The sequence below is a fragment of the Camponotus vicinus genome, unplaced genomic scaffold, assembly GCF_025532165.1.
Source record: "Camponotus vicinus isolate PSW18456_S1 unplaced genomic scaffold, iyCamVici1.0 SCAF_10, whole genome shotgun sequence".
In the NCBI taxonomy this organism is placed as follows: Eukaryota; Metazoa; Arthropoda; class Insecta; order Hymenoptera; family Formicidae; genus Camponotus; species Camponotus vicinus.
The window spans coordinates 2,133,081-2,620,667 of NW_028141946.1; the positions used below are offsets into that span (position 1 = coordinate 2,133,081).

General features: G+C 35.6%; 31 protein-coding genes and 1 long non-coding RNA gene across 79 annotated transcripts in view; 19 read left to right on the plus strand and 13 right to left on the minus strand.

Annotated features, from left to right (window-relative positions):
- Aln (divergent protein kinase domain 1C) overlaps positions 1-2,762 on the plus strand; it is a 5,820-nt gene extending 3,058 nt beyond the window's left edge. For 2 of the 4 annotated variants that reach the window (XM_083079550.1, XM_083079552.1), the window contains exons 2-4: positions 397-557; positions 656-1,343; positions 1,747-2,762. In XM_083079550.1, the coding sequence (XP_082935676.1) occupies positions 397-557; positions 656-1,343; positions 1,747-1,977 (1,080 nt within the window). In that variant the 3' untranslated portion in view covers positions 1,978-2,762. The remainder of the gene's footprint in view (positions 1-396; positions 558-655; positions 1,344-1,746) is intronic. The other 2 variants (XM_083079551.1, XM_083079549.1) reach the window with 1 other exon arrangement.
- Positions 1-4,607, minus strand: part of Gbs-76a (Glycogen binding subunit 76A) — a 30,027-nt gene extending 25,420 nt beyond the window's left edge. The window contains exons 1-3 of one of the 2 annotated variants that reach the window (XM_083079503.1): positions 4,554-4,607; positions 3,293-3,330; positions 2,768-2,870 (exon numbers count right to left, since the gene is read on the minus strand). The gene's annotated coding sequence lies outside the window, so the exon portion shown is untranslated. Of the gene's footprint in view, positions 1-2,767; positions 2,871-3,292; positions 3,334-4,553 lie in introns of those variants that run through there. The other variant, XM_083079504.1, reaches the window with a different exon arrangement.
- Positions 4,608-5,212: 605 nt separating this feature from the next.
- On the plus strand, positions 5,213-6,098 carry Atpsynf (ATP synthase, subunit F). Its single transcript, XM_083079585.1, has 4 exons — positions 5,213-5,421; positions 5,513-5,611; positions 5,759-5,875; positions 5,948-6,098. The coding sequence occupies exons 1-4, from the start codon at positions 5,325-5,327 to the stop codon at positions 5,974-5,976; spliced, it is 342 nt and encodes a 113-aa protein (XP_082935711.1). The 5' UTR covers positions 5,213-5,324; the 3' UTR covers positions 5,977-6,098.
- Positions 6,099-6,878: 780 nt separating this feature from the next.
- On the plus strand, positions 6,879-16,168 carry Hel89b (histone acetyltransferase 1). Of its 3 annotated transcripts, none has more exons than XM_083079487.1 (15): positions 6,879-7,042; positions 7,674-7,724; positions 8,450-8,697; positions 8,816-9,162; positions 9,314-9,665; positions 9,760-10,379; positions 10,458-11,233; positions 11,311-11,845; positions 11,952-12,246; positions 12,517-12,812; positions 12,928-13,238; positions 13,510-14,260; positions 14,336-14,605; positions 14,786-15,421; positions 15,488-16,168. In XM_083079487.1, exons 2-15 carry the CDS (start codon positions 7,714-7,716, stop codon positions 15,689-15,691), a joined length of 5,652 nt encoding a protein of 1,883 aa, XP_082935613.1. In that variant the 5' UTR covers positions 6,879-7,042; positions 7,674-7,713; the 3' UTR covers positions 15,692-16,168. The 3 variants fall into 3 exon arrangements, with proteins under 3 accessions (XP_082935613.1, XP_082935615.1, XP_082935614.1); XM_083079488.1 differs by lacking the exon at positions 6,879-7,042 and adding an exon at positions 7,287-7,476; XM_083079489.1 differs by lacking the exon at positions 7,674-7,724.
- Positions 16,071-26,420, minus strand: Agps (alkyldihydroxyacetonephosphate synthase). Its single transcript, XM_083079525.1, has 6 exons — positions 26,223-26,420; positions 25,516-25,605; positions 21,172-21,452; positions 18,728-19,016; positions 17,570-17,879; positions 16,071-17,371 (listed from the first exon to the last, which is right to left on the minus strand). The coding sequence occupies exons 1-6, from the start codon at positions 26,297-26,299 to the stop codon at positions 16,598-16,600; spliced, it is 1,821 nt and encodes a 606-aa protein (XP_082935651.1). The 5' UTR covers positions 26,300-26,420; the 3' UTR covers positions 16,071-16,597.
- Positions 26,421-26,672: 252 nt separating this feature from the next.
- Positions 26,673-32,411, plus strand: LOC145960221 (adenomatous polyposis coli protein). Its single transcript, XM_083079497.1, has 9 exons — positions 26,673-26,787; positions 26,910-27,768; positions 27,889-28,033; positions 28,150-28,304; positions 28,434-28,773; positions 28,915-29,326; positions 29,610-29,867; positions 29,990-30,226; positions 30,451-32,411. The coding sequence occupies exons 2-9, from the start codon at positions 26,922-26,924 to the stop codon at positions 31,150-31,152; spliced, it is 3,096 nt and encodes a 1,031-aa protein (XP_082935623.1). The 5' UTR covers positions 26,673-26,787; positions 26,910-26,921; the 3' UTR covers positions 31,153-32,411.
- Positions 32,412-32,921: 510 nt separating this feature from the next.
- Osi23 (DUF1676 domain-containing protein Osi23) lies at positions 32,922-38,815 on the plus strand. 2 transcript variants are annotated; one of them, XR_014435311.1, is made up of 5 exons: positions 32,922-32,972; positions 34,313-34,692; positions 35,468-35,610; positions 35,684-36,065; positions 38,739-38,815. XR_014435311.1 is itself a non-coding variant. In XM_083079580.1 (4 exons), exons 2-4 carry the CDS (start codon positions 34,391-34,393, stop codon positions 35,968-35,970), a joined length of 732 nt encoding a protein of 243 aa, XP_082935706.1. In that variant the 5' UTR covers positions 32,922-32,972; positions 34,313-34,390; the 3' UTR covers positions 35,971-37,165. The 2 variants fall into 2 exon arrangements, 1 of the variants encoding a protein (XP_082935706.1); XM_083079580.1 differs by lacking the exon at positions 38,739-38,815 and having other exon boundaries at positions 35,684-37,165.
- Positions 38,816-38,979: 164 nt separating this feature from the next.
- Positions 38,980-49,620, plus strand: Crh-bp (corticotropin releasing hormone binding protein). Its single transcript, XM_083079562.1, has 7 exons — positions 38,980-39,258; positions 43,018-43,108; positions 45,384-45,544; positions 46,648-46,867; positions 48,084-48,262; positions 48,328-48,436; positions 48,638-49,620. Exons 1-7 carry the CDS (start codon positions 39,157-39,159, stop codon positions 48,769-48,771), a joined length of 996 nt encoding a protein of 331 aa, XP_082935688.1. The 5' UTR covers positions 38,980-39,156; the 3' UTR covers positions 48,772-49,620.
- Positions 49,621-50,362: 742 nt separating this feature from the next.
- Positions 50,363-51,510, minus strand: LOC145960257 (large ribosomal subunit protein eL20-like). Its single transcript, XM_083079584.1, has 3 exons — positions 51,372-51,510; positions 50,930-51,109; positions 50,363-50,778 (listed from the first exon to the last, which is right to left on the minus strand). Exons 1-3 carry the CDS (start codon positions 51,387-51,389, stop codon positions 50,443-50,445), a joined length of 534 nt encoding a protein of 177 aa, XP_082935710.1. The 5' UTR covers positions 51,390-51,510; the 3' UTR covers positions 50,363-50,442.
- A 292-nt stretch (positions 51,511-51,802) lies between these two features.
- Yif1 (Yip1d-interacting factor 1) lies at positions 51,803-53,911 on the plus strand. The gene is made up of 4 exons (XM_083079563.1): positions 51,803-52,019; positions 52,370-52,458; positions 52,614-52,955; positions 53,123-53,911. Exons 1-4 carry the CDS (start codon positions 51,989-51,991, stop codon positions 53,651-53,653), a joined length of 993 nt encoding a protein of 330 aa, XP_082935689.1. The 5' UTR covers positions 51,803-51,988; the 3' UTR covers positions 53,654-53,911.
- Positions 53,912-54,463: 552 nt separating this feature from the next.
- Pof (RNA binding domain-containing protein painting of fourth) lies at positions 54,464-58,222 on the plus strand. 5 transcript variants are annotated; one of them, XM_083079518.1, is made up of 6 exons: positions 54,464-54,696; positions 55,435-56,145; positions 56,208-56,710; positions 56,825-57,308; positions 57,424-57,774; positions 57,889-58,222. In XM_083079518.1, exons 1-6 carry the CDS (start codon positions 54,682-54,684, stop codon positions 57,955-57,957), a joined length of 2,133 nt encoding a protein of 710 aa, XP_082935644.1. In that variant the 5' UTR covers positions 54,464-54,681; the 3' UTR covers positions 57,958-58,222. The 5 variants fall into 5 exon arrangements, with proteins under 5 accessions (XP_082935644.1, XP_082935640.1, XP_082935641.1 ...); XM_083079514.1 differs by lacking the exon at positions 54,464-54,696 and adding an exon at positions 54,940-55,204; XM_083079515.1 differs by lacking the exon at positions 54,464-54,696 and adding an exon at positions 54,940-55,204 and having other exon boundaries at positions 56,211-56,710.
- Positions 58,223-58,586: 364 nt separating this feature from the next.
- On the plus strand, positions 58,587-61,790 carry Pcna (Proliferating cell nuclear antigen). The gene is made up of 5 exons (XM_083079572.1): positions 58,587-58,720; positions 59,028-59,287; positions 59,480-59,645; positions 59,733-59,877; positions 61,027-61,790. The coding sequence occupies exons 2-5, from the start codon at positions 59,067-59,069 to the stop codon at positions 61,278-61,280; spliced, it is 786 nt and encodes a 261-aa protein (XP_082935698.1). The 5' UTR covers positions 58,587-58,720; positions 59,028-59,066; the 3' UTR covers positions 61,281-61,790.
- LOC145960233 (uncharacterized) lies at positions 61,369-68,092 on the minus strand. Of its 8 annotated transcripts, none has more exons than XM_083079530.1 (8): positions 67,549-67,637; positions 67,137-67,213; positions 66,468-66,841; positions 64,291-64,532; positions 63,623-64,150; positions 63,407-63,514; positions 63,162-63,326; positions 61,369-63,083 (listed from the first exon to the last, which is right to left on the minus strand). In XM_083079530.1, the coding sequence occupies exons 4-8, from the start codon at positions 64,525-64,527 to the stop codon at positions 62,697-62,699; spliced, it is 1,425 nt and encodes a 474-aa protein (XP_082935656.1). In that variant the 5' UTR covers positions 64,528-64,532; positions 66,468-66,841; positions 67,137-67,213; positions 67,549-67,637; the 3' UTR covers positions 61,369-62,696. The 8 variants fall into 8 exon arrangements, with proteins under 8 accessions (XP_082935656.1, XP_082935657.1, XP_082935652.1 ...); XM_083079531.1 differs by having other exon boundaries at positions 67,133-67,213; XM_083079526.1 differs by lacking the exon at positions 67,137-67,213 and having other exon boundaries at positions 66,758-66,841; positions 67,549-68,092.
- Positions 67,531-74,421, plus strand: App (Palmitoyltransferase app). Of its 2 annotated transcripts, XM_083079522.1 has the most exons (9): positions 67,548-68,774; positions 68,996-69,156; positions 69,294-69,452; positions 69,650-69,787; positions 69,893-70,047; positions 70,147-70,264; positions 70,421-70,533; positions 70,685-70,787; positions 73,299-74,421. In XM_083079522.1, the coding sequence occupies exons 1-9, from the start codon at positions 68,416-68,418 to the stop codon at positions 73,595-73,597; spliced, it is 1,605 nt and encodes a 534-aa protein (XP_082935648.1). In that variant the 5' UTR covers positions 67,548-68,415; the 3' UTR covers positions 73,598-74,421. The 2 variants fall into 2 exon arrangements, with proteins under 2 accessions (XP_082935647.1, XP_082935648.1); XM_083079521.1 differs by lacking the exon at positions 73,299-74,421 and having other exon boundaries at positions 67,531-68,774; positions 70,685-71,846.
- An 844-nt stretch (positions 74,422-75,265) lies between these two features.
- LOC145960236 (protein odr-4 homolog) lies at positions 75,266-78,504 on the minus strand. Its single transcript, XM_083079537.1, has 8 exons — positions 77,885-78,504; positions 77,425-77,604; positions 77,064-77,269; positions 76,782-76,953; positions 76,536-76,715; positions 76,234-76,447; positions 75,971-76,153; positions 75,266-75,893 (listed from the first exon to the last, which is right to left on the minus strand). Exons 1-8 carry the CDS (start codon positions 77,978-77,980, stop codon positions 75,712-75,714), a joined length of 1,413 nt encoding a protein of 470 aa, XP_082935663.1. The 5' UTR covers positions 77,981-78,504; the 3' UTR covers positions 75,266-75,711.
- LOC145960231 (uncharacterized) lies at positions 78,277-85,248 on the plus strand. Its single transcript, XM_083079524.1, has 11 exons — positions 78,277-78,761; positions 78,969-79,119; positions 79,202-79,419; positions 79,990-80,174; positions 80,314-80,467; positions 80,551-80,589; positions 80,731-80,920; positions 83,547-83,929; positions 84,087-84,367; positions 84,482-84,589; positions 84,646-85,248. Exons 1-11 carry the CDS (start codon positions 78,678-78,680, stop codon positions 84,743-84,745), a joined length of 1,893 nt encoding a protein of 630 aa, XP_082935650.1. The 5' UTR covers positions 78,277-78,677; the 3' UTR covers positions 84,746-85,248.
- Positions 85,249-88,063: 2,815 nt separating this feature from the next.
- Impl2 (Ecdysone-inducible gene L2) lies at positions 88,064-91,343 on the plus strand. 8 transcript variants are annotated; one of them, XM_083079566.1, is made up of 8 exons: positions 88,731-88,857; positions 89,183-89,382; positions 89,434-89,613; positions 89,793-89,860; positions 89,944-90,028; positions 90,141-90,330; positions 90,434-90,751; positions 90,986-91,343. In XM_083079566.1, exons 2-8 carry the CDS (start codon positions 89,305-89,307, stop codon positions 91,030-91,032), a joined length of 966 nt encoding a protein of 321 aa, XP_082935692.1. In that variant the 5' UTR covers positions 88,731-88,857; positions 89,183-89,304; the 3' UTR covers positions 91,033-91,343. The 8 variants fall into 8 exon arrangements, with proteins under 8 accessions (XP_082935695.1, XP_082935697.1, XP_082935692.1 ...); XM_083079565.1 differs by having other exon boundaries at positions 88,753-89,067; XM_083079569.1 differs by lacking the exons at positions 88,731-88,857; positions 89,183-89,382 and adding an exon at positions 88,064-88,199.
- Positions 91,344-91,793: 450 nt separating this feature from the next.
- Positions 91,794-119,471, minus strand: Btk29a (tyrosine-protein kinase Btk29A). Of its 5 annotated transcripts, XM_083079508.1 has the most exons (16): positions 119,050-119,471; positions 118,825-118,953; positions 117,118-117,303; positions 114,444-114,708; positions 113,432-113,752; positions 95,535-95,596; positions 95,358-95,441; positions 95,157-95,221; positions 94,772-94,837; positions 94,432-94,560; positions 94,081-94,274; positions 93,788-93,959; positions 93,432-93,600; positions 93,222-93,340; positions 92,866-93,118; positions 91,794-92,785 (listed from the first exon to the last, which is right to left on the minus strand). In XM_083079508.1, the coding sequence occupies exons 2-16, from the start codon at positions 118,867-118,869 to the stop codon at positions 92,684-92,686; spliced, it is 2,232 nt and encodes a 743-aa protein (XP_082935634.1). In that variant the 5' UTR covers positions 118,870-118,953; positions 119,050-119,471; the 3' UTR covers positions 91,794-92,683. The 5 variants fall into 5 exon arrangements, with proteins under 5 accessions (XP_082935634.1, XP_082935635.1, XP_082935637.1 ...); XM_083079509.1 differs by lacking the exons at positions 118,825-118,953; positions 119,050-119,471 and adding an exon at positions 117,933-118,111; XM_083079511.1 differs by lacking the exons at positions 118,825-118,953; positions 119,050-119,471 and adding an exon at positions 117,635-117,736.
- Positions 97,272-98,537, minus strand: LOC145960245 (uncharacterized). Its single transcript, XM_083079561.1, has one exon. It carries the CDS (start codon positions 98,475-98,477, stop codon positions 97,437-97,439), a length of 1,041 nt encoding a protein of 346 aa, XP_082935687.1. The 5' UTR covers positions 98,478-98,537; the 3' UTR covers positions 97,272-97,436.
- On the minus strand, positions 106,500-108,077 carry LOC145960256 (hemolymph lipopolysaccharide-binding protein-like). Its single transcript, XM_083079583.1, has 3 exons — positions 107,830-108,077; positions 107,274-107,495; positions 106,500-107,106 (listed from the first exon to the last, which is right to left on the minus strand). The coding sequence occupies exons 1-3, from the start codon at positions 107,960-107,962 to the stop codon at positions 106,889-106,891; spliced, it is 573 nt and encodes a 190-aa protein (XP_082935709.1). The 5' UTR covers positions 107,963-108,077; the 3' UTR covers positions 106,500-106,888.
- Positions 118,300-119,704, plus strand: Med7 (mediator complex subunit 7). The gene is made up of 3 exons (XM_083079581.1): positions 118,300-118,944; positions 119,058-119,210; positions 119,287-119,704. Exons 1-3 carry the CDS (start codon positions 118,615-118,617, stop codon positions 119,485-119,487), a joined length of 684 nt encoding a protein of 227 aa, XP_082935707.1. The 5' UTR covers positions 118,300-118,614; the 3' UTR covers positions 119,488-119,704.
- Positions 119,705-120,195: 491 nt separating this feature from the next.
- On the minus strand, positions 120,196-125,129 carry Cass (apoptosis inhibitor cassowary). 2 transcript variants are annotated; one of them, XM_083079544.1, is made up of 9 exons: positions 124,922-125,129; positions 123,868-124,029; positions 123,565-123,730; positions 123,327-123,487; positions 123,046-123,243; positions 122,741-122,932; positions 122,216-122,599; positions 121,964-122,114; positions 120,196-121,851 (listed from the first exon to the last, which is right to left on the minus strand). In XM_083079544.1, exons 1-9 carry the CDS (start codon positions 124,994-124,996, stop codon positions 121,763-121,765), a joined length of 1,578 nt encoding a protein of 525 aa, XP_082935670.1. In that variant the 5' UTR covers positions 124,997-125,129; the 3' UTR covers positions 120,196-121,762. The 2 variants fall into 2 exon arrangements, with proteins under 2 accessions (XP_082935670.1, XP_082935669.1); XM_083079543.1 differs by lacking the exon at positions 124,922-125,129 and adding an exon at positions 124,834-124,912.
- A 14,230-nt stretch (positions 125,130-139,359) lies between these two features.
- Positions 139,360-141,818, minus strand: LOC145961035 (uncharacterized). Its single transcript, XR_014435546.1, has 4 exons — positions 141,323-141,818; positions 140,918-140,989; positions 140,578-140,627; positions 139,360-139,475 (listed from the first exon to the last, which is right to left on the minus strand). It is a non-coding gene; the product is annotated as an uncharacterized LOC145961035 (long non-coding RNA).
- An 11,471-nt stretch (positions 141,819-153,289) lies between these two features.
- Positions 153,290-156,670, plus strand: Abp1 (Actin binding protein 1). The gene is made up of 5 exons (XM_083079835.1): positions 153,290-153,515; positions 154,068-154,236; positions 154,411-154,643; positions 154,765-154,942; positions 155,044-156,670. Exons 1-5 carry the CDS (start codon positions 153,433-153,435, stop codon positions 155,797-155,799), a joined length of 1,419 nt encoding a protein of 472 aa, XP_082935961.1. The 5' UTR covers positions 153,290-153,432; the 3' UTR covers positions 155,800-156,670.
- On the minus strand, positions 156,509-158,773 carry Clp (cleavage and polyadenylation specificity factor subunit 4). Of its 2 annotated transcripts, none has more exons than XM_083079838.1 (4): positions 158,339-158,773; positions 157,481-157,684; positions 157,101-157,290; positions 156,509-157,024 (listed from the first exon to the last, which is right to left on the minus strand). In XM_083079838.1, exons 1-4 carry the CDS (start codon positions 158,415-158,417, stop codon positions 156,658-156,660), a joined length of 840 nt encoding a protein of 279 aa, XP_082935964.1. In that variant the 5' UTR covers positions 158,418-158,773; the 3' UTR covers positions 156,509-156,657. The 2 variants fall into 2 exon arrangements, with proteins under 2 accessions (XP_082935964.1, XP_082935963.1); XM_083079837.1 differs by having other exon boundaries at positions 158,382-158,759.
- Positions 158,774-159,208: 435 nt separating this feature from the next.
- On the plus strand, positions 159,209-273,975 carry LOC145960400 (uncharacterized). Of its 5 annotated transcripts, none has more exons than XM_083079832.1 (12): positions 159,209-159,508; positions 161,208-163,639; positions 163,713-163,846; positions 164,489-164,624; positions 256,370-256,534; positions 258,425-258,563; positions 259,986-260,206; positions 262,110-262,429; positions 263,025-264,557; positions 264,981-265,140; positions 265,218-265,386; positions 265,725-273,975. In XM_083079832.1, exons 2-12 carry the CDS (start codon positions 161,347-161,349, stop codon positions 265,909-265,911), a joined length of 5,457 nt encoding a protein of 1,818 aa, XP_082935958.1. In that variant the 5' UTR covers positions 159,209-159,508; positions 161,208-161,346; the 3' UTR covers positions 265,912-273,975. The 5 variants fall into 5 exon arrangements, with proteins under 5 accessions (XP_082935958.1, XP_082935957.1, XP_082935956.1 ...); XM_083079831.1 differs by lacking the exon at positions 159,209-159,508 and adding an exon at positions 159,890-159,972; XM_083079830.1 differs by lacking the exon at positions 159,209-159,508 and adding an exon at positions 159,929-160,265.
- A 6,205-nt stretch (positions 273,976-280,180) lies between these two features.
- Positions 280,181-463,246, plus strand: LOC145960403 (netrin-1). The gene is made up of 7 exons (XM_083079839.1): positions 280,181-282,189; positions 366,491-366,679; positions 416,939-417,088; positions 418,331-418,426; positions 452,176-452,244; positions 454,766-454,976; positions 455,710-463,246. Exons 1-7 carry the CDS (start codon positions 280,800-280,802, stop codon positions 455,852-455,854), a joined length of 2,250 nt encoding a protein of 749 aa, XP_082935965.1. The 5' UTR covers positions 280,181-280,799; the 3' UTR covers positions 455,855-463,246.
- On the minus strand, positions 302,133-464,179 carry LOC145960404 (uncharacterized). 5 transcript variants are annotated; one of them, XR_014435346.1, is made up of 8 exons: positions 463,896-464,179; positions 463,644-463,730; positions 461,404-461,574; positions 434,434-434,571; positions 395,820-395,920; positions 360,756-360,941; positions 351,606-351,694; positions 305,150-305,179 (listed from the first exon to the last, which is right to left on the minus strand). XR_014435346.1 is itself a non-coding variant. In XM_083079841.1 (6 exons), the coding sequence occupies exons 3-6, from the start codon at positions 351,980-351,982 to the stop codon at positions 303,034-303,036; spliced, it is 366 nt and encodes a 121-aa protein (XP_082935967.1). In that variant the 5' UTR covers positions 351,983-352,515; positions 353,342-353,461; positions 353,558-353,853; the 3' UTR covers positions 302,133-303,033. The 5 variants fall into 5 exon arrangements, 2 of the variants coding, with proteins under 2 accessions (XP_082935967.1, XP_082935966.1); XR_014435347.1 differs by lacking the exon at positions 434,434-434,571; XM_083079841.1 differs by lacking the exons at positions 360,756-360,941; positions 395,820-395,920; positions 434,434-434,571; ... (1 more) ...; positions 463,644-463,730; positions 463,896-464,179 and adding exons at positions 302,133-303,062; positions 351,962-352,515; positions 353,342-353,461; positions 353,558-353,853 and having other exon boundaries at positions 304,953-305,179.
- An 880-nt stretch (positions 464,180-465,059) lies between these two features.
- Positions 465,060-472,248, minus strand: LOC145960714 (TBC1 domain family member 14). Of its 3 annotated transcripts, XR_014435446.1 has the most exons (3): positions 469,660-472,248; positions 468,601-468,729; positions 465,060-468,181 (listed from the first exon to the last, which is right to left on the minus strand). XR_014435446.1 is itself a non-coding variant. In XM_083080379.1 (2 exons), exon 1 carries the CDS (start codon positions 471,546-471,548, stop codon positions 469,674-469,676), a length of 1,875 nt encoding a protein of 624 aa, XP_082936505.1. In that variant the 5' UTR covers positions 471,549-472,248; the 3' UTR covers positions 465,060-468,729; positions 469,660-469,673. The 3 variants fall into 3 exon arrangements, 2 of the variants coding, with proteins under 2 accessions (XP_082936505.1, XP_082936506.1); XM_083080379.1 differs by having other exon boundaries at positions 465,060-468,729; XM_083080380.1 differs by lacking the exons at positions 465,060-468,181; positions 468,601-468,729 and having other exon boundaries at positions 469,739-469,908; positions 470,049-472,247.
- On the plus strand, positions 471,095-476,998 carry LOC145960709 (uncharacterized). 3 transcript variants are annotated; one of them, XM_083080367.1, is made up of 7 exons: positions 471,097-473,160; positions 473,237-473,390; positions 473,638-473,809; positions 473,956-474,031; positions 474,189-474,257; positions 474,360-474,943; positions 475,181-476,996. In XM_083080367.1, the coding sequence occupies exons 1-7, from the start codon at positions 472,465-472,467 to the stop codon at positions 476,478-476,480; spliced, it is 3,051 nt and encodes a 1,016-aa protein (XP_082936493.1). In that variant the 5' UTR covers positions 471,097-472,464; the 3' UTR covers positions 476,481-476,996. The 3 variants fall into 3 exon arrangements, with proteins under 3 accessions (XP_082936491.1, XP_082936493.1, XP_082936492.1); XM_083080366.1 differs by having other exon boundaries at positions 474,186-474,257; positions 475,181-476,995; XM_083080365.1 differs by having other exon boundaries at positions 471,095-473,160; positions 474,186-474,943; positions 475,181-476,998.
- A 287-nt stretch (positions 476,999-477,285) lies between these two features.
- Sip3 (septin interacting protein 3) lies at positions 477,286-481,263 on the plus strand. 2 transcript variants are annotated; one of them, XM_083080381.1, is made up of 8 exons: positions 477,287-477,829; positions 477,925-478,017; positions 478,112-478,264; positions 478,422-478,712; positions 478,795-479,009; positions 479,097-479,320; positions 479,428-479,827; positions 479,907-481,138. In XM_083080381.1, exons 1-8 carry the CDS (start codon positions 477,701-477,703, stop codon positions 480,232-480,234), a joined length of 1,833 nt encoding a protein of 610 aa, XP_082936507.1. In that variant the 5' UTR covers positions 477,287-477,700; the 3' UTR covers positions 480,235-481,138. The 2 variants fall into 2 exon arrangements, with proteins under 2 accessions (XP_082936508.1, XP_082936507.1); XM_083080382.1 differs by lacking the exon at positions 478,112-478,264 and having other exon boundaries at positions 477,286-477,829; positions 479,907-481,263.
- A 1,585-nt stretch (positions 481,264-482,848) lies between these two features.
- On the plus strand, positions 482,849-487,364 carry Flfl (serine/threonine-protein phosphatase 4 regulatory subunit 3 flfl). 3 transcript variants are annotated; one of them, XM_083080370.1, is made up of 6 exons: positions 482,851-484,108; positions 484,561-486,159; positions 486,254-486,351; positions 486,595-486,695; positions 486,792-486,988; positions 487,238-487,364. In XM_083080370.1, the coding sequence occupies exons 1-6, from the start codon at positions 483,911-483,913 to the stop codon at positions 487,322-487,324; spliced, it is 2,280 nt and encodes a 759-aa protein (XP_082936496.1). In that variant the 5' UTR covers positions 482,851-483,910; the 3' UTR covers positions 487,325-487,364. The 3 variants fall into 3 exon arrangements, with proteins under 3 accessions (XP_082936494.1, XP_082936496.1, XP_082936495.1); XM_083080369.1 differs by having other exon boundaries at positions 482,855-484,108; positions 486,254-486,405; XM_083080368.1 differs by having other exon boundaries at positions 482,849-484,108; positions 486,254-486,405; positions 486,595-486,988.
- Positions 487,365-487,587: the final 223 nt, after the last annotated feature.

Below are 487,587 nucleotides of genomic sequence, written 5' to 3' on the forward strand. Positions count from 1 at the left end.
TTATTGATTTAACCTCAATTAACTTCATATTTTTTCCACTCTGAACTTTTCAGTCTCTTTTTAAAACATTTAGAACTAGTAACTTTATTTAAGGCAGAATTCAAAAGAAACGAAACAATATAGTCTATATGAAATAAAGTAATAAATATAAAAAAATAAAAAATAAATATAAAAAGAGTTGTGTGTAAGAGAAATCGCATTGTTAAAATATTCTATAATTTTAGATAAATAATTTATCCACTAACAATACTCGTATATGTCAAGCTAAAAATATAAAAAATTGCATTTCTCTCTTTCTCACGCGCGTTTTTTTCCTCGCAAAATATATTTCTTATTCAATTCTTACACGAGCCTGAAATTTTAGTATTCGCGTAGTAACCGATCATAATTTTTTAGTGCAGCCAGCATCGAGACGGTACCGCGATGGGAATTCTCTGCGAACCATTATGCGCCGAAAAGGGGATACACTCGCTAGCATGCGAAACTCTTCATGCAGGCAAGGAGGCGGTATTCTCGGCGCATTGGGAAGCAACTCGGCTCGTGTTCAAGGCCTCGAGGTAATCTTTTATTTCTTCCATATACTCCTCCACCGTTCTACATATACGTATTTCGCATAAAGAATTTCAATTCATAAACAAATGTTATTTCAATTCAGGATCAAAACCTCCTCGAAGCAATTCGAGTCGCTCTACTGGGTGGACGCGACCGGTTTTCGACACTTCCCGTCCGAGGAAGACTTCATCGTCATGATTAAAGACTTGGTCATCACTAAATTAAACGTGAGTCTCGCGCGACATCAATTGGAGAGACTCGCCCGGTTGCGGACACATCGGATAGAAACCGAGGAGATGAGACGTCGATTAGAGATGGAGAATCTCTGGCCTTTGCTAGAGGAGAATGAATATCTGATGATGATTTTGTACGAGGATAGGGACGTGTTTCCGCAATTGATCGGCACGTGCGGTACCTTTTACGCGGTCGAGTACGTCAGGCCGATCGAGACACCCACGACGGTGCTAGCTCTGTCCGATTCGAAACCCGAGTGGGCCAAGAGGCTGAAGCTCGCCGTGATGATCCTCAATCTGCTCGAGGAACTCGAGACGGAGTTCCCCGAGCCGCTTTATCTTTGCGACGTGAAGATCAATCACTTCGGTTTGCCTCTGGGCGGGCAAAAGCTAAAATTTTTGGATCTAGACGCGATCTTCCCGAAAAGCATCATCGATCGCATCACCGCTGACGGTAAAAGCTGCGAGAAACACGAGGACTGTGATTACTTCGATTGCCGGTCGGTGTGCTCGAAAAACAAACGTTGCGAATCGCCGGTTCTCAATAATAATTTACAGGTAATCGATATTACATATTTACATTGTATAAGATATATTTAATATATTTATGATTTATAAAATATTTAGTATTTTTCATATATATATTTTTTTCATGTATTTATATATATGTAAAATATTAATAATTAATTTTATAAATATTGTATATATTTTCTATGCATATTAGATATAATATAAAAAACAAATTTTTCATATTTTCGAAATGTAAAAGAAAATATGTATTACATTATTATTATTACTTTTATTGCATGTTAATCTCCAGTATATATTTATGTAATAACATAAATTTTAATATTGTCTTGAAACAAGAAATATATAATGCTGTCATTATTATTATTAATTTTCATGTGAGTTCTGAGTTTTATTAATCGTCGTCACAAAAATTAAAAATTTATGTTTGCAGATTATCTGTGAAAAAATTTTTCTCGGCTGGACGCTTTCGGGAACGATAATCATTCCTGGATTGCTGATGTCAGAGCATACCACCAGCACGCTGGCTGTGTTATTAAGACAATGCGCTAATCCGGATAGCGACACGACGCATATACCGCGTGCGGCAGCGACCAATAGCCTGAAGAAACGACTTTACAATATGTTGAGCGAGATGGAACAAGAATACGCGGCATTCATGTGAAAAAGACGATATATTCGATATTAAAAGAAAAGTCGGATCTTTAGGCGACAATGATAAAGACGCAATGCTGTGAACTTACGATTGAATGAAATATAAAATATAATTTTTGCATGCCATCGAGACTCGATAACGCCTGTATTTATTTAGTTTAGCAAAAAGGAATAATAACCTAACACATACAATCTTATACTTTTACACTATGGATTTAATAACCGGGTAAATTTCGTTTCTACAAAAGTTTCTACACTACAGAAGTAATGAAGAAAAGTTTAATAGAGAGGCTAGTGATACCAATAAAGATAATACAATGTTATTTATTATTAAAAGAGTATAGATATTTATCTTTGTTAGTGTAGAGGAGTATTGTCATAAGATCTGGCAATGAATACACAAATGGATCTCTCGGAAATTGGATGTTAGAAATCAGGGAGAAAGTTATTCCGATAAGAATCCATTATAAACTTACGAATGCGCTTAATTAGAAGATAAAAAAACAATCCATTTTTAGAGTATTCTTATGTACTCTATTATAGACAATTGAGTATTCTTATGTACTCTATTATAGACAATTGAGTGAACAAATAATTAATTATTATTATTATTATTGTTCGTTATACACGTATTAGTATTAGCGGAATCACACGATACACTTACGCGAAAAAGAGAGTGCCTGTTATACTACACTTTACATTATTTCTCTTAATTTTAAGCTTAACGTAATAAAGATCGGTTAAAGTGCCATTATGAACTCCAAATAAAGAACAAAAGGACTTTATTAAAAATTACTTACATAATGATGTCTTGATGTCCTGATGTAGTCCCAATTTGATTTCACCCCTGCCGCAGTCCTTTAGATTTCATATGAAACTTCAATACTTTTAAAAGTATCAGTTCTGTTAACATTACGCACGTGCACTTCCGTAAAAAGCACATTATAAAATTAATAAACTATTATTAATAATTATCGCGTTTTCTTCAAATGAATTATTTCAAAAATATTCTCTGTAAAATATTTCCAATTTCTTTGTTATTTCTGTTCATGATACATTAGAAATTTTTGTCTTATTATTTTTTCGTATGCATTAGTTTATATAATATAGTGTTCTTTTTGTTATATTTCTTAGAAATTAAATAATAACATTTTACTATCGCAATTAGTATAATTATGAGCTTTTATATATTAATAATTATCAGAAAAATACTTCAAATTGTTTGATTCGTTTTTAATATTTGTTATCTCATAAATACATCTTATCTGATAATTTCTGATAAATCCACGATTTCGTAATTAAAATACAAAATAGTTTAAACTCACCGATGCGATGCGCAGCGACTGGATTACACAGCGTTGATCTATAAAATACACAAATATATTAAATCTCTTAATCAAAATTGAAGCAAATTCAAATTATATTTAATATTTCGAAAGGTAATTATTAAAATTTTCGTTTTATTGAATTTTTAACGAATAATGAATAATAAATTATTCATCTCATGATTGCTCCGATGTCGCCCGAGGCCCCGGGTCTCCTCCTCCTCCTCCTCCTCACTCATTTCACCGCTGTTGCTCCTTCGTGACACTCATTCGCGATAACAATTAATTACAATTACACGGACACTCGCGAAAACAATTAATTAGGATTACACCTGAATACAGTTAATGAGCGCGCGACACTTTTTACGACACTCCCGACTTTGTAGCAGACGACGCGCACTTGATTAATGGCAGAAAAATAAAACCGCGGGAAAAACACGCGAAACTCACGCGATCGCGATATCTCTAGGGACTAACTTCGCATGCGTGCGCCTACAGCAGATTTTAGAGCCACTTCAACCAACACCGATTAACTCAGTCGTTGATTAAAGGGTTGTCAACATGACAAAATAATTCAGTGTGACCAATTGTATTTCTAACAATATACAGAGAGAAGCCAATATAATTGTAGAAATACAGTATATCGTCAGAAATACAATTGGTCACACTGAATTATTTTGTCATGTTGACAACCCTTTAATCAACGATTGAGTTAATCGGAGTTTGGTTGAAGCGGCCCTTAACAAATCATCGATGATCACATAAACGTATTTATATACGCGATCGAAAATTATTAAAATATATTTTTAATACACACAATTATTATAAATATATATCGTGAGATAATGAATTATATGTATAAATTCCTATGTATAAATTCGCGTCGATATCTCAAGCAAATAAAGCGCGCGAAAATTTTCTTCGACAAACAGCTGTTGCCACGATACGTTTAATCGCTTTTAATCGAATTAAGTAATCGCGCGGATTGATATCACTTTTAATATACTACATTACATTACATATCACTTTTAATCACTTGTATTGTATGGACACCATGATCACGGTGAATTTTTCGCGATCACGTTTCGAAAACTGATACGATGCCGCGCCGGGTTAACCTACTTGCTCTCGACTGTCACCGCACGAATGTCAAGATGACAGCGCGTAAGCAACGTAAACAACGTCGCACGTGGCCGAATGACGGATTTATACGCTACGCAATCGAAAATGATTAAAATTCCAATAATTGTGTGTGACTTACTCGCTAATTAAATGTATCACGATTCCGAATAGTCCGTCTCTCGTTCGCAATGTTTCGTTACTGACTCCGAAATGACGTCAGCGACTACGCATTGATTACTTACTTCAAAGGAATAAAGGGCGCGAAATATTTACTTTCAAAGTCGTTGCTCTAATAAACTTACGATTTACTTAATCGTATAAATTATAGTTTATTTTAAATTTTTATTTCAGTTTTAAAGATAAGAAATTGCGTTTATGTAATTGTTATAAAGATATAATTACAGATTTTATAGATTAAAATACTTAATTATATCAAAAATAATTATTTAGTTATATACATATAATCGTAATAATAATTAATATTAAATTTGATATAAGTGTATGCATAAAATTTGCATAATCCCAAGAAAATTTCGTTATATAAATAAATAAATATATTTCACTTCTCAATCTCCGCGCGATTTTTGATACGCATTTTTATATCTAAAATTCTCTCGTATATAATTATTGCATACAAATTATAAATTATCTGTACTATCGACACTTTATGAAGGCCTTTACCATGGAACGAAACCAAAATTGCGAGCATGTACCTATCGGGAAGATCATCAGATGTGGCTATGTAATTTTCATGTTTCACGGGAGAGTCGCCACATAAATTCTCAGATGACAGCTCCTCCCGAGGTGATTTTATGTTCCACGACTGATCGAAAGTCGAGCGTTCTGCTCGTTTGCTTTGCTGGTGTCCGATAATTATCGGTTCGACTGAAAAGGTCGAATATTTTTCACCATGGCGGAGAAATTTCAGCTCAAGGTCGGTGGCTATCCCGCAGAATACAACGCTGCGAAACACGGACCGTACGATCCTGCTCGCTATTACGGAAAACGTGAGTTGCTTCTTCGCGTTTGTCGTACGCTGGCTCCTCTTCTCGGCCATACGATTAGTAATCTTATGTAATGATCTCTTTTTTAACGCAGCCGACACTCCGTTCTTGGATCTGAAGCTCAGCGAGATCCCCAGTTGGTTCTCGAGACGTCAGAAGACTCCACAGGCATTGACAGGGGCATGTTCAAGAGGTGTTTACTTTATAGCAGAGCAAAAGAGGGATTGCTTTATCAATAAAAAAAATTGCATAACTCTGCGATCCCTCATCACATGTGATTTCGAGAATAATAATATTCGGAAAGAACCTCTATCATAACATTACTTTATTTCATTTTCAGCGTTCTGGCGTTGGCAACATAAGTATGTACAGCCCAGACGAAGTGGCATAGCTCCATTTTTCCAAGTAATATTTGCTAGTATGATTGTGTTCTATGCGATGAATTACCGCAAATTACGTGAGTAGAAGAATATAGATAATTAATTTCAATACAAGTACAAGTATAATACTCTGCATTATTTTGTTTCAGGTCATCATAAAAATTACAAATATCATTAATAATATTATAGACATCTTGATCGGAATAAAAGGAATCTATGTATCAGTTGTTCAGGAAAGAGATATCCAATTTGTTAGAGTGTATTTAAATAAACATTCTTAGTATGCACTAAAAATAATAATTTGTCATACTGGTTATATTAATTCCTATATCAATATGAATGTAATTCTCATCATGCATGAAATAATGATTAAAACTATCTATCTAGGATTAACAATATATTTAATTTATAATAGCTAGTTTCATATTATAGAACCCATAATATTAGAATTTAACAGATACAATTTTTAACAAATTTTAGTGAAAGTTAAAGTTGTGATCAATTTTTAGACAGATCAAAATAACTAATCTTTTACATTCTGAATGAAATAAATAAAGTATCTTATGAAATAAACGAAAAATACTATTGCTCTAAAAATAACTGTGAGGCCTAATATTATAATCGATCAATAATACATATCAAAATTTAAAATCTCAGGTCTAATTTCCCAATGATACTAAATCTCAAGTATAAATTTATAAAACAGATATGGATGTAATTTATATTCGATTAATCAAATTAATATGTGAACCGTTAAACACAGCTGATAATTTAACGGCTAAAAATTTCACTGTTAAAACGCGAAATTTTATTCGCGATAAGAATTTCTGCTCTGTTGAATGGGGCAACGCGCTCATGCGTCAATGAATTATAAATCCACCATCGACGCCGCCATTGGTCCAAATGGACGTACGCGAAGCGCGAATCGTTTCCGCGCAACCTAGGCGCGTATCGTTGAATGAACGTGGACGGCGATTGGTCGGTCGGCAGCTGCATGCGCCCGGCCAGCCAATCGGAGCAAAACCAGGGGACAAAACTCAGGTTCACCAGCAATATGGCTGTCAGTATAAATTTGATGCTTGTAACATGAGTTCCTCTCCGAGAAATTTGACAAGCGTAAGCGTGGTTTCGCGTTACGCGCGACGTGATGTGACTTTGGCGTGCTCGGCACGCTGGGAAACGGCAATGCGGGTTGGCTGAAGACGAAACGAGGACAATCGGGACGGATTTCTGCGGGAGCAAAGGTACACCAACGAACGCCCCCCCCGTCCGTCATTCTTGACGGCCGCGCGCTCCTCGTGTCCATATTGCGCTAGCGATCTCGGGCGCCGCGATCTACCTGTCATCCCCGTGTTTCTCCCTCGATCGCGGATCCAGCTGTTGGATCCGCGATCGAGGAGGAGCCTATCGCCCGCGTCCGCTCGCCGTATCGTCATATGGCGTTGTTTCGCGCGACGATCGAACGACGCGTCCCCTCGCCAGGTCATCTCCACCCCATTCTGCTATTTCTCCCGAATTCTCTTGATTTATCCGGACCAACTCTACTCGAACATCCTCGCGTTTTATAATCATTCGCCGCGAGATTATCGCAATCTCTCTCCTCCGATAGATAACATTTTGCACATCGCCTCTGAAATATCAAAAGAGAGCATGCCTAGGAGTTGCACAGCTATAGAGGGTACAGTCACCTTCATGTAGAGATTAACAGAAAATTAATAGTTTAGTTAATTTTAAGAATTGACTAATAGTATTGGCATTGACTTGTGTTTAAGTTGATGCGTTTTACAAGTATTATGCTTATGATATGAATTTTATGTTAAAACGGAAGAGAAAGTTATTATTTGAAGTTAATTATTTGTTATCCTTTGATTTAAGGTATTCGTAGAGGATCTGTATTCAATATTATATCATCATCATGACATCAAGGTAAATTTGTAATATTATATATATTATATTTGTAATATTATAATATTATATAATCTTACAATGATAGTATTTTGCTTTGTATACTCATGTGCACAATATGGTATAACATAGGCACTGTTATAGTCGTCTCCTTTGGTTTTTAACCATTTATACCGGAACAACTAAAGTTGTTTAATTTAGCATTGTAAGCAACTGAGCATGTATAAAGATGATTGAAAAGAAAAAGGAAGAATCTAAAGAAAAAAAATAAAATTAAAATTTTGTTTTGTGTAATATTTAAAAAACAAATTGAATCTTTAAAATCAATAAACTTTTTACCTATACTAAATATTATACTAAATTATAAATTATATTTTGTAACATTTTTATTAACATCTAGATCACAAAATAATCATTTTCAGCATTTTTCTTTATTCAGCATTTTCTTTATTCAAAGGATACGAAATAAGCAATATTTATAAATGTTAAAAATGTATCAGTCTTCAAGATAAGCTTATCTGATGAATACTTTGAATGTATAAATATTAACAGTTAATATAAAAGAAAATTATATACTAATTAATTATACGTATTTATCAACATGTATTTGTAAATATACATTTATGTAATTAGTAATGAATAGTCATTATACATTTTAAAGTATCTATGTATAAACTTTTTACTCTTTGTCACTCAAATGCATTATGCATTACATTGTATAATTTCTATAATCTTCTAATTTATAGATTGGATAGATTATTTATACTGCTGGAGACTGGAACAAATGCAGTGACTAAACGAGCAGCTGCGCAACAATTGGGGGAAGCGCAGAGATTACATCCTCATGATCTGCATCATTTATTAGCAAGAGTTTCTACTTTATTAAAATCTCCGCAATGGGATACTCGAGTATCGGCGGCTCATGCTGTGCAGGCTATACTTGCTCAAGTTCCACCCTGGGATCCAGAATCCATTAAAAAAGAAACCTCTCCAGGTAATAATAATATATTTCTCTCTCTCATTAATTTAATCTTTACATTTTTGTTATATATATAATCAAGAATTTTTAAAATATCAAATTATGGTTACATGGTTGTGTTTTGAATTAACAGAAAAATTGGAAGGAAAACGGAAGACTTCCACTAGATTGAATTTAAAGTCCTTCGACATGGGCAGAGTTCTAGCAGGTAGTTCACATCTTACTGGATCGGAGGGCAGCGAATATGATTTAACTATATCGGAGGGAGAACAATTGTCACTTCCTAATCAGCAGGAAAAACTAGCTGCAAAGCTGGGTTTTCATCCACGTCTGATGGGTGTCGATACTGCTGATTTATTTACTGTTGAAGATCTTACTCCAATAGTGCAGATGACACAAGTCAATACAATACCTGTTGATGAAACTTTGAAACAATCAGGAGGATTGAGCAGAAGAGAAATGAATAGAGCAAAACGAAAAGTATTACATACTTTCAAGTACTTAATTATAATACTAACATTTTCTTTGAGTTATTGATTAGATTATACAAACAAATAGACATTTTTTGAAAAAAAATTGTTTTATAAATATTATATTGCAAAAAATAATTATTTGTATTTTGATAATATAGGCGCGTCAGTCAGTGTCAAAACAACGGTCACGTGAACCAGATGATCATCGCGCTAATGATGACCATTCGAATTCAACAAATGTTCAATCGCCAGTGAGTAATATTGAACCTCCGGTCAAGAAATTAGTGTTAGAGGAAGTGATCTCATCAGATGCTGGATCGAAATGCAGCGTACCCAACGAGCTCGTAAGCGGAGTGCCGGATGGAACTGGATGTTGGCCAGACTCTGTTATAGATTGGCCTTTGGAACCATTTGCAGAAAGTCTATGCCAAGATCTATTTAGTCAAAAATGGGAAGTACGTCATGGAGCAGCAACAGCATTACGGGAACTCATAAGACTCCATGGAAAGGGTATGTAAATATTTTATTGATGTCTTTGTATTTTTCCATATAATATTAAGTCATGAAATGTATGTGTATGTTAATGTACATTTGAAATGCATAGGAGCGGGCAAATCGAGAGCTCAAACCATTGAAGAAATGCAAGAGAGCCATTACGAGTGGATAATTGACGCCGCTTTACGATTATTATGCGTATTAGGACTCGATCGATTTGGAGATTTTGTTTCTGATCAAGTTGTCGCACCAGTGCGAGAAACGTGCGCACAAGCATTGGGATCACTCTTCTTATTAATGCCAGGCCAGCAAGCTAAAGATACGAATGGTATTTTTCACCAAATACTCACCATAGTGCTGAAACTTTTGAGCCACGATGAATGGGAAGCCAGACACGGTGCGCTTCTTGCACTTAAATATTTATTGGCCGTGCGAGATGATTTGTTAGACGAGATGTTGCCAAGGGTGTTTCCCGCTATTATACAAGGACTTTCTGATCCCGTGGACGATGTGGGTGCGGCTGCCGCGAGCGCGCTCATACCAGTGGCATATATCCTGCCACGATTGTTGAAACCAGAGGCACTAGAAGCGATCGTCACACGTCTTTGGCAATTATTAAAGGAACAAGATGATCTGGCCGCAGCTTGTAACAGTTTTATGGGTCTCTTGGCCGCGATACTCTCGTTACCGGCGGCACACGCCTGTTTGACGCCTCAACCGTTATCACAGGTAATGTACCGGTATCTTTTTATTATTTCGGAGAAATATATTGAAATTAACAATTGAATTTGAATAATGTCTATTTAGGTATTACCACGTTTATGGCCATTTCTCAGCCACTCGAGTTCGAGTGTGCGTAAAGCCACGCTGCAAACGTTGCAGACTCTCACTGCGGACGACGGCGATCGCAGCGAAGATAAGAAAGCGCGATGGGGCGAAGGCGGCGGAATTGTCTTGCAGGAAGCATTGCGACATGTGTTTCAGTGTGTGCTGATTGAACACATTACTGCGATACAAGACGTGGCCGAGCGTGTCTGGGAAAATCTAGTCGTAAAGAGTGATCTCGAATTATTGCTACACGCGGCGTGCCCGCATATCAGCACATGGCTCTGCCTAGCTATGCAACCAGAACACGTGCCATTCAATCCAAATCTATTAATGATCGTCACTAGTAACATCTCTAAGGGCGCAAAGAATAATCAAACGGTCACCAATTGCGACGGACAATCGGATACCGGCAGTAATGGTGGAAACGTAAACGCCACTGCGAAAACGTTATCCGAATTAAAAATGTATATCGGCGGCATCGAAACAGTAGCGCTCAATGTACGAAAGGCGAATGTGGTACAGGCTCGTTGTAGAGCGTCTCGTATGTTAGGACTATTATCACACTATGTCGTACAGCCCGCACCGGGTGTAATTTATCCACCAGATGTGCCCAGCCCAGCGGTATGTTATGCCAAGGTATTACTGGCGCATCTCAATTCACGATCGGCATTACAACGTACGGTCGTGGGACTCACAATGTCTCATTGGGCAACTGTAGCTCCTATGGGACCGCCTGTGATACCAGACATACTCAGGTATGAATATATAATTTCTATAAAAAGACAGAATTTATCGTTTTATTTACATTAATAACGAGACATTTCTTTTAAAGCGAGAGGCTGTTGGCTTGTTTAAACGAGTGTATGTACTACGACGAAATTGCGCCTTCCTTTACTCGACTGTTGCACGAAAGTCGCGATTACATCGCGACTCTAAAGTATTATAACCTACCTGTGCCAGTTGATGTAGATTCGTCCGGCGTGATGACTCTGGATCAGATCGCGGCACTAGCTGGAAAAATTTCTATTCCTACCTTATGCAGCACGATACCTACTTGTACGATACCTAAGGTGAAGCCTAAATTAATAGAGAGTTTAGAAGAGAGGAGACGAGCGTTGGATGCCGGAGCTGCTACAACGGCGGCGCAACAACAGTCGTTACATGTTATGTCGATAGCCGCGCTCGCTGGTGCCGCTACAATGTTACATTGCCTCCCACAGACTCCGCAACCGCTCAATCCATTGGTAAAACCGCTGATGGAAGCTATAAAACGGGAGGAGAATGAAGAATTGCAAAAATTAGCTGCACAACATTTGTCTCATCTAGTCGATCTTTGTGTCGATAGAAAACCCTCTCCGAATGCAAAGGTTTGCATATAAGTAATAGTACATCTTAAATATTATTGAAAATAAAAACGTAAAATGTCCATAATAATTCTTTCTACATGTTACAAAAATATGTTATCTATTACAGATTTCTACCAATCTATGTACATTCCTATGTTCTGACGTCGAATTCACACCGCGAATATATTGCGCCGGCGATAATGATATTTTTGATGGAATACTCACTTTGAATAATAGGCACAAACACGCCGAGAGAATAGCGTATAATCGTGGTGCAGGTAGTGGACTCAGCGGTAGTCGAGGCCCAGGTAGGCCACCAACGACAGAGATTCCTCTAGAAGAATTATTCGCTTGCGAAGAACCAGAAGCCAGAGCTGCTAGAACGAGACGCCGTGGAGCTACGCTAGCATTAACTGCTATAGGTATATAAAAATAAAATAATTGTTCCGATATAAATTTATTAAAATTGAGTAATATTTAATCGATGCTCTCTGATGCAAATTTCTGCGTAAAATAAATTAAATTTTATTCAATATATAATATTAAATATATTATATATATGTAATTAACATTTATGTGAATGATTCATTCATTCACATAAATGTTAATTACATATATATAATATAAAATTACATATATATAATATGTAAACTTTTTTCGTGATTTTAAAAAATGTTCCTGTATTCTTGAAGCTACTCTCTTTGGTGCTCGATTATCTGGCCGCTTACCTCAGTTATGGGATCTGATTTTACCGGATATACTAAAAAATACGAATATGCAAGATAATGTACAAGAAGAAGAGGGCAATCAATTGATTTTTGGTTTACAAGTGTTGGAGATCATGGCACCGAGTTTGGATAAATCTCTCTTACCACCCGCATTAGAGTGTCTGCCGCGTTTGTGTAATTTATTAGCGCATCCCTACAAAGCTGTTAGGCATATGGCTTCACGGTGTATAGCTACATTAGCTACTCTAGATACGGAGAAGGTAATATTTGAACTTTATCAGATGTAAAATAAGAATAATATATATGTATACAATAAGTCTATATATGTATGTATATACTATAAGTAATATATAATTTTTAAAAATTCTTTTTTAGACAATGGTACACATAATACGAAGTGTCATACCACTTCTAGAGACAACTGGCGGTGAAAAGAAATCCTCACGTATAATAACACCAAATAAAGTCGATTCCATACGCCAGGGAGCTACGGAAGCTCTAACCTGTGTTGTAGAGAGCTTAGGCGTACGAGTGATACCGTACGCTGTACTATTTATGGTACCCTTACTCAGACGTATGAGTGATCAAAATCAAGCTGTAAGATTGGTTTGTAGCGCAACATTTGCTACGCTTGTGCAACTGTTACCGCTGGATCCCGGCGCAATCGCAGACCCGCCGGATTTGGTGTATGTTATCCATCTAAAATTGTAGATAAGAAAGATGCATTTAGTATATCTGATGAAATTCTTAAAAAATCATTTAGTTTTTTAAAAATTAAAATAACAGCAGATTCTAGGCGATTTATTTTAGTTCAATAATTATTAAATCAATATTTGAATTATTAATACAAGCTGTGTAAAAATTCATTATCTTATTCACAAATTAAATCTATTATCAAAAGATATAATTGAAACATAAAAAATAATAACAAATGATTTTCATAACATCGCATTACAGACAAGAGAAGGCTCAGGAGCGAAAATTTTTGGATCAGCTTCTGAATCCCCGTAATATTCCTAACACGGAACTACCGATTCCTGTGGCTGCAGAGCTACGCTCTTATCAACATCAGGGTTTGAATTGGCTCAATTTCCTGAATCGTTACCATCTTCACGGAGTCCTGTGTGACGATATGGGTCTCGGGAAAACCTTACAGACTCTTTGCATACTGGCGCTGGACCATCATCGTAACCCACAAGCGCCGACCAGTTTGGTGGTGTGTCCACCGACTCTTACAGGTCACTGGGTATATGAGGCCGAGAAATTTTTCAAAGCGCAAGATCTATCAGTTATTCAGTACGCTGGAACACCACAAGAACGTGAAAAGTTGCGTCCCCGAGTGTCGCATCACAGACTCGTTGTCGCGAGTTACGATATTGTGCGGAAAGACATTGAATTCTTTGAGACGCATCAGTGGAATTACTGCGTGCTTGATGAGGGTCATGTGATAAAAAATGGCAAGACAAAGAGTGCCAAAGCTGCGAAACGACTGCACGCCCATCACAGACTCATATTATCCGGTACACCAGTGCAGAATGATGTACTCGAGTTGTGGTCTCTATTTGACTTTCTGATGCCTGGCTTTCTCGGTAGCGAGAAACAATTTGCCGCTAAATATTCCCGTCCCATCTTGGCCTGTAGAGAACCAAAGGCAGGACCAAAGGAACAAGAGGCTGGTGCTTTAGCTATGGAGGCTCTTCATCGACAGGTTAGTTTGCGATTCTCATTATTATCGTAAAAGTATTTCATTTTTATAACGATAGGAATTGATGTTATATTACAGGTACTGCCCTTCTTGTTGAGACGAAACAAGGAAGACGTGCTACAAGATTTACCCCCCAAAATCACACAGGATTATTATTGCGATTTATCGCCTTTGCAACGTATACTTTATGAGGATTTCCGAACTCGTCATTCGGCTCTTACTTCCTCTAGTTCCTCATCTTCGAGCGATCCCCAAAGCGGCCACGTATTCGAGGCGCTACGATACTTACGTAATGTCTGTAATCATCCTAAGCTGGTGTTAAGTCAACGGCATCCACTTTATCAAACGGTATATACTCAAGATATGTGTTTAAAAAAAGTACTTAGGAAACAAGCATTTAATTTCTTATCTCAAGATGTTAAATTTTTCAGTTAAAGCTTCTTCAGTTAAATAGTTCTTTAGTTCTTAAAATATACAATGTGACAATACGTAATTTTTTATCCATATTTAATTATTCAATATTTTTAGGTATGCGATATGTTGAAACAGCAACAGAGCAATTTAGCGGAAATCGAACACGGTGCCAAGTTACCCGCATTAAAGCAATTGTTATTAGATTGCGGTATCGGACAACAACAACAGCAAGCTCGCTTGAATTCCTCAGTCACTGCGAATCTTGCTGCGGAAAGCGCCCAAGAACAGCAGTTAGTTAGTCAGCATCGCGCTCTGATTTTCTGTCAATTGAAGGCAATGCTGGACATTGTGGAGAAGGATTTATTACGTACTCATTTGCCGACGGTGACTTATCTCCGTCTCGACGGTAGTGTACCGGCAGCGCAGAGACACTCAGTCGTGGCACGTTTCAACGCCGATCCATCAATAGATGTTCTCTTGCTGACCACCCAGGTCGGCGGTCTTGGATTAAATTTAACGGGAGCGGACACCGTCATATTCGTGGAACACGATTGGAATCCCATGAAAGATCTGCAAGCGATGGATCGCGCGCATCGTATAGGTCAAAAAAAGGTGGTCAATGTGTATCGCTTGATCACTAGATCGACAGTAGAGGAGAAGATTATGGGATTACAGAAGTTCAAGCTTCTCACCGCGAATACGATAATATCAACAGAGAACGCTTCTTTAGAAACTATGGCTACCGATCAGGTAAATAAACATTACTGCTTTATCTACTAAACTTGTTTAGAAAAGATGTATAACCGATATAATCAGTTGTTAGATTTATTCTCGTTGGATAACGGTAAAGAGAAGAAAACGGATCATCACGAGGACGCTGCTTTGTCGAAACTTCCCGGTCTGTCAGGGATTAGCCGTTCCGTGTTAGATATCTTACCTGAACTCTGGGAGCAGCAACAGTACGATGATGAATACGATCTCGACTCATTTTTATCCACTCTGAAGGCTGATAGCCAGTAAGCTTGTACCTCGATAAATTATTAAACTAGATTAGAACTCGGTAAGTTCTCATCGAATCTACTTCCATTTGGAAATTGCCACACAATATCGACATATAAACATATACATATTATAGAGATCCGACAACAAACTCTCGTTTATGCACAATTTGGAAGTTATAGCGTATCCCAGTGGTCAAAAGCGATCACTTAAGTAATTTATATATTTAAAAAATAACTTACGCGTCTGACGAATTAATCTAATTAAACTTTTAATCTAATTGTATTGCATTCTTGTTAAATGTTAAAAATTAAGAAAAATGACATACGTCGTACCTAAACTCAAATAGCCGGTATGATAGTAAGTAGAGATAGATTAAGATATCTTGTAAACGTGTGTGTTTTAGTTATAATAATTTATAAAAATGCCGATACAATTATTACAATTCCGCATTTGTACCAAACAACGCCACGGTGCATAATTATTATTTATAATGTATACTAGTCTCTCTTTTCTCTCTCTCTCTCTCTCTCTCCCTCTCTTTCTTTCTTTCTCTCTTTCTCTATAACTATTATGGCGAGTTAGTAAACTATAATACCAGTTGCCTCAAAATATTCGCTATCTACGTGCATTTGCATATTTCCATTGATTGGAAATATTGAATTTTTTACCCAAATTTCTCTCTATTTGTAGCGGCCTTCCATCAACAAGATTCGTCCCATCATTCGTTGAAAGATATCGCGCGCAAAATAATCCTAATAACAAGTTGATAAAATACCGTAACTTTCTATCAAAAATATACGAAATATCAACTTGCCATGATGATCATGAGTTTAAGACAAAATCATACTAACAGAGTACGGAATATCTGTACAAGTTATTTTTTCCAGTGCCACACATATGGCTTCATGATGCGATGCGTACAATTTACAATTTTGATTTATACCCTGGAACCAAGTTACCAGCTGCAAATATATTATACGGATCCAAGTGTGCCTTGGTCGCTTGATAAAGGGAAACACCGGCTTCTCCGACGATCTCAGGATAAAAGGACGCCCGTATTTTGCCCACTCCGTGATGATGGGAGAGAGATCCACCGCTCGCGAGTATCTCCTCGCGCGCCGCGTGCTCAATGGCATCAAAAGTCTCGATGGGATTCTCTATGCCTATGTAATTGATCGCCATGTAAAAATATATACAACACCCTGCGTCGTATGTTTGCGTGACACGACAGGAAATAAAATATTTGCGTATGCCACGTGTATGGCAGTCCCTGGCCACACGAGATTTGACATTTCTACACAGTGACAACGCGCGATTCCAAGAAACGGAAGTCTCGAATGATTCTCCTAAGACCCTAAACTCTAGTCCGAGGTCGCGGATGTATGCTATCACGAACGTTAACATGTAACCGCGTTCGCCGTTCGTCTCGCCCGCCGGAATGCCGCCGTACTTATCAGCTATCTTGTAAATTTTTCGTTCCTGAGTCGCGACATCTGTCGCTACGTCGCCCTCCATCAATAACGTTGCCACGCATATCTGGTCCCATTGGAAACGCTTTATTTTGGTGATGTACATTTGTTTAAGTCCTTGCAACAGCAGTCCACCCCAACCAGGCTGCGGGCGTAAAGTTTGTCCCATTTGAAATTGTTCGTTGTCCATTAAGCGTATGCTGGCAGGTTGACATCGTTCCTTCGCGATCTATACATATTCATGGGATACTTTAAATATATTCTTCTGTTTGATATTTTTTACTGGTGACAGATCGTGCTTTCTTTTCATTATCTAACCCGGATGTACGCAATGGAGCTATCTTTTTCACTACTGTCGTCACGATATTAGGCAAGTGTTAGCAAAGAAGCACGAGTTTCGCCGGTTAATGAGAAAGTCAATACGTACCTCTCGTAACGCTTGAACGCCGCTTTGAAAAGTCGGGAACACAATACTGCCATATTTCACCACTCGCGGTAATGGTCTTATTTTTAACACAACCTCCGTGATAACACCGAGAGTTCCCTCGCTGCCGAGAATCATGTGATCAAAGTCCGGGCCGCAAGATGCACGTGGCACCAAATTACCTCTCTCTAATGTGATAACAGGATCCTCCGTTCTTCCAGTGACCATTCGCATTTGCACCACCAGATCCTCGATATTGCCATATGTGTTCTTTTTCATGCCGCTCGCCCTAGTCGCCACCCATCCACCTAAACTGTTCGAGACGAATTATTTTCAATCTTCCTTTATGCATACATTTGTTTTTTTCACATTACAAAAAAATACCTCTAATTACTTTCCTCTATCGTTCGGGATTGAGTTTCATGCATGCAATGCAAATTTTTATTTATGTTTAGTCTAGAAATTAGAAATAGTGAAGATTTTTTTATAGTGAATGTATTGACATTATGTTTTTGTGTGTTGCGTATTTAAAATAGCTATCGTTCACTCTGAGTTAAAATATTGAATGCAAAAGGAAAATTGCATATAAAGATGTCTCATTGTAATGTGTACCAATTGTGTGTACATATGAATATTTTATATATAATAATCTTTTGTGACGTGCACATATACTAACATCATTATGTAAAACCCTGCAAGATGCTAATTGACATTCATTATTCATGTTAACTTAAAAAACTTTCTGTCATTATTATATATGATTCTCTACGGCTAAATATCTGTTTTGTATTACATTTCAAAATGTTTGTTATCACCCACCTTTATTATATAATATATATCGTAGTAAATATAATTAATTTTATATGAAATTAATTTTTAATTTTATTTGACAGCAATATGAAAATTATTATCAGAAAAATTACTGCAAAAATTAAATTCTTATCGAGTAGAGAGAAGATTGTTTCACTATTGTTTAAGTATTATTATTAATACTAATTCGAATAGAAAAATAATTTTTAAGCGCGTATTATAAAGAAACAATCAAATTTTCCTTTATCGAAAGTGAACCATTTTATCCAACGCGATATGTATCTCGATATATATCATATACGTTGATATAAAAACTTTATATAATTGAAGAAACACTGCTTGAGCGTGTACCTGGAAAATTCATAAGAATCAGGCTCGTGACCGCACGTGAATCCATGAGGACGAAGCATTCGCTCCAGGTCTTGACCAATAATACCCGATTCGCAGCATATTAATAAATTATCCCTATCTATCCATAATATTCGATTCATCTGCGACGTGTCTAGTGAAATTATCGTTCGGCGTTCGTGCGGGGAACAGCACGTTGCACGGCTAACGCTGGTTCCGCCACCGAAAGGTATGCAAACGGCTCCGTAACGCACGCACATATTGACAATCTTGACGACATCGTCGTGACACTCTGTAAACATGAATATTAATGGAGGACTCTTTGCATAGATTTTTTAAGGAAACAGACACGTTTTTGCTTTATCAATGCGCAATAGAAGACATAGTAGATAGGGTCACAAAAAATACATTCATTTAAAACGTGTAAAATACAAGTTATTCTCTGTAATTAACTATTAGGGATAAGAACAACGTTGTTGAATGATTTCTTAAGATTTTTTGCAAGACAAACAGATTATAAATATCGTTGCCAAACTCCAGCAAAACGAGTTATCTCCATTTGTTTAAAGAAATTATATATTTTTCCTCGTAAAAAAATCTTCTCGTCATTTTGTGTATAAAAAAGTAAAATAAGATCATATATCGAAAATTACACATTAAACGAGATATTTTTATACACCGATATATATGTGAATCATATTATTCTAGCAAAAATATATTCTAAAGATATAAAGAAAATATCTAAATATATTCTAAATATAATGCACACTTTTACTGTAAAGAATAATCAATAAAAGAATAATCAATATCTAACTTCGATCTTTATGCACAAGGTTGAAAAGTCCAACTACCATTTATATGTGATTGCTTTTCTTTCAATGTAAAAAATATGAAAAAGAAGTTAATCAATACAGATCAATAAATTTTATTAGAAATAAAAGCAACCTTTGGTTTTGATAATATAAGATAAGATAAGATAAGATAATATGATATAATATAAGATAATATAGATGATTGGCACCTTTTTGCATAGAATTTCTTCTCACATAAATCAATTTCTCTCATCATTTTATATACACAGCAGTCTCGTTAATTTTGATCTCTAAATATATGCACTTTTATGAATACTAATATATTCTCTCTATGTACAATAAGCAAATCATGTGATGACACGCAAATAACAATTTCGTATGTAATATTAAAAATTATAAAATCACCAGTACAAAGAGCCAAAATTCATGATTTTACTGTAAAAATATTAAAATAATATTTTAATAACATTAATGTTATACGTGACGTACAAGTTGTAATAAGAATAAAAATTTATTGATCTGTATTGATTAACTTCTTTTTCATATTTTTTACATTGAAAGAAAAGCAATCACATAAATGGTAGTTGGACTTTTCAACCTTGTGCATAAAGATCGAAGTTAGATATTGATTATTCTTATTACAACTTGTACGTCACGTATAACATTCCCAGCAAACACAGAATATTGTAGTAACATTGCTGCAATGTTGTAATATTGCCGCAATGTTGCCGTAATATTCTGTGTTTGCTGGGTTGAATTATTTCTGTGGAGGATTTTTATGCATAAAGCATTTGACGATTTATTTAATATTTGGCGGTATATGGCGATATAAAATCAAGTTATGACCGAGGATTTAAGTAACTTCAGAATTCTTAATAAAAAAAAATCTCATATATTCAGTTCAAATTAATTATAAAATTGCATTGAGAAATCTCAAACTCAACGACAAAGTTCATATAAGCTGTATACGTGAGCAAAACAAAATTAACGAAACACCAGTCTGAATAATTTGAATTTCAAACAAAAATAAATTAATTACAAGGAAAAAAAAACATTAAAAATCGTATTAATAATCTTTATATTAAAGCAATAAACCTTGAAAAAAACAGTAGAAAAGCTATTAATAAGTTTTATAAAATAAATATTAAACAAAATGGATCATTGTATTTTCTTATAATTATAATTATCGAGAATATATGTATATAAAATAATATATAGAAATTTAGTTTTTTCAAACTGACAAAGAATTGCTAATAGTTACGCAATTACATCACAACAATTAAATAGGTAGAGTAGCGTCATTCTATTAATTGTAGCCTTACATAGGAAAATTCTGCATACGAAAGATAAAGAAAAAAATTCTATGTTCTAAAATAAAAATTAAAATATGCTGCGTGCATATTGTTCTTTAGTTTACTTCCGCGAAAAAATTCGTATTTCAAATTCTAAAAATTTACTCTTCAGAATTATATTATTTTAGATATTTAAAAAAATTTTAATAAATATTAAAAATATATTAAAATAACCAATAAATCAATGTCTTAAAAAACAGTTATATAGAATAGCATGATTGATATTAAATTCCGTTTATATTTTTACAGTTTTTATGATGATAATTGAAAAATATAAACTTACTCGGCCATACGACGATATCCGGTATCCTCTCAAAAGTGCCGCATTTTAAAAGATAAACTTCTCGCACGGTATGTCCGTGTGCTCGAAACAGACGATCAACGCCATCGGTCGAATGGTCAATCCTCAGCTCTTCGATCGCTTTCAATAATTCTGTCGAAAGTATTGATTCTGGAAAGTGCGTCGGTAAATCTTGAGAGTCGTTCTTCATATCCCATGTTATATCGAAGGTCTTTTCGCACCACTTTGTGAAGTATGGCAACTCCTGGTTTCCAATGGGATATCTGGTAATGTGATATTTATACATTTCTATATACATATGAAAAATATAATATAAAATATATATATATATATATATATATATATATATAAGAGCATTTGTTGGCGCATTAATCTTACAATTAGAAAATATTATTTCAAGTGATAAATATACATATTATAGAGGCAACTTCACCTATTTCAATGACCTTGACATATATATATTATGGAAGACATCATTCTACTTGCAATAAATTTTATCTATCGTTTATTGTTTATTGTACAAAATTATTTAACGAAAGACGTCTTATATAAATGCGACTTAATTCTTTGAAATAATTGAAATGTCTGAAGTTCTGATATATATTATCTGATATTATGCGTGAATGAAAACATACAATTTCTGATCTTATTTATTTACATTCTATGATTCAGTATGTTTAAGGATCATGTTTAAGGATCATGTTTCTGCCTGTTCTGCATGAGAGAACTTATATCTTTTCTTCCTTGCCTTTTATTATTACTATAGTTATAAGCAAAAGAAAACTTTTAAAAATATATAATATCAATTACTATCTTTAATTGCTTCTCTAACTTTGTAATAAACCTTGTAAGAAACGGTTAAAACTATTTGCAAGTTAGAAAATGATGTCTTCTACAATATATGGTATGTATGTCAAGGTCTTGAGAAATCAGTGAAGTCGTCCCTAATATGTATATTTACGTCTATTTTGTGGATAAATACCCTTATACAGGGTGGACCATTTTAATCAATCCACGCGAATAATCCCACATAATTAAATGCTAATTAATTTCTAATTGATTGTTTTGAATTTATGACTCCTACATATTAGCAAAAAATGTAATAGCATCTCATTTATATTCAAGCTGATCAGAGATATCTGAATAGTAGAATTTTTCAAATTACACAGGCCTGCGAAATTTGAGCTTTTGTCAGTTACAAAAGCAGAGTAGATGAATCTGATAGATTTTGTGACGCTGAAAACGAATCTGGCCGCAGAATTTCCCCAGCACGTCATGCTTTTGAGTAATTTGTAGTTGAATGGTCCAAAAATCGCTATTTTGGCCAATTTCATGAATTTATTGTGAGTAAACAAAATTTTTTGAAATATTTCTGTGAATGGCATCGTATAGCACTCACTTTCACCTTTCAAATCCACTTTCAATTACCGCCGCACGATTTTTTTTCGCTCAGATATACAAGTTATAAGACAGGTCATGCACAGGGATCTAATAAGCCATTCTAAATCAACCGTGCCACCTCTCTATCTCACTACGAATCAAAATTAGGGTAAAAACATACATTTTTAAATACCTTCTGTCACCTTTTGAAATTAAAAATGGCGCATCCAATATGGCGAATAGAATCACAATAAAAAGGCATAAAATTTAGAAAAAATTATCAAAATGTGTAACAACTGTATTAGATATTTCTTTACAATACTTTTTTGGGCAACCGAACCTGACATATGTCAGTCTTTTCAAATTTCAAGATGATGAATCTACCATATCGATGTCTATGTAAATTTTCTTATGACTTCATACTTATATATCTCAGCGAAAAAAAATCGTTCGGCGGTAATTGAAAGTGGATTTGAAAGGTGAAAGTGAGTACTATTTGATGCCATTGGCAGAAATATTTCAAAAAATTTGGTTTCCCCACAATAAATTCATGAAATTGGCCAAAATAACTAATAATTTTTAAGCCATTCAACTACAAATTACTCAAAAACCTGATGTGCTGGGGAAATTCTGCGGCCAGATTCGCTTTCAGCGTCACTAAATCTTTCAGATTCACCCACTCTGCTTTTTGTAACTGAACCTCGCAGGCCTGTGTTATCGAACAACCATGTTTTATTTAATAACATGTCATAATTGTTTTGATAAGTAAACATTCGGTTAAACAAATATTTGGATAAGAGAGATAATTTTATTAAAATTAACCGTTCCGACTTGCAAATGCTATGCTAACAATTACATCTCGCATATGAAGAGATTTCAGAATTAATTTAAATATTCTGATATATCTCTCAAATTATTTCAATACTCTTGTTTCATTTTCTTCATTCGATTGTATCTTGTTATAACTAAGTAATTTTATGCGAAGCCGATCATTTGAGCTAACGTTATCAATACCAGAAGAAACTCCATCCTTATTATAAATTGTTATCGCGTGTGTAGAAAAATGTGTCTTATCACATGTGTTAGAAAAATATGCGATAGAAAATATATAGTAGTTATCTATAATTATATACAATTGCTTAACGAAGTGAGTAAGTAATTTATAGTAAGTTCATTATTAGAAACCGAACATTCTTGTTTACGCTACATCAGTTACTCGAAACTCCATTGTTGTGTAGAGCAACAATCGTCTTAAATTTATCATACAGAATGTACGTTATATAATTCTGACTCGAGATACAATTCGTTCAAGACACGCATATATATCCTACACGCGAACCAAGCTATATATACTTTGATAATGAAGATACAAACAAGATTCTTATCATTCCTCTATTACTATAACGCATTACGCGTGAGATGCAAAACTGTATCATATTACATTATGCTTGAAAAAAAAATCTATATATATATATATATATTGAATAATCTTATAAAAATTTTTAAATTTAATTTCTGACGACTTCTCGAATATTTTCGTATTAGAATTAAAATTATGCGAAAAATAATTGCTACACGTTTGTGACAGATTTTTTCAAGAAGCTCTCATCGAATCAATTTGATGACATGAAACGTGAGTTTCACTCGACACGAAGAGCAAATAAAAAGTACATATACACTGCGGAGAACATCGTGGTGATATTCTTACTAGAAACTGGACAAACATAATTAGTTAGGAAAACGTGTGTGATGAAACCGAGAGACTCGAAGATTTCAACGTTCAATGTTCAAGTAAATATGTACCTATCATTTTGAAATCAGTTAATGTTATCACATCATGTCCTGTTTATTCAAATCTTCATTTTAATTATTCTCCTTGAATTTTCGATTTTAATTAAAATTTATTATTTGCAAAATCAATAACTTATTAAACAAATAAATGCAAAAAGAGCGAGTAAATTGTATTAATTTTGTAAACTGAGTCAAATATTGCAAGAATAATAGCACATTAATAAGAGTTTAAAACGGTAATTTTTTTCGCATGAATATTCTTTAATATGATTATCATATATTTTTCACTTGTAAATAATTTTTTTATATTTTCGCTCAATAAAAAAATATCAAATTACTTATTTTTTAGAATTTTAAATTTAATTATTGAATTTATATTTAATAATAAGCTTTTCACTCTTTCGCTTTCTTTCATGTTTGATTATTATGTAATTCATAGCCTTTAATTATTCTCTTCATTTTGCTTATTTTTGTGCGTCTTAAGTCATAATTTACCTCTGTTTTAAAAACAAGATAATTAGTTTATATAAATCCAAACACAAGCTTATATAAAAGATCTCAAAAACTTAATATTTTACTACAAGTATTTACGATATGTCTGTAACGTAACTCGATATTCAGATAATACGCAAAACTTGTCCTATACATAATCTATTTAAACAGCTAAAAGAGAATGTACTTTAATCCTACATTTCAAGTTTTAATTTTTTTTCTCTTTAAATCTCTAATGTTTACTTTAGACGTTCGTCTTATCAGCGATAGTAGTTACGTTACGAGTTAATTGATCAATATTAATTGGAATTAAAGCAATTATACAATAAATCCAAACACAAGCTTATATAAAAGAGCTCAAAAACTTAATATCTTACTACAAGTATTTACGATATGTCTGTAACGTAACTCGATATTTACGATATGTCTGTAACGTAACTCGATATTCAGATAATACGCAAAACTTCCCCTATACATAATCTATTTAAACAGCTAAAAGAGAATGTACTTTAATCCTACATTTCAAGTTTTAATTTTGTTTCTCTTTAAATCTCTAATGTTTACTTTAGACGTTCGTCTTATCAGCGATAGTAATTACGTTACGAGTTAATTGATTAGTATTAATTGAAATTAAATTATACAATAAAATTCCATAAAACTCACCTGTTACCGGTGAACTCTACCAGTTGCTTGTCGTTTATGTGAAACCCGGAATCCTTGTAACCCCAGCCGTTCCATTTTAGCAACTGCTGCCTTAAACACCAAGAAGAACGACGACCGATAACGTGAGTGAAAATCCGTCAACGAAAGCTGAATGTAATTATAGATAGACTCACGGCGCGCACGAGTCTCAAAATATTTCGAATCACCGGCACACACGTGCTACACACGTCACGTGGCCGATCATTTGACCAATCGACCGTGCCCGCAAAAATCGAAATGTAATTTTTCGAAATTCCCCTCCCGCATTTCTCTGATAAACAATATATATATCCGTCTATATCGAATACTAAAGTGGCGATAAAGAAAAGCAAAGAGATTCTTTCTCGCGTGGATGATTGTACAGACGCGAGTGAGCTTAGGAAAGGGGAGTGTCTTATCGATCATGCGACCGCGAGGGTGTCATTCGCGACGCGGGGGAGTCATGACAATGAGTCACGAAGCTTTTACACGACAACAAGAGGTGTGGTCGGCCGCGATTAAACGCACGCGTGAGGCACGATGTGAGTATACATATTGCACCATGTATAATTCGCATGTACACGCACATGTGGTACATGTATATATATAGAGGGAGAGAGAGAGAAAGAGAGAACTTGTGGGTCACTCCTGATTCTGTCTAGCTAGACGGAAAAAATCGCGACACTGACCTGATTTTCGGTATGGCGCTCTCGAACTCGATCGGCTCGTTCGCGATTCCCGCGATCTGCTTCTCTGGCTCGGACATGCTCTCTTTACACGAGAAGTCGAAAATTTCGTATATCGTGCCGGGTACAAACGTATTCCTGGAACGCGCGGCGACGGCTCCGCGTCCACTATTGACACGCGCACCGGCAAACCAAATTTAAATCGATACAGCCTCCGCCCGACCACCCATCCACCAGCCAATCCGTGGGCGTCCCGCGATAGCCAATCGCACGCGTCGCTAGTGATACACGGCCAAGCATTTGTCCATCTTTATCACCGATTGGTCAAGTGAAGAAAATCCCTAGGCATCGGTCGATGTGATTGGTCGCGTCCAATCGATGACAGGCGCGCTCTATAAGCTTTTGACGTTTAAATTACGCAACATTGCCTTCTTCTCATTTCATCTCCCATGACATTAGAGTATTATGAGAAGATAACGGAGCTTGCTCTATTCTGTCAACGAACAAAGATACGACAAAGGGAAGAGAAAGCATTATAGTTTTTACTCCCGCTGTGCGACAATCTTTGGTATTTTTTTTCGAATTGCAATATCATTATAATTCCAGCATAGCAAATTATTTCGTACGCTCTTGTGATCGGATCTTGACTTGAATGATGCGCCTAGATTAATTAATCCTGCTGTCACACAGAATCCGTTTAGTATGGACAACGCGGAAGCGTACGACGAGGACGTGAACGATCAACCGGTCGATTACAGCAAGAAGTATACCGAGAGAAATGCTCCGTCGCAGAATCACCTGGCCGAGCCGGGCGCGCAGCAACCGCGTCGTGCCTCGAAGAAGGAGTTCAGTGAACGCGACTCCAAGGTGGACCTGTTCGGTGACTACGCCGAGACCGATCTGGATCAACCCACAGATTACAGTTTACGATACGCCGAGGACGACACTGACGAGGAGGAGAAACAGAGCGCCGAATATTTTCCTGTCAGTGGACAAGAGGATACGGTCAAGACTTACTGCACAGAGGGAACCCCTTACGAGACACCCTTCAATTTTTCCACAGCCACTTCCATGTCGGATCTCCGAGTCGAGGATGTAAAGGAGAGCGAACTCCCGAAGAAGATGCCGAAGAAGCCGATTGATATCGTTAGGAAGAGTCCTGTGTCCTTTATCAAACAACCCGAGACGCCTGACTGTGATGAACAGGATGGTCTAACGAAAGAACTCGAAGAAGAAAATCCAAAGGACACTGTGGTTCTTAATCCTGGCCAGGTGACTCCAGAGAAGATAGTAAGTTATTATGAGGAGGAAACGTCGCACGGTTTTTCACGTGCCAATTCATTTAGTTCCCTGAGTAGTGCAGTGACTTCTCAGACTAACGTTCCAGGAGTTATGTCAAAAGTAGACTCGCCATCTTCCGTGAATAAAGAAGAACTGGAAAATGATGATCACAGTGCTGTAAAATTGAATAACAATCAAGTAGAATTGTCTTCAGGAAATAATAATCTATCTGAACGCAAGAATAATCCACGTGTGTTGGATAAAGAAGGTTTGTATTGGATATCAAGTTTACAATAAAATGAGAAAAAGATATATTTTCATATAAATCTTACAACAGTATGTTAAATATATTCACAAATGTAATATGAAAATATATAATATGTTTCAGGAAAAATGGTAACATTTAGTGGTCAAGATTATTATGCAGAAGAAACTCCTTTAATGTTTTCACGCTGTAGTTCACTTGGCTCATTGAGTGGATTTGAGCAACATTCAATTCATGATGATCGTAGTTCTGTGATCAGTGATTTTAGGTAAATTGTGTATTTTAAATGCTACCTTTATAAATTTTAGTTCTTTATTTATTGTGTGTATTTTTAATTTTAAAATATTATGTAAAATGTAATATATTTTTTTATTATTTTCTCAGTCGTAGGACCAGTGGTATAGTTTCACCAAGTGAACTACCAGATTCACCCACACAGACAGCTTTACCTAGTCCACGAAATCATAAAACTCAAAGTACAGAATTTGTATCAAAACTACAAGAAGAGACAGTAAGATCATCAGTTCGACAGCATTTATGTATGTTATTGATAATGTATTGATAATATTATTGATCACTAATAAAACAATAGTAATAACATTAATAATAATAATATAAATATTTATCTAAATCTTAAAAAGATTACCTAAATTTTATATCTGTTACAGCATTTTCTAAACCGCAAATCACGATGAGTAGTGTTTTTGAAGATGAGGTTGCTACTTTTAAGGAAGAATCGACACCAATTGAATTTTCTAGTGCGACAAGTCTGAGTTCCCTTACAATTGATGATGAAGTCAAAATATCTAATGATACAAAGATGTATTGTAAATTGGAAAAAGTACCTGATGAAGATGAGAAAGACGTCTGTAAACTCGAGACCGATATGCTTAATATGACAATAAGCAGCTCAAAAAATAAAGAGAAAGAGGAACAAATAAGCGACGGCGATGAGGATGACGAAGATATGTTGGCTGCCTGTATTAATATGGGAATGCAAACTAATAGGTAATGTTCCAGAGATCAAATAAAACAATTTTCATAAATATATTTATATAAAAATCATAAAGATTTCTTGGTTATTTAATGTTTGATCTTACATTTTTTTAACATAATTTCTTATGTAATTTTTGACAAATATATTTACAGATATAGACAGTCCCTGAAAGTTCAGGAATCTACACAATCGGAATCGCCGAATATCTTAGTATCGTACCAGAGAAATTCTATTCCAAATAGATTAGAATCACCTGCGACTCCTGTAGAAACGCCTATCAGTACTTTGAAAACGAATAGAACTGCAGTGGATATCGTTGCTTCAGATACCGTACACGTATATTGCACGGAAGATACGCCTGCCGATATCTCTCCGGTAGGATCGCAATCCAATCTATCCGCGCTTTCGATGCCAAGTGTACAAGAGGATGTGGAGAAGATAGAGCCAGACAACCAATCAGCCGAGATTGATTGCCACAGAAGTGATTTATTTGATGAAAGTTCCAATCTCTCAGGCGAGGATGAAAAAATATTGGATGAATGCATTCAATCGGGCATACCTAAGGTATTGATTTCTTTAATAGAATATCTTTTTTTTATAAGCAAAGGATTAGAAATTGTAATCCATCGAATTTGATGAAACTTGGCAAGTGTGTTATATTGCTCAATTATAATAATCAAGTTCTTATTATTTCGGCTTGGTTTTTTTGCTCTTTCATTATTTAGATATATTTATAAAGAAACAAAACATGTAATTCTGAAACCAAACTATTGCACTGCAAATTTAAAATTATTATACTATTATACATTATATTATTTAAAGCAACTTATTTATATTGTTATTATAGGCGAGACAAATAACTCTACCTCCAGCAAATAGCATCCCGTTCGTTAAAAAACCGGAAACATTACATATAATCAACATATGCGGTACTCCGTCATCTTCGCCTGTTGAAGCAAATCATGGGAATAAGAATCCCATATTAAGGCCTAAATCGCCAGGCGGTGGATTATTGAGGCATCCAGACGACTTTTCTGATGACAGTTTGAATCATTCAGATGATGAAGCAATTTTAACAGAATGCATACAGTCTGCAATGCCAAAAGTTATTATTAGTCAATTTTTTATAATTCTTAACTGAAAAGAGAATATTCCATTCGTACAAAATGTTGTATACTTCAATCAGTTATTATAAATTATATTTCCTTATCAGACAGTTTGTTTTAGGCAAGATTTAACATATCACCATCACTCAAACAGCCATTATCACAAGTCACAGAAAAGCCTAGAGTAATAAATACAATACAGACGCCCTCCACTTCTTCAGCATTTCTTCAGTCAAGATATGTAGAGCAAAGAAAGAATGTAATGAAAAAACGTTTATCTTTCGAAGAAAATGTTGGGCTTTCTGAAGAGGAGGAAGATATCATGTTGGCACAATGTATTAGATCTGGGATGCCAAAAGTGAGTTGTTTATGTATACAGTATGTTGCAAGCATTAAAACAAATGTTGAAAATTGCACTATATAATTATAAGAAAAATCTTTTTCTATTTCAAACATGGAATGTCTTCGACAATATATTTTATATTATTTCTAAAATAAATAGTGTCTCTTTTTAGTATATTTCTAACATTTATTATAAATATTTATTACATATATTTCTGATATATGATATGATTTTTTTAGACATTAAGTTCTATGCCTTCGACAGTAACGTCTACGATAAAAAAATCCGAGCCGTGCCTGAAAACTACGAAGAGTTTTGGAATCCCTCCATCTTCCTGCTTTACAAACAAGACTTATTCCTCCAAGAGCGCTATGCTACACTCACAATTGTCCAAATCCGTGAATGTCAACACGGCAGACACGCGTTACACTAGAAATGTATCAGGTAATCATAATGGTTTCTCGGGGAGAACCACGAGCAGCAGTGTAGCACAGCACGGTCAGATGTTGAGAAACTGTGATAACGGTATACGTGAGAGAATAAACAATTCGCCGTATTGTGCTCGCAGATCATCGTTTCGTCACGCAGAGAGTGAAAACGGCAATTCCGTCGACAATCATTGTGTACCTGCGCGATCTCGTGTTGTAAAATGTGCGCCGGCTTGCAGTAAGACGGAAAACAATGATTATGCGTGTAAAAGCACGGTGCCTTTGCGTCACAGTTCAGTGAACTCTATCAGTAAGGCGGATACGCGGATTTCTACGCAGGAGTGGGCCTTACTGGAATTGTGTATCACTTCCGGTATGCCTACAAACAAGTATCGCGTTAAGGGAATGAAGCCTAGTGAGAGTGCAATTTCTAATGGACATGATGATTGTGAGCCGATACCGGAGGACAATTATTCAGTGTGCAGTTATAATTCCTACGTTTTTAAAACATAATGCACATATATGCGTGCAAATACATGACAAAATTATAGAATTTCTCTCTAAATCTCTCTGCCTGATGATATGTATATATATTGTATATTAAAAAAGACTGAATATTTTTATATGTTAATAAAATACACACGCTTGTGTGTTTAAGGTGCTTAATGGAACTAAAGATCCCATTAATTTTAAATTAATAAGAACATAAATGATTACCGTGTAATCATGATAAGTATTTTTAAAATTGTTATTATTGATATTAAAAGAGTTTCTTGCAGTTTTTACATTTTATAATACATATATACTAACAAGTTTTGTGGGACTACATATTTAGGTGTGTGTTACATTTATTGCATAAAAAATAATTTTAGTTACATCCATACTCATCTATGTAAAATTGATTAAATCGCATTATGTGACATAATTAAGCCATTTTTTTGCATATGGTTTTAGTCATAATTCTCTCGATATTATCAACGTCAAATTAATTTATAATTGCATTTCCAGCTGAATACTGATTTCTAAATGCAATTTCTTCCAGTATCTTCCAGTATCTCTTTTATCTTTAAATATCATTATACTATCTTTTATTATAGGTTTATCATCTTATAAATTGACTGAGTTTATAATTTAGAGACTAAATGATATTTACGCGCGCGCGCGCGCGCATACACACATGTATTGTTATATATTATATAAATTCTAAACGTATGATATTACTGGTAAATTGCTATTGCAGATGCGGAATTATATGCAGCGTTATACGCACTAGAAATGTTAACTCGTCTACTTTTAAATTCAAGATCTAATATAAATTTAATTCATATATTGCATTTTTTATTGTATAACTTTTCTATCAAAGTAAAAATATTTATTCCGAATAATCTATTCTAAAATGTATTTTGTATATATTGATATTTTACTATGCTTTTATATATTATAAATATTTTAAAAGGCTATATCAATATATCAAAAACAATATAACTATTGTCTCAGCTTCCGAATTTCTTATTGTATATTCACGCTGAAGAGACATGCGTGTTTTGCGCCAAGTCACGCACAGTTAACGAGATGAACCGTGTACTCGCTTAGTTGAGAAATATCTTAGATTATCAAATTTTATATAGTGACGAGGCTGGATCAATGGAATTCCTAATCGAATTTGTTTTATATAATAAAAATGTTCATTCTCACTTTTATTGTATACATATATATTTTATAAATTGAAACTATATATTTGTATAATTTTTTAAATAAATGCATGGACTTGATGCTTCCTTTATATTTTTCTCGAAAAACATAAAGGAACACAGTTTGTACCGATTTCTTAGAGATTATGTATAAAAATTTAATCTTATACAATTACAACTTTTCTATTTAGAAATTGCAATGAATTTTTTAAATTATCAACTACTTGTTTTTCGCAGAACTTGTGCTCTAAAATTTTTAAAAGCCCTCTGTATAAAGTTGCAGTATTTATGTTAATCATCGATATAAAGACGATAAATTGGTTATCGGAAATCGGACGAATTCCATTGTCGGAAAGAAAATCGCAGTGTCCGGATTGTCGTATTAGGTAGGCAGTGCTAGTGTGCTAGCACACTTCTTGCGGACGATTGCAAAGAGAGGTCAGTCGAGCGTAAAGTCCGGCCGCCTTTTGACCGCTACCTTGATGCCCTTCGATGACTCGTAATGACCACTTGCACGGCACCTTAGTCTATTTTCTGCACGTATAAATGTACGCGACGCACCGCCCGCACGACCGTATTCCGCAGTGCACCGCGACGTGTCCGTTGGCGAAGAGGTCCCCGGAGGAGTGTCGATCTTTCCAGGTAAAGATCTATATGATTTATGTGAATTTGAAGAGTATGTCACAGATTAACGAGTGATATTTTTTATAATTCCACACTCGCTCTTATTTAAATTTTTTTTTATCCATCTGAAATACATTAAAGGTATATTTTCATTGGAAAGTGAAAAAATATAATTATATATAATATATAAAAATATGAAAAAATATAAAATAATTAAATAAAGAAATATATATATATATATATATATATATATATATATATATATATATATATATATACATATGAATAATATAAAATACAGAATTAGAGATAAAGTAGTATAAAATATTTATTTGAATATTCAGATTCATATTCTCTTTTTTATCATAAAATATATATATTTATATTAAAAATAAAAGAGAATTTTAAATAATAATAAATAATATTTTATCTTACAATTTTGCTTTTTGCAAAAATATTTTGAAAATATTTACGTATATTTTCCGATATTTTTAAAAATATGTCAATACTTCCGTTTCCAAATTTTCCTGAAAAAGTACATTTATTTAATATATATTTTATTGCTGCATTATTCATTTTCTATTGTTACTTCCCAATACTTTACAATTTATACGCATATATGTAAATAACTGAAGAGGGAAATACATAAAAAAGTATAATGATAAAAAATATGATAACAATATAGATCTAATTGCTTTGTGGACAATCGAGATGAAAAAATAAAATAAATGAAGCACGTGTAAACACTGTAAACATTATTTAATGAATTTGATCGAATTTATGTCTGAAAATTTATTTCTTTTTGTATTTAAATTTCAGTTTCAGAATTAATAATATCGTTCATCAAATATTTTATTCATGAAAATAATATATATGAAAAAATTAATATAAGAATTAATATAATTTTCGATAATTATAAGAGAGAAAATTAAATTTATAATAAAATTAAACTTATAAAAAATTTATAAATATAAATGAATTAATATATTTATCAATTTATAATTTATTTTCAATATATTATTTTAATATATTTATATATCAATATATAATTTATTATCAATTTATAATTCGTTTTATAATTTAATTTATATTTTTATTGAAATCAAAAAGGATTCAAAATATTTTTTTTAATTTGAGTTCTCTGTCTAGATTTAGTTTATATTGTTAGCTTTCTTGTAAATGTAAATAAATATACAAGAGCTGTTTTTTATTAGACGAACATCTTTAAATTGTATATTCTTTGGCTAGTTTTGACATCTTTGCTTAAAAAAATCGCTTCTCGATTGGCGAAAGAGTCATTAAAGAAAGTATACAATTCAAAGGAAATGAGTTTTTAACGAGATACATTCTCCTTGTAGAAGGAAAAAAGAGAAAAAAATTAGCCACGCAGCATTAACCCACATCGATATCACCGGTCCTGAGAGGCTCACGTTTAAATGCAGATGCACCCTCGTGCTTTCCACGTCCTTGCCCTCGTACTGATTGCGGTCGTAAGGGCCGGTTGTGACGATAAAGCAAGATGGTATTCCGGATTACGGTCTGTACTCCAAAATTGCTCGCCGGAGTCCCGGAACAGTTCCGGCCAGGATGAATTATTGGACATTTTTAAAGGATGCATGCAGCAGAGAATTGTCGACACCCTGGATGCCTTCCTCGACAATGACATTATTCCGGTATTCGAGGGAATCGATTTGATACGATTTCGTCCGAATGACGACAACAACACGAGGGAATCTAAGTGAGTTGATCTCTCTTTATAATATAAGAGCTTAACAAGTTAAAAGAAAAGTTGAATGATATGGACACTTTACGGGATTGCCAGGGATTGTAGCAGGGAAACAGGTAGGAGTAGTAGTCAGAAATAGAATTTATCCGACAAAGGCTAAAGATACATTAAACAGGGAGATAGGGGAGCTGGAATTTTATTGGAGGGTTTCTCCTGTAACAGCTCGTAATATTTGTTATATTAGAATTCTTGTTAAATTTCGAAAGAATGTGTTATCTATCGCGTGCTTTAACATTCAGAGCGCTGTATCGAAAATTTTCAATTATTTTCAATTATATGCTATTGGAAAAATATGAGAAAAAAGTGCTTGTTATAAATATTATTGAATACAATAAAAATACTATGTATTAGACTAACATATTAGAGAAATACTTTCTAATCGAAGCAACATATTATAAAATTAATGTGTAATCAAGTAAAAAAGGATTTGAAATAGTATTATAAATCACTAAGCGATATGTGTGGCTTTCCAAATCGTTAATTAATTCGCAGATACAATTATATATGTTTTTTGGAAGATGAACATTATGCAAGTTCGGAAGTTATAAAGAAAAAGATATTAAATGAACATCTCCTTTTTCTTCATCGAAAATTTACTGTATTGAAAACAAATTATTGCATTTTTAAGGAATTTATTACATATATATTGCACATCATTGTTGCAAATAAAATCAGATTTGCAATTAAAACATGTGCGACGATTCAGCAGAGATAATTTTCCCGATAGATCGAAAGATAACGCCAGCTGGTCGACAATCATTTGGAATCAATTGGCACGTGTTTTGCGGACTCACGCTTTCAAAGTTGACATCGAACACATGTTCAACACAGCATCGTCCGAGCTTGATCCGAACAATAATATCGTTCAAAGTGAGTCACAGCGCAAGTTTTATGAAACAATCGAGCTTAAAGTTAGTTTACAGTTAATTTTATAAATTCCCAGGTAGAAGACGTCATCGACGTCGTCACCGTCATCACTTGCTACCGTTCATGATGATGGGCCTGTTGTTGATGGGTTCGATCCTAGTACCGATGGGCTTTCAGTTTCTCGCAGTGCTGGGCGGCAAGGCTCTGATCCTCGCCAAAATGGCTCTTATATTGTCCAGCATTCAGGGCTTGAAAAAGATAGCCACGAGCGGTATCAACTACGGATTATACCACGTTCATGACAGGAGCCATCAAGTGCTCCCCGAGGAAGAGAATCAATTCTTCGTGCCTCCGCATCCTTAACTCTTCGTCAAATAAGAATCTTGAAGACACGAATTATTCAAGAAGAGGTTTATGATGCGCATTGTATTCCCGTCGATAAAATGAGGGATAAAAGCGTAAGCAGTCGGCATTATTTTCTAAAATTCTGAATTATTCATGGCGAAAAGTCTTTGAATTTTATTAATAATCACGTACACGTTATCTCTTGTGCTCTATTTTCTCCTTCGAAATATTTTTTATCCATCGCCGCACATTTTGCCACGAGCTCTTCGATTACGCAAAAATATTCTCCAAACCTCATTTGAGATGTGAAATTATACATACAGCATACGAGTATAATGTATTAGAATATGTATTTCTGGAAGCTATACTCCAAGACAGATTTGGCAAGTATCTTAGGAGGGCGAAATGTCTTTCTTCCAATCTGAATTTCAGTAGGGTGTTAATTCTAATTGATTAAATTTAATGATTCTATTCCCAATTTAACGAATTGGCGATCACACGCGCACGAGAGGCCAATAATAGAAAGTGTTTCAGGTCGTTGATGTCCACGTGTCGATTAATCCACCACGGCAGAATTGCAAATCGGCGGTTGTATTTATTGTTGGATAAATGTTTACTGTGTTATTTACAGTTTCCGCTTTAAGACCATCGTTTTAATCGTATTTAATTTAATTATGAAAAATCCGCTCGCGAATATTGTTTTGTTCTGACACGCGCGATTCTCGTGTCGATCGAGGAACTGTTGTTTGCGCATCTAGGAGGAAAATTATCATTTTGAAGGAACGTACATGTATATCATAATGCGTCAATCAAAACCATGTTCATTAACTGATCGTATCATTTCACTGTATTTCCCCTGTAGAATGCAATGATCGAGGAGACAGTTACATATGTCGAGGATCGTCCATCTCCCGTTTGTTAAATTCGAACATGTGATAAAGTTATCAGATGATAAATCGCAGTTTTTTTATTTATTCAGTGTTACATAAAGACGCGTCACTCTTCATAAACTTCTATAGACAACAGACATGCATACGCAATGTCTACGATTTACATCTAAATAGGTAGAGTGGTTTTAACGTTTATAAGATACTTTGGCTCAACCGCGTGCAAAAGATCTATATTGAAATATTGATCGCTACTTGCGATTTTCTTGTATTTTTATTTCTGTATTTTACATATTATGTAGAGGATAGAGATCCGTAAGAATAAACATGCGATTATTAGTTAACTTTGTATCAATATTTCTGTGATTATATCAAATTATATATAAGAATTTTTCTTAAAAAGTTTAATTTAAGGCATAAACGTTCAAATTTTATTTATTTGAAATTTTATGTATCTGATATGGATACGATATAATTATCTTTTGCGCGCTACAACTAATTTTCGATCAATCGTTAACCATTCGTTTCATATCATATATTACAAAATATATAATATTTATTAATTATTTATTACATCGTTATTTATATCATAAGTCGATTATAGAATTATTTTAATTTCTTGTACATTAAATATTTTGATTAAATATTGTTATCTAATAACATATAAAATTCCAATTATACATTCACCTATGATTTCTACTATGATATTTTAATTTAAGATTTTTTATTTTCTTCTGTCATTTCTAACATTCTTCTGTCTTTCATCATTATCTTGAAAGATTTCTTACTCTCTTTAAATTATTTAAGAGACTGACATATGCATATTTATATTTATAAGATATATATTTCTGTATATATGATTGTATCAAAAATTAAACGCTGAAAAATTGAACTCGCTGATATAATTATATAATTTTCTATTCTCTCGTTCTATATTAACATTAATGACATTATAATAATATGTTGGAATTTGAGAGAGGAAAAGGAAATTATTACAGACAAAAAATCATTTGTAAAGCTTACAGGATATCACCTTGAATCACACGGACGACAACTCCTCGCCATTATCATCGATTTCAATTACTGCTTTCAGATTAAAGTCGGACAAGACGTCGCGATGTCGAGACGATATATGAATTTCTCCAGGTTGTGCTAATGGAGCAATCATTTAATGTCCATTTCGCTGACAGAATGACATACGCGAATCCTGCCGGACCTCAACGTCACGTGGTGATCGTGTATTTCGATACGCGGATAATGAACGTTGCTGTAAACACAAATATTGCAGAATATTTAAAATATCAACCTCTTCACTCTTTTTCTCGCTGCTCAATGATACAATATTCATCATGGTATTTGATATTGGAGCAGAGTCGTAATAATGATTTTCAGCAATTGCAATAAAACTCGTCGATAATTGTTGTTCCTTTGACATTCGAGTAAAGTTGGATACAGAAATAAAAAAATAATAAAAGGAAAACAAATTTTCGCTGTTAAAGTTTAAAAAAAGAGAGAAAGAATCTATAGCTATATATATCTTAAATTAAATCTTTCATTTTTTTCGTAACATATAATTGATTAGAGTACGAACAAGTTTTATTTTAATTTTACGTTTTTGATTCATGCTCTTAATTATATTGTACCGATTTTCAGGATATCCCAAATTAATGAACACGAATGCATAGCGTAGTAGTTTTTTTTTGCGTGTAGTTTTTTTCTATGAAGGTAATTTTGATTTAGAAAAAATAACAAGGCACTTGTGATCGTCGAAGCTGTCGACAATGAAAATAAAAAATAAGAGACACATTTTACAAATTGACTTTTAGAGATATAAATAAATGTGTGACGTGAGTATTTAAATGGATAAATAGTTAATTTTCGAAAATTTACTTTTTAAAGAGAGAAACGTCAGCGGGAATACGTAACAACCATACAACCAGGTGGGATACTTTTGTCCCCCTAGATAGGATGATTATCGTGCTCTATGCGCTCGCCCACGCCTCCAAATTCAACGTGTCAAGTTATTATACTGTGTAACGATAAGGTTCGGGGTTGCGCAGCCGAAGCAGGACGAAGCGAGGAGGCTGTGGACGAGGCGGCTATAAGAGGGACGTTGTGCGTCGCGACGCCACCAGAACACCTGCCGCGCTCGGGCCAACCCCACGATTTTGCGCTCTCTGATCTCTCGATAGCGATCGAAAAGACAGACAACGGCCGATTCAGCTGCGAGGGAGAGAAAGAAAGAGAGAGAGAAGTTTAGTTCTTTACTTACGCATAGTTTTTCGTCGATTCCGTTTCTTCCTAACCGGTGAGAGAGATGTTCTCCAAGTCGATTTCAACATCGATCCTCTTGTTCGGCGTCGTCGGCGCGTTTCATGTTGCGAGAGCAGCGATTGACAACGATCACCGACAGCAACAGGTAAATATGTATTGCTCGAGTATGTATTTTTTTAGATTGAGACATAAAAAGATAGTAGAGAGAGTATTTTGAGAGACGAACACTTTGTGTAGAATTTAAAATCTTCTGTTTTATAATATATTAAACACATACATGGTTATATAATTTTAAGGAATAAGTTTCTTCAGAATAAAGATAAAAAAATTTAATATGTTCATCATACACATTTTGATTAACATTATATTTCAAAAAGTCTTTGTTACATTCTTTCTCAAGCTAATTTCTAGACAATTAATGAAGATGAAATTTTGGAAAAAAAATAAACGCGATTACGTTTTAAAAACTCTATCATTATAAATAAATGTGATATTATATTTCTTGATGGAAGAATTATTTTAAAATCATTAAAAATGATACCTACTTCTTTATGCTTCAAGTAATCATTAAGAAGTATATATAGGAGTATATGATTATAATAGAAAATATTACGATACTAAACTCATATTTAAAAAATTATCTCGATTAAAAAATTCATTCAAAAAGAAATTAATTTGATATATGAAATATCTCTTTTTCTTTCATAATTTCCGCGAATATAAATTTAATTACAGATTTTTTTTGTAGGAAAAATTTCAAAGAGAACTATTAAGATTTTTATTGCAATATTTCTTATTCAACATTAAATTCATCATATATAAATCCCTCGTAAAAGAGTGAGATATGTTTTTTTATATATAAACGATAGTTTTGAAATTTATAAGAAAATTTTTTAATCTTAAGTTACTATTGAGCCTCACATCATTGTTGTGGCATAGGTTTCTCTATCTTTTTAGCACTGTCAATCATACTTTTAGCTATTCTTGTAATTTTCTTCCTATTGAAAGTAGGTAGAATTCATTTAAGAACCGTTTTAACGTAACAAACTCAATGAAGATAAAATTGCTTTTACAGCAGGCCATCATATGACAGAATTATCGTAGTTTCCTTTCGCAACCAATAAGAGGAACTCTTCCCTCCTTCTTCGCTCTATGATAATTAATTACTTAATTAGTTTTGTTTGCTACATTTCCCCCCTAAAATTTAATCAATTTAATGTGTTCATAACATTAAAATGTTTTATGGAAATATATCTGATATTATATTATATTTATGCAATGAAACATAAATATACAGAAATAAATATAGAACATATATAACAGTATATTACATTTCAATAATGATACAAAACAAAAATATAATTATATATAGAATAAATTTCAATAGGAGTAAAAAAGATTTAGTGATATAATAATGTAATAAAAGTAAAGAAATAGTTATTATATACCACTCTTTTACGGAACTTAAAGATAAATGACAAAAACAGAAGAGATTCGAGAACTGTAAAAGCTTTAAGAACTTTTGAATTCTACTGCAACTGATGTAATTTGCCAACTTTTAACAAGTTTTGATTTCTTATCTCTAACTCGCTTTTAATTCTAGATTTATCTTCTTTATCTCTTTACTTTTACAGAAAAGTAGACAGAGATAAACAAACAGGATTAAATTATCTTTATTGAACTTCTTATAATATTTTATAATAAAATGATAAAATCTTTCTCTCTTATTTTTTCATAATTTTTATAAAAGGCAGACCGTGTACAAAGAAACAAAAGAATTTCTTAATCTATATTAATCTCTATTAAATTATTAAAATTCAAAAATTATTTAATTTAATTATTTAAATTTATCCAGACATTATTATAAATTGTGCTTTTCATACATTTGTGTTTTTCCTACGTATCTCTTCAAAAATTAGAAAGTATTCTGAAGTACTCTATATTATAGTGGATCTTGTCATGTCCTTATTAGCGATGTGCGATAATTACTTTGCGCACTACGATCGACGAGTGCGCTCATACGCGATTGTCGAGGTCATCATTCAGACTCGATCCCTCGCCAATTATTTTCACGACAGATTTATATCTAGCAGGCGGAGGAACACGGTTTTCCGTATAGCGGTTTCGTATCCGCGTGACAGTTGAGAAATAATGTTAATTGAAATAACGCGGATATTACCTCGCGCGCGTACAGTGTCCGACCACGCGCGTGTTCGTGCGGGGAATGCAATTTGCGCGATTTTTGCCCCAGCGCGACAAAATGATGGAGCACGAACGGAGATACAACAACGAGATTACCCTCGGATTTAAAACGCTGTACAGGATATTTTATTAGCAACTGTTTCTCTCGTCGACGGAGATTCCTTGAGGATTTGATACCGATTTAAAGTGTCTACGGAGACGCCAATCGCGCGGTATAATTCGCCATCCCTGATATTATATTTGTCAAGCAAATTGGAGAAAGTATGCAATGTCAAATTGTAATTAAATAGCGCGCTTTAATTTATTTTCGTGTCTGAAATAGTTCTGTATCATGTAGTTTGATGCTAGATGCTTGGAAACTGAGAGAAACGGGATAATGTTGTCAATTAAATAAAAACAAGAGAGATTTTTTGTGAAAAAAATGAAATAAATAAAACAAAATATAATTCCTAGTTTGTGCTTTGAACATTTCATCTGCACGTGCTTTGTGTTTAACAGAACAGAAATTCATTTGCCCTTTTAAACAAATATTGCATTACACATGGTCAGAGAGTTTAGTATATTTATATTGTCAGTAATAACACATCTCTAGAATAAGTTTGACTGCGACAAAAATAATTAAACAAACGTTGTCTGGCAAATGATATTTATTCAAAAAATACAGTGTAAAATATTTTTTCATAAATGATAAAAATAGTTTGATAGCACGGTATGTTGAACGCATACAAACTTGTTCGAATGCTTCGTGCGAGAAAAAAGCAAGAAATGCGAAAGAAAAGCACGTATAATTGGACTTTGCAAACTTCAATCGTTATATTGTGCGAAACTTGTATATGAAAACAAATCAAAGGGTAAAGTTTACCCTAATATAAGTCTTTCATTTTCATACCATTTGTGTGAACAAGCAATTATCATAAAATATATTTAATTTAATTGAAATTGCTTTATTATACAGAGAGAAAAGAGAGAATTATGGTATATATATATATATATATATATATATATATATATATATATATATATATATATATATATATATATATATACCATAACTCTCTCTTTTAAAGAAATGAAACAAGACGTTCGAGCAATAATACAACATTAATTTAATGATCGTGCGATTCTCGATTTAAAAAATATCTCTTTTAAAATATATATCTACTTTAAAAGAGATATTTTCTAAATCGAGAATCGCACGATTTTCTCGATTTAGAAAATATCTCTTTTAAAGTATATATATATTTTAAAAGAGATATTTTCTAAATCGAGAATCGCACGATCGTTAAATTAATGTTGTCGTATTATTGCTCGAACGTCTTGTTTCATTTCTTTCTGCGACTATTCATAATTTTAGTGACATTCTGTCCGTGTCATCTTTCATTTTCTCTTTCAAAGCGTATAACATAAAAGCATATTATAAATATATACGTCAAAGTTCGTTTTGCCTGTTGCTTCACTTCTCTTGCGTACATGTCACGTAATAAATCAGAAATTCTACGTGCACTGAAATTTCCAATGTAAGCATTTGCACAATGGAATAATTCATTGTTCGCCGAAACAACAAAAGCTCCACCCTTAGCCTTTTCGGCACTGCTTGACATTATACATAGAATTTACTATTAGACAGAAGTATTATTAAATTTATAACTCAATTATATATTGTAATCTAACATCGTATATTCGTATAATTATATTTTTTTAGTTAATCAATGAAGCTGCCAATATTTTGGCTTATGAAGCGGGAGCGAAGACTTCATTTGAAATATCTCGCGAACGTTATCAACCGATTACAGGTAAGCGAATAATTGTGATTGTAATTAATTTATTGTTTAAAATACGGTTAATATTTTAAATAATTCGTTCAATTATACTTTATTTCAATTGTACTTTATTATATTTTGTTAAGGCAATAGACTGGAAGGATTTAGAAGAAATAAAATTTCAGAAAAATTTCAGAATAATTATTTAAAATAAATTTAGAATTTAATAATAAATAGTCTTTATGTGATCTTACAGTTATACCGCACATTAATTTTTACAGTATAAACGTTTGTTTGTACGTTTAAACAAATATGCAATCAATATGTTTGTTTCATTGTATCGCTTCATCAATGTTCGATAAACGCTATAGCGTTTGCTCGTATAATTGAAATCAATGATAATGCGTTCGCGAACGGGATAATCCGGACTCGGAAAGATTTGCTCGGTATACATTACGAGAGCTTACATAAAACTGCGTTTCTTCATTTGATAATAGCTTACAAATTAGCCATAATAGCTATAATAGTTTATAAATTGCGATACATATCGCAATTTATAAGCGTAAAAGAATAACTGTATTTTTTCCCTCCGTTTTTCATTATTTTCCATGATTCACGATTGCAAGTGAAACGGTTGAAAGCTCGCAAAATATGTTGTAAAAAAATATTTCAAATTATTCCAGACTTAATAAAAAAATAATCATCGAATAATAAGCAGGATTTTCTGCAATTTATATGACAATGTTAAATTAAAGAATTTAAATGTAATCGAAATTTTTCATTATTTTATTGATTAGAGCTTATACTTCATTTGTATATTTTTAAAAAAATTACAATTACGGAGAATTTCGACGAAATGTCAACCATGATTAATTATTGATATAGCAGTCTTTCAATTAATCATGCTATATTTACATAATATAAATTGATGCCGTACACGCACTTTACTTATATATGTTAATTTATACTTATTGTTCATAAAATTATTAAACCTGGAATTAACATAATTAGTTAATCTGAATAATTTGCTCCATTTTGAACAGAGATAGAAAGAGAGAAATTACACATCATATATCAAATTACATATATTATAAATTTTTTATTATAAATCTCTATCGTAAAATTAAAAATAGGTTTTATATATTATTACAATTTAAAATCTTTTTTATATAATAAAAATTTGTATTTTATTATTATTTAATTAAACTCTAACTCTCCATTAGAAATTTCGATATAATCGTAATCTGTGTAATTAATCCGTGTTCTTAAACTAATATTTCTCAATTGTGATTCGAGATATTTTATATAAATTTTTTACGATTCTCATTTATAATGACCTACTTAGAATTATGTTAATCCGTTGTAAGACGTGTAAAAATAGTTTTATATGTAAACCAAGTATTTTGATTGCAACGGAAGCGTATCACACGCTTGTAAGCTTTGCTATTGAGTCATTTGATACGGTAACTGTGTTACTGCACAAATTGTGGACCGCGTTAATGGATGGACGGCGCAGTTTCCGCAACAGTGACTTGGCTAGTATATTTTTCCATACATTATGTATTACCCGATAATCAGATGCGATCATTCCGAATTGCATCGAAATCTGCAATTAAGATCGCAATATGATTGCAAAAATAATAACAAAAATTAAAATTATTTAATGTAAACGAGAATTTAAATTAAATTTTATTTTCCAAGTTTAATAACTGTTTTTCAATTTAATAACTGTGTTTAGTATTTAGGTACATAATAATCTTTTGATGATCTTTTATGAAGTTTTATCAAACCATTATATATACGTGTATCTTCTATGTTTCCTTTGAAGTTCTTTCGTTATATCATTTAATCCATAAACATTTATTATCTTTATCCGTAAATCTTAAAATATTAAAGTGTCTCTCTCATTTAATAAAATTGTTATTAAGGATATAAAAATTTTTAGCTATAAAATATAATTTTGAAAATGTTATTGAGAAAAGATCTCTATTTTAATTTATAAGTTGCACATTATTGTGCGATAATTTATAAAACATATTCTTTCGCGTCCCTTAATTTACATTATTTTATGAATAATAATATATATAGTACAATATAGAATATAAAAAACGAGAATAAATATAATTATTTTATAATCCTACAATCATAATACGTGAGTTTTCCTGTATAATGTGCAAATTTTCAAATTTGTAGGAAAACAATTTTGTATTGTAATACAGTTCATAGTATATGCATGGACAAGTGCATTGAAAAATATTTGTATTTAGTATGAGTAATGATTAAAATAATTATTGGTGTTCTATTACAGACTGCATGTTTGTTACCTCGGAAAATGGGCCGTTTTCCTATATATCGCCGTCCGACAGTGAGGACGTTTGTGGAATATACTTTTTAACCGATCCAGATCGCACAATAGAGATTCATTTCGAAAGCTTCGACGTTCCCTGCGATCATCATGGGCTTTTGGCGGTATGTAATATCATCAGCTATTATTAAACGTCAATTTTCAGGCCTGCGATTATCTTATTTGCAATCAAAGAGATACAGGGATGATATAGTAAATCAAAATCCATTTTTAAAGCATCGGAAAGAATCATTAAAACAGAAAACTATTGTTTTTTTATAATAGATATGAGATCACTTGAAAATAAATTATCTATTTCAAGATTATTTCAAAGCCAATACATTTAATAGTATGTCAAAGTTTATTAATTTAGATAAATTTTTATATGTAAGAAAAGAAATTTATAAAATGATAATAAAAAAGTAAAACATGATATATTTAATCTAATATTTTTCTCTCTATATATTTCTCTCACTAGTTGAGATATATGAAATAAAAAAAGCTATAAAATTCTTACAAATGTCACGAACAAAAATGTCTTGAATTTTCTTGGAGAAAAAGTTGAGGTGGAAAAGAATATATGTCGAGAAGAGGAACTTTTGTGCACGGTGTTATTGGTTTTCTCCTGTTCATAGTGACAATAAGCAAAACCCTTGAAAGCTATCTGCATGGAATCAACGACGCCGTAAACGAATTGTCGCAGCGCATGTGCCAATTTTACGCAAAAATCGAATCGCGAAGTTTTCCCTCCCCGATTCACGCTTGTTCCCCCTTGTTGCTATTAATGGAAAACTCCTGTAGGGCAAACTTGTGTAATTTCCACGACGGACGCGGTGCGTCACGTGTCGCCCAGAAGTCAATGTTGCAGAGAACAAGTGTCTAACAGCACGAGAAGTGAATTTTGCTCTGCAAGATGTAATTTCTCTGCATGATCGCAACTGTATACTTCGATTATTGATTTTCGTTACATTTTGTAACTTTTAAATTATTTATAAATTTTATATAATCTATTTATGTCTCTCTTTCTCTTCTATAACACTTTTTTTATAAATTTGTATAATCATAAATATGTGAAAAATAACTTTACATACTTATAGATATCGTAATACACACGTAAAACACATTTGGTTTAAAATAATGCATCCCTACTTGAACAATCAAGCGACAACAATTTTACATTTTTGCAAATTTTATGAAACGATTAAACTTTTAATCAATCATTTGGCAGGTAGTTGACGGCTGGGAATTAAACGGCGAATTATTTCCAAGCGAGGGCGACCATTCGTTACCGATAAAAGAAAGAGTGACAGAGTTTTGCGGTAAGAGCAGGTGGTATCGAAGTAAGAAGATCTTTACGAGCTCACAGAACGCTGCGCTCCTCCAATATAGAATACCTCTGCGTGGGAAAGGTTTCGTCGTATCCGCGAGATATCCAAAAAATCCAAGACGTGAGTCTAATGGTTTAATTTATACTATATTATTATACTATTATATTACTATTATATTATTTATACTATTTATACTAATTATACTATTATATTATTTATTATATTACTATACTATTATATTATTTATACTATTTATACGATAATGGTTTAATTATGACTTATTATGATTTAATTATGAAGTATTATGGTTTAATTATGTTAATTATTATTAGCCTGAATTTCGAAGAACATGTAATTTCGCAATCCAGAAAAATATACATCTCGTTCGCGTGAGGATATAATTTTACATTTTTAAGAAGAGTACGAAAACATATAAAAGGAATATGAATATTTTCCAAAATCAAACAATAAGACTCTACAGTTCTGAAATTATTTTCTCTTACATTTGCATTTTATTCGAATTAATTATACCTTCATAGTAATTAAAAAAAAAGGTATACATAAAAAAAGTTATAGAAATAATGTAAAACAGTATTTTATCTATAGAATTTAGCTAAAAATAAGAAAATTAACAAATTTGCATATTACTTGTATATTATTATATTTTCTTTTAATTATTACTATTTCATTATATTTTGACTATTATGATTTATTTCTAAATAATTATTGACGATTAATGAAATATTCGAACGCAACATTTCAAGTCGAAGTAATGAACGTCGGAAAATCGATGCTACCTGTTCTGAATAGCAATGCGAAGTGCCCATAATACATTAACATTGCAAATTCGTGGCGGCATCAGCGTTTTAGCCCTATAATTTGATTATTCAGGCTTCACACCGTTTTAATCGAATAACAACTCGATGTGGCTAGAATCAGATCTAGATCAGGATCTGTAAGATCACTTAATCTATGATAATACAATAAATCAGAGAAAGAAAGAGCTATAAATTACATCAGGACAGAAAAATATAGAGATAGTAGGAAGTAAAATAGGGTGTCTGCCTCTTTACCATTTCTCCCCCCAAGTAAATAGAGAAACGGTACACACAGAGAAAAATATCGATTCAGTAAGCTCAATTTTGCCATGATCCAATTTCTTCCCCCGAGAGCAAACATTCGGGTAGAGAGATAAATGAGTGGCCCGACTAATACGTTGACAGAGATGAGAATGTCACCCTTGTCGGTCCGATAAATGAAACAAATCCAAGCTGATTCCAACACTAAAGCGAGCCAAATTTCATCCTTTTATGTCTCGTACTTTTTTTTTCTCCAGCCTGCAACGTCCTATCGGTGAGCACCACGGATCCATTCACGCTCCGCAATTACGGCAGACGGATCAATTGCACCCTCATAGCGATATATCCCGGTGCCGTGCAGGTGATCGCGCTCGGGGTCGGTGGCACCAGCTTGCACGGCGTCTCTCGCATGACGGAGACCGGCACTCTACATAAAGTAGTAGTCTTTTTTTCTCAATATATACATATTATATTGTGATACTAATTTGTATTCATTTTTAGTGCGATACGAAGAGTCCGCAGGATCAAGTACAAATCGGAGGCAGTCGTGACTTGGATACAACAAAGCTCGACGTAATCGATTCCATCTGCGGCATCGACTCCAAACCGGGTAAGGAATATTTTACACTCGTGAAGTCTTGATTGAAAATCAAGATCCCAGAATAAAATCGATATCAAGATTCCTAAATATATCATACATTCATATTGTCATTTTTGCGATTTGTTAATATTTATCGAACATTAAGAATATGTATATGTTTATTAGATATTATTTTATAGGCATTTTTATAATTTTTTTCTTCTATTTCAGATATAAAAGAGTCTGTGCCGTATGATGTGACAGTCGTACGACTAATATCGAGCGGTTACTGCGATAATTCGGTGACGGTGGCAATAAAATCAATTATAGACAACGACATGCTGGAGGTCGCTTCTGGTCTTTAAACGATTGCTTCGTACAGTTTCATCTCGTTCGCATTTGCTATGTATCTATTCTTGACGTTTATCTTTGAACGAGCGGGCACAACACTAACAACGGGAGGGATCGTTGCATAGAATGTATCCCATCGCCGTACTTTAGCTTATACAGATCGTATATTTGTGTTGCATGTTAAATGGGTGTCGCATACGCACGAATGAGAAGAGACGAGTTCTATCTAAGACTGATTATTCTAATTATTCTTTTTCGTATCCTCCTATCGAACATATTCTAATATTTCATCTACTTCATGGACGAGCTTTTACTTCTATACAACTTCTATATAGCTGTAAAAGTAAAAAGATTTATGAGATTAATTTCGGATACTTTTCGATTCGACGCTTTTAATAGAAAAGTGAAAGATAATATATAGTAAGTGTGGAGTGTGTGTAAACATTTATTTGAAACATCTTCATAATGGTGTTATTAATTGCGATTAGCATAATATTGGAATAATTTTTGACGATCAAATTAATACAATCTTTATGAGACATTATATGTTATATCTAAATAAGTAGTAATGACTTTTTAAATATTGCTCAATGATTATTATTTTTATCGAAAATAATCGAAATAATTTATTGATTATTGTATCATCGAAAAAAATACTCAGTTTCCAGTATAATATTTATCGTATCGCTATCTTTCTTTTCTCTTTCTATTGATTTTACTTTACTTTACTATAGCAATCTTCTTCTCTTTCTCTAATTAAATATCAGACTTCCTTTTAAGTAATAATATCGTATTAAATACTATACACGTATAATTTTCACACATAGCTTTGGTGCTACAGTAGATTCATGATATTAAATATCAAATATATTTGTGAAAATGAACATTGTATTCATTATTTTATAATATACATTATATATATTATTTTAATATTATAATATTAAAAAAAAACTATACTGAATTATAGCTAGAATAAATATTTGTGTTGAATAAAACACGCGAATGTGAAACGATAAATAGCTTAATATGTATATGTTCTCGTATCTAAGTTATAATAAATAATTTAAGTTATAATAAATAAGCAAAAATGAATGTGTATATCATTTAATAGATATTATTGTTCTTAGTTAAACAAAAATTTATGTTAGCAGCTTTTTCTATTGAAGAAATAAATTTGTGTTAATTGATAAAATTTATCAATCTTACCAAAATTTGAATAATTCAAATCTGAATAAAATAGAGAGAGAGAGAGAGAATGATACGTATATTTTATTTAAATCATAATTTATATATTTAAATAAAAAATATATAAATATGTTATATTTGATTTTATAATGTAAATATCAATATCGTTGATTTACATCATTTATCGACGCGATTATCGACTACATCGATGTACGACAATATCGTTATCGTTATTTTAAGTTGACGTCAGAGCGTTTTCGGAGTAGCATGTACTTTAAATGTTTATTGGTAAAAGGAAGAGAGGATAATTCTTAAGTTTTAAATGAAAGCTATTTTAAAATTCTCTTAATATTATACTTAATTTTTTGCTATATTATTCTGGAATGCATATATGAAATAAGATAGGAAAACAAACTAAAATTATAAACAATTATATTGTTTTTATTTCCCACAGAATAATATATATTTAGTGTCATAATACAAAACACTGGTCATAGTATTCACAGGAAATAGGTGCGCGGTTTTCGTACACTGAATAGTGGCATACGATTTCTGTGATGAATACGCTTGGGCAATGGAAATTTGATTTTAGAATCATGAAATTGTTTTACTTGAGGTCTGCGACAATTTGCAGCTTTCACAATTTCCACCTTGATTATTTGTATGGAGTGAGCTCGCGCGCGATGACGGGCGCCCATATCTCTGTAACACTGTGTTACAGCCCCACTGACAGAAAGATCCCTATATTCTCTGTACATATTATGTGTACCAGATCGGGAATCATATCTTAGCCAAATTCCAAAGTTTTTTATCTTTATAGGTGTCTTTTCTGGAATCTGAAATAATTGAAATTTTTTGATTTAATTTTCATTATTTATTGCATATAAGAATTAAAGAAATTAAAATTAGCCATATATTTTCATATTATATTCTTTCTTAGCAATGAGACGAACGCAATATATTTATGATGTATATCAAGATAAATACCTGCTTGAGAGATACTATTTCTCCTGTCGATTTTTTGAATTTTTTCAATTGACGCAGGAAATACCAAAATCTGGACTTGGCTACTATAACATCAGGCGCGAATATCCTCATTTTGTAAAGAGGAGTAGTTTTCTCCTTTTCAGTAGGGAGCTTGCGCCCTATTACTTCAAATTCCTTCAACTAAATGAATAATTAAAAACAAAATTCCTAGTTTGTATATTAATGATATTTATTTATTTATTAATATATTTATAAGAGCATGTGTGAGCATTTATCGGTATGTTTATTTGTAGGTTATGGCAATCAAATATTCAGATTTAAACTTGCAATTTGCATTTTTACGTAAATATTAAGGAAATATTCGACGCTTTAGAAAAGAGAAAATAATTTATGGTGTTGATTTCGCTTGTTCCTTATATAAAATTTGCCAAAATCAACTCACCTCACCCTTGGCTTTCATATCGTCCTGTTATATATATGTATATCACGACCGGAAAGGGCGATTGCTCAACAGCTGTCAACAACTCAGCTGTTGCGTTGCGTTCTGAAGCGAGTCGAATTTTTCGCGCATGTGCAGCGAACGTAGTTCCATTAACCAATCAAGACGAAAGAAGCAAAGAGTTCTAGGGAATAGCAACTTTTTGTTGTAATTTTGGAACAGACTTATCTATGGCATATAAACAAGATACCTCCATTATTACAAGCTCTATGATAGGATATCAGATTTCATATTAAATCGAAAATATAAATTCTCCACGAGGGTAATATTTCATTTGCCATGTGACAGATTATCAGATTTCAAGAAACTTTCGAATTTCCTAGAAATTCTCTATTCGATAGCCAATGGACGTCAAACTAATCATATGACAGATGTAACGTCAGTCTACGAATAGAAGATTCAATATCCAATGGCGATCAGACTGCTACAAAGAGCGGAACATGACGACGTGTTGTAGTATAAATTATTCTTAATTTCATTCTGATGAAAGGATTGAGAAGGTGCGAATAAGTTTGTATCTTATTTTGCTGAACGAACTGGAACATAAACACTGTTGAAGCATGAATTATAATCACTCGAACGCACGCCGAGGTGAGTGTAACCTACGAGTGACAGATGTAAACTTAAATTAAGTCTATTTCTGTTTTTAGCGCAAGATATTTATGTTATCTTTAGTACAAGATATTTGTAAAATTGATACTCCTCACTTTTATTATACTATATATTTCTCGTTACTGCGTAACGTTATTTTTATCATTATGCGAATATAACAAGAAAACTTGATTATATAAATTACATGCTTTTTCACAAATATCAACAATAGAATTATGTCTTATTGTAATATCTATTACTGTTATTTAAATAATAAATATAAAAATTGCTCATTTTATTATCTTTATCTTTATATTTGTTTTATATAAATATTAATTGTGATTTGACAGGAAAACCGAAGAGATTGTTAGATCCATCAGCTGGTTTATCTGCACCAACTCCCCCAATGCCGCAGAGCCCATATATGTATAACCAACAGGTAAATTTTATAGAATATATATATCTTATTCATTTCACATATTACATACACATATATATACTATATTATATTATATGTAAAATTTATTTATTATTATATATTATATATGAAATATATGTAAAAACTCCAACTCTTTGTTGGAATTTTAATTTTAGGTGCCTGTGAATAATGGTGCAATGCCAGAATATGGTTTTAATGTTCCTGGACAAACGTCACCACCACCACCAGCACCATATGGATTTAATCCACAAATGTCAAATTATCCACTCGACAACACTCAAGGTGAAGAGTTTGTGAGCTCACAATTTGCGACGCAATTGTTGGCTCAACCAATGGTTACAAACATGGCTGTACAATATGGAAACACATTAGTTGGTACTGGGAAACAGCAATTTGAAAAATATGTGCCAGTTACAGCATTGAAATATTATTTTGCTGTAAACACAGATTATGTCTTCACAAAGTTACTGTTATTGATCTTTCCATTTACACATAACGTAAGTTTTCTAAAATACTCGTGAAGTATACTATAATTGACAAATATTTTAATAGTTTTATTATCTTTATTTTATATAAAAATATATCTTCATGAAAGTTACATATTACAAAAACAAAGCGTCAAATGCCAACTGTATTAATGAAATTGTATAATTTGTTTTTATAGGACTGGTCTGTAAAATATGAACAAGACGTACCATTGCAACCACGATATGAGAAAAACGCGCCAGACATGTATATTCCTACAATGGCGTTTTTTACATATGTTGCTACAGCAGGATTAGTTTTAGGTATGCACGAACGTTTCACTCACGAGCAGTTAGGTATTCTGGCTAGCAGCGCTCTAGCATGGGGTGTGATTGAATTGCTCTTTCATACTGTAAGTCTGTACGTAATGAATGTTCAAACTAGTCTAGCAACGTTAGACTTGTTGGCGTATTGTGGTTACAAATATGTTGGTATTAATGCAGCCTTATTGATGTCGTTGCTATTTGGAAAGCTAGGCTATTTTGCGATGCTACTATATTTTAGCATTTCTCTAGCTATTTTTCTGATGCGATCGTTAAAGTTAAGAGTCATTCCGCAAGGCCATAGTTCGTATACGGCTTCTGGAAATAAGAGACGACTTTACTTTATATTATTCTTAGCTGGTATACAACCTATTTTGATGTGGTGGCTATCGTATCATTTAATTTAAATGGCAAGAATACATGGGCAAGAAATTTATAAGACGCAATGAAGGGAAGAAGAAAATGTGTATATTTATTATTTGGTTACTAACATCATCTGTACATTTTTTGTAATAAAATTCGATACAAATATAGTACATCATCATGCGCATCATTAAAAGATTCTGGGAAAAAATGAGCTCTGGGAGATGTCTATAGGTTTGATATGTATGATATTAAACTCGCGTAAAATTAATAAATAAATCGTATTATGTAATTAGAATTAATTATAGTTGTAATTTTTTAACAGTCATGATACACAAATATATTTAGATAAGAGCAAATCTCGAATACTTTATTTCGTACGTGTATGGTATATTTGGAGATTGATGAAAGTGCCTGGAAAATAAATTTTTTCCTTAGATTTAGATTGTATTTTGATTTTTATAGAGACAGAGTTTCATCAAATCTCTCTCTCTTTCTCATATTCTATTCAATCTCGATTTGCATTGTCCTTTCGAGCAGATTTGAAAGAAAATGGACAGCTGTCTCACTTGCTCATCTTTTGCAATGCGAACGAGCCTTATTTAGATTAAAATATTCAGAATCATGTTTTTGTCAAATAATTTAATTTTGCGTACATTTCGTTTTTGAATCTTTTGCACGTGAAAAACATTTATTGAAATGTCAAATTACAGTTGTGAATCGCGGTAATTAGTGCGGCGATTAATGAGTGTATACACATGTTTCTACAGATGCACGTAAGCGGGGAGCAATCAAACTCCACGCTTTTCGTCATCGTCACGTGCGCATTCGCGAGAGTCGCGCGATGGAGACTCGAGCTATTGATTGGCAATGGCGGTCGTGCACGTGAAAACGCGAGCGCAAGTGTATCGTGATCGAAGTGGGAATTTGAATCCGACGATCGATCGCGCGCGCAAGACTCGCACGACGGCGACGGCGTAGGTTGCAAGGTATTCCTCGCGAAGTCGCGAACATCGTAACGCGCGTGGTCAGCCAACGCAACGGGATTGCCCAAGATTCGCAATGTGAAAACATGATAATGAAGAGAGTACGTATCTTGTGCGCGTCGACCGAATGTACGTCGTCGTCTGTCATCGCACGCACTATTATATCTGCGTCGATACCGCGTGTGTAATGTCAATCGTAGCGTATCTACGCGACATGTTGCAGGTTGCAGATCGATATGCAGCTTGAGGGGAAAAAAATGATGGAACATGGGGGAGATTCGTTACGGGGGGGAGGGGAGAGAGAGAGAGAATGAGAAAGGATGACATGTGGGGGGACGCGATGTGTATAATGACGAATTAACCATAATTTCACGTCAGGGTCGGGTCAGGGTCGTTCTTGTTTATTTATTTCTTGCAAAAATCATCTCGCGGAGGTTGGCATCCCTGGGCTATCTCTCTCCTTCCCGTGTATACATTCGTTGCATGTACTCATGCTCGCGTTACAATATTGTGTTTACATTGTAACTCGGGAAACCCTGTCACCTTATAAGGGCGAATGGAGTGGAGTTTCATACATGCGATATGAAACATCACCTCTTGAAGCGCGCGGTAATGTCTATCCTCTTCGTCGTCTGATACCTTGGGTTTTTTTTTTATTTTTGCAACGATATTCATTTAGGTTAGCTTGTCAATTTTGACATCGTTTATTTACTCGCTCCGATATCATTCGTACGATGAAACAATCAGTGTTTTAACGAGATACTCCCCGATTGTATATGTATTCGTAAATCTCGCAAATCTCTCCTTTTGTTTTAATTCATAACTTTCTGATCTTTCAGATATTGGAAAAGGACAATGAAGCCAAACAAACCTTCGTCAAGCAAGCAGTTATCAAGCCTTCAACCTTTGTCAAGCAAGAGTCTATAAATTTTGGATACGATGCTTCCTCGTATGCTAACTATTCTTCATCGTCATCCTCCCCTTCCACTGTTGCTCAACCTTTACCGGGACAACCACCTTTGCCACCTATGCCACCGCCACCCAGCGGAGTTCCACCTCCGCCTCATGTATTTGGACCAGTGCCTTCCCAAGTCACTCCTATTCAGGCATGGGCACATCCGCACGCTCCATGGCAATGGATAACACCGCAAACGTCCCCTTTACCACCACCAACTCCGCGTGAAATTACTAATACTTTTCAAAGAGAAATGCCTTTAAGGGGTAACTATGCACGTCGCGAACGATTTAATCACAATAGGAGCAATATGTATGTTCAGAGGAATAACTTTCATCGTAAAAATAGAAGGTTGGCGCGATTTGGACAGTCGCAGGGTCAATTCGATCAGGCTGCTTACTTTGGCGCGACAGCACTGACAGGTAGTCTCGGTTTAGAATGGCAGAGAAATAATTATACCGCGACAACAAATGACGCTATAATAAATCACATGACTGTACCTCTACCTAATCATCCCATACCTCCCATTCCATCAGGAATTGTGCCTAGCAGGCATAGCGAAGAAACAGAGGATCGAGATGTGAAAATTGTACTGGTGATTATGCTTCGAATACTGCGTAAATTTTTAAAGATAAATAATATGATGAAATTTTTCAGAAGGAAGTTGTAAAGAAGAATAAATCAAGGAAACCAATGTCCCAAAGTTATCCCAGTAGACCCTGGAATAGAGAGGACGCGGAGAGAGCCTTGAAGACTGAAAACGAATATAACAAAAAGAATAAGATTAATGCGCAAAGCTTAATAATTAAGTTTCCCGATCCAGATCTAAATAAAGATATTGTTAGATTATTTCATCCTGGTATACAAAACATACATTTTCAAAGTCCAAGCGGGCCGAGATACTGCTTTATCCAGATGGCAGAGAATGTGAATATCGACGAAGCTATAAAAGATTTGGAAAAAATTCAATTTGGTATAGGAAATCTGAAAGTTGAGAGAAAATCGTTAAGAGACGAGGATAATCCGATGCCCGAAGAGATAGATCCTTATACTTTATACATAGGAAATTTGCCCGAATCTGTTAATGTAAACGAGGTGAAAAATAAATTTCCAACAGCACGAGTAGATGTAGGATACGCTCAAAAAATGAGGAACACCCGGTTAGTTTTATGATTATATATAAATATATGCATTATTTATATATAGTTGATGTAACAGGATTATTATATTTTACAATTTCATGCTTACAATACTTTTGCATACTCTTGTTACAGATATGCTTTTATAAGATACAATAGCGTAGATGAAGCGATATCAGCTTATAAACAGGCACACGATTTAATGTGGGACACGAGAAGTATTATTGTTAGATTTAGACGGCAGCGAGGTAATGCTTGTCTTCCTGGAGAACCTAAGTCTAACGTTAAAAAAGTTAAAGAGGAATCAAATAATGCTGCGCAAGTGAAAAAGGAACAGAATGCGAATCATGTTGAATTTAAACCTAATGTTAAGAAGCTGAAGGAAGAAGGAAATAACACCAATCAAATGAAGAAAGATGATAAGATTAATCACGCGGATAAATCATCGACGAATCAAGATGCAAATAGCGTTGAAACGCGACTGCAAGATAATTCTAATAAGGCACAAAATAAGCCAAATTTGCAAACTCAGGAACAAAATGTAAACTCTCATTCCCCCATGTTACCGACTTTGATTACGTCGGCTAAAACAGCACAAGAACAGCAACAACAACCCTGGGTAATAAATATAAAATTAACGTTATTAAATTGTGATATATTGCAATTGTATATGAAACTGTAATTGTAAATTTTTTTTTATAAAAATATGATTTAATTATGTTTCCTTTCTATAGACGTCGCAACCTCCTCAGATACCTTCAGCATCAGAAACTCCACCACCGAGCAGTCCAACCGAGACAGAAGAAGCCGAAGAAACAATGATGTTTAGAAAGATTAAAGAAGAACCTCAAGATTATGAAGAAATGGACATGTTATCTAATATGCAATCGGACGAGGACGATGATGACGATGACGATGATGATGATGACGACGACGACGATGATGATGAGGAACCAGATGACACTGACGATGATGAGGATGATAATGAGGAAAATTGCGAAGAAGACGAGAATATCAATGATAATGAAAATATGTTTGGCGATAAGCCATTGGAAACATTAGATAATGAAGATGAACAAAGCGATGTAAGTACAAGGATGATCAACTATTTCTCTTAATTAGACACATCAATATATTAGCTGATCAATGTAATTCTTTGCTCAGAATCCAAAAATTTGATATATGCTCTCTTATTTTAGCATCTTGATCAAATGTTCAGCAAATTGGAGAATACGACAGGCGATATCGGTTTTTGGGGCATTGAATAATGTATCATTTTAATGCTCATGTATCATGCTGATCCGATTTTTATGAAGATTAATTTCATAAGTAATATGTAAATATCAGTAGTTACGTAATATAAACAAATAAGACTGCATGTATTTAAATACGGTAGTGTAAGCGATTATTGCAGAGTCGTGTTTAAGCATTTTGTAATTATCCTTTTTTTCTGATGAATTTCAATGAATATATCCCAAGCTTAAGTGCGAAATTATGTAAGCTATTGCATTATTAAAATTATTATTTTGTGTATTCTCACTGTGTAATAATCAATCTATGCGTCATTTTATTCAATAGCCCAATTTTATATAGTGAAGAAAGCTGCAAAACATCAATCGCGTTTTTTTACATATCCGTAATTGCCAACAATATATACAATGTCAATTATAACTGAAAAGCTTGCCGAATCGCAGAAATATAGTATTTAATATTTTACAAATAATGACTTTGTGTATTTATACATATAAACCACAATGTGAAAAATTTGTTCTATCGTAATAAGCATATTGTATCATTTTGAACACCGGATGCGAACATTTTTGGTCATTCAAAGATGCCACTATCTACTTCCGTTTTAACTGGTGAGAAAAGGCGGGTAATTATCTTCCAATGTTATTAGACGGCCAGGTTTTTTCGCGCATGCGAAACGTAACGGTGACTCACGTATATAGTATATATATGGTGACACATGGAGCCCCTCACATGTTTTCACGAAATCGCAGAAGGCGGATCAAGTATACTATTCCATAAGTAAATAAACTATTATAATTATCTTGCATATATATAATATATATATATTATATGCATATATTATACGATCTTATTGATATTTTTAATGAATAAAAATTTTTTTAAATTTAAAAAAGATTAAACGGGGGCGATATAAGACCTCATTTCATGCGAGTGACTACTTCATTGATATCATGCGTGCGCGGGAAAACCTGGCCCGTCTAACAACACTGACTTCCTTCGAGAACGCCTGTTACTTTGTGTTGCTTTGATTGATTGGTTTCAAGTGCTACGTTCGATTTTTTCGCATTTTCTTTTCTGTTTAAAGTAAGCTCCAGGAATCTATCAAGCAGAGACAAACGACAACATGTTCGAGGCACGTCTGATACAGAGCGCAATCCTGAAGAAGGTGTTGGATGCGGTCAAGGATCTCTTGACAGAAGCGACGTTCGAATGCTCCGATTCAGGGATTCAGGTCCAGGCGATGGACAACGCTCACGTTTCCCTGGTCTCATTGAACCTCAGGAGCGATGGCTTCGATAAATATCGTTGCGATCGGAATCTATCAATGGGCATGAGCATCAGTTGGTGAGTTGAATTTCGAGGTTATAATCCGGGAAATCTCAAGAAGAAAGAAAAGAGAACTTCCTTTCTTTTCTTTTGACTGCGTCTCTTTAGATTTTAGAGATACTTTGAAATAAACTAGATAGATTTGAGACAAAAGAAAGAGAAAGAATTGTGAGTAGAATGGAGTTAAAAAAAGAAAAAATGCTTTTTCAGCATGTCAAAGATTCTACGATGCGCTGGTGCAGAAGATACAGTGACCCTCAGGGCGGTGGATAATCCTGAATCTATCGTTTTTATATTTGAATCACCTAACAAAGACAAGCTTGCTGAATATGAGATGAAGCTAATCAACATGGATCAGGAGCATCTTGGCATTCCTGTGAGATTCGCTTAGATATAAATAATGAGATAATATTAAAAATGGCATTCTTTATATATGTTACTTTATTCTTTTATTGTTTTATAGGAAACCTCTTACTCTTGTGTTGTGAAAATGCCGTCTGCAGAATTTACTCGCATATGCAGAGATTTGAGCCAGTTTGGAGAATCTATAACTTTTGCCTGTACCAAGGAAGGTATAAAATTCAGCGCAACTGGTGATTATGGCTCAGGTAAATATTTTCCATATGTATTTTTCCTATGTATTTTTCTTCTTTTTCTTCTTTATAACTGATTGGGCTCCTGAAAGGACTCACCTATACACCAGTTTGCTGACTTAAATTAACATGCCCATGTATAAAAATAAACTAAATAGGAATAAATAGATGGTTTTTTTGGAAAGAGGACAAACATGCACAAAAATTATAGTCCAAACAAAGAACTCACACGTAACGCGTATAAACGTTCAATCCTATCCAAGGACTGACTTTTATAATCTATGTACTCGTAGTATATTTTAGAAATAGATATATGCTGCAGATAATTTTATATATATATATATATATATATGCACACACACACACACACACACACACACGTACAATTGGTGTTTTATCTACATCATTAAAGACAATTATAACATTATTAAGACATCATTAAAATGACTGTGTTATCAATATTTCTCTTACCAATGAAATTTTTCATGTATTTTGCCTATACATAATGACAAATTACAGGAATTGATTTCAATTTGAAACATTGTTAATTAAAAATGTATTTGAAATATTTATTTTTCTATTTTCGGTTTGAAAGTAAAAGTTATAGCTATTTACTTTTTTTTCTTGCCAGAAATATTGTTGTTATAGATATTTGATCGAAGCATGATAAAGATATGTTTTTATCAAATAAAGCTAAATAGAATAAATGTTGTAGATATGTTTATATAGTGAGATACTCAAAATTAGAGTGAAAACTTTGTTGATAATGTTCATAATTGCAACACAAAAAATGTTGCATTTCATAAAAGCTTTATTTCTTTTTTGTATTTTAAACTAAAAGGTACAGAGATCATGATAAATAAAGTTCAATTTTTTAATAATTTGAATTTTACCATGAACACAATTGTGATTTGCAAGAGAAATTATTTATTACCATTTATTGAGATTGATTCAAACATTACTGATAAAAAAATAATGCTATCTACTTTTGAATATTTTTCTGTGAAAGTAACTATATATATAGACTCTCACAGAATATATATATGTATCATATGTTCACAATAGAATCAAAAGTTCAAACTATTAAATTAATTTAATTATTAAATTTAAATTTGATTTATATTATGATTTATCTTATACATGTTACATTTTTCTTTTTTACAGCCAATGTTAAATTAGCACAAACTGCAGATGCTGATAATGAAGAGGAAGCAGTAATAGTTAATATGCAGGAACCAGTAAAGTTAACATTTTCTTGTCGTTATTTGAATTGTTTTGTGAAGGCTGGACCTCTTTGCAATCAAGTTCAACTGTCCATGTCCGATGATGTGCCTTTAGTATGTGAATATAAAATTGGTGATATTGGGCATATCAGGTATTACCTGGCGCCTAAGATTGATGATGAGGAGGAAAATTAAAATAAAAAATAAAATTCATATATACTAAATTATAATTATCATCAACGTTTTAAATTACTTATTGCATTATAAAAAAAATGTATCTTAGTATTTTTCTTACTTGGCATATTTATTTCAATAGAAAAAGATGAATCGACATGTGTTAATTATAAAAAGGAGATTAACAATCATATTTGTATTTTAATAATGAAGGGGAAAATAAATATTCCATTATTCAATATTAAGGTATAAGTAACGCAAAGTTAGAAGTACTTTTAAGATAATATATTATTTGAATTTTACATTTAAAAGTTATTTGGCTTGTCACAGTGCTAGCGTAATGCAGAATTGACACTAAAATTCATAGTAGAGTGACACAATAATGATTAATATAGCAAAATGGTGTCATTCTCTTAATCAATATTCACATTATTACTGTTCCAGAGACTGTGACAGTATTTTGATAATATCGCATTTTTTTATATGTAAGAAGAACTCAATATATTTCCAAAAAATTTGATAAATTTTAAATATTATATGTTATATTCTTATATCCTAGCCTAGATCGAAATTTCAAGTTTTGCTTAATCTTATTTCTTACGTTTGTGTGTGTATAAGCTATTTTAATATAAAAATACATAATTAACTTACGAGCTGAGGGAATAAAAGGGCTATTATGGATGGAATAGCCTAGAAGTATACAGTTAAATCTTACATAATTTGGATTTCTTGTATAATTATTCTAAATAATTAAGTTAATAATTTATCATTAAATATTGATTTATACTATAGAATTATTTTACACGCAAGCACTCCTCGACAGGTCTTTATAAGTAAAATCATTCAGCACACATTTGTTCTCCTTGTACTTAAAAACAAAATTTCTTTTTAAGAAATAATTTTTATGCGTGCACTATATTAGAGATAAAGAAAAGAAACAGTTGAAAACGCAACAAAATGAGAGTTTTGGCAATATTAATCAGCCTCTTTGGTATTAAAGCCCTGATATTGCTTTCTTGTTTTAACTCAATCAAAAATTATTTAACGAGAGAGGAGTTCTATCATATATTTTATACATGATTAAAAAGAAGATTATTATTATATTATAAAGAACGCGATAATTCTACCTTTTTTAGAAAAAATAGTTTGTATTATAGATTTCTCTCCAATATGCATTGGGAATTTTTAAAATGCGCTCAGTTATGTTTTTCTCAGTGGAGATTACAACACAGATCTCGATTCTACTAGTTCCTTGTCACATCACGTTCCAATTTGGCATCCTTTTATACGTTATATAGATATGCGTTCAGTCTAGGTAGACATAATATTGAACATAGATAAGATGCTGTATAGTCTCTCCACGACTGAGACGCCATGCAAAACAGAAATATATATATTTGTATGTGTATGTGTTTCGGAAAGGAATGTGAAGGGCCTTTAAGCGTTCGTGCTACCATTACTCCCGTATAAGCTGGGATGTACGTATTTGTCATGCAGTGTTCTTAAATGCCTCAATAGATTGCTTTTTACATTGAAGCCTTTTTTACAGTAGGAACAGAGGAAAGGCTTCTCGCCCGTATGCGTTCTCTGATGGATGACCATCGAGGCATGGCTCGGGAATTCCTTTTGACATATATTACATAATTTTTGATGATTGTGTACCCTCTTCGGCTTAGGGGGCGCCGAATTGTTCATCAAGGCCAACTGTTCCTCCGTGTGTTCCGTCTGTATGTGACGTACCCACTCCTGCGGTGTGGAATACATGTTGCCGCATAGGTCGCACTTCAGAGGTGGGAAGTCCTTGCTGTCGTCGTTCACATCGTCCTGAAATCGTCGCGTTTCACGAAGTTTCTATAATTGTATCTACGCGAATCATATCGCACTTAAAGAAATCCAAAATACCTTTCGTTTCTTTCTTCGATTTTCAGTCATATCAGCGTGCGTGAATTCTATATGTCTCACCCAATCTGATGGTCTGTTAAATGTTTGACTGCACATGTCGCACGTCAATGGTGTATATTCCTCCTCTTCCATATCTCCATCTTCGTCCGCGCTGTGCACAATCTCCTATGAAGGGAATAGTAGGAATTGTTTTACTTCCCGGTCTCTTCATTATAAAAGGAATGAATAATTTTATTTTAACGTACTGGTTTGATATCAATCTCGTGGTCTATCGTAAGCGATTCCGACGGATCGATCGTCTCTTCCCAATCGATCGGCTCATCCTTCACTAACAGTTCCAGATTTAGTTCCGTCTAAAAAAAGGAAAAAACGAGAAGAAAACGTTAGATTTTCTGTGCCTCTTTACGCCTCTCCTTTTTTTATCACGTCATTACAATTAAATCTACAAAAAGTTGTCTCACATTGTCGCCACCTTCGCTCTTCGATTTGTTCGATTCGACGTCACTATTTACAGATTTTTTCTTCTTTCCATTCGTTTCGAGATTCTCTTTGTTTTTATTTTGCTCATTATTCTTATTTTCCTCCAAGATTTTCTTGGCGTCGGATTCGTTGGTCTTATCTTCGATTATCTTTTCAGTGCTTTTCCTCTCGATTGGCTTCGAGGGTTGTATATTATTTTGGCATGCCGTGGCCGCCTGTTGCGCGTTCTCGACTATTTTCTCGGTGGTCGGTTGCACCAGTTTGATCTTCTGTATCTGTCCGGTCAGCTGCGACGGCTCCCGTTTGTCACGTTCGATTTTCTGATTGTTCGACTGTATATTTTCCTTCTTGCTGCTACCGGTGTTCGATCTCCACAGTCCACGCACACGTAATATATCACCGGCTTTCAAGACTCCCTCCAGCTGATCATTCGTCACGGTGGCTTCGCCGCTGTACATGTATTGTATCAGGATTTTTAGCGTACGATATCCAATCTCTGTAGGCAATACCTGAAAAGCACAGAATAATATTATCGAATCGTCTGTGTTGTATGCGCGTGTTATACCAGTTTCAAAATGACAATCTTGATTTTGCAACGAGTAGGAAAAATGTCACGATAAAAGATTCAGCAAATTTTCATTATACCAACCACGATTATCGGAGCATTAGTATTCGCGCCAAAGTGGCATGTCTGGAAAATGTGACTTAGGTACGACGAGCAGGCAGCGAGGACGAATCGATGGGCCGCCACGTGTCGGCCGCAGGACGTGGCCAGCAGAACATCCGCAAAGGATTCCGAATGAAGCAACGTCGCAACGGAGCTATGCAGATGCGCTCCATAGCTGTGCCACTTCAGCTGGTAATTCTCCGAAGCAGCGATTGCCATCTTTTCTATATTAAACAAAAGCGTGGTTGAATTAGATAAAATATAAAAGTATAACATTGCGTGCCATCCTGTGCATTTAATGCTAACGCATATTAAAATTAATCGAATTAATTTATCTGATCCATATAGTTTTGACGTAGAATAAAACGTCAGAAAAATGCGATGTATATGTACAATGTTTGTAGAGAATTTTAATGCGTCTGTATGCGATGAGCCTGTTGCGTGGCGATGTAATCTCTCATTGATAAACCGATGAAATTACATATTTGGCAAAATATGGCAGCATCGAATCTGTTTTTCGTCAGCATCTTGCGTATTTTTATCGATATCGATCTATCGTCGCGATTACGCGACTCCGGACGATTATCTACAAAGGCGGTTTAGAAAGAGAGGCTACACGTCGCCATGATCGCTCGCGTCCGATCTCGCGAGCGAAAAGCGCGTCACGATCTAGCGAATGATCTGCGATTCCTTCGCCGCGTGATCCACGAAGACAAAACATCTCCTTCTATCGTAACGTTATCTCTCCACCGCGATTATATCGCAGTAGTCGCGTAAACTTGGCGTCGGCACGTTCGGCTCGCACGTTGCTCCAAAATTGTACGAATCGTTTGAAAAATCGATACGGAGAGATACGACGGATACTTTCTCGAGAACGACCACGATACGTTGTTCGAATTGGCGAGATCGATTCGATCGTTTCCTTCACTCACGACTCGAGCGGAGCTGTCGAGCTGTCCCTTGGTCACGTTTGCGATGATCCCGTCGTCGTCGTCGTCGTCGTCGCCGCCCGTATACAGATCAATGCAGGCCGATAAGTCGCGCAACGTGATAAACTCGCCGCCGCGAGATTATTCCCCGATCTCCATAGCTCGCCGCGCGTTAATCGAATTTGCAAACTCAATCAGGATGCGCAGGCATCGGGGTTGACCGCCCCGTCCTTTACCGCGAATCCGGCGATCCGACACGGCACCCCTCATTCGCACCCTCTCGATACCGAGGTGTCGGGAGTCGCGTGTACTATTATATCGCGGATGTATAGCATGTATGTATGTATATATATGCGGGTTACACCGGAAACACTCCGACGCGCGTCTCGACACTGAGGAAGAATCCCCGCATTGATATTCGCGGACGCTCGCGTGAATCATCCACGGGGAGAAGAAGAGCGCGAGAGAATCGCGTCGCGACGAGCCCTCGATCGCTTCCCCCTCCCCCTCTCGCACCTCCACCTCTTTCTCTCTTGTTCCGGCCAGACGTCTCGTTTTTTGCCGTTGTCGCGATTTACCTGAAAACATCGGCGCACACTGGTGGACAACGAGACTCGCAGGATTCACACCGAGATCTACTCGATCTACCCGAGCGCGCGATTCAGCCGCGACGATAAACGAATCCGAGGGAGACGCGCGGAGGATCAGGACGTCGACGGAGACGGAGACGGGCAGACTGCGTGCACGAGCGCGGCGTATCTCGCGCGCGTCGTCGGTGTTTTGAAAGGCGCTTGGCGCGGACAGGACGGGGGCACGGGGCAGATACGAGCATCGAACGAACCGCCGCGTAGGGGCCTAAAAATCGATATTTCGGTCTTTGCTCCATCCTCTCCGCGCGCCGTACGGTGCGGTGCGGTGCGGCGCGGTGCGGCGCGGCGCGGCTCGCCGGCTTTCGCCGGCTAGAGAGGTAGAGGCAGGAGGGTAGGGTATGCCCCCCTGTGTTCATCATCGATTTTCCCGGCTACCAATCGCACGCATCCATTTATCGCATCGATCGCCCGAGCTGATTTCAGCGTTTGCGTCCGTACGTCCATCCGCCCGCTCGCTCCACGACGATTCATGCACCCTCCCGACGATTCCCTCTCTCCTCCCTCCCGAACCGTCACTTCTCTACCGCTCTCTCTTCCTATTCTCCCCGCACCCGCCGGGATACCCTTCCCGCGACCCTACCCCTTCGTCGAAGCGACCCTCGCCGCCACCGCCGCCGCCGCCGCCGCCGCTGCTTCGGTTCTCTGTATCTTCGATCGTAGATGCGACTCGACTCGAGAGACCCGTCGAGGGTCGCGTCGAGAGGAAGGCCGACCTCGCGAACGCTGCGATCCGCCGACTTCTTGATTTATGCCTGTTGATATTCGGCCATGTCGATCGACGGTTTCCTTATTCTAAGGTTCTTCTCTCGTAGAAGGGGAGAAAAGTATAGGATTTTCGGAGCGACGAATCGTCGCCGAAGTATCGATCACCTGCCGCTCGATGATCTGTCCCGTCCAAGACCAAGGATCGCGCTTTCTTTCTCCCTCTTTTGCGAGTTTGTTGACACGGGACGTCTAGAAGATTTTACGAAGAATTAATCATCTCCTCGCGATGATATTCGTCGCGTCTCTTCGATTGATTTTTCGAACAATTTATAACTCTAGTCTTATAGCAAGCTCTAACGCAAAGTTTACACGCGCATTGATATACATATGATAAGACAAATTACAAAATTGACACATGCAAGAGCGTTTTTACGTTTTAGTAACGATACCGGCAGTACTTGCCACAGTCGAGTTTGAATGATTTCTTTTTTGCAGATATGACTTACATTTTCTATCCATAGCAATAACTTTGATTGATACCTACGTGTTTGCGGTAGAATCAACAATTGCACTCTTGTGTCACTCTAATGTCACGCGTCGACGCGTCGAGGCCGGATGGATCTATGGATCGTTTCGGGCTTTGTCATTCCGACAACTTGGAAATTGGACGCGATCGAAGATGCTATTCGTGCCCGAAGATGGCGCCGGTAGTGGGATTGTTCGATTTTCAGGATTTCCTCGGTCACATGCACTCGTAGTGCTAAGCGTATGTGTGCGTGTGTCTGTGATGTGTATGTATGTGTGTGTACGTGTGTGTGTGTGTGCGTGCGCGACGACGTACCGCATTGCGTCGTCGACCCATTTTGCAACGGGGGCGATAAGTCGCGCTCGCGCGACCCTCCCTGCCGTTTAAATAATCAATCTCGCGACGCCCGCTTATCGAGACGCCTTTTTACCTGTCGGTGCTACGACGAGGAGGCGGTTAGGATGCGCCGCCTGCTTCGGCGTCGCCGAATTCTTCGTCTCGCGTTGCATCCGTCAGCTGATTTTCCCCTCGCCCCCTGACGTTTCAGATCCGGCCTCCTCGGGCTCCAAATATCGTCGCGGAAAAAAGAAAAGAGGGATCCGCGCCGATCGGAATCCGCGGGAACAGCCAAGTTCCGATGATCGCGACGACGATCGATCCGCGGGCTGAAGGTATGCGCGTTTGAATCGCGATCGCTCGAGTCACGTGGGGCCGAGTCACGTGGCGCTTTCGCGTGAGCAGCGCGAGGGCGCTTCGCGAGCGAACACGTCGGGCGACAGGCTTCACAACAGTCCGTGCGTTTCGTAAATATGCGCGTTATTGCCGTCGGCCGGGGGTACGGGGTCGCGACGACGACAACGATGACAGGGAGGATTTGAGAGGGAGAAGATGCGATTCTCGGGAACGTGGCGCGCGTCGCGGACTTTATTCGAACGGCGGACGGGGCTCGCGTGCGAATCGCGAGTGGCCTCGTTGACCCAATTTTCGTAAACGAAAGCCCTTTCTTCGCGACTATGACCCTCTCGGTGCGCTCCCCGATCGGAGTCGGTGGCCTCTGAGAACGATGACGGGTCGCGCGGTTCGTCAAGTCAGCTGAGTTCGAAGAAGGAAAGTTTAAAAAAATCGTCTCGGGCTGTGGTTTCTACTCGATCGGAGGACTTCTCTTTGTTTTAGAATATACGGAAATTAGGTTAAGTTCTTATCGCCTCGTTATATCCTCGTGGCTCGAGTAGCTCGATTCCCCGACGTCGTGAGCTCAACAGGCGGATTCCGCGTAAAGTGGTGAATAGATACATGGATGTTGCTGCTGGCTCCCGCACTTGTCCAGTGTTTCGACTCGGGGACCGGACGGAGCGGGCAACATGAAATATGTTTGTCCAAAATCGCAAAGTGCAGAAACGTCAAAGAGACACGATCGTACGATTCTGATAAATCGCCAGCGATCCGTGCCCGTGATTTCTACGTTCATATATGGCAATACGTGAGAGGAACTTTAGCTACGAGCAAGATGCCTCACATCACGCGAAAATGGGAGCTATTCCCGGGCAGAAATCGCTTTTGTTGCGACGGCCGAGTGATGATGGCACCGCAAACCGGAGTATTCTATGTCACAGTGTGCCTCATCGTCGGAACAAGCGGATTATTCTTCGGTTTTGAGTGAGCATACCATAAATTTACGTCGTATCATATATTTGGTCCATTGAAAATAAAGAATTAGATGGAGATAAATTATTACAACATATTGCATTCCTTGAACTTTTGCGAGATAAACAAAAGATAAGACCAGTATGTCGAAATAATTTGTGAAATTGAATGCTGAAGGTTTAAAATTAATGCTTTTCTATGCATTAGCAAAATAAAATTATCTTTTTTTCCAGTTGTCCGTATTTGGCACTACACGTAACACCAGCAATACCAGTAATAGGAGCTTTGTTATTTATATTTGTAATGTCTGCTTTGTTCCGCACAAGCTTTAGTGATCCTGGAGTAATTCCAAGAGCAACACCTGATGAAGCAGCATATATTGAAAAACAAATCGGTATATAGATATAATTGTGATTTATAGACATTTTTAACTATTTTAATGTCATTGATATTTAGATGTAAAAATAATGAAAAAATTTATTATCAATTTATTAAATGTTAAATTAAAACATTTTTTATGCTGGATTGTAGAAGTACCAAACAATGGTAATTCTAAAACATACAGACCTCCTCCTAGAACAAAAGAAGTCTTGATTAGAGGACAACCAGTAAAATTAAAATATTGCTTCACGTGTAAAATATTTAGGCCACCAAGAGCCTCTCATTGTAGTTTATGCGACAATTGTGTAGGTATGTGTATATATGTTATTTTTTATTAAAATGTAAATTTATCAAAAAGTAGATTATATTTGCATAAAGATATCTGCAATATTTGTTTTCTCTTTTCTTTTTATATTATCTGATATATCAGGATTAATGTTGCATAATGATTGCTGATAATTAATCACAAATATCAGACATGATTTTAAAGATAACTATCTTTGCAGAGAGATTTGATCATCATTGTCCATGGGTCGGTAATTGCGTGGGCAGAAGAAATTATAGATATTTCTATGCTTTTATAGTGTCCCTAGCATTTCTCTGCGTCTTTATATTTATATGCGCAGTCACACATCTAATTATGCGTAAGTGCTTTAATTTCTAAATTGTTAAATGAATAGACATAAATATTTTAAGAAAATCATAACACAATAATATCCACTTATCTCATTTTTACATCGTAATTATAGTTACAAAGGACAACAAGCCATTCTTAGAAGCAGTCAAGTTATCTCCAAGCAGCGTTATTGTGGGAGTCGTATGTTTCTTTTCTGTTTGGAGCATTTTAGGCCTTGCTGGCTTTCATACATATTTAACTAGCAGTAATCAAACAACTAATGAAGATGTAAGTAAATTTAATAAGATTATGTATAAACAACTTTCATATAATGTAAGCATCTTTTTCAATTCTTTTATTTTTTTTTTGACTGTTATCCCACAATAGATTAAGGGATCATTCACGAATAGGAGAGGTCAGGACAATTTTAATCCCTACAGTCAAGGAAATATTTGTGGAAATTTTTTTTATGTTCTATGTGGACCAGCTCCACCTAGTTTAATTGGTAAGATCCCTCTTCACATATCAATGTAATAATACTTAACAAGTGTTTGTAAATATATACAATTTATAGAATCAAAAGAAATTATACAGTTATCATCATTCTCGTATTCTGTGATATTTTATATTGGTTTTATTCATTCTCATCATATCTTTTCAGATCGAAGAGGAATAGTTACACCCGAATATCGCGCAGAGCATGAATCAATTGGAGATGATAATGTGATCACTAACAATAAGACATATGGTACTGCAAAGATCGTACAGCCTCAGGTAATTACAATTTATAGCATATTTATTAGCCTATTTTTTTGTATACTAGCTTCGGATAAATAGCTCAAGTATAGATGTTATTTAGTAAACAATATATATCATATCATATATTACAATTTTTTATCTTTTTTTTTCTTATACATTACAATAGCCAAATGGTACGACGGTTCAAACAAGTCCTACCACGGATCTCACGGGCTCGATGAACAATTTAATCAGCGGTCAACATTCTCCGAAAATAGAATCAATAAACGGTGAGTTGACCCTTTTGAGGCATCCTATGCGTTGCCCCGAGGATCTACCAAAATATCCGCGCCAATATATCAACGATACTTATGTGCCGCCATATCCGATGCAACATTGCTCTCAGGATTCTGTGAAACATATTAAATATAACACCGAGATAGATCGATTAAATCCAGAATTTCAAAAGTATCCATGTAGGTGCGAGGAGAGTTTACAAAAGTATCCTCACAGATGTAGGGAGGAATATCATAGATGTTCGGATAACAATCTCATATACGATCAGTGTATAGGGGATCAGAAATATGGCATTGATCTTCAAAAATATCCTCAAAGATATTCCGAGGATCCCTTGCGTTATCAGATGAGCGAGAAAAACGATTATACCGATCTGCAAAAATTTCCACAATGTTATTCCGAGGATCCGTTGCGACTCGCTCAATCTCCGCATATGCTTAAATATAATAATTTGAGGTGTACCGAGCACAGTTTAAAGTATCCTATATCGAAGAATATTCTACCAGCACGTATATTAGGTACGGGTGGCATACCGATTATCGGGCAGACAGCGATCGGTCTTGTCGTCAATAGATTCGGCTCTGGACCACTAACCAACGATTTATCATACACCGAAAACTCGTTATGTCCGAGCGATAGTACGGAAGAAGATCTCTTGAATCGACGTTTTATCATGAGTTCACTGAGTGATAACGAGGATATTTAACGTTTGTTATATATAAATTAATAATAATGCATTTTTTTAAATATATGATGATGATTTGGTTAAAGAGAAGAGGGGGAAAATAATAAAAATCATGTAATTATTACATTCTCTTACCAAAGAAATTGTAGATTCATAATATTAGAAAGCTTTAATATGATTCGTCCTATTCTCAAAATCTCTACATCTCGCACTAAATAAGTGCTCTGATTTGTATATATAAGTGGTTATATATGGTTATTCTTGATATCTTTAATTGGGAATATTAAAAAGAAGAATTATATGTATAAATGTCAAACCAGTTGAAATTAATTGTTGCAAAAAGAGATCTATTTATTTTTTGAAAGTACTGTTTTGTGTTATGCATAAATTTTTATTCTAAAAGTAAAATATCTATATTATAGTTATACAATGATACATAAGCGAAATATTAAGAGATATAAGATGTACAGCAGTTATGTTTATTTAAGATGCAATTCTTTTCTTTTTTTTATTAAACCATCTTTTTTTAGTTATATTTTATACATTCTAAGAAAAATAAGTTCTATTGAACTTTTAAATCTCTGTCATATTGCATTATTCTGCATTCAATATATTTTTGCTTTAATTTTTTTTTTTTCATTTTTCTCACATAAGTTATGCTTAATTTAGCTTTCATTATAGAGATGGCTAAAAATACATATATATATATAAATGCATATATATATATATATATATATATATATATATATATATATATATATATATATTCTTAGCATTTTTTTCATTTTTTCAAAAATGAATTTATATTGTAAAAACAAATTTTTTTTAGATAATGTATTCTTTAGGTGTTTTTCTATGTATATGTATATTACCTAAGTTTTTTTAGTAGTTAGTAAAATTTGGACATAATTCAATAAATTGTATTTCTTTGTTGTTTAAAATTACATCCTGTTATCGAGGGCTCAGAGCATACTACTTGGTAAGTTTATTTCATACATTTTGATCGTCTCTTTGCGTGTTTTAATATATAAATTATCTGATTTATCTTCACTAGCATTAATAAATCACACGTGACGTTTTTTTAAATATTTTTATAAGACTAATTTTAGAACAGTATTAATTACAGGGTTTATGGTTTGTGACTAATTGTTTGCTCTATAATTTGGGGTTTTACAGGTTGGAGAAAGATAAGTTATATATGTAATTTGTAAATATTTTAATAGTCATAATATATGCAGAAAATGCACTGTGTGCATGAAAAATGCATTTTTATTAAAAAAGACTGAGATTTACAATATATTTATATAATATTTAATCTTTCAATTTTTTCTTTAAATTTTCAGAAATAGGATTCAGTAAAAATATTAATATATTTCAAAATTTATAATTGTACTTATGTATGATAAAACAAAAAGAAATAAATGAAAGATGATTTATTCTATTTGTTTTATCACGTATAAATAAATACAATGTTTGCAAGAAAAATTTTCCCCAATGATATATCTAATGTAGGCTGTTAATCTTATAGAATGTATTAAGAACAAGTTCAATAATTGAAATTACAATGAGAGGTTGTATTAGTATTGCTGATACTTTATGTGTAAGAAACACGAGGCCAACGCTGCACTTTTTGATAATAATTGTACATATGATTTTTCTTCCTTTTTTTTCTCTAAAAAAGTTTATAACAGCTTGTCCTTAATAGCAATGATTTATTTTTTTTCTTAATGCAGTATATGTGCACTTTGTACAAATTGTCCATATAAAAAAGCCATAAATAATCTAGTTACTTATTTATCATTGCTAATTTTGCTTCTAGGTAGTACGACAAACAGCATAAGTCAACTTGTTACCAACGAAATACCGCTAGCGTCTCTCAATATAGCACCAATTGATATCGATGAAATCGCCCCGTTGCCTCCTCGTCAAAGTGTCGTCGTCTCCTCTTCACTGGATACATCTTCCATACCGGCAGTAACGACTCCATTATCCGCGTCTAGACTTAGATTGTTGCAAGACACAACTATGATAGAGTCTGCCTTAGATTTGGATTCATTGGAAGATGCGAGCGTCGGTAGAGGAAGCCAATCAGGACTTATAAAAATGGGTGTAGTATAAAATTCAGCTATCCACGAATCGCATAGAGTTGTGTCGATTTTTCTTTGATATGGATAATGCAATTTTAATGTATTGAATTTAAAAAAAGCATGAAATGCAATTTTTTTGTTTGTTACATTTTCGTCATAATTCGTACGAAAAACGATAATTACACGCAAATATAATCATTAATATATTTAATTGCAAAGTTAATTGCAAAAAGTTGATAATTATCATATTCTTGAAAGAAAAAGAAATTTCGAGCGATATTTTCAAAAAATAGGAAAATTAAATTATATAAATTAATAAAATGGCTGAACTTATGTTATTACAAATATAATTATTTATATATAAATAATTATATTTGTATAATATATAATTTATCGAACTAATTTGCATAGTTAAATTTATATAATTGCATAAAAAATTGTAACATTGTATAATTAGATTGTTATTTTCTACAACTGCATTAATTATTATATCATATTTATATGCAGCTTTAATAACTGTGTATACGCCAGAAAAAAGGAGTCAATAATATATTTTTTCTATTCTCTAAATGTTTAATGTCTGCATTATGAGAAATATAGCATTCTCTATTGGCTATAACGTTTTTAAAAGAACTTTGAAAAGTATTATTTTAATATGTTGATTAATATATTGTTAATATTATATAAATATAGATTATTCTATTCTATATACAAAAAATGCTTAATTGAAAGAAGATATTATGATGAGAGAGAAAAATTGTATAATATTTAATTTTTTTTACTGATCCAAATTTGTGTTATTTAATATACATAAGAAAATTTATATTTTACTTTCTGGCACATTCATCTAATCATTAAAAATGTATTATTTCATATATATGTATATATATATATATATATATATATATATATATATATATATACATATATATACATATGATATTATTGAAATTGATTGACTATAATAAATATAAAAAATCGATAGTGTTACATTTGTACAAACTATATTTCTAGCACTTGTTTGTGCTTGAATTAAAAGGAAAGATCAAAGTATGTTGCGTTATATAGGAACTGTTGAATATATTTGAACAGTTTTGAAAGAGATGGAGAGAGAGAAAAAAGAAAGAGCAGCTTTCAATAATATATTTGAACAGTTTTGAAAGAGATGGAGAGAGAGAGAGAAAAAAGAAAGAGGAGCATTCAATAATGAATAAACAATATTTATTACAGGAAAATGCAAAAATTATAATATTTCTTTTGTTATTTTCCTAATATTCTTAGTGATATTGTCTTTTTGAAAGGATTTGTCATGTGTACAGTGTAAAAAGTTTTGTAAATAAAATTTTCATACATGTTAGCATAGTTTTACAGATATTTACAAAATTTATTAAAGGCCGCTGGTAGTAAGCATTTAAATATTAGAATTATCACTGCCTGATTTATTGATGAAATTTTGTATCAAAATTATATGTTATTACCTAATTTGGCGTTACACGATTACATATTAGTCAAATGAATAATATTGAAGGATATATTAATAAAATAGCAGTTATCATATTAATGAATAAGAATTGCCATTATAAAGACTAAAAATGCTATTCTTTTGTATATAAGACATATGTATGATATTCTGTATATGTATATATTATGTAGGTGTATAATGAAATCCGCATATATATAATATATAATGCAAGTTGAAAACTTTTATTAATATTTTATTGTATTTCCTTTCAAAATATATATTAAATGAACAATTTTTCAATTATACCATTTCTATATATCATTTATTTTATAAATAGCCAAAATTGTAATTTTTGTTTTGTGCACAAAGTTTTATTTTTATCGATATAAAAATATGTAACTATGTGTATGTAGAATGCCATATCGTAAATAAAAATATTGCGCGTTAACAATATTTATAAAAAAACAATAAGTATTGTGTATATTAGTTTTTGTTATGGAATATGTATTAAATATGTATTAAATAAGTTAATATTTTTACATCACACATAATTTACATATAGATATGGTTTCAAAAAATGTATTATATTTTAAAATAGATATATATTTTGTGTAAACAAAATATGTGTGGGCCTGTATCTCTCTCATGTGCATTATTAATAAAATACAAACATAGAATATATATTAAACCATGAGTAATTGATGCACAAGAACAGCTAATATCAATATAATAAGTGCAATACTTAACCCAGTAAGATAAACGGTTATTTGATAAACACTTATTTGACGTTTACATTTGGTTGTATCAGTACTATTGTCCGACGATTTACTATTGACATCGTTTTGGCAGTAAAATTCCATAGGATCTGTCATCATATTTAAATAATGATATATGTGCGTTTTTTTCAAGTTATTATAATGAAACTTTCATATTTCTACTTACCAGCTTGTAGCTCGACTTCTTTCTGTACTTGACTTTCTTGCGCTTTGAGATCTAGAAGTTCTTGTAGCGACAATAGTGCCTCCTGCGGTCCTTCGCCGGGAAATAGATAATCCGATAGTGTAACTTTACTTTCGGGTAACGCTATTAGTACCCTCCGCGGTGGTTCATGCAATGTGATGTTCTCTGAAAAGAAGAGATTGTAAGAATATAAATGTATCGAAATCTATAAGAGAAATCTCTTAAAAACAATATTTTCAATCTACCTTCAGGAGAGCCATTTTCTTCTTCTATTAAACTGTCCCAATGCATTTCCAATCTGCTTGCCAGAGATCTCACAATGTCTTGTTTCACAGCCATGCTAGCATCTGCAATACTGGCTTTTTGATGTAGGAATGTTCTACTGACTAATTGTCCGATTAGTCGTATTGACGCACTACATGATGTTACTTTTATACATGAATTAGTATCGCTTTGCTCCTAAAAAAATAAAATTCCATCTATTAAATTAATTATCTAATTACCTAAACTATAATTGTAATATTTAAATGAATTTGTTTGTACTTACACAGGGAATGTATAGGCTAACTTGAAGCGAATTATTGTTATTGTCTTTCTTATTTTTACATTCTTTGCTACTTTTTTTTCTTTTGCCAATTGTTTCTAATGCATCGTCCGGAGCTCCAACTTCTCCCTCGATAACGACAAGCGAAGACTCGATTAAATCTGCTACGCTTGTCAAGATATTCTGTGAGATTTATGCTTTTAATTCATATAGTATTGCAAAAATAATGTATTGTTTATTTGTCAATACCTGTAACTGTTTTTTGAAAGTCTCGGGATTTTTATCTGCAGCAATAAGATACAATCTGTCAAAGTCTATTAGAGCTTCAAGTTGATGCCATCTAGTTGCTTTTTCTTGGAATTTCCAGTCAGCTGGTTTTAATATATTATCTTTATTAATGTCTACACACTTGCAAATATATCTAAAAATAAATGTATGTATATATAAAAAAAATGTTACTCTAAATTATAGTTAAGAGATATGATATATATGAAGAATTCAAGTTTATTTAAACTATCAAAGGCAACATACTTTTGTGTGATGCTGTTAAAACTTAATATAATCTTCTCATCCTGGCTATTTCCACAAAGGTGCTTATTATTCCATGACAGAGTTTTGTAAATAGCATTAAGAATTGACTTAAGCTTCTGTACATTATTAGTATTATCTAAAGTATCCTCAGGTCCGACAATAAATACACCAAGTACCCACATTCCACCAGGCAGCATTTTTGTAACCTGTAAATGAAATAAAATATCATTATGATTATCTCTATGAGATATACATTATGCTACTATATAAAAGATAACAATTAAATAGTTTATAAATAAATAAGGAATCAAGTCTTGTATATCTTGTTCTATAATTGCATCAACAAAACAGTAATACATACATGTTTAGCATGATCAGCGACCCAATTTATAGGTATATCTTTAACAGACTTAATATATGTATTTGTTGTATCCTGTTCTTCAAGCGAAGTAGAGCTAATTAATGTTTCTTCAACAACACTTTTAGTGAGAGGAGGTGGCGTTTTCGCTAAATGCACTACATAGTCTTTTTGTCCAGCACTCTATAAAATCAAATAGAAGAAGTTAATACGAAATAAGTTTTGTTACATATGATTTACTATTAAATCCAATATTTAAGAATCAAGTTTTTCCAAACAGACTGAAGTTTTTATTTTCAAATTGATTAAAAACAAAAAGTTGGAACAATACATTCGAATTTCAATAATTTGAAGAGAGTAACTTGAAAAAATTTGCATTGTGTTTTTCATATGTTCGTCACATATGTTAAGTTAGTAACAAAGTGTGACACTGAAAAATAAAAGAAGAAAGAAATAGTCGAACCTGTCCTAGAATTAATCCTATTACGTATCCATCCGGTTTGGCTAGAGAAGCTAAATATGCGCGAAGAGGTTCCTCGGCGTAAATCGTTCGTCCCATTTTTCCTCCTATTCCTTCGTGCTACTCTTCCATATAGGTTCTTCACGCAACAGCTCACGATATCCGCTACGTATGTAATCAGAAAGAAGTCTGACGTCTGACAGAGATGCCAAGCCGGCGTTTTTCGAGGAACGTTTTCAATATCTCGTACAGTAGCACCATTCACTTGTAGAAATTGGAAACACGTAATCACGTTCCGATACCGTCGATTAAATTACTTCGATGCGTATCTCCGATGTTACCTCAGCCAGATAATATAGTCTCCTCTGTAACTGGTGTATCCGGCTGTCAGAAGCTCGCGAGTCGCGAGCAGATTCGAGTCGCAACCTGCGATGTCACGCGTTCTATGCCTCTTGCATGCGCAAATAGTATACATGAGTAGAAAATTGCTGTCGATTACTGTTTACTAGCACGTCCGTTACTATCGACTGAATAGAGCGAGCGATGTGATAAAGGTCATGATAAAGGTGATATATGAAAGCGTGTAATGCGCCACAATTCGGTCGTTATTGCTACGTTTTGTACGCGCGTATCGCGAGAACGGAAAAAATTTATATTGTTTTAAATAATTGAACCGGACAGAGAGAAAGAGAGAGCCAAAGGATAAACTGCTCCCTGTGTGATTGCGCACAATACGATATTTCATGTGTAGCGCGCTTTAAAATGATGAATATTGTTTGTAAGATAAAAGTAAACAATGTACAGTGGACAATGGGTCGCCCTTCTCTTATTTATTTTTACGCAAGCAGATGGATCTATCTTGGACAATAAACAGTGCAATGTGAGTCGTATGACAAACTTGTTTATCTCGAGAATAATACGTAATGCTGTAATACTTTATACAATTTTGACTTGTTTATTTGGACGATAATAGATAAGTGTCCTTTTTGACGAGAAATATATAATAAAGTATCATTATATACATGTTACACACCACACACACACACACACACACACACATATATATATTTTTTATTTTATTTTTCAGCATAAGTTTGAGCAAAAATGTGGAGATGTAAATAATTATAGTGTAGTTCAAAACAACCCATCAGTTTTTAATTATTGTACCGCTGAAGATGTTCCTGACAATATCCACTTTGGTGTAAGGAGTAGCGGAATTGATGGAGGGACCTTAACTGGTATACCATTTTGATATCGAATAGTTGATTCACGAAACAACTAATTATATCTATTAATCACACATCTTTCTTTTTATCTAAGATTCTGTTAAAATTCAGTTTGCGCATCCCAAAAGAAAATGTGCATTAGGGGTAACCTTATTAGTTAATCCTTCGATTGAGAATGAAAGAGAATGTGAAGAGTATAAGTTCAAAGTGGATGACACTTCAAATGTACATAGTAAAGAGAGAGCCGTGTGTTTTCTTAGGAATACTAATCTACTTGTAAAATATAATGATAATTCAACATCCTTATGTGAGGTAATAAACAATATTAAGATCTATATATATATATATATATGAGTTTAGATTTAAATAGTATAAGTCCATCCAAACTTGATTTCAAGTTATTAGCAGATTTAGAGTACAAACAATGCAATCTATCATCAATCTAATTACTTCTGTATTTGTATGTTTTTACTTTTGAATTTGTTTTCAAAATCAATCAGATTTCAGTTAAGTTATTTTTACGTTAAAAGCAAATGCAAAAATCTTTATTTCTCAAAGTTTTATTTTTTGAACTTGTGTCGCTTAACATCTGAATGACTCATATGTTTGTATATAGATATTATATATGTAATTAATGCCTAATATCAAATTTTGCAAAATAATCTTGTAAATATACAAGAATATTGTTAATATTTATATAAATGTACAATAGTACTGTAGTTTGTATACATATGCATATATATGCAAGAATAATATATTTGAAAAGAGATTAATTTTTTTGTCTGTATATATACATACACACATATATTGTATAACATACACACATTAATAAAAAACAAATCTATTTAAAAATTATAAATAAAATTAATATTAATATTTCAGGATAATATTACGGGGTTGTGGTATCAACACATTTTTACAGGATGTTATGCACTTCAATTTCACATAGGTAGTCAAAAATATGCAATAAGGGGCCACAAATTCTTAAACACTACTTATCAACGTACAGAAGTAATAGAACCACAGTTTATTTGTAAATATGAGACGTATTATAATCTTAATGAAAGGTATAGTAATAATAATTGTTATGTATAAATGTATATTTAATTTCAGAGAATAATAGTTTATTTGTAGAAAATTGATATTATATTGAATTGATATTATAAAAAAATCAAAATATAAAACAGGAATGTTTATATATTACAGACTTGAAGTAATAAATTTTACATTAGACACTTCATTACCAGTACATACAGGAGATTCACTTGAAGTGGGATTGATATCACCATGGAATAAAAATTCAGAGAAAGGATGTGCCTGGAAGAACGAACCACTACTATTTTCGCAGGAAATTGAGCTTGTAATATTTAGTTATTAAGAAAGATGTATGCATCTTTCTTTTTGCAGCTGACATACAAATTTAATTTTTTTTTATTTTTACAGAATCCTAATGTTAAGAAAGACAATTGCAATATACAATTGGTAAATATTATTTCTTTTAATTACTCTTAGATTGCAATATATATAAGGTATTTTAATAATTAAAATTCCCTATCTATTTTTACATACTTATATCTGTGTGTGTATGTAAATGTTACATTGAACAAAATTTTGATTAAATAGACGCAAAAAGTGAATGGGGAACATATAAAGACTATGCAATGCAATTTTCTAGTACAAATTACAAAACTACAAACTACAAAAACTGCAGATTACTGTTTTGTATTTTATGTAAGAGATGATCGGTGCTATAAAAATACTATTTGGAAGCCACAGACTGTAAATGCAATGATGCCGTGTACATGGATAAAACGTAAGTACAAATTGGGGATAAAAAATATAATATTACAAAAAAGTTAAAATTAATTAAAGAGGTAATATTTTTTATGTGTATACCTACTTTGCCATCTAGTACATCAGAAAAAATATTTTGTATTTTATATAGAGCTTATATTATAATTTACAAAGATTTTTATTTTTTAATTTTAATTTTATTATAATAAAATAAAGGTCCGTTAGATAAAATCAATAAAAAATTAGTTAAAAGACTACAAGGACCAACGCAATGGTGGAAATATGCAAAAAATAAAACGGTTATTACAATAAAATAACCATATGAAAATGTTTATTTAATTTGAACATGACAAACGCTGCGTTTCAATCCAATTCGGATCCTTTTCAATGTCGACTAACAAAGTGAATAATAAACATTAAGATAAAAGCAAAATTAACAGTCATAGGATAAATGTAAATAAGTTTCGGAACAACGCAAAGTCAAAAAAAGTCAAAAAATCGGAAGCAAATATATGTACAATAACGGAAAATTTAAACCGTCAATCACAAAAAAGGAAAGAACGCATCGCATTAACGTATCGCCACAGAAAACCCGGAAGCAACTCGTACCGCAAATCACCAGTGTACAGAGAGTAAAAACGAGATAGTTAAAAACGAGATGATCCTCTCCAAAACAAAAACCGGAAGGAAATCCCACATACAGGTCCATGACCATTTCCAAAAGAAAAAACAGTCAAAGATGCATAAATCGATGACCAGTTGGAAACTTGATGGTCCAAATATGTGCGAGTAAAAGCTTAAAATATGACACTCTAAAAAAGAAAAACAAGACAGAGCAATAATTTAACAAACAATCCGGAAACTACTTAAGAGAATCCTTCATATAAAGCAAGAGTAAAGTTAATATAATAAAATCACATACCGGTCTCTAAATTTGAAAGTGATCTCAAATCAAAAAATCGAACACAAAGGGAGAGCAAGTTAAGCACAACTTAACGTTCCAATCAACAGAGCCGAACTGAGGCACATGGGGATCACATATAGCCAAGAACGTGAAACATCAAAAAGAGGGGGGGGAGAGAAGGGAAAAGGAAGGACAGGAACAAAACGTCACAGAAGGAAAGAAGACAGAACGAAGGAAAAATTCAAATAATCAATACGAACATTTTTTTATAATGGGCAAATACAACTTATCCAAGAAATCGGTATCGCTCTGAATGTTAAGGCCATGGTTCTGACCAGAGATATGTAACATCTCAGCAATTAGTCTCTTTTTATATCTAGGTTCCTCCTCCAAAATGGAAACATTCTCCCAATCAAACTCATGACCGTTCAATCTATGAAGGGACACAACTGAGAGAGAACCAGAAGATTTATTGATATCAGAACGATGTTCTTTAATTCTGGTCAGTAACTTCCTTTTAGTTTGTCCCTACATGAACATCGTTCTGATATCAATAAATCTTCTGGTTCTCTCTCAGTTGTGTCCCTTCATAGATTGAACGGTCATGAGTTTGATTGGGAGAATGTTTCCATTTTGGAGGAGGAACCTAGATATAAAAAGAGACTAATTGCTGAGATGTTACATATCTCTGGTCAGAACCATGGCCTTAACATTCAGAGCGATACCGATTTCTTGGATAAGTTGTATTTGCCCATTATAAAAAAATGTTCGTATTGATTATTTGAATTTTTCCTTCGTTCTGTCTTCTTTCCTTCTGTGACGTTTTGTTCCTGTCCTTCCTTTTCCCTTCTCTCCCCCCCCCTCTTTTTGATGTTTCACGTTCTTGGCTATATGTGATCCCCATGTGCCTCAGTTCGGCTCTGTTGATTGGAACATTAAGTTGTGCTTAACTTGCTCTCCCTTTGTGTTCGATTTTTTGATTTGAGATCACTTTCAAATTTAGAGACCGGTATGTGATTTTATTATATTAACTTTACTCTTGCTTTATATGAAGGATTCTCTTAAGTAGTTTCCGGATTGTTTGTTAAATTATTGCTCTGTCTTGTTTTTCTTTTTTAGAGTGTCATATTTTAAGCTTTTACTCGCACATATTTGGACCATCAAGTTTCCAACTGGTCATCGATTTATGCATCTTTGACTGTTTTTTCTTTTGGAAATGGTCATGGACCTGTATGTGGGATTTCCTTCCGGTTTTTGTTTTGGAGAGGATCATCTCGTTTTTAACTATCTCGTTTTTACTCTCTGTACACTGGTGATTTGCGGTACGAGTTGCTTCCGGGTTTTCTGTGGCGATACGTTAATGCGATGCGTTCTTTCCTTTTTTGTGATTGACGGTTTAAATTTTCCGTTATTGTACATATATTTGCTTCCGATTTTTTGACTTTTTTTGACTTTGCGTTGTTCCGAAACTTATTTACATTTATCCTATGACTGTTAATTTTGCTTTTATCTTAATGTTTATTATTCACTTTGTTAGTCGACATTGAAAAGGATCCGAATTGGATTGAAACGCAGCGTTTGTCATGTTCAAATTAAATAAACATTTTCATATGGTTATTTTATTGTAATAACCGTTTTATTTTTTGCATATTTCCACCATTGCGTTGGTCCTTGTAGCCTTTTAACTAATTTTTTATTAATTTTAATTTTAATTAAACCATATTGCAAATAATGTTTTCAGGTTGCGGGAATGTTTCACTGCATAAGAATAGTGAGCCTATAATAATACCAGATGAATCGCAAGGCGCAAACTTGTATCTACTGTTGCCGATTGTCGCCACTGTATTGATCATATCGACAATAATTGGAATATTATGTTTCTGGCACCTCTGTATTCGAAAAAAAGAGATCACTTTATATGTTAATCCACAGCACGATGATTTTCTGAACTCTGCTTGTTTTGAATCCACCGATCTCAATATCATTGACAACAACGAAAAGGAAATCGATCACGATAATCTTTCTTGTGATGATATTGTTCTTCTTTATACTAAAAATTCTATATCTTTTATGGCATTAATGAAAGATTTTCGCGAAACTCTTGCCAAAATATGCTCCTGTTCTGTAAGTTTTTTATCATATAGATTGTCAATATATCCTACATAATATCTATAATATCATGTATATCAATCAAAATTTTTACAATTTAAAAAATTATCTTGATTAAAATTTATATAATGTAATCTGTTAAGGACGCTTTCCATAACTGTTGCTTTTAAAGGTATATGACTGGTATGATGAAGCTGAATGGAACAACGTAGCTAAAATTGGTCCAGTTTCATGGTTTACCAAATTATTTAATGGTAAATGTCGTGTTGTTTGGATAGATACACCGACAATAAGATCCATCGTTATATCAAGGGAAAGCGATTCAGGCCTGAATAAACTCTGTAAATATCATGAAATAGGTGATTTTCGCGATGTGGCATTTCCTGTTGTGCTTGAATTAGCAAAACGGAATACAAATGATGCGCATCAATATCGCAGGCATTTCGTCGTGAGGTGAGGTTCATAATAAATAAACAATTATTCTCGTGAAGATGAACATTTTTTTTCTCGATTGTATCATAATTCATACTATATTATTTTTTATTAAATTTTGCTTTATTTGTATAGATTTGAAGGGTTGGAAAGCACGGCAAATGTGAACGATCCGTTTCTGGATCTCTCTCCTCACGCGCGATATTGTATGCCACAGCATCTTACGCAATTGTGTTTAGACCTGTAAGTATATCATATTATATTTGAAATGTTCCATAAGATAATTCAAATACTTTTAGATCGACGGTAAAATCACTTATTCCCAAATATCAATTGAAAGCAGAAGAGAATCTTTTACAGCAGCGCTTGAGACTAGTGAAGACAGAATCAATAATGTGAAAAATGTTCATCAATACCATGAGTTGTTACAGGATCTCAGCATTATTATACTTTACTTTACGATTGTCCAACATAATAATACTTTATTCATGTTTCCAATGCGAAGTGATTGTATTAGCATATAAATTTATTGTTAATCAAAGATGTTACCTCAGTTGAAAATAAGGCAATATATATAGACACACTCTTTGTTTTAATAAGATTACCGATTTGCGTGCAAAAGTTATTTGATATTTTTCGATAATATTGAAGTTAAGACAATCATACGTTCTGTATTTTCAGAATTTGTTAATTATAAATTGCTTGTTGAACTCGATTTCGCATAATATCAAAAAGTACACTGCAATTTAAGTTTTAACTTTATACATTTGTCATGTTGATACAGATATATTTTACATATAATATATATATATATATATATATTTTTTAATAAAAATGTTAACAAATTATATATATATAAAATGTTAAGAAATTATATATATAAAATCTGTTTCAAGAAGTATTCTCATTATGTATTTCTTATTTCATGACCTTATTATGTACATTTTATATACTTAAAATATATGTATAAGAATTTCTGTAATATCCACAATCTAAAAAAGTATCACATTATATATGAATGCAGCCTTGCATTGATTAAACTTTTTGAGATTTACTTTTTATTAAAAATCAAGTTGAAGACACTAATATTAAATAGCCATAAAAACAAACTAGTTGAGAACCAAGTGCAGTAATCAAATCATATTATTACTTGCTTTATTTTTTATTTTTACTTTGAATTATATTTTATTTTCGTAACTGCATTCAATATCCTTGAGTGCACTTAATAGTAGAAATAGTAGCTCCCTCTCTTCTTTCCAAATAAAACACGCTTCAAAAAAAATGTCAATTATGTTATAAAAAATATCGCGTGACTTTATTAGTTCTATAATATACAATGATGTGTTCGTTTTCAAACTAAGAGTCTTAACAAATGCCAATATCAATATGATTGAACTTGATCATGATTTAATTTGATTATCTCGAAGGGCTATTATAAAGTATGATTGAAGCCATTATTATCCTACTTTCCAATAAACGAAAAAATCATCATATTCTTTTTAATAGTAAAAGATAACGCAAAACAGATACTATAAATTGTGTTATAGAACTTAATTATCACGATATATATATCGTTTTTCTTTCAATACTAATGCTTAATTACAGCGCATTTTTGTCCTATCATTAAGATACCGCATATAAACACAAATCGAATAATGATTAACATATATTAATATATTAAAAATATTTTTGAAAATATGACTGCACTCAATAGAAATCAATCTTGATTATTATAATACCTTATAACTTAATTTTATATTATATTTTTATCTTGGGGGAAAGAGAGTAAAGATGATGTTGAAAAATTGAGAACACGTTGAAATTACATATTTATTTTATTATTTATCAATATCAAATTAATTCATATTGAAAAAGAATAATATTATATACTTATTTCTCGATTTTTATATTTTATTTATCTCTTTTAAGATTTCATCGTTTCTTGTTAGTTTTAGTAAACTAATAATTTTATATTTTATTTCTGAAAACTTTTTTTATGTTTTCAGATCACATAGATTATATGTATATAAAAATTTTCATTATATATATATATATATATATATATATATATATATAAGATTAAAGTTATTGCTATTTAATTACGTTTAATTATTTAAATTTTCAATTTTGAATGTAAAAGATATGGATTTTTGTGTAAAAAAATTTGTCAAAAATTGTACAACAAATGTTTTTTTTTTTTAAATTTCTCGAGTATCAATATTACTTTTATTATACATACATATACATATACATATATATATATATGCAATATATACATATATACACTACTTAATGCGATTTCTGGATGGATATTTGTACTCGAGAAATTTTGAATAATTTTTTATAAAAATATTGTACAATTTTTGACAAATTTTTTACACGAAATATATATATATATATATATATATATATTTTTTTTTATTTATTTATAATAAATAAGAATACCTTCACAAAGAATACAGAAATGTAACTCTTGTACAAGGGATACGAATATTTGAGAAAATATTACTGTGAACACACATACATATAATGCAGACACAATAAGTTATCTGCTCGTTCTTCATTTAATGGATTCTAACGAACGCACATTTATTGTTCTACATCGTTAACTTCTACACATTGGGCTCTTCAAGCGAAGAGATATTTCGTTTCAAAATGCGTGTAGCATTAAAGATTTATGTCAATATTTCGTGTAATCTCTCTTACACAAAGAGTTTGCATTTCTGAGAAAGAAAAATAATTATTTTGAAAAATAACACGCACACATATCCAAAGTGAGGGATTTTAAAATACACTCTAAATACTATTACGTATTTATTATGAGTCAGCAATTCAATCTTTATTACCGTCGAGTGTGATCTAACATCTTTTAGGCATTTTTACGAGAAGTTCAGCGTAATTTTGAGGTGACAACCTCCAAACCGCTGACGAAATTCAAATTTGATGGCACAGCTATTTTAATGCGGACACACACTTTTTCTTGAAACTTCCTCTTCATGATTGACCGCATATTTCGGATCGGATTCGCGGATAAGATAAATTCCACAGAAACGACGAAATATTATCGCATTAATATAATGGAGGATACAATTGATTGATCGGATCTTAATAAAAGTAATAAATATGGCACTTATATACGTTAATATATTATGTTCAATCGAGAAATTTTCGATATTTGGCGTTAATTAATTCAGTGAGAATCTTCTATAGAGAGTCGAGATGATGTCATATTTTTATCTCGGGGACGAGAATTGTCTTCTCTTAAATAATTAAAGTTAGCTCGCGGGGTCAAAGCTTGTCGAAATCTCGCTGACCGCTCTTGAAGAAAAAAAACGGACAATTAAGAGAAAGAGAGAGAAGAGCTATGAAATATAGGAGATATATATATATATATATATATATATATATATATATATATATTTCTATACACGATATTGAGAGCTGACAGATAATTGGAGTCATCTTCTCTTTTCCTGATACATGATCGCTTTCAATAAAAGTAATTATCGTGTCGTTCTTTTGAGATATAAAAATCGATGGACCATAGATGAGGGTGGAAACAAATTGGGGAGATATCTATTACGCGGATACAAACGACCCGTGCAGATAATGAATTCGATTGTTTGCCGGTGGTATTATCGCCCTACTCCTGGTAATAACGGCCAATCGGGAAAAGGGAAGGGCGCCCGCTGTTACATTCGAAATATATAAATGGACCAATAACTGTTATACCATCGTTCAGTCGGCCTCCTCGATTCGTCGGTGATAAACTGCGGGTGCTTGTCTTCTGTTTCCTTTTTTTCGAATCTCCCTCGAACAGAGTTATTCAGAAAATCGCAACGTTACACGCACGGTAAGTCACGCATGACTTTGACATTCCACTTAAATTCAGAGAGAGAAAGAGAAGGAGGGATCCATCGCGAATATCTAACAAAAATTATTTTTTTATATATACATACATGAATTTATTATACAAAATGTAATATGTATCTTTTAGTACATCGCTCGAAACAATTAATTAATAAAATACTTTGTCTAATATGCGTATGATTCAGTAGTTCACTAATACTTCTCTTGATGAATGATCTTCGTGTCCATTTATATAAATGAAAATTTTAATTTGTTTTTAAGTTTAAGTAAATCATCAACATTTGCAAGTTTAATTGGAGAATTCTTGAAAAAATCACATTCCTTCAATTATTTCGAGCGGTGTATATCCTAGTAAAACTTACGAATTTTGTGAATAAAACTGCGCGTTAAACCGTGAGAGTCTCGACAAAAAATTAAAGCATCCACATCGAGAAGCGTGCCTTTCTCGCACGTGTCTTTCGTCCCGGTCCGTTTTCCCTCTCCATCTCGAGAGGCGGCTAAGGCAAACCAATCCGAGTCAAAACGGCTGATGCAACAAGACAAAATAACGCATCCACCGCATCTGACGTGCTCACGCTCACGTACTTTTTTTTAACCGCTGTGGGTGGCACACGAGACATTAAAACGGCTCCCTAATCAATGTAAATTAATCGTTACGTGTTTGCATCATATATACAGAGTGTTCCCCGTCGCTAAGCGCACTTTTCAGTCAATTTTTTCTTTATCAAAACGCGTCGATGTACTTACAATCTTGGAGAGATTGAAAAACTATAAAACTCGTTCGAAAACTAAGTTACAAGTGCAAAATGAATAAACGAAAATAATATTCTTGACTCTGACTTTAAAAAAAGGTGAATTCAAAATTTTGGCCAAAGAAAAAAAAAGCCAAATTCAAGAAAAGTGCATTTAGCGAGGGAGTTATATCGGCACGTATATAACAGATTGCATGTACGAATGTTCGTTTAGCATAAAGTAGTTTTTTACATTCCATCACCTACTTACCCGGTGAAATTTCACTAACTTGGCGCGTGTGTTACCACCATGAAAATAAACACGGCATTATTTATACGCAAAATCACGCAAATATAATGTTGTCTATTATTTTATCTATTATTTCGGGGAAATTCTTGTGGGGCAACATTTCGTCGTGCTTTCCTCTCTTGAAGGTAAATCTGATGTACTGATCTCTTTTTATCACTAATGCACTCTTTCTCCAGATGCGGTTGTATCTCTCGAACTTCGCGCACCTTCTGGTGATCGTCGCCGTGTTCGGTGTAACCCTCGGTAGTCCTTTGACATTCGTACTACTGACGAATACATCATACACGCGGGCAAATGTTGAGTCCAGCACAGCGAATAGACTGAAATATGATGTTAAGCCACCCGGCGAGAAAAAGGTGTATATCATCGATGAACATCTAATGAGCTAAAAGTTTTAATACGTTTATAAAATTTCTTTTCATTTACTATTTTGCTAATTTCCTACACAATTTCTCAGCTACTTGAAATGCATGAGATCCAGTCGCTCTCTCTCTTGCGTGTGTGCTCCTCTCTACAATAGTCGTCTTCATTTTAGAACGGCTTTATATCGACTTGGACCAAGATTTTACAGAATCCGCCAGATTCCTTGGAAGTCGCCGTCGGGTAAATATACATACATTTTGCGCATAACGACTAATACAGAAGTAACATAATCGCTTATATCATTGAATTGATATTTATTTCAGGAGTCGTGTCGAATTGCAATGCTTGGTAGCTGGAAATCCACCGCCCCAAGTCTACTGGATAACCGGAAATGAACCGGAAAGGCAGGTCGGTCTCTCGCTATTGATATTTATATTTCTCACTTGAGAAATTCTCGAAAATTTGTGATAAATTATTACACAATAACATCCCCCTTATACTTGTAACTGTGATTTGGCAGATTCAGGAATTAACCACGCGGGCCCAAGAAGCGAGGAATGTCGTGTCCACGGAATGGGAGGGGGTCAGTCAAGTCTCCTCGACGTACGTGATCGATTGCGTCAGACCTGAAGATCAAGGTTTAAAATATTGTGTATCCGTGTCTAAAAATATAGTGGCCCAATCGGCAGCGACGGTACTCTTGGTTAATAGTGAGTGTAAACGGGCGAGATATTTCGCGCCCTTCGTACATATAAATAGATCGAAAAAACATCATCAAAACAATAATTCTAATATCATCTTATTGTTCACTAGCAACCAAAGCAACCGTATGCAGCAGCGAAAGCCAACCCACCATCACCTTACATTCTTCCTGGAGATTTGCTCTTGAACAAAACACAGTGATTCTTCTGTGTAGAGCCGTTGGTCAACCGGCGCCTTATTTATTTTGGATAGATAACTTGGGCAACACCATTAGTCCGGCCACACACGCGAGACACACCGTTCTTGCTAATGGCGATCTGCAGATAACGGATCTTGAGTGGGCCGACATGGGTGAATATATTTGTAAGGTGCAATCAGGATATACGGAGAAGAGTTTATCTACATTTCTGTATCCCGTAGGTTCCGTACGTATGTAATTAACTTTGGAGAATGTTTAGTATCATTTGTGTATGTTTAGTACAATTTGTGGATGTTTAATACAATTTGTGGAATGTACTTAATGTATTTCAAGAAATTATCGTCAATAATTAAGAAAATCGTTATATGTCCACAATTCTCTCAAATATATCAAAAATGTCACAAATGATCTTTTAACACAACAATGTGATTGCAATTGTACGATCCTTTCTATCTTTCTTCCAGGAAACAGAACCAAGGGAAACGGAAAATCCCGTATAAAAAAGACTTGACACAATATCTGCATTCCCAATGTCTTTTTGCTACAACTGCGTGCATAAGTGTGAATAACACCTGTTACACTTATAGTTTATATTGTCTAAAAACAAAACGTAGTTTAATTATATAGAAGTACTTATTATTTTTTTTTTTTTTACTTTTACGATACCAGTGTTGCTTTTCCTTGGAAGATCAATATTTGTACGATAAATTCGCTTTTCACGTTGGGTCGACGCACATAAAAAAAGAACTTCTTGAATTTATATCGAAGAAAGTTTGTAGATGAATTCAAAGCAGTTTTAATAAACGCGACCTATGCGATGCACTCTTGTAAGAATTTTTATCCCTACCTTGTCCGAGAAACCTTGAAATATAGATTTTTAAAACCAGGATAACATATTTTTTTACAATTTATCGATATGTATATGTAAAATATATTTTAAATTAATTAATTTTGTTGTTATTTATATGTTATTTTTAATTATTTTAATATTTTGTGTGAGATATTTAGAAATTTAAAACGAAACTTTCAATAAGAGAGAATTAATTTATTTTTCAATGTTGTAGATTTGTGTTTGTGTTGCAAATTACTTGTATACTTGTATATTACTTACCATTTATATACAACTGTCCACTAACTCCACATAAGAATTGCACACAATCAATTCTTTAGAACAAAAGCTTTTTTTCTTATAGTTTCCACTCTCTTTCTCTCCTTCTTTTTTTCTTTGCTTTTCATAAGTGAGTGTGATATGTGATGCAGATGTAGACAAACTTAATTTATTAAATCAGTTTATTAAGCAAAAAACAGTATCTCTGATTCTCATATCTCAGTTATGTCACTGCTCGTCAAAATGATAATAATAAAAAAATGACATATTCTAGGCGGAATCACAAGTTGTATATATTGCATTTGTTGCAAAAGGCCATCAATAAATACTATTGTTCTATTTATAAATGTATTTATGATGATACAGAGTAAAGTCTAAAAATTATATGGGAAAAATAGTATGTGAAACACACACAATAGTATCACGCATCCTAATGTCGGATAAAGTCGTGTAACATCCGGAACATCCGTTCGAAGTGTTCGGAGATGTACGGGGAGGGAACGAGGGAAAGGTAGACGAAGGAGAGGAACGTTACGTTTACGCGCGGGAAGGAGAAAGAGGAGAAGGAGGTTTAGAACACATTTCCGTATTACGGCGGTTCTCTAACAGCGCGATATAGAATAGTGTAAACTCAATTACACACACGCGCGTACACATTCACTCATTTACCTTTAGTGGCTCGTATCGCCTTGCATATTTCGATCCACGGATGCCCGTAGGAACTGCAAACGTCGCACACGTTGTTAGTCGAGCTTGAGGATGGTTTTTGTTGACTAGCTTGATGCCCGGGTGTATTCGGCGACGAGGAGCCCTCTCCTTTTGATTTGCACGTGATCGACGAGAAACGACGAGTGAAATCGATCGTGGAAGGCGACGGGGGAGAGGCCGGCGCGCGGATCTTGCGTGACGACGGCAATGTTGCTGAATTATACGATAGATTCGACGACGGTAGACCGGTGGAGGACGATCGTTCCGACGACGGTGACGATTTCGCCGTCGGTCGGATTGTGCGGCAGGAGGGCGAAGACAGGCGCATACACCGCAGAAGGTTGAGTCAATCGTTGACCAGCCCTTGGGAAACGCTGATCAGCTGTTCCTTCAAGACGCGGAAAGACGGTCGCACTTCCGGACAGTGTGCCCAACATTTGCGCATCACCTGATATTCATTGAATCCGTAAATTTAGATTGATTCAAGATAATTGGATTCGGAAATGCGAAGAAATAATGGTAAGTTACCTCGTAAACTTCCTTAAAACATGCTTTAGGTCGTTCCAGAATAATTCCACGCTGTACCCGCTCAACAACTTCCGTATTCTTTAGGCGGCCGTAAGGCATTTTTCCACATGTAAATACTTCCCACATGAGTACTCCGTATGCCCACACATCCGACTTCGAACTGAAGCGCGTATAATTCAACACTTCTGGCGGTGCCCATTTAATGGGAAATTTGGTGCCACCGCTACTGGTATACTGATCATCAAGTACATACCTAGGAGTAATTGTTTGATCAGTTAAATTTCACAATTTACTTATATCTTTTAAGTTAAGATTTTTTTAATTATCTGAAATGAAGATAATAAAATAATTCTTACCTAGCTAAACCGAAATCTGCAACTTTTACTACGTTTTCTGATCCCACTAGACAATTACGTGCAGCAAGATCTCTGTGTATGTAGTTATGCCTCTCTAAATATGCCATCCCTTTGCAAACCTGTAATACAGACATAGAAAAAACTTGATTAATGTATTATTTCTGAATTTGTCGGTATATCTTATCATCTACTGAGCAAAACTTGTATTACCTGTATACACATGTCTAATAAGAGGCCAACATTTGCACCTAATGAGGTTTCGTGACGGCGGAGGTAGTTGAGGAGAGATCCATGTCGCATATATTCCGTGACAATGTATATTGGTCTATCTTTACTGCAGACACCATACAGCTGGACTAGGTTTTGATGTTGCAGTTTTCTACATACAAAAAATAAAAATATAAATAATATTAATCTAATATTATAAAAAATACACACACAATATTTAATATTAAATTTTCAGGAAGGAAATAAAGTTGTAATAAAATATATTTATAGAGATTCAACTTAAAGGATCTCCATCAAAAGTTTTGGCGTAACGTAAAGAAAAGTAGGTTGAAACTTACGTCATTACTTTAGCTTCTTCTATAAAGTCGTCCTCGGACATGGTTCCCTCTTTCATCATCTTCACGGCAACGTCGATGGTGCCGCGCCACTTACCTCTTCGCACGACTCCAAATTGACCGGATCCGAGTTCTTCCAGCAAATGCAATTCCGCCGGGTCAATCTCCCATTTGTCTGCAAAAGAGCCGCCGTTAAGTGGCACAGAATAGCCGAGAGAAGAGTTTTGTTTTTTTACACATCTCTGTTTCTTTATATCATTTAAAAAAAGAGATTTAAAAAAAATAATTTTACAAACCGTGACTAAGGCCGGCGGTTGGTGGTACAGGACGATCACAAGGACTAGTCTTCAGCCGACTGGCCAGACCGCCGCTATTATGTCTATGATAATTCACCAGGTCGGGAATGGAACCGCAGCAATGTTTTTCCGACAAGTAAAATTCGCCACGAGTATTCTGTTTGATGTGGTAATGCTTCACGTGGGGATGTGGCCTGTGACAAAACGAAAAATTTTAGATTATAGAAAAAAGCCTAAAAGAAGAAAATAAAAAGCGCGAAACGATTTTAAATTGAAAGTCATTCAGCAATCAATCGAATCTATATTTAATCGATCGATGATTACTTAAATATTGTAAATCTGTTGACTTACACTTTCGTATAAAGGGAGAGGGTGTATAGCCCTTTAGTCGAGGAATTACGAACGACAAAACAACCTTCCTTATCTTCCTGCTTCAGCAACGACTCGGCGCGTTGTCTTGACATATCACCTACGTACCATCTACGACAGCGCAAGCGGAACAGTCATTTTTTTTACTTTTATCACATACGAACATCTTACGATTTATGTGAAACTTCTATCGAGAAGTATTTCGATAGAAAATTTGGTTGTTCGATAACTTGGGGAAAAATGGGAATAGCAACAGAACCTTATCGAACAGACAGACTATCGAACTCTGTAGTTCCCCGAAAAATATATGTATTAAACTCACTCATATTTCTGCAGTCCTAATAGTTCCTTTTCTTTGACGTAGTTGCTAGGAATATAGCCGATCGATCTGCAATTAAATGACTTTGTACAAACCGTTCCTCGCTAACGCCGCACTTTACGCGCGTTCTTTACCGCATAAGTAAACAATCCGGCTATCATGAATAATTATCACTGATTATACGAAAGAACATCGCTAAGATTACTGTTTGCGAGAGCTGTAACTGATTATTTTTCAAGATTGCCGGTTTTGATTGCTGCTATCGTATATGTGTGAGATAAAATGTAAGTTGTGTCGCAAGTTAAGTCGTCGGTCGTAAAAAAAGAAGTTGGTAAAGTAGTTCGTAAACGATGCTTGTGTAGTTGTTTCAAACAAAAAAATTATATACCCATTCTCATCCTTAACTTTCCACCAGTGCTCCTGGGAATCGTCCAAAACTTCGTACTCCGCACCCTGCGTTGTTTGCAGCAGAAATACATCGTTAGTAAATATTTTATTTAATAGCATAACGTTATATAACATGTTATACAATATTATAATTTATATTATTTTGTATATATTTATTATATTGAATTTTTTTTATTTTTACCTTTTCGAGAGACAAATCACCGCCTTCGATGGCTCGGAAAGGATACAGAGCCACTACGACTTTCGCTCGCAACATTATCTTTTCCTGTAAAACAAAAAATTTTTTAAAAATATTAGATATAAAATGTCAAGAGTTAGACAATGTTTTAATATTTACTTCAACGAAACATAAACTTACCTTTGTTTTAGAGGATGGTGTACCAGGTGTACCGCCTGGCATTATCGGAGTCGAGGGCGTTCCTATAAAAAAAAAAAAGATCAAGATTAATAGAGAAAAATTAAATATTTTTCAATGTCGATACGTTAAATTATTTTGGGAATAATTTGATAATTGTCATATTTGCTAAAGTACAATGAGGCAGAGAAATTTCGAATAATTTAATCTAATAAAGACGCACACCCGCGCGACACGTGGTGATTAAATAATTACTATTTTTATTCCGTTAAGCGCTGATCATCGCTTAATTTCACCGGACGGAGGACCCGACAGCGACGCTTGCTCTTCGCGATGCAACGATCAACGAGTACTAAACGGAACATCCCGACTGACAAGTGTACCACGCCGGGACGACCAAGCATACCAAACCGTGGATGCGAAGGACGACACTACGAGAGAGCAGTCTCCACCCTGTCTAGACAAAATCAATGCGACCTCAAACCTCCTACATCCCCTCTCCTCAGCATCTCTTCAACACCGTTCGCACGTGCACGCAGCGTCTGCTTCCGTCACATCCACGCGGCAACCGCACGCACCGAAATCTGGAGACGTAGGACGTGGAAAAATGCGGAAATTAATGTTTTCGATTTTCAATTCACAAAGTTCGTAGGCGATCCATTCCATGGATGCACGATTTCTCCAAGCGCGCGGCTCTCATGGTTTTACATTATCATTTAAATGCGGTAGCAAATCTCTCTCTCACATCGCAACATCCATATTTTAATTTATTTTTTTTCTTTATATAATGTCCGTTCCTTCAGTATCTCTCTTTTCCTTGATATCCTTCTTTCGAGTTTCATTACTAGAGGCAATCCTGGCAACGCGGTAAAGAGATTTTCGCCTGAAAGTTTTTTTGCGAAAAATATCCGGGGAGTATCTTCGCCATGCTCGAGTGGTTTTCTGCCCTTTGGGAAAAATTTCCCGACAAACGAAAAGCTATACGACCGGACGTGGAATTAAAAAAAGAAAAAATAAGAGAGAGAGAAACTCACCGCGAGAAAAACACGCGTACTACTCTCGGTACAGTGAGAGTCGGTATATTATACTTTAATTTTCTCTACCAAGATTTCCTTCTTCAAATTATATTCTCGGATTATCTCGCGAGAAAATAGAAACTATAAGGTTGATTGAATAAATGATTTTTTCGTTTGTTCAACTTCTACACAATAATCTTTCGGGAATCAAAATTTCTACGCGAATAGTTTTTCAATATAAGGTAAACGTATACGTCGCACGTCGGTATTCATAGAGATGCTTTTCCGAGGGACGTCAGGAGAATCTCAAGAAGGAAATCTCGGTAATGAAAGTCTCGCCGGGACACAAGGCCCGCGACGTGAAAAGAGCGTAACAAAATCCGCCGGAGGCGACGGAGTCCTCTACTTTCGGTGCATCTCCGAAAATATTCTGACTCTCGCGGAAATTCAATAAGTAGGAAAGAACCTTAAGAAAAGGAGAGACGTATAAGGTAAATCTCACGTCTGAAATAGCGACATCGCGATATTGAATCTTAGCATTGATTCAAATATATGACGTGATATATATTGTTAGGTGAGGAGAGACGTCTCTCGGTACAATGCACAATATACAATTTCATTTCTTTTTTCTCCCTTATACGATTTCCAATAAGACACGCTTCGAAAGGCTGCGAAAAAAAATCGTCACTTTCTGTCGCTTATTTGATTTATTGTACAGTTGAACTGGATTTTATTAACTTGATTTATTTTTTCGATATAACATATAAGTATAAAAATCGCGTATTAATATCCCGTGTATACGACACGAGATTGCGATCATAAAAATAAGAGAACATATTTCCTTTCTCAAAGCCGCAAAGGGATTCTACATCGAGATGCAAACAAATCCCTAAAGCGCCTGGACGACAGTAACCTCAGATGGAAGTCCGCTGATCTTCTTATCGATTTCGGTGACGTTGTTGCCGCTCAAATGGAGACTCCGCAATTCGACGACATCAGCGAAAGCGCCATTATCTATCGTGTGGATGTTATTATCAGACAGATTGAGATCTTCCAACTTGGAGAGACCTGTAAAAGTACCCACTGCAATGCGAGACAGTTTGTTTCCATCCAATCGCAGTTGCTCCAGCTGTAACAGCCCCTGAAACGTTCCCGGTTCGAGGGTGCTGATCTCGTTCCGTTGAAGATAGAGTCTCTTCAGACCGACTAGGTCACGGAGAAGCGCTTCGGAGATGCTTGTTATCTGATTGTTATTTAGGAAGAGATCTTCCAACTTGCTCAATCCTTGAAAGGCACCACTCGGCAAGCTCTCCAGCTGATTATAGTCCAAATGGAGGCGATTCAGTTCGGTTAACTCGGCGAAGGATCCCGGGGCCACATGGGCGATTTTATTGTTGTTGAGCCACAGGTACAGCAGTCCAGGGTTCAGATTCGAGAAGGATTCCGCCTCGATTGCCGGGATGTCGTTCTGACCTAGGTACAACCACATTAAGCTCGACAGACCGGCAAACGAATCCTTCGGTATCGAATTGATCCTATTGAAGATCAGCGACAGCGACTGCAAGTGTCCCAATTCCGCGAACAAGTTCTCCGACAATGACACTACGTTGTCGTCTAAATGGAGACGCTCCAATTTTGGCAGACCACGAAAGGATCCTCTCTTTAGCACGGATATTCGATTGTTCTGATTCAGATACAAGTGCGTCGCTGTCAGATTCTTGAAGGCATCCTCGCGAATCGCCAGAAGATCCAAGTCGCTTATGGCCAATCGATCCTCGAAACGACGTTGCGTAACCTCGACGAGTACTCCTTTGTAGTGACAAACGTTATAACCATCCATGTCCTGACAAGTCGGTTCCTTTTTCTGCGACGAGACTCTCGCCGAGAGTATCAGGATAACTTGCGAGAAAAGCAGAAGAAATCGCGACATGATCGAGTAGATCTATTTCGGTATGAACGATGCAGCAACTACAAACAAAACCGTCGAGTTCTACGATTTTGTACTCTGTCAAGGGGACGCGATTAGATAGCGGAGCGCGACTTTTGACATTGATATCCCTGCTACCGAAGCGAGAAATACCCACGGTTGCATTCTCGGAAGGGATCAGATGTCAAAGTTGACGATAGACGGAGACTTTAAATTCATGGAATACAATGACAGAGGTGAATTTTGCGTACTATTTGCATTTCTCTCCTTAGAGAGCAATAAAAAAATAGGGAGAATATCTCTATCAATGCTGAATTTAAAAAATTTTTTTCCGAACCGCCTGAATTGACGCTTTAATTAAAATTCGTATTAAATATCTCGTATTAATTACGGCCCTTATAATTGCAAATCCATTTTAACGAACCGCTTGCATTGCGGATGGCAGGTTGTTGTTCGCCACTGATTATCTGTAACGAGCAGTAGAAAGTACGTAATAGTCCAGTGAGCACCCAGGACAGTGAGGCGATCGCGAAAAGTGGAGTGAAACGGTAGAAAAATATCGTGCGGGTTGTATAAGAACGTCGAGCGTTCTGAAACAAATAATCCGAGTAATTTCCGGAATAATAATCCATTTTTTTCCCGAAATAATATTTCTTAAAATACATGCGTAATGTTCTCATTACATATTATCACACGTGTGCGTTATTAATATTTATAAATGTAAGTATCCTTTTTCAGAACGATATTTATTTTCCTCGCGGGGAAAGAGAGGAGACGAGGAAACTCGTATACACATACGAATCTCAAGGTCTCGTTCGCAAATTCAAAGGTTTTCAAAGATTTCGTGAAATCCGCGTCAATCACGGAAGAACTTTTCGCATATGGCTTTTCACGTCGATGACGAGTCGCGAGCGAAATATCCGAGGCAAATACTCCGTTCGATTGAGTTTGACAGATGAGACAAATATGTACCGCGGCGCACGAGCGATTTTCAAGGCTACGCACGTATTTTACGGCGAGCGATGTCGAGAAACTTTCTAAGGTATTGGTGAAAACATCAGAGAAGAGCGATTCGCCTCTCGCTCGCGAGGTCATCGAACGATGTACATCCCACTCACTCGGTTTCTTGATCCGCGGCCGGTCGGTCGGTCGGCGGTTAGTGACAAACCGAACCAAGATTACCAAACAGTGCTAATGACGAAAAAGGCCGGCGAATTTCAGCCGAACAGTAAAACGCGTGGAATCAGCATTCCTTGACACACGGCACTTTTAGTCACGCTTTTGTATCCCATTTCTTTTCTCAGGAATCAACCTTGGTTGGCGTTTATTATCTCTAGAAGAAGGCGATAATAGAGTATTGTCGCAAACAAACACGTATGCTGATAAATGTAATTGCGATTAATTACTTTCTTTTTTATTCGCAAGCGGCGCTCAATTATAAAAGAAAAAGAAACAAACGTATAATCATACAAAAGATACACGTCGTTGATTTTTACCTTATAATTCTTTGATTATATCCTTTTCTAGAAGTCGTTGAGATTTGTCATGTATTCTCTTCATTTGAAGAGAAACATTATTGTACCGATACACACTATACAACGACTGCGTTACCATCAGCACTCAACGCGTCGACGTCTATACAGCCGGTGAATGTCACCTATAATGGCCACATTACGCCTCGCGCAGCAAATATGCGCGAGAGTAATTGACATTTGTCTAACCATGTTCTTAATCGACTTTTGATACGTGGAAAATAATGAAAATTAACCAGACGCGATAATAAAACGAATCTTCGATTCGATTTCGCTCATGGATTAATTATCGAATATCCCTTTTTTTATATAACAGCTGAGATATTATTATAAATGATCGCTCGATAATTAGAGAGAATAAAAGGGAATCTATTCCTCATAAATAATTTACCTTGCAAATTATCGCGTGATAATTTCTCAGGCGTAATTCCGTCTGCGAAGCTGAAGATCCCTGAGGAAAGTTTGTATAATCTGTGTATGGATTTTTGTTATTTAATAAATGCAAGAATATTTTAGAGCATTCAAGAGTTCTTCTGATGGTGCGAAATGATCTACATACGATTGACGTTACGATCTTGACATTAGGCGTGGCAAGAAAGTTACCGTAGTACCGTTCTTATGAAACCTATAGAGGTCGGTCGCGCGCGCGCCTCCATGTAACCTTTTATTTTGCGCAAGTGATATTTCTGCGCGAATACAAATGTGCAGCGCGCTGATGCTTTCCCGAATCGCAGACCGAATAAAAAAATAAAAATAAAAAATAGTTGGAAGAGAAAAAAGCAGGATTTAGGAGCAAGAGCAAAAGCAAGAGCAAGAGCAAGAGAGAGAATGCGTTAAATTTCACCTGTATAGTGTGGTCACTCTACAATACAATTGGAGAACGCAAGCTTTAATTGTTTTGAAGCCACGATATTGTTGTGTAGATTTATCGTTACATCTCCTTGAACGTATCTGTTGAATGTTCCGAGAACACGTAGTCGCTTATATCGCGCTTGTAATTTTAATACCTCCTGCCATTAAAACGAATCCAGTCGATCGTTGCAAAAGGTATTCGAATAATTTTAGCTCATCGTAGAAATTATCGCGTACTCCGAGGACATTAGCCTCGCCTCATCGACGTTTGACAATAAGCCAGAGAGGAGAATCGAAATTAATATCGACCGTTCATGGCGTATGCCATATGAACGAGAACAGGTCGGGGAAAGATCGTCGAATCGTTTGGATTCCAAAGATGGAAAAGGTCGAGTCGACTCACCGGAATTGCTATGAGCGTGCCCGGTAACGTTACCGGTTGCCGAGTGGACCGCATTCGTAGCGGCGTTCGCGACCTGCTTCAACGCGCTGATCACCAGCATAGTTTCCCGTCGATTAATCCGATCGCGATCAGCATCTGGCGCGCGCGAGACACGAGACTCTCACGCACTCTCGACGCACCTTTGACTGCGCACGATCGAGCAAGGACGACCTCGACGAGCGAAGACTCGACTGCCCAAGCTGCTGGCTCGACGCGGACTGGATTCGGCTCGGGACGGCCTTAAACGCGCGACTGGCTCGCTCGCGCGAGCAGCAGCAGCAGCAGCACCAACGCGAAAGGGAGTCGTCGTCGTCGTCGTCTCGCTTGGTCCCCTTCTTCGGAGTTTCACCTTCACGGAAGTCTTCCCTCGCCGCCGATTAAAGCACGCCGACCGTAGACTAAGACGGACTCTTCGACACGCACTGTGACGCGCGATGCGAACGTTACGTGGAATGTTGTTCCTTTCTCTCACCAGTCCGGAAATTAATATATGTAATCGCGCGCGTGCAGGAATTAATTATATGTATAGGAAAAAATTTTAATAGTAAAAAAATTTTTTGCGAGCACGCACAACTGATATTAATAAAATTAAATTAAAAATATAATAACAATTGTACAGTAAAACGTGCTTAAACGATTAAATAGACGTTTTTCTCGTTTTTTATTCTAAGGAAAAAAAATTGTCTCTCAATTAAGAATCCAGCTTGTATATTCCAGTTGAGAGAAGAGAATCCAAGTAAAGATTCTCATCGCAACGAAAATAATATTCGCACGGAGAGATAAATTGACGAATATCGATATCGATTTCGCTCACCGCACCAAGAGAGGTGCATCGTGTACAAGTTATAGGACCTGGGAAAATGGCTTGTGACATTGTAGACTAGCTTACCGGCAAACTCAGCACTTTGCGACAAGCACCTATCTGTACCACTCACCCTCAGCGATGTCCAATTAAGTGTGCGCTAAGATTACCACGGGAAGCGGCAACTTGAAACAGCAGCGGGTGACAAATAAAGCGCGCATTTTAGCGCGACGCGGATAAATAAGCTTCCCGATTTTAATGAAGATAGAGGTACGCAATGAAACGTTAGAAAAGTGTCGCACCAGAAGAATAAAAAAAAAAAAAGAAAGAAAAGAAGATAAAAGAAGTCGAGAAGTGAAGGCGTGACAGAAAGCGTGATATCGTTATCGAGACTCGCGCTAAATCGAATTTCGAGCTCGCGTCCTCGGCTTCCGTCGCCGTCGCGTATTTGAGAACGCGATGCGATCTCCTCGAGTTTTCCGAGCACGAATGACGAAATACCGTACATCGCGGATACCACTCTCTTCGAGGCGAGACGTTCTTCGGAGCGAATTCCCGTGCGCATCTTAAATCACTCGGACCACGTTCGAAACGGATATCCGGGCGTCTCGGGAGCGATTATTATCCGAAAATATAAAAGCTTGGAGATCGTGGGCGGACGTGTAGTCTACAATCCGGGAGATTTCAGCTCGTCGAGAGATCCGCATCCTCTGTATACATCGCGAGTTCTTCAGTCTACCTAGGCACTCGAGGGATATCGATCGATCTTGCCTCTACAAATTCGCTGAAAATCCTCGTAGCTGCTATGCAGCGCCCGTATTATGCATTTCGAGTTCTTCCCTCGCGCGGAGCAGACCTCCCGCTGTTGCAACAAAAGCAAAGCTGGTTAATATGCTGATGACGACGACCCAAATCGCGAAAATAGGGAGTCAAACAAGAAGTGCCTGTCGTAGACAGAGCCGCTGCCGCTGCGTTTTCTAGGAAATCCGCTCCATCAAAACGTGGGAGAGAAACTGGGAGTGGATTCTCCGACCAGCCACTCTCGAGCCGAATGCATCATAACTGGGTTTCCAGGACGGACGTTATTTCACCGTCATGTATAAATGAAGGCTAATTTTAAATAGTTTTCAATTCGCGTCGTGTCTTTCGCGTTTCTTAATCGCAGGCGAGTAACAGATAGACGAGTATCTCATCATCGAAAGACGAATGAGCCGTAGCAATATCGATAATGCATCGTTCGCGCTATCACTTTGCATATTAGTGGAGTCGATTTCATCGGATCTCATCGAATCATCCCGGAATCCTAGCCGTGATATGCGGTCTTTACTTGAATTTCGGTCGATCCCGTCTCTACATTCACGCTACGTTTTGCACAAGCGGATTCCCGCAAAGCGGTTTAAGCTCCGACGCTTTTGCGGAAAACGGGAGGGAAAACAAGCTTCCGATATTATCATCTCGGTATTAACGACATGAATATACTTATAAAAGAGAATTCCTAAAAATATATATAATTTGTAATTCAAATTAAATCAAATTCAAAAAACGCACCAGAGAAAGAATAACTTTATCCGTATATTTATACGTGCGACTATAAATATGAATATATGTGAAAATATACTCTTTTCACATATATTCATGTTTTCATCTGAAATTTCTTCCTCTCTCTTTTTAATAATTTAACGAATCTACCTCAAAAAATAATAAAATAATATAAAAATAATATTGCGGACTGTTTCTCTTTCCACGAGAATCGCGCGATTTTTATAATTATTAGCATTATCAAATTTATTAAGCCATTCGTTCCATTTGATATTTTATTATGTTTATGATAAAAAGCGTACAACTCTCCCACCCTCTTCATATAGATTATAAAATCCGAACCGTATTTTATGTTTTTCCCTTTTAATTCCAAATTGAAATTAATAATCATCAAGTAATCTAGATAATCATCAAAATAGAAAATCTTGATATCGCTTGATATGCATTATTATGTTATTATTTTCGCTATGTAATTAATCCATTAATTGATGTAGACAGCTTACAATATGAAGTTAATTATATTAATACGTATAATGCGCCGGACATGAATGCGCGATATACATATGCGATATATTATGAATCACTTTTTATCTCTTTCCTGGATACAAGCCCGATAAGTCCTGCTCCAGATAAATTTACGAGGATAGAACACATGCGCGCCCAATCTGACAAAGATGTTCTCCCCCACTCTTTCTTCATTATCCGATAATAATTATAATTATAATGTATTTCGCGTGCGCGGAGATTATAATGTATATGTAAAACATTTGCTGGGGCCTGCATTATTATTATTATCCGCGTACTAATCGTGAGTTTCTTGTTTATCTCTCAAAGAATTGATATCATTTTAATATTTTTTTATGTAAAAAATATTTCGCGTCTCTATCGTTTTAAAAATTACACTTATTTATTTAAGTAATAATCTCGTTTAAAAAAGAGACTGAATCCACATATGTGTTATGATAATTGATTTCAACGGTTGTAGAGAAAAGAGAATATTTAAATATAAAATTATCGAGTAACAATCTAAGTCGAGACTCTAAATAATCACTAGCGAAAAAATTTAAGATTGAAAGAAAAATTAAAGATGTAGAAATGTGTTAAAAATATAACCATTAATTCAAGTTTCCGTTACATTGTATATTTTGTGTAAAAAAAAAAAAGAGAGTGAACGGTATCCCGAAGCTAATCGGACTAAATTTCACATTTCTAACGAACTAACGAAAGAAGAAATAATATGCTGATACCATCGAAATCTCCCAATTGATTTCGATAAAATCCTCCCGATCCGCCAATCGATGCAATCGGTAAAACGTATAAAAAATTGGAATAAACATTATTTCAGCTGCTGGAATTGCTTCTATCTAGCAGCAACACAACGTTCAAGATACAGGAAGGATCGCACTTGTCAATGTGCTGCCAATCAATACGTGGAGAGCAGCTAAACTCGAAGCGCTTTTTACGACCATTTTCCATTTGCGGTTCTCGCGGTCGCCGATGAATCCCCATTGAGAGACACAATTGTGCGCCAAGAACATCCCTGACAGTCCAATATTCAAATATGCATTTAGATTTATGCGCTACTCTACCAGGTACCTCGAATACTTTGTTAGATGGAGATCTCAGTATCATTAATAACTCATAATTAACGCATAATTAACTCATTAATTGTGCAAAATTGATAATGCAATTCAACGTGCGCCTTTCGTAAATTACTTGTGTTTTATAACGCGCGCGATTAATAGTAAATGGTTCCTTTTTTCCGCAAATTATAACACAACTTTTCACTATACACGTAATTCAATAGATACACGTACCAGCGGAATCAATTCTGTCTCGTCGGCCTTTTTTTTGCGACCTCTCTCGTTTATACATCCTGTGATCAAATACTTCTCTCGAACCGTCTCGCATAAAAACACAATATAACACGATGTATCTGTCCGAGGCTATTAGATCGGCAGTTACGACTATATTCAATCTCGTTTTACCACACCTCCTTCCCATCACTTCCCTCTCTTATTGAATCTACATTTGCCAGTGCGCCGTCACGTACGATTCGACCTTATTTATTATTATTAATGGTAGATGTTATGGAACGTTATCTTTTGAGAAAAGGAAGAAGCTAGTTTACTTTATGGAATATATCTCGGAGATAAGAGGATTGTCTCGGCGAACAGAAATAAGACAGAATAATAAGAAACACAAGGAAAATTCAATATTTCATAACATTTGCGCCGAATGAAGCATCCGTACAAGATGAAGATATACGAATGATATGCGACATAGTTACACCCACACAAAACTATATAATTACAGAATATACATACACAAAATGTACACTTGTATTCATAGCGAAATTTCAATGGAGCCAACTTCATTTTACGATCACCCGATAGACGCTCATTCATTCCCAGCGATCTCTCGTGCATATAACAAAACCGGAAGAGAACTCAATCATCTTCATTCGCAAACTCGATTACTCGCTATTCGAGTCAACTGAATAGTATTCACGGCAGTACAATATCGCGAGCGCGACACTTTTCGTCGCTCTTACTCGCGCAGTTCAAACTATAGATAACATTCGCTAATCTAACTGTATGCTATCACTGCACTCCAGACGCAGGATCTTTCAATGGGATCCCTTAATATCGGTAGGGAATAACGGAGAACTGAGTGAAATTGCGGTTCGGTGTCGCGTCGCGATTAATTTAATCCGCCCTCACGCCTTGCGAAAACGAGGGGAAATCAAATTTGCGACATCGCGCAAACACTTCGATGTTAACGACATGGATATCCATAAAAATGAGTTTCTATAAAAATCTCCAAAACCTTCAATTTAAAATTACAGAAACAAGATGTAAATGGAATTGTGCATTTATTTATACGTATTATTATTATACAAGGTGTTTCCTAATAAGTGCGAAAAATTTTAAGAGATGATTCTTTGTTGAAAATTAAGGAGGATTTTTCATATAAACATAAACTATATCCCTCCCTGTGGAGTTACATTCCTCCAAAAATGGAGGTAAAAATTAGGTTTTTATTTTTTTTCAAATTTGAAACAAGTTAAAGAATTATCCACCTAATTTCATTTCTTTAATCTTAAATTTAATTCTAAATTTCATTTATCTATCACGCTAGTAGATCTCTCTAACGCGATATAATTTTACAGAGGGATCTCGCAGAAGAAGGAATGTAATGTATGACAATTGACGTCGTCCATTCCACTTTCCACAATGAGAGCCGCTCAATGTTGATTACCACCGTAGTTATCAGGTTCGTTTGGCCATTTAGTAGTCCATCTCGTATACCCGGTATTTTCTAAGGCCTCGCCCTTAACAGTAACCCAATCACCCTCTTCAAAATAATCATGGAGCCCAAGCCAAGCCGCGTCGATGGTTTTATCTTGCAGCATACGCAAAAGGACCTTCTCCTCCGAATCCGAATTGATAATCGCCAAATGACCTAATGGTGTGGTATAATAAGTATAATGGAGGTATTTTGCTTGAGACTATCATTATTACGTCAATTCTTTTCACTCAGACGGTATAATATTAAGCCAATTATGAAAATTCGCGTAACACGTGCTCGTAAGCACATTAATGACCATTTGATTGCAGTATTTTTTTTACCTCCTTCCTGGACACAAGCTTGGCGAGCTTTGTTCCACGTGAGTTTGCGTGGATGAAGCTTGTGCGCACTTATTCCAGGTGTGACAACGTAGCCGTCCAATATTTCCTTATTATTCGGTAATTGTTTTAATGGTTGTTCATCGTATATATAAAATATTTGCTGACCCACGTGATAATTATTATGTCCGTTCATAACAATCACGTGCCTCTTATTGAGTTCCTCTGATAGAAAAATTAAGAGAGATTTTAATATTATTAAGAGATATTTTAATATTATTTTCCGAAATGTATAAAGAATGTTTCGCGTTTTGCTAACATTTCAAATTATTTTTGTACTTATGTAATAAATCATGTCTAAGAAAGCGAATGAATCATGGGAAATCCATCACTTCTCGTGATAACTGATAATCTAGTGTTTAATATTTATGAAAAAAGAAAAAAAAAAAATCCACAATGATTTATCTTTTCTTTTCCTTTTTAAATGTTAAAATATTTGTTTTTATTGTATTTACAAATGGCATATAATATATTATTGGACAAGAAAAATGTTATTTACCTGCTTCACTGCAATTTTGATTATTTGATGTTAGTGATTTTAATGGATCGATCTGAGTGTCAGATCTTTCATCCAATGCACGTCCTTGCGCTTGATACCAAAAAATAAAAAGTACTGGAAGATACTTGAACATTGTTAAATGTTACTATTTGACAGGCTTGTGAAGTAATGCCATAACTGGACAGCTAATGTCTTTATAATGTTTCGTTCGGTAAAATACCGATGACCCGAGTTGGGTTAAGAGAGCAAAGATTAAGATTGTAAATTATTTGCTGATTTCAATAAAGTAAACAATAAATTAATATATCATTGCGCATGATCGCGTAACTAAGCTGCAATTACGTAACGAATGTAATTTCCACGATTTAAATCACTTATTATCTTGTTTTTTTGTTCTATTACATAAATGTAAGATTCTTTGTGATAAATTTGATCTGTAATATTATGCAGATAATCGTATTGCAGACAATCGTATTTTAGTGGAATTGTTAATATTGTGTTTTTGATTCATAAATACTAGATTTCTCATTCGATCTTTGATACATTTTTTAAATACAATCTTTTTTTATTGAGCTTTTTTTGTAATTCTTTACCATTTTTTTAGTATGTCAACTTATATCAATCAGGATATTTTCTCTCATAATATTCTGAAAATTCAACATTACAAAGACGGTAGCAACAATAGAAAAACATTTTCCTGATATAATACATCTAAGAAAAATTATAGATCTAACAAAAAGTAAATAAAATAATGAGAAAAAGTAATTTTTAAAAAAGAATGCAAAAGATAGTGTGAGAAAAACAGCTTAGCCTACGATGGTTAAACTACTGAGTAACGTGGCACGCCTCACTGACCAAACGCACAATTTAACAGCAAGAGAGATCGCAGCTAGAGGCATTTTGCGACGATACGATACCGATATAAAGTAGCAGTTAGAAACTAGAACCGGCTATCTCTGCGTTAAAACATGTTATAATTCTATTTGCGAAACGCAGGTAAAATTGGCAAAGATTCTAAAATACCATATTTTAAACGCGTTTAATATAATAAAGAAAAAGTAATAATGCAATGATGATTGCAATAAAAAGCTTGTAAATAATATATAAATTTGCAAATCGTAAATCAGCTGCTCCTCGAATAACTTAACTTGTATCTGCACGTGGGATGTACTTTATATGTGCGCAAAAATGGAGAGGCAATAAATATGGCAATGGAACAGAATTTGTAGCTCAAACTTTCAACTGAAAAACGATTTGAATTAAAGGCAACGTTGCCAGAATCACTCAAGACCTTGTACACATTTTTTTCCTCGAAAAAGGAAAAGGAATATTAATAGCTTCTAGCAAAGAGTTTTCGCACGTTCGCTCTATCAAATTCGAGGCACGTGTGAGTATAACATTCTTTACAAACTCGATGATAGAATATTTGAAAAAAAAAAAAAAAAATCTTTGAAGTATTCACTCACCAAAGAGGATAACGACATGATGAAAAAGTTCAGAGTCAATTCGTTTCGATTACTCGGGAATCCTTTGAAAGAGCGTTCTTGATCAATTAGCGTTTATTAGTCAGATCAGTCATCGCGACGTGTCTTTCATGATCAACCGAAAGCTTTGAACGACATTCGCGTCTCTGAGAATCAAACTAAAATCATCGCGACGCTTTCTCACCGACACTGGAAGATCCTCTTGAAGATTCATTCAGGGTTGCGAATTTAATAGTCCCGAACGAGATTCGCAATAAGAAGGAAACGTCGCAGCGCGCGCAGTTACACTGACTGAGTAGTTCGTTCGGGAAGTAGCTTTGGGACTTTCTCAAGCAACGTTACGTTAGTTTCACCGTCACTGCCGTCAGTTCCGTCTCTCTACTCATTCATTTTCTTTTCTTTTTGTCTCTTTTCCCTTCCCGCAATTCCCCAATCGAGCCAACTCGGGGGATCTCGAACTGGTTGTGCTCCATCGGTTATTTAATCAAATATCTCTCACTACAATTTATCGATTATCCGTCCTACGACGTAGTTCTCTACATGCTTTTATTTTACGATACGCTTCAGCGTGCAGATTGTACGACAGACACATCTCCGCCTTCTCGAGTACATCCCATGGATGACGCGTTACGAGGAGCAATCGCTCGGAAAACAAAACGGAAAATGAAAATGGCTGCGATTTACTTTGATGTAAAAATAATCAATTGACTCGATATCATCGATCGACATTCGATTCGACGAAGCGCGCAAATTAACGCGACGTTAACGACTCGGAGCGTCTCGTATACACGCCGAGATTCGCACTTTAGCGCGAAAGCGAAAGAGAAAAAAAAGAAGAAAAAGAATCGGACGAAAAAGAAAAATGCACGCCCGACGACGAGAGTCAAGGATGCTCGAGGAGATAAAAAAAAAAGGGACCGCTGCTGCGTCTCGCGATGCCCCGTGTATCCGGAGATAGTTAAGATTTAGCTCTCGGCTGCATTCATTTGCTTAACTGTAGCGCCTCGCAGTCAAGCGAACTTGTTAATTGCGTGCTCGACCTACTCGACGTTCATATAATGGAGTCGTGTCACGTCTGATATAGCGGCGGGCGAGTTAAAGCGGCAGGACCCGGATGAAAGATGAAGATCCACGAACGAGGGAGAAAAGCGCGAGAGAGACCGATACTCATGGAAGCGTAAACGAGTGACGTATTCGAGACCATTCGCATTCCAACTTTTGTGCGGCCCTCGAATCCAGCTTTGCAAATTTCGTCGCGCGATTATTTATCTCAAATTGGCGAGATTTTCGACGAACATAACGCAATCTCTTACGCGAAACATATAATGTCATAAATCAAGATAGGGGTCTCGAGTAAAATTGCGCCCTGCCGCATTTCTAGCACCGAGGATCGAATATTGCATGCATAAATGCAAGTCTATCTCCCGCGAAAACAATGCACAGATCGGCACTACATCGCGAGCGATAAATTCGGGAAAATGCGAGATTTTTTAGTAAATAACTCGATAGATTTGAAATCAATGAAGAATAATATTGTTATTTAAGCGGAGAACGTTTTCAATATCAGAACTTAATTCCAAACAGTCTCTATAACGGAGAAACGCCCTAAGCGATTACTTTGATCAAGTTGGGATAATTGCTAACCGGATAATGGTCGTTACGTAACACTAGCATCAAGTTTTAGCACAACTATCGGAAAAGCTAAAAAACGATAATAACACGTCAAATGTTCGACAATGGACGTATGATAAGGGAAGATGCTCTTCTTTAAGTAAATAAGTTAAATAATTAAATCAATTCTCGCCGGCATCTACCGCTTCGGTGCATCACCGAGATGAATTCGATTAATCTCTCGTGAATCAAATTTGTATTTTTATTATGCGCGTCTCGGAAGCACATCGAGCATCGTCTCAATACTTAGATTTGCGATTAAAATATCTCAAATTCAATTTTGCCGTTAAGTAGGTCAGCTTCGTTCAAGGAACTCTTCGCCAAGACTATCGTAAGTTCCGTTTCGTGCGGTTCGCCGCCAATATATTCCGCTTCAAACTTTAATACAAATGTATGATGAACCAACACATTCGAGAAAGATAAATTTCTGGAAAGAGTTACCGTCAAAAATACGATGAAAAGGATGATGCATGGCGGAAGGCAGCTAATAACTCAGCTCATACTCTGCATTTCGCGTTAATTTGACGCTAATAGTAGCGTGCTAAAACAAAAATACATGTGGGCACTTATTTTACGCGATCGCTCGATGGCACACGTATCGATTTTTAATAAAAGGCTGTCTAATAATAAGATTTCCTCGGTAAAAACTGTCATCTCTGCGTCATATCATTTCTGGATAGAATATCACGCTTTTGGATATTTGCGAATGAGGAGAGATAATATTTGCAGACAAGAGATACGTCTGAAAGTACGACGCGTCGAGAATCGAGTTCTAGTGTATATCTTTCGCAGCGTCTCTCTCTTTGTAACTTACGTATTACGTACTTTACCGGAAGACAATTTCTATCTCCTTAACATCGTCTTTTGATCTAATAAGTAACGAGCGCTTCAGCGATAATCAGATAGATCCATAACGAAGGAAGAGGTCGGAGGGAATTTCGTCTACCATTTTCCGTGTCGAGAATAGAAACGCGAAATTCGTCTCGCGAAATCGCGATGATACGAAATTTCAATTACCGATCCGCGGTATCGGGAGCACCGTTTCGTTTGGCGAAATCGAAAGGCCTGTCTTGCCTCGAGCGATAAAGGAACTAGGACACTCGGGTTATTGGGGAGGAATGACGCTTGACCGAGGCGATTTTACGACGCGTCGCGTCGATTCGAGTTTCGACGTTGCAATTCGGAGAGTCAGAGCGTTTCAACGGTACACAAAAATGTCACGCTTCCTGTTGTCTAAGAGAAAAGTTTTCGTGGCAGACGCCAGAGACTTTGACATTACGCCAATTCGCGGATAGTGCTCCTGTTCACGACAAACTCCTGCTTCATCGTTTTTCGCCCGTCTCGTCCACGACAAAGATTTCAGGAATGGAAGCACGCATATATATTTACGTGGAATTTATCAATCATGCTTATTATCTCAACCGAATAACAAGAAATTTTCTGCTGCCTAGAGATGACATTGCTTTTTAAATACATTTCTTCATCTTTTTTCATTAAGAGTACAAATTTCGTGAAAGTTGCACAAAGATTCGCATGCGATACATTCTTGGGTACCGCAAACTTTGAAACAATTTCAACTTGAAGACGCACATAAAACGCTTTCTTCGAGTTAAAAAATTCTGTATCGTTAGACAGAACGTAAGAAATCTAGATTCGCGGAAAATCAGTTGCTCGGAGACAATCCCCTTCCGGCGTCCTCATATTAGCTCGACAATCGTACGAGGAAAACGAGATTTTCTCCAGAATAGAGGAATCCACCGTTTATTCCGATAAATTCTGATAGATAATGTCGCTCCCCGTGGCAATATAGACTAGAGCTAATGCACCAGCAAACAAAGTGTCGGTCGATTTTGAAACGAGATAGACTCGTTATTGTGCGCACCACTAAATATTTAACGGGAGATGAAGAGGCAATCAGTTAATTACACACTACTGATTACATGCATTACTGATCACTGGTTCATTTCGCGTTTATTATTTCAATAAGTTTTGAGCAATTTTTTCCGCGATAACGAATATTTATATATTGCACATATATATATATATATATATATATATATATATATATATATATATATAATATATATATTCAATTGAATCATATAATTAGCCTGTGTTTCGGCATGAAATACGGCGCCCAATAATTCAACATTTCGATATTTTAACAAGCGTATCATTGTACGTGATAAAACTGGATGATATATCGACATAAAAAAATTCAATGCAAATAAATAAAGCTCTTCCGGATAACGTTTGATTCGTTCTATCGATTGCGTCAATTAACGAATCCTAGCTATTAAACGACACGATAGCAGCGAGACTCTCACGTTGATGTCAAAATGAGAAACGTATCGATTAATCAGTAGGCTAATTAAAATCCTAGTGGGTTTTGTGAAAGACAAAGGCAAAAGCGTACAATAAATATACAATAAATATAAAGTACGAACCGATCGTTGAGCGGGTCTGAGTTTGGATGATCGGATTATTATTCGCCTCGGCGTTCGTTAACTGTGCACGATGGTCGGATGAAATAGTGGTCGTCAAGATGGTGTTGTTGATGGTACTGCCAGGGATGGATGTCGATGTTGTCGAAACTGACGAAGTTGTTGAGGACGGATTCGTGGCGTTCGTAACCGATTTCGTGGACCAGGAGCTGCAGGTGTCGCAGCCTTCGGCGGAGCGTGTCGATAATCGGCAGCAGGACCAACGTTTTCCACTCCAGAGCCCCGCGTGATAACGCCCGCTCAAACCCGAGTTTTCACTGCACACTACAAATAAATATCCCACTCACTTTCATTTCTTAAGAAAGATATATTCACGGATGTTTTTAATGCGATAGATTGCGACGAGATCCTTTTTTATATGGACGCGCAGGATATTTTAGAATTTATCCCTCGAAATATAATATTGATTCAACCTTTTCAGTCATAACGGATATCAATTTTACTGCAATTTATGTTGCGAGAAAAAAAATTAATACTTAAGCCCCCAAATCAAGCACGCACGTATTATGTTATGTGCAATAAAGTTTTTATAAATTATCATAAAAATTATGTCACATCTATGAACTTTATACTTGTATTTATGAAATATTATTTTAATAAATTATTATTTTTTATTAATAAATTATTATTTTAATAAATTACTGTTATTATTTTTATAAATATTATTTATAAAATACAAGTATAAGTTCTAACACGATATGAAATTTCTCTCCATTTACAAAAGCTTAGAGCCCGAAAGCATTATCAATATTAATGCCTCCAGCATATACATAATAAAATATCAAGATAAATCGGAAAAGTAATAAGGATAAAATACATAATTCTTGCTTGTCGTAAGAAGCTTTTATCGCGTCCAATATTTACATAAAGCCCACATTGAATGTCAATGCGAGGGAGACGAAAAAAAGAGGAAAATGAAATGAAAAGGGAAGGGAATAAAAAAAGGGAGGCTTACCAGCGCGTATGGCACGTATCCACTCGGCGCGATCCTGCTCGCGAGCTGCGAGTAGATAGAGCGTATACTCTTGACCAGCTTCTCGGTATCCCACCTGGAAGGGTAGTCCGGATGGTATTCCGCCGCCTCCGCTGCCCGCGTCGCCGCCACCCGCCGCATCGCCGACACCACCGCCTCCGCCACTTCCGGTGCTACCACTTCCGAGACTGGCAGTCTCCACCACGTGGACGCTCTCCACGGCGATCCGTCCACGTTCCTTACGGCGCTGTAACAAACGATTTCTAGAATTAGAATTTAATAGTTAATACATTAAAATCCCAGCATGCTGCAACCTCCCGATCTGGATCTGTTACCAACAACTTTCACCAAGTGTAGCTGTAGTTGAGATATTACAATATATTCAGAAATATAAATTTTATCTTAAAAACAGTAGACATATAACATATAATATAATATGTATGCAAATATATAATAAATATATAATAAATATATATATATATTTGCATATATATTTAATAATAATTGCTAAATAAATTTTGCTCATATTTATATCACAAATTTGATAAAGTGAGAGGAAGAGTAAGTGATCGATAAAAGTACAAAATGCTTTATTCGGTATGATATAAAATAACTTAAAAAATATAAAATTTATTAACTGTAGTACTTTTAAAATGTTTTTAGAAATAAAATAAAAAATATAAAAAATTGTTTTATATTGAAATTATACGTCTAGGATTTTTTTTAATATTTAGAATATTATACATATATTTTTATATAATAAATAATCTGAAATATGCTCGTTACTAGAATTGCATTTAACTGATACGGTCTTAGGTGTGCCATCATTTCTAACGATAAAAAATCAAATTGCAATAAAATATTCACACATTGCAGTGTAGACCAATTCTCCGAATTTCGAGATATGATATAGTTACGTTTCAGATGTGAAAAAGTAATTTATGAGCACGGATGGCATCGAGCGACTCTCCCCGGGGAGGATTCGTAGCGGAATTCATGATAAGTGGTTCGCGCGCAACATGGATTTTCCATCCGACGACGTGGGGATTTAATCAAACATAGACAAAAGAGAGGAACAGGAAGAGATATCCTAATTTGATCGAAACTTTCTTTACCTCCACTTTGTATGATGGATCTCGCGACGCGTTGAATAAATGAAACCGATCAAGTCGGTATATCGGGAGATCCGCACGTGGAGCGCGCTGTCGTCTCGACCCAAGACTGACACGACAGATGAACAGACAGACGTTCAGAAACGGACAATCTTCTCGAAACGAACAACGTATAACGTAAAAAGATCGAGATTGATCCCGCGTTTATTCGCGATGTCCTACAGTGTCGAGAATCGATAGATATACTGTAGCTCGATACCGCGGATCAAATGGGACCTGAATAAAGCGATCAGGATCCGACCAGAGAACAATCGTTACCGCCGAGGACCAAGGCGCGCGTCGCGCTCCTCCGCACTCGTCGTCTTCGACGAGAGAGATTAAGACGTCATAGACTCGTCCAAGGAATCGTCAACTCGAGGAGTCTGGTATCGGGGTACCAAACGAAACCGGAAGAATCAACGTAGTCAAATTCGTTGCGCTTCGTCGAGACCGACCTCGAACGACGGCCACTGACTGAACGAGCGAACAGTATCAGGAACCCAACGACGGAGCGGAAGATAGGATGAAGAGTAGGAGGAGGAGGTAGGATGGAGAATTCACGCCGGGCGCCTGCGCCAGTAATTTTACACACGATATCATGGTGCATGTTATCCGCCAACCCTCTATCGAAAGCAGCCCGGTCCACCTTCCTAACAGCTCGCTTGGCTACGGGGGTAGCTATTGGACTACTAGTCGCGACCGCGCGCAGTTACCGAGCCGATAGTTACCGATTATCACTCTGCTCGTCGCTAGAAGATCGAGGAGACCATTGCGACAAAAACGGAATTGACGTCCGCTATTCTCTGATGAAATCTACATTGGGATGAACATAATTATGTAAATTAATCGTAGTAATTAATATGTAATTAATGTAAATTTAAAAACTAATTAAAAGATTAATAATAAGGTAAGTCTCTTTATATCTCTCTCCAGTTTTTTATCTTTTAATTTAAAAAACTATTATTTTATTTAAAAGAGAAATTAATAATATTAAATATAAATTAATAATACTAAATTTTGTGTCATTGTGAACCAAAAAAATTTCGAAATAGATGTTTCTAATGTTTAATGAGGAAATAATTATTCTCATTATATAATTACAAATGTAATAAATTAATGCAATGGTATAATTAAAAATAATAATTGAAAAGGTTGCAATGTATTTTAATTATTCTTTGTATTTAGTTATTATCCGTATGATTTATATTTAATTATAATTTATTATTATTAACAAGATTTTTTCAAGTATTATTTATTACAATTTCTCTTTGTAGCAATAGCAATTCTTCAATATAAGACAAGAATTTTATAAGAGTAATAAAATATTGTTGTAAAGACAATAAGCTTACTAAAATTGAATTAGCTATTGTTGTCATATGATTAGTATAATGTAGATAAGGACTAAATTGATCGTAGAGAAAGAAAGATTCACACATCATATTTTATTTAATCTCTCTTATTATAGAAAATAAAATTTAGATATTATAAATTTCAAAATTACTCACCTCTCCATCTCCATCGTAGTAAATAAGATAATGTTTTGTCAGCACAAACCATCGTTGCTTGTAATTGACTGGAGTGAAGCGTTTCTTGTTTTGGGAACGTTTTATCATAAATCCTTGACGAATAACATCTCCACCTTTTGACTCTAGCTTTCCATCCTTCCCTGCCATCACAGAGGGAGGACCTCCCTAGCAACAATAAAAATATCATTTTTATACATTGTAATAGATCTGCATTAGAAATTAAATATCTTTAATATTAAATATTGCACATTCTGAGCATAGAATTAGAAATGATGCTTGTTGCACGCAATTTAACACTTTTACATTATAAAAAAAAAAAAACAAAAAATTATATTAAAATTATATTTTATTCAATTCCTCCGTATTTTGGTTTATCTCGGGTGTATCCGGTCTATATCCGAAGTGGCAGGGAACGCAAACGAATCTCTAAATATAGCACACTGGAATTTTTTCCTCGTTCTCCAACCCGCTTCCTGCCTCCTATAATTCAACTCACGTGTCGATTATCGAGCAATTATTGTCCGCATCGTGAACGCCAAGTGACCGGTACTCCCGCGTATAACGAGACGGAAATGCAAAAAACGCGAGCGAACGTTGCCCAAAATCTCCAAAGTGTCAACGCACCGAGAGAGGTGCGTGTACGCAGGCAGCGCGAGGACACACGTATATGCGCGGTTATAGCCCGTAACGTTTCGATAATTCGAATTCTACGCACGCGAGACGCGAGGTCCAGCGACCCAGCGGTCTTTATCGGTCGCCGTCTCCAACATTCTCGATCGAAATCTCGCTCTTACCATGCAACAGATATGCGCTAGCACCACGCAATCCCGACACTTGTCAAAAGCATGACCGGCGCCCAAACAAAGAATTCACGTGGAACGTACGCATATACACACACCGACAATCTGTCAAACGAAGACGTCTCGCGGCGACGTCGGGAATTCGCGAGATATCAGGAAATGCCTCACTACGCTGGTCAACGTGGCAATCCGTGGCCGCCCGCGAATAAAGGAACGCGTGCGCGAGAAACGTCAAACGATAATCCGCACTGACACTTGGACGTGCCGACTACGTCGTCTTGAGTAAAAAAAATTGATGAAAATCTCGTAATCTCCGATTTTCCTGGGCTCGTGGAAACGACGTGCGGGATGCTCGTCGACTCGCGTAGTCCGAAATGTGACAAAATGGCTGACTAGAATTGTCGTTGTCTGTCGCTTTGTTTTTCTTGGAAGCCGTTTATGCGGATTGTCGTATGTAAACATAACACGGGAGGAACATCTTTTCAGCGTTGATTTAAACGATCCGGAAAAGAGACTTGCTTTGCTTCCCTAGATCAGTATCGAGAGAGTATGATCTCGGTTACGTGTTTATGGGACGCGAACTAACCTATCCACTTGTTTGAAATCTCGTCTCTCGCGTCGACGAGAGGATTCCGTTCATCGTCGGTTCATTGCCGAGACATTGAGATATTGAGACATGGCAGCGCCCGAAGCGATACAAGTCAGTTCCCTTCCATTACCGCCCGTTCAATATATCAATTTGTACACGGACGAGAATGTTCGTCGTGGCAGAGCTCCGCGACCACCGCCGCCGATACACGATAGCTACTCTATGTTCGGTAACGTGTTTAATGCGGATGACACGATTATCAGGCCGTTGGAGGCTCAAGGAATCAAAAGACTGTACCCGCAACACTTTGACCGACGACGTGAATTGAAGAAGCTCAATCATTCTCTGCTCGTAAATTTCTTGGACTTGATAGATTTACTTGTCCAATGTCCCGACAGTCCCAGACGCGCCGAGAAGGTAATGTATCTGTAATTTGAATGAGCTTTTGTTAATGCTATAATTTCTGACATTTTGACTTTGATTAGAAAAATTGTAATATTCTTGAATAACAATTATTGATACTTTTATAGGTCGAAGATTTGAGTTTGTTATTCATCCATATCCATCATCTGTTGAACGAATTTAGACCGCATCAGGCTAGAGAAACATTACGAGTTATGATGGAATTACAACGCAGACAACGTCTTGAAACAGCATTGCGTTTCCAAAAACACCTTGAAAAAGTATATTTATTATTGGCATTTTTAATTTCTACATGTTGATGATTTCTATTTCTTATCGAATATGATGTTATTCTAGGTTCAAGAAATATTGCAACATGCCTTACAGATGCTTCCAGATACTTCAGAACTAGACTCTAAACTTGCAATAAATACAGATGTTATGGAATCTGTTGACAACATGGGTTTTAAACAACAAACTCAGGATCCATGCAGTCCAAGTGACCGTATTATGTGCAAAGTGATAGATGATATGATTTCTTCGAATGGACTATTTTGAATATCAATTAATTTATCAATGAATATGGTATAATAATTTTACATATATACATATAAAAATTACAATGGTGATACAAGAATAAAATGTGATCTTTTTTAATATTATTTATGTATTTACATATTATATATAAATGCTAGGATTAATTATTTAAAAATTAGGTTAAATTGAGAATTAGTTTTAAGAATAATCTGTTAATTTTGAAATATAGAATTTAGAATTATTCTATTTTTTTTCTCAAAAAATCATTAATAGAAAGTATTAATAAAATAATGCTTGAAGCACATTTTTTACCTTATTCCTTTGTTGCTTCATTTATAAACTGCTCCAAATTGCTTTAAAATTAACATTTTATTATTTATACATTAGTAATACAGAAGTAATCAATTATATATAACTCAAATAATCACTCATATTCTAGTAAAATTGAAATACACTTATACTTGTAATACAATAAGATTGAGATTATTATGATTGTGCAAGTCCAATTGTATTTAACACAAATAATATGTAATTATATACGAAGTTTTTATATTAATGCAATATAAAATCTTAAATGTATGTAGAATAAATTATATAAATATAAATAACATATATACATATGGATGTTTACCTGTTTGCTCTTAAAATCAAATGTATTTTTATTAAATCTCGTTTTCTAGCCTTATTTTCTCACCTCTTGTATTTACTGGATAAAAAAACACCACTTAGTATTAGATAATGTTATTTATTGAAATAATTAAAAACATTGACGAATTGTTGATAACGCAAACGTTTTTACACAATGATCATGGATAGAGGGAAGGAAAAGATGGAATAATATTTTTTTGAGACTCACCTCACAAACAGCAATTATACCAAGAAGATATATATATGTAATAATAAACATATAATTAATTGCTGAAATAGAAAAAATATCAATTAGCTTCTCCAAGTGATCTCTGCCTCCGCATCTCTTTTCTTGAAAGGTTCTGTAATGAAAAAGAAACACACAATATATTAATATATATATATATAATTTTTCAGCTCTGGTCCAATCGACGATTTCCAAGTTTCTTGTTGGTATATGTTTCCTGCAAAAGAAAAACAACATAATAATTGCTGCTTCAATTCTTCCTCTTATTTATCGAAGAAACATAGATTCAACGAGATTAAAATTTTAATTGAAAATGTATATAATATTCATACATATATATGTGTGTGTATGCGAGAGAGAACTTTAGATTTTATATAATATATTCAAAAAAGTGTGATATATTTACATATATAAAAAAATATAGAAAATATATGAAAAAAACATTATTCATTAAATTTACAGAAATATAATTATAATCATTAAATTTATGTTGTTTACTAGTGAAAAATTTTATATAAGTATTTTTGTTTTTATTAATAAATAATTATATCTGATGTTTCTTCGATTAAATTGCTTTTATGCACCACTGCTTGTAGGTCCTCCTTGTTACGCATTGATCCTGTTGACAAACATCAACAAATATAAAAGTTTGAAAGGATAGGGAAGCTAAGTTAGGAATGGATATATAGGAGATTAAATTTTTTTGCACTCGAAGTTTTTTTGATGAAGAAAGAATAGTGCAAGTCCATTTTCATATGCTTCTCTATCCATGTCTGCATTTATCCATTCATATGCGTCACTATCGATGATGTCTCACAATGTCTTGATGTAGTTTGAATTTTGAATACGCATCTTCATAAAGGTTTGCTTCAATTTTCTCAAGTATCATCTTGACAAGTTTCATATTTTGCAATTTCTTCTTTCTTCCTTTTCTAATACATAGATTATTTCACCATCATCTCCATCAATTAATCATTCTGTATTATAATTATATAATGTTCTCTTTTAATTTTGATACATTGTCAGTGCATATTCTTTGCACATATTTATTTTTTTTCACAACTTTATATATGTCTTGGATTTTCACTGCAGAATTTATAGATTATAAGAATTAGACAAAAAGTTTATGTAATGATAATTGCATTTTTTTCAACTTTTTCTCAATGTTTGGAAAACATTAAAAATTTGGAAAATTATTGATCTTCCTCTTTTTGTTACTTATTTGCAATTTATCAGAGTTTAGGAAATGACAAAATCATTTTGATGACACTTATAATCATGGAGAATAAGAGAATTGGTTTTTGTAACGTCATTTTTTTGAAAATACTTTCATGTTTAATCTCAAGATAGATCAGCATTTGTCATCATTTCAATCTTAACTGCATCCGACTTTATGCTTTTAGTTGTGAATTTTAGTTTTAATTAATAAAAATTCTTTCGCCATGAACCACGAGCTCTTGATCTGAATCCACCTCTTCCTCCAAATCTATTACCTTTAAATCTACCGCGACCTAGAAATTAAAAAAAAAATGATTACTAAATAAACATTTATCTTACATACATACATACATATATATATATTTTACAAATTTTAATATCATGTATCTTTAACTACTTATATACCATAATTCGATATGTTTGAGCTGTATTTGCCACTTGGAGGTGTATATATTTCTCTCTTATTGCTTTTATCTTCCTTACTACGCTTATTCGAACCATTATCATTTCCAAATGTAATTGGTGTATGTCTTTTCTGAGCAGAATTTTTTTCGTTCTAAAACAGACATAATAAAATTAAAATATTGTATAAAATGTCCACAAATGTGTAAATTATATACATACAAATTAGTTAAAATGCTTACGAAAATTAATTACCTTCTTATCATTGCAAGGTGTTTTCCATGAAAGATGTATTATACTCTTAAAACTAGGAGGTGAATGAAATAAGTCTTTGATTAAGGTATTGATGTTATTAGTTGTTTTTAATGCAACAACCTTCAATTGATTTTCCTCAGATTTTAATTCCTCTTCTGTTTTGCCACTAATAGCTTCACGTAATTTTTTTATATAACCTTGGATACCTCTTGCAAAATATTGTAATCTTAAACGGAATTCTTTAAGCTGTTCTGGATCTTTTATCAGAAATTCAGGAGTTTGCTTACACAATTTATGAAAAGCATACATCAAACATTCTACATGACTAAATTGTAACTTTGGTACATCAGTAATCTCTGTAGCTGGAGGAAGTGGCATATAAGTCTAAAATATATATAAAATAACAATAAATATAGTGGTAATTTTGATACACAAGATAAAAACATCAGACATCATTATATGAACAGAATAAAAAGAATATCAGATTTGTAGAATACAAAATATGAACAGGAACATATTACTCACAATGAGAGTGTTATAAAGTTGTTGAACTTTGTCTTCAGGTTTATCAATACTTCCACAAAACACTGTTAATTCAGCAAGTAATTTTAATAGTTCCAATTGAATGTCTCTACCATCAGGAGAAGTCATCAAAGAGAGATGTGGTAGGACTTGCACACAAATGTATGAAACAAATTTTGACGAATCTATCTGTGACTGAAAAAAAAACCAGAAATATATAAATATAAAACAATAATTATACACAAACAAATATGTAAACATTCAATCTTGTTCTAAGATATATTTAAATGTATCAAATATGTACATACGCTAAAGAATGGAAGAGCATGTTTAATACATTGAACCAATCTATTCCACTGTTCAACATTAGTATGTTTAAAAGGTACAGACAGTTCTGCTTGTTCTATTGTAATATCAATTAATTCTTGTTGACCAGTAACAGTAGATCCTAGTCTAGTCCAAGCAAGGATTTCCATGATACTGTGGAATTCATCAGCAGTTACATCCTGAGAAAATACATCAATTAAAAAAAATAAATTAACATAAAAGTAAACATTTGTTATAATATAAGAGCATAACAGAAGTTTACCTGTAATACTTTTTTACATTCTCCAATCAATAAATCTTCTGGTTCCTTTGTAATAACGTCGTGTCCTATCGCTTTGAGTTTGGTAGCCAAAAATTTTATACAACGTTCTCTCGTCCCATCATCACCATTAATAATTTGACTGAAAAATCCACTTAAAGTACCTACACACCATCACAGAGTTGTTTTAGTTATATGATATTATAGATATCTTTATATGTGTTTATGGCTTTGAGCACACCTTTTGGATCACTCTTCATAAGCGACATAATACTGTTATGTACAACTGATAATTCCGAAGAGTCCTCAGCTTGTAATAATTGCGCTAAGATGTCTGCAATTCTTGCTGTATGTTCCTTATTATCTTTACAAAGAGCTGGTAAATCTTTAATGGCTTGTTTTCGAATCTGTAAAGAAAAGAAAAATATATTATGTAATTAATTATTTTGGAGTTAATTAGTGATTAGATGTTACATTAAAGCTCGGAAATATTTCTTCAAAAAAATGAATGAAATATAGAGTCAACTCATATTTGCAAACTTACAGCCATATCTTCATCTTCACATAAATCCAATTGTGCATCTATAGCTTGATCTGCTAGTTTTGGAAAATGCTTGAAGAACCTTGCAATAAATTGCGATGCTAGCCGTTTTTCTTTGGGTGATCCTTTAACTGCTGTTAAAATTTCCAAATATTCCTTTTCATGCTGCAACATGAACAATGATATTATAGAAAATAATTTACAGAAAAGTACAACAGTTTTTCTGATGTGTTATAAAGATATTTAATATAAATTTACTTTTAATATTCCCTAAAATGAATATTAATATAATAATTTAATATTTTCTAATTGTATAAAAAATTGAGAAAATTTTCTGTTATTATCTAAATATGAAGCTCTTCCTGAAAATTATAAATAAGATCTCACGATGATGAAATTAAATAAAAATCATTAGCACTGTACAGAATCGTAAAATCCTATTCTATTCCAAGGGCATTATTTGTTTCCATAGATCCAATATACAGCATCTTTCTCTTTTACATCATATCATATAAATGTACTTATAAAAATTACCATAAATTGAGATAAATTAGTTACTATATTTGAAAATTTCTAAGAATTCTAGAAAATTACCAGTAGATTATAGTGATTCATTATATCATCGGCAAGTCATTATAATAAATTTTTGTAACATAAGGATTAATAATATATAAGAGATATAGGAATGATTAACACATAAATTTAGTAATATCTAAATATATATTAGAAATGCATAAGTGCTCCGATATGTGCATAAATTTATCCATTATGGGATTTCTATCAAATATGTTCATAGAGAAAATAATTTCACAATGATTCATATTATACAATGTTCAGATGCATCATGTTAAGACGCCACGCATATCTTCGACCTTTCGAAACGCATATTGCTGTTTCATGAAGCGAGAACGACTTGTGAGTGATGCGTGAACAATATTTATCAGCTATTACATGAGAGAAGGAACGTACAAACAAGAAGATACCGGTCAAGCTTCTCCTCAGCTATATTTAACCGACTTGGTTAATCACGATAGGCAAGATATAACCAACCACATACCTGTACCAATTTATCCTTGGCATCCGCGAGGATGCCAAAGTTTTTATACAATTTTTCGATACTGTCAGTACTCATGACGAAGCTTATGCACGATCTTCTATGGCCGAAGACACGAGATACATGCAGGAAACGCAATTGAAAGTCGAGAATTTCAGTCGAACGCCGAATACAGAGCGGCACGCGAACATGGCAGCGCAGTGATACCAACTGGCTTCTGTTTGAAAAAAAAAGTTCCGGAGTTCTAGTCTCCTATCTCTCAAGGAACAAACGGCCCGCTCTTTAGCAAAAGTTAAATTGGTTTCTGCTATTAATTTTCGTCAAAGGCTGCGGTCAAAAGGACGCTGAAGATACTTTGAAGCGTTTGATTTACCAATCAGGGTAAAAGGAGTAAAGATTTCTTTAAGCTGGTCGCACACACTTTCCATAAGACATAACAGTAAGGTTTCGACCAATCGCGTTGCTCAATTTGGCCGTCTGTAACCGTAGACGGCCAAATTGAGCAACGCGATTGGTCGAAACCTTACTGTTATGTCTTATGGAAAGTGTGTGCGACCAGCTTTAACCTGATTGGTCAACCAAACGCTTCAAAGCATCTTCAGCGTCCCCTTGACCGCAGCCAAAATGATACAAGAGAGTATAATCAGAGAGAAGACTGTGAGATGTCACGGCCTGTTTTTAGGTTATCTCTGAAAGCGATACTCCCTCTATGGACATTGAAAACGTGGACATGAACTACAAAGCCAATGTCCATGAATGTTCTCAGAGGGTAATATATAATGTGCACAATTTCTGGTTTTGTTCCGTGCTATGTGCACGAAATGCCGGTAGCACCAGAGTATAACAATCATTATTTTGAAAATAATATATAAATATGATAAATAATAATTTTTATAAATTACTTACCTATATGTGTATGTATGTGTGCCCATACGTTGTCCAAATGATTTTAAATATAAGAATAGACTATATGAATATCGGCGTATGTTACCGCCGGCATAGCTCTCAGGTTCATGAGAGTACTGAAACCTCCTCACCTGGCAAATACCTTCGTTAAGGCGGAGATACAGGGAAGGAAAAATTGAGGAGGACAAATTTTTTTATTTTTTTTTATTTTTTTTAATAATTTTTAAACAGAGAATATAATACATATAAAAAATATATATTACATAATTATAATATATACAACGTAAATTATAATTAATTTGCAATTACATAAAAAACACATTACAAAATATTAAATTATGTAATATAAAAATAATTACATTACAAATATATATATTACAAAATTTAATGCAGAATATATAAAATACAATGCATTAGAAATATGAATTACAAAATATAATACAAATTTAATATAAACTATAATTTTAAACTTAATACAAAATAAAATTTATTACACGAAAGTGTCCAAAGTATACGTATAATATAAAATTTACTAAAAATTTTTACATAGACCAGACAAGACTGATTAGTGATGATTGATTACGCGATATTTATTATTAATAATCGACATAGAATAATAGAATTTAATTAGTTTTATATAAATAACGTATAAACGTAAATAATCATGATCAAAAGAGTCATTAATAAAATTATTGATCATTTCTTCGATTGTAGAACAAAATATTTACATTATTGACGCATTTCGTGCAGACCATGAAAAGAAATATTTAAAACGTGTAAAGATAGAACAAGCTTTGATGTAAATCAAAGATTAAATTATAAAATAAATTGCGATTTAAAATTCGCGAGAAAACGCGACGAATAAATAAATCGACAATAATCGAATATTCACACAATTGCGAGATACGTATAATTTTTATAATATAATAATCGAATCAATAGACACGCGTGCGATATAATTATTATCACACAAATGTTGACAGACGAAAATATTTTAGCAAACATTTGTGATCCGTATTGTTTATGAACATAAAATTCACTGTCCGATTTATTTGCGATTAATACATACGCGACTTTATACGAATTTCACGATTGAGAATAAAATACATATCCTATTTCGCGCATGATTAGCTGAATAAGAAGAAATGAGCTCTATAAGCTTTAAAATATAATTAAAAATCGCGTTGTGGCCACGTTTAATAGGAAATAACGGAACGAATGATTTTCATTAATATAGTTATCGATCGTCTTTTAAATTACAGAAGAAAATATTTGCACTACCAGCATTTTGCACGAACAATTAAAAACAATATTCAAAGACGTGGAAAGATAAACAAAGCTTCAATGTATAAGTCAACAATTAAATTATAAGATAAATCGCGATTTAAAATTCACGAGAAAACGCGACGAATAAATAAGTCGATAATATGCGGAATATTTGATCGCGATACGTATAATTTTTATAATATAATAATCGAAGCTTTCAATAGACACGTGCGCGATATAATTATTATCACGTAAATATAGAAAATAGAAAATATTTCAACAATCATTTGAGATCTGTAATGTTTGTGAATATGCAATTCAGCGACCGAATTACTGCGAATTTTTATAAGATATATCGCGATTTAAAATTCGCGATAAAACGAGACGATAAATAAATCGATAAAATTCAAAATATTAAATTGCAGATACGTGAGTGACATACCGGTAATCCGATAAAAAGAGGAGCGATCTTAAAAATGGAGAATGATTAACATCTTGTTTCTACATCAGATTTCGCAACATCAATCTGCGAAGAAAAGTTAAGTGATCCATTGAACGTCGGGAATTCCATCGTAGGAGGGAACGAATCCTGGATCTTCCGGACTATTCCCGATAGCAATGATTTCAGTATTAAATCAAAGACAATTATCCCTCGACATTATTTTCAATTCACGAAATTGATATTCACGTCAGAAAACATGTTCTTCCATTACTAAGAAATATATTTCTTTATTGAAAATTAAATGGATATAACCTTTGTTATTGAAATGTGATTACGAACGATTATATTTATAAATAATAAAATCCATGCATCATTGGAGTTTGTGTTAAATGTGCGAACACAATAATTTTGGGGTACCGTTTGCGCGCGCGAGACGAATCGAACCCGATAACAGCAAGATTTAAAAAATTTCAATTCGAATAGTATGCAAAATAAAATAAATCAAATAATTTTAAATATATAATTAATTCTAGATTAATTCTCTAGATTCTTATTCTTGTAACGTTTAAATTAATAATTTTTTTTTCTTTTTATCAATATCTTACTGATATAAGGGTACCCATTCGATTCGTCTCTAAATTTTTAAGTATTCGCACATTTTATGTAACATTCATGTATAATTTCGCGTATATATAATATATAATATTAAAAATTATAAAAATATTTTGGATACGTTAATTTGTGCATGTATTTTATTATACATATATATAAAATGGTATATATCTAAAAATTAATATTCTAAAATAGCGATGGATGTCCAATACCTGCAAATAGTTTCTTAAAAGAAACTAAAAACTAATATTAATGTCCCCAGTACCTAGAAATAATTAATTAATAATTAATAAAATATATTCGTTCGTAATCATTTTTATCAAACAGTTAATAAAAACTAATTACAATATGAAATTAGTTGAAAAATAGATATTTATACACAACGCTATATCCATATTTAATCTACTATTAAATCTTTCTGGCATTAAACAATAATAATACCAATCCTAATAATGACAGAACATTTTTAACGAGAAGAAAAAAATAGATGCATTTCTCTCACATCTAAATATGTATTATTTAAATTAATGCGACTTTAAAGAAGCGTATGGCGTTCGTCGTTGAATGACTACCGAAACCATTGCTGTCGGAAATTGCCAGGAAAACCTGGGATTAGTTCCATTCTTACAATAAAAATTCCCAATCTTTAACGGGGCACCGAACTAGACGTCGCGAATAGATCTTACAAAAACCGATAAGAAATAATTCTCCATGATGAAAATCGTTTCGACTCCCCGGCGATACGAGCCACTTTCATTAACGTTTACCTAACGAAAAAAACATCGATAAGACTCTTTCATTACAACGACAATCTCGTCTAAGAGCGCGAAAAGAACGAGGGAAAAACACGGTATTTTCGCAACCGTAATTTATTAATTTATTTATAAATATTTTCCGATACGAAATTCGTAAATACAAATATAATTGAAAAAACAAATTATTAAATTCATAATAATTAACTCGCGATTTTATAATATCGAAGGTGATCGTTAAATTCTGTGAAGCTAATATTTAATCGTTGACTTATAACATCGAATCTTCACTTATTCGATATTTTTTTATATTTAATTAGCAATATTTAGGAATATTATCTAACGAGAGCGATAAAATTCTTTTGTTAAAACAATAATTTTGTATAAGAACGCGAAAACAACGCGAAAAGAACGCGGAAAAAGCACGGTATTTTCGTAATCATAATTTATTCATTTATTTTACGAAGTAATTTATTCATTTATTTTACGAGTATTCAGTTCCGCACGATATGGAATTCATAAATAGATAAATCTAACGAAAAGTATATCATTAAATTTATAATAATTGATTCGCGATTCTATAACGAAGACGTTCGTCTTATTTTATAAAGCTTATATTTAATCATTAATTTAGCATCGAATTTTTACATTTCATATAAAAATTTTCCGAATTTATTAATGATTCTTTGATATGAATATATAAATAGTTACTCTTTTATGAATATTTCAAAAATATGTACTATAGAAACAAATATGTTAATTTAACAAATTACTATTATATAATCATTATACGTATACTTTCGACCATTTTTCCTGTAATTTACATAAGAATGCGTTGATATAATTGACAATCCTAAATACAATTTCATATAATATAATTATAGTTATAATTGTATTTTGTACACAATTACGTCAATAATTAAAAATATCAATATTAAATTATAATTAATATACAATTATAACTATTTACAATTTACAAAACACAATTTACTACTTACAAATTACAATTTACAAAATAGAATTTATGATGTTATCAATATCAAATAAATGGATTCGTTTTATTCAAATGTTTAATAACATAAATATTTTGATATTGACAACATTTACATTTGGACTTAATATTACATATCATATATATATGTAAATTATATATTTAATTTTTAATTTTTAAAATAAAATATAACATGTTAAAATATATCTTGAACATTTACAATTATGCAATTTGTTTAATCTTCTTGAAAATAACTTTGATAATTTAAATTTCATTTTTAAAACATTTTTAAAAATAAATTCCATTTAAATTTTTAAAAATTTTAATTTATTACAAAGAATTACACGAAAGTATTTAAAATATACGTATACTATAAAATTTATTAAAAAGTTCTACAAACAAGACTGATTAGCGATGATGAATTACGCGATATTTATTATTATTAATCGTCATAATAGAATTTTATTCAAAACGCGAAAAGATAGACCAAGCTTCGATGTAAGTCAAAATACATTAAAATACAAGATCAATAACGATTTAAAATTCGCGAGAAAACGGATAAATACGATAACGAATAAATAAATCGATAATATTAGGAATATTCGATTATGATATGCATAATTTTTGTAATATGATAATCGAAACCGTCAACAGACAGCACGCGACATAATTATTATCAAACAAATGCGAAGATATTTCGAGACATTTGAGATCTATAATATTTGCGGATATAGAGTTTATTGTCTGATATATTTGCGAATTTTTAGAAGATATATCGCGATTTACAATTTCCGAGAAGACGCGACAAATAAATAAATCGACAATATTCGGAATATTTGATTGCGGTATGTATAATTTTTATAACATAATCGGAGCCCTAATAGACACGCGCGATATAATTACTATCACACACAAGTGCGAAGACATTTCCACAGACATTTAAGGTCTGTAATATTTGCAAATTTATTTGCGATTAATATAAATGTCTATTTTATATAAATGTCGCGATTGAAAAAATACATGTTGAAAATAAATATAGCATCTCGCGCATGATTAGTTAAATAAAATAAAATGAATCTTAAGATTTTACAATTTTAAATGTAATTAACATATAATTAAAAAATCACGTTGTTCGCCACGTTTAATAGAGAATAACGGAACGAATGATTTTATCAAAGTCCCTCTCTAATAATTTAACTATCTAACTATATCTCTAATTGTCGATTTATTAGTCGAGTTTAATAAGATTTAAATAATTATTTAAACAATCGCGATTAATCATTAATAAAATTATCGTCTTTTCAAATAATAGGAAAAAATATTTGCACTATTAGCGCAGACTATAAAAGACAATATTCAAACACGTGGAAAGATAGACAAAGCTTCGACGTACAAGTCAACGATTAAATTAAGCTAATATTAAGTTATAAGATAAATCGCGATTTAAAATTCCCGAGAAAACGCAACGACTAAATAAATCGATAATATTCGGAATATCCGATTGCGATATGTATATCTTTTATAATATAATAATTAAAGCGCCCTCAATAGACATTATTATCGCGCGCGATATAATTATTATCACATAAATGCGAAGATATTTCGACAGACAATTTGATGTCTGTAATGTTTACGAATACAGTACTCACTGTCCGAGTCATTTGTGAATCTTTATAAGATAAATCACGATTTGAATTCACGAGAAAACACGACGAATAAATAAGTCGATAATATGCGGAATACTTGATCACGATACATATAATTTTTATATTTGATCGCGCGATGTATATACTTAATATGTATATACTTTGGACGGCCCTCCCGGTTTCGGTACGAGCGAAAATCCCATTTCTTTTATGAGAATCAGTTTCGAGCCAACCGGTCGGGAATGCAACGATACAACGAGCAAGGACTAGGCCCGAACCGGAAAGAAGACGAAACGATTGACGGAAATAGAGGAAAATGAAGTTCACCAGCTCTTTTTCGCGCATAATTATCCTATCTCGTATCGAACCTGGACCCGCTAAGCACGATTTCAGGTGCTTCGCCCGGAACACGAAGTTTCCCGCGATTGCAGGACATGGCTACACCAGGCTGGTAGACGGCAAAAGAAGAGGATACCCACATTTTTTAAATGCTAACATTCAGCAATTTAGAAAATGGGGAGGCAACCCCTTTTACCGAGCGAAAATCGTGCCTAGGGGAATCCACTCGACTCCTCGACAGGGTTAACACACGCAGTGCGTGTGGCTGTAGACGAGCAAAGAGAAGGGACCCATTGACGACCATTCCGAGCAATCGATCGAGTTCTAACTAATTCGGGCCGAATCACTTGACGAAGCACGAAGCACGAGTACGTTGCATAGCAACGTGTGCAAACTCGAAATCCTAGTTAGTTGGCATCGGAAGTAGAGACTCGTTAAAAATAATGAAATTGGGATTTATACAAAAATGTCCAACGCGAAAGCGCGAAAACGCGATGACGCGAGAAAGCTAAACGCGAAAACGCGGTAACGAGACGCCGCGGACCGCGACACGTTGACGGCACCGACGACGGAAAGTCGACGACGCAATGTGCGTTCAACACATTAAATGCGCGTGCCACATAAAAGCCATTGTGGGATCTGACAATAAAAATCCTCAATTTTTAACAGGACACCGAACTAGACGTCGCGAATGGATCTGACAAGAACCGATGAGAAATAATTCTCCATGATGAAAATCGTTTCGACTCCTCGGCGGTACGAGCCACGCAACTTTCATTAACGTTTATCTAACGAAAAAAACAACGACAATATCGTCTAAGAACGCGAAAAGAACGCGGGAAAAACACCGTGTTTTCGCAACCGTAATTTATTAATTTATTTATGAATATTTTCCGATACGAAATTCGTAAATATAAATATAACTGAAGAAACAAATTATTAAATTCATAATAATTAACTCGCGATTCTTTAATAGCAAAGGCGATAAATTTTGTAAAGCTAATATTTAATCGTTGACTTATCACATCGGATCTTCACACTCTTATTCGATAATTCTTTATATTTGATTAGCAATATTTAGGAATATTATCTGACGAGAGGGACAGCGATAAAATTCTTTTGTTAAAACAATAATTTTGTATAAGAACGCGAAAACAACGCGAAAACAACCTGAAAAGAACGCGGAAGAAGCACGGTATTTTCGCAATCATAATTTATTCATTTATTTTATGAAACGAGTATTCAGTTCCGCGCGATATGGAATTTATAAATAAATAAATCTAACGGAAAGCATATCATTAAATTTATAATAATTGACTCGCGATTCTATAACGAAGGCGTTCGTCAAATTTTGTAAAGCTTATATTTTCGATCATTAATTTAGCATCGAATTTTTACATTAATATTATATAATCGTTATACGTATACTTTCGGTAAATTTTCGTGTAATTTACATAAGAATGTATTCACGTAATTTACAATCGTAAATACAATTTCATGTAATATAATTATAGTTATAATTGTATTTTATACAAAACTATGTCAATAATTAAAAATATTAATATTAAATTATAATTAATATACAATTATAACTATTTACAATTTACAAAATACAATTTATGATGTTATCAATATCAAATATATGTACTCGATTTATTCAAATGTTTAATAACATAAATAATTTGATATTAATAGCATTAATATTTAGACTTAATATTATAGCTATATATTAATTTACATATATATATGATATATTTTTAATTTTTAAAATATATCTTGAACATTTATAATTATACAATTTGTTTAATCTTCTTGAAAATAATTTTGATAATTTAAATTTCATTTTTAAAACTTTTTTAAAACTAAATTCAATTTAATTTTTTAAAAACAATTTTAATTTATTACAAAGGATTACACGAAAGTATCCAAAATATATGAATAATATAAAATTTATTAAAAATTTCTACATAGTCCAAACAAGACTGATTAGCAATGATGAATTACGCGATATTTATTATTAATAATTGACATACAATAATAGAATTTAAGAATAGAAATTAATTTTATATAAATAACGTTTAAACGTAAATAATCGTGATCAAAAGAGTCATTAATAAAATTATTGATTGTTTTTTTGATTGTAGAGAAAAGTATTTGCATTACTGGCGCATTTTATGTAGGTTATCAATATTCAAAACGCGAAAAGATAGAACAAGTGTCAATTATATATCAATGATTTAAATACAAGATAAATGACGATTTAAAATTCGCGAGAAAAAATAACGAATAAATAAATCGATAATATTAGGAATATTCGATTACGATACGCATAATTTTTGTATAATATGAAAATTGAAACCGTTGATAGACAGCGACGTAATTATTATCAAACAAATACGAAGATATTTCGAGATATTTGAGATCTATAATATTTGCGAATATAGAATTTATTGTCTGATTTATTTGCGAATTTTTAGAAGATAAATCACGATTTACAATTCGCGAGAAGACGCGACAAATAAATAAATCGACAATATTCGGAATATTCGATTGCGATATGTATAATGTTTATAATATAATCGGAGCCGCTATAGACACGCGCGATATAATTACTATCACACACAAGTGTGAAGATATTTCGGCAGACATTTAAGATCTGTAATATTTGCGAATTTATTTGCGATTTATTTGCGATTAATACGCTATTTTATATAAATGTCGCGATTAAAAAAATACATATTGAAAATACATATTGCATCTCGCGCATGATTAGTTAAATGAAATAAAATGAATCTTAAGACTTTACAATTTTAAATATAATTAACATATAATTAAAAAATCGCGTTGTTCGCCACGTTTAATAGAGAATAACGGAACGAATGATTTTATCAAAGTCCCTCTCTAATAATTTAACTATATCTAACTATATCTCTAACTGTCAATGTATTAGTAGAGTTTAATAAGATTTATATAATGATTTAAAGTCGCGATTAATCATCAATAAAATTATCGTCTATTTAAATAGTAGAAAAAAATATTTGCACTACTAGCGCAGATTGTAAAAGATTTATAAAAGAGACAATATTCAAAGACGTGGAAAGATAGACAAAGTTTCGATGTAAGTCAGTGATTAAGTTAGATCGCGATTTAAAATTCGCGAGAAAACGCGACGAATAAATAAATTGATAATACACGAAATATTCGATACGTAATTTTTATAATATAATAATAATTTTATAATATAATAATCGCGAAGTCCTCAATAGATACGCGCGCAATATAATTATGCTGTCACATATAAGTGCGAAGATATATTTCGACAGACATTCGAGGTCTGAAATATTTGCGAATATAAAATTCACTATCCGATTTATTTGCGATTAACACGCAACTTTATATGAACGCTGTGATAAGATACCTATCTCGGGCATGATTAGTTAAATAAGATAAAATGAAAAATTTTTATAATATGATAATCGAAATCATCAAGATGCGTGCGCGATACATTATTATCACTCAAATTATCACACAATTTGTAAATAATCGCGATTAAAACAGTCATTAATAAAAATATTGATCGTCTTTTAAATAGTAGAAAAAAATATTCGCACTACTAACGCATTTTGCGCGAACTATTAAAAACAATATTCAAAGACGTGGAAAGATAAACAAAGGTTCGATGTATAAGTCAACGATTAAATTATAAGATAAATCACGATTTGAATTCACGAGAAAACGCGACGAATAAATAAATCGATAATATTCGGAATATCCGATTGCGACATGTATTAATTTTTGTAATTTGATAATCGAAGCGTCCTCAATAGACACGCACGCGAAATAATTATTATCACACAAAGGCTAAGATATTTCGATAGACAGTTTGAGGTCTGTAATGTTTGCGGATATACAATTCACCGACCGAGTTATTTGCGAATTTTTATAAGATAAATCGCAATTTAAAATTCACGATAAAACGCGACGAATAAATAAATCGATAATATTTTAAATATTCAATTGCGTATAACTTTTATAATATAATAATCGAAGCCATCAAATACGTGGGTGACATACCAGTAATATGCGATAAAAAGAGGAGCGATCTTAAAAATGGAGAACGATTAACATTTTGCTTCTCATCAGATTTCGCAAGATCAATCTGCGAAGAAAAGTTAAGTGATCCATTGAACGTCGGGAACTTCACTGTAGGAGGGAACGAATCCTAGATCTTCCGGACTATTCCCAATAGCAATGATTTCAGTAATAAATCAACGAGACAATTCCCTCGTCATTATCTTCAATTCACGAAATTGATATGCACGTCAGAAAACATGTTCTTCCATTATTAAGAAATATATTTCTTTATTGAAAATTAAATGGATATAGCAATTTTTTTATAGAAATGTGATTACGAACGATTATATTTATAAATAATAAAATCCATGCATCATTGGAGTTTGTGTTAAATGTGCGAACACAATAATTTTGGGGTACCGTTTGCGCGCGCGAGACGAATCGAACCCGATAACAGCAAGATTTAAAAAATTTCAATTCGAATAGTATGCAAAATAAAATAAATCAAATAATTTTAAATATATAATTAATTCTAGATTAATTCTCTAGATTCTTATTCTTGTAACGTTTAAATTAATAATTTTTTTTTCTTTTTATCAATATCTTACTGATATAAGGGTACCCATTCGATTCGTCTCTAAATTTTTAAGTATTCGCACATTTTATGTAACATTCATGTATAATTTCGCGTATATATAATATATAATATTAATAAAAATTATAAAAATATTTTGGATACGTTAATTTGTGCATGTATTTTATTATACATATATATAAAATGGTATATATCTAAAAATTAATATTCTAAAATAGCGATGGATGTCCAATACCTGCAAATAGTTTCTTAAAAGAAACTAAAAACTAATATTAATGTCCCCAGTACCTAGAAATAATTAATTAATAATTAATAAAATATATTCGTTCGTAATCATTTTTACCAAACAGTTAATAAAAACTAATTACAATATGAAATTACTTGAAAAATAGATATTTATACACAACGCTATATCCATATTTAATCTACTATTAAATCTTTCTGGCATTATATATATAGACAATAATAATACCAATCCTAATAATGATAGAACATTTTTAACAAAGAAAAGAAAAGATACATTTCTCTCATCTAAATATATATTATTTAAATTAATTCGACGTTAAAGAAGCGTATCGTCGTTGAATTACTACCGAAATCATTGCTTTCGGAAATTGCCAGGAAAACCTGGGATTAGTTCCAATCTTACAATAAAAATTCCCAATTTTCAACAGGGCACCGAACTAGACGTCGCGAATGGATCTCACAAGAACCGGTGAGAAATAATTTTCCATGATGAAAATCGTTTCGACTCCTCGGCGGTACAAGCCACGCAACTTTTATTAACGTTTATTTAACGGAAGGAACAACGATAACTCTTTTATTAAAACGACAATCTCGTCTAAGAATGCGAAAAGAACGCAGAAAAACACGGTGATTTCGCAACCGTAATTTATTAATTTATTTATGAATATTTTCCGATACGAAATTCGTAAGTATAAATATAACTGAAAAAACAAATTATTAAATTCATAATAATTAACTCGCGATTCTATAATATCGAAGGTGATCGTTAAATTTTGTGAAGCTAATATTTAATCGTTGACTTATCACATCGAATCTTCACACTCTTATTCGATAATTCTGTATATTTAATAAGCAATATTTAAGAATATTATCTGACGAGAGGGACAGATAAAAATCTTTTGTTAAAACGATAATTTTGTATAAGAACTTGTATTAAAAATTTTATATTTGATCGCGCGATGTATATACTTAATATGTATACCTATACATTAGACGGCACTCCCGCTTTCGGTACGAGCGAAAATCCCATTTCACTTACGAGAATTAACTTCGAGCCAACCGGTCGGGATTGCAACGATACAACGAGCAAGGACTAGGCCCGAACCGGAAAGAAGACGAAACGATTGACGGAAATAGAGGAAAATGAAGTTCACCAGCTCTTTTTCGCGCATAATTATCCTATCTCGTATCGAACCTGGACCCGCTAAGCACGATTTCAGGTGCTTCGCCCGGAACACGAAGTTTCCCGCGATTGCAGGACATGGCTACACCAGGCTGGTAGACGGCAAAAGAAGAGGATACCCACATTTTTTAAATGCTAACATTCAGCAATTTAGAAAATGGGGAGGCAACCCCTTTTACCGAGCGAAAATCGTGCCTAGGGGAATCCACTCGACTCCTCGACAGGGTTAACACACGCAGTGCGTGTGGCTGTAGACGAGCAAAGAGAAGGGACCCATTGACGACCATTCCGAGCAATCGATCGAGTTCTAACTAATTCGGGCCGAATCACTTGACGAAGCACGAAGCACAAGTGTACGTTGCATAGCAACGTGTGCAAACTCGAAACATCCCAGTTAGTTGGCATCGGAAGTAGAGACTCGTGACAATAAGGAAATTGGGATTTTTATACGAAAAGTTCAACGCGGAAGCGCGAAAACGCGACGACGCGAGAATACTACAACGCGGAAATGCGGTAACGAAATGCCGCCGTCCGCGACATGTTGACGGCACCGACGATGGAAAGTCGATGACGCAATGTAACTCTTTTATTAAAACGATAATCTCGTTTAAGAACGCCAAAAAGAACGCGGTAGAACGTGGTGTTTTCGCAACCGTAATTTATTAATTTATTTATGAATATTTTCCGATACGAAATTCGTAAATATAACTGAAAAAACAAATTATTAAATTCATAATAATTAACTCGCGATCCTATAATATCGAAGGTTGTCGTCAAATTTTGTGATAGCTAATATGTAATCGTTGACTTGTCACATCGAATCTTCACACTCTTATTCGATAATTCTTTATATTTGATTAGCAATATTTAGGAATATTATCTGACGAGAGGGACAGCGATAAAATTCTTTTGTTAAAACGGTAATCTTTTATAAGGACGCGAAAAGAACGCGAAAAGAACCCAGATAGAACGCAGAAAGAACCCGGAAAGAACGCGAAAAGAACGCGGAAAGAACGCGAAAAGAACGCGGAAAGAATGCGGAAAGAACGCGGAAAGAACACGGTATTTTCGTAATCATAATTTAATAATTTATTTTAAGAATATTCAGCTCCGCGCGATATGGAATTCATAAATAGATAAATCTAACGGAAAGCATATCATTAAATTTATAAGAATTGACTCGCGATTCTATAACAAAGGCGTCCGTCAAATTTTATAACGCTTATATTTAATCATTAATTTAGCATCGAATTTTTACATTTTATATAAAAATTTTCCGAATTTATTAATGACTCTTTGATATGAAAATATAAATATAGTTACTCTTTTATGAATATTTAAAGAATATATACTATAAAAATAAATATGTTAATTTAATGAATTACTATTATATAATCATTATACGTATACTTTGGATAATTTTTCGTGTAATTTACATAAGAATGTATTTACGCAATTTACAATCTTCTTAAACATTAATAATTTTGCAATTTCTTTTAGTATTCCTGAAAATAATTTTAATAATTTAAATTAATAATTTAAATATTTTCATTTTTTTAGCATTTTTAAAAATAAATTCAATTTAATTTTTTAAACTGAAATAAAGCCAAATTACAAATTTCTCTATATTATATTAGACTGCTAACACGGCCATATCTCATATGATAAAATGTAAAACAAAGGCAACCATTTATAACTGGACAGAATTTATACCGGGTATCACAGAATTTAACATAACATAACTATCGCTCTCGAAAGATGCAATTGTAATTTATATGAGTATCGATTGTATATTTATTTTAATAATTGCTGGTTATTGCTTATATTTATTTAAATACTATATTTTAATATTTTAACTACTTATGTTCATTTTAATCACTATCTCGTAGAAGTTATATTTATTTTAATAAAGGCCGGCAAAAATTGACAGTACGACATAATATGTATATTAATCTAATCTGTATATGTATATCCTGCCCAAATGTAAATGGTTATCCTGGCTTCATCTGTTAGCAGCCTGGTATAATATATAAAATTCTTATAATATAAAAGTCTCTGTGCAGATTACCAATAAAAATTGATTGATATTATAATAATATATGTAATTAATAAATTTTTATAGTAACGCATAATTTATAATAAAATATAAAATTAATATGTGTATAACATTTATCATATTACATTTATCACATTACAAATTATTTCATTAATTAATCATTTGGCTTTACATTAAGTTTAAAAACAATATCTACAACAAATGTTGTAATGGATGAGCTAATAAGAAATTAGAGTAAGATAAGCGAATAAGATAAATGCGCGTTATAAGCGAATAAATTAGCATTAGATGTAATTGATACAATTTTTAGTGTTCTTTATTTTTAATAAATTAGGTAAAATCTATACAAAAATAATCTTTTCTCTATCTTTTTTCTTTATAATTAAAATACTGCAATATATTTTCGCAATGGATGCAATATATTTCGAATGAATTTATTAAAAGTTATTTAATTTAATCTATTCTAGCTCATCCATTTTAAGGCAACGGATTTATCTATAATCTCTATGAATCCGTTACTTTAAAATTAAATAAAAGTTTTTATCACTTACCGGAGCATTGATGTGCCACAGCGGAGTTGTCATTATCGAAGTTACGTTGTCTGTAACATACAAATATAAAATTCATTTATAACAAAGCTCAAAATTCAATCAATATTTCAAAAAATTATTATTGTGCGGAATTTCATATCCGGTGTGTAAAATAATAAGCAGATATAAACACGTGGGAAGATTTTATAAATTTTAAAATTACTTTTTAAATAGAAATTTTTATATATGATTTTTATAAAAATCTTTCTCTCTAATTTTTTCTTTAATTCCTTTAAATTATAAGAACGAATTATTGTGCGTACGATTTATAACAATTGATATACAAATAATAAATATTCACCATCAGGTTGCTTCGCCGATGCAAGATGCCTCTCCCAGACCTCCTCCTCCTATCACAATAGTTTTTGTTGGTCTATAACATACAAAGAAGATTCAAATTGTAATCATGGTCAAAAAATTATTATTATATGCATTTAATTTTATATCCGACGCACATAAATAATAAGCAGATAAACAATTTTATAAATTTTGAAAAAAATTCTATTAATAAGTAATAATTTAATAATTCTATCAAAAGCTATTCGAACGTAGAAACTTTTAAATTACAGTTTTTATGTAAAAATTTCTCTCTTTTTCTCTTCTTTAAGTCATATAAATAAAAAATCAAATTACGCGATTAATTACTTAATTTAAATCGCGCATACGCAATTAATAAATAATTATATATAAGCGATAATTTATTTACCATAGAGTTGCTTTACAGGTGCCTGATGCCTCTCCCAGGCCTCCTTCTCTTCTCATGTTGTTGACGCGCGATACTTTCAACGGCACTCCCGCACTCACGAGCGATATTTTTATATCGCTATTTTCGCTATTTTACGCGCGAATACTTAATGATTTTCGCACTATTTCGATGCGATTAAAAATTTTATATTTGATCGCGCGATGTAATTTTATATTTGATCGCGAGATGTACCTGGAAGTAGAGACTCGTGACAATAAATGAAATTGGGATTTTATATGAAAAGTCCAAAAGTTCCGCGAAAACGCGACGACGCGAGAATACTACAACGCGAAAACGCGGTAACGAAGCGCTTGCCGTCCGCGGCACGTTGACGGCACCGACGACGCGAAAGGGTACTTAGCTTCCCATTCAAGCACCTTAAGATTTATCATAAATAGAAAAATTTAAGATAAACCTCAAGGCACCATCCAAGTACTAAGCCCTCCCACCGCGACAAGGTGTACCCCATGGGAGGGTTATATTATATATAATTTTATATATAATATAATATATAATTTATTTCGTAATATACTATATAAATTTTAATTTGCAAATATAAACGATAAATAAAAATATAAGAGATAAGAGAAAATCTATTATATAAAACAATGTTCAAAATAATTGATTTTAAAACTAATTATTGCACGCAATTAATTTTTACTTTTAAGTAGATATATTTTAATGTTATAAATTGCGTAATTACAAAATAATTTATATTTTTTAGATATAAACTTTTAAAAATATGATGAATAAAAAAATTTCTTTTTTTTTCTATTTTTTCTATGTTACAATTTAAAGTCACTATTGAATCACAATTAAAGAAATAAAACCAAACGAGAAATATGTAAATTTTGAATATATTGTTACGTCCGCGGCGGCGACTTTGAGATATCGAAGCGCGTTCAACACAATCGGGCACTCGCGGACCGCGTAAAATAACAACATACTTTTAATGGAAATTAAGAACTTTAATTAAAAACACAGAATACACAAACAATGAATAATAACAGGGGAAATCTCGCGATAACGACCCGTAATGTAAAACGCGTCCGAATAGCTTGACAGCTATTCTTCGACTCAGCTGACCATCGTTGTTATACAACAATAAATACGATTGATAAATAATTTATATATTGTTGCGTTCGCGGAACGATATATATCGAACTCGCGCGACACAATCGATCGGCACACGCTGACGCTCGCGCAAATAATAACGCGGTTTAAGATATAAAAACTTTAATAAACCACGAGTAACATACAAGAATTCAGAATAATTGTAAAACGGATCACAGATAGACGCGCGTCCGCACAGCTTGACAGCTGGGATCATTGTCAAACTCTTTGATCGTCGTTGTTTATAACAACATCTTGACAATGCGCGCGAAAATGATCTTCCGTCGACGTACTTCCCGCCGAAAGAATTCAACAGGTGGCGAATACATCCAGGGGGATGGGACGTGGGGACGTAACAATATAATAAATAATGAATGTGATGAATAATTAAAATATTAATGACTTACATCATATCTTATTGATCCATCCATTTCCAAGACCTCCTTTTTTCTTTTGCTTTCTTCGCTTTTTCCTCGTGGCACTTCAATCCTCGTTACACTTATTTAAATTCCTCGTTGCACTTACACTCATACACGAAAAGTTCCGCGTTGCACTTGCAATTGTGTTTAGAGAAAGAATTTGATAATATATGGAACGTCTCACATCACTACTTCACTGCTCAAGAGCCACTGAACGAATGATCGTAAGTCAGAAATATTACCGCGGTACTGTTTATATCGCCAAGATTGACTATGTCAAGGAAGAATTTAATAATACATGAAACGTCACTACTTTATTGCTCAAGAGCCACTGAGCGAATGATCGTAAATCAGAAACATTACCGCGGTACTGTTTATATCGCCAAGGTTGACTATGGAAAGAAAGAATTTGATAATATATGAAACGTCACTACTTTATTGCTCAAGGTTCTGTGCGAATGATAATAAAGCCGTGTAAGGTATGAGCAATAGCGCGATACTGTTTATCAAGGTTGAACACGGTATTATTGATAATTCTCTCGTTGCCGAAATATTTTCTGTAATATAAAATATTCGCGCGCGGAATATTAAATTATAGAAGTATTTTAATTTATTGATTTAAATTAATTATTTTTTAACAATTTATCACGGAGCCTTTATATATATATATATATATATATATATATATATATATATATATTGTTTACGTTGTAAAAGTCGAACATTATGTTATTGATAATTCGTCGAAATATTTTATATACTATAAAATATACACGAGCGGAATATTAAATTATAGAAGTATTTTAAATCTTAAAAAATAAAATATATCACACCCTGCCGGAAAATGTAGAAATTCTTAAAAATAGAATTCGTAACGCATGTGCGGAGATCACTTCTCTCATGATAAGTCGAGTGAAAGAAAATTTCATGTGCAGAATTGCTTTATGTTTAGAAGAAGATGGTGGTTATATTGAACATTTATTATAATTTATTACATGTAAAGATCAAGAATATTTGTTATTATAAGTATATTTTATTATATTTGTTTATTATATTTTTTACTATATTTTTTCAAATTTATTTATTAAATTTACGTTCTGTCTCTTTTTCTTCCATTTTATTCAAAAATATTATATAATTAATATAATGTTGCTACCGCGTCGCTTGAGATATATATATATATATATATATATATATATATATATATATATATATATATATATGTATATATCTCAAGCGACGCGGTAGCGTCGCGACGCCAAGTACATAAAAACACAGGTCCAAGTATTGAGTTGAGAGTCATATATATATATATATATATATATATATATATATATATATATATATAATTATGGTATCTCTCTTAGTCTGACTCTTCCCCTTTGACCTGTCCGGCATGGGTAACCCTACCAGTAACTACGACCGATATTCATAATCTTCTTATATTTAAGATCATCTTAAGTAAAGCTTGAAAATGTTATACGATCATTTTATTAGCCGAATGAAATCTTAAGCACTTAAGAGATGATTTTAAATATAAGAATAATCTATATGTGAATATCGGTGTACGTTACTGCCGGCATAGCTCTCAGGTAAATTTTTTTTAATTTTATTTTTTTATTTTCTTTCAATACAAAGTTTAATACAAAAGTTAATGTAAAATATAATATAATTTGAAACGTAATACAAAATAATTTATAACATGGAATAATTTATTACACGAAAATGTCCAAAATATATGTATAATATTTTATAATATAAAATTTACTAAAAATTTTTACATAGTCCAGACAAGACTGATTAGCGATGATTCCCTAAGATTATTGAAATTTTAATATATTTTCCTTAGCATTAAAGTAATATTTAAAAAATTTTAATGATCACCTAAAATAACCCTAACAATCCTACTTCTTGAAAGGAATATTAAAAAAATTTTAATTTATAGTTTAATTTATAGTTTATAATAAAACATTATATTTTCATTATAAAAATAATATATAATATAATTAAATTTCTATTCATATATATAATATATATTCATAAATATCTGAAAAAAATAACTTTCTTAATATCTTCAATATTAAACTTTAATAATATAAGCTATTTAGATAAATTTATATAAATATAATTAATGAAATACAATTAATGAAATTACTCTTATAATAGATATAAACATATAAATTTTGTAAAAATTATTATTTAAATTAAAACCATAAATATATAAATAAATAAATATATAAATATATAAATTTTATAAAAATTATTATTTAAAAATATTATTTAAATTAAAACCTTTTATAAATTTTAATAATAAATCCTTTTCTATAAATTTTACTCATTCTTTATCTATTTTAAATCTTTCTATTCCTATATTTAAAAATGGCTTATAAATTCATAAATATACTAAATTTATCCATATTAAACTAAAAAAATATCTTAATATATAAATTTGTATTTTAAATTTTTCATATTTTATACATAAAATTTGCAAAAAAATTTGTATTAAAAATATAAAAATACTATAAAAATTATTTTGTGTTAACAATTTAATTTTCATCCTCAAATAAATGAAATACCTATAAAAAAACACTTAAAAAGATATTGACCTAAAAATTCTTAATATTAATAATATAATTATTGAAATATTTATTAATCTGTTTTCCCTAATATTATTTAACCCTATATTTCCTGACTCTTTAAAAAATACATAATATATTAATCACCTAAATTAATCACATTATAGCCCTAACAATCCTTTACTTCTTTCTCTTGAAAGAAAAATTTAAAAAATCTTAATGATCACCTAATAATCCTAACAATCCTACTTCTCGATTAAGTGAAATTATTCGAGGAGAGCCTATCTCTAATCACGTATATTTTAATTACGTGCCCTTATTACATTTCCGTGTGCCCTAACCGCGTACTCTAATCGCGTGAAAAAATGTCCGACATTACGTACTATTATACGTAAAGCTTTTCTTCAGGCCAGTTGAACTTACTTTTCGTTGATCCTGGCCACTTTCTCGCTCGATCTCTAATCAGAGATCGAAAAAGGAGATAAACACTCCTTCTTTTGCCGACTAATTACCGGCAAATGAGCGTAAACATTACACGCTCATCGTAATGATCGCTCGATTTTACGATCGCTCGTTAAATATTTGAATATAACTTTACTTTAACTGAAATAAAGCCAAATTACTACAAATTTCTATATATTATATTTTCTAATAAAATATAAAATTAATGTGTGTGTATGACTTTTATCAAATTATTTAATTAATTAATCATTTGGCTTTATATTAAGTTAAAGTGAAGTTTAAAAAAACAATATCTATAAACAAATTCTACGATGGATGAGCTATAAGAAATTAGAATAAAATAAGTGCGCGTTATAAGAATAAAGTAGCATCAAAAATTGATAAAATTGATAAAATTATTAATGCGTGTTCTTTATTTAATAAATTAGACAAAATCTTTACAAAAAATTTTCTTTCCTTGATTCTCTTTTTTTAATTAATACTTCAATATATTTTCGCAATGGATGCAAAGCATTTCGAAAGAATTTATTAAAAGTTATTTAATTTAATTTATCCTAGCTCATCCATTTTAAGGCAACGGATTTATCTATAATCTACAATCTACAATCTACAATCTACAATCTCAATCTACATCTACATCTACATCTACAATCTCTACGAATCCGTTACCTTAAAGTTAACTAAAAGTTTTTCTCACTCACCGGCACTGAAGCGCAACAGCGGAGTTGTTGTTTTCGAAGCTACGTTGTCTATAACATACAAATATAAAACTCATTTATATTAATGCTCACAAAATGCAATCAATATTTCAAAAAATTTTTATCGCGCGGAATTTTATATCTGATGTGTAAAATAATAAGCAGAGATAAACACGTGTGGAAAAAGTTTATAAATTTTTGAAACTGTTTTTTAAATGGAAAGTTTTATATGACTTTTATAAAAATCTTTCTCTCTAATTTTCTCTTTCTCTAATTCATTTAAATAATAAGACCGAATTATTGTGCATACGATTTATAACAATTGCTATACAAATAATAAATATTCACCATCAGGTTGCTCCGCCGATGCAAGATGCCTCTCCCAGGCCTCCTTCTCCTCTCATGTTGTTGGCGCGCGATACTTTTAACGGCACTCCCGCACTCACGAGCGATATTTTTATATCGCTATTTTCGCTATTTTACGCGCGATACTGAACGGCACTCCCGCACTATTTTGGTACGATTAAAAATTTGGTCGCGCGATGTATATATTTAATATATATATACTTTCAACGACACTCCCGGTTTCGGTACGAGCGAAAATCCCATTTCATTTCACGAGAATCAACTTCGAGCCAACAGGTCGGAAATGCAACGATACAACGAGCAAAGATTAGGCCCGAACCGGAAAGAAGACAAAACGATTGACGGAATAGAGGCGAATGAAGTTCACCAGCTCTTTTTCGCGCATAATTATCCTATCTCGTATCGAACCTGGACCCGCTAAGCACGATTTCAGGTGACCCGCATGGATGCTATATCACTAGCGCAGTACACAAGGCTGGTAGACGGTAAAAGAAGAGGATACCCACATTTTTTAAATGCTAACAATCAGCAATTTAGAAAATGGGGAGGCAACCCCTTTTACCGAGCGAAAATCGTGTCTAGGGGAATCCACTCGACAGAGTCTCGACAGGGTTAACACACGCAGTGCGTGTGGCTGTAGACGAGCAAAGAGAAGGGACCCATTAACGACCATTCCGAACAATCGATCGAGTTCTAACCGATTCGGGCCAAATCAATTGACGAAGCAGAGCGTGTCCATCACTAAGCCGATCGAGCGCGAAGCTCGAACCCGCGCGCCCATGCACATTTCGTACTGGACATACGTTCTGCGCGGCCGGCATCACCAAGTGCCACGATGCACAAGGCGCGAGTACGTTGCATAGCAACAACTCGATGAAACATCCCAGTTAGTTGGCGTCGGAAGGAGAAACTCGTTGACAAAAACGAAATTGGGATTTTGAAAACGCGAAAACGCGATAACGCGAGGATGCTAAACGCGAAAACGCGGTGACGAAACGTCGCCGTCCGCGGCACGTTGACGGCACCGACGACGCGAAAGGGTACTTAGCTTCCCCTTCAGGCTCCTTAAGATTTATCATAAATAGAAAAATTTAAGATAAACCTCAAGGCACCATCCAAGTACTAAGCCCTCCCACCGCGACAAGGTGTACCCCATGGGAGGGTTATATTATATATAATTTTATATATAATATAATACATAATTTGAAATTTATTTTGTAATATAGTACATAAATTTAAATTCGCAAATATAAACGATAAATGAAAATATAAAGAATAAGAGAACATCTATTATACAAAGCAATGTTCAAAATAATTGATTTTAAACCTAATTATTGCGCGCAATTAATTTTTACATTTTTACTTTTAAATAGATATATTTTAATATTATAAACTGCGTAATTACAAAATAATTTATATTTCTTAGATATAAACTTTTAAAAATATGATAAATAAAAAAATTTCTATTTTTTTATATATGAAATATTTAAATAAATATATTAATTTGAAATGTTTTATAAAAAATAAAAGTGTCTGAAAATATTAATTAATAAAAAATTTTATAAATGTTTTAATTATTTTAAAATGAAATGGAATATTTTTTATAAGTATATGTATTATATATGTTACAATTTAAAATCACTATTAAATCACAATCAAAGAAATAAAACGAAACGAGAAATATGTATATTTTGAATATATATATTATTGATAAATAATTTATATATTGTTGCGTCCGCGGAACGCGGTATATATCGAACGCGATATATATCGAACGCGATATATATCGAACGCGCGCGACACAATCGGCATACGCTAACGCTCGTGCACTCGTAAATAATAACGCAGTTTAAGGTGCACAAGAATTTTAATAAATCGCGAGTAATATACAAGAATTCAGAATAATCGTAAAACGGATCACAAATAGATGCGCCTCCGCACAACTTGACAGCTGGGCTTAGACTCTCTGACAGTCGTTGTTTATAACAATATCTTGACAACGCACGCGAAAACGATCTTCTTCGAAAGAATTCAACGGTGACGAATACATTCAGCGGGACGGGACGCGGGGACGCAACAATATAATAAATAATGAATGTGATAAATAATTTATATTAATGACTTACATCATATCTTATTGATCCATCCACTTCCAAAACCTCCTTTTTTCTTTTGCTTTCTTCGCTTTTTCCTCGTGGCACTTCAATCCTCGTTACACTCATTTGAATTCCTCGTTGCACTTACACTTATACACGAAAAGTTCCGCGTTGCACTTGCAATTGTGTTTAAAGAAAGAATTTGATAATATATGGAACGTCTCACATCACTACTTCACTGCTCAAGAGCCACTGAGCGAATGATCGTAAGTCAGAAATATTATCGCGGTACTGTTTATATCACCAAGGTTGACTATGTAAAGGAAGAATTTGATAATACATGAAACGTCACTACTTTATTGCTCAAGAGCCACTGAGCGAATGATCGTAAATCAGAAACATTACCGCGATACTGTTTATATCGCCAAGGTTGACTATGGAAAGAAAGAATTTGATAATATATGAAACGTCACTACTTTATTGCTCAAAGTTACTGCGAATGATCGTAAGTCAAAAACATTATCGCGATACTGTTTATATCGCCAACCTAGGTCGACTTATACTATGTTATTGTTATAATTCGTCGTTGAAATATTTTATGAATGATTGCCGATTAAGAAAATTTAAATTGGTCATCGTTAAGGAAATTATTTTAATAAACATTAATAATCGAAAGATTATAACAAAATTAATTCTTTTATCTTCTTTTATGTACTCCCGTTTCAATTTTTATTCGCAGTAATTAATGATTGCGATTCAATAAGGATTTATCGTTGCGATACAATTTTATCATAAGTTATCGTTCGTCGTTTATCATAAGTTAATTAATTTCTAATTATTAATAATTATATCAAATTATGTTTCGATATTAATCGTAATCGTGTTTAGAAAAAAATTCGACAATATGCGAAGCGTTTCGCACTACTACTTTATTGCTCGAGTGTCACCGTGCGAATGATAACAAAGCCGTAACATATTAATAATAGCACGCTATTGTTTATATTGCGTGCTATTATTAATATGTTACGGCTTTGTTATCATTCGCACGGTGACACTCGAGCAATAAAGTAGTAGTGCGAAACGCTTCGCATATTGTCGAATTTTTTTCTAAACACGATTACGATTAATATCGAAACATAATTTGATATAATTATTAATAATTAGAAATTAATTAACTTATGATAAACGACGAACCAAAGTCTAACACCGTGTTATTGATTAATTCGTTGCCGAAATATTTTACGTACTATAACATATACATGAAAATATTAAATTGTAAAAGATTTTCAATTTATAGATTAATTAAACGATTATTTATTAAACAATTAATTAACATACAAAGCATTTATATATATATATATATATATATATATATATATATATATATACATATGTATATTTCGCATCATTATTTTACTGCTCGAATGTCACCGAGCAAATGATAGCAAAACCATAACATACAAACAATAGCACGCTATTGTTTACGTTGTAAAAGTCGAACATTATGTTATTGATAATTCATCGAAATATTTTATATATTATAAAATATACACGAGCGGAATATTAAATTATAGAAGTATTTTAAATCTTAAAAAATAAAATATATTTATAACAATATCTTGACAACGCACGCGAAAACGATCTTCTTCGAAAGAATTCAACGGGTGACGAATACATTCAGCGGGACGGGACGCGGGGACGCAACAATATAATAAATAATGAATGTGATAAATAATTTATATTAATGACTTACATCATATCTTATTGATCCATCCACTTCCAAAACCTCCTTTTTTCTTTTGCTTCCGTCGCTCTTTTCTCGTGGCACTGTAATCCTCGTTGCACTTACACTTATTCACGAAAAGTTCCTCGTTGCACTTGCAATTGTGTTTAGAGAAAGAATTTGATAATATATGAAACGTCTCACATCACTACTTCACTGCTCAAGAGCCACTGAACGAATGATCGTAAGTCAAGAACATTACCGCGGTACTGTTTATATCGCCAGGGTCGACTATGGAAAGAAAGAATTTGATAATATATGGAACGTCACTACTTTATTGCTCAAGGTTCTGTGCGAATGATAATAAAGCCGTGTAAGGTATTAGCAATAGCGCGATACTGTTTATCAAGGTTGAACACGGTATTATTGATAATTCTCTCGTTGCCGAAATATTTTCTGTAATATAAAATATTCGCGCGCGGAATATTAAATTATAGAAGTATTTTAATTTATTGATTTAAATTAATTATTTTTTAACAATTTATCACGGAGCCTTTCGTTATGCTATTTATTTGCATCTATAATTTGATTGTTTTACTTTGTATTCTCTCATAATCCAAATTATTTTTAGATTTTCAAGTAGAACGATAAAGTAACACGGATGAAATATATTTGTGACTCTAGGTATTGAAATAATAATTATTGTCCGTAAAGATCGCAACGATCGAAGCAATAATTTAACATTTTGGATTTCTATCATTTAATCGATTCTCGATTAAATTGTACATTGTTTAATTAACAAGGATTGTTAAAATTTAAGGTATTGGTCGAAATATAATTAATTCTAATATTGTTAATGAAATATAATAAGCATCAATGATCGAAAGTTCATAATATAATTAAGTCTCTTATCCTCATTTATGTATATTTTGTTTCAATTTTTAATCACGGTAATGAATGATTGCGATTTGATAAAGATTTATAGTTGCGATACAGTTTTATGTGGTGAATTAATTTTTAATTAATTAATTTATATTAATATTTAAAGCAAATTATGTTTCGATACTAATTGTAATCGTGTTTAGTAAAAAAATTACAATACAATACGAAACGTTTCTCACCACTATCTTATTACTCGAGAGTCACCGTGCGAATGATGACAAGCCGAAACATAGCGCGCTACTGTTTATATTTTATATTGCCAAAGTCGAACACCGTGTTATCAATAATTCGTTGCCAAAATATTTTATATATTATAAAATGTACATTAACGCGGAATATTAAATTAATGAAGTATTTTAATTTATTGATTAAAATTGATTATTTATTAAACAATTTATCCTTTCATTATGCTAATTATTTGCATCTATATCGAATTATAATTCGATTGATTTACTTCGTGTTCTCTCACAATCCAAATTACATTTAGATTGTCAAGTAGAATGATAAAGTAACACGGATGAAATATATTTGTGACTCTAAATATTATAATAATTATTATTGTCCGTAAAAATCGCAACGATCGAAGTAATTATTTAATATTTTGGATTTCTATCATTTAATCGATTTTCGATTAAATTGTATATTGTTTAATAACAAGGTTTGAGAAAATTATTAAAGCTTTAACATAGTGCGCTACTGTTTATTTTTTGAATTGCCAAAGTCGAACACCGTGTTATCGATAATTCGTTGCCGAAATATTTTATATATTATAAAATATACGCTAACGCGGAATATTAAATTATAGAAGTATTTTCATTAATTAATTAAAATTGATTATTTATTAAATAACTTATCACGGAACCTTTCGTTATGTTAATTATTTGAATTTATTCGATTATTTTATTTTCAAAGTCAAATTCTATAATATTTAGTTTTGCATTTTAGAAGACTGACTTAGAGTGAGCTAAATAAATAAATAAATAAATAAATAAAAAATAAATAAATGATGTTGAGAAGAAAAAGAACACACATAAATAAATAAATAAATAATAGCGTGGAAAGAGAGAACATACTAATATTTTTAATAAATTATTATTAATTAAATTATTTATATTTTTATTTATATTATTTATATTATCAGAGAGACATATATGTTACCCTCTGAGAACATTCGTGGACATTGGCTTTATAGTTCATGTTCACATTTTTAATGTCCACAGAGGGAGTATCGCTTCCAGGGATCACCTAAAAGCGGGCCATGACATCTCTTAGTCTTCTCTCTGGTATAATTAAATAATCGTAATTTAATTTCGCGTATAAATTTAACCAATGCATCCTTCTGGGAAATCTACTTGTCGGAGTAGAATAGCGTTTGATTGATTATCCAATCAGGATAAAGAAACAAAGATTCCTTTGTTCCAATTGGCTAAAATGTTAATCTGTCGATGAGTAGATTTTCGAACGCATGTTCTCGCGGAAAGAAGTGAGATGGAAATTTCTAGGGATATTATGATATAAACGATTGGCCATCGATAGGGCGTTGACATTAGTCGAAGAGACGATCGGCTAAGTGATATGCGCGTGTGATATTTGCGTAGTTTTGCGGTATCACACCACATTGCCCTCCCTTGTTATAAATTTACCTGAATTTGTTATGAATTAATTTAGCCAGAGACATGTCAATTAATCTGACGAAAAACAAAGATGCCTTGACGGCCGCTTGGCACAGCGTGGTCGATGATAAATTGTCCACTAACTGGTAGGTGCATGATGCCTTTTCTGCCAATAAAATATTAATACATTGCGTATTTTCCTGTATCCAACTCTGTAATACCTCTGTAATCGTAAAATTTGTATGGATTCTCAGCAAACACTCGTTTCGTAAACGTTCGGTCCCTTCATGATAAGCACTTTTATTCTTATCGATTTCTTTAACGCTCTCTATCGCATAGCGATAAAAATTGATAATATAATTTCTTTGTTATTGTTTTGATATAATTGTGTTACCAAATGAAAAACTATTATCTGTAAAAAACTATAAGTTATTTTATATCTTTCTCTTTTTTAATAATATATATAATTTAATAATATAGAATTTGTAATCACTTTTATAAATAAAAGATTAGTTATGATTGAAACTGTGATTATTTGATTGTTCAAAGTATATAATATATACTTAGTTTATAATTGCATGATTGGTAGCTAATTTCTCATAAATTTTCATAATTTGATGACAAGATGAATCTTATACAATTATTATTTGATAAAATATATTGCGTGGTTGATTAATTAAAATTTTTATTCTTTACAGGGCTTTGTTCGGTTATGAAGGGCAGACAAATGATCTAAAAGTAGTTGGAACAGGAAATGGAGGATTGGAAGAAATGATTGATCGATTGAATAGCTGTCATATTATGTATGCATTTTGCAAAGTCATTGATACTAAAACAAGTTTACCAAAATATTTGCTTATTAATTGGGTAAGTGTAAAGAGAATTAATATATAATCATAACAAAAAACTAACAAAATATAATGTAAAAGACATATAACGAAAAATAAAATATAATTTATGTAATGAAATAATATAATTTTATACTTTTCGTTTTTTATAACAAAAGAGAAATATAAAGCTTTTATGTCATGCTTTTTACAGCAAGGAGAAGGTGCTCCAATTGTTAGAAAAGGAACATGTGCTAATCATATTAGAGATGTAGAGAAATTATTGAAGGGTGCACATATAACAATTACTGCACGTTCGGAAGATGACGTAGAGGTAGATACAATTATGGCAAAACTTGCACGAGCAACAGCCTCTGCATATAAATTTAATGAACCTCGTGGTGAAAATGAAGGACATACGGGTCCTATCGGAACAACATATCGCCGGTATATTTCTCATTCTTTTTCATATTTACAGTTTAAGATGCCAACTATGTGTAATCTCAATTTTAAATAAGTAATATCATGGTTTGTAAAATATAATCCCTAATTAATATATACTTTATAGAGTAATCCCTGAACAAGAGATAAATGCAACAGAAAGAGATCAATTTTGGCAAAAGGAAGAAATGGAAGAGAAAAAGAGACTGGAACAAGAACGATTACGTTGTGAACAAGAACGACAAAAGTTAGAGAAAGAAGTTAGAGCTCGAGAAGAAAAGGAAGCACAACTGAGAGAGCAAAAAGTATGTTCCTTAATTTAATCTCGTGTTTTTCGTTTATATATCATATACATCTTAAATATTATACCAATGTGCCATATTTTATGAAAAATTGCTTCTATTAGGTAACTGCTAAAGAAAATTCGATCGCGCGGCAAAAGTTGGCCGAACAACGTGCCGAGGAGGCGAATAACTTACGCAATCAATTAGCTGCACAAAATTATAACAATGATATCGAGGATGATCATAAATCACGAAGCGAAGAACTACGAAGACAGAGGAGCAAAGAGACGCAACAATTGATAGCTCAAAGAACAATAAATGCTAGAGCGGTATTCGAACAGAACTCGGCGGCTGGTCAAATGAAGACAAGTCCTATTCAACAATTTTTACCTAAAAACAATCACGTGGAGTCTGTGAGGAAAGCATTAGAAGACGCTCAGATAAAGGAGCCTGTAAAATCTTGCGAGGAAACACCGGTCGAAGAGACAAAACTTACAAGTGTGGAGACAGTGACAACTTCATCATCTGCAGTGCCTCAATCTCAAAACGCTAATCAGGAATCGAAAACAACAGCAAAGAATTTACAATCGCAATCCGAACAAGCAATAGAAACTAAGGAACAAGTCACTGAAAATGAATTGTACAATCAGTTCGATGGCCCGTATTTATATTTCGATCCAAATAACGAGGGAATGAAAGCCAGAGCTTTATACGACTATCAAGCCGCTGATGATACGGAAATTACTTTTGATCCTGGAGATATAATTACGCATATAGACGCTATCGATGAAGGTTGGTGGCAAGGGCTTGGGCCTGATGGGACTTATGGACTTTTTCCTGCTAATTATGTTGAAGTCATTGACTATACCACAACATGATAGAACAATAACTTCAAAAGAAATGAATGAGAAATACTTTTTCGTTCTTTTCTTCTCTTCATAATTATCCGTTTGGGAAAATTAATATGCAATCCTATCCTTGATAATTACAACTATGTCTTTAAATATAAACCACGTCATATGATAATGACTAGAGAACATTTTTGTGACAAATGCGCTTAGCATATTTGATAGCAATTGAAAAATGTTTCCACAATGTTTTGCGCCTTCCATACCATTGTTTAATCGTAAGACATTTATCCGAGAAGTATACACAGTTGATATTTCAATTAGTAAAAACTCATATTTGATTAAAATGTTAATTATATCCATCGACATAGAGTGTATGTCTTCCGAGCAGGTCATACAGCTTTTATCCGATAATTAATCGATATTACATAAATATATATCTTTTTATAATACCTGTAGATGCCGATGTAGCAATAACTAAGAACCTTATAATGTCCACAGAACTGTGTCATACAAAATTGTAATAACTAGTTATTCAAACATATATCATTTTTAAAACAAATATTTCAATTTGTTACAGTTTAATAACAAAAGAAATTTAATATTAAAATGTCTATTTATATATATATATAAAAAAATTGCTTTTTAATTTTTTTATATTATACGTTTTAAATATTGGTGCTATTATTCATATCTAACGAGAAAAAAAACATCAAAATGTTTTTTTGTGTTGAAAATTGTTAGTGAAATGATATAAGAGTGATGATACATCTCGACATGTATTAGATATCAAATTATTTTATTGTATATGAAACACAAATTTTGATAGATAATAATGAAATAAAATAGCATCACAAGATTTATGTTACATAAATAAAACAAAGGAAATCATCTACGATAATTCTGATTTTGACCGCCACTTCCATTACCCGCATGACTCAAAAACGCTAAATGTCCTTTTGGACATTTATTGGCATAATGACCTTTCTGTCCACATTTGTAACACGTCACTTCTTCAAGCGGCTTTTGTGGTCCTCGCGGTGGCGGCGGTCCATTATGCATATTCATATGATGATGCGGTGTGTGAGAATTATTATCAATATCTTGCCTGACTTGAGCTTCTCGTACGTCGGGCGGCATTTTATTGCAATAAATTGCCTTGTGACCGCCTTCTCCACAGAAATGACAGGTGATCATCACCTTTTTGCCTTCCTTTGGTTGCATATCTTGTACCGCTGGTAATTCAAACCTTGGACTAAACATAGAGATTAAAATGTAGAGATTTCGAATATATTTCAACATAATGGATACTTGCATTCTAACAAACTTACTGCATGAATTTGCAATTTGGTCCTTCTGGACAAAAACCAGCCAAATAAGCCATACAAAGAACACGTCTGACATGTCGATGTCTGCACAAGGGACCATGCCTACAGAAACCACGATCGTACCATGGACAATCTCTGACTTTTGTCTCAGGATCAATGTGTAAGAATGGACATTCCTTATTGTGACATGCATCTATAATTAATTTTAACTGTATAAATATAATTTAATTATGTTACATAGTTAAAATACACATTAAATATTATACAAAAGAACCATTATATATTGAATTCTTGCATATAAAATACATGTTCACAAGGAGAGGAAATTTTTAGTCTTGTAAATAATGATAATAAATGCGTAATACTTTTATTAGGCTACTTACTAAATCTAGAATAAAAATAACATTCCGGCATTTTTGTCATGTCATATTCGTGCAGAAATTCACATTGATCACCCTTTTTACAAAGACCTCTTAACCAATGTTTACATACTATTGTGCGATCACCACGAACATGTCTAAAAGGGCATGATGCTCCTTTATTGCAGGTACCTCTTGGATAAAATTGACAAACCGCAGCAATTGATTCTGCAAATTAGAGGGAAAGAAATTATTTATATTAATAGTTTTATACATATATAAAATGTTCAATATATAATATATCTGTCTTATAAAAATATTGCATCATATGTTTTTCTACAGTAGTAAACATAAGCTACCAAATATAATTTATAGAAATTAAATAACTCATAAAAATTAAAAGTAGAGCAGGAATTATACAATTATAGAAAATATAATCAACGAAAAATAATATACTTTAGCAAGTTTAGAGTTAATTTATTCTAATTCTATTAAAAGAGAGCAAAAATCATTATTTACTTTTCAAATTATACATACATTTCTAAAATTGCATATTTCTATATAATGTTCTAAAATTAAATTTTTATTATACGATTAATTACTAAATATTGAAATTAGTTGTCGAATATAATATTATCTCTTTTTATATATTTATATAAAGCCTAAATCACATGTGAGAGCAACTCCAATGCTAAATACTCAAAGATTCTATTGGAGAGTATTATTGAAAAAAAAATTATAAATAAATTAACTATAAAACTGTCACTACATATTAATACAATATTGTTGAAAAAAATTATCACCGTCTGTTTTTATACATTGAAGTGAAGGACACAAAAAAATAATCAAATATGACAATATTATACTGTGCGCAAACTTAACCTAACATAATCCACCATATGAAAACAAACATAAGAGGACGTACTGTCCATGCCGGTAAAAGGTAACGGAAGAGCTCCATATTGCTCGTCGAGAGCAATTTCAATGTCAAATCTCATGTGTTCGACGTTTGCCACTACACATTCCATTGTTACTGCAAAAATCTAAACAAACAAACACAATATACATTCATGCTCCGTCTGCTCTGTGGTCTGCTCCGAAACACCGCTGAATATTTCTGAAATCGTTGCACGTAGCCAATATTATCGTACAATTTGTTCCTAAAAACGTAAAGTTGGTATTTGGAATCATGGCCGGTGATAGCTTGAATTTCCCTAATTTAAAATTTAATTTATCGAAAGCTCGCCATCGAAGCACTGAATACATTTTTGCGCGTTTGATACTGTATCATACGTAAGATTAATTAACATTTATCTGCCTGAAAAAGAAATCCAACGAGAAAGTATTGGACACTGCCGTTTGCAATATTAAGTAAGTACCGCTATAGCTATAAAAATCAGAAAGATTTATCACATCGCATACGTTGCAATTTGGTATTTTATTTTTGATATTGAAAATTATAATAAATAAATAATTATTTATATTAATTCATGACAATAATATTAATGAATTAATGCATTGTGTCTATTTTTATATATGTTGTATAAATATATTTCAAATTTTATCGTTATGTTAAAAGTAATTACTCCAATTGATTTGCTGTTTCGATCATTTCGATACTTTGAAAATTGCAATAGTTTGAATATCGCGCTCAATTCGATAAATTTCGAATGGCCAGTGACGTGGAGGCGACTGTCGCGCAGTTATATTCAAATCGCTCTCTTTATTTTCCGCGATTATTGTTGTCTAAAAAAGTTTCGAGCGCCGAAAAATTTTTGCGAGTGTCTCTCGTCGAATAAACATTCATTGTGATACGCTAAATATGGAGTATAATCGCCATATTATTCGTGATTTCGATAATCCGTTTTTATTCGCCGAAAATCGATCGAATTTCTCTCTACCTAGTTTACCTTATTTTCTAACCAAAGTGTATCAAAAGTGCATCGTATGCATTGATCGTTAACAAGTTTTTTCTGCAATTGAACAATTATCGATAGATGTGCAAGGCTGACGATCGCACCATTTTCCCGGCATCTTTGTGCATCGATTTTGGTAAGAAAAATTTTATCATCAATCTTTCTCATCTCATCAAAATTATTTGACTGTTACCAAAATAGAGATAAATTGAATAGTGATATAGATTTCATTTAATTAAGGGCAAGTTTATTTCATTTAAATAACGCAAAAAATATTTTAATTAATTGAGGACAAATCGCCTCAATCGACATCAGTCATCCTAGCGTGCAAAAAACGGACAAAAATTCGCATATTTGACGAGATTCGAATAAGGCTAATATTACATTTGTCGTACGACAAATGTAATATTAGGCTAAAACGATATGCCGAACGCAGAATGACATTCGCAGAAAATTGTCGCACTCGCGCGCGACGAGCCGCGAGGTGCTGTCATCTGGCTCGGATCGGAGGCTCGCGCTTCCGGCACTACGTGACAGAGGGCTTCGGAGTGGGAAGAGTGGGGGAGCGGCGCGAGGAAGAAAATGGCCGACGAGGCTACGGTAAAAGGGCAGGGACGTCGTGCGAGGTGCGCGTTGCGCGACACGAGACTGCCAGTTTGGCGATAGACCGCGCGAAAAAGGGCCGTCCAAGTTGCGCCGGGGAGGGCCCCACGACGTCGCTCGCCTCGCGGTCGCGCGTCCCGCCGTGAGAGCCGCACAGACGAGACAGGACTCGAAGCCCGTCGTCGTCCGCCGTCACCTGTCGTCGATCGCTCGTCGCTGCTCCGACTCCGCCGTTTTAAAAAAGCGCTCGCGGGCCGAGTTTAGCCGACCGGGGAGGGCTCGCCGGAGAGGTAAACACTCGATCTCGTTACTGGCGCCTCCGCCTGCCTCCGTCTGCCTCTTATCGGCATCCATCCTGCCTCGTTCCCGCGTTGCTAAGCGTCGTCGTCGCGATCGCGTCGCCGCGTCGCGCCGCGCGATCGCCGTCCGTGAGATTCTCCGCGTGCGACGACGATTGATCGATCAGCAGGTTGGTGGGTTCTCTCGTTCTCGCTCTCGCTCTCGCTCGCGCGCACTTGTCAGGGCCACTTGTGGCCGTCGGCCAGCGGTCGTTGTTTAAAGGGCGTGCTGCTGTCGTTACCGTTGCGCTCGGCAACTTTTCGATTCTCGTTCGCGTTTTCTCGTCCTACGTCGTGTGCGCCGCATCTCTGTCGTCGCGTGCACGTTCGGAAAACGAGGACGCACGCTCGAGGAGAAAAATCGAGGAGAGTGACGGACGTCGCGTCGCGTCGCGCTCAATTATTTATTTCTCCTGGAATCCTACGTGCGAGTCCTGCGGAGAGCCGAATCGCGACGGGCGCAATGAGATTTAAAGGGATCGATTTGTCAACAAGTCGATGAGAGAGTGCGCGCACAGTTCCGGCACACATTACGACGGATTCTCGCCTCGCTCGTGTACTTTTATCACCGTTTCCGTCGCGCGCGTCTCTCGCGAATGCTCCGATTTGCGTGCACTTGTCGTTTTATTGTACATCGTTTCGTTTTTTATTACAGATTGATAAAACACGTAGCGTTCGTAATATTCTGCCCGTGAATATCCTCTCGATATTGTGTCCGTTTTTGTGAAAAATATCCGTTTTTACCGCGATATAAAAAAACCATGTATATTGCAACAAAGAGACGCGATAACGGTTAATAGCTGACAAAATATTTGTGAAATTACGATATAAATAATAATCGCGTTTATATACTGTTTGATCGAGATGTGTTATTTGCATTGGAATTGTTTACAGATAAATCCAGCTCGCGAGCCGTATCGCAATTATTAAAATCCACAATGGCAGTTAGGTAGTTGTGGAAATTAAAACTGGACATTCGTGAACTTCGAGTATATTTATTTATTTTGAAGATGTAAAGAAAAAAACAGTCATAATGAAGCCACAGAAGAAGGCTGTTGTTGCCAGAAAGGCAACTAAAATGCCAACAGTCGCCAAGAAACGTCGCACATTTATAGAGAAGACCATGTCCGATGTGAGGAAGGAGAAGAAATCAAAGAAAAATGACAAAATGGGAGATTCAAAGAAGAAGATAGACAATGATAAGAAGAAATTAGAAAAAGCGGAAGATAGGAAAAAGTTTGATGACAAGAAGAAGATGGAAGAAAAACGAAAGGAGCGATCCGATAAGCCAGATGAAAAGAAAAAACAATTGATCAAAGATTATGAGAAGAAATCTGACAAAATTGATGAAAGAAAAATAGAGAAAGGAGATGATAAAACAAGTAACGAAGAAATAAATCAAGAGACTGTGGATAAGAAAAAATTACCAAAATGTGAAGAGAAAGCGAAATTAGAGAAGCAATTTGTTGATAATAAAAAGAAGGTTGAAAAAACGGAGGAAAAGAAGAAGAATATAAAATTCGACGATAATACAAATATGGAGGATAATGTGAAATCTTTAAATACAATGGAAAATAAAGATGCATTTGAAGATAAGATCGATGCCCTTCCTCCACTTACTAAAAAAAGAAGCAAAGATGAGAAGAAAAAAGATGGCAAGCTGATTAAATCCGATGCTAAGACAATGTCGAAAAATTCTACTGCGAAAGATAAAAAATCTGATCGAAAGAAAATTTCCGAGAAGGATGCGGCGAGCAATAAACTTTCTTCTGCTAAAACAAAGAAAGATTCGAAAACGAAACAAGGTCAGAAGAAAAGTATTACAAGAAAAACAGTTCTAACAAAGAAGCCTCATTTATCGATAGTTAAAAGATTGGTGGATAAAAAAATTAAGTTAGTCAAACCAATTAAAAGCGAAGAAATGAGCGAAGATGAGGATGCAGTTAAAAAAGCAAAGAAGAAAAATAGTAACATTGCCAAGAACAAAATTTTACAAGAAAAAAAACCAAAGTTGGCCAAGCACATGAAAGCCAAATTGCCTCAAAAACATTCAAAAATCAGTGTCTTAAAAAGGGAAGATAAATTGAAAGCTATAACGGAGAAAATTATGGCAAGAAAGAAAATTGAATTGAAAGAATCTGAGGAAACCGAACATAAAAAGGTTGCAAGCAAAGATGAGGCTTCTCAAGGGCCAGAAGTAAGCAGCATTAAAAGTGAAATCGTAGAGGATTCAGATAAAAGAAAAGAAGAGAGTTTCCCAGCAAAAATACAAGATAATAAGAAGGCTATCAAAAGTGGTAACAAAATTAGCAGCAAGACTCCGAAAAAGGCAGGGAAAACAATAAAGGTACAAACGGAGAGCAATAATCAAACATCAGCTTCATCTGAAGATGTATCTTCCGAGGAATCTAACAAACAAATTAAAGTTTCCGAAGATAACGTAAAGTCTGCGAAACAGGAACAAATCGGCGCTGAGAACACGGTTGAATTAGATTTAAAAGTCGAAGCGATGAACGGAGAGAGTGCTAGTGGCATTACATCTCAATCTGACTCGGAGGACGATTTTGACGATGAATATAAGAAAAGTAAGCAAAAGGATGCCAAGAATAAAGATCGAGCCAACTCACCGTCGGACGAACGTACGCGAGGAATGCGACTTTTTGGCTTTTGGAGTAAACCAAAACCACCCAGGGTCGCGTCATTGAATGCCTTGGCTAAAGTTCACTGCCTCTACGAAAATGAGACCGGCGGAGTCTATCTTGGAGGTTTCTGCAAGTCGAAACCCGAGAGGGAAAAAGAAAAGCCGAAGAAAATGAAGGAGGAGAAGGAGGAGCAGCCGCGTAAGGAGAAGGAGAAGAAAGTCGAATGCAAAACGGAGGACAACGTTTTGAAAAGAAAATTGAGGAATGTTCCAGGATTACGTGGCAAGCACTGGGATATGTTGGAGAGCTCGTCGTCTTCTTCTTCTTCGGATGAAGACTGCGAGAAGGAAAAGAATGTTGAACCAAGCAAGAAGAAAATGACCAAAAGGAGGAAGAAAAACGAAGAAGTAATGGATTTGAAGGACATGGTTGTTTGCAAGAGGATGGCCAGTCTTAATGCCACTGCCATTTTGGCTGCTTCCTACTCCGATGAGAAAAATCTTTGTGGTAGCAGCAGCAGTGATACCTCCAGTGAGTCGGAAGTAGAGATAATTAAAAGACGTAGACAAAATGACTTGGACGTAGATAAGAAGAAATCCAGACAGAGCTCCGATCCGGAGGAGGTTATTAAGCCATCCAAGAAAGTTGTCATCGTTAATCAGGACACGGACGTCACTATCACTGGTAATTAATCATGCGTGGCTTAAGCGCGAAAATTCTAATGATCTTCTTATTGCGATAACAAATTCTTTTCAAGGTGTTTACGTCAATCAAACTCGATCCACCCATCACGAAGGTTTTTGCAGTATTGCTGGTATGCAGTATAGAATCAGTTCTACCAGTCATACTCAAACTGCAGCTACCGCAGTGGCTACTGAGCTTCACGATCAGGTTTGTGTTTCATTCATGATTGCTTTTTATTTGGTCAGACAAACATTACATAACATTACATTATTTTACGTCACCTACACATTTAAACTTAAAAGTTATGATTTATCAAATACATTCGTAAAAAACTTTTGTATATATATATATATATATATATATATATATATATATAAACTAAAATTGCTAATTATGTTTTATTTGTTTATTATGCTATATTTCTCATAAGTTATTATATATTTTTTTTACTTAACAAATTATAAAACTTTTCTAAGAGTGCTTATTATACATGCATATTTAAAAAAAAATATGTATATAAATGTTATTACGTATTTTTAATTGTACTTGAATATTATAATTTTATCACTGTTTTTAAATTTTAATTATTAAACTCGTACATAAAAAGATATATATGCGTGTATATTTCTATTTTTACATTCATATTGTGTGTTTCATAATAATATTACATTGCTTCATAGTAATATTATATTAAACAACTCAAATTTATATCTTTTTATCAATTAATTTCTTTATTTAAATTTCTATCCAAGTTAAAAATTTTATTAATTTTAAAGTGTATGATTAAAAATTTTGCTAATTTAAAAATGTAATAATTATAAATATATTATTATCTCTGTTCTTATTAAGCAAAAGACGGAACAGCCTTGCAAATCCTACACGCCACTAGGTGCATTATCTTCTATGCAGCCACCAGGTAGCCAGGGTAATCATCCTAACATGTCACCTCGCAGGCATTCAGCATTCTCAGCTCCTCATCAACACGGTGAGTCAAACGCAATTGCATGTTTCTACGCTTTATTTCTCAGTTGCTTCTTATATGCAATAAAATTGTCTATATATCTATAATAATAAGAAATTTATTAATTTAATTTAAAAACCATCTTAAAACCAAAAAAATACTTCGAAAAGCTATTACATCGTGCTCTTTCATTTTCCGTTTATTCGACATGATTTAAGTCTAGCTCTCACAGGTCGCGTTTCATGTAGTAAATGTACACCGCTCGTTATAATTAATTTACTCGCCTCTCGCATATATGATAACGTATATTCGTGAAACGATCTAAACGAAAAATTACGTATTTGCTGGATAAACGAGTTGGAGCGCAAACGCTGAAATTTACGCGTAAATTATTATACAATAAGTGAACCGGAGCGGGCGGATTTTTCACTAACGAAGAGAAGATGCCACGAAAAATTTGCCCGTCTCTTTCTCCAAAGTGTACGCCAACATTGTATCGCTCGAGCGCGCGTTATTACTGCTGCTCGACGATTTCCTCTTCCAACCTGCGGCGAACGGTTGGCTTTTCTCTTTGTTCCATTGACGCTTTCTCACCGCGTCTCGTTCTCTCACCCTCCTTATTCCCTCCTCGATTCACTCGCGAGACATACACATTGCACGCCATAGTCCACGATGACAGCGTGCGAATACACGTGTACGCGCGTACGAGAAAGGCCGCGCCATTTGCTGGTGATTCAGAATCGAAAAGGCGTTCGTTCGTTCGTTCGTGCCGCTGGGTATACTCGTTATATTATTCTTTGTTATATTATTCCGTTCATCTTACGATTCATGTTAATTGCTGGCCTCTTAATTCCACTCCTCCATTATTCTATGCATCTCTGATATATCTCAAGATATGTAAATACGCGTAAGCGCGGGACTTGCAATAACGAACCCTTTCTCGTACGTACGTAATATTTGGTTACGCTCCCCGAGTGTTTATCGCATTAAGATCTTTATTCGACAGTCGTATCGTAAAAAAAGAATCTTAATTACCTCGGATCTACCAAAGTATACTATTATTAGCTTGTCTTGTGATAATTTATGAACCTTCTCGCCTTTTGAGAAGACTTGGGAAAATTGACTTTGGATAAAATATTATATAGGAAAAATACTTAACATGATTAATATGGGAGGTATCAGTCTTTGTAATTTTTTTTTATGGAGTGATGAGAAAACGAAAGAAAACGAAAACTTTGAAAGCGAAATCTTTAACTAATCTATTTTGCTTTGTGTATTGTCGTAGTTGTAGTCTTTAGTTGTAGTATAGATTAAATAATCCGATTAAATCGAGATATATCTTAATTTCTCTCAGAAATTAAGTATTTACAAGGGTAAGTAGGATGGAAAAGTATCGAACATCATCATGTATTATTATATATTATTATTCTAAGACGTATCAATCTATCAAACAATTTTTTTTAAATACTGCAAGTTGTCTCCTCCGTGAAAATAAATTAATATACATCTGACATAATATTTTTTTTATCATGAATGACACATGATGTTGATTTACAGAATGTATTGTTTGATTTTATATTTGTCCAATTATATTGCACAAGCAATATAAAGTTTTTCTAACAAACTATATAATTGGAAGATAAGGTAAACGATTGGGTTAAGCGTCGCAGAGTAAAAGTATTAAATTTTCGAGCGTTGGGTTGATGATGTACATATGTAACAAGATGTAACGTCTTAAGATCGCGTCTTACTTTGAGAGAGAGAAAGAGACAAAGAGAACATACTAAATTAGAAAACTTCGTCATTCTAAAACGGAACTTTAGGGATTCGAGAAAATATACTTTCCTCTAGTATTCTAAAGATGAATTCAGAGCCCGATTTATATGTAAACTGAACAAAAGAGCCGCAGCGTTTAGAGTTTCACATTACGAGAGACTTCACGCGATGCTGAGAAAAATGCCTCCTTAACATTCATTATCGTGTGGCGGAGGGAAAAGCGTCTGTTAGTCATAGCGTAGCTTAAGACTGCATTAAATTTAATCCTTAGATGAGCGAGAAGATTACTCGCGGATTCCGAAATATATCTACTTTTTACTCATTCAAGTAACATTAAATAATATCTAAGAAATATGACGAGTTAAAGCTGGAAAGCGTAAAACGATCGAATAAACTTCTCCCTCCTCACCCTTAATATTAACGCGAACGTTATTTATGTAAAAATGTTGGAATAACTGTAGGTCGGCCGATGCACTCTGCTCGCTCGACCGCGTTACGAGAATAGATTGCCCGGATAAGGGTGAAATCTCCTTAATATCTACCGGGATTAATGTGCGCAAACGCACTCTCTCGAAAGGAAAAAAAAGTGCTTCTTCTTCCCGCGTTATCCTAAATCAATGCAACTCTTGGAAGAGAATGCTCCGATAAGAACGAACGCTCGCAAATACGCATACGATACGCATCTGCTGCACAATTATTATCCCGTGTCGTTTTTCGAGAGCAAGGTCAGTGCGTGCTAGAATCTTACTAGCGCAACATTGTGTGCCAATTATGAGTCGTCCTCGCGTTCTCAGTTCATCGTACGAGATGGAGTAAAAATTTCAGGCTATTTTTCAAAGAACAACGCTTTCGCGTGTGCATTTTTTTCCGCGATTATCGCTTTAAGGAACCTCGAGTCGAGTCTTCTCGTATGAATCATGTAAGAAACGAGCTATGGCCTCTTGACGAAGGTTTTGCGAAAACTTGAATAGCGAAAAAAAATAATCTCGATAAACCGAGTATTACGGTCTAAAAAAAAAATCTTTATATTTCTCCAAAATTCTTAATATTTTAATTGATAAAATTGATAAATTCTAAAAAAAATATCTTTATATTTCTCCAAAATTTTTAATATTTTAATATTTATCAAAAAAAATTATCATTAAAATGATAATTTTTTTTGATAAATATTAAAATATTAAAAATTTTGGAGAAATATAAAGATATTTTTTTTTAAATGTATCAATTTTATTATTTCTCCAAAAAAATTATCAATACACGCGAGCGTAAAGAGCGGACATACATAATCGAGGGAGCGTCTCGAGAGAAAGAAGTAAATAAATAGAATTCCAAAGGAGAGATCCTTCTCTCTTGCGCGTCGTAATAAATAAACGTTGAAAATATCTACTATCCTTCAGCTTATAGTAACGCCCGAAAAAGCCGAATCTAATATGTAGTATACTCCCCTTCTTATGTAAACCGTATGCCGTCGTATGTTTCCGACTGCGCGGTTGTTCCATGTGTATATGTTAACCGTTCGGAGATCGTCCGCTATACACACACGTACGTGTGTAGCACACGTGTAGGTACGCCGCTGCGCGGCGGTGGCAGCGGTGGGGCGGGGTGGGGTGGGGAGTGGAGCGGGCTGGAGTGGGGATAGCGCGACGCCAGTACAGTACGCGTCGCGAGGACACCTGACAGTGCTCTACTGGCGGCCGGGGGAGATGAACGTTTTCTGCGTCCCGGCTTTGTTCTTCGGTCGCGCACGCCGGCGGACCGAAACGTCGGTAGTAGTGATTCGTCGCCACCGCCGTCGCCTCCCTCTCGCGGTGCCGTCGCCGTCGCCGACGCCGTTGCCGGTCGGGGTGTCGGACGCGCGAGTGTTGGCTGGTGTTGTCGGCCCGATAGTGTCTGTATTCCCGTGAATGCGCGTCGCGTCGTGGCTGCTGGTAATAGGAACGAATGAAATGGAGCTACGGCGCGAAAAGTAGGTAGGTGGATAGAATATCCTCCTCCCCCTCTTCCCCCCGATTGCACCGAGCAATCTGCTCGACTGAATCGTCTCTCGCCTCTCCTCGTTCGCGCAAAGTACGGTAAAACGCCCTTCTCTCTGTCTATAGATTTTCTCGAAGAGATTCGGAATCGATTTCACTTCGTCTCCAAGTATACCGAGACGCGTTAGCGGCGATTTTTCCGATCGTAAATTTCAAAATGTGAGGTTATGTTTAACGCGAAACTTGGCTTGCTCGATTTATTCTCAAGCGCGCCTTTCGTTTCTAACGAAAGTTTGAACTTTCAAGGTTATGTACGAGATAATATTCAATGTTGAGTATCGAACACGTAGAATTGAAAAGAAATACGAAAAAAAATAGATGGAGGGAACGACGATATAATTCGATGACACGTTCTGATGTAATGCGACGTAATAGATTTATAATCTGGAACAAATAGAGTCGGAATCGCCAAGCAGATGTAATAGCGACATGGATTGTCGGTGCAATTCGGTTCTTTAGTCGCGGCAAATTCAACGAGTGACACGTGCGACGCTCGTCGACGTTATTCACGTTCGTGATCGACATGGACGAGTCGTCGCGGTGTCACCTTCTGATCTGACAGCAGCTCGTTGACGAAGTGACGAACGCTTCGGTATATCGTATATTCAATAGACCGTATTGACGGCCGTTTTCGTCCCTCGCGGTTGGCTTGATTGATGTAGATTACTACGAATGATCTTCCGCGCAAACTCGACAAACATTCTTTGTTGAAATGAACATTTCGAATGCGAGAGAGAGACAAGAGGGATTAATTTCAATATTGTCGAGATGTATCTTCTGATATTTCTAAGCGAACGTAAAATGATCTTTTGCGAGTAATTTTCGTAAGAGATGTAGTAGTTTTAATTACGTGTTATTTTTTAATCATGTTTTCCAAAGAAGAGAAACACCTGATATTATTGAATCTTATGGTTGATTTTTTAGCGAAAATATTGATTTTTTTTACTTTTTCTACAACTTTATTCTAGCAAATTACAATGATATCTTAATCTGATATCTTAATTATCTGATATTAAAATTTTCGCTTTAAATTGAAAAAGAATAATTGTTTTGTTGTTTATTTATGTTCTTTGCTTTCATTTACGATTCGAGAATTATTGACACTCTTCTAATATTTTCGCTAAAAATCAATTCTAAATTTTACAAATAATAACATGATGTGTGCTTATTGGTTCCATCAATTTTAATATTTCTCGTAGAACGTATAGGTGTTGATAATTAATTGAACTGCCGATTATAACAGCCTCGATCATTTACAAGAGCAATTAAGCTTTTGAATACATGATATTATTGATAATAATATAATGACAGCATGTGTATATTAATATGCGAAACATCACATATTACGATTTACTATCTGTAAGAAATAGAAAATGTTACACGCTATTTTTATTACGGAAAGATAACTGCAAACTATATATTAACATTATATTTTCGTCCATATATCTGTTTCTTTGAAATTTTTGTTTCTCCATGGTCGAAAATTTTTACTCATGAACAGAATTCGATATAAAAAAGATACACTGAACGATAATCTGTGATAATGAATTGTTGAACGTGTAATCAAAATTAGCGCGATTATTTTGGAGATCGTCTTTAATGTTTAACGAGATACGCATCTGTAAAGGTTTTATTATTTTTACATTGCAAATTCAGCATGTATTACATATTTATCCGGAAACTCGTATAACATTAAAAGCAACAATGAAACAAGGTCATGTGACAAGCCTCTTCCAACGCCTTCAGAGAATTATTTTGGACCATCCCCTTTACAGTTCGATTACTATCTCGGAGCAGATCGAGGATATTTTCAATGATGATATGTTAGAACGATAGACACGTGACTGTTCTGTATCGCGAATGTAAAAGAAAATAGAAATATCGACGGTGTTGATACATTATACCTCGTGTAAGTGCTTTTAGCCACCTTGCAAAAAAAATAAAAAATCTGTTAATCGTAAAAAGATATTTTCCAAGCGCTAATATTTTTAGCGCTTAAAACTCGTATTTAATAAAAAAAATCTGAAAAATAATTTAGACGGAACAAACTTTTTGATAAATTGTGATTTAGCAAGTTATATTAATTTAGGAAAGTTGTTGAATATTGCAAGAGATATTTTATGAAACATTGCATATAATTGAAAATCAAGTATACATAGCTTGATACATATTTTAACATAAATATTAAAATTATATTTGCATATATTTAACTTCTATTTATAATACAATTACACGTATAATATAGACTTATTCCGTTATGAAATTATTACACGTCATAAAATTGTTACACGTTTTCCCATATTTACGGATGCGTAAAGCAAAATTTTAGACGCGAAGTTACTGTCTTTGCGTCACCGATACGAGATAGCCGTTGCGTGTTTTAGACTCATAAAATTAGATGCTCACGGCGTTTACGGTTTACGTCCGTTATACTCGTGCTTCGGATGTGTTACGTGCATCTCAGTGACATAAGCGCAAATTATACGCGAACTATCGAAAATTCTTTCTTTGCGAAGGAGAACGCAAGATCACACGCTCGTCCTCTCTTGTACATTCGTCGACGAGTCACGATTAATTAAAGTCGCGATTTCTCATTAGCTGCCATATCGCTACGCGTAAAATATGAAATATGCACGCCGGCGCTTGGAACATCTCGGCGCCGCTTATGTCGGACACGCGGTGACGCTTATCACGGGCAGGGACGGACACGCGTGCGTGGTTTTACTCGGAATTTGAAAATAGACCCGCGACACACCCGGGGATGGGCGCGAAACCGGGCTGCTGGCCTCTCGCCAGCGTCTCTCGACGGGCGAGAAAACCGCCGGATGGAAGCCGGCAATTTCCACGGCTGAATACGCGGAAGAGATGATGAGGTTGTCCGCGCAGGACCTTCCGCGAAGCGCGTCCTCCGCGTGAGAAGATTCGTATGAAAGGATCTGCACGTCCGCGGAAACTCGCGTGAGCTGCACTCCGGATACATTGCGTGCTCCTCGTCGATGAAAATCCAGCGAAGCTGTCTGATGTGCCTCTTCGTGTGTGTCAAGAGCGTGCGCTCTCTTAGGGACGCGGCCGACTGAACGCAATCAAGATTGAATAAAATTGAGAAAAAGAATTTAATTTCTATTATAATATTGATATTAGTGATATATTGGTACGAATCGAAAAATGTTTGTTAATCTCGCGTACCCAGTAGTTATAAAAAAGAGAAATTTGTGAATTTTACACGATTTACTCGGATCTCGTACATAAAGCGATATTTAGCTGAAATGCAAAACGCAAATGTGTCGTGTGCTATTTTTGCTGACTAGAGTAGAAAATTTATAAAACGTGCAATTCTGCAAATTTTAGCGGAGATTAATCGCATAATTCAGCAGTATAATAGTAGCCTAGCTAGACTTCCTGACTTTCGAAAACTTATATTCTCTTGCAAATGTGTATTTTCCAGTTTTTTTTTAATCTCTCTTTCTTTCTTGCTTTATATTTATGATTTGTGTGTGATTAAGTTTTATTTATCTTTTTATCTTATTTGAATCTATTCCAAATTGGTGAAAAATATAACTTTAAAAAATTCAAAGAATATAATAGTCGCGAAACAATTTATGTACATTTCTTCCAACAGTAGAAAATCAATTGTATTAATGACATAATTTTATTCCGTTATAAAAAACGGCATATATATTTTTTTTCAATGCTGTCACATAGAAAAAAATGTAATCAGACGTATGTGCGAAGTCGGTGAATTCTTGGGAATGGACGGAAAAGCCTTTTGCACGACGTGTAGTATTTCGTCTGTAATGCGATCAATTCCGATAACATCGTTAAAGCGGTGGTGGCTTCATTCGATGCCATCGTTCGAGTTCAATGCTCCGAATACGCGCGCGATTCGCAAATCCCGATATACCATTGTGGCGATTTCCGTTTCGGTGACGTAAGTACGCGCCCGGTCAGTCCGTTATAAATCCGGCACCTACTTTAATCCTCGTCGATCGACGCCGCTCGAGAGTTTCGTTTATCGATCGCGAGATCACACGAATCCTCTTACGTCGCGGTGAAACAATCCTTTGAGACGCTTTAGAGCAACGTCGCGAAGTTTGAAATTTATCTTTTGATCCCTTTATGCTTAAGATTAACTAAACATACAGCTTTCTGTGATGGGTGGAAAACGACTGGCAGGAAATATCGATTAAGTTACGATATATTAGTTTGCGATACCGGTTGTGGGTCGGCACTTTAAACCCAGTAATGATACTATATTACACGCGAAAGTGTGTATGTAATACAGAAAAGATTTATATTGGATTGCTGCGCTACCAGAAGAAGTAAGCTACTAAAGAGTTTAAATCGTAAAACATGTTCAATTGGACTAAATTTATAGCCTTCACTATTTCCGACAAAATCAAAGGAAATGTGAAAAATTAATGAGAAAGAGTCCGTTTATGAATGTAATCCCAGGAAGAACTATATCTGTCATTCTTATAAATATTTCATTCGTGAACATATAAGTTCAAAAAATCCTTTTAAAAATAGTTTTTTAAATACATAATCGATATCTTTGAAAATGAATCTCTATCTTTATTTGTATTATTGTAAAAAATAATTTTATTTTATTATGAAAAACGATTATTAATATTGATCTGCAGAAAATAAATAAATTATCTCGCACACACAGACTCTTTTCGAGTTTAACGACGGCATCGTAAAATTTGGCGATAATATGTTCTCTGATTGAGAATGCCTGCTTCTCACTTATACGTACAAGATTTCAAGAGTAATGTAACCGTGGATCGTTGGAGGCGATTTATCGAAGTGGATGAAAGTTGAGCAACGGCCGGTCTGTTTAATGCCGCATTTACGATCGAATAGGATGTGGAATCGTGCTCGGTTTCCTCGGTCGATGGCCGAAAGGTTTTTCAATCATAACTTTTATTTACGCGAACGGGGTTTATCTCTCCGTTTTTTATTACCACGCGTCTCTCTATCGGTCAGCAATATGCGTTTACCTTGTTGACCGAATTATTCGCGTAATATTTCAGAAAATACTTGAAAAAACATGTGAGTACATTTTTTAAACGGATATATTACTGAAAATAAAAAATGATGGAAAGTTTTTGCAAATTTGCTTTCGTTTGCAGAGATGTACATATAATCGTTAAACAATAGTGTCACTTTGGAATAATCGCTTTGCCGTTAACAAGCATCCCAGTAATAGTTCCGCGTTAACGACGATATATTAACGTGTCTCTATTTTTTATTATGATGGCGAACCGCGGAGCGTGTTAGAAAGGCGACTGAACTTTGCTAATAATTTATGGCTATCACGTACGGGGACGACGACGGTTTTTTTGTCGGCGACTTTTTGGCACGTGTCGGCATCTGCAAAATATACTTGTGTCGTTCAGGCTATTACCGCGACATAATTGCGACTATCTCGCATGTCATTCATGTGCGCACAAGTCGAGTACGTATAATTGATTGATACGTCAGTCGTCGAATTTATCATGCGACGTCTTAAAATACGTCACAAATGAGCTTTTACTAGGAGGAGATGGAGAACGCTCTCGCCACGTGGCACGTGGTGTCGTTAACGAACGCGTGACTTCTTTATCGCAGATATTTCAGTGAATCACGCGTAAAAGAGGGACAGAAAGAGGGAGAGGAATAAGGTCCGGATAAATATTTACGCGGCCAAACTAAACGTCACTGGCTCGCGCTCTTCGACAGAGATCGCCGTCCGTTCGTCATCGTCGACAATCAGAAATCGAATCTGGTTGAAATGGACACAGAAATTTTTCGTTGAGATTCGCTTGCTTTTTTTCCAATCGAGAGCGCGTACCGATAACAATTCGGTGTAATGCGAAATTGCGAATTATGCGAGTAACGATTGGGAATTAAATCTACTTGACATTTTATTTTCATTAAGCGCGGAATAAATATTGCGACTTCAATTTTTGAAATGTCAAGCAATCATTTGTGATGAAAATGATTTACCGTTATTGGAGATATAAATATAAATGCGATAATTGAAATGAACTTTTTTACTAAATCTTGATAAAAATCTAGTATTTGCAATGTATGTTTTTTTACACATTTAATGAAAGTTATGTGGGCACTCCGTAATACGTGAAGAGGTAAAAATAATTTGTATAAATGTCAGAATGATTGAGAGAAGAAATAGACGCCTCGATGTATCGCATTCGTTTTGTTGGACTAAAAATTGAACGGAATTAAATATTTACAGAGATAGAACGAAATTCATGCTTGTGTAATTTGTTATATAAAATTTGCAAGATCCATTATTATCGAATGTTTCGAGAATATCAGTGGAAATTTAAATTAAAGTGTGATAGAAATTATCGTATGTATCCGGCCGTTCCAATTAATCGAGTTCATCATTACGTTTATTAAAAATTAAGTTAATAAATGTTTTCAACTTTTGTTTTAATAGCGAATTAATAGTTGTAAAAGAATTGAAAAATATAACGAATTGCGTCAATCATTCATTGAGTCAAATAAATACCTGGTATCTGCAGTATTGTACACTAAGATTTACATTGACGATGGTATTGTTGTAATTTTACCATGATACAATACATTATTTTTACATGTTGATCAAAGTAGATATAATAATTAAAAAGCAAGACACGATTTGAAATATTCAATAGACGGCATTGTTTCGTATAAATATTGGAGAGAGCATCGCTGTCGATTTAACTAATACCATCGCGCGTAGCGTCCATTAATGTTTATAAACGAATCGATTAATTAACATTGGAACTTGCTACAACTGTGACTCGACGGAATGAATAAATGCTCTCGGCTACAATACCGGAGTATTTGCGGTGTCATGTATCACGAGTATTAATTAAAAAGCGTACATCACGCGTTTATCAATTAAAAAGCACATCGCATCGCATCATCTTCGAATCCAAAATTCACTACGGTAATGCACAGAAAAATTGGATCTCACGAACACATTTCCATGCAGGTGCAAATTAACGTAGCTGATATTTAAGCGACCCAGCTGATACTGTAATTTCGATACTGTGATTTCGAACTTTATTAATGTCCCATGCATATATATACATGTATACTTTGCCTGCATGTACACATACAGGTGGAATTACACATAGAATTAATTTATATTAGGGAAACTTATATTTCTCTAGTATAAATTAATTCTGTTTGTAAAGGGGATTTCCGCTTGATGTTGTACTAACAATGTAGAACCGCGTGGTGCCGTTTCAAATTGGAAAATGTTGAGTTTGCGAACCATGCGATTTGCTCCATCATGTACGAGAGAAATCGTACGAATGCGTGCAACGCGAGGGAATTACATAAACGATCGGGCACCGCGGTTTTGGCTTTGTCGAAATACGAAGAAAATTCTGAATCACATACGTTTCACATCTTTTTTATTTTTAAATTTGTTCAATTTGGTTTTCTAATTCCAATATTATCTGATGCATATTATAATAAGAAAAAGTTGAAAACTTACATGTGCTGTGAGTAAATGATCGAGGCTGGCAAGTGTAATCGGGAAAGGAATTTGTCACTGTCGAGATTTTTTCGCGTTTCGTAAAAAAAAAAAAACACAAGAGAAGAAGAAGTGAGAGAGAGATCGAACAGATAATTGTGCACATAATTGTACAATTAATATCCCGAGCGTCCATTTTGCGCGGATCATTATCGTTGTTAGCAACAAGAGTTATTATTGGGGCAGCCGTTCGCGCTAGCAAAATTTCACGGCTTACAGGACATAATCAAATTATTATTACTTTTAATGTAAATAATAGCGATCGCGGTTAAAGAGAGATCAACGAATCCACTTTACCGTGATAACTGTAATTTATAAGTGTAATATATCTCGGCGAGACAACCGGTAGTTTTCCGTTATTCCGGTAATTTATGGGAAATTTGTCCCGCGCTCTCGCGAGAGATCGGGCCCCATCACTCCCTACGGCTTTGCTCTCGTCATTCTCGCTGATTTATTTTTCCCCTCTCCCCCTCACGCGCAATTAAGTAGCGTTCGCTCTCTATGTCGCTGCGCGATCTCTCTCGCTCTTCTCTCCCGTTCGCAACGTTCGTTCTTCGTCAACGAGCTGATGATCTCGAGATCGCACACGTTAACGCACGCGACGTGTTGAGCAGGAATGCTCGATCAAGGCTCGAGCCGGACGACTGGACGACATCGCTTTGAGAGGAGCATAGAGGAGCAGCAACTGTGATTAACGTTTCATGCCGATATTAGGAGCTTCTATAGACACGTTGAATGATACATATGTATATATATATATTGATATCTATATATATACGCATACATGTTCCATATATTTTTGGATTGGCTGTTGAAGCAAGAGTGCAACCTAATTCTAACGGGTGAGTACACATAAGGCGACAGTTTTTTAAATAACAGTTTTGTATATGATGGGGAGACTTTCGGTAAATTTTCTCTCTTGATTGTATTATATTTAAATATAAATTTAAATATAAATTATTTAGTAATTAATTATTTAGTAATAAATTTAAATATAAATTATTTAAGTATTTAAATAGACAGATATATTCTAAAAGTAGTTGATTACTTATTTTAATCAGTGAAAACATGAGTTTTACGGTAACAGATATATTCTAAAAGTAGTTGATTATTTATTTTAATCGTGAAAACTCTTACGTGTTTCGAAATAGATTCTTATAGGTCTTTTCATACATTTCCTATCTTGTTTGCATGTAACGATATAATCTTGAAAGGATCGTTATTTCGAAAAAACCGCAAAGTATCTTGAATTATAGCGTCTCTTGTGGAAATGTGTTCATTATTTTGAAATACCTTGTATGGCTTTTTTATTAACACGTAATAATTATACGTGTATATAGACTGATGAACGTAGAGCTGAGTGTAAAAAAAATTTATATCGTTATATTTTACTGGGTGAGTTGAAACATTGTGCATTTAACGTTGTATCACAAAATAACGATCATAAAAAAGTAGTAATGATTCTATCGCTGGTCTACACAATTTTCTCTCAATCGCGAAATAGTCGTTCACTGGCGAATATTACTTGTCGCCCTATAGAATGACGACTATAGTAACGCTGACGTTTAATTTTCACGAGTCGCTCGTATATCGTGTACGAAATGACGCGGTTACAGGGACGATTATTTTTGCGGAATGGTATATAAATGATTCCATTAGGTGTGTGCTGTCCCATTTTACGTGGTTAGTCTATTGATCCAAACGTATGCGACATTATCGTAAGCATAGTGCATATAAATCGCGACGCGATTCAAATATGAAGCACATGGTCTTGATTATTTAAGACATCGTTATTTCATTATTTGGACTCGATTTGTCTTAAAATGTAACTAGACGGCATTTATTATTACACACTAACTGTAACTTTAAATTTTAAGGTTAAAAACACTTTGAGCACTCTCTAATTAACTTTTCTATTTTATTTACATAGTTTTCCGATTTGCTACTTTCACACGTCACAAAGTAATGCAATAAATAATATAAAATTATCTGCGTATAAAGAAATATTTGACAACGATGGGAACAATTATTGTCATCATTGCTATTAAAATTCGTCTTTCGACGTTTAATAAGAATGCCATCTGTAATTTTGAAAGATCACCGGGGGTTACCGTAATTTAGTTCCAATAAAGGTATCAGAGAAGTACGCGATCGTACATGATAACGCGTAATTTACGACGCGCCGTATCGTCGCGGTCGCGCACGCTGTAAGCCGATTGTAATTGTAAATAATTGGTGGTCGTTGTTGGGGAAAGACTTTTAATGTCGCCGCGCGTCACTCACGGTCGTTTAAATGACGGGCCTTTTAGCCGCACGCAGGATGCGCCGCGTGTAATCAACGCTTCGGGCATAAACAGACCGCGCTTAATTTCAGGATATTGTCCGATATCGCGTTATGCAAATTCATGGAAGAGACGGGTGATTAAAACAGCTTTAACTCGTTCATAAACACTTAGGTGGTCGAGAAAGAATTTCCTTGGATTTAAAAAATCTCGTTTTCTGGTTTTAAAACAAGGTTTTCATTTTAATGTCTCTCCTCTCTTTCTCTTCTTTCTTTCAAAGTGAGACACTGAAGGAAAATCACGATATCTTAAAGATAGGAAAATTATTTCTTCTTCAATTTAAAGATTAAAGATTAATATGCAAGTAAAATGTAATAAATTATTAGATATTTATAATATAACAGAAAGAATTTACTTTTAGAAATACTAAGGTTGTAATCTAGGACTATAGATTTTTGTATTTTTTTTTTTTATTATTATATTCCTGTTATTGTTGTGTTTTTATTTCTTTAGCTTTATCTCTTTCTCTTTTTTCTCTCTCGATATAAAATATATTTTATTTCAAAAGTATGTAGGAAAATAGTATCAGAATATTTTTCCGACTTATTATTTGTTGCGAATTAATTAATTTGTGATTTATATGACATTTAAAAAAAATGTCAATGATCATGATTCAATATTTTAACAATATAAAGATAATGTCAAATATACTTTTGATGAAGAAAAAAGTGCAAAAATATATGAAATTTTACTATCACGCTATATGCCTGAGTAATTAAAAAGTTTACAGTAATCAAATAGTATGTTTTTTATATCGATATTTTGTACACGCTCGGTTAAATAATGTATCTTTGCTTGAATAATTAAATCTTGTATCTATATGTCGAGACAATATGCCTTGAAACAACATTCGATTTCACGATAATTTCACGAATAAATCTGAATGAGGGACGTTTCGATTAATTAAATAACATATGTCACTTTATGAAGACTATTTTGAATCATCCATAAAATCGCGATGAGTTTATTCGCAATATTACTTGATTAATCGTTACAATTCAAGGAATATTTCTGAATGGAATTGGAAAAAAAAAATATTAAAAAAAGGAGATTTCAAGCACAAAAATATAATGCAAAAAAAATATGAAATGAAAAATACGTAATAATTAACGTAAATATAGAAGTTAAACTGTTGTAACTAATATTTTCCATTTAGAAAGATTTTATTAACTTCACAAGATTTTGCTTTATTTTTGCACTGCAATATGGGGAGGGGGAGAGGGCGAATTTATTATACGGTCGGTATTATATGTATACGGTCGAATTCAGGATGATCACGTGCGCTCGAACCAAAGTTCCTCACTGAGCTATCCGCATGTAGATCCATAATGCGGCCTAGATTTCTACATGTACGAAGACTCGGGCCGTCCGAGCAATGGCGGCCGGACGGTTTGAGCTCTATCGAGTTTATTCGATGGTATACACGGGTGACTCCAAACAGTGCCGGCGCAATGAACACCAGCTTGCATCGATATCGGTTTTTCCCCCTTTCTTTCCATTGCTACTGTATTTAGCCGAATACGATGCGCGAATATAAGCGGTCAAAATTGTTTTCGAAGAAATGACACAGCTCGCGAAGAAAAGAAATGTCGAATTAATAATTAGTCGGTATCACTCTCGATTAGAAATTCTTAAATTTAAGTTTATCAAACTCTCTCTTGTTATTTAAATAATGAGTATATCTTTAAATTCATCTGAGAAGATACAAATCACTCTTTAAATGTTTTCGCTTTTAAGAAAAAAAAGGTCTAACTTAGAAAAATATTTTTAAAAGAAATACGATTTAAAAATCATTTAAAATTATTAAATGATTTCTTATTACATTATTCATTATTACTAACGATCGATAGCACGTATATTATTGCGTACTATTAACAAATATACATATCTCATTATCTAATCTGTGAGTAAAAAAATCTCGCGTAGGATTTTTTAATCGTCGAGTGCGACTCATGAAAGGCAGAGAGACGAAATAAGATGACCGTGGCTGCGCTCCATCACATAGATAGCGATCGATCGCATTTAAATATGACTTGCAGTTAAATTTTATGTAATATCGACGCAAGTAGGGCGCGCTGAGCGAAAATAGAAGGCGCCGTGCTACTGCTGCGCTTTTATATTTATTCGGTCGTATTCGATGGAGACGCCAATCTGGTTCGTCGAGGAACGACATTAGCTGAACACGGAAGACTTCCCTCGGAGATGCGTCTCCTGCATCCGGATGCACGTGCAACGCGAGCGTGTGTGCGCTTCGGCACGTTGCAGCCTACAGTTGTCGCAATAATTCCACTCGTTTGTCGCAATGATTCCGGCTCGTCGCATCGGCGACGAATCTTATTAAGGAGGATAGTGCCAGTCCTTTAATGTGTGCTTCTCATTTATGCGACCTATACTTCTTTTCAAGCTCAAAGTAAATTTTATAACGAGAAGAAGATGGAATTTTTTATAACGAGAAGAAGATGGATTTTTTCTATATATAAATGAATATTTGTGCATTAAATCTCTGAAAGTAATTTACGTCCATTTTTTAATAATTTAATATTTTATGTTCTCCAAAGTTTGAAAGAACAAGAGTCGATATGCAATATTTTACAATAATAATTATATAATAATATTGAAAATAAAACATGTCCCATTAAGACAAGATTCCAGCTCATTCTGCTAAGCACATGAGTATTTTATAGTGTGTAAAATTATAAATAGAATCATATATATTAGAAGATGCCTCCTAAAAAGATTTTTTTTCAAAGAAAAATTTTGGATAATAAGATGAAATGAAAAGCGTCTTATCGAAAAAATAATTATTACATTATTACTTTATTATTCTGTTATTTCGAAAGCACGAACTTATTAATCAATTTCTAAGTAAGACATCGAAAATACATTGAATTTATGCGCAGTAAGATGGGAAGATGCATGGATTCGTTTAAGGAACGTCGGAGAAAGAATAGGCGTCGAGAGAACGCGCAACAAGATCTATCCCCGTAATCTGTCGTCGCTATCGTTTTCAGCCGACATTCTCCGCGTTATATCCGCGTCGCTGTCGCTTACGACAGCGCGCACCCAAGTTTTCCATGTGTGGCAACGTAAGGAAGTTTACGCCGACGGGTTCGCGATCCTTCACGCGGCCAGGAATAATCTGCATAATTGCGCGGGGCCGTTTGTTGCAATTGCGTTTTCTACGGCTCTGCGTACTCTTTAACGAGTCGTGGCGAACGGCGAAAATTTCATTTCAATCATTCGTGCGAATCGTACAGATTATAGTCGCGATAATGATACTTCTGGAATCTTTGCGATATTATTGATGATTGATAGTCGTTTCGCCGTGATTTGTATCTGAGATTACGAAAGTGACGTAAATTATATCTTTCATTTTCGAGATAATTAATTTTTTGCGTTCTTGCGCGTTGTTGCGTTATATATTACAGCCATAAATATTTATAATGAATATTAAAAATCGATGGAATGTGGGGAAAATGGCATTTAATCCAATCATTATTCAAAAAATTTAATTTTGCTAAAAGGTCCACAGATGACAAAAGTAGCAATAATTCGTGGCCAATATATATACAATATTAAAAATAGCATCGCAGACATTAAATATATTCATATTATATAATTAATAAATAATATTATTCTGAAAACAAGAAAAAAGAATCTTGTGGAATATCTTAACAGTTCGTGTTTTATCTTTAATATTGTTATAAATTATGTAATTATTATTGTAAAAATACTGCATATTAGACTACTCTCTTTTCCAATTTTGGAGAACGTGAATTATAAAAGAAAACGTAAATTATTTTCAGAACTCGAATAATCATTATAAATTAAATTCTTATATAGATAAATATGAAATGAGCAGAAATATAATGCTGTATTAATATCGAGTATATTCCAGTTCCTATTCTAGAAAGATCGATTTTTCCATGATCGGACTTTATTACGGAAATTATGGAATAACACACTTTCTTGATGAACCATTCAATTATCGAATTATTCATACTACTCTATTTTTCCGCTTCTCTAATCGAACACCGTCGACAATGCAAGCGCCATGCACGCAACGCAATAGGCCATGCAAAGCAATATACTAAGAGGGTAGTTTCGGTAGGAAAGATTAAAGGGATCGGGGTACACGGTGTATCGCGGTCGTGTTACGCGTTTGACATCGCCATGTTTTACTCGGCGAGGACAACGGCGTTTTCCGTCGTTGTTCGACCGGCGTTTTCGTCCCCCCCGTGTTTAGCACGTGCTCTCGAAGCACGCTCGGTCAGCCGGTATTATCGATCGCGAAGCGCGGCCACTTTTCCCGTTCGTGTAATGCGTAGTAAGCTCGTCGAGACGTCACGAGGAGCGGTGGCGGACGTTGCGTGCACGCTACTTTTGACGCTAGCCACGAGGCGTCGATCGCGTATCGAAAAAAAAAAAGAAGAGACGGTTCGCGGATAGAAGAGGAGAGGCGACATGTAACATATGTATATACGCGCATATCGCATCGCGATACCTTACGTCATATGGTTGTTTTGCATCGCGATGACTTAATCGCGACTTTTCGTTCCGCGCGCGCGCCGTACATGTGTGTTTTTGCATCCGGCGGGTGAACGTGCAGATAAAAAAACAGCGATATCGCGAATCGTGAAAGAAATCAGTATTGCGTAAGTAATGTCTCTAGAAATGTCATGTATTTTCGGTGTTGAAGCTAAACGCAGAAGCGCGAAAGGCGTGTCTGATATTACGTGTCTTCGACGAATTTCGTCACTCGGGACGGGATGATTTAAATTTTACAAATTTCACGTATATTTTTGCACGAAGCGGATATTCTTAGAATATCTCTCAATTAAGATTCGATTTCTCAAAGATAGATTTAAAAGAATCATTTATCAGTATCTTTTTTCTTTTTTTCTTCTTGAAAGGACAGAAAAATATACTTTTCTCATCTTCGATGATGCATGATAAGAAAAGATTTACTATCTCTAAAGCTAATTTAGAGCAATTAATTACGGGTGTAAATTACACAATTACACGTAGCCGACACGTAGCCGTAGGAATTATCTTTCATAATTCGCGACGGTTCGATAGCGAGGTAGCGACTTTCTCCTCCTCTTGGTGTAACGCGAGACCTTTTGATTCCCGCTAATTAATCATGCCCATTACGCCTATTAAATGCACTTATCTTACGGGCGTGCTCCGAAAATCGCGCTCGCTAGTCACTCAATCGGCATTCGAGTCCGTTAATTGAATATACGTCTAGCGTGTTAAATTGATTGCGATTCGATATGATTACCGTAACATATCGACGGAGTATCATGGCAACGTTGAAATGTACGTACGCCGTGTGTACACATAATTCTACTATTAATCATCGATGTAAATAAGACAATTATACGCAAATGATACTCTACTATCATTGGTAATTCGCGGCTAATCGATGTGGAATAATAATATCCTAAAACACGCTCTCCTCTTTATACGTATAAAATGATTTTTTAACCATGATTCTTTTTCACGTGATTCTGTCAAATCAGAAAATTATATATTATTTCACTGTGGAAAACGTGCCAGAATTATCGTACATCCTTTCAATCACAGGCTCTGTTGCAATTGTAAAGTTACAATGAATGGAACATCATCAATGTGGCTCTTTGATTTTCAACATTAAACACACGCTCTAATAAAAACCCGAATTAAATTTCTGTTACAGAGACTTCGTTTATGAAATGGATAGCTATAGATCCTCTTTTCTGTGTCAAAACTTTTTGTATCGAAATTCTTGAATTTTCGCTGTCGAATGTTTATCACACATGCTATTTCACAATTTTAAAAAATTGCGAAAAAAATTATTATACGACGCAAAGAGATTTATGAGAGATATTATATAAACGAATCGTCAATTCGATCATTTTCTATTGTCGTTCATTAAGGTACGAAAAATTCTTTGGGAAATTAATCCCGCGATATCTCGTAATCAAACCGGCGACGGTTAACGTCGATGTTCCGCATTCCGTGGAATAGCGATACACAGTGTAGTTTCTTTCTCGAACGTGAGGCCTGGCATAATCACCGTATACTGACGAGAGAGTATACTATACTCACACAAAGAGAGTGAGAAAGCAAGAGAGAGAATCGTGCGTCTGCGCGAGCAACGTGCGACGCAACAGCCGGGCCGCTCAGCGGTTCTCAACCGGCCGGCCTGCGTGAAAGTGCGCGCGCCCGATCCGGGATTCGCGCGCGTAGCTTCTCGAGCATCCTGTGCCTTGGAGCCAGAGCAGTATGAAGCAAGACCTCAAAATTTGCGTTATTTTCAAAATAAAAACGCCTTATTTTAGGAATTTTTATATTTGCGTCGTTGTACATTTAAAGATTGCTTTAATTTTTATAATGAAGCTAAGAACTGATTTTAATTAACGATAATGAGTCTAGGATACATATATCAATCTGTGATAGTTAATAGAGACTGCAGATACGTTTACTATACGCGCAGAAAGACGATAACATTAGTTAAAAAATTATCCAAGAATACGATACATATAGACATATAAACGTTTACGTCGCGATTAATGCAAATTAATGTCCGTCTTGATTGTATTCAAAATTAAGCGATTTTTTATACGCATCCTTTTTAAGAAAGCATGTTTAAACCGTATGATAAATACGTATGTTGAATTATTTAATCTCGGATTTCATTAGCACTATATCCTTAATTATCAATTTTCGCTTCCAATCGCGAACACGTCACTTGTATTGAATTCACTAAACTAAAAACAGATGTATAATGAACATTATCGGAGAATTGTCCTGCTTGATTTAATGATGGTGTTCGAAGTCGATGAAATGGAGCACTGGGAGGAGAAATGTACTCGTATAATTAATTCATATGAAAATTGTATGCGAGTATTCCCGTATATCAAATGTAATGGAGCATATAATGGGTAATAATGACGAGTCTTGTGCTACTCGAAAGAAAGATTAAAACACTATTCACGATCGCGCAAATATTTTATAAATCATAATAGAATTTTATTTTTACATAGGACGCGAACTTATATTATAATGGCTTATAATCAGAAAATGTCATATGAAAAAAAATATATTTATAAAATATCACAGATATGAATGAATAATTATTAAGAAAAAAATCAATTGAAATATGATCAATCCAAACTCAACATTTTTTACTTCCATTTATGATCGCGCAAATATTTTATGAATCGTGATAGAATTTTATTTTTGTATAGAATCCAGGCTTATAATGGCTTACAATTCGGAAAATGTCATATGAAAAAGAATTTATGTATAAAAATCTCACAGATATAAATGAATAATTTGTAAAAAAAATCAATTGAAATATGATCGATTCAAACTCAACATTTTCTATTCCATAATTCCTTAGTTTCTGATACCGAAAATGCAACCTTTAAATTAAGACTTGAAAAATATTTGTTTCGTTTTAATTTTATAATAAAAAAAATCCACATTGTTGAATACATTTGCCACTGCAAATCTCTTTTTGTATACGTTCATTAAAAAGCAATCTGGTATCGCTGTATCACTTGATTCTATTATTCGAGATTATGGCATTTACGAGGATTCGAGTGACGCAGTTTCATAACGAAAAGGCAGAGGGTGATGGGAATAGGTGGGCGTTCAGGGGTATCCCACGCAGAAGAGCCTTCGTGGGCGGATGACTGATTCGAAGCAATGTATTTTCCCTCGCGAACGAGATGAAGTAAATTTGAAAAATTTGTGTGTGATATCTTAATTATAAAGAGTTTTCAGATAAAGAGAACTTGTATCCGAGCTGCCTTAGCTGTATGCATTTCAATTTACATTATCAACTTTCTGTTATTCTTGCGCCTTCTCGTTGTATCTTTCGTAGATTTTGTTCTTATTTTTTATTCGTTAAATTATTTAATTTTTAATTTTATTTATTAGTAAATGATGAGTTACGATGAGAATGATTAAAAACTCGGATTATATTAATTATTACGAAATGTAAGAATTAATTCTTGTGACAATTTAATACATTTTAGTTACAATTTAGCCTTAGTATTTAGTATCTTTTTCGAATGCTTAACTAAAAATATATTTTAATTAAATTTTTAGCGATGTTTTTTACAACTAAATTTTATTCTAGCCAGATTAAGCGCGTAAATTCTCGCGGACTCGCTGATGAAACCGCACTTGGTATTTACAACAGGATCATGATCTGCGAAATTATGAGGTTTACTTCAGTACGAATGACGCAATTTCGCGAGAAGAGAGTGAGGTGGGTGTTTAGAGTCTCCATCGTATCGCATGTGCAAGACTACAGATGAATCTTCTTTCTCTCTTTTTCTGGGTCGCGCAGTGTCGCATATGTGGTGCGTAAAAACCTTCCTCCTCTTTCGCGTGCACGTCATCGAAACGAAATGACGCAACTTTCATCCGGACATGTGTGCATCTACGTGACGCGTATGCGTTGCGAACCATCGTTTCCGTCGGAATGAAATTGTCGCTTGGCATTCGGGTGCAATCCGATTTCGCAACGAGAAACTTGTTATTTGGAATCGTTCTTTACTCGATCGTTTTTAATTGGCGCCTCCGATTCTGGAAACGAGATAATCGAATTATAAATAAATTTAAGCTTTTGTAGGAAAAGCATTTGCACTGATTTTGTGAGTTTAATTTTTTTTGAAGATTAGTAAACTTTTTGTGATAGAAAATCTTTTATCTTGAAAAAGAGATAAAAATGTAGAAATCGACATTTTTTAAATAGTGTAATTCATATAAAAATTATCAATATTCTTTTTACTTCTAATTTTTTCTAGAAATAATATAATAATATAAATAATTTTCTAGAAATAATTATAATTTTTCTTTTTTTTAAATTTTTTTAGTTCGCGAGGGCTTGCGAGATATTTGTGCATGTGTTTACAAATACGGTATGCTTAAAAATTAAAATTAATCGTGGTATAGATGTAAATTATATGCACAAGAGGCAAAATAATAAATAATTCATACGTGTTAATGAGTTGGCATTAATTAAGAATCCGGTGCTGTAGAATTCATAGATAATTACGAGCACAATAATCCTAGAAATTACTACTTGTTTTGTGACTTAAAATCAGTTGTTTAGTTCTATCTTGAAATTAGTAATCAAATAAATAATTTTATCTATGCGTTAGAGTCTTCAATAAATGAATCGCTCGTGTATTATCTATGTACATGATAAGAACTTGTTTCAACATGTAACTTTTACGAATTGGACTTATCCCTGTGATAATATTAATTTTGCAATATATAACAACGCGTTATATTATTTATTTCTTAAAAAATCACATTTTTGCATAGTTTATCAAGATTGTATTGAACATTTACAATTTTGGAAGAGATCTTATAATTTTGAAGTACGTATTTTTAGGATATGTATTTTGGATTTTTACTCGATAGATTCATAGAACTCGATCCGCGCGAATGTTTGTCAATTCGAGTCATTACAATTTCTTTCCTTTTGTCTTCTCGGATTTTCATTTGGAAGTGGATTGTGCCTGTTGGAATTAGACGCTGCACGTGAACGGAGGAACTGATGACACGCTGTGAGAAAAGAAGGGAAAAGAAAGAAATAAACGAAGGCAGCTGTCTACCTCTCGTGACGGCGAAGATACGGAACCCGAACGTATCCTCGCCATCTCCCCCTTCTTCCTTCCGCTTTTCCTTTACCAACCTATCGCTCCTTCGTCGGGCCTTGCATCGTGAAGAAGGAGGGGGAGGAGAACGAGAGACCCCGGAGCACCAGTCCCGAGCAGATATACTTTTACTTCTTCAGGCAGGACGTTCCTAATTTTCTGGAGCGTTAAGCATTCCGCCTACTCATAGTATCTGCGACCCGACGATGTCTTCGTCGTTGTATTCCCCCTTTCACGAGTCTGCCTTTCCCCCCCGAGATATGCCCCGTTGACCATCGATTTTTTTTAAAGCCAATGACGTTACGAAGTCTCACCTGAGCACGCGAAGGAATCTTGTGAGGAATGTTTTCTCTTTCTCTTTTTCTCTATCGTATTTTTTTATCGGCTTCTTTCATAATCTTCTAAGCTTTTACGTCTGAAAGGCGTGTAAAGACAAATCAGTAGAAAAAATTAAGCGAGAAAGTAGTTTGATCGATAATGATACAGAGTGGATTTAGCAAGTAATTGATTGCCAATGATAATTATTTTATACATACATATTTAAAAAAATATTCTTAATTAGCAATTTTTATCACATGCAATTTTTCAATTGTCAGATCGATCTTATCGTGCATGTTAAAGAAGGGAAAAATTTTCTTTTCTGTTTCTTTTTCTTTGTATTATTTATCCACGGGGCTACGCGAAGATACATATGTATATAATACTTTTACGCGCTACATATTCATGGTTCTTCTTAAACAAATGCAAACAGACATGCGACGTTTTGTCCGCGATTTTTATAGCGCGCGACGTATGTGTCATACTCTGTCGTTTCGTTATTTTCCGGTACGCAACCGGTTCGCAAATCTTACACTCACGCTCGTGACACGTTTAGTTATCTGCTTCCTGTATGAAATTGATCCTCGGGCGAAACGCCATTCGTATCTCCGTCGCGTTATCGCGTCTCTGACGAGAGCTTTATTAGAGGGAGAGAAAAAAATCGCTGACAGCGCGATACGTTCCGAGCATTTTAACCGACGAATCGACATTAGATAAGTAAAAGGAAAACGCTGCGTCGAATTGTGTAAAATATTATATGACTTTTATACATTTATCTCTATTTTAATGCCTGACGAGCGATAACATTTTGAATTTTTTTACAGTGCCAAAAAAATACGCAATTGAAGTGATATATTAAAAATTGCTTCACCTTTTTTTCTCTTTGCAAAAGAATCGATTTAACTTTATTACGTCGTACAAACTCATCGAACGAAAGAGGCATTATGTTTCTGGTCTATGTGAACGCATGGCGTAATTATAATAATTGCTTTAAATTGAAAAGCATTGCGTTAATTAAAAAGCACCGATATATAGCCCGGCGTTATAATTCATGTCCATCAGCGCGATTATCGGTGGTTTTTATCACGACTAAGAATATTTAATGACCGATCGTTAAAATGCCCGTGTGTTATCGATTTGCGCGCTGAAAATTGCGCGTAACGTTAAAGTAGTGCGAGAGAGTTTGCGGCAATTTTACCATGAAGTGATTTAAATTAGAAATCCTCGGGGAAGAGCGAGACGAGATCCCCGAGAGCAGTGAAACGCGCAGCCGCGCGCACAGCTGTCGCCTAATCAGTTGACAATACACCCGGCGAATAGCGTGGACTAAGACAAAGGGCAGAAATCGAAAACACATCAGAATGCACGAGTGCACGCGAAACGGCACTACGGATCGATACACGGCGACTTGGCCGAATTGACCGTCTGCCTTTTCTATCCGTGACGAGAATGTAATCGACATTGATTTCGATTAACGCGAGGCTCTCGTTGCTGAGAATCGTGCCGAGATTTACGATCTACAGATATGTACATGTGTCGCGAAAAGATAATTCTACATACATAATATAAAAGTCAAAAGTGACCTCCCGTCGAATAAGAAATACCCCAGATTATTTATAAAAGAACAATAAAAATATAATTACATATTTTTGAATCTGAAAATCCTTATGATATAACACGAAATAACAAGAAAGGAATATTTTACATTTAAAATATTGAAAATTAAAATAGTTGCAGGCGATATAAAAACTTTTAATTAAGAGTATAAACCAAATTTTCATTCTAGTTTATCGAATGAATGAATTTCTATTCGAGGTAGTCGGCGACTTGAAGAGATTTTCTCTCCGGGACAGAAATGTCGCCCGCAATTGAATTATTCCGATAATGCGCTTGTATTGTGGCTCTGGTATATACGTATGTATGAATACATACGCATATGATTCGCGACTCGGGTCGTATCGGCATTATTAATTCGCGTCTCTCATCGATTTCGCATTCGAGGAGCCTCGAGTGCACGTAGCTCTCGAGGCAACGGCTCGCGAACGATGTTCGCATCACCGTGGAAAAATAATGCGTGCGGCAAAGTGCAACGTATGCTCGAATAGTCGGTGGTGAAAGTCTTATCGTCGAGATAATGCAACGAGCGCGCGAGCTTCTGCGCAACAATGGCGCCCGTTAAGTATAACTCTCGGGAGAGTGTCAGCGCCTTTCTAGTCGTTGCGTAATCTGTTTTGCGCCTTCATAATTTGGGATTCGGGACAACGAACCCACGCCGCGCTTACGTATTCAAAGCATGTTATTATCGCGTGCGCGGCGGCGAACATCCTTATTTTTTTCTCCCGGATAGACGTGTGTAGTGTGAAGACATGAAATATTTACGATTGATCGTAGATACCGTTATTTAAGATATATGTGAAGAAAGTCTTGAATTTATCACCATTTCTTATTGTTAGTCATAAAATTTCAAGAGTCCACAGAGTAAAATGAAGGATAAAATTTCTTTATTAAATCTAAAGACTTGCGACAGTTTTTATTCGCAGATACATGTAATAACAGTGTTTATTCAAATGTCAAAGTTTTGGCAAACGAAATGAGAGAATTCCATGGGACGTAAATTTTTCTCGTCACTTTGCGTCAAACAGCAGAGGACAAAATTGTGGTTCTTGGTGTTTCTATTCCGGATACCAAGTATCCTTTTCGAGAGGCAACGATTAATACAAAGGAAACCGAAGATCTCGACTTGAAAAAGAGCGAAGAAAAGCCAAAAGGAACGGAAGTTTCCCGAGACGGCGCTAACGGAGAATAGTAATAAATAGGACCGATCTATTTCTGCGAACGCGGAATGAGAAGTTACGCACACGCGTACACGCGGACACACGAACGTATCGAGCGACGGTCTGGCATAATCTTTTGTACTCTGGGACACGAGCCCCGGGCCTGTCTGAGCTGTCTTCGCATTAGCACAGGTATAACTCGACACTCATACACCGACGTCTTTTTACCTCTCTTTCTCTCCTTCTCCTTTCTTGCGCCGGCAGCTTGTCGATTCGAATACAAAGCGGGAATCGGGTGTTGTAGAGACATAAAAGAGAAGGCCTGCGCGGTGGAAATAATGAAGACAGACCGACAGGAGGAAAGAGAGAAGGAGAGACGAAGAAAACGGGCCCGCGTCCCTGAGGAAGCGAAACATAGAATGCGAGAGAGAGGGTAGGAAGAAGCGAGATAGAAGATACGAGAAGCGAGAAGGTCAGGAAGGGATCGGTCGTGTTATTTGGCAGCTGTGTGGCAGAAGCACCAACTGGCAGATGCTACGGTGGAAACGTTCTCTTCGGGCCCAGCCGGCCCACCCCGTGGCCGGTTCCTTCGTCGAGGGAAAATTCCGAATCTCGAAGAGAGGGAGAGAGAGAGAGAGTGCTAAAGAGCAAAAGCGATGGCAAGTTCCTTCCTGACGACGCCATCCCTCTTTATCTTCCGTGGGATCCTGCGATTATGCCGCGTCTTCCGGAAGGAAGGACATCCTCCTCGAGAACTAGGATCGTCGTATTTGGATCCATTCATGTGACGAGACGGATTTCGATGGATCCCTTTCTCGCGGGTTCGATCGTGCGATGAGATGCAATCTTTGCGAAGGGGGTCTTAATATTTTTAAACTATTGCGGTCGCAGACAAAAATTCAAGGAATAAAATTAAATATTACAGATGTATATAAATCTTTAAAGTAAATCTATTTAAAGAGATGGCGATTATAAGAATTTAAGGATATTCGAGCAACGTCAACTATATACAACTATCTAAAATATTTATCTGGAAACAAGTTTGAGAGATACGACGCTTTCGCATGCTACATTGAAATTAATTCCAACGCAAAATATAACTCTATGTCGTGCGGTCTTGTTGATAATTTTAACGAGTAAACTATTTCCGTATCTGTCTTTTTTTAATACGAGGCATATAGAGGATATCGCTGTTAATTCGTTCGGCCGTGAATCAGCAACGCAGTTAGCTGCGTAGTCGTGCGTGACAGCGTGCTCACGCGTGAATCGATAATACGCGCATATTGGGAGTACGTCATGGGAAGTCCTGAGAGCCGTCCGGGCAGAATCATCCGGTTTCTTTTTTCATGGGGCTAGGAACAGAAGGGTGAAACGGGTCTACCCCATGCGCATGTATGACGTCATGGACCTGACGGCGCCATACGATGCATGCATATGCGTGCGTGCGTGCACACATGCACATGATTGCATTTCGCCTCGATAGTTCTCGATCCTCGCCGGCAGGTCCTCCGCGAATGGAGAAGCACCTGTTTAAATTCTCATGAAATTAGATCGTTCGCGATTCTGAGAACGGAAGGAGGAACTAATTGTCGGAAGCGTTATTGTACTCGACATCGACCTACTGAATTCACAATGAGACGGAATTTTTGATAGCGCGTACGAGAGGAGGTCGAAGTCAACGTCAGACAGTGGGTTTTGATAATGGACGAAGAAAAGCGATTCGAAGAAAAGAAAGTGATGTCTTTTGTCAAACCCGTCGAATATTTGTCGATCCAGAAGAATAGTTTTCTACGAAAAATTGATTGAATGAGAGAGAGTTCTCGCGCAAAACTAGTTTCAATAGATTCCGTGTCTTTCGAGTGCTATCGAGCTGCAAGAGTACATTGTTACAGGAAGTTGTATTGTTATCGAAAGCTCCGTTATCAATGTTATAAGATACTTATAAAGATATCTACTTTTTCAAGATATCCACTTTTTCAAGATATCTACTTTTCTGTTGTTTTCACTTTTTTATTAACTTCAAATTTTTACAATTTTCAATAGAGGAAATGAAAGTAAAACTGAAGAGATCAGATCCTTGATAAATAAATGCGTCTATTTTATTTATCTTGAACTTTGTGCAATTTTTTTTTTATAAATTCAGCGTTTGAAAGACGGCGCATTCAATTAGACGAGAATTCGGTTTTTCGACAACTGCTCGCTTTCCAAATTTACGGGCAAGGCTTCACCGTACTTCCGGTTATCGCGAGATTAATCCCAGCTGCGCCAAATTTCGTGTCGTGTTAACGTATCCACGTCGGTTTCGACTCGCTGATCAAAACCACGTGATAAATCGGTCCTCGATGCGAGCGACCTGGAAAACCGGATACGCTCCGAGATGGAAGACTGTCGTCGATAAGGACGCGGCTATAAAAAACGCTCACCATCGCCGTTGATAGAACGCTTTTCGGCATCGGGTCTAACGAGAACAGATAAGGATAGCTTCGCTGCGGGCGACACGCGCGCTTTCGCCATCCGTGTTTGAGAGAAGAGAGTCGAAAGATACGTGTACTTACATAGGATAAAATATTATTCTTTTCTAGCATCGTATGTAGAGAGTGCGCCGGATTTCTCTTACACTTTCCTTTCCTCAAAAATTCCTCTATGATGGATTTTTTCTCTACGAATATACTTGATTATGTACAAAGTATACAAACGCGATTTGCATTATTGACGATTAAATTGGCTGCTTTTTAAAAAAGATATATTATAAAAAATATCTCGTCAAAAAAGAAAGACTTATCGAGTGTCTTCCAAATAATATTTTTTTAACAGAATTTTTATATGCATAGAATATTTAATGGAAACGAATTTTATAGAGATATTACACTTGCATAGTTCCTTTTTATTTCTCGTCAGATATTTTTATAAGCTAGAATTTTATTTAAAATTCTCTTCACTGTGTTAATAACAATTAAACACAATTTAACTAAACGGTATTGCAATCGACGGTCGATTATATGATGCTGCAGCATTTTCCGCTTAAAGCTAGTGGTGCATTAACGATCCCGAAGTTTAGTAAACGTTTCGCGATACACTACGCTGTGCAACACATACATATATATAGTATATATATATATTATATATATTTACCTGTGCGACTTTACGCGAGATATCCTGCATATTGACATCGTCGTCGTTACCTGCGAATATTCCTCTTAAAGACATGAGGAAGTCCCGGAGGATGAAGCAGCTATGCCGCGCGTTCCAGCTGTCTCGTCGCGCGAGATGTACCTTTAAGTGGATTTCGATTACTAACTGTAAACGGGAACGAGCGAGCGATCGCGCGGACTCCGCGTCTCGACGTGCATCGCAATTTGTGCATCGCTCGCGACGACGTGAAGCATGTTCGTCGCTCCCGTGGAGAACCGAGACCGCATCGTCGATCGGGGGCGCGTGTAAACAGGCGCTTATGTAAACGGGCAAGTCGACTGGCAGGAGTACACATAAACTGCCTACTGTGCGTGAAAATGGGACGCGGCCTGGGATTAGTTGCAGTTCCTCGCGTATCCTGCGATCCTAATTCCTGGCGCGTCGCAAGCAGCATCGATTCCGCCAGATCGCAGCCGGTTACCGTAGACCGTGTACAGGGTATCTCGTCAATTGCTCGATGGCAGATTCTTCGATTAATCTCGAATTCGTGTCGCGAGACTGTTGATACGAACCTCGATTGATTTTCACAAGCATACGTAATTGGTTATCTGCTAATTCCTCAACGATAATTTTACTTAAGATATTTGCATCAAGGTATTTAATGTCGAACTCGCGTGGTAGATGTATTTTCTCACAATAGTATCACGTTAGAGAAAAAGTCGATTTTAAATTTAAGAATATTAAATTTGTGATCAAAAGGATTTTTTTCTTAAATACTTTGCATAGAGAAACAAATATGTAATTTTACATTTGCGGAATTTTTCGAATTCTAATTCTAATTCTTTAATATATGTGGTGATTTGTTAATTTATAATATATATATGAGATGTTACTTTTATATGTGTCATGGTAAAGGCAAAATTCGATAATACACGAGCGACAAGCATAAATTTTCAAGTGTAAAGCATCACGACGTGAATGAACATCCTGCGATCGCGCGCTTGCCACAATCATCCAATATTGGTTTCTACGAAATCCGATAACAGTTAACCAGAATAAACCGTATGAACAGGAAGCACATGCTAATGAGCGTGAAAAGCTATTCAAACCGACCGAGATAATTATTCGATTAGATAAAACTAATACCAATGAATATTAATCAGAAGTATCACTTATCGGATAGTCGCGATAATGAATAAATTGACGAAATTGCCCTCAATATCAGGGCGAAAAGCGTTGAATTCGCGTGACACTAAACATATTTACTTCATCATTTATATATGACGTTTTATAAAACCTTTGTCTTTGTCTAACATCGTATTAAAATTGAATTGAGGGAAAAATTGATTTTTTATCAGTTTTTTACCTCGACTTGCGAAATGCATTTTACACAAGGGAAAAGAGGCGAGATTTTCATGGATAACGTACATGTAAACAAAATGTATTTTTAATCCCTGTCGATATGACTACACGATTGAAATATAGAAGCGAATCATTTCGCGATTCGTGAATTTTGGAAGCGAAATTTTCTAATTCACGCGTCACTCATATCGAGATATTCCTCGCATTTAAATCGCAACTCCATCGCGGTCCGTAACGCACAGAGCGTGCATTTGCAATTCAATGATCCGTAATAGTTTGGAATGGTTTAACGTTGACAGCGATGGGCGCCACGTTGTCGAGGGAACAAGCGGACCGATGTTTCCCGCGGCGGCCGTCGCTCTTATTACTTTATTATCACGTCCGCGAGTGAAATTGTCTCTGTCTCTGTCTCCGTCTCTGAGGCGATAAATGAAATTTGCGGCTGATTGTTTCTCGTGCGAGTTCATCCGCGCGGAGGAATAAATCGCGCGATGTTATTCTTCACGAGCGATTTACGGGAGCGATCGTCCCGGATTATACAAGTCAGTTAGCGTCGAGAAAGTCGACTTAACTTTGCGATGCTTCCTTTACTTTCCAACTTTCCTGACACACAATGGGCAAACTTTCGAAAGGGCAAGTCCGATTTCCGACATTTCACGGTCATCGCTGCCATTAATGCTCCTTTCATGAATGTAAAGTCCAATTTTTCTCACGAAAAATTTGACGGAAAGTCATCGTTTCTCTGCCTTTGATATTAATAATAGACGCTATTAATTTTTAAAGAGAGATTTTTAATTTTTGCTAGCTTTGCTGAACGAGAATCTGTGTCATTTCTCAACGGAAGCCACTCGCGCCGATTTACTCACGCTAAAATGTACGTTTCGCAAACTCCCATGATTCCTTAGTAACCGGGCGCTGTTAACGTCTGCACGAGACGGTTTGCAAAGTCATAGTTATAGTTTACCACAAAGCGAGGTGTTACGCGTTTTGCTGCAACTGCTCGGCACTCGACGGTAATTTGCATTCTGCGAAACCGGTTGCGGATGCAAATAAAATTGTTAAACGAGAATGAAGCGTATTGTTGCATCTAAAGACGTCGTATGCGGCTACGCATGTTACGTTTCCGCTTTGAAATTGCGTTAATTTCCCGAATGCGAATGGCTCGAATGGTACGAACGTCGGTCCGACGTCAGGGATTCGGTCGACAAAGAAGTGAAAAATAAAACTCATATTGTGCGAGATCTGCGTCTCTAGAGTTAAAAATATCTAGAAATATTGTGGACAAAGAAAAAAATCGACACGCTTATAGATTATCATCCGCATATTGTTAAGAATAGATAGATCGATAGAATAGATTCGAATTTTATGAGTACAATCGCAGTCTTGACACGCGATATTCCTCTTTTATTTTATGACAAAATTATAGATAAAAATATCTATGGCAAATTTTGCAGATCGCGCGATAAAGCAGGCTTAATAAGGCCGGCAACCGTGCAAATGTAGTCGCAATTCCCGATCCGGAGGAGTCTCGTCGAGGTGTCGGTAAAGCTCCGTTGGACTCGATAACACGATTGAAATTCAAAGTCGACCGTCTGGAATCCTTGCTACCGTGCATTTTTTTCTCTCTGTGAAGTCGCGACTCCACAAAGCGACGTAAAACAACACCATAAACCGAAAATCAACATTTCGTTGCCTCTGACGTCGCTTGTTCACCTCCGCCTGCTCTTTATGCATCCGGGCGCAAAGAGCACAAAGTGCGGCTCATTGGATGCAATGGATCGCAATGTCGCTCCTCTTCGCGTATTTCGATATTTCCTCATACACTCATACACGTATACACGATTCCGAGAGGCACGCGCCTCTATTCTATCGCGCTAGCTTTAATTAACATCGCCCCGTCTCATTACGCGTAATTAATTGTTACGACAACAATAGCATATTCGGGATTTTGACTTTATAATCGAGTAACTTATTACAATTCGACCATTCGATCATTTCCTTTTTTGCGTTCGAAATGATAGTGTGACTCAGTTGTTTTGGTTCGGGATCAAGGAGCGCGGATGACTAAGCGCGTTTTAATTGGCGGTATGTTTTTCTCTTCCTTTTTATTACCGGTAAAGCGTACCGGTCGCGAGCATCCTAATACGCAATTCCGCTTTCGTCGTAAAAACTATTATCGCATCGGTGAGCATGAGAAGAGATACAGATAGTTGGGGGGAGAGGGGAAAGATGTACCAACTCAGATATTCAATCGTACGTTCTCCATCAACGAAATTGCGCAGCGGTATCTTTATCTCTTCAAGTTTGATCATTCAGACGTTTTTAATCGACTTGTAGCTATTTTTTACGAAACAATTGCGAGTGGACAATCACATCGAAGCCGATGTAATTTCGAAATCTCGGATTTATATCCGGCCTGGGAGCTTGTTTCGGAACGGATTTTCCGATTTCTGACACTTCCGACTCTTCGCACGTGGAAATTTCTCGACGGTAATCAGGGGTCGGCATGAGATGTCTTATTACCCAGTCATTATCCTTGATTGCGTCACGCACATCGAGAGGTACCCCGACTAACCGAGCGCACCCTTTCACGATGGTGTTCTCTCTCTTTCTCTCTCTTTGTCTCTCTCCATCGCGCGAATATTAAAAGTTGCCGGCACTCGTTTCGCAAGATTTGTGCAATCGCGCGCGCACGCGACCACCGCAAAACGATACTTCACATTGTTGGAGCAACCGCTGGCCTTCGCTCTTTGCGGGCTCCGAGAGACGATCGATCCGCTCGTGCGTGTCCGGAGACGAGCCTAATAACCGGCCGAGATCCGCGCGCCTTGTCGCCGTTAGCTACGCTGGATCCAATGTGTAGTTGTGTATCGTTGTGACGCGTCATACCCGGCTCGACCTTGTTTGCGCACAGTCGATCGCGCGGAGACGCGTCGTGGGAAAGAGCTTAGGCACGTAAAGTCCACGAATGTCCGCTCACTCGGGGAGGAAGGCAAGCACGCTCTAATGAAGCTGATTTAACCCCTCGCGCTTCGACGTTCAAGTGATGGACATGGCGGCGGTTTGATGACAATCCTATGTCGGGTCGAGTGCAGTAATTGAGGCCGTGAGGGATAAATGGAACAGCGCAACAATTGTCTTAGCGGTAAAATTGATTAGTATTGTATGAAATCGAGGATGGAGGGGAGTTTGCTTTGTTTGTAATTATTGGAAAATTATTAAAATGTCGCGCGACTAATTGATCGTTGAAAAATTGTTTTTTGCTTCGTTAAAAAAGGATTAGACAACCGATCGAACCGCTGAAAGTTGTTTTTGCGAGTCGAAACGGCTGCTCCGATTTGCAAATCGCGATGTCTCTGGCCCACAATTCATCGTCACGCACCGAGCCGGCGGCGACCTATTTGCGAAAACTGTCTCGCATTTCTATTAACAAGTTTTGCGCGGACGGACGGACCGTGTTCCCGTTATCGCGAAACTGCATTTTCGCGTCGCCGCCCACTCTTTTAACCCTGCTAATTGCAACGACATCGCGTGCGCCGTTTCCCGTCTACACGGGTCCATTTAACTTCAATTTCTGCAATTTGACATTTTCTTTCTTCCGAAAAGTCTCGACACCTTTTCTTATATTATCTACTTTCTTGATTTTATTTTGTCGATATAATGAGCGAAAACGTATTCTTGACGCTTAATAATCCATGTTTTCGAATGCATTCGTTGCATGACGTTTGTGTTACAAATAATTGCTGCTAAATCGTCTACAACAATTAAAATAAATTACTAATTTAAGCAAAGAGGATTTATCGATATTTGTTTTCACACGATGAATAGGATCACATAAAATGTATGATAAAGTATAATTTTTTTTATAACGTATGAATGAAAAGTAATTAATAATTTAATGTATATATTTTTTTATTATTTCATATTTCATATAATTAACGGTAACAACATAATAGTTTAAATTGGTGTTTAAAAAAATGAATTTTATTTGCCAGAATACTACATTTGAGAACGTATCATTATTATAATATCAATCTCAAGAACAGTTTCCTTCTTATGTTATATTTTTTATCTCATATTTACATTCCACTATTTTATTTAATTTAGAGAGATTGATATATCAGTTTTTGAGCTTGAGAGATACTTTGAAATATAAAAAAGTTCTTGATATCTTTACTAGCATTTTACATTTTATGCCACTCATCGATGTTTTGCAACGAAACGTCCTTAATAGTCGAGGGTTAAAGAATGGCCGGTCCGATGAGAGGCTGTAGAGTAACCGAGTGTTTATTATCGGGTTAAGATATTGAGGCGAGTGTCTGAAAGACAGAGAGAGAGAGAGAGAAAAAGACGGCGGAATATAATACCGCGAAAGCGTGTTAAATTGCACGATTGATTGTCGCACGCGAGAAACGATCCTCTCGCCATTACATCGTGTGAGCTGAAGGAATTCTCTGCGTCTCGGATACACATTCCATGGCGATCGTTGCAAAACATATAAGATTCGAGGGGTTACTTTATAGCGATGATTATGGTTGGGAGATGCTACATTCTGTTTTTTGGAACTGGTTCTGATAGCAGAATCAATGTCTCGCTACTAAGCAGTGCTTAATTCCTTCACTCACTCGCTCACTTTTCTCTCTCTTGCTTTGAGTGACCCAAATAAATTTCAGAGAGAAAGAGAGAGAGAGATACCATATATCTGTTCTTTTATATTGATGTAACAAATTACACTTTTTCTCGCAAAAATTTTTGGATTTTTTATTCTTATCAAGTAATAATCATTAAAGAAATTAAATTATTTTTTATTTTAATACACACACATTTTTATAATTTTCTTTTTTATTTTCATTAATCGTCATATTTTTGAAAGAAGGGCAACACATCTTAATATAATATTAACATATACTTTTTTAACAAGTTTTGGAAGACTAACATTTTTTCTTAGGCGAGAAAGATAATTTTATCTGTAATCAATTCTTTTTAAATCTTGAATGTGAAACATTACTATGTTGACCAGATTTTCACCATTAAAACACAATTGAAATAATGTTATAAAAAAACGCTTATTAACGCGCGATAATAATTTCCTGTGTTCTTTTTAATTGTCACCCTATGAGGCCTCGCCTCGCAGTCGTCTCTTCGACGCAGCATCCAGCCGTTGAGACTAGTTACTCTGATTTAAATAGATCATGATCGCATCGGCCCGAGATCATCGGACGAGATCGAAGGTGGAGATTCGTCCCGGCTTCGTAGCCGGTTAATTATAATGAATTATTCATAGTATCGCGTTAGACGCGTCATGCCACCGTCAGGTCCATCAGGCTATCTTTTTCTCCCTCTTTCTCTCTCTCTCTCTCTTTCTCTTCTTTTCTCTTGTCCCCGATTCCGATCGACGCCGTGAGACGTTAAATCACGGTGAAGCTGAGCGAAAGAACAAGAGGGAGAGAGGGACCCCGTAGGGTAGATAGGTGGGTAGGTAGGTAGGTGTAGTCGCGCGAGCATAAATTACACCTTCGAGGATCATATTAAATTAAGGACGCGCGCGGATGTACTATTTACGAGCGAAGCCTGTTACGGGCGACACGATAATTAGTGTCGATTAGAAACCTTTTCGACGCCGTCCAATGAAACGCTTTAATTATCGATTATGAGGCTTGCCACCGATACCACGGCCGTCCGTTTGTCCGTCGATTCAAGGACCACGCGTACCACCTCTCTCTCTATCCTATTCTCTCGTGTGTACACATACCTTTGTGGATCTCGCGATATGGAACGTCTCGGTTACTGCACGCTTGTTATTAAGTAGCGTACTAGTAGGAGCAAAGCGCGTGCTAGTTTGTATGGAAGTTACCGACGAGGGAACACGGCCAAGCCCCGAACTCATCAATTCGGGCGAAACTTTGTCGGTACCTACATATATAGATATATTTACACACACACACACACACACACACACATACATATATGTTTACAGGGTGACTTGAGACTCGAGAAGTAACGGTAATGCTTCGTTCGCGCCCAATTGCCCTTTAAAGATATGACGTTTAATGTCTCAGAGTCGGAAGATTATCCTCCACAATTTTATATACACACAAATATTAAATTATGATGGGTCTAGCGAATATTTATAAATTTATAAGCAAATTAGCCTCTACTTTAGACATATTTTTAGGAATATTTTTCCCATAAAGATAAATTTAGTAACGCGTACAATCTTATTTATATGCTTTTTTAAGTTTTTAATTAAATTTTAGCTATTTTAATAATGATTGAAAGAAATTTATCGACTCTATGATTATATACAGATATAATCTATTACAAAAATAATTTTTCTAGTAGATTTCAAAGAGAGAATTTTATAGAAATTTTTATGGACATATAATTTGTTTTCCAGATTTTTAAAGATAAAAAATAGATGGATATCCGTCCAAAATCGAGTTCTTTTAGCAGGAAATACCGTTGCATACTTATATAAAACGCTTCATTTGAAGTCGACGTGTTACTATCGCTATCGTGGAGTGTCTACAAGGGTGGTACACAAAGCTAAAGCAAGCACTAAATCATTCATTAATCTTTCGATAGTCCTAGCGCCAAACACACGCGCGGATTGCACGCATGGCTGTCTTCAAAAAGTACAGAATCAAAAAGCAGCCTGTTGGAAAGCGTGATATCAATATCAAACGCACGCAATCGCGGGTTCCGTTGGCCTCGATAAATCGTTACCTGTACGACACAAGCTGTCACATCGATAAAATTCGGGTTTTTTTGTCGATACAACAATTCTAATACCTCTGTGTTTGATTGCTTTTTTTTACTCCGGATTTGACCCATGTAATTGTACGTTCTTATAGTTTGAAAATCATAAATTGCAGTGTCCAATTCATCATAAATTATTCATTGCTCTCATATATTATCTTGTATGAAATATTAAGAGATAAAATCATTATTAAAAGATCCTTTTTTATCAAGCAGAAATCAATTTGTCAAATTTGTCAGAGCCTCTAGCTACGAGAGGACGCGATTTTCGAGAGATGTCGTGTAAACACAATAACAGGAAGGGCAACGGGAAACAAGACGCAAGAAATACGGTTGAGAGGGAGGAGAACTATTTACTTTTGGATATTCGAGGGTATCATCTGTAAAGGGAATTTTCCCCAGCGAGAGAGAAGGATAGCGAGACGTGGCTCGGTATAGCAGTACATGTCATGCGTCGTTTATCCCTAAATTCGAAATCGTCGTCGTCGACGACGACGACGTGTCGGACACCGCAATCCGCTGTTTCCTAGCGCACCTATAGCGGTCACCTTGTTTTCCTTAGCACATTGCGTTGTGGCCTCGAGCAAGACGCGCGCGCGCGTAAACACGTACGCACAGGGATGTTTACGCATACAATCGCCAGCTGATGAAGCAACGACGTCACCGCGAGACAGCGGCAGTAGCAGCAGCGCGTAGCCTTCCGGCGCAGAGCTCCGCGTCGCGTCGTGTCGCGTCGACATGGTGGATCGTCGTCGTCGTCGTCGCCGTCGCTGTCATAGTCACATAGTAGTAACGGTGGTGATGGTGATGGTGGTGGTGGTGGCGCGGCATGGTAGTGGGATGCGGCAGCAGATCGTACGTGACCTGGTGCGGCGGTGGCAGGCAGGCAAGACTCGGTTGGCGCTACTCGACTTTGCGAACGCACAGATCAGTCGAGTCGCGAGCCTCGGAGCTGCCGCGTGCGCGTGCCTCTCTCCTCGTGTTTTTCTTCTCTTTCCGTTCCCCTCGAGTACTCCTTTGTCTCTTTCTCTCTCTCTTTCTCTTTCGTTCTCCCGTCTCTTCGCGGCTCGCTTTTACGTACGTCGTAACATTAGTTCCTCTCCTCGTCGCTCCCGTCTATTTCCCGCCCTCCTCGTCGACCCTACCTGGCGTAGATAGACCGTCTCTCTCAGTTCCTATCCGCGAACAGTCGCGTATCCCACCTGCCGCTATTTCCGTCTCGGTCACGTACACCAGCCACCGACACTCATGCTCGTCTTCTCGCTCGCGACGCACGTACGACGCGGCTGCTGGCCGGCCGAGGAACGCCGAGGGGATCCGAGTCCGGTCGAAAGCAAGCGCGGCAACGCGCGCGCTGGACCCGCCGCCGCCACCGCCGTCGTCGTCGCGAGAGTATCACCTGCCAGACGCAGCGGACGCGCGTTAAGTCGTCGATTATCAGCGTGAGAGGTACCCCGGCACCGCAACGACGCGACGTTCCGCCCTCCGAGAAGATAACGAGGCCTCGGTATACGTCTATCGAATCATCGAGTGCGGAGATAAACGAGGGGGAAAGACGTCTCGAGGCGCTCCGGACGCGTCGATGGGAAATGACGACTCTCCGGTTGATGATCTATACCGTTTCGAGCGGGATCCGCTTCCACCTTTTCGAGCGCGCGTCTCTTCCAGGAAGCTCCCGATCGATCTTTATTGCGTAAAAGAGGACGCGTATGCAGTTGGTGCGGAGCTCGACGTGCACACGCTGTGATTTTCGCGCGTCATGCTGAAACAAGGTGTGTTTACATCGCGAGAATCTCTATGCTAATTTTCTTGATTGTCGTTTAATGTCTCTCTCGCTCGCGGCGTACTGCGCGTAATTTCGTTGCTCGACACGTGGGCTCGTCGAGTGTATCCTATATATTGTCGGAAAATTGACGGAATGTGCTTAACGCTGAAAAAATTCACCCATTAACGACCGTAGCTTATTTCGTATGCAAATCCAGGAATTATGCGATGGAGACGGTGAAAATGAAATCACTCTCGAAATAGGCACGCGAAACACGAATAAGATTTCCATTCGCTCCTTTTTAGCCTCGATGATTAACCATCGATATCTAAAATTTAAATCGTGCGATTAGGAATCTCGTTTTCATTATAAATAAGCTGACGCGAAATGCACTTTTTTTCTATGCTTATACCTTTCGATAAAGCGGGTATAGAAAAAAAGGGGAGGAAGAAAGAAAAATACACGCGCGATACATCGAGGGCTACTCCCTGTTGGAGAATCACAAGCGAGACGTTTTAACGAGTTAATCAGCCTGACAATTTGCGCAAGGCCCGATTAGTATCCCGCGCTTCCTCGAGGATGATCCCTCGGAGGAGTGGATAAACCGCGCTCGCACGCTACATCGCTTCATCCCTCTCCCCTTCCCTTCCTCTCTCCACCTCCTCCGCGCGCGGGAGGGGGAGGGTATACATTGTAAATTACCGTTCTTGTACGCGGCAGCCGCGTACTTACTTAGGCGCACCTGGGCACGGCGGAAGGTGCAAATGGTCTCGAATTGCTCGGCGAGAAGGAGGTATAATAATAGCGCGTCTACCATTTGATACCTCCGCCGTTTACGCCGCCAGTTGAATTATAGACGCGCGTCGATCGCACCCGATAGATAATTTCAACGTGTACGGAATCGCGCCTCTGTTTCTCCTCTCGCGATCGCGCTGTCATTTTCGCTCTCGCGGATCTCGAAGACCGTTTACACAACGAACCTTGGGGAGCCTACACGCGACACTCTCTTCTTCCTTTCCATTGTGAGATGGGCTGAAGGCGATCGCGCATTTCCGAAACCGATCGACCCTATCCTTGATAGAAATCGCAGCTGCGATCAGAGCGTGAGAAGTTTCGCTAACTCGTTAGATGCTAGTCGCAGATCTGCGATGGACCGTAATTTTGAGCGCACTTTGCTCCGGGCAGGAATATATTCTATTGATTAGCGTATGGTCTAGAGATTTTGCGATAAGAATCTTTTCAACGCTATATATTATTTATTGTTCGAAAAGTTAAACTCGATTATTTATATGATTAAGCAATTTATCTTTCCGAACGTCTAGAGATAAATCTGGAGATTGATGGTCTCGCTTAATCATTAATCTAGGCTATTATCTATTAGGCTGATACATATTACTTTTCGTTCGATTCATCCGAGCATGAAGTATCTTATGATCATTATTTGTCTCTCGATAGTTGTTCAAATATAATCACGTCTCGCTGTATTTGTCAAGTCTCAGTTTCTGTGATTTATCGTAACTTATCACGTAAAATAAATCGCTGAAATTTAAGTTTGACCAAGTAAAGGAAAGTGTTTCGAAACACAGAGAATTTCGTATCGGAACAATTAGCACGTAGGGCTAAGTGCCACGTTACCATGCCCGTAGGGTGTTACGTTAGGAGGCCACCAATTAGGAACATGTCCAATTAACTCGTTAGAAAGTACTGTATTTTGTCCGAACTAGGTTCAATCCTTAACTAAATCACTTTATGATCGAACATTTCCCTGAGGGAAAAGCGTGCTTAAAATCTCGGACATAGAATTCTTTGATAGAAATGACGTAATTGAAAAACTGAAGAGATTTTTAGACAAATCAATTTCAAGTTGAAATCAAAAAGTAAAATAATTATTAAAGAATCGCGATAAATAAAAAAAATGTGACATTAACAAAGTGCACATTTTCTATTAATTAAACATTTATTCGTCTCATGAACATTTTGTATAGAGTTCGACCCTGTAAATGCGTCACTTCTTACAGCCATCGTTGACGCGTGCGCGCGCGATGATCGAGCGAGTTCTTCGTGTCGGAAAATGATGCAACTTGTTGACACCGACCCGTCTTTATATAAGTCCTGAGACAGCGCATTTATCTTTCATTTTGAACGCGAGCCTCTACCCTCCGGTCGATATGGATCTATCACAAAAAGTCGATAGAGAGCCGATTAGTCGGCAAGAGGTTGCAGCGCGAGAAACCACGCGATGCGACAAAGGTAAAGGATTTTAGGATCCGCATTTTTAATCTCGCACTTAATATCACTTGTTATTTTAAATTAAGAAAAGAGAGGATATCGAGGTTGATGCTTTCGTCTTTCTTGGCATTCTTTTTACGCGCGCAAGCCGCTCCTCGAAGGTGCTATTTAAGGCCTCTGCGTCTGAATCACGAAGGATCCGCGCCTCGTCGACCCGGATGAGATCACGCCGCGATTCTTATTGCCTTCTTTTGCACGGACGATTTCGCGAGCGTCCTCCGAGATACGTCGTGGCAAATCATTAAGGTTTCCTCGACAAGAAGGAATAAATATGTTTGTACAAGAGGTATACAGATATAATTTCGCGTTGCACTTCCTGGAGAACGTCACATAGTGTTTTACAACATTGTCATTGACGTTTAAACACTTTATCTATTCAAGTATACTTGCGCAAATTACCTCACATTTAAATATATAATATTTAAATGTCAAATTACACGATTATATTTTACATGTTAATCGCTGCCAAAAATAAAATTGAAAATCAATGCGTTTTTATATTCGGAGTAAACCACATGACTTGATCATTTCTAATATTAAAAAATTAATTTCTAATATTAAAGCGATCTGATTTTTTTAATATTTTGTTTTACTAGGGATCTTATCATTTTTTTTTACAATCTTACATTCAAAAATTTTCATAGAATCAATCAAAGTAATTAAATGTGAAATACTTTGAAATGCGCGATAATCACTAAAGATTCTTGCAGTTTAATAAGGCTGCGACTTTATTCTCGGGACTTGCTTGTCCCATTCTTTTATTTAGAAATCGTTTCCTCGATAAGGAGGGAAGTATTCGCGCGGAGGCCGCATTGTAATCGTGCGCGTCGCCCCGATAATCGTTTTATGACGAATATGAAAGAAACACTTTGTCCGAGGGGTTCGCCTTCGCGCGCGGAACGGAAGCGTGAGTCACGAACGGCTCGGGCTTATCGGCTCCTCGGCGCGATAAGGAGTCCCTGGCGCCGGTGTCCGTGTTTGTAAACCGCGGGGTAGGTAACATAACCGCACGGGGGTGGCAAAGTGCCACGGCATGAAGAGGAAGTGCTTCCGCGGACGAGACGCGAGCGTATATTTTTATCTCTCGTCCTTCGTAAAGGCATGTCCCGCCGATGCTTAATGTATTAACGTCGGAAGTAAAAACCTCCGGGCGCGTAGCCCGACTATATCGAGTTGACATTTCATTTGCGTGACTATTCGAGAAGACATGATTTATGATCAAAGCGATTCGCAGTGCGTTATTCAAGTACGCACGGAGATATTAGCGGAGCTTATTCAGGTTTTGCATATATAAACCTAATGTTCGAAAAAATAAATTTTTCTTTACGATATTTATTAATTATTGCATATGGCTGTTATGAGATATTAATTAGAAATTATAATTAGATATTGTAAAATATTATATCCTTAATTTTTTGTTGTATTTAATTTAAATTAGTTTTCATTTTTTTTATACGGCTTTTTTTAGTGGAAATTTAAATATTTCAACTGTTATTTTTCTCGCCTATAACTTCTTTGGGGGGGTAAGAGGGGTATTATAAGAATCTCGAATTGAGATTATAAATTTTACTTGGTTTTAACCAAGATAATTCCGTGCCCTGTGCACAAATATTAGTTTCACAGAAAAATTAATTTTCTGTGAAACTGTCGCACGATCACCTGCGTTTGGCTCTTATACGCCTTTGATATCTTAATATTTGTATATTCACAATTTAGAGCCTTACTATCTTCTTAATTATTTGTAAATATTTCAAATTACAGAGATTCCCCTATTTGCAATGTTCATTGATTAAGTGAATTCCTCTTGGTCAATTATAAAAAAATGTTGAAATTAAATACAAAGAGACCGACCATCATCACCAGTCCTATGTTACTAATGAGATGTAATTTATTCCACTTAAAAATTACAAGTGGTGTTAAATATGACCCATAATGTAAAATTTAATTCAGTAGCGATATTAAATTACTCTGAAACCATATGCTTGCGTATCATACAGAAGGAAAGATATGTTCGCGATTCGGCACGCATAGAGCGAAAAAATTAACGCGCACGCACGCATACGTTCGCCTTTTTTGCGACGAATGCGCAAGAGCCATTGTTCTTATCGTCGTTAATAATTCATTTGATTTTATTTTGTCAGAGCCGACGCACTTTATTCGGGATTAGATTTTTATGGCGATGCATTCAAACAGATTTCTCGCGAGACCATACTCGGCGCACCGAAAGAGAAAATTTCCCTCGTTACGATATCCCGCCTTGTGTTTTATTGCATAAATAAAGCACGAGTTATTGAGTCCGAGCGATTTTTCACCATGTCAGGAAGAGGGTGGCAGGAAGAGTAGGTTGGGGGAGGAGGAGGAGGAGGAGGAGGAGAGGGAAAATGGGGGGGCGAAAGAAAACGACGGCGGTAAACGCAGTTTTGCGGATTAGCAATGCTAACGTAATCAAAGAGAAACGGGATGTTTTCCTGTTGAGCGATTAAACAATGTCTTCGGAGGTCGAAAAACACCGCGGCTTTATGCGCGAAAAAGCATCCCGTTCGCGCACGCGGCAGTTAACTGCCGTGAAGAGAGAGAACTCTCGAGAATAGAAAGATTTTACAAAGTAATCTCATAATGCCGTAATATGATACACTTTGCTGCACTTCGCTGTACTTCCCACTTGAGTTTACTTAACTTTACTTACGTAACGTCTTTAGAACCGTAACGGGCGCCGTCTTTTGCGACAAAATGAGCGATAGTGGTTTTATCGATTTACAATTTCACAGAGATTTAACCAGAGAGAGCATTAGCAGCTGTTATTATCAATTCGGCTTTAAGCGATATTTTTGTGCACCGATGTATTCATGCGCGAATAATGGATTAAATCGATGAAGGATGTGAAGGAAATTATTTGTTTCTCTATTGTAGATACGAAAAAAACAACAAATTTCCAATGCATATCGCGATGTATCATATTTATTAATTCACAGTTGAATGTTTTCAAATCGCTTTATCGATAAACACGTAGGTACCGCGCTCATGGTTCGAGAGGAAAATGTATGTAAGCAAGTAGTAAAAGAGTGCACTTAAGAATCTCGAGTGCCTCTCGGATGTAGAGATTCGGTTAGAGGCAAAAATTTTATTTTTCTAATTTACCCAAGAAGTCTTTTAAAAGCACTTCGATTTAATATGTGCGAGAAACGATCTTTCCATGAATTTGTGTAGCGACACTCAGACATTCGAGCGATCAAAAAGATTCGCAATCGATCGAACATTATCGTAATAAATTCGAAGCAAAGTATATATAACATTATTACTCGTAAATACCATATGTCAACGTTCTTCAATCTTGTCTATTGAACGGTAGAGGTAGAAGTGAAAAGATTTTTCTCGAGAGAAGAAAAAAAAGCGAAGTGAAGTAGACGATATTGTGGAAAGGTAGAGGCAATATAAAAGGCCGTGCTTTTATCGCACTTGCTGAGCTAACCGTTTCACGTACTTTGCGCGACACTTCCACCTTGCAGCTTTGTTTACACAAAATTGAGCGAAAGAGTCATAAGTGCGCGTTTAATTTGCAACGAGAGAAATATGTTTGAATTATACAGAGCGGATTACGCGCGTGGGATTATATTTAGAATAATAGAGATTATCTTTCTCTCTCTAGAATTGCTTTGATTGCGTTTTTCGCGCGACTTTTATTAACTCGCGAAATATTATAATAAGCATTGTTATGCACTCTCGGATAAAAAAGCAATTTTTCCAGTATAAAAAAATAAAATTATCTTTTCGTCAATAAATATATTTATTTTTTTAATTTCTAATCTATGAGAATATATCAAATTTTTAAATATGTAATTGACATATAAAAGAAAGCAAAATTCTTTGTACAAAAACAAGTAAGAAATATAGGATAGAAATATTTTGGCGGATTCACTCTCGATGAAATAAATGATTTTGACACGCATGAGTCTGTATTAATCGTCATAATATATACTTAACATTTGATTTATAGTAAAACTTTTATAAGGCAGTACGGAAATTTTCTGTCTTTGTCTGCTAAAAACGTAAACGCGATGTTCTTTCTGATTACATTCGCTGCAAAGTGCAGCATCCGATTAAAGTGCATGTTTAGGTAACCGAATGACTGACGCAATACATGCAATACACATGGGCGCGATGAACTTTGGTAATATAGACGAAACGAATTCAACAAGAGCTCAACTTTTAACGAATACAGGGAGACCTCTAATATTGGCTTCGTCGACAGTGTTTCAGGAAAATAACATTTCTCAAAATAAGATCCAAGTCACGGAGAGCAAGAAAGTACAGTGTCAGAATTCGAATATATATATCACTATAGTTACTTTGTGCGATATGTGTATGAAGAAACATAGCTGGTTGTGTGTTATTAATTCGCTAAATTACATTCGAAATATGCAGGTGTGTGCACCTGTGCCCGTTTTCTATCTGCTTTCTTGGATCTAAGCGAGCATGTTGCCTAGCATTTTCATCATTGTAAAAATTTTCACAAATTTGTTCTATGCATCCTGTTTTACACGGAATAATAATCCGATTATCACAATGATCTCTTTGTCGATTTATCCTTTAATTAAGTAATTATTTAATTAATAATATTGATGCATTTGATTATAATCAATTGCAAGATAAAGCAACTTTATCGAAAATGTACAAATTCGCATTAAGTTTGCAAGAGTAACTTTTCAAAAAAGAAAAATCAACGCTATTCTTCAATTTACATTAAAGAGAGGTTAAAGCTCGATACGCACACCCACTCATAGTTGCTTAATATGTTATATTTATAGGATTTATTGCTTATATATCGACAGAAATACATTCGACCGCGATTTCATGTTCGTTAACCGCGGCATATTTCGCGTTCCGTTTTAGTTATTTATCGATGGAAACGTTGCTGGGTAATTATAACTAACTATATATGCGACTTTGATTGCAAATAATCGAAAAACGGGAATCCGCAATGTGTGTATTCGGGGAAAAATTTATTTTCGCGAATCAATTTGTTCTATGACGGTGAGTCTCATCTATTTTTAAATGTTACAATTATAAAACCACATCAGCTTATATATCGCAATTTAATCGAGATACATATACACATTGTGTCACGTTATTTACAAGGGTGAAAATAAGAAATAGTTTTGAGAATCCTGATTTAGCGTAACGATATAAAAATTAGAAGTGCGCTTGCCAATAAATCGTTATTCTACGCAACAAGAGAGGTGATTTAAAGCCAAAATATATATACTACATCTCGCATAGCTCCATAAAGCGGAATTTCCAATATTCCTTTGCAGAACTTGGCCAAGGTTGTTTCTCTCGCGAGTATGTTTTGTCGAGGAAGAGCGTAGACAAAGAATATAAAGGTCGCTATACGATCGAGGCTCCCAACTGCGATTTGTTCTAATTCATTCCTCTGCCAATAGTCATTTATTTCTCCGGAAAGAATGAGAAAACTATGACTTTCCTTTTGGGGGAAGAAAAACGACGCAGCGATAATTACACTTTAAAACGTGTAATTTATTGTTTTCATTTAGTTGAAATATTTTTACATAAATGCGAATTTTTTTTTTACAAATAAAAGGAAAAGAGCAACATTACAACGTTTCGTGAAAATGACGGGATATTCGTAGAGTGAATAAAATCGTGTTCGCGAATACTTTTGCGTAATTCACTATGTGTATATTGTACAACTTTATGATAGATCAAGTTGCGTTAAAATAACGAGTTGGAAACTTTTTGCCGACACTGATATAGTCTCTCCGAGACTCTTGACAAATACTGTCGCGTACAACATTCCCTCATCTAACACAGCTTTTTACGCTTTGGCGTATGTTTCGGCATTTACTTTTGCAAACGCGTCTTGTTTGCTGTGAAATGTCGTTGAGATCAATTTCAAACCGCAAAGCAAGATGCGGTAACTTTTTCTTTTTTTTCTTTTTTTGACCTAAAAGATCAGAACCTTTGTATGTGCTCGGCTTTTATATGAAAAGGGACTAGAAAGCGCGTCGGTTTCAACTATTTTAGCTTGAAGATATGTTCGGTATTTTTGTAGCTTTATATAAAATGAAACAAGTTTCATTTAACTTTCGAAATTTATAGGATAGATTAAATAAATGATTATTTACAGGTTAGTAACATTATTAATACTATCAGATTTTAAATCCATCAAAATTATATATTTATTAAACAGATTACTTTTATAGCATAAAATACTATCATATTCTTCTCTCTAGTGCATTTTAAAACATCATTTTTCACACACAATTTTAGCATAAAGCCGTTTCTTTTTATGTAAGATATTCAAACTCTATAATTTTTCTCTATCGATTTGGAATCGACTTTTTTTAAAAGTAAATGTGATTACACGTAACTTTTTTCGTGTCAGTTTTCAACATTAAATTTCACATAGCTATGCATCCACAACTTGAATTACAATTTTATCGAAGTAAAATCCGTTCGAATCCAAATGAGAATAGTTAAAAGGAAATCCCTAGAGTTTCAGCCAGCGTATATCAAAATTGATGCAACGACTTTCTCGATCGTAAAAAGAACTCATCCCCAATAAATAAAAAAAATTCCTAAGTGATACGGATACAAATCTATGGTGCATGCAATATAAAAACTTGTCATCTCCTCTTCTCTTAGACAATGTGTGTACAAAAATTAGAAAAAGTTTTATCATGGTTCTTTTTATTCATGACAATTAAAGTTATATCGATGCACTAAACGAACAATACGAGGACAGATACGAGGGCAGTATAAATCGAGAGCTGACAATTGAAGCGCATTATAATTCTCCGTATCATGGTCGTTCGAAGAAACCTTCGCCGAGTAACCGAAGGTCGTCGATTGGATCGGAATGAGCTTCGGGTTCTTAGAGACGTTGTCGGTCAGTAGACAGATATTTCGCTGATAAGTCGTAACGTGATAACGCGATTACTCGGGCGCATCACAGTTTCTGTCGATGCGACGAAACGTCAACGACAATCTCGCTACGTGAATTTTCTCTGAATCGTCGCCGCTGCCATTAATTCGCAGTTGCCGATATCGTTTCATTTTTATATCCTTATGTTTTGAAAATCTTTACAATTAAATTTTCCCAATATCTCGGTCATCAAATACGAAGCGTAATATTTTTTTTCGACGAAAATTTATGTAACGATTGATCGAAATGCAGGGCAATAAAAGAGCAATGAAAACGTTCCTTTTTATTTACTTATTTATTCTTGATTTTTAACCGTCAAATTTGATCAATATTATAGGAAGTTTTCTGCTCAATATTGTTTAACATTAATAATTACATTTAATAATTTAATAATTACATATTTAATAATTAATATTTACATACAACACATGACGCTAGATACGCAAATCTAAGGGAAAACTGGAAAGGAAAACTCATGCAAAATTGAATTTGATTCGAGAATTATATCAATTTTAATAAATATCGTATAAATATAGTTAACATCGAGAGAGAAACTAAAGTCTCCCCATCGTCTTTCTCATTTCTTGTGTAACATGTTGATGTCTTCGATTTATCAGAGGATCGAGGAGGAAGAACCTAAGTGGTGTGAAGTGCCGTGGCAGTCGCGCACAGTGATATAGTCGTACAAATATATTTTTGTAATATTTGAGAGAGAATTATTATCTCGATCTCGCGAGATCGTGAGCCCAAGTGATACCGATTCGACGCGAGTGCGCGCTGGACAACGAAATCGCGGTGCGCGCGACAGGATGACCAAGATTCGATGCAGGATCTGCGAGCTACTAGGCGAGGACCAAGCCTTGAATCACGGACTGAGCCATCCCTGTCACCTGACGAACCTGAACCACCTCAGATCGGGACCGAACTATAGCAGTTCGCTCCCTAATATGAACTACTTGAATCACGGCTTGCTCAATGGCCTTTATCTTCCCCAGCTCAAGGACATGATGCTCGCCGCCTACTTGCTCAGAGGTAACAAAAAAAAATCACACCGAGATTTATATCGAGAACGCGATGTTTATTAACATACAACGAGCGACATAAATGGATCATTATAATTTAATCGATATGCGATGATTTTCATCTCTAACAAATATAAAAGCTGCTTGAATTATAATCTTTGCGGAATCTAAAGAAGTTTGAAAGAGAATCACAGGACGAGATATTGGAGCTTTAATTTAATTGAAATATATATCTTAAAAATATATCTCGTTTTATAATAAAATTAGATTAAAGTCTTGTTTCTAAATTAGAAGAAAAATTACAAAAATAATTATACTATATTTTATCATATTTTTGCGTCACATATGAGTTTAAAGATATCTCAGGGTCAAGTTGAAGCAGCATTATATCTAATTACGCTGATAAAATACACGGTTTAATTAGAGGCAAGTCAGTAAGGCAATATGTCAATGATAATTTGTTTAATTTACTCGTTACACAATGATTCCATTTAATCGTGAGAGATGTAAAAGTAGCTAATATTCCTACTTTTTAATTAAAATTGTTCGATAGTAAAAACTGTGTCGTAATATATGCAAATAAGTGCATTTATATAATCGTAATTTAATTGAAGGCAAGTAGCAATCTTTTTCAAATCAGATCAAAGAAATGTTATTAATCATCTAACTTTTATTTTCTTTTTTATCAAATGTATGATAATTGTATCTGTTGATAAATATGTTTAAATGTCACGAATATTTTATTATAATTTTATATTCGCTTATATTATCGCTGTATCTGAAGAAATCGCATTAGATATATGTATGAAAAATGAATATACATACGCGATTTAATTTGCTGGATGTTATAATTTCAACACAAAGAGATTATTAATCGTGTCCTGACTTGATCGATTTACTTTACGCGTAATCATTTTGTCCATTGACCATGAAGATTAAAATCGATAACATAATATTTTTTTACAGAATGTATACTTTGTTAAAGGAATCATATCGGAATGTATTGATAATATGAATCGAGAAGAATTCTTGAACAACTTATCGATCATTTAATTTGTTTGTTCGATGTGCAATTAATTTTATTATAATTCTAAATATAAATAACTTTTTTTCGGAATAATTATACTTACTCTGACATAAAAATCACGTTGCCATATATCGAGCGCGAATGACATGCAATCTTAAACGATGGAAAACCGTCATTTTAGTTCGGTAACCGCGTTGTTTGGCACGTTTATTTACTTTTTAATAAATTCTTGACGAATTTTTTTATTATCACCTTAACATTTTTCTAACATAATTATTATACATTTAACAGAAGATAAGACAACTCGATTAGCTACAATTGGAAATTAATAAAATTATCGTACAAATTGTCAGAACTATTTATGTACCATTGCAAGGACGATAAATTATTCATTTTATCAGCATGTACGAATATATTTTTATTTATACTAAATTTACGCGGCATAATTGAGGCGTGATATCTCTATCGATGGAACTGGAATACGTTTTTTTTTTATTTTTTCTCCGCTGTCACAAGATACATATTGCTATCATGCTTCCAGCAAGTTGAACTCGCATTTATACTTATCAAACGGTGATTCTTAAAACGTCTTACCACCCAGACGTCTCGCTTTATTCTCGCGTGGCTGCCTTTCGGAATCGGTTTATCCGCGACGTATGTATGTACAATCGGCGTACTCGGGGGACACAAAAGTGATATCTCCTGCTGTGCTCCTCGTTTTCAGTGTAAAAGCGCAGGAGAAGCGCTCTATCGATAAGTCACCGAACGAACGGCTGAATAATAAATATTCCGCCATTCTCGACTTGGATTTTTCGTATCAATAATGATGTATTTTTCGCATTGCCCACGATTGGACGAGGATCGTATTTCTGCGACATTTTTACGACATTCGGTGATATTAATGTTTGACGGACGCGTTAGTTCGAGTTCCTTTTAATATGTATAATATATTAATATAATTTAATATAATTGATAATACCACGCTCCAGTTCATTGATAATTCATAGATGATTCAAAGGAATTTATGTTTATCGACATAGGAAAGCTTGCCTCAAATTTGCATTTAAATAATGAATCACGTAAATTCTCGATTGTCTTAGTGAATTTCGTTTAATTAAATTTATGCACTAAATGTTCTTTCGCAATATTACAAAATAATCAAATATCACAGAATATATTTAGACCATTTACACGCGCGTATAAATATATTATTTAGCTCTTTTCTCACGTTAATTATACGTATCAAAAAATGGAGAATTTTAAAATATTTAACAAATTCCTACAAATTCTGTAATAGGCGTTTCATATTACGTTGGAAATCACACATCCTAATTTCTCATAATTCAACGCTAACGTATCAATTGGCATGGTTTACAAATTAATTAGTCGGATCGCGGCGAAAGGACAGCGATTTAAAGCGTGATCTCGCGCCGGGAGGACCGCATTGAATCCGTATGAGTTCACTATCGATCAGAGCGGCATATAACCGTATCATTCAAATATTGACGGGCTGCATTCTACGGGTCGCCGCCGGTATTCCTCGTATCGCCGATTTTTATCGCGAACCGTCGATCGATACCTCCGACCTCTCATGCCATGGCGGCGGCGGCGGAGGCGGAGGCGGCTATATTGCCGAGGATGTGCTCTTTCACTCGTGCTCTGGGAGAAGTCGCTCATTTCTGTGCGAATGTTCGCGCTGTCGGTCTGATTTTATGAACGTTGGTCGGCTACCAAATCGCCGCGCAAATATGACATGCACGATACTTTGTATCCCCGTCACCCCGCGGCCCCATTTCCCGATTTTCCGCTCCCTCGACCGCATATTTTGCTTGCTCGTTGATCTTGGCGAATTTGTATGTACGCTTCCCGTGCTCGTCGTCGGGAAAATGTATCGCGAGCATGCCCCACGAAACATGGCGGGCTTGTATACACTGAAGCAAGGTCGAAATTTGCATATGTCCATTTATAGTCGATTCATCGTGCTAAGCGTTACGATATAATCACTTTGACAATTTAATATTTTTGCCATTTATCACCTTGTATTTTTTTTTCTCGATGAATATGTTGAGTAAGGTGTCTAAACAGTTTCATATTTCTTTATGAGATACATAAATTAATGAGGAAAATATTGTTCTTTACGATTGAGATGCATCGAGAAAGAGAGATCGGATATAATATAATTATTGTCGATTTACATTAATTCACCGCTGTGGAGAAGAATTATTGGATACATTTATTTTTTATTTTAAAATATAGTTGCACAGAGAGATATCCAATATATAAATCCGATATTATATTTCGTTTTATCTGCAGCAGCCGTTTTGTGAACATTTCACGAAAAAAAAAAATATCATAAATAAAGTTACAACAAACAATATTGAAAAGAATATCATCTCTCTCGCATAACGAATCAACAAAAGAAGAAAATACAATCGATCTTGGTCCTGCGAATCGCTCGGATATGTATCCGCAATAATATTTCAATTTAGATATATTATTATAACTATTTGTATGTTGTTGGACACTGTTTTCGTTACAAAATAACACGTGTTTTTTCTTCAAAATAAGTATTTCCTTCATTGCGATTGTAGAACAAAACATCTCGGACGTAACACGATATTAATTGAATTAAAATATATTTATTTCTCTTTATTTATACTTATATTGTGATTACCTTTGTATGAATTTAAAAACTATATTTTTCTTATTTTACATAAAAGATGCATTTTGATAAAATTACACAAAATAAGCGATGATATCACGATGTTACAATCTAAAATGTAATTGCAAAATCTTGTGCAATTAGGTGTAATCAACAATATAATCGTGTAAATTTCACGTAATAGTTAAATGCGATAATGTTTGCAGAGCAATATTGTGAATTTATGATATTTGAGCATTCGCAATCTAATTGTGCAAAGTGAGTCAGGTTCTTTTGCGGAAAAGCTTAACGAAGCTCGTAAGAATTTTTCAGATGCAATACCATTTAAAGATAGGTATTACGTGTCGGACGGAGAAAAAGTTACGAATGATATGGAGTACCTACGTAATCCTCGCCAACTACAACTATAATAATACTTCGATATATCGAAATATTTTTCTCTTGATATTCTTGGCATCAATATTTTGCGTTAATTATAAACGATAATTATATTTATTTTATATAATTTCTCTTAATTTATTCTTTTTCGATTTTTTATAATGTTAATATTGCAATCGATTCAGTAAAAATCGTAAAAATATCGATTACTTATTCATCTAACGCTTAAATAATACATCTTGAGGTCTTGAAATCGAACAATAATTTTTGTCAACAGACGTCGAGCTAATTAAAATACAGGGCATTTAATAGGACTTTGAAAGTCGACTCGACTTGTTCTTGTGGCTAAATAGCTTAAATCCGCTAAACTGGATTTTCACGTGTGTCGCGACTTTGACGAGAGAATTTATGCATTAATCACCAATTATACGAGTCTCATGTGGGGCATTCGTGTTTATCGATAGTCGCGCGTCTCCGTTTATCGTCACTTCCGTTCTCCGAGAGACGCAATTTGCCAGAGAGGAGACGGTGGAAAATGTCTGACCTCGCGATCTGCGTCGCGAGCTCCGACCTTGATTTACGATCTTTCGCTGACCCTAACGTCAGTCGAGAGCACTCACGTACTACTCAAAGTGATCGCGTTTACACCGGACGATCGCAGGCAACGCGGGAATTTCACGTATTCTGCATTTAAACCCGACGATGACGACGATGACGACAGCGATTTCCGTTAATCTCATAATTTGTGAATGCAGGTCGCTCGTTAGCGGCGCGACGACACGACGCGGATCAGTCGAGCGCGAGCGCATTGATCGCGATAAATTAATCCGCACGCATACGCGTCTATGTGTAACGTACCGAATTATCACGTGACGTAATTCGTGACATAACTTTCCAAGCACGTATGTTTTGATACACGAATGCTTTTCATGGAAAAGCTTTAATCCTAAAGTAACCTTTTACATTGTGAATTGCGCTAAAAATTATCACTTTGACACTTTGCGGTTCTATATACAATAATAATTGTGCTCGATTATTGAGATATTTTTTTCAAATTAAATATAAAATATTTTCATACATATATATATTTTTTTATAATTAATCCTTTGTGGCTTGATGTTAATTTCGAAATGACGAATTCATGTATATAAATTATAGATCACAGTTTATGAACTTCTCGTCTCGAAACGTTTCTCTGATTCGGGTTATCGCGTCGTTAATTAACGTTGCAACTCACCAGTATCGCTAGGGACGTAACAGCCGCTATAAATATTTAGTACCAATTAATTACGGGGGATTAATCCGTGCGAGAGCGTTGTCTTGACGTGTGTTGGTGCATCGATCGCGCGAGGAAAGTCGACGTAACGTTCTTAACTAGCACACGATCGTAATCAACTCGATCGCTCGATTCGGTGCTACATGTCAAGAATCACGAATGACCGGCCGAATAGACTCGCAAATGATCGCACGATCATTGTGAAATATGTGCACGCATATATATACGTACATATCCGGGCAACTGAGGCAAGTTTGCGAGTTGCCGAGCGAATTTTACTTCGCTTGTCACCAGAGACTTCTACATTATACGCAGAGACTTGCTAGCTTCACTTTCTCACGATGTAGATTGAGATATACCGGATTTTATAGTAGAGGAATGTCGCTGTCATTCGTGATGATAAAAATCTGCCCGAATATGACGGAATTTTGTTATCGTGGTTTGCCACAAGCAATGTAATTAATGTCAAAAATGATCTGTACAATATTTGTGCAAATATCTATTCTGAAATTTGTTTTTTTTTTGTTTTTTTTTTTTCGTGTCGCATATGACAGTCGGACAACATTTCGCTAACTCGACAGCTGATGCGTATTATAAGTCGCCTTGGTTACCTTGTATGAAGGATATGGCGGTAAGCCAGGCTCTGTTATATACCCGAATCTACATCCGTAATCTCAAAACTGAAACACACGTGTGGCGAGCGCGGTTCTATCCGACCATGAAATTCTCCGTCGTCTCACAAATCAAAATTAGAATAGGAATCTACATTCGTTGGTGTAAGCTCGAAGCAGAAACAGATAAAGGGTGTACATAAAGGAGAAGAAAGTAGAACATACAGAATAAACATACAGAATAAACATCTGGTCTTTTGTCTCGATATACGGAGTGTTTAATTTAAAATTATTCATTTAAAGCAAAGGGAAGGGGGAGGGAATAGTATAAGATAAAAAGCATTTTGAAATTTTTGAAATAACATAAATTGATAATTTATTAAAATTAGGTCAGTATGTCTTTACCGTCGAAAGAATCATCGGGGAAAAAATGTTTTGAAGAATAAAAAGTTGAATCGACAATTATATTTCGAAGTGGAACGCAAAATTATTAATGTTATTCTTATGCTGCCAGCGCTGCATGTCTCGCAAATTGCATACATACCTACCTATATCGAAGCGCTATGAATTGCCACGTGAAAGAAAGTCAGCCTTCTCGAGACTTTCACGAGGGGAGATTGTGGCGAGAAAGAGTTCATCCGCGCGCGTCATCGATGCTCACGCGATGCATCGCGTATCGTTTTACGATAATTTCGCAACTTTTTATTCCATCGTCGTCTCCGATAAAAGCGCGATAAACGCGCGTTAATCGAAAATGCGGATGATATTTGATAAAACTGATGGTGGAGAAATGGAACGGAGGGCAAGCAATCGGTGGTTTAACTCGCGATATAACTCGATTTGCACACGAACAATCTCCCCCCGAAATTTCTGCGGATTATTTACAGTCAAAGTTAGATGTTATGCGCGATCTGTCGTGATAAACTTTCAAACGTATGGAACCTCTCGTGCAACTTGTTACCTGTATCGGTAAACAATGGAAACACAGTCGACCGCAATTCGCTATTAATCAAAGCATAGTCTGTTTTCACAGCCAGTTACTTCTCCATTAAAACAATATAGTTTGAAAATAAATGTAACTACGTGCACTCGTGTATTTTATAGAAAGAACATTACATGAATAATTTGAAAAATATGTCGCTATTCAAAAAAGAAGATTCTCCTAAATCGATTTTCTGCGAAAAATCATCTGTCACATGATGAAGCATTTATTTCGTAGCCCATACATTCTCTTTCTCTCTCTCTCCAGCAATTATTTCATGTATATATAGATTCGTACGTGCTCGGTTACAGAGAATCACTTGTTTTCCGTGTCGTCTACATCCGCTAAAGTGAGAGATAATTCGTCGCTTCTGGGTAAAGGAGGAAAAATCATTGCATACGTGACTATACGAGTAGAGAGAGAAATAAAAAAAACGTTGGGAGGAAGAGAAAAGTATCCGGTTTATTATGCAATCTACATATAATCGGAATAACTTTATGTACAGCAAGAGATGGTGAAATCGCGAAGAGTGTCGCACATCATGAAATCATATATTGATAAGAAAATAAGAATAGAACTTTATTTCTATCATTATTATATTATTTATGTAAATTGACAGATATTTATAGTTTACAATATTCAGAAGAGGAAAAGAAGCGGTTTTTCTTAGAAACGTTTCACATGTCAGATGATAAATTGTTACAATGTTGGAAATTATATTTGATTTGAAAATTTAAGACAACATATTCGATGCGCAGTAACTTAACTTTTCGTGAAAACATTTAAGAATGTTTAAAAAATGAAGATATACTTTTAAACAAATTAGAATGCCTTGACACATGCGTGCAAATTTTTCAAGTTGCACATATTCATATCACACACTCGTCGCCAAAGAGACTGAAAAAAAACGCGAAAACAGTGGGTCAACGCGAATTTCTGGAAAGAATATTGGCGTAAAAATTCTGGTTTCTGAAGGCAGAGCTCGCGCGTTCGCGAATCCTCGATGATCGCGAGGAAGGCGAAAAAGAGGAAGGGCAAGAAGCCGAGGGCTTCTCGCCTAATGCGCGAACAGCCGGCCGGAATCCGGTCGTTTTGCAAAAAGCGTCTAACAAATTCCGCGTAATTTCGCGGCCGAGTCGGCGGCGCTGTCGCTGTAATTAGCCCTCCTTCATCAATTAGCCGCGATACGAGCTGACACTTAATAGTGATTTAATGCCGCCGCGGACGCTGATCGAGAATAGTAGTCGCGCGCGTAATCGATTTCATCCTGCGCGTAACTCCTCTCTCTTTTTTCGCTGGCTTTTTCATATGCAAGACAAACATTTTGCTACTTAAACCTTAAGTAGAAGTTGTATAGCCTTTTAACCATTTTATATAAAATAATAATTGTTTTGATATTTTTCCTGATATTTTTCCCTTTATTAAACTCGTAATTTGAATTTAATAATATTTTCTTATTTACACTTTCGAATCGTTCGGTGAAACATTTTATTCGGTATTATTCATTAATTTCACAGATAAATACTGTTAAATTTTTGCCTAACAAGAAAAACTTGCTAAAAATTTGACATAAAACAAGGAATTTAAGATATTTTTTACGTGTGCTAAAATATTGATAATATAAAATAAGATATATAATTATTAGATACATTTTAAAAGGTTTTTCTTACTTTTTTTAACTTTTCCTTGATAAGCTGTCAAAAATATTTCGCTGAAAATGCTCCGTTAGGAACAAGATATAAAGTATGTTTTAATTAATACACGATAATCGATTGATCAAATTACATACTTCAATGCAGACGTTTTTAATTATGCTTCTATAAAATCATTCTTTATCAATTTTTAATCATTTTTACTTTATAAATAATTTTTATCGATTCCATTAACCATCTTAATATTTTAAAAGCAAATTAAGTGAAATTGTCAATTGTGTCAAAGATAGGACTAATCTTTTCAAAAGAATATTTAAAATATTCGTACATTCTTAATACGTGTTACAACTACAAGAATGGAATTATCTTGGACGTACAAAATATTTGCGAATAATAAACCCTACAAGCTGCTCCGCAAAATGAATTAGATGAATAGATATTTCCGCGATTTGACACACCACATGGATTAACAACTCGATAACAGCGTTCCGATTGGACATCGCGATCCTCATGGCTCGCCAGGAACTCTGCGATCCGATGTCGCGATCTATTTCGAGAGCGCCGAGCAGCCTGGATTACTGGCGGTGGATTCATAAGCGAGAGAGCACAAGGCTCTCGGAGCGTATGCCCCGTTCAGTTAATATCTCACGTAGTGCCTAACTCGTTGGCATTTCGCTGGAGAAAGTAGCGTGCCCGCAGTGGTGCGGCGCACCACCGAGAGGTTCTCTCTTGCCGCGGATAAATTTCGGCCGTTCTGACATTCTAGAATTATGACATGGCTGGCATGATCGCGTTTTGTAAAGTCGTTGTTGCATAACTTTGCCTAGCGTCAACAACCGAAGAAAACTAATCAACTGAAATAAAGAAAAACATTTGTTCGGCTCGAGAAATTAACTTTGACTCGGCGATTTATAGTGTCACAAAAAAATTATCGCAATATTTGAAAGATTTTCCTGATGGAGTAATATCCAGTGTATATAAAATTAAGTTATCTGTTTAAACATATAATATATAAAATTATGAGGGGAATTTTTTTATCTATTAGTGAGCGCGTAGTAAATTTCTTTATCCTTTCATTTAATTGTCCAGGTTTTCTTGTTTGAGATTAAAAGAAATTTCCGCCTTTAGGAAAGTTGACGCTTTTATGAAACACTTCGTGACTTCAAACCAGGCTGTTTCACGGACGTTGCAGTAACTTCGTAATGTTGCTTTCTTACCGCTCAATGCTTTGTAGGACATTGCAGAGTAAGTAGCTAAACGCGAAATGCATTCTCGCGGAGTATGCATTTAAGGGGTCATTTAACATTGCCTACGGAGATATTTCGTCCTCTCTCAAGGAAGTCGGCGTTATATCCATTATAAAAACTAGTATTTACGCGATTTCTTATAACGTTTCGACTATTATCCTTGGAATTTCAAGCACTGATAAAAAATTTATTCTAATTAATGATATACGATAGAATAGCTTTAGCCATCAACTAATGAAAATTCTGATTATTATTTAGTAAGTTATTTGATGAGATATTTTTAGCGAATAATTATCTTTTTTTGCGATAAAAAAGGAATAATTTTAAACTCGATTTGCATTTAACATCGAATTTTGCGCGCGGTTAAATTTGAAATAGAATCGACAACGGTCTTACATATTGTAGCGTGTTAGATTAGCTTGTAAAGGCGAGTTGCACACGCGGGATCGTGTAAGTAGATTACGATGTCGAATCATGCGCTTGGAATGAGTTGCGCATGCAACGCATATCGTATCGAATCTGCATACGAGCGGGTATACGATATTCCGATGACAGCGCGCGCCGCGTCGCATTATGCTCCAAGGACGCGGCATTCGAGTGAGACTTAATAAAGCATGGAGCTGCGGGGATAAAGAAGGCTCTCGCGAGATGCCCGTCTCGAGGAGCATTAATTTAAGGGATAAACGAGGGTAGATACGAGCTGCGAGCGGAGCCGCGGAAAAAAAGAGCGCAAAGGTGAAAATTAATTGACGCGAGTTTGTAAGTGCCACGAGCACACGTCGTTCTCGTCATAATCTATTACGTCCTCTTATCGATACGCTCGCAAGAAAAAAGAAAAGGGACAATTATTGTAGCATCGTGCTGCCGCATGATGATGGTCGGCGGAGAAATATGCGCATCTTCGCTCAACGCTTTCTATTACGATGTAACGGCGTGTATTAGTGCGCTAGTGGCACGACGTGCCGAAGCAAATTAATAAAATATAATCTCGAACACACACATAGATACATGCGCATACATATGTATATGTATATTGTTTTCGTGATACGCGAAGCAGCGGCACTCTTAGGTATATAGCACATGTTTGCATTCTTGATATGCGGATTCTCGTGTTTTGTGCAAGAGATTTTCCTGTATATTTTATATTCATGCACATTATACGATAAATATGTATGTGTTTTTTTTTTTAGAGCATTTAAACGAAAACGGATATCAGACAATTTCTTCCTTCCCTTTCATACATTTTCTTTAATATTTTATTCGGCAAATTTGTATTGCGTAATCGCATATAATTATATTATATTATAATTTTAGATTTATTATAATTTTATATTACATTATAATTATAATTTTATTTCCAGAATACGAAAGCATGAATTAAATATTCTGTTGTCAAATGCGAAGAATGAAAAAGATTCTTGCAATTTTTCATGCAAGAATATGTTACACATCTGATTCATATAGTCGTACAATGATATTGCGGAGAGAATTAAAAAGAAAATGAAAACGCATCGCAAATGCTAACAACTTTCATTTAACTGACCGATGGAACGATTATTTCCATTCTCCTGTACGTGAAAAAAATGTAATGAATCGTAACGTCGATCGGTCTCGCGATGTTTGCGAACCGTGCCACGATACGGCTGATATTTCCCGTTGGACTGCAATACGGACTCAATGTTGCTCTCAGGGAAGCACAATTTTAAATATGCAAAACGCGAAAGATTTATTCGAGCGATATTGCGTGTTTTCGCTCGGTGCGTTCGATCGATTATCTCACATGGAAAGGTATAATCCTCACCATCGATATAGCGATGTGCGTTAGTTTCTTATAGTCGGAACAGGCTCTGATATTTTTATTTTCGAAAAATTAAAATAACAAAATGCCTGGGTACTTACTAATATCCGCGCAAGCTTATATATTCTCGAGATATCGGGATCACGCGATAAATTAATCTTTCGAACTCGCACAAGGTAATATTTTTTCATTTTGGAATCGAAATTCATATCATTCACGAAAGCGGTTTGATACCTCTCATAATCCACGACACCTTATCGACGCAATATTTCGCGAAGGATATATCATTATCATCGTTAGCGACGCGTATGGTTGTTTTGGGACACCTTTAGAGATCCCATTAATCGCCGTTCATCCGCTCGTTTGTAACGCGATAAAAGTGCGAAATGTGAAATATCTTGGGCGATTACCGATAATATTGGATGCATAATACCGATGTGAAATGAAAGATATATACGCCGAGTTTTTCAGAAATCCCATAAACGGGATCGAGTATCCTTTTTTAGGACTTTCAGTTTATGGAATTTATAGAATATCTTTGCTGTATATGTGAAAAGCAAAGTTTCATGGAATTTACATTTTTGTCTCTTTCGGATAAATGATTAGGGGTCTAAAATCAAAGTCTACCATTTTAAGAGGTCTCCTTTGAATTATATTGCCTAGAAATCCAAGTGTCGGTCTACATGTATTTTTTGAATAAATTACATTTTCTAATTTCTTGATACTTATACAAACGCAGAGTTTCCGGAATCCCTTCGGAAATGAGAGATCCACGAGGAATCCATGTAGAATGCATAAACGCGCATTTGGAACGATGATCAATCTCTCTATCGGATATTACGTCTATCCATTGCTACGAAGCTACTCGCGTGTGAACGATGTTTTGATTAACGTATAGTCGAGCGTAATACCGATTTGCACCGGCACCTGCAATCGCGCGAGACGCGGAATCTCGGTAGCCGCATCTGACGAGGAGGGAGGAAGGGAGGGCGAGGGGGAGGAAGGCTGAATGCGAAGAGAGCAAACGTGGGATACGTTGCTTTAGATCCGCTCCTTTTGACGGTGCATCGCGCGTCGCGAGTTTCCGTCCGTAATCTACGTCTTATCAATAGCGATCAGACAGATAGACCTTGCGATCGATGACGCTGTAGACACGAGGGTGGAGAAACTATTGGATGGTCGGAGTTGTACGTTATGCTCGAATTACGCCGCAAATATGCACGGTATGCACGTCCATCGCGCTGAATGTTGGAGTATCTTTCGCTTTTTTTTTTTGTTTTTTTAACGTCCCGACATTCGACGTATTGTGTGTGGCTGTCTATTGTTCGAAAGTTGTCCCGCCGCGATGCGGGGAACCATTATGCATTTTTTCCCCTGGAATAGAAGGACTATCTGGGGAGGCGTGTGTCGCGTTTGTCGAATATTGTTTTCGTCGAATTTCGTCAAGCGAGAACGAACTTTGAACATCACAGAACGCGAGCGCATGTCGCGCGAGATGAATAAGCTTTCGGTATCAAGCTGGAAGTGATAAGACGCTCGTTTAATTATTGTAGCAGTCTGGCTTAAAACGCGAATACGGAGTCATTCAATTTAATATTATCCAGAAATTCAGGAACATTTTAAAAGAGACTTTAATAAAATTTATTAGTTAAATGTCTTGGTATATTTTGTTCGCTTTATCCAAGAGTTAGAGAAATAAATATATATTTTTATTTGAAATAAAGACGCGTGAAACAGACATTTAAAAATACTATAAAAAATGATAGATAAAACCATATACGAAGAAACACAATCTTGTGAAGAAACAAGCTTGAAAACGAAGGATAAAGATAAAAGAAAACAGTTCTCGTGGAAACTGAAGAGGTGTAAAATTACAAGGCGATAGAGTTAAAACAATTATAACGAGTGATGTTACAAGACACGTGGAAAAAAGAGAAAGAGAGAGAAAGTCGTTCTAGCCAGATGACGGTGACAACGACAACGACGACGACGACGACGCCGACGATAACGATAACGACGACCACAAAGAAGACATATTTTCTCGAACGAACGAGCTGTCTAGTACGCCTTGACCTTCCGCCTCTGGCCCGAAATAGCATTTGTATTTTTAGTCGCGGCTTTTGAACACGCACACCACCCTCCTCCTTCGAAACGGCAAACCTCCTTCAGGACCCGCCGTGCTTTTGACGCAGCCTCTCCTTCCGCTTCCTCGCCGTCTTTCATTAATTAGCACACGTCTTTCTTTTTGCACGTTTCGCTGAGCTTGCAACTCCCGAGAACGCGCTACTTCATTCGCTTGCCTCTTACATCGCAAATTGCAACGTTTCACACGATAGATTTAACTGAATAACTGTTTAAACATTCACTAATCCAATGAATTATCCAATGAAAAATAGCATTATTTATATCTCTTTTACAGTAATATATTTTGAATAATTTATATCTTCATTTTTAATCATATTTACATTGTTTTGTAAATTGAGCGCATCTATTTGCGTTCAAATTTATAATTAAAATATTTTAATTCTGAATTTTATAAATATAATTATTGAATTATTGATTTTCATAAAAATAATAAAATTATTACCTTTCGAAAAAAGACAATTAATTATTTTTGTAACTTTATTATAGAAAATTATTTCTACAAGAATAACAAATATAAATATAATTATAATGCAAATATGAATTATAATGTAAAATATATCGGGTCTTTTTTTCCCTCAAATTTTTTAAGCGCTAAATATGAAAAAATATTGCACCTTATTTTCTATCCTGTTATTATTACGTCAATTCTCGGCGCGCATGGTTGAACGCGATTTACACACTGCATTAATGTTGCGGCGCAGTAACATCGAACGACGACGTATGTACGCGCATATATGTATAATCGCCGGTAAACTTCGCACGCACACATACGCAATCGCTTCGGTCGCGATTCAAACTATACGGTGGGTGTATCCGAGTCGCGCTCGTCCGCGAAATAGCATCGCGGCTACGCAGCATCTCTCGCGCCTTCATTATTTTCGGAATTTCCGCGACGTAGTGCGACGACGCGAGATACGAGTAATTTCAGCTTGTGCCTTTGAACCCTCGCTCTTCTTTGTTGCGCTCGCGTTGATATCGCTCGGACGTTTTCCGCGAAAACAACGGATGCTAATAAATTTAATCAACCCCCCGGCGAGAGAGAGGAGGAATTTCGCCCTTTAAGCCTCTCGACAAAAAATTCTTACTCCGACTATTTTTTCAGTAGCTCGCGCGGCCGAATTTTTGTTCATCCCTCGATGTGGCTCGCGTCGTTGTGCGTGAAAAGCTTTAAACGATAAGCGAGGAAATTGTGTTAGTTTTTTTATTATTTTTCGCGTGTTTTGTACAATGCGTCATTTAACAATGAAAGAATTTAATTAACGGAAGATAAAAGAAGAATTAAAGCTATATTGGTAACAGAACCACGTAGATTTTTATTTTAAACTTTATCAATCAGTGTCAAGATGCGAATTTATTTGCGGAAGTGTAGTCGTACACCCTTTACGAATCGCTCGCTCGGATCGGAAATTATAAAATTATAAAACATGTATAAATAACTGTACATAAATATGTATAAAAATCTCAAGTATCTCATTACTCATTTTATCTACTTGCAAGAAATATTTGCATACAAACGAGTCGTGAGTATTCATTAATTACACTACATTAATTAATGTTTACCTGGAAGTACGCATACTTTTTTCCATTTTTACGAAGCACACAACGAGTGCAAGAGTTTACAGACTTGAAAGTAAAAAAAAAAATGGTTTTGTTGTAATGTTTAAGCTCCTTACTCTTTTTTTACTCGAGTAATCGAGAACACGCGCGCGTTTTGGCACGCGCGTCTCTATTTAGAAAGCGACATTATATCAATAACGTGTTTAAATCTTACTTTGCCGCCATGATTTTTAGCTTAGCACGCGAAATTTCCGCTTGCAATTCCGCTAACATCAATCCTCATTAAACTCAAACCGCGATTATTTCCTGGTTTGCGCGCATCCGCCTTTTCTGAGTTAGAAACCGATTCTCTTCACGTGTCTCTCCTCGCGCTCTTCATTCCCTTTTACCCCTTTATCATTGCCTCCTTCTACCCTGTATCGCTTCCTTCTCCCTTCTTCCCGAGCATCGCCTCTCTCGTCCTGTGGGATTTCCGTGGTGTTTCGCTGTAAATTCGGTTCACGCCTCGGCACGCGATATAATCGCTTATTGGTTGCTCACGCTATCGCGGCGAGTAAGTCTAACGAACTAATTAGCTTATCCCACTTGTCTTCGATGGACTTTAGTGGATTTGTTTATTGATCAAGCGCATTATACGTCGGTTCTGAATCGAATCATCGATTAATTCATTTCGTCCTCTCCGACACGTGTTTCCGACATTCGATTTACGTAATTTACACGCGATAGTGAGAACAAATTGAAGAACTCTTGAAGCAGAATTGTAGATAATCCTTTTATAAAGATAAAATTATATGCAAGATTATCTCTGTGAAAGTACATATAAAGACGCTCGTCGGAATCCCCCTTGTTTGTTACCTCGTTGTAACGATATTGATTGCGATCAATTTTCTTTGATGCTTTCCTTGCTTTACATTTTCCCCGTCAATAAACATACTTAATACCAAAAGCAAAATGTTTAGATTTTGAAACAGACTCTTCAGTTTAATCGAACTTTATCACGTGTTAAAGCTCGATTGATTAAAAATAAATCTTGTTTGTTCATGCTTAAATTTTAATTGTTTGACGTATCAAAGTTTCTAAAACAATTTGAATTTTATTAACAAATTTTCACGAATATTTAATGATATTGTAACATTAATACTACATTTTAAAATCGATATTTATCAATTGTCATTGATATTCTTTCTAAAATATTCAATTTTATCGCGATACAAAATTCTCCAGGGCTCTTTTGACAATCTTTTTTCAGTATCGCGACATTTTCCAGTATCACGGCATGAATTACACGTGCGACACGTAAGTTAATTATATGTTAAATTGACGACGGGAAACGCGGGCGGTCGAGGACAAAGTGCAGACGAGAAGAGCCGAGAATGCAACGCGACGCGACGCGACGCGAATTACGAATGTGAGAGAGCGCAAGCCGTTTCCCCGCGGTACGAATATGTCGAGGTAGATGGAATTTGTCGGCGGGGTTACAAAACTGAAGCGTTCGGGCCAAGTTAATTATACGTTGATTCCGCGTAATCGAGAGTACACACCGCGCGTCGTAACAAAGGACGGGCGCCGCGAACGGATATAATTCGGCGCGGCTCAAACGCGAAGCGCGACCCCGACACCGAACTTAATTACTTAAAGCTCGCGTTTAAACTCCACCTTGAATCCAATTACTTAAAACGGGCGTGTGTGCGAGCTCTGCCGCCTGCTCCTCCGAAGATAACTCGAGCCTCATCCTTCCTTCGAATGGGCTTTTATAATAAGAGATATCAAGGGAGCCGAATCTCCAATCAATCATACCGATAAATTTATATTTGAATTACATGATTTTTCACAAATCTCTTTTAAGGGATTTGTCTGTTTGTTGAGTGTAAAACTGACTTAGAATATGAAAGATCACCAAGCATCGAGTTTTCTCACTTTATAACAAGATTGATTTAATCATATTATTAATTCATTCTTAAAATTATCTTTGATTCTTCCCTTATGTCAGAATTTAAGAGAAAAGTATTTTTGGATAGCAGGGTTCATCTGCAATTTTCTGTATCATTTGTTAATTTCGAGCTGGTAGATTTTTTGCATAAGAATACAATACAACAATACGATAGTAAAAAAAAATATTTCTGGATCCAATAAACGAAAAAAAGACGTCGTATCAAATAGGCAAAAAAGAAAAATAAATAATAAAGGAATTTCATTTTAAAAAATTTAAAACTTGATCTTTTTGTTGTAGAGCCTTTTAGTTGTACATAATTTCCGAAGGACTTGTTGGAAAAAAAATTTATCAAACACGTACGGCGTATCGGATTTTGCGAAAACGGCTTTGTCCAACACGATTAACACTTTCACTGCTGTTTGCACAACAACCGCCTGTATCATCGGTGGTACGTTGATGGTGAAAGCGTTAATACTACGCGTTTCCATTGCCAGACAATGTTATTCGAAATGATCGGCAGATAAAATGGGAGTTTGTTACGAGCGTGACCATCACGCAATCGTTGTTTTATGCGTGCAGCGGATAAATAACAGTTTGCTATCTGTATTGATATTAGAAATATTAAAACCAAAGAATAGAAATCTTGGAGTTTTTATTGACGAATTTAAAATTTTTTCGAAAAACTGAAACTGAGATGCGATAAAGAAATGTTGCGTCAAAAATTAATTTCCTTTTATGCAGTAATTATGCGAAATATTGCGTCATATATTTAATTATACGTAGAAATGCATTAAATATTTCAAGATACTGTTTGTTATATATCTTCTATTTTAATATAAATCATTGCGTGAAAAGTACACGTGCGGACTAATTACAATAGATTACATAATGCATTTTCTCGTATTTTATTTTAGCATTATGTCAACATTTTCGTTGATTCCATTTTCGCATGTAATTGTCGAATATATCCATAAATGAATCGAAATTACAAATGAATTATAAATCAAACGCTGAATATTAAATCAGAATATTTATTGATTATTCCTTCATATTATTCCAGAACGAAATATGCGTTTTTAATAGAGCATGTTGATTAAGAAAAAGACGGCTTAAAATTTCATGACATAAATGTGTCTGTTACAAAAGTGATATAGTCTTGCCTCATTTTTTTCCATTGCTCTAAAAGATTCCGCATCTTTGCGGATAATAATTATTTATGAAGAAACTCGAAGAACATTGAAAATTTTCTTTATCGATTCGATTTCGATAAGTGAGAGGTCTGCGTTTGCATATTTACCTAGAAAAATAATCTCATCGATGGAGAATTGATACTGCTCAATTTAATCTAGAAGCTTTATCTCGAGATTGAGCCAAGTGCCGCCGCCAACTTTGTGTCGCTGCCTTTTTAGCACAAGACCGCCGCCGCATCGACGACCTAATCGAAGTTAATTAGATATTGATTTTACGCGTGCAAGGGAACGCATATAGATCGAGGCATGCGTATTGTAGCATCGTATTATATTCCGTCTGTTTGAAATGAATTCATGTACGCGAGAGAGAGAGATATTCCGCTATAATGTTTCGTATTTTATTAAAGCACACGGAGGTAACAATCCTGCAATTAACTACGTATAATCATTTATTAATATTCTCGTAAATCAAAAAAGATATTCTCAATGCATGGACTTAATGGCAATAAAATATTTATGCAAAGTCTTTATATCGCTAAATCTGCGCGATCTTGCCCAGATAATTAGAGAAGATTTACATTTGCTTTTAATACGATTCAATTTCAAGCAATTATCTAATGATAATTAATGTTGCACGATGAAAAATCAAAATAATTCTTTTAATTCTGCATAATATAAAAATAACTAGCTTTGAATAATGTTATTACACTAAATGTTATTGCGATAAATTGCTTTAAAATGTGAGACTATTATCATGCTTTTGTATAAAGGCATTTATCTATATACATTACAAATGATTTAAATGACTTGATTTTTAAATATATCTAAAGAAACGGTGATTTCTCTTGACGAAATATATTATAATTATGCTCATAATTTATTTGCATTCAAATAATTCGTATTTATAATAATCATTGAAGCAATAAAATAAAATGCATTTAATTTATTATAATCAAACTATTATTATTATTAGTATCGATTCTTTTGCAAATTATATTAAGTATTATATTAAGTAATTATATTAACATATTGTACACTATCTATTTGCCTCTTGTGTTTCTCTTATTTGAGAAATGAGGTAGTTTAGTTATGCATATAATAATGCAGAATATAAATTGCACCTATAATAATGTGAATCTTGTTGCGGACATACAATGTATCTTCTGTCGCTATCCTTTTTCCACTCCAAGTTATGTCGATAATCAGAGTTATAGCGGATTCTAGGTCACAGCATTGTCGTTTTTCTACCAAGTTGTAAAATCGCTTATGATCCGGATAAAGGAGCAAAATCGAGTTATGCAAGGTTAACGCTAAACGCGACCCTGGTCTACCGGAGGCTCGAGGGCCAAACTCAATTCAGATCCGCGCGAGGATCGACGCATCCGTCGAGGATAATTCGCGATTCGACATTGTGCGTAAACGCTTGACGGAATTTTCAATCTTGAAAACGGGACGCGACATTTATGAAAGCTCGCTCGAAATTACGAGCCATTCGACACGAGGCATTCTGGCGAAATGTCCCGGCGGAACATTCCTGTTGGAGGAGCTCACGTCCGTAACGAGGAGACACACAGGCTCTCGCCGACGAGCACGGAGATGATCTCTCAGGTAGACCGGGGTAAACGCGGCCTCGACTAAGCCAATTAGCAGCCAAGTACACGTAGACGAGCTCAGTGTGCTCGGCTTTCGCGGCGCAGGCGAGTGACGTCCTTGCGCGTCGTGATGGATACGCGTAGGTATGCCTGGGATGGTTTTTGTAATATTAAAGCGTCTATTTACTTCGCTTCTCTCTGAGCGAGTGTCTCTGGCATCGATATATATCGCTTTCGGTTTCCAGGGTGTCTACTACCTGGAAAAAAACATGGAAAACCTGAAATTCTTAAGGATTTCTTTTGTACCTGGAGAAATCAAGGAATTTTTATGGAATTTTATTAGGGAATTTTTTTTTATTTTTTCTCGATAAATGATGCTTTTGTATTTTAAGTAATTGGCAATTCGCTGAGCCAAGTTATAAATTATGTGTTAAAATATATTTTATAAAAATATATATCTATTTTTCTTTATATAATGTCTAATAATTAAAAAGACATCTTAATAAAATGTGCAATGCATATTCTTTCTTTTGTAATTTTTAATGACAAAAAAGAAAAAATGTTATGCAAGTGAGAAATTTTTCTCTTACGAAAACTCTTCATTTTTTTCAGTACATTTTCAAATCTAGTAGTTAAGTGGCTCTGTGTTTTCCTCTGAGTAAAAAGCATCAGAAAATACATACAATAAAAAAAACTTATTTTAAAAAGTTGTACCAAAAGATCCTTAAAATATTCTTCTAAAATTTTAAATAAAAATATCAGGGAAGATCGGGGAATTTTCAAGGAATTTTTTACAAGATTTGAGTAGACACCCTGATTCCGATTGGATATCAGTGTCCATTTAGTTCAATCTAAAAATCATCACTAGCTCAGACTATCAAAAATTCAGATTAAATGGAACATCGAAGAAAGGGGGAAACGACAAATAATGGGATAAATTAATATTAATTATTGAAAAGCTACTTTGAATTGCGAGAAACGAGCTTGCATTATTAGATTGTTGAAGTTCGAAAGAAATAAATGTTATTCCTGCGTTATCTCATAATTGCGGTGCTGCATCCTGATGATTTTGAGAAAACATTTTCGCGTGTCCTCCAGCGAAAGAGAATGAGAGAGAAAGAGAGTCGAAGCATCGCGTTGTGTACCAACGAGATATAGTCCGATTAAGGTTACTCAGCTACTAGTTGACGCCGACGGCGCGAAGCAGACCGGTGCATTATTCTTACTGCTCATTCCTACCGCGTTACGGCTTCCTAACGGCGTTATACGGTACCTCCGTCATTTCCTGGCACACTGTACACGTACATACATCTCCTTCCGCCTTCCGGTTACGACCGAGCACCACCATTCTGCTCTTGTGACATTTGCCGCGACCGCAGGGATGCAACCACCGACGTCTCGATGTTATGAAAATATCGATATTCCGCATCTAATACTGTCATTTTATTCGCTTGTATTGAATAACTTTTCTATTCATTCGATATCGAACGTAAAAAGCACCCAAGCGATCGATACTTTCTTTAAGATTCGATATCCTCGCGATATCTGCGATCATTAATTTAGAGCGTGAATAATTTTCCGTTCGATGTTATCTCGCAAACATATTATTGATGCCTGACTAACATCATTATTAAGACTGTATATCCAGAATGTTGAAAACTTGTAAGTAATTTGTAGTAGAAGAGAAGCATACGTATACCTACGTTGAGAGAACAATACGGTGAGCGTTCACAACTGATGTTTGCCCATTCAGATGTAACGTGCAAAGTAGACAGTTTAGATGTCATATGATAATTGTTTACGCACACAAGGCCAGCACGTGCCGATTTCACCTCTTTCATAGACGCTCCTGTGCCATTTATAACTCCTGGTCACTTAGTCTTTCACTTCTTTATTGTCCGCATAACTAATTATTTTACGTTAGAAGTTGTACGCGTATATGTACACTTTATGTAGGTATAACTGAAGTTTCTTAGACAATTTCCTTTTATTCCTAGCAATGTACAATAATATTTAGGGAACGATATATCGCTTTCTCTATCAATCGATAGCGAGGATAGGATGCTTTTCAATGACGATGTTGATCAATAACATCGCGCGCTTATCGTTCGATAAGTGCCACTGGCATATCATGCTCGATGCGCGTTGTTAAAGCTCAATATCTCGTTCATTAGAATCGCACTTAAAATGTCAAATGGGGAAATTGGGAATTTACACGTATCGTTGCTAGCGACCATCGCGTCATGGCCTTCATTCACTGTGACGCAGTGAAAGTTCGTGGACTCGACACGTGTCAGTGTTAACCCTTGTAACCCGGAAACAGTTCGCGCTATGCAAGAAAATTATTTTCTTCTCAGCCAGCACGGAGTTTTGCGCAAAATGTCATCTTATGACTATTTCTCTTTCTCTCTCTTGATGTCGGATCTTTTAGAAAGTGCAAATACTGAATAAATTGAAGATTTTTTCATATGCTTGTGTTACTTAATATCTGTGCATAGTCTCTTAATTCTTTATATTTTTGTTTATTTAGAGACATCTATTTAATATCTCCTTTGGATGAGATAATCATTTTGAAACTTTTTGAAAAATATTTGAAAGGCACGACAATCTTACGTACAGCAATATTTTAAAATTAATTTGCGAAAAACAAAAATATCTTTTTTTTTTCTTCTAATTCCTTGCAGTTCAAAAATTGCGCCCCCAAGTTGTAAAGATAAAACAAGAATCGTTTTGAGAAAGATCAGGGTCGATCTGCATAATATTCTCATCGCGTTCTACGTTAAGGGAAAGGTTAGGTGAACGGGGTGCGCTTTTAACGTGTCGGAACGACGTGTGCTTCGCGATGCGGGTTTATGGAGCGTCGTCCTTTTCGCATCGCGCGAAAAGTCGTCCTCGGCCGTGCTCCAGTTTCACCCGACGAGACGAGGACGCGCCTTCGTGTGTTTCGTGATTCATGGTCGCCCACGTTCGCTCGTTCGCGACTTAGCACCCATTTCAAATGCACCTTTCATCCGCGGTTTTACTCGGCACCGCAAGCGAGCGTCGTGTCGGAGAGTTCCTCGCGGTGCGATAATTAACTCCGCGATAACCGGGTTAAGAATATTCTTGCTCGCGAACTTTTTCTTCTTCAAACTATCTTCCCCAGGTGAAGCAATAAACTTGGTGGCGCTTCATTAATCTCTTTCTCTCGGCTTTTCAAAGTTTTCATTTTACATGCATCACACATAAAAATCTAACGTTTATTGTTGGCATTAAAAAAAAAACACTTTGTTTTTTGAAAAAAAAAACATTGTATTTAATTAATTAATTTTTTTTAGTGAAAACGTGCGTGTGAATTTTTGCACGCACAATTTTATGCTTTCCAAATAATTTATAAAAAATTATAATTTTATATATTATGCATAATTTTTTTTTATATTTTAGGTATGTATGAATTTTTTTAAAATCCATGTTAAAACTTCAGATGTTATGTCATTAATTTTTAGAAATTGTCAAAAGAAGGGAAATCAGGGAACTATTGTTGTTAGATTTAAAAAGCATAAAAATTCTTATTGTTGCCTGGCGTGTTCATTCATGATACGGTGTTAGTTTCGTCTTGTATTGTGCACGCACTCTCCCCTTGTATCGCAGACAAGAAACGCGTTTAACCCTGATGAGTACTTGGCGTTTTCTTTGCGAGTTGCGACGTTCGTTTCACTCTACACTCAAACATAACTCTATTTACGTGACTATTCAGAGCTTCGCGAAAAATGAAATCTCGCAGTTGTTGAAAAACGTGAAATCTCCAAGTGATTTACCAAGTTCAAAAGTTGTTTTTTGAGAAAGTTTGAAGACTTGTAGAAGAGTAGGTTTTTTTTTATAGGCACACGATCGATGAAAGTAAGTTATCGTTGATCACAACCCCCCGGAAGTAATATCGATTAGCGAGAATTATGCTACAAGCAACCTGCTATCGGGATATGTCTGAACAACTTTGGTGATCGCAGAAAGTTTTCACTATCACCAACATCGTCCGATACTTTTTTCCTGTTTTACGTCACTTTTGCAGCTGCTGGCGAGTTTTACGTACACCTCATACATACGGGATGCGCACTTTTCTCGCATGACTGCGAAAAGTGTTGTTTAACAGGTTCGCCGTCCTAAGATATTTTTCTACGTAGTCTTAGTTATGATAAGATTACAGAAATTATTTTACAAAATTATTATCTCTCATTTTAAACCTCGATATACCTTAATATTAATCGGAGAAAGCAAGTGTCGAGAGAATCATTTCTAGGATAATCGATGGAATATCTTTAGATATCGAACTTTACGCTAATGCAAAATATCCTGTTATTCAAAAAAGCAGCTTATAATTTTTTTTTATAATAAAAATTCAAACTTATAAATCGCATAGAAGATTATTTTTCATTAGAGAGAAATTATTTCTCTCGTCTTTATATATTTATACACTTATAATAAGTGATTTTCTCCTCCAAGTATTTTTAAAATAATATTCGCTTAAAGAGAGTTGTATATAATTAAAAAAATGGTAATATTTATAAGTCTTCTCTCATCGAAGACTTCGTGCAGGAAACGCGACCGCAGCTACCACTTCGACCTGATCTAAATAGCGCACCGTCACACCATCGTCGTACTCGAAATCCCGCGCGCGTCCTGCATTTCTCGCAGATTTATCGCGCCGCGCGAGTAATCTGTAAGCGTGCCATTGTGTCCCATGTATATTTTGCAACTATCCGTCACTCCGCGGAAAGCCGCGTCGACGCTCGTCCGTTAAGCCAGGTTTAGACTTGACACTTATCGCCTGATATTGCTATCGCATGTCGCGCTGCCGGAACGCGACAAAAGAATTTCCGTTGGGGGCGAGGGGGAGGGAATGGGGTTGAGAGAGGACGGACGTTAAACTGCTATATGCATATGGAGAACAGACTTTCGATAGGGCGAGTGTGTAGGCAAGTGACGAATTCGGCGATCGACGATGATCGCGGTCGCTTTTATCCAGAAATATCGCAAAAATCCGATACTTTAAGTTCAAGAAGGAGAAAGTATGAGAAAACTTTGCTGGTAAAGATTTCTGTGAAAAACAATCACGCTTGTTCGTCGATATTTATCGCAATTAAGTGTCAAATCACCGTAATTTCACGAAACTGCAATTGTGATCATAATTCTGTGATCTATCTTGTAGAATTTTCAGGTCGTTTTATTAAGAATCTATAGTTATTTTCGATTATAATATTCTTAATTTTATATTTAGTGAATAATTTTTTGCTTGAGATTTTCGAGGACGAGAATGTGCATCTGGTTTGAACGTTCTTCTTTTTCTTTTTTTCTAAAAGCGATTCTTGATAATAAAAATTCAATAAGCACAGAATAAAAGATAATTCTCAGCGGACATCTATCCGAAGTTTTACTGTTGTTAAAAATTTCGATAGTGAAATTTTAAATGTGCATCGCCTAGATTCCTCTCGCACGTATGCTTGATGGATCAGGGTACAATTTGTTTGAAAGTTTTTTTCCGGATATATCGTAAAATTGAGTATATGAATTTATAATACACTATTATCTTATACTTTATTCGCGATTATATGTGCGTTATGATTTCAGATCGAAATTTTAAAGTTTAAAATAGTTGGAGAATGTGCGCAATAATTAGTTTAAATATTTAAAAGTTTAATATTAAATATTTTAGTAAGTAATTTTATGTACTTATATCGTTAAATCCTAATTTATGGGAACCGTTTAATTTTGAATATTAAATAATGCTTTAATTAGGCCTTCATATTAATAATATGCATTGTGTAACAATATCTTTTCAAATATAAATTTGGGAATCTCATATATTGTGCAATTGCATCGACCTTAATAAAGACTTATACCAATAAACGTACATCGAGGTATTTTTACACCGAACAACGTATGTGCAAATAACGTACTGAGAGTGTCGCGTAAAAGAAACTCCGCTGGATTAGTATGTACGAAAAACGATGTCATTGGTCTCGTCTCGTCTCGTCTCGCGGAGGTGGATACGCGAAATGGCACATCTTACTTGATCTAAATCGGCCGATTTGTACTATCGAACGACATCGAGAACGAAGCGAGAGAGGAGAACAGTGGCGCCTTGATATTGATAAACGAGCAAGGCACTCCAACCGACGCGACATTGGTCCCGGGATTTAATGCAACGCGTATTCTCGACGATCGCACGATCAACAAAGTAAGCATGATGAAGGCGACGAACGGTGAAAATAGAGCGCGCGCTCGCGCGAACAAGCTGGCCTACTAACGGTGTAGGCATGAATCCTATTGCATCCTATTGTATCAAAGGCCCGCATATTCTCACCGTATATTTAGCGCCAAATATAATTCCCGTCCGATTCCCTTCGAATATTCTCGCTACACATGTATCTGATCCTTTTATAGAGTATTATGAGATATAGAGAGTCAGAGTTATCATTTTTTATATTTTTTACTTAAGGGAGAATGAATTTATATGTAAAAATGAAAGAAAAATATTTCGCAAATTTTGTGGTAGACACAAATGTCTCGAGAATTTCCAGGGTAATCGATTTTAATTTTAACGATAAAATACTTAAGTTTTTAGAGTGGTTTTCTAATAAACCAATCGCAAAAGATCATTATCGCAATTTTTTAATTTTCTTACCTTTATTTTTGTAACTAAATTTCAAATTGAAATTCTTTATTAAAGTTCAAATTAAAAAATATGATTGACATGATGCACAAAATATGATGAAAAATTAAGAGTAAGATTTTTTTACACATTTATAAGCACAAATATATTTCCTTGAAATGGTATTTCAATATTTCTATTAAATAAAGATCGATTCTAAATTCAACAGACAATCTGTCGTTGAAATTAAAGTTGCAAATATTTGATATCTCAAATTCATCATAAATTCCTACATTTTGTTTGTGTTAATTATTAAGTTTCTATTGATAATTCCTATTGATAAATTGGAAAGATATTTTAAAATAATTAAGTATTTTTTTATTTCTGACATATAAAAATATATTAAAATATTTTTGTCGAATCTTAACAAAATTCTCTCTATTATCGCGTTATTAAGAAAACTGTATCTCTTGCTCGATTGCATTTCGGATTACTCTAATAGAACGGCCTCGATGAAACCTCGTCAATTTCTGCACCCTATTGATTACCTATCGAAATTTGGAGCATGAGAATTAATGGGTCACAATCGCTTGAAGACGAGTAGAAATCTATAGCTGCATTTTCTTCCGTTTATAAAATCACATATTTTCCGTTTAATTATGAGATAAATAAAATGATATTTCTCTTATATAAAGTTATAAATCAATCGCGATGTAATTTTATTATTTGTATGATCGGTTTGAATGTTGTTTTTATGAGCGGAAAGTTCTTTCGTTTCCCGAATGAAACTTTGAAGCTGAAAATGTCGACAAGTATTCGATGAATATTCCGCTCCGTTGAATCATAATCGCGCATGTACGTATCGTTGACCACCGTGAAAGAGTCGAGGGAAAACCTGGAAGGAAAACTTGACAGAGTCGAGAGCTTTTTTATCATACGTTATATATTGAAAGAAGAATGCGCGAGCGTAGTTTAGCGATGACTCTCGGATATGTGAAGTAAATTGTTTTACAACTTGAAAGAACGCTTACTTTTCGAATGCATTTCTGCGACTTGGAAATCTGTGTTTCTATATATATTTTATATACACACACAAAATAGACAATAGTGCTTTTTCGAGAAGAAATGCCGACTATTATTTTTCTCTCGAGGAAAAGTGCTGACATTAAATTAATTACAGAAGCCATATAGATCTTTATCTCTCACATACACATTCTTCTTAATTTTAACATTTTTAAAAGTAGCTACAACGATTCCATATTAAAACAAAGAAGAACTTTTTAAAGAGAGAAACTTTAAAATAACACATATATTATTTTAAAGTCACTTTAATCGAAATAAACTCAATATTTTACAAAATTACACTTATTACATATGTGCCAATATTCTTTCTTATCGCGTTCTATATTCTTCGAGGGAAACTTAGAAACTGCAGTGTTGGATCGCGAGAAGTTACAGGGTGAAAGCGAGGACCTTTGGGAACGCTTTCGCGATGATCGTTTCTTACTTTTTTTTCTTTCTTCTCGATATCGCTCATCGGACAGCAAATAGATATTAACCGCGAGCTAATTATGATCGATCGAACGGCTCGACGGTTAGGTTCTTTTCGGTTCTTAAACGCGAACGAGTTGACCTAGTAACGGCATTAACCGTACGGTAGTGTCCCGGCTTGCAATTCTACACGGGTCGATAGTTACCTTCTCGACGGCTCCCCTCTCGTTAACTGCTTGAACTTGCCGGTGGTAATCACGATGATTGCTGGAAGGAAGGTAGTCGTCTTTGAAACACGAAAAGACCATATCGGGACACGGATTGTTGTTTCGAAGTGTCCCTTTATCCGGCGACCTTACTCACGTAAGAAGTCGCCCCATTGTCTTGCTCAGGAATTCTTCCTCACCGAAACTCGGTGACGGAAACTTCGCGATTAATCTTTTAATAACGAAGTCGCCCCGGAACGAATCCGGGCCGAGGTACTTTCTGCTACACTTCTTGTTCGTCCTTCAGATTCACTCAGAAATAATGCAATAATTAACGAGGATAGACCGAAAGAGACTAGTAAGCGAAAATAAGAAACGATAAAAAGGTGAATGTGTCAGAAATTTAAACGTAGCTTTATTAGCCGTTTTATTTAGCTATGAAATTAAATATATCTTGTATATAAAAATATTTAATTATGACATATCGCGATTATTTCGGGAAATTTAATTGCGATTTATATTATGATATTTATTAACTTTTCAAGCTTGTATCATTTTTATCACGATTTTATCGTGACGTCTATGAATATAATAAAAATGATAGTTAAAAAGCAACGATACATCTAAAAACGCTTCATCATTGCATTTGTTAAATGTTCGATGTGCAAATCCTCCCTTTCCCCCCAGGGGAGAAATCGGATTTCTATCTGTTATACTCTGTATCTTATACGGTAACACATTTGTCCGTCTGAATGCTACGGATAAAAATATGACATATACAAGACAGGCGATTCTTTCTCGCACGTGGAATAAACGATTGCGTCTCATCGCAAGTAGATTTGACGAGAACGAAATGAAATATGTCCCGCGTGAAAACGCGGCGAGACCTGGCCTACTAACGGCACAAATCTCTCACGATGGCGGTAATCTGTGTCTCTCTCTCGTCCGCCATGCTGTTCATTACACTTATTCATGATATTTAGTCCAATTTGTTCCCGTTTCACTATCAACATTTTAAATTGTCATTCCATTTTTCACTCGCGATATCTCGTATAATCAAGTTTCCATGATGAACTGCAGTGTGTGTGTGTGTGTGTGTGTGTGTGTTTGACGATCAGCCGATGACGTAGCAAATGTAAAATTGAATTTTCTCTCTTTTTTTTTGCGAGGAAATTTGTAAGTTAAAAGTTAAATAATTTCAATGTTATCTTTATGAAACAGAGAAGATTAAGTCATCTATATAATATCAAAATTAAATATCATGTAGCTGAATGTATATCTTTGTTCAACAATAGCGTATGGAAAGTGTCTGAAAAGAATTTTATTTTTTGCGAATGTAATTAAGCGATTCTCTCTTTTCTTATAAATGTATGCAAAGCTTTGCGAATAATAGAGATTGTAGATTCAAATATTAAAAGATAGAGATTAAAAGTAAGAGATTTTTATACGAACTGAATTGTATTAATAATTTTGTGGCATTTTATTTGTAAGAGCGCAAAATATGAATCTGAAATGATTAATCTCATTGACGTTGACAAGTTTAAGAAATGTGTCTTCTTTTTATTATTCTAATATTCACTTCGATTTCATGTGTCGTGAAAATTGATACGATATCGAATAAAACGTCAGAAATTTTGTCCCAATTGTTCAATAATATAAGATTATATAATTCATCTTGTCTTTTTATTACCTCGAAAACTGCACGATATATTATTGAACAATTGAAGCAAATTTTGAGGGCGTTTTATTCGATATCGTATCGATTTTCACGACACATTATAAAACAAATATCGAAAGGTGAATAAAGAGTAACATTCGACCGTTTATTCGTGCTTTGCAGCACGAGCGATTGTACGTTCGGCTCGCAACTTCATCTCGCCAGTAGGTTTAGCAAGAACAAAATCCGCAGAGCGTGAAAACAGAACGCGAAGTTGTTGACCCACTAACGGCACAAATCCCCCGCCGGTGTCACGTGCCACAGCACGCATTTCGATTGTTCGCGTTCCGTTTGATTTATCTCCCTTTCGGCCGACACGATCGCATCGATCTTTTTAGCGAGTGCGAATTTCGCGTTTACATCCGGAATTTAACGCGTAATCCGTCCTAATAAATCATCCGAGATCAACTCTATATATCTTACACGAAGATCGTACTCAATATTTTCACCAACTCTTGATTAAGGATCATGTATGGTTTAAGATATACGACTATTGTTATAAGACGATTTTTATTAGTTGATAAATTCAAGCAATAATATTTTACATCGTTATTTTTTTATTATTTTGTTTTTCCTGTAAATTTTCTAAAAAATTTTTTTATTTTATATAAAAGACTTTCCTTCAAATTCACAAAAGAATCTAATTTTTGCAAATCATACATGAAATATAAGCAATTTGTAATAGTTACTAATTTTTAAATAAATTTACAACTATTCTATCTAATAACATTAAGTTCCGATAAAAATATTTTTAGAGAGCATCAAAATTACGATTATTGTAAACAATTATATTCTTACTCTCTGCATAAATAATTAGCACTTCTTTTCTTCCGATTATTACACAGAAAATTTCTAGAAATATCAAAATATTAATACATCTTCATTTTAAATATAGCTTTCGCGCGATGAAACATATTTTATCCCGAACATACAGACATACTTTCTCGCTCCTCAATCGGCAAAACAAAGTTGATGAGAGGGCCACAATTTCTGACGGGATGACTGACTAATCTGCATCATCGTCAAACGACCATGTAAACGCTCCGCAATCGACTCTACGCATAATCAAAACGATTTATAACGTTCCGCTCGAGAGAAACGTCGTTTATCATGGATCAATGAGAAATGTAGCGTCGACTATTGAAGCGAAACGATCGCGCATCCAGCGCTTTATCCGCGACTGTTTTGCATCGTGACGAGTCGCGTGCCGTTGTTCGCGTTATCTGAACGCCAGTATGCTTTCGCAAGCATACGTCTACATGCAGATTGCTATCGTAAATGAAAGATACAACACCTGGTAGAGGAATTTAATGAGCTCGTGAGAGAAAAAGAGGAACGAAACGTCGCGTTATTCGATTGAAAGCTCAACTTCCAAAGATCACGTCGGTCTCTCTCCGAGATATTAAGGGAAGGATCTTTAAATCGATTTATTCCGCGAGAGTCGGCGAAAAAAGATCTCGTACAATTGCTGCGTAAGGAAGAAACGGCGAGCTCGTAGGGCGATTAATTTGCGTGTAATATACGTGAACGTGTCGTAGCCCGACTTGTCGCGCTGTTGTTTTTAGAGCGGATTTGGTACCGAGGAACGTAGTCGCTGCGAGAAGTCATCGGCCTACTAACGGCACAAAATCCTCCGCTGGTGTCAATGTTTCTTCTACGCGACCGGGCGTTTAATCCGCGCTCGTACATCCACGTTTGTTATAATTGTATATATATTTATTACACCATTCGCGGCGATTAATCTGCGAAAAGTCGCGCGAATGGTGCAGATAGATAAATATAATTCGCACGAAAGTAGTTAATGATGATTTTTGCGGGCGAAGGCAGAGTTTGTTCTTCAAGTTAGTGACGTGGACTTTGATTCGATTGCAATGCGACGACGAAGTCGGTACACAGATTAATTAGGAGATGCGACTACTTGGAGCCTTCGAATTGTAGGGTCGATTCTACTATTCACTCGGTATTAATTCAATCGACATTCTCTGCTTTCTTCTAATGGAATCGACTAAAGTACGCAGTATTCGGTATTGATTAATATTTACATGTTTATGGGAGTACAAATTGAGAGTAGATTTGAGAGAGGGAGAGGGAGAGACAGATGAGAAAACATTTATTTGTAAAAAGAGAAGGCGAAATGAATGTCACGCGTTAAGCTCGAAATCTGAGGAATGGCGAGCATCCTGCATTATTGGCACAATGGTCGCGAAAGATCGATGCAAACGGGAAATTGAATTTGGTAAATCCAACGAAGTTATAGAGCGGTGTATCTGCGCGACGAATGAACAAACATAATTAATTTCTTGAGTGTCTTCATCCTGACACTGCGTACAACTGCATAACAAAGTTTAATTGTGTTGCTCGACAGTGAGACTCGCAGAATAAAGCTATAATCATACGGACAGCGCAGCTAAACTGTACCGAAGTCGTGAATAATGGGAATGCATTTTGGAAGCCTTCCTGCGCGTATAAAAGCAGCCGTGCATCTCTCTTCGTGCCAAAGCTGAGATAGCTGACTTCTAAAGTTCGTCCGAGAGAAAGAGATACTACGGTATTATGCGTCATAAAAGTTATTTTCAAGCACAATGATATGAGCCGTCATCCATTGAATTTTGTTCAATTAAATGAAATTCAAATTAAACTAAATGCGTAAAACTCTGCTATTTATTTATAGTTGCAAAGTTTAACCCGCGAAAAGTTCCTTCTCTTAATCGTTTATATATCTTAAGAAGATTCTTTGAAGATTTTCGCTATTATAAAAGAAACAACGCATTAGCTCTTATCTGTCTAATAAGCACGTCCTCTATATATTTTTAACTTTGAAAGATTCTATAAAACTGTCGCAACACTTATTTTCTATCTTTTCTTATTTAAATTACTTGTTAAATTATTTTGCTAAATATCTAAATAAATCATAAAATGAGATCGTAAGTCACTTGTAACAGTATTTACTTGACTAATCTTTGAATCATCGAGGAAGGATAGTTTGAAAAGAAGCTTGTAAAAAAGTTAGTACTAGAAGATTAAGATCGCGAAAGGTTAATCATGCGCTGTTCGATGAATGACAATCACAATGAGCGCGATACCCTAAAAAAGAAGAAAAAAGCTTCACATCGTCTTATCTGATGATATAGTCTCCGACCAGTTCGTTGACGACATCTCGCAGCGACGAGAATTTGGCACTTCCTAGTTTCGGTACCTGACCCGATCGTTCGTCAATTCGTCGAAGATCTAGGCAGATGATTGACGTCATTGCCGAGGTGAACGGACGACTTTCGTCTGTCGGTTCCGCTTGTGTCGACATCGCCAATCTTGTTTTTCTTTCACGTCCCACGCGACAATAAGGAGGAAGCATTTAATTCCTACGCACGCTGCGATGATTATTAATAAGATCTCGAATAACAATTAAACTTTCGATCGCCCGAAAGTTTGTCCGAAATTTGTAGAGTTCTTAACAACGTTGGATATTTCTTACGCTCACTGACATGTCAGACAATCGAAGAGATTTACTGTAATAATAAGATATAAATATATATATTAATTAAAAATAGATATATTCTTAGTCTTTATAGACATTATAATTAGCATGTAACTATGTGACGTACGGGGTCATGATTAAAAGTAAATCTATCTAGTCTATAATGACATTTCAGTGAAAGGTTTTTGAAGAGGTAATTGCGTTTAATTTTAAAGTGAAACTGAAAAAAATTGACTCACTACTTTTACGTAAAAAGTACACGAAAATTAAAATATTACTTTAGATATTTAGAATAAAATGATATTTTTTTTTAAATTTTTATTTACTTAAAAATATCTTTACATGTAACAGTATTATTTTTTGTTATTTGAAACTTTTAATTTTGCAAAGTAGGATCACAAGATGATGAATATTGAAAATAAATATGTAGAATGGACACACAAGAGCAAAAATAGAAAAGTAGGATGGAAATGTGTCAAGGAAAATACGGTGTGCAGTTAGGTTTATTAGTGCGGTTGACAGATAAATTATATTTCATAGAATAGTTATATATCCTTGGAAGTATGATAGACTGAAAATCAACATAGATAAAAATGAATATAGAATTTACCCTTATACAAATTTCTAATTAGATATATATTCATGAATCTGAAATTCATGAGAAAAAAAGCAATTTGAATAAAAATAATTTATATAAATAATTTTAATAAAAAATTTTGTATATTATTTACGTTTATTTATAATCATTATTTATAATCGTATGTGATATATATCATAATAAAAGATAAAACAAAGGCAAATGTTAATTTAGGTTACTGAATTAAAAGTTACTTGGGAAAAAGTAATAAGAAGAAAATATGCTTAAGCTTAGTTTATGATATCGTAAGGTCGAAGGCCAAGATACTCTTGGATAAAAAGAATTCGTCCACAAACGAATGTTATTGTTGTCAACCTGACATAATATAATATAATATTGCTAATAAAGGTATACTTATACGCGTAATTTTTTAAATTATCGGTAATTTAATTTTTAAATTCAATGATTATTGTCCTTTTATTTTTCATTCATTTTATTGACTTTAACATATTGAAAACCGTGCATATTTCAATAACTCGCATGATAAAAAATTATATTGATTAACCAACAAGTATATGACTAATGAAAATTAAATTCGATGAAAACCTTGAGAAAAGTCGAAGCTGATTTTATCGAGAGTGCCAGGAATGAATTATCGTATAATGAATGTAAAGGATGTCCGAGTGCGCGACAGTAATTGACGACTCAGAGTTCGAGCGAAAAATTGATTCCTTCAACGAGTATTTTATTGACCTATGTACACTTCGTGAGAAATCATATGTTTCGTTAAACAACATAATAATTTACAGCCAATTGCTTAGCGATTATTGTTTTTAAATAAATGTATGTGATTTTCAACGCTTAAAGTTGTTCTATTTTTCGTAGAATTATTAGACGCAATATCTAGTAAGATTATTCTTACTCTAAATACTTTGAAAAATTTTATCTAAAGTTGATGTTACTTTATTATCAAAATATCGCTATTATTTCTTTTATATTATTTTATTAATTATTAAAATTAATTTTCTATATTACTTTGTGATTGATGTGTGAAATGAGAAAATATTGGGATACAATACAGATCTTTTTGACAATTAATTTATTATATATTATACTATTGTAGAATATATAAAAAATAAATTTCTACATAAAAGAGAAGATGTTGCAATAAAACTTTTATTTTCAATTGAAAATTGATTTAAATAGAATTTTTTTAAATTCTAAATATAAAAAAAACACGTGTTTATACATATTATTATAATCGTATAAGGGAAATTTTTATTATATTTTACATACATACGTGTATTAATATCACATATATATTCATACACATATCAGACGTATCATTTATAAGGCTGGCTCTTAATAACTTTTCGCGTTGCAACGATCGTTAGCAATTTTCCGAACAAAATTTACGCGAACGTCGCTTAAAGTTTCACTGTGCGCAACTTACGGAACTTTCCAAGCTAGTTTCTTCAATGTTGAATGTCCTCGTAACACACACATACACAAGATTCTTTCGCATTTCAAGTCTTCAATTATCGAGCGTAGCTTTAGCGGCGTTATCAGCGCTACGGGCTTTTCCTTTAATCCATCGGAATCTAGTGGACGGTTCTACCGGTCGATTTTTTACGCTCGCTTATAAGGGATAAGGGGCCAAGAATTAAATCCACTTTATCTACTTCGCGATCTCGACTTCACTCGCTCGATCGCCGAAGGCAAGAAGTTATAGTGGCGTTTTTGCGCCTCGCGGCAATCATTCCAACGTATCTAATTTGCAATCGTACTCTAATATGAAGATATTTAAATATATACTGTAAATAATTATATAACGTGAATAAATATATAACGTGATTATATACACATAAATAATTCTATAAATACTACAGTGTCTAGATATAATTTTATAATGAAAATAAATTTTACATCTTTCTGCAATTGTTAACATTTGTCTCGTAATGTTGTTTTATCGCGGTTTTAATAATATTTGTGATAATCTTTTAATAAACTTATTCTTAATATATGCTTCATGGAGAAACGTAGAACATTATGCGCAATTCGCGCGATAATGTTACATAATCGGTTAAGGATCGAACAATCAAATATTTGCATATCATTGATCAAGAGGAGATGTAGCGATCGTAAATCTTTTACCTTCTCGAAAAAAAATTCACATGACAATTGTAGTTATATATCTTGGTATATCTTGTTCCATTAGTCTTTCGTTCTTCCCACCTTGTCAATGCGCAATTTTAAGCACAATAGATCACTTTAAGGATCAGCAACGCTGGATCGCTAATCGCGATCAGATATAACTGAATCGAGATCTAGAAGTGGAATCGCTAATTGAGAGAGGGAGCTCCATAATTAATTCTCTGATATATCTTAATAAAGGTGAAAATATTCCCATACTACATAGTTTTTTTTTATTATACATGCGATTTAAATGATATGATTGACATACTCATTGAGTCACGTTATAAATCGAGATTTAGATATTATTTTAAATTATATTATGTAAAATTTTTAAGAGAGAGAATTAAGCAAGATTATCGATACTGTGTGTCGCAATAAATTTGTAAAGTGTCATTTTATTTTATGTCCAGATGATAACTTTATCGTTTAATTCTTTTATTATATAGACCCCCGATTCTTATCGTTTATACCATATGTGTATAGAATAATCATTGCTACTCTTGCACAGACATTCATTCGAGTCAGAATTGCGACAGGTCATGTCTCTATCGCGAACTCGTTACTCGATTTGCGTAACCGCAACGCGATCTGGGTCTATCGACCCTTCGCGATGCATCGCCGGTAGTAATCCATTCCATCGCCCTTATCGGACCCTCCGCCCCCCCGCGTCCCCTTATCGGATGACAGCGGTTAAGGGCCGGGAATATTCGCGAATTATCGATCGCGTGCCGAGGTCGCGCGCGCACCACCTCGTCATCGTCATCGTCATCATCGGTCTCGTGAATTTCCGGTCCGATCCACCGGGGAATCCATCTTCGCGATCTCGTGACGCGCACACATCGTTTCTCCAGTTTCGGGGAACACGAATCATCGCGCGCCATCGAGTGCGTTCAAGAAGGAAGAGAGAGAGAGAGAGAGAGAGAGAGAGAGAGAGAGAGAGAGAAACAGAAAGAGAGAGAGAGAGACCCGGACGCGACCCCCCTCCTGATATTCTCTATTCCGAGTCCAACGACACCGGCAGCCAGCACCTACATGCTTCTGACGGGTCCTTGACTTCTCTAGGCTACGGTAAGTCGCCAGTCAAGACTTTTGCCACGCCAAGGATAAAACAAGTAGTAGTAATAGTGTTGAGCCGCCGATCTCGGAGCGACTTTGTCGGGGTAATACACTCCATCGGATTGTTCGCGGCAATTTTCATTCTTATTTACATCCTTACTTCTCGCTAGAGACCTTCAGAGTCTGGTCGATATGACTTATATATCTTATGCGATATAACTTAAGTATCTTATGCGATTGACACGGAAATATTTTCACCTTCAAGATATTTATTATGGGCAGAATTAATTGCTGAGCTCTCTCTCAATTTGCGATTCCATTTCTAGATCTCGATCCAATTATATCTGATCGCGATCAGCGGTCCAGAATTGCTGATCTTAAAATGATCTACTGTACTTAAAATTCTATATTGACAAGGTCTATATTGAAAGAATGGAAGACTAATAAAACAAAATATATCTACACGATGACTAATTGTCATGTAAATCTTGACATTTCGATATATTTAACAAAATAATGCGAAATAAGACATTACATTTTTTTCATTGGAATGTGATACGTAATTTGATTATTGATTAATCGTTTCGCGTTCCTTAGCTTTTTACAATTCAAGAGCGTATTTTTTTACATTAATTTTATCACATGGAAAGACAACTTAAAAATGAGTTAATCAGCGTCATCTCGTTTTTTACAACTGATATTCCAATCCTTCTCCGTATAATCTAATTTGACTCCATTTACTACACGCGGCGATACTAAATGTCGATTTTATTAACAAGCTATACTATTAGCTTCACTGCATCATGATGACTCGCAAATTTATGATTATTTAATGCTTAACCACGAGCAAAATGCAACACGATGCTTGGGATGATCTCATTTAGTCGTTAATGACCTGGATAATGTTGGACAGTGGTAGATAAATCTGGACACGCTCTCAACGTCTGTAATTGACGCATAAATCAGAATCGTTTATTAGAGCATTATTGAAATTATTATTCAAACACACATATCGAACAAGATATATTTATATTTGAGAGAAGATATTGAAAAGAAATGTTTTTTTTTCTTGCAATCAAAAGAATACAAGATTTTCTAACACATAAAGGATATCGCAGGATGCAAGGAAAAGTTGCGTAAAGATTCCGAGGACAAATATTTATTCCAGCATATATCGGAGCTAGAAAATTTCAACCGTAAAGCGAAACAAAGTCAACGCGCACAATCGCACGCCGATGACGATAAAAGGACGCAAACGACAAACGGTTCAATCTCCGGGATCAATTTTCGAGAAACTCCGCGACTCAGAGTCCTCAGAAGCGAGGTCGAGAAACGCCAGAGCGACGATACGATATCTGGACGACGTATCTCTCTCCGCGCTCCCGAACCAGTCCCGACGACCTTAATACGCGTAGACGATGTCCTCGCGGTATCCTTGAATTGTTCCGAGAGAGAGAAAGAGAATATTTCTTACACAGCGATCCGCAGAGACTCGTTTCTCTCTCCATTCTTGGCGTCGAAAAGTTGGACCGCGAGACGCGCAAAGTCGGTCGCGCGTGCCATCCTTGGCCCGACTTTATCTCCGACTTTGACCCGCTCGTCGCGTCGCGCACTCGCAAAATTACATACATGCCATTAATTGGCTTAATCTCGAATAAGCGCGCTACCTTTCGCCGCTACCGGCGATACGAGGTGAATTAGTAGCCTGGTGCGCGTTCGCCGTTTCTGCGTTTACCGCGGGAAAACCGGCTGCCTCTGCAACTCGGAGTAACTTAGCGAGCCGCGAGGTCGAATTGAATTAAATATAACAGGATGATTGCGCAAATGAATTTAGCGGAGAACTTTCAGAAAGAGAGAGAGAGAGTGAGAAAGTAATCTCTAACTTACATTATTATCAAAGTAAGAAAACTTTGTATCGACAGGAGAAATCAAAGCCAAAAATCAATTAATTGACAATACAAGAACGGGAACGTTAAATGGACACTCAACAGATACTTGAAAGCTTGATAGATCAGGATAAAAAATTTATTTTTCTTCTTATGTTGAAGATATCAGACGCAATTATTTAACCAATTATTTGACCGAGCCAAATTATCATTACAAATGATTTTTGCTAGCTTTCGAGCTTGCTTATTTACCGAGACGTTAATCGTTTGTTACATAAAGTCGAAAGGATTATTACCCTTTCGTGATAAATGCATCGCGTTCTTCCGAAATATCCATGAATGCTGCGAGTTCCTTTCACTCTGCGATATATCCGGCAAGACCCGCAATGATAGCCGTAGAATCTTAGTAAATGGTTAATGAATCTGATGGCAGCGGTTTGGCACTCGCTTGCGTATCGGTGTGCGCATAGTATCGATTGTCGCGTGACGTCATTCGCAGAGACCGGCATTCGTCTTCAACTTTGGCCTTTCGCCGCCCTGACATTCGATTCGTGGCTCGTCTACACGTGTTGACCGAATAATTGCGTTTTTTATGAAGCCAATTAAATCGAGTTACCGTCAAGCGTTAATGAATAAACTAAACTATGCGGTTGTACCAATATTCCTTGTCAATTTCGTTAAATTACGATCTGCAGCAGTCGAATATTTCATATTTCAATAATGGATTCATTTTTAAAAGATCTAAAAGAAGATCTATACTATTTTGTAAATTTATAAATATTTGTTATTATTATTATTATATCTTATTTAATTAACGTGTTGTATTATTATTTATATTAGTACGAAAATTACTTGTAAATAATTATCAGTAAGAATAAGGAAATACTGATGCTTTTTGTAGAATTCTTAAGTTATGCCTGTAGCTTTAAATCCGTCACTGGTTACAGTCCGTTAATAACAACTTCGACATTAACAGCGCGAGTAAGTATAACCGAGTGACATCATCGGAGTCTTTATCTTTGAGACTGCACGCAAGTCTCTGGTAAGGGGATTCGAGAAAGCCGTTTGTTGTTTCGCTCGCCTCGCGCATTTGCGAAACTTTGGTTTTCTGCTTATGTATCCCGCGGAAGCTGCGGTGTTCAATGATGTCTGATACAATTGTGCAACCAAGTTGAAAAGTTTAATATAGACGTTATCAGCGATCGCGTTGCACGCGTAAATATGGATTGACAAACGCGCTATAATTAAAATTGTAAACATATTTTTATAGCAAAATGGAGTAAAAAGTTTATTTTCGATTTTGAAAAAAACCATCCGGTCTCTTTAATCCAAATATTTTGCATATTTTGAAATAAAAATGGAAAAAATGTACGCTGCTGAGAGTCATCACAATAACTGTAGTAATCACATTAGTAGACTGTACAGAAGTTTATCTTTCATCTTATCTTCCTCAATTGATATCTTCCAAGGATTTACGTCGTAAGTCGGAAAATTGAATGTGGCAGAAGCATAGGATAAGAAATTATTGACTAACGAAAAATTGTATTAATCGATCAATTTCCTATCGATCAATCGATGACAAAATTAAAAAGAAGACTGAATTGATTATAAATATCTCCGAAGCAATCTTTTATACAAAACATTTTTATTAATCATGCAATTATTAACAATATAATGTGATCGGTGTTTAATTATTAATCATAAATGGAGAAAATTATGGCAAAAGAAGAATATCACTTTGTTGATGGCGAGACCCCATCCGTTCAGCTCGGCTCCAATCAGATCGTCTCGGATGCTGCGCCCATCTCCTCTCGGTGCGTGTGTGCGTACGAGTGAGGCGCGTTTAACCTACATAAGGTCGTGATTGGGCGAAGTAAGTGGCGAACGATCTTTCAGATAATCGATGATACGCAACACAAGGATCGCGAAGCATCGTCGGTTTCTCTCACATGGAAAAAGCCGGCTTCGTTCGTTCGTTCGTTCATCGAAAAAAAAAGACAATGAAAAAAGAGATGCGATTTACGTGCGCGGCCCCTGTCTGTGTTGCTTCGAAAGTTTAATTATTTTTTTTCATTAAAATAGGCGATCCGCAAAATCGCGACGAATCAGGACGAATGTTGAGAAACACGTAACGCGAGGCCGAGAGATAAATTTGAACGAACGGGAGGATTTAAAGCGACTTAACGCGACTTTATTCGCACTCCCACGATTATCAACTATTGAAGTATAATGTTTTGATATTATCCTATCAACGCTCTGATTCACGATACTTTTATATATAATCTCTTACCTATAATATGTCTTTAGCATATTTAAAATTGTAAAAATTATATCGTACGCATAATTCTACAATCTATAAATTTAAAATCCTGGAAATTATATTTTCTCTGTATCGGAAAATCGTATTGGTTGATTATATATATATATGCAGAGATCGAATAATTAATTGATAAAATATAAAAATTTTGCATGAGAGATTCTCTCAAATATAAAATATCTCGAAAAACAATAATTTATTTTAAATCGATTTGTTGCTCCATAAATATAATAATAAGATTTTTATATAAAAATATATACACAAGTTATATGCATAATAACTACAATCTCTTAAATATAATATATAGACTTTTTATTGTAAACTAATAAAAGAACATCTTATATAATGTGGATAAAACGTGATTGTATAATGATTTGAAAGGCGATTCAAAGATCGAAAATTAGGAGTGAAGGAAGATCAGTTAGGAAAATGCACATCTTGCTCTTTTGTTCACAGGGTATTATCAGCCGGCTGGTCCACTGATACAGCACCCACCACCACCGACCTTACCGCCCGTCAAGGGTCCACCTCCGGAACCGACGCCCACACCTCCACAGAATTCAGAGGGTTCGGATGATCTGGTTGCCACTTCCACGACTTCTGGAGGCACAAGCAGTACAGGTATGTTACTAATAATTAATATACGATAATACGCAATAATAATAGTAATTAAATATATTGTTGAGAAAAGGAAAATTCTTTATCATTATTTTTCTAATTTTTTACAGAAGAAGAAATTATTGTATATAATATTGAAATTCACATATTCTCGCATTAATATGACATTATTTTTATTATCAAACTTTTTCTTTTAATTATAAAGTGCTTTTAGTTACGTTCTGTTTTTATTTTATTAAGATTATTTTAATTCTTTAGGATTCATTTTTTTCTGTCAAGATACAAATTTTAAATTTTGCTTAGGAGTCAATTTTTACAAAAATCTGTCATCGATGTGGAGAAGAGTAATATCGCATCTCAAAATAAATTTTGTTAGAATGCCGCCAATTAATCGAGCCACATCGCATGACTCGCGTCTTAATGTAATCTCCACATTTCACATATCAGATAGATTTCGCTAATTCGGTCTATCAGACAGATTTGCCGCGCAGACAAATGTGTCTCGCTGGGGGAATGTGTCAGATCTCGCATTTGCATTAACGATTTTATCGTGTAACGTTCAACATAGCGCGATTATCTATGTTGGAAATGCATTAATGGTGCGCACAGGTGCATATTAAGCTTGCAACGCGTAAAAGTGACGCGTGATGAAAAACGTGCAGCTTAACCGTTTTAATTCTTCTATTTTTTATGTTTTAATTTCTTTTTTATTCGTTTTGCGTTACGTCAACAATTTTTAGTTTTCCTTTTTACGCAAATTTTTTACTCAAAACGAGTCATATTGCTGAAATTCACGAAAACTTCCCTGCCAACGAATGAGATTACGCATTTGATTTTAATAAAAAATTTTTTTCTACATTTCGACAAAGAATCGTAAATGTTGCTGTAAAAGCTGCGCGCTGCATCAAGATGTAAAAAGCCATGCGCATTAGCCATTTTTAAATCGGACAAAAACGACGCGTCAGATCCAAATTAAACCGAGGGAGGATATTTTTCTATATTTTTTATGCGTATAAATAGTGTGTTGCGCTACGATATTATAGACATTAGCGTATAATAAGCGACTCTAAAATTATGGAGCGCATTGACGTGAGCGCGGGACTAATAGCACTCACGAATTAATTGGATGGAGATATCAGTATCCTCGATATAGCCTTCGAGCCGCTATATCGAGATCGAAAATATAATATAGCACATTCGTAAACAAAGGTTGTCTTTACGTTAATGTCGTTGATAACTGACTAATGACAAATGTTGGTCTTTAAAAAGAGATTCCTCTAAACTATTGAATATAAATGTATTAAATTCCAATTTAGCCGCACGTGTTTCATTATCAATGCGATTACTCACTTAAGCTTATCATTTTTTAACATTGCTCCCATTTCAAACTTTCTATGATATTTTAATCTATTTTTTAGACGACCTATTAATTCGACAAAATTATATTTATAATTTCATGTCATGTAAATATTAAAGAAATAAAACACACATATATTTTTGAAATACACACTCATCATTTTTTAACATCACTTCTATTTCAAGATTTAAACTTCCTGCGATATTTTAGTCTGTTTTAGACCTGTAATTTAGGACAAAATTATCGTATGATACAAAAAACATTTAAAGAAATAAAAAATACACATAAAATTATAAGTAGAATTCCGTTTGAAATTTTATTGCGAATTATATAGATCGTCTAAAGCGGGCTTAAACATCAATTGTACGGACAGGATATTCTCTCTCGGCGAATAATAATATCGTTCTTTAATAGGCTCGCAAAGTGATGCGTGTAATTAGTAATTATCGAACGAATAGCCGAAGTTTACTCGGCGCGAACGACTATCGGATCGTATGGAACACACGCAAGAATGAATGAACGATCGTTTGTTACAGGTGGCGGCTTTTATAGGACGTATTGCCCGCAGTACTACGGCACGCCGCCGCAATATCCGGATCTGTGTTATCCGCCGACGTATTCGCATCCTCACGCCCATCCGCCGCATTACTACAAATACCCGCCCACCTACAGAAGGTAAGAGATTTATTCGCGTTCGACGCCTCGCATGATGACACGGATAAGAAGAGACGAGAGGTAGAGCGAGCGCTTCCCTTTGAAACAACGCGTGCGTCGTTCCGTAACGTTGCCTAGAATTTGTTTGCTACTAAATAACACCTCAATTTTGAAAATTTCGGTTATTACATTACGTAATCGTTATTAACGTTTATTACGTCATGATACGAAAAGTGGACGGCAGCTGTGTCTTATTGTAACGTTATCAAATGCGTCGTTACGCACTTTTCTTTTCCTGACTAATTCGCTTCTTGGAATCTGTGGATTTGATAAATAACATGGTCTATATATATGTTGATTATCAAACACAGTAGTCGTGTATAATAAATTAAGCACGCTGTATCTTGTGTTGAACATCATCAGTTTCATGGCATGGAAATTGTCTCGCCCACGCACATGATTAATCGTTTGTTTTCTATTAATTTTGACGAGAGAGAAAATTGACATTACTAAAAAAAGGAAGATGCATTATATAAGATTCTAATTTTTAATAATTTTCAAAAACTTTTTAACATATTTGTTTTAAAATTATTATGAAATAAAATGAGCATATGCACGTTAACACGGCATTACTGTCTTACTGGAAATGCAAAGAAACTGCAATTTAATAATTGCAATCTCGATGTTATTACCTTTTTCGATGTCCTCTTAATGTTCAGTAATCTCGATAACAAATGGGTCTGCGATAAAGCGTATCCTGTCACATTGCAATGCATTTAGGTCACAGATGGTGCTGACTTTCTGAAACCATCGTTATCTTCTTTTCGATGAAGAAGTGAAAGTTGCAACTAGAGCGTGGTGAACTTTGGTTTTTGTCGCAACATCGCGGAATTTTAGGTGACCGATATGCAATAATTTTTCAATTATTCGATATTGTCACATGAAAGAAATATTCTTTCTTATATCTTTACGATTAAATGATAAATTAAAGGTATAAGTAAGGTTTTATAAATTATTTGAAGAATGCAAGTACATTATTCAGCTTTGATAGTCTATTTGTTAAAAAATATATACAGTCAATCTTTTTAATATTTGGAATTTTTATAAATCCGATAATATTAATGCCCCGATGTTAGGGAAGAAATTTCTTAAATTGATCAAAGAGATTGTCGAGCAAAGACAAATTATGCGGGCGACCTGAATAATTCTTTTGTGACGATAGAAATTAGATTCTTGCCACGGTTGCGAGCGATTTTTGTGTAAGATTGTCTCTGACAAGACAACCGTTCGTGTTCGTTTTCTGGCGACTTTATCCTCATCATATCTTTTGTACACACAATAAGAACGGCGGCCGATAAGAGCGGCGAATGTTCGACACGCGGGGACAGTCGTGTATATTCTTTCGATTGTCAACGTACATTCCATAAGAGGGTATCTTTTCAGGCAATACTATGGCTATCAGGAGTCAGGCGGGGGAGGCGGACCGCCGCCGGGCAGCGGGGCCGCCGGGGGTGGCCCCGGAGTCGTTGATTATCAGCCACCTCCGCCACCACCCGGCGAATATCCGCTGCCACCTTATTACGGGGGTTACCCTCCGCCACCTCATCCGCCGCCACCTCCGAATCCGGCATATCTGCATTCTCAGGGAAGACCTTTCGTAGACCGTAAGTATCATTTGTGCCGCGTATGACCTTGCACTATGAAGAAAAATTCAAACATTTCACCTCACTTTTTCCTCTCTTTCTTTCTCGTTCTTCATCCCGAGATTTCTTGAAATTTATTTAATACGGAAGAAAACTGTTGAGAGAGACAAAGCTCTGATACGTATTAATGAGCTGATTTTTTTTCTTTTTAAAAAGTAATCGAAAAGAAAATGAGCAAGTGTGTATAATCCAACAATAATGCAAGATTAATTGATTTCTATCTCTCTCTTGTAAATATAGTCTTTATTATAGTGTATATAACGTATTCTTTTGTCCAGAAGAATATTTATTATTTACATCAGTTCGTTATAAATAACTTTATCATTGTAAGAGATTAAAAGCTCTGATATAATAGGTTGTATTATGTGCGTCTAGTCATTGTATGATTTAATCTCTGAATGATTAAATTTATTTGATAAGGAATTTTTGAAATTTTTTTCAAACATTTTTTTTGTAGAAAATATTCAGGTCATTTTTCACTAGATATTCAATCTAAATTAACTTTTAATTTTTTCCAATATGTATTTTTATTTGATTTTTCAACGTGAATTATTTAATGTTTAAATATGATAATTGATTTTCACTTATAATAAACTTCCTTTTCTTTGCAAAAATGCTTTATATACACGCCCGATTTATAATACATATAATACCGATCAAAAGTTTTGCATCATTTATAGAAACAGAGAAATCATTATTTTAATGAACAAAAATATATATGAATATTATTAAGTTATATTTTATTACTGTTTGTATATTTATGCTTTAAAATAATTTTATGTATATGAGGAAAAGCTGATAAAAAGATAAAAAAAGATAAAAAAATTTTTTTTTTCGTTTTTTATATTTTTTGGAGGTACAATATTTTTCGGTACTGTATATATCTAGAGATTTTAAAAAGTTTATAAATTTCTAAAGTTTTGCTTATATGTAGCTCTTTGCATCACGATTTTTTAAATTAAAATCATTTTTAAAGATAGAACTTTTGAGAATCTTAAATTATTCTATTATAGATCTTTGCGCGTGCGTAGTTCTTTCCCGGTACATATATACCTAGATAAATGCGTAAAAAGTTCGAGTTTTAACTGCAACCGTTAGAGGGCTAAGGGAAAAGGCAAAAAGGACAATAGACATGACCATTTCAGTTAGTGTGCACGAAACTATGTCCGAGAGCGCAACGTGCTAGTGACGTGATCGAGAGTTATCTCCCGTTTTTCTTTATCATGAAATCGATTAGAAGAAAAATTCGAAAGATCGTGGCTACATTCGATCGTCCCTTTGTTCTGAGAAACAAACGAATAATAACGGATAACGTTCGTTGTAAGTCGAAAATATCTTCATCCAAATATTTCTCATTCGAAGACATTTTGTTCTTTTCTATCACTTTAGCGATACCGGAAATACGCCGAATTATAGTTGAGTTTCTATTTCTTTGTTTCATTTTGCATAAATGTCATCCCGATAATTTATATAAGCAATCCTTGTGTGTTCGATAATAATTTATTTAAAAATTATACAAAATAATTTATTTAAAAATTGTTTATATCTCAAAATAATCTTCATTAATATTTGATATAATATTCATAATAAGTCAAATATTATTATTTTTTCAGCAATTTTTATAGCAATTATTATTAAAAATTATTATTATTAAAAGTAAACAATGGAACTATTATCGGAATAAGTGTATAAGCGAGGAAAAATTTTTCTTCAAAGGAAATGATGTTAGTCGAAAATGATAAGAATTTAAATAAACTTTATGTTTACTTGTTTATTTTCGAGTTAATTATCTCGGATCCGCCATGCGTTTTCTCGAACTGACGAAAACCATTCCTCCTATTCATTCGACTCTTTTGTATCGCAGCCTTTCAGGGTTGCCCATGCCCGATGCAATCGTGTCCAAAAAACGTGGATACTGGGGCCCTTATTGGTAATGGTAAGGGAGCGCCAGTGGTATCGGGGCCCGGTCTGTCATTGCCACCCAGTGCTTTGGTAGGTCCGCCCTCGCCGGCGAGGGGGCTAGCTGGGCTAGCTCCCCCTCACGGTGCCAATGCCTGGGATACGGATCGGGTCCAAATCAACACTCATCGCAACCTAAATCAGAACCAACCCCCCTCGGTCCCACCGTCGCACAATCTAGTCGGTGGACATAATCGCCTTCAGAACCAAGACTGTAGGAGTAAGGTATGTTGTAGTGTCTTTGAATTTTATATAAGATCGCGATTAATCATTTTTTTATTCAATTTCAAAACAGGATATCTAAAAATATCATTGATTGTTTGTTAATAGATGTGTCGAAAATATCTAATGACGATATTTTCTTGTGCATGAAAAAAGTATCTTCAAGCAAGCATTTTCCATTTTTGATATTAATATCCTAATAAAGCACGCTAAAAATTTTAAAATTTTATTTGAAATCAACCACAAGAATTTTTATTATTTTTCGTGCTCTTGAAATTTTATAATTTATTTTATTAAATTATTTTTCAACTGATACAAGTTTAGTAAAAGAAAAATCACTTTGGAAAAAATAAAAAGTAGACGAATTTTTAAATTTCGCGTGAAAATACAACGTGATCCTCTTAGAACAAATTTATCAGAGATAAATTTGATTTATATCGAAAGAAAATTATTTTATTTTTTTATGTCGCGATATAGTTAACATAATTGAAAGTGATCTTCGCGAATTTTTTTTTTTTACAATCGGATTTATTACACGCGATAATGAGAGACAGAGTTGCATGAAAATCGGCAAATTTGCTTTTTGCCATCCCCACAGGATGAGAAAAATTGTACCGAAGATACGCTGAGGAAATGCGGTTGTCAGAACGCATGCACGTCTACCTGCGAAGTCAAGATGGAAACGCTATCGCCCACCGAGAAGTTATCGGTGGCGGCGACTTGTCCCAGCAGCAAGTATCACAATTTTAAGCTGGAAAACAACAATGTGAAATGCGAGTCCTGCAGCATGGAGATCGCCGACGGGCTGCCATGTGTCGCCAATTGCAATGTCGTTAAATGCGAGTCGGATTACAAGTGCGACATCATGAAGTGTGAGCAGTGCATGAAGGAGGGCCAGATAGCGATACTGGAAATGGACAAGGATTCCGGCATCGTGTTGGACGACAAGCTCGACGGTGATCCCGACGTGAAGGAGGAGCTGGACGTGGTGGTGATTGACGGCGATGAGAATTGGAAGAAGCCCGATTACGAACCGACTGTGCAAGAGACCGTCGACGATAAGGAGGATGAAGAAGAGGAGGAGGAGGAGGAAATCACGCAGGGACCGGTCGCGGCCGAGATCGAGGCCGAGGTCGAGGCCGAAGAGCAGCTTAAGTGCCAAAAGGTGACGAAGAGGAAACTCTCGCTGGACAGCTTATCGGACAGCAGGAAAAAGAGGAAACTGAGCAAGAGGGCTTTGTCGGTCGGCTCGTCTCAGGATTCGAGCAACGAGCGATTACCCAATGTCATCGCTCCGATCGAGCCGTTGTCGAATAAAACCGACAGCGTCAAAGCCGAGACGAACGTTCCGAAGAAGAAGCAAGCGAAAAAAGACGCAGGACCACGAGGTCAAAAGCGTAAGGCAGAGACGCCGAGTGCGAACGAGACGAAGAAAGCGAAGAGCGGCAAGCAGAACGCGGCTAATAGCGTCATGAATTGTTTGAAGCGGACTGCCAGTGATATCTCGATAATGGAAACTATCGACGATGTGATACAACAGAGTCTGCAGATGACGCAGAGAAAGGATCGGAAGAATAAAAACTGCGAACGCGTGGAGAAGAAGAAGAAAAACATGAAAGAGGAATCATTATTGACGGTGAAGAGGATCGCGAAGAAGCTCGATCAAGTGAAGGAACAGTTTATCGAGAAGGTATCGAAGACAGTCTCGAAGAGCGGTGGTCAGTCTAAAAGTAAAGCTGACGCGAAGCTGAAATCCAAGATTTCGCAGGACGCTAAGATCAAGGGCGGCAAGAGCAAGGTTGCTAAAACCTTCGCAGAAACGAAAGCCCAGGATACGAAAACCAGGGTGACGCAAGATTCGAAAGCGAGAGACGGCTCGAAGAAACGCGATACCGCGTCCAAGACCAAAGCGAGCGACGTCAGCGAAGATCCGAAGAAACCTTCGGTAATTAAGAAGAAACGGAAGAACGCGAAAAAGACGGCGAACGCCAAAAAGTCGGGCTGCAAGCTTGAGAATTCCTCGGTCGGAAACGAGAGCCTGACGTTAACAAGAAAAACGTTCCTGAAACCGAAGTGGAACAACGGGTGGAGCTGGGAGGGGGAGCCCTTTGAAGCCAAAGTTTATTTAACGGTAAGGATAATTACATCTTTCGGTCCGGACATTTCATTCGAATCTTGATATCGTTTGAGGAAATAGAACCTCGCTGTACTCATCACATAGCAATAACTAGATTAAAAGAGAAAATTGATTGTTACTTATTTATTGATATAAAAATCTGATTAATAGAATCTGTATACAAACTTCATATAAGTATCTTCGTGAAGAAGAGAAATTATCATATTCTTTTCTTACAAGATGTGAGTTTAAAAGTTTATTTTCGCGAGCTTTAATTAAGAAAAATATTCTACAAATAATTACATGTTTTACTTGGCATTTTTTCCATTCATTGCCATGTGATGACGTTAGCCACCACTATGAGTTGACTCAGTTTATCATATCGGTTAGATTCCTCGATAGAGAGGAGAATCTGATTGATTTTGAAATGTACCGTAGAACGAGGAAACAGCCATACGGCGATGTTACGCGAGTATGAGTCACGAGAGCGGCGACGTATTGCGACCTCGGGACTGCGTTTTGCTGAAGAGTGGTACGCGGAAGGGCGATTTACCGTATGTAGCAAAGATCGCCGCGCTCTGGGAGAATCCGGACGACGGTAGGTATCTTTGATCGCGGGAACAGTTCCCTGATCTCGATTCGCGATTAATATCACGTTTATTCTTCTTTCATTAGGTGAGATGATGTTCTCGTTATTGTGGTACTACAGACCTGAGCACACAGAGCAGGGTCGAACGCCGCACGACAGCGAGGACGAGGTATTTGCTTCGCGTCATCGGGATGCAAATAGCGTCGCTTGCATAGAAGACAAATGTTACATCTTGACGTTCAATGAGTATTGTCGGTGAGTAATCTCTACCGTGTTGACGAAATATTAATTATGTATCAAACGAATACGTTTGATTGAATAAATTAGGTTCACAAAAACTTTTAATATTCTTTGTTTAATTAAACAAATTTTTTCTTACATCTTGAAATAATGTTAAAGGCTTTTTTGTACGTGCTGCTCAAATCTCTAGTTTGTAATCAGCTAATATCGAAGTTTGTTGTTATATATAAATTTTTATTGTTCGCCAAGTTTACAAAGCGTTAAAATTGAAAGACGTAACTTTTTATCCCCCTAAGCAATAGCAGCATCGGTTTATCTACATCATTGCACATGATGATGTTTTTATGCGATAGGTATCGTAAAAACTTACGGAGGATCGAAGAGGGCTTAGAGAATCCTGGCTTGATAGTTCCGCCAGGGGACCAAGTGTATCCACGGGAGAATCGGCAGCCGCCTATACCAGTACCATCGGACATGGTGCTTTTCTGCCGACGTGTTTACGACTATCGCGGGAAGAAGCTCGTGAAGAATCCCGGATGACTCGAATTCTTATAAGATGCAAACCGAGAAAGCTTAGATCACACAATTGAAACTGGCCGCAGGTCTCCTTTCAAGAATAATTGCGTCGCTATTGATCGATTTATCTTGATTTCGATGAGGTAATATAAACGATATAACGAGATCCGATTGTTTTTTAATTATCTAGATATCGCGAGCACATCTTCTACTCTTTGCACTTTTTGCGTTCTATTTGCTAAGAGAATAGCCTTTTGTGTGAAGAGATTGTTTTCAGTTTTGCCCAAAAACAATTGCGAGAAAGTGAAAAAGTAGATGCTCGCGAGTGTTTCAACTACGATCGGATTTCCTTTCATTCTTAAACGTAAAAGAATTCTTAAAACTTGGCGTCAAGAAAGATACACATAACAAAAAATGACACACACACACACACACACACATTGTAAGATTACTCTTCTCATCGCTTGTATTAATCAGTCTTTCTATTTTGCTCGTCTGCGATATCACAGAAATCATGATGAATCGTTCATTAATTCTGGTGATAGACGTTGCATCGAATTTGTGTCGGTGGATCGAGCGCGAGAAGGCGCGCCAAGCGCACTCTCGTTTAAGCCGAAACATGTATAGATCAATTACAAGTTCCGGACGATATTTTTTTCCAAGAGTGGCATTATCCGTATGTTCCTCTCGCGGGCGACTGCGAACCTTCGATCGCGCCTGCGCTGTCCGCTTTCCGCCGACACGAATGCCAAGCCAACGTATTTCGATAATGTGTATAAGCTGTTTCTAGGCGAGAGTTAGTGGGATTTGACAATTTTATAGAGAGAATAATATTTTTTGTGAGATAGCATTTTACACAACATTTAAATGAATATTTTTCACATAGGAGGTACAAATGCTGTGCGTTACGCAGTCACGTCAGCGTGCGTTATGGCGCCTTAACTTGAAGGGAACCTACGAACAGTTTCAAAGATAAGGAATCAAAAGTGGGGACGAAATTGCGACATTATTAAGCACGAACAGTGAGATATATGTTCTATCGAATTCTCGATTGGATGTTTATGAGCATCTCGTACGAGGGGGCATGAACATCAAGCGCGTGTGACATTACACTTCCATTTTCCCATAGTGTGTTTGCATCTGTCTCGGGGATGCGATTTCTCCCCGAAACCCGATTCGCGCACATATGCCATCTTCGTGAACGCAATCATTGTAATGGATAAGATGCATTTTTACTAACAGTGCAAACAAAATATTTCTTCAAGTTTAGAAGTGGCTCGATCCCATCCGAAAAATTAGATTACATTTGCATGTGATGGGTCGCCATTTATTATAATATCTTTAAATATCTTGTTTTAGAATTTTATCTTAAAGTATATTGAGAAATCTATTATTGATGTAGGAAGAGAGAGAGTTGTTGCGTTAGATCTTATGTTCCAATCTTGAAAAGCGATATAAGAATAATGATATAAAAAAAATATTTTTGATGTATTTAATAACGTGAAGCGAGGATCAAAGCATTTTTGAAGAGAAAAATTGCGGTTCGAGCCATTTCTAAGTACATTGCATCTGTTCTTATCAAGGAGATTCTTGTTCTTTTTTTTTTTTAATACGATGACTCCTTCCAAGAATTCTAAAGGCACAGACATTTAACCGCCAGGGACGTTTATGTTTTAGACTTGTCACGCACCGCGAGTCGCTTCTACGTGCAGTTTTGATCTATTTTTTTACGATTACTTTGTCTATTTTGATTCATAATGATTTTTAAGATTCCATAAGGAGAGAAAACTACTAGTTGTATATTATCGCCTATAACTTAGTATATGTAATCTTGATTTATAAAGAATCCACAATGTTAGCGATTAGTCAGTACTCGCGGTAGAGAGAAAGAGAGGAAAGGAAGAGAAAGAGAAAGAATGCCAAAAAAAAAACATTCACAAATGACGAGAAGCTTTTCGTATGCAGATCATTAATATTATTGACGTACCAAAATTTATTACAAGATCATCGATAAGTAATTATTTCTAATGGGAATTCTTCGAATCATGTTGATTTTATTTGTTAAGTATAGAAGGCGATTTGTTGGAAATCATATTATTTAAAATTAATATATTGATAATATGGTTATTATTTAATATCTAATATATTGGACATAGATATTAAGTTATTTTACGAGAGAAAATAATGAGGAATATACAAGTAGAAAAGAGCGTGCGCGCGTTATGTATGTAAATGTGTGCGAAGAAAATAAAGAAGAAAAAAATGGATGAAAAGGACGCGAGCACTGTCAGATAAATGAGCGAGTAAATTGAAAATATGATGGAAAGATAGAAAGAAAAAGAGAGAAAGATGGAAGTCGGGGTCATGTTTGTACAGGATCATGTTTCGTGATACCAAAACGTTTTTTTTTTGCAAAATTTTTTCGTTGCGATTCGATGTGTATCTCATAATGTATTTGGATAACACGCACACACTCGATGAGATGCGCTCGACATATTTGATATATAAGATATTGTAATTTATAGTTTTACATAAACGTCATACATATAACGCGTAAATTTCGATAGACATCGTTCAATCGAACACAATACGAAACAAAAGACACGCCGGATCCTCGCGCAACGCATTTCTGCTTTCCTCCGTGTCCACCAAAATCGCAAGATATAGATATGTATATGTGCTCTCCTTACATGTTTAAATACGAAAGAAATTCCAAAGAAACAACGCCGATCCCAAGGGGATGCGAATCGCGGCGCTTGTCGGTAATTCATCGGATTCTTGCGTAATCTTTTTATAGGTAGTTTTATATTCTTTTTTAACGCGCAAAAGAGAAAAATGTGAGATCAGAGAGAGGCAGGGAAAGAGAAAGAGAGTGGTGAAAACCAAGAAATGCAAGAAATAGTTTCTTTTTTTTTTTTTTTAAGAAAAGGATAATACAGATAATGGAAGAAGAATGTGTGATTTAGGTAGAAGCGTGAAATCGTCGGAAATATCGAGAAAAAAGAAAACGAGAGAAAGGGTGAGTCGAATATACGTGCGCGACTGTGTCGTGTCGCCGGAGTGAAATGTACTCACCGGATCGTCGAAACAAGACAGGCGGACCGCGCGCGCCTGTGTAAATCTCGTACGTGTAATAATACTTAAAAAAAATAAGAAAGGAAAGAAAAGAAGCGCGCGGTTCTATTGAGCCGGTATGCGGATGTAATTTTGAGGAACTTACCTATTTAACGACGGTTAACATGGGAACATTGCACACAATGCATATCCTCTGTTCATTTTACGTAGCCGACGAAACTTTTTCCATCAAGAGAAATGAGAGAGCGGTGGATCGCTCTTAGTCGTTCGTAAGGCGCGGAGGTGCGCGAGGTTCGCGGCCTCCACCCACCCCCGCCCGCCCCGCTCCCTCCTTGCATCCGCTTTAATCAAAATGCAACAAGTGTCGGCTGTACGCGCTCATCGAGATCGGGCGCGAAAGTCGCGCTCGAGATACCATGTCGATTAATGTACGAGCGTGACTAGGAATGATTTGACTCATATTGAGTACCCGTTCGATTATATTCATCATGTTAATCCTTAATTGATAAGGTGTAAAGGGATCATCATATTTATGTTATGAAATATAGTGGGCGATTATATACATTCATTATTAACGAAAGGGAGATATTAAATACGTACTTTTTATTACTTTTTGTATTGCAAATCAGTGAGAGATTAATTTTTTTCTTTTTTTCTCAAATTTATATTATATACATATTTAATGATAATATTTTTTTGTTATAAAACGAAACATTATATATTGATAGGAAAGTCAAAGCTAATTTAATCGAGAAATTAAATACTTGGTTAAATTAAAATCAGCCTGGATAATGCGAACATGTTTGGAAAATGTCCCAAAACACTGTTTATGTTTTATAAATTTTTTCATAAATTTGAAATAGAAATAGAAAGAATTATAATTCACAATGTATTAAAAATATATATATTTGTTATATCATCAATTATATACAGATCAATTATATACAGCGAGCAAAAATACTGAAACAGCGAAGGATAAAATCTCGAATATGACAGATTGAATAATTACAATATCATTTAATCCGTATATCAAATCAAGAATTGAAACGACGATACTTCCGACAATTTTGATTGAGAATTGTGGCAAGAAAAAATTATCAATTGGCGTGCGGATCGCGATCGTTGCCCGATCTCGAGAACGCGGTCGCTGTTTACGAACGATTAACCCAATAAACTTTCATTACGCGGCGTTACGTGGTTTGCCGTGCGGATGCTCGATTTTTATGATTTATTTGTCGGAACAGAAGAGCCGAGAGAGAGAGAGAGAGCAAAAGAGAGTGAGAGTGAGAGTGACAGAAAGAAAGAGAGAGAGTGAGAGAGAAATTGTACTCGTAGGCGGTGCCTCGTTCTCGTTTGCTGCGAGACTTGTATATGCCTCCTCCTGCATTGCATATTTCTCTCGTTTATATAAATATATTTTGTATATCGCGAAAAAAAGAGAGTGTATATATTATAGTCAATATCGTGAATTATTATTGATTACTCTCTGATTACTCTGATTTGAATAAGCACAAAGTTTGGGATTATTGGTATTGATTTTTATATTCCAAGATATATATGTACGTTTAGCAGTTTGATGCTAAACATTTATTGCAAAGAAAATAATTTTGTATAGCGTTGCGATTTTTATTTATATTATATTATGTCACATTTTTATTTATCTATATTGCTTTTCAAGTATCAATGTTTTTGATGTATATAATTAATACTTTTTTTAAGATATTTCCGTAAAATGCTTTGAAATACCAAATGAAGTTACAGTGTAGTTGTAAATGCAAATACATTGTATAATTTTATTGCTTGGCTTGAAATAACGAGATATTAAGCTTATTAAGACGGGCTGAAAATATTGCTCACAAACCTATATCTATATATACAAAACATATATTTTAGTTTATCATAAAGTATTTTCCAAAGAATAAATGAATTAATAACGCTTTGTATGATCTATTAGATTGCACATATTTAAATATAAATATATATTTAAATAATCTAACCATAGTTCTCTCGCAGTTATCAATTAAATGGCAAAAATAAAAGAAAAAAAATTGCTTTATTTTTTTTTTCAAAAAATTATTTTATTGTTACATTTAAGAGAATGTTATTTACGTATGAATGATAAGTTTCTCGTATAGGTACTTGCGATTTTTCGATGTAGCACACATACTGCTACTTATATATTCGTTGCTAGAATAATTATACTTATTTCTCCCTATATCAATTATCGCGTTAAATGTATGGGGAAAATGCGCAAGGCTCGCAGACGGCTTGCGTTTCTAGGAGAAGCGAGGCACGTCTAGGAATTTGTATGCTTGTAAATCATTGCAGAGCGTCTTGAGTCGAGATCTGTTGAAACAGAAATAAACAAGAAATCTAATTTATACCAAGTGTCTTACTAAAGTATCTATTCCGATTATACCAATAAATGGATAGATACAGTTTCACAGTATCGAGACAGATGTGTGTCAAGTATAGTATTAATTATATGAACTCTGAGAAACGCGAAACGTTCGAAAACATCAATTTTCGAAAATCTATATCTATCTATACATCGTCATTTCATTATTAAGAAAAAGAAAAATTGTGTCTCCCCATATGATAAAAAATTGACTCCCTATTCATTATATGCTTTTCACATCGCGAAAAAGCTAAATTAATTTATTACTATAAATTAATTTATTTCCGTGAATTATTTACAAAAATGTTATCTTTTGATTTAAGAAATCACATGGAATTACATTAAGGAGAATAAGATATTCTGTTTTGTTTGATTCTTATTTAATTGTATGTAATTTTATTTTAGAACCGCTATCTATACATTTATATGTTAAGCTTTCAGAATTTTTATCAAGATTAGCGAAAACGAATCTTGCACAGTGTATGGCGGATAAACGATGTAAATCTTTTTTTCTTTGCGAGTCTGTTTATGCACTCAGAGCTTTTGGAAATTAGACGAAAGACGTTAAATATAAACCTTTTTCATCGTATCACGAATCCTGTTTCTTTTATCTTAACACTCTAGAAAACTTTGCGGCGTCGAATGTTCTCTCGAAATTAGTATCGATTAGAGATCGCTCGTTTGAATAAATGCGAACGGCAAACTGAACGGCAACGCCACACACGAGCATACAAATACAATAAAAAGAAAGAAAGAGGTATTATTTCTACACGAAAGCCGAGAGATAAAGGTATATAAATAATATATATATTATATGACAAAGTATATATATATAAATATATATATATATTTAGGTAATTAGAATAAATAATATATATGTATATGATTGAGAGAAAATGAATAATTATAAATACGGTATACAGACATACATACATATACATATACAAACTCTTACACAACAGGTACACACGCAGATCCTGACACGCATACAATTTACACGTACGGTACAGAGCAATACGTGATACTTCTGTGGAGGACAGGGAACAAGAAGATAATACAAGTGCCAGAGAGCATTCCTAGGAAACTCTTTTTGCGATCGTTTTACCGTCTGTGTTTTTTTTTTATCCTCGAAACGGGTGTGCATCTACATATTAGCGAATAAATCGCCTCGCGATCCGCAGGATCGTTCCTAAGCCGTGCTGTCTGTATCTATAATTATTGCGAAGCGACACGACACGACTCGTAGACATAATTAGCACGTTTCTTCGAGTGGAGATCGCGATGGTGTCAAGTGTATTGGAGACGAGAAACGCGTTTTAAATGAATCATTGTCCTCCATAAAGAATTTAAAAATATGCTCATAAATCGAAGATAATAATTGCTTCGATATTTTTGTTCGGAAAATAGCAATCGATCCCAAATTGGTGAATTTGCAGATTGAAAGAAAAAGCTCCGCTTTTAATGAAAATGGCAGGTTTGGATAATATTAAAAAAAAACTTGCTCTTTATATCAATTTGAAATCGAACGACAAATTCGAAATCGTTTATAATCGATGAAAAAATTTTGCTTTCGAATCAAAAGGAAAATTTTTTTATCAATTATAAACGTTATCACATTTTTCGTCTTTGATGTCATGATTCAATTACACAACTCTAGTGCATAATCTATGAATAAAAGAAAATAAATATAAAATAAATATAAAAATTGCGATATTAATTTTTAATATATAACAAATTCACATAGCCATTAATGTTATATTTCACTTTCTCTCTAACTATAAATATATAATACACTTTTTCAAGAAAATATCCAAAAGTTGCCTGTAATATAATATATATCAATAAATTACAATGTTTAATTTTTCAAATAATGTCAAATATAGCAATCGACTCCAGTTTAGTCACAAGATTGAGTATCGCGTTTATGTAATCAAATGACTTGACACTCTTGGCGCATTCTCGCTCGCATGGACTCGAACTAATTTATAACGCAACTCACCCATCCGTACGAGAAAAAAAAATATAAGTGGCGATGCCACTTCTCTGTGGAAATTTCGGTGATTCCCACTGTTGTTTAGTCGTTGCGCGACCACGCGTTTCTCTCACACGTAACAGCGAAACACGTTTCACCGGCAGTCGAGTGCTTCCTCGAGGTGTCACGCGTTACTTTCAACGGTATATTTCGTACAAATACTATACTACTTTTAGACGTAATTTGTAAGCTTCGTAGAGTGAAAAAAAAGAAAACTGGGAATTAAATGATGCGAACGGATCGCGGCGTGGACGAGCACACATGTGAAGCGATAATTCGCTCCTCTCTCCTTTTCTTTCATGCGACGAAAGAAGAAAAAAAATACGTTATATCATTATTACCGTGCACGTATTGCCTCCGTGTATTCGATCGGATTTTCCTTTTTCTTTATCGCATTCGCGTTCGCTCGTCCCCGCTGCGCATTCGTGTTTTAGAACCGCAATGTGTTTTTCACAGACAACCGACGTAAATATCTCGCGACCAAGCGCAGAAACCGTGAACGACGTGGTGAGCGCACGTCGTTGTCTTGTAACATTGTAAATTACTATAAAATGGCGAACGTTTAATAAATTATTTGATCAAACCTGCCGAGCGTCTCTTTATCGCGTCCAAGTCCTTTTTATTAAAAAGCGAAGTAACGCTTCTTGCTTCGATTTGTGCCTTTTACAAAATATCTCGAATAGATAATTTTTTTTTAATAGAAACTTTTTTTAACAAAAATGTCGAGACATTTAAAACACCTTTTGCAGAAGAAAATTATTTATACAACTGAATATCAAATTGTAAAATATTACAGGAGAGAGTATCTTGAAAATCTTTTTCTCTCCGGTTATTATATTATTTGTATCAATTTTTAATTTAATGTAACGCTAGTAAAATCGAGCCATAAAAAGATAATTCTGATGTTTCCTAAAGTAAAGTAATTAACATATTTTTTCGTAGATTAATCATAATAAAAATGTATAATTTTGTTTTTAAAAGTCCATATATTTTATAATATTTATTAATATATTATATGATTCTCTCTCTCATATTCATTCAATAAGATGTTTAATAGTATTACCGATATCTCAAAAATGATAAAGATAGACTGAAGATGCCTGTGATGTTTACATCATCTTTTTATTAGTTCCTTCTTATAGACATAAATTAGCTCGACCTAAAAAAGGGGTGACGTCGTTCGAGGAATATTCGCGTGTAGCCCGCGTTCGGGTATCATAAATTCTTCGACTTTACATGGGGTTAATCCTAGAATCGTGAATATCGGCACGAACCTCGCTCGTTCCCGGGGATTACGCAAGACGATTCTCCCCAGCTATAGCTGGTTTCAGAAAAGCCGCCGATCGTGCGTCACTTGGGGAAAAAAGGAGCAATCCTATACATGCGTTAATCAACCGAGGAAGATGAATCGTTCACCTTCTGCTGCGTTATTTTGAAATTTCTGTGGAAACTCGTGCAAGAAATTGACGAATTTCTACTATTCCTACATCTCGTTCCCAAGCTCGTCGGACAATTCGAAAGAGAATTCGTATAGTGTTTCGTTTTCAATATCTTCTATCTTTAATTATTCAGAAAATATTGAATATTATTAAATATATAAATAGATATTGATTAAAAAGTTGAGTGTTTATTATGGTTCGATAGTTTGAGTATCTCTATCAAGGTTAAATCCGTTCAAGAGAAATTGAGAAACGATATTACGTTCAAATTTGTTACATATTTATATTTTTAAATTAATTAATTTGACACTTTTAATGCCTTTTCGGCGAGCATGTCTTTCGAGAGTATAAGACTCTCCATTCATGAAATAAATTCTGAAAGATGGGAAGAGATTGTTCAAGATCTCTCGCAATGGCCTTTATTACGAAGTATATCCATCAGGCCGATCATTATCCACGGTCAGGGCGACACAGGAAGCGGCATGAAAGGGGTCGATCCGCAGAAACGGAAGGCCCGTAAGAACCCTCATCTCGCAAGCAAGGGCGAGAAAAGGATATCGCGATCGGTCAGCGGTGTCAACGATAGCGTTTTCAAGTTTTAATCCGCGCGAAGCCTAAGCTGTAAAGCCCGGACGTTATCACGGCCGTTTCGTGCCCATCCAGCCGTTCGTCCAGATTATATTAATTCGATTAATGAATGCTGCCCATCGTCCACGCGTTCATAGATTTCTCTCTGACTCGCTCGTCGTGTGCCCCGAAGTTCGATAGAAGATATAATTCCGAGAGAGAAAAATATAGCACTGATGTGACGAAGAAGATTCTCAAAGATGGATGATGCGAGGTTTGATGACTGTAAACTTAATTAAATTTGCCAATATTAACGTTAATTAAAATTTACTAAATATATTTAAATTATATTTGTAACATGTAATAATTGCACTGGCTGTACGATTTAAGAAGATATGTAAGGTATAAAGAGAGAACATCTCGTGAATGCGAGGGTTGAAACATTTTATGAGATTGATTTGAACATTGATATTAATATTTGATATTAATTTTCCAAGCCTATAATTTTCTTATTCATAATAACTGCGTCATAAATCGAGGAAGAAAAGGGAGGGTGCATTTAATCATTGAGTGCACCGGGTCACATTCGCCTTGATGCACGCAAGCGGACGATGGTGATAACTTTTTATCAAATTTACGACGTTTCGTTCACCGATACCGTGGCTTCCAAGACTTTAAATCTGCTGCCCTTTGCTGGTTTTCGATCATTGTAATGAATAGTTAATGGCCGCCGTATTCAGTCGGCCATGGCAGTCATATTTCGAGCAGTTACGGACAATATTAATGTTATATTTGTACGTGGGAATCGAGTTTAGAGCATAATTGTATAGGATGATTCATAATTAATGCACCAAAAATTAAAGGCAAATTCTTTTAAATGGAAAATTTTGTTGAAAATTATTGGCGGAGATAATTATTTATCGCGACCTATGGAATCTATTGAGTTCATTTGAAATTAATTAAAGATTAAAATATTTATGTGTATTTTTAAAGCTTAATTCACGAAAAATTGATTCCCGTTTTTCCATGAATAATTTTTAAATTAAAATTGATTGAAAAATAAAGAATTTTTTGAAAATATAATTATAAATTTGAATATATAAATTCATGCGAATTTTTATTTTCTTGAAATTTTTATTCGAAGCAAATTACCAAAATATGTAACGTTAAATAATAAAAAATTGTGTAAGAAATGATGAAAAATCGAGATCCTAAGATATCCGTTATTAAAATCCGAGTAGAATATTTTGAGACAACCTGTATAGTAAGATATACTTTAAAGGAGACTCTTCCACCGCATAATGAATAATTGACGAAAGCGATGATAATCTCTGAGTTTGTAAAAACCCGTCAGTTCATTTATCCTTGAATTAAATGAATAATTGATCGGAGAGATAGTATTACGATTCTAAAACTGCATTTATCGGTTTTATGGAATCCGCAGAGTATAATTATTTAATTGATACCGATATTTTGGGATTAATATTGTATACCTACAAAGCTTATGCTTTTCTCTACGACGTAGACAATTAGAGTGAAAAATATTGCAAAATATTATATTAAGTTATTATAGCATACATTTTTTACAAAACGATATGACAGAAAATTGTATAAAAACTAATCTATCTATAATTTTGTTTGTATATCGTATACATAATTGTTGTACGCAATATTGCAATTGCTATAAATATCACAGAATAACATGTGCCTAAATAATTATAAATAATAACGCATCTTGTAAAAAAATTGTCAGATGGAAAAAATATTCAGATCGAAAGTACAAATCCACGCGAATTCTGTCAGATGGTATTATTAAATATTATTCTTACAGTCGCGAAATATTCCTTCGCGTGTGCGAGGATACTCGTATATCCTAAATAATCCTCCCCGATTTTCGACACTGAATACGAGGCCTAAAGACCGCGCAAAAGAAGAAACGCGTTTTAAGCGCGAAGAGGTAGCGCTTGTGAAAAGCATTCCAGCCACCACCTGCGTCGAACGCCATAATTATGTTTCTTGTGCTTTGGGTACTTTGGAATCCGCATTTGGATACTTTGCCTGCCCGGAGGATGGCCTTTCGGTACATAAATTGCCTTCTGTCAGACTGCGGGGCGCCCTTAAACGGTGGCGGTGGTTCTGCGTTTTCACGCGTCTTTCATCTCGAGCGAATTGTACCAACACCGACGCGATACTACTTCCTTCACTTTTTATAGGAACGTTGCATGTATTTAAATATACACAATGTGTTTTGAATACGATTCTTTCTCTACAATTTTGTAAGATTTTCGAATTTAAAAAATTGATTAAAAGTTGTTTCCGACAATTAAGGTTTTAACATTGAATATCTTGGTATCTTGAATAGTCTTCATCAAGTTAAAATTCTTGAAGTAAAATTTATATTAATTCTTATGATAATTAATTTTTTATTTGATTTAGATAATTAGTTTAATTAATTCGTGTTAATTCATACATTTGAACCGCAAATTTAATACTGTTTTTTATTGAATTGCTTCACGTAACGACTAATGTCAAGAAAGAATTTTAAATAATGTACACAAGATTACATAAATGAAATACAATCGAAAAAGATACATACTAATTAACGAACGTCACGTGATGCTATCTCTTTAATAAGAAAAAAATCAGAAAAGTGCTGACAGTATAGTTATCCTTATCTACGCTAATAAAAAAGAGATTGCTTCGAAGAATTCAAAGCAGGGAGAGACAAATAGAAAAAACTATAACGAATCTTTGTTAGATGAATCTTTAGACTCACGAAGAGATCCGCGACTGACTTAATTTCGTCTGGACCTATATTTATCGTATCCAATGCTAGATTTCGAGCTGTCAAGTTACGGACGAGCCAACGAGGCCTTTCCACATTGCGGTCCAACACAGGAGTTTGCGTGACGGCAACAGACGTTGCGCTGCCTTCTCTCTCCGTTTCTCCTCGTCGATTTTTCTTCTCGTTCCTTCTTTCTCATTTTTTGCATCTTGATCTGTTTTTTTTTCTTCAATCGCCAATTCGACGCCGACCAATGGAGCGGCAGAAAACTCGCCGCGCGCAACCGGATCCGTTCTCTCTCTCTTTCTCTTTCTCTCTGGACGAAATCGACGGAAGAACCCACTCGCCCGCAGGGAGATCACGGTGAAATAATCCGCGGATAAATTCCTCTCGTAACACAGGATAGAGAAGCGAGCGTTCTTTACGATCCGCTCGCGGCGACCGATTCCTTGAATGAACATGTCCCATTGACGAACGCTGTTCGATTGCTTCATCGATAGCTCTCGCATCCGCTTGAACATTAATAATAATATTCATATCTTATAATATGTATTCGTTCAACAGAACCGTAATCGAAAATCGAAGCAACTTTCTTATCAAAGATATTAAGACGTCAATAATTTAGTGCTATACGAGTGGCTCTTAATTTTAAAGAAGCTTATTCCGTGAGACTCGAGTGAGACAAAATATTGTACAAGAAGGATAATGCTCAATTAAATTTTTCTAAAGGAAATAATTTTCGTATTTTTCGACGTCGAGGAAATATATAATAGAGTATATTAATTATCCGTTTATTTTATCATGTTCACTTAGTCGGAGAGTCTATTTGTATCATGAAGTTACATAATAATACATCTTCGTTGCAGTTGGAAGGATTTTATTCTGGCATTTTGTACCTCATTATTTAAATTATAGTCTAGAAAAACAAATCGTCAATCAGAGTCAGTTAATCAAGACATTACTCAATAGAGGCGACATTCAGCGGTAGTGTATTAACGGAAACGGATTACATTGAGCAATATTATGCTCGGGTATATAGAGGGCCGATGATTGAACGGCCAAAGACAAACTAACGTACACATACACGCTGTCCACTATGCACCATGTGCTACGCAAAGACGATATATACAGGGAATTGTGATGTTACATAATATTGCATATCGTATAATATATTCATGTATGTAAATCCCTGTCTTGTGACAGAAAATTATCGTACAACGTTATTTCAAAGGACAAATAATATAAAATCTAATCGGATGTGAATTTTCAAGTCATTTTTGATAAGATTAAAGAAAAATGTATATATTTTGTCACTATTACTGACATGTTTTTTCCGAAAGCAATTTTTTCAAATGCGATTACGTAAAAGACTTTCCGCTTTTGAACACAATTTTTATCACAACGTACTAAAATCTTGAAGAAAAGAATAGAATATAAGTACATTTCTTCTCATAAACTCAAATCTCTTCAAACATTTCTTCGACATCTCTTTCGAATATTTCTCCGTGGAAAGCATATTTCTCTATTACAATTTAATATATAAATAATCCGAATATTATATAGAACGTTATTTTTCAATTTATCATCCGTACTTAATTGGAAGCACGTGCGATCCAAAAGCAACAAAGTCTCAAAATCAAACGAGAAAGGAGCCAACAGGTTAACAGGTTTAAAATCGCCGAAATAGAAAGGAAAATAAGAGAAGCCACACGCAATGCGTCCCATCCTTTCTCTCTGATTCGAGAAAAGCATCCTCGGGGTCAGTTGACCGATTCTGGTCCATGGTAGCGCACGCAGCATCCCTCCGGCGCTTTGAATCCGTGGACCATCTCGCGTGTGGGGGCCGCGAGCGTGCCGTCCGATTGGCCCACGTGAGCACGAGAGCGAGTGCGACCAAGTCGTTGGCCGAACGGAGATGAGAGAGAAAAGCGAGTGAAGGGGATGAAGAGGGAGGGAGGGTGCACGCATCGCCTCGGTCGCGGCGGGGTGGGGAGGGCCCGCGACCGGAGAGGGACTCGCGGCAGTTCGGATGCGCATCGTGCGAGGACGGCGTTTCAGTTAGCGGCGAGCCGCTGTCGAGATTGGGATCGTTTTATCGTCGGTTTCGATTCTCTCCCCCTCGCTTTTCGCGCCACCGAGTTCGTCCGTCGATCGCGACGATCCGGACGAGACGCGTCTCCGGAGATCCAAGTCTCCTCGAGCGAGAGGAACTCTTCGGAGTGGTGAACCAAACGAGCCTTCCCCCGAACGGTAATCTGGTTTCAGTGCGTGGAACAGTGCGTTTTATTTTTTCGTGAAGGTATAATAACAAAATTCATCGCGATTATTGTAGGAATAATCTCGACCGGTATCGATATAATGTGAATCGCTGTGAGTGAGTGAGAGAATTCAGCGAGATAGAGAGAGAAAGATAGAGAGGGAGACAGAGACGGACAACAGAAATTAAACGTGCTCCGATTTCAACATGACGCGGAGCGTGGCCTAAGACCGATCGCGTTTCAGTCCCTCTTATCTCAGAGGGAAAAGCCAAGCGAGAGAGGCGAGAACCTCCTCTCCTTCTCGCGGTCAAAGTAGCGTCACCCTCCCCCGAAGAACGTTCGCCATCGGTGCGGAAACATGACGGAGAAGCAACGAGGCCCGCGTTCCTTCCGGACCGTCCTCGCGACGATCCTGTTCGGCCAGTTCCTGCTGCTGCTGCCAGCGCAGCAGGCCCGCGGCGAGATCTACGCCAAGATGTTCTCCAGCCAGCAGAACCCCAGCGACCCGTGCTACGACGAGGACCGGCCGCGACGCTGCATTCCCGACTTCGTGAACGCGGCCTTCGGCGCGTCCGTGGAAGCGTCGTCCACGTGCGGCACCGGCGGGCCCACCCGCTACTGCGACGTCAACGACGAGCCCGGCGGCACCGCCGGCATCGGCCACTGCCACGTGTGCGACGACAGCACACCTCGACGGCGCTTCCCCGCCAGTTACCTGACCGATCTCAACAATCCCAACAACGTCACCTGCTGGCGCAGCGAGCCGCTCGTCAGCTCGCAAAGCTTCTCGGCTCCGCCCGACAATGTCACCCTCACCCTCTCGCTCGGCAAGAAGTACGAGTTGACGTACGTCAGTCTGCAGTTCTGCCCGCGCGCCGCCAAGCCGGACTCGATCGCGATCTACAAGTCCATGGATTACGGCAAGACCTGGCAGCCGTTCCAGTTCTACTCGTCGCAGTGTCGTCGGGTCTACGGCAGACCGAATCGCGCCACCATCACCAAGTCCAACGAGCAGGAGGCGCGATGCACCGATAGTCATCGTTACACCGGCGGGGACGGCCTCGGCCCGGTCGGCAGAATCGCCTTCAGCACCCTGGAGGGCCGACCGTCCGCCGCCGACTTTGACAACTCGCCGGTGCTGCAGGACTGGGTGACCGCCACCGACATCCGCGTGGTGTTCAACCGACTGCACATGCCGCAGCAGCCGGATCAGATGACATCGCACAATGGCGCCGAGGAACATCACATCGCGGCGATCGGCGTCGAGGAGCTGACGAAGAGGGAGCGGGAGGAGCGCCTCAAGAGCCAGAAGAACGCGATTCTCCTCCACGCGCAGCAGGATCCCCTGGTCACGGCGTTGCCGTCGGTGCACCAGGTGCTCGCGCCCCAGGAGATGCAGTCCAACGACGCGATCGACCCCGCGGTGCGGGACATGGGCTTCGTCCCGATCACCCTCTCCACGTCCACGACGCCGACGCCGGCCAGCAACGGCGCGGTGATGATGGTACCGGCCGGTCTAGGCCCGGCTACCGCCACCATGGCCCACCATTACGCGGTCTCGGACTTCGCCGTGGGCGGCAGGTGCAAGTGCAACGGCCACGCGGCGCGCTGCATCCCCGGCAAGGACGGCGAGGTCGTCTGCGAGTGCAGGCACAACACCGCCGGCAGGGACTGCGAGCGCTGCCGGCCCTTCCACTTTGACCGGCCGTGGGCCAGGGCCACCGCCAGGGACGCCAACGAGTGCAAAGGTTGGTGGAACGCGATCTCGATAATGATAGTAATAATGGTTTACGCGCGCGTCGTTTTTGCATACAGGTTTCATTCATGTTGCGATAATGGAGTTACGTAAAAATAATGCGAATCTAGAGAGAGAGACTTGCGTACAAGATATGTATATTTAGAATCTAATCTACATGTGGCAAAATACTTGGTCCGAGAAATACATTACTATACTTTTCTTTTATTTTTTTTAAATATCAAATTCAATACATTCGTTTTAATCATTTTAATAATCAATAATTTTATGCGAATATAATTTTGCAATAATATTCTCTTTTAATATTTTTTAATTTAGCTAAATCGAACAATTGAAAAATCAAACGCTCGATGGAAAAGTCGTGCAATATTTCGATGGAAAGATTAATTAAACAATTTGATTTATTTTTCGACATTACAGATATTCTGACAGATAGTTAAAACTGCTTCGAACTAAAATTTGACGATATGAATGCCACTATACTTGTGATTAATTGACAATGAGGTGTTTTCACTTTGTATTCATAAATTACCTTGTTAAAATGCATCGATTGATTTCACATCGCGTAATAAGCCTCAATTATATTTAAACATGTTCAAATGCCGACGCTTATTCAAATTGCAAGACACGTACAATTGCAATTTTATTTCGTGGCTTAGCGTGGGTTTGTGCATTGAAGAGAATGCGTTTTCGGAGCGCTTATGAGTAGAGTTACGTAGGTTTTGATAGTTGCATATATTGTAAAGACAGAGTCAATTTGCGTATGTATATGTATAAACGCAAGCCTCTTGCAAACGAATATGATTGATAGGTTTATCGATAATTTCTCTTGTCATATTTCATGAATGAATTGATCGTAACATTATTATTATAAAAATTAGGACGCACTTAATAATGTAAAATATTTTATACATATCAGGTAAAAAAGTTCCATCAAATAAGATACTTTTTTCAAATATAAAATTCGATGCATTCGTTTTTAATATCAAGGATATTTCGATACGAAGTTAGATCGATGTTACTAGCTGATGGGGAGTCGCCATATGCGATGCTGTAGCGAGCTAAACATCTGGACGCTGTTTACGAATGCAAAATTAAATGGACGTGGATGCAGCTAGCTTTGAGGATGCCTAATCCTTTGTAACTTCCGGGCAACGTATTACTTTTCACCGTAGCGACAGGGGAAAGGGAGATACAATGTATATTAAAACGTTATCTATCACTTTATGATCGCAGTGTAAATTTAACGGTTACTAATTATTTTTTTTGACCGAGATTTTTTTTGATAGAGAATTTTGCTCAATTTTCATTAAATTTAATTTTTCCGTAATTTTATTCCGCAAAAAGCGTGATTTTTGTCTCGCGATATCCAGTATTATATTTTTGATTTTATAAGCTCTCACGTGCGCGGTAATTAAATAATTAAATAATTAAAATTTTTCAACATATAAGCGAAATTTGCATAAAACAGACATATATTTTATTTAATACGCTCGTTATGTGTCAGATATTAATTGTTGACTTTTTTTTCGTTAATTTATAACAATGCTTCGAAACTTGCAACATTCTTGGCTTTCTATTTCTATTTTAACAATACAAAGAGTGATTATATTTTTTTTATTGAATTCTTTAATAAATTGGCAATTTTACTCGAAGAAAACTTAGCCGAAAAACAAAATGCATACCAGTGAAATTTTATAATTTTATAACTCGTACGGTAAATTTGGTAAAATTCCGTTATATAATCCCTCTCTTTCTCTTTTCGTTTATCCCTATAAATCTACATCTTGGCTCTTTGTCGATGTAAGCAGGCACATCAATTCGCGCTCTTTCTTTTCTTGTTCATTCCATGCGAATGCCATTCCAATGCTCCTGCCGAATCGTCGCAGATTTCAGGGGCTACAACAATAATCTTGTGTCACCGATGAGACTCTCCAGGAACGTCGGGTGTATCCGTTATTCAACGCCATATTTATTGAGTCTATGGGATCGGGGACCCGTCGTGGGGTTGCGTATTCTGGTCTCTCGAGAAGTAAAAAAATAAACATCGAGAAGACTCGCTCGATTCCGCGTCCCTTCTTGTCTACTTACTCGTCCCCTCCGGTGTCTCTCCCCTTCTTCCCCTTCTCGCGCTCCCTGTCCCGTCTCTCTTGCCGAACGATCCCGGGGTTAGACCGCGCTCTTTCGGGGCTTGTCCCCTTAATTCGAAGCGGCGAGGCGTTGCTCCCGAAGTCTCGTATCGCGGAGGCCGCGTAGCCGAAATCAAAAACGTCGGAGGGTAAAACCACCCTCTAAAATCGTTTCGAATCGATAAGGGAACGCGCCACCAGAGAGAGATTCTCTCGCGCGAGGGCCGCACGGCGGCGAAAAATGTAATCGGATTTAATTGGATCGGTGATTGCGAGAGGACACCCTTGTTTATTTTCGGGAGCTATGGAGCCGAATGCGCGCGAGCGAGAAATGGAAGGCGCTCTCTCGAATGCGGCCCGAGAGCCGTGCGATTTTCGCTCTTATCGGGGAGCTCGACGTTCGATTTTTTTTTTTGCACAAAACCCTGAATTTTAATCCGTATTGGAGATTTTAACGGTGCTCTTCGTATGCAGTTACGAGAGATACTAGTTGCCCGAGTGTCGTTGATTTTTTAAAAAATTTTTAGAATGGAGTGCAGCATCCACGAGTATTTCGCAAGGCTTTTTAATTTTTGAACTTGATTCATAAATTTAAAAAAAAATTAATATAATGTATGAGTAATGATGCAAAAAAAAAATAATTTTTAATTGGCATGATATTTTTTCGAGAAAGTGTTGATGATATAAAAAAGTCATCGTTGCAAAATCAATTTATAATCGATGAGAACCTATTTTTTAAGAACAAATAGAAAGAGAGAATCACAATACTGATTTAAACGAATAAATGTCAGCACGAAATATTTGATTCGTATACAACAATGCGCCACTCGTATTAATTGAATAATTGACTCACAGCGAACCGTAACTAACGTTCTCTGTACAATTAACGCAATGTTTTCCACAATTGGCGGAATCGCGGGTGGAATGGGGAGGCAGTGAAGCGGCGGGACGATTGTCGATTATTCCGATTAGAAAACGCGTCGGGATAATTAATTAATTACGCGGCGAGCCGTCGAATGCGAGATGCGAGAAATTGGCCGTCGCAAACGATAATATCGCGATCGGGCGAAAAATGAAACGCCGCTTTCGAATCGATCGATCGATCGATCGATCGATCCTTCACGTCGCGACGATCAGGATTGCGCGCGATCGGTCATCCGTGAGCAGATTGTCCCGCGCGTGGAACATCCGTGCATAACGCAACCCGACCGCGATTGTCGCACCGGAATCGTTTCTCCTTCATACCGTACCGTTCCTCTCGCCCCTTCTTCGCTCCATTTCGATATTGCGCTTTCACGCGTGTAGATAATCGTCGGCCGATTTTCCCGCTCCTGGCAGGGACGAGAGAAGACATTCGCGTGGAAGATATTTTTAGCTCGATTAAATTAAGTTAGATTAAATTAAACCAAATTTAATTAAATACTACGGGATTACATATATTCCCCTAATCAGTATGTTTGCAAAGAAAGTTCCATAAACATGCTCCCTCCAAACATGTTTGCAAATGCGAGGCATCGAGATTGCCCATGTATTGCGTAAATCCGGAAACTCAGTTGCGCGCCTGGATAATTAATCGATGTTAAATAGAAATCGAATCAATGTTCCTTGCGCACTGCTTGTATGAAGATGTTTAACATTTATACTAAAATATATATACCGGTATATTAAATCCAGTTTAGCCTGTTTACACGCGAATAAGATTTATCTTCCAGCGGAGATACACGAATACTACATCGATTAATATCGTAAACTTTGCATCGGATATAAATAAGTTTTTTTTAAACATATATTAACGTTAACAAGTTTATTTATAATTATAAATTATTTGGAAAATCATGACTTATCTATTTATCTATAATATCTATGAGTTACATATGAAACCTGTTTTAGGCGCGTGAATACATACTTTACAAGCATAAATTCATTCATGCTAAAAATCTTTAATATTTTTTGTTAATTTAATGAAAAAAAGATTTTCTTTTAATATATATATAATTTTCATATTCTTTATCATTTTTAATATTTATAATAGCATATTTATAGTCACAGAATATGCTAAATATTATTGATTCTTGGAAAAGTGCTAAGATTAATCTATCAAAAACGAAAATAATCGCCAGCCCTTGCACGATATCCAAAATTTCGATCCGTCTGCGAGAAGCATTTGCAGCTCCCCTGTAAAATCTAGGATTATTGCGCGCGAAACATTTCCCCCTCGCATCGCTGATACGTGTATGCGCGTGTGCATGCGTGCGGAACGTCAACCGTGCGATAAATAGAAACCATTTCGCGTTTTATACGGCGCGTTACGTTCGCAGAAACGTCGTCGTTAATTATCGCGGTTAATTAATTTCAGACACGGGAGAAATTGCGCGCGATCGAGCGCCAAATCTCGCTCGGGATCGAAGGCGCCCCTGCCTCCTCACCTCTTTCTCGCTCCCGGAGAGTCGGTTATCTTCGATTGACTCGTTTCGTTATATCAAAGGAAAAAAGGACCTACGACGCTACCTATTAATTAATACGTGCCGCGCGAGCCAGGTAATTTCTGTCTGAGCAAAATTGCGTAAAACGGCACATACTTGGCGAGAATCGTCTGTATCATCGCTTCGTATATTCTCGAAAACGTTGATGATCCAATCGTCTCCAATTTATATTGATGAAAATGATGTAGATCGTATATTTTTTTATATAAGAGAGGAAAAAATAAAATGTTTGAAATTTTTAAAAAGAAAGTAATGTTTATAATTTTTACTTTTTATATTTTTCTTAGATACGTTTTTTAATGAAAATAATTTTAAAAAATCGCAAAAAAAAGTAGAGAGATATGCGAATCTTACAAGAAGAAAATTCTACACAAACATATAATTAGGAACAAAATTACAATAATGTCGCGCGCTTAACGATTCTTCATGATAGTTCGTGGAGAAATCTTAACGAGAGTAATTTCACGAGTGGGAGTAATTGGCAATGGAATGAGGATAATTGAAACTGAGGCCGCTGATCGTGGAGGCGATTACACAACAACAATGTTCCGGTTAAGAAGCTTCTCGATTTGATGATCGTTTATTAGCTGTGGCTATAAAGATATGGCGATTAATTTCTTTTTAAATCCCCGATGAAAGAAATGGGGTTGCATTTCTCGCGCGTTCACGATTCTCTTGAAATTATAAAATACGATTCCGCGATTGCAGCACTTTTATAACGGCTGCGAAGAGCGTTAATAAAATATACTTTTACAGCCGCGCGTGCGTTTCCCTACGTCCAACGCAACACTCGGCACTTCATTACATCGATCGTTTCACCGACAACCCCGCGTAGAACAAACACGTCGGAAGAAACGATAGCTTTAGCTGTGCACGACGAGCTTATGAAAAAGATTGACACTCGTCTATAGTCGCTTCTGTGATAAATCCTATAATAAATAATTCTCATTATATATTTTCTCGTGCATACAGTTTTCTCGCGGAAAATCGATTTTTGAATATTAATTATTTGAGAGAGAGAGAGAGAGAGATTCTACATAATTATATATTATATATATTTAAGAAATTGATAGAATGAAATTTAATAATCTAAATTTTTTATAAAGCTTATAATTTGATATATGTAGAGTAAACGGGAGAGAGAAGAAAGCCTCTACAAATTATTTTCTCTCCTAAATTTTTATCTATTGGAAAAATTTTTATGTATTAAATTTCTTGCAATAGAAATGTAATTTTTCTGTGTATTGTATGATATATATATATATATAAACGATAAAAAAATATTGTATTACATTTATCGAATATCGTTTTTTTTTTCAAATACAAAACAAAGAAAGCGAATAGGCAATCATACTATAAATGGACTTGTCGGTATTTAATAATTGAAAAACTTTAAATTACGAGAGAGTAAGTTAGATTGGTCAATTAATTAATTTATGCATTGAAGAATCGGAATAACGAGCTTCTTTCGTTGGGATTCTTGTAAAAGCTTTATCCACGGCTAACCGTGTGCTGACGATACTTGTCTCTCTCTCTCTCTCTTTCTCTCTGATATATCGATCGTTCTTTCGTAGCGACCGCTCATATATACGGTATCTCAAAAGTTCGATACTCTCGCTTCCCCGAAACTGAAATATTAAAAGTCGAACAAAACTAATTAGTACGTATATTAACAACGTGAATTAATAAATTTCGCTAAGAATAGCTTTCGTAACTTCCCTCGGTGTATATGTATGTGACGTTAACTTAAATAAAGACGGGGAATGGCGAGTGGGTTAGGTATACACATATACCGGCCGGCTTCTCTCCACCAGCATAAGACCCTCTCGAGGTGCGGCGTTAATTTGACGCGGCGTGTCGCGGCGCCCGTTTACCGCAATGAGTTATGTTCTCGGGGGCACGTTTATACGACTCGTGCGTAGTTACACGCACGGGTGCTGGGCCCTCGTGCTTCTCCCTTTCCCGTCACTTTCTTTCTTTTTCTCTCTTATCCCTCTTCCTATTCCTCCCGCGACATTAAAACCGACCTCGATGGCGATTTTACGGCGTTTTTTGCGATGTCAGGTGCCCCTCCTCTTATGGGATATTGTACGCGTATGCGGGATTTTAGGACATGCGTTTAGGACGGTGCGTTTATTTGCGTCACGGGGCTCTTGTGGCCGGGGAAACCGATACGGGCGGATATTTCTGCGGAATGTCGCGCGAAGTCCATATAAAGGGCGATTACGAGAATTTACGGCGTTTCTTGCGTCCCTTATTCGCTCGCAAATTAAGGGATATGACGATGCTTATAGCTGAATACGACGCTTTAAATACAAGAATGATAAAAGTGAAATGAATCATAAAATAAATGAATGTGCATTTCGCGGATTTTTACATTAGATCTTAATGACGAGAACGACTCAAAGTGATGTATATATTTTTTCTCTTTTATTTGATCAATAAAAAAATTCATTAAATATTAATACAATGTTGCATATCTTGCATATTCTCAACAACGAATAATATTAATTTTTGTATTTAAATTTACAGCCGATTTTTCATACGTTAATCCTTCTCACTGATTTATAAAAATACACTCGTCGACAAATTAATTAATATACGAGATAAATAATTTTCCATTTGATTCGATTGTCTCTAAAATTAGGCATAAAACGGTCGAGACATCGGTCTTATCCCGATCATATCAAGAAGAGATACTCTCTCCGCACGAAACAATTTTCGTGGGTCCGGGAGGCGTGTGGGTGGGCTCGCTGACATTCGTTGCACTCTTCCTCGCGGGAAGTTATGCGAATTTGTTCCGCGCCGCGACGCGGGGGTACTCGACGATTTTATTACGGGGATCTCCTTCTCCAATTAAGCGGTCGCTATGGTGATGGCCGTCGGCGAGTGCACGTTGCGGCCATCGTGCCGGTGCACGGATAGCGCGGGGCTTGAAGCGAAAAAGACAAGGGGATGAAGGGGAGTCCTCCCCTTCTGCGGCTCCTTCATCCCGCGGACTCTCGAAAAAGAGAACGAGCGCGAGGGAGACGGGGAGGGGGTGGGCGAGAGAGACGAGAGGAGGTTTGGGCGAGGGGAGGTTTAGTCCAGGAGATAAAGTGGATAATGCGAGATTACAAAACAGGTCGCTGCTGCCGGTGTGTTCCGCCTGCAGCCAGCGTTTCCGCCTTTGTGTATTTTGCTACTAATTGCATCGTGAATCTTCTTGATGTATCCGCGTCAGCTGCTCCGTCACGTCGCAACAGGATGAAAATGTCGGTAGACGCTTCGTAAAATGCAAAGCTTTTTTTTTCTTAGTAAGGAAGAGAGGATATACAAATGAGTTTGATATTGTTACGTCTCTGCATTTTTCTTTTTTTTTTTTTATCTCCGTCCTTTTCCGGAATCGCTAGAAAGCGTTTCAAAGACACTTAACCAATCAAATATACCGTTCATGTAATGTTCTCTCTTCCTCTGTCTTCCTCTCTTTTAACGCTATCAAAACGATCCTTCAAACAAGCGAAGCGAACGATTCTTGCGCCTGTTCGGATTCCTCGCGTTTCTCGAGAGCAAGAAACTCGAAAAGCACGATCTCTCGAATAGCAGACTAAAAGGTGGTTCTTTCGTGCTGCGGAAACGATAATCCACGTCGCAAAATCCACTTACACCGGGAACGGACAGAGGGAGGAGAAGATGCTCTCCTCGAGAGCGAAGTGAGGTCGAGAATGTAAAAATGTAAAGAGCCCGCGAGCGAGATGAAAGAGAGAAAGAGAGAGAACCGGGAATGAGCGGGACAGATTATAGGCAGAGCAAGAGGATAGGGGGATGACTACAGATGGAGGGAATTAAATTACGTTTTAATTTCGCGGCCATTTCGCAGCGCGCGTCGCGCGATACAGCAAATATATCCGGTGCAATTTACATTTTAAATTGGAGACTTCTTGCGCGACGGCAAGAAATCCGTTGTCGGCGTCGCGAATAGTTGTATTAAGTTGTACAAAAAGCATCCCTGTGGCTTCTCTGCGGGATTTGTACAAAAAATCGCGGGGTCCGCGTCACCGAGATTCACACATGCGATGATCGAAGACGTCGTTTATGGAATTGCAGATAATTATTTACCGAAGATGATATTTTTTTCTGCATATTTTTATACGATCTTTTGGATTACACGAAGATGGGCTTTTACACATGTTTTGAAATAGAAAGTGTATTTTTTTATATTCTTATTTGTTGTATTAATAGTGAATGATTGTTTTCGCGTGATAAAATAATATCGCGACATGAAAGAAAAAAATTAAAATAGGACTCGTATAACATCTACGAATATGTGAATAATCTTGATAATAAAGGATATAATTTCACGTTTATTTAAAGATTACAAACATGCTATCATTCTCTCATACGAGAAGATATCATCACATCCTAGGGCGGAAAATATTTTAAAGAAAAATGAATTAAAACACAATTTTTACAACTGCTCCCATGTACTATAGACTTCATTAAGCAATTTAATTTTTTACAGTTTAATCCTCGATTTCTGAAAGTCCTGGCGGTTGTGTTCAAGCGAGACTCATCTCATCGCGTAGTGCTGAGCCGAACTCGACATGATAGATCGTTTTCGCTCTTCGACGCCTCTTTTTCTCGCCGAGGAACATCGAATTCTCGAGGACGGTCGAGCCTTGTTTCGGTGCCGCGAATAGCCGCCGTGTTCCTCCTCCATCTCCTTCTCGACCGGTCGGCCACTCTTTCGTCTGCCTCCTCTCGTCGATTATTCTTCCCCCCGCGGCGCGAAGACGTGTTCTGCATGAATGGAAGTCCTCCGCGAGGATCGCGAAATGAATGAGTTGCCTCTTATATAAAATGCAACCAGTATCTCGATACTTGACAAGTTTTGATTTTGTAGACGATATGTATATTTTTTAAAATGCTTCGAAAATTTTTATAAATTATGATATCAACCGATTATTTAATACCTTTATTTTGTGTGGCGAAATTCTTTCTTTACAATTTTTAATTATTTAGATGAAAACAAAAGTCTTATTTTTTTAAACATTTGTTTTCTTCCAATTTTGAAAATTTATAAATTCCATATCAAAATCAAACGCGTAATCTGATTGTTTTTTTATGACATTTTTTAGATTTAATTTCTAAAAAGAAAAAGATAAGGAGAGAAAATTGAATTATAATTAATCGGATCATAATGAACCATTTTACTACAGGTTATCGCCAAGTGTATCGGTCGGCGCAGACAACGTGTCTACGAGATTCTCGGTGGAATTCTGACCGACTCCACTCTGTCCCGCGGTCGCCAGCGGTCGTTTATACACCCGCACAAATATTCACGCGCGTGTGCGTTCGCCGACGGCGGCGGCGGCCAAGAGAAAACGAAGGAAGCAAGCCTGTCGCTTCTGTAGAAGCGCACGCCGCGGACGCACGGGTAATTGCCGAAAATATGGATGCCGCGCTTGTGTTACCAAAGTAATTTATCGAGTTATTATGGACGCGGTTAACTCGAGTCTCGGTGGCAACTGCTTGTTGTTTGTTACAACGTTTCACAAGGAATATCCGGTAAAATGCGGAACGTTTTATCACCGCATTATTATTTATTCCTAAGCTCAAAGATAGTCACAGCTATTTTGCAAATTTACGATTAGATCCAGTTACGTTAATTAGCGTTAATCCTGCGAGAAATTGAAAAGAATCAGTGAGATTTTATTTTGCACATGACACATATTTCACACAGAAATCAGGACTCGAGTTTAAAATTTCTATTTATTGTATAATAATTTCTATAGGAGAGAAAGAAAGAAAATGGACACTAATAGAATTTTAATTTAAAATTTTATGTTCAAATATTTAATACAGAAATATAAAGAATGTCATAAAAGATAAATTGACATTTTTTTTTAAATCAAGGATTTAATAAAGAATTTTATCGATTCAATTTTTCCTTATTTTGTATTTTCTTGATCGATAGAATTGAATGACAACAATGTTTGAATATTCAACTCGTGTCACATCTTTACATCGCGCATTTTAGCTGTTGCAAACATAAAGCACGAGGTCACCAGTTGCGCCAAGTCGTGAACGCGATCGAAGGCGGCAACCACGGTGTCCTCATACTTACTTGAACGCGTTACACGTACGCGAAATACGACTGTCGAGATTTACGGGCCGCGTTGCTCTCCGGTGGAAACGTAACGTGTGTCCGACGTACGATTCACATCGACTCTCCTTTCACGCTCCTCTCAGCTTCGGATCTAAATTACGAGGAGAGATCGGATTTCCTGATGCGTTTCAGGCGGAAAACAATGGCATTATAAAAATCCAATTTTGATGAATTGTGATGTGTATTAGTGCAGTCTGGCTTGTTTAATGCACGCAAAGAGATTGTCACAGATACAATCGATTAAACTTTTTTTTAAAACGCGATATACTTCAATTTTGCGATATTTTTATACCATTATATTTTTAAATTGTTTTTTTTTTGCAGAGAAATTTTAATACAATCTATAAAAGCTGCATCGCACGTATGCGATATTTTGTATTATGTGATTATTAAAATTACGACGGTTATCTTGTAAAAGTCTCCACGCGGAGACTGTCTCAAGGGGATGCTCGGCGTTGACGATTAGAGTGGCGATAAATAAGATCTGTTTAAACTCTCCGTCCTGTAAATACAGAGGCAAACTTCGATAAATTGCTTTACTTTTTGGCACCGTACGGAAAATGGAAAAACGCTACGCGCATGAATATACGACCGTGAGGTTTACACACAGGGGTAACTTTGCGCCACTTGCGTTTCTTTTATCGTGTATGCAAACGTGAGATACGGTCGCACTTTGGGTAAAGTGTTGCACAAATATTTGATGTATCGCGCGAAATCCGAGAAGAAAGAAGTACCATAAATATGGCAAGCAATATTGTGAGATTTCTCGCAATTCGCTAACTTATAAAACAACACGAATAATTAGTTCAATTTTTTTTCCTTCTCGCGATAAATAAAATTATCTATTATAAATATAAGAAAATTTTTTTCTGACTGATTTAAAGCGAGTAATAAGTATTGTTTCTAAAAATTTTACGATTACGACAAAGATTTTAATTTTCAGACACGGATATTTGTAGTTGTACTAGTGAGAGAGACGTTAAATATTAATTCGACTTTTACCGCGCATATTTCCTTTGTATGAAATTTCGATGATTTCTAAATCTTAACAACTTGCAAAGATTTCACGAGACATCTACAAGAAATTTCCAAAGAAATTTCCAGAGAAGATAGGGATGTATGTGGGAGGAGGTCAGACGTGTCGAACCCGAGCTGAATTTAGTTTAATAATATTTATTCATTGAAACAGTTACTTTTTTCTTTCCTCTTTCTCTCTTTAATACTTTGATTTATTTGTTTTTGATTGGTTCGCTTTTTGTGAGCTATTATTTGTAAACTTAACACTTCCCCAAACATATATCTAAATTATAAATAATTATTTAACAAATAAAGGCTACCATTATAATTTTTTTCTATATTTTGATCATTATTTACTTTTCCACTGTCTGTCAAAACAAGAGAATTATATTTATTTGGTGAACGAGCGACCTTTTCAAGGATCCTCCATGGCAATCGGCATTGTATCCATCGAGCAAGATACCAACATCGCATATCATTGTGTTAGAAAGCAGCATTAGGTGTGAGGCCTGGATAACTCAGTGGGCTAGAGCAGTTGTCCGGAAAGCGAAAGATTCGGGTTCGATTCCAGCCACTTGCATCTCACATATTTTTCTCCCACATACATCCCTACCTTCTCTAATTATGACTAAGGACAGACTCGGATGGATTCTGTCGCTCGTTGACCAAATGGGCGTATAGACTTTCTGCCACATACATCCAGATCTTTCTGGATTGTCGCTTGCAACATCTATAATGCATTCTTCACTTAAAATATTCATTTTAGTAGGAATGCATATGTCTGTATGTGAATCCAATTTTCGTCCCAATCTATAATTGTCATTAGAGCCCCAGGGGAATATACCTTCAAAAAATATTACTTATATTAGCTAATAAAAAAATTATTAGTATATATAAAAAACAAATAGTTATATAGGAAAGATTTTCTCATTTATTACTCAATTTAATTTCATATATGAATAAACAAATTATATTTACTTATTATCATATTTAAGTATGACAATTAATTATAATATATATTTTATCATATCTCTCCTTTTTCCGTAAGTGCAAAGATACATTTCATATCTCTCCTTCTTCCGTAAGTGCAAAGATACATTTTTGCATCAGTACTACAATAAAAGGTTATATATTTAAAGGTTATATATTTTTTTTTAAGTTTATATATTTTTCCCACATTTTTTTTTGGTTGAATGTAATCCTTATCTAACTCCAATCGACCATTGTAATTGGTACTCAAGCCATATACCAGTCTATCCTTAGTCATAATTAGAGAAGATAGGGATGTATGTGGGAGAAAAATATGTGAAGTGCAAGTAGCTGGATCGGGAATCGAACCCAAGTCTTTCCGGGCAACTGCTCTAGACCACTGAGCTATCCAGACCTTACACTTAATGCTGCTTTCTAACACAGTGATATGCGACTCCAGAGTGATGTTGGTATCTTGCTCGAAGGATGCAATGCCGATTGCCACGAAGGATCCCTGAAAGGTCGCTCGATTGCAAATATGAATGACAGACGGAAATTCAGATAAATTAGGATAATGGTTGCGGCGCACAGTTCGAGAAGCCGGCGAAAATATAAAATACACGCGTAAATCAAATCTCGGAGAACAAGGATCGACGTAACGAACCGTATTCGCGTTAGAGCGCACAGACTCCGTCATTATGCTCCAGAACTGCCTGATCATCGGCGAGCTCTAACGTATCTCCTAACGGTATCGTAAATTAGCCGCGTGTTATAAGCGAGCCGGAGCATGCGCATAATTGCGGATCCGAAAGACTCAAGCACAATGCATCGCATTTTTCGCCCTGACGTAAATCCGCGATATTTATTATTCAGGTCGTGCTAGCTTTTAAGATATTTCTCGAGTGCCAAGAATATGTCGTCTAAAAGCTCGTGAGAAATTTTGTCTCTTGTGTATTTCGTGCATATAAGTAACAATCACATTAGACATGTCGCATTTAGCATAGTAGATTAATCTTTTGTATTTTCGTAAACGAGTTTTTTCGCATCTCGATGTCATTAATTTCAAAACACCACGTTGAAAGCAACGTTATAGTGTTCGTTAAAAAAAGATGAGGTGTCTCGTCGACGAGATGACATTGGCGTCGCGAGATAATTCGTTTATGATTACTGGTAGGGTTAATGTCTCTTAAAGAGAGAAAGAAAAAATATTTAAAAAAATTTATATTATTTTATAATATCTATCATATATAGGAGCTTTTTAAGATATTGTACAAATCGATTTAATCTTCATTTTAAAAAAATAAAGAAAGATATACATATTTCGGGAAATTAAAAAATATTTCAATATAATGATGTGAAATATCGATATCCTCGAAAGACATTTTCTGAGGATTTTTTTTTTAATAAAATTCGCTCTCTTTCCTGTCGAAAATATTTTTTCCCCGTAATTAAATGGTCGACGCAGATCTTTGAGAGCGTAAGTACACGCGTGCACCACATACGCACGCACGCATAATAAATAAATTCACTAGCTGCCACGCGGTCTATCCGTTCTCGTTCGCGCGAACGCACGCTTAGCATTCCGAATCACCGCATATCTTGCACATTGTTGTTGCGTAACTGTTGTTCCGCTATTGCGGAACCTCCTACTGTCGCGAATTTCGAGAATGTACATGCGAAACGCACGCCATGTGCGCGTATCGGTCTGAAATTGGAGCACCGTCCGTGGGATCGTGTGTGAGTTGAACCCCGTTGAATTTTTACCAGAAAGCGAATGTGCTATACATATAATGAACGGGCTTTTCACAGAGGCGTAAAGTAGTAATTTAACGTCTTAAGGTCCGCTTCAAATTTAATTATAAGCTTACGCAAGATTAGAGAGTGTTAAGACAGTTAATTATGCGTTAAGATATACGAGTTTCGTAGAGGCATATATATAATACATTGGATTTACAAAGTGTTCTTAAGCTGATACCTATATCAGACATCTTGAACTATGACGTTAAGAAAGTTAAGAGGAATTGTACCACATCTCTTAAGTTATTCTTATTGAAGCAAAGCGCTTTCTCGTTGACGAAAAACTCTTACAAGAATCCTTAGGGTGCATTTCCTCCAATTTTTCTCATTTCTTACATTATAATTCAAGACAACCGGTTTAGTTATCGCTGATCCTTAAATATTCGAATAATGAAGCTCTTAATCTCTCGATTGTTCAATTCTATAATTTTACAGTATTTATTTCATTTTTCATTATATGTTCCTTCCAGAATTGGCAAAATTCCACATTTTTTTAGAAATACAAGATCTAAATGATAAACATTTTTAATTATATTACTATTATATTTTTCTCATTAAATTAAAAATTAATATAAAATTTAATAACATTCCTGTTTTCAAAGTTCTTATATTTTAAAAATGTATTTTATATAATTTAATGTATTTTATATAATTTAATTTTATTAATTTAAAAAAATTTTATTATTATATTAGTTTCATTTTTTTTAAATTACAATGATGATTTGATAGTATGATTTATTAATCAAAGCAAAAATATCTTTCTGCATAAAGTTACAGAAATATATTTTAGTGTCATTACATTTTAATCATTTTTATAGTTTTTGCCTATTTATTCCATTAGATAAAATCCGGGACTTAAGAAACTGGAATAAAAACCAGAATTTACCATTCACTGGATTTTTCTGGAATTTTTCCAATCTTGGTCCTTTCTCAGGATTGCATTTGGGGGCTCGCGCGGAACGACGAGAAAAGAAATCGACGCGTTGCGTGTCGACGGAGAGATCCGGTCGCACCTCGCGCTCCGAGATCTCTCGTAAGTTCACACTCGAGAACCCAGCAACATCAGCAGCAGCAGCAGCAGCAACGCCTTGCTGAGTGAGAGTACGGCGAATACCAACTCGTGTGCGAGGTTACGCGCGCGCACGAGGATATATAAATATAAATCCGAGAGCTGCCACGCGGTCTGCCGTGAAGCGAGGCGACTCGTCGCCGCCGCCGCCGCGCTGTCCGCCTCTCATCTCGCCGCGCAGCCTCCCGTCCCGTCCTGGACCCGGTGGACGCATTTCTCCGACGCGCAGGTGCTTCCGCGATCTCAGGATATTCTCGGTTCGGATATTCGTGGTCCGCACTTTCGAGCCTCTGCATCCCGGGACGATCTCGAGGGATATCGTGATGGATAAGAGATAATGTACTATCGTGATGGATAAGAGATAATGTACTATCTCATAGAAAATATATATGTCGTTGATTTCTAAATAAATTTAATTACACGATGATATTTTTCTGCGTGAGAGAGAGAGAGAGAATGCGATTTTTTTTAAACACGTATAATATGTGTGACGAGTTAGCGTGATTAATTGTGAAAATGATCATAATATGCTAATTGGTGAAAAAAGATTAACGATAGTAGCAATTTATTTTCATGGATATTATTTTATTGTAAACTATATTTAAAAAATTAATTTCATAATTAATTGTTTAAGAGATATTATATTTTTAATGATTTTACAATATACGTCAGGTTAGATTGATTAAACTACAAGAAGATTGAATATAAAGAATTAAATGTAAAAAAATACGAAGACAAAATTATATAAATAAAATTATCTAAATAAATGCAAATTATGATAGAGAATCGTCTAGGTATCTGAAATGTTAAAAATATTATAAAAGATTTTTTTTTAAATTATTTTTCTATCTCAAGATTTCGATAAAGTCTGCTTTTCCTCTGCTCTTGATGGAAAAAAGAAGAAAACGACGGGATAAATTTAAATTTTATAGAATCTGCTAATCTCGATGCATACTTAATGATATAGCTAAAGTATAAAATGTAGAATCTTGCGTCATAAATGCAAGCAGGAAATAATACTCCTTATTTTCTTTACTGCGAAAAATTCTACAGTTGGCAGAAAAAGATTTAATCTTATTGTTAGAGTTTACAAGCCACGTCGTCTCGTTTCATAACCGATGTCAGGTCTTTGCCAACATCAACAACAACAACAACAACAACAATAACGAGCCTTTCTGCGGTCAAGAGAAAGAAAGATAGAGAGAGAGAGAGAGAAAGAGAGAGAGAGAAAGAGAGAGTAAAAGGAATCTCTTCGGTCGTCCCGAAATAAACTGCGACCGCACATTCGCGTCCGTTCGCGACCGCGCACGCTTGCTCGCTCGACTCAATTTATTCTCTCGCTCTTTATCGCGGCGAGAGAATCTCTCCTTCCTCTTCCTTTATTTTTACGCGCCTCAACCCTTTCGCTCGACAGAAATTTTAGCAATCAGTGGTAGTAGTAATCGCTCGCAGATGATACAAAACCAGCGCTTATACATCGCTCAGATCTCGGTAATTTTATTCTTTCGCAACTAGTGACAGTCAAATAAGAATACTTCGCACGAGAACAGTTTCTAAGACAGTTTTGCAAACTGCGAATAAGACGATCAAAACGACAAGTTGCAATTAGTTTGTCGGCTCAAAAATCAGGGGGAACTCACTTTTTTTATTCGCGTTCAGGGAGTGTGACATATCGAGGATCCTCGGCGAGTCAAGGAGTAGTCGCAGAAGGTGCGATCTCGTTAGAAAGAAACTTGACGGGAGCTGTTGTTAGCGAAAATTTATTCTTTTCACTTGCTTGTACCAAAGTTCGCGCGCGCGCGCGGACTCTATTGTCCGTTCGCACAAAACGGGACGCTGCCGCGGATGAACGCGCGGACGACTTCATGAAATCATAAAATGAATTATTACAGCCTCGGGAGTTACTCCCTCATATGAGCTTTACAAACTTGTATAATGGGATAGTTGCGCGCTCCTGGAAAGAGATTTATGACCGTGTACTTTTGTAAGAGAGTTATTTATTTTCATTTAATTAGTATTAGTGTTGGTGTGTCTCAAGAATAAAAAGAGATACATAATGGTCAACTTTCTCTCTCTTGCTCTCTGTTATGATTTAGATTATACTTTATTCTACTCGTTGTTGCAGAACAAAATAATCCTAATATGAATAAATTATTTTCGCCCAAGCTTGATCACAACATGTAATAAACTTGTAAAATATTTATGTTTATAAAGTTTAATTGATAATCATGATCATATAATTAGAAATTCAATCGTCTAAATTTTGTTCGTAGTTCAATTATGTCTTAAATATTTTTGTACATAACTAGATGTGACTTTTTTACCTAGTTCTCTAGGACGTTGGCTTATTAAATTAAAATCTTTAAAATAAGATATATGAAATATTTTCTTTTCTAAAAGTAAAAGATTTTGCAACATTTTCACGGTAGTTTAAATAATTAAGTCAATATCTCCAGAAAGCACAGCGTATCGAGTATCAAAATTATCGTATGAAGAATTCAAGAATCCCGTATCGAATGTATTCACACATGCTATCTTTAGCAAGAGAGAGAGAGAAAGAGAGAGACGGTCAGCTTCCGTTACAATTTCGCGTGATCGAAAAAACGAGAAAAATGCCCGCAATGAACGCGTTCGCGAAACCAGTCGCAGGATCGACAAGATCGCCGGCGCCTTTGGCCAGGATACCCTTAAATGGCCCCGCCGTTGGCATCGCCTTTTAGAATCCGCCCAGCGAAACTCGTCTTGTCGCTTTCCTCTTAGGTGTCTTTGCTACATTCGTCGGTTTTTCTCTAACAATAAGTCGTTGTATTCTTTGCGAAGTGACTCTTTGTCGCTTAAATTAAATTTTTGTTGATACCATGAAAAAATGATGAATCTATCGACTCACGTAAGAATATTAGACGTTATAGTGTGCTTTAATAAAATGAGTGAATCATTTACCGTGTTATGTTGATTTAAAAAAAATGTATGATACACTGTTTTTAATTTTTATTATAATGAAAAAAAAATTATGGTACACTATTTTTTATTTTTATTATAATTAATATAATTAGATAATAATATCGAACGGTAATCTAAAAATCTAAACTGTTATGGTGTTTTATACCTCGCAAAGAATTAAACAGACGACAGGCTAGCGAGAGAAATTAATTAGCCGAGAATGAATAGATTAGAACAGCAATTCTGGGAACAACCGACGGCGCACGAGAAGCTATTTATTATGAGTGTCCACTCGCATTGATGTTCATGCCAACGCATTAAATTAAAGACGCCTATAAATACACATGAGTATACACGAGCGTGTTCTCGCGTGCACGTTTCACTGCCGTTTCATTTTCCCTCTTGACACTCCAATCTCGGTGTTTCGTTGCGCGAAATACAAATTCATCTCGAAGCCAGAAACATCTCAAGGAAGACAATGTCAGAGGAGCCCGACGGGATCTGCGCGCGCTATCATATTTTCCACCGCGTCTGATCAAATCTCTCCAACGAGAACGATGGAGGAGGTCAGTACAATCTCCTCCACTTCTCGCTCTCACGCCGTAAAAAGGCGAACACCCCGTAAATCTCCGTTTCGCCGTATTGTTTGTCGAGATTCTCTCATTCAATTTTCTCGCTCGCACCTCTTGTCTTTTCGGAAATATCGTTTCCTTCGTCGTCGTCCGTCCCTTTTGCCTTAGTTCCTCTCTCTATCTCTACGTCTTCGTCTTCATCCGCCACCCGCGATCCCACTATCCCTTCGGACTCCAATCTCGGACAATCTCGGCGAATAAACTCGCGTCGCTTTCTCCCTACATACCGTCTTCCTCCTTTTCACGTACTCGGTGTCCCGTTCCGCAAAGATTGCGGCATCGAAATTAACTGCCGGACCAGGTGGCCCGTAATGGAGTCGAGGAATTAGAGCCCCAGACCGGATGCGCGAAGCGTTGCCACGTTATTATCGGGCATCTCCGTGAAATGACGGCGATTCAGTCGCGGAAACGCGTTGCAGAATTGCACACCCGGGGGACGCCCGGTGGGGACGATTATTATAGACGCACCCTTATCCGCCCCCGGTACTCTCGCCGTTGATTATTCTTGGCGGCCGAGATCTGCTTACAAGATATAGCGCCCCTAAATGGCTCGCAACCTTCGAATCAAACGGGATCAATGACTGTTGTGTTGGTATCGTTGGCAATTAATTACTTTTCGAATATACAGTTTCATTATTTCATTATCATTTTTCTTTTATTCACGTGACGACATTTTTTATGTCTTTATTGAAGTGATAATTATGAAAAAATTGTCGAATATAAAAGCTTTATTTTTATTTTATATTATATATTTTATATTATATTTTTTATTTTATATTTATTTATATACATGATTCGTTTCGAAAATTAGTTGATTACAATATTGTTAACATTTCAATTAAAGAACTTGGTTGCTTTTTTTTTAGCTCCTATAAATTTTGTCTACCTAACCGTAATAAATCACAGCTGCTTTTCTACTTAAATTTGAGTATAAATCTGACACCATTCGAGCTCAACCTTCAGCGAGGAGGGATCTTCGAGTTTTCCCAAACTTGCGGACCATTCTCGTTTTTCGAACACCCTTCTCGTTTTTCATCTCGTGAAATATATCCCTCGCTCGCGATCTCGACGCAATCTCACGATTCCCCGCAGCTTCGGATTGCATACATTGCAGACACGCACACGCATACATGTATTGTACCATGTACGACGCGACGTGATAGATAAAATGATACAAGTCTAATCTTTAGAACTCACTACGGTTTGTAAATATTTGTCGATCCCATGTGGAAGTAAACGAACTCGACGACGAGATCTCTAGAAGGGACGCAGCTCCCCTTGAAGGCGCAGCTCTCTTTAGGCATAGTTTGCCTCTTATCTAAATGGACAATGTCCCGATTATCGAATCCAGCCTGTCTTTGTTGCTCAGCTGATACACACGCGGCGATTTCCGATACTTTCTATCGAGATACATGTGATATGCTTTATCTTTCTTTCTCTCGAATGCCTAGTCAATTCTCGTGCAACCTGTCGCGGAAACAATGCATACAGCCTGCAGTTAATCAGAAATATCTTTCGACTTCACGTCTTCAGGTAGATAATGTTGGATCGACTCATCGAAGAGTTATGCTATGAATTCCTTGCTGTGTGGCGCTGGCGGATTTTCAACTCTACAGCGCGTATTTAAGTGCTGTACGTAACTGATTCTCGTTTTACTTTGGCGCCGAACGTGAGATTCGTGCTAGACAAATAAAATACGGAACAGGATCAGCGCACTTAGGGGGAAACGTGGCGTTAAATAGAGATGAGAATATGGATCTCTAAATCTGTCCCGACAGTAACATCTGTAAGTTCTCTCAAATCTTTCCTTTTTATTTCACTTCGTGTCATTTCTTGCGTTTAGTTTGAATAAAAATAGTGAAGAAATGTAAATAAAATTATATCAGCGAATTTTTTATTATTGTAGTTATTTTTATTTAAAAGAAATTAATAAAAGAAGATAAAATATTATTGTTAGAATTATTATAATTACTTCGGTTTTGGAGAATTAAAACATTTTAAGAAATTATATTACTATCATTTGTTACGCGGAGAAGATAAAACTGTTCTTATTTATATTCCCATTTTTCTTAGAGAACTTTATGCGCGATAAAATAGCAATATTCTGTCATAAACTTGGCGTAATTTTCTTCGAAACATTCTACGTTACATGATAAGAAGAAAGGTGAGCGCGACGCAAACTTATCTTGAGAAAAGCTTCCCTCATCGTAAAATATATTTGTTTGGACATATGCACAATCGTAGAATTCATGTCAAACAACTACTTTTTTTAGTTCGTGTAATAAATTTTCCTTAATTATATAGCAAATAGCATTTTAGAATGATGTATTATTTTTTTATACACACTATTTATACTATTAATTATATTAAAATATGAAATAGTCTAAAAAAATGATAAATATACGAGTAGTATAAAAATGATATTTACGATTTTATATTTATACTATTTTAATATAGTAATACAATCTTTCTTAAATGCTCATACGGTGCAATGTTGTAACGAAATTCCTCATTTTATAGCACCTAAGGTGCCATAAGTTGCTTTAGTAGTCTAAAACGCAATGCAACAAATATCGGTGCGTACATTAATACACCGTTTTTATGTTTGCAATAAAATTACGAACGCGCGTTTCTCTCAACGGGCCTTTCACCGCGCATAAATCAATCTTTTGCCTCGTCGTTATCCCAGTAGTTCGGATCTCGAAACTGGTGAGAGAGTAAATTTTGCAGCATATCTCGATAATCATACATCATAAAGCGTGTTCGGGTTTATCCTCGCTCTGCTCGGACGGTCTCTCAGCTATTAGAAGCGATTTCAATACCGCCGAGCTGTCTGGAACGAGTTATCGTATCGCGTATGCGGTCGAGAATCGCGATCTCGTCGAGCCGCGATATCCAAAAAGGAAGAACGAACCGCCACATAAAAGAGCTACCGATTGGAATTGATTCTAGTAAATTATTTTCTATCAATTAAGAGCTCTAATCGCGCGAAGCTCCCTATCTCCGCCTGCGATCGCGTTGCACGACAAAGAGCAAAACGAATCGCCGCCTGTAAGAGATATCGGCGAATGCTTTTCTGCCTCTAGGCTGATTCAGCGTTAATTAGCTTTTGTTAGCTTCAATTAAACGGAAGATCACATCACATTTTTTTTTTCAATCGCGATTCGAATCATATTTCTAATACAAACAATACTAAAATTATGAAGACTATTAACGTCTTTAAACGCGTGTTTTGAATTTAAATAATAAGAAAGTTTGTTAGATGTGAATAAAAATAATTTTTCAACTTATAAATATTTTTTAAATATGTATAAACTAGAAAATTATAAAGAAAAAATAGAGAATATAATATTTGATATTATATTATATATGCCTACTAAAAAATTAGAGCGTCTAAAAATAATTCAGATACATAACGTACAAATAGCACTGTTTCCGCTTTTATATATAAGGACTTTTTAAGCGAAAATGTGTGAGATGCCACAAGCCCCGTTTTACACTGTACATATGTACGGTAATATATAAGGGAATTGCACCTTGCACATAAAGGTTAACACCTCCTACCCGTTACCTCGAGAATCAGATCGTGTCGCTCGCGTGGATCGAACGGCCTCGGCGAATCCGCGTAATTGGATCTCGATCCACGTAATGTCTGGAATCGCCTCGAGGAGATGAGGCGAGATGCTGGATTTTTTGGTGCCTTTATCTGGACCGTCGCGCGATAATCGCCATTCGGTGCGAAGTGAACGCCGACTTCGATTACGACCGGGAAAGTATTGTCGATCCTGATGTAGCAACCTATGAAACAAACCGGAATTACATTTTTAAAAAATTAGAAATTATTTTAAAATGTAAAACAATTCTTTGTTAAAAATTTGATTTTTTCTGACTATCTATTTCTAATTAAGATTATCTTAAAAATCGATTCTTTTTAAGATGAATAAATTTTTTTATAAATATTATGGAAATATTTCTATTTTATATTTCTTTTAAAAATTTATAAATATAATTCTAAATATAATTTTTTTAAATTAAATGCAGATTTTTTTGTGAAAAAATCTAACGATAAAATAAGTAAATTATTCAAGAAGAGTGTATTTTAATACTTTTTACAATTTTTTAACATTCTCATAGCGCATAAAAAAGTAAAATTAAGATCGCGGGTTGCGTTGGGACACCCTGTACGTGTACACCTCGGTCGACAGAATGCCGACGATCGTTTTTCTACGACGACGCGGGGATCAAGGCGTATACGTGAGGTTGTTTCGCGATCGAGTACGTGACGCGGTCAAAGTTTCGTCCGCCGTAAGTGTAAATCTCAGATGGAAGGTGTCGGCGCATATCCGAGCTATTAGCACAGCGGGTAGTTCGTGGTCGCGCTATCATCTTTGCACCCTATCCGTTGGATAACCCGACTTTTTCTCGCCCACAATGAATTAACTCGTGAATGTGTTCGCGCGCAGGTAAAAAGTTACGTTCTTTTTATTATCGAGATTCTCTAAAACATATGGAAAATTTAGATATTTTTTTCTAATCGAATTTCGTGAGATGATTTATGAAAATTATATGAAAGTCTTATAGACAATTGATGTGTTGACACGTGGACTATTCGAATACTTCTTGATTAGCTCGATTGACTGGGACGGCAATTAAAATGGACCACCAGTCGAAGTCTAACACGACTAGATCGTATTAATCACGTGCGCGCCAACTAATTCTCGGCCTCGATATTAATCTCCGACGAAACAGACCCTCTTCTCGTTCCTCTTACCATGTTGTTCTCTTTGTTCGCGCCTTAGACCGTGTAGATTGATGACTACTGAATTCGGGTTTCGATCGGTGAGCAAGTTGCTGTACCGTCGTCTTTTACATGATGTCGTAAGCGTATTTCGCGAGGGGCAGAGATGAATGATCGCGAGGATTAGTAGTTCACTTGGGAGGGACATCGCTTCAATATGCAAGTCTATTTTTCTCTTCATTTTAACTCCAGCTTTGTACTCGACAATAGCGGATTTAAGTATGCGAATATGAGAAATGATCCGCACATTGTGTCCATTTTATATAATGCCGTCAAAATATAATTATTAACAAAAGTTAGATGATAAGTCTTAATTATTATGCAATTTTATTATTTAAAACGTCTGAAAATAAATAAAATAAAATAAAAAAAGATTGAGTAATATATATCATACAAATATGTGATTATATTTTTTACGTGCAAAAAAAGAAATGCAACACGAATTGTACAAGTTTTTAAAAATCTGTATCAGATTTCTTTATATCCCCGAGAGATATAGTTATATAATAAAATTTTTAAATTTTATACAAAGTTTTTAATATCTTTAATGATACGATTGTGTGTGTATTTTAAAGAACTGTTGCGTTGCTCGCGCGCATGTAAAGAAAAGTCCATTCGACCATATTGAGTTTTAATGTGAAAGCGATGGAGGCCGTTTTGTTCGGTCAACGAAACTCGCATGGAATTGGAAGCAAGCGATATAGGAGGAAAATACTAACGAAAAGAAACGGCTACGCCAAATAACTAGAAAACTTGGAAAGTCCGCAGTCCAACGAGTTCTTATGTCAAAGTATTGCTATTCCTAACCAAAGATGTTACTCTTGCAATCGAAGTCTTTCTGTCGCAAAAGGCGAATGCTTTCCTTTCTCCAAAATCTTCTTAATATAAGTTTTCAAGCTTCTGGATAATTTAAGTCATTCAAGTTTTATCAAAGGAGATGTAATAAACCTAGTTTAAAGAACGATTTAAATAATTCGATTTAAAATCGATTTAAATTTAATTTAAATAATTCATAATTATCACAATATTAATGTGAGTAGAAATTTATAGGTCTAGTGCTAAATTCTAAGAATTATTTGTCATAAATATAGAAAATGATTGTTTGAGAAATTTAATTTCTTTACTTCTTCCTTTCTCCAAAAAAAGAGTAATTTTCGACGAATATTTTTTAATATAGCTTTAAACCTTTAAATTAGAGAGATATATCTCACTTTTATAGAAAATAAAAAAAATTAGTTTCAAAGATAACAGAGAGTCAAGATATCGGCAATCGATACGCGGCTTAGAATTTCGAAGCGCATAATCTTTCACGCGTAGATTTTCTTCAAAGTTTGAAGACGCGATCAATCGAACCAAAGGATTTGAGAAAAAAAAATGACCGACCCTTTTTCATCCGGTAAACCAGGCTCGTACAAGGCCAAATGGAGATCACGCGCGGGAGGGCACGGAGTACAAGAGGAAGGTAAGGGGGAGAAAAGAAAGAGAGGCACCGTCGAGTAACTAGGAAACTTGGAAACTCTCCGCATCGCCACGAGATCTCTTACTTACAGCTGAAGGCTTTACGTTTTCTGGCCGACGAAAAATAACTTTTAGCGTGGAACGACGTCGCGGGAGGAAAGACAAACCATCCGGCGGAAACGGAATGGGTATCGGGGAGGGATCCTTCAAGGAGGCTTCCTCGCTCTCGGGACTCGCGCCAAAGAGTTTCGAGTTCGCGAAGTCGTAGCTCGTTTCGGAGTTCGGGAGGAAGGAAGGAGAAAAGATACGGCAGATCGGCGAAACAAGGGACATTTTCTTGAAACAAAATAATTGGCTAATAAACATTTAATTATCAATAATATAAAGTATTTTTACAGCAACTGAAAAAGAGAAAATTATGTATCTTAAAGTATGAATGGCAGAAAAAAGTTTTCCCTCTTATACTTTTCTTATTAGATCTTATATTTTTTTCGCGTCCTTACATGTGTATCTTTCGCGTATATTGGATTATTTTAAATAGATTTTTAAATTAATATAAAGATCTCTTTTAAAAAATTTAAAGCATGGAAGCGAATCTGGTGATTTAGTTAATATTTAAATAAAACATTATTTTAAAAATTATTTACGAGTTTCTTTATTCTTATTTTTTAATAAACAAATAAAATAGAAGAAAAATTATTTTTTTATAATTATAACAAGTGGCGACGAAAAATTACATCTTTTGACTTTTATGTTGAATGCATTTCTGTACGATAACTATTGATAATAAAATAAAGAAATGTCAAGAATTCGAAATTATAAACAGCTGATAATTGACTCATTCCCATAATTTGTATTTAAGCGGCTATAAATAAAAAGAAAATGATTGGACGCAAAAGTAGGAACTGCAGTATGCGCAGTTTTGTGAGTCGTGCGAAACCACTGATGGATTAATGCATTCTGTTTCACGATAATTCGCAGACGATCTCTAGCGTGGTTAAGCAGTATCTTACCTCGTACGTGCCATGATTGGCCATGAGGCCGCGATAATCGGACATTATTAGAGGTTCGGCGGAAAATTAGGTGTCAGAGATGAAGGAATACCGTTACACAACGCGTCGGCGATAGATTCAGTAGAAAAAATACACTTTCTACTGAAGCTGACGGAGGTACATGCTAGTTGATAATTGGGGTATTTTGCAATTCTCTCGGTTCCATCTCGTGCGTCGCGCGCTTCGCGAAAAGGATGAAAATGACGTAAGTGATACAGCCGCGGTATAAAACGAACCGCCTGGCGCATCGCGTTGTAATATAGCGAGATATCACGCACGCTTTGCATATTACACGGACTCCAACAAGAATTACGTCCGTGACGAATGGACATTTCTTCCTTATACATATGTATACGCATATGTGTGTATACGCTCTGCTTTATAAATTCATATTTTACATATGTGATAAATACGTTAAATAGCGCACTGTGTCATACATATTGCGATGTATATTATGCGATTAAATTATTTTTTATAACTCGAAAAATGTATTAGTTATTTCATTAAAATATTATATATCTTTCTTTTTAGAAGAGAGAACGATATAGGTAAAAAAGACAAACGTTGTTACAAGTGTACATACGTGAGATGCCTACGTTTTATGTCTTTTTCCGCGCTGCTTTATATTCCTCTACAGACGCGAATAAATTTTATTCAAGGAATTTCCCAATCACTCCCAATCAGATACGGGACGGTCCAATTTGCGCGGAATCTCTCGCGGAATCGTAATTCCCATTGATCTACAAATTTTCACGAGTGATCGCGTCGTCGAAATACCGGCGATCCTGAGTTCGACGTTTCTCGTTCCTTAAAAGAGCGCGCGAGCGAGGAATTAAACGCCGTTTAATCGTCCGTGAAGCCGAGATTAAGTGCCCTGACAACGGGCGTCGATTCACGTCATTATGTGATACGGAGGCGGACGGCGGAGGGCAACCAAATTTGGTCGATCCCCCGATCCTCGAGGAAGTATTCGGGGAAGAAGGGGAATTCCTTCCATCGAGAGCGACCCGCACGACCTTTGGCCATTTCTTATCTTTGCACGTGGACACACGTGGAAGTTTCGCCGCTGTGGGTGTCCAATAAATTGGCTGGGTGGGCGGTGGCGCATTGTCTCGAACAGATTGACCGCTTAATCACGCACCCGCAGAAGAATAATTCAAGATAGTAGGTAGGTAACCCGCGATAGGTAGGTATATATGTAGGTAGACGTCGCTTTTTCTTACAAGCAGCTAAAAGATCAAGGTAAAATTTATCGACTACACTTTGTCATCACGTAGAATCGGCACACCTTTCTCCTCCACGAATCTTTTCTTTTCGATTTCAATGACAATCAGGGCGTTGTTTGATATGTTTAATAATCAAGCAAATCTTAAACATATCGTGAAAGTTTGAATAACGCAAAGTTAATCTTGACAAAATGATCAGATACTATTCTTTCTTACATGAAATATCTTCGAACAAAAATAATTTCTTGAAATTTTAGATATAAAGCATAGAATAAAATTGTGTCATTTATTTTCGAATTTTTTCGATTTATTCTCAAACTTATGTTAGAAAAAAGAAAAAGATTTTCAGACACGTTATCCCGATACGCTACGCACGATTTCGATTTTGCCAGCTAAAAATAAACTTTCGTCATTTAACTTTTTTCAAGCGTCAGGAGACGCAATCCAGGATTCGCAATCACGGCTGGTGCGTGTGGTCCAGCTGTCGGCGACGGTAAACAGAGTCCTCTCCGGTCTCCTTTTCGTTACACTGCTAGGATCCCAAGGGGATCCCAGGAGAGCACGTAGATGAGAAAAAATAAACAGTACTCCCGAGCTCTCTCTCTCTCTTTTTCTCTTTCGTTCATTCAAGCGTTCCGAAACCGGGCCTGAAAACGTTGACTGTTTATTTTCTCACCTCGCTGTGGTACTCCTCGGCAATCGAAACATTTCTCGTAATATTTCACGGCCCGTTTCTTTTCGTCGTGACGCATCGGAAGAGTAATTCCTTCCTGAGTGTTACTCATTGAGACGTTCGCTCGAGAAGCCGAGAGCCGAAGAGTCTGACGAGAAGCGACCGTGGTCCTCAGGGACGATTTAAGCATCGACGACGTGTTCTGTAATCCTACAGATTTCGAAAGCTTTCCTACCAAGTGATTCATTTAAAATCCAATTTCCATTTGAAAAAAGGAAAAGCCGATTTTCTTCAAATATAAATACTATTATTGAATTATTTTATTTAATCTTTGACACATAGATAATTATTTCTATAAAAATAAATCTGTATGTTTCTATAATATATTTTCATGTAACTAATTTTTAAAATAAGTTTAGCGATAAAATTAACGTAAGATATGTCATTCGATATAATTATATTATTATATCATAAAAATATGAATTGTAGCTTTTTTACTGCAGAAACTAAGAATGATTTAAAAGTGATCTGTTCAGCGGTGCTAATAGCGCTTAATATGATTGTCGGCAAAGTTGAATGAACTCATTGTATATCTTTATGACGTGCATCAAGAACGCTCGTACAATTCGACACGTCGATGTCGGATACCTGCGTACTTCTTCGTGTATGTGCAAGAGAACGGGTGATATGGCGCGATACGAGAAGCTCACGAGACGTAGGTGCCGGTTATGAGCGGCGATAAGATCGGGGACCGGCATTCCTGAACCTCTATCGGCCATTAATAATCGAAGCACCTCAAGAGAGAGAGAGAGAGAAAGAGATAGAAAGATCGAATGCGAAATTATCTTCTTTTCCTGTCGAGGGGGAGAAGAGGATGGGAGGAGGAGTCTTCGCGGACGAACCGAAAATCCACGCTTATCGCCAATCGAGATCGAGTAGAATAATTTCGGGAATGAAAGAAGAAAGAGAGAGACAGCGAGAATTCAAATGGACGATATATGGCGAATGATTGAGAACATGATTGAAGCTTTTGGTTATTTGTGCGACGTGAGCGCGACGAATGGTAACATATTTATTTTATCGCATCCAATATGTGATGATGCTGTCAGAAAGATTCGTTCGAGGAGATCGCGCGCGATAACAAATTTCAGGTATGCTCGTGATATGCGCATAATTTTGAAAGCGAAGAGCTATTGTAAGGAATATCTCGAAATTATTGCTTTCTCTCAATTTTACATGAACGCACATTGAATGATTAGTTTGAATTTAACGAGATTTATTAATTAAAACAAAATTTATTCTATAATTGGTCGAAGATTGTGTTTAAAATTATTGTAAAATATATGTGCGATTGAGTGGGATTAATCTTGAAATGGCTGGATTTTGTTCGAGATATGCTTACATGGGTCTTAAAAAGAATACATTATAATTTATTATTATCTATTATTGCCTTTTACTTAATTTTCTAATTTTTTGTTACACGTAATTGTACTTTTTAATACTTTTTAATCTCTACATTAGCACCCATGAATTAATTAGTTGTCTACAATAACTTCATAAATCAGAATCGCGAATCGAACGGATCGTCGAAGCCGATGACGTGGACAAAGATGACTACAGAATCTGCAACGGGACACTGGGCTCGGTTTCTATTCAATGAGGTCTTGTTGCGCGGGGCAAAAATAACGAATGAGAGGAAGCATTCATGATTCAACGAGGATAACAAGGACATTATGCCTCAGCTAAATGGTCCCCCAGCTATGAGTTTTTGCGGGGTGCGCGTGTGACCGTCCAATACATTCCATTTTTATTTGGACGCAATGGAATGTCGAAGGCTGTCAATTTGACGTTACTCGTATCGCAACGATCAACTATAAAGATTTTTTCCTGATGAAAAGATATTTAGACGGCGCGAACTTTGAAGATATTCGAAGATATTTGAAGAATCGCTACTCGCACGTTTTCAGACGCTTCCTTAGTCGTGTATTTTAATTAGACGAATATCAATTGGTCTATTTTTTTCTCAATTAATATTAAAATATTCTCACTTCAAATATCGACGGCCATTTTGATTTGGATTCACGTGATTCTGAAGGAATTCCGCTAGTTGCAAAAAATTGCATATGTAAAAAGCTTTAACATAAATTGTTTAAATTTTTCTGTTTCATACTTTCACGTAATCATATCATACTCTACTGCTTTTATCATCTATTATCTATTACTTTTACACATCTACCATTATCGAAATCAAATATAAGATATATATGTTTTCTAAATCGTTTTCTACCTCAAATGTTGCGGCAACATTTGTATTCTTTTAGGCTCGGGCGTTAAAACACTTAACGTGATGTTTAAGAACTGTAATAGCTGCACGTGATCTACTATAGTTTGTCGTAATTATATGATTAATGTCGTATGTAGGTACGTGTTGTGAAATTCCATTCCCGAGTGGAAAATACGCGGCAATACGAAGGCGAGTGTCGCGGGTTGACAGAACAATAGCACTCCGGGTGCGATAACAACGATAACGACCACCCTTGTCGCGGTGAACACGCGTCGCACCAGCTGTTCCTCGTCATCTATCAAGCTTCCTCGACATCGTAACTCGCCAAATTGGCCACCGTGCGCACCATCTCCGTAAAATATCTACCCACTGAGCTACACGTCGTCGGCAAACATCGCCGATGAAATTCTAAGTCGGTGGATGTCTCGCTCTCTCAGATAATACGAAAACGAACGGAAGAGAAAACTGCCGAGGAAGGATATCTACCTGATTTTCATCGAAATCAGACGCTTCCTTAGTCGTGTATTTTAATTAGACGAATATCGATTGGTCTATTTTTTTCTCAATTAATATTAATATTCTCAATAAATATTCCCACTTCAAATATCGACCATTTCAAATATCGGCCATTTTGATTCGGATTCACGTGATTCTGAAGGAATTCCGCTAGTTGCAAAAAATTGCATATGTAAAAAGTTTTAATATAAATTGTTTAAATTTTTCTGTTTCATACTTTCACGCAATCATATCATACTCTACTGCTTTTATCATCTATTATCTATTACTTTTACACATCTACCGTTATCGAAATCAAATATAAGATATATATCTTCTAAATCTAAAGGCACACATATTTCTATAATGTGGAGGGTAAATTTACGAAATATGTGGGTACACATCGATAAAAAATTAAGGATCAAGATATACATTATCAGAGAGAAAAATTCAGGGATTTATCTAAAATAGTGTTGCTAATCTTATCTATAAAAATAAATAAAATAATTGCTAAAAGCATTCTCTATCCTCCTTAATTTATAAAAGAGCTCGTTTAAAGGAAATACTTTTAATTGTCTTTTTGATACTGAAAAGCCGGAATATTTTTTGCCCAACGCATAGAACGCATCAAGTTCCTAACGCAATTCGTTCGCCTGCAAGGAACAAGGCATCCAACAACTCGACTGTAACGACCGCTTCATCCTGGCGGATTCTCCAACTGCCCAGATGCCGCTTGTCATCCGTCAAGCTTCCCTGTTTGTGACCGCGAAATTGGCCTTCGTAGAGCGCGCGCGATACATGCACGGAGTACGAAACGATGCACCGGAAGAAGCAGCCGATGCGAGAGACGCATACACGCATACCTACATGCGGGCGTGCGTGCGTGCGCGCGCGCGCGCGCGGACGAATAGGCGTGGGTGCATAACATGAACGCCAGGACGACGAGACCACCCGTACCCACATCCCAGGAGAAGTCGGCGACGAGCGCTTGTATTTGCTTTCGAGAAAATTGAATTCCGGTCAGCGAGAAAAAGCAGAGCGAAGAACGTAAAGAGATGTTAACATTTTTAATTGTTTTTTTCTATAAATATATATAATAAATTAATATAATTCTTATTTACATATTTTCTTCTATAAAATTCTTGAATTTAAGATTTTTCTTTAACGAAGATTAATGTTTTTGAGAACTTGTAATTATTAACAATTTATTTTCAATTTTAAATATTTATATATTTTCAATATTAAAGCCTCTATTCTACTTAATTTTTAGTGATACTGTATCCTAATTCTATGTGTATTTTATTCCAATTATTGAGAAAAAAAATTTTATTCATGCACAATTCGTACTTGAAAGAAAGCATGTAAAAACTCAGAATCAAATCGTATTTCAAAAAATGTACATCTCAGATTTTTCAAATACTATCCTCAATTTTTCTAAGTTTTGTGTCATACACATACAATTAATTAATTATCGTCAATCTTTTATATTTCTTTATTTCGTAAATATCGAGGAAACAATTGTAATTTTTCTATTGAACGTACAAGAAAATTCAAAACTTCGCGTCCAAAATAAATATAACATTTCTGCTGTGCATAAATCGCATAACGATAGTACTCGTTTACGATAGCGACGCGTAAATTTTGCTAAAGATATTACCGAACGAAGGAACGAATGATGGCGGCGGTATCTGTGTGGTATATCCCGCGACATTTCACCTTCGCTATATATTTCATTTCTCATTACGGTGCTTCCGCCGCGCCGAGACTTTTCTCTACATCATCATCTCATCGCGCCACAACCGACCCTTTCACGTTCGACGACCGCGACGAATCGAATTTCTTTGCAGAACGTCAATTGTGCGATTATGTGTACGCTCCTTCAATATATGTAACCGCTTCTCGATGCATCGCTCTCGAACATGATTTATCGAAAAAAAAAAGAAACCTACGCGTTCAGTCACGTAGTGGTAACGATTTACAGTACGGAACACGTACCATATCCCGTATAAACCATTGTAGTGATTTACGACATCTAGAAAAGGATATAACCAAGCAGTAAACTGCTCAAGAAGTTTGTTGTACAAGGTTGAGGTGTGTAAAAGTTAATAGGTATATTGCTCCAATGGGATATTACAGAGAAACTGGAAAACTTTTAAAGTCGGAAAAATTCCTAGAATGCTGCTTTGAAAGTGTTAATTTGTCTCAGATATTGCCTCAAGATATTATGATTTTCCAACAAGATATCTTGACGAGATTCCACAGCGAGGAAAAATTTTTTTTCATGCTGTGCGTAGATAGGTAATAATTTTCGTAAATGAGATACAATAATGCATACGTCGTATCACATTACTGATAATGGGATAAAAATAGAAATTTATATCAAAAAAGATCTGACACATACATGTAATAATTGACTGTATTTTGCACAATAATATATGAATCTGAGGGCTAAAAATATATAATCAACAATTTAGAAAAATTAAAAAACTATTTGCAATAATTTTAAGCGATTGTAACATATTTGTGCGCGCTATATTAAAGAGATTAATCGATCAATGTACTCGGTAACATTCACGCTTCGCGAGAGTGCCTCTCGTATCAATGGAGGTCCTTCTTTGCATTCCTTCCTCGGCCTGTTTTTTCTTTTTTCTCTCTCTCATTCGTTCGATGCTAATAAGCGAGATCTACATGACAAATACTCGCGCCGCGTCGCAACCGAAAATATCTCGAGCACGGTGGTCCGCGCGATCGACAATTTCGACAACGGCCGCGCCGATCCGGACACCGCTTCCTGTCGATCTTCTCCGCTTGCCTCTCTCGGCGATCTCGATCGATTCGATCTATTCTCTCCTTGTCGCGACCCATACGCCGAGAGAGTTTCGATTATCAAGATATGCGGAGCATTTCGGCAAGCAAATCGCCGATCTGTGATCGACAACGATGACCTTAATCTTTTAAGACGCACGAAGAGAGAGTGATTCGCTCTTGACGAGGGAAAAATTAATATTAATCGAATTTTAATTCTTTAGAATTATTTAAGAAATTTATTTTACAAAAAGCAAAATAGTTTCGTATGTTACGTTTAGACATTTCCGGTATTGGAGTCGCTACGACTTTCATTCTCGTGTCTGGAATTCCGATGAGGGTCGAGAAAAGTCCGGGTTTCCGATTCGATGTCTGCCGGCCACGGGTACTATTTCAAATTCATAGGACACGATCACGCACGCGCACAAAATGTCTACGATGCGACAAAGTATCGCTCCCGGGTGTGTTACCGGACGTTAAGGACGAATTCCATATGCGAGGGTGAGGCGTGGCATCGACTCGGGAATCTGTTAATGCGAGAGCACCCTGGGAGCCTATTGTCCTCTCCGCCACAAAAAACTATTCACCCCGCCAGCTATGCAATCACACATGTACATAGGGAGAGAAAGGACACACGCGTAGGACGACGGCGGAAACCCTTGGAGGGAAAATTCGTGTCACTGTTTGCACAGGCCAGAGAGAAGATCCTCGAAAGAGAGCGTAAATTCATTTCGTGGAAATAAACACGGGCGCTTAACGCCCGTGATCTCTGATCTGCTCGCCTCGGCCGACGATGATAGCGATGATTTGGAAAAACGGTGTAGGAAAATAAACGCGCCTTCTCCCGGACTCGACGCGATGCCCGAGAGTCTGTGTTTGGAGAAGCTGTGTCCCCGTGACGCGATTGCGGGCATGGTTAGCTTCGGGGTTGTTGATGTTTTCTATTCGGGTACCTGCGAGAACCTCGCTATCGAGCAACCAACGTGGCGGATCTAGAGATATGAGCGGCGTGGGCGATAGCGCGAGAACAATAACATTGGTCTCGGTTTCAGGGAAACTATTGTCGTTATTCAAACGATAATAAGTACGATGTTGCGGAAAAAATAAATAATGTTTCGTAAACGGTTTCACATGGGTATTTTTAACGTCATTTGTCTAACAGCAACTCGTATTAATTATTTATGAATGACAAGATTTAATTAAATAACTAACCAAGTTATTGTTTTAATTAAAATTAAAACAATACGTACACATATATAAAATTATTTATATAGAATAATATAGAATATTTAAAAAAAGTATATTATTTTTAAAAAATTTATCCTCTAATTTCTTCTTATAATCTGGTGAAACTGAATTTATTAATTATCACGAAGTCGAGTTACTTGCAGAAAGATATAATAATTATAACACGCGTATTAAAATTATATTTAATTTCATGATAATCGGTGAATGATATGACATTAATGATACGGAAAAGAAATCTACTGAGAGCGCATGTAAATTACTGGCAGATCACTGGCGATTCCCGCACGCACTAAAAGCGCTGCCTCGGCTGCATCGGCGTCAATAAATTGAAATTGAAATTAATTAACGCGAGGATAAACGAGTCCGCGCGATACTCGTCCGCGCGAAACGAACGCGATTCTGAATATTAATGATGAGACGATCGCGTTTAAGACGAGGGCCAAGAGTAAAACAACGTTTCCATCGTCGCCCGGTCGCCTAATTTAAATGAAAGGGTTTGGCCGCGCGGTTTTATTCGCAATTAATATTATTACACCGACTCCGTCGAAGAGAAAAGGAGAGAGAGAGAGAAAGGAACGATTAGCCGAGAGCGATGTCGATTAGATTCGCTTAGCTGAAATTTACGATGCCGTTTGCGCAATAAGCCGGGCGCTCGTTAAAGTCCCTTGAAGAATCGTGATGTAATTAGCGCGAAGCTTGCGCTGAATGAAGACACGATGTTCAATTAGTTATGTGTATACCGCAGAAGCAGTTGCTAATTGCCGCTTCTTTTGTTTACTAAGCCCTGTTCTTCTCAACATTACGCGCTTATTCTTCATTATTCTTCATTAAAAACCGTATGCTTCACCGCAGTTCTTTTGTAACGCGTTTGAAACAACGAGAGGAGATGTACGTGGATTTTACATGAAATAATGTGATGGATTTTAAAGAAATTTTTAAAAATTTCAAATAAGAAACAATTTATACCAGTTATTATCCCATTTACATCTCAAAACTAATGTTTAGAAATCCGTCTAATGTGGATGCTTGTATCTCGAAAATGTGTCCATCGGCAGAGCAATGGTGTCTCGATACGCTTTCGATTTCTCCATCCATAAATCCATAGTCGGTCAGACCAGGTTTCTTTCTTTTCTCCTTCTACTTTTTCTGTCGGATTTTTATATACAGTGACAATTTTTATACAGAGCCACTACCATTCGACACAGTTTCAATATTTTCATCTTTCCTCGACTGTCACAAATCGGCTTCTCTCGTTCTTCAGGTAGTGATGACCATCAAATAAATAATATTTGCGATAGACAAATAAAGCTAAATCATTCAGTTGGGCTCTGAACTGTTTAAATATATTTAAATAGTTGTACGAGGTGTTCGAACAATCATCTCAAGTTTAAATATACTTAAATAATAACCGATGCTTACTTAAAACTGTTTTCGAAGGAATTGTTCAACCAGAACTGTTTAAACCGAATCAAGTGTAATCAACTGACTCTGAATGTATCTCAGCAAATTTAGACCATGAAAATTATAAAATTATTAATTTCTAATATTTGACAATTTATAAGCATGAAGGAAACACACATATATATTTGCTATTTTCATTGCTCAAGTGAATTGTTAGGAATCATAGATTGAACACCTATGGCATGTAGTGAATCGATTATTCTTGTGTCATATGCATACAGCATTAAATCTATTTGCATAGATATGCCGCCGTTTAAGCACTTGGAAACGTTAGTAAATAAAGCACACTCACTATAGGGAGAGAATGAAGTACCGTAAGAAACGCCGTTCGAGCGCAAAGTAAAAAACAAAAAGAAAAAAGAAAAAATAAACTTTTTTCCAGAATAATTTCTTTGCAATGCTTCCGCAAAAAAAGCTATACTGAATTTTTAACAAGCATAATGATATAAAAATTTAATCATAATCGTAATTACATGCAATTCATCCACAATTTCGAAAGCTATCAGTCGTTTGTGCAGTTTCATTATCGATATTTCGCAAATATCAGTATACTTTTCAAGCTCTTATATGAGAAGGAAAAAAAGGGAGATGAGATGGAAACTTCACATTTATACAAAGCAACGGACACTTTAGGTAGGTTTAGCAGAAATCACGGAAACTCGCATCAGTCCTGACCTTCGGCATCTCCGGACATCTTTACGCCGTCGTTTTATCCTGAATTGCAGAGTGGTCCGGATAATAACTTCGTGTTCAATTACCGGGCATGCATATCAGTTTTAAAATGCCGCGTGGTTCCTTCTCGTCCAGAAATGATGCGGGCGGGCATTAAAGTGATTTTGAAAACTAAATTAAAAGGCGCACCTAAAACTCGTCATCGAACGATTTCGATCCGCGAATTTTTTCTTTTCTTCGGACATGCATCAAATTTAAAAAAGAGAGATGGATCGTTTCTTTCTCGTTTCTTATGCGAGGATACTAAATGCAAGATTTGTTGATCGATAACTATATTTCTCGATGTTTATTCAAAATTGCATGGAACATACACACTTTATAAAGCGCGTGAGAGATTTTATGGCAAAAAATTAAAAATGAAGATTATAAAGAAGTCTTACACTTTATTAAAATCATTTTGGCATCCAAAATCAATTATTAAAATAAACTGGTAAAAGTAGACATTTTATTGGCTTTAAAATATGATTAAGGTTAAAATAAAGACATTATCTCAAATCATAATTTGATATTTTATATTTAAAATTTAAAATGACTATTAAATTATTATATTAATATTATTATATTTTAAATTATAATTATTATATTAATATCATATTATATTATCATGCTATTATTTTGATTAAGTGCTATATTTACAAGCGCAATTATCGATTTCTCTATCTTGAATGAATATCACAGTAAAATATTCAGTTAAATAGATATCTTCTTTATAATATAATTATATCGCGTTTTATTATTATTAATCTTCTCAATATATGTATATCTAATATTAAGATTATAATAAAGATTAAGAAATTTTCTTAAGAAAAGATTTTCCCTAAAAAACACGACAAACTATTGTGAAAGAAATCGATTCCTTCTTTTCGTTCGATTTAACGCATCGTTGAATCGTTGGCTACGGGATTACAATGCTTTTTCGAATGTAGAATGATTCAAAAAAAAAAAAAAAGAAATTGAAATCTCGCTTTGCGCTGCACAAACATCCCCATTTTTCAAGTTTGCGCGCCGATTTTAGATGTTTGTCCGATACCGAACCAAAAACGAGGGCGGCGTAAGTGGCCAAATAAAAAAAGAATTGAATCCCGTCGAGAAAGCATCGGACGTGCGCAATCTTGAACAATTAATCATCCGTGGCAAAAGGAAGAATTTAAGAAGCAGGATGTGTAGGCTCGAAACGATCATGCTCACCCGCGAGGCAGGCCGATCGGCGATTCCCGAATGCGTATGCCGGAAATTTAATAAAATTTATGCGAAACTTATTATTAAGTTACGTGAATGAAGGAAGATCGAGACTGTCAGAAATAACGGATAATATTCGCAACGAAATTCAGGCATTCTTTCCCATAAGTACATCATGGAAATTCGGGAATGTTATAATAAAGGAATTATTCGATTAGGATAATAAAGATGCGATACTGTGCTGTTAATTAAATGACATCGGATGCTACAAATTTGTATTCCAAAAAATAACAAATATCTCTAACTAGTAATAATAATAATAATAATAATAATAATTTGTTAAAAAAAAAAAACAATTATATTTCGAATAACTTTGTCGCACCGTCAAGCATAGGATGATAGAATAGAATCGAAAGTTATCATAAGCGTCCTTCCGTCTCTTCGACTGGAGGTGTCGTTATTACGTCGAAAATGCCACGTTTGATAGTCGGCAGACCCGGTTTCCTTAAAGCCAAGGCCCGGCGCCTTATTTGCTTTCTCGAGAGATTTCTCCGAAGCGAACGCGGATAGGGGCGGGGACGGGGACGGGGACGGGGACGGGGACGGGATCATCTTCGAGCTTTGAGGGAAGCCAGGAGGCGCCCTCGAATCCGAAATGCCGAGAGTGCCCTGACCGACGCCGGGATCACCGTAAAATCCCGACGGCCTCGTCTCCTCGCCGTCGCAATGTGTTTTCTGCCGTTCTGCCCCCTGGCCGTGGGATGACTGATGATCGCCGCGCGCACGGCCGATATTTCGAGATTAAATTCATACGCGCCGTACATGCCGTCAAAATTCCACGGCGACCGCGGGGCGCGAGCAAATATTTAATTTGCGAAACATTTGCCCGCCGGATGCGGTCGAGCAGCGCGTCCTCTTTCTCTCGGCTCGGATACGATCGCGCATAAGTATAATTATTATTAACGCGATAGAACGTAACGAAAGTTGATGGCAGAGAAAGAGAGAGAGAGAGAGAGAGAGAGAGAGAGAGAGAGAGAAGGAGTAATTGGTTTTATGTATCGCGTCGTGTCGTGTCCTGCTCTGTCGATGCATCGCAGCTTCAATCGAGGACGCCGTCACGTTCGATTTTAAAAAATGGAGGCTTAATTTAATGCAGCCTGTTAATATAATACACGAAAGTTTATGTGTAATATTGAATGATGATTTTTTGATTCGTAATTTCTGACATGATTTCTATTTAACATCGAATTCAAATGTATGTGAGTTCCTGTAAATATTTAAAGTATGTTTACTTATTAAAACGAAACAGGATTGAAAAAAGGATTAAATAATTCAATTTTTCTATTAATTACAATTGTGGACGTATGGGTTGTTTCGCGTGATTTTGAAACGTAAAGAGCCCGCGTTTCAATCGATAAATAACTGAAACAATAAGAGCTTAATACGATATATCCGCAGAATTGTGATTAATTAGATTTCAATTAATTATTATTGCAAATAATAAATGCTATTCACATTTCATTATTTACATTATTGAAAATTAATAAATCGAAGATGTATTAAATTCCTGTTAAACGTATAATTGAAAAATAAAGCTATTTATGGGGGAAAAGACATTGGAAACTGTATTATTCCGTCATACGAAATCGATGCATCATTAATTATCCAACATCCTATATGGCAATAAAATCCGGATTCAAGGGCATTAATTCCACTATTAATTTGCAAGCACAACATCTATGATTGAATCCTGGTCAAATGCAGGAGGGCTTTCGGTTTAATCCTCTTGTGTATTTGACCCTCACACGCGACACTAAGCTTAAATGGCAGACCCTAATTTAATCCTCGCGTTATACCATTCTTGTCCGAGGTGCTAAATTTCTTTATATCGATCCAATCTCTCTCTCTCTCTTCTCTCTCATATATTAAATATACTCTTGCACACATATATGCACAGTATATAAGAGGATTTAAATAACTTTATAAAATATGCATAAATTTCCAAATGTCACACACGTCGTATTTCTTAGTTTCACCGTACTCTGTGGAGAACATACTCCAGATACAGAGGTACAGAATCTGATAATTTTTCTCGATAACTTCTCAGACAGTCCTTTCTCGACGCGTTCGACGCATTCGATGCGATTTCTCGTGCGTAAAATGATTATCGCGTCCGACCTTTTCCTCCCAACCTCCTGGCGTTTTCCTCCGTTTTTCCCATCCGAGATCTTGTCCCCTCCGTTTAGCGGCGACAGACAAACGAACTTACCGCGAACCCACAAGGTGAGCACCCACCGAGATATAACGGTTACGGACAGGTTGTTGCGGATTGACGCGTCTGCCCGGGGCAACCACCATGACCGTCTACGGGGTTGTTGATTCGGTTTTCTCCGATGCCGGAGAACCGAAAAGAGGAATCTACCGGCAGCAACAGAGCGAACGCGAGCATCCCTTCCGCGGCCCGATATCACCCGGTGCACGTCAGAGCCACGTCTTTCCCTCGAGGGTAAAACGGGATTAGCGCTGGACGTGGCGTGGCAGGGGCATGATTCTTATTCGCCTTTCCGAATGCCTCTTTGTAGTTCGCCACGTGCGCGTGTACGCTTCTTTCTCTACGCCATCGAATCGGGGATGGTTGCCGCCCGAGGGGCGCATCCGCCCCCTTCTCTCCCCTTTTTGCGACGGATCTAAGCCTTCTGGTTTTGAAGGGTTTTTCAAATCATCATAGGTAAGACAGTAAGATTTCTCGCGCACGACACCCGTCCCCCACCTTCCGTATGTCGATATTTTATTTCCCTTCCCAAGGTTAATTTCACTCGAGTCCAATATTTGAGATTCTTTTAAAATCGAAACTATCGCGGATTTAAATTGCATTTTTCTCGTAATCGTTGCACTCTCTTCTCATTCGATTTATGCGATATCCTTTGACATGCTATTCGGTCCGGTTGATAGCCTGCATTTTTGCCCGATGATAAAATGCCGATGGTGTAAAATTTCATTTGCAGCCCCCCGCCCCCGAGAAAATACGCGTCAAAGTAAGGCTCGCCATCGTTAGCGGAATCGCCGGAAAAAACGGAAACGGTGCTTTGAAGCATGCGCGAGTCCGAGAGATGAATCTTTGATGTTTGTGTGCTGTACTTTTTTTCCTTTTTTTTTATACAGCGTGATTGGAAGAGTAATGCTTGCGATTGCCTACCGAAACGTTGCAGAGTGCAACAGGAATAATTTCGAGACTTGTGCTTTTCGTATCGCCATATGTGGAGAGCCAAAAACATCCTTTAATATGTTACGCTTCAATCATCCTACATGGAAGAAGTTATTATATTGATTTATTCCTTTTAATCAATGTATATATTTAATACGAAACGGAATATGCTACGATTAGCAAATATAAAAAATATAATTGATTACTCTTATATTATTTATCAATTCAGATTATTAATTACGCGTATTGAAAGTTGACAATATATAAACTATATAAATGTATAAAAATATAAATAAATGAAATTGTTCAAAAAAATGTTTTATTCCTGCAGTTTTTATTTGAAATTATTTGGCGAAAACAGGATTTATATTGTGTGCTCAATATTCGATATGAATAATCCGGTAGTAACCGAATCTCTATAATTAAACGTTAATTTAATTTCCTTTTTCGTTTCAAAATAGAATGTATATTCGTTTAATTTAATTTTAGATTACGCGAAAATGTTCTAAAAATATATATATAGACAGAGAAAAATAGAGCTTGGTTACATCTTCCCCTTGACGCGTTTTCCGTAATTTTACGTTCGTACTTTTATGAATCCAAGTAGACTTTCGTAAACGACATCGGTTTCCTTTACGCACGGCGTGATTTACGGCCTCACCGTACTGTTTAGCGCGAATATTTCATCCGCATATTTAAATGCCGGCGCATGTAATCGGTCGCCAATCGTATATCTTGCGAGACGCTTTACATATAAAAATTTCGAATATCGCAGGCGGCCGTTTGATTGCTGACACTAGCGCGTACGTGTGATAAATTGCACGTGCCGTGAGTGAGAGCGAACAATCTAGTACCTAGACTAGAAAACTCGTTGTCATAGCATTTTCCTCGATTGAACGTAAATACTATTTAAACGAGTGACTTTTCAGTCACGCATCGGTTCGCTAATTACGTTATAAAAGATTCAAGTAATTTGATAGATTATTGTACGACTGATAATTTAGCGATTCTATAACAAACTACAAGATGACAACTAATTATATTAACCAATCTTTTTCAATTATTTATATGTGATTATTATTTTTATATTATTTTTATTATTTTTATTTTTATATTATTTTTATATTAAATATTTATGTGATTATTATTTTTATATTATTTCTCTCTGCTTAGCTTTTAAAAACTTTCATAAAGATAGCATTTAAAATAATCGACTTTTTAATTTATAAATATGTAAGATGCGTGAGATTTATTTATATTAATAGTTATCTTTTTGATATTTATTGATACAGATGAATATATTATTATAATAAACTTATGATTGTGTATAAAATGCCTTTCGAAATGTACGACTCGAGTGAAAAGATCACGTTGCGTCTCGTCGATACGCAACTTGTTATTCTCTGGATACGAATTATAATACTTGCACAATATGTTAATGTCTATTGTCTCGTGTTCAAGATTTTTCTTATTTAGTGAAAGTTATTACGTATAGCATACTCATTCATGTAGCAATTGTCATTGTTGAATATATTTGTACTTGTTGATTTGCAATATATTATATAATATAACCCTGCAATTGTCTGCATTTTATACTGAACAAAATGAATCGTTAAACACGTAGTGAAACCAATAATTGACTATCTACAAAAATGTCTATGATATATTCTAGAATATTTAATGAAATGTCAGAATGTTTTTATTTATAATCGTAAAGAACGACCCGAGAATGCAGACTGTAAAAGCGGAGACAGTAAAAGCGCCCAATTAGCTTAATAATCCCATAACGCGATAAAAAATATTCGATTGCCAAACGCACACGCATAATTTCACGCCAAACGCGCGTTTTTCCCGATTAATCGAAACGTTATTAAATGAAATCGTTTCTCAATAGCGTGTCGAGCAAGGATCATTATTGCCGACCGCGATAGAATTTATGGGTTTTCTCATTTGTAATTTAAAATTGACAAGTGTCGTTGTGTGCACGCGCAAGGTAAGTATGCAGGCGCACCTCGTCTCGCGCTTCTTGCGGCGATCTAACCGAGCTAATGCGATTCGCAATGACTCGCAAAGAGTCGCCGGTCGCGCGCATTCAGTTATATTTTGCACCCAGCCAGTGCAAGAAATACGCTTCTTATACGGGACATTAAAGCCCCCGTCCCTTTTTTTGCCTTGGTCCCGTCGCTTTCTTTCCTTCACGCAGCACATCCGTCCCGCGTACGCGATCAGCAGGGGCGGCGGATGATTTTTTTTTAAATTCTGTTATTAATATTTTCCTTCGCCCTTCACAGAAATATAATTAAAATATAAGAGACGTCTTCGTTTATATTGTAATAATTTTTACAAATTATTAACTTTCCTTTATATTATTCTCAGTTTATTATTCATACAATTAATTAAATTATCTAAATTGTTCGCAAATGACCGGATCGTTAAAGAGCTAGGACCCGAGGCTTAAATTTCGCTAGTTTCCTCGTAGATAGACGCGCCCCTGGTTACATCCGCGTGCGCACTCGATCACGTGTGCGCTCATAAATATGTATACGCGGGTTCGCATACTGTCGGCCCGGCCCAGAGTCGATCCCATCGATTCGAGAGAAAGAAAGAGAGCGAGCCATGCTTCTCGCGGATAAACAAATCGATGGGGCGAAATACGATTCCTAGCACGATTCTGTATTTTTAAAGGGAGGCACCTGCGAACTGGAATTCACGCGCATCTCTTTTGAACGGCTTGGTCGCCGAGGTTACTGAATTAATTAATCGGTGCGAATTCACGAAACAGTATTGAGTAAAGAGGATTATGGGGGTGAAGAGGAGGTGGAGAAAAAACTGCCCGTAAGATAACCGTTATATGCCGTGCACGATGCGCGATACTAGTGAGAAAAATAAATGCACACCTCCACATTCCGTGATGTCGACTTCTCGATAAAATACCATTCATGAATTCAAAAGATATATGTATTCGTTCTCGGTATCACGTGATACGCGCGCATACGGATTGGAATAGGTTGCCTTCACACAGGATTTTATACAGTGGTGAAAGCGAGAAATTTAGGTAGGTAAAAATGTATATAAGGATAAATTGATCCGTTGATGTGCGACGTATAATCTGATTTATATTTGACTTACCGTTATGATTCAAGATAAGAGAACTGTGAAAAAAAAATGAAATATCTCGATAATCCAGGTCGTTATAAATACCAAGAAAATGAACGGGAGCTTTTTTTGCACATACATATATTCGGCTCTCAAAGATTACCTCCTTTTCCGATTATCGAATTGCCGTGAGAGAGGGAGATATTATCTCCTCATCGGGGTCATATATACGTTTCGAAGGACACCGTGTATAACCCACTTGCGTAAGAGCGCGTGCACACGTGGGCGTCAGGAGGAAACAGAGGCGTCGAATCGTCGTGTAAGGAATTACGGTGTATCTCTTTCTCTCTGTCGCACCCATGGTGTTTCATGGTGGGCCACACGTGGTCGCGATTCATCGGTGTGCGTACGCACGATGGCACGGGGGAGATAATAATACCGGAGGAAGAAGAAGAAAAAGAAACGGATCTGCTCGCGCGACGAAGAGAAATCGCGGATTCTATTTATATCGTGTCGCGAAATTAATGACCTTTGTATATTTTATTGTCGCTCGTTCGCCTTCTCGTGGATTTAAAAATCTCGATCATATGGCTACTATAGCTTTTTTATGAGGAACATTGGCCATCACATAATTGAGATATTATCTATAAATTTTAGGAAGCAGGAGTGACTATATTTTTAAAATTTTTCTTGAAAAGAGATTTTTTTCAACTTACATCTTTTTCTATTCTTCAGATACGTTGCAATTTGATGACAATTAGAATTAAAAATGTTGTATAAATAAAAAAGATGATATTTGCAACTTATAAACATAGTAATTAATATAGTGGTAGTGAAATAAAAATGGATAGAAAGTGTATACAAAGTTTCTGTTAAAGATACATCGTAATTTCAAGAATTTATCTCAAAAGCAATTTTAGGTTTTACATAAACACTATTCGATTCGCACTCGCAAAGTTACGAGCGTAAGATAAACGATAGTAATAAGATTCCGTTGGAAATTCTTCGCACACAAGCTGCATATTCGCGTACTGTTGGAAAATGTAAATATCATGTCAATGATTAATTTTAAGAGAGATATAACACATATTACATCATTTATATTCTAGCTTCGATTTATTCACTGTCTGCCAGCTTATAAAACACAAGAACATCGATACAATTACTATACAACGTCGATTAATTTATTTGATAATATTTATGACAGCAGAGTATTATAGAAATAGATAAAGTTTCAAAGTTACGCAAATCCATACATTTAAATATTAATCACGTGTCAAATAACGAGATATAACGGGCAGAAATACGGGGTAATAATTTTAATACAACGCACCGAACTCTTATCCCATGGATTAAAATTAATTTAAGCGGTAATTTAGCTCTTTCTCTACGTTACGAATTTGCGCGCGCGTGTATACGGGTGTAATAAAATTTCCGAAAATATCGTCGCGTCGAAAATATTCCCGATGTATTTTGCGATAATCCATTTAAACGCACACAATCTCGCGACACCACACCGGCCATTTATTTCCCTCGGCTTTTATCCTTACCGCGCGCCGAACACGACCGATAAAGTACTCCGATACGTTTCAGCACCGTTACAAGAGTCGCGGACGCGAAACGTTGCGTTTCCGGCCAACCAAATCCAAGTCGCTAATATCGCTATAAAGATTCCGATTACGAGAGACATTGTCGTTGCAAAACAATGGCCTGAAAAAATTAAATAACGGATAGACGATTAAATGTCGTCGGTATCGCGGTATTTAATGACATCTCCGTATATATACACCGAAAAAATTGTATTCTTAACTTAAGAATATGCCACTTATCTTTAGAATATATACCACTAAAATAAGCGCCAAGAGGATCCTCTTAAGTTAAGAGGAAAATCTTCTAAAGAGATATTCTTAATACAGAGAAAAATATTTCTTTGGATTTAATAAATTTTGTTGAAGTCAAATAAATTTAATTATGGGTCTAAAAGTTTTTTTCCGCCTAATTTCAAATAATCTGTTTAATATTCTGAATCCCAACAAGGAATCCAGATTATTAAATAAATTATTTTAAATTCAGCTTGAAATTAAACTGATAAAGTGATGTCAGAAAGAGGATGCGGCTCACATGCACACAGAGAACCTGTGTGTGAGCAGCATCCTCTCTTTCGCACCACTGCTAAAGGAAAAAAATATACTTTAGATCTTACGTTAATATAAGTCCTTTATATTTCATGATAAATATTGAATACGAGAAAAATTAAGAGTGGTGTCGCGTAGCGGCAAATGAAGAAACATGTCGCGCACACGAAAATCGAGTTGCGGCGTAAAAGTCGCAAATTAAGAATATATTCTTATTCATTAAGAATATATTCTTATTTATTAAGAATATTTATTAAGAGGACTTATAAAGTATACATTTCAAGAATACAATTTTTTCGGTGTACCGATTTGTAGGTACGCGTATCTTCTTTTTCTCTCTTTCTTTTGCCGAATATACGCACGCGTTCCTTGAAGCGTGAAGAGGAAATGCCAGCGGCGAAGTATGTGCAGGACCGAAAGACGCGCGCAGGCAAATTAGGATCGTCTCCGACGACGAGGAGCCGCGCCTTCGTCTTTACGACGATCGCTGTTAAGTATGCGATACGCTGCCGCATCTAAAGACCGGAACGCACGATTCATTAACTTCGGCCTGGCTCGTCCCGGTTGTGATTTATATCCGATCGTGTGCGACTACCTTTGTACATCGCAAGGATTCACAAGGGTATATTTCCCAAAGTTAATAGTGACCATGCACGATAATCGATATCGCTATAAACGTTAATAACGGTCGTGACAGTCTCATTCCCGCGGGAGTTATCCGATTTGTGATCCTATCTTATTCAACTTTGTTTCGGGAGAAGATATGGAAAATCGAAGCACGCGGTAACGATTTTTGCTAGATTGAAAATCAGAGTATTTATCGAAAAAATACGATATTATTCGTTCTCCCTCGTGAAAAAAGGATAACGTAAATGTTTCACATATCGATAATTTTTACGTCTGCTAAAAGCTTCTTGTAATCCACTTAAAGTTTCTCTTTTTTACTACTTGGCGTCTCTTTTTTACTATGCACTTTTTTATACTTTGAGAAATGAAATGGTCTAAATTGAACGAATGTAATAAGAAGATCAAACCTTACGTGAGACCCATCAGTATTAGCTAGCTTCTGCCGTTTGACAGTTTCAAAAAAAATGTGGAATAAAAGTAATTTTCCAATGTCACGGGTACAAATACGTTGCCTGTCGCGCAAAACGCACAATGTCACGAGCAGGAAGAGATCCAGGGCAGACAGGCAGAAGAAGAAAAGAGGGAAGCCTTCGTTATATCTCGGATGCTTTTACGATGCCGTGCGAGAGGGAGAAAGAGAGTTTAGTGATTCGTCAGGGGTCCGCGGAGCCCCCGTGTCGAAGCGCCCGAATGGAAGAGAACGGACGCGAATTCCCTCTGTCGACGATGATCGGGCGAAAATAAGCTGCAATTTTCTGGACGAGCGCCCTCGCGCCTGCTCTCGTAATTTGAGCATCGGTTCCCGGGCGCGTTGTGTATATTATTTTATGCGAGCTCGCGCACGTGGGCATACATCAGTGCGACAGAGGTGCACGATGAGAGAGGAAATTGCGTGCGCGAGAGGGGGAGAGAGCGAGAGAGAGGATAACAGGGAGAGAGATTCAAAAGGGACGATCCGGGAAATTGTGGGGAGATTAAGCCTGTTATTCGAGGACAACAATGGGTCGATTCGCAATCCAGGAAGGGGACATATAGCCTGCAGATGGATAGCAGGTAATGCCGGGCTCTTCCGGGCTGTCAGGCTTCCCTTGGCTAAAGCGCGTAAACGTTGTTACGTTATTGATAGATCTGCTCGTCGGAAAGCAACGTGTTTGGAAACGGGAACCGAATGTGTCAATTCATTAATGGAGGCGCTAGGTAATCTCGATTACATCTAGAATCTAACGATGGTGTGATTTAATAGTATCTAAATTACCAGAATATTTTAATAGCCAATGATTTGATTAACGGTACTAATTACGTAATATTTCTATTTGTTCGCGGTCGCGAGGCTGTAATTCTTTCCACGCGCTTTTATCAGACTCTCGAAAACGTTTATATTTATGACCTCCACGGGTGATCTATCAAATTGATTGACTTTCGGTGATCGTTCGCTTTCGATATATCTAATCGAAAAAAAGCTATCGAGCGAAAAGTCATCCGTCAATCCGTGTATCTCGTCTCGTAGTCTCTAATTTCCCTACTCTCTTATATGATGAAAAAATTCTTGAGGGCCCGGGACGACGATAAAGGGTCGCGAGATGCTGAAGCAAAAATTTCTCAATCTCGCGGCGAGGGAAAAATACTATGTGTATAACGGACATATTTACGATCTTGATTAGAGCCCTTAAGTGTTTTCGGCTTTCGTTTCTTGCTCTCATGCCGCTATCTCTTCTTCTGTTCAAGGTGGAGAAAAAATAATCTTCCTCGCGTCTTTTATATTCGGATCAACAAATCACTTAGAGAGATTGTATAAATGAAATGGCGTTTTTTTATCTCCCACACGTCATGCATCTAATGCGATAGTTGCGACTTAAGCGATGCGATGAAAAGTCATGTTCGATATTGTGCTCCAACGGAAGATAAAATGTTGCATATGTTAATCTGGTCTTTTTATACGCATCTATAACTTTATAAAATATTCTGAAACTAATCGCAATGTTGGAGACGAAGGAGAGATATTATTTGTTTTATCATCTTACTTTTATACAGCTTTTAAATGATAAACAATAATCCTTCTTTTTTGACATGAGGATTAGTTATAGTCAGTCACAGTTAATATTACAGAGAAATATTTTACGGATTTTTATCGAATGGTAAAATCTATTAAAAAAACATTCAAACTTTTGTTAATATTCGTCAAAAATTTCGTTATCACTATACAAACAACCTCTTCATTAATGTTAGAGGCAGAAACGTCTCTTCCGGAGAGGTGTTAAACATCGTTAAATCGCGACGCTCATTGAAAATTAATTATGCCCCGACCATTTCGCGAAAGACGCAAGCGAAAAGAGCAAAGGAAACCGTAGGGTTTTTATTAGCGAGCGGACCGAGCTGTCGCCCCGGTAAAATCTCTTGGTAAAAAATTCAGGACGCCGGGCCGGACTAATGGCTGCGCGACGGTAATTTTCAAATGATTTTTCGCCTCCTTCTTCGTCCTTCCTACTGCATCGCGTTTTTTTCCCGCTTTTTGTCCCTCCCTCCCACGTCCCCGCGCGTACTAAAAGCTAATGCTGCTCCGGCTTTGCGCTTGTAGCTCCTTTTTCCGCTTCCTGGTCTTCTCGCGCTACCGTTATCGCGCGAAGCGCGAGGTGCGCGGGAGCGAGATTTAAAAAATAAAATATCGACGCTTTGCATCTCCACCGGCGTTGTGTATAAATAAAAGCGGGCGTAATGGACAAGGTATTTTCACCGAAAAATCAGATGTATCGACCGTAGAAAATGGACGAGATGAAATGAACGGTGCGATTTTTCGATATTATGAACTTAATGCGCGTTCACGTTTCATTTCCGGTGTATGGGAGATGCATGCGCGAAAATTCGAGATATAATATGGATTTTTCTGTAGCGTATAACTCAATTTTGCAATATCCTAATTCGTATATCAGAGTAAAGGGAGAGCCTTTTATGCCTTAGGTTGCAGATGAATTGACAATAGAAGCTCTGACGAGATTGATTTAATTGTCGCGTTTTAATAAATTTCTGAATGCCTTTTCAATAAGAAATAATGTGATATTAATAATATTACACGTGCACATTTTATTTATTCTGAATAAAGTGGAAGATGTTGTTATACTTTAAACAAGCTAGGAAGAGAATATTCTATTGTCTAAAATTACAAAACAATCAAGTCATAATGTTTAAGAATTTGCTTTAGCTTCTGCATATATAAAATTGTTTTATTTACATGTTATGAATACAAACAAAATAAAATCTGCAGTTAAAAAAATTTCAATTTTTTTCCTGTCTCGCAGTTATAAACGAATCAATGCGTATAGTTTTCCGTGCTTTTGTTTGCGTTGCGAAAAATATCGGTGCGGTAAATTCATGTCACTCACGCGCGATTGTCGGGACGGTGGGAGGGAGGCCGGAAGGGCAGATAGGTCAATTAGTTTGCATTTAAAATATCGCTGATATCGCCGAAATCCGTCCAAATTAAAACGCACCCTCGTTTCCCTCGACCAATTCGAATTTTCCACGTCGCTTCGACGGATGAAATGTTTATTCACGCTCAATCGGGAAACTGTGGTCCAAGCACAAAACATCCGATTTCGCGATGAGCTTCCAACGTGAAATCTCGCGATCCCCTGCGTTCGCGTCGAGGAACCCATCGTATCGCCTCACGACGGCGAGAGCGAAAGCACGGAACGAAAGCGCATTCCTCGACGAAGATCTGTTTGTGGGGCCATTAGGGATCAGCGCGCGCATCGTAAATTCATTGATATATTTACTGTGTAAACGCGGCCGGTGCACTCGAGTACGGCTACTCGGGCGCCGAGTCGTCGTGTAACGACCGACGATGGCTCGCAAAACTCGTATAACAGCCCTGATCGGACCCGCACCTATCTTCGGGATGATATAATGCAAACAGATTCTACATCTCGTTTCCATCTCGTAGCTTTCGTTTCTTATACGTCCCCATTCCAAGTTTCCTCAATCGCGCCCGAATTAATTCGCCGAGATAAACTTCGAAAATTTCGCGGATAGAATGGGATTTAGTATTTTTTATTATACGCCATTACACATATCGCGCCCTTCGAAGAGAGAATATATTTTTCTATAGCAAGTGTTCCCAACGATGCATCTAAATTGCAGGATCAAGACTCATTTTAATATACCTTTGATGCAAAATATATAGAATAATAAAAAAAATGTCTCTCTCTTTTTCATTTGATATATAATTCAATCTGCAGAATTAATTTAATCAAGCAAAGAAAATATTGCGTTATTAAAGTTTGAAGATATCTATATTCAAAAAATTATACTCTAGATTTTTAAATATTTATATAATATTTAATATTAATATTTATATAATAATTTCCACATTTTCCACATTTTATTTTTTAAATTTGTATATAAGCGGCTAATTTTATGATTCAGTTAATGACAAATTAAATAGATCTATTGTGTTGACATATTACATGTGTGACACGATATACTTGATTTGTAGTCGATTACTGTAAAGTCGCTATGCGTAGTGCGAAAATTAATAACGACATCACGAGATAGTAAACACGTTGTTTGACGGCAGAAGCACATCTCGAGATACTCTTGATTGCATGCGAGGCAGTTTGTCTCCCGAGTTTCTGTCCAATTGGTAGGTGCGAATTGTGGCCATAAGCGCCCGCGCAGTTGCGCGCAAGCCAGATCGGGATGATGGACCGCGTTTACTCGGAAAATTTACGATGCAAACGCTTCGATAAATTTACGAGCATCGTATGTTATCCGCCGTTTGTGTTTACAAACACACCTACGCGATTGCCGCCATATCCCGCTATCGACTGATCATGCGAAACACATGTTTTTCGGGAAAGCATCCCTGGTATAAATTTTCCGTTCGAAATTTTGCGACCGTCTGAATAGAACGGAATATTGACAACCGCGATTTTTTTATTCAATGCCAGTGAATCGTATTGAAATATTCTTCTCTCAAGCGCACAGTTTCAAAATTGCGGAGGAAAATTCACGCGACGATATTATACGAGAAGCATGAAAAAACGCCACGCGTGCCACAATTATTGATTTCTGCGAAATAATTCATAACTAAATTTATTTAATATTTATTATATATGGTCGTTATTATTTATGAGATGCATATTGTATAACGGAAATATTAATTATGGATAATTTACACAACCTGAAGATGCGAACGATATCAATTTTATAATTAATTAAGCTCATTAGTGATAAAAGTCTTTGTTAATAGAAATAATAAATAAATTATTTTATATAAATAAGTCTCTAAATTAATTAATTAATTAGATTATTAATTAGATAGGCGTAATATTTACAATTATTTTTCAATTGATGAGATGTATTTTTTATTTGTTGTTTTATTAAAATAAAACATTTTGTGTTTTATCAATAGAAACAGAATTGAAATTGAAAAGATACATGAATTCTTTGACGGTAGTTTTATCGTTAGAAAATTCTTCGTTTGTACGAAAATTATAGTGAGGGTGAGAGAAAGAGTCTATCGATGGCGTCTACTGTAGAATTGGAAGAAGCAGGTAGTCGTTCGGCGATAATCGAAATTCGGCGGCGACGGGAATGACAGATTTATTTCCGACGATAATGAGATGCCGCCACCTAACAAAATGAGATAATAATCTCGCGGAAGTGGAAACAGGGGAATGTCGAGGACCGGCGACAGATTTGTCGCGATTAGAACTATCGGACACTGAGCTGATAATCCGTCGAGATAATACGCCTCGGAGAGAATTATGGGTTTTCTCTTGGCTCTCATGATCTTCTCTACTGTTTTATACATGAACGAAGAAAGCAATTGGATAGGAGTAATCTGCTTGCAGGATTTTCGAAAAAAGAAAATGATAAGTGTCGTTTAATCTTGAAATTTTTTATCATCTTATTTGTCTTTAATTTTTCATCTTATTATATTTTTTCTTGTGTGTCAACAAGCAATATTTGTGAACTATTTTACTGAATGAAGATCTGTCACTTCTTAATGTTTCTATTGTGGCCTTTTTTTTATAATCCATTCTTGCGTGTTTCCTCCCTTCTTTACACATGTTGCACAAACGCACACAAGCGACGGCGATGACGTTTGACTTCCTTCCATCACGTACCTTCCGTACCTTCGTGTACCTTTGGTCAACGATGTACCGTTCAAGCACGGAACATCCAAGTAATCCGATCACGTAATCGTCCATCGCTCTTCCCTGTCTATCGAAATCATGGTTGAACGGCCCGATGTTCTCGGGTGTGGTGGTTAGGGAGATTCGGAATCCTCGTAGCGGGGTGAACGAGGAGGGTCAAAATTTGCCGGTTTCCCACTCCACGTAAGTACCCCCCGGGGACAAATCTGCGCTCTCGTCAGGACGCCCCTTTTCCTCCCTCACCGCTTCTCCCTCGCTCTGTGAGTAGCTCGCGTACCGTTTTCGCTAATTTCCCGATGCGATCGTCTTTACGCACGTATCCTGATTTCACCCCTGCGGCCACTTCTCATCTGTCTATCGATCAAGGGGAACGGGTTTGTGCTCGATCCTCAAGACGATACTTTGGAAGGAAAAAAGGACTTCCTCGTAAGCAGAAATTTCTATCGATGGCTGACTATTTAAAGCGATTTACAGCTACCAATCAATTTTTGTAAATATACATTATACAATTTATTAGTTTAGTAAAATGTATAATAAAAATATCGGATTTTTAGGTTTTAAAGAGGCACGGGTTACATTTATCAATGAATCATTATTTACACACACACAGATACAAATATGAAAAGTAGCGATTTGGAAAAATCTCTGTGCAATCGTTGTTTAATTTTCATTAAACAAAATGAAATGAAATGAATCGAGAAATGAAATTTTTATGTCAATATAGTGGGTGAGCTTTTTCGCAGTCATGTGTTGAGTTATTTTTCAAGAAAGTTATTTTTCAAATAATTCTTTATCGCACCTTTTAGCTCTTTTTATCTACGGGGAGCAACTCCACAAATTGTTTATCATCGATACTTCACTTGCCTTCCTATGTATCAATATCCTACAATCAGAGAAGTTAAACGGAATTGTTATAACTATAAGCCATCCGCAATTTTCCCAAGAGCATTTCTTCGCGCTCTAGCACTCGAACTTTTGTAAGAGTTTCCTTGATTGTCATGATCCTCGACGGACCGAGGAAACTCTCGTATTTCTGACATATAGGGCGTCTCAGATATCTTCTTTTAATGTATTTCTTTTTTAATTGATATGAGATTAATGAGATTTTTTTCTTGATGATAATTTAATACGCAATGCCATTTTTTCTATATTATTTCAATTCTTAAATTTTACTAAAATAAAATTCACTCACAATCGAAGAAGAAATAAAAAATTTATTCCTTATTTCTGAAGTTTAAAAAATGTCGTAAAATTTCTCTAAATTTTTAATAACTTGTTAATTATAATCAAAAATTATAAATGTAACTTTTTTAATAAGTTATTAAATAATGTCTGAACATTAAAATATTTGAAATAGCGCACATTATTATTATCGCGACATTGCATGCCGCCGACAGATTCGCGATCGCGGGATTTTCGCGCCACGAGAAGGGTCGAAGAGAGAAAAAGATCCTTGGCCGGAAAGTTTTCGGGGAGGACTCGAGGATATTTCAAATACCCGACAAATTTTACGGCTCACCCCGAGAACGCTTTACGAGCGGCTATGAAAGATCAAGCGAGCCGATGCTGACTTGGACGAAGGATATTTATTATTCACGAGTACCGTGTATATATGTATATATACAACCCATCACACACTGATCGACCGATGCATGCACAGTAAATACTTTATGTGTGTGTATATAGTAAAGCTTTCTATGTGCATTTAGACGTTTAGGAAGGGAGACAAACATGGGAGAAAGCGTGTACCTTATAACGTATTAGACCCTGCGGTCTAATATACTCACTCGTCCTTTGATTCCTCCCCCTCTTTCTTTCCAGAAATTCTCCGATTCATTTTAAAGTTGGTCCTTTGCTTCTTTTATGCATCTATGCTTCGACATTCGAGCATTTCACGAATAACATGCAATCTCCCTCTCGTAGAATTTTTTGTCGCATTAAACTTTCTATTATGGATGAAGACAAATTTCCCTTGAAATGTGTCGTAAAAAAGTTTCTTGTATTTTATTATTCAAGTTTTCTTTTAGACTATAGTTATTTAAGTAATTAAAATAGCCATACAAAATTATTCTGATTTTACATATATTTGTAATATTGAAGTCTAATTATTTACAAGAGAAAAGAACATAACTTTTTATCATCTTTTAATTAAACTGCTGCATATATAATTTTATACAGACAGAACATTTATTTCAACAAATAAATATTGCTAGTTTCAAAGAAAAATTTTGTGCTATTTTTTATGTAACATATTTTTATTTCAATCTACATCTGCTTCGGGAAACTAATAATTTCTACAACGATAAAGGAGATCAGTTTCCCGAATATTGCCCGATATCAGATTTAATTAATTCCGACCGTACCTATATTACGCAGACTCATGTAAACACGCGGCAGCATATTCAGCAGTACAAACACACGTACATTCTGCCACACATATTCGCATTTTACGCGTAAAGCGAATATCTAGCGGTCTAATATCCTCATCAACCTTCGACTCATCAGCATTCGAGATGCTTTTATTCCTTTCAGGGATCCTTTATCTTTACAAAACGGCATCTTTCAAAAATATCTGAACGCATAAGATACATTAACGGTTTTTCAAAGACTGTTAATGGAACAAAATTGAACAAAAACCCCTGTAAGGGAAATCTCACGATTTTCGCCTATGTGTCAAGAATATTCGATAGCAGATTTATGAACGTTACAGTTCGATGGAGATTCGACCACGTTCGGGATCTCCCGCGGGATAACACGTCGCATAGTGACGTATATACATAGAAGAACGGGTGCAAGGGCAAGTAAATACATACGGCTTATAACGTATTAGACCCTGCGGTCTAATATACTCACTCATCCTTCGGCAGTCCCCGTTCCCCCTAGAGGGATCCCTAGATTGCTTTCGGAGTCCCGCGTGTCGGCACCTGTGCACAACAAGCGACTCGCGAAATAAAAGCTTTATTACTTGCTTGAGCAATAAAGCTCGGCGTGTGAAAGCCCATTACATCGTTCATTACGTCTGACGCGACAGCCTAAACTCCTCCCTTCAAAAAACGCAATTCACCTCTCCTACCTTTGACACGTTTGAATTGAGAATCGTTTTAAGACTACTATTTCCTTCTTACTATACACAAATTGAATCAATAATTATAATATTCGTTCTCTCGTTGAATCGATCGAAGAAAATTATTTTTGACTTTATCATACGCTAAAGTTCGGTGCAAATCTTACGATAGGAAATAGCCTGTATAGAACGTTTCGCATGCGCTAATAAATACCGTATATTCCCAAAGTAATGTATTAAACTCCGCAATCTAATATACTCGCTCATCCTTCGGCTCCACCCCGAGGGAATCCTCGACCGCACTCAGACGTCCTTCACACCTACGCACCTGCACACGGACACCTGTTTCCTACGGGAGAGACGTACAAGACATAACTGCACGATCTACCGCAATATGGTCAACGGAGAGAAAGAGAGAGAGGCGAAAAATAAAAAACTTTATTGCCCGACCGGGCAATAAACTGCAATGCGAGGTCAGAGATTCGCGTTTTATCCGCCGATGCCTGTGCTTCAAGTGAAGCGAGTGCATTGCACTTTGTCATTGGGCAAAACGGACGATTAGAATGATTCCTCGTGCAGCGCTTTGCGTCTAACGATGATTAATAAATTCCCCGCGATAATAATCGTGTCTGAAATTACAACGAAGCTCGCGTGGATAATTGCTAACGGGATATATCGTTCGAATTCAGATATTGTATTACATATCATAATCAGTTGAGGACCTGTTTCAATGTTTCGTTAATATGATTTTTAAATATTTCATCATAATTAAATTGTATAACTTCTTAATTTTCCACGATTGCTTAGTGATGTCTAATTTTTTTAATGAAACAAAAATCTATAAAATATAAAAACAATATTTTGCTTTCAAAAATCAATATTTACGAAGTTTCTGAACATTTTTGTTTATCCGGAATAGGTCCCGAAAATGTTGAGCGAAGGTACAGAAGGATCAAGGGAAGCATGAATGGGGAGCATAAATGTATCAACGCATGATTAAATATCGCGCGGGATACCTTTGTTGCACTCGTCGCGCGTCGATTCTTCACAGGATCGCCATTTTCACGCTTCGGCGGGCGCATACACGGCCAGGCTCACATGTCCGTCGTGTAACGAAATCGCATAAAGGATACACACGGGCGTACGATTTCACGAGACGGATAATTTGCCGTAATTGCAAAACGGGGAAAATTACAGTTCGAAATGTGCCGTGCTCAGATTACTGCCCACTAGTTTGGTCGCAATTAGGGAATAATCAATCGCCGAACGCGTATCACGTTTCGTATTCATTAGCCAAATGGAATCTCGCTCTCGTAAACGAGGAAACAAACAATCGCGATCCACCCGCGATTTCGGGAGAGTGATCAGAAGAGGAGCACAAGGATCCAATATTGTAATTAAGAATCACATTAGATCATTACCGCGAGAGAGTGCCTCTGAAAAGACGCGAAGAAAAATACGTCGAAATGACGTATATAATTAATGCAATTAAATAAATCAGTAAAAGATTGACTGGAGAATTAGAGTTGCGTGTAAAAATAAATGATACGATAACTGAACAAACATATTAGAAAGGAAAAAAAGAGGGAGAGACGAGAAAAAAAGACAGTGTTATCCAACGCGTACATAATAAGAAGTGCTATTGATACGTCGAAACCGTCGAGTCAGCATGAGTCTTGAATTCTATAGGTAGCAATATTGATTTTAAAGCCGATAGAGTAACGATACGGGAGTAGGCGAACGAGTATAACTAACTGCGATTACAGCAAATAAGTAGAGCGAAAATGATGATCGAGTAGATTAACTCAAGATGCCTGAGAAACATTTTGCAATAGACGAATGTTTCGAGAGCTATGTAATATTCACGATAAACTAATAAATATCTAATCAAATAGAGAGAACCGAATAAAAAGCGCAAATATAATTAAATAAATATATCGAATAGCCTAAAAAGTAGCAAAACTTATTATTTATTTATCAAATTCAGATATTTATTAAAAATTTAGATTTTTATTCATCAAACAACGTATTTGCAGTTTGACCCGAAACGAAGAGAGATTTCATTTCACTTCGTTTGAGAGATTTGATTTATCAATATCTACTCAAGCATGGAAAATTGACATGACAAACAGTCTCAGAAAGAAGACAAACGGCGGTCCACCACGTCATATCGAGCTTGTTTGGGGAGACGTATCTCGAGGAACGGTGGGAGCCGCATGTGTAGAGAACAAAACGAGACTTTGATTTTATGTACGCGCATCCTCTTAAATCAAATCTCTCGAATGAGGCTGCACGGGACAGGATCATCGCGATGCATCTCGCGTCGAACAATGAAAGACAAAGACGATATGTCGTCGATGCGAGGAACGCGAGTCTCCTGTCGCGATGTCAGATAAGACAAAGGGAGAGAGAGATCCAGGGAAAGAAAGAGAGAGAGAGAGAGAGAGAGAGAGAGAGAGAGAGAGAGAAGAGGGGGGAGAGGAGGCGGAACACGAAGAGCAGGGGGAGCAGACCGCGTCACAAATTGGTTTCATTGTTCGGCTAATGAAAGCAATAACTCGCGGGCGAGTCGTACCGCGTGCGCGCGGAATTGTGAAGCGGAAGGGGTCGGTTGGTTGCATCGCGTCGCGCACCCACGCGTGCACGCGGGGAGATGACATATATCCCTTCCGTAGGGAAGGACGGATGGGGGAGGAGACGGTTGCGCGGCCGAATAATGTTACGCATCGATCATCCGCGTTTGCCAATTAACGAGACGGCCCGTTACGCTGTCCGTCCGTACGTCGCGCGTGTTTTGACTCGCAGCACATGCGCCGCGACACGACACGACACGGCAGCGCGTCAGCTCGAGATGAGATGTTCGAATTAAAGATATAAACACTCCGAGCGAAATGTATGCAAAGGGGGAGAAAGTTTAAGACGGGGGAGGTGGAAAGGGTATCTTATAGATTTGCATCAGCCATCCTCTGTATAAAATATTCAGAAATCTTTGACACTAATGTAAGTCCTATGAAAATCCTTCGACTACTAAAGGACCTCTGTTCTACAATAAGTCTGTGCCGGATGTCGAATCCGAATATGACTTGTCATTCTACAATTGAATTGCGTAACAAGTAGAGAGTTAAGATAATTCAAGTATTTTTGATATCTTTTATTTTTATTTTCAAATCAGTGATCATGAAAAGAATTTTTTCGTACAAGAATGTCATGAATGTGATTAATCTTCTAAAATCAAAATTACGAAATTTATATTGCCAATCGTAGTCGTAAAAATCGAGAAAGATGAGAGTTGACCATCTCTTGTTCCGACTGCAACAGCTGATTTGTGACAATTACAGCTGACAATGCAATATATATGCGTCCGATTCTGATGGATGACTTATTCTAAAAGATGATTTTTTATTACATAAAATATCTTTTTTCTCGCTACACTTTCCCCTAGGATCCCAATCGCACTCTTTGATTCGCGTCCGAAAATACCCCGAAATATCCCGAAACGAGCGGGTCGCGCGGCGCGCATGTTAATTATGCTCGTTGGAAAACACGCGCATAACAGAAACAAGGCGGATCTCGTGTGCAATTTTATCGGAGCCGCGTAATGCGCACGTCGCATCAGGCTCATCATCGGTTCCGCGTTGCCGGGGGAAAAAAAAATCTCGTTTTTCGTGAGTCCGGCACAGTCGGACGCATATTAATCGCGCGCGCGCATGATGCACGTGCACGAAATCGCTCGCAGCGCATCCGCTCGACGTCACCGTCTCTCCTCTTTCGCATTCGTCGCTCGTTTTTCTGTATTTTATTGCGGGGGTTGCATGCTACGGCGCTATATACACAGACAAATGTATCGCGGAGATCGTCTCTATGTCCGTCGTGTAGCGCGCACGTGTCGCCGATGCACGGATAAAGAGGGTTGCCCCTCCTCTTCTTCCGGGGCCGATGGATGCACTTAGCGCCCCGGTGAAATGATTTATTCGACATTTACTCACTAGCTTTAACTCTCATTAAAGCAACCGCCGGGCGGTCCTTCGCCTTTTTTCGTCTTTCTCTTTCTCTTTCTCGTGCATGGGTGTATGCGCGCTTCCTCTTTTTATTTTTTTTCTTCTCCTCTCGCTTTACCTCTCGCCGAGAATGTCGATTTGTGCTACAAAGAATTTTTAAAAACTCCCCCTAATAAACGTTTTTTACATTGTCCATTGATCGATGTGATAAAAAAAAATATATGATACGATGGATAAAAGAAATTTTATAAAAAGTCGAACGTGATTTGCGAAACAATGTAGATATTTTATTTATTACAATTGTTTATTCGTATGCAAAGGTAATTAAAAACCGGTAAATAATATTTAATAATTAATTGTAGAGAAAATATATGAAAGAGAATTGTACATGAAAGAGAATTGTAGAGAATATTATGCACGAAAAAGTCATTATTTAAAATAAATTATTTTCATTCTTCTGCTTCTTTCATTGAATTAATAATCAATGTTTAATAATCAATTGGCGGCAGAGCTTAGTTTGACGTCTCTAATTATCACACGTCCCATCAATACGCCCGGCTATTACATATCTAATTAACCTGTGTTCGATTTAGGGAATATCAATCGTCACTTGTCGAATTACTCAAACTATGCATACGAATAATTAGATAAATGACCATCGTTCGCTCACATCTGATGCACTATTACGATTATTAATTATGCTCTGAATTACACATTATATACGACACACATACATACGTGCGTGCGCACAGCATTTGCATCTTTTGCTCGTCCTTCGAATCGCATTAATGTCATATTAATTGGGTGGTAATGCAATCACACGCGGCGATGCAATTTCACAGAGATTACGTTTACCATTAACCGACACTCGTGGTAGACGTAGCGAGTTATCCGCTTGGTTTAATTCACGGTCGGGTTCGGGATGAATTCCCGCCATCTTAACCGCGACTCATAAATCTTGCAACGACGATGGTGTGTCGGGCAAAATGTGCCATTCCTGAAATTAGGCGCTTAATTGAAGCGGCGTTTCGCGTACATGCCCTCCACGTACGCTCACAAATGGGGCTGCATTTTTATTCTACCCCTCTTCTATTCCCGTCTCCACGTAGCTCAATGATCGCTCCCTGACACTCTTCGGTCCGATTCAATCCCGATCAATGGACCATTGCCAAGAATACTCGATAGATTCTTTCGATTTCAGTTCATCGACTTGATCGAATAGTCGGTATCTTTGAAGGAAACTTATTTATAGTTAGTTTCTTTCCACTACAGAAAACAATATTTTTAAAAATTGTTTATACAATTTTCGAAATTGATTCGTCGTTATAGAATTTCAGAGAATTTCCATTTTTCTTTAGATAAATGAAGGAAAAATATACACGAGAGTTTCTGAATACGTGATTAGGTAATCCTATTCGCACGTGAGAACTTTGAACGCTGTCACTTAATTTTCATCGATTAACGAGCGATTATCGTCGCGGCCGTAAGTTTATGCGATGACCCAAGTGCACAGTTCAATAGTTGTCTCTCGACGATTGTCTATTAATCATTCGACCAATTGCGCGACGGCCATTGATGCTGGGGCGATAACGCGGCGATATCGAGGCTCGTCTTTGATGTGGTCTCTTTATAAGCTGGTGTGAACGAACGTGAACGATTATATTCGATCGGTGTAGTGCGCGTAAACCGAGTTATCAGACATAAATTAATACGCCCGTTGCTTCTATCGGCCGGGATATAACACGGGTATCGCGCCCATTCATCGCTTTAATTGACGTCTATTCAGCGGGCGAGAGCCCACGCCCGGTTCTCTATATCTGCCTGCACTTTTGTTTTCTCTGTCAGCTCTCTCTAGAAATAGTCAAACACGCTTCCACTCCACGAAATCCTAAGCACACAGCGCGAAGGTACACACGCGAAGCGAGCGAGCGAGCGAGCGAGCTTTCGTACACGTTGTACAAACTCGTCGGACGAAGGACAGTCTCCGCGCGCGCTGTTAAAATATATCCGAAAGCGTATAAGCAGATACTGTGTCTATGTAAAACGTTTCACGTATCCAGACATTTGACATGTTTTAATAACTATGTTGCGATACCTATCGCGCAGTTTGTCTGCACTTGCATTTGAGTCACTAAAATGCTTTTTTTCTCATTAAACTGATAAAATTTCTTAATATTGAATTCTTTTTTATCATCAGGATATCAAATATTTTGAAAATTTTCTGCGCGTACGTCAGACGAAGATGCCCTTCTTAAACGATGTAATTTTGTAATAATATTATTTTTCATTATCATTTATTTGTAAATAGAAAAATCTCTCTGCGTGCGATATTAAAACGATTATTATAAACTTAAATCTTTTCAATTATTTAATAAAAGCATAAATCAAACTTTTTATGCGAAAAAATTGCTTATATTAATGCTTAAGAATTGATTAAGTATTTATATTTTCATTCTTCTCTTGGATTATCGTTTATTTATTTTTACATTGTATTACGGGTATTTAGAAGCTTCATAACACTGTATCTCTAAGAATACAAGTTAAAAATGCATAATCGCGTATTATTATTCGAGAATGCAATTTACACGCACATCTCGAGTGCACGCGACACGATACTTCCCGCTCGCGAAAAGGAAAAAGAGAACGAAGAATATTTACACGATCCAACAGCAAAATAAAGTGCTTTGATGAGATTTACATATGTGTGCGAGATATGTATGTATGTGTGTATGTATCACGAGTTAACGCAAAAATCGACGATCGCCGATATAAACTCGTAGCTGCACCTGCGAAATCCATTTCACATAAAAGAAATATGCACCGGGAACTATATCACGGTGTGTGTTTGAATTTCCGCATGTCGAAATGTTTACCGCGGAAAGAATAAAATTATCGATTTTTCGACATATTTATAGCATTGTAATTGGGAAAACAAGCAATTAGCGAATGAAATATATAAACGAATGTGTCATTTATAATTACCGAGAATTGTTCAATGTTTGCTGTACCATGTAAATTCTGGCCGATTGTATTTTAATCGGCCAGAAATCATATTTTAATGGAGAAAAACGCAATCACGCGATGAACAGAAGTCAGTCGACCATTATTGGGTCGCTGCGGAATCGCGAGGGAAGGATTTCCTCAGGAATCACTTGGGCGGTATGAGACTCACATGGACGATGTGTTCACGAGTGCGTAAGAAAATCGCGATCTCTCGGGAGAGCAGAAATGTCTTTCAAAGATCGACATTTGACAGGCGTCTCATTCCTAGATATTTCGTTCAAAAAAAGGATACTGAACATCCTTTTGTCGATCCTCACCGGACTGAATTACGGTTCAAGTTTCGAGAGGGGAAAGGGATATATTCGCCGTCTTCCGAGGGAACACGAGCCAGTGCCAGATTCCAGGCAATTTAACCGGCCGGTCCCCGCCAGGGCCATTGCGCTGGTGAAACCAACACGATCGTGCACGATGGGATAAGAGGGCGCATTTCACCCCTTCCCTCGTTGATGTCTTTCGAAACGAGCTTGTTATTTTTTATTGCGTGGTCTCGGCTTTAACATTAGTCGCAGTCAATTTTACATCGTCTTGGCCGATAAGGGGGATGCGAGGAACGGAATCAAGAATTTACGATCCTTTTTAAAGAAGCGCTTTGCACACGAGGATTATATTACTTATATATTAGAATGATCGTGTCGCAGTTGTACAGTTAATATATTTACATTATATAATTAACTTGTGATACATTATTGTATTCATACTTATGAGATAATATTATAATCATGATATGTATAATATGAACAGCGTGTTATATTAACATAAAATAATGAAAATGAGTGCGTGTTTCCATTGTTATTTACGCGCAAAATAATATTCATCCTATTATTGCTAAAATGAAAATTTTACAATCTCTCTTCTATATATTATCACAAAACATAATATAACATGTGAAAGGATTAATGCATAATATATGTAATTGTTTGGTTTGGTGGATTGTGCGATGTTTTCGAACTAAAATGTGACAAATATAAATATCAATAGAATAATAAATTTTTATATAATAAATATATACGATGTGCTGTACATTTTCTTATTATGTTTGTTTTTAGAAAACTGGAAAAATAAAATCAATTCTCTCTTATAAGAAATTTAATTTCTTCTAATCATAGAAATAATTTTTAGAATTTTTTTAGAAATTTAGCTTTTATATAGAAATCTGAGAGTAATTAAAAAGAAAATTTTGATTCCATAATAATGTATGTTTTCTCCCATTTATACTAAAAAATTTAATTCTTTAAAATTATATATTACTTTAGATTTAAATGTGCATCCTTTGTTTTTCTTATTCTTTTAAATTTTAACAGACTATCGCACATGCTTCGATGTAACACTCTGAGAAATAATTTTTATTGGCTCCCCATCGAATCTAACTCATATTATTTCGCATGGTTTTTCATTTATTAAAATAACTGCACGTATATGTGTCTATTTTTTGGCTAAATAATTTCGCATGATATGATGATCCTGAAATAAACTCTTTAGTCTAGATTTAAAAAATAATAAACAATTCTTAAGTAATTTAAAATAATGTTAATTTTTAAATAATGTAATTTATCATGTAGAAAATAACGTTTTGTTTTCTCTAAACTGTTTCCTTTATCCATGTTCAATCGTGTACAACTCGAGAACCGTCAATGCCTCAACATATTATTAAGGAACACTCGACTTCCAAACATTCAATCTCTAAGTGAAAGGAATAGCGGGACTTCCCTCCGAGGTACCTTGTATATCGCGGGAAACATCGCCGAATGAAACCGAGATAGTAAAATTGTCCTATTCCGCGTACCTTCGACGCGGTAAAATGCTGGTAGCATCCACGGTGCGTGGAACTGATGGCGACATAAACAGACACGTGTCTGCGAATGAAACCATTTGTAATGAGAATGGCAAACATCCGACGACGAGCGACCGTTACACTCGTCATAGCTGCGAAAGAAGTCATTTCACTTCGTTCCAAGCCGGTTCACATTCTCGGGCGCACGTATATCGTATATGTAACACGTGGGGATACGCACGTGAGACACGTGTTCGGCAGTCACGGAAAATTTCGTTCCCGTCTGCTCCGAGACGATGACATCCCGAATCGAAACCGCGTCGACAACCAGGATGAACCCCTTTCCCCCGAGACTTTGACGATCGAGGGATACTAGTCACGAAGAAAATTTTTATCACGTCTGCCGGTGAGGTTACTCTCTTCCGCGTTTACGGCTATGGTCTTCGTACGCTTTATTATTCCGCGAAGCTCGAAATAAAATCTCGAAGCTGGAGCGATGTTCTCGGCGCAAGTTGAACATGTCGACGCGATCGTTGGAGCGAAACGGGATCTCTTGAAGATACACGGGCGTTTTAAAGCGCGCATTTAAGCGAAACGTGCAGCATAATGATACATGCAAAAAATTCATGGAAAAATAAATATTGCACATTTACATGTATAACACTAGAGCCACTTCATTTTTGATAAAGTCTGATTACACGTATTTTATTACGAGATTTTTAGTTCTTGGAGAAAGTTATTAAATTTGAAAATTTTATTTTATTTTGTTTCAACAACTATATATGTATTAGAATTCTAATTTTTAGTGTGTATTTTAATTTTTTATGTCTCGAAATTAAATTAAATTTATATCTCTCATATCTCTTTCCTAATTTCTTTTTTAAGTCTCTTTATTAAAATAGCTTTTCAACTTAAATATTTCTACGTAGAATGCTTGTACAACGTATTATACGTTGATGTTACCAATTTATTCTTTTAAGACTTTGTTCATGAAAGTCTTTTAAAATTCCCGGTAAATAGCTCTCATTAAATATCGGATTAAATTTTCTTAGGAAAATTAGATATGAATTACTTGGAAAATACTACTCTATTATGCGGGCGTACAATTTACAAAATTAATTGCCATATATATAAGAAATAAATTGGCGAATAGGTTTCGTGATACTCTTCCCATCTTGTAAAACTGTGGCAATTATTTGCTATTAAGTTTGCAGGAAGGCGGCTTCCTTAATTCATCTATTTCATTAGCGGCCGGAAGTTTCGTTAAAAAAAATCTGCTAGTTTGCCGGTAAGAGGTTAAATATTTTACCGTCAACTTTCTCCGTTGAAGTCTTGATCAGGGTTTAATTCTGGAGTTCATTTAATCTTCCGGCCGCGTTCCAGTCTCGCGGGGTTTCAAAAGTTGCGCGCATCTCTTGAAAATTGGATGAAAAGCTCCGCGAGAGCTCTGCTTCTCTCGCCTCGAACTAATGTTTCGAAGTCTTTCAAACCCGACGCGAACGCTATTATAAACGGTTTAAGAGCTTCGGGTTATGCCTCTCCGTTCTTCAAATATTTACACTTAGCGCGTAATGCACTCTTCTCGACATATACGCGCCTCCGTAATACAATTGGTCGGCTTTTATAAAAAGTGCTCCTTATCGTCACATCTAATTTACAGATTTTATGATTAATTTTCGATACATTTTTTTTTAATAGAAATTTAATGCAACGGTATCTTTTTTGATAACATATTTTATATAATTTAATTGTTAACGTGTTAACATCGTATGATAATTTTTTGTAAGTCTTAAACAAAAATTCTGTCGCACACACACACAAAGTAGAATCTATTTGAAACTAAAGAAAAATCTTTTTTTTATTCTATCTTTAAAATTTTTTAAATTCATTTATGTGTGTAGCACAAGTTACAAACAATAATTCATGAATAATGAAACATCGCGCGCGCACGTGTGCCATAAAAATAATTTCCAATAGAGAATAATAAAATATTTGACATATAAATTTAGTTATTCGTTTGTATCGCGACAATTGTAGCAAAAGAGAAAACCGTAAACGTTTGTGAGCAAACTAATTTTAAGGAAAATGTAACATCCGGGAACATAAAGGATTATATCCTTTCAACAGTGTGTTTCAACAATACATCTCGTACAATCCGACTCGTACAATATTGTAGAATTCAACAATTCGTAGAATATTGTAAATGCGTACCATTCAGAGAGAAAAATCTTTCCTACAAATTTGCACGATTTCTTTTCAAACAATGCTTCTCCAAAGAAGCGACGAAAGGTCGCGAGAGGAATCCTTGTTATCGCCAGGCAATTAGCGGGGTTATAATTAGGACTTGGTTGCAATCGTTAGCCGACGAATCGACCGTCATTCCGTTCTAGTGTTAATGACACCGCCCCCGTCCGATGAAAACGCACGCCGGCGACTCTCTTCCTCATTAACGTCGAGCCACGATCCCGGCGCGCCGCGGCGTTAACGCCTCGTTAGCGTTTCGCGAGCGAGACGACAGGCGTTAGATAGGCGCATGGCGCGCGCGATAATTTATTGGCTCGTAAATTTGCGCTTTCCCGAATATACCCACGGTGTGTGCGTACACGCACCCACATATACACACACATATAGCCCGCGATCTTTCCCACCGAGGCGCTTTCGTGGGCGTTTTGTCGCGCGCGGATATATATCGCGCCCAAGGCTTATAGGCAGACACCTACGGCGCGAACGAGAGGATAAACATCGCGCCCGATAATATGATAAATCGGCCGGTGCGCTCGCGGGAAATTATGGGATATTAGCGGCGATCGTTGGCGCGAAACGCCGAGCCCCGGCGCGTCGCGCGTCTCTGTAATTTGTAACATTTTATTCGAAACCCACGCGGGCGCCCCTCCCCCTGCCCCCTTGGCGGTTCGTTCCTTCGGGACAGGACTCGATAGAGCGAGTATATCGCGCGACGATATCGAACGTTTGTTCGCGTATATCGAAACGTATCGCGTCGAGCTTTCACCGCGCGCGGAATGATTTGCAGCGGACGCGATGAAAACGCGCGATAAATTTCGCGGAGATACGGCCTCGCCGACGCACACGAATAGAACGCACCAGTTCGAAATGGAGGTTTCGCAAATTGTATATGGAAATTTATCTGAATAAAATGTATATGCATGTGGCGTTATTTTTCTATTTTCGGCGCTTTTTTTTCCATTTTTTACTCGAAATAATCGATTATGTATATATCTCTCAGGGGTGTTAAAATAAAGAACGTAGAGTAAAAAACTGTGGAATTAGGATGTAAAAATTTCATTTGCAGCATGTACGTTACATGAATACAAGAATTTAAAAGATTAAGCGGAATGAACTTTCAGACATTTTTATGATGTAATCAGAAAAAAACGAAACGTCTCTTGATATTACACGTGAACATTGCATAATTAAATTATCTTTTTATCTATGAGATTTCTTTTTTATTTTTAATGTTTTTGATGTAATTACTTTAAACAAATATTTAATGGAATAATTTTATAAATTTTGGAAAAATTACTGTTTTCAATTGCAATTTTCTAAAATTATATATTAATTTTATATATAAGTTTTTTTTCCGTAATTTTTGCTTGTTTAAATCATCAAATAAATGAACAAATTAAAGCAGTGATTGTACGTGATTGATAATAGCTAATATATGAGTAATAAATTACTTACCCATACAGGGGGTTGCTGCGCCGGCATTCAATGTCTTTTTTTAGGCCTTGTCTTCTTTTCAGATTGTCAGAGTCGTCAGCAACGTTGATCTGTAATAAATACTGCTTGAATAAATCGTTCTGATATGCTTACGAATCGTTAATAGTGGAAGTTAAGTAAAATAAGATTAACAATAATTAAAATTATTTGCAAAAAATAATTTCTACATGTTTGGCACTTGGTCGCATCCGCGTCTCGAATTATAATAACACGACGCGCTCATGATTCAAAAACTGTGATTAGAATTTGAATATTTCTTCATTTTTATTTTTCAAAGTCATATTCAAATTGATCGATCTGATAGAATTTAAATATACTTGGGCATGCTGTAAATCCATAACTCATCTGCTAATAAAAGGAACTGTTCTCTTTCCAAAGGGAACACAACGTGGCAGTAGCGGTATAATTTTCAAATCCTCTCTCCCCTTCGTGTGTAATTCACGCGTATCCTGTAAGACGATTTCACGCTTTCGGATTTCCAGACACAAATTCCATTCGCGCGCTGCACGTTATGTGGAAAATCGTGCTACAATCGTGCTACTCGCGCAGGCAACAAACGATGATTCCACACTCAGGACTCGATAATATCTGACATTGCCGCGGCAAGTATCTCCTCGGGATCTCTGCGAAATCATCGTCGTGATTTTCTTTTCATGACGGACTCGTCTCGTTTTGATGCATAGAAACACAGCAATCTCAGAAGCGCGCCGGTGTGAAGGATAGGATCGAGGAGAAAGCGTGACTTTGGGTGGTCCCTCGGATAATCGGCAAAAGATAGTTGCTCAGGCGAGACCGAGACGTAACTTGGGAATTGTTCAATTATCAATTGTTGAAGATTGCGCTATGTGCTGAATCTCAATCCGTATGATTTCTATAGAGAATTTATGTGTACAATAGAACCCTAATATCTTAAAAATCTATTAAGTTTATCATTATATTTAATGTACACTACCGCTCAAAAGTATTTGGCCACCCTTAATTTAAGAGAAAACTCGAAAACGAAATTGTGTCTATTGCCTTTCATCGATGTTTATTGTTTATGCGCTAACGGAAAGTCGTTCTTAATAGCTATATTATAAATATCACTTCATGTTTACTAACAGATAGCTACAAAGCCAAATAAGGTATTTATGGCTCTTTTCCTAGAATGAATACTTTTAAGTTTTTACTACAAAGGCGCGTGTTTCATGGAATTTTTTTGTTTATTTGATATTTTAGAATGTAACGGATATAGATAAAAATATCTAAAGAAACTTTAGAAAAATTAATAAGAAGATTGCCGAGACTTTGTGAAGCCGTCATAAAAAATAAAGGACACATGGATGAATCAAAAATATAAAATTTTTGTATATTTTGATATTAAATATATAGATTAATATAAATAAATGATTTTTATTTATTTATAGTCATTTAAACACAATTTACCTAGGTGGCCAAATACTTTTGAGCGGTAGTGTAAGTGTTTAAAGTAAGTAAGTGCAAGTAATTTAAAGGAATTATAAAATTTGAAAATAATAAAAAAATTGTAATACCTGCAGCGTACATGTTATGCTTTTATATTTGTTTCGATATATTATATATAAATTTAATTAAAATTTTGATCAATAATAATTAAATAAATATTTATCATATTCTATTGTTCAGTATCATTTTAGTTAAGAATTGGATTTTAAATATATAGTTTATGTCGTACTTACATCGTTTATAGCTAACAACGATGAAATTTCGTCTCGTAACACATAGTAATCTTTGAATTGCTCGAAGCTAATTCTAAGATCAGTAGGATCAGTTCGCGTTTTGCAAATCCGCATGATTACCTACATTAGTATGACGGCGTGATGACGTGAAAATTTTACATTTACTTTATAGGTCATTGCAATTTTCTAACAGTCTAATAGTTATCATCAACTAACCGTCATATGTATATGTATTATTCTAGCCAGCTCAAGATTCTAGGATTCTTTTAGGTCCATCTAGGATTCTTTTTTATATCGGGGTTTTATTAATAAATAAAACTTCAATAACCTTTTTTCTTTTCGACAAATTTAAAATCGACTAATTTCTCAAGAGGAAAAAATTTCCCGAGTCAAAATTTTTGCTGTGATACTTTTAAGAATAATTTTTTTAGTTTTTTTAAGAGAAATTTTATACTTAAAATATTTCCATATAAAATAAAATTTGACAGATCGACTCAATAAAATTTGACAGATCGACCCTTTCACTTCGCACGCGACGAATATTCGTTGACAGATCGCAGCGCGAACAGGCGAGGAGAGGCTCTTCCACTTTTGACACATTTCGATCAGTTTAAGAAGGAAAGGTTAGGCATACATAAACGAAATCCTAGATTTCGACGAGCTGTTGATAGCTGACCCGAGGGTTAATTACACCCTCGGCGAGACTTCTCCATCCCTCGGCATCGCTTCGCTGTATCTCTCACGCATCAACCTCCAATCTCTAAGACGCACTTAATTCTATATAATCACCGATCATTTTTAGAAACGCCCTGTTGGCCATGCATTGAAAATTTCTTTGTTATTAATTGCTCAGCCGAAATCAATAGCCTTGAATATTATTTAAACGTCGTCCAGGGAATCAAATTAATTCAACATTATGCAATAATTTTTTATGAAGTAAGAATATGTATTACACATACTTTTGAATGGACACTTGTACATCAATAATAAAGAGAAAAGCCAATAATGATATAAACAGTTCTCATTTCAGGATGTTGGCAGAAAAAATTTCGAAATATATTCTCTGAAAATATTTTTTGCCCATCCCATCTCTCTTTTCCCCTAAATTTAATAACATATTTTCCAAAAATTCAATAATATTTATTGTTTTTCTAGCGATATTATCGCAAAAAATATTTTATAAATAAACGAGTATTTTATTCTGCAACTGTCAAAACCATAAAATAATTTTAATAAGCTTCACACATAATACAATATTTTACGTAAATATGTTTATCAAAATCTTTATAAAATATTTTTCAAGTTTTTGTTTTTACAATAACAAAACAATGTATAACACTAATATCTAATTAATGTAGGTAGACACTTAACTCTTAAAATATCAGTAACAAAAATTTTATACGTTCTTTGACAGCAAATAAAAATGTTTCCTTCTCTTTGAAGCATTTTCACCTTCATTGAAAGTACCGTTATCACGAATATGTTCATCTGTTCAAAAGTTCACCTCTGATAGAAACTTTAACGAGTTAATGAGAAACTCGCGGCACAGAGAGCGATCGACGAGAGTCCCCTCGATCGGAATTTCTCCCACTCTCGTCGCTCGAACGAAAGGATCTCCATTAGATTTGAGCTCGTTAGAGAGATCGGACAGACGACATGATGTGTGTTTCATGGATCGAAGCTACTAGACATTGAAACGTCGCGAGAGACTTGTCTATCCGTTTGAGTTTCAAAGGCGGCTCGCCGACCCGGAGTCAGGTATCATCGATCGCGTTCGAATGAGTTGATTGCCAGCTGTATCGATAAGATCTGACACGGACGCTCGAGTTTTCGAAGCTCGATAGGTCACGAACTCTACGGCTAACTCGTGTCTCGCGCAATGGCTACATAGTTAAGCGTGAGCAACGTACGTGCCAACATACTCGAAACAAAGCTACAATGGCCCGCGTAAAATTACAATGGTCAACGAGCAATGCGCTACTGTTGTAATGACGCTGCCGGATAATTAACGTGCTTTTGTATCATTTGGTGGATATGTTCTTTTGCGTAAACACTAACGCTGTTTAAAATATTTGAACGCATTATTCTCGAGTTTTATGGCATAATTATGTTATTGTGAGATTTTTCACTTATTTGCACTGTAAATAAAAAATATGCATAGAACATACATCCAGAACTATTAAGTTTTTTTGGGAGATCATATAATTTACAATACACACTAATTTAAAAATTTGAAACTTGTTTCCCAATGATAAGAGAGATAATGATAGTTATGGAATTATTTGAAAAATTACAAGATTTTGTTGTGAATTATATAAAAATCTGTAGGATACAATAAAACTTACTTTAATTTAAAATTAAATTATCAAGTTAATCAATGCTGTAAATTATTTATTTAATTAATAATTAAATTGTATTAATTTATAGAAATAGATAAAAATAATTTTTCTGATCGTATTATGTCTGATGTCTCTCTAGAATGTACGGACGAGGACAGAGTAAGTACAGAACATTGCAAACTTGAAAATCCTCGCGGTAAATTGGCAGTAGAAGTAATTTGTTGCTCGGACGCACTTTGGCTTCGTTTCAACGAGAGTATAATAAAAACAGCAGATTTACTCCGATACGACTCGTCTCTCTCGAAATCAGCGTAAAACGTGGCGCGATAGAAATCACACGCTTATATCGAAACCGTAAACGATACAAACTGTGCAACACGTCGTAATTTATAAGTTGACATCCCGCATCCTGAGAAAAAGAAGAAGGGAAACGAACGGTATAAAAAGTACGGTATATAATCTGCGGCCCGCAGATCGATCGTTAATCTCGATCCTTCGTCTCGGGAATAATACGACCGTCTTAAATCAGCGGAAACAGCATCTTCTTTAACGGTTAACAAGTCAAGACGTAGATATTTTATCTGGAAATAAATAGGGGATTTGTGAAAGTTGGCCTATTTTGTTAAGATTCTTCTGAAAAAAGCATCATTTACTTTGCATGCTGTTGAAACTCTCTTCAATTTATACGAGTAATTTATTCCAATGGACGAGAGAGAGAGTAAATACATAAAATGCGTGTGAAAACAAAATTTGTAAAAAAAGTTAATCTATTGTATATTTTTTAAAACAATTATTTTTATCGTGAAAAATCTATTTTTGGGACATTTTTGACAAAATGGAGAGCAACGTAAATACTCGTCAAGAATGTAAAAAAAATTAAATTACTCCTCCATTTATCCCTTATATATTTTTTACTCCATGATGATAATCGTTATGTACATTCCTGTAACAAGGAGAGAAATGTGGATGTTTCAGTGAAGCGAAGTCGAGGCGTGCCCTCGCCTCGCTTCATTAGCCGCGTCATTATTACCTCAGACAGAGAGGATGTAACTAGATCAATTAGCCTCGCGAAGATCCGCTCTCGTACGTGCTCTCTCGTACATAATGTGCACGTAAGTGTGTCGAAAGTGCGACACGCGGTGGCACGCATCCACGTCGAAATCGAATTAAGCTTCGCGGCGCGCACGCTATCCAGCTCGTCTCTACGGTCGACGAGAAGGTGAGAGATACGAAGGCGCGTAGAGTAATCCATTTAAGTCTGTCCCTCCTAAGTGCACGAGGTGAGGCGAGGCGAGGCGAGGCGAATCTCGTGATAACGTGAAACACACGCGACGGACGCGTCTCGCAGCCTGTACAATGGACCTCATTACACGGCATCGTATAAGATCTCGAAGATGGCTCGGTAATTGAAGAGGCGCACGTTTAGTCCGCTAAAAGCGACCCACGGATCCATCTTCAGAGAAGCTGAGTGCGCGTCGCCCACGATGAAATTACCCGCTTCGGAACCGCGTTCCCCTCATGTGACGCGTCTCGCAATGAGAATTGTGACCTTCGACATTTAACTTGCGCTTAGAGTCGAAGCGCCGAATGCACAAGTATCGGAAGTCAAGTGCTGCATTGTTCTGGAGATGATAGAGGAGATGATAGAGAGGCGCAGAGGTATAAACGTGCAGTTTTCTCCATGTCCAGCATTCATGTAATTGTCGAAAGTGTGAAAATTATATTTAAAAAGTGCATTAAAAAATGGATTTGAGAAGTTGGAGAAAATTGGAAAATTTTTGATTAAAAAATATTTAAATACGTGGCATAAAATTTCGAACAAATTACTCTTGTTAATTTGACTATTGAATTAAAATCTTAGGGTTAAGATTGTATAAGAAACTTGTATAGAAAAATTTATCGATAATTTGCTAAAATTCTCCAATCAAATGCAACATGCAGACTAATGTATCATCTGTATTGAACGTACGACGATGTTTCGATCGAGCAATCTCGCGAGAATTTTGCGAATTTTATCCTGGAACATACGAAAGATCGCGTCGAGGGTCATGCGCGAACCGGACAAATCCGGCGACCACCCGGAAGTGAGTACGTTGTACGAGAAGCGCGATTACGATAATCGCGTCGATGTATCCGTTCGTGGCACGAAAATTAACTCGTAATTTCAGTACAGGTGTTCCTTATACTCGTTCGTCGGCGGACCATTCTTTGCGAATCGCCGAGACTTTCGATCGAAAGGCGACTCGCACACATCGTGTATTAATAACAGCGATCGTCCTTCCTCTTTGATCGTGTTATTCGCGGAGGAGATAGCTCATACATACATACACACATAAGGAACCCGAGCCGACGTGGCGGAGGTCCTCTTAAACGGATATTAATTAGCGACAGCCGTTACCCGAACGCACAATAGCTCGGGCAAAAGGATCAATAAAACGAATGATTGAATTATGTACGCACTCGAGGAGGGACAATCGTTATTGTCCATATGACGACCTAATGGAGAAAACATGTATTGTTGTTTTTTATTTTCGATTATATCATAAGCCTTTTAAAATATATACAATACTTTTATAAATATAATTTATTTTTTGAGAGTTTTTTAAGTTGTCTAATTTTATACTTTAAGATATGTTTTAGATATTAAAAAAAATTAATTATTCAACGATTGAATTTTCATGAAATAAAAGTCAAAATGTCAAACTCATCAGAGAATATGAAACGATATATAATTCACAATTCACAATCGATTTTGCTTATATTGCACATCTCACATGTACATAAAACAATATTAAATTCAATTTCCTCAACTATGTTCGTGATTTCTCTTGTCAATGTCTTGTTAATCAAAATTGTTTTCTCACAAATCACAGATATCCTGTGCGCACCGTGAAAATTACATAATAATATTCCAAGCATTTTATTCCCGGCACGTCCCGGCGACAAATCAATCTTGGTGTCGTTTCCAGCGACAAAACAGCATGACAGCGTGCTAATTTGCATGATCGCGCGAAAACGAGATAAATTAAGCGCGCCTTCTCGGCCAGCTCAATTTGTGTCCACAAATTTCCCACAGTTGTGACAAAGTCGCTCAGTCCAAGGAAGCGTCTTCTTTACCCTCTCGCTCTTTCTCTCTCCTTCTCCGTCCCTTTTTTGTGCAGCACGATGTTCCCTGGGAAAAAGGCCCCGTGACGAGGAGGGTGGGAGGGCGCTCTTAATTAATTATTCCGTGGGCGTCGCGCCGCTCAAAATTAAAATCGGTTCATTAAGCGGCGCTACGTGGAATTTTTTCCTAAACCGACAGGGAAGAGGGGGCGGGAGGCGACGACGGCTACCGGTTTTCTACCTTCGTAAAGAAAGGTAGGGCCACGTCGGCGAGGATCGACGTCGATGAAGCGAGGGAATTCGACTCGCTCGTTTGTTCGGATCGGTAAAGCGTCTATTCCCCCGTTCGGCCTTAATGGCCCCGACGAGGCCGCGACGCTTTTTATCCCCGCGCGCAATAAATGCCTCGTTAACGATCGCGCCCGCGAGGAATAATCGAAGCCCTCGATTGACGCGAGGCGCGCGCGCTTTTACGACAGCATTGGGAAACGCATCCGCCGACACGCATTTAAGAACGCATAACGGAGTCGTATACGGTAACTTATTGCATAGTCGATGCTGTCATTATTTAGTTACGGCTGTACAGAATTCTCGCGGAACAGGCGAATAAGTATTAAGTTCCGCCGATGTTACCGCGGGCGAGACCCATCGCGCATATTTCACGCTTAGCTATTCTGATGTAAATCAGTTGAAGAGTCGTGTCTGTTAGACGAGTGAGACTTTCACGATGAGCGCTTCAGAATTCCGTCGAAGCGTGCTCAAAAAGAAAGTTGTAGAATTCTCTTTTCCTTACATTTTCTCGCTATTAAATAAAAATCAAACTAATATAAAATAATTCGTTAAATAAGCATTGCGTGAAAAATTTAATCGTAGTAGAGAAAAAATAACATCTTTATATAATATATTACTGTTATATGGAACTTTTCCAGCGATATTCGCTATTATATAAAATACACACCTAATAATGCTTATTAATCAAGATGTCCCATTATAAATCTTGCATGGATATCTTTTTGGTCGATCAATCGACGATTACGTGATTCCTGAATCCTAAAATAAGTTTTAATCGGAAGGTTTCAAGTATAAAAATATAACGCGCGTTCGCGTGAAAACTACTTCCTTGGGATAACGATTGAAATATGCCTATAGACTTAACTCGCGCGCTCACATCTGTTCCGCGGCCGAGCGCTGCAATTTTGTAATAAACTTATCGGGCTGATGCGATAATTATCGCGCATCTGGCAAGGCCGATTCGCGTGATTACCGAGAGTAATCCGCGAGAGGGGGAAGGGGGAGAGGTCGGAGCGGACGGAAACTGAGATGGAGCACCTGTAGGCGCGGGATAACTTCTTGAACGCGCGGCGCGCGGTAATCGTAGAGCCTGCGTTATCTATGGTTCGGGACCAGCGTGGGTTCCAACCGCAAATGACGGGATAAAAGGGTCCTCGGCACGACAGGATGCAATTACGGCTTTACGTAGCATTACGGGGAGGAGGTACCGCCGAGACGCCCAGACACCGCTGCGGCGACTCCATTTAAAGTTTAAGTGGGACTTAAATTAAAATCCATCTCGCAACGATTACGCGGTGACACTCGCACGATAAATTTCAACTTGGACGATGATGTACTTTTACGTCACCTTCAGTTTGCTCCTTATTCTCGCTCCTTACTTTCTTCGATGTGATTTTCTCCCCGTATCGTCTTATAATGTATGTTGTTTATTATATTAAAATACTGAATTTTATCATGTATTTATTTGAACGTGATGATTTATTAAGTTTTTAATTTCATAACTAAGACAAATACGAATATTAATGCAATCGAGATATTCCAATGTAGACATCAAGAGAAATCGTGTCGATCATTCTCAATTACTTAAACGTACGCTTTTCATTACATTTCAAGATTTTAGAAAGGAATTCCAAGCACGTAGATACCGCGCACTGTACTAATAAAAGGGCCTAGCATACCTGAATGTGTTGGCGATGCGCTCGAGGTGTATGAATCGGCCGTTCGCTTGCGGCGCTGGAATTCTTCCCGTTGCGAGATGAGAAAAAGGAGCCAAGAAAAGTGCGCCGAGCGCTTTCAGTAGTTTGCTACTCGGTATCTTTCTACTTGTTCTCCGCAGCTTCAGAGAGCAAAAGAGTCCAGCATATCTAAAAGAAGAAATTAATTTATACAATTAAATTAATAAAATTTAAAAAGAAATTAATTTATACAATTAAATTAATAAAATTTAAAAAGAAATTAATTTATACAATCAAATTAATAAAATTTAAAAAGAAATTAATTTACAAAGTAAAATTTTTATTATTATAATTAATGCGTACGATATGATTTATATAGATTTATAGTTCTATTTTTAACGCCGAATCGAAGAAGAATCAAGTGTTTATGAAAGGAAAAATTGAATTATTGTTTTTCTTTTGTAATATTTTATAACGAGAATGCGCGCGGATATATCTAGATTATATTTCTTCTTATTTTCTATTAGATACTAAATCAATTTCGACGTGAAAAAGCGGAGCAGCAATTTTCTCTTTATTATATTAGACCAATCCCGCAGGCGTGTTCGTCTAACCGCAAATATGGGTTCGAAACATTTTTCGAAGAAATCGTATATAACCAGCCTCGATCTTAAGAAGAAAATCATCACAAAAGATTATTTATTGACGCTCGAGCGAATTATCTTAAGGAAGCGATTTATTTTTCAAGAAGCGACTAAACTCTTTGTATTCAAATAATGAAATTACATATTATTTTAATTAATCGAAATAATGAAAAGTATAGAAAAAATTATCTGATCAACTTAATTTAATTGAAGAAAGTTATATTCTTTTACTAAAATTATACGAGAAAATGTCTAAAATTAAAAATGTCCGATGTTTGAAATGAAACGAAATAATCAACAAGGTATGCGTGATAAGAGTCAGATCAGACATCTATTCGCATTCCGCGATATTTGTTCTTTTTCGAAACAAGAGGCAAATCATCTCTTTTGGTTTTCTTTCCGAATAAAATTCAGAAAAGAGAATCTTTTCTCGTTGGAACAAAATATTGCAAAATAAATTTCAGAGAACTGAAACTAAAACAACATATGTACGATAGAAGAAAGATTGAAAAATATCAAAAATCTGAATGGAATCTAGCAAAATAACATGCCAGTTTGATATCTTGTTGTTATTGCTTGAATAAAATTTTACTGGTAAGTTGGTTAAAAAATACCTTATCATCTTGTTTACATTGTAAAAAAATTATGTAAAGTTAAAGCTTTTGAAACAATAAAAAGAAAATTTTTAAAACAATAATAATAAATTTTTTTAGAAATTTTTTTGAAAAGTGGTTTTTTCTTATATCATTTTCTTACATATTTTACTAATCTTATTTTTTTCAGAAATATTCATTTAAATAAAAGTAATAAAAATTTTTTAAATATAATATATACATATTATATATCTACACATATTATATATATGTGTTTTATGGGAAAATAAAATCTTTTGAAAAAATCAACTTCATATATCTTCTTTTCTATTTGAGTGAGAAATAAAAAATGCTACTAAATTTTCATCATAGCATAATCATAGCATATCCCGCAAAGGGTTAATTTATTTGAGATAGGTTTAGAGTTTCAGTGTTTGCTTTAGTAACACTTTATTTTCTTGCGATTATATTGATTTATGTAAGAAATGTAAAAATCAAGCTACATAGGATTATTATAAGTCGCGAGATTCAGTCAGAGTTAATTAATATCGGCGGCCCGTAGGTTCAGAACTACTCTAATTCGCCCTCAAGTGCCGGCGGTAAACGCCGGAGGACTCGCCGATACTTCGATTGATCGTTAATTGCGGCGATCATCTTTACGAAAACAACTCCAGGCACTGACGTGGGCCAACTACGGCTTAATAACAGGAACCGATCGTAGAATTTCATACGGTGGCTGAGCGTGGTTATTAACTATCGGAAGGTTATCCGATCGACCCGATACACCATAACGGCCATCTCGAATTCAACAACATTCTTATCCATCGATCAAATCTTGCGCTTGATACAAGTCGAATTACCATAAATCATCAGAAATTTCCGCTAGCTCGCTAATGAAAACATTAAGAAAATACTATTGATCTTGAGCTTAATAAACTCGAGTATATAGCTTCTAGCATAATTATATTTGAGTAACAATATTTAATTAATTGATATTGTTATAAATAATCGCAAGGCAATTATGTATTTTGTAAAGTTTTTTTATATAAAAATAGAATCATATTGAAAACATAACGATACGTTTGAAAGTTTTATATTCTATTGAGAAGAAAGAATGAATACTTCAGAAACAAGAGTTTTGAAAAATATATAAATGCGATTGAAAGAAAGACTTAAAAACACATCAGTCTCCTATATTTCATTTCCGTAGAGAAACAAACTCTGATAACGAGAATATATAGAAAAGACTATAACATAAGATTGTAAATTGGATCACAATTGAAAGAAACGAGCATCCGCTCCTGATGATTTGTCCGGAAACAACAGCTCGCTTGTATCTTGTGTTTCAGTCACCGTCGTTTGCTCAACGTGAAATTCTTAAGCGATAACAACTTATTTAAGAGGATTTTTCACTTGATAAGAATGATATTAGATAAAGTGGTTGAAAGATAGTGCTACATATAAACGTTTAGAGCGTAAAGAGCACATTATACAGCTTTCTAAGCGTTATTTCATATTTCGAAAATATGTGTATTGCTATTTTGTCACAATCTATTAACGACAAATTAATGAGTAATTAATGAGTTTAAAGATATAAAATGTCTCAAAATACTATCATTTCTTAATTATATTTTTTTATTCTAATTTTGAATAAATCTTGACGTTTTTTATTTTCCAATCCATTAATATAGTTCAACTTTAATTATAAATTTGCGATTTCAAATGAAAGTAAAACCTCTTTCCTTTTCCCCTCATGCTCTCGGTTAATCGATTAAAGCGCACTAATTTGTGCGCATAAATCACGACAGCAACTCTCTCAAGCAGAATACAGCGACGTCAGCATCCGAGCGAGTGAGAAGGAAGACAAAGAGTGCACCGAATGGCGAGAGAAAAAGAAGGGTCGCGGTAACGAGTGTCGCGAGCAGAAAATAAGGCACGCTTCTCGCAATTCAAGACACGCGGGATTATTGGGTCGAGAGAGAGTCTATGAACGTGCGAAGGGTGGATCGTTAAAACTGCAAATTCCCCACGTTGATTTCATCTCCCGGTATCTATATCGCGTGTTCCCCTTCTGCGCATTTTCAATTATTCCGTTATATTTTCAGGACATTGTGATATAGGCCGGTCGATGCTCGGAGTAAAGAAAGTTACGGCACGATTCTTGCCGGAATGCTCCCCTCAGCATCTCGAGAATTCAATGCGCGATGAGTCGAAAGAAAAATTATCGATACCGATAACATTAATAAATTCTTTTCGATAGATTTGTTGAGAATTGAAAATATATTTTAAAATTACAAAAGCATTTCAATAAATAAGACAACAAGATGTATGACAAATTTCGTTACAGTATTTATTGAAATGTTCTTGTATATATAAATATTACAAAAGTATGAATTTGATGAGAATTATTTAATAAAAAATAAGAAATAAGTTGACGATGTAAAGTTAGAGGATATGTATCCTCATAATTGTGTTATATTGCCTTTCTTGAACGTAATTATATTCTCGAGAATACCTTTGTGTAATTTATTGCTTAACCAATAAGAAATCCCCTATTCATTATCTTTTTTGTGCTAATAAACTAACTTAAAAAAAAAAGTTTAAAAGAAACTTTTTATATACATATATACACACAACAAGATTCACGAGCTAAAAACACTTAATCCTTGTAACACGAAGAGCACTATAGATGCTATATTCCAAAACTTTTAATTTCACAAGTATTATTATTGCTTGCAATATGAAGTTTTAACATTCTTTATAGAACCAAACTTATATAACCAATAATATAGCTTCATAGTGCGGGCTTTGATATTTAATTAAATCTGTTCTTCTTGATATGAAAACTATTTTGATAGAGATTGGCAGATTAATCAGTTACACAACTATGTTTTTCCATATAAAAATAAAAATTTATCGAGCTTTCTCTTTCGAATTTCATTTATGTTCAAACAGCAAAAATATTTGAAAATATAGAAAGTTCAATCTCCATACATACACATATAAATATGTAACTGCCTGTTGTCACATATAAAAAACGATTTTAGCAAATATGAAACATACTGAAACTATTTTTTATCCAGAATAAAAAATAAATTCAAAATCCGATTGAGCTATTTCAGAGATATGCAAAAAAATTTTTTTTAATTTGTCAAATTCTTTTTACGAATATAATTTGATGAATTTACCACAAAATCAATAATTTGAAACTGAATTTTGAAAAAATCACAATTTCAATCTGAAATTTAAGGTCAAAGTTTTAAATCTTACAAATTACGAATCATCGAAACTGCCTTGTTGGATCAGGTTGGCAATTCAAGGCGAAGAGGATCGGGCACAACGAGAGAAGTCGAGGACCGTGGTTCGATAGCAAAGACGATCCCCTCGAGACGCGTTCCTTCCATGGGTCGGATGAATAAACGCGGGACTAATTATCGCGATAAGTAGAGAAGGAGCCCCGGCACGCTTCGTTGTTTCATGAAACTCCGTAATATTAACGAGCTGTGGCTGCGCGCCACGACGTTCGATGCTTCAATCGCAGGAATACCTGAAATGTCTACCCGCAGTTACCGAGATAATATGTATGGGCGTCGCACTTGTGCTAGGCGGTAACGTTTATTACCTTGCAGCAATGCGTAATTAAAGTAGGATAGATGGCATTTAAGGCATACGACAGATTCCGTTGGTGGGATCCCTTTCTGTTGAAAGAACGTTGTGATTTAATCGAGCACATCGCTTATTAATCGATTTGCATGCGTTTATTCATATGCAATTATAACAGACGATCTATCCAGGTAATCATACGTACTTGTACAAATAAGTTTTTATTTGTGAGACTAACTGAAATTAATCACTTTGAGAGATAAATAAATTTTTAAAACCATTTTCTCTCTCTCTCTCTCTCTTTCTCCACAAATTTTGGGAAAATTTAAATAAATGCATCTTTTAAACTAAAGTCTTTAAATTGGCGTCTCATATATTCATGGAAAATAATATGCATAAATATCTTTCTGATTGAAAGTGTATGTTTTGTACATTCCATGTAAACCACATATTTAAAATGAAATTATCTTAATTATTCGTGTAAAACTGTAGATGTAAGATCTTGCAAAGATTGTATTTTCTCGGTATACTTAAGAAACTATCATGTGAAAAGTACAAAATATAATACATACTAACTCACTTTAAGAAAAAGACTTGAAGATATGTACTTCAACATTATTATTTTCGCACGCAACACGTAGGTTGAACATAATGGAGGAGATTCCTTTTCTCAAAATAATTGTGCGGCTACGTCAAACTCTAATTACGATTACGGCATTCTAATGACGATAATACCGGACAATTAATGTAGGATTGCAGAGGGAAAAGAAATGGCGCGCATGCCAGAAAGAGAAAGAAAAAGAGAAAGAGGAGGAATTGAAGAAAACGGTAGAGTCATAAAATAATGGCGCGTCTCGTGTCGCTCGCTGACTAAAATTACTCGCGTTACCTGTTCCAGTGTGCAACTGCAACCTCCACGCGAGAAAGTGCAGATTCAACATGGAGCTGTACAAGCTGTCGGGCCGTGTCAGCGGAGGCGTTTGTCTGCAATGCCGGCATTTTACGGCAGGAAGGCACTGTCATTACTGCCGCGAAGGTTACTACAGGGACCCGGCCAGACCGATCACGCATCGCAAGGCCTGCAAACGTAAGTGCCCCCGACCTGCAATTACATGTAAATCCAACAAAGACACACTCGGCGACGCGCCGAGCAATTATGCGCGCCGACGTAACCCCGTGCGATTACTCGCGTACTCGCATACGCTTAATTACGCAACCGACGACACCATCGAACTTGTCGGAACCGCGTCGCCTCGTGTCGCATTATTAGACAACGATCAAGCATACGTGGGGATTTCCAACGTTTCATCTCGAGACAAGTACTAACGCGATGCATTCGTCGGGCTAATTAGAGGATCTTGCGAGCGTTTTCTTCATCTCGCAAAACAATCCGCTTTCGAGTCTACGAGAAAGCGAGAAAGATAATTAAGAATCTTCAGTATTCTTCCCGCAAGAGGAGGAGCGTAAATAATTTTTATTTTTTTATGTCAATTTATTTCAATAATGACATTTTTGGGCACTCGTTTATTATTTAGAATTTAAAAAAATACAAATATATATTATCTTCTATTTAAATATATTATTCAATATATAAATATATAAAAATATTTAAATATAAATATATTATATAAATAAATTATTAAATATATATTTATAATAATTATTAAATATATTATATATAAATATATTATAAATATATTATTTAAATATATTTTCGAAATTTTTTTGTTTTAACGTGGACTTTTAATACTCACGCGCGTACTCGAAGATTTGCGCGAGTGATTTAATCAGGAATGAGCGACAGTGATCGACGGCGAAAAGAGAAAACTAGGAAACGACGCTCTTCTCCGATCGAAAATCAACGTTTCTTCCAAACCGCGCGACGCTATCGAGAGAGTTTTAGACCATTACCATTCGTCTCCTTCCTTCGCGGTACTATTACAAAGTGGTTGCCAGCTGAGTAACCCCCTAATCTCGGTGCATTCAATTTATGTACGTTTGTCTAGGCCTACTCGGACCGCCGCGGGGATAACGATCTCCCGATGTGAGAAAGCACGTGAACGCGCATCGTGAACACAGCATCGCGCATAAGTGAGCATCCGAGAGCATAGTGCATCCCGTGTATAGGTCGTTCATAACTATATAGTGGGCTATATGCTTGTCGGTTAAGCCACGATGTAAGAATACCAGCTGTAACCATAATGCCGTCATAAATCAGGAATCTGTCCCAAACGCGCGAGCCTTTCAAAAGAGCGACCTTTGAAAATTCTTGGCGAATTACTCTTTCTTTTCGGTTCAGACAGTAATTCCGCAGCCTGTTTATATCGCGATTTTTCAACGTCATCTTCTGGTAATACCGTTCCCTTGAAACGCAACGGAAGATTGTATTATAATATGCTGTCCTCAATAAGTCGCATGATGTTGCTCTTGCGCGGAACTCTTCGCACTGGGCTTCTTTACGGATTTTTCACGAGAATTTTGATGGTCGCAGACATTAGTTAATACTCGGTGAAGGAGTTTCGCGTGATTAACTATGTATGTCACCGGAAGGCTCGCACATATTCTCAAACGAGGACTCAACTTGTCGCGTAGAGTCGCGAGGTTAATTAACTCTTTGCGGTCTGGCGTTTTTAATGTGTTGACCGGCATTTATGCTTACCGCGAGGGCCAGTTGTAAAGGAGAGATACACCAGCGTTAAAGCAGTAAAAATTTTACTTGAGACTACCACGTCGTTCAAAGGTGTCAGACACAATTCCGGTGTCGTGAAACATTTTATGACTCTTTCGGATACACTTGTAAAGCTGCGAAAAAAAATTACTTTCTTTTTAAAATTATATATACTAATTGTTACTTTATTGTTGACTGCGAATCGTATTTTTCCTGTGCTAGGGATGGCATATTTGCATTATTTAAAATGTTATATCAATCAAAATGAACGGATAAATTGTGGAAGAAATAAGTGTAATAATAGAATATAAGACTAAAAAATTCAATTAAATTATGATATATAAGTATGTAATATTTGAATTTCTGGTGCATTATAATTAACTGGGTTAAATTCTAAAATGTTAATGGCTGGTCGGGCCCACCTCGTGCTCTCTCATAGTGTTTCTGGCTGCAATATTATAAAACTCAAGTATCGTGCCGAGGGTCTGCGCGTGCTCTTGCTGCCGAGATAACGAACAGCCTGTATTCTCGTTAGCAGCCATGGCAGCCGTTAAGATAACAACGAGACACGACATTCACCGCGAACGCCCGCCGTGGAAAGAAGATTTAAGCTCGTCTCAAGACCGGCGTAAGTTTCATAAATTAATTCTTGGGACGAGGGGAAGGAAAAGGGAGGAGGACATCGCCATCGGTGTTAGATCGTGTGGGACGGGCGAGTGTAATTTCATTTTGATACGTAATTTAAGTTTGAGCTTTAATCGCGTTCCAAATATGAGATTGTTCCTTCTCCCGTAACAATAACAAATTTTGAAATTAATTAGTCGACAGAACGATTCGATTTTGGTTCGCTGGATACGACACAAGCAAATGTGTCATGAAATTTATAGAAAAATAACCTATATTATTTATAAAGATATTTGAGCATTATTTACAGAACAACTTTTAATGTGTGATAATTTAAAAGTTTTCGAATGTGTAATAATTTAAAATTTAAGATATCGGATCTATCGATGATTTTAAAAAGCTGACCTGATCTAATTCCTGATTTTCAAAGTAAGAAATCGCGACGTTATTATATGATGATTAATATGGCGCCAAGAAGAGAGAGAGATAAGATCTTTCCGAAGGAAAAGCGACGATTAAATAACCACGCCTACTAAATAAATTGAAATTTAACATCGCGTTAAATAGTACGAGCGATCGTATTTGCATGTCACACCACCCACCGGCTCATTTAGATAGTCATGACTCAATATTATCGCTCTTGGTAAGCTATTTTCGCGACATTAAATAATAAGTCTAATCGCATGCTAATGAAACGACTCAACTTGCTTGCGTGTAAAGGAACATATCTGAACGATAAGTGCGAGCAATATATCCGGAGCACATTATTTGTTATATAAATAAAAGCTGTTTACATTATACATCGTATCAAATTGAATAAGATCGAGAGGCAAAATTGCTGCTATAAATGTTTATAAACTTTACTCAGTTTCTACGTCGAATCTCGTAAAATTGGATAGATAGAATAGTAATATTTGTCAAGAGCCATGCATTGGAAGCGTTCAGCGATAACGATGATGATCTGCTCGTTTTATAAAATATGTCATTAAGATATTCGCGTGCTCTTCTTTTTCCCAACACCTTCTCAATCTCCATGTTATTACAAGCTGAAACACGCGAAAAATGCACATTTCTGCAATTTCTCGTTCTACCATTGCACTCGGAATTTCTCTCGGTGATGGCAATGTTTTCACGGTTAGTGAACTCCAAATCAGTCCTGCCGTCTGACCCCACTCACACTCTCCTCCCTCGACAAACTCTCTCCCAAATCTCGTGCTCGACATTTCCGCGGGAAAATACGGCCTCCTGTCGACGTACCGTCAGGTCAGAACAGCGCTACACGTTTCGAGATTTCCACGGTGACGAATGGAGAGTTCCTTGATCCTCTCCTCTCGATTCCCCCTATCTCGTTTTCACTCCTTTTCCGTTTTACTTGTCTGCTCCGCAGCGTCTATCACTTGTCCCGACCATAAGCTTCTCTACTTTGACTCGTCCCAAGGGATAAAGTCAGCACTTTCTTAGAAGCTATACTTTATACGTGTGACGCAGATTCTAAATTAGATAGTGATTTATTGTCTATCGTTTTTGAACGCTTTATGTTAGTGCTACGTATTGCGGGTAATTTGTCTTTGTAAGCCTTAATCTGTTTTTATAAAATTTATTTAGTCTTTCGTGTGTTATCTTTTTATTATGTGTTTGCTTAAAATTATTATATTTTCTCTTCTTAATTTATCTATTTTCTGATGTGATATAAACAAATTATAACGATATACAGTCTGATCAAATTATTAAATAATTGTAGCAAATTCTTAAGAAATTGTATATTTTTTATATGAACTTAAAGAATTCACTTTACAGTAATGAATTATAATCTCATACAATCCACAGTTAATTCTTCTTATCATTTGAATATTAATACCCTTTTTCTGAAGATTATGATCATGTTGTTCCAACGCTTGTACGCATCATGTGTCTTAACAACTGATTAGCATATGGCGAATCTTTTGTTTCAAATCATTTTGGAGATCTCAGAATTATATTCTATGTTTTTCTGTGTAAGATAAATATCGCAGGTGAAACACGATCACCCTATGGTTTCTCTTTCTCTTTATTCGATCGCCGTCTCTGTTTTATTTTTCTTTTATTTCTGTTTCTCATCTGATCTACAATTCTTCCCCTTATTTCCTGCGTAGATTTGTCATAGGAATTTCTTTTCTCGCTATACTATACAGAGAATTTATTCAGAGTCTAGTTAATATCGCTGCAAGAGACCTGTGGGCAGTGGAGTAGTCTTTTGTTATTTAAGATTATATTTTTAGCATCAATTTTATATCAAATATTTTTGTTCCGCTTTGCATATTAATTTCACTATCTAAGAAAGCATGTAATACGAGATTGAAAAAGAATATCGTAGAAAAAAATCTTTAAAAGATATACAAGCAAATTGATCTGATTATACAATTTTTTAAATAATACTAATTTTGCTGCTGTCTTCTATCCACTGTCAACTGTTCACTCGGCGTAAAATGAAAATTTCTTGCGGCTTCGTGAGATATATATGGCGATGGTGAGCAATGTATTGCATCGGTAGTAGAAACGTCCGATGGCGTCGTAATTTCACGGCTCACTAACGATCGCACTATCACAACGTCCCACTGTTCGCGTGGACATAGGTTGCGAGAACAGTCATGGACAATTATTCCTCGCGCGAAGGGTATATATTGCTACAAGCCACTTTTATACGCGACCTTCGTGTCGTTGCGTGGCACAGAAATTTACCATCGTATGCCTGACAAAAATAACATTTGGCGCTGTCAGAAATTACGATATTCGATCGAGCACAGCCGTGACCCTTCTCTGTTCTATATTATGCTATTATTAATTTACACACACACACATACATACATCCTCTCTCTCTCTTTCTCTCTATTAAATCTTATTTTTACATTTGTATCTTAACATTATTTTAAATGCTTGTATGAAACTCTAATGATGCGTGTCATTACGCAAAACACCTATGTATAAAATTGATTTATTTTTTGATACTCGCATAATGTTAGAAATCAATCTCCTCCATTTGATTGAATTTAATAACCGAATATAATCATTTAAGACACGGTTGCCTGGATAATACAATATCTCACTCGGCGAATTTTTATAGGCGACCAGCGATATATCGTTGGATACACGGTGGTCGGGTATATTAGAAACTTCCCCTGTTTGTACAGTACGCGTGACCATGCTGGAACGATACGCGTTTCAACTGTATATATTCTCGGCACCCAAAGGCTTACCCCGTGTTTACTCTAATCCCGATGGCACCCTCGGGCAAGGGTTGCCTCTCAAACAGAATCGGTCACCGAGACGCTCCCACCCTCCGTGACGCACCCTCCTGGTTCTTCCACTCTGTCAAGACTTCGATCTGTGCGACGCGCAAAGCGAAATTTCACGCAGTATTAAATTAACACGCCGGCGCTATGGCGAATTCCTAACGTGACTGAGTCTCGGTTCGGTCGTTGTAGACAGATTGCTCGCCATCGGAGGGGTGACTTGGATCGCCGAAAGTAATTCGTGCGTTTATTCCGCATGGGCGCGCTCGTTTGTTATTGGGGAGGAAAAATTCGGATGTAAAAAACGATACAGATGATGAATTCCAAATAAGAAACGAAATTCCGAAACGATTAGTTTCCTCCTTTTGAAATAATAATTTAATTTCGAGTAATATAAAAGGAACAAAAATCTTTTTCGTAGAACAATTTTAATGTTATACGAGAATATGTGAGCACAAAAATCGCGATATTTTCGTAATTCGTATACTTAAATCTCTCATCTGATATTGTTAATCTGAACATGATCTGATTGTGAGAAGTACATTTGTACAAATCTATATCGAATTGATGAATCTATTGCACTTTTTTGCGCTATAAGTATTTTTAAAGCTGACGTTGTTACATTATTAACATTTCTTTTTCTCCATCGCATTAACTTGTTCGATAGCGATTTTTATCTCGATGTAATGAATTCATAAACATGATATTCCATCGAAAAAAAAAAGTTACCGTTGGCGCGCGATTTATCTATCGTGACTGTGGAGCAACGAGAGCGATTTAGAATCATCTAAGTGAGATATTCGCGGCGTACGTGTTAGATCCGTTCATGAAGCGTATCGACGGTGTTCATCTCAAAACTTAATCAATATTATTCCACCGCGCGATAAACCTGCTTCGGTTGTCGTGCTCAAAAGCAGTTTCAGTTCAAGGGAGACATTGACGAGTCGCTGTCGTCGTCATCGATATCGTCGTCGCTGTCGACTTCACACTTGAGGTATCGCTTCGTCGATCGCAGAAGGGAAGTGTCACGCTCGTGCTTGGCCAGTTCATTATATCGCATTAATCGAATGTCGTGAAATTGAATTTCTCGAGATGTTTTCATATCGTTTTATAAGTACTTCCTTTAGTGATAATTGACAGCGATAGAAGACTAAATTTATCATAAAAATTATAAATCAAATTTATATTTAGTTAAGTTTATTTAAGATTATTTTAAATAAACTTAAAAAAATAAAATCAAAAACGTAATTTTTTAAAAATTATTTAAATATCTTAAAGATTATTATTCCTAAAATAAAAGATATGTATAAATATTTATTAAAAAATATTATATTAAAATGAAAAATATATAATTTTAGAATATTTAAAAAAAGAGACAGAAGGAAGAGAGAGATTATTATTATTTAAATAGAAATATATAAAAAATATTTATTATTAATATTTTCTCGTTAATCCTTTTCTAAGCTGAAAATATCGCAAGCTCAATATTCGTGAAATAAACGCAGCGTATACATACGTGTGCATGTATCCGTGCTCGCACAAACCGCAATAGGTGCTTGAACTCGATACCAAAGTGCAAAGCTTTCCTTGCATACTCGGCACACGTTAGCATATTCATTACCCGCCACTTAACCGGGACTTAAACCTCCCGGAGCTTGCGGTGGGATCAGCACTATTAGTGTCTCTCCCTCTTTTCTCCATCCTTTTTCTTTGTATCTCGTTCAGTCTTCCTCTCTCATCGCCTCTTTTGCTGCCTCGAAACACTCGTTCTTCTCGCGGTCTTTGTGATGTTTGCTTTGTCTAATCACAAGTGGATTTGTAAGTCAGTCTTTGCGGGAAGACGGAAGAGAGAGTAGAAAGCGGATTTGCTGGCAAAGTTACAGAAACGTGCTTCGCAAGTTTCATCTTTCAACCTTTTCTCTTTTCATTTTTCTATTTATAAGCATCTCTTTTATATTCGCTAAAAATCGTTCACTTATTGTTAGGGAGGAATAATCTATATTTCATTTTCAATATTTTTGTATTTAATATTGACATTTATCAAATAACTCTTCATTTGATTTTTTCTTTTAATTGCTAAATTATTATGGTTAAATTAAAATTTTATTTTATTAAAATTATATCGTGGATAACGGATTTATTAAAATAGAAAAAATAGAAAAACAATTATAGATTATTAACTATTAATTATTTTCTCTCTTTTAATAAATCATTATAATAATAGAATTTTAATTCACCCATAAATTTAACCATATTTCAGCGATCAAAAGAAAAAATTAAAATGAAACAAAGTTGTTTCAAGTGTTAATGTATACTATACATATATAGGCATACAGGATGGCTAACTAGTTTCTCAAAGTTAAACGTGTAACAGCAGTTATTCCAGCGGAAGAATGTAGAGCGATGGAATTTAGTTATAATCCAGTTTCGGGCTAAGTCGTAAGTTTGTTAGCAAATTGTAATAAGTTTGACTGCTACCAGCGCTTAGTTACTTAATCTACCATGCGAACGTAAGACTCGGTCACTCCACATAGATGACTTCATCTTCGCGGATAAAGAATTTTGTAGCAAATAACAGTTTATAGTCTCTTTTTAAAATTAAAACACAAAACTTTACAATTTTATTTTACAGTTATTTTTTTTTTAATTTCATATAGTTCCAAAAATTATTGAAGAAAGAATTTTTATACATTTTTTTTGGATATTATTTTTTTATACATATTATACAATATTATTTCTATTAATTCATAATCTCAATTTAATCAGAAAAGACTCTTATCAGGCAACATTGATGAACGAGCGGATTCGCAAAGACTGATTTACAAAAAATGAGCGATGTAGAAGATGCGAAAAGCGTATCTAATTACCGCGTTACTAGAGAGTGCACTCTTGCCTTCTTCTTCTTTTAATTTATTCGCGTGTTCTCTTTTGCATGGGACGACGTTGTGTAACAAGGTCTTCGTAGTTCTGCTTGTAATCTTTCTCCTCCGTCGTCTTCGGTGCATTCGCGCCGCATTTAAGATCCGCATGCGTCTCGTGCTCCGGTGTCGCGTTAAAACATCGGATCTACCCGGGATTTTAACGAAGCCCCGGTATAAAACCCTATTGAAATTAAGTCCCGCTAGCGCAGACTTAACAGCCGGGAGGAAACAGCGTTGACGCGATTGTTACCTTCATCATCGAGAAAGATAATTCGACAATTGTGGGTTCTTTGACAAAATTTATTACATCTCACACACAAATCCTGTTTTTTTTTCAAGAAATAAATTTTTGAAATTCTTCTTTTTTTTAGGTGATGAGTCTCGAAAAAAGTGCTCGTAAATTTTAATAGGCTCAATTTAACTAATATTACTTTGAAAGAGAATAACTCTCGACATTAATATTAACAAATTTTGCGCATTATAATATTTTTCGGATATTGTGTCGGACCGAATAGAAATAATAATGAAATAATACATTAAACAACTCTTGTACTGTAATTATTATTAGCTATTCGCAACACGATAATTAGATGATTTTTAACGCAAATTATGGATGCATAATGCAATTAAATTGTTAATAAAATTATGTTTTCCATATCAATATTAATGGTTTTTGTTCTCATTGAGCCTTAATTTTTCATATAATAGATTTTCTGACAAAGTTAATATGAAAAGTTAGTATGATAATAAACATAAGCGCGAATATATTTGGCTACAGATCGTGAGAGGCACAATTTTGCCAGCTAAAAAGGGCCGCTGGCAAAGATTTGGTTAATCTGATTAGAGCAATTATCGTGCTCGGCAATGGAGTCAGCAATCTCGGAGGTCTCTTACCAAAGGTACAACCTGACATAATCGTTTAAGGTTTACGTGGAAGGCGGGTCCAATTAGAACTCGGATAAGATGCTTAGAATAAACTTTCCTCGCGGGAACCGTTCGTCTTGGATTTTCAGAAAAGATCGGCGGGAAAGCTTACTGTGCTGAAAGTTTAACTATTTTCGAGTAAATCATCCCCCGAGGATACTCGATAAACATCCGTGAAAAATAAGATTGCAAAAAACGGAATAGAAAGCACAAGTGAAACGGGAAAACTAATTTTGCGCATTAATTGTCGAAAGAGGAGAACGTGCAAAAGAGAACGGATAATGAGAAACTAAACATCGGTATCGAATTAATCAATCTCGTATCGCGGAATTTGTTATTTTATATCACGTGACACGCCATTTATCAAATCATATCTATTCGATCGAAAGATTCTTTGAAATTTATTACGTGGACAAATGGAAAATTGTTTATTTATATTATTTTGAACGATCCCTCCCTTTTTATGAGAGAGACAAAGAGCAATTATTTTTCTTGTAAATATTAATTTAATAAAAGAGAGAAAATTAATGTATTTTTAACTTTACTTTTTAGATTTTTCAATAAAATAACAAGTAAAAATTGTTTTTAATGCTACTATGTCACGTTAATAAAATAAAAAGTTAGTATGCTTGATGCTTTCTAGGCTTTGTGTTTTAGGAATTTTATTAAATTTAGAATTTTGTTACAAACTATATTTCCTTTTTACAATTTCTAGCGAATACAGTTAGTAGCCATTGTTAAATTTAATAGAGCGAATACTAATAAACTCACGAGTCCCGCATGCATAAAATTCACGCGTCGTCGCGCGTAGTTCTGCGTAGGACAACGCGTGTGTCCCACTGGTGGACGCTTTCTTTCTATCTCTCTCTATTTCTCTCTGTATTGTTTCTCACTCTGTCTCTTTCCGTCGACTTGTTTTATTACTCACCCTTAGAATCTCGCAATTATCGCGAATACCACCGGTGAGCTTTACGACGTATAACCGAAGCACGTCGCCCGCCTGCCACAATCCTCCCCATTTATTACCGTCGTGCGCATTTGCATGCGAATGTACTCGCCAATGCGCAAACGAATAAAAGCCGGGTTTACTGTTCGATTAGCGGGTAGCCGCGACGTGGGTCTCCGCAGAGAGTCGATGTGACGAGGCTTCAACTTCCTATTATCTATCTATCTACCCTGTATAACTTTCAGGCGAGTCACGTAAAGGTGCCTGTTCAAAAGGTATCGACACGCGCTTCGGGAATATAAACAATATATAAACAATATATATTACCGATTTCCAAACAAGCATGGATTACTTGAAACTTCTGTCGCTGCAATTGTATCGGATCGTAATAAGAATCATGTACATCCGAACAAGAATCAGGTATGATTCATATATTAATATCGAAATAAATTAATTATTTTCGCATACATGTAATGTGTTCGCTCTGGAACAGACTTGTGAAATATACCAGCAATTTTCTTTTCAATTTGTGATTTAATAAACGATTAAAATTAATTTTAATCAAATGTAGATCGGTTTATATCATTCTCGCATCTATAATGAGTTTTTATAGTAATATATAATTACATCAACCCTTTTCTAGCGCGTCAAAAATCGTGACAATTCAGATAACTATTTAAAAGTTATTCCTTAGCATTGGTTTCTTTATTATGAATTTAATTTATATGTAATCTGCTTAATAGGAAACGCTTTTGCCTGCATTTTACGACTACAATGTCGTTTGCATTATATATTCATACTGTTCCGAATCGAATAAAAACAGAGACTGTACAAGGCGATCTCGCGCAAAAGGATGTCGTCGTCGAAAGTAAACCGCGGCTCGTACAAGGGGAACATAGAGCGAGGAAGGAAAGGCGGTAGATCTCTCCCTGTACACCTGGCAACAAGACATTCCGCCCGGATGTAACCTCCACGATGTATAACATCGACAAAACGAAGAGAATCAACGTCGAGAGGAGGAGGCGGTTAGAGGGAGAATGCGAGAGGAGAGGGAGGGAATAGAGAGAAAGGTAGCGAAACGCGCACGAGGAGCTAAGAAGCGCATTATGTGCAGGTTGCAGACTCACCTTTGTTTGAACACGCAGTCTCTCAGCCTTTCCTCTCTCGTCTCCTTCTGTCTGCATATTCCATTCGCTCTCGCTCCCTCTTGTTCGCTCGCTCTTCGGCTCCTTCTCCGCGAATACAAGCACGTTTATGCTCTTATGCACCGAGATGGGTGTGTGTGAGCACGTATTTATGCGCTTTGCTCGCACCCCGAGGGGGTTACGCGCGCGATTTATGCGTGTGCGTGCGAGTGAAATTTATAAACGTAACGCGCGCACATCTCTCCGTTGTGTTGGGGAAACCTTTATGTCCGAGGAACATCTCTCGCGAGTTACAGATGATATCGGCAGATATACTTTTTCTCTTTTTTTCGTCTGTCGGAATTTTCGCGATCTGTGATTTATTGGTTTTCTTAGATTCAATTTTTGGTTTGGTATATTCGACTTCTCGTAAGCACGACGCATGATACACAACAACTTTATTTATTTGGAGTGTAACTTTCGTTAGTATAGAGATAAATATATAGTCAAATACATCCATTACATGATTAATATTATAATATTATAAATTAGTTTAAATTAATATTATAAAATTAGTTTAAATTTATGGATGAGTATGTCTTGAATTTTATAGGTATTCCAGAAATCTATCGAGACAAATTGTCTAGATTGCTGTATGAGAAAAATTTTTGTATCTTATATTTAAATTTATCTTATTTTTAATTTTTTAAATTTCTTGGAAAATATTCGGATAATGTTTACTTTTACAAGCAAAAGATAAATGTGAAATCATTTAATGGATATCATAGATTGAGGATAAGTTTAGATATCAAGTATTTTTAAATGCGTATTCCTGTACACTTTAATTATTTTACTTCGCTTGAAGGCGCGTGTTTTTTGAGCATCTGTGTCGATCGCGGCGAATCTTTGCAACACGCCATGGTGCAATAAAGTTTACCCACGTTGTTATTCGAGTTACAGCTAAGGGAGGATGAATTACGGTAGGATATTAATTCCGACACGAGAGAGAATAAAGAGATTTAAAGTCCGCGGTAATGGCTCTCTGCTTCTTTTTTATCGCATACGAATTATGTGCTTGCATAACGCTCGTATATACGTTCTGAAATTAACCGCGCGCCGCGTCGGGATTTCTCTTATAAGGAAAACATCGTCACAATTGGTAAAACAGTGATTGCCACAAACCGGAATCTTCTCCTTCAAAGACAAGCGCTCGCACACATTTCATCGTCGCGTGGAAATTTCGAAATGCAATCGCGAGACCGCGTGTTTATTCAAGCGTATTACATAAATATCGCGCGACAAGTGTACGAGATTATTAATTGATATGAAATAAAAACGGGATAGATGTCTCGCGCTGATCGCCCTATCTCGCGCGAGATCGCGGTTAAAGGATCACTCGTCGCGAAGAGAGTTGTTAATTAAATTAATCGACCAGAACCTGGCAGCACACATACATACATATATACATGTGTATATGTACTATAATAATGATCAAATATATTGCATCACTTCCAAAAAATATAGAAAACAAATAAATGAATAAGTCAGTCTTTATCATTTTTTTCCTTAAGGGTGTTTTGCTCATTTATAAAATTATTAAAATTAAAAATAATAGCGATAAAATATAATTTAGTAATATTTATATATATTTTTATTTTCATTAAAGTATATATATAATGACTTTTTATAAGTGATGCAATGCTTTCGATTGATACTATATATATATTTCTGCGGCTTCGCGCGATCATAATTCCGATTTTATTCGTCACCCGCGTTTATCGCTCTGTTGCGTTTATTACCGTTCGTAACTGGTCGACGAATTTAAATTTAATCTCCCTGAATCAGACATCGATAATCGCTGAATAGCGCTGTCAGATACAATCATGTAAATCGCGGCAATAAGATTAATAACGTGGATTTCAACTCGTCACCTTTCCGTAACGCTTATTCGCTACGATCGTTTAAACATTTTCTACTATGTTATTTGAAATGAAACTTGTCTCACTTTTCTTCCTACACTTTTCTATTTAATCATCGCAATGAAATAAACGAGAATTTATTTTAACGAACACGAAGTTCACGTCTGAAGCAGAAACTGAAAATTATCAACGCAAGAAGTTGAAGAGATTCGTTTTTCTTCCGAAGATATATATGCTTTTCACGAGAAGTCATTTCGTATCTGATGTCTGCGCGGTTGCATGGCATCAACGTGACAGCCGCGACGCGTTTCAAAACGCGTTACGTGACACGAGCCAATCCTGTCACGCGATACGCTCAAAACGGCTCAATTCACTGTCCGAGAGTCAAGAGCACTTTGGCTACTGATACCCAGGCACTTTGCATCGTCATTAGCACCTACGGGAAAAAAAACTTCGGCGCATCCGGCAATCCTGAGCTTCGCTTTCACGCCTGATGCACTTACCCGAGTGCATCATCTACATCTCCGATATGCTTGCGCGAACCGAGTGCACGTAATTGCGCGCATAATTTAAGGGCACGGCACATGGATATATGACTACCGGCAGAAATGTTGCAAAAGCGACCAATGAATATACATGCCTTCGTTCTTTCGGAGAAAAGAGAAACTTTTCGCAAAGAAACCCAAGAGAAAGACCGCTAAAATATACAAAGAGCTACGCGTGAAAAGGCGGGGAGCGAATCGGTGATGTAGTAGGAGACGAAGAAAAAGGAATGTAAAAGCGGAGGTGATACAGTGACGAAGAGAACGGCAAAGGAAACGGCGGATAACGAAGGAGTTGACAGGAGAAACGAACGCATATATCGCGAGATGTATAGAAAGGAAATGAAGGCGAGGAGAAGCGAAGAAAGGAGAGACAACGATGGGAGAGGGAGAGAGAAGAAGAGGGCGATGGCAGAGAGGTACTTTAAGAAAACCGATCTGTCCATTCATCAGCGGACGATTAAATTGATAGCTCGCCGCCACGCGAGCGTCGGAGACCGGCCTCGGTTTTCGATGCCTTCGGCTACGAAACTGTGTCCTCCGCTTTCTCTCTTTTCCTCGCGTGTGTCTGCGCTTCTTTTTCACGGGAGGTTTAAATTATTTCCGGAAAAAGAAAAGAAAATGTACCCTTTTTCCTTTCCCTTCGCCGAGTTGATTTATCGCGCAATAATTCGCGCGCGATCGACCGAACGTAACGTCGCCGAGAGGAGAACGAATACGGTCGCGGGACGTTGCTTTAATTAAGGCGATATCGCATGCAAATGCTAGTTAATCTCTCAATGGCTCGCGTTACTTTTAATTTACGCTTGAACCGAAATTTCGAGTCTCGTTTCGAAAGACAATTCTTTCGTGGACTCTAGTACTACCTTTTATTAAATGCTCCTCGTAAACAGCGAGGTTACCCAACGCTAAGAGATAGTACTTATCGAGGCTTAATGGAAGAATCATTTCTGACAAGGAAGACATCGCCACAAATGCGTCTACTATCGAACATTCTGTAAGCACTGCTCTCGTGATTTTATAAATTCATTTGCATCGTTTAGTGTTAAAGCTCATAAAGTTTCTCCAGACTCAATGATATCACGCGATGAATTTCGAAGCGAGCGTTAATAGATGTATATGGCTCTTTGCCCTTCTTCCGCTCCTCCCATAACAATCACTCTTCTTTTCGAACCGAGCGCGACTAGTCACGGATTGTGAATGAGAAGAAGGGGGATTACGAGTTCCCCCACAAGCCACTTAGGATCAATTAGCGCGAGGCACAAGTGGGCGAGACGAGAAAAGGAAGGAATTTGAGAAAAAGTGACGGGGAACGAGGTAACGTGAAACGGAGCTTCGGGCCCCATGAATGGAGACGTCATCGCTCGTAGTTTTGATTGGCCGCAAGTAGAGTGGCTGGAACACGAGACGTTGACGAGTGAAAAGGGAATCTGGACTGATCTGGACGAGCCGAGAAGGTTTGCGATGGGAGCCGTTGCTGCGGGACGAAAGAGGAGAAGAACCCGTAATAAATACATGGGAGGTGTAATGGGGAACGAAACCCGATAGCCGAGCCTACCGCGATGCTGTGTGGTGTCGCGTGGCAAAGTACTATGACGTTCCAAAGTCGAAGAATATCGAGTGGTCTCGCGGATTACTCTGCTGATCCCTTCCGCGCGATTGAGTTTTTGCGGTTCCAAAGTTTTGCGGCAAAGTTAGTTCTTAACAGACTTAGCTAATGTAATTTCTTAATTCGTGATAATGGCACATCGAGGTCAAGATATGCAGTATATGAATAAAGATTAATTAAAAGATGGTACAAGAACAAAGAATTTTAACTTACTTCCTGCGGTAAAAAATGTGAGATATTTATCATTTTGACAGATCTATCTTTTACGACCGCAAAGGATTAATATCTCAAGCCACAAAAATTATAACAAAAAAGATATAAATTACATTTATTTCGTTTTTGCACCAAGAAAATACGGTCTGAAAACGGACTTTGAAATTTAAATGTGCGCATGATATGTATATGATTTATGTTGCATTTTATCGAATAAAGATTAAGCGTTTAAATAAGATGTTTTAAATTTTTGACTTTTCCCTGGATGATGATCTTATGCATGTATCGAGCAGAAAAAAAATCACTTTCAACGTTAAACTCTTTAAAGAGGCACGAGACTACCAATTTTTTGCTGCGTCATGATACTTTCTTCGATATATGCAGGATGCATCGATACGAGAGAGAGAGAGAGAGAGTCGAGCGATGCTCGGATCCGCCTTAGCCGACGGTTTCTTAATGCAAATTTGAGGTCCTCCCGAACGATCCATACGAGCGATCCGCTTCTGGCGTCGTGATCTCGCGCATTTACTCGCGTTTGAAGCGCGCTGACGAGAAGAGGGCCTCTCCAACCGGTCGATCCCTGGGTGTCGAAGACGAGCTGCGCCGTCTCGAGAGTTAATGACACAGCCGACTAAGCCGAGGTACTTTGCTGCGATGCAGTATCCATCATCCCGCGTCGAGAAAACGCATCCTCGAGAAAGCGCGGATCGATAGCGGGAAGGTCGGCCGATTACGAATAATTGGCAGCGATCGCGGCTCTTTCCCTCCTCTCTAGCGAAAGAAATCGGCCAGCTCTTCGTGTAATTGGCGGGTTGGCTGCGGCCTGGATGATCACGGCGTATTTGGCGCGTAATCGAAAGGCTCAATTTGTCCAGCATCGACGAACGTCTTCCGCCGCTGTATAGGACTTGGCGAGATTTATGGTTCAATGAGATCTGAATTGTGTTGTCGAGCATAGCGAAATTATTCTGAGTATGATTATTCATAATTGATGGGTGTTGATTGACTATTCGCGAACGATTCAACGAACACTCTTCTTCTTATCAAATGATTTTTATCAATGAATAGATAATCTTTCGTTAATTCTAGTTTCTTGTAAACTTATATTCTGAATCGTATTCCTATTTTCGGGAGATAATTTATTGACATTTTATGAAAGTATAGATGTAATTTTTCGTTTAAATATCTTAATTAAGTTTCTGCATTTTAGAAGTCTGTAATCTTTTCGTCAAGTCAATATTATCCACTCAATTTACATTTCCAGTGAAACCGTGTGTATCTAAAGAGAAATTATTCCCTTTGGAAAGACATTCACCACTTAAACAGTCAATGTCTGTTCGGTGACGCAAGTCGATAATATATAATATTTAGACAGTATTGATCAGAGAAAAGATTCTCAGAGAGAAAAGCAAGATCTAATAATTGATAAGGAACTATATATCTTCTTCTCTTTTTTTTTCTTAAATTGCTTATTTATTCAATAACATCATTTGCTCTCATTAAACAGAAAAGTTAAAATATTAAGAAAGTCTTTTAATAGCATTCCGTCAAAATAATTGTGAGATTTAAAAATGTAAATATATCTGATCAGAAAATATTTTTTTCCAATTAACAAAATGTACATTTTAAAAAAACAATTTTTCCTGAAATATGATACTTATAGTTTTATGTTTATAATTTTATGATACTTATAGTTTTATTTATCGAGTCGAATTCAGTTATGTAATATTCACTATTCTGCAATTTGTTAACGATCGTAATCAATATTTCCTATCAACGAAAATGCCAAGGAAATTCACGGATAGTCCCCTATACTTTCGGTCCAATTCTTCCTCTGGTGTCTTGCTGGAATTGCCTTTTCCTTTCTTCTCGCGTTTCTCATAATATCAGTCTTACAGAGAATCGACTCCCCCTCGTGAAAATACAGTCGGCGATGAATCTAGATTTATTGAGAGACACTCAGAGATGGGTGTTGGGTTTCAATTAAATATGATCGATGGGGAGACCCTTCTGTCGGCCGAATTCCCGTGGATACGTGGAGCGAGAGATGCGAATGGCGCGAGCGATAAATATTTTCGTCCGCTATTTGTTTGCACGACGCGCCGAGCGTGCACTTTTCCGCGCCAGACGGCAGTCGATCGGGGCCCGGGCGTGTCTCTGCAGGCGCCGTAAACGCGGGACGCATTAAGGAGATTTAAGCGATGCGTGCAAGACCGCGCCGTGGCACGTATTGTGTGTGTTTAGATTCGACGGTGATTTAATGCCGATACGCATTTCTGCGCGCGAATGTGCGACGCACATGCAGCTCGCGCTGCATCTCACATCCCGCTCTCTTTCTCTTCGCACCTCGTTCGCCTATAAATTCGCGGCGCGAATGCCGTTGGAGGAAAATAGGGCAAGGATCCGAGGATATTTTTCTCCTCTCAAGTCAACCTCCGCGTGACCTCGCGTAAACTTACATATTTTCTTTTTATAGTGATCTCATGCCAAGTATCATCTCGTGTAATTGAACATTTTCATTTTTTTGCGAAAGCGTGGCTCAAAATGCTATTGCTTGTTAGGCTGTCAATTTTTGCCTCAGATTTTTATGCATATAATACGTAACATCTAGATTTTTAATATTTTTTATTAAATATATTCAATTTTTTAGCTCACAAAATCCTTTACAATCAGATTTTAGGACTTTTAGATATTTTTATAAAGAAAATAAAAAAGAAGAGATAAACGATATTTAAATGTAACTTATAATTTTTTTATTAAAAACGTTTGAATTATATCATATTTCTCTTTATAAAGAATAAATTTATAATATTCTCTGCACAATATACTGAAAACTTTTAGATAGCTGCTAGTACTATTAGCATCGTAATGAAATAAAAGCGTAAAAAGGATTTTATGCTCGCAATTCAATCAATGTGAATCGTATGTAAGAGTACTTATACGTGCCCCTCTCGTTCTTTTTAAATTTTTATTATACCTGGAAGTTGATGACAGGAGAAAGCCGACCTCTTTTAATGCGATGTTGAAATTGTTATCATACCAGTTATCACATAATTCTCACCATATTACGAGTTCAGAATAGAGTGCAAATTAAAAGTTAAATTATTATTGCAGTAATAAATTAAATCTAAAGTGTCAGCAAAAACGTTTTTTTTTTTACTTTTTTTCGTATATATGATGTATATATAAAATAATAGTTTTTTCAATCCAAAACGCATTTCTTACATAGCGTGTATTAGAATCGCATTTTTACCTTCGAAAATATACACGTCATCGTGTAACTACGGAAACTGCGGAATCATCGCGGTTAATCCGAAGAATCTCGAGTCGATAAATTTAAAAAAAAACGGAAATGCCAATTCTTACGCACGCTGCCTCCCACGTTTAAAAATTTCTCGATATATTCCGTTCGAAAGATTTAACGAGCTCGCACATACATCTCATCTGTATTTTGCGAGTTCAAGAAGAGAAGGACGTGTGACGATATCCAGATGCCGGAATTTTGAAACCAACGACAACCGAGACTAAATGCGAGACGTTCCGAGACATCGCGTCGCATCGTGATGACGCAATTAACGCAATTATCTCGCACAAGGAGAAAAAGAGAAAGAAAAGGAAAAGACAGGAACGGTGCCGGTGATTTCGTGTGGGTGCAGCTGTCCCTCGGGCCGTACCACCTGCTGGCCGGCCATTCATAAAACCCGCTATTATACGAGCGAATTCGCTCGTAAACGTGGACAAATGAGGGGCTAATCCGATATATCAATTGGCAGCTTCCAATAAATTCGATTATTAATCGGCCGTCCGGGACGCGCCGGCCGGAGAGGTAATGGGCCGCCGTGATAATTTATATGGGTTCTTATCGTCGCCCTGAGAATCCGCCGGGGCGTATATTTTGTCGTCGCGTTCACGGGTTAATTAGCAATGTGGCGCGAAATTGGCCGAGCGCGAGAGATTAGGCGCCGCTTTTTGCTTCTCGCGGTTAATTGACTGCCGAAACCTGCTGGTGCGGAGAAAACGATCCAAACCGGCCGCGATAATGTTGCGGATCTTCGCTTTTCGGAAACTTATGCTGCAAGATTATTTCCAGGAAACGCGTTTTCTTTCGTTTTGTTTTTTCTTCCGACTGTTGCCAATCTATTTTTAGCTCTATAAAGAGACAAAAAATTGTAGTTTTTTTTGTTATTTCAATAAATACAATCAAATTATTTTATAAAAATTGTAATCGTAAAATGATTTAAATGACTAATTATTTTTTTCTAATCTTGATTTCTCAAGCGAAAAATCGATCCGATTTGAAATTAATTGTAAATTTGATATATGTATATAAGAAGTTTTTTAAAATTAAAATTTCTTAAAATATGATAAAAAATAATATTATACATGGAATTTTTTTTCGTTTGTCCTGAGGCCGTTTCTTTAATTTAATAATTATAAGTTTCTAATAATTTATGAATTTCTATGAAATTATACACAATTTTCACGACACGTTGCGCGATAAAAGACACGATGCAATTTTGATTCTGTCGATGGTCAAAGATACAAGGTTTGCACACGTTAATACTAGTTTGGTATTGAACATTTTTAAGAGTTGTATTTACGTCGATCGACGGGATCATCGATCATCGCTTAATGCAAAGCAAAATAACGAGTGATGAAAAATGAAGTAATTAGTATTCCAAAGAGATCGCTTCATTCGAATCCCCTCTTTACACGACGCCAGAACTTCTTGATCGATCGATCAAAAATCCCGCATCAAATTTAATCAAACACGATGTTCTTATACCCTCTCCTCCCCGGAAATGTCACGCGGACTAAACTGCTATTATAAGATTGAAATGTCTCGATGTAAAAACGGTCAGGATTAATTGATTATGCGATCGCGAAAAGATACACTCGATGCAAAACGCGAGAGGAAGTATAATTACAAGAAGCAAACGAAGCGTGACTTCAACGTATCTTTTTGTACTCGAAGATCTAGCCGGAAGCGAAATGACACTTGTGTGTACTCGATTTGTATCGCTTGGAACGCTTGACAATTAACCCCTCGAGAAATTGCATTTGTCAAGCATCCGTGAACGCTTCTGAGCTCTTGTAATAGTGACTCTCCGAAAGATCATACAAAACGATACACAGATACATATCTATATTCTTCAGATATGCCTGGAGAGAAAAGCGTCATCACGTTTATAATTTTTGCAAAAATATGTCATCATCTTATAACATGATCAGCTTTAAAGAAGAAGCTAATTCAACAGCTTTCTAAAGTGTGAAAACCATTCAACTACCTCTTGCATATACATATCTCTCTACAGCATTACGAGCATGCTTTTAGCAAGTTATAAACGAGGTGTGAATTTGAAGTTACGAGCAAATCTCTGAAATTAAGTATATTTACAGTTTGACCTAAAAACCTCGATCTTGATTTTAATATTTGCCAATTTAGAGTCGATTTCTCTCGTATTAAGATATATGAAAAATTTTCAGATATCAAATTATAAGTCATTGGGATGTGTAAGATTCTTTGCGCAAACTATATTTTTGAATTATTATTAAATAATAAAAAAATCTATTTTTTTTTATATAAAAAAATCATAAACAGTTTAAATTTATTTATTCGGCATTTTAATTATCTGGAGTTTAAGATATTTAATTATTGCGTATTCATTCGCAAAACTCAATGCAGATTTGTCAAAGAATATTTTTCAAACATTAAAATCGAATTTATAAATTGCCGGTTACTCTCACATGTAAAAAAGATGTATTGTAATGATTCAATATTGTAACGCAGTAGTGATATCTATCAAAAAGAGCTTACATATTTGACTTTAACGATATTCAATATCCAAAAATTAATTCCTTAAATACGCGCGTATTCCTTACGCGCGTCGCCAATTATATCATCGAGGCCAAACTCCAATTGCCAAACAAGCTCGATACGTCTATCAAAATTTATCGACAGATGCTCGACGAGGCGCGTCAAAAAAATGTATTTACTACAACGCGCAATAATATTGCCACGAGAGAAAAGTCCGGGAATCATTCCTGAAATTGAATATTCGCTCTGCTCTGGCGGAGAATCGCGGAGCAAACAAGGCGGAAGAAAACAAGGAGGAAGAGATCGGCAATCCTCGGGTGCGATAATCCCGCGAGAAGATTTCCTAGCCTCCGGCGCGACGGCTTCGTCCTTCCTCCTCTCCTGAAACGAACGCACGTCAGGAGGTACTTACGGTCGATATATCTCTCGAATCGAATGGAGAATACGTGTTTCACCTCCGCCTCGGGACTGATAACGGGCGTCGCAATCGGGTTCGAGGCGATTTGCAGACACCGATACTTAACGAAGCTAAATTGTCAGAAAAATGTCGTAGACGTATTTTAGTCCTCGTTCCGACTCTGGCTCCTCTTTTATTTTATCTGATTTTACGTGGGTTTTGGTATAGTTTGCTTATCTTATTCACTGATGTGTGCATCGTAATGATGTCAATCGATTAATTTTTTTCACTTTATTTTTTAATTCCATAAAGATTGTATTGTTTTCATGCAAATAATTAAAAGCATTAAATGAATTATAATAATTTTTTTCTAACAAAGATAATTTATATTTTACTATTAATTTATAAATATTATTGTATTATTCAAATCAAAAATCATTTATATCATTTATAATAATCGCAATTATATATTTAGCTTATTATTTCAGTTAAAGAAAGCTTACGTATTTAATTTAAGACTTTAATAATATTTTTAACTGCAGAATTTATTTTTATTAAATAATAATAATTTACAATTAAAAGAATATTTAGAAAAGGAAAATCTCTCTTTGATAAACAATCGAAAAAGTCATGTTAACAAATATTAAAGTAAAAGTTAAATTAAGCGATTATTTATCAAACTTTATTCGGACGAATTTCTTGAAAATAAATATTCGAAGTTATACCGTAGAAAAACAGCGGGTCGCTTGGAAAAACAGGATTTTTCCAAAGCCTGAGTTTTTCTTGAGCGTTTCAAGCAAACAGGTTCTGTTTGAGTAGAATCTGCTATCGCTCAAAGAGCTTCATCAAAGTGAAGCAAAGAATAAGTGGATAAATACACCGTCAACTTATTACAATGTTTAAACTGAAGAAAATCGGGAGATTAATATTTGTAATTTAACGAAGATATCTTCTCCCCGCCCACCCTATCATATTATAAAGATTCAAGTTATTTGCTTTTACGTGATCAGCTTATGATTTCTTCAAAGGTACAATATAAATGAGAATAAATGATATGATTTCTTCAAAGGTACAATATAAATGAGAATAAAAAGGTATCTGATATTAAAGAAATAAAAAAGCTTTTCTCTTCAACAAGGTTTCTAAATATCCGTTATTTCCGATACGCTATGTATATAGTCAAATTGATATACGTGTTGTAGACTAGGTATTAAACTTGGCGACCAAACTTTGAGAAAGTGCAAAAGCTTTGAATACAAATTATATGGAGAACCGGCTATTTAGATGCGAAACCATGATCATCAATAATTTGGCTTGTTATCGGAATTGCCAAACAGTATCATCTAAGTCTCAAAACTGCTGCAGTCAAAATTCTTCTCCAAAAGTCACTTCGACGGACAGCAGTTTTTATGCAAATGTACATTACGTTCATCAATTTGCGAACAAAAGTATTCCCTCATATCTTTTCATCTAAAGAGACTTTTTAACATACGTTTCAACTTTATCTTAAAATGTTAAAAAAATCAATCATTCTTCAATTATATATCTTCTTACATATAACTTTCTGTGAATAAAAAAATATTTAAAATTTTTCTCTCTCTCCTAATTTTAATTTTGAGTATAAATACAATTATTCTATAAAAAAGATTCTTGAAAAAAGATGTAAAATATATTATTAATGTAATTTTTATTAAACTAATTTCGCTATAATTTTTAATTTTTATACAGATATGATATTTATTATAAAATAGTTATGAAAATGTTAAACAAATTAAAAATTTTTTGTTTTCTTAATAAATTTAATAAATTCTTAACGTGTGCGTTGTAAATTAAACGTTAACATTAGATATAAATTAATGTTTAAGAAAATTATGCATATAATTGAATCGCTCTTAAAACACGCGATATATGAGCATTTAAACGTGCCAAGATGAACTAGACTGAAAACGATTTGCAATCGCAGAAAGTGGCAGATTGGACAGTCTTGTCACTTTTCAATGTCAGTAACGGACATCTCCGTCGACGCGGGTAACTTTTCACACGCGAAGGATCGATAATTAAATAGAAGAGAGACCAGACGAACATTCTCGGAACCAATTACCGCGACCAAGTATCGCGCACGGCGGGGTTCCCGACATTCGCGCCTTTTATCCGGTCTGCCTTCTACGTGATTTCCCTGGGCCGTCCGTCTCGAGAATTTCAACTCCGCCGTCGATTTTCACGTGACTAGCACGTAGCTAAACCGTACGTCGACATGTGCTTGCTATCCCATCGGGAATATCGAATTTGCGATTCCAGGCCGCGACGCAACTTTTCGCACTCGCGTTGCGGAAAAGTCGCCGGGCAAGTCGCGCCCGAGACGCGCGTCGCAACTCGATTTCGTCGCAAGAACAGGCTCGGAATAATTTTTCCATACCGCCAACTTGGCCGCGTACCACCTTGCCGCAATATCGGCCGTATAGACGGCTTGTGTTATCTGCGAAATATATCGACACGTATATAAAACGCGAGCACGGCGACGAATGAAAAGCGCGAAGAATGAAAAGTTACCTTGTGTGATCGACTGTGGTGAATTCGCATATTCCGATGCCGAAGGCACGTCGTCGAGTCGTCGACATTTTCTGCCGAGATTCCCTATTTTCTATTCTTTACGATATACTCAAATTGACATTTACCTCTGGAATATCAAATTCTTTACAAAATGTGCGGAATAATTTCATAGAATTTTTCTCATGAGATTATTAAATTGGCGAAACTTTTAATTGCGTTTTTTATATTTAAAAAAATGGAACGCGAACATTTTAATAATATAAAATTAAAATATAGAATGTGTTCCTCTAAAAAAATTTCGAAATTTTTAAATTGTTTTAAATTTTTATTTATGAGAAAGTTGTTCTCTTTCAGATATTTTTTCTCATAGTTTCATCACACTTTGAATTACACTATAAATCAGAATAGTTTGAATTTTATATTAGTATGAACATGTTACTTTATTTTAATATGATAGCTATTTTTCTCTGAAAATAGAATAGTTAAAAAATTTTGTATTTTTTTGCAATTTTGCTACAATTAACATAACACATTGCTACGTTGACAGTTGGATAATCTGGCGTTTTACTTGGCGATCGAAGAAAACGCGCGCGATCGGTCGCGATTTCTGAGAGGGTCGCACATGAGGTATGCGATGATCTCGGAAGGATCTACATAGGAGAGAAAGGGTCGTTGCACACACGAGAGAGAACCTTGGAGGCCATTGACCAGAAGAACCGTAGAGAATCTGCGTCGAGCTTGCAATTGTTCGATGTCCCAACTGGCCTTAATTTCACGCTCATCCATGATGACTCATTTTCTCGCGTGTCAAACAAATATTATTATACTAACCGTCATCCGCAGCCTCCCTCTTTAAACATTGTCCTTTTTCGCTGCGAAATTCATTTCGCGGATCGCGACACAAATTTAATCGGACGCTCATTCACGTAAAGTATATCGTCAGCTGTTTCTGTCGCCGAACAAGAAAGTAGATTACTGTGTTTATTTTCTCTATGTAGTTTTATGTAATTCTCTATATATTGCTATGCTAATCTTATGCTAATTGAAAATCAACCATTTCGATGTTGAACATTCATTAACTAGCATGCGTTGATTCACAGGCATTCTATGAATAATCATGAAAATGTCGTATTTATATAATAGATGTAAGATTATCTATGCTATGCACACTTTACTGAATATAATTGAATAAAATCGAGAAAGGGACGACATCATTTACATAAGAGCGTTAGTTCACGAGCTCTATATAGGTTATAACAAATTATATTCGTTGAGCGAGCGGTTAAAAGGTTAAAATTAAAATATCAACATTTTTATTCCTTTAAAAATTGCGTACCTAATGATATATTATAATATTTATAATTTCAAATAATCAACGAAATAGAAAAAAACACGCCATTTTAATGAGTATCGGATATCGGAGAATTGGATATCGATAAAGTACAAAAGTACAGTTTACATTACAGCCGAGCTTTAATTTCGCAAGGGGAATCGAAGATGCAAAAACGTTTAACCGATCGCTTGAAATTGCGTCACGGGCGATAAGGGGAGAGTTAATGATGATAGCGGACGGGGGTAGCTCGGGGAGGGAGGAGGGAAGAGCAGGGGTGAAAAAAGTCGAAAAGGGGATGCGAGCGAATTTCCCGCTATGTGTTTTTGTACACCTGCGGTTCGGCATTACTTCAATGAAGGAGCATTTGTGCAATGACGGTTAACGACCACGTTATCTCGAGATCGCCAATTTGTGATCGTACGCCACGGTATTTGAGTAACGAGGAGCCTGAGCGACACGCGGCGTGAAAGACTATATCGCACAGAGAGAAATGTCGTTCCCGATAAATGTCAAGCATAAACGCGACGGCCTTAGGCAAACCGTCTCCTATCTTCTCGCTTGCGTCATTTCGCGCTCTCCTCATCGTCCAACCTTTGCGCATCGCGGAGTCGCTTGTCAGAAATTTATTCGCACGTGCATAATTGCGGACTCGCCGCGATTAAGCTAATCCGCGAGCAGGAACGTCGCCGGTTAATTTTCCAAACGAGTCGTCGTCGAAAATCTCGCGATCGACGTGACACAATCGATTCGTGATATGTTCCCAGATAGAAATCCGTTTACTTTCACATTCAAAGTGACGTGTGCAGAAATAATATTTCGCGATAAATCTCACGTAGTGTCATGTGATTTGATTTTATCGACGAGGAACACGTGTGCGATTAAAATATGATTTGGCAATAAATTGCAAACATAGCGCGAGCCGACTTTTATTTTGCATTAATGTCGCGAATAATCGTGGAACGCAAGAATTATAGTCATTGTCGCCGTTCTTAGCCCAGCATGTTAATTGAACATTTTCTCCACGATATTGGCATTTTTTTACGTGGATTTTTTACGAGCGGGATAAAATAAATTCTCATCCTTCAATTCGCGCATCTTTATCTTTATTTCACAGCAGCGCGAGAAGAGATCGCGTTCTCCATCCGCGGGAACTCATGTTGCTTCGAAATATGTTTCTTGCGCGAAAGAACTGGTCGGTTGGGAAGCTCCGATCGGTATATCCGTCGAGAATTATCACGAACAATTCGCCCCGAGGCAACTTTGCACAAATACGCACTCTCGCGCTTGACTGCTTACGCTTACGCTATCAAGTCGGCCGGAAACGCGCAGGTTAAAACCGGGATACGTTCGCAAATCCAAATTGCACGCACGTGTTCGCATAATGAGATGTGTGCATATACACCGGAGAAAATTTATCGTTAATTTGCACGAGTGTCTTGAAATCCCGCGACTCGCTCGTGGCCGAGGCGAAATTCGCTAATGCAGTTTGCCGATATATCGGATGAGAATCTTGTTATACCGGCGGCATTAATTGATACTACGAGTCATTGGTAAGGCTTTGTACGCGATACGGTTGAATTAAATATTAAAGAAAGATAATATCTCACGATAATTAAGCATTCTGCGAAAATGATTATGTAAAATATCATGGATTTTCTAACACACATGCAACATTTGTATGAGCTCTGATATCTAATAATTACTTTTCATAAAGTATATTTTGTCATTGATATTATATGTTATATAATGAATTACACAGCATATTATATTATCTTTCTTTAATCTATCAACTTGAAAGGCTTTAGAATTAAGATAATACTGCTTATTAAATCTTTAGAATTTAATTTCAATCATGTAACGCGAACTCCATAAGAGAGAGCTCTAGCTAATTTATATTTGACATTCATCTACTTCCCTACGTTGTAGAGCAAATAAGCTTGTGTCATTTTAACATGAAATACAAATTATGATTATAATTATTTTATAAACAAGGAAAAAATGTAATTACTCGCACACGTCGAGTCAACATATCAAATTTGTCTGTAAATTCAATAGGACATAGGAATTATACATGGGAATACGCGGTTCATCCGAAATATTACTCCGCAACATCACATGTAGAAGACTCGTACAACACGGTCCTGCATTTAGGCATAACGAGGAGCGGTGTATACAATGTACACAATATACGCGGAATACTCTCTCTCGCTCGCGTATGCGTGTGTGCGAAAAGCATAATGTGTCGGTATCGCGCAGCCACACAGCAGCCAGAGGGTTCTCCTCACGCAAGCCTGTTTACATAAGTCCGACCTGGGCTCGTCTTCGTCGTCGTTCTCTGCACATCGCGGCCACAGGTGGGCATCCCATTCGCGCGTTTCACGCATCGTGCTCCGTATAACGAAGAGCGAAGAACCGGAGAACCTGTTCCCGCCCTTCTCTTCTCCCCTTCAGGGTCCACCCGGTACGCGTGTGTATCGCGGGGGTCATCTGCACCGCTCTCGACGACGGAGGACACTCGAAAAGCCAAGAGAGGAGAGGTATTTTGCCAACAACGACGCTCTAGCGAGAGAGAATGCAGACAGAGGACAGAGCAGGTATGCGCGATACAGCGCTGAATTATCCGCGCTCGGGCTCTGATGGGGCTGATAATGAGACGTTGCGCGAGAGCTTGCATGGGTAAAGTTCAATGCTCTTTGTCATGTCGATACGATCGAGTCACTATTCTCTTTTTGAGCAACAGGAGAATTAATCCGAATAGAAATTTTGTTGCTATTTTCAACCTCAATTTATCAATTTTTCATATTTATTCTAAAAAGTTTTGAAATTTTAATATATACAGAAATATATATATGTAATTGTTTTGCACCTCAAATAAGAAACGAACAGTTTCCCACTTAAAAAGTTAAAAAAGAAGCTTTCGACAAAAAAATTACAGATTAAATATAACAGTTTCAAAAAAGGGTATTTAAAGTATAAAAATAGATGTTAAATCGAAAATTGTGATCCAAAATAGGAGAAAAATTTCAATTCGGAAAAATATACTTAAAAAAAGATTCAATAACTCAAAATTCGCAATTTGTCCGGATAACGATTTTATCACAATTATTATGAGATATTTACGAATTTCTAATCTTTGGAGAAGAAAAAAGCTGAATGAAAAGCTGATGAAACAGGGCGCCATCACAACTTTGACGTTTTGGCTTTGGCTTTTTAAAAGGCGTGTTTAACGAGAAACGAATTACTACGGAAATTCGAGGACTCTCAAACTGACCGTTGTCTGGATGTTTATCAGCTTGTCATATATGGGCGACGATGATGTCCCCGGTAAACCGAAAGTTTTGTATAAGGTAGAGTAAATAGAAAGACTTACCTTATGTAACACACGCAGCTAACTGCTCGAAGACCCTCACGTGGGACGGCTCTGCTCGAGTATATTTACATCCTTGCCAAGGAATCTCAACGAGGGTGGATCTGAAATTATAAGAAAGTACGTCATTAGTGAAATCCTTGCGTAAAAAGAACTTCAACGAGGGTAGATTTGATATAAGAAAGTGTATCATTAGTGAAACCGAGGGGTGAAAAATAGGACTAAAAAAATTTATTATTATCTAAAAAAATTAATTTCACAGAATTTATTAGAATTTGATAGCACAATCTATGATCGTTGCATTTAATAGGTGTATAATTTTAACTTATTCGATACCATTTCACACACATCTTAAAGATTTCTTTTTTATAGGTGAACAGAACTATTACGAGAAAAAATCTTTAATGGCTCGTGAAAAATTCTGCACTTAAAGTTACAATTTTTTTGCACCAAACAAAATCGAAATATTGGGACAATTATAAAACGGATTATATCGTTTTTCTTATGCGTCTCATAGAAAGTCGTTCTATTTCAAATTTTTTTTCCACAAAGCTGAGAAAACAAGATCGAAGTTTCAAAGTACACTTACACGTCCAAGACATACGCAAAAACAACGGAAAATACGTGGTGAATTCACGCGTTTTATATCACGAGTTTTAGATAGGTTTCGTTCGCGCGAGGGTGAAAAGTTCGAAATACTATCCCAGCAGTTTATCCCCGTCAGACGTTTCGCAAGGATTTGTGAGTTGACTTTGTCTTATCGAAGATAGCAGACGCGAAACTTTTACGAAACACCTTCTCTTTCGTAGTTAACGGTGATCATGATATCGCAATCTTTTTTTTACGGACAGTATTTGCATTTCTCAATCCACTGCACTCAATTTACGCAGATTAAAACTGTTGTTGAACGATTCTAAAATCTGAAACTCAAAGTTAAGTCTATTAAATATATCGTGTATCAGAAATAATAGTAATATTCATTATCAAATTCATGTTCTATTTTTCATGAAAAATCTATGATATCGTTTATAATAAATTGTAATATTTTTTCTTTCCTTTAGCTGTATCTCAAAACACGGCAAGTTTTTTCAAATCGCGCTTATTCTTTTATAGAATACTTTCATTTTCGATATAAGAACTTTCAGATTCAACGTAATCATAGTATGAAAAGCGTAAATTTAGCGAAGAATATTAAAGATATTTCCCGACTTAAAATATCCGATTTTGATGAAACTAGACAAATCGACGGGATACAACAAGCTGCCGTAGCGAACGAATCTCATTAATGTTACGAGCGCGTTCACGGCGTGGCATGGCTTTGAGATAGACCAGTCTCTAAGGACACGCGGTATTATGACCCGAAGCTTTGGTACATGCATGTATACGCATATACGTACGTGCATACACATATACGTGTACATTACGTGGCATTTAAACTAGACCAGAACACTCCCGTCGTCCATCTTTTACGAGCGCTTTATCTCGGTAGACTTCACGACCCGACACCACATTACGCGCACCACATCCAGAGTTTACAGCACCGTTCACATCGCCGCCACCGCCGTTTTACGAGGGTCTCCGCGTGTCCGATCATTCAGCTTCTATTCTACACCCTCGTCGCCGGTGGTCCATTTCGCCGGGATGTCGAGAAAATTCCGGTATTGTTCCGGAAGATTCGCTTCATTGCCGCGAAATCTCACTCGATCAGACACTCGAATCACGCGCGTTGTCTGGTGTCTTATATCGCACGAGATAAAGTCCTTTTAAGAGAGTTTATAAACCGTAACCATCAAGAAAGCAGGTGTCTACATATACAGTACCTAGAGTACGCCATATTCTCGATTCGCTCTACGCAGTGTCACACTGAAAAAATTGTATTCTCAACTTAAGAATATGCCACTTATCTTTAGAATATAGCGCCAAGAGGATCTCCTCTTGGCGCCTATTTTAGTATATATTCTAAAGATAAGTGGCATATTCTTAAGTTGAGAATACAATTTTTTCAGTGTAGTTTTGACTCAGGTCACCTTCATTCAAAAATTGGTAACTAACTGAATAAATAATGTTAAATTCTTCATTGTCGCCAGTAAATAAAATAAAAAACGTAAGTTAGATCGACCACACTGGCAAATTTATTGATTGGTAATATATCACAACGTTTCGACCAAGGTTTTGGTCCTTATCAAGTAAACTAAAAATTTAGGTACTCGTGTTAAAGAACATTTTAATAACATCAAAGTGCACGCAAGTAATCTTTCGGTCATTACTAAACATAAATTGGAATTTAATCATGATTTCGATTGGTCATTACCGGTTATTTTACATAATGAGAAGCATGTGAGAAAGAGAGGAATTGCTGAAATGTTTTGTTAAAAAGTTTGACAACACTATTAACTTACAGAAGGACACTGAGAATTTAAATAATATTTATGATAGATAATAAAGGTCGTTTAGTCTTTCTCAGTTAGTTGGATCGAGAGGTTGACATAATGCAATCCTAACACAGTGATTTCTTTCTCTCTCTTAATACAATAGCTAACTAAGATACTGTATGTATAAGATTTTTTCGCTTATTTTTTCTATCAATTTATTGTATGTTAATTACTTCTTATAATACTGTAAAAAATTTTTAGTTTACTTGATAAGGACCAAAAACTTGGTCGAAACTATGATATATTACCAATCAATAAATTTGCCAGTGTGGTCGATCTAACTTACGTTTTTTAACTGAATAAATTTCAGGCCCTTTTGCAATGTCAATACAGTCCCCATTTTTTAGATACCCATTAAGATCTCGAACCTCTAACAAGGAGCCAACAAACACTGTTTACGTCTGTGGAATCCATTGATACATTTTGTGAAATACTCGCTTTATCGAGAAAAATATAATCGCTAATATTATTCAATAAATTTTCTGATATGATTGTTATACGCGTGTTTAAATAGTTCCATATCTCGTACCAGATTAAGTCTTCTCTTTAAAGAAGCGAAATCAAATTTATAATATCAATGCTGATATTGATAGCCGTTTTTTTTTCTAACAATATTTCTTCAAGAAATCGATCCTATATATTTACGTTTGTTTAAATTTGTATTTAAATCTTTTTTTTCCATTATCTAAGCACACATTCACGCTTTTTCAATATTTTTGATATATATATATCATAATTCATTATAATCTATACACTATAGTTTTTATTGGAAGTATTTTCCATTCGTATTTAAAAGCAATACAAGTATCAATATCTTATGAACGATTATTGGAAATCTTTATTGCACATCGGGTTTGTCATAAAATATTTTATAAAATTGCAGCAAGAAATAAATATATTAAATATATAAATATAAATAAATATATTTTATTCTAGTTAAAAAATTAAACCTATCTTAGGCATTAAAAAAAATAATTTAAAATGTTTTTCTTGAAGTCACATTATGTAGAACTTAAACAAAATAACTTTTATTCGAAACATTTTTTATAATTACTATATATCTTATTATTATATTATTTAAAGAAATAACTGAGTGTATACATCGAAACCAAACATACTATAATTATTAAAATTAAGTACATGACCATCGAAAGGAACGAATCATCGCCGAATGCATCAATCTTTCTCACGTCTAAGATACACACTGTCACATATTCCAGACGCGTTCGCGTCAACTTTTGGTTCGACCTACGATACCGCGGCACGTACGACACCAAGGGATCGCGAAAAGAGCCTCTCCTCGCGTCGGCGGTTCAATCAACCTTGTGTACACGAAGGGATAACAATTTGCTGACGCGCACGTGTCGTCTAAGAAAGGAGGGGCCGGCGGGACGAAGAGGGAGGAGAACCGGTTTGAGTTATGAATGCGAATTTCTTTCACGAGCTGCCTGATTACGGGGGTGGAAGGAAAAAAAGCGGAGCGAATCGTGGAGCATAACGTCGACGGAGCTTTTCGTCGTGACGCGAATACATCAGGCGTGTTTCGAATGGGACTTGCGGCCTTTTCGCGGCGCGATAGAGATAAAGAAAGGTCTGATTATCGCAAAATAGTGAAAATGTATTTCATATTCCTTTAACTGAATACTCTGAAAGAATTTCCGTGAATAAAATCTAGAGATAAAATTCAGAGAAAACGTCGCGCCTATTTTCTGTCTTTATCTAATTTTACCTTATAGAAAAAAGACGAAAAATTTTATTTTAATTAATAATAAATGTTTGTGTTTGAAAGTTTTCGAGCTTTTAAGAGTACCAAAGCTATTTAAAACAATAAGTCTCGATTAAAATCGAATGTTATCGCAATTATGGTTAATAAAATATTATTAAAAATGTGAAATGGCAAAAGCTTTTAGAATTTCTGCAAATCATGAACAATTTGCAGATAATGATAAAATCCAAGTCAAAAAATTCCAAATACGAATTACAACTTTACAAAGAACGAGATGAGACATAATTTATTCTTCCTTTTGTAGCAAATTGATTCTATAATATATAATATAATATTAATTAGATGTAATAATATAATATTAATTAAAGATTCATCAAATAAAGAAAAACTTTATTTTTCGCAACCTGCTATAAATTATAGAATTTTTTAACCATTGAATCTTACTTGAAATTTTGAATAAAGTTAATATTCGCGTTTATCTTTATATTTTTAATATATGTAAAATATTTCTATAATTAAATTTTCTTCCTGAAAAATTTCACTAAGGAATATTGCCCTTAAAGAATATTTTTTCTCTTCACAAAAATCTATCCCTAATATTATTTTCAGCAGATCTAAAACATTCCATACATAGCTTGATAGCCTCATTCAATTCCAACAAATTCGTTCGCGAGTGTGCCCGCATTCCATGTGTCAAAGGGCGATAGATTATTTTTCCTCTCCCTATCAGTGAGTCACGCGTGCCGATATCGCCCGATCATTCATGAAGGTGGCCAGCGAATAACGGGTGATTCCATGGGGTCTCATGGTGATTGCTTTATTCAATAATAATATACGAAGGGCTATCACGGGAAATTTTCACAAAACTCGACTGCCAAATGAGCCGTGAATCCTCCAGGATATAGCGGGATATTCTGAACGCGCTATTGGAACGCGCGGCTTCATCGATCGGAAAAAAAGTTTATTCGGTGGATAATTCCATCCGTCAGTCTGAAGTGCAATTCCCGAGATGATAGGCAAAATAAGATAACCTTTCACCGATCCTTGCAAAGTTTAAGTGATTCGAGAGTAAATGCCTTTTTCGAGTCGGAAACATTATGGCAGCAAATTTCACATATTGACATTTCCTTTTTTTCCTTTTTTGACGCAGACAATCCGCGCGTCTCAGACATTCGGAATTATAATAGAATTAATTCGCCGTCTATCCGTAAATCGACTTTCAAGGGTGAGTTCTTAATGAAATGACGTTAAGAGGATTGCGCGTGCCGATTTAAATCAAGCTTTCCTTCCGTGAAAGATTGATGTCCTGGAATATTCTAACTTTGCTTGTGCCGAATTGATGTTACATTTCTTCGACATATATAAATTAATTTTATGTTATTTTTATAATTTAATATTTATGCAATTCTTAATATAAGAAAAATTATTTGCCATAAAGTTCATATAAAAAATATATTGATATGTAACGAATGTTTTCTATTTAAAGATTTTAATTTCAAAAATCCTAGTCATTTTTTTATATGCTAAATATAAATACATAAACGGAGCTTTATTTAATAAACACATATTTCTAAAAATCAAAATATTCACACAACTACATATATTTCAATTAAATTCGTACTTCGAGAGTCTACGCTCATTTGCGACGTATCGACATATATATATCTTATATCACTTCCTCTACGGAGATTAGAATCATGTCTAAAATCCGCGCGAAAATAGCGCGAGCGATAGTTGAACTCCAATAGACGAAAAAGAAGAACCACGGTGTTATCGCGAAACTTCTAGACGGTAAAGAGAAAGAATCCACGGAAATTTATATCATGGCGATGATAAGATCTCCCTGTTCTCCCCACGCGTTCCATTCGCGCGAACAATCTTCCGCTCCTAATTTCATCTCTAACACTCGTTCGCTCACTCGCTCGGTCTTTTCTTATCCTCGTCGGCGATAAATTCGAAACGAGTCACGTCCACAGACACACCGAAAGGTGGGAATAAACGCTTTGTGGCCGCCGCGCATCAAGAGCCACCGTGATGCGGCCAGCTTTGATCTCCGGAGGTGCGAGTGGAAAAAAAGCTTCGATTCACTTCCAGTGCTTTGACCCGCACACGTTCTCGATCCCGTCAATCTATCCGGCTCTCTCGATCAAAGACTCGCCAAGGAACCCTCGATTTTCTCTCTCTCCTCCCTCTCTCCCCTTTATTTGAGATAAAAAAGATGAGAAAGAGAGTACCGTCACGATGGAAGAACGGCACGTAAAGGGGAAGAAACACCAAGAACTTGGACACAAACGTATGGGTGGAACGAGACACGAGAGGGAAACCGTTCGGGCTTCGATGGATTGACTTTATCGTCCCGCCAACCGAGCTAGGGGAGGTTTACTCGAGGGAAATCAGGCTGATAATCCGATTAATAAATTGGCCGGCATCCATATGCCGCGCGTACGGATCTCGTCGTTCTCAATTTAATTGATCGCTTGCACGCGATTTACGGTTTAATGTTTGTTCCTTGTTTAATGAATTTACACGCTTCTCGATAATTCTTAACCTTAGATAATAAAATATGTTTAATTAACAATTTTTAAGATGTAGGTTGTGTGTACATGTTTTTTGTTTTTTTTTGTTTTTCCTAATATTTTTATAAAAGAAAGATATTTTCTAGAAAAAGTTATTTCTTTCAATATTATTTCTTTAAATATTACGTCACAAAATCTGACGTAAAGAGGAGAGTAAAGATTGCTATTTACAAAAAAATTGTGTTGAATTAAATACGCTTAAATACGTGCGTCCTTTCCTATAAAATTTAACAAATAAAATAAACACATATAGATACATTTATTAAAAGAGATAAACTGTGTTCAATTAAAACGGAATTTAAAAAAAAAACAATTAATAATACTTTACAAAATGTTTTTCTCTATATAATTACGCAGAAAAAGTTATAGTGCGTTTCTAAGCATGTATAACGCGCATATAAAATCTTTAATGCATTCATTTAACTCGATTAACGATTCAAACCTTTCTCTATTATTAACCTTGCATCATAGTATTAATAAACGTATCATACATTCTTCATTATCATTTTAATAGCGCGTTAGTCATTTCTCGACTTTAATTGAACATTTATACGCATTTAAAATTTTTCACCGAACACGATCTCTTTTCTTTTCATTATTTTCGTTATTTTCGTCACGTTGAACGTATCAGCGGGACACCCGTATCTGGGCCCAGATGCCCGTGATGCACGGCAGTTTGTCGAAACGGGAAGAGTGACGGGAACCTCCAAGACCGTGGAAGGACGTGGGCCGAAAATGACCATCAAACGGCCCATGAGCTACCCGCTGCGAGAAGAAACAAGTGGGCGAATTTCAACATGCAAATTCGGCCTCCGAATCCGCCTCGCATCCTCCCCGGGATCACGAACAAACACCGGATGATCGAGCTTTGATAAAGACCGGCTTATCATCCGCGAATGTCAACGGAAACGAAGGAAACGGGAATTTATTTATATAAATAGCACAAAAAAATGAGGTGGAATTTAACAGAATAAATTGGTGGATCGCTATAAAACGTCAATAAAATCAGCATAACATCGGCATAGCAAGAAAAATTTTATCGAATTTTATTTATTAAAATTTTATTTTTAATTTTATTAAAAAATTATCCCACGATACACATAATCTATTTAGTTTTTCTAATTAATTTGTAAATTCCATTGTATTTTATTCATAAAATTATAGTGTGTGTTATTTACTGTCAGACTTTCAACACGCATCATGTCAGCGCGTCAATTCAATCCTTCATTCCCCCGTCCAATTTTTCGTAAAACGAACGTTAAACGCAGATGAAAGCGTGTCACCAGGCTTATGGATTATCGATAGGTCGAATGATGACACTTTGCCATTTTTATAAATTTAAACAAAAATGACACATTGAGTTGAAATCCATTATAACGAAATTCACAGAAACAGCTGTGTGTTTCCTGGCATGATAATTGTAAAAAATGTATAAAATCTATTTTGACTAAAGTTACAATTTGTGGACAATTTTTTAAACAAAACCAAAATCCACTACAATATAATATTTCTACAACGAAACAAAATAAAATTGCTTTTAATAAATGCTTTTAATAAAATGCGTTTTTATGTAAAAATGTGTGTATTATTAAATATAACAAATATAATATTCTACTTTTTTTTCGAAAAGATGTTCTACTTGTTAATAGCTTTTAACAATAGCATTATGGTTCGCGGAGATTACATCGAGTAATTTTATAATGTGCTATGTTTCGAGTTGGCCAGCCGACCGGAAACGAATAATAAATTACAACGGTTAAACGGACGTCGTCGGAATAATTGCGTGGAAGCGGAACTCGGCTTATCTGCGAGGAAGAAACGAAATTGTTGTACGAACGCTCTTGAATCTTCACCATTTGTGTTTACTTTAATTTCCGCATCGCTCTCAATTTACATCGCTGTAATTCTGTGGTGTACAGAGATGTTTCTCCTCCAAAGTACCTCGCGCAAAATGTTGCAATTGTTCTCTTCTCGATGAGATGGTAGGATAATTTTTATGTTTTCGAATTCTATTTTTTTCGCGTAATTTTATTAAATGAAATTTCTCGTGTACCTTCCAGTAAAATGTAAATTGCGGTATTTTTATACTAGAAATAAAAAATATAAATATTAAAGAAAAATTAACTAAAAGATTAATTAAAAAATATATTTCCATATGTGCGAATTTTAAATCAAATTATTATTTTATTTTGATACCCCCGCTATTTAATTATATAATTTTAGACTCTCTTTATTAATTGAACTTTGATTGTTTTTCCTTGCTTATTTTTTTCTCTCTTATTCTCAGATATGTGTTAGTATGTTATCTCGCCATAGTCTCATCGTGATCCCATCTCAGGCAGAGTACAAAATGTAAATTCAGCGCATGCGTCGGCATTTTGTAATTACGATTCCCAGACAGCGCGCCGACCATGTAATCTGATACCCATTTTCGTTCCATTATAAAATTCTAATTAGTCGCGCGGGATTTATGCCACCTGTAAGAGGACGTCCGCTGTCCATAAAGATCCTTATCTGGCCACCCATCTCTGAATCTGCTTTAACTGACTACGAGATACGAACATCTAGAAGTCGAAATCACATGATGTCGCATCGCGGTAGAGCTTTCCGGAATAAGGAAGGAGTCTCGCGTTAATCGGATTATGTCTATCGAATTAAATCCAACAGTTATTTATATTAAGATTATTTTCTCGATAACTGTTTGTTTTTCGACTTGAAATTCTTTTGCTTGATAGTGATCGCTTGATTAAATCTGTTAATTTATGTGCGTTTTAACTCAGTTCTATTCATATATCAGTAATAAATAATAATAAGTAACCGGATTCTTTTTCAGTGAATAAATATTAAATAGTATAATTTATAATCAAAATTGGGAAGACTGTGTGAAGATCTTTAGAATTCTGAAATCAGATAATAAATTTTTACAAATTATATTAAAATTATGATAGCTAGATCTTCATCCAAAAGATAAAGCTTCAATTTATATGGGAAAGTACTTCTATTAAATGCTATTTTATTAATTAAATTTTAATCAAATCAAATTTTGTTTATCAATATTAAATATATATCTTTTTTGGATTTCTGATTGATATGTAGAGATCGAGAAAAAATAATGTTAAATATTTCGAGAACGAAAAAGTATTGCGATTACGATGCGATAATTGCTTTTAAATAAAAGACGCGCTTAACGAAGCAACATTTTATTTATTCTACACGCATCGAGAACAAATAGGGTGCAACGGGACAAGTAAAGAGGTGGAGAGGAAGCCTCGCAAGATCAGTTTGGCCCTTTCCAATAATCAGCTTAAAGCGCCTTAACAATTTCATGTAGGTATAGGAATATAAATATGTGTATATTTTTTCTTTTGTGACATTGGCTTGGTAAGTCAAATTTATGAATGCCTTTTCGAGATGCGCCTTCTTCTCTTCCTCTTTCTCTCTCGGTTTCCTTTGCCTTAACTCTTTAGACCGTGATAATCTGGATGTGGAGACGCACAATCGTCCTTTTCTCAAAAGGTCCAGTTATATAGTTTCTTCCTCCCACACACTTTTGCTTTTAGATAGACTTTTTCAAAAGTGCATTAGACTCATGATTTTCGAACGAGAAAAACATTTTACGAAACGTGAACTTTCTGAATCACGTAAACGTTTTATATGTATTTTATGTGCAATGGGATATTCCAGGGATTCAAATCAATATGATTTTGATGAGTTCAGATTTTTTGACAGATAGATACAAAAATATTTTTTTAATTAACAATAAAAAATAATTTTTCATCAAAAATTAATTTTTTTTGTCTTATTAATAATAAATATATATTATTTTCAAAAATAGTTTATTTTATAAAATTATCAGGATTAGTTCATAAAAAATCAAAATAGTCTCAAAAATTCAATTAATTAAAATTATACGAATATCAATTTAGCCTTCAATCAAAGATTAAAAATTATTGCGTTAAACTTATATTTTTGGAGAAGCGTTCTACAACGTATAAACTTTGCAAATTCCATGTTCCATCGCGTAACGATCTAACATATTTTCAATGCATGAATTTAATGAATCGTTGGTTCATGATTGTTTCGAAATATCCATTTTTCCGTAAATACTTTTATAAAAGAATATCCGAGCACGTTCCGAACACAAAGGTGGGCGTTCTTTGCGGATGTTCTGCCATTCAAAACACACCGTTTACCTTTCAATTGCATTTCGCGCTGCGCGATTCTCGAAAGAATACAATCGCGAGTCAAACGCGTATTTCCGCGATGGATTAATTGAGTAATTTGTTCTACGAAATAGACTTGGACTTTGTCGCGAAACATGGCAAATTGGCAATTACGGATGAAGAGAGGACGCAGGATATTGAACACTAGAAGGCACACAAATTTAAAATGATAAGAGATAAATGTGTTTCAATAAAGACATAATTAGATTTTTATAAAAGTAACGTTATGTTAATTAATTAACTGCGATATCATTTCTGTGCATGTGCTTCAATTAGCTTTAAGCTTTAAAATATTTAATAGAATAATAATAGAAGAAGAATTGCAAAAAAATTCTCTTTAAAGTCGTTTTTGTGGAATAAAAATTATATATAAATAAAACATTTAGAGTCTAATTGTAAGAAAAGAGATTTTAAAGTGATCCTGAACACATCAAACACACAGCGTAATGAGTTTCTCTTGCAGCCTTTTACCGAGATACGCTCTCGGTTTCGAATCGCAATCGTAATTACCCGCTTTTCAGCGTCCCTCTCGCATGAAAAATACGAGCGTGCATAAGCAAGTGGGCGAAAGAGGAGCGTGTCACGTTTCTTTCGACGGTTCTCCTCGCCCTTTGCGACTCTCGCGAGCGCCGGATCTGTCGACCACGACGAGCCGAATACTGAAGAGCGAAAAATTGTCAAAGACTATTCTTGAATTTTATTATGCAAAACGATTGTTAGGAATAAAACTGTTGATTGACGAAATAATCGGATTGCGAATATGATTTTCTCAGTGATTTGCATGTACCATGCAAATTGTTTTTATAGTTTGAGAAGAGATTCTTCAGTTTCTCTTATTTTTGTGATATGTATTTAGAAAAAATAAGGAATAAATTGTTATCATAAGTTTATGCACGATTTATGCTTCATAATTAATAATTTGTTACATATTTTGTCTACTATTATAGAAACTTAATTGTTAAAAGTTCAAATGTATAAATTATCTGGAGACAGTAAAATTAATTCCTCTGTTTTCATATTTTTCTTACATTCATTTTTTGTAGCATTCATCTATCCTTTTCTCCACGATTTTAACTTGTACAAGAATAAATTATAAAGCGAAAAAAAAACGACTTCGATATCGCTCTTATAGATATAGTCGATCTCGAAGAGCTATCGAAAGCAAGTTTGGAATTTCATTATGTAAAACGAGCTTTGGCAACGGCGTCCGCGATCGTTTATACGGATTGGATTTTAATCCGGAGACAGGAATATCGATTATTTCTTTTATAGCTTCGGCGTCGCGAAAAATCTACTTTGAACGCGCGTATAAAATAAGGAATTTCATAAATATCTATTCGCGACACACATCGCGTTATCGACGCGCTTCAACGAGACGTATAATTAATGCAAAAAATATTTAATTTCTACGCAACGGACGAGAGGAAAGAAGGGTAAAAATGGGAATGTTGAAAGCGAACTTTCCGAATGTCATTGACCTTGGTTCATTATTCAGTCTGAACGTCGCAAGTCAAAACACTTGCAGCTGAATTTCAAGATGCAAGACATTATCCTGCAAGAATGTATATCCATATACAATCGTTCACGCACCAATCGATTGATACAGCGATAACACGGTATCAAGAAAGACGAGGGACAACCGTTCAAGGTCTTCAAGATGTTCTTCGTTGAAAGCTGCGAGTGTCTGCCGCGATAAGAAGAATCCTCTCCAAAAGAGGAACGCGAGACGACCGTTCATGTTGCCATCGACGGATTTAATCTAAAGGAGATTATCGCTAACCGACGAGCGATCACGCCGCTCTTACGCGATTTAAGTTCGTAATGTAAAGCCGAGCTTCTCGCGACTTATCGACTAAATCGCCCAGACGGATATCTTGAAGGAAGCTGCATAAATCTGCGTTAGTAAATGCACCATGCGATAACATGCGAATAGGATGATGGGAAGAATAATCTTATAGAAAATCTTTATCAATTTTCACTTAGATTTATGAGAAAAACTTATGAAAATCGAAACTTATATTAGATACTTTAAAGATCGAAGAGCGAAAACGTATTTTTCCTCTAATTATTTTTTATTGTCTATTATATATATTTTCCCCCTTTTATTTTTTTCTAATTTAAATTTTATGTCACGCATGATTTTAAAATTTTTTAATTAACATATTAAACAATTGTAATATTTTATCATGGTGAATTTAAAAAAATAAATATATATTCCAATATGTCATTTCAGTATTTGCGAAAAGTTTTATATATCCAATATTCTTTTTCCTTAAAAAAATATTTAAGCAATGATGACTGTGAGAGATAAATTATATTTTCAAGAAATTTCTGAAGCAATATCCTTTAAAGCCATCTCAAAGAAGTTAATTTAGCAAAATAAATAAATATCCTTAAATATCTTTAATATTTGTTTTTATATATATTTCATTAAATTTCGTTATCTTTTTCTTCACATATATTTTTCCCATCCTATTTATATCGGATTTTTAATTATAGAAATTGTTTAGATTATCTTTTCTTGTTATCATTAAATATAGCGAAGCCAAGTTATTAGCGTTATCGTATTACTAAGAAAAATAAAAGAAAAAACGCCTAAGAATACGCTGCGCCTTGCACGAGAGAATCCTGGCATGGAAGACGAAGGTACCACAGAACTAAATCCATAGCCTTGATAGTGGAAGCACGACCGGACCATTTGCACTTCCGCGAAACGGATTAATCTTAAAGGCGCTGTCGAAGAGACCGGTTCACGCTTCCATGACATCAATGGCGTCAATGGAAGAAGATCCTGAGTCAAGCCGGAAACGCAAGACGTTACGACAGATGATGCGAAAGAGTGGTATTATGACAATAAATAATTTCTTGAAGTGCTACACGATTTAATGTCATATTTCTATTTCCTTTTTATTGTTAACATAAGAGCATTCTTCACCATATTTTATTTATTGGATAATGCAAGTTTTGATTATCTTTTCTAAACAAATATTATTAAACACATTTCAACATCATAATTATAATTGTAGATTGTATTTATTTTAATACTGCATATAATAAAAATATTAATAATTGGATAATTCCAAATAAATTTCAGAACTTTCATCTTTTAATAGGAAAAATCTTCAATTTGTAAACACAATAAATTATTTTAAAAATATTAATTTACATTTTTAAATTTATATTATTTTTTATAGCGACAGTTTAATTTTTTATCTTACATAAACTACATTCTACTGGAAAATTATAATCTTGAATAAATGTGATAAATTTATTAGTCGCCAATGATGTATGCTAATTTCTCGGTGCCAGATCTCATTTACTTATCAAGCATTGATACGTCAACGAAAATTTTACCGGTTAAAATAACATCACTATTAAATTTGCGGACAGAAATCGAGATAACGCTTCTAACATAATATTTCCCGGAACGTCGGTATGCTAATCGCGAGAGGAGGGAACGACGAACCGAGGAGCGGAATGACTTGAAGAGCTGGCGAGCGTGTTCGCGTCTCTCTGAGAAGCATCATTTTAGCGAACGGCTACATACCTGTGATCCGACCAGCTCTATCTCGCTGGCGAGAAAATTACATAGCAAAAAAACAGAAGCGAAGGAAAATACCGGAAGCTTTTCGATGCAAAAAGGGCGAAAGTTGTTACGTTATTCTTTAAATAAATTAAGAATGTTTATATGTCAATTAACGTCAAATAAAGATGTTCAACCGTTCTCGTAAAATTTACGAGATTTAAATTGCGATTACGTTAATGAAAGAAATTTTATGATTTATTAATATTTGTAAATTGTAAAAATAAATATTTTATCAGATTTTCTATAAAATTTTTTATAAAACAAATTGCTATGCAACTTAATCACTCTCTTAAATTGCATCAATGAAATGTCATTGATTGAAGCAGTGACAAGATTTCACTAAAGATTAATGAGTATTTTATTGATTTCAGTAAAAACACATTCCGTCTTCTCCATCTTGTTCCACTGATTACGACACTAAGATTTCACATAGTTATAATTAAATATAGTATTTCCAAGCTATAAATTTTAAATCTTTTTTTATTCTTTTTAAATTATTACTTTTGTGGAAAAAATTCCTACAATCATTAGCACTAATTCTTTCATACTGATTTACTTGTTATATTTAGAACTGAAATCATCAGTGATTAATTCACTGCTTTTCAATGATAATATAGCGATTTTACTCAAGAGAGTAAGAAAATAATTAATATTCAATAAATGTTTTCAAATGTTAGCTGTTACAAAAATTGTTGTAATGGGCGCGGTCTATCATCCACTCATAAAAAAGCAAAACTCTTAGAATACAACACGCATATTAAACATGATCTTAAATTCATACATAAAAAGATATTAATAGACGACAGGAAGTAACGTGAGACCAATGTTGACGTATAATAGGTACAACGGTAAGCGTCGACCGTATCAGACGACCATTGCCGTATGCGCTATTATCGTATGGTTCGTTATAACAACCATACAACCATTAGAGATCGCGGGCCGCGATTTCTCCGTTGCGGAACGGCCGCACCAGACCGAGACCGAGCTGTTAAAGTTAATAGTTTCCAAAATCGGTTCCCGCGCGTTACCATATGAGTAAAATGTAAAATGGCCGTGATTTACGAGCTACGCATGTATTTTCTTCTAGCACGTGGGTGTCTCTCTCGGAGTCATGTAGCTGACAATAAGTGATACGTCGATATGCTCGCTCATTTTACACGCGTAAATGTTGAATCACGGTGCTTTCGCGCATCGATCGTTCTCGGCTTCGGGAAAGTGTATCTGAATACGAGCCTGTCCTCGACTACTATGTGCGCGAAAAACGGGAACCGTTGGTGGCCTGATGGGTTCGCTGCACCGGTCGTAAACGAAATTAAAATGATGATATCGTTTCAAATTTCCCGATACCATCATGCCAGAGGTCAATTTTCGTTATTTGAACAAAGTATCGAAAATTCCGCGTTTTTCGTGGATTGTATTTAGAGTAAGTATTACAGAAGTTAATTTTGTATGTAATTCGACATTGAATCGAAAAAAAAAAATGATTTTTAAAAAGAGAGAGAACTTTAATTAGGATTATTATACTAGAATTATTATACTACATATAAAATAATAATTTCCGATAAATATTTGACAATAATATAAACCGTTAGTCGCAATATATATAAAATGTATTGACAACAAACAAGCCAAGGGCCTTATAGTGGCGTAATAACTAACGAGAAAACGGTTCAAGTTGACAAGCTCCTAAATAGACTGCTGTTAATCCTGGATTAAGTTTCGCGTGAAAATGGCGCAACCCGCTCTCAGCTTTTGTACCGTCAGCGCGATAATCCGACAATTCCTGTTTTGCCTGGTAATCGAGTAACGTAGCACTACTAAAATAGCGATGCTATTTAAAGATAAAGAAGACGTATTGTACACGAACATCATAGTTGTTTTCTTCTTCGCTTAATGGATTTTATCATGGGATCGAACGCGCCTCTTTCAACTTAGATGCCACCAATGAACGAAAGATAGAAGACAAAAGAACTGGTTTTTTTTAATTTGAAAAAGTGTGCCAAGAGATGGCAATTGAGATACAAGACAACATTTGCGTGCTAGTGAAGGGTCGCCGAGGGGAATCGTTATCCTTACGTTGCATTTAATAGAAGATCTACATGTTACGAAATATTTCACAGAGAACGAATGTTTTTTTAAATAATTCTTCTTCTTTTTGCAATTCTAATTTTTTTTACAAATATAACTTGACAAGTTGTTTTATTGTTGAAAAGTGAATTTTATTAAATATTTTTCTCATAAAAATTACAGGAAAGGTATAAATATTTTTTTTCACTTTTTCTTTAAAATTTAAATATCAGCTTTTAAAGAAAAAGTGAAAAAAATTATGCGTTAATTTTGTCCAGGAGTATAGATAAGAAATATATCTATAATTTTAAATACATTATGATTATTGAAGGATTAATGTATCACAGAATCTTTCATTATGTTAAATATTTATATTTACGATTCGATTATTTTAATGCGCGATCTCAATCTGAATTACATTTATATAATAGAAAAATAAATAAAGAGTCGCGAATGATTTGCCCCATTGTTTTCAAAAGTTTTAAAGTTCTAACCATACCTTTTCTCTCATATCCTGAAATAGCAACAAACCAAAAAAAGTTAATTTTCTTCGATAGACTTTTTCTAGCACGCCGCATAATAGCGTCGTAATTACAGTGATCCGATCGATTGCAATGATATCCGAGAATCCTAGGTCGAGTAATTCCGCATCGTCGTAACACGCGATCGTTAGTTTCGTTCCCGGCATCCGACGTTCTCTCTCTGTCGAGCGAGAGGAATTGCATAACGAATTTATGGGTAACGAAAGGGCCCTCGGTAACGAGGGAACAAACGACTCCTTGTCCACGGAGACAAGTCGCGGTACGAAACAACCGTTACAGCGATTTAGGTGTCGAAAGTCGAACGTCGTTTCCTCGACGACGGTCAGAGACAGCGGCAATTCATATCGGCCGGCGGCGGTGGTCGCAACACAAGAAATCCTTGAACCACGCGCCGCCGTGAGTCTGCCTCTAATCACTGTTTATGACGTTTCTAAATGCCGCGTGACCAATGAGACGTGTGTCGTGACCTCTCGCGCGACACACGTCCGTAGAATTACAATCTGCACCGTCGATCGAACTGGCTCGCGTACGTTCGCGCTTGATTTAAGGCATTCGTCGCGCAATCCGAGTTAAATGGTGCTAAATGATCCTGGCGGATAACGAGTAGATCAGTCTCGATTAAATTGTAAGGGGTCTTTAAAATTTTTACGACGAGCGACGCGTATCTCTTATAAATTTATGTAGGAAATTTTGAGCGTTATAAACAAGTTCATAAGCAAGCTCGAAAATTTTTCAGTCCTCGATCAGTTTAAACCAACGATAATCTACATCATAAAGTATGCGTAAGCTTGAATTGATTAATGCAATAAATTATAATATTATATATAATCATTCAATATATGTATTCGGAAAAATATGTAAGCATAAAATTATTTTTTTCTGTTATTATATAAAGTTTCTTCTGATATTTAATCGCAAAATAATGTACGACGTCATTGTGTGCGTGTGTGTGTGTGTGTGTGTGACATCAGCCATAAATAAGCATTATGCGACCAATTTATTCCGACATTAATCACATAAAGATACGCAAACCAGTTCAATAAAATTATTGAACGAGTATACTTTCATTGTGGACGTCGTGGATCCAAGTGCTTAGCGACTGATTCGTTCGAGAATTCGAACGAGCGGTGATTCCGACGATTCGACATCAATGTGCGAGCTGACGACAGTGTCGACGATTAAGAATTATGTGAATCGTGTCCCCCGTTAATATTCGGGCACCGCCCCGTGGAGCAGATGGTAATTTATGCCGGGAACGGAAATTTATAAGCGAAACGTCGCCTCGCGCACGATACAATTAGCTCTCGACGGGGGATGGTTTCGAAACAGGATAAAGTAAAAGAATCAACTTTGTTCCATAGCTACTCATCAGCTCCGAAGAACGCAAAGATGATCGTCTCGTTTAACTGATTCGCATAAATCGGCGAATTTCGGCGGGAGATATTTTAGTATCCCTCAATAGTGAGAATTATAATTATAATTTGATTTGAACTAATCAGATTTTTTTAATGTAAAAATGTATATATTTTAAACTCTCACCGATTATCGACAGCCAAAATAAAATAGATACAATGCAGTAATATTTGTATCATTTTAATTAAATTATTATTTCATGAGAGGAGAACTCTAAATTCCTCTCTCAGATGTTCGCACTTTTTACTTCGTCAAAATATTTACTTTTTAATCGTTATACATCGCGATATTTATTTTTGTTCGCGTTGCTTCTAATTTTGGCCTTTATGCGCAACATAAGGTTTCATTGCTCTCTGTATTATCAACGCGGCGCAATTTATGAGAGGGATATCCATGATACACATGGTACAACTGATTACACGCGGCTATCGTAAATCAGTCGAGTTATTATTTTACGATGAACGCAATTTTGTTGCGATCATTGGTAGTAAATTGTTACCGGCGACGCGCGACCCTCGAGAGACTCGGAATGTTAATGTTTGCATAATTATGATAACTTGCGCCGTGATTCTATGTTGTTTTTCATCCTCGCGAGTTATTTGCGTTTTATGATGATTGACGCATAAAAAACACATAACACAAACCGAGATTGAGAAGCTGTCATTACTGCAGTATTCATGCAACACCTGTTACCGTCAAAGAGTAATAGTAAATCAATTTTATTTATTACTTCCCCTTTGTTCTGCAATTTTCTGGATATTATCTACTATGCCTAAAGTATAATAACTACCACTTAATAACTAACACTTTCAGCGATCTCCAATTTTCATTTAATATAAATTGAAAGAAAAATTGACAGTTCTCATTGATGAAAAAAGTGTATCGAAGAAATAAATGAACGAGATAAATGTTGTTATTCAATTACGCAAAGTATATGATGTAAACTATAAACATGTAGACGTGCAAGTATTTATTATTCTCTTTTTATTTCCAATTTTTCTCATCAACGAATTCTCAAGAGAAATTTAAGCTTTCTCTGAGGCATGCCTTGATGACGATTCATTCGAGGCGCGCCTGATTGATTTCATAAATCTCTCGGAATGACCTACGAGGACCCCCTCCGTAAGGCATAGTCGCAAGGGGCCTTCTAATGCCTCGCGTTCGCGTCCCTTACGTAAGATTAGGCTGCATAAAATTAGGATAAGACTGGAATGCATTCATCTCGATGCTAAGCCTCCCTTTGTTGTACGATATATAACGCATTATGTGTGCAGGATGTTCCACTTCGATCAAATTAATTTTCAATATATGATAGGCTCTTTGACGATTTTGTTTTCCATACAGAAAATTTTAACGCATCATTTTATGTAATTTTTTAACATTGCAACATTTTTATATAAAAAGATTTCAAATTAAAAGAATTAATAATTTTATAAAATCAATTTTTAATATTCAATTTATAATATCAATTTATAAAATTAGATAGAAAAATAAAGTATTTTTTATCATTTATGTCTCTGAAATTTAATTCATGAAATATCTTTTATTTTCAATTATATATAATTCATATTTCAATTATATATAATTTACAATAATTAAAAAAATCTGTTATTTGAATCTAATCTGATAAGAAACATATCTAATTTTACTAACTATATATTTAACGCATTTTTTTAATTACACGTTTCTTGATACATTTTATTATTTGGCATAATATATAACTTTTCATTTAAATGAGGTATACTTTTAAATGTAAGTTGAATAATATACTTTGATCTTAAATGCTTAAACGTGATCCTATAAAAATTATCCTTTAAATTTCTGTAATTAATTATGATCTAAAATCTTGCTTATTTTTTTAATTTGCTAATAATTACGCGTTTACGACGCATTAGTATACTTCTCGCGTCTTATCCGTAGGAATAAATCGCTTTTATCCCGCTTAAGATCTTTCATTTGAGATGCATGCGGCCAATAGCCAAGGTCTTTTTATAAGCACCATGTAAATTCGATCCGCGCTTTATCTTAATTTCAGGTAGCGAATCATCACGTCTGTTTGGCTATCTCCATCATTTTCCGGGTCACTTACCTACGTCGTTTCTTAATAGAACGAGCTCGAAGGATAACATAACAAGATATGTAGTCGACAGTAAACTTGAACACTAGATACTAATGCGAGCGAGTTGACACGAGCAAATCTAACAGTCAACTTGATTAAAGCCCTCTTTCTCCCCGTTTCCGACGCTTTGATGTAAAATTTCCATCGATAATTAATCATTCTATTATATACTGAGTCACCTTACATAATACGTCACTATACGTTCTTTCTATTCATACAATAAAAGCTAAGTTAAAAGACGAAACGTGAATAACGTACTACAAGAGAATTAATTAATATATATTAGAAAATAATATAAAATAGAATATATAATAAAAAATAGAATTGTAAATAGAAAAATATAATTTTATAAATACGTTCATTCTCAATTTTCTCAAAAATGTATTTTAATAAATTCACATCCTGTGTGTGTTAATTAGCCCGCTTATTTTATTATAGCATGTGATTGCCATCCGATCGGAGCTTCTGGAAAGACCTGTAACCAGAGCAGCGGCCAGTGTCCTTGTAAAGACGGTGTAACCGGTATTACTTGCAACAGATGCGCCAGGGGCTACCAGCAGAGCAGATCGCATATTGCGCCTTGCATCAGTAAGTACACGCCTACGCGCGCATTCACCATGCTTGATACCCGGGTTTCATTGCCGCATTTATCTTTTATTTCGATTTCGTTTCCGCCGGCGCTCGTTGCTCCCCTCGAGCCACAAGCTCGTTTTATGCGAGCTGCAAAGAACGTCGGCACAACGAGAAAGATGATACTTAGAAATAGAGAATACAAGGAATTCTGTATATCTCGCGGTAAGAGATGAGGATATGCGGATAAATTTAGATGAATTTTGAGAAATTATTTAAAGAGAATGGAAGTCTTAGGCGGAAGCAGATTTCTTATTACTTCTCCGAAATCATTCTTAAATTTTCTTACAATTTTTTAGAAATAATGGCTTGAAGTCGACTTGGAACATTCAAGATTTATTGATAAATTATACGAAGAAAATAGAATAGAAAAAACATTACAGATTTCCCTGTCAATTCGACATATCTTGTTATCATCGTTACATTCGCGTAAAAAGTTGCTTGGCCAGAAAGAGAACGCAAAAAGTCGATTTCGCGATTGATCCTTTCAGCCTGCTACCAGGGTGGCGAGAAGAAATCGACTGAAAAAAGACACTGGAGCCGTTCGACCACACCCGTGCTGCCCTCAAGAATGATCGATCGATCGATCGCGAGGAACACGCAGCGATCTCGGCGCGCGATCTCCTCGCGCTTGTCCAATTAGGCGAAATTTGCGAAAACGTGTATACGAAAGCACCGAACCGTAGCCCATCCTCCGTTTCCATCGTAGCGAGCGGTTTTCACTTCGAGTTTTAATCAGGAGTGGTTTTCGTGAGAGAAATTACGTGATTGCCTGTCTCTGAATGTATCGCGGCTTCATAAATTTTATGAATATGATATGTAAAAAAGAGCTAATGTGATAATAAATGTGAGACGAAGAAAAATTCAACAATGCCCGAAAAAAACCGATATCGTCATATTTTTTATTTATTCTCTAAAATTTCACGATACAAAAATAACGATTGAATTAAGGTAACACAAATACAGAATGAAGAATATACTTTCTGTTTTAAATTTTACTTTTTACGTGTAAAAAAGACTTGAAAGATGACATTTTTCGTTGGCTTGCTTTAATTTTACGTAGTCGAAAGAATTAAAGGCAATTTCTCTGCGCAAGAAGTAATTGTCGAACGGAATTCTCTTAACATGAACACCTGCAAAAGTAATTCAGCCTTTTATTCAGACTTTTGCACATCCTTCATTTATCTCGTATTCTTACAGAGATACCCAGGGTCGTGCAGACGCAGGGCACGGCTGGCGAAGAGAGCGGCGAACACGAGGACGATGATGACGAGCGCGGATACGACGGACGAACCGGTAAGTAAGTGCAAAGTAAATTCAAAGGTGCGTATACACTGAGCAAATGAACAAGCGAACAGCGAATCTTCAGACATTTGTGTTCGTTGTTTACTTCGTTTCCATTCGTTTATTGACATTCGCATTTGACTAGATTAGGCTAGATTAGGTCTGCGAGTTCAATTAAATCTGATTGCGTAAAATGGGACACGAATCACCGTATGTTTCGTCTTAAGTATTAATTATATTTAACTAGATTGCATATGTAGAATTATAAAAAAAGGATTCTTTCACAGAAGCATTTTTTCGAAATAAATTTTTCTTTTAATTTTTATAAAACATGATTTCTAAGTAATAGATAATTTTGTCTTTTAAAAAGCAGTATTAAAGAATTAAAAAGTTTAACGTCTACTTCCGCGTTTCTTCCAAACTTTAATAATTGTTCATTGTTTATTCGTTCAATATATGTATATGCACTTTTAATGCACGATAATATTTCTTTCGTTTGCGTTAACTATCCTTCGGCCGAACTACTTAACATTCCGAGCATTACGCTACGACGCCGCGTCGAAGTCTCCGTTGCTGACACACTGGGTGACGTAAAAATCACTGGCGAATGGAACGGAGATAGGACGAGGAAAAAAGAGAGGAGAGGAACAACATCTCGAGCTTCGAGAGACAAGCAATGTTAGCATAGGTCGGTATTCTGATGTCACGTATTCAGCACTAAATGTCCCCGTCTGATTCTGAGTTACATTTGTCTTGTACGAAGATTCAACATGGACGCGAGACGAGAGTTAAACAGCTGCATACATTTAGTGCTTAGAGTTTAAGTGCGAGATGAGTATGAACGTAATGATCTTCCAAGTAATGTCGCAATATCGCAAGGTCTTTTCATTATATGGGGATATTATCAAAATATTGAAGAAAATAAATGTTATATCGTGATATTCGATTAAATCATACTTTAAAAAAACTAAAATATAAAAACATAAAAAGTATAAAAAACTAAAAAAAAAATTTCGTATGCGAGAAACATTTGGAAATTAGCTTGCACGAATTTCTCGAGATAAATATGAAAAAAAAAAAGAATTTATATCATGTGCGATATCTGTCATGTAATCGAAAGAATTATTATGAATAATTAATGACTCGCGAACTTATTATACTTTAAAATTTTTCTGTTAATAACACTTTTGAAATGTAATACTTTCTCGGCATGTTGACATTTTATCGTTTCATTTTCACGACATTACGAGTTAAGTATTTCTAAGAAAATATAAGAAAAAATTAAAAAGAGTAAATAGAGAGTTTACAATATTTTTCCGATATTTTATCCTAGACTATAAAGTGTCTATTTGGGAGGAAATTTTTATCGATAAAGAAATTTTATTATAAGATAAACGAGTGATTATAATTTTATAAATATCGAATAATAAATTAATAGAATTATAAATTGCTAACCTCATGATTGCTTCGTCTCATCGTCCGATGCTTCTCCAGATCTTTTCTTCTTCTTTTCTTTATCCTTTGCTGCTTCTTCATAGCACTTACTCGCGAAAACAAGCTTAATTACGATAACGTATGCACTAATCAGTAAAATATGATAATTACGACACTTTGTAGAACACTCCCGACATTAATCGCACACGACGCACTGTATTTTATATTGCGACGAAAAAATTACGTTATAGAATTACTATACGTTCAACACTGAAAAATGCCGCTAAATTTATGGTGTATGTTATCTTTAGGAATAATATACGCATACATTTTACGTATTATTTAAAACGCGATAATCGCAGAAATTGATTAATCGTGCAGATAATTGTTAATTGTAAAGTAACTGAAAAGAATAATTGCGTTTGATATCTATTAGTACTTGTCGCGATCGTAATTTTTTCGTGAGATAATATACGATGATACGCGGAACGTTTTACGTCGTTTCACTGTGAGCGTCACCGCGCGAATAAAACCAAGGTGATCGAGTATAAACAATACGCTTCTGTGTACCGCCGAATTCTTGTGACGTATAACGTCGTATTATTTACATATGTTTTGTTGCGTAGTGAGACCGAGCACGAAGCAGCGATGCCAGATTCCGGCCTTTCGGTAGCATGCGTTAGCATAGAGGGGATAATAGAAAAAGACAAAACATGATTCTCTCTCGCTCTTTTCTCGCAGAGAAGAGCGAGAGAGAATCATGTTTTGTTTCTGGCACGAAGGACATTGTATGTATCATTATCTATCGAACTATGATCGCGACATGTACTAGAAGATAAAAACGCGATCATTTTCTACAATTATTAATAATTAACGATTATCGATTCTCGCAATAATAAAATTACTGCAAAATGCGTGCGTATATTATTCATTAGTATCAGAAATAACATTATGCGAATTCAGCCGCATGATTTTTCAATATTGAACGGATCATAAAGTACGTGACGTGATTTCGCGTTTTCTCGACACGATATAAAATAAAGTGCACGTCGATGCGATTAATACCGGGAGTGCTCTATAAAAATTTTGTGCGAGTCTCTCTGTAATATTCTGGTAATTAGTGCGCGATGGTAATTAACCGTGTTCTCGCGAGTGAGTGTCATCTATAAAGGAGCAGCAAAGGACAAACAAAGAGAGAAAACTCGAGGAAACATCGGGCAACCATCGGAGAAATCATGAGGTTAGTAATTTATAATTTTTGTTAATATATTTATTATTAATTATTTATAAAATTAACTTTTTGCTTGTCTTTACGGTAAACTTTCTTACGGTAAACAGTGTGTATATATTTATACACCGATATTAGTATAAAAATTAGTATAAAAATGCGTGAGTTTACAATAATGCAGCAATTAAACTTTTTTCTGATTTATTCTTAAACATTACTTAAGAGATATATACAAGATATCCCCGAATTAGCGAAACAAGATACTGCCGCTTGTCGCGTATATAATTTAACGATCACGCGAAATTATTTCCACAAATTTAAGCTGGAAGTTAGGCTGGAAGGAAGTCGATCTGGATACGAGCTTCATAGTAGAATGGAATGCGCGTGTTATATTAATTTAGCAGACAGAGCAGACACAGAACCGGTGAGAGAGCAGGATGGAGAAGAAGGGTCGGTATGTCTAGTCGGCTCGGTCGCAGCCTCTCAGTCACTCCTAATGGCTTGATTAAAACCACCCTCGCTTGCGGTTCGTCCGTTTATTCCGCATTTTCACTCGCGTACACGACGTACGATTTTCATAGTAACCGCGTGAGCAAATCTTTTTCTTGAGATGTGTCTCGATGCGTCTTGATAAACACGCTCGCGATATTTAATTAGATACGGAACTTGTATAAAACCTGCGAAGCACAAACTTTATATTGAAATTCATTAATATTGATGCGCATAAAATGCTGTAGAATCTAAATACTTTGAAGGGAGGGGGTTGAATATCGTTAATGCATTATATAGTTACTGTCTTGAAGTTTTAACGAGAAAACTTAATCTCCTAATTTAGTGTTGTCCCTGACAGGAATACTGTCTGAAAGACATTGTAATATCTTTCGATCTTATGTAGAAAAATGGTTTCTTTCTCCGCTTAAAACTGGTTCAATTTGCATGTAAATTGGTTTCTTATATCACTGTGATTACAGCTTTGGGATTAAAATGTGGAATTTGAAATAGTAGATCCAATATAATGACTAAAATATTAAAAAAAATTATATCATATATATTATAATATAATGTAATTAATAGTTTTCTGAAATTAGCTATTTTAAAATTATTCACCCGAATATCATGATTGCCGCGAATACCGATCATATGTGTCGCGATCATATGTATCATATGTATCAACATGAAAATCAGGGTAAACAGGTTTTCACTCAACAATGTAACATTGTTATAATGATAGATAAGATACTTTCAATTTGTAAAACCACATTGACAATGCATCTCGCGTTTGCGACAGATCAAGAATTTTTTAGCCGAGAAACTAGCGCGTGTAAAGCGAAAGAGGTTCTCGTAATTGTCGTTTCTCTCATTGTATCGAATGCATGCGTTTCTACCCACATTCATGCTCCATATGCAGGACATAAATTACGGACGTTCCTTGCATTTCTAACATGAGTGAAGTATCGACGCGCCCAAGAGGGATATCGCGATTGAGTTCAACATCTGGAGATAGATTCACCTCGCAGATACTGCGATGCTAATTATTAGACATTACAATCGCTATGAAAATAATAATTTCTGCACAATCAATTTGTGGCAACATCTTTAGATTAGAAAATAAAAAAACATTTATGTATTTATTTATAATATATACAGAAGAAAATTTTCTCTATTTCATCTCATATCAAATACATAAATATTCAAATTAAACTAAAAAATACATGTATAAATTTTAAAAATTATTCATTTATAATCCGCGAGAAACTGATCATTTTTTTCAACACCTTATAATTCATAAATTAATAAAGTTTCGATTCAGATGATACGCGTGCTCGCTTTTCGTTAGTCACTTGGACATTTTGCACAGTCGAAACTTTCGCGAGTTAACTAGTTTACATATCGAGGCGAAATTATCGCGAGTCCGACTGTGCTCACGTTTTTCACTATCAAGACGGTCGCGTTCGTGCTTCTTTACGAGACGCATAGAGAAATTTCGCCGCCTACGCGGCGCGCATAATTCGCGCGCGTAGATTACATAGCGACCACCACCTACTCTGTTCGCGCCGGAGTGAAATATTGACGTGCGGGAAGGAGAGTAGTATCGTAATCGAATTTACACCTGGTGAGTGTCGCGTCGTGCGGCGCTGTCGCCGTAAATTCTTGCGAGGAAACTGCCGCGGGTACGGTCCGCGTAAATTATCCGTCGTAATAGGCCTCCTGGAAATACTCCTCTCGCAGCCTATCGTTCTCCTCCACCCGCAGAATCGCGATCTCGGCTTTCTCATTTCGATAATGTCACGAATCAACGTAAATCTTATACCGAATGTTCCGAAAAAAAGGCATTTATACGTTAATTTTTTATTCATACATTCTCTTTGAATTATTTCAGTCTTCAAATTAATTTCAAGGATGTGGAGGTATTTTAATTTTCATAGAGAAAAATTTAAAAATATCGTGGAGTCTCGAATCAAATTATTGCTCGATTTTCGAGGGTTAAGGGAACATTCGATACGTCTGCGACATGCAATATATAAAATGAGTCTATTTCAGATTAAATCTTCGTTGGCGGAATGTCAAAAATATTGATAGCGATTGATTTACGCGCATATAATTTTGGATCTCAAAGGAACAAGCGATCAAGATTAAGTCGATCCTGATTTTTGAAATTTTACCAGGATGAAGACACACATGCTCGAAATCTTCATACTCGCTCGTCGCGTGCAGGTTTCAGCAGACTTCATTACCGGTTCTGTTCTCGCGCGCCTCTTCCCTCGTTACTTCCCTCGACGGTAAAGCGAAGCGGACTTACTTACCTCTTTATTTTTCAATTTCCGCCACTTTAACTTCGCAATTCTGGCGCAGTTGATCTACAGCGAGACTGTATTGCGATATAACGACTTTGCATTATGTTATCATACTCGACGAGTCAGCGAGCATAAAAAGAGAGATAAGGGGATATCGGAAAACATCAGGACTTGTCCATAAAGCTCTCACTTGGTATTCGAGAAAACAGCATTGCAATGATTATACATTATGTATATGTACGATTGTATATTCAAGAGTGCACTTTAAAGCGTAGTACAAGCCGACAAACATCGTCAATGAATATTATTCAAAGAAAATTCGCGTATATTTTGATTGCGAATAACTTGGGATGCAGCTCAAGTACGGCCGATCGACGATGTTCCATATTCACATTTCACAGAACAGCCAATTTCAAATATGATATCGCGTGAAAATATTACGGGAATATATTATATTTATGAATGTATTTGATTGCACTTGTTGGAGTAAATTACAATTCGTTATATTTCAAGATAAATATAAGTGCGATATAAAAATAATTTTCTAAGATAAAAATGTAAAAAATATGCTCTACTTTCGAGAAGTAAAACTTTACACTGTACTTCTCGCAAAGAGTCTGAGAAAAGTTTATATACATGAAGAAGAAAATCCGAAATAATCGACAAATCGTAAGTGTATTCCAGGCTTAATGTCTACATACAATTACTACAATGTAAGGCGAGTCTCGCCGAGAAGATCCACTTGACGCGATCCGCCCACGCAGCGCAAAATCGCGCGGTTCGCTGCGAACCGGGACGCGATCGTCGGTTCCTCGGATACGTCGGAGGCTCAGAGCTCGTTATCGGGACTCGAGCTCTCGCGCGCGGATCTTCCGCCGCCGCGAGGATGGTTCCGCGACTCTCACGTGTCCGCCCTCGCCGTTATTCATAAGCAGCGCGGTAATTACGGCGAACTGTAGTAGCCCACGGCTACCTTACCCCCGTATTCCTCGGGAAACGTTCCTCCTCCATTCACCCTCCCGGATGTCCCGCGTGCATCATATCGCGTGTAACGTAAGCGCGCATATCCGGCGTATACATTCCGCGTCACGGATCGCATCTATATGTTAATGCAACCGGGCGCGGGCCGTAATTCTCGCGCAGCGCAACGCATCGCACCCACGCGCGAATCGCGCGCCTCGGGAGTCTCGCGAAAAGCGCGCGAGTCGCGGCTTCTATTCCGTACGAGACCCATAAACGACTATGAGACTGATCTGAATAACAAGTTGTTCGGATCGATCAAGATTTTAACTTAATCAACGTAAGCCATCTTCGATAAACCACGCAAAAGTACACTATTTTTGATACTAAAAATTTGAGATAATTGTATTAATCTTGAAATAATTAATAATCTTTTTAAATATGAAAAAATGTGGAAATTTATTTTAATTAAAAATAAATTGGGCTAGAAAGTAATTACATAATAATTTTATATATATATAAAATAAATATAAAATAAAATGTGTTATTTTTTATATTGCTTTTGAATATTTTTATATTGTCGCACAACTAGATTTTTCCTAATTTGGAATTTTTTAAAGTTTAATCAATTATATACGATGATTTACAATACTTTTATTTATTGAAATTCTAGTCCAATTTATTTTTTAATTAAAATTCGCATTTTTTTGATATTTTTGAATAAAATCCGAATGTAAAGGGTGACAAACACATACACAGATGTATAAATTAAACTTTCTCCAGATAATTAAAATAGCTAAACATAAAAAGAAACATTTAAATTACCGAAAACATTTAACAATTATAATGAAAGCGCCTCTTTGTTTTTTATGTATATTTACGTTCTCGCAGGGCTAGTTTGTTCCCTTTGATTTATTATTTCAAATGTAGAAATCGATATATCTTTATCCAATCGGGTTTTAAACGAGCTAACAACTCGCGCAACTTATTGATGCAAATCACGAACGCGGGATAGGGATAAAAGAGTGATTATCTTGATAAATTATTCAATCGAAATTACCATAAAAACGTGCGCGGAAAGGTTTACTCTACTTCTACGGAGCGGACAGGTGCGAGATGTCATTTCACGCGGTGCTTTGATCATCGTCCTGATAAATTCAGGATTTAATTATTTGGCTCGCGATGTCAATCGGCATTATACGCGCCTTCGATTTTAATTCGTTGACGTATCGCTGGGCAACTATAAATAGCTGACCAGTGCAAAAATCGCTGCCACGACAGCGAAGAAGACGCTATGATGCAAATTGCAAATCGACGATGATATCGAAGGAGCGATTATGCTAATAAATTATTCAGCTGGAATTATCATAAATACGTTCATACATATTTCACCATTTGCAAAGCAGCTCTATCAACGAATAACTTTCCACAAAATGTAATCGAAAATTGACAAGTGCTTGCTATTAATCATACTCTTGGACATATTGCAGCGTTATTCGAACCCGTTAAACTTTTAACTCCATATAATTTTATCATAATCGTAAAGTGATGCAAGTTGCGTCCATGCTAATTAACATAATGAAACTAGAAAAATAATCTCATGCTTTGATAAATTATTTGTCGGAAAGACAAAAAATGAGAGATCGTAAAATCTTTTCTGTTTCTAGTCTGCCAAAATTCAAATTTTAACGCAATCATTATGTTCGCGGAATTATATTGGAGGAGTTATAAAGAAAGTGAAACAAATTATAAAAGAGGATAACGAAATATTGTACGGTATGATAATGCATTAAATGTGCAAAAATAATATTACCCTAAATATTAACCTACTATAGTTGTTCGTCGTCATTTATTCGCAAAGAATAGACTAGAGTTCCATCAAAGAAATTTCATTCGATCTCCTTCAATCGGGAACAGGTCGAGGAAAAGTCGATCGCATCTCGAACTGTATTTTATCATCTGCCTGAATCGAGGGTCCTTTCCTTCGCCCCGACATTTATGATCCACCATCGAGCACTCGACTGGCATTCATGGGAACAAAGGAAGGTACGCGGGTAAAAGCAGAGCCGAAAAATCTCGTTTCACCGTCGACACGAAGAGCCTTCTTTCGTGCGCGCGATTCTACCCTTAACAGAAGCCATGCTCGCGATGCATTTGAGTGCCCCCAGAGTTTTCTTTCTCCGCTTGTGACGTTGTACCAAACAGAGTCGGATTCGCAATCTTGAGAAGCCGAGAGCAGTAAGTACAGTACGAGAAATTGTTGCAATAAAAAGAAAACAAATTAGAAATTACAGAATTAATCAAGTTAAATTGATGATTGACGTACGATTCTTTATTAATATAATTTTTGTTTGATAGAGAATCATTTAATAATTCAATTTCTTAAACTAAGTTGTTTAAATAAAAATCAAGCGATATGTGTCATTTTACAATTTTCAATTTGATAGAATTTATTTAATTCATTTTAAAAACTTTTCATAAAAATCCGAAGATCGATTTTTCTTAAAAATTGATTCTTTGAATTTATATTCTGCTTCTGAAATACAGATCTTTAATCGGTCTCGAAGCGAATGTCAGGGATGGAATTTCATGACACGTGTTCTAATTTGGTAATATTGGGTATTATATATTGGCGGATCTAAGGAGAGGAGATCTGGCCTGTTATTAAATTAACCTTCGTCAAGACCTGTTATTAAATTAAGCTCTCGGCGATCGCGTATGTATGTATCGCGCGCAGTTAACTGTAGATAATTTTATGTTTGTAATTCTTGTTTTCTTATATCTCTCAAAATGCACACTTTGTAAAGGCCAACATTTACGCTGTCATCATAAAAACTATTAAATCATATCTTTTAGCGATGCCATACGATTTGTTTGTTTAAATTTGGCGCGTAATATATAATTATGTTTCATGATGATGCTCTCTCCTGTGACTTCTCAGCTAAACTACTTCGTGCCCGTATTACGATAAAACCGACCCTGGCAGGAAATAAACGTCAAGCCATTAAAGCGCGAGTCCATGTGAATATATATCTGCGGGAAAATAATAATAACTCGGAGGCGAACCCTCTTTTCGGGCCACCCCTATGCAGAGGGAAGAAAGTACGAGAAAGGAAAGGGGGGAAGGGGTGTTAAGGGACGTAGGAAACACGACTTCAAAAAGGAAAAGGGAAAGAAAGGAAGAGGGAGAGTCGTCGCCGAGTATGTTTAACGCGTGCTCATTTACGTACGTATGTATATGCGCGTATATATGTATATTCACGTGTTCGTGTGACTTAAAAATTTTTTTTCTACGCATATATATATTGCTCATATACAGTTTTATCGAACGATCCGTCGACGGGCGCGATCATCGATGCCCCGATAGGAAATGATGTAAGCACTATAAAGAGCTACAGACAGAATAGTAATGACGACGATTAAGACCGTTCGCGAAAGCAATCCGGTTTATTTCCGCGAGTTATCATAGATAAACGAGAAAAGTGCCGCCTCGTTAAACCGTGCACGAATAAAGTAGTTTCGCACATCTCCTTTACTTGTAATGTAAATTCCTTCGCCGTGTAATGACTGTCAAAGTATGAGCCTCGTCGATCACTGCGAAGTTATATGTCGAGTTGATGCACGATACCGTAATTTTTATATCTACTCATTTATATCCCGATCTTCTGGTCGATCTTCTGATCGATAATAACCCATTTTGTAATTTTAAACGTTTAAATTTACATAAATCTTTTTTCGATATTCACGAAAGGAGTATGAATTTTTTAAACTATTTTCTCTCAAATTATTCGATGCTCCTCCGATAGATAATTTTTTTTATCATTCTATTTTTTCAAGGAAACAGAAGGGACAGATTTTTTCATATCTTTCTTTTCAAGATACGTTAAAATGCAATCGGCAGAGTTAGACAAATTATAACGTAAAAATCACACAATTATATGATAAATAACAAGATTGATAAAAATCATAATTTAAAATAAAAATTATTAAACTATAATTTATTTATAAAAATAAAATATAAAAAAGAAGTTATGATATAAATAATTGTGAAAATATAAAAATTCGAAAATATTTGTGATAAGTTAATATTGAATAATTTATAGTTTTTTGAATAGTTTATAGTTCCCTCCCTCTCTCTCTCTCTCTCTCTCGCTCTCTTTATTACTAATAACGTAAGAATTGTCTTTTGACATGTTTTTTAAGAATTTTATTCTTATTTTATTCTTATATATTTTAAATTTCTGATTCAAATGTAATATATTATTATAAAGTTCTCGATATGTGAAATATTTAAACATATATAGCTATTCGGTTCACAAAATATTATATTATCCAAACATATTGCATAACGTTTGTGTTTGTTCAGCTTGACGGTCTATTATTGCAGTATTATCACGCAAGCTACACAAATATTTGCAATACTTTATTTTGAAATGCACGGTAACATGACGGTGACATGTGCAAATTGTCTAATGTTTGGAATCACGTTTATTTATCTGGCTCAGCAAATGTTTTAATTTTTGTTTTTGCGGTATTTATATATGATTTTAATTTTAGTCTAAATTCTGAATAATATAAATATAAATTCTCTATAAATTCTAAATAATATAATTTGGAATAAAATTCACAAATATATTCATTAGTTATTCAGTTTATAAATATACAATTCATTTAATATTAAATGACATGTTTTTATTTCATTGGCTTTGTCCCATTTTTCCTCAACAAAACAATATCTCTGATTATAATGTTTTTATATAATGAATTATATGTATAAATTATTGTTTTTCAAGAAATTATGTTAGTATATAAATTTATTTAATATGTAAGAGTGGAGTGTAAATAACATACGAAAAATAATAATTGTAACTTTTTTTATAGAAAACACATTTAAAAGTAACTTGCTATTCTGATAAAACTATGTATAGAACTTTGAAAATATGCCTGGAAATATATGTGGAGTACCGTCACAAAGCATTATGTCTTGCCAAGTTTAGGATTTTAACGCCGTGGCGTCGTTTAAGTACACCTCGGCGACTGCGTAAACGTGTGCGTGTGCGTATGCGCTCGGATAAACGCCCACCGAGGGTCTTTCCGTTTCGGGAAACATATCCCGAGCACTGTTTGCACACTACATCGGTTCGTTCTCTTTCCACGTTTTCTTCCTTTTCCATCGTGGATGCACCTTAAAGCGGCGATGCGCTTTCCTCTCGCCCGGCGCGGTATCGCGCGCGATATGTCAGGCGTGTACGAGTACTCGGAGAGCTCGGAATCATTCGGTCGAATACGGCCTGCGTGTAATTTACACGTTTCTAAACATAGCACGCGCGTGCAATAAGATTTCTCGAGTTGCAGCACCGGTTCCTCGACGGCATAAAGAGAATGAGCAAAAATAATTCATATTTTTTTAAGATAACAAGATACGAGACTATTCGACTTTCCTTCCAATGTGTCAGTTAATTTGATAATCGCGAAACTTTACACAAATTTCTTGCCTGTGCAACGCACGCGCGCAATATATGAAAGCACACACACACCAAAAAATGTATTATAAAATTGTCGCATGTCTGTGTAAAAGTGATATAAATAATGCTTTGAGAGAAAAAATAAATTTCGCATTTTTACTAGAAGGAAGGGGGAGGAGAGATATTCTATACATGATATAAATTATCTTAAATATCTTAAAAAATCGAAATTTGGAAACTTTATTTATTACTTTCACGAAATCATTTATCTTGAAAAATACTTGTGCAAGTAGGTATGATTATTCTTTTTTTGTAAAGCAAATCACGAAGAATAGAAATATGTTAAAAGATAGAGAGATTAACTTTTTTTATGGAGCACTTATTTACAAGGATATTCTTTTCGTGCACATACATTTTGCAATTTAATTTAGAGGTTTAATATCATAATTTATTGTCCGATAAATTTGGAGTATTATTCGTTTCGATTTAATCTACGAGCCATTCAAAAAGACATTTCTCTTGCCAATATCGAGAGATATTCTTTGGTGATCGTCTACACTTATACTTTGTCCAATGAAAAAATTAATTTTAATTGTGAATCTGTAATTCACACACAGAGAGAAAATTTTAAATAATTTATTTTTCCTATAAAATACAATTATATAAAACTCACGTCTTGATGAGCGACAGACGTTCATTTTAATGATTCAAAAGATGAAACGTAGGAAGAACGTGTGCCAAGGATATGAAGAAGTCATATGTAACTGTTGTCTTGTCGATCGCATAAGGTGGCCTATTTTGCCGTGCATTTCTTACAATGCGATCAGTGATACAATGATAACCACATATTGTTGGTTAACGCAGAAGGAAATAACTTTCGTCGTTGGGACGAGTACGTCGTGTCGAGAACGAGCATGCGATCGATCTGTTTTTCGCAGACTGTTAAAGCCGAACGAGCGTTTCATTGTTACGGCGTCGATGATAAAAGCAACGACGATGCGGAGGAACGATCGCGATTGTACTATCGATACTTCAAATAAGGCGGAAGAAGCCCCGCGAAACTTTACGGCGGATAAACTCAACTCAACGAATTACGCTGAGCTCGAGAAATTGCCTTCGGCGGGCTATAAAATGTAGCGTTAGATTAACGAGCAAAAGAGATTCGTGGGAGCAGCTGAATGGGAGGAAGGACAAGAGTACTATTTTTGATTAGAAACTTGCTCGACAGATCTTATAAATTTTTTCTATTAATCCATGTTCTGTATAATATAGAACAATGATCTTCAATCTGTGATACACATATCAAAATGTGTAAATAGTTTATTAATATAATTTCTTGTACAAATATCTTCTCGATAAAAAATTCTTGAATGGATAGTTGGACGCCATATTTCGTCGCGAGATTAAAATGCTAAATTAAAACAGATTTCATCCAAGAGCGTAATAATCGAATATCATTTAGCAGCAATAAATTAGGTTTAATTCTAATCGCAACTAGCAATGAGTGCGAAAAGAAACTTCAAGGCAAGTAGGCGGTAAAATCCGAAAAATAAAAAATGAAAATTTTGGAACGACAACCCGTCGAGGAGTACGAGACAATCTTCTATACATCGTGACCAATCACGACCTAATTACGCATACCAGGTACATCGTGATACGCGCACACGCATCGCCCGCGGCTCGCCGCGATGTAAATCCTCCGCGGAAAGAGGGAAGATCGCTCGTAGAGCGCACCTATATGAAAATGGAGAACCGCCTAAGGCATTTTATTCCGGTTGAGCGAATCAGCTAGTCGATATTATTCAAAAATCCCCGTCCAGCCTGTGCTCTTATGCTTCCTTACCCTCAATTAGCAACGCGATATTCGAGCGCGAAGCTTTATAGGAGCGATTTGCGAGTAACGAGGGAACTTTGGAGACTTATTGGTCGTCGCGAGCGCGATTTTTCTCGAATATTAAGTTGCTCGCGTCTAGGGGCGACTACGGCCTTGAAAATCTAAGACCTTTAATCTTAAAGCGTCGTATCATAAGATTCAATAGAGTTCCGTTTTTAGAAAGTTTGTTAAAGCTTTCACGGTATTTTTCACGAATAAAAACAATATTTTATGGGTCCAAAATATGTTTCAATAATGATTTTGCATTCTAGCATTTTCTTCAAGTATCAAAAAAAATTTACAAGCGAAATAAATGTTTGTGCATAGAAAAATTGCGAGGAAATGTCTCAAAGAAAAAGTATATATAATACGATTATTTTTAATACGATAACAACTGGTTGACTTTATCTATTGTTTACGCGATTCTCCACTGAAGTAGTTGACGGACATTGACAAAACCGGCCATTATAGTTTCCGTCTTACGTGATCAATTTATTGATACAAGTACAAAATCTGAGAGCAGTTACGCGTTCATCTTAGCCATCAATCTAGCTTTCTAACTCAAAAGTTATACGTTTATAATTGTATTAAGCTGTCAGGTATATGTGTAATCCCTGATCGTCCCCGGGGAATTTCATTTCAAGAGAGAAAAAATCTTTTCGTCTACCTGTCCATCTAGTTGTATGTAGATTTCCGCATATTAAATGTATCTTGTAATCTTCGCGTTAACTGTAAGATGCATTCAAGAGTTAACCAACACCATGTAGTACGTTCGAATAACTCACGATATGCATTCCCGATGGCACATTTCCTCGTTTACACGAAACTCATCCGTTAAAGCCGCTTCGAGGTGTACATCAATGCGGGCTGTTTGAGAAAAATTGATATCGTCCGATAAAAGTTTTTACCGCTCTCCGAAGCTTTCCCCCTTTCGCTTCCTCCCTCTCCCCTTCCAACATCCCGATAAACCGTTTGAATCTTCCTTTCTCATCCGCGTTTCATAGCCGGCCGTTCAATCTCGCGCCAAGGATCAATCGAGATTTTTCTCAGATAATTGAAATTTTGCGCCCGTATAGAGCTCTTCTCGAGAGCTGATACGGGCAGCTGAAAGGACACAAGCGATCGAGGAAATGGAATGGCGAAAAGCGTGAAATAGAACGCCCGTCTCTGTTAATCCGCGGAATTCCATTGAAAATGCGTTTCGTTATCTTTAAAATTATCGGAAAAAAATTTAGCTTTTAATCCTGACAGATCCTGACAGAAGAAGAAGTGAACAAAATGCCAAGAGTTTTATCTTGTAATATCTCTTTTTCATAGAAATTATAATAAGAAGTCGATTAACTTTATATCAAAATTAAATGAGAATGCTTAGTATTAAGGTCTTCAGCTTCTGTCGAGATATTTAAAGCATTCAAAAATATTTATCAGTTTGTTTGTGTCGAAGAACAAATGCGAACCATTAGGTGCAAAAGCATCAACAGCGACGGAGGTAACGCGCGAAGATAACGAGCTCCGTCAATTCGCGTTTCAGTTGTCGCGGCGAGTAATCGCCGGTGTCAAAATTAACTGCGAGTTTACGTTCGATTTGCTCGCGTCTCGTCGGCCGCAAACGCGCGCGACAGTACAAATCGGATACCCACTGGAATCGATAACCACCGGCTCCGTTTGATTAATGCTCGTCCAGCAGACGACACGATTTAACGACACTCATTCGCGAAGGACGCCGACGACGCTGAGATTCTCAATCACTGTAAAAGCCTAATTACCTCGCTGACACTTCACTCGCTATCGCGGCTTCTCAGTTTCGTTTCTTCGATACAAGGTGCTCCACATCATCGCTGTATTCCTTATCTACTGATAAATCTTTGATAAATTGAGAATAAAATAATCTTATAATCCGAAAGATTATTTCGGATTATAAGATTATTTTATTATATCCGAAGATCTATTTCGATACGATTTTATACTTACAATCCTCTCGTACAAATTATAAACTTATTTCGTTTTAAAATTTTATTATGGCTCAAAAAATTTCTCGATCTCTCAAGCCGAACATTTACTGATAAAATCGAATACATAACTCGCTTTAAAGACTTTATAAATTATCCGAAATCTGCGAGATTTATTTTTATTTCATTCGAAACTTCGATTTTTTTGCCGAAGAATTTATTTCTTTGCTCGATGTTTTCGCTTCTCCCCCTTTCTTCTCCCTTTCCTTTCCTCTCTTCCCCCGGAGTTTTCGTATAAGCGGTAATTTGACTCACCATCAGGAACTCATCAACGACTTAATCTAATATCCGTTATCGTTGCATCCAGCGATCGCCTTCGAACTTTGCCGCGTCCTCGGGCTTCTTCGGAACTTGTGCTGCTCCCGATGCTATGTACGCGCGCACGTGGCGAACCTACAATAATAATTATCGTCATTATTACCGCGCTGGCTTACCGGTCGGGCGCCCTAAACCAAAGTTAATTACCAGCCGCCGTGGCTAATTTAAATCAAGACTAATTGACCCGTCCTCCGACCCTTACCCCGTCGTCATTACCACGCTCACGCCCTGCCCCTTCGCATTACGAAAGTTTCGCCGAAGTTACATTATATATGGCGAAACCCCTTAGACCAGGTCTCTCTCTCTCTTTATCTATCTATTTATCTCGTAGACTTTCGTGAATGTCGCTAGAAACTGATGATGAGTTTCTATGAATAGATCCGAACTTTTTCTTTATAATAAGAACGTGATAAAGTAAACTTTGATTCATCAAAATCATGATTTTGTTCCATGAGTTTTATTTCTTTTTCCATTGTATGTAATATTTATAAATTATAACACAGAATATATAAATTCAGAAAATTATATAGGTATTATTATAGTACAGAATATTAATATAATTTATAAATATATATTTTTAAAATACAGAAATATATACTTTATGTAAAAAATATCTAGTATTACGGAAATATGTAAATATGTATCTGACGAATTATGTAACAGAGTTTTAATTGTGAAGTTTGCAGGCAGTCAACGAATCTGTATCATCGCTAAGTCCTAATTATGGAGAGAAATTCTCTTTTGAAAATTCCTGGGAATCTTTCGACTTGCAAATATTCCACGTTAATAATCTTGTCACAATGATGTTCAAATAAAACACAATAATAGAGAGAAAATGTAATATAAAAGTCGACATACTTAAAGTTACAGAAATTTATAATTTTCAAAGACCGAAATAGCTAATATTTAAATTATTAATTAATATTTAACTTTGAAATATGCAAACACACACACAATAATATAAAGATGATCAAATAAGGATTTTGTGAGATGTAATTTTTTTAATGGATCAAGAATCAAATGTAAATCACAATAATTTCGATAGATTGCGACATGAAAGAAGCAGAAGGAAACTCAATTTGCGTAACTAGTAGAGATCGTTTCGAAGTAAACTGGCTTAATTTCAGAAAGTAAGTCACTCGTGTTCTCGTGCAGAACTCGACTAGCTAAGTATAAGTAAACAGCAAACAGTTTCGAGTAAATGCAGTTTGTAGTCATAGTTAAGTAGGGAACATTTAAGCGTGTTTTTAGTAGCCCACGGGACTATTTCTATTGTTCAAACTTCCCCGCGCGTGAAATCCAAATACACCTGTTTTGTGAATAATAATTTCTTGTTGAAAACTTTACAGACTTGTCGAAGAAAGAATTATATATCTTATCGATTATGTATTATTAACTTTATAAATTAAATTTTTATCGATAGAGTATGAATTAAACTCGCATATAAATAATTCATTAACGGACTAGTTTCAGTGAAAGTATGTATGTCATGTATTACAGCAAAGAACTCTTTTAATCGATGTAAAAGTAATGAGAAATACATAGGCATATATTTGATATTACCAAGTTACGGGATGTCAAGAATGTACGGAATGTTTGCAAATTGCTCCGAGCGCGTTGCGGTTTAACGTTCGTCGTGCGATGTTAGCGTTACCGTAACCGGGATCCGCGTTGCACCGCGTAAATTCTGGCCTTAAGGCCTGGGCTTTAATCGCGCTCGTTTAATTTGGAGGCGAATGTGTCTCGCGTTAAGAGGGCGCGTGCTCGCTCACCCCCGCAGGGAACGGCGGTCCTCTCTGTCTCAAGAGCGGCCACGCGAAAAACCGTAGATTCTCTTCCGTCGCTGTCACGACGCTGGCAGTCACCCACGCGCCCATTAAGGTCCCGTATGGCTGCTATAAGGTGCTTAAGGTGCCTCGTGAGGCACACACGGCGGTGCCGACCCTTTTATAATTAAGACGTTACTTTACGAGAGCCCACTGCATCGCACCACGTGCACGTCTCTGTCGTCTCGACTCGAGACAGGAGGAACAAAGAAGGGTATGTGACAGGTAAATGGGGGGCGTGCATTTTGCGCGACGCATAATTAATTAAATCGTCTCGGCGTCGAGGCAGTATACGAGGCTAGAATAAAATGCGCGAATAACGTATATATTCAGAATATTCCCTTTTGCAGCGATGCAGAAGGAAAGTTTGATACGATAGTAACTTACGCAAATGTTAAACTGACACAAGAGGTAATAACGAACTACTTAATATGCGACTATAACAGGATTAGAGAAACAGAGATGAATGTTTATTTTACAAATAGCTTATGACTTTTCCTAGTTGCTCGCTTGTGATATTTTTATTATGTGGCTTAAGCAGAATATCGCAGGACTGTGTAATACTGCAGCTAGCTAAAAGCACATTTAGACCATGATGAATCGTGTACTAACCGAGACAAATCTGACGTCACGTATAGTCATAATCTTTGCAAGAAACTACCGGAAACATTAATCTTCTTGTAATGCGAATAAGCTCTAAAGAAAACAAGTTCTGAAAGGAATGTAAATCGGATAAAGTATACACTCGATACATTTCAGCCACCTAATGAATTAGAAGTCCACATATTTTGAGAAGCACATATGCATGTACTATAATGCAATTATGCAGAGAAAAAATGGTGTATAATAAAAAGTCAGATAATTGATTGATTCGTAGCTTTTATATTGATATTCGTAGTTTCTAACAAAATAAAGTATACTCTATCACTAAAAGTCGCAAAGATACGTTATGAGATATTTCTCCAACGCATAACGTCTCGATAAAATATCGCGTATTTGTGTTTGCATCGCAAGATTTTCGTTCTTCATCCGGCAATATTGAGCGAATTTTATTCGAGCGAGAAAAACGACCACCGAGGTTGGCAATTCATTCGGGCGACCTTAGACGCTGCCGTAGATCTCGTAGCCGGACGATAGTATCGCTGGCATTCTATCGAGCCGATAAATCGACCGGTCCTTCGGTTTGCATTCGTATACTTATTTCGAGCTATTTGTCTCGAGTTTCGAGGGGATTTCGGCACGGCGGTTTAAATCTTCCCGACTGATCCCGCGGGACAATCTCTCTCCGGAATGGGAGAAACTCCCAGAGTTTAGCGGCCGGAAAGGAGACGATATATGTAGAGCTTTGCCGATCGTAGAAACTAGATTGCGGAAACGATTATCTGTCGATTCGTGTGACTCGCCCCCTCTCTTCTCTTCCCGCCTCCCCCTCATCTCTTCCTCCCCAACTTCGTTCTCGATTCCACGCGCGGAACGCAATTTACTAATTTACCGAAGTTGTGCTCGACGACGCGATACTTAGACCGGATCGTGGAATAATGTATTAGGTTGTCGAGCACGATTCTCTCTCGTATTTCGTAAGACGAATACGAGTTCAAGAAATCTTTATGCTGTGCTCGTGTGAAAAAAAAAGCCAGCTATTCTAAAGCTTCATCTCATTTTCCGAATAAAAATAAAGAAATTGTTTATGAAATAGTATTAATTTTTGTATTAAATAAAGGAATATTCGTCAATGGACCATTGACAAAATAATTATCGAGAGTACGTTTTACAGAAATGTAATATCTTTTTTACAAAAACTTTAATAGAAATTATCGCAATTATTTTTTTATTTCAATTATCTTTTAGTGTTTTGTCAACAATTAATTTTCGAATTAATACAGTATTCGCTTAAATTTAAGTAAAGTGTAGAGACTATTTAAGCAAATCATCTTTCAGATTTTAAATATTAAATAATTCTAAAATTAGGTTTAAATTTTTATTACTACTAATTGATACTTTAACTTTTATTACTACTACTTAACTTTTACTACTACTACTTATACTAATCTTATAAAAATCGTATTCTTAAACATTTTTCAGCGACACTCACGAAATATCTACTCTTTGTCAATATTTCCTTCGTCTAAATATAAAAAAAAAAATTTGTTTTACGTTTCTATACGTTAGTTCATCGCTCGTCTGTCGGGATGGCGAAAATTAAACAAGGCACCCGTAGATCGTTAATCGTTGACAGCGGAGACGGCAGTTCCGCTCGGAGGGCTCATTTTCAGGGTAGCCTGTCCGCAGGTCCTCAAGAGGTGGATTTTAATGAGAGGCCTGGGAGGTGTGACGTACAAATAACGCGAACGAAGGAGCCTCGCTTCGATGCGCCTATTTGCGCGCTTATATAAGGTGTCGTAGAATCACAAGATATTTTTTTTTAAACAGATGCTAAAAACACTGGCTTAAAAATACTGGCAATTGCAATAGGTAAATCGAAGAATTGATAGCTACAGAATTATTTAAAATAATTTTTGAAAATAAGGAGATTGTAGCGAATTAAAACAGAACTTAATGAAAAAATTTCATTTAAAATTTGTCGTATAACTAGATAAATTTAATTGAAAATTAAATTCTGCGCACTTTATTTATTTGTTCCTCACAAGTATCCATATGGGTATGGAAATTTTATAATATACATTTCATAAAAAAATCAAAATACAGGATTTTTTAATAGTTGCATTGGAAACAGAATAACTGTGCTTTTTATTAAAAAACTGCAATAATATTTTGTCCTTATCAAATTCAATTAAATGTTATATTCCTAACTTTTAAAGCTGCTAAATTAAATATCTAGTGTCTATTAGAATTCTATTATAAACTTTGTTATCATAAAGTCGCTAGAGAGATTAAATGTGTAAAAAATGTGGGCAAAAATATAAATATTTTATTATTCTGAATTGCACGTGCAATTCGATTTTCGCATTGTGCGTAATCCGATTTATTTATTTATTTATTGCTGTACTCAAAGTAATTAAATTAAAAAAGAACGATGCGATGGAAAATACACTAATATTTTTATAAGAGGCGATATTACAGCATATCGGAAAGCGAATATGCCAGATCGAATGATTAATTATCGTCGCAACGCGTAATAAAACAAATTTTTAAGTTACGAACCGGATCTCCCATCCGACGCGGCCGCGAGATTGCATTTCGAGACAGCCGCGTTGATTAACTTGGGCTAACAACGCCCGCGGGAACACCCGTTATACAATTCCCGCAAACATCGTCAAATATTCATCCTTCGTGTGCCGCCGGCCGGGAACGTCGATGCGCGATCGACTCGTCCGCCGTTTACGTTTTTATCTCGGTTACGCGATGAACCCCGGCACTCGTTTCCGGGCACCCCGGGTACCGAGGCAATAAACGGTTCGCACACCGATCCACCCTTTCGACTTTTATCCCGTTTCATTTCGACAGCGACAAGTACTCACCGCGCTTGGCGATTCCACTTCCAATCGGCGCTTCTGGCGGCTGCCGATAACGCATAATCGAATATCGAAGAGATAAATAATTTTAAGAATCGCGGAGACCGCAAATGCAGAACCTGTATCATCGGAAAATTAAAGCGCTACAAGTTTTTAGGAGAGAATTAAAATAGAAACGTGTATATACAATATATTTATATAGCGCACGCTTTTATCTCGTATTATATTATTAGGCAGATATCCTAAGAGATTATAATATATATTTTTCATATTTTTATTATTAATTGTTTTTTGAACGCAACCAGAAGAATAATTTATAAATTTGTTATTTAATAGTACTCTAGCAGTACATATTTTATATTGTTATTATCAAGATTTTTAAAATTGGAATTAAAAATCAAAAATTTATCCAACAAAACTTTTATAACATTTTAAATAATAATACTCTTATTCCTGTAATAAATCAGATACACATACATTTACGAAGAAAGATATAAAATATCCCAAAAGTGGAGAATTTTATTTTAACGATAGATTTCTCTCGACAGAAATGTCAAATAGTTGTTACCACCTGTAACTCTTTTCGCAACAAATTCAACGTAGACGGTATTTTTGTTTGCAGCAATATGACGAGACACGATTGTTGATCGAGCGAAACGGACGATGCTCTGTTTGTAATGTCGTGCCGTTTTAATAAACAGCGTGTGCTGTGCTGATCGATAATAGAATCCGTATAACGCATCCCCGGCCTCGGAATCGGCCCGGAACCGCACGCGAGCTGTCTCGATCTGTTCTTTCTCTCTTTCTCTCTCTCTTTCCTCCACTGGTAGTTAACCAAATTAAACGTAATTTGAATTTCGTTTGAAATTCAATCGAGATACTCCGCGACGGGCCGCCGGCGGGCGCGTTATCGAATAAAAATATCGAAAATTCCGCGCGCGCAACGGCACAACGGTCACGTTCGCCGAAGCTACCGAACGGAATTTCCGAAATTCCGGGCGCGATCGAAGCGAGACAGATTGACGGAGAGATTTATCGAAGAAGCGAAGGCGAAGGAGAGAGAGAAAATTCGAGTCGGTTGAACGCGAAGCAGAATGGAGTGGATTTTTGTTTGGCGTAGCTCCCAATCTTCTCCCTTCACTTTTTACAGCTTTACAACCGGGAAGCGCACGATTTCCGCAACGTATTGTACGCGAAACTCGATTCGCGAATATTGTTTTTATCGCTACCATACGAATTTATCGCTTTCATTATCCGCTACTTTGCAGCAACGGATTGAAAGAGAGAGAATTACTGTTGCAGGCAGAAACTAATTTTGAGATTCTGCATCTAATAAATGATACGGGTTAATTGGAAAATATCGATCTTTACGTATGACTCGAGTATTGTTTTTTTTATTTAGACGTAGCGCAACTATGTATATCATTGTCAAACGTGATGTGTGACAATACAGCCTACAAGCAATTTATCGTTTGTCGAATCGCCGGTGAACTTCGCGAAACAATGGAACATCAGACAATTTGTGAGAACTTGTATGTACGTTATTGATCACAAAGCTATCGCGTCGCTCGACCGAATTACGAAGTCCGGACACGATACGGAACATGGAGATAACCGCGAGAGTAATTGCGGTAGTTGGATAGTGGATAGAACTGAAACCATAAACCGCTTAATTGCCGTTAAAATAGAGATAGATACATTTCTTTATTTACTTTTTCATCTGTTTCTTAATTTTTTTATTTTCTATTCTTCTAATATTAATTTTATTGCATCGAATTTGTAAGAAAAAAATTGATCTACATATATTAAAGCAATCAAAGCGCATTAAATAGTACATTATAAACATTAAATAAATAAAAATATTAAAAATTTTGTTTTATCAGTAGAATGACAGTTTATAAAAATATTATTAACTTGATATAATCTCTTAATATTATTATCGTATACAATTCCTTAATACGGATAATAATATAACTTTTAAGTAACTATAAAATATGCTACGAATTTAATATTTTAATTATGATTATAAACCGAGACTTTAAAAAATGAAAGGAGAACAAGATCATTTTTCGCAGATTGATCCTACAAAATGAATACGCAAATGGCAAGTGCCAAAAAGAGACGGCGTAATTAGCGATCCGAGATGACATCATTTGCTTTTGGTTCAGATCCCGAATCACGATTCGCTTGAGAACTCACGGGACGCACGAATAGAGCCGGACTTCCCGTTTCAGAATGGAACGCTAAAGCCCGTTATAAGCCGGTGGAAAATCTTGGCAGTAAAGTTTGCGCGCAGTTTAGTCAGACAGTTTGCTCGCGGGGATTTCCTTGCCGGCTGGATGTATCGAGCCATCGAGCCGCATTACGGATGCGCGGAAGTGGCACGAAAGCATTCGGAAACCGGACGGATCGTAACGCAACGACATAACAAACGAAACGGATCGCGGATCGCGACGACGACCAACAGAGATCATAATCCGTTTAATTCCCGACCAACGGAACGTCCTTTGTGTTTGATTAACCCGCGCTAATCCGTGCCAATGGTTTTGCCGAATCAGTCGCGATCGTGCCGTAAGATCGAGCTTTCCGATCGAGTGGTCGCATCGATCCGCCAAAACGTGGACCTCAAAATCGACTCGGACGCGATTGTTCTTGCCGTTCTTCTCTATGCGATGCATCAAATATCCGAATCGGACAAAGTAAATTCGATGTCACGCTCCGGATAACCGTCGTTATCCTGCATCAATGCCACCGTTGACAGACGGACGGATGACTGATTGACGTGTCATAGAGAAAAAAATATAAGAAGTGCAATAATCATAATATTATTCTTGTATTTAGAACGATTCATCATTTATTATATGATGTCACTTTTAATAATTATTTTAATAATTCTGCAAATATTAATACTTTATAGAGAGAGAGAGAGTGTGTGTTAAAGTGTTTTTAATTACATAAAAAAAGAGAAAAGAATTTAAAAAATACATGTTATATATTTTCCATGCTTTTTATTATATTTCTATGTGATTTTCTATATGCGATCGTCTGATACAGAATAAATTATAGAAATTCGTAATCATTAGAACCGCGATGTCTACTATCACATTATGTGCAAAAACGTGATTGCATTTAAAAAATTCAACAGGTTCAGAGAATAATATTTATTATAATATTTTTAGATATTGTCGTGACCTATTAATTGCGAAGCGCGTGATATCAACTTGATATACACGCGAGAATTTCGTATAAAAATTTTTTAATAAATTTGGAATATTTTATTAGGAAAGAGAAAGTCACACAGAGAGAGATTGTCGCAAATTTTGCATGTGATCCATTATCCAAGCTATTATCCAAGAAAACAACTAATGCAACAGGAATATGTATGACGAAGGAGAAGCGAGAAGGGCGAAGGAGAAGTGAGAAAAGCGAGAATTAACTAAATTTACAAACATAAATTTGCGCAACATTCATTAATTTACCGTTTCTCGGCTCACAATACGCTTAAGTATTACATATTCTATTCTATAAGCTTATGATATTATACAATAGCACCTTCCATTCACGTACGATATATACGCGTCATATCTTAATATATTTACCTACATAAGCATAGATTTCGCGTTTATATATATTAGATCGACTGCGTGTTTTCGTACCCACGAGGGTCGTGTAATTATATCGTAACATTGCGAATGCGTGGAAGCGGAAATACGTTAGAGTACGTCAGAAATTCCATTGCAGATGTCGAAACGGCGAACCGCATCGCGCATTTCTACGCGTGACCACGATATTCGATAAAGGTTCATTTCGTTCCCATGAAAATTGGATTTTCCGTGGTGGCACTACGTGCGGCGCAACATATGCAAGCGTGATTCAGTTCAACAATGTATCCAGAAAAGTAATATTTGATTTCTCTCGCGCGACTCGTTTGTTTCGCGGAAAATTCGATGCTGCGATATAATCTAGCGATGTTACCCCTTCGTTCATATTTTCAATCCCAAACGTATCTTTCCTCCGATTAATGCGTGTACATCCCATAGCGTTTTCGCGCACAAAATTCACGTACTTCGCACAATATAAATCGGCCTAGATACAATAAAAACTTATTTTTATTATTTGTAATAATTATGTAATAATTAAACAATGCCTGATATATATACGAAGAGAAATTGCTTATTTTAAATTTTCCACTTTATATTTAGCTCTCATGCTAATTTCCATAGTTTCATTTGGAATTCAAATGCATCTCGATTCGAGCTTCTCTCGAAATTGTTAATTCCAATACATGTCGTCATTTTATTAAACGTTATCAAGCGCGATAGTTGATAGCCTTTAGTTTCGAGACAAGGGATGCTTCTGACCCTCTCAAACGGACCACGGAGATGAATTACGTCAAAGTAAATTGATTTCGAAGCAATCTCCTGTTCTACTTCCTGCGGACGGAAGGCGATGTCGGATTTATGAGAAAAGCTCAAGGATCCTGGATAGTTTTTAAAAGTATTATATATCCTGTCTGTACGTTTTAATTTTACTGTGAAAAGTATCCTGATATTTGATTTAAAAATAAAAAAATATCTCAGGGAACACATTTGGATTTTTCTTTTGAAAAACAGGAGCTTATACAGTAAGCTTGTACAGTAAGGGCTTTACCAAAGATTAGTTAAATTATAAAATACTTCCATCGTATACGGCCATTGCGCGCTTTTTCCTAGTTTAATTCTGGTTTTTCGCAGATATCCTTTTCTCTCTAGCCTTGAATAGAGACATTAATATATTGCACAAATGAGGAACATTGCACACGCGTGTCTCCCAATTCTCGTAGCAGCAACTTGCAGTTTACTTTAGACGAGATCTCTGCCGCAATATAATCTCATTATTCCGCGAATACCTGAATGAGGCGAGCGAGAAAATATACTGGTTGCCTCTCGCGTGGATCACGCCGGTCTCTTTCCCAACCTCAGATTTCTTTTCTTATTCTGGTAGCTTCCAGGGAATCTTTCCGCGCGAATTCTAGATTTAGTTGATGAACACCACCACACATATAACACACATATATCTCGCAAATATTTTCAGACGTTTACACATATTTGGCCAGACTGAGCATGAAATACAGGAAGACCATATGTATATATGATGTACATGCAAGTGTAAATTTACATATATGTCCTTTTGGACATATATGTAAATTTACACTTGCATGTACATCATATATGTATGTAACGTAAAATAACACGCGAGCTAAACAATTTCTTATTATTGTGAGGAAAATGGAAACATGATTTATTTTGATCAAGTCTAAATTCTTTTCATTTTCTAAAAATAAAGAATTTGATTATATAATATTAAATTGCTCTTATACATTTCAAAAATTTTATTATCTTGTATTGTTATACCAATCCTCTTCACAACTGATTTTGTGTTGAATGTCTCGTTTATATTGTAGATAAATTTTTAAAAATTCAGATTTTTTTTATTCATTCTCATGTATGTGTTATATGCGAAGAGAGTGTCGCGTTGATATTGATGTTTTTGTTGGCATCTTTAAAAGTACTGCGGGAATTTATGAAATTCATCCTAAACCTCGGGCACGTTCTTGCGCGCGACGCGGTCTCTCTGCCAAGGAAAACACCGCCGCGTTGCGGAAGATTAATCTACGTCCGCTGCTAGAAACGGAGTCGCCTAAAAAAAATTCGTACAACATGGACGTCATAAAGTTAAATCGCAGTAAAGAGATGCACTCTCTTTCTCTTGAACTTTCCTTTTGGGATAGAAAAGATTTAAATTCACAATATTTTTCTTCTTCGGAGAGTAAAAGTTTGGAGACTAATTTTACACGCAAGAGTTTCTTAAGGAACAATAAATGTAAACAAATTTATTTATAATTTTGGACGTAAACAAACGCAATTATAATGAGAAATGAGAAAATATTTTATGTAATTTTTATATTTATAAATATATTCTAATATATACATGAGATTTTGTTATAATGCGAGTTTTCTCATTTTTGCGAACAAGATAAATAATTAATTTGGAATAAATTTGAATAAATATCTACATGTTTCTTCTAAATTTTTATGTCGCGTTTAATAGACACGTTCTGACAGCAATATGGATTCCGTAAAACGGAAATAGTATTAGGTCAGCTCAATAAAAACAAATGCCATAAAATTCCACGTCACTTTGCGTAACCATTCTCAGTAACGATTAATGTACCGAGAATATGGATGACTAAAAATATGCGTGCACACAGTCAAGGTTAAAATAACTTCCAGAATTTATCCGAGCCGGATACCGAGATGTCAGTCTCTCAAATTAACATCGCGCGGACATTACTAAGTTATGAAATTGAATGCTGAAAATAATTTTAAAAATGTAATATCTAATAAAATCGCTGAAGATCATTTATGTCAATCGAGTTATCTTCAAAACTATTTGATATTATTTGATACAAGAAACTACATTCATAAATAATTTTATTTAATAATTAATAATTTTATAATTGTATTAGTCACACATTATCTAGCTATTAAAAATATTCGTCTGCTTTTTGCAGATTTTATCTTTTTTATATAATTGCAAATCCCAGAAATATATCCCTTTGTCGTTAATAAACACCTTCGTGTCGCATGCGGTTACAAATTGACAATGACAAAGGAAGTCCCGATCAGACGCTTCACATTAACGTTGCCCATCGATGGAATATAAGCGGATTATACGCGAATATGTCGGTGTCTAAATCACGCGATTTCCGACCGCCGCGCCGCATCGTTCGCTTGGGGACGGTCGGCCGATGAATGGGACTAGGATGAATGGCAGATTCGTCTAAAGGACGCTTGTGAATGGCGCGTATTAGCGCCCCGTGCCGTACGTGTACGCGCAATCCTGCACGTTGTGCCGGAAGCGTGTCTCTACATATATACGCTAAAATTAAGATGTAAAAAAAACGTAGGAAGAAAAGGAATACGAGGGATATTTGAAAAAAGGGCTCAAGAGAGAGAAGCGCAAGGGAATATTCTCCGATCAATTCAAAGTCAATTTCTTTTTTTACAATGATGTCGAGATGTCAAATATTTTATTTTTTTTATTCGGTTTTTTTTGTATATTTTATTTCATTACATTTTCTCTTCAAAAATGACGACGGATTTTCTCTCTCTTTCTCTCTTTCTCTTTTTATAAATTCGTTTGTGCGATTATTTACCGGTGCATTTACTGATAGCGAGGTTCTTTACATGTGTATACGTTTATTACTCCCACGCTCGATACTGCGGACATCATTAATTCGAAACAACACATCGGACACAAAGCTATTTATAAATTGTTCGCGAATGTGTAACGGGATAATTATGTTCTTAATCGTTCTTAATTCCGCGTTTACATATTGCTGAATATATAATCAAGAACTCGCTGTTATTTTTTTCATGCACTGAAATTTACTATATTTAAAATTCTGTGTTTTTCCTCTCACATTTTACAAAATAAATTGTTAAAATTTAAAAAGTGCTGATAATCTCAGAAGAATATGAATTAAAAACATATATTTTTCAGGACTTTAAAAAAAATAAATCATACAATATTTTTTAAAAAGCAGGAAAAAGTCTGTATAACCAACTATATCTCACTAGCAATGCTGGTTTGAAATGAAAAACTAACCATGTTCGTATTTACTGCATGAAATTTTCATCTGTATTTTTCGATAAATATCCGGTAATTAATTATTATTTAAAAATATAATTCGATAAATTTGAAACTCAACTTTTTTGATAAAAATGATAATAAAAGTAATTTCTCTAAACAAAGATATTTAATGTTGAAAGTTATAGATTTTTGCCAATTAGACTTCAATAACAGATATTAAATTTTTTACAATTGACTTTATTTCCACTTTCAATATAATTTTACACAAAAGAGTATGAAATCACTATACACACTCCCAATACCACAAGGATTTTATATAATTATTCTCTTTTAACTGTATACAGCTTTAATATGTAACAACGATGAGTTAAAATTGTATTTCCATTTTTCCGAATATTAAATCTCAAATAGATCCCAGTGCAAATGAATAGCCGCGAGCGAATTAATTTCACATATACATTCTTGCTCGCATTTTCGCACTTAATATAATCGCGTGCGATAAAAAATCTCTCTTTTTCTCTCTTTTTTTTATTCGTGCGAATGTATTCAATGTATTTTTCATAGGGAAGAAAGATAGCGCCATTAATAATTAGAATAAAGTACCAAGCAACCGGAAGACAGGGATTGGTAGAGGTAGAATTATCAGCTAAGAACGAGATAAATAAGGAGGCGTGCGTATCTTGCTTACTTCGACAGCGCATAACCGCTAAATCTCTAACCATCGAGTGTTAAAATAAGCATCGGCCACGAGAAAAGGATTAATTTTCCCGGATATATCTAACTAACCATAATTATGGGATCGACGTGAACCACTTTCGCACGCAATCAGGATAGTGTGCGAATCATAAATACGCGTATGCGGCGTAGCGCAAACCTTTACTTAAGAAATAGAAAGATATAAATTCAAGATCTCATTTTATATCAGGAGAAGCTTACCAAGGATTCAGCATTTTCAGGATAAATTAGATAAGAAAATATATATAGAGAGAAATATACATATATAAATTTAGTCTCACAAGTTGTGTAACTCGTATATAAAATAAAAAAAACAACTTTTTATTATTTACATAGTTCCAAATGAAATAAATTGTAAATTCAAGATCTCGTCTTATCAGAAGAAGTCTGCAAAAGATTCAACATTTTTAGAATAATTAGATAAGAAAATATATATGAAAAGAGAGAGAGAGATATTAAAGTAAATTTGTAGTTGCAGATTGTGTAATATGTAAAAAAAAATACAAAAATTTTTCGTTCCATAAAAAACTTTCGATAAAATAAAATAAAATTAGATAAAAAATGAAAAAAATTATATTGGTTATTTACTAATGAGCGGTCATTTATCTTAATATATCTACAAACCTAAAGGACATTCACCGCTCTTCACGACAGTGTCTCGATTCTCGCACGCACATTTTATCATTTGACCCGAGGAAGGTACTTTATTCCCCATAATTCTTTTTTTTACCGTCCACCGTTTATTCTCGTGAATCGGATGCGCGATATTCGAAATCATAAAATACCAGCGTTGCACACGCATGCGAGATAAAACCGGTTGCTCCCTTTTTTCTCTCTCTTGTATCGAAAAATAAATATTTTTCGATGCGGTTATTCGGCGGCTTTAAATATTTAGTACACACACGTTTCTCGCGTCAACTTCCTGCTCTATGCGGTTTATTACTACATATCGACACGATTCGCAATGCATAAATAAATATAATAACGAATTTTGTGGAATATACAATGCGCATTAATGTAAATATCCTGAAAATTTATACAAAAATTTGTGTAAATGTGAAAGCATAATATAAATATAATCTGATAATTTATATTAAGCACTTTGTCACCTGATTCAATCATTTAAACGGCACGTATGTTTTTGTGTACGCCAATTTATGTGCAACAATCTTTAGTTGTCGATTTTACTGCTAATAACTTCTCTTACAATCTTTTCGTAACGTCTCAATCTTTAAATACAAAGATTATTTCAAAGATTTTTACTGTTCAAACATTATGTAAATTGACTATTTCTTACATAAATCTCTCTCATTACTAATCATTAATGAATTATTATATTTTAAGTGGCTCGGCAAATAACCAATAGAAGATAATTTTTTTCGCGCGCGTTTCTTAAATACTTGAAAAATTTATTATCATTTGATAAAAAGGAAGCATCTCAGTCATATAAAATTAATGTTATAGAGCTTATGTAGGGCTCTTTTTTCCTATGACAAATTTAGATCCGACACTAGAAAACTCTCTCGCAGCTACTGTCCCGGTTATGAAATCTAACCATGTCGCTAGCGATAAATCAACGTGTCGAGCAGCAATCGACCGATCTCGCGGGCAATTCTCGATTGTGCTGCCGGTCAGCCGATCAATCATGCTCTTTCAATCCCCGACACGTGCGCAATCCGACGAATGTCGCAGCGTACGAACGAGTGAAGGTCAATGTGGTATTGCGAGGCAGCCAGCCAGCACCAGGTGGGCCGTTCACGCTAATTCAGTAGTTAGCTCCATATGTCCATCATTGGGTGCGTCACGTTTCTCGATTCGCATTTGCCTATTCATACTCTTTGGACCGATCGGTCCTCAGTTTAATTTAAAATAGAGGAAAGTGAAATAATATATCGAACAGAAAATTAAATCAAACCTAAAATGGATACGGTTTTTTCCCGAGACTCATACAGTTTTCAAAAAGTTTAAATATTTGCCCTTTATTCTCATTTTTCACATATAATATTCATTAAAATTGACAAAATTAAAAATATCTTCAATATTTAACATTTTGTCTTATGTCAGTAATATTTCAATTATTTCAAAGTAATTATTCAATTATTCTAAACAGAATATAATCGAATCTTTTATTACCAGTAATTTTTGTTTTAACAAAATCTAACAAGTAAATATGTAATAAGTAAAATATAGGATAATATAGGAACGTATGTGTGTGTACACAAAAGAAAAACGCTCAGCAAATAATTGAAATAACGCATAACATATATATATGCAAAATATATTCATCATTATCATACTACTTTAATAAATTATACTAGAAAGATTTAATTGTTTTTATTAGTTCAATTTTTGGAGTTGCTCTATTTTTCTATTGCTTTTTTTCAATTATCTGTTATTTTTTTCGAAAGATAAACGAAGAAAGATAAATTTTTTTCTGCAAATCTTCTTTAAAGCAAATGTTGCATAGTTTGCTTCATTCTAGTCACGGTTGGCTCTCACCTCTCTTGGTCCCCGTCAGTCGAGACTATAACACATTACTCTCGGAGAATTAATTGAACAGCTGCGAGACGCGGAGATGCGGGGACACGATGACCGTACGGGATATAATGGATGGATACTCGCGTAGCTAGATAATAGATGGATAGATATACGCCGGTGGATGATAATGGGCCGTGTCAAGTGCGAGACGCGACGAGACGAACTGAAGTAACCCAAGTGCCTGCAATGTATACGCGATCACGAGGTCGAAGGCTCCTCATGTGTGACGTCACGATACTAGCATCTCGTCTTTAACATGAAAACCTTGTCTGTGCATGTACGCTACTAGTCGCTTTTATACACATAGACTGCCCCAAAGTTAGCAAATTATCTTTCATATGTGTGAAATATTTGACTAATTTTTTTCTTAGCAAAAATACCGTAGGAAAATCTTTGCATCTCTTTTTTATTTTCCCTCTCTCTCAATTTTTCAGTTTTCATTAAATCTCATTGTAATTATTCTTTTATTTTTACATTTATTTTTAATTTCTTACATTTTTAAAATTTAAACTTTTTAAATTTATTTAAAATTAAATTAAAAAAAACACACATATATGATTTTATTGTCTGAAATCTCTGGAATTCTCGCGCAAAAAATGTTTAATAATCGAAAATATTGAACATTTTAATGTATTTCGTGACTGACAGATTATTTTAAAAACATATACATGCACAATATCGAAAGTCTGAAATCTTATTATTTATTTTTCTATGCATATATAACAGACAAAGAGTTTGCAGACTATTTTGTTTGAACATTGAATTGTTTGAAGACCATTGCAGATTGCGGCTAGCCGGGGAAACCCAGCTAGTCGATCCCTTTAATCCCTTACTTTACAAAGTATCTTGTGGTCTTGCTGTATCTCCACTTCTGAGGGTTGAAACGCAAGAATATCTCAAGAGAGATGTAGAACGATTAATGGTTGTTTTCAAAAACTTTAATAAAGAGATGAATCTCTCATAAATGCAGACGTAAATACCATTTTAATAGAGTTTAACTTAATCAGTTATAGTTATTCTTATTTTTCAATATCATTTAATATATAATGTGATAAAATAACAGATAATAGAATGATTGTTCTGATATTTTAGTCTCAATTATTTCTATTTATAGTAAATATATCACAGTAATAATCTTGATTATTCTCGGACAAATAATAATTGTTTATTTATTGCACATTGATTGCGCCTAATAAAATATGTATTTTTAGTTTGATACATTGCGATGATTACTATAACAGTGGACGGTTTATCATTTTGATAACCCTTGCACGAAGATCAATTACAACAATTGCTTGACTCAACCGAATTGTATTCTGCGCGCAATTTAAAGAACACTTTGCTAACTACGCGTTTCCTCCGTTCGCCAATGTCTGCCCAAGGGAATTAACTACCGCGGCGGTTTAACCCACCATAAATTGATTAAGTCACTGAAAGCGATGTAATTTGTCTTGTACTTCGTTTTGTTGCAGATCAGTGTGGAAAGTGCCGCGCCAGCACGAAAAGGCTCAATCTCAACAAGTACTGCAAAAGAGACTATGGTAAGTGTGTGTGTCTCCAAACCAAACAATGTCGTAGACAGAGAACGGTGTATTAATTGCGCTCTCGTCTCTGATATAATGGAACTCGTAGAAACCCAAACATTGCATGCAAATCCCTTCGCAATGAGAATTTCTCAGAGTCCTATAATTAACTGTCATTGTCTGTACCAACCAGTACATACAACTGCTACAAAAAGTTTTAAAAATAAAATGACTCCTTATCTCTATAAGATAAAAGACTTAATTTTTTTAGATTTATATATATCAATATGTGTGTAATAAAGAATTAATTTTTTATATTTCTATATTGGGCATTTCATTGTTTAAAATAGAAATATTTCGGAATTGTTTCGGCTTTTATCAGGAATGTGTACCAACCCTGGCAACAGGAAAAGAGAATGTATATGAAACAACGATTTATGCCAGAGTGCCGTTCTCTCCCTCAAAAGTCCTCGAAAAAGTCGAATATAAACATACGCTCAGAGAAGGATATGAACAGAAAGAAACAAGGAGACAGTAACAATTACGAAGGTTTCTCTTCCTCTTTTTAGTCTCAAAATTTTCATATTTTTTGCAATAATTATAATCAATTTTTCACATTTATTTCTCTAGAGTTTGTATAATGAACATAAATTAAATGACGCTATTATAAATCGTCATTTATTTATCGATAAAAATTCAAAAATCATTTCTTTATCTACCGTTTTTTAATATTTAGGGCTCGAGAAGTTACTAGGTCCGTGGAAGAAAACAAGGGAGAAGATAGGGTTGTTTGCGTATAATTCTCTCTTCTTTACTTTAATTCTCTACGCGGTGCTGCGTATAACGGTTCGTTCAAAAATGAAAGACTCGCGTTTTAATGGTGCCGGGTGCTTTCAATAATAGAATGGTATGCCTTTGAGCCGTGGTCCGGCACGGGTTTGGCCGGGCGGCAGCTTCGACCTCCTGTCTCCTGTTCTGTCCGCTCGTTTGATTCAGCGCAGATAAATCTTCAACAGGTCTGCACTTAGCTGTCTCTGACTTAGAATAGCGGCTGAAACGACTACGCGTCCTGCAGTCGCATCGCGAAACCGATTGAGAACGACAACGCTATCCGCGTGCTTCCAGTATTTTTTTCGTCACCGCGAATTTCGAATACGTGAAGGGGTTTGAATATAAAGAAACTGCTACTCCAAAAACATACACAGATGTCTCGGTATTTGTAGTCAGGCAAAAAGAAAACTGCAACATAGCACGATCTCACGCAATAACTTGATAAAAATGAGAGAATGAAAAAGAGATGGAGAGAAAGAGAACGAAAATAATTAAATAATAATAGAAAAAATAATTATTTTTCCAAAAACAACTACGTTTCAAAGACACAATTAGTAAAAGTGATTGCACTACATATTATATGTAAAATCTTTGCTGAAGAAATTAAAATTTCATCGCTGAAAATCTGTTCTTAGATGTACAATAGCAAAATTTCGAAAATTTTTAAGTTTGAAAATAAAAATAAAATTGCAATTGAAATTATAATGCAATGAAATTATATAGTTTTTCACATAAATATTTAATTAAAAGAATCGCGTTATGTGTTCTATTTCTTGTCAATTAATTACTTATAAAAAAAGGGAGCAATTCAAATCATAAATGATGCAATAAATCGACAAATGCCAATTTTAGAAATCATATATCACAAAATTATATGGAGAAAATGCGTATTTCCGTTACAAAGATATATTCCGCTATCTTGATCCTACCCCGCGAGGAATCAAAAATCTCCTGAGTACAACATGAGGAATAACGCGGCCCCATGATTCGAATAGCAAACTCTCCAGGGTCAAGCAGGACGTATAAACTCGTAACGCCGACGTCGAGTAATGAATGGTTCGATCGAATGCAACTCAACGCTGAATCGTTTCACCGGGGCATGACCCTAGTCCTTGGCGAAAGGCTAATAGTATCCCTGTCGGGAGGACGACAGGATCGATGGTACGATCGTAACAGGAAAAAAAGAAAGAAAAACCTCACCCGATCGCGGTCCCCCTTCGATTCTATAGTCTCGAACGATTGAAAGGACTCGGGCGTCCTTTGAACATAAGGAACATGTGTGTTACAGTTCGATGTCGATTACGTATTATTTTAGTACGTTTTTATAACATAAATTGATTGCGTATTTATAACATAAAATGTCGATTCCATAATTGTATCCACTTAAGATTTTATCTAATGACAAAAAAAAGTTTTTTGTTTAACGAAGTTTCAAAAGATTTCTCGTTTAAATTATATAAATTGTCTTTTAATTGTTTGTATTTGATGCACAAAATATGTATTAGATTTATGAATTATTAATATTAACATTTGTAAATTGCATAAAGATGCATAAAAATTCTGTTCTAAGAACAATATATTAAAAGATCTTTAATCTCCCTCTTTTATAAAATACTTTTACAGCGCAATAACATATCTTCATTTATATCTTCATTTATTGTAAGATAAAATGTTTGAAATAATTGTCAATATTTTTTTTTCATCGTAGCTATTTTGGGCAGAATAACGGACAGACACAAGAAAAGCGACGGCTCGCAGGGCGGCACAAGTGTATCAGGCACATCCTGGATCCGATTCACTCTAAACGTCGATTTCATTTACAAAAAAAATTCCAATTCAAGGATTCGACGTGGTGACGTGTCTCTTTACGTTCATTCAGCTGATCTGGCTTGCAGATGCCCAAAAATCAAGCCTAATAAGTAAGTACTTTATCTCTTGACAAATCGAAGATATTAATATCTTCATTTTTATTCTTGAAATTATTCTTCTTGAAATATTTTATGCATATCTTTATATTTTATTACTTAAAATTCACTCGTCGTTAAGTTAATAAAAATTAATTCGAAATTTCATGTTTTTTTCTAAAGAAATGAAAAATTATCTATTATATCTAAATATAGTCAAAATATTAATAAAGTCGATTTTTTAAAAAATTCTTTACAAAAATTTTTGTATAAATAAAAAATTTCACTTGTAAGAAGATAATGCAATTTTTTAAAAATTCTAATTCTCGATATAGGATTTATTGCCTTTTTCTGCTGTTAATCATATAATGTTGTTAATCTTATTTATCTTAATCACATTGTTTATTGTTAATCTTATCATTACCTAAAGAATACATGTATATCAAAGATATTATAAAGATATAAAATATGACTTAATTCTTCCAATCATCCTTAAATATCTCTTATAGACATCTTTAGTGTCATTTGATTTTTTTATCCGTCTTCAATTGAAAATCAAGCCAAGCGGTCAAGCTTTTCGAATATAATGTAATCATCTGATAATCTGATAAATGCGATATTCTATAACGATCGTGAATTGCTTGTCAGATTCTGAACGAACGCGAAATTAACGGCCGGCGACAGCTGGCAACTGAACGCTAGCGATCGCGACTCGAGCTCACGTCGACTCTGTTCTGTGTGTTTGCAGGTCGTACTTGATCCTTGGCCAAGAGAACGACGGCGGTGGCCAAGGTGGACTCACGGTGACGCAGAGGTCGATCGTCATCGAGTGGCGCGACGAATGGCATCGCCGAATGCGCCGTTTCCAACGAAGGGCGAGATCGTGCCATTGAAGTGTTCGCACGTCGCGGAAAGAGAGGAAGAGATAGAAAGCGAGATAGAAAGAGAAAAAGAGAGAGAGAGAGAGAGGGAGAAAGAGAGAGTGAATGAGAGAACGAGAGTGAGTACGTGCGAAGATGTGTATGTATGTGTGTGAGAAAGATAGAGAGAAAGAGAGAGAAGTCGATCCTTTCCCAACCGTGTTCGTAGAAGCCTGCATATCTTTATTTACCGCGAATACCGGTATCGAGGTGCCGATTTTGTTTTGCGCGCGGTATTCGTCGACTACTGTGTGTACGTCGAAGACAAAATATGAGGAAGAGGAGGACGAAAGGAGAAACTGCGATATTTCCAAATGGAGCATCCGCCGGGCGAAATGACACGAGCAATGCACGTGATGCATACGGAGGGATTTGTTGCGCGAAGACAATTCCATTACGTAGATAATCCCCAAGCTAATCGCAAGCAAAATCAACTATTCAAAATATAGATATTGACAAATTTATTCTCAACGAATACATATTTGTACAGGATTTTCTTTTTCGTTTCTATATGAAAAACTCTAAGCAAAAGTCCGAGCTTACATCTTTGCTCGCATGAAATGCAAATCAGCTTAAGTTTTTTCGGAGATCGCAAATCGCGTTCCTAACGAGTATCTAATATCTTTGTGCAGAACGAGCGAGTGTTCCTCGATGTCGATTCACTCCTGACATTTGTTGCACGACATTTCTACGTGACAAGCGATTTATTGAACGGCATGAATCTTTGAGGCCTCGACGTCGTGCCCGTTCGCACCCGATAAATCGCATGTCCGTGAGAAATGTCGCGAGATGAATGTCGGGTTGAATTTACGCGACAGATTCAATTACTCTGGAATACCGCAAATCGCTGCCGGTATGGTGTCCTCGACGGTATTCAATGGCGAATAATCGTCCGAATATGTCGTTGTCTATATAGTTTCTGTACCATTTACACCTAACATTTAAACCATATTCAAGTGAAAAATATTCACTTTCCCATCAAAAAGCGTTCTCACAGTCAGTAGCACAGTCAGAATATTGTGCTCAATAGAAATTAATGGTTTTAATTAATTGTACGCACAACGATATGCAACGTAATTTGCGGTATTAATATCATTATGATATATAATCAAGCTCTTTCAAAACGCTTCTCCACAATGATAATTCATATTCATCAACATCAATTTGCCGTACACAAAAAATGGACGTGATATAACGTGAGCGCGATATGTATGAACCGGGCGTTAATGCATCTATATTACGGAAGGTGCTGTCATTAAAGCTTAATAGATTCGGTAAAGCGAAATCAATTTCCGAAATCATACGCATCGCTGATGCACAATCTTTAATCTTATTCGTCCCCTTTTATTTTTGCTTTACGAGCAGAAATTGAGGCGATGACTGAAAAAAGAACGCATGAAAAAGAGCAAAACTTTCGCTTTTGAAAAAAATTTATTTAAAGTTTTTATTTTTTCTACATTCTTATTAAGTTAATGGGTTTGTAATTGCATCCAAGTATTTTGTAAAAACGAAAGTTTTACACATTTTTTAAGCAAGATTTTTGCCCCCCTTTTTTCTCGGATTCGTCTCAATTTATCTCAATCTTTTATCGTCTTAATTTTGAATTATTTCTTTAAAAGAATTCTTTAAAAGATTTTTCTTTAAAAAGAAAAAAAATAAATATTAGCTTCCGTAACTTATAACTAAATTTTATTTTGTTACTTTTAATTTATTTAATCATTTAATTCTTCTCTTACAAAAATCATTACGAACATTAAATATGTAAAATATTAAAAATAATTTTATATAAAAAAGATTATATGTAATTTAGATGGAAATTATATATTATAACAATATTTCGACATTATTTTGAATAAGGTAAAAATACATGTGCTCTTCGACTTCATTCTTGAGAAAATCGCGATCCACCTGCTACGAAAGCATGATTCAACCATATCCAGTACTGGGATACTCGTATCGTTGTTAGAATTAAAAGGCTAGGTCTCAAGTAGACAAGCGCAAAATGCGTACGTACATGTACCATGTCTTAGCCACTTCAAATCTGATTTATTCGCGGCCGTCTTGTCTTGAGAGCCGGTGCACTCGGAGAAAGTGGGCGTGAGAGAGAAACAGCGCGAGAATCCAATGAAGTCTCGAGAAAAGCAAAAAGAGAAACGAAAACGTACGCGAAACAAGTAGATAAGAAGATACATACACATGAAATATATATTATATTAAATTAAATATATATTATATTTAACCATTATATATATTATTAAATGGATATATTATATATTAGAATTTGCAAAACGCTATTGTTTTAAATACCTTGCTAAAAAAAATATTATTTTTAATTATTCGATATTAAATATTATCAGAGTGTATAAGATGTCCAAAACTTAATCATTACTTTTCAGAGATCTCTTCAATTACTTTTTCAGTAAGAAAATATCGAAAGATGTCACTTATTCTTGTTGCATTCATGTCACCTTCTGCTTGCGGGTTCTTTGAAAAATCTTAAATTGATTTTTCTTGATAAAGATATCGAAAGACCAGTAACTTAAAAATTACTAGTTTCTTTCAGATCTTTATCGAAAAAAATCAATTCCAGATTTTTCAAAGAACCCGTGAACAGAAAGTGACACGATAAGTCTACACATATTGTATATTCTATGACGGAAACTTTAATAGCGTTTTCTCGACATAAGAATAATGACTATGTTCTTATTTCGTCCTATCGATTGCTAAGCAAATGCTCGTTAAATCGAAAGAGAAATCTCCTTTAGACAGAAGAAATTCTTTGTTATTTTATTTCATTCTTCGTCAAATTTGCACACATTGTTTAAGATTTATACAAACTAATGTAAAAGCGTGAATGTTTATTATTCTGTTCTGCAAATTTATGTTAATAATGTTTAAAAGAGTTGAAAGATATTGTACTAGAGCATTCGTATAAAAATAATTTGTGCCCTTAGAGATGTTCAAATCCGTACGAATTTTAATTCGGTTAAATACATTCGAGTGCCCATGTAAAAGCATGACGCTCGGTATTTCTCGCACAGAGACATTGGTTCGTTCGGTGAGATAAATTGCTTACAATACATTTAGCTCTAAGGCTATTAGCAATCCGAGGAGTGCGGATTTAAGTCAAGTTGTCGACCAGCATCCGTTTTGCTCGGCTTATAAACGCTTCCTCGAGATGCGCTCATCTAAAATTGGAACGAATGGAATTTGCCTAGAGATGGATACGCGCGTCTTGCATCCGATCAAGAATAATATCGCGTACGACAAAATTACGAGATTCGCGAGTCGTCTAATTAAATGAGCGAGATAAGAAGACAACCAAACAGAACGAATCAGCATTTTTATTAAATGACTATTCGTTGAGATAACATTCTCAAGACATAAATGTCTTGTTTGTGATTTTTGTTTCGATAGAAAAAATAGAAACAAGTATTGAGGACACAAGTGTGGGGACAAAAGCGTTGCATTGCATGTCGTATTTCGACACGATGGCGGATGGCTCGATTGTAAATGGCACAATATTCGTCCCCGGGCTTCCCTTCCCTCTCTCGCATCTTCTGTTTTAATTTATTTATTCTTCGCTCTCGCTCGATCATCGCGCGTCGACCGTATTCATATAGAAATATCACATCGCGTTCGTTGAATGTAGATTTTCTCTTGTACATTTTCTATATAAATTATTAAGATCCTTTTCTAGCTCGTATATTATATTATGTAGTAGTGAGAGAGAGACAGAGAGAAAGAGAGAGAGAGAAAGAGAGAAAAAGAGAGAGAGAGAGAGAGAGAGAGGAGATCGGTAGAGGCTAAACGCACTGACACGTGTCGCGATGTGAGTCGCGGGCTTATCGATCAATGGTGACACTCTCCCGGATTGTTTGCGTCACGGATTCCAGACGGTGACGGCGACGGCGGCGTTCAAGTTAATCATCGATCGTGAAAATTGCATACAAAAGCATCACTGATCTCTATGAGACAAAATTTTAGAGGTATAATTGAGAGGCGATAAGTGAACAAAAACGCTCGAATAAAAAATCATAGTCGAAGAAAGGTCATTAACATGGAGATCAGTGAAAAACACTGGTTTGTTTGAAAATTATCGCGTGTTCGATGTAATCGACGACCCGCGACCGCAAAGAACCCACCTGTTACGTCCCGCTGCCTGATTCTATCCGGATTCCTGATATCACATCAGCACGCGAGGAGACTATCGCGAAGACTATTCTTCCAAAGCTGTAAGTCCTTCTCGCGACAGTACGATAAAAAAGAATTCGCGAAGATCCGACGATCAAACGGCACAAGCGTATTATTTAGAGATAATGAAATAATCTGTAGAAACGTTTTATCTATTACCACGTGCTTTGTGTGGTTTGATAGAAAGGAAAAAATAAAATTAATTTGATCCTCCGAAAGGAATGGAGATTCCGTCTACACTACTCGATTTTTTAGCGATATCGAGATAAAATCATTTCTCCATCTACACACAATATTAAACGATTGCATTTGGTTCTTGCGCTATGATATTGTATTTATAGCGATTATAATGCTACGATAAAAATGCAAAAAATATATGATAAAAATGACAAAAAAAATTACATATACAAATTGCAAATATCGCTAAAAAATTGCGTAGTGTAAACACGCTGTTACGCACGATTGCGATAACAATCAAGCAGATTATCCTTCACGCATCGCGTTTCGAGCCAAGTTCCTAAATTGTGCCGAATGCGTTCCCCTCTTCCGTTTCATTAAACGATCGATTAAAACGATCTGTTCCTTTTAGCGAAAAACAGCGCAAAAAATCGGAACGAGGGGGAAAATGATCCGTGCACATGTCGCGTTCAAGAGGAACCAATCATCAATGCTCGCATCAGATTAACGCAACGATAGTATCGATATTATTCGATTATCTATTTATTTTTCGAACGAAATGCGTATTATCATCGAATTTTTTGTCTACGCTCAATAGAATTCTAAACATATGTCCACATCAATGCAACACAAATCGCGTTAAGCTTTCCTTTTTTAATCAACAATTAAAAATATATACTTATACCTCTTTTAAAGAAAACTCAACAAGAATCAATTAGAAAATTTATAATCGAAAAAAATATGTAAAGATATCTAAAAAATATTATATATATGTATATTTATAGAAAAATTTATTTTAATTTTGAATGCTGCAATTTATTATACACTTACAATTAGATGAAAGAGATTATACAGAAAACAATATTTTATTGCAATATTAAAAAAATTCGCTCGGAGAAAATGCATTTATGATATTTGGATGCGTGCTTTTGGTATTGACAGATTTAAATACATATCGATAAATATTATATCACAAACATTAAATCATGTGTTTCAACTATAGTGCGCTAATCGTATGCGAGTGGTTTTCCGGAAGAGGATCTCACAGGAAGTATAAATCAGACGCGATCGCTCTCGTTTTTGAACGAGAGGAAAAACAGTCGTACGCTCTTTCGTGTGTGCCGTAGTTGACAATGTATGTATGTACTTACGATTTTAACGATGGCTGAACGTGACGTCGGAAATAAAAACGATTCTGACGGGCGATCGATAACATCACAGATGGAGGACGAAACGTTCACGTCGTTGCGACCGCGAGCCTACAATACCACGGAGACGATCGATCTCGATCCATCAATCTTCATGTTGCAAGATGGTGCATCCTAAAATCAAAGATTATAGCAATTAAATTTGCTTTTGCTTTCTGTTTTCGCGCATCGAGATTTTTTATCGCAAACTTGAGATTAATTATTAACTCATTTGTCAAAATAAGTTAATAATTTAAAAAAAAATCAAGATTTTTTCAATATTATATCAATACAATAATATTAAGATATTTCTTGATTGACAAGTACCAAAAGATATTAATAATCTAAACTGACAAAAATATATATAAATAATTTAATATGTAAGACCAAAGAAAAAATAATAGAAATTCATTATATTTAATTTTATTTTAAAAGCTATATAATAACTTTAGAAGATTTCTCTTAAAAAAGTATATTGTTTAGTATATAATAAAAATTATTTTAATATTTAATACAATTTCTTCCATTATATAATTTCAATTAAATATTTCTCTCTTCGCTATTTGCTGTGTTTATTTTTCATTTCTTCAAATATATATTATACATAAAATCGCATTATTTACATTTTAATATTATTAATAATTGATCTAATATTATTAAAATTTTTATTCTCAAATTTTGTAATCGATTTACGCACATTATATGCAGAATTTTAATATTTTTCAATTTTCCTTAAATAAAATTTTAATTTATCTATAATTCTGTTTTTCAATATTAATCGTGTTATTAATCGAATGCCTTCAATTTATAACATTTATGGGATCCGTCGTCTCCGTTATCTACGCTATAATTACATGTATAAAATGTACCAACTTAAGATAGCTTTAGAAATTAAGATTAAAAGACTATATACATATATCATCTATCTGCAAGTAACACATACAGTCGGGGATTAAAAAAAACTGATTAAATCGAAATAGTAGATCGGAATATGCAAATTTGCTACATAAATAACGAAAAACAACATCGATTGTGAATATCAATTATTATGAACGAGCTAAAAAGAGCAAATATTACATATATTCAACAAAAATTTCAATTTAAAAATTGTTTAGTTTTATTGGAATTTTTATACTTGAAATTTCCAATAATTCCATTAATCTATAGTTGTTTCCGAAAGATAAAAAAATTTACAAACAAATAAAATGTAATCTTTTCTTCGTAACATATTTCGTTGATTGAAATATGCATATGCGATATATCGTTAGTTGTCAATTGCATTATGTTTGAAAATAAAAAAGAAGAGATAAAAATTGTTATCATTCTAAGATTGCTCAATTTCAGAAGGATTGACTTTAATAATTTGTTGATTTTAATCCCTGACTCTTGTCTACAGATTTAATCCCTGACATGTCGTACACAGATACGACATGATATAATGTTAACGGGCAATTTATCCACGCCCTTGTACGTAATTCGATGTAACAAAATAACTTCGTCACGATTAAAAATGTATTACATACGAGTTTCCTTGAGAATTCGTCGCTGATACAAAAATGCGACTTTTATTCGGAATTTACGAACGACAAGTATATATATCGTAGAGTTGTACGCGATATTTCGCAATAAGAATATGCTATTTATACCTCCGCATTAATCGATTGCTACTGTACCACGATTATCACTTAGACTCGATTAAATTATTAAGTGTACCGTCGTGTATTGTGGTGTAATAAATGTGATTAGTTGTACGAGAAATAAATGCAATGCGTAAGAACTATCGCGCCTGTTCTTCAACCACATGAAATTTGTTAAATTTATTATTAATATCTCTCGCATGCTATATGAATATAATTTCGTAAAAAATATAAAAATTTTATTCATTTAATAGATATTTCGCAAAAAAATTGCCCATTTTTAGTTCATTCTTTTTACAAGATTTTTTTCGGTATTCTTATATAGTCTAATTCTTTTTCTAATTTTTATCTAATTTATATATATATATATATATATATATATATATATTTCTATATATATTTTATATATAATTTATTTATATATATATATTTAATTTAATTTTTATATAATATAATCGAATTTTTCGTTCGAAAATGATACTTGATTTAGCAATACGAAGATAAAAATATTTAAGGTTTACAATTTGCTGTTAATTTTATTAACTGTATAATTATGCATATACATACGATATGCATATACGCGCAATGAGCTTCTCTTTCCTCCTGTGACTCCTCCGGTTACCATTCGTACCTCCATTAGTTGTGTTTCTCAATCTGGAAGCAATACAGAGAGGGCGTTAGTGCACGGTAAACTTTTCGCGCGCTGTAATTTTTACGAGAAGCTTCTTGCTCTAACCGTTTTTGCTATAAACTTTTTAAGAGGCTTTTTGCCCTGTCGCTTCCAATACTTTTAAACGCTAAATAATGACATGTACATACCTGATCATGTCCACGTCGAACTTTCGATGCAACATTTAGCAGGAAAATGATTTGTGAAATACGCGAAGATGGCCTCGAACAGGTTCGGACACGCACGGGAACGGATCACTTATAACGGAATTACCGTAGTCGATTTTCTCGCACACGATATTTAACACGTTATCACGCGTTTGACACCTCGCGAGATATATTCGCGACAATTTTTCGACCGCGAGGTACTTTTAGACGATAAGAAAATGCGAGAAATACGGAGCGCGGTTTAAACGCGACTGTCGTTATCCGATTCGCGGTTCACTGTGAAGTTTGGCGATTATTGCTCGAAGAGCAATTGCGATTCTCGAAGTACTGAGACACGAACGAGAGGGCGAACCAATAGCAATAATCGCATATTTTTTCTTAAAAATAAAATTTGGAATATTTTAATAAAAATTGGAAATGAAATCGAGAAATAGTTCTGATTGTTACAAAACAAATAAAAAAATATTTCATCAATCAGCGCAGCTAATTACAGAATGAAATATATACATACCCGAGAGTTTATGCCAAATGAGGAAATATTGTGCGAAAATATACGAGGTCGGTATATTTTGATCGGTCATACGAAAGCGGATACGAGAAATCGTAATAATAACGATTATATATTTTTAACGTGTATTACGATGTGTTTTACGAGATATTCGCGATACTTTTTTACGCATGAAATACACTGGAACGATAATCACCGCGAGATTTAGCGATGCACTGTGATCGATTGACCGCGATTCAAAGTTCTGAAGTCAACCGAAAAGCATTATTTGAATTCCTGAAGCACCATCGACGTGAGGCGCGAATTAATAATTATTTGAATTCGAAGTATTTTAATAAACTAGAAAAATGATTAAAATGTTCAATTAATTATCAATTAATTTGTTCAATATACAGAATTTTGTACTATTAAATAATATTAAAGTAACAAAACACACTCGAAATAGTATCAAAATAACTTAAAGATAAATTAAACAATAATTTTTACAATAAAAATACTTAATTTAAAATACAATATTAATTTTTTAACATCGCATAAAAATATATAGATTCATACCATATGTAACGCAAGTACAATAGATTCAAAATTTAATGTAAATGTAGCTTTTACTTTCATCGAAGGAATAAAGAATTCAGGAATTCGATGTCATGCAGCATAATCTTTATTTATATACGAAAAAAAGTCATCCATAGATATGTTGCTGGCGTCATTTACAATATTTCTTAGACGTATATTAATATGTTTTTTCTTTCAGATCGTTTATCGTCCATTATATGATATAAAAATGGTCGTTATACTATTGCGATAAATATCGTTGATTCTTTCGAATTAAATTAGGAAGCAAGCATGTGGTTATATACATATAATAGTTCTCGTAGTATTGTAAAAGTTCGTTTAATAAAAAGCATAATTAGAGACGTCGTCGTGCATTATGATCTTATCGTTCACAAAAATGTTGAGAATTCTTCAAACTATAGCGTTACTTTATATATTTCTTTTATATCTTTTCAGAGCAAAATGTGTTCTTCCTTCAATTTCGTATTAAAAAATATGAAGATTTTTTCTCTAATTTGCTAACGTCTCTATGTATACTTTACATGTTTGCTCATATACATCTGACAAAATAAATACGGGGATCGATTCTTTAAAAAATATATATTACAATATTGCACTTAAGGTAAATGTACACGATAAAACGCGTATAAAATATACAATGAGTTCCTCTATCGAGGCACTAACGACAAGGAACACAGAAGTGTCACATAGTACATGCATGGTTGTTTGTGCACAGATTTTTACACGATTTTATCATACTTAGGCGTCGTATCTTCAACTTTACACGGAAGAAATTTAAGTCTAAAATATACGTAGGTATATCTACAAGAATACATTATTTATTTATAACATTGATATTTGTAGTAGTAAGATAATTTTCAAAAATAAATATATAATTATTACACAAATTAATATTATTACTATTTATTTATAGAAACAACATCTTCTGAGTTCAAGTTCAAGTTTAACACAATTATTGTGCACAAATGAAAAAGAATTACATTTTGAATATGTATCTTCTTGATATATCCTCCAAGAGGCAAAAAATAGATATACCTACAAATATTTTAATGCAATCGATACATGGACAAGCATACACATGTGTGCACATAATTATACATACATATATTTTTTTGTTCATAGCAAATCGCCTCTATAGTTACAATGTGATTATTGAGTCAGTTATTAAGGCGGACAAATGAGATTCTCGTTTTACTTCAATTTTTATCTTTTGGATATAATTAAATATCGCATTTCATTTCAATCGTTTTATCCTTTGGATATAATCAAATATCGCATTCCATTATCATGTCCACAACAAAGAGTTAGACAACTGTATTGGTTACTATTAGTTACATTAGTCAACAGTGTAGTTAGGTATATATAGTGTGGTGCTGATAATTGGCGATCCATTTAGATTACTTAGAGTATAAATGGATATTTCTTTTAAATGGTCTTTTTGCTTATTATAACCATAATACAGTTGGCACATTATCTGTTATTTCACAAAAATATTATATATTTAAATACGAAAGGATATTCACAATAATATACAAATAGTATGTTTCATATAATTACTTAAATGTTATAATTGTGACTTGTTACTTAAAGCTGTGGATAAAATCATTTCAATAAAAAAACAGAAATAAAAAAAGATTGAAATTTCATATATTATAGAATTTTCAAATAAAGTTCTCTCAATTTTTCTCACACACATATCTTGTAACATGAAATTTTAAAAATATATACATAGAATATATTCAAATTACACATCTTTTAATATTTTAATTTATAATATATGAAACTTTAATATAGTAAAAGAAAAACTCAACATAAAATATATCATCACAAAAATTAAAATCGATTGAATAAAAAAATCGCTATTTTACAATGAATGATATACAATTGCTACTCAAAATTTATCACTGGAACAGTAATTATTCTTAGTAATTCATTCTGATAGAAAAAAAACATTTGTGTCACACAAGTGCACAATGTGCAACTGTTTATCCATGTAAATGTAATATATGTAGATGTTTAGAGTTCCAAAATAACATAATTCATTGTGTTCTAGGCTAATATCTTATTCATTTGTGCTTTTTATATACATCTATAAACTTATTTGTTATGTATTGTTCATGATCACTAAATATTAGTAATTTGGAATAATGGATGGAATGAGAGTATTGTCGATTAAAAACTAGATATATGTATATTATACAAGTTCTCTCATGTTTCAATTCTAGATGTCCATTATTCACATCTTGAGAATCATGAATCATGTATTTTAAAACATATATCTTACTGAGAAGCACTAGAGAGTTTCGCACTAATTGCACAAATTATGATTATATAAATAAAAACGCATAACTATACATATACCTAAACATAAGACTAACAAACGCAAAGTGTAACAAACGCTTTAGACAATTCTGTCTCTTATATTTAAATGAAAGAATTAAACATGATAATTATCTCACATTATTTGTATCTCAGCGATTAGTTTTCCACAGATGTATGTGTGTATTTCTAGCCTCGCCATTCTGCTATGTCTTGCCCATTATAAAAGAGATATATGTATTTGAGTTTTTTATATTGATAGAAATGGTGATAGTCTATATTTCTGCATAACTTCAAGCTTCCAAGCCATGCTATATGCAAAGCTATTGCAATGTACTTGTGACTGTCATCCTGAAATATGGAGCAATCTTGAGACTGTGGTCAATTCATGGTATCTATTCCAGATATTAAGAACTAAAGTCTTTTCATACATCCATATTAAACAGGATGGTATACATAACAAGCACATACAATAAGCTTATTGCAGTTAAATTGTATGAAAATACATTTTCGAGATTACTCTCTTAGAATACAGTTCGATAATTATATATAGCTCATACATTCTTAAACCTTGAAATATATATCCTATCTTCATTATAAAGGCCACTCAAAAGACGGGACATGATAGGATTTCGCTATTTGGAACTCAATATTACAAATTGCCTTATATCATAGCAACAATAAGGAAAACAAAGAGATTATGTAAATATTATTTTAAAATGTGTAAACTACTAAAAAAACCTCCGTTGTATGTGTAAACATTTTATCACACACTTCATTATAATAATCTCATACTTAGCACCTTATCCACTGACTTTAAAAAACGACGAAGCAAAATAATGCAAACAGCACGCGTCGATTCGCACTGAAAAGAATTTCAAGACTGTTTAAAAAAAATTCGTAATTTATCGTTATGTTGCAGAAAATAAAAATATAATTATATAAACAGAACATTTCTTAATAATGTATGACAAACATTTGAATAAATAGTAAAAGATCTCGTTAAAATATTCGTTAATTTATTTCAAATATTTTATGTATGTTTGAATTATTTAGCTTTGCTTCTTCATACAAGCCAATATTGATCAAAATTTTTGTATGAAATATATTTGGTGCGGCACACAATCTCGATTATTCTATTAGATATTTATTATGATACGCGCTATCTCATGAGTATTAGAATTTCAAAATAACAGTTGAATATTAGCGAGAATCCTCTTTTTTAATTTCGACATATTTAATTCTAGTCATGTGAATGAGCTTAAATGTTTATAAGAATAATACCTGTGTTGTAGCAGAGTATATTGAATAATATTCTCGTATATTCGAGTATGTATCTCAGTCCTTCAGTCTTGAAGAAATCGTTTCCACAGAGATATAGATTCGTAAAGAATATATCAATATATCTCAAAACTGAAATGCAGCAATACAATAATGTTACATGTCGATGTATGAAGCAAGATCGATAGCATTGCGAACGTTTAAATATTTATCATAAATTATAAAATATTATAAGCTTCAATAATTTATGATAAAAATTAAAATAAATGAAATAATATGTATACAATTGAGCGAAACTTTCAAATTAATATTAGTCAATTAATAATATCCTATTCAATTTTAGATATTTCGGATATTATTCAAAAATTTACAAACATGTCATCAGTTCGAAAATATTAAAAATATTAAAATACAAAAATATTAAATGAGAATAGATCTATCAACAGAGTATATCATTTACATTTCAGATCATTTTTCATAATTTCATTCATTATAAGAAACATGTCTATAACTAATCAAAACAAAGTCAATTACATTATTTACACAAAAAATATTTTTATAACAAGTTTTTTAATCATTTACATATATATAATTTTCAAAGATTTATAACACACACACATACACATGCATATATATATATATATATATATATATATATATGAATGTATATGTGTATGTATGTGTGTGTTATAAAAGTTGAAAATTATTCGTGATTTCTTTTATGCAAAAACTTCTATATTCTATATAACATCTTTATCAATTGTAAAAAGAAAACTTTAAACATACATAATTACATACATATATATATATATATATATATATATATATATATATATATATATATAATTTTAATAAAAGTATATATTTCGAAAAAAAATATATTAATTATAGTACTGTAAAAATAAAAATATACAAAATATAAAAATCGCATTGAATTTTCAACATTTTAAATAATTTAAATAATTTTAAATAATCACAAATAATATATGTAAAACGTTTTTGCATAAAGATTCAAATTTTCTTATCACAATAAGAAAAATTGTAATTCAATTTTGCTAATACCTTTTGATACTAAATTATGCAGAAAATTTAACCAACATTTGCTGAAATGTTGTCGTCCCAACAGTAGTAGACATTTGGCTAATACTGTTGAATAAAGATTCTGCTTGTAGATTCTCTGGCAATCTAGTGAGAAACTGCGCACCATGTACAAAGTCCATTTTTAACAACTCTTCCTGATACAAGTGTAATACACCTAGAGCTGTTCTGAAGAGGAACTCATCTCCATCTCTGAGAAAGACATCCCAGACTCTACATGCAACATCAAGAGGCATTGCTTTGGCATATATAGTATATAACCAATCTAATAGATATAAATCTGGACTTAATCCAGCTACAGTGAAATGGGAAAAGACTTTTGGCAGCTTATGCGCAAGAGCACTGGAATATACCTTGTAATAAGTGTTCATTCTTTTTTGGTCCAATGTAAAGGCGGCTCTGTGACAAGGATAATTTAACAAATTTGCAAAGCAAGCAAAGGCGTCTGATGGTTCCATGTTTAATGATAGCACAGCACCAATAAAACTCATTCCTTGTACGTAGCCTACGTCCGGTCTATATACGGCATATGCTGCCAAAATACCCTCAAGGCTATTGGATAATGGTCCACCTTCTTGAAAGACACATAAGGTAGGAAAGGTACGAGATACATCTAATCTGATTGCAGCTAATGATTCATTGTTTGGGCTCGACATTGCTCTATCTAAGCAAAGATTATAGAGATGCGGCGTTATATTTAAATTATTCGAAATCGCTAATTTCCATACTCTACCACGTACACTCGGCGGTAAACCACGCCACCATAACTCCCTCACTTTCTTCGTATTCTTAACATTCTCGAATTTAGGTAAGACATACACATTCCATGTATTAGAATCCTCGGCTAATCTTTCCTCTTCCTTCAGCTGATACTCTCGTTGTTGCTTACGCTCTTTCTCTTCGCGCAGTTCTCTTTTCCTCGCTGCTTCTAAAATTGCAGTGTATTGCTTACGATGACGTTCTTCTTCCAGCGCATTTTTAGCTGGTAAATTTGATGGTCTCGGCTGTTGGATTAAAGCTGTACTACCGCCTACCTTGTCGATATTTCTCGACGGACTACTGGTAGGTGTCGACTGCTGAGAATCCCGATTTTTCCATGGAAACACATTCTTTGTAAAAAATGAGTTTAATCCCCAACGTTTAGGTGCTTTGTCATTTTTCTCTACAACATGTTGCTCATCAGTTCCCAGGAAGCTTCCTGACGGTGATATTTCGCTAAGGGAAGACACTGTGCTACTACACGACCGTGGCAGGCTATTCCTCGGACTGCTGTTCGCACTAACATTCTCGAGCTTTATATATTTGTCTGTTTCAGATTTGCTGGATTGTTCCTTACCGTTACACGGAGACTCCAAGTATTGAGAAGTACAATCGTTTTGTGCATTGTTGGGGGTTTTAGCTTCCTCCACAGAATATAGTTGCTTCGTGGAAGGATTGTAAGCCAAGGACATGCTCTCCAGGGCATGATTCAGACTGGTTCCCGCTACCCCTACGGAAACCACATTGCCCGCGTCGTACCATTTGTTCTCCCTAATGTGCACGCACAGAGCCTTGGTCTTCGTTGTCGGTATGGGCGCCACATCACATGCCAGCGCCTCGTCGACATTGACGCTGTCGCAGCGCACCGAGTCCCCGTTTAAAGACACCAATTGCTGCTTGCCGACCTTCGGCGCGATGTTACTGGCGATGTAGCAACCGGACTCGCGTCCGGCGACCTTCACCACTTGGAAACTATTGACGGCATTGTTGTAGCGTGACTTTACGCTGTCCCCCGATACCTGGAGGCTCTGCGACGGGACGGGAATCGGCGCGTTGGTGCCATTCGAGCGTGGAGACGTTGCGGGGCTCTTCATGGCTGATCGCGATCGCCTAACCTCTCGTCCAGGTCGCCTCTGATCGAGGTGGATGGCCGTTCGCGCGTCGAAGGAGTCGACGCGAGACTCACGAATCCGTGCATGCTTCCTTATCGATTGTCAAGGGTCTGCAAAGGGCCAGCATGGAAAACGACGGTCCGTTTCGACGGTACCAACGATACGTCGACTGCTACGCGTTCGTAGCAGTCTGTGGACGATTCGCAATCCCAGCGACTCCTAGAGCAAACGGTAAGATCGGTCGCTCGAAGTGTCACGCGCACGTCGCATATCCGTAATATTCTCACTCGGTCTCGGCGACCGTCTCATAAAATCGCAATTCGAATTCTATATCGGTCAATGGATAAGATACTCGTCGGTCGCGTCTAAAAATACAGCATCCGATAATATCAGATGCGAGGAACGAGAGGATCGAAGTGTATATAGTCACAAACTGCAGCAAAAAAAAATCACGCTCTTTGAAATTGGTCACGAGATCAAAGAATCGCGTGCATCACTGAAAGCACTATTGCACATTAAAGACGGCCGTGCATGAAATTATCTAAAGACGAAAACATAACCGGAATAATTTTATCGAGATGAAATAATCACGACTTGTATTCTACTAAATAATACGATAACATGATTCTCTCTTTATAATATTTCTCACAAAAGAATGATGCTGATGTACGGGAAAATTTTTGCGTTGCGATAGTGTCTTTAACACGATGGCGCATTCTCGATTAAAACGTTGGCGACATTGAAGAAGGGAGGAGTGATAAATTCAATATGAAAACGGATGTTTGAGAGATATGGTTTGAATGATAAGAGAGATATGTGTTTGAATCTCGTAATTTCTGACTGAAGAGAATTTTATCACGGGACTCGCGTAATTCTACGCTGCATTGGAGTATCAAAAATGCTGATCTACGATGTGCTGCATAAAGAAAAGGTGTATCATATTGTCGCCAAGGATCTCAGAAGCTTCGGAGTTAAATATCGCTTCAAAAAGAGTATGCTTAAAAGCGAAAGACCCGAGGCATGCAAGAATATCTCTAAGAGAGTCTTCAAGACTGCTTTGTTTTATCAGCCTTTGGATATTGTGAATTTGTCATCAGGTGCCATAGTTCATGTTCCTGTATTTGTGATTCAAGCCTCGACATTCCTAGAAAAGTATATTACTCAGGAAGGTCTCTTTAGAAAGGCTGGATCCCAGGCACGACAGAAGGAATTGATGTCTCGTCTGGATAACGGTGGCAATTTAGGCGAGAAGAATTACGCGATCGATGTCGCTAATTGCTTAAAATCTTTCTTCCGTGATTTGCCAGAGCCATTGATTCCATATACATATCACGACTTGTTTGTGCACTGCGCATTGCTGAAGAGTTATCGGGTACAGGCATTACTGTTGGCATGTATACTATTACCGCCATATCATTTAAACACTCTGGCTTTTTTCATGGAATTTTTAAAAAAAGTTTCCATGTATGAAAAACAAAACAAGATGAGCATTGAAAATTTGGCAAAAGTTGTTGGACCAAATATTATGCCATTGCAAGATACATCCATGGCAGCTGTACAAAACAGACTGCAAATGCATTTAACTATTATTAAGGTAATAGATGTTTTTAAGAATGTTGATTGCAATATTGTAAATGTATCATTATTTAAAAAGGAATTATTATATATAGATTCTGATCGAAAATTCGGAAAATATTGGTATTTTACCACCTCATATCGCCCAAAGTATTTCTACTGAAACAAGCGGCAGCACAGATAATGGATTAGACTCCTTTGAACATGGAAATTATAAAAAGAAAAAGCATCGTAGTGGAAGTCTTACACGTAAGCCATATTGTATATATGTATATATAAAATATTTTTACATATTGATAAACATTAATTCATTATATCAATTAAATGATTAGCAACACACTAACAAAATATATAACATTATCTTCTATAAAGTAAAATAAAAGAATAAAATATTAAACAGAAAATGTTAACAGAATTAATGAATTAATATATACTTTTTTGACATATTTACCATATTTGCAATATTTACAATATTATATGTCTGCATGTTCTATAGGAATGTTTAATGGTTTGAAGAAAATGGTTGGAAAAGGCACAGATGACACACCCAATATCAATCATCTACATCCTGCTATACATCCTGCAGTACTATCAAATATGCCTTCAAATAAATTTACCAAAAAACGAAAAGTAGCTGAAAAAGAATATCCTCCAAGTGTAAAGAAGAAGTATGAAATGATTAATTTTTTTACTATTATTTTTATAAATTTTTATTTCTCATGTACATCCATTATTTTAATACATATATATATTTTTTTTCAAAAATTAAATATATGCATAAATTTAACATGTTTTAATTTTTCATATGTTTTAGGAGAATGACTGAAAAATTAGATAAACCAAAAAAATTAAGATTGAGTTTGGACAAATTTGCACCTAAAAATAGACAAGTAAGTAAATGTGCTTCTAATATACATTTGAGATTTCAAAAGTTTATCTAAATCTCAAATCAATAAATATATCTCTTATAAATTTTGAGATCTGTAACCAATTAAATAGTATTATATAGTACTATATTAATAACTTTGATGAAATATTTTTTAGAAGAATGCTGATGATTTATTGGATTTATATATGAATAATTACAAGTCGAGTAGTGAAAGACGTTGGAGTTCAGTAAGCAATTCTTTTGATGCATATAGAATACGTAAATATAATGATAAAATAACACATTTAAGATCAATAAAATATGATGAACCATTAAATAATGATTTTCAGCAAGAGTATGATGATATATTTATTGATGCCACTGTGGATTTATCAGATGATGATGGCGACCAAAATTTGCTTATAAATAAAAATCATTGTAAAAATGATGAGCAATGGCATATGAATGTAAGCACAAATTCAAGGAAATTAGATGCTACGGATGAAAGTGATAATATTTGTTTAATTCCTGAAGAAAAGACTGATTCGGAAGAATTTAATACTTTTCCCAATGCTGACACAATATCTTTATCAAGTGATAATTGTGAAGAAGATTATGTCAAAATCTCTAAAAAAGAATATGAAGAGATAAAAAACCGAGTTTCTGCAATCGAATCGCGTATTTCTCAAGAATTTGGATGCATATATAATGAGGAAAATAATATGACTGCACATTCAGTAAATAAAGTACAAACAGCATATGAGAAAACATTAGAAGAGGCTAGTATCGAGAATACTTTGACAAGCGATTATTTAGCAAAGAAATTGAGTAAGGAATTAAAAATTAGAAGATCAAGAGAACATAAAATAATAAGATCTCCTAGTGCAAGGAAAATTGGCTCATTAAGAAGACGTTCACAGGAAAAAGTTACAAGGTACTTTTGGATTTTATTCAAATTTTTATAATTTTTTTAAATATATGTAATGTAAATGATGATTGTAACTATATTATATATATATTCTAAAATTTCACTATTATTATTTCTATGAAGATAAAAAAATACTGCATCAAAATAAAAAAAAAATTAAATTAGAATATATATAAAGATATTTGATTAGAATAATATAAAAGAATTATTTGATTATATAATGAATTATTGTTTTATTTACAGCAAACGTATTAGACGAACTGCATCATGGCATATTTCACCAGAATATAATTTACAGCACCATGCTCAACTCGAAAGACAAGTAAATGTTTATCCTATTGAAAAACAATCAAATTTATTTTCTAATAAATATTTAGAAGAACAACCCAATTCTACAGAAGGATGTAACGGAATTATATCTAATAATACGAGAGACGAGATAACATGTTTACATAATCAAATGAATGCATCGATTTCTCGTTCAATAGAACAATATAAAATATCAAATAATGATTTGAATCTTTCTGGATTTAAAGATTTACATTTGGCAAATAATTGTACAACTTCATATGTGCGTAGAGCATCATCTTTCCATGGAAAAGACTTTGTAAATAATTCGTGTTATTTTGATAAAAAAATAGATGACTTAAAAAAAACCAACAGTCATCAGAACATAACTTTAAATAATGATTCTTTAAAAAGAGATAATATTGTTTCCGAAGGCTCAAAGGGAATATCTTGGAAAGATGCAGATAAGTACTTTCAATCAGTATCTCGAACAAACACACCTGCTCCACAAACTGGTAGGGCATCGGTCGCAAAACTTCGAACGCAAAATGCTGGTATGGTTCTAGCTAAAGCAAAATTATTTGATGAATGCACAACAAAAACGTCAGAGTTTATTCCAGCCAACGTATTAAACAAAAAACAGTGTGATAATAATGCAAATAAACATTCTCTGAATACAATGGATGTAAACACTGAACATGTCAAGCAATCATGTAAAAGAACACAAGTTTCTCGAAAACAATCTAATAAGGATTTGAAAAATAAAATGCTATCTCCAAATGCATCAGTACAAATCAAGACACAAATAATAGATACATCATTAAAACCACTTCAAGAACGATTAGATAAGAATTACCGTTCTGCACAAAAATTTGAATTGCAAAATCAGAAACTCTCGAATAAAGATCAAATTATACATCAAACTTTTTCTAAAGATAAAGGAATTAATGTTACAGGTAACATAGAAATTCATCAAAAAGAAAATATTACTACAAGAGCATCACCATTGGTAAAGATGTCTATCAGTACAATGCTGGAGAATTCAAATATGTCTCCATATAAATTAGATGTTAACAAAACACCACATATTAAGCGACCTTTAACAGTAAAAACTCCAAAAAGTTCTAAATTAGTGCGAAGACCTCCAGTTGATACACGTAGAACGCCATTAAAAGCAACAGCACAATTAGGAACTCCAAAACGTCAAAGCCCTAAAAGTATCTTGAAAACAAAAGCTCTAAGTATGCATACATAACAGATGCAGAAACTATAATCATAAATATTATATGTTAAATTCATGTGTTATTCTCATATATATATATATACATATATTATTTTAAGAAATTATATAATTTTTATACATATATATTTTTTTTATAAGTATATTTGTTTTGTGGTGTTCCTAATATATTAAATATATTAATATTAACAGAATATACAGAAGTTAGTAGAAAAGTAGGAATAGAATGTCATAGATAAAGCTAATAGTTTATGCATATGTTTAAAATCACAAACCATTACAATTTTAAGCCAGTGGCTATATAAATGTGATATATAAAGAGATGCTTTTATGGAGGAGAAGGAGGGAAATTTATATCTCTCCATAATTTACTTTTTAAAGGCTTTGAAAACAAAATGAAAATGTTATTTGAAATACTTTTAAGAATCATTGCGTATATCTACCATTGTTCACACATGTCCTCATTAATATGTATTGTCATTTACATGACAAATTCAAATCAATTGCAATATTGTTGCTCATTAACATGTAATACAAATCATCGTAATTGACATTTGACTTGTGAATGTACCTATTATATCATAATATAATTAAATCGTTATATATATATATATATATATATATATATATATATATATATATATATATATATCCTTTGCTACTTTTTCGTTAAAGAAGAAATGTCGCTCCCGCTCCTTTTTAAATCTGTTTGCGATAACGTACTTGGAACAACAACACATCTCTGATGAAAGCAAGAATCATCACTATCCACGTGTTCAACGCAAAATGTAATCATTGACCAATCACGTGGCACCGCCTGGCCTTCGCTTACTGTCAAATTAATGGTTGACATTTCATATCTTACGCGAGTAATTAACGTTGAGATAAACACTGTAATATCCTCAGTGATTATATTATCGTGTTGTGTCGAGATTTTTTTAAAAGATTTAAAAAAAGAGAAAAAAACATCTGCACTGTCATCGGCGACATGACGAAAACGAATCATTTATTTATATATACACATACAGCGGTTAGGATAATCGAAGATTACCGCGACGATATCAGCGCCACGTTTTAACATCGCAACTCGTGTTGGTTACTGATACAGCTGTTGAGGCACGAAACCGTCGTAAAATTCTCCGTTTGACAAGTGTCACGTATATCTTTCTCTCTTTCGGATACGTAAACGGGATTTTTTGCTGGCTGACGAGAGAGTGAACGTTTTCAGCACGAAAATGAGGGAGGCTGGAATTATGCTGATAAGCACCGCGCTAACGTGCGTTGTTATCGGCAATGCGTACTATCAAAGAAAACAATTCTATCCGACCGTTGTTCACATAACCAAATCCAATCCGAGCATGACCGTGAGTTTTTTTTTCGTGTTTAACGTGCCGTTTCCGATAAGCCACGCGACCGCCGTGCACTTATTGCCATTACATATGTATTGCTTTGTGCTCAGGTGATTTACGCGCAAGGATTCATACTCGCGTTCATGATAAACGCCTTTCTACGAAAGATCTTTTTCGGTACCCTACGCGCTGCCGAGCTCGAGGTGAGTCGATTGAGGTCTCTTGACATTCTCTTTTTTGACATTTCTCATCTGTCCGTCAATTTTTCCGCATAACGCTATTTGTTCTTGCTTGCAGCACCTGGTGGAGAAAGTGTGGTACGCGGTGACGGAAACATGCTTGGCATTTACAGTGTTTAGGGATGACTTCAGTCCTAAATTTATAGCATTGTTTACTCTCCTCTTGTTTTTGAAGTCATTTCATTGGCTTGCGGAAGATCGTGTCGATTATGTGAGTTAAATTTCAAATTGTCACACTTGAAATATTGGTACATCATATGATACATCGCATACATTTGTATGATTTTTATTACATGTAGCAAAGTTGTATGTAATTGTTTATAATTACTTAAACATACACTTGATTTAATTTATATCTTGTTATGTAGATGGAAAGGAGTCCAGTAATAACATGGTTATTTCACCTCAGAGTTGCTACCTTACTAGGGCTTTTATTTGGTATAAATTTAACAATGATACATTATGCATATAATACAACAGCCACTAAAGGACCTTCTGTACAACTTGTATTTGGTTTTGAATATGCAATTTTGCTGACTGTTGTGTTTAATATCACTGTAAAATATGTTTTGCACACTATTGATCTACAAAGTGAAAATCCATGGGATAACAAGCCAGTATTCTTGTTATATACAGAATTGATTATTGGCTTATTAAAGGTAATTGTACTAAGAATGAGATTTTTATCAAAATTTGTAATTTTATATATCTTGTGAATCGAAACAATTATTCCTCTTGCAGGTTATCCTCTATGTTGCCTTTGTGACTTTAATGATAAAGTTATTCACATTACCTCTATTTGCATTGCGTCCTATGTATTATACAATGCGTGACTTTAAAAAAGCTTTTCATGATATTGTAATGTCACGAAGAGCTATCAGGAATATGAATACACTCTATCCAGATGCTACAACTGAAGAATTAGCTGCTGCTGATAATGTCTGCATAATATGCCGGTAAGAATACAAATTGCAATAAATAAAATAATATTATCTTATAAGGTCTTTAATGTGATTTAATGTATGCATATTAAACTGATACAGGGAAGAAATGGTTGCAGCTAGTAAAAAATTGCCATGTAATCACATCTTCCATACTGCTTGTTTACGTTCTTGGTTTCAACGTCAACAGACATGTCCGACATGCCGTTTGAATATTTTGCGACCTACGCCGAACAATGCACCACCTAGACAACAAAATCCTCCTCAGCCAGGGCCACAGGCACCTCCTCAACCTCCACAAGCACCTGGTGGCAATCCCCCTATTGGTATGATTTTATATTATATTATTATTTGTGTTAGACTCTCAAGTTTTATATATGTGAATAAATATTTATGTAAATAAATATTCATTTTTACTATTTAAAATATATAGGACCGCCGTTTCATTTTCCACTATTTTGGGCTGGATTACCAGCTCCAGGAATGCCTCAACAACAGCAGCAGCAGCAGCAACAACAACAACAACAACAGCAGCAGCAGCAGCAGCAACCACCTCAGACCAATGCTGGAAATACGCCTCCACCTCAAAGTATACCACCTACCGGAAATATACCGCTTTTCCCACCGTTATTTCCTGCAATAGTGCCATTGCCACCTATTCCTGTACCACCACCAAATTTAACCGAATTAAGCGAAGAAGAGCTTAGAGCCATGGAAGGTAATTTGCGACAAGCTGTTCAGGCTAGAATACAAACGTTGCAAAGAATTCAACTTTTACTAGATGCAGCCAATGCAATGATGAATCAATATCAAACAGTGGCTGTTACAGCTAAGTGAGTGTGTAATCTAAATTATGTGTTCTATAAAAATATAAACATTTATATATAAATAATGTGAACCTCAAAATTACAGCATTCCTGTGCATAACAGTTCTACAAGCAATATCGATAATACATTGGATACATCTACGATGGCAGAACCAACTGCTGCAACCAGTACAGTGCATGCAAGCGCTGAGATCACTGGCGAAAATTCTCAGGTTAAAGTGGAAAATACTCCTACTCCAAGTACATCGAAAGAAAATACTTTTCCAAGTACATCAAAAGAAGATGGGTCAACATTTAACGAATTTACCGAATTGTCAGATTTGTCTAGGACTGAGACGGAATCTTCGAACGAACAAGAAATGCTACGCAGACGTAGATTACAAAAATTTTCACCTCCGCCAGCAACAGAATAAATAAAAATAAAATTGTGTGATAAAGATTATGTAACATAATAGTCTTTAACTTGGTTAATAATCGGCCTCAATTAATACAAACAATCAATTGAGGACAACAATTGATCAACAATTGAGGACTGTAACAACTAAAGTTTGGATTTTGTGATCGATATGAGAGAGTTTGTTACGATATTCAAGTCGGTCAGTCAATCTATTAAAGACAGATAGAACTAATTATAAAGAATTCTCTAGCGATTGTTAAATCCAAGAGTTAGTAATAACTGAGACTGAAAGCTCGAGACTCAAATCATAAACTGAAGTTATAATGTCAGCATTCATAAATACATGAAGAATTATTTTTTAATGAAATGACAATTTTTTGTCTTTCTTTTTATAAATCAAAGTATTATCTCTCTATCATCAGAGTGTGTATGAAAATATGATAAATTAGTTCTATTGGCTTTACAATTTTGAGATTTACAAACATATTTATCTGTATATAATTAGACTTTCTTGGTTCTTTATATAGTCCTTATAGTTGTATAGAAAAATTTCTTGTGAAACTTTGTGAAATTCTATATTGGGATAAAATGTACTCGAGTACTTTTGCTCCTAAGCTTTAATATATAAAAGTTTCTCTCTTATGTATAGTTATAACCATATGTAAATAATCAATTTTTCTCTTTTTATGAGTAAATTAAGAAAAGATATCAATATTAATTACAACAATAATAATATATACAAATATTTCTAATAATTATATATAATTTATTGATATATGATCTTTTTTCTTGTATTGTAATAATACATTATTTGCAATATGCTTGTAAAATTATATATATGAGAAAACAGGGATATAAACTTTAACTTGGTTTGAATAAATATGATTTTATAAACTCCTCCTACAAATATAATATTCTTATTATGATACTTGATTACATACGCAAACAAATGGATTTTTTCAAATAAAAAAATTTCAAAGCATTATGCACAAGTATAATATTATATGTTAAAATATTTTCACACAAGAATATATTATTTTTCTAATCCAGTATGTGATACATATGTATAATTATATTTATAATTCAAATTGTTTCAATGTAATTTTATATGCATGTTTGTAAACTTTTTCTTTTACAATTATTAATTAGTAAAGAAATGAATATTAGTAGAGAGAAATAATTCATTTTGTCAATGTATTATAACTTATTTTTATTAAATATACTATGTTTTTTTTGTTTTTTTGCTATGAATACGTATGTAATTATTTGAAAATGTTACTTTCTTGAAAAAAAAAAAACTTTTACATTTGACGAATTATAAATATTTGTGACAAAACTAAAATCTAGTAACAGATGCGATTAATATGATAATAATTAAAACTGTATGCACAATAAGAAACAAAACGCTGAATTGTCTATCAAACTTTATTGATCAATCGAAAGATGTATTTATAACCTCATTTTAACATCTCGAAAATGCGCACGCTCTCACGATTGTTGCAAATATGTGTATATCTGTGACGTCGACTCATTGCATATTAAAATAAACAGAGTTCTTCGGTAAATTTTATTTGACTAATTTACGTCTATAATAACATAATGCTCACAAATGTAATCATCGCACTTAATAGCCATTTAATTATTTTTCTACAATAAAAAAAAAACGATTCATTTATCGAATATCGATATTGAATTAAGTAACATATGCATCCATACGCACACATACTTGCAATTTTATAAATTTTTATGTCATGTATATTCTGTCTTCTTTTATATATATTATATGTCTAATTTTTAAACTAATTTGCAAGTATTGTTTGCGTGTGTTATATGTGTACAAATGTCATATCTTAATAAAATTATCTTGAAAGAAAAAAACATGAAAAAAATAAGAGAATCGTGCATTAATTGCAGTGTCAAGTTGCAAATTTAAGAAAAATATACAGGTTGTAAATCTCAAAATTATATATTACACGTGTTCATCTCAAGAATATGAAGTATTGAATGTCAAATTTCTTTTATATATATTAAGTGAAAGTAACAATGTGAAGAAAACAATCTTATATTTTTCTAATACTATCGTAAATCGAGAATCATTTATTTGTCATAATTCGAAAATGGTTCGCAATCCAACTATTGCTCTGTTTTTGATGGAAATAAGGGACATTTGGAATTATTTAAAAAAATCGATCGGATTCTTCGAGTAATATATTTGTAACATTTTAACGTTCGATGCGATAAACGTTTCAGAGTCATCACTTCTCGAAATAAGTCGAAAAGTCGGCCATCGTGACATCAGCGATCGAAAAATCCACCATCGGATCCTTCGAAGAAAATGCACTCGCACGACGTCGACGGGAAGAAAGCGTAACGTTTCTCAAACGCACAGAAAATAAAAAAACTCGCACGGGATCGACAAGAACGCACCGTCTTATCGACGGCGTGACCTTCGAAGAGGAGATCGTTATCACCGAACGCGATCTAAATTTCCCCGACTCTTTCCATCCATCGTAACATCGTATCGGCCCATTGATATTCGCATAGAATTAGCGACCGCTAGTCCGTCATAAGCTGCTCGATCGGTAAACTTAATTGTCAGATAAGAGCGTCCCCGCCATCGCCGAGCAGTCGTTGAATTTCGCGGTAGCATCCTTGCGACGTATGCGGGAGACCCCGTGGCGCGTTGTTATGATCTATCATGGCGGAATGTAGTGTTGTGGCTGCTTGTGGTTGCCTATGTCAATTTTGGAGTGATATAGCTTAGGGGAAACGCGGGAAAAGTTTGGGCGAACGGCGATGCGAGCCGACGACGACTGTCACGGGTATTCGCGCGAGATAATCGTGTTCCTATGAGCAGCCGCATCGCGGAAGTAGCCTCTATCGTTCGGGCTCTCTACGTTCGTCGCCGCCGCCGCCGCGGGAAGAATCGTGCACAGCAGCGAGAATCGTGCACGCAGCGTTCGCCGTCGACTCGGGGACCATCGTCCGCCCAAGTGGAACCGCGACAACGTTCGCAGGCCGATCGAGTGTCTCGTACCCGACGCCGGCGCGTCCCGAGCACGTCGCGATCGCGACACGTGAGAGTGCGAGGACGTACGTCGCGCGGACGTTTCCCGCGCGCGCTCGTCCCTTTCGGGGAGAGTTTCTCGTCCGGAGACGCACCAGGAGCATCGCCGAGGAGCGATTCGCGCGAGGAGACTCGCGGTGCGTCGTGCACGTTTGGCGTAGTTGTAGATAGCTCAGCGAGGCCGCGAGGAAGGCTGGGGAAGTGCGGAAAGACCATTGCTCTTGCTATGCTCCGTGTCTGGCGACACGCGCGTTTCCTCCAACGATTGACGCCAGAATCGACTGGCGTGTAAGACTTGGTGTTTGGTTATTCGTCACACGAGGTCCCGACTGTAACGCTAGTCTCGCGCAGCACGCGCGTGTCTTTCGATAAAGACGTTGATGTACCGAGCACATTTTGTTTATACTATACATAAGATGCAATAACGAGAAACCTTGATGAGTTGTACAAGGGCATGTGGAAATTCAACATATCTCAGTTTTTGTCCACTCATTGATTTGTCGAGTACTTGAAGATTTCCTATAAAGAGATCATCGCTGAGAGAGCCAAAGATCGAGTTAATTTGAAAAGGCATGCGGAATAGTTGGTGATATTAGGGAGAGAGTGCACTAATTAGTTTTACAATATGACGGATACACGTAGGAGAGTAAAGTTGTATGCTCTTAACGCAGATAGACAATGGGATGATCGTGGTACGGGTCATGTTTCCTCCTCCTATGTAGATAGATTAAAAGGGATTTCTCTTTTAGTAAGAGCGGAAAGCGATGGCTCTGTTTTACTGGAGAGTAGAATACAACCTGATACAGCATATCAGAAACAACAGGTAATGAGCAGTTGAAGAATTTCATTTGCTTGCTTTGATTACGACTGTAAAAAGATTCTTATGATTCTCTTATATTTTGTCTTTGTCACATTTGTATCGATGATCATATGTGTTACACTGGTTATGATATATAGCTAATGCAACATTCTGCGATTTAGTTATAAATATCAATATTTATGAACAACAAAACTACAGAATGGTATTAGTTTTATGTTAAAAAATAAAAGTAATGTACTTTTTTATAAAATAACATATTTCTCTAATTTTTTGGTAAAATTTGAAAAAAATATAGAAACTGATCTTTAATATTTTTATATTATAAACAATGTTTTTTATATTATAAGTATTAATATATTAAATATATAATTTATATAGCGTGATGTAGAAGAATGATAAAAGAAAGATTGGTATTGTACATAGACACGTACAAGTAAATTATTTTCTGATTTTAGGACACTTTAATAGTATGGTCTGAAGGAGATAATTTCGACTTAGCCCTAAGTTTTCAAGAAAAGGCTGGCTGTGACGAGATATGGGAAAAGATTTGTCAAGTTCAAGGCAAGGATCCATCTGTAGAAATTACACAAGACATTGTGGAAGAATCCGAAGATGAACGGTTTGATGATATGTCAGATGCAGCACCACCCATTGAATTACCTCCGTGCGAACTTAGTCGATTGGAAGATATTAACGAGCTCATAGAAAATTGTTTAACATCCCCAATGAGAAAAGAAAAATTAGCAGTGGCGCTAGAATCCGAGGGTTATATTAAAAAATTGCTAAACCTTTTTCGTACGTGTGAAGATTTGGAGAACATTGAGGGATTGCATCATCTCTACGATATATTTAAAAATATTTTCCTACTCAATAAAAATGCATTGTTTGAAGTTATGTTCAGCGATGATACAATTTTTGATGTTGTTGGATGTTTGGAATATGAGCCAACGTTATCTCAGCCAAAGAGGCATAGAGAATACCTGCGACAGTTAGCCAGATTTAAACAAGCAATTCCTATTACAAATACCGAACTGTTAGCTAAGATCCATCAAACGTACAGAGTTCAATACATTCAAGATGTAGTGCTGCCAACCCCGAGTGTATTCGAGGATAACATGTTGAGTACATTGAGTAGTTTTATATTCTTCAATAAAGTTGAAATAGTGACTTTGATACAGGATGATGAGAAATTTCTTACTGAACTTTTTCGTCAGTTAACAGACGAAGCGACCTTAGATAGCAAGAGACGCGACTTGGTTCTTTTTTTGAAAGAATTTTGCAATTTTTCGCAAAATCTTCAGCCACAAGGAAAAGAGGCGTTTTATAAAACATTAACAGCACTTGGTATACTTCCCGCTTTAGAAATCACTTTGGCGATGAACGATGCACAGACAAAAACGGCTAGTATAGATATATTGACTTATATCGTGGAATATTCTCCAAGTGTTGTACGAGATTATACATTACAACAGATAAATAATACAGAACAGGACCAAATGTTAGTGAATGTAATAGTTGCTCAACTTGTCGGAGATAGCGATCCTGAGTTGGGCGGTGCAGTCCAGTTGGCTGGTGTGCTACGTTTACTTCTGGATCCAGAGAACATGTTGGCTTCTGTTAACAAATCAGAAAAGACTGATTTCTTAAATTACTTTTACAAGAATAGTATTGGTACTTTAATAGCACCTCTCCTAGCAAACACAATCGGGGAACGACCTGCGAGAGAGGATTATAGAACAGTACAACTTTTGGGATTGATATTAGAGCTGTTATCATTCTGTGTGGAACATCACACATACCATATTAAGAACTGCATATTGAACAAAGATTTACTTAGAAGAATATTGGTTTTAATGAAATCAACACACACATTTTTAGTACTATGTGCACTAAGGTTTATGAGGAAAATTATAGCTCTAAAGGACGAGTTTTATAATAGATATATAATTAAGGGTAATTTATTTGCCCCTGTATTTGATGCATTTGTAAGAAACAATGGTAGATATAATCTTCTGGATTCGGCTATATTGGAAATGTTTGAATTTATTAAATTGGTAAGTATTGATAGTGCTTACAATTGATGGAGAAGATAGGTAAAATCGCGTTTTCATTGCTTTTACTTAGGCATTTTGTTGTATTTTGTTTTAGGAGGATATAAAGTCACTATGCTCACATGTTGTTGAAAACTTTTCAAAAGAACTGGAAGCAATTGATTATGTACAAACTTTTAAGGCATTGAAGTTAAGGTACGAACAACATCAAGACAAATTAAAAGATCGTGATAGAGCTACAATTGACAGGTATATACATTGTGAAATGTATATTTTCTATATTTCTGCTGTGAATGAAAATAAAATGAAGACTAAAATTATGTAGAATATGTTACATAACAGACAAAATAAGTGTATCAATACAGAAATTGTCAGGCTAATTATTTCTATATGTCATAATAGATATGCATTGAAATATTTTTTTTTGTATGTGTGTAGTGTCCCATCAATTTTGCGGAATAGTCGGTATCGAAGAGACCAGAGACAGCTAGAGGAGGAGGAAGAACTGTGGTTTAATGAAGAAGAGGAGTATGATGAAGGTAAAGCAGTGATGATAGCAGCAAATGTTATACTTCCAGTTTCTACTAAGAAACAATCGTTATTTTTAAATTTTGCACTTAATTTCATTCTTACAGATTCGAAAAGTCATCAGCAGCAACAGCAACAGCAGTCTGTATTAAACAACAACACTTCTAATAATAATATTACCTCACAACAACCGCAAATCAATAATAGTTCATCAACAACGAATGAATCGCCAATTGCGTCGGACATAAATCCTACTCCGGCTATCGGAACTGTGGAAAAAACAGGAACTGCACTATTCAAAAAGGTAAATCTTCTAAAAAAATGTATACACACACGTGTATGTATATATATATATTTGAAATATTATAATAATACAGTACAAATGTAAGATAATATAATAAAATTTTTTTTTTTACATTTTTTAAGATAATTGATATCAAATTTATATATATTCCATAATAATTAAGTTAGTTTGTAAATTGCAACTTATATACAGAAAAATGTTATAGTAATCTGTAGATTTTGTATGAAAATATTAAAATTTAATTTTCAGGGATTAGTCGATTATGAAGGAGATTCAGACGAGGACGATGACGATTCGGAGTCAAGTCCCTCCCCAAAACGACAACGATTGTCATAGTAGGCAAACTTTGAAAGAACAAGACATTTGTGATTTTTAATTGCTATTATCATTTCACGACCCTCCTACATGTAAAAACTGATCTATCTCCTCATTTTTGAAAGAGATATAGATCGAACTCTTGCTAAGGAATGGACACAACAATAAGTGCTTTTAAAAGAGATGTGTGGTGGGCACTCATTCATAGGTCTGTCTGTGTTGACTTGTGTATAGTATGCAAAACATAAATAGGGTCTGAATGAAAACTGAGTAAATTATATCGA

What these genes read in the sequence shown, in the direction of transcription:
- Crh-bp (XM_083079562.1), top strand. Translation starts at nt 39,157, where the DNA reads ATGTTCTCCAAGTCGATTTCAACATCGATCCTCTTGTTCGGCGTCGTC. An exon ending in ACGATCACCGACAGCAACAG is followed by an intron (nt 39,259 to 43,017) that starts GTAAATATGTAT and finishes ATATTTTTTTAG; the next exon opens with TTAATCAATGAAGCTGCCAA. An exon ending in CGGCATCGACTCCAAACCGG is followed by an intron (nt 48,437 to 48,637) that starts GTAAGGAATATT and finishes CTTCTATTTCAG; the next exon opens with ATATAAAAGAGTCTGTGCCG.
- LOC145960245 (XM_083079561.1), bottom strand. Translation starts at nt 98,477, where the DNA reads ATGTCGCGATTTCTTCTGCTTTTCTCGCAAGTTATCCTGATACTCTCG.
- LOC145960233 (XM_083079526.1), bottom strand. Translation starts at nt 67,627, where the DNA reads ATGCAACGCGAGACGAAGAATTCGGCGACGCCGAAGCAGGCGGCGCAT. An exon ending in GACAGATCATCGAGCGGCAG is followed by an intron (nt 64,533 to 66,757) that starts GTGATCGATACT and finishes TGTTTAATATAG; the next exon opens with AAAAGATGGCAATCGCTGCT. An exon ending in CTAATGCTCCGATAATCGTG is followed by an intron (nt 64,151 to 64,290) that starts GTTGGTATAATG and finishes TGTGCTTTTCAG; the next exon opens with GTATTGCCTACAGAGATTGG.
- App (XM_083079521.1), top strand. Translation starts at nt 68,416, where the DNA reads ATGTTGCTGCTGGCTCCCGCACTTGTCCAGTGTTTCGACTCGGGGACC. An exon ending in ATATATTGAAAAACAAATCG is followed by an intron (nt 69,157 to 69,293) that starts GTATATAGATAT and finishes GCTGGATTGTAG; the next exon opens with AAGTACCAAACAATGGTAAT. An exon ending in AGCTCCACCTAGTTTAATTG is followed by an intron (nt 70,265 to 70,420) that starts GTAAGATCCCTC and finishes ATATCTTTTCAG; the next exon opens with ATCGAAGAGGAATAGTTACA.
- LOC145960256 (XM_083079583.1), bottom strand. Translation starts at nt 107,962, where the DNA reads ATGTTCAAGTATCTTCCAGTACTTTTTATTTTTTGGTATCAAGCGCAA. An exon ending in TCAAAATTGCAGTGAAGCAG is followed by an intron (nt 107,496 to 107,829) that starts GTAAATAACATT and finishes TTTTTCTATCAG; the next exon opens with AGGAACTCAATAAGAGGCAC. An exon ending in AGCTTGTGTCCAGGAAGGAG is followed by an intron (nt 107,107 to 107,273) that starts GTAAAAAAAATA and finishes CCACACCATTAG; the next exon opens with GTCATTTGGCGATTATCAAT.
- LOC145960257 (XM_083079584.1), bottom strand. An exon ending in AAATAGTATCTCTCAAGCAG is followed by an intron (nt 50,779 to 50,929) that starts GTATTTATCTTG and finishes CAATTATTTCAG; the next exon opens with ATTCCAGAAAAGACACCTAT.
- LOC145960404 (XM_083079840.1), bottom strand. Translation starts at nt 351,982, where the DNA reads ATGGATTTACAGCATGCCCAA. An exon ending in CGCAGCAACCCCCTGTATGG is followed by an intron (nt 305,180 to 351,605) that starts GTAAGTAATTTA and finishes TTTGTTTCATAG; the next exon opens with GTTGCTACATCAGGATCGAC. An exon ending in GACACGATCTGATTCTCGAG is followed by an intron (nt 303,063 to 304,952) that starts GTAACGGGTAGG and finishes TTATTTGTCTAG; the next exon opens with CACGAATCTCACGTTCGGCG.
- Yif1 (XM_083079563.1), top strand. Translation starts at nt 51,989, where the DNA reads ATGAATTATAATCACTCGAACGCACGCCGAG. An exon ending in TCACTCGAACGCACGCCGAG is followed by an intron (nt 52,020 to 52,369) that starts GTGAGTGTAACC and finishes GTGATTTGACAG; the next exon opens with GAAAACCGAAGAGATTGTTA. An exon ending in TCTTTCCATTTACACATAAC is followed by an intron (nt 52,956 to 53,122) that starts GTAAGTTTTCTA and finishes TTGTTTTTATAG; the next exon opens with GACTGGTCTGTAAAATATGA.
- Clp (XM_083079837.1), bottom strand. Translation starts at nt 158,484, where the DNA reads ATGGAATGTGTAGTGGCAAACGTCGAACACATGAGATTTGACATTGAA. An exon ending in ACCTTTTACCGGCATGGACA is followed by an intron (nt 157,685 to 158,381) that starts GTACGTCCTCTT and finishes TCTAATTTGCAG; the next exon opens with AATCAATTGCTGCGGTTTGT. An exon ending in TTATTTTTATTCTAGATTTA is followed by an intron (nt 157,291 to 157,480) that starts GTAAGTAGCCTA and finishes AATTAATTATAG; the next exon opens with ATGCATGTCACAATAAGGAA.
- LOC145960231 (XM_083079524.1), top strand. Translation starts at nt 78,678, where the DNA reads ATGTACAGTGGACAATGGGTCGCCCTTCTCTTATTTATTTTTACGCAA. An exon ending in ACAATTGCAATATACAATTG is followed by an intron (nt 80,590 to 80,730) that starts GTAAATATTATT and finishes TTGATTAAATAG; the next exon opens with ACGCAAAAAGTGAATGGGGA. An exon ending in CGCAGGCATTTCGTCGTGAG is followed by an intron (nt 84,368 to 84,481) that starts GTGAGGTTCATA and finishes TTATTTGTATAG; the next exon opens with ATTTGAAGGGTTGGAAAGCA.
- Osi23 (XM_083079580.1), top strand. Translation starts at nt 34,391, where the DNA reads ATGCAGATGCACCCTCGTGCTTTCCACGTCCTTGCCCTCGTACTGATT. An exon ending in AACAACACGAGGGAATCTAA is followed by an intron (nt 34,693 to 35,467) that starts GTGAGTTGATCT and finishes TTTTCCCGATAG; the next exon opens with ATCGAAAGATAACGCCAGCT. An exon ending in GAACAATAATATCGTTCAAA is followed by an intron (nt 35,611 to 35,683) that starts GTGAGTCACAGC and finishes ATAAATTCCCAG; the next exon opens with GTAGAAGACGTCATCGACGT.
- LOC145960221 (XM_083079497.1), top strand. Translation starts at nt 26,922, where the DNA reads ATGGACAACGCGGAAGCGTACGACGAGGACGTGAACGATCAACCGGTC. An exon ending in TACAGTCTGCAATGCCAAAA is followed by an intron (nt 29,868 to 29,989) that starts GTTATTATTAGT and finishes AGTTTGTTTTAG; the next exon opens with GCAAGATTTAACATATCACC. An exon ending in TTAGATCTGGGATGCCAAAA is followed by an intron (nt 30,227 to 30,450) that starts GTGAGTTGTTTA and finishes TGATTTTTTTAG; the next exon opens with ACATTAAGTTCTATGCCTTC.
- Med7 (XM_083079581.1), top strand. Translation starts at nt 118,615, where the DNA reads ATGGCAGCGCCCGAAGCGATACAAGTCAGTTCCCTTCCATTACCGCCC. An exon ending in GTCCCAGACGCGCCGAGAAG is followed by an intron (nt 118,945 to 119,057) that starts GTAATGTATCTG and finishes ATACTTTTATAG; the next exon opens with GTCGAAGATTTGAGTTTGTT. An exon ending in TCCAAAAACACCTTGAAAAA is followed by an intron (nt 119,211 to 119,286) that starts GTATATTTATTA and finishes ATGTTATTCTAG; the next exon opens with GTTCAAGAAATATTGCAACA.
- Pof (XM_083079514.1), top strand. Translation starts at nt 55,178, where the DNA reads ATGAAACATCACCTCTTGAAGCGCGCG. An exon ending in GAGATGTGAAAATTGTACTG is followed by an intron (nt 56,146 to 56,207) that starts GTGATTATGCTT and finishes GAAATTTTTCAG; the next exon opens with AAGGAAGTTGTAAAGAAGAA. An exon ending in CAAAAAATGAGGAACACCCG is followed by an intron (nt 56,711 to 56,824) that starts GTTAGTTTTATG and finishes CTCTTGTTACAG; the next exon opens with ATATGCTTTTATAAGATACA.
- LOC145960709 (XM_083080365.1), top strand. Translation starts at nt 472,465, where the DNA reads ATGCTGATCTACGATGTGCTGCATAAAGAAAAGGTGTATCATATTGTC. An exon ending in TGCATTTAACTATTATTAAG is followed by an intron (nt 473,161 to 473,236) that starts GTAATAGATGTT and finishes TATTATATATAG; the next exon opens with ATTCTGATCGAAAATTCGGA. An exon ending in TCACAGGAAAAAGTTACAAG is followed by an intron (nt 474,944 to 475,180) that starts GTACTTTTGGAT and finishes TTTTATTTACAG; the next exon opens with CAAACGTATTAGACGAACTG.
- LOC145960403 (XM_083079839.1), top strand. Translation starts at nt 280,800, where the DNA reads ATGACGGAGAAGCAACGAGGCCCGCGTTCCTTCCGGACCGTCCTCGCG. An exon ending in CGGATACGACGGACGAACCG is followed by an intron (nt 418,427 to 452,175) that starts GTAAGTAAGTGC and finishes GTTTTGTTGCAG; the next exon opens with ATCAGTGTGGAAAGTGCCGC. An exon ending in GTACTGCAAAAGAGACTATG is followed by an intron (nt 452,245 to 454,765) that starts GTAAGTGTGTGT and finishes TTTTCATCGTAG; the next exon opens with CTATTTTGGGCAGAATAACG.
- Cass (XM_083079544.1), bottom strand. Translation starts at nt 124,996, where the DNA reads ATGAGTACTGACAGTATCGAAAAATTGTATAAAAACTTTGGCATCCTC. An exon ending in CCAAGGATAAATTGGTACAG is followed by an intron (nt 124,030 to 124,921) that starts GTATGTGGTTGG and finishes TTCATGTTGCAG; the next exon opens with CATGAAAAGGAATATTTGGA. An exon ending in GTGAAGATGAAGATATGGCT is followed by an intron (nt 123,731 to 123,867) that starts GTAAGTTTGCAA and finishes TTTTCTTTACAG; the next exon opens with ATTCGAAAACAAGCCATTAA.
- Atpsynf (XM_083079585.1), top strand. Translation starts at nt 5,325, where the DNA reads ATGGCGGAGAAATTTCAGCTCAAGGTCGGTGGCTATCCCGCAGAATAC. An exon ending in GACAGGGGCATGTTCAAGAG is followed by an intron (nt 5,612 to 5,758) that starts GTGTTTACTTTA and finishes TTTCATTTTCAG; the next exon opens with CGTTCTGGCGTTGGCAACAT. An exon ending in GATGAATTACCGCAAATTAC is followed by an intron (nt 5,876 to 5,947) that starts GTGAGTAGAAGA and finishes ATTTTGTTTCAG; the next exon opens with GTCATCATAAAAATTACAAA.
- Pcna (XM_083079572.1), top strand. Translation starts at nt 59,067, where the DNA reads ATGTTCGAGGCACGTCTGATACAGAGCGCAATCCTGAAGAAGGTGTTG. An exon ending in ATGGGCATGAGCATCAGTTG is followed by an intron (nt 59,288 to 59,479) that starts GTGAGTTGAATT and finishes ATGCTTTTTCAG; the next exon opens with CATGTCAAAGATTCTACGAT. An exon ending in AGGAGCATCTTGGCATTCCT is followed by an intron (nt 59,646 to 59,732) that starts GTGAGATTCGCT and finishes ATTGTTTTATAG; the next exon opens with GAAACCTCTTACTCTTGTGT.
- LOC145960400 (XM_083079832.1), top strand. Translation starts at nt 161,347, where the DNA reads ATGAAGCCACAGAAGAAGGCTGTTGTTGCCAGAAAGGCAACTAAAATG. An exon ending in CTCAGCTCCTCATCAACACG is followed by an intron (nt 164,625 to 256,369) that starts GTGAGTCAAACG and finishes TTTTGTTCACAG; the next exon opens with GGTATTATCAGCCGGCTGGT. An exon ending in ACCAAGACTGTAGGAGTAAG is followed by an intron (nt 262,430 to 263,024) that starts GTATGTTGTAGT and finishes CCATCCCCACAG; the next exon opens with GATGAGAAAAATTGTACCGA.
- LOC145960714 (XM_083080379.1), bottom strand. Translation starts at nt 471,548, where the DNA reads ATGAAGAGCCCCGCAACGTCTCCACGCTCGAATGGCACCAACGCGCCG.
- Abp1 (XM_083079835.1), top strand. Translation starts at nt 153,433, where the DNA reads ATGTCAATTAATCTGACGAAAAACAAAGATGCCTTGACGGCCGCTTGG. An exon ending in AATATTTGCTTATTAATTGG is followed by an intron (nt 154,237 to 154,410) that starts GTAAGTGTAAAG and finishes TGCTTTTTACAG; the next exon opens with CAAGGAGAAGGTGCTCCAAT. An exon ending in ATCGGAACAACATATCGCCG is followed by an intron (nt 154,644 to 154,764) that starts GTATATTTCTCA and finishes TATACTTTATAG; the next exon opens with AGTAATCCCTGAACAAGAGA.
- Agps (XM_083079525.1), bottom strand. Translation starts at nt 26,299, where the DNA reads ATGTCCGAGCCAGAGAAGCAGATCGCGGGAATCGCGAACGAGCCGATC. An exon ending in GATTCTTATGAATTTTCCAG is followed by an intron (nt 17,880 to 18,727) that starts GTACACGCTCAA and finishes CGTCTCGAACAG; the next exon opens with TTTAGGTGGATGGGTGGCGA. An exon ending in GCGTTCAAGCGTTACGAGAG is followed by an intron (nt 17,372 to 17,569) that starts GTACGTATTGAC and finishes GAATATGTATAG; the next exon opens with ATCGCGAAGGAACGATGTCA.
- Sip3 (XM_083080381.1), top strand. Translation starts at nt 477,701, where the DNA reads ATGAGGGAGGCTGGAATTATGCTGATAAGCACCGCGCTAACGTGCGTT. An exon ending in TACGCGCTGCCGAGCTCGAG is followed by an intron (nt 478,018 to 478,111) that starts GTGAGTCGATTG and finishes TCTTGCTTGCAG; the next exon opens with CACCTGGTGGAGAAAGTGTG. An exon ending in ACAGTGGCTGTTACAGCTAA is followed by an intron (nt 479,828 to 479,906) that starts GTGAGTGTGTAA and finishes TCAAAATTACAG; the next exon opens with CATTCCTGTGCATAACAGTT.
- LOC145960236 (XM_083079537.1), bottom strand. Translation starts at nt 77,980, where the DNA reads ATGGGACGAACGATTTACGCCGAGGAACCTCTTCGCGCATATTTAGCT. An exon ending in TAGGATTAATTCTAGGACAG is followed by an intron (nt 77,605 to 77,884) that starts GTTCGACTATTT and finishes TTGATTTTATAG; the next exon opens with AGTGCTGGACAAAAAGACTA. An exon ending in TCGCTGATCATGCTAAACAT is followed by an intron (nt 77,270 to 77,424) that starts GTATGTATTACT and finishes TTTCATTTACAG; the next exon opens with GTTACAAAAATGCTGCCTGG.
- Impl2 (XM_083079566.1), top strand. Translation starts at nt 89,305, where the DNA reads ATGTTGTCTATTATTTTATCTATTATTTCGGGGAAATTCTTGTGGGGC. An exon ending in TCCTTGGAAGTCGCCGTCGG is followed by an intron (nt 89,861 to 89,943) that starts GTAAATATACAT and finishes TATTTATTTCAG; the next exon opens with GAGTCGTGTCGAATTGCAAT. An exon ending in GAAATGAACCGGAAAGGCAG is followed by an intron (nt 90,029 to 90,140) that starts GTCGGTCTCTCG and finishes GTGATTTGGCAG; the next exon opens with ATTCAGGAATTAACCACGCG.
- Hel89b (XM_083079487.1), top strand. An exon ending in TGGAGGCTCTTCATCGACAG is followed by an intron (nt 14,261 to 14,335) that starts GTTAGTTTGCGA and finishes GTTATATTACAG; the next exon opens with GTACTGCCCTTCTTGTTGAG. An exon ending in GGCATCCACTTTATCAAACG is followed by an intron (nt 14,606 to 14,785) that starts GTATATACTCAA and finishes CAATATTTTTAG; the next exon opens with GTATGCGATATGTTGAAACA.
- Flfl (XM_083080368.1), top strand. Translation starts at nt 483,911, where the DNA reads ATGACGGATACACGTAGGAGAGTAAAGTTGTATGCTCTTAACGCAGAT. An exon ending in GATAGAGCTACAATTGACAG is followed by an intron (nt 486,406 to 486,594) that starts GTATATACATTG and finishes GTATGTGTGTAG; the next exon opens with TGTCCCATCAATTTTGCGGA. An exon ending in GAACTGCACTATTCAAAAAG is followed by an intron (nt 486,989 to 487,237) that starts GTAAATCTTCTA and finishes TTTAATTTTCAG; the next exon opens with GGATTAGTCGATTATGAAGG.
- Btk29a (XM_083079508.1), bottom strand. Translation starts at nt 118,869, where the DNA reads ATGATTGAGCTTCTTCAATTCACGTCGTCGGTCAAAGTGTTGCGG. An exon ending in GATACGTGCCATACGCGCTG is followed by an intron (nt 113,753 to 114,443) that starts GTAAGCCTCCCT and finishes ATTTATTTGTAG; the next exon opens with TGTGCAGTGAAAACTCGGGT. An exon ending in TCAGACCCGCTCAACGATCG is followed by an intron (nt 95,597 to 113,431) that starts GTTCGTACTTTA and finishes TTTTTTTTATAG; the next exon opens with GAACGCCCTCGACTCCGATA.